This window comes from Lissotriton helveticus, chromosome 7 (assembly GCF_964261635.1).
Source record: "Lissotriton helveticus chromosome 7, aLisHel1.1, whole genome shotgun sequence".
NCBI classification, from domain to species: domain Eukaryota; kingdom Metazoa; phylum Chordata; class Amphibia; order Caudata; family Salamandridae; genus Lissotriton; species Lissotriton helveticus.
This window is the reverse complement of record NC_136068.1, coordinates 54,506,831-55,072,706: the sequence shown is the minus strand read 5'-3', so window position 1 is coordinate 55,072,706 and position 565,876 is coordinate 54,506,831. Positions and strand designations below refer to the sequence as shown.

The 565,876-nt window shown below is 46.6% G+C and overlaps 2 protein-coding genes across 2 annotated transcripts; one reads left to right on the top strand and one right to left on the bottom strand.

Annotated features, from left to right (window-relative positions):
• The first annotated feature begins 73,867 nt into the window (after positions 1-73,867).
• On the top strand, positions 73,868-110,088 carry LAMTOR3 (late endosomal/lysosomal adaptor, MAPK and MTOR activator 3). The gene is made up of 7 exons (XM_078651422.1): positions 73,868-73,982; positions 79,110-79,152; positions 84,505-84,539; positions 87,733-87,791; positions 92,860-92,993; positions 100,055-100,118; positions 109,175-110,088. The coding sequence occupies exons 2-7, from the start codon at positions 79,144-79,146 to the stop codon at positions 109,246-109,248; spliced, it is 375 nt and encodes a 124-aa protein (XP_078507548.1). The 5' UTR covers positions 73,868-73,982; positions 79,110-79,143; the 3' UTR covers positions 109,249-110,088.
• Positions 110,089-126,241: 16,153 nt separating this feature from the next.
• Positions 126,242-535,554, bottom strand: LOC144768022 (alpha-2-macroglobulin-like protein 1). Its single transcript, XM_078651420.1, has 33 exons — positions 535,353-535,554; positions 522,232-522,415; positions 466,164-466,326; positions 460,674-460,726; positions 451,969-451,989; positions 429,865-430,021; positions 421,489-421,573; positions 381,475-381,580; positions 369,500-369,617; positions 362,465-362,574; positions 353,888-354,073; positions 351,578-351,796; positions 348,330-348,393; positions 348,002-348,147; positions 341,612-341,764; positions 307,942-308,169; positions 307,553-307,652; positions 306,413-306,536; positions 267,479-267,704; positions 252,951-253,077; positions 251,611-251,732; positions 250,338-250,392; positions 249,064-249,147; positions 248,801-248,977; positions 247,369-247,450; positions 226,911-227,067; positions 217,750-217,824; positions 216,729-216,891; positions 211,750-211,961; positions 189,632-189,700; positions 131,722-131,824; positions 127,636-127,677; positions 126,242-126,492 (listed from the first exon to the last, which is right to left on the bottom strand). The coding sequence occupies exons 1-33, from the start codon at positions 535,418-535,420 to the stop codon at positions 126,467-126,469; spliced, it is 4,005 nt and encodes a 1,334-aa protein (XP_078507546.1). The 5' UTR covers positions 535,421-535,554; the 3' UTR covers positions 126,242-126,466.
• Between the last annotated feature and the right edge of the window lie 30,322 nt (positions 535,555-565,876).

Sequence of the window (565,876 nt, the reverse complement as noted above, 5' to 3'; positions counted from 1 at the left end):
ATATCAACCTGGAGAAAACAAGGCTTTCTGGGACCTGTAGGCGCCATGCAACAAGCGGCCTGCAGGAGGTATATGCAAATGTACTTACTTTGGGGGCAGAGTGGCTCACAACTAATCAGGATGGGGCAGGACATTTAAATCCGTGATGGCGCCTGCATCCTGAGAACAACCCTGGCGCTGAAGAAGGCAAAGATTAGGCCGAAATGCATTTGCCATCCTGTGTGTGTGTCTTTAGAATAAAGATGCCCCCACTGTTTCCCCTGGTGTGGTTTCTTCTCTTTCCTTGGAGGAGATTGTTGGTGATATTTTCAGTGCATGTGCCAGAGACGCGCTTAAGAGGCCCCCGCATCATTAAGCTGGCCTTGGACACGCTGGTCTCTGCTTCAGCAGTTTTCTCTATGTATCCAGGTTGCTGGAAGGACCAAGGCCCATCCACAGGCTCGGGAGGAGATGGGGCGGTGTTGGAGTCACTGACTCCACGCTGGGTGAGGTGGATTTCCAGACTTGGCCCAGCCTAATGGATCCCTGAGGCTTGGGGGTTGATGCGGTTTGGGGACTCGAGGAGACATCGGAGTTTGGGGGACACACGGGCATGGGGGCTAAATTACATTATGGTGCTAACCACCCGCAATACCAACCTGGAGAAAACAAGGCTTTCTGGGATCTGTAGGCGCCATGGAACAGGTGGCCTGCAGGAGGTATATGCAAATGTACTTACTTTGGAGGCGGAGCGGCTCACCACTAATCAGGATGGGGCAGGACATTTAAATCCATGATGACGCCTGCATCCTGAGAACACCCCTGGCGCTGAATAAGGCAAATAATACGCCGAAATGCATTCGCCATCATGTGTGTTTTTCGAAGAAAGACGCCTTCACTGTTTCCCCTGGTGTGGCCTCTTCTCTTTCCTTGGAGGAGATTGTTGGTGATATTTTCAGCGCGTGTGCCAGAGACGCGCTTAAGAGGCCCCCACATCATTAAGCTGGCCTTGGACACGCTGGTCTCTGCTATATATATATATATATTACCTACTGGCGGTTGCCAGTAGGTAGTTATAGTTAGGACCTAGTTTCCATAGCAAAATCTCAACATTCTATTCCCAATAACTGTGGCGACAAATGATGAATCTTCACGAAATTTTCAAAACTTGTGGGGCGCTCCAGTCAGCTCCTATCCTGAAAGTTTCGGGGTGATTCAGCAAGTGGGGGCCAAGATAAATGGGGGTCCCAAACCGTGTTTACTCCATGTTAATTTCCATAGGAAACTTTAGACACGGCTACATCCCGAACTGCTGAATGGAATTACACCAAATTTGGCACAAAGGTAGCCCTTGGTTCAGAAAGAATTATTTGTGTTAAATGGTGTAAATCGGTTCAGTAGTTGCTGAGAAAATCAAATTGAAAAAAATATCGATATATAAAGGCGTGTACCCACCTGATCATGAGCTTCATGCTGCGAAAATAAAGAAAAACAAAGCGTGGGCTCCTGCGCTTCGTTTAAATAAAGCCACCTAGTGGGCCAGGTCCCGGGGGCAGAAAAAAAAAGTGTGGGAGGCCCCAATCCCCCCACACTGCCCCGGGGACCGGCACCCCCCAGGGCTTTACACAAAGATTTGCGGGGGGCACACGCCCCCCCCGCAGCACCAGGGACCGCCACCCCTGGGGCTTTGATTTTTACGTGGGGGGCATCCAAGCCCCCCCCCCCAAGCCCCAGGGACTGCCACCTCCCGGGGCTTTTATTAATAAATTTGCAGGGGGGCACACGGCCCCCCCACTGCCCCGGGGACTGCCACCCCCGGGGCTCTTATTTTGAAAACGATTCCTGTGTGAGGGGGCTTGGGTGCGTTTGCACAGTGGTGAAGGGAGGGAGCAGGACCCGAGGTGACATGTGTGCAAACACGCCCTGTGGCGCGTTTTTAAGTTGGGAAATTAATTCCTCTTCAATCCTGAGGGTCCCTGGGGGCCAACTAGCCCACCACTTACCTCCAGTAAGCGCCACTGCGCTGCGTTGCAGAGAGGTGGCCAAGGCCATGCCCCTTTTTACACCACTCTGTAACATAGGTTTGTGACGCTTACTAGAGGTAAGTAGTGGGCTAGTTGGCCCCTAGGGACCCTCAGGACTCAAGGGGACTTAATCCCCCAATTTACAATGCATAAGGGGGTGTGTTTGCGCAGTGGTGCAGGGAGGGGGCATGGCCTGATGTCATAATTGTGCAAACGCGCCCTGTGGCGTGTTTTAAATTGGAGAAATAAGTCCCCTTGAATCCTGAGGGTCCCTGGGGGGCCAACTAACCCACCAGGTACATCCAGTAAGTGCCACAGAGTTGAATTGCAGAGAGGTGTAAAATGGGGCATGGCCTTGGACCACCACTCTGCAATGCAGCTCTGTGGTTCTTACTGGAGGTACGTGGTGGGCTAGTTGGACCCAGGGACTTTTAGGATTCAAGGGGACTTAATCCCCCAACTTAAAACGTGCCACAGGGCGCCTTTGCACAGTAGTAAAGGGAGGGGGCGGGGCCAGAGGTGACGTGTTTAAACACGCCCTGTGGCACGTTTTAAGTTGGGGAATTAAGTCCCCTTCAATCCTGAGGGCCCCTGGGTGCCAACTAGGCCACCAGGTACCTCCAGTAAGCGCCACAGGCCTGCGTTGCAGAGAAGTGGTCCAGGCCATGCCCCTTTTTACACCTCTGTGCAACGCAGCTCTGTGGCGCTTACTGGAGGTACTTAGTGGGCTAGTTGGACCCCAGGGACCCTCAGGATTCAAGGGGTACTTAATCTCCCAACTTAAAACGGCCCCAGGGCGTGTTTGCACATATGTTACCTCAAGCCCCCCTCCCTTCACCACTGTGCAAACGCACCCCGTGGCACGTTTTAAGAGGTAGTTTTACTCCCCATTCCCTATTATATACTAGGGACTTACAGAGGAGGTCATGCTAATCACAGGGGTACCCCAACGCATAGTGTTCCCTAGTGTATGTAGGTGTTTTCACTGTATTCTACGTGTCTTTTAGCATGGCACTGGCTTTAGGCCTGGTTAGTCAAAGCCGGTTACCACCAGTACCCGTCTGAAACAGTTGTGGGCACAGGATGATTTTGAAACAAGGCCTCTTTCTGCTCCTCTGTTGGTTCTTTCTGCACATGTCTTGCTTCTTCCTGAATTTTTCTTCGTCCTTGTGGACTTCTGTTGTTTCTTTTGCTTCTTTGTTTGCGTTTTTTCTTCTTTCTTCACATCTCCAACCACTGTAGGCATAATTAGAAACTAGCATTTAAAAAACCTTAGAAATTCACTGAAAAAAACATAGGTTTCAGGCATGTCATAGTTAGATATTAGCATTTAAAAACCTTAGAAATTCACTGAAAAAACCATAGGTTTCAGGGGCGTTATAGTTAGTTGGATATTTCACTCGTAGAAAAACCATAGAAATTCCCCCGTTATTGTTAGTTCAGCTAACTATAACTCGCGCCCCCGCATATATAATCAATATCAAGGAAAACTCGGAGAGGCCAAGTGAGTATGTGGCGATGTAACTAGAAAAGGGAGGGGTTTGCCCTGCTTCGCCCTCTTCCACAGTCCATTGATGGGGATGAAGTGGCTTTCCAACCCTCAACTCCTTTTCCAGAGGCTGAGAAAAAACAGACATCGTGTGAAAACATTAGAAGGGCCCGTAGGCGCTCGCAGTACATTCCATTCATGCCATTGTCAATAGGCAGCGAGCGAGCCTCACGGATGTGCAAGATTGTTGTATAACATTTGAGTTCCAGACACTTTGTGTGTGAGAAATAGTTACACCAGCGCATTACCTGGAATATAGATGGTCAAAGGAGTACGCAGAAACGTAATGTGTGTAAACGATTAAAAGATGTTCAAATCTTTGGAATAAAAATGGAATGTATAAAGATATTGATTTTGAATATGAAAAACCAGAAAGGTTTAGTTCACTTTATATTTGTTATTGCCCATGCTCTTTACTCCTCTATAGTAACCCCTTCCGGTCCCACCGTGCACTATTACTCTTGTGAAACCCCTCACAGCAGAAGGATACTTTGCAGTAATTCTGCCTTGTGAGAAGTTGGCCTGGCATATGCTGTCCACTATTCTAATAGGCACCTTGCACCAGTCCAAACAACCCTTATTGATGGTAGATTTAAAGACAAACTATATAGAAAGCTATCCTAGTGGTAGCTGTGGAGAGCAGCCTTCAGGCTAAGTCTTGAAGGAATGTAAAGCAGCTTGTTTTACCAGTCTATAATCTCATGACTGACCAAATGAAAGGAAAACCACACCAGGTATATATATAAAATATATGTATTTATTCTAAACACAGCCCTCTTTATGAGGCTAGAGGCAAAAGTAAATTCAGTAAACTTATTTAGCACACAGTAAATTAGCACAATATAAATTGAGCCCTAGGGGCGTACTAAACCATATATTAAGAAAGTGGTATAAGAACCACGACTGACAAAAATACAAGGCCCAGAGCCTTTAAAACCGCTGGGGCCCCCAAGAACCACCCAAGGTAGTGACACAGGGGACCCACGGGGACGTGTGCAGTGTCTAAACACAGCCACGAATTACCATTAACTTCTAAGGGGTAAGTCGCGGTTGGAATTTCAAAGATTAAGGACACTTGGAAGAGGAATTGGAGCAAACCACTTTGGAACTAGGCAGTTCTAAAGTCAATCCCCATGGGAGCACCGGAGTTCTCGAGTTACCTCACCCAGGGAAGCCGGGTGCATAGGTGTCTTTTGATGTCGGGTTTCGTCGTCGTTTTCAATGGCGATCTAATGCAAAGTGCTGCTGGCGACCAAGTCAAAAGTGTCCGGATGGGTCCAAGGGTGGATCAGAGATCAGAAGAACCTGAAAGCAGAGGGGACAGAATCTGGGTCACTAGCCAGTGACCAAGAAGGCGATGAGCAGATGCCCACCGATGTCGGGTGATTTCAGGTGAAGACGGTGAAGCTTGACTCTTCAGCCACGAGGACCAGGAGGCGTTGACGACAACCAGGAGCTGGATTCGAGCTGTCCTACAAAGGATGAAGAGTGCTGTGGTGTCGGTATCCGGGTTGTACCCAACAAGCCTTGGCCACAGCAACCCATGTAGTAAGCAAAGATTGGCTTTGGTGCAGACCAGCAAGGTCTGAGGGACTCACCACTCGGTGGGAAGTCAGGGCACGTCTGGAGCAATCAGGAAAGCCAAAGAAACTGAAGAGTTACCTTCGTGGGGACCCACCAGTTGACGGATCAGGGATCGCGAAGGAGCATCGAGCGGAAATGCTAGAAGCGGGCCCACAGAACACTCGTGGAGTGTAGGCCTACAATCTTCAGTGCAGATGGTACTCGGGCTTGGACTCCAAGTAGCCCAATGCACAACTTCTGGAAAGCTTGGGCATTTGATGCACTTACAAATGTGCACGGTGTCCAGGAGTTCCGGTTCCACGTCACTCGTGAAGGCTGCGGGTCTCAGCTTGCTGGGATCTCGTGTCAGCCTCTGAGAAGTTTGGAAGTCCGTGTCCTGAGTCACAAATCCGTCGAGATACGGCGGGAGCCTTGGAAATGCAGACCGGCAAGATGCTTCTTTGGTGCCTGTTTCAACACAGGAATCACTCCTTTACCCCAAGGGAGATTCTTCAGTCTTCTAGTCGTGTAGAATGTCGAAGTTCAAGGATATATGTTGCAGAGTTTCGTCCAGGTGTAATCTGAAGTCCTAAAGAATGGGGTCTGTAAGAACTGGGACCACCAGTTCTCCGGGGGTAGCTTGGCTCGAGCAGGAAGGCAGCCAGGGGTTTACGTGTAAAGTAGCTACTCAACACACTCATCCACTGAGACAATAAGTGGGCGCAATAATGGAGACCACACCAGTACTTTTGATTAAAAATCAATATCTTTTATATAGAATTCAAGTCAGGGTAATCAATTCATCAACATTTCCTAGAATATCTCATTACAGCATTTTTATCAGGTGAGCAAAAGTAGCAAATCATCAAATAACTCAGCCTGTTGCAATAACCTCTTCAGCAGGGAAAGGGGGTACTCTTATGAACCATAAACTGGCACTTCAGGAAGCAATCATGAACATTTCAGCTTGTAAATATAAATGGTTCAATACAGGTAACCATCTCATTGAAAGAGCGAGGGGGTAGACCAATCAGGATCATAGCACATCCCCATAGACACTCACAGAAGCCCATCCCTGCAAGAAATTCAGTACAGGGCAATAATTCACAGCTCAGTTGGCAGGCTTAAAGCAGGTAATCAAGACATGCACAGTTAATCTAGAATGAGCCTGACTTCAAGCATGCACAGTCACTGGGCCCGTGTAGTTTAACAGGTGTACAAGGCCTCCCAGTCACAGGGGGCTCATTGGGGCCAACAGGGCCCAGTCTCAGTTCTACCCGGGGAGGGGGGAACTCGGGACCTTGTCCGGCCTTCCGCCCTCCTCCCCTTGGGTTACCTGTTGTTTTCGGCCCTCCGGGGCCCTTGCGTGGACTCTTGGGCGAGGGGAGGGGCTCCAGCCCTCCAATGGCCTCACTCGGCCTAGTGCGGTGCAGGGACAGCTGTGGAGCACCGGCGCCAGGGGCGAGGCAGGACCAACGTTTGGGGCCAGATCGGAGGGGGCTCTCGTGCTCCGCGGCCCTCTCAGCGACGAGTCGGGGCTTCCCCGGGTGCCGGGCCTCGGTTCAGAAGGCACGGTGCGGGAGGTCGATGGCTGCGCGGCTTTGACGGGGGAGCGGCCGGTGACGCGGCGGCGCTCCCCGTCACGCGATACGGGCCGGGGATAGCTTCAAGCCCAGCGCGGCCTAGTGTGCTTGGTGCGGCGGCCCTCTCCTGGCATACGGGGGCCGCCGAGGGAGGCAAGATGACGGCATAGACTTCACCGGAGCGCCGGGGGCCCTGGAAGGCGAATGACTTCAGGCCTAGCGCGGCCTGTGGAGGATTCCGGCGGCCCTCTCCTGGCACACGGGGGGGGGACACGATGCCGGCGCTGAAGCCGCGGCCACAGTGGAGATTCCTAGGCGCTTCAGCAGGGCGCAAACGGCCCCGGGCCGTGGCGGTGAGTCACCCCGGCCAGCGCGCTCAGTTCTCAAAGCGCTACGGGGGCAGACACGTGGGCAATCCAGCGCTTGGGCCAGTCACAGCGCTCGTCGAGGGCAGGACAAAAAGGGGGGCACCCTCAGCAGGTCTCTGATACAGCGCTTGACAGGGGAACAGTTTACAGCGTTTTTCAAGCTATGCAGCAAGTAATGTAGGCAGGGTGGAAAGCAGGGCAGTTCAGTCAGGGGGAGACAGGCAGGGCAGAATAGGCCCAGATGGAGACAGGGAGTGCGCAGGGCAGCCCAGTCCAGTACCTGGTCGATCCCCCAGCAGTCTCTGGTTGTAGGGCAAGTAGTCTTCTTGGCGCTTGGATGGTTCTGCGCCCTTAGGTGATGGTTTCTTGAAGAGGGGGGGGGGAGTTTGAGTTGGAGGCTGGATAAATTTCCTCAGGTCACTGAAGATGGACCCTGGGTTTCCCTACCGCTGGGCCAGATCAGGGGGCTTGTCTAGGATACCTCACTCAGCTTAAGAGGCAGCACCTAAATCCTGTCACTCCCAGTGGCATAAGTTCCTGATTAGGCCCTCGCGCCTAAATCTTCTGCGTGGGTTCCCCAGGTCAGTGATGCCCCAACTGACTAAAAAAAGTTCCCTCCCTTGCTTAAGTATGCCCAGGTCAGGTGACCACTCTCTAAGGCGGCAAAAATAAGCTCCGCCTTTCTTCTGGAAGGTTTCAGGTGCTTCCCCACTCTACCTATGGACAGGGGTTGGCCGTTGGCATTGCAACAATGTATGGGGATCCAGCCAGCTCCTGGCAACTAGGGTGCTACACTAAAAGACCACGCTGCAGTAGCAGGGGCCAGTGGCAGCCATGTTTGGAGTAGAGAGCACCTGCACCCTAACATGGATTAGCCTTAAAAAGGTGCCCGGAGACCTAAGGGCCAACAAAAAGAAGGTGGGAAAAATGAGGCAAGGGCGAAAAAAACAGGGAAAGACCACCCTAGGGCTGACAGGTCTAACATGCGTCCCCCTCAGCCGAAAGTGGGGAGAGCTACCCAACTTCTAGGGAGTTCTCGTCACTAAGGCGAAAAAAACGGGAGAGACCGTCAGCATTGGCGTGGTCAACTCCGGGCCGATGTTCCACCCTAAAGTCCATCCTCTGTAGGGAAATGGACCACCTTAGCAACTTGGGATTTTCGCCTCTCATCTGCATGAGCCAGGGAAGGGGACGGTGGTCGGTTTGAATTAGGATGTGAGAGCCAAAAAGGTATGGCCTCAGCTTCTTCAAGGCCCAGACCACAGCGAAGGCTTCTCGCTCGATGGTACTCCATCGCTGTTCCCGAGGGAGGAGTCTTCTGGAGATGAAGGCCACAGGTTGGTCTTGGCCATCATCGTTGAGTTGCGATAGCACGGCGCCTATGCCATGCTCTGAGGCATCTGTCTGCACAATGAATTCTTTTTGGAAGTCCGGAGTGGCCAGCACCGGAGCGGTGCACATCGCGCGCTTCAGTGTTTCAAATGCCTCCTGGCAAGCAGACGTCCAGATCACCTTGCGTGGCTGCTTTTTCGACATCAACTCGGTCAAGGGGGCCACGATGGTGCCATATCCCTTGACGAACCTGCGGTAATAGCCAGTGAGGCCGAGGAAACCTCGGACCTCAGTCTGAGTCTTGGGGGGCTCCCAGGCCATGATGGTCTCAAATTTGGCCTGGAGGGGCTGCACCTTACCCCCGCCCACCAGGTGTCCCAGGTGCATGACAGATCCCTGTCCAATCTGGCACTTGCTAGCCTTGATGGTGAGGCCAGCACGTTGCAACGCCTGCAGCACCTCCTGGAGATGCTGCAGATGGTCCTCCCAGCTGCTGCTGAAGACAGCTATGTCATCCAGGTACGCCGCTGAGAAGGACTCCAGGCCAGATAGCACCTGGTTCACCAACCGCTGGAAGGTGGCCGGAGCATTCTTAAGCCCGTAGGGCATCACTCGAAATTGGAAGTGACCCTCGGGGGTGGATAACGCTGTCTTCTCCTTCGCTCCCTCGGCCATGGCAATCTGCCAGTACCCGGATGTCAAGTCGATGGTGCTGAGGTACTTGGCTGCTCCTAGCCGGTCAATCAGCTCGTCTGCCCGTGGGATCGGGTGCGCGTCTGTCTTGGTGACAGAGTTCAACCCCCGATAGTCCACACAGAACCGTAGTTCTCGTGTGGTGCCCGGTGGGGCCGCTTTCGGCACCAGCACGACCGGACTAGCCCACGGGCTGCTGGAGGGTTCGATCACTCCCAGCTCCAGCATTTTGGTCACCTCACCCTGGATGCTGTACTTCACTTTCTCGGACAGCCGGTAAGACTTGGTTTTTACTGGCGGACTGTCCCCTGTGTCCACATCATGGGTACACAGATGCGTAATTCCAGGCGTGAGGGAGAACAACGAGGCGTGCTGCGCCAATACCTGGCAGCAGTCCCTCTGTTGCTCTGGGGTCAAGGATGGGGAGAGGACAACTCCCTCCACTGAACCATCCTTCTCCTGAGCCGCTAGAAGGTCCAGAAAAGGCTCACTCTCCTCCTCGTCGCTCCCATCCGTCACCATGAGGAGAGCAAGCTCCGATCGCTCATGGTGAGGCTTCAGGCGGTTGACGTGGAGCACCCGATGGGGCTGGCCATAGAGCAGTTCGAAGGGGCTGAACCCGACTCCCTTCTGTGGTACCTCGCGGTACGAAAACAGCAAGCAAGGGAGGAGGACGTCCCATTTCCGCCTCAAGTCCTTTGGCAGGCTCCGGATCATCCCCTTCAAGGTCTTGTTGAAGCGCTCTACGAGCCCGTTAGTCTGGGGGTGGTAAGGAGTGGAGAACTGATAGGTCACTCCGTACTCCTTCCACATGGCCTGCATGTAGGCAGACATGAAATTTGTGCCCCTGTCCGACACCACGACCTTGGGGAATCCCACTCGGGTAAATATCCCCATCTGGGCCCGCGCCACCACAGGTGCAGTAATGGTCCTCAGAGGGATGGCCTCCGGGTACCGAGTGGCGTGGTCCACCAACACCAAGATGAACCGGTGTCCCGCAGAGGTCGGAGGGTCCAACGGCCCAATGATGTCAATACCGACCCGCTAAAAAGGGGTCCCGACCACCGGGAGCAGTTCCAATGGGGCCTTCACTTTGGTCCCCGTCTTGCCACTTGCCTGGCAAGTCTTGCAGGTCTTGCAGTAGGTGTCAGAGGCAACCTTCATCCTGGGCCAATAAAAATGGGGGACTAGCCTCGCAAAGGTCTTGTCCTGGCCCAGGTGTCCAGCCAAGGGTATCTCATGCGCCAATTCCAACAAAAAGGTCCGGTAGCACTGGGGGACCACTAAGGCCCTCGAGGATCCATGCACCGGAACCTTTGGTTCACTGTACAGGAGGCCATCCTCCCAATACACGTGATAACTGCCGGTCTCTTGGTTGACCGCTTGGGCTTCGGCCTGTCGCCGCATGCCTTCAAGCGTGGGGCACTCCTTCTGCGCCCGACAGAACTCCTCCCGGGTAGGCCCTCCTTCCACATGCCACTCGGCAAGGGTCGGCAAGTCCCCCACGGGAATGACATCCACCTTCACGGACTCCGGGGGTACCTCCGCGGGCTCCCCATTCATCACATGGGGGTGTCCTCCACCACATTCTCCTCTCCACGACCAGCATTGGATTGGGCCGTTGTCTCAGGCTCCAATCCGGGTTGAGCTTCTTCCTGGGCAGCCATGGACCGCGTGACTACGCAAGTCCACCCTGGTAACCCCAGCATCTCAGTGTGGGCATTAAACTCCACTTCCTTCCAGGCGGTATGTTCCAGGTCATTACCTAGCAGACAGTCCACAGGCAAGGCAGGGCTAATCGCGACTCTCAACGGGCCTGATACTCCTCCCCACTCAAAGGGAACTTGAGCCACGGGATAGTAGCTCATACTGCCGTCAGCCAACACGGCCGGATGGTACACATCAGGTACTACCTGCTCAGGGGACACCAGCCGCCTCACTACGGTGGTCATGCTGGCTCCTGTGTCCCTCAGAGCGTCCACCTCTTCCCCATTGACCTTCACCCTCTGCTGGTACTTAGCAGTATTCGATGGTAAGGGCGTCACTGGGACCATCTCTCTATCCCCAAGTGAAACCAGGGTCAGGCCTGTCCACTCCCCTTCCCTATCTAGGGGCAGCTCCAACCCCAGCACTACGCTAGCCACCCCGGGACTCTTGCCACCAGTGGGGTCTGGGGGTCGTTTGCGACACTGGGCATCTCCCTTGTAGTGTCTGACCTCTCCGCACTCATAGCACCGGACCACTTTTGGCTGCTGACTCTTGTCAGGGTAAGTGGGTTTTGGGGAACAGGACTGAGGGGGGTACCTACTCCTCTCCCAAAATGTCTAGTTTGTGGGCCTCGTGAGAACTCCATCTTTTTATCTCCACCCTCTTTCTTCTGGGGGCGCCCTGTCCGCCTTTCGGGCCATCTCCCCCGGGGCCCTTGTGTGACACCCGGGCGCTAACCCAAGTATCCGCCTCCTCCGCAAGCTCACGGGGATCAGTAAGCTTGCGGTCCACCAGATGTTGGCGCAGCTCCGGAAAACACTTATCCAAGAGGTACTCTCTCAAAAAAAGATTGTACAGTCCCTCATAATCATGCACCTCGCTGCCACGCACCCAACCATCTAGAGCCTTACGGGCATACTCAAAAAAATCCACCCAATTCTTCGTGGACAGCTTATGGCTGCCACGGAACCTCTGGCGATACCTTTCGGGGTTGAGGCCAAAGTGTTTAATGAGCGCCTCCTTCATGGGGGAATACCTGAACTGGTCTGCCTTTTCCAAATACAGGAGGGTGTCCCTGACGTCAGGAGGTATATAACGGTACAAGCCACCTCCCCAATGTTTCTCGGGTACCCCATGGGCGGTCAAGGCCACTTCATACGCCTCCAACCACCTCACAATCTCATCCCCCTTGGTGTAGCTCGCTATCACCTCCTTGGGTAACCAGAATCTGGGCTCCTGCTGAGCCTCTGGTACGCTGCCACCATTCGGACTTCCTGGCGCACCCAACTGTAATGCTCTCAGCTCCATTTCCTTGAGCTGGAGCTCGTGCGCCAATTTCCTTTCCTCCATAGCTAGTCTTTCTCTCTCCAAAGCAAGCTTCTTGTCTTCCGTTTCCCTCTCCCTCTCGTGCTCTAACTTGGCAAGCTCCCACTTCAATCGCCTCTCCTCCCTCCTGTCCTCGTACTCCTGCGACGACACACTCCCCCTGGATACACTACTCCCTGCCCCGGAACGTCTTCCTGGCAACACATTGTCAGTCATATCAATGTTGAGCAGGCCTGGGTCTTCTTGAGGGTCCGCCTCCCCTTGTGTGACCTGTCCCTCCTGTTCCTCATCCTCTCTCTCCCCTGGGTCGGCTCTTACCCATGCCCTCAAGGCGGTGCGGAGCTCTTCTTTTACAGCTCTCTGCCCCACCGGCACCCCCGTTCCCTGACAAAACTCCCTTAACTGCACTGCCGTGTACCTATCAAGGTCAGCCAGCTGGAACTCCATTTTGTCAGGTGGGGACCCAGGTAACTTGGAGAAAGATACTAGGACGTAGGCAACAATGCTGGGTCAACTCAGGTCCCTACACACTTTGCAGGCTAGACAGTGGTGGGCAATTGAGTAAGCTTGTAGGCACAATAGGTGTCCAACTAATTGCAGCGCACTCTGTCCCACTGGAGGGTGCTGGGTAGCTACAGGTCCTGAATCCCACCGCTCGCCACCAATGTAAGAACTGGGACCACCAGTTCTCCGGGGGGTAGCTTGGCTCGAGCAGGAAGACAGCCAGGGTCTTACGTGTAAAGTAGCTCCTCAACACACTCATCCACTGAGACAATAAGTGGGAGCAATAATGGAGACCACACCAGTACTTTTGATTAAAAATCAATATCTTTTATATAGAATTCAAGTCAGGGTAATCAATTCATCAACATTTCCTAGAATATCTCATTACAGCATTTTTATCAGGTGAGCAAAAGTAGCAAATCATCAAATAACTCAGCCTGTTGCAATAACCTCTTCAGCAGGGAAAGGGGGTACTCTTATGAACCATAAACTGGCACTTCAGGAAGCAATCATGAACATTTCAGCTTGTAAATATAAACGGTTCAATACAGGTAACCATCTCATTGAAACAGCGAGGGGGCAGACCAATCAGGATCATAGCACATCCCCATAGACACTCACAGAAGCCCACCCCTGCAAGAAATTCAGTACAGGGCAATAATTCACAGCTCAGTTGGCAGGCTTAAAGCAGGTAATCAGACATGCACAGTTAATCTAGAATGAGCCTGATTTCAGGCATGCACAGTCACTGGGCCCGTGTAGTTTAACAGGTGTACAAGGCCTCCCAGTCACAGGGGGCTCATTGTGGCCAACAGGGCCCAGTCTCAGTTCTTCCCGGGGGAGGGGTGAACTCGGGGCCTTGTCCGGCCTTCCGCCCTCCTCCCCTGGGGTTACCTGTTGTTTTCGGCCCTCCGGGGCCCTTGTGTGGACTCTTGGGCGAGGGGAGGGGCTCCAGCCCTCCCGGGGCCTCACTCGGCCTAGCGCGGTGCAGGGACAGCTGTGGAGCACCGGCGCCAGGGGCGAGGCAGGACCAGCGTTTGGGGCCAGATCGGAGGGGGCTCTCGTGCTCCGCGGCCCCCTCCACGACGAGTCGGGGCTTCCCCGGGTGCCGGGCCTCGGTTCAGAAGGCACGGTGCGGGCGGTCAATGGCTGCGCGGCTTTGACGGGGGCGCAGCCGGTGACGCGGCGGCGCTCCCCGTCATGTGATACGGGCCGGGGATGGCTTCAGGCCCAGCGCGGCCTAGTGTGCTTGGTGCGGCGGCCCTCTCCTGGCATACGGGGGCCGCCGAGGGAGGCAAGATGACGGCGTAGACTTCACCGGAGCGCCGGGGGCCCTGGATGGCGAATGACTTCAGGCCTAGTGCGGCCTGTGGAGGATTCCAGCGGCCCTCTCCTGGCACACGGGGGCCGCCGAGGGGGGGACACGATGCCGGCGCGGAAGCCGCGGCCACAGTGGAGATTCCTAGGCGCTTCAGTAGGGCGCAAACGGCCCCGGGCCGTGGCGGTGAGTCCCCCCGGCCAGCGCGCTCAGTTCTCAAAGCGCTACAGGGGCAGACACATGGGCAATTCAGCGCTTGGGCCAGTCACAGCGCTCGTCGAGGGCAGGACAAAAAGGGGGGCACCCTCAGCAGGTCTCTGATACAGCGCTTAACAGGGGAACAGTTTACAGCGTTTTTCAAGCTATGCAGCAAGTAATGCAGGCAGGGTGGAAAGCAGGGCAGTTCAGTCAGGGGGAGACAGGCAGGGCAGAGTAGGCCCAGATGGAGACAGGGAGTGCGCAGGGCAGTCCAGTACCTGGTCGATCCCCCAGCAGTCTCTGGTTGAAGGGCAAGTAGTCTTCTTGGCGCTTGGATGGTTCTGCGCCCTTAGGTGATGGTTTCTTGAAGGGGGGGGTTGAGTTGGAGGCTGGATAAATTTCCTCAGGTCACTGAAGATGGACCCTGGGGTTCCCTACCGCTGGGCAAGATCAGGGGGCTTGTCTAGGATACCTCACTCAGCTTAAGAGGCATCACCTAAATCCTGTCACTCCCAGTGGCATAAGTTCCTGACTAGGCCCTCCCGCCTAAATCTCCTGCATGGGTTCCCCAGGTCAGTGATGCCCCAACTGACTAAAAAAAGTTCCCTCCCTTGCTTAAGTATGCCCAGGTCAGGTGACCACTCTCTAAGGCGGCAAAAATAAGCTCAGCCTTTCTTCTGGAAGGTTCCAGGAGCTTCCCCACTCTACCTATGGACAGGGGATGGCAGGCTGGCATTGCAACAATGTATGGGGATCCAGCCAGCTCCTGGCAACTAGGGTGCTACACTAAAAGACCACGCTGCAGTAGCAGGGGCCAGTGGCAGCCATGTTTGGAGTAGAGAGCACCTGCACCCTAACATGGATTAGCCATAAAAAGGTGCCCGGAGACCTAAGGACCAACAAAAAGAAGGTGGGAAAAATGAGGCAAGGGCGAAAAAAACAGGAAAAGACCACCCTAGGGCTGACAGGTCTAACAGGGTCCATACATATACTAAGAAATGGGGTTGAACATACTCTAGGAACCCACCTATGGGAGGGTCAGGGAAGAGGGGCGGTTACACCCATTTCCTTTGTACAGTTTTGTACCAGAGCAGTGGCTGAGTGCCCCTGCAACCGGTTTGAACTGGGGTATGCACAGGGACACCAAGTGTGCCCCCAGCACTGTGTGAAAAGCATTCTATGAATGCACCCACCCAGCCCCTATACACTAAAGCCTGTCTGGGAGGTAGTTACAACTCCCTGTGACAGGAAACCTATTGTCCAGGCCCCTATTGTCCAGGCCTCCCCTGCTGGAGTTTCGTCTAGCAGCAGGAGGTCAGACTCGTGTCGGTGGCTGCAGCATCCATTTTGTAATTCTGGGACTCTTTTAAACAATTACCGGTTAGGATAGTGTGTACATGTCTTCTCCCTCTAGAAGGGTGGAGTTCTACACCCGCCGCCAGGACTGACGGGGGGGGGGGGTAGGATTCCAAAGTGTTTGACACCAAATACGACATGTTTGCATGCAGCCATTCCAAAATTAGCATTTACCGCGAGGTTATAATGCACTTAAGAGTATATGGTCTGGCTGCATCACAGAACAGCATCAGAGAATAGATTCTGAAAGCTGCAGAGGGATCCTGCTCATGCATGGGCACCCTCTCACACAAAACCAAGCGTTCTGCCTTCAGGATTGATAAGGCCTGCCATAGGAGTGACTTATAGGTTTATATGTGTCAGTGATTAAAGGTAGATATAGGTAACCTATATCTTAGTAAGGGGTGCATGCACCACCTTACCCAGGCTGCAGTAGCAGACCTGTGGTGCCATTTTGGAAGGCTTCCCAGGGATGGCATAATACATGCTTCAGCCCCTGGTAGGCCTCTGGGGTACCTATGCCCTTAGTACCAAAGGTACCATATACTAGGGACTCACAAGGGTAACCCAGTAACCAATCTGGCATGTACCTAAAGTACATGCAAACAATTTAGAGAGGAAGTAGCTAGGCTGGGGTCCTGAATAGCAGGGCCCAGCCAAACTAAAGTCGAAAAACAGTGAAACAGTCCCCCTTTCTATCTATTCAGACTTCCCAAACTTTCACCACAATCGGCCACCTACCCTACATATATCCCTCCTCTCTTTTCTCTGCCCTATTCCTTCTATTCTTGACCCTTTGTTTATTATCTTCTTACCTAAGACCCCTCTGTCTTCCCAACACTCCGTCCCCCCCACCTACCCGACGCCCTGGGTGCATATTTCATGTCATCTTCGATCCTACCCCGTGTCCCCCCTAGCCCATTATTATTCACCTTTGCAGTATCTGACTTCTACCCACCTAACCTCCCTCCTCCTCCTATCCCTCTCTCTGGACTCCTCCTGGGTCCCAGCCATCCTTACTCTCCCTGGCGCCCTCTCCTCCGCACCTATCTGCACACACATATCATGGAACTCACAGGCACTCACACATACAACATCATCCATCCCCCTGGCCTCACAAAAAAATCGGCCAATAGGTTCAAACATAATTTTATCAAATCATACCCTGAAACTCTCTTCGCTGATCCCTACTTCTCCCCACGCAATGGGCACACAACCATTGACATCATCTTCCACACGAAACGGAGAGCACAATGGAGGAAAGTACTCCTAGCCACATTTACGATTTCTTCCACGAGAAAATCGGCACATGGTCTAGCTATTTATATTGCCCCTTCCTAACTCTTCCAAGCAACAGCAACCATCACTATCTACAACAACGGTATTATCCTCATCCAAGCCACGGACCGTAGTTATCTCCTGGATAACATCTTCCCCATCATTAAAGAACAAGTGGACAATCCCCAAGCTGCCTCCCAATCCACCCCACCACCATTACTCAAGGTGCTACTGCTCTAAGCCCTTTCGTCTTCCCCCCAATCCACTCTCACGACCATCACGGGCATCGGATCAAACCGCTTCTTCTACCCCGACTACCCTGACGACTACTTTGTGTTTACTCCTGAGGCACAGCCGGGAGCAGTGTGTTAGATTTTGCATCTATCTGTTTTTTAAACTGTAAAAATTAGCGCTTTTAATTCTTCACTTACCTTCTTTGCCACACGATTGTGGTGTGCAGATACCCCTCGAAGAAGCTAAACGAGCACTGGCAAGGGCGAAAAACGCCAATCTTCCCACCGCCATTCCCCACACCCAGACCGGGTACAGGCCCACTCAGAGGCCACGCCCCCCGCTTGTGTTACAAAAGGCGCGCTGAACTACAAGCGCGCAGACTACTTTGTGTTTACTCCTGAGGCACAGCCGGGAGCAGTGTGTTAGATTTTGCATCTATCTGTTTTTTAAACTGTAAAAATTAGCGCTTTTAATTCTTCACTTACCTTCTTTGCCACACGATTGTGGTGTGCAGATACCCCTCGAAGAAGCTAAACGAGCACTGGCAAGGGCGAAAAACGCCAATCTTCCCACCGCCATTCCCCACGCCCAAACCGGGTACACGCCCACTCAGAGGCCACGCCCCCTCCATCGTCCCTTCACCATAAAAATGTGCATGTACCGGAAGCGCAGCGGACGAGCGCAGCGGGCGCGCCGATTGCGCGCCGAAGGCGCGCATAAGGCAAGCTCGTCTGCGCTCGTCCGCGATCAGTACGCGACCGGGGCCGGACCCCCTGTCCGATCCACAAGCCATACCATCACGTCGTACACTCAACTGGAGCTGAAGTCTCTGAGACCCCTCCCTTGCCCTTCATGCTCATGTTCCACCTTCGACCCCTGGAACCAGGTCTACACATGCACAGTTTGCCACTTCTCTCTTCTGACTTCCGATCTTACACCCAGCCCGACCCACGTCCCCAATCCGACCCCTACCAACGGAGTCTGTCCTCCCCTCATCCTTAAAGCGGCGCTGATCAACTGTAGATCTCTGAGCAAACATGCCATTGACATCTGGCAGTCCCTCCGACACAACCACTGGGACCTGCTCTTCCTTACCGAGACGTGGCTAAATAACACCACGAACCCCACCATCACCCAGGCCGTACCAGAGGGCTATAGCATTATCTGTGCCAACAGACCCAGTGGTAAACCGGGCGGAGGAGTTGCCCTAATTCATAACTCCAAATGGACAACTACCCTCCCCACATTTGAGCCGCCTGACAGCATAGAAGGTCTACCTTTCAGTATTCAACTCTCCCCGTCTTCTTCCTGCTCCGGAATTCTTATCTACCGCCCCCCCCCCCATTCCAACGTGTCACACTTACCGGCGCTGGCGGACAACATCATTCAGCTTAGCTCACGGTACGCAAACTTCACCGCTTTAGGAGACTTCAACCTCCACGTGAATGATGAATCTTGTCTGCATAGTCAAAATTTCATCTCCACGTTGGCGGCCTGCAACCTAGTCCAACTAATAACTCTACCGACGCATAAAGCAGGCAACACATTGGATCTGATCTGTTCCAACCTATCTTCCATCCAGGTGACCCCCCCCACCCCGGTTATTTGGTCGGATCACTTCCTTATCCCTTTTGAGATCAGTATTCCCCATTCCTTCAGACCCACCATCGCCCCAAAAACTGCAGGTAGAAACTGGAGCCGCATCACCCCCGATACTCTTCTGGATTATCTAAAAAACTCCTACCCTAGCCAGCCCCCTGACCTTGACCGAAAGATCGATCACTTCGATGCTCGGATCTGCCAGGCCCTAGATGCCCTAGCCCCTCTTAAACCCATTAAGACCTATCGGGCCGCACCCTCAGCACCCTGGTATTCAGACGAGCTCCGGCAGAAAAAAGCTGCCTGTAAGTCTCTCCAACGCCTTTGGAGACAGACCTTCTCTCCCGAAAGGAAAAGCACATACAAAACAGCACTCAAAGAATATCGGAGAATGATCAAAGAACGTAAACGGGTCTTTCTAGCCTCCAGAATCACACAAGCTAGCAATAGTTCTAGAGGGATTTTCAACATTGTTCGCTCTTTTACAAATCCCAACGCTCTGACCCGAACTCAGCCCGCATCACAGTCATTATGCGACAAATTTTCACAGTTCTTCGAGGATAAAATTGAGACCATTTATTCTTCATTCCCGAACCCTAATAAAGAAGACTGGGAAGAGGCACCCTCCACTCTCTCGATGCCACAGGCTACCTTTTCCGAATTTTTAGCCATCCCGGAAGCAGACACCTTGTCCGAATTACTAAAATGCAAATCAGGTTCCCCCAACGACCCATGGCCTGCCAAGCAATATAAAAAACTGGCACCCCTTCTGAATCCCTACCTGAACCTCATCTGGAACGACTCCCTCAGATCAGGCAGTTTCCCCGCTAAGTGGAAACACGCCTCCTTGGTCCCCATCCTTAAAAAACCAAATCTGGATCCGGATCTTCCCTGCAACTACAGGCCCATCTCCCTCCTGCCCGCCCCGCTAAAGTTTTGGAAAAACTGGTTCATTCCCAGTTGGCGAATTTCATTGAAACCAACGGGTTACTTCATGAGTCCCAACACGGCTTTAGGTCGGGCCACAGCACGGAGTCGGCCCTTCTTGAAATGGCTGACTCGGGGAGGTGGACGCTTGACCGAGGGTCAAGGGCGGTGTTACTGCTGCTGGATCTTTCAGCAGCATTCGACACCGTCTCTCACAGGATGCTCCTGAGGAGGCTGGTGGACCTAGGCGTGGGCGGCACTGTGCTGAATTGGCTCTCATATCTCTCAGACCGTACACAGCAGGTCTTCACCCCTCCCTTCACTTCCACAGCCAGACCTCTCAAATGGGGAGTCCCACAGGGCTCCTCTCTCAGCCCGCTCCTATTTAATGTTTATTTCACCCTCCTGGCAAAGCTGATCGCTCAGACAGGGATCAAATCCACTTCCTACGCTGATGACATTCAGCTTCTTTTCACTTTTGACTCCCCCTCTTCCTCTGCTTTTGATCCGCTAAAAACCTGCCTTAGGGACATCTCTAAGTGGATGGATGCCAACTCCCTTCGACTCAATGCAGGAAAAACGGAGATTCTGTTTTTTAATTCTCCATCCCCTCTGGACTCCAATTTATGGTGGCCAGAAGATCTGAGCCAAGCCCCCATGCCGAAAGACTCGGTAAGAAACCTTGGGGTCCGTTGGGATAACCACCTCAGCTTCAACGCCCAGGTACAAACAGTGACAGCCTCCTGCTTTGGCAAGATCAGGACCATCAAACGGCTTATTAAATATCTACCCGAGGACTGCCGTAAGACTGTGATCCAGGCACTGATCATCTCACATCTTGATTATGCTAATGCCCTGTATCTAGGCATCACAGCAGGCCAATGTCAAAAACTCCAGATGGTCCAAAACGCCGCCGCTCGGCTAGTGGAAAGAATCCCCTTCAGACACCATATCTCTCCCCACCTCCGCAGACTGCATTGGCTGCCTATAGCCAAGAGGTGCATTTTCAAAGCTATGACGCTGGCCCACCGTGCCTCGCGGGGCATGGGGTCCGCCCATTTGAAAAACACCCTGCGGCCGTATACCAATCAAAGGGCTCTAAGGTTCAACTCTCTTCTCCTCCTGGAAACCCCACGATTCAAACGCTCACGTGCAGGTGGAAAAACCTTTTAGGTCTGTGCCACTCAGCATTGGAACAAGCTCCCGTTGGTCCTACGTTCCTCCCAAACAGAATTGTCCTTCCGCAAGTCCCTGAAGACCCACCTATTCTCCCTTTAACATACTTCTGTGCCCTCCACTTGCAAAGTTCTCAGAGCCGGGACGCCCCGTTGGGGCAGCTGTGCGCTCTATAAAATACACAAATAATAATAATAATACTCCCACTAATACACCTAGCGGCACCTCACTGAAACATTGCACGCTTCCTCTACCCATCATGACTGAGACTACATCTGCACCCCCATAGCAACTGAAACCACTCAAGGCATGACCATAGTTCCTCACCCCTCTTACACAACCCCTTCCCTCATCATCTCTCCCCCTACCCTATTCACCCCTCACAATACCACACCCAATACTGACTCCTCCCAGTTCAACCTATCCCCCCCTAGCATGACCAAAATTACATACGCACCCCCATCAGCAACTGAACCCACTCCAGGAACGACCATAGCTCCTCACCCCACCCACATAACCCCTTCCTTAACCATCTCTCCCTCCACCCCACCCCCTCCTCTCAATAACACACCCCACTCGAACTCCCCCCCAGACCTATCAATCCTCATATAGCAAGTCCAATTCTACATCCGCACCTCCATTAGCAAATGAACCCACTACGGGATCCACCATAGCTCCCCACCCCTCTTACATAAACCCCCTAATCCTCTCTCCCCCACCTCTTGCCCTACTTGCAATAACGCGCCTATCAAGAACCCCACCCATGCTAGCCAATCCCTCACATCTCAGTCGCTTACACTTTACGGGTCACCCCTTGATCTTTCAGACATCAGTCCACCCCGTGAACACCCACCGCTACCAATCGCACTTCACACAGATGCGCACCAGCATGCCAAACCCACTACTCAGTCACCAACATCAACATCCCTCCCACACACACACACACATCTGTACATACTAACCCACTAGATTAGATGAGATCATGTCCACACTTCACTTAATCATAGAGGATCTCCATGCTTTTAAAGTGATGCTACCGAGACAACCAGGGCTCTCCAGGTCCTACAGAACCTGTATACATAGCAATCCCCCAACTCACCTCCCTAGCACCCCCAAACCCAATGCTCCCAGTTGGAAATCAGTACCCTCCCGTAATCTATCCTCCTGCCTAATGCTAACCAACAACCCTTTTTCGGAGAACGATCTTCGCTCTCTCCTGCTCTCCTACGAACCCTTCATTGCGACCCCCGATTCACTCACACACATGCCCATCCCTTCTATCCTCTCCAACCCTCATAGGCCCCCTACCCACAACAATAGAGGAATCATCGACAACAATCTCTGTAAAGTCCCAATCATGCAGGACCACACCACTTCCCTCGCCACACCCCGGCTTAAATGCACACTCCTGAATTGCAGATCTGCCTCTAAACATGCCACTGACATAGCGGACCTCATTATCTCTACTGATCTGGACCTGATAATTCTCACTGAAACATGGCTTACAGAATCCTCCTCGCCTCTCATCGACATCCTAGTACCCCCTAACTATGACATCATCAGACTGGACAGGACTGGTAAGATAGGAGGAGGTATTGCATGCATACACCGGGGCAACATCACCGTAAACCGAGCCATATCCTCGGTACTCCTCTCTTGTAAATACATAAGCCTCAACATCAACAGTAATGGCAAACCTGTCTGTTCATTACACATCATCTATCATCAGGTGACAACCTCCTCTTCATAGAACACCTCATGGACATGATCACAACATACACCGGTCGACAAAACACCCAAATTTTCCTTGGTGACTTTAACCTCCATTGGAACGACCCCAACGATACTGTGGTCAACAGTCTCAAAAACTTCCTCAACGCCTTAGACCTCAACCAAATTTACAACAGCCCTACACACAATAAAGGTGCAACTCTGAACTTAATAATCTCTAAGAGCGATTCCACTCACTTGGAGTCGATCCTCCCCTGTGATTGGTCAGACCATCACATCATCACCTTCTTTATCAAGGAAACAGTCAAACTTAACTCGGCCCAATCCACAAAACCTAAAGTATGGAAAAGAGACTGGAAAAAATTCAACCCGAACACGTTACCCGCTTCAAGCCACAATCTACTCTGCCCCCTGCGGGGTCTTCCAACGTACATGATCTCACCAACTGAAAAACTTTGTAAATTTCGCTCTCAGGGAATACTTACTAATATAACAAAGAACTTGGCACAGAAGCTGAAATATGAAAAAGACATCTTTATTAAATACATTTTAAGTGAGGCTACGTCACCCAACTGCCTTAGCAATTGAATGAGGCAGTCTGCTGAATGGTCTCAGCACAGACCTTTTATACCATTTATTATGCCCTAGGCACACATTTTCTCTTTGAAGTACATTATTGTTGGTCACTCCCAGGACGTGCACACAAAGCACTGTATGATGACAAACCCACTTTTCAGTTTGTCCAGCCGAAAATTAATCATCAAACAAACCCATAATAAACATTCTTCTTTAGACAAGCTGGACAAGACCCATAATGAAAAGGCCTGCAGCCCACATCATAAATAGACCATAAAGAAGGAACAGAAACAGATAGGAGCAAGATAAAGGGGTGTGTGCGTGTACAATAAACATTGCAATGTCCTGCTCTTTGATCTCTATCTGACCAGCTGCCTAACGAGGAACTGGCTCAACGAGGTCAGCCTCGGGCAAGGGAGTCAGCTTTCGCCAGGTCATGCAGGAGTCAGCACAAACCCATGCTAAGGTTATGTCCTTAAATACTTGTTCTGCCACAGTGAGGGCCTACTGTAAGGGCAATCCACAAAATGGCTGCCGTTCACAAAATGGATGCCAAGGGTACCAGGACGAAAATGACGATTTCGAGGTGAAATCGTTACTGGAATATGACGAAAATGCTTGTACATAGTGTACTAGCCATTCTCGGTCTTTTGATACCAAAATCGTCATGCTGCGACAACGTTTATTACACGAGTCCAGAATTTTCAGTACCACAGACGCTCCTTTTGCCCTTACATAGGCAATAACCTATACTCACGCTAGTCTGAGTCCAGGTCTATATTTATCAAATCATCAAGATGTTGCTGAAGCATAATCCTATTACTTAGCGACTCTCTCGGGACAGGTCTCCTTACACACGCAGTAGCACAAAGGCCATATATGGCAGGACCAACTAGGGAATGCCTGTATCTGTAGTATGTGGTACAAGACCACACACCCAACAATTAGTGATGTTCACTACTAACTGGTGTCGATGCAGAAACTGTACAATAAGAATTATCAGTAAACTCTGACCTCCTAACTAGTCCATGTTCAGGTAAAATCTGGAAAGTATGCAAAGAAGTAGAAGTAGGAAGAGACATAGGTTGGGAGGTGAGTACAGATGTGAATTGGGCAGCAAAAACAATCCCACCCATAAAAGACAATGCCATGTTTAAAAAAACACTAGAAAACACGTCATTAAGAACATATAGACAAAGTATTGACCGCTATTACAAATGAATCATAATTTTCCACAACCCTAAGCAAAAGGTAAATCCTAAAATTATCTTGTAACATTTTAGGTCTTCCTATGCCTTTCTGTAATTCATTATATGTTCAAGTGAAACAGTGGTGACCCTCATTAATGCTCTGAGGTGAAAAGGGGATACTCTTTCACAGAAAATTGACTTTATTCTGCTTTTACTAAACAGAATACTACTTAAAATAATGCCAGCAGAACAATAAAATCATTCTCCTAACACGTAGTCTATACAATCACACGGAAACCTCTTGTGAAACCAACTATGCCCAGAGTCTGTTCAAAAAGCCTCTCTGGCAGACTTCTATTGTCCAATCAAGTGTGCTCCCGTTGTTGCATGGGCCTTTGGATTCAGGCCTCCCATGCTCTTGATGTTCAGTATCTGTTGGAGTGCCCTCCTGGCAAACACTCATAGCTCATTCACAAAGTCTCAATGTCTCAAGGCAGTGCACCGTATCTCTCCTCTGCGGCAAACACTACAGATATTGTGCGCTTCATTGGTCAATGGGCACAGATCATCTCGTGCAGACCCGGGACCATTCTCAGACTCCAACACTCATCATTCAGTGTCAGAGGACGCTCAGGCCGCTCTTTCATGGGCGCCAGAATGGAGTGACTTTTGCCACTCTTGGATCCTCCTGTGCACTGCACTACTGTAAGCATGGGCGGATTTTGCGGATTCGCAATCCGCGAATTTGCGGATTTGTGAATTTGCGGATTGCGAAAATCCGCAAAATCCGCGAATTCTCGCGTATTTTGCGGATTTTTTTTTGGGTGTGTGTTCGCACGGGTTTCTGCAAGTTCGCGAGGGTTTTGTACAATTTCGCAAATTGCAAACTTACTTGTCGGGTCGCTAGTTTTGCGAACTTGTTGTTTCTACGTGCCCAGCCTGTTTGCAAGGCTTTCTTCATCACTGCCACCCTCTGTCACCACTGGCACTCTCTTTGTTGACCCATGCCACCCTCTGGCTCACCCATGTCACCCTCTGTGTCATCACAGCACCCTCTGGTTCACCAGTGTACATTATTGGGGCAAAGCAAAGCACTGCCATCCTCTGTCAACACTGGCACTCTGGTTCACCCATGCCACCCTCTGGCTGGCACACCCATGCCACCCTCGGTGTCATCACAGCACCCTCTGGTTGACCAGTGAGTGTACATTATTGTGGCAAAGCAAAACACACCTGCTAAGTGCTTTAAGTTTTGCAAACAACAACACCTGCCCTGCCCCAACTGACATTAATGAAGGCTGGCACCTGCTTGTCTGCTCCCTTTCCTTTTTGTTGCAATGTAAATTTTTTTTAACAGGATGCAATGGCATACTTCTAACTATTCTGTGACTGTCAGAGCAGGGTCACACAATAGTTGCAAGTAGGCAACCGGATTCTGGAGGGCCCCTTCAGGAAGCCCTACAGGGAAATGGTTACAAATGATGAGCTCAAACTTTTGCACCTGCTCGTTAGTTTTGCTTTTGCAAAACTCGTTTTTCGGTAATTTCGCGCTATTCGCGAGGCGCGGCGTCGTGCGAAATCGACAGTGGAAGCCGCGAACTAGTGCGAGTTACCCCAAGGTTGAGTATGGGCGCCTCCATTTTGTTTGCGTGACGTATTTCCGTTTCCGCCCGCTATGTGTAATCTCGCGGAATAAGCGCATTGCGAATGCAAGTTCGCACGAGTTCGCGAGAGAAATCGCGTGCGAACTTACTTACGCGCACGTGATCGGGCCGCCATCTTGTTTTTCATTCATTCCTATGTGTCTGGGCATGGTGTTTCTAATCCTTTCTATATCTCTGCCATCCTTTGCTTGTTATAATATTTTTTGAATCTATTTAAATTATTATCTATCCCTCTAGTTTACTAGCTTTATATTTTTGTGTTTTAGGCTACTTTTGTTTACTTTTCAACTACTTTTTTAAACTTTTATTTTCTTCTTCCCTAGTCTTATTCTTTTTCATTTTTTCTCCTTGTTCCTACCACCTGCCCAGACCATGGTGAAGCCAGCTGTGAAGCTGCCCAAGACGGGCCCCGCAGCCCGTGCCCGGCTCCCGTGTGGCCGTTTGAGGGCGGAAATGGTGGTGCCCAGGGACATCTTCAGCCCTGAGGAGGTGGGCGCACTCGTTTTCTATGTACAGCGCCGCCTCCCCAGGACCATCGCGGCAGGATCGCTGGTGGCTACACCAACCGCCAGGAGCGACGGAAGCGGTGGGAGCAGGTGTGCCGGGCCCTGTTTGACATCTCGGGGGTCCAGCGCACCTACAACCTGGTGACCCACCGCTGGACCGATATCCTGGACCGGGAGCGCGACCTGCTCGACCTGCTGGGAGTGGAGGTCCCCGGGCTTGGTGAGTAGTAGTAGCAATTTTTTCATCACTCACTACTCTGTTTTTTCTCCTGCTCTGTGTGTTATATTGCAAATGTTTGTTTTAACTTTTTTACAAAGAGCAATAATGCTGCCGATTACATTGATAGGAGAGGTAAATTAATATTTTAAAATCTTCTGTGCATTTCAGGTGCACTGCTCTCCTTCTCTGTGGCGGTGCCACTGCTTATTTGTTTTCTATTTTGTGTTCATTTAATTGGGCTGAGTAATGTATGAGTGTACTTTACAGAACTGCGTAATGCTAGACACAAAGGGGCAGATTTACAAGCCCCTTGCGCCACGTTTACGCTGCCTTACCTGACGCACAGCGACGTAAACGTGGCGCATCCCTGCGAGTCATGTACAACGTGATGCATCTAGGGAGATGCGCCACGTTAAGGACTGGGCCTGCGCCACAATGGGTGCGTTCCCATGCAGAGGGGGGGGGGGGTCAGGCAGCTGTGCGCCTCGCAAAAGTGCCTGCGTGAAATCTACAAGATTTAACGCAGGCACTTCCGCGACGCTGCTACGTCAATTCTTTATGCCTGCTTGCTTGAAGCAGGCGTAAGGACTGATGCGGTATGTTGAGTATTGGGCAGCCCTGAGCATTGCTAGAGTTGCATCGCGCCTGCGACGCGACTCTAGAGATGCGCCCCTCTTTCGTCACGAGATGCGTCACGCATCTGCCTACCCTTGCGCCAGGGTTTGCCGCATTGTAATTGCGGCGCATCTGCCGTGACGCAAGGTTAGTTTTGCGTTACGCATTTGTTCTGGTGCACCTCTGGAGGTGTGCAGCCCAGAACTCGTAAGTATGCCCCTAAGTGTCAGATTAGCAATTACCTGCGCATCCCTGCAAAGTGTGCGGCACGCCAGCACCACCCATGGTGCGCCGTATTTACAATGCGGCACACCATGGTCCCAAAACGTCACCGAAGCGTTACGCATCGGTGCCGTAAAGGCGGCTCATTGATGGAGTTGCGTTGCAACGATGGCGCAGCTCCAGCAATGCTGCGTCAAGCCGTACGTCTGCTTCATGCAGGCGCAGGGTTTCAGTGACGCATCATTGTCCTAAATGACTGATTGAAATTTTATATATTCCCCATAGCCACTTTTAGCATGCGTTCCTGCGCAGGAACGCCCTCCCTTGCGCTGGAACGCTCCCTTATGGCGCAGGGCTTTAGAATGGGATGCATCTCCCATATGCGTCACGTTGTTAATATACGCCACACCATGGCGCCTCTCTTCTTGTGGCGCTGCGTCACAAAAGTGATGCAAGAACGGAGCAAAAGAGCTGCAAGGGGCTTGTAAATCTGCCCCTAGAGTAGAGGCTCAGGTGCAGTCCTTCCTTTGTAGCCCTCTTTTTGGCTGAAATAGTTGGTTCTTGTTCTTTCTAAATGTTTGATTTGGTTGACAAGGACATCGACAAGCAGCAATCATCAATGTTTTCTGTTCTTTCTTTCATGTTGTACGTCAGGTCCGCCCAGGGGCAAGCGGACGGAAAAGGAGGATGCTGTGGCTCCAAAGGAGGAGGATGCAGGCCAGGGCGGCGAGTGTTCCTTTGCTGGCCCCAGTAAGTTTTCATTTAAATATAGATGACCTATTGTTGTCCAAGCGTTCCTAATTTAATTTTTTAGAAATAGTGTTTAGATAGGAGCAAAATCCATAATACTACTGTTGCAGGGACAATTCTCCACAAACCGAACTATGGACACCAAAGACCAGAGTAATAATATTTCAGAGTGGCGTGTTTGGCACACTGTATAAACCTGGTAGTGTCAGCGGCACGGACTCCTCCTTGCAAAAATTGCAAAACCTTTCGCTCAGTCACTCTAGTCTGGAGGACCAAAAACCACAGAGTCTATTCAAGTTTAAAAGCTTTATTAAAAGTAAAAGTAAACACATATATTAAAATAAAGTTAGCTTGAAATGGAAAAGTGCTTGGTGCTGAGTTGATGAGTAATGGAACACATTTCTTGTGGTCGAGCCGAGCTTTCACCTGGTTTGAAGTTGATGTTGCTCTTGTCCTTAGAAGTCCAGCTTCTGTCTGTTCAGAGAAAAATGGTGTGTGTTAAAATTAAGCAAGCATTCATCAATTGTGACAAAAAAGTGCAGCAAGACAACAGCCTTCCCTGGAAGGAGGGACATTTTTACTTTAGACTGGAGTAGACAGTCAATTACTTTTTCTGTTGTTTTCACATTTCTTCATTCCTAGACCAAATACTAGTGAGTGGTGTAATCTAACATTCTTAAATCTACTTTGTAGGTGGAACTTCTGTTGGCGGGGCCAGCTCGGATGTGGTGGTGGTGATGGACTCCGAGGACACCTCTGGGGAGGAGGCGACACAAGTGGCCCAAGAACAAACTGTGAGGAAGCAGACAGTGGTGGTGGCGGGTAGAGGTAAGCTGGATCATGGTACTATCTGACTCTTAGATAGCATATGATGTGTATCTACAGAGAGTAGACGGTCACTGGATGAACTACGAAAATACTATGAAATGTTTCCGGGGGGGGAGGTGCAACATCATCACCATCTCCTGAGTCCTACTCCTGACATGATTGAGCACAAGTATTAAATACATTTTTTTAAAATCTAACACGACATAGAGCTTAAATAAACAAAGAACCCCATAGGGGGAAGAGAAAAATCTTGTGCGGCACCACAGCAGACGACCTGGCAACTACATTAAAACAGAGGGAAAAACAAAAAATGCCAGAAAAAAACAATTCAATCTAAATCAGGAGGATGTGGTTATAGAGCATGGGTCCTCACAAACTTTCTCTCGGGGCCAAATTGACAGTGTGGTTTGTGGCCAAGGGCCGCACCGAAGGGGGCAGGGTCAGTGGGGGAGGGGGGTGGATCTAGAGCAACAAAAAAAACTATGACCATGAGGTTGAACTGATGCCCCTGCAGCGGATGCCTTCGTCCACTGAGCCACCAGACCTGGCATACATATTACACACATTTTTCTTTCTCTCTCTCTCTCTCTGTCTCTCTCTCTGTCTCTCTCCCTCCCTCTCTCTCTGTCTCCCTCCCTCTCTCTCTGTCTCCCTCCACCTCTCTGTTTCCCTCTCTCTCTCTCTCTCTCTGTCTCCCTCTTTCTGTCTCCCTGTGTCTCCCTCTACCTCGCTGTCTCTCTCTCTCTGTCTCCCTCCCTCAGCCTCCCTCTGTCACCCTCTGGCTCCCTCCCTCTCTCTCTCTCCTTCTGTCTTCCTCTCTCTCTGTCCTGTCTCTGCCTCTATCTGTCTGTCGGTCCCAGCCTGCTGTAATTACCATATTGTAATTTGTCACTGGGCCAGCACTGGATGGACCTGCGATCCAGGGGCCCCTCCCTGCGGACGCCCATGATACTGGCCTGAATAGTTTTGTACTGCGCTGGCTAGTTGCTAGTTGTACTGTGACATAACTTCCTGCTGAATCATTTTGTGTTAATCATATTCTTAAAGAGCATTGGTTACAGTTTATGTCTTTCTTTCTTCATATAGTTGGTCATACTAAAACATCAAAACCAACAAGGAGTATGCAGGCTCTACTGGCCCGGCAACGGAGGCTGGATGCTACTGTTGCCCAATATCGGCGGCTGGTGGAACTGGAGGGGGAGGACACGCAGTCCAGTACATCGAATGGGACATCTGCATCCTCCTCCGTGATCCCACGTTCTGCCGGTCAGCGCAGTGCTCCGGCGAAACGGAGCCGTGCTGGCAGACGCCACCGCCGAGCAGCAAAGGTTGCCCCTCACAGTACTCTAAAGGCTCGCTTGCGCCGTGCAATCCACAGAGTGTCCGACCTGGAGGCGGAGGTCCGGAAATTGAAAGAATATCAAAATTTGTTGGAGGGCCTCCGCTTAGATCACGCCACCCTCTGGGAGCAGTACGATGCCCTGGCCCTAAGGCATGATGCCCTGGAGGCCAAAGTCAACACCATGCATCCCTAGAGTGTCCCTTGCCCCTTTTTTAGAGACTTTTGGGGGGTGGGAATTGGGAGTTGGGGTTTTTGGGGACTTTTGAAGGACTATTTATTTGTTGGGGTTAGGGAGTGTCTTGCGGGAGTTTATTTTGTTAGGGATATAAAAATGTACATTTTCAAACTTTATCTGAGCATATCTGTTTTTTACTACTTTGAGCCCGGTGGGTGGTGGTTTTGCAGTAAGTTCGTTTTACTGAACACTGTCATCGTGTTGGTTCACGTGTAATTGGCCAAATGTTTTCCAAAGTAAATGCCTGTCACAGAGTTTGTTAATTCAAGAGTCCTAGGAATTTACTACTAGTACCACTGTCACTCTCTCGCCTCTCCTAATACTCCATTATACTACCTCCCATCCAAACGCTTATCTTACCTGTAATTTGTGTTTGAGGGCTGGCTCCACCTGGAATTCACAGTGTCCTAAAGCGTTCTGCAGCAGGGCACCAACTGGAGTTTCCCGGCGTGGATTTTCGGCAAAACAAAAGCAATCAACATTAGAAATGTGGCAGCGGTGCTCACAGACCCCGAAAACCTAGAAGCACCACAGACAGCACCCCTAAGACAGGCAAGCGAGCAATAATAACGCCTAAACGTTCACGTGTAATTGGCCAAATGTTTTCCAAAGTAAATGCCTAACCAATTTCATCCCTTAATAGACCTTGCCAGCAATGGCCCAGCCAAGACCCGTAAACCCAAGCGCAAACAAGTTTGACACCCCCCAAACAGCCAAAAAGCAAATCGGGGAAAAAAAGTCACACTTAGCAAAATGTATTTAAATGAGGACTCACTACTTCCAGTCCCTCTTTAGGGGACTCGTCAACGTAAGTTTCTTCATTGTGCAGAATCCAGGCATCAGCATTACGGGAAATGGATAGGGTGAGTCTGGAGGAGGAGGATAGACGACCAGGACTGAGTTCTTGTCAACTAACTGTTGTGAACCTGAGGAATGCTGCGGCATCAAAATCAAGACAGTTCTGCTGATGGGCTTGTTGTTTGATTGGGTGATTACAGTTTTGTTGTGAATGTGATGAAGCACTTGCTAAACAAAGAAAGACAGACACACAGGAATAAAAGTGAATAAGGACGAAAAATAATGTTAATGATTCATTGACTCATTTTCAGAACTCGCTGTCAGGGAAGCAGAACTCGTCCTCATACTCTGCAAATTCAGTCGGTAGTACTTCTGGTAACTGAGGAGAACTTTCCTCAGGTAGGTCGGTGTCCTCTTCTTCCTGCGTGCATTCTCGTACTTTGTAATCTGGTGGTATGAAGTGCTGGTTCATCTTTATCATGGTGAGCCGCTCCACATTTGCGGGCAAGAGGCGGGACCTTTTGCAAGTCACAATGCCACCAGCAGAACTAAAAACACGTTCTGAAGACACGCTTGCGAGTGGGCAAAACAAGTAATTGATAGCCAGGTTGGTGAGCTCTCGCCATATGTTTCTTTTCCCATGCCAATACGCCAATGGGTCCTCAGTAATATTGACCGCTGTGGAGTCATCCAGATAGGCCTGCACCATTGAAACAATGTTCTCCCGGATTCCTGTACTTTGCACTTCTGTGTCCTTTCTGGGACAAGGAAACCCTAGCTCACTTAGCCAATCCGCTTCAGACATATCGCCTGGGCCTGGTGCAGATGATACGATTGCTGGTGTGGTTAACGGCTCAGAGGAAAAGTCACTCACTTCTGCCACAGGCACAGATGCAGAAGTGTTTTTTTGGGACGCCTGATGGCCTGCTGATTCACTAGTAGTACTGTCTTCTCCTACAGTTTCCTTCCGCTCTCTTTCAAAACGAATGGCTGACTGAGCTGGCCAACCTTTGTACTCTGTAACGTCTGATGTTTCAAAAGGAATTATTACTTTGCCAAACAATGGCTTTTTGTAACGTGGATCCAGAATAGTAGCACAAATGTAGTGCTGTTGTTTCTTGATATTTACAAGCCGTTTATTGCTAACTAGGCGTTGTAATAATCTCTGCGCCACCTCATATGCTTCATTCTTTCCAGCATCTTTTAATTCTGAAGACACCACCTTGACTTGGTGCTCGAGCTTCAGCAACAATGGGATAGCTTTGCTCAAAGAACAGTCCTCCCTGCTGACTTCACGCGTGAAGACCTCAAAAGGACGAAGCATGTCTGTCAGGCTTTTAACTAGCTGCCATTGCTCCACCGCTAGCATCATTTCTGTCGTATCACCACCCAGGTTGTAGAAATACTCATTGACTACTGGAAACAGCTCATGCAGACGCTCAAGCATGTAGAAGGTTGAGTTCCAACGTGTTGCCACCTCCTGGATAAGTGCTTTCACTGGCATTCTACGTACATTTTGCTGGCGCCTCAGCTCCTTCCGGGCCTTAAAAGAATGGTTGAAATGTGTGCATATTCTTCTGCAGATGGTCAGTATTTTGTCGACTGCAAGTTCTTTTTTCAAGAACTTTTGCACGACAAGGTTCATACAGTGCACCAAACACGGCACTCTGAAATAGTAACCGTTCTCCATGGCCTTAACTACATTGCTGCCATTATCAGTAGAAACATAACCAACCTTGCAATTTCTTGGGGGCAGCCATTGCGAGACCTTTTTGTTAAAGTCATCCAAAATGTTGGCTGCAGTATGAGTTTTCTCCATGCCAAACATGGCTAATGTTGCATGTTTACGAGCACCCTTAAAAATCTCGACCAAGTCACCACCTGCATTTATCTGTTTTGCAACCCCTGAAAAAGAGACCCAGTGTGCAGTGATGCACATGTAATCAAGGGCTTGGCAACTGGTCCACATGTCTGTTGTCAGGTGTATAGTGTGAACAGCACTCTTCTACAAAGCTGCCCCAACCAACTCAAGCACCTCTTTATGTAGTGCTGGAACAGCAACCCTGGCAAAATAGAACCGGCTAGGAACCTTCCATTTAGGGGCCAGTGTTGCCACGAGTTCAAGAAAACCCACACCTTCGACAAACGAAAAAGGGAGAAAGTCCACCGCTAGCATTTTAGCCAGCTTAGTGTTATACAGGCGTACAATTGGGTGGTTGCGTTGAAATTGCGCATCTGATGAGAACATGTTTGTAATGGTGCGCTGGACAAATTTACTGGATGATGCTGATGCCTTCTTTGACCCACTTCTGCTCAGTGTTGACATTTTCCGCATTGGTGTGTCTCCCAGACTCTCAGTGTGCCTCCTATGTGTTCCGGAGGGTGTGGTGCTGCCAGGGGTACTGGGTGCAACCGGACAAATGTCTGACGCTTCTTCTACCTCCCCGTCATCTTCAGATGAAACACCTAGTATGGGTATATTTTGGCCACTTGCCCTTTGGGACTGCTTTCCCTTGATGTTTGCTAGGTGCGCAAACCATTCGACAGCGTGCCTTCTTTTAAGATGACCTATCTGGCCTCCGGTTCCATAGTTGGTACCAGTCTTACCACGGCTAACTCTAGCCTTACAAATGCAACAAACGGCTATGTTATCATACTTTGCATGGACACTAAAAAAGTTCCAAACTGGGGACTGGAAACTTCTGGTTTTGCTGCACGAGATGATACTGCCAATGCCAGATGAAGCAGAGGTGGATGAGCCTTGCAGACATCTACTGGGTTGTGCAATTATTGCAGCAACCCTACTTGAGGGAGTCGAGCTGGATGGAGTCCCCCTCTGGGGAGAAAATATGGGAGCTGTAGGTTTTGTTGAACTTGTTGTACTACTTGACTGCGTTGGTTGTGCTACCAGTGCCACGTCGCCAGGGTCACGCTCAGCATGACGTCGGAATAGGGTATAAATGTCTGTCTGCTGCATGGCCGGTGTGGCTGGAATGACGTGTGTGATGACTAGGTCATTGCTGTCATCCTGTTCAACAACATCAGAATGCACCACTTCATCAAGTCCGACGTTCGGATCCATAAATATGAGCTTTCCGGGGCCCTTCCTTTTAACATTTGATACCTTTCGCAGCTCATGGTGTGCCTCCCTCTCAGACGTCGGAGATGGTTGCCAATCTAGATCCAGATCATCTGATGGAGCGGGGCTTGAAGAGGAACTTCTATACACACTCCTTGATCTTTTCCTTGCTGGGGAGCTGGGAGAAAATGAATCATCAGGAGGAGTGCCTTCGTCTTCCTGACATGATACCCCGGCTCCAAAGTCAATTTCCTCCTGTGCCCCTACTTCTGGAAGAACAACCATTGTGGGCACTTGCACCGCTCCATGTGCCGCTACATGGGCCTCTTCACTGACCTCTACTTGCAACTCTCCATGGACCTCTCCTTCTCGGCCTTCTCCTTCTCGGCCTTCTCCTTCTCGGCCTTCTCCTTCTCGGCCAGCTCCTTCTCGGCCAGCTCCTTCTCGGACAGCTCCTTCTCGGACAGCTCCTTCTCGGAAAGGCTCCTTCTCGGACAGCTCCTTCTCGGACAGCTCCTTCTCGGCCAGCTCCTTGCGCATGTACTTGTGCTTGTACTAGTAGCCCATGCAGTTGTTGTTGCGGCTTTGGTTGTTGAATAGTACTTGTGAGATGAGTTACAACCTGTGTTGATGGTGTGCTGCTACTTTCTTGCGATGAGCCAACATCACTGGTCGTTGGTGATTGAACCACTAAACAGGCTACCTGTGCAGCACTCATGGTGGGCCTTTGTTTTTTCCACAAAAATTTAGTGGTCGAGCCACCAGTCTCCTTGGTAAGTGGTGCCACTTGCTTCTTCTTCTCCTTAGTAGAGACATCTTTCTTGCAAGAGGAGCTACGGGCACCTCTTTTTGGAGCCATCTTCTTCAGATGTCGGAACAGCAGGCCGCAGCAGGACTTCTTCCTGGCACTGATGCTCAACGATGATGCGGAGTTATTGACTTTGCGCACCTAAAAGCAAACGAAGACAGAGGAACATCAGTAAATATATGTTGCATATGTAGCGCTTCAATAAATAGTTTGCAAGTAGGCATTTATGAATACACACGTGCACACCACACAATATGGAAATTTCAAAATTAAGAATTGCTAAGTTTTTGGGAAACAGGAATTTAACATTGATCCAAGAGAGCACACACAGAGAGGGTTATAGTTTCATGTACCACTGACTCCCCCTGGGCACAATGGGTGAAAGCAAGGCAAAATGGGTGCAGGACTATGGCACAAAGCTCACTGCCTGCCTTCAAAATGGCCGCTTGACCCCCATCCACATGGCCAGGACCATGCCTCAAAATGGCCCCCACCAACATAGCCAGCCCCCAACCCCTACTCCAAAAAGTCAAAAAACACAACACCAATCAAATCACCACAATCCAATGCCATCCATCAAGTTTCAGAAGGTTTATGCTGCCTGCTGGTGGTTTTCTGGTGCAGAATTGCAATTTTTGCAATTTCGCGAGTGCGAGATTGTTGCTTCACGACGCGAACGTGGCGAAAAACCAGCAAAATCCGCGAACAGACCGATTCTGGGCCCCCTGGGCATGATAAAATCACAGCACACTGGGTGCAGGCCTATGGCACAAAGCACACAAACTGGCTTAAAAATGGCCCCTAGACCCCCACCCACACGGGACCAGGCAATAAAATGGCCCCCACCCACATAGCAAGCCCCCAACACCACCCCAAAAAGTCGTAAAACACACAAAAATCACCACAATCCAATGCCATCCTTGCCCTGGCCAGAATCATGTTAAAATTCAACAAAACAGTTGTATCATGCATGCACCCATAAATAAGCCTGGTAGTTTTCAATTCATGTGCAGAATTGTAATTTTTACAATTTCGCGAGTGCGAGATTGTTGCTGCGCGGGACGCGAGCAGTGCGAACACAGGCAATTTTTTTTTTTTAAATCCGATTTTCGGGTAATCCGCGGGAGTTCTAGGCCCCCTGGGCATAATGAAAGAAATCAGAGCAGACTGGGTGGGCCTAGGGCACAAAGCACACCGTCTGACTTCAAAATGGCCGCTTGACCCCATCCACATGGCCAGGACCTGCAGGACCATGCCTCAAAATGGCCTCCCACCAACATAGCCAGCCCCCAACCCCACCCCAAAAAGTCGAAAAACACACACAAAAATCACCACAAACAAACAACATCAACTTATCAACTTACTTGTGAAATCAAATTTCGAATCCAAAAGTAATCCAAAAGGCCTCAAAGCCAAATCTCCAGCAGCATCCACAAAAAGTAATCCTTCCCAGTCAAGATCGAATTCAAAGTGGCCAGGAAATGGACTAAGCAATGGGAGGAGCTTGCTGGACAGGAACAGGAAGTTGGAGACTGGGGCACTTCCTTCACCCCACCCCTATGGGAGGAGCTTGCTGGACAGGAACAGGAAGTTGGAGACTGGGCCACTTCCTTCACCCCTCCCCAATTGTAATTTTTGTAATTTCGCGAGTGCGAGATTGTTGCTGCCCGCGCCGCGGACCGCGAGCAGTGCGAACACAAGCAAAAAATCCGCAGCGCGCGTATTTGCGTATTTTTGCTACATCCGCGAGAGTTTGCGGATTGCGGATTTACCGAAAATCCGAAAAATCCGCGAGCGGAACGGATTTTGCGCCCATGCTTACACTACTGTTGAAGCAAAGGAAAAAGGGGTGCGTGTGTGGCCAAAAACTCAGGCCAAGGGGCTCAAGGGACTGCACACTGTCAGAGGTTAACCAGCACATAACAGGTGCTCTTTTGCACTGCTCAGGGGACTGCACACTGTCAGAGGTTAACCAGCACCTAACAGGCGCTCTTTTGCACTGAAATCTCAAGGGACTGTGGCAAAACCAGCTCCTTCTTCTTTTCTGATGTTGAACGCCTTCTGATGAAGCAAGTGCGATGCTTTAAACAGTTCATTGTACAATAAGGAGACTGCAAACAGGTGGCCTGCGATCTTCAAAGGAGTGGCCACACGCCATGGGACAATTCTGCGTTGAAATACACTGTCATTCTTAAAGGCAATACAAAAACAAAGGCAATAGGTAAAACAGTGCCTCTAGGCTCTTCAATTGGGTTTCCGTGTGAGAGCATATCTTTCATCATCATAGCGACATGGGAATTCTATTTGAATGGATGTCCTCACACATAGTGGCATCGTCTAATTGGGTAAACACATTTTATCTCAATTATTACATATAAGTGTTCCTAAAATCCTCATCTAGAACATCTCAAAAGCGGGATCACATACATATTATCATAATAATTGTGCATCAGGTGGGACTATGCAATACAAAAGCTAATTATCAAGATGTGGAAACAAAAGACAAGAACTAGAGAGTCCTGGTATTTCCATTATTTAAAATACATCTGGTTCATTAAAATTAAAGCAGCAGAAAAAAGGAACTAAAGACCAAATTAGAATAGGCATTGAATTTGTCATAATAAAAAAAACGTAATGTGTCTCCTATTGAGGTGGAAAGCTTATCTTACTATAGTATTGAGTCAGTTAATCAGTCCTAACAGTCCTAACTGTTAGACTGGAAAACATCAGAATAGGCCTAAAGAAAATTCTTAGAAACCAGTCTAGTTATGCAACAGGGAATTATACATAAAATGGGGGTCCATGGTACATTACTGCAATCTGAAAGTGCGAACCTGAACACACTAATAATAAATAAAAGTTGACTGGTGAAAGGAATACGGAAAAGAGAATAGGACACAGCTAAAATCCCCAATAACTAGGCCTGATGTGCTTGGGTGATAGTCAGGCATGTGACAAAAAATGAAACCTGGTTTCGTTTATGGTCCAGAGCCATAGGAAGGCCACTTAGAAAGCAGAATAAAAGTGACTAATGTGATATAGAAATTAGGTCACCATGTACAAGAGTCACAAATCTATAATTTATCCTTACGTCCAATCAGGATATATAATTTTAGGGCTGCCTGTTCCTTACAGAAAAGGGCAGTATCGTGACTACAAATGACACAATTTGCTGTTTATTTTTCTTCAATACTTATAGCCAAATTTGACATACACTGGTGAAGTGTTGTCTGTCTGGTTCACAATATGTAAAGAAATCGTCTTACTGAAAACAGACATTTCAAGTTTTTTTTTAAAAATGCGCGTGCAAAAAGATGCATTTAAATCTAGCAAGAAAAAATTCACTTTTTAAAAAAGTGTTTAAAAGTGTTTGCCTTTTACATGCATGTAAGTAAAAAAAACTACAAATTCGTTTTGCTACAAAAGACACAATTATTTTTGAGGCCTTCATATTCCTAGTGAATGTGAATTTTAACTTATCTATTTTAAGCATTTAACAGTTTGCATATATGCGTTTTTGATTAGTCTGTAAATTAAATAGCAACATATAGCGATTTTAGCATGTGACATAGTAAATTGCTGGAGTGTTATTTAATTTCTACTTAATATTAATTAATCTGACATTTTACTTAACAGACTGAAACATCAAGACACCTACAAACACACATTGAGAGCTCATTGCAGACATAAAGAGAAAGTATTCAAACACTCAGGACACACAATACAGCGCTGTAAGCTATTACTGAAGTTACACTAATGAGAAAAACCACATAGACATTGAAACACACATTGAACCCACAAATCGACACTTTGGACGAAAACAAAGCCATTTGTAAATACTAGCTAAGTCATATTTACAAGAAACACGTCTCAATAGTATTCCAAAAGACTGCAAAAACACAGCCCAACAGACTGCTGTATGTGCACGAAGTCACAATACACTTAATTCACTAGCTTTGGCTGGCAGAACACCAAAAATCGTTCTGCATATTTCCATTCATAAAACTGCACAGAACAAAGGATCCTTGTTTTGTATGTCATATTTTAGTTCCCTGGGGATACAAAATCACCAAGGAAGAAATATGTTTTTTAAATCTAAACCTATTTAGATATCCCCTTTAGGGGAAAGCCGGCTAATCCAAACGTATACAAAGTTGGCCAACACAAATCTCCAAATTCGCTAAGATCAGGCATCTTATAGCTCACTAATCTAGCTTCAAACTTCAAGGGGCTATCTCTATCGATACACTCGTAAATATACAAGACCCTCGGTTTTTGAAAATTGCAATATTCAAATAAAACTAAGGACAAATCAAACTAAGAACCAATCAAAATCAAAGAATCAAAGAACAAAGGACTGGGAGCGACCCACTTATACTTAACTCTTACTTTTACTAATCAAAATATTATCCAGATTCTAACTGTCAAGTGCTACATGACCTAATGGTCTTTTTAAGAATACTCACGCCAAAAAGGTTATCAGTCAGGAGTGACATCATGTGGAGGATCAAAAATCAGGAAGGTCAGAAATATACTGGGCCGCAGAATCAAAGAATCTCTAGAATCCCCGTGCACAGAGTACCTTCTTAGTAGAATCTTGTTCTGTCCTCCTCAGTTTATTTCAGTCTCCTGGCACGATCACTCCCACAGAAAGTCACTTCTCTGATGATTCCCGCGTTAGGGCGCCAACTGAAGAACTTTGTAAATTTCGCTCTCAGGGAATACTTACTAATATAACAAAGAACTTGGCACAGAAGCTGAAATATGAAAAAGACATCTTTATTAAATACAATTAAGTGAGGCTACGTCACCCAACTGCCTTAGCAATTGAATGAGGCAGTCTGCTGAATGGTCTCAGCACAGACCTTTTATACCATTTATTATGCCCTAGGCACACATTTTCTCTTTGAAGTACATTATTATTGGTCACTCCCAGGACGTGCACACAAAGCACTGTATGATGACAAACCCACTTTTCAGTTTGTCCAGCCGAAAATTAATCATCAAACAAACCCATAATAAACATTCTTCTTTAGACAAGCTGGACAAGACCCATAATGAAAAGGCCCGCAGCCCACATCATAAATAGACCATAAAGAAGGAACAGAAACAGATAGGAGCAAGATAAAGGGGTATGTGCGTGTACAATAAACATTGCAATGTCCTGCTCTTTGATCTCTATCTGACCAGCTGCCTAACAAGGAACTGGCTCAACGAGGTCAGCCTCGGGCAAGGGAGTCAGCTTTCGCCAGGTCATGCAGGAGTCAGCACAAACCCATGCTAAGGTTATGTCCTTAAATACTTGTTCTGCCACAGTGAGGGCCTACTGTAAGGGCAATTCACAAAATGGCTGCCGTTCACAAAATGGATGCCAAGGGTACCAGGACGAAAATGACGATTTCGAGGTGAATTCGTTACTGGAATATGACGAAAATGCTTGTACATAGTGTACTAGCCATTCTCGGTCTTTTGATACCAAAATCGTCATGCTACGACAAAGTTTATTACACGAGTCCAGAATTTTCAGTACCACACAACCACTACCTCAACTCTATGACCTCGATAATTAACGAATTTGCACCCCTTCAACTAAAGAGAGTTTCCACAAAAGACTCTAAACCCTGGTTCAACGGTCCTCTTAACGAGGATAGACGTTCTCTCAGAACTGCTGAACGCAACTGGAGATCGGTCCCATCCGCCAAGCTCCTCATGACTCTAAAAAGAAAGAGAAATGCTTACTATCGAAAGATCAAGCGCACCAAAGCAGACTTCTTCAGCCACCAACTTGACCAGGCAAGAAATCGACCCAAAAAACTTTTTGAATTAATTAAAACTCAATCTAAGGACGCACCTCAACGTCCACAAGACCTAACTCACACACAACCCACGTGTGAAGATTTTTCTAACTACTTTAATCTAAAGTCTGAGAACATCAAGAAAGATCTCCTCAATTATCTAATTTCTCACTCTTGCCCTCTCACCAAAACCTCCCCTCTACCCCAAAGTGCAACATAACAAATCATGTCTAAGTTTGTTTTAAAAAACGACGCGGCATGGTCATCCTTCTACACCTATTCTGAAGACGCTATAGGCAAGTTTCTCAATGCCCTGTAGCCTGCCAATCACCTCACCAAACCTCTCGGGGTCTCCCATCCTTAAGAAACCCACAGCTGACACCCACGGACCTAAACAACTACCACCCTATCTCCAATATTCCCATCCTGGCCAAACTTCTGGAAAATTGTGTTCACCACCAACTGACAAAACATATTGATCACTTCAACCTTCTTAAAAAACACCAATCCGGCTTCCGTGCAAATCACAGCATGGAATCAGCCATGACACACATCATTGATGATGCACTACAAATACTTGATCAAAACAGAACATGCCTTCTTCTCCTAATAGACCTCTCCTCAGCGTTCGATACGGTCAAACACATGAACTTGATAGATCTGTTGAATCACAGAATGGGTCTCCCAGGATCAGTGCTTAACTGGTTTACCTCTTTTCTGCAAAACCGGACTCAAAAATTCAAGTTCAACAACACCCTGTCCAAACCCATTCCAGTTACGCTAGGAGTCCCACAAGGGTCCTCGTTATCCCCAACACTTTTTAACTTATTAATGGAACCACTCAACGATCTGCAACAAGCCTTCAACGTGCAGTTTCACATGTACGCTGACGATACTCAACTTTACCTTGAGATCCACACCCTTGACAACATTAATTTGCTTAACGCTACTCTTAAGACCACCCAAACATGACTGGCAGAGAATCACCTCAAATGGAATGCTTTAAAAACTGAATTCCTCCTAATTGCCCCACCCGCCAAAGTCCCCATAATGCACGATTGGATCAAACACCTTACAGCACTCAACGTTCAACCAACCATTGTGGATTCTGCGAAATCATTAGGTATGAAACTGGATTGCAACCTCAATATACAGAAACACATTAGTAACGCCACGAAGGGAGCAAACTTTCAGATTAATACACTAAGGAAGCTGAAACCCTTCCTACCTGCCAATGACTTCAAGATGGTGGTTCAAGCTCTAGTGCTACCTCGGCTAGACTATGGAAGTGTCTCGCTATGCGGTCTCCTCAAAGCCACTACAGCTCCCCTAAGAGCCTCTACTTATGCGGCAGCGAGACTCATCACTGGCTCGAAAAGAAGGGGCGATATCTCCCCTGACCTAAAATCTCTAAACTGGCTGCCATTTGAGGCCAGAATTCACCTGAAAATAGCATGCATGATGCATAAGGCCATACATCACAATGCACCCAGCTATCTCACACAAAAACTCTAAATATCCGGTGGGATAAGATCCACAAGAAGTGCGGAAAACCTCCTTCTGAAGCCACAAAAATTCAATAAGAAAAAAACGTATAAACGATCCTTCTCAGCAATGGTGCCCAGGATATGGAATGCCCTTACCCCGGAAACAAGACTGAACCCCTCCACTTCATCCTTCAAATTGGAAGTAAAAGGCTTTCTTATGGCAAAATTCACTTAAACAAAGTCCTATGATTCCGTGAGAACTTCCATACCTGTTATCAAACTTGTCAACCTAATCAATATATTTGCTATTACCATGCCTCATCAGTCCGCCCTTGCTCTGCACCTTATTGCTTTGCTCTTTGTCTGCTCAGTGATGTTTTATATATTTGACTCACTTATCTTTATTGTATTACCATGACTCATCAGGCAGCTCCTGTTCTGCATCCTGTTGATTTGCTTTTGTTTGCTCTATGGTGTAATGTATATTGGTCTTGCATATTTTTAATGTATGATATAACTAACCTCATTTACTGTAAAGCGCTCTGATACCCGCAAGGGTCTTGTCCGCGCTCTATAAAACTCTTAAAATAAATAAATAAATAAACTGTTTTGTACCGCATAATTTGAAATGATGCCCCGATGTCACTCTGAAAGAATACTCGTCTCACCCCTCCGCCCCTCTCTGTGTTGGCATACTCCTGTTTGTACAACTCCCTGTGAAATGATATGCTGTTCCCCTCCCCTCGAGCGCACACACACACACACACACACGCCTCACTGTGCTGTGGAATACTCCTGTGCGCACCTCTCGCTGTGAAATGATACTTTAGTGACTCCCTCCATCCTCACTCTGCTGGAATACTCCTGCGTGACCCTCACTGTGAAAGGGTCATTTAGTAACACCTTCTGACTCTACGTTTTGCTGGATATACACTTATGTGTGCTCCAACTCCTCTCAGTGAAAGTATACTGTGCCTTGGCCCCTTTCTCCATCCTCACTGTGCAGAAATGTTCCTGTGTGTACCCCTCACCGTGAAAGTATACTGTATTAACCCCTACAACTCTCACTCTGCTGGAATAGTATTGCATGTACCCCTCCCTTTGAAACGGTACCCTGCAGTATTCCCTTCAGTCCCCCCAGACGTGCAGACCCCTCACTGTGAGAGGATACTGTATTCACCCCTCCACCCTAAATGTGTGTGTGCCCTGACCCCTCACCGCGGTACAAAAGGGGGTGGTGATGGATGGAGCATCTGAACCAATCAAACACTCACACCCAATAAACAGATCTGGGTTTGATCCATCACCGTTCTTTAGCCCACTCTGCCACCCCAGTTCAGACATGGCCATATGCAAATCAGTCTGACCCTGTGCCTCATGGGAACAGTCCAGCCCGAACTGCCAAGCCATGCCTTCCCTGGACCGGAAACAAGCTTCCGAGGACCGGTTTCTGGCATTCCAGCCGTCTTCAGCCCGGCTTGCTTGAATCCAGTGGCAAAGTGAGCAAGGGACTCACGTCTGAGCATACCCTGCCACACTTATGGCGGCCAAAAGCGGTACAAAAGGGGGTGGTGATGGATGGAGCATCTGAACCAATCAAACACTCACACCCAGTCAAAAGATCTGGGTTTAATCCATCGCCGTTCTTTAGCCCACTCTGCCACCCCAGTTCAGACATGGCTATATGCAAATCAGTCTGACCCTGTGCCTCATGGGAACAGTCCAGACCGAACTGCCAAGCCATGCCTTCCCTGGACCGGAAACAAGCTTCCGAGGACCGGTTTCTGGCATTCCAGCCGTCTTCAGCCCGGCTTGCTTGAATCCAGTGGCAAAGTGAGCAAGGGACTCACGTCTGAGCATACCCTGTCACACTTATGGCGGCCAAAGCGGTACAAAAGGGGGTGGTGACGGACGGAGCATCTGAATCAATCAAACACTGACACCCAGTCAAAAGATCTGGGTTTGATCCATCACCGTTCTTTAGCCCACTGTGCCACCCCAGTTCAGACATGGCTATATGCAAATCAGTCTGACCCTGTGCCTCATGGGAACAGTCCAGCCCGAACTGCCAAGCCATGCCTTCCCTGGACCGGAAACAAGCTTCCGAGGACCGGTTTCTGGCATTACAGCCGTCTTCAGCCCGGCTTGCTTGAATCCAGTGGCAAAGTGAGCAAGGGACTCACGTCTGAGCATACCCTGCCACACTTATGGCGGCCAAAGCGGTACAAAAGGGGGTGGTGATGGACGGAGCATCTGAATCAATCAAACACTCACACCCAGTCAACAGATCTGGGTTTGATCCATCACCGTTCTTTAGCCCACTCTGCCACCCCAGTTCAGACATAACCCCTCACAGAGCAAACATACTCTGCGTTCTTTTTCACTCCTCACTGCGCAGTAGGACTCCTCTGTCTACCCCTCACTGTGAAAGGGTGCTCTAGTAAGCCCTCCCTGTGCTGGAATACTCTTACGTGCCCCCTCACTGTGAAACAGTACTCTGGAGTATGCTCCCCACTCTGCATGGAGGCTCCTGGTTTTTCCCCTCGCCGTGAAAGGATCCTTTAGTTACTCCTCCACCCCTCACTATGAAAGGATGCTCTAGTAACCCCTTCCCGGCAGCTTACTGTGCCCCCAGTGTGAAGGGATACTCAGCAGCGAGCGAGCGCCTTTCTTAGCCGCACAAGGATGAATATTGTGCATCCCACTTCCAGCCGTGCTGTAAGGGACGCTACCTGTGCAAGGATACTACCGTGTATGTATGTACCTTTGCAGAAGTACACCTGCGTGTTAAGCAAGAACTCACGGTGCAAGAACTCCTGCTTCGGAGGCGATCAGTCTTTCCAAATGTAACTTTTTGCTAAGATGTACAAGCGATTCCGTTCCGAAGGCTTCCACGCGCTCTTCCTTGCGCGCTCTCTCTCTCTCTTCCTCGCGCTCTTCCCCGCTCTCTCTCTCTCGCTTTCCCCAGGCCTCCGTCACGTTTTCACTCTACTTATCGTTTTATCCTGTGTTCCCTACTTTGCGGTTTTTCCTCGCATCTCTTCAGGTATGCTTCACCTCTTTGCCTCCCACTGAATCTGCCCCCACCTCACCTGTATTACTTTGTTCCCTCTCTTACCGGCCTCCCATATTTTGATTTCCCATCGTTTAGTACAGGGCAGTGCTCACTACAGGAGGGTAGACTTTGAAACCACAGATAGGAACTTGGGGTCGTTTTGAAGGGGTTGGCTCTGAGAACCTGGATAGAAAAAAAACAGGGGGTAGGTCGGGGTGGGGTGCTAGCTGGGCTCCTGAGATTACTCTGATGTAAAGTCATGGTACGGGGGGGGGAGCTGTGTGCCCCCGTAAATATTTATGAAAAGCCTGGGGGGTGGTGGTCCCCAGGGCAGTGTGGGGGTATTGGGGCCCCCCTACACATTTTTTTACTGCCCGGGGATCTGTCCCACCCAGGGGCTTCTACTAAATGAAGCGCGGGAGACCGCGCTTCATTCTTTTTTTATTTTCTCTGCCAGATTCGCGCACCCAGCGCAAATTCGGCTGATTTAAAAAAAAAATGCTTTTTTGGGCCCTGGTGGTCCTTGTGGGACCCTCTGAGCAGGCCTAGGGGGTCAGGGTGTTTCTACCCTGCCCCCTTTTCTTGTTTTGCACATTTGTTTTACTGTTTTCCTGTGCCTCGGTTCTACTGAGGCACAAGATGGCTGCCAACACTTCCTGGTTTGGAGTGTTAACAGCCAATTAGCATAAAGCTCGTGATTGAGAGGGTGAGCGGATCCTCCGGGCCTCTAAATATCAAAACTTTTATTTTTGCTTTTCTCAGCATCTACTGAACGGATTGACACCATTTAAAAAAAAAGGATGCTTTCTGAAGCAAGCACTAACTTTTTTGCCAGATTTACTGTAATTCCGTTCAGCAGTTTCACCTGTAGCCGTGTCTAAAGTTTCCTATGAGAAATGCATTTTTTTACCTCTTTTTTTTTAATTTCTCAGGAACTACTGAACAGATTTACACCATTTTTAAAGAAAGGTCTTTTTCTGAACCAAGGGCCATCTTTTTGCCATATTTGGTGTAATTCCGTTAAGCAGTTCCGGCTGTAGCCCTGTCTAAAGTTTCCTATGGGAAGTAACCTGGAGATAACATGTTTTGGGACCCCCTTTTTTCTCGGCCCCCGCTTGCCGAATCACCCCGAAACTTTCAAGATAGGAGCTGACCGGAGCTCGTCAACCAGCGCCAACGTTATTGGGAAAAGAAAAAAAGCTTTTTGAATAGAAACAAGGTCCTAACTATAACTATCCACTGGCAACTGCCAGTAGATAATATATATATATATATATATATATATATATATATATATATATATATATATATATATATATATATATATATATATATATATATATATATATATATATATATATATATATATTTCAAAGAGAAATTTCACAAAGCTCTCTATGGGTGGAGATCTAAAGGACTACTGTCAAAGCATGAACTGGATTTTTTTAAAACAGATTATCCAGTTAAACCCCTGTTGTATTTGATACCTAAAATTCACAAAAATGCCACGGATCCCCCCGGAAGACCTATAATTACACCAATAGGGGGTTTGTTTGAAAATACGTCTAAATACATAGACTTTTTCTTGCAGCAATATGTGTGCGAACTTCCATTTTTCATTAAAGATACTGGCGATTTCCTTACTAAGATCTACGATATTTAATGGAAAGACAACCATGTCTTGATGACTTTAGGCGTCAACTCTTTATATAGAGCATTACACATAAAGATGGCCTCAATGCCCTCAAATATTATCTGGGAAATAGACCTGTGTATTACTATCTTCACACCACCATGCTACTGGAAATGGCTGAGTGGTGCTTGGACAATAATATTTTCATTTTTGACAAATTGTTTTATAAACAACTGCGTGGCACAGCCATGGGTACCTGCTTCGCCCGAGCTATGCTAATTTGCATATGGGCTGGTGGGAGGAGCAGGTACTCATGACTTCACACAGGGAAGCCATGAATAACAATGTTTAGATTTATGTTCGCTATACTGATGACTTATTTTTCTTATGGCAGGGAACTGAGGAATCAGCTCGTATGTTTGCTCATGAGATCAATAATAATTGTTTGAATTTAACCTTTACCTACAATTTGAGCACTGAAAAAACCCACTTTCCGGATCTTGAAATCTTTATCGAGGAAGGTAGAATTCAATCTAAAACATATCGGAAATCTACGTCAGGCAATTCCATTCTGCACTTAAGTAGCTTTCATCCCACTAAACTGAAAGGAAATATCCCTTACGCAGAATGTCTTAGGATGAAGCGTAACTGCAGTACGAAAGCCAGTTTATCCACAGCTACTAGCAATCTCTTTGAAAGACTGAAGTCACGTGGCTATAGTTCCAACACACTTGAGATAGCACATGCCAAAACTAAGAACATTGAAAGACATAATCTTTTGTTCCCTTCGGCTGAAGGTAGCAATCTAAAAGTAAAGAAAAAAACAGAGTCAAGTACCCCTAGACTCATAACTGGGTACAATATCTATCATGCGTCTTTACGCAAGATGCTTTATAGACATTAGCACACAGTGCGTAGCAACCCAGTACTTGGGTCTAAAATACAGAGAGTATCCCCAATTTCATTTAGACGCGCCAAATCTATGCATCAGGAACTTGTTTGCAATGCGCCCAGTAGTGACAAAGGCAACAACTGGCTTAGGACACCCAGGGGTTTTCTGAGGTGCTCCAAATGTAAAGCCTGCAGGTGTGGGGTTAGCATCAAAGAGATTAATAAACCTTTTTGACAATCCCCTATTTCTATCAGAGGCGCATACACGTGTAAGAGTGAATTTGCTGTATACGTTCTGCAGTGCACTTGTAAAAAACAATACGTAGACAGCACTATACACCTTGTACATGTCCAGATCCTTCAACATCTGAGGGTGATTAGTAATGATGATCACAACTACCCAGTCGCCAGACACATCAATGCATGCCATTGAGGAAATGCTAGTGATCTTTCCTATTTTGCGATTGATACCGTCCCGAGGAACCCAAGAGGGGGGAATAAATTGCTAACACTTCATAGACTTGAATCTAGTTATATCATTCTTCCTAACTCTAAGATCCTGCATGGCATGAACGCTGACGAAGCTCTTTCCACACACCTGTAAACTACTGCTGCTTATCCCTCTCCACGCCCAGCTCTCCGTATTACCGAAGGCTTTCCTTTTTCATTTTTTTAGTATTTCTCTAGTGGTTATTTTAGAATGAACTACCCCATAACCAGCCTTTGTTTATAAAAATCAGAGTTTTTTAATGTATATCTCAACCTGGTGGTGTACTGTGGCCCACTTGGGCAGTACGTTTTTCCTGATTTTTGGATTCCTTGGCCCACTAGGGCCCGAATCCTATAATACAGTGTGGAATTATTAACTTATCACTTTAATACAGGTATCCTTTTCTGTTAGGTAATCAGCCTATACAGATGTACTAATCATGAATTATATTCTTTTTACCTAGCCTGCACACAGACCCAACCAGCTTTCTCTGCAACACTCGGAGCACTTGCTAGGAATAATAGCATTTAGGGTATTGCCTAATCTATATATTTTTTAGATAAATGCGTAAGAGAATTATGATAAATATAGTCTGTTATTTAGATCTATTGCTCTGTAACAACTGTTTTCTTCTTTTCTTTTACAGTTTTTATTGCTTTCACAATTTATCATTTTTTAAAAGATGTGTTATGTTAATATGCTGTGCTTGTGATGTTATCTTGATACTTTTTTAGATAACTATCATTATCTGCTCATGAAATGACTTTGAGTTTACTCTTCTATGTTCACTGCGAGCATGGTTGCTGTGACAACCACCAGAGCAACTCGTATACCTAATGCCCAATATCAGTTAAGCCGGGCGGTGTGACAAAGGCGGCTTGCCGTTGAAACGCGTCGTGGCCCTCTTTTTGTTAAATCAATGAATCTTCTTGTTCTCCCCTCACGGTACTGGCGCCTGTTTGTTTAAAGATGGACGGGATTGGTTTAATATATATATATATATATATATATATATATATATATATATATATATATATATATATATATATATTCACTGAAAAAAACATAGGTTTCAGGGACATTATAGTTAGAAATTAGCATTTAAAAAAAGCTTTGAAATTCACAGAAAATTCAGGGACGTTATAGTTAGTTGGACATTGAAATCGTACAAAACCAGAGAAATTCAGCCGTTATAGTTAGTAGAGCTAACTATAACTCGCGTCCCCACAATGCACTGCTGATGATGTCACATATTATATCACTCATGACATGGTCAGTGACATCACTCATGACATCTCAAATGACATCACTGATGGCATCATCCAATGACTGTGTGTTTCCATAAAGTTTAAATATGTTTTATATATATATGCCAAGGTGTATTATAGAAGGGGTGGGCATTTAAGTGTCTGGGTGGAGGATTTAATAGGTGTGTGACTGACTGTATAAGTGAGTAATTAATTGCGTCTTACTGATTGCATGGGTTAGTGACTAAACTGTGTGAATGTCTGTATCAGTCTGTCTGTTGTTGTGTAAGCTGCTGCATGAGTTGGTGAGTAGCTACATGAGTGTATATATGGGTTATTTATTGGTTGTGTGAGTTTCTGTATGAGTGCCTGAGTGTGTGGGTGGGTGGGGGGGTGTGACTTTGTGCATATATGTGTGAGTGGGTGATTCACTGGGTGTATGTGTTCAAGAGTGCATGTGGAAATAGCTGTATGGGTGGGTGAGTGTGTGTATGGGTGTGTTGGTGCGTGAATGGATGTCTCAATGGTATATGTGTGAGTAACTACATATGTGAAAGGCAGTATATGTGAGTGTTGAAATATATAAATGACTATATGTCAGAGAGTGATTGTGAGAGTGGCTGTATGAATGAGTGTGTGCTTGTGTCAGTGATTGTATAAGAGAGTAAGTATATGTTAGTATCTGTATGAATAGGTGAGGTAGTGAATGTATAACTGTATAGGTGAGTAAATGGCAGTGTTATTGATTCTTTACATCACTGGCTAGGTGTGTGAATAACTATGAATGAGTGGCAGTGTGAGAGTGTATGTTTAGGCGTATGAGTGCATATTTTGTAAATTAATGAACTGTTCACTCTCATTAATTTACATTCGCCTCGGGGACCCCATCCCCCGAGGCATGCCCACAACAACATTTTTTTTTTAAGGGGAGGGGGCGGTTTGCCCCCTCCCAGGCCACTTGTGGCCCCTGGGACCCCATCCCCAGGGCCTGGCCTCTCTGCTGAGTATCATGGGGGGATCCCCAATGCCCCTATGGTCTCGCCGGCTCCCCACCGCCTGCGGGAGCCGGCATTACTTTTGGGCAAAGGGAGCTGCAAACATGCAGCTTCATTTGCCCAAAAGCAATTCTTCTTTCCTTTATTGAACCGAGAGGAGGTTTTCCTGCTCTTGCTTCAATGAAGCAAACCAGGGTTTGCTATCATAGGGTGGAAGCCATGCTCCCGCCCTGTCATAGCAAACAGCAATGTCCCGGGGTGGACACCCCGGGACATTGCAGAAGCCGGCCCTGGGATGTGGCAGTCCCCAGAGCCATGAAGTGCTCAAGGATGGGGGCCGTGTGGTGGTGGTGGTCCCCGGGGCTACAGGAGGGCTGCGTGCCCTCCTGCACCTAATTTACATAGCCCCGAGGAGGCGGCGCTATAATTATACGATTGCCCCCGGGACCTGGCCCACCAGGGGGCTCAATTAAATGAAGTGGGGGAGCCCCGCTTAATTTTGTTTACATTTAGCCATCCGGATTCGCGCACCCAGTGCGCATTCAGATGTTTTAAAAAAAATTAGGAGGTCCCTGTGGGACCCCCTGAGCAGGCCTAGGGGGTCAGGGTGTTTATACCCTGGCCCCTTTTCTTCATTTTTCACTTTCTTTTACTGTTTTCTTGTGACTCGGTCGAGTCACATGATGGCTGCCAACACTTCCTGGTTTGGAGTGTTGGCAGCCAATTAGAATGAAGCTCGTGGTCGGGAGGGGTCGTGAACCCACCGCGGCCATAGATATCGATATTTTTATTTTTTAATTTTCTCAGCAACTACTAAACGTATTTACACCATTTTAAAAAAAGGTTGCTTTCTGAACCAAGAACTACCTTTTTTGCCAATGTTGGTGTAATTCTGTTCAGCAGTTCGGGCTGTAGCTTTGGCTAAAGTTTCCTATGGAAATTAACATGAAGAAAATACTTTTTGGGACCCCCTTTTTTCTCAGCTCCCGCTTGACGAATCACCCCCAAACTTTCAGGATAGGAGCTGACCTGGATAGACCTTTTTTGGGAGAATTTCGCGAAGATTCATCAAACGACCCTAAAGTTAATAGCAAATCAAAAAATGCTTTTCCTATGGAAAATAGGTTCTAACTATAACTACCTACTGGCCACAGTAGGTAGTTATAGTAATAAATATTATATTTATGTCATACATGCCAATAGACCCAATTCAAGTCTGAGACTCCTGATTTTTGAATAAAAAAATGCTTTCTTTTGGCTCTCTCCTGGCTGAAACTGCCTCTGCTCCAATAGGAGTCAAAGGGAGAAATGCATACACCCAATTTTTAAAAGTTCCACTTTCCTCATATATGCAAGTGTTGATTTTCTGTCAAGAGCATTACGAACTGGGCTTACATTAGGTTGTGTTTACACTATCTTCCATCTTGTCTCAACGTCACAATACATCACATGACGATTGCTGCACAGTCCTGTCTAAATATAGTGAATTTACCGTTTGGAAGTTTCACATTGTCCCACTGTCCCACGCTCATACTAAACAATGTATCAGCTTAACTGCATACATGCCAACATTTCAACTTCGATAAGAGGGAGAAATATGCGTGTGTACAATGACCTGAATAACGTGTAACGTGAAACGGGTCAGGCATAACACTAAATGGGTCGCAGGAGTAAGTGGGAGAGATTTATTTTTCCCTCTTCAAGAAATAACTTCTGCTTCATGGAAATAGGTCATACATACACCTGCAATTAGAATGTAGCATGCTCACTTCCAGGAAGAGAGTCATATGTATTCATTTCATAAATGCAGTCAACAAAATGGGTAAAAACGTATAAGCCAATACACCTAGAAGAAACAACAATGACAAATACAAGGGGGTAATGAGGAAACAAATTACAAAGAGGTGTTTTTGCCCACACAGTACACTAGATATGTTCTTGTTATAATCGGAGTCAATACCTGCGACAGTCTGTAGCACTCAAGTACAAATCTGTAGACCTCGAAGATGAGCTGGTGATGAAGATGAGGTGGAGAGAGCACATTAGAGCAGATACTCCTGTTTGCACAGTGCATTTGTATATTTCAGTTACATTTTTGTGAAAATCTGGTGCCACAAAATGTACTAGTCTGTGTGTACACTTGGGAGGTTAGCTGGTAACACAGATAGAGGGTGGTAAAGACGAGAGTTGGATAATGAATTGCAGTAGAGACAATATTGTTCTCACAAAGCAGATGGGTTATTTATGTCACTGGTTTCAGCTTTAGTAACATTTAGGAATATGAACTAATAGAAAGCGTTATGGTCCTGGCACATTAAGACCCTGCAGGACAGAGTCCTCTCAAGTCCACAGACAGGACAGTGGACACTATACCTGTGTGGGGATGGGGAAAGACTGGTAGCATGGGTATCAAAGTGAATTCCACTGCAAGATAAACACAGGACAACTTGGGTGGAGACAAGCTCCCCCAAATGTAGAAGAACAAATGGGATGGAGAGGAATCTATATAATAAAAGCAGTAGGTGTACTACACTTCTGGCTCGGTTTCTGTTTCTGTCATAAATATTAAGGACATGAAAGCAACAATTTGTTTGCAATAACATTTTATTAACGTTTCAGAAATAAACATATTCAAGCAACATTGTGTTTCAAACTCTTAGAGCACTGAGCAGAGTGATATTCCTCAGTGTATCATATCTTACGTAAAATATACTTCCATAGGAACTATTTTGATAGAGTTCTAAGACCTTTTTACAATTTTTACAATTTTACCTACTAGCGAGGCCTGTGTATGTGGCTTTTTTTGCTGCCTGCAAGAGAGGTTTTGGTGGCTGTCACTAATAGCATGCAGCTTTTTGTGACTTGAAGACATTCAGTTTTGAGACTAGTATTCCAACTAAGGTGTTTCTCATTCCTGTCAGTTCAGCGTAAACAGAGGTTGAAGCATGACCCCCTTTGATGTCCTTGCCTAGGTTGTGCCTTGAATCTGAACAGATTTTCTAACTGTACTAATTAGTCCTTCACAATAGGCATTGCTATGTGGCAATAGTAAAAGAAACTTTGCAAGTTTTGCAAGGCTTGGAAATAAAGGCAGCTTAGAAACACAATTTTTTAATTTGGATAGACTCTCCCAAACCTCATCAATTCTTTCATATTTCGGCATATCATTGTCTACCATGCCCTGATATTGACAACATTGTTGATGAAGACTTTCTAACTCTTCTGCTTCACTCACATCTGGAAATCGAGAGACCAGAATTTCAATTTGTTCTGATGAAGCTTGCACTTTGGTGTCAGGGTTCAAGAATGTGAGAGACGTGAGGATATCATATATTTTACAGCATTTTATGTAAAAATACTTTGCTTCATTCAGAAATTTGTTCTGAAACTCATTCCTGGCCTCCTGTTTGGTCATGAGGCCAATGTAAATTTAATTTAGTGGCAAATGATGGGCTGGATTTTTAATGTCAATTTGCAGCAAATCTGAAGCTGTAGCCATAACGAGGTTTTATAAAGTTGGCCATCAAATTTTGGAAAAGATGCATTGCTGAAAAGTGGAGAACATGTATCATTGGAGCCTCACTTTTGAAGTAATGTATTGAAATAATAAAAAGTTGGAAGCACAGCCTGAACAAACATGAAATAAAGTTTTGTCATTGGGTTTTTGAAATGCTTTACAAGTCGTAGCTCTGGATCACCAGATTTTTCCTTTTATTTATTGCCTTCAGCATCCTCATCAAGGTTTGACAGAAAGTAAGACTTTAGTGAGTCCCATTGCTTTAGCGATTGCTCTGCAGACTTTCCCAAGCTTAGCCATCTAGTACTGACATGCCTAATCACTTTCCTGACTTCTGTATCAGTATAAAATTCATATACTCTCTGAGTACACCTTTGCGCCTCACACTTTTTTCAAAGTGGTAATAGATGTCTAGGAGCATATCATCAACTTTGACAGACAGTGCTTTGGACGCTTTTTCTGCACTCAAATGACAAGGACAACCAACATCATTCCCTTTTTGTTTCTCATCCTTTTGTTCACTCTTCATTTTACTGAGTAGACTGTTATGCTTACCATTCATGCAATTAGTGTTATGAGAGGAATATGTTGCGCAGTTGTTCCAACTGAGATGTTTTTTTCTGATAACGAGGTTGCATGTGCCAAACAAGGTATCAGCATCTCCTGCAACAATAGAAGGCATATCAAGCAATGATGTAACTATGTGCCCTGCATTTGGATCTTCATGGCGCACTAAAATAGGAAGATATTTATCATTTCCATCATTACTTTCGTCATTTGCTAGGCCAAACCAAGTTTTCTTCCCTAAAACCTTTTTTACCTCATCAATACTGTATGGGGCAATAGCTCCGTTAACTATGTGACTGACTTTTGTCCTTCCACAGGAGAATTTTGCAGCTCTTTTTGAATCTGGAAACCTTTATTTGAAAAGTGACCCGGCATGATCAGACACTGCTAGGGGTATGTTATGTTCCATTAGGAAGCCAAGAAACACAACTTCAGCTTGTATCACCTTTTCATCAATATCCTCTGCTGCCTGGCCTCCAACCCGATTGGACAATTTTTTTAGTCTGAGTCTGTGACTGTTCACTATTTTTGTGTTTTGGTGCATTGACATGCTTTAATACATCATTCCTACCACCATGGGCAATGCTGAAATCTGACGCACAAATTTCACAAAATGCACTGCTTTGCCCATTTCCAGATTTCAAAATGAATGGAAATTCTTTTTGCCATGTGTCTTTGAACGTACAATCATACTTCTTTTTTTTCTCCCCTTGGAGGAATTCGATCTGATCGCTTCAACCTCATGCTCAAACATTATTCCTGTATTATCCAATCAAAATAAAGTGGCTAAAAAACGCCTGACCTGAATAGGGTTGATGGTCTCACTTGTATCAAAGCAGTGGCTCACTGAAGGTGCAGGGTTGTACTAGCCATAGTCGGGCAACAATTGACGAGTTCAAGCTCGATAAAATCAGTACCAAAAAGAGATTAGCTGCTATATCAAATCACTTCATACCTCTGTTACCCAGGTTATCCATGTAAAGGATTACAATATGCAGTATAATCTTGAGAGAAAGCCCTGCCTATTCAGGATCTTTATTTAACAAGCATAATGAAGGTGTTATCTGTCTGGCTGCACTTCAAATCCCAGGCCCTAATAAAGAAAGTAAATTACTTTGTATTGCTATACAACATTTACTTCAGAAAAAGGGTAATGTATTAAAAATTAGGCTGCTCTATCCAGAGAAGTGCTAAAGTACAGGGGGCCAAATTCACCAACACTTTGCACCAGCTTAGCCTCTAAAAAGTGATACAAACCGGCGCCAAGTGTTGATTTTGGGATTTGCTTACCGTGCCAACATGTTTTGCACTGGAAAAGTAACCCCACAGTAAATCAAGAGTAGCGTTATGCTTTACTTTGCCTTAGGGTGGCAATCTAGGGCATTCCCATGCAACCCCCTATAGTTTGTGACTCCAATCCCTATGGGCCTTGGTGCAAGGAAGGAAACAGGCCCTCTAGCCGCTGTATGAAATGTTAAATATAGCAATAATCAGATTTTGGTGGGCCCCTAAGGTTCTAGGCCCAGATGCCACTGCACCAACTGCATCTATCATCCCCTGGTCCTTCCAATGTTGCCTTCCCTGTCTCTCCTCCGTACCTGCACCTGCATGCTATCATCATTATGAATGAATCTCACTACATTGATCAACATACCATTATTGTTTTACACAATTTAATGATTGTAACTTGCTTGTGTTATTGTTAGCTATTCTTTCTGTATTGAATGAATGACAGCAAAATACTATGATTAAACAGAGTGAAGTCCATTGTACTCCATGAATGGCTGTGAATATCTCTGTATCAAAAGAAGCGATAGAGATTATTGCGAATGTTCATAATCCCACACAGAGGTAGATGACAGAGAAGGGTGCATGTGGGTTGAGACCCTGTCGTACACTCCATTTTGCGAGTCGCAAAACATTGCAATTTGCAGCTCGCAAAATGGAATGGTCATACATCTGGCCCTAAGAGGCAAGACAAGTGTCATGTAAACCCTGTACAATGCCCAGGATATTATAGAGCAACATTATAGTCTATTAAATCAAACACAATAGATTTTTTGTAACTGCTATTCTGAACTCGCATATTTGAAAGTGCTTTCATATTCTATATTGAAGAAAAAGATGTTTGAGTAAAATAAAGTATTTACTCACGAACAGTTTAAGCAGGGAAGCCACAATTTACAAAACAGCCACTAAATAGGTATCTATTTGTCTTTACTTACATTACTTATATTACTGCTTGGGGAAATACTGTTTTGTACTGTGTGTATTTGTGTGTGATTCCAAAATGCTCCACTGAAAATTGGAAAAAATGACCTGTGGGAATTGTCTTACATGTTTTACTAAAAGGTATTCCCATCTTTCAATGTTTTGCCAGCACAAGTTCCTCAGGGTACCTCCTGGAGGAAATTGTGCTTGAGAAAAAACACTACCTGAAAACACAATTTTCACGAAACCCTATTTCATATTACGTCAAACAATGTTTGTACCCGATTTTAAACTTACATTGGCATTAAATAGAAGTCAATGGGGAAAATACTTTTTTTTTTTAATCTCTCACTTTCTTTTTTAGGTCTCACCTATGCAGCGCTCATGCGCTGCTTAGGAGGAGACCTCTTGGAATCGATTGGCTTTTTAGGCCAAAAACATGCATGCATTGCATTGCTTTCAATAGCAACGTGTGCCTGTTTGGCGATTCCCTTGCGGGAGCGAGCTTTCAAACCATCTGTTTGTAAATAACTTTCAAACTGATGGTGCACCTGCTCGCTCCCGCAAGGGAAACGCTGTGTGTGCTCTCGGCTGCACAGCGTTTTGCCTGCAGGAGCAAGCAGTGCCTCCTTGTTTTGATCTTGCATGGATAGTGATGGAGCAGGGAAAATACAAAAATGTTTGTACCCACTTCGAAGTTAGTGATCTCATAACCTTAATAATATTAATTGTGTGAAGCATGTAAACTAATCAACAAATGCACCTTTATATTTAGATACTACACGTGGGAAACTAACTGCTATTTGCGAAAATCTAATTTATTAATGAAATGTGAATCGAACTAACATAGGTTTGTGATTACGTAGAATTAAAGAGTAAATTGCATGTATTTGTGTCTGTAGTAGAATTATATTGTGGCATAAAATGCAGATGGTAAGTAAAATGGCTTTAAATGTCGCTTTTGCTAGGTAATATCTAACACGGGTAATTAGAATGGTGGGCAATAAACAGAAGGGCTTATTTTCTATATCTAATTTCTGTTATGTTTATTATCGTATTAGTTCCCGTTTGGGCCTGATCGGCCTTGTCTGAAAGTGGCTGATGTTAAACGTGACGGTGCACAGAAATTAAAGATGGCCCCCACGCATGATCAGAAATGGATGTTCAGTCACAAGTGTATGGCCTATGCCCGGAGTGGGAGACGTCAAGGCCAGCCTGGCCTGCAACAGGAGTGGTGCCAAAGAGACTATTCTAAATGCATGGGAACAGATGAAGGAACTGAGTTGCAGAGGATGAAAATCTCATGACTGCAGTAGAATGTTACAAATAGTGTAATAAAGTATAAATGTGAAAATTTTATGAAGTCATGTGAACCCCTAGAATGAGTAAGGACTTTGCGAACTGGTTTGAGCTAGGAGGACAATGAGGTGATCATCACCAGCCCTCCAATGGACCAATCAGAAATGGATGTAGCCCCTAAAAGTTTCAATTTTGGGTATAGAAAGTTAGTGAAAGGGTATAAAAGAGCGTATGGTGTGGCTTTTATTTTTCGCACCTTTGCTCAGCACGACATGCTGTCAGTTGAGACGATTTTTCTTCTTATGGTGCAAGAGACTTTGAAAGATTTTGGACTTTGAGCTCTGATGGGGAAAACGAACAAGACCGTCGCTGAAATTCTATCTCAGGAGGGATACGTCCGCGTAGGTTAGAGGGACAGACAGTCAGCTTGGGAACCAAGAGTATTTTCCGTTTTCTAATTTCCTATGCTTAAATATATTGAAATAATGCTTAGAATGTATTTGTCTAATAAAACATACGCAATTTAAATTTCTCTTTAAAGGAATTTAGATAAAATCTTATGAAATATAAACTCCAGTCTGTGGTTATTAGAATAAAAGTGATGACAATAAATGTTGAAGGTTTTAAAACTGTGATTGAGCTGGACTTAATCACTATCAACTGATTCCTACTAATTGGTCCATCTACCAAATAGCGGAGTACCTTGTTGTTTTTAGAACTGACATCTATCGAAGGTCAATGTATATAATGTATATAGTTATTGTATAGGTTAATAAGGCACCCCCATGTCTTGCAGTTCGTCTACTCATCACTGATTCAGGAATTGTGCGAGTGTGTGTGTGTTTCTCGGTGTCATGGGCACAACCGATGAGTAAAACAATAAGAGGTTTTTCCTGGATTAGTGATATAAAGAAACGGTTTTATGTTAGACGCGCTGCATCAATAGCTTGGAAAATCAATGCGAGCCGCGAGATCCGCTGAGATATATCTGTTAGTGCAGCAGTGAAATATATAATACAGGACAATGCTGCTAAGGGGTTTTATCAGAAAGATTTATCAAGGCTGGAATTTAGGGCGGAAAAATCAATCCGCTTGTTGACACCCAGGTCGGCCGAGTGGCTGGGGTATGCTTCGGCGTTCTGAAAATTTTTAAAAAGGTGTTAGATCTTCTCCCTCTTACAGCTCGCAGAACGTTGGTGCATGCCCTGGTGACATCTCGCCTTGATTATGGAAATCTGTTATATCTGGGTGCCACGGGAAAGGTTATGAAACGCCTCCAGGTCCTGCAGAATGCAGCCGCTCGTTTGGTATTGAGGCTCCCTAGGAGATCTCCTTCCAAAACAGCGCTCCAGACACTTCACTGGCTTCCTGTTGCTAGCAGGGTGGAATTTAAAACCCTTTCCACATGCCATCGTATCCTGAATGGCAAAGCTCCTGCCTTGCTTAGGAGCTTGGTGACTTGGTATGAGCCCACGCGTAACCTTCGCTCCTCATGCACGGGTCTTCTGATGGTGCCAAGAGTAAGGAAAGCACGTATGGGAGGGAGGTCTTTCAGATACCTGGCTGCCAAGTACTGGAACGCTTTACCCCTATATTTGCGATTGGAACCATCTGAAACCATTTTTAGGAAAAAACTTAAAACTCTTTTATTCAGCAGGTAGGCGTCTGGGAGGGTGGGTGGACTGTTAGCTCTCACTTATCATAGCGCGGGGACACGCCGTTGGGCGTACATTCAGGCGCTTTACAAATGCCCAAAATGAAATGAAATGTTTGGGAGGTTGTCCGCTTGGCGTCGGCCTGGGGAAATAAACCGGGCCCGGTCCGTCGGCAGCGCCGCCGGCCTGGGCAGGCAGCACAGTGGAGCCCGTGCTTCCGCTAATTACCAGTGAACTGGGCACTCGTTTCCGGTGAGGCTTGAGGTATCGTCAATCACTTACAGCAGAAAATACCCTTGGACCTGACCTGGGCGATCAAACCGGGGACTGCTCTGCCAGCCCGTCTCGACTTCCGGCCTCAGCAACCCCCTCCATTCATATAATCACTCTGTTTTCAGTAATGAAAGCTAGGTGGCCTCAAACATGCTGCCATTCCCCACAATGTTGGGTTGAGGGGTCATAAACTGCAAGTGAAGCAATGAAGGCCTGACCGTTGGAATCGCCCTCATGGGGCTGCCAAATGATTGGATGGGAGCACTGTCAATCACTGTGCCAAGCCCAGAGATGGTTAGACATCTCAGGTGGAAGTTTAATAATTCCCCTGACAGGTACCTTGGGAGGTTTCGGATAATCGCATAAGCCTGGTACATCTGCTGGCATTTTTTTTAGCAAGGACGCACAATGGATAATACTTCAACAGTAAAGATGACTTTATCAAGGTTTATACAAACACTGGGCATAATTTTACATGGAGACCCCCCTTTTAATCACCTGTAGTGTTGTAGTTGTGTTCTAAGAAACTACCAATTTAGCCTCTCTGCGCGGTTGCAGTTGGCAAATTTTTCCCAAAATGCTTTTTTTTAAAAATCATTCTCGGTTTTGGTTTAATTACAATATATATCACCACTGGTATATAAGTGAGTGTAGATGAGGCAAGAACTGAACAGAAGAATCCATGAAAGCATTAAACTATTGAGTAGAGTGCAATTATGTGGCGTGTTAATACGTGGCACTGAGTGATATTATGTGGATTGTATTGATGTGGTATTGAGTAGAGTAGAGTAGAGAATACTCACATAATTACACTCTACTCAATACAGCATTGATACAATCCACATATGTGAGAAAGTGGCTCTATATATACTGGACCATAAGGTAGTACAGTGTGTATAGAGTCCACAAACCCCAAAAGTATAACAGAGGTTAAAGTCAGAACTGAGCTTACTCTCCAAAGTGGTAGCTTGGTCGAGCAGTAAGGCAGTACCAGAGGACAGTGTAAAGCATTTGTTGTACACACTCAGTCAGCAAAAGGTTTCACACACTCAAGAACTGAACCCCAGGCCAATTGTTATTATATCCTCAGATATAGTTGTTTTATTTTTAGAACCAACAGTTATAAAAATATACTTTTCAAGGTACGAGTACTCTCATGTAAATACTTTGCAGAGGAGCAATAAGTTTGTACACACAATACTTACAGGATAGATAATAAGCAATGCAGTTCTGAAACACACTCTAGCATTGAGCTCAATGGGTTTTTCATAGGAAAGTACAGTTAATTACTTTATGGATTACTTTGGTAGTTCCAGGACTAGATCTTAGATTCAGTCCTGGGGTCTAAACTGAAACCAGATTAGCAACAACGTTTTAGTTACTGTGATGAATTTTCTTGAATATAAAGCTGTTTTAAAAGTTCACTCTTAGAAACTTTTCAAGGTGATTCTGACAATGTTATTCAATGGGAGGAAATTCAGGTTACAGGGTAAAGTATGATTGCGTTACTTTTGTAACCCAGCACTAGTCTCCTAGGGCCAGCACTGGGGGCTTAACTCAAAACAGGTAGGTAATTGTGTTTCAGTATTTCGTACGATTTTTAAGGAATATTTGCAGTTTTCAAAAGTAGACACTTAGAAGAAATTTCATAGAAAAGAAGACAATGGGTTCCTATGGAGAAAATACAGGTTACTAGTAAACCCACTAGGGATTACTTTTGCTGTTCAGTACTTTGGGCTGAAAAGTACAGTACTGGCTTCTCTCCTGATCACAGGTGAATATTTTCGGATTCGGACTTTGGCTGATTTTATAGGAATATTTTCAGTTTTCAAAACTCCACACAGAACATTTTTGAGTCAAAATGGGTCAATGTTATCCAATGGCAGGTAAGTGAATTACCGGTTTCCAGGTGAGTACTTGGTTGGTGAAGTTAGGGTTCTGGGCGTAGACTCAGGGGTTCCCCAAGGTCAGGTGAGTACAGTTAGTTCAGTCTCAGCAGCGCAGGGTGCAGAGGTAGGTAGGCCCAATGTTATTCAATGAGGGAAAGGGGGACTTCGGTTGGTGGTGGCTGGCTAGCAGGCCACGCGGCTCTGGGAGCTGGGCTCCTGGTCACTTGCTCAGGGCAAGGGGGGAAGTAAGATAGGACAGAGAGGTCACAGCCAGTGGCACTCTGGCGGCTGGGTGCAGAGAGCTTTTGAGCCGTTGGGCGCCCAATGTTATCCAATGAGGATCTTGAAAAAGGAACAAAGGCTGCAGGCTCGGGGACGGTGACTCTCCAGGGGCAACCAGCACTTTGAGAGGTAAGTTGGGATCTTGGAGCACAGGTAGGTACGCCAAAGGAAGGCACAGGGGGCAGCGGGGCGCCGGGTGCAGTGGTGTCTTTAGAGGTCGGAAAAGCTTACCCTCGGCTGGTCGCGGTTGGGGTGGCCCCTGGTTCTGAGTCTGCAGGCATCGGCTGGTTCATCGAGGAGGGTCCTTGGGCACTGGACTTCGGGTCCCAGTCGCCGGGGGATCATCCTCGTGGTCTTGGTTAGGGTTGACCCGGCCCGGGCTCGGCTGGTGCAGAGTGGGCTGGTCTGGAGCTTCCTGGTGAGAACCAGGTGGGTTGTTGCAGCAGAGCCTCTGTTGATGGGAGTCCCAATCTTCGAGAGGGTCAAGGCAGGCAGGTCCTCTGGGTTTCCCAAGGTTGCTGTCCGCAGAGGTCGCCGGGATTAGGCAGGAGCAGGTTCCAGGATCAACAGGCCGGTAGGGCTGGGGCCAAGTCAGTTGTTGTTGTCCTGTTGTTAGCAGCTGCGTGGCGGGTCTTCCTCTTCTTGATCTTCTTTCTTCTTTTGATATCTGGATCTGCGGAAGGAAGGTTCAGGGAGCCCCTAAATACTAAATTTAGGGGCGTTACAGGTTGGGCAAGGGCAGGGACCAATGGGTCCCTGTCCTGGGGTGAGGACACCCCCTAGCCTGCTCCTCTCCTGTGGGAGGGGGACAGGAGCCTAGCTGGGATTGGGCAGGGCTTCCCATCTACAAGATGGCCGGAGCCCGGGGTCGTGCTTCACCTCGCCTCCTCCACCTGAGGGATGGAGTTGGCAAAGGTTGGCACACCCTCCTTCCTGACGTAGTTTTTCCCGCCAGTCTTCCCGCCAGAGTGGGGGTTGAACGGGTGGGGAGCCAGTTGCTGGGTACAGCAAATGGTCTGGAAAAGCTCTCAGAGGCGGTATGCCTTTGAAGCTTCCCCCTGTCCATCCTGGGGGAGGAGACATATCACCTCGCCCAGGATGTGCATTGTTGCAGGCCCAGGAGAGCGGGGGCTCTCCACCCAGGGGTCCAGCAACATCTCTGCTGTGTGGCAGCCTCTGCAGCCACTCAGCCCAGACGTGGATTGTAGGTGCGGGTTTTGGAGGGCATCTCTAAGATGCCCTCTCGTGCATTTTACATTAAATCCCACACTGGCATCAGTGCGGGTTTAATGTGCTGAGAAGTTTGGTACCAAACTTGTCAGTCTCCAGTGGAGCCATTATGGTGCTGTGGAGTTCGTAATGACAACCTCATAGCTGCCAAGGTTTCAGATTGCTATGTGTGACATTTTCATAGTTTCAGTGTAATTTTGAGTGACATTTCCACAACTATGAGTGACACTTTCTTGTGAGCAAAATCAAGCAATGAAGACAAGGGAAACATAGAAATATCAGAAATGACACTCATTTGAGCAACAAGAAACTCCCAAGAAGATCTTAAAACTGCAGCAAAGCACCAGAAATCATTTCCGGCCTTTGGCCCCTTGCCTCCCAGCAACCAATCAGGAGAGCATCAGACTCCAGGGCCTCTGTCTGTCCTCATGACGTGGAAACTCAGGCCCAAAAGGAAGGATGAGTGAGGGGTGAACAACCTTTACAACGAAACTATTACAACGCACTACCATTACAACGCGGTCATTACAACGCAAACCATTACAACGCATTGCGCTGGGGGGCGCTCTAGGATAGGGAATACGTTTAATTTTCTATCCAACACCTTCCCTAGTGTCCACGGGGACTGGAGTTGGAATTGAAAATTATACTTACCACTATCCAGCACCTCTAAGCGCTATGCGTTGTAAAGGTTTGCGATGTAAAAACCGCGTTGTAAAGGCAGGCGTTGTAATAGCCTGCGTTGTAACGTCATACATCCGAGTGAGGCTCCAACGTGAACAAGACAAGTTACACAGAGATCCAGGTATCTTAGCTGCCTCGCGCGGGAACAGGCTGAGCACTATTTTGGATTATCGTCACAGTTTAAGGCCAGTGCAATAATCTCCCATACAACATAGCAACACCTGTCAGAAACCTGTTAAACGTGCCCCGGCAGTTTTAAGAAATAAACGGCAAACTTAAACTAACATCAAAGTGAGGGATTTCGGATATCGGTACTATGGCTTATTGAAAACCCGATTTTAGCACCCATTTGTCAGAATTATTCTCTGCCGTGTAACTCCAACAAGATGTCTCATCTAGTTTTCTATAGCCGGATAAGGGTGTTGTGCGCAGAGAATCTACTTGCCAGCAGGCTGTCCCAGTCTCATAGCACTGTTCTTTTACAGGCCTGAGACCGAAGTGTTACATTTGGGAGCCTTTACAAGACCTGAGAATGTCCGATATTACACTCCACGGACTTGGTCTCTGTAACGTTAAAAAATTGCAGAAATACTAACAGGCTTCGTTTCAACAGGCAAGGAAGCCTGTTTGATAGCATAGTAACACAATTACATGGAAAAAGAGTACTAAAATCCAAAGAGCACAGTTCCTCGTTACATACACCCTAGCGGCTGATTTTATGCAAAATAGTTTTTACGACCTGCAGGCAGTGAGAAATGTGTAAATAATAAACTGCCTCCTTTCTTAAGTAACTGCATTTGTTTTCACACATATCCCACTTAATTCCAACAAACGACATTTAAAAAAGATCTGCATACAAACATACGGCGATTGTTTTTCAGGACTATGTATTTCCGAAGAAATATTTACCAACGCTTCTAAGAGTTTTAAAGTGAGGGCTTCAGGATATCCGTACTATGGCTTATTCAAACGTTAATTTTCATATTCACATTTAAGTACCGTTTATAGGGGTGTTGTGCGGAGACAATCCTCTTGCCAGGCTGGACAGCTAAGTCTGTCCTAGTCTCTAAGCACTGGTCTTTTACAGGCCGGCGCGAGACTTAAGTGTTACTACATTGGGCCGTCACAAGACATAATCAGGTCGATCTCCCTGTGACTTACCAACCTGCAGCAGTTTAATTGGCGCGGCCGAAGGTCAAATTTACAGCAACTGCTAAGACAGCTGAGCCATGCAGCAGGGGAGGCCGGAGGTGCAAAAGGCAGCGCTGCCTGCGAGCCGTGATCATGATAATGTATTCGAATTTTCCGCAAAGAAGCCCAGCGCCTTGGCCTACTGCCTCCTACAAGTTAACTTTGGAAGCAGGATGTGACGTCAGGTCCCAGCGGAGCCTACATCAGTGTTACATAACCTGACTGGCTGTGTCATGTCTCGGTAGTAGCCATTGGGCACTACCTCGACCTGACATCATCAGGAAACCGCGCCGCAAATCGTCTCCGAGGCGAGAATTCAACTAATGATACATTGTAGCATTAAGCACACACACGCCACGGAGCGCGCTGCAAGCTGCCAAGCGACTTCACAGTTTAATTTGGTAGCCGAGTGCTTAATAAAAGAGCATGTCTTCCAGCTGAGGCTCTATGAATTATGCGTGACAATGCATTTCAGTGCGGTGTTGCGGAGCACCACACTGAAATGCGTTAGTGTCACGTTTGATGCGTGACTCTTGGCTGGACTGCAACCTCCCAGCACCATATACTCTTAAATGGCATCACTGCACTTACAATGCCCAGGAATGGCCCTGGGTACTGTTGGGGCAAAGGGCTCATGCACCTGTGCCCTAACCTCTGGCATAGGGCACCCAGCTAGAGGGGTGACTGAAGTATGCTAGGGCAGTGGGTTCTGTGGGCATGGCACACAGGGATGTGTGATATGTGTAGGACCAGTGGTTCACTGGTACTATCCTTTTGTGCACACTTTCATTCTACTGCGAAACAGAGAATTCGTAAAGTTCAGAGTGTTTTTCGTGATTTTTTTTAATTCAAAAGAATCAGTTGCAAAGAGTTTTCCAAATGTTAACGTTATATATACATAATTCTCATATTGTTCAGCATATGACAAAGTCTTTCAATTGGTTCCAATGCATTTCGGGCTAGTGATTAAGCCCTTCATCAAGGAAAAGACGCTGTGAAAAAATAAAACATAAGGAACAACCTTTCAGTATGCCTCTTGTGTGATAAGTAATGAATGGGGTGTGCAATATCCTGGCACGGGATCGTGGTTAATGTGGAGTTAGGGGATCACCTTAAAAAGTTATCGTTCCCAAGTGTGTCTGTTATTGAAAGGGTAAAGTATGAAGTGTCTTACATGTCGCTTAGTTGCTGGAGCACCTAAAATAAAGATTTAACCTTAGTCAACACAAGCTGTGCATCTGCCCTACAAATACTTTTGTTACACAGGGATGTGTGCCATGTCGATTCTTATTTTAGTTCTGCACCTAGGCACTCAGCCTGCAGAGGCAGTGTGTGGGTGCCAGGGTACAGGGCCCCTGAGGGTGGCACAATCAGTGCTGCAGCCCTCAGGGGTCTTCTCGGGTCACCATGCCCTGGGTACCTAGGGTACCATTTACTAGGGGCTGACAGGTGGCCAGAGATGCCCATTGGGGATTTTGTTTCAGCTTAGTTTTTAGGGAAGGAACACAGGCCCTGGGTACCTGGTTGGCAGGGACCTAGGGCACACTCAGTCAAAGCACATCAGCAGTTCAGAAAAAAGTGGGGGCATTCTAAGGCAAGAAAGATGGCACTTTCTCACAACATATCACTCCGTGCCACGTATTAACACACCACATAATTACACTCTACTCAATACAATATAAATACACTCCACACAACAACACTCAAAACCACATAACACCACATAATTACACTCTACTAAATGCAACATACACCCCACATAATACCACTCAATACCACATAATTACACTCTACTCAATACAACATAAATACAAACCACACTTATCAGTGTCACATAATAACAGGCTACATAGTTACACTTTACGCAATACAATATACACTCCACATACCACTCAAAACCACATGATCACACCACATAATTAAACACTACTAAATGCAACATACACTCCACATAATACCACTAAGTACCACATATAACACTTTTGATTAGAACGTTTCTACATAAGACATATCAGCCACAATAATCTACACAACATAGCCAAAACTTCAAAATAAACACATAAGGTCCCAAAAGCGAGACCTATTGGCTATGCCAATGCTTGTTCTAAAATGTTATGCATAAATCACCCCATTGGTTCGCAAGAATAATACAGTACTGTTGCATTTGCTCTTATAATTGTTTTATTACATTTCGTGTTTGGCACCCATTCCCCCGTTCCTGCACATCCCAATCTATACATTACAACACAAGTGTGGTGGGCGAGGTCAGGGCCTCACACGCAGGATAGTACACAATAACGGGACACACACACACTGCTGTAGGGTACGCCGGAAAGACCCCGAGCGGTCTTCCGCGCTTTTAATATATACCTCGGGGCGTGCCCGTCCCGAGGGTGTAGGCATGTGTGTGTGTGTGTCGATACATTGTAAGTGAGAGGCCGGGTGGCTCTCTACATCCCTCCTTCAATTTAGTTCACACGTAAACTGTCCAAACATGAAGGCTACGGGGAAATGCACATAAAGTCTCGAAGTCTCTGGCTCGGCCCAGGATTAGGCCGCAGGTTGTATCGGTGGTTGGACCGGGCAGGAGACTCAACAGCCCCAGCCGGGGTTGTTGTTGTTGTTCCTTCTTGGGAGACAGAAGGGCGCCCAGTTGTTTCACTTTGGGGTATGCCAAGGTGACGCCTGTCTTCTCCTGGCTGGTCACGGCTCGGGAGTGGCATAGAGCTTTGGGCTCCCGTCCTCCCGTCATCCAGACCATCTGCGCCGACATCGATGGTTTCGTCGGCCTCTTGAGGGGTGCCCTCCGGCACTCCTATCCGTTTGAAACAAGACACATTCCTTGTGACAGTTTGTTCGCCCAGGCGGGCTGTCACCATCGTTCCTTGAATTTTCTCCACGATCCATCGCTCTGGTTCGAACGGGGTTCTAAACTTCCACCCAGGGTGCCGATCTTGCACCACAACGATGTCACCTTCTTGCAACCCTGGGCATCGAGCATGTCTCTTTTCGCTTGCTTTCTGGTTCGTGATGGCTCTCCGTGTTTGGATGGCCTCACCATCCCTCTCTTCCGGGGTCCATGTGGAGGATGCCGGGATGTTGCCTCTTGGTGCCTTTTTGAACAGGACATGCGCGGGTGCGCAGTGGGTGGTGCTATGCGGGGTCTGCCGGTAGGCGCTCAGGAATTGGTCCAACGCCGCTTCCGGATCTTTTCCATCGTTAGCGGCGATGCGGAGTGCCCTGTTGAGAGTCCGCATGAGTCTTTCCACTTCGCCGTTTGCTTGCGGCCACAAAGGTGTGATCTTGCGGTGTTTAATCCCTAGGCTCTCCAGGTATGTGTGGAACTCACGCCCTTGGAACGGGGGTCCGTTGTCCGACTTCACTTCCTCCGGAAGTCCCATGGTGGCAAAGATGTGATCCAACGCTTTTTTGACTGGTCCAAATGCTGTGGACGATAGTAGTTCCACAACAGGGAATTTTGAGAAGGAGTCCACGACGACCAGCGTGTGGCGACCATCAGGGAAGCTCCCGAAGTCTATGCTCAGCTGGGTCCAGGGTGTGGTCGCTGCTTCTTCAGTGATGACTGGGGCTGGATCTGACCCCGTAATGGTGCAGGCATGACACGCGCGCACCATCTCATCGACCAGACGGTCCATGGCCGGGAACCATACTTTGTTGCGCAGTCTGGCCTTCGTCTTGGCTGTTCCTTGGTGGCCCGTGTGAGCAATCGCGAGGATCTGTTGTTGGAGGCTTGCTGGTACCACGATGAGATGCCCTCTCAGGATAATGCCTTCATTGCCAACGCTCAATTCATGGCGGATCTGCCATAGCTGTTGTCGGGCATGGCTAATCTCCGGACGAAGTCCTTGAGCTCCTTCGAGAAACCTCGTCCAGCTTCCAGTGTCCAGGGCACTCTTGACTCGGGTCAGAGTCTCGTCTTCAGTGGTGGCTCTACCAATCTCCTGCAGGGTGAGGGTCTCCGGGCAGGCAGCCACTGACACCATGTGTACGAATTCCTCTACCAAGGACTATCCGCCAGTGGGATTGCTTTTCTGGTGACGTCCGGATGCCTGGACAAATAGTCCGCTGGATTATGGGCGCCGGGCCGGAAGACTAGGGTGAAGTTATAGCCTTGGAGCTGGACAGCCCATCGCTCAATCCGCGGAGGGGCAAGCCTGGAAGATCCGGCGAACAGGGGCAGGAGCGGCTTGTGGTCAGTCACAATGGTGAAGGGTTGACCGCAGAGGTACAAGTGAAAGTGTTGACAGGCCCACTTGATGGCTAGCGCCTCTCGCTCAATTTGAGCATACCGCGTCTCAGTGTCCGTGAGAGCTTTGCTCGCATATGCGACAGGTTTCCAGTCGCCCTGGCCATATTCCTGCATCAGAACAGCGCCGAGGCCTACGGGGCTAGCGTCCACGACCAATTCGGTCTTCCTGCGTGGCTGGAAGTAGGCCATCGTGGCCTTGTCCAGGAGGCTCGCTTTGATTTCCTGGAATGCTTGGTTTGCTGCGCCAGTCCATTCCCAGTCCTGGTCCTGTCTAGTGAGTGCACGGAGAGGCTCAGCCAGGTCAGCCAGATTGGGTATGAATCGGCCACAGTACGTGGCCATCCCGAGGAAGCTTCTCACTTCGGTGGGGTTTCGGGGCGTGCTGGCAGTCTGAATAGCTTCCGCTTTCTTTGGGTCCACTCGGAGCCCCTCACGTGTGAATCGGTAGCCGAAGAAATCCACTGATTCTTGGTAGAATGAGCATTTGTTCCTGTGGAGGGTTAAGCCGTGTTCTTGCAATCTTTGGAGGGTGGCCCTCAGATGTGCATGGTGTTCCTCCAGCGTGTTCGAGTAGATCAGAATGTCGTCGCTCAAGTTAATGACCCCACTCAATCCGGATAAAACTTCCCTTATTGCATTCTGGAACACTTCGGCCGCCGATGACACTCCAAAGCTTAACCTCTTGTATCTCCGGAGCCCGACATGGGTGGAGAACGTTGTTATATATCGGCTGCCCGGATCAAGCTCCAACTGGTGATAGCCCGCGTTGAGATCGAGTTTAGAGAACCACTTTGCCCCGTTGAGATCGGCGACGATGTCATCCATGGTGGGCGTGATGTGGCGCTCCCTTTTCACGGCGGTGTTCGGCAGCCTCATGTCGACACACAGCCTGATGGCGCCAGGCTGCTTGGGTTTCGGGGCAACCACCAGTGGAGACACCCATGGAGTCGGTCCCGACACTTTCTCGATGACGTCGAGGTCTTCAAGCTTCTTCAGCTCTTCCTCGACCTGGGCGCGGAGGTTGAAAGGCACTCTCCTGTGCCGCAAGGCGACGGGACGGATGGAGGTGTCTATGTGTAGTTTGATCTTCTTGCCTTTGAGTTTTCCAAGGCCATCAAAGAGCGCCGGGAACTCTTCCAGCATGGAGTCGGCGTGTGATTGGTGCACTTGGTTGGCGAAGAAGACCAACCCCAGGTCTTCCGCTGTGTTGCAGCTGAGTAGTGTCCCCTTTTTCCCTTCCGTTATGTGGAACCGGGATTCAGTCGTGTACTCCCCATTGCGAATTGTGGTGCTGATGACGCCACGTAGCGGCATTGGTTCGGTGCCCCCATACGTGTATATTCGAGCATTCGTCGGGGACAGTGTGGGTTTGGGCGACATTAGTTCATACTGGTCCGAGTCCATGACGTTCACGGAGGCGCCAGTGTCGATGAGTGCTCGGACTTCTGAGCCTTCCACTGATATCGTGCACATGGGCGGCGGCCTCTTCCGGGTGGCAACCCGGCTGACATAGGAGATCACGTAGACTTCATCATCCTCCTCGTCTTCATAGTATGGCTTTCGACCTTGGGCCTGCGTGTCCGGGGGCGGGTGCTCTTGCTCGAGCGAAAGTTGTCTCACTCTGGACGCCATCGACCGAGGTCCAGAACCTCCACGCGACCTCTGTGCATTGGGCCGGTATCGTCCCCCTTGGCACACCGCGGCAAAGTGGTTGAGCCTGCCACACTTCGAGCACGTCTTTCCTTTCGCGTTGCACACAGCGGTCGCCGCATGGTCACCCCCGCAGTATGCACACTGGGAGTCTCGGGGTTGCCACTGTCGATTTCTTCCACCAGTCGGTCTCCGTTGAATGGCGTCGACGGACTCTTCCTTGACGGACGCCATTTTGGGTGCCGCTTGCTGGGCAATGGGGGACCGGAGCGCCATTTCCATCTCGTCTGCTCTGGAGTCCGACAGTTCGTGGGAGCGAGCGAGGACAAGGATGGCATCCAACGTGATGCCCTGTTGTCGGAGGATGAGCTTCCGAAGCAACTTCGATTTGCACCCGACGATGATCTGGTCCCTGATCTCCTCACGGGGATCGGTAAACGGGCAGCTGCTGGCCAGCCGGCGCAGCCTCGCATAGTACATGTCCACAGACTCATTCTCCGTCTGCCACGCCCGTTTAAACTTGAATTTTTCATAGTCGGTGTTGACCTGGGGGTCAAAGTGGGTATTCAGCGCGGTCACCGCCGCGTCGTAGTCATCGTCCTCACCCGTGTTCGGGAGGGATTCGAAAAGGTCATAGATTTCAGGGCCACCATACAGGAGTAGGAGCGATCTCTTCACGGCGCCGTCGGATTCTCTTGTCCCCCTAAAGTAGAGGTTCAAACGCCCCAGCCACGCCTTCCATCGCGGCGCCGCAGTCGCTGGGTCTGCCGTCTCGCTGAAGGGCGGAAGCGGGGCCACACCAGTGTGGGCATGGCTGACTATGGTAGTGGTTGCACCGCGCCGCGGAGGCGGGCGTGGAGTAGCGGTATGAGCGGCCGTCCACGTGGGCGCACCCCCAGAGGCGGCGCCGTCCATGATGGTGACCTCTCCCTCGGGTCACACCCCACTTGCGCGAGCCGTGCGAGCTGTAGCCACACGACACGGGGTCTCACGTGAGGCAGAAATTGAGCAAACCAGTGCTTGTTTATTGCGGAAGTGCACGCCTCCGCGCGGCAGGGAAGGTGGGCAGACGGTGGCACAAGGACCTCGCACCCTGGATGTGGCGTGGGTGGTGGCAGGACAGCCACCCAGTAGCGAAAGACACGAAGGAGGGAAGCAGTTGCACTTGCCAATGTTTGATTAAACTGTCTATCCCTGTGTCCTGACTTTGAACTGCCCACCGAGTGAAACACTGCAGTGTCCTTTGTATGCGCGGCAGACTTCAATGAAGATAATATTCCCCACGTGCTCCTGGGGGAGAGTACAGAAGCTCAGGACAGGCAGGAAGCTGCGGAGGTGTAGACACGCGTTGGAGGCGCCACGTGGTTGGGCCTCGGGGCTGACGTGCAGCGTCTCCCCTGTTCACCCCTCCCCCTCCGGGGCAGCACGCTAGGAGAGCGCACTCGCGCTAGATGCCGAGCGGGACACGGCCCCCCAGACAGGAGCACCAGCAGCGCGGGGGCCGGGCGAAGCACTCACCAGGCGGCTCCCGCCAGCAGAACGCGCTCCAGACAGGGAGGCGCGTGGGCGGGGAGCCGACTTCGAGCAGGCACAGCAGGCCGGCGGACGAGCTCCGCGGCCCGGGAAAGCAGCACAGCAGGGGCGTCCGGCAGCAGCTGACAGGTAAGGAGCGGACAGCTCCGACAGGGCGGCCAGGCACGCGCAGGAGCAGAACCGGCCTCGTCGCCAATGTGGTGGGCGAGGTCAGGGCCTCACACGCAGGATAGTACACAATAACGGGACACACACACACTGCTGTAGGGTACGCCGGAAAGGCCCCGAGCGGTCTTCCGCGCTTTTAATATATACCTCGGGGCGTGCCCGTCCCGAGGGTGTAGGCATGTGTGTGTGTGTGTCGATACATTGTAAGTGAGAGGCCGGGTGGCTCTCTACAACAAGGACCCTCCTGCAGGGACCTAAAACATAGAGAAGATACATTCTTCAATTAACTTCCATTAGAGGCATTTTTAAGTGTAAGAAAAAAATAAGATTACTTTTGCTGAATTTTTTTTCATTCTACAAACTAAATCCGAGTGCTGGTTTTAAACCTTACTGAAATTAAAAAATTAGATTTAAATATGCCCTGACACCAATAGGCGTCTGACAGTCTCAGTAGTGATCTTCCAACTCCCTTAACGGCCACCCTCGCCCGAGGTTCTAATGTAGAACGGGAGTACGTCATACCCTAGGCGAGGGCAGCGCGAGGCAGGTCACGAGGACAGCAAGCATCAAACACAACACTCTTTTAAGCGGGCTTCCGGTGGCACCGGAAATGACGTCACACCCAGGAAGTAACTTCACTGCTGCCTGGCATTCTGCAGAGACATTTTCAGGAACAGGCTCGGCTCGCAGAGGTACATGAAATAGGAGAATGATTAGGTTTCTTTCCCCTTTTCAAATGCGTTATTCTGCAAATAACAACTTTAAGATCTCGCGTTCAGCCCACGTTTCCCAATTGCTTAGAGGTAAAGGGCGTCGTCAGCGAAATAGGGGGATGGCGGGCACCCGGTAACAATTTTGGGGGTATTGGGTGTTTTTCGTTCTGGCATTGCATCGCGTCTGAACTATAATTCAGTCTGCAGCAGTCTTCTTCCTCGTTTAATTGTGTCCTGGCTCTGAGCATTCTTCTGGAGATAATTACAATTACGTTTTATTTTACCTAAAACTACTCCGCTCCGTATTTGCTCATTGAAAATGTATGCATTCCATCCCGTGCTCCTCATGTGCATCAACAACAGCTGACTTTTAGTTTATTTTTTTCCCTGATGGTTAATAATGCCTGTTGTATTTTTTACGTTTTGGCCTTTCTGGTCTGTATGGTAATTGACATCCGATCCCTTCTTGTCAAGTTCTGCTCCATAAAACTGCAAAAAACATACCATCCTCCCATAAAACTGCAAAAAACATACCATCCTCCCATCTGAGACTGCTAGCCTCTGATAGCTAGAGGGTATGTTTTGTTTAGTCTCTAATAGGGCGAGGGTTTGTTTTTTTCAGTTTTATGGCGCAGAACTTAACCCTAAGGGACTAGAGCGCTTGTACAAGGGCATTCATTATATTACACAGGGTCACATTTGTTGTTCCTTTAGGCACGGGAAGCTTATGTGATTTGCTGATCATAGGATGTTGAGTGGACGTGACCTCCTCGGTTCCAAAGACGTAGTACCTCTGGCCATAACGCCAGATCTTTTTGAGGTACTATCTGGTAGTTCTTGCAGGTATGACGCATACTCATCTGAGCTTTCAATTTATTAGGTATAACCTGCAGTTTTGGCGATCCCTGTCTGTATGGGTTTTACAATGGAGGCAGTTTGTGGCTTTTTCTAGAGCACATCTATCTACCACGATTTGAGGCTGCCTGTTTATCACCTCGCTTAGGCTATGTTGATTGCAAAGCTATTCTTCAGTCATTGCTCGGTCAGTCTGCTGGGGTCGTGGCATTTTTAACATTACGGGACCACCAGTGATACAAACGTGGTGGCAATAATAGTGCCCGTCTTTCCATTCATCCCACCTACCACTGGTACCTTGATTCTTGGGAAGTTTTGAATGGCACACTTTATTGGACTAATGTTCTTCTGAATCACACATTTCGACCCTAATCGTGCTCTTTGCTGTGGAGATGCTGATTTTCAGTCTTGCCTGTGGTAAGGGGCACAGAGGTGTCAGTCATCGCATCTTTTATTTAGTTTTATTGAATGCGATTTTATATAGCGCGAACATTACCCGAAGGTGTCAGAGCATTTTACAAGCTGTTCCTGCAGCCCGTGCTCCCCTTTTTGCAAAGTTAGCCACACAGTTGTTTTGGATCTCCACACCTCTGCTATCAAGTATTTCAAATGTCAATGTCTGCCATCATATGTTCAGTAAAAACATATATGTAGATGTCGAAGTGGTTAAAAATGGTGTTAGAATATTTTGGCCTCCCTCCTACATGGATGTTTCTGAACCAAACCTCTGAGTTTTTCACAACCATGTATGGGTAGCGCAGGCGAGTTATTTTTTGCTTTCTGCTTTGAAGTCATGTTTATCAGATTATAAAACCTGGGACTCTAGCTACAGAATGCAGTGTGAAATCGGACCTGGCAAAGCAAATAGTTGACCGTCGGCCTTCTGGCTTTGTCAGTGCTAGTTTTGCATCACCATGTCTTTTGCAAAACGCTGTCAGCAACAGCTGCAGGGTTCTTGTCTGTAAAAAAAAATAGCTAATAGCAAAGATTTTTTTTGTTCTCAGATTGCACATTTGCTGTAACAGTTGATGACACTAAAGGAACTATGTTATCCCACAATGTGTTCCTCTTGAAAGAAAATAATGATGTTACCGTGAAGTTAGTAATTGGCTTCAGTGCGCTGACCCTTTGGCCACTGTATGCTGCAGTGGGTGGGACTAAAATGTAAATGACACAACAGACCAGTGGAAGAAGAGGCCTGGCTGAACGTCCTTGCAATTTAAATATATTGGATATATAATTTTAGTGAAATCACCAGACATAAAAACACCTGGGTTGGATGACTTGTATGAAAATGATGCTTGAAACTCATTCTATCACCTTTTTTCCTCTCTTGAATATTCTCTCTTCTCATCTTATTTTTTTTCCCAGCTTCCCTCTCAATTTCTATTGTTTCACCATCTTTTCATCACAATTTTGTTTTCCAACCATGTTTCAGTCTTCCTTTCTATTTATTATTTAATCTACTTAATTAAGCTCCCTTTGAGGTCAAAGCCTACCAGACAGCACAGCTGTCTGGTTTGCTAAAGACATTTTCTGTTGCTTACCATGTGCTTTGTGGTTTGTAACTCACATTTTCTGGCTTTATGTTTGGTAGCTTTATTTATTTTAGGCTGTCCAGCTTGAGTTCACCCCTCCTGTTGCTCAAATGTTGTTTACTGTATTCTTTCACAGATTTGCTTTCTGTAAATAGGCCTTAAAATCTTGTTCTCATCTTGCCACACTTACTGTGCATTCAAAGACAGGTCAAATGTAAGGGTTTCTCTTCCAAGGAGCTTGAGGTTTATTTTTCATTTTCTGACTTCAAAGTGAGAGAATTTATGTAACAGTCCTGCTGAGTACCCATGTAAGAGGAGAGCTTGGTGGATGTTTTTTTTTTGTAACATGACAAAAGATGTTTCATAATACATCAATTAGTACAAATGAAGCTTTTTTTTAAATTGTAATTCTGAAGTGTGGTAGAAGCAAATATTTGAATATGTGAAGCAAATCCTATTGTAGCTTCTGTGCCATCCTCCCTTCTCGCTGGCATCTGTAGTTAAGATGCTTTGAGCTGACATATCAAATCCATCTAGGGTAATGGCTTCACAAATGTCCTTCTTTATGCTTTCAAATTCTTTGTTGGGCATACTTTGCCCAGTTTGTAGAACTATAGTAGGATGGACTTTCGGACAGTATATTCAATGGTCCCAGCCCTCGCGGCGAGCCCCTGCCTGCCTCGTAGGCCACCCTCCCAAACAGGTTATGACTGTACTCCTTTTAGATTTTGTGCATCAGCAGAAATGCATAGATCTGTGCAAATCATACAAAGGAGTCTCCTATTTGTATGTTTGAGCATATTTTTGTGAATCAGTGCTTTTATTTCCCCGCTTTGACTCCGTACTTCCATTTTCTGGAGCACTTACCACAAGTGTTGACATTAAAACATGTGTTGGATGCATAAAAAAATAGTATCTTTCAAAATGATTCACCTTAAATGTAATTCTTAGTGCTGTTTAGTTAAAATGAAATGGATACTAGACTCTCATGGAAAACACAAAAGAATGCGCTGTCAAGCTGTATAAGCCCACATCGGGCCCCTTCTAAATACATTCTGAAAGTTAACCCACGTGAGAATCGTGCACAGATGTACCTTAATCCAAGAGTGCCAATTAGATTGGATGAGGATGACCCATCCACTATTTGGGGCATGCCTCATCATCAGCGACCTCACCCCACCCTGGTAAGATGATACTACCAAGGCGGATTCCACTTTATTAAGAGGGAATTTTTAACAAAATATTACTAGACAGGAAAGGATCCAGAAAAGTATCTTAAGGTACACCCAGGCTCATACCTTTTTAATTGCGGGTACCTTCGGTACTGTTAATAACAAACAGAGTTTGGTAAGTAGGTACAATTACCCACACATTTATGCTAAGATGACATGTTTCTACCCACATACATGCTGGTACTGATCAGAGACATTTGTCAGGGCTAAAAGGGATCCCTATCTTTACTCCTTGCAGTATGTAGAATACGTATGAAGTGCAGAGTTGTCAGAACATTTATCTTACCAAGACAACCCAGGTGTTTGGAGTTCCTTAACTCTGGAAAACTAGAGCATCAATGTTTGAACGGAAATGGTATCCTCACTAGTCCAGTTCATCAAGAGGAATACTGGTAAAAAACGACTTCGCCTCTGATAAACCAGCTGCTCGCGTCTATCACACCTTTTCCACCGACTTTGGCTCAGAGTGAACAATAACTGCAACCATTAAAAAGTAAAATTCAGAGCCAGGATCTGTCGTTTGTATTTATAGTGTGTCCTGTCGCCCCTTCACTCGTGGAAGCAACAACAAACTAATTCAAAGTAGTTGCCAAAAAGAAGGTGCGTCTTTTGCGGTGGGACATAATCCTAGTTTGGAGTATGGTGAAAAGTAGAATGGCAGGAGCAATTGCTTTAATGTGGTGTAGTAAAGAGATAGGAAATGTTTATGAAGGCCTTTGGGAAGAAGGAGTAGAGGAATGTTAATGTTGATGTGAAATGTGGCCAGAGTGGTGGAGTCTAGGTTTGAGGGGCTAGTGTTGAGCTCCAATGTCTCTTTTTGGGCGCCACTTAAGTATTTCCCGTGACTAGAGCTTAGAACATTTATTTTGTAGTTGAGGCATACCTATTTGAGTTGGTGTATGGCTGTTGGCAGTAGAATACAAATATAGTAGATTAAAATGATCCCATTAATTACAGGTGAAACTTTTTAGTTTGAGAAGAGATACAGTACTACAAATCTATTAAATAAGGGTTTCAAATATTTATACTGGGTAGTGGGTTCTAATGGCATTGGTTAGACTACCTGTGAAATATTGAACTCTTGAAAGGGAATGAGAATGTCTGAAACACTCTACAAGACTCGAACGCGGAGGTTGAAAACGAGGAGGCCCTTGCCATTTAGTGTCAGTGGGTGAGAACGTCTGGTTAGCCTTGGAGGCTAGCATTTTGATTATGTATTTGTTTATTGTTTGAACACAAGTTGTGCCCCGCAGCAGAGCTTCGGAATTCGGGATCAGAGCGAGGAAATAAGGTAAACGGGGAAGCTGTTTTAGTGTCCAATTTATGATGGTGGAAAAAGAAAGGCAGGCATGTTTTATTGGATTGACAAAGTTCACATGGGAAGTGAAATGTGACCTCCTGCATCAGTTCTACCCTTTGATGTACCAGTTAATCTCGCATTCAAGCATCACGTTCATTGTAAATATTTTCTTCTTCCCTAGGCTCAATAGCAACTCTTGATTCAGCTTTTGAAACATGGCAGAGGTAAGTTTGGTCTTCGGTTATTTTATCATATGATCACAATCTATAGGTGAGATCATCGATGGACATGCTTTGTTTTGATTTTCAAACACTTCACACCATGTTTGCGTGCTTGAATGAAGTACAGAACACACGGGGATGCTCTGTAGAGATGTAAAGTTAAAGGGCTGCTCCCATACTATATTTTCAGTTCTATTCTCAACCCACAGTCCTCTAGGTACTTTTTATTATCTCTCTTTTTTAGGTCGAGCGCTGCTCTGCGTGGCTTCTTGTGTCTACTCGTGTGGGTCTGACTCCTCCCACACCTTGGATTGGCTTTTGCGTGTGTCTTTCAATAATGAAAGCACGCAAATGGCTAAAGGCGGCATGTCCCACCTCTTTTGTAATGTTCACTCCCATGGCGTTTTGCCTTCGGGAGGAGCAGCGGCGCGCAGGGTGGCAGCTGCATTCTTCGTGCATGGCGTTCACCCCTCTCCCTTTCTTTTCTTATTTGCGGCTCCCCGCACATAGTTTATTTTTTTGTAGATTTGTTTACTTTCCTTTAGGCCACAGCGGTATTTACGATATGTTTTTTTTATTTGTTTACTTTCCTTTGGGCGGCACGGGTATTGTAAACTCTTTGCCGCTCCCTCCCGTCTTCAGCGCAGCACCCGCTTTATGGACTTTGCGGTATAATTTTCTTTTTTTTAAATGTGTTTACTTTCATTTAGGCAGTGCGGGTATTGCAAACACTTTCCCGCTCCCTTCTGTCCTGTTTTTCTAACTCAGCGCGGGCCCGCTTCATGGGGGTAGCGCTATAAGTTTTAAATATGCTCTGAGTTTGTTCCCCCGTGCAGACGCTTCTTCTATGCGCCATTGTCCCCTCTCATCCATTCCCTTCCTGTCGGTTTTCTTTTCCTGACGCGGTTTCCGCTTTATTGTTTCTTGCAGAGCAGCGGTTACATTTTAATAAACACCGCCTGTCCCCAGCCCTGCCGTTAGCTGCTCGACCAAAAAGTTTATTCGTGCCCTGATAAACCAGGGATGCTTGTTTGTTTATTGTCTAGGCACTGTAGCGTGCCTTCTCTGTGTGCTGGGGGATAAATGAGGAAAAACAACTTGTGTACCCTCTCAACCAATTTTCAGAAAATGTTACTTATATGAGGAAATAAACGATAATGAATGCGTTTATCCCAGCCATCGATTTCGGCTGATTAATTTTAATTATTTTTAGATACTATATTAAATTCCAAAAAAGAACACATAATCTACTAAACAGACAATCTCATTCTGTACAATCTCAAACAAACAATACAACAAACATTTCAAAAAGCAATTATTTACAATAATCACAAAAAAGCAAGTGAAATGACGATAATTCACAAAGATAACCACAAATAAACAGTTGTGACATGTGACTGAAAATCACATTCTTGCATTTGAACAACACATCATATTCCCAAAGTAAACTGATGAATTATTGCAAAAGACTTCTTTTATGCAAAAACGATGTTAAATATAGTTGCCAAACTATGTTTAATATAGTTGCCGACGCGTTTCGAGTCCTGGTTTTTTGTATTGCCGGACTCTCATCAGGGCTGGATGAGTCTTTTGATACAAACCAACTGTTTATAGTGAAAAAAAACAACAACAAAATAAATTGTAATGCGCTTCCCATTTTGTCTAAAAACTGATGTCGTGTTTATCTGAACAAAAGCCAACATACCTGGCCAAAACCAGCGCAATTTAGGGGCTTGTGGTGTAATTTCATGCAGTGCTCGTCACTCTGCAACAAAATAGCAGTGACTGAATAGTCTTATAAACAAAGTAACGTAAACTTGTGTTACTGTATCTCAAGAAAAAGGGTTACCTTGAAAGTGCTCTTGTGGGGCGTAAAGTTTTTAAGACATTCACGTTCTGTGTCCCAGGTCACGGCGCTTGGGGTCATAAAATCTAAATGGGTGAAAACGGTTCAGAATACCCATTAGAAACTTGTCCCCTTTATTTTGGACGACGCGAACAAGCGTTCGAGTTTATTGTACTTACACTAGGGTCGATTTCAGTTCGGGCAGCAAGCCACGACTTTTTAGTGTTCAAATCTGTTCCAATTCTAGTTCTGGAAAGGAGAACAGATACAATACATTAGCGGTTGAACACAACCGCATGTTTTAAAGATTATGTGTATGCGCGGACCGGATAAGGGCACAGATCTGCTTCGGTATGTTCATTGTTGGGGTAAATTTAGACTTCACTCTAAGGCCAGTTATTTCTTGATTTTTAGCAACTTCTGCTCCAGAAAAGTAAGATTTAAGCCTAATCTTACGGCAGAATTCAAGAGCCTCTAATTTCATTTTGGTAAAATCTGTGCATCTTGTTGGAACAAATTTAAGACCCAAACTAAGGATGCTTATTTCGTCCACTGTAAGTTGTTTGTCAGAGAGATTCACTATAGTAGAGTGCTCTAATTGTTGTACTGTCTGTTCCTCGTCCGCATCACCCAGGGTTGTTTGAACCGGACCCGGGTTTGTTGTCCCCGGCCTAAAAAAGGCTGATTAGGATTCCCTTGTTTGTTTGATTGCCCAGGGCGGGAATCAGGGGAAGAATCGGAAGAAGAAGTGTCAGAGAAACCAATAAATCGGTTTCTTGAACGCCCTTGGAAGGAGGTTAGGGCTCGCCTGGAATCTGTTGTTGTATAATAGTCTTCCTTGAGGAACGGGTAAACCTGCTCTATTTTGAATGCTTTAGAATCTCTCTCAAACTGTGTGGTTTTAACATTAATTGTGTGATCTTTAAAGGAAACGATCTCCTTTTCTACCTTTTCGATTAATGCTTTGGCATCCGATATAGTTGGATTTTCAGAAATTGCTTTAAGGAGATCCTCTATCTCCTTTTCTTCTTGGCTACACAGTCCTCCCTACACCACGTGTTCTTTCCAACTCGGTAAAGACGTTTGGAGAATGGCGGCAAGCTCTCGCTCTTACTGATTACGAGTGATTCACTTTAAACGACCATGAGGCTTGCACAAAAGGTAAGCGTGACTCTGTGCCCTTATCCGGTCCGCGCATACACATAATCTTTAAAACATGCGGTTGTGTTCAACCGCTAATGTATTGTATCTGTTCTCCTTTCCAGAACTAGAATTGGAACAGATTTGAACACTAAAAAGTCGTGGCGTGCTGCCCGAACTGAAATCGACCCTAGTGTAAGTACAATAAACTCGAACGCTTGTTCGCGTCGTCCAAAATAAAGGGGACAAGTTTCTAATGGGTATTCTGAACCGTTTTCACCCATTTAGATTTTATGACCCCAAGCACCGTGACCTGGGACACAGAACGTGAATGTCTTAAAAACTTTACGCCCCACAAGAGCACTTTCAAGGTAACCCTTTTTCTTGAGATACAGTAACACAAGTTTACGTTACTTTGTTTATAAGACTATTCAGTCTCTGCTATTTTGTTGCAGAGTGACGAGCACTGCATGAAATTACACCACAAGCCCCTAAATTGCGCTGGTTTTGGCCAGGTATGTTGGCTTTTGTTCAGATAAACACGACATCAGTTTTTAGACAAAATGGGAAGCGCATTACAATTAATTTTTTTGTTGTTTTTTTCACTATAAACAGTTGGTTGGTATCAAAAGACTCATCCAGCCCTGATGAGAGTCCGGCAATACAAAAAACCAGGACTCGAAACGCGTCGGCAACTATATTAAACATAGTTTGGCAACTATATTTAACATCGTTTTTGCATAAAAGAAGTCTTTTGCAATAATTCATCAGTTTACTTTGGGAATATGATGTGTTGTTTAAATGCGAGAATGTGATTTTCAGTCACATGTCACAACTGTTTATTTGTGGTTATCTTTGTGAATTATCGTCATTTCACTTGCTTTTTTGTGATTATTGTAAATAATTGTTTTTTGAAATGTTTGTTGTATTGTTTGTTTGAGATTGTACAGAATGAGATTGTCTGTTTAGTAGATTATGTGTTCTTTTTTGGAATTTAATACAGTATCTAAAAATAATTAAAATTAATCAGCCGAAATCGATGGCTGGGATAAACGCATTCATTATCGTTTATTTCCTCATATAAGTAACATTTTCTGAAAATTGGTTGAGAGGGTACACAAGTTGTTTTTCCTCGTTAATAGGCCCTACCTTCTCCCCTACACCCTGTTGGGCCAAACCCCTTCTTTGCAGAAAGTGGGGGATAAATGGGCAGAGGACATGGCACACTGATTAGTGAAAGGGACTGGGTCACAATAATACAAAATATCCTCAATGTCTGCCTCACCGCTTACTCGGCTGAGGTTTCTGGTCAGATTGCTTGGTTAAAATGTTGCTGCTCCACCATTCATAAAGTCGTTTCCAGCTACAGGCACCCTGGTCACTTTGTAACATTTACTTTTTAAATTGCTGATGCCACACCCCTTCCTAATCGTTCGCCCCTCATTCAAAGTAGTAATATGTTATGGGAGTTTGCAATTCGGTGTAAAAGCGACTGATCTCCTATCAGTGTTCAAAAAGCAGCAGGAGCTTTGTTACCTTACACCTGTACCAATAGATGAGCACTAGCGGCATCACTGTTTAACTAACGGAAAGTGATGAGGCTGATAACATCGTGTAAGGATTTTGACATCCCAAGAAAATGTAAATAAATGTATTTTGAAATTATTACAGAAGTCTTGTTGTATGTATTATTTCCTAGTGCTATGAGGCCTTCCAGAACCGTCAACACTATTTAAATGTAAACACAAAAGACATTTTGCGTTTCGACATCTGGTACTGTAAATATATGCTGCGGTGTTATTTTATTTAATACTTCATATTACATTTCTGCTGCTTCTAAGCACTGGGCAAAGCAGATGTTACTACTCCGCAATCTAATGGTATTCAATTTACCAACCTCAGAAGAATGGATGGCTGACTATACCCTGCCGGATTCAAACTTCTGACCTAATGATCACAACATTTCCGCATTAAGCAAATGTTGTATCCATCGGGCCTAATGCTCACGATGAGCATGTGAAAATATGTAGGTTTTAGCATATATTTGTGGCTATACGTTCCAGTAATACACACTCTGTGTGAATTTGTGTTAAACTGCATGGTTCTGTTTGAATCTCAGTAGGGGTATCACAGCCTTTACTCCTTATTAGGCTTACTTTTTTTTTTGTTTACAAGCGCTGGCTCAGCGAGACATATAAAACGTTTGGAGGGCTTGCTTATCGTTTTATTTCTTCCTTTTAAACAGGAAGCACACAAACCTGAAGTGGAAAATGAATCTTCCTAATGAAGTAGAGTGATAAATGAATAGGGTAATGCATTATGTCACTAGGTATTAATTATGTCTTGTATTTTGTATCTCTCTGTCGCAGGACTTGAAGCGGTTCCTTTACAAGAAGTTACCAAGGTGAGTATCATTTTCCTATTTTTAAGTAGTGCACGTGAACACATCGCCTGCCAAATGATCATAATAGCTCGGTAGTAATTTGACAAACTTCTTATACATAGGGTACTGACTGTGCTAGAATGTGCTGGGTATAGTGAATCAGCAGGTGTTAAATAACAATGCTCTTCCTTTCATGAATGGTTAAAAATTAAAAAGGCCCCTCGCTGTGTAGGTTTCTAAACTGATTCTTCACAAAGCTAGGAAAATAAATTGTTCCTTTCTCCCCCAGTCCTTGTTTAGAATGAGGTGTGCTTCTCAACACATTAGGAACACTTGTTCTGCATTGTGGGTTTCATAATTACATCCATTTAATACTGAAATCTGTATCTGTGTGTTGTAAAACATTTTTTACGGAGAGAGGTTATCTTTCGAGTTACGAGACCATACATATTTACAAGAAATGTTGGCTTTCTTTTGATGCCAATAATATGATTTTTGCATAATCAACTTGGAGAATTAAAATTGGGCTAAAACACACACAATAGCATTGCTGCGACGTCCTTCTGGAAAAGCAAGTCTCATGTACAGTTCCTGAATTTTTCAACAGACTTATCAGTGAGTAGCATGGTGACTTTTTAGATTTATTACCGGACACCAAAGTGTAACTCGTCATTTAAAAGTCTGCGTATTATTACAAACTCAAGACACTTTGAACAGTTAAGTTGATCACAAAATGGTGGCACTGGCGACTTCAACAATGAGGCCGTAAAGTGGGTTGAAGGATGGCTTTGCATTTGCCAGGAGAGAATCGGGCACAGTGCCAGGGTGTAGTACCTCCCAGTAATTCCAACAAGCGAGCCAAGCACAACTTTTTCTGGGAGGCTTTGTAAGGGTCCTCCTACCATGACAATTGTTTAAAAAATAAGGTAGAGGGTATGGCTGTCCCCTTCCCCCCCCTGCTTTTTGCCTTCGTGATGGAGCCTTTGGCGTCCTTGATGCAGTCTTGCGATCAGGTGCGGGGATGGGAATGGCCAAGCGCCGAACCGGATAAAATCGCCCTCTACGCAGACGACGTCCTCATCTAATTGGCAGACCCGCCCGGTCTGGCCCCCATTGTCTTCGTATCTTGCAGTCCTTTGAACAGGCCTCTGTCCTCCGTTTGAACCCCAACAAAGCTGTCCTGGTTCTCCTTCATCTCTCTCGGGAATGCTTTGACTGGCAATCCGAAATACCTCTACGTCGTCAATCATTCAAGTATCTGGGTGGCCTTGCTGCTCTAGCTCAGCTGGGCCCTTAATGTCACTCCACTGGTGAAGCATGCCAAGGCGGACCTCCAGAAGTGGCAGTCGTTGCCACTTTCAGACAGCAATTCCATGGCCGACATGGAACTGTTGTCAGAAAGTGCCATCATAATCCCAATGGCGGAGCCGAGGCTGGCTCCGCCGTCATTGTGTATTATGGATGTCTTCCGATGGACCGACTGGCTCCTTGAGACCTTCGTAAGCGCCGCGGATGGTCCCTCCGCCTGATGCCCCTGCATCATAATGCGGCGGGTGGACCGCTGTGTGAGATGTCGGTGGGTCACTTGGTGTCTGACCCACCAACATCATAATTAGCCCCAAAGTTGAAGGCCGAATGTCGTCTGAAGCCAAGAATTACACTCCTTCATGAAGGACACAACCTATTAGAGGTCTTAATAGATTTTAGTGCTGCTGCATTCGTGAGCTAACAGTGCTGTTTCGTCTGCGTGAGTCTGTGCCTACTGGAACAGTTTCTTTTTTTGATTTCTTCTCTTTTAGCAGAGAACCGGTTAAAATGGCTAAGAGCATTCTCATTCATGTATTGAAGCACAATAGTAATTTTCCTGTGGATTGATATTATATTTGTATTCCAAATCAACAAATGCACCTACGTGCCATTTTAGCTTTGAATTGTTTGAGGTGGAAGGAGAGCCTTCCACTCTGTACAAGGTACTGCGGAGGAGGGGGGGGGGGCTTATGTTGTTATGTTGTCAGATATAATTGAAATGAAGATTACATTTTGGAGAATTGCCCATATTGTTGCCTTTTGGCTTGCCCATCACCTCAGTGAGACATATTTTCAGTGCCCATCACATATTGCACTTCGGCCCACCCAAGCACAACTCCATTTGAAAGTAGTTGGTGTAACCTCTAAAAATGTACACTACTATGACCCCCACAGCACCCCGAATCATCTCCTAGGCTCCTATGGATCTCTTGTGACAGCTGCATGTTCATATATGCATCTTGCATACCAAGGAAGAAGAAATGTGGAACTCCCCTGCCCTTGCATCTGCCCCCATATCTTCCTTAATTAGGATGAAAGACTTTGTGCTTGATGCTTACTTCATTTCCTTGAGCCCATTGCTGCAAGACTGCCTGCTTTAGAAAGAATATTGTATTTATGATGGCTGTGCCATAAAGGACGAGATCAAGCTTTCGAGGGGAGCAGATTCCATAATTCCCAACTTCTGGTCCTTTGGAGACCTTGAATATATTTGCAATCCTTTTGACTCTTTAACATGCCAAATATATACATGGACTTTCGTGGGATCACCATATTTGGAAACCTGCATCACTCTCCTAAAATGTATTTGCCTTTGCTGACTTCATGAGCTCACCTTCCAAACGTCTGACATCTGCCTTACAGAAGGGGGGGACAGGTTGGCAGGTACGGAGCACACATTAACTTTTCTTAACTTAGTTTACACAGACTGAAAAGGTCTGTATGATATACACCTGCCCCTCTGCATTTTGTTAATGTAAAACATGACTGACTCTCCAATCCTAGAGTTTCTGCCTCCTATTGAGAAGTCCCAGTATTCTCCCAGAGATAGTAAAGCACCCCCTCTCCGAGAAGTGCTGGTACTATCCCCTCACCCCCCCACCCCCATCATCAACATGAAAACTATATAAAATAAGTGCTGGTGCTCTCAGTACAAAATTGCATGTGCTTTTACATCACAGGGTACACAAGACGAGCGTTTGATAGTGGTGCAGGCACACCCCCTTGGACACGACCTGGTATATAGAAGACCTAAACACCGTTGAGAGAGTCTTTCGCATGTTTAATTTGACTCTACCCCGACGTGCGTCCCTGCACCTTTATATGTGAAGCTCCATGTTATGTAGTTATTTAGTTATGTGGAATTACGACATTATTTCCTCTTCTAACGTTACTCTTTATTTTCCAGTGTCGACGGTCTTCATGCTGTTATTGTGTCCGACAGAGATGGTGTTCCTGTCATCAAAGGTATTCCAGTCTCCCTCTGGAGTGATTATATCTGCGCGATGCAAATTGTTTGACCACATGCACAGTCTGTTGACCCAGTTTGCTCTGTATGCGCCCTTTTATTCTGACATCTCTATTTGAAAATTAACTTTTGTTTGCTAGACTTAAAAACAAACTTTTTCGTGTAACATTTATCGTATTCTGGCTATTACGTTCAGTTTAACTATCTCTACCATTCTGGGGCCCTATTATACATAATTTCAAAAAGGGGGTGGTGATGGACAGAGTATCTGAGTTAATCAGAACACTCCTACCCAGTCAACAGATCAGGGCTTGATCCATCACCGTTTTTTAGCTCACTGCACCATCCCAGTTCAGAACCTGGCTACATGCAAATTAGTCTGTCCCTGGCCCAGTGCATCATGGGAACAGGGCAGACCAAACTACCAAGCCAATTCTTTACTGGAAAGGAAACAAGCTTCCGGGGACCGGTTTCTGGCATTACAGCCGTCTTCGGCCCGGCTTGCTTGAATCCTGATGGTGCAGTGAGCAAGGGACTCATGTCTGAGCATACCCTTCCACACTTATGGTGGCCAAAATAATTTCAAAAAGGGGGTGGTGATGGACAGAGTATCTGAGTTAATCAGAACACTCCTACCCAGTCAACAGATCAGAATCAGGATTCAAGCAAGCCGGGCCGAAGACGGCTGCAATGCCAGAAACCGGTCCCCGGAAGCTTGTTTCCTTTCCAGTAAAGAATTGGCTTGGTAGTTTGGTCTGCCCTGTTCCCATGATGCACTGGGCCAGAGACAGACTAGTTTGCATATAGCCGGGTTCTGAGCTGCGATGGTGCAGTGAGCTAAAAAAACGGTGATGGATCAAGCCCTGATCTTTTGACTGGGTACGAGTGTTCTGTTTAATTCAGATACTCTGTCCATCACCACCCCCACTTTTTGAATCGTTTTAGCCACCACAAGTGTGGCAGGGAATACTCAGATGTGAGTCCCTTGCTCACTGCACCATCAGGATTCAAGCAAGCCGGGCCGAAGACGGCTGCAATGCCAGAAACCGGTCCCCGGAAGCTTGTTTCCTTTCCAGTAAAGAATTGGCTTGGTAGTTTGGTCTGCCCTGTTCCCATGATTCACTGGGCCAGAGACAGACTAGTTTGCATATAGCCGGTTTCTGAGCTGGGATGGTGCAGTGAGCTAAAAAACGGTGATGGATCAAGCCCTGATCTTTTGACTCGGTACGAGTGTTCTGTTTAATTCAGATACTCTGTCCATCACCACCCCCACTTTTTGAATCCTATTAAACATAGGGCGCACTTTTCCTGTTTGTGTCACCGTGCAAACTTTAAATAAGTGTGCCATGCACAAACAAACAAAGTGGGCTCTATTACAGTGAATGCGCTGCCCCCAGGGCAGCCACAAACAAGTGCTGCCCTGGGGGCAGTGCATTCAAGTGAAATGCGGAGTGTCCGCTCCAAAGCCTCCCAGTGTTTCACTGTGCAGGAGTCATCCCAACAGCACTTTAAAGAGGGATTAGAGGTCCCTTTGCAGGCAGGTGGAGTGAGTTATTGCACCTGCCTGTAAGGGGATGTCTCCATAGAACCCCCCAACACCTCCCCCCCCACCCCCCTTCCACCCACCTCCAGAGAGCTGCCTTCAGGGGGCGCACCGACTGCGCCACCTTTTTGTAATACACTTTCAGTGTGCCTTCTGACCGCTTCTTTGCCTTTGCGCCTGCGTCCCTAATATGTTGCAGGCGCAGTAGTAAAGAGGGGCCAAGCTCCCATGCAAATGAGGGAACACCCTCTTGAGATAGTGCTGGTGCTACATGTGTGCCAGCGCTATCTGTATTTCAGAAGGGTCCGCACAAGCATTTGCGGCCCCTTATGTAATACCAAAGTGCCCCAGGAGCGCACATAGCGGGTATACGTGCCGGTTGGCATTGGTGCACTTTCTGTTATTCGGCCTCTAGTCTTTACTTCCCACCTATTTCACCTTCTGTTTTAATATCGGAGCTGCCAGAGTCCTCCCTTCATATCGAAATTGTTTTAGACCAGCTGTTTTTCCTTCTCAGACTGGCCAGCTATTCAAACATCTAATCTAGCCGTGTTGATTTATGGTATCTTTCATAAAAACCTTTAGGTGGTGTTAACTATTGACACATTTTTGTGCAACGTTCAACACAATAAATTTCCTTTTACATTCAGTGTTTTGACCATAAAACACTCCTAATTAAATAGAGGTACTTAAAAGTTCCTTATCTCATCTGTACATGCAGTACCTTTCAGGACCGGATTTCCCATTCCCCACCATAGTTCAGTTGGGGAGAAGTAGGCTGTAAGGTGAGAAATACAAATTTTGAAAGAAGCTTTTGACTTTGCAGAATTCTTGGCATCACATCATCTTTAGAGTCTACCCCAAAGAAAAGACAAACAAACCCCAATTACTGGTGTTATTATTCCTTTGTCTCCATTAGCATGGTCACCGCTTCTGCTGCTGCCTTGATTTTGAGGTGAAATCTTGAGGAACATTTGCTGCAGGAGGATAGTGTGTGTTGCTGCTAACCTAGAATCTTTTCTTACAACTGCACATGAAAAATTATACATTTTTGGAAATGTCTTAAGAAGGGGATAAGAAGCTGCAATATAATTTTGTTGATGTTCTATTGGGCTGTGAAAAATTGTCCCATATTGCAATATGGAATGCTCAAAATGTGAGAACCTGATGGAGCAGCTTTAATGACACTGCTGCAATCAAACCACGTATCACTTTGAATCATGACCTTTCTGTCGGTTATACAGAGCCCTCCACATAGCTGTTTTCTTTCCTTTTTGGGGAACCGTGTGGTGTAGAAATGAGCTTAGTTTTGATTCCGTATACTTGCAATTTTTCCCAATTTTAAATCTGTCCACTGGTGGCTGAAAGCCTAATTGTGATGTGATCAGGGGAGGGATTCCCCCCTCAGCTGTTCAAGCCAAGTATTGACAAATTGTTGATAAAATTTAAGCAAAATATGTTCCCTCACTACTGATCACGTCGAACATTGTCTTTCTATCATGATACTAGAAAGCCATGTTAGTCTCCAGCACTCAAATTTGGAAACCTCTTTTGAGCGAGCCCATCCCTCCTGTTGGCATAGGACTGCCCTCTGCATGGTGTCCAGACATGTTTCCTTTCCAGAGTCCCCGACTGGGTGCACCCGGTATCCTGGTTTCAATTTTGGCCCTACCCTCTCACTAATCAACTGCGCGTGCAGAGCCTTAGGCCTTTCCCTTATCACAAGTAAGGTTTCTGTAAAAGTACTGTGATCTAGAGGGGTGCAACAAACATGCCCTTGTTGAACCAACAATTGCTTTGGCACTTAGAGCAGTGGTGGCAGCTTACCATGTTTTGTGAATCCATAGTGGCGTTTGGAACGATTAATATGTGTCACTTGAGTGGAGGTGAACAAGCCCAGTATAAAGTTCCTCTTCTATGTGCTTCCCCAGACCCTAGTGCTATCATCCCAAGTATGTGTATTGTATATATGTGGCCTCTGTGGTACATGCATGGTGTGCGTAAGTGAGCTAGAATAATGGAGGCCTGTGGGATCCATTTTGAATGCTTCAATGATGTCTTGCTGCACATAATTTAGGCGAGGTTGTTTTTCCATGCAGTGAAAGTATATTGCTACCTGAAGCTGGAGAGAGGAGACCTAGACACTGCAGCAAGGGAAGAGACCAGGCTCCTTAAATTCATTAGAGTTTTTGCTGAGCAAGGAGCTGATGATTTGTCTTCCTGAAGAACTGCCATTTGAAATGTGGTGGAGGTCAAGGGTCGGACTGCAGATATTGTGCAAGCTGAAGGGGACCCCTTAGGTGATGCCTAGTCTTCTATTACCCTGATCACACTCTTCAGTCGTCTGATGACAACCAAGTACAGAAACCTTGCACGCCCTTGTGCCTTTTGTGGGTGCTTCAGGCTGGAGACCACCCTGCTGTGCAAACCATCACTCTCTACACACCAGCTTTATCTGTAGAGCCACCTGCAAAGTACACTTGAAAGGAGAGCCACCTTAAACCAGTTCTGAAAGTGCAGATGGTGGATCAGCATTTCCTTTTTTCTGTTATTCTATAAAAGTGGGAGCCACTGACCCACTTGTTTTTCCAGTTCCAAGTTATCCATGACCAAAGAAGGTAGTGCTCAGCAGAGCACTTGGATGCCTCCTGTGCAACCAGCGCTTTTGTCTGCTTGACCGCTAACTTCCTGGAGGTCAGTGAATGTCACCCAAGTCTGCTGTAAGATGTTCACCTCTCCTGAAGCACCTAGAAGCCACTCTGCGTACTGAGAGAGGGAAGGAGCCTGCTAACCTTCCAGGAGTAGTGGCTGTCGAGGAGAAGCAAAGAGCAGCATGGCCCTGATCTGGGACACCACCCTGATCTGGTCTACCAGAAGAGGAAGACTGCACAGACCGATTTGTGAGCCTTGATTTTTGACAGGCAGCAGTTTCTCCCTCTGCGGTTCCTGGCTGGAACCGTACTGTACAATCGAAGATGATTTGAGCACATTTGGGGCTGTGATCCTCTGTACAATTACTCAGTTTGTGAATAGCACTTTTTTTAGTAAGTTTTGGAGTTCCACTGTAGTAGTACAAAACATACTGCAATGTTGCAGTTTGTGAATCCTGGTCAGAGTGTTCTCAGTTTTGAAGTGAGCCCCAGCAATTTGGCCAGTTGTCTGTCCTGCTTTAACCTGAATCCTCGTCCCTGAGTGGAACTGGGCCCAGCTTTGGCATGACCTTTCTAGGAGATTGGGGAATTATAGACAGCCCTCTCCTACACACCCATGCCCCCATATGATCAATTTAGATGCTGCTTCTCTAAATCTTAGGTTAGGGAGATCTAGCTTATTCTGAAGTCTTGCCCTTTCTGTTCAGTCTCAACTATTCTTTTACCAGTTTCTCGGACCTCTACTTTACAAACTTGCCAATGTCTGTCGTGTCTTTTCTCAACTCATTTTCTCTCTCTTTCAAACTATTTTCTGTTATTGATTGTATTTGCTCACAGATCTTAAACTATATTGCATGATATTTATCTTTACAGTGGCCAATGACAGTGCTCCGGAACATGCATTGAGGCCTGGTTTCTTGTCTACCTTTGCTCTAGCAACCGATCAGGGCAGCAAACTGGGTCTTTCCAAAAACAAGAGCATCATCTGTTACTACAACACATATCAGGTAAGAGGTCATCTAAATAACAATCACCGCTCCTTATTTTGTGTGCATTTTCTGTGATAATTAAGAAAGTTCATTTTAATGGAACACTTCAATAGTTTTTTATGCACAGCCTGTCAGAATATATTCATCAAGGGGATCTATAAAGCACTGCTTGTTAACTTTTGGGTACTTCATTGAGCTTGATAGTAGGGGAAAACAGTTTGCTGCTAAGAGGTGAGGTTTGGTGTCCGCTCAGGCAAGGCCAGTAAACAGTTTCCAAAATCCTTTGCTTAGTTGCTCAGTCACAGGCTAGTCTGAGTAGTTCAGTTTCAAGGGTTTTCTGAGTCTGAGTCCCTGCATGTCCAGTGATGTATCTCTGTGCAACGTATAATCCTGGCATCTACAAGGAGCAAGTAGAGTGCTTTCTGGACAGGCATGATATGGTTTGCTTGCAAATGTATATACACATTCTAATTACCTCGTTCTGAAGTATTTAGAGCCCAGCAGTGAGTTTTTTGTGGCAGCAAGGATGCAGGATACTACAGTAGTTGAGTCATGGCAGGGAAAGAGTCTGCTCAGTTCGGCTGTGTGGTTAGTGTGAGAGAGAAGAGGGGTGATTTTTCTCAGCTAAGAGAGCTCCATGTTCTCACCATATACTCTGCTTTGACTTAAGGGGGAAAAAGTGAGATTGGTGGCATGAGCAGAGAAAAGTGCAGATATGAAATCTGCCCATGTCTGTGTTTCACTACTATGGCTACTCTGCAGTTAGACCTTTGAACAACCTTGAGCCATCTTGTGAGCCTTGCATGGTGGAGAGGGGTAAGTTGTGGTTAGCTGTTGGTGAGGGTGCTGCTGCCATGTTGGACTCTGAGATGGAGGATTTGGAGGAGGCGGCAGCAAATAGTGACACACAGAGTACCCCTTACCTTGTGGGCTTGATCGTCCGAGGATCCCAGAGCCCTGTGATCTGTGGGCAGTGCTGCTTATGCTATCCTCGCATCACTCTTCGCGCTTTAAGCCGATTGACTCGCTAATGGCAGCGTGGTGGATGCGGCATTCATGCAGGCCTTGAAGAAAAGGTGAGCAGTTGGTGACCCAGAATGGCTGTAAGTGGTGGCGACAATGTGGCGGACCTGCAAGGTGCTGATGCAGTAGGCATGGAACTCTTTTGCACCATTGTGACTTCTGCCCTTTACTGGCGTGCAGGCTGATCCTGGCATCAAACCACCAGAATTATGCAGCAGATAAAGTGGACCTGACAAGCGGGCGGCTCTTGGCTTTGCTTGTAAGGAAATTAAGTGAGCCTGCCGTCATACTGTAGGAAATTGGGTTATTAGTGTGTGGCCTGCCCAAGTTATAGGTCCACAATTCTCCTTACTTGAAACCAACCACCCCATTGTAGCACTTAACTCTCTCAGGGTAGCGAAGGAGAGTAGTCCAAGGCCTACTTAAGAGAGGTAGTGTGGGCTAGTAATCACCATTCGCTGGCACACAAGAATAACACCCAACAAATGATTGATCAGTCAGCGTTTTTTTACTTTAGGAAAAGTACATTTATCACACAGAGTGAAAGAGTGAGAGACTGTTTAATTCCTGTCATCCTATGAAAGATGATGTTGACATGAGAGATATACTGTGCCCCAAGTCTGCCCGTCTGTCGGAGGTTTTCCTGGTAGGTGACTGCAATGTTCCCAAATTGCCCCTTGTCAAATAGCACTTACAGTGAATACAGACCTTTTAGCTATTAGAACTCTGCCCTCAGGGCCTTGATGTGATGTGTTTCCACCCTTTAGAAATGTGGCTTTCAAATTCTGCATGCCAAGTGCTGTTGGGTATTAAGCCAGAACTGGCTGTGGATGCCATACTTGTAATAGGGCTACCTAGGGGATATGTAACGGACTGCTCCCCTGCCCAACCAACCTAGCAGAGGCAGTGAAACTCAAATTGCTATTTGCACACAAGTCCTGTAATTATTGTTTATATAAATGCATGGATTACTAACACTAATGACTACTTCAACCATTTAATTTGTGTTGGTGTTGTATCTGCCCATTATCAATCCTTTTGGTTTTAATTCATTCCTCACGTGGGCAACCCTCCCTACACAGTGGCGGATGTCTTCCATGCAGTGAGAGAGGTTGCTCTTAATCTCTGAGTCTGCCCCCCTTTCTGAGATGGATTCTGTATCATCTGCATTCATTCGGTACAGGTAGTGGTGTTATCCGATGAGCACATGTCGATTCCTGGGACGTCAAATGCAAACACCAAAATGGGGGAGCTTGCTTAACCAATTCTGACTCGTGTGCTTTCGTTCACGAGAGAATTTGTAATACTTTCCAAAGGTGCTAGATGAGGTTTAGGGGATGCCATATTGTGGTTGGCGGACAGATTGAGGAGAATTGCGATGAATGGCGATTCTTAGTTGGGATGTCTTTTTCGATGTCTGCGAGTACCAAGCATCTCACTTGTCAAGGACTGAAACTCATAGCAGTGGTGAACATTTTGATGGGATTAATTTACACTCTTGCCTTTGTATAGGTATGAGTTTCGCAATGATTTTTCCTAATATGGGCAAATACAATATTGGATTAATTGACTGGCTAACTCGAGAGTTTTTCAGTACTGCGATGCTTAGAGTGCATTTGTGGATCCAGTACCCTTCCTCAGATGGAGAAGTGTTCAACAATAAAGATATATCTGTGGCAAGTGTGTGAATGTACTCCTTGATTGTAGATGCTGCCTGCATCGAATTGAACCTTTTCCATACCTATTTGAATCTCGATGAGCTTGTCATTGGTATTGTGGCCAGTTGCTCTTTGCTTGTATGCACTGTGCTAACTGAAAAGATTGGAACCTGGACAACTTAAGAGATTATTCAATTGATGCCAAGTAATGGGGAGAAAACCAAAAGACAAAAAATACTGGTGAATATTAAATAGAAGAACAGTCACTTGGCCTCTTACACGTTCTACACCACTTGTGCAAAAGAAAAACTGAACCAAATGTAACATTTCATCAACAAGCATGTACATTCTATCATAGGCATGTTAAATTAACATCCATGCCTTGGGGAAATGAGCTATGAACTTACTCAAATGTCATATCAGACTTCAGTTATAACGTCCAAAAGGAACAGAACTAGTAACCTGTGTTGGAAATACCAAATCTTCCTTGTCCCATCTACCACACCTTGTTCCAAGAATAGGACTTTTGGCAAGAAGGTGTGGATGGGATAAATATGGTACTGAATTCCGAAGTCCCTTTTCATTTTCCTCTTTCATATTCAGAGACCACAGATTTTTAGCAGTAAGAACAACAATTGGTCCTGACGTGCCTCTATGAACAAACCAAAGGGGGAATTGCTTATGAAGTTAATTCACGAAGTCATTGAAAAATTCATGAATACCCATTCAAATACGAGAGTAAATACTCTTCAATAGTATACCAGAAAAGAGACCGAACAATTTAAATTGTGTGGAAACGAGTCCTTTTATATATTCTTTTTTTTACTCATGAGAATAACGTATTCAATGGAAAGGTATCCATGGACAGTTGCTCCAATGAGAAGTGCAAAGAAGGTGCTCATGTGTAAGGTGAGTAAAAAAGGAAAATCAGATAGGAAACTAAAAAAACGACCATAGTATCATAATTTTACACACAGAATACCGATTACCATAATTGGGAGAAGGATAACCCAGTGTTCTAATGTCTAACTACAAAGCAATTATATTGTTTTATTCAGAATCCGCTTATCAGGATGATGCTTCTTGTCTTTAAATGCATCGTCCAATCTCGAGTATGAGCAGCGTTATTTAATTCAGGCAATGAAATGGGAAGGCGTTGACGTTTCGACCCGACTTAAGCGATGAGGGAAATTATGAGCATCCGCATGCGGGTCTTCATCAGGACAGGGGGAATGATAGAGGCAACCTAAATTAAATGAAAGGCAATTTAGAACATGTCTCCCTGGTGTACGTGTATTCTAAAACATGTTAATTAAAAAATCCACTGATCGTAGTGTTTGCCTGGACATGGTAACCGGTATTGTGTGTAGAATTATGATACTATGGTCCTTTTATGGTTTCCTATCTGATTTTCCTTTCTTTTTGTTATACTTATGTTATACCTGCTGCTCAGCCAGGGTGACAGTGTTGAGAGAATGTTGGTGAGTGGAATGTTCGTGAGTGTGTGAATTAGTTGGTGGATGGGCTGAGCAGCAGGGAGGCTGCTCCTGGTGGGGCTCTGCATTGTATCATCTACCTTGGAATAAACTTGCATGAAAACTACCTGGATTGGACCTTCCTCTGTTCATTACATTTTGGCGACGAGGATGGGATACAGAGCCCCACCAGGAGCAGCTTTCCTGTTGCTCCTGGTGGGGAAGAATTGATAAAACCATGCCATCTAGTGGCTATCTACCGGAGTGATGCACCAGTTTCTTTATTATTTTAATTTTGAATGTTCAATATTTGTGATTTATTTCTGGCATGTTTCATGAGTGTTTATGGCTTTTTGTTTCTTCCCCATTTCTTCAGGTCTCTTAACCCCTTCCATGCAGGGCTGTTCCCCCGCTGTGCTGGGGGCGGGTGCGTACAGCGGCCCGGTGCTCATGACGAGGTCAGCTCGTCATGAGCTACGGAGCTCCGGTGCTCATGACGAGCTGAGCTCGTCATGGCCACACCCGTTCCCATGGAACGTTCAGCACAGCAGGGGAATCAGCCCAGCGTGCGTGCGTTCCACGGAACGGGCGCGGTAATGACGAGCTCAGCTCGTCATGAGCTACGGCGCTCCGGTGCTCATGAGCACCCAAGGTGTTCAAGCCACGTTTAACATGTTGCCAGGTATGCCTTGCCATTATTGAGTGTATTATCATTAATGCAGTGTGCATTTAGTGATTAAATGGTGGAAGCGTGCCGCGGTGTTTATTGTTGTGTGTGTTTTGATGCATAGTGTTGAGCTTCATATATATTGTTTTTGCTTATCCCTGTGTTAAGTGAAGTGTTGTACGCTGATGAGTGTGTCTTCTTGCAAGTGATTTTCCATACTACCGGTATCGCTGTGGTGTTGTGCGCTATTCCAAGTTTCGTGTGGAGCGTTTGCATTTTGTTTTGGGATGTAAGGTCTTTGCTTTAGTACAGAGTTATGGGGTGGTGAGTGCCCCAGGACAGTCTTGTAGGGTGGTGTGTACCCTTTTACTGTTTTGTGGAGTGGTGAGTGCCCCAGTACAGTCTTGTAGGGTGGTGAGTACCCTATTACAGTGTTGTGGGGTGGGGAGTTCCCCAATACAGTCTTGTAGGGTGGTGTGTATCCTATTACAGAACGTTTTTGCCAGTGTGTGCTGTTAGCTGTGTGCTACTTATTGGTGTTCTTTTCTTGGTTCGTGTGGACCTGTTTTCCACACTTTTAACCCAAGTTTCGGGCTTTGATGAAGAACTGCTTTCATGTCGTTGGTTCTGTGTGGAGCGCCTTTCCACACCTTCCACCCTGGCTTCAGCTTGGGTGAATTATTTTTAGTTCTTGTTAGAGGGTTTTCTTCCACACCTTGTGCTTGGTACCCTATCTACTTTACTCATGTTTGTCTGGCCAGCTAGCATGTTGTAGGTTTCTGAGTTTGTTTGTGGTTTGCAGTGTAGATGTGTTTTTCTTTTGCTGTGGTAGAAAGGGAGATGGTGCATGAGTCTTTTGTACTTGCGTTTCCTGTTTTTCCCTACCCACTTAATTTCCTCTGCATGAGCTTTCCATCTTCAATTTTCATGCTTAGGTATCCGAACGTTGTCATTTTACTTACTTGTTTCCAACTGTTCTGAAGCCTTTGGAGAAATATATTCATACTTATGTTGTACCTGCTGCTCAGCCAGGGTGACTGTGTTGAGAGAATGTTGGTGAGTGGAATGTGTGTGAGCGTGTGAGTCATTTGGTGGATGGGCTGAGCTCCTGGTGGGTCTCTGCGTTGTATTATCTACCTTGGAGTAAAATTACATGAAAACTACCTGGATTGGACCTTCCTCTGTTCATTACACTTTTACTCACCTCACACATGAGCATCTTTGCACTTCTCATTTGGGCAACCGTCCATGGATACCTTTCCATGTGTTCAATTGAATGTTATTCTCATGAGTAATAAAGAATATATAAAGGATTCTTTTCCACACAATTTCAGTTGTTCTGTCTCTTTTGAGGTGTGCTACTCTCGTGTTTGAAAGGATATTCATGAATTTTTCACTGACTTAGTGAATTAACTTCATAAGCAATTCCCTCTTTGGTTTGTCCATAGAGGCACGTCAGGACCAATTGTTATTCTTACTGCATTGTATCTGAGTCTTCTTGATGTTTTCTGGGTTACCCCATTAGTCTGCACAGATTTTTAGCAGCACTTCCAGAGCACAAACTGACATGATTCCACTAAAACATGATGGGAAAGAAGCAGATATTCACGTAGAACACCAGTCTCTCTTCTTATGTGGAACACTTGATGAGTACCTCAATCATCCTCTCTAATATTAAGAGCTCTTAAATCAGACTTTTGCTTATCTATTTCAATATTCGTAATATTTGTATCAGTTTAATTGCATCAGTACGGTGGTAGCCCACCCTTCTTTCTGCCTGCTTCCCTTTCTTAGTATGCATTAGTCTACAGATTTTCAAAATGTTCTTAGGATAGTGGATGATGACATTGGGCTGTTATTACATTGAACTCATTCTGCCATTTGATATACATGGATTCATTTTGCAGTGATGACTTCTATCCTTCCACTGATTTGTAAATTTTTTAAATTCGTTTTTTACTAATATACCTAATAATATATAGACACACTTTTTTTTTTAACCTACAGTTGTGTAGGTTTTTGTTTCTCTTGGCATGAGAGCGGTCTGCAATTATGTAACTGGCCCATCCCTTGGACAAAATGTTTAAATCTCTGCCTGCTAGTCACCTTTCTAGTGCAATTTTATATGAAGGATTTTATACTGTAACAAAATGTTAAAATGTGCACTTTCTAAGGGGCAGAAGAATTCTCATCAAAATACATGACACTGAAAATGGGGTTGAGATTTTTATTCTTTTCTGTGCCTTCCTTTCCAAGGTTGTCCAGTTCAATCAGCTGCCCCTCGTCGTAAGTTTCATCGCAAGCAGTAATGCCAACACAGGTATGTTTTTCTTAAATGTATCTTTGTTGATTACATAGCTGTGGCTCATTTATTTCTAGCTTAATCTCTATTTACCTTGTTAAGCTGCCCTCCCTCCCTTCCTGTGTGATGCTCTATCCATCAATTTTAGAATCAGTTGTCATGATTTCATAGAAGATTGCTCTAGGACTGTCAAAGATATGGTAATAATTTGCAAATGGCTTATCCTCAGATTATTATGATAAAACTGTCTTTATTAGGTCTTTAAATCTATAGCTAGTGGTTTTGCAATTTTCATATAGGCTGTATCAATAGCAGTCCTATTCATGCAAACACAAAGTATTTGTAAAAGGAATATGCTTTTATTTAACTTTCTTTTGCAAGAAGAATCATATGCTGTGCATACCCTTCCATCTTCTACTGGGCTCTGGCATCGTGTTTGAAAAGGTTATTACCATAATGTGGACATTCACGTAGGGAGCTTTGTACAATATTTTAGGTATTGACTCACTTCTCTGACCTCTGCCTACCAATTGGATGTGGCAACAAATCATTCTATTTTTGGTTTGTTTGTTGCAAACATTTGTTTTCATTTTCTTTAGGATTTCAAGACTTACAGAAACAGCCTTCCATTCCCATGAAGTGCTACAATCCTTGATTATGTGAAACATCCATATCTGAGCTGGCTTTGTACATCACCCTAGTAATAACCCTTAGCTTAACATCAAAACCAGTCCTCATGTGTGAGGTTTTAGTATAAACATTAGCAGACGCCCCCTTACACATCCGGGGTTTCCTCTTCAATAAAGCCCTATTTTCCCTTCTTCGTAAAGTATTTTGTGGTGCCTGTCCTCCCTTGTTTCATAGATATCTTACACTGTAGCTAGTCTATTGTGCCTGACACTCCAATAACTGGAGTGCACTCAGCCAAGTCCCTCACTTTTCCCAAAGCAGTCGGGTGACATGAAAGTAACCTCCTTTTTTGGCAAAGTTCATGCATTGTTGGTGTACATCATAGGTGAGTCTTTCCAGTGCCAGGCTTGCCATAAACAATCCATTCTGTCATTAACAGTAACTTTTAAATCCCGTTTGAACTTGTTAAGTCGTAACATGACCTTTTGCGAACACGTCTCATGATGCAGCGATGACCCTCTCTCCTTAAGCTATTTCCAACCATTCCAGAGAGAAGTGTGGGGTAAAGTGGATGGAAGGGATATGGGGTTCTGGATGTATTAAGTTCCTCTCCAAGTGCTTAACTGCCCTACAGCTCCAAAGCAGTCTTGATAACCTCAGAATGGATACATTTTTGGGACAAGGGTGTATTGCTAGTGCTTGCTCCATGTGGAGCTGCCTCTTTTTCTATTTCGCAGCCGATCTTCTCCATACTGATGCTTAAATGAGAATCTTGATAATATTTCAAGCTGTGCAGACAAGCCAGTCCTCCAGATGCCCATGGGGCTATGAATAGCTTCTTGCTTATTATGGACCTTCCTTGGACAACAAAGGCTCTGGGCTCTGTAACTACATTGTCCATAAGCTAAAAATGTTTCCTAAAGGCACATGTTATAAGACCTTCAGAAGCCTCGAAACAGACCTGTGCTTATTCCAACTATTGCTTGCTTGGGTAAGTGCTCCCTCCTCAACCTCCCAGCCTCTGTCTGTGACATTGTTTTATTATTCTTTCTCCTCCAGGTGGCCCCATCCCTTCTCACCCTTTTCAAACTATGATAGCAAGGGAGTACCTAAACAGACCAGATCTCATAAGAGGGTTTGTTTCTTACCATGTGTTGGCCTCTAATAAGCTCAAGGCACTCTGCTGGGTATTCATTCGTAGATATTTCCTCTTTCCTGATTTATTCCTCTAAATCTTCAGCAGTTGGGACTGGTGTCTCTAACATCAGGGCGATCCTGGGAGCAGGACGCCTAGTCTGACATGTCCCCAGCACCATTCCCCCCCCCCCCCCCCCCCTCAGCAGTGGTAAGCAGATCATTTCCGCTTTCTGTTGAGGTCATTGTGGTTTCTGTTCCTTTCCATCAGAATTGCATTCAATCTGTCACAATCCATTGTTTTTGGATTTGGCATGTATTAAGCTCTTGTATGATTGGCCTGTGTGCTGTGCTCAGTTAAAGGATAGGTGCTGCTAAATACCGGTGTGGCAGGGACCTCGATATCGAAGTAATGAATTGTTTTCAGAAACCACAAAAATGCCATGGGCATACTCCTTATGGGGGTAGCTAGGTTTATTTTCCAGTATGTCTCTTGATTGATAACTGTTGGAACCTGCCAACTGGTCAACTTTCTTGTTGACCTCCACTCGGACACAAGAGCAAATGTCCGCTACACCCATGACATGAAGGTAACAAGGGATTTTAGTATAAATCGAGGTGTCAGACAAGGGTGCATCCTCGCCCCTTTTCTTTTTAATCTTTACATTAATGAGTTAGAGGAGCACTTATTAAAAACCGGTACAGATTTTCCTTATATTGGCAAGAAGGGCGTACCTGTCCTATTATACGCGGACGACGCCGTTTTAATATCCAGAACGGCGCTCGGTCTTCAAACCTTGTTAGACTCTTTTAATAATTTTATGAACTCCCGTGGCCTGAGTATCAATAACTCGAAATCTTTTACAATGATGACAGGTGTAACTCCCAAAAAAATATACCCTCACTTTGTAAATGGGGACAAAATACAGACCACCAAGACCTTCTCGTACCTTGGTGTCCTTTTTGATCATAAATTAACTTGGGCACCAGCAATACAAAAGACAAGCATTTACAATGCAATGGTTTTGCCTTTGTTAAAGTTAGAGCTATTGGCATTGCTCTTGACATTATTTGTATTAATGTTTTTTTTAACATAAATAAATGGCATTGTCATTTACAATGCCACTAGCTTTATCTCCCGCAAATGACACACACAGAGCCCCCCCCACACACACACCCACACAGAGCCCCCCACACACACAGCCACACAGAGCCCCCCACACACACAGCCACACAAAGCCCCTCACACACAGAGCCACACAAAGCTTCCTACACACACAGCCACACAAAGCTTCCCACACACACAGCCACACGGAGCCCTCCACACACACCCACACAGCACAAGCAGGCAACAGGGGCACACGGAGGCACAAGCAGGCAACAGGGGCACACGGAGGCACAAGCAGGCAACAGGGGCACACAGAGGCACAAGCAGGCAACAGGGGCACACAGAGGCACAAGCAGGCAACAGGGGCACGCAGAGGCACACGCAGGCAACAGGGGCACACAGAGGCACAAGCAGGCAACAGGGGCACACAGAGGCACAAGCAGGCAACAGGGGCACGCAGAGGCACACGCAGGCAACAGGGGCACACAGAGGCACAAGCAGGCAACAGGGGCACACAGAGGCGCAACAGGGGCACACGGAGGCACAAGCAGAGTCCATAAAAAAAACGGCTTTTATTTTGAATGTGGTACTAGGCCTTATGGGTGTGCACTAATTTCGCTTCCAGCACTGACATTCATTACCTCTTTCACCATAGCAATAGCACTGCTCAATGTACCTAATATACTAGTCATCTAGTGCAATGCATTGGGAAGTGCACAATGCCATGCAAAATATGCGTCAGAGCCTGTGGTATAGTGAAGTACAAAGGGCAGATATAATGCAGGGTGGTTGAGAACACTTGACATGCAGTGGCACCTTGTAGGGTTTTGTGTATATGGAACATAGCACGATTCGTAGTACAGCACATTAAACCAGATATGACATAGGGGCCTCAGGTACAATGGTAAAACAACACTAATTATATCCGGTGCCAGTACACAGCGTACAAAGCACAACAGAGGCCCACGTGGCCGATGCAGGTCCAATGACACAGGGTTCACGGATCAGGGTGCCCGACCATCCGCATAAAGCAGGGCAGAGAGCACAAAGCCGGGCTCCGTGCGCTGCCTGTGCCCCTCGCACACACCTAGGCCCTTCAGCCACTACACACTGTGAACACCGAGGAGGGGTTCCCCGAGGACCGGGGCGAGAGGGCATCACTCACCGGTGCAGCACCAGGAGGAGGGGGACCAGCCGGGGAAGCTGGGTGAGTCGGGGGCCAGGCAGACACTGGAGACGAGATGCGGGCACTCCATGACGGTGGATCCAGCTGCTCTCACTGTTGTCAGGCCGGGCAGCAAAACAAGCATAATAGTTCGTGAAAACAAGCCCACAATTAAACCCACAATACCTAACGCACTCACCGGACTGCTCCCAGGAGGCGGCGGGGGCGCTTACGGTGTCCTTCCTCTGCCGGGGCCTGGGCTCTCTTCTCGGGTGCCGCGGGCGGGGCTCTCCTGCACCGGGGCCTCGCTGGCAGCCGCACTCCTTTCTCCCGGGCACTTTTCCCCTGGCATAGAAAGAGCGGCGGCGGGACTTCCGGCTTGCTTGCGGCCCGGCCGGACCAGATTCGGGGGCGTAGCCTGCAAACTTCACCAGCCTCCCCACTGCTTCTACAACAGCCGCGCCGCGACTCCCGTGCTCCCCTCGGCTGGACGTCAGCTCCCGCGCGCCCCGGCGGAGGTAGCAGCTGCCCGGGCTAGACTCCATGGTCCGCTTTATGTAACTTTCCAGGCGTGAACGCGCTACGGGTCGACGAGCCGCGGGGCCGATCTCGAGAGGCGGGGACATGATATATTTCTGGACCCCACAGCCAGGCTCCTCGTCTGTGCTGCAATGTGCCGTTATTCGTTAACACGGGACAGCAGCCCTTCCTCGGTGGACACGTCACACATCCATGCTCTGTAAACACGCAGCATGAGCCGGGCCTCACGCTTTCCAGGTTATTTGCTCAGCTTATTTCCGTTTGCGCAGCACGTCTCGCCCGGCAGCCCGTTGCAGATCCTGTTCCAGTAGGATGAAGCGATGTCTCATTGGCAGCTTTATTCTCCTTAATACTCAGCTAGCAGCGAACTGGAGCAAGACTTTGGGAAGTGCCCGTTCGGACTTATGTTGTCTGCATCGAGCTCACAGTGTTATTAAAGCAATTCAGATCTTTGAACGTGTGTGGGGTGTTACTCTTTCCCAGTTCACAAATCTTATTAGCCTGCGGCATCAATTAAAACAACAGACGATAACATTAATATAGTGGTCCTTTTAGGTTGATGTTTACTAATCTCATCTTAATTTTTTCCCGCGAATCATAAACGGGGGGATTCGGGGGCGTTCCCGGCTTTCGGCTGACGTCGCGTGACGTCGGCAAAAGCCAAAGAATCTCGGGAACGCCCCCGAATCTGGTCCGGCATTGACGGACAGGCCCCTCGTCCAATGGCTAGGCTCCATTTATGGAGCCAGCCAATGAATGACGAGGGCCGACCCAAACCCACACTACAGTTCTCATTAGGTTTTCGCCAGGCAAAACCTAAAAAAGGGTGAGGTAGTGCGGGCCAATGCAGCAATACTGGACTTTTAAAAAAAAATGGGCAACAGTCCGGTGGCTGCTGTCCTGAAGTTATATCAAGCCAAAAGCACTGCAATTGCACGTTATGGAAGTGAAATATGGGGATCAGAATCACTAGGTGCCCTTGAAGTTACTGAGAATAACTTCCTAAAACAGGTCTTACGGCTACCTAGGGGCACAGCCAACTTCCCAGTACATGAGGAACTTGGTATCCCATATCTAAGTGATAAGTTGGCTGTGAATCCTTTGCTATGCAGGCTAAATAGCTGGCTAAACACAGCCATACCTCTTACTAGAAATATCCTTCAAGAGGCACTAGAGTGGGACGGTAGACTCAAGATCCCATGGCTAAAATATGTAAGAAGATGGCTCTTTGAACTAGGCCGACAAGATTTATTTCTATCCCCTGAGACAATAACTAAAACTGATGTAACCTTTGTTAGGAACACCTTTATGTTGTCCAGGTGCATGGCGCGGGAGGGAAATGAGTACAAGAAAAGTAGTGTGAGACAGTATGTTCTAACCAAAACCTGTTTACACATGGAACCTTACCTGGCTTGGCCCCTGTCCGGTTATGACCGTTTTTTACTAACAAGGTTCCGATTTAACATGTTCCATCTTTTGCTAGCTGTACCAAGTGGAGCACATAGAGGACAAGTGCTGCCAGCTTGCGGCTGCGACAATAAGTCTCCGCAAGATCTGGCACACTTTTTATTCTTTTGTCAGTTTTATACACTCCCCCGTAATCTGTTTTTAAAACCCTTACTCAAACAATTGAACTTTGTACAATTCAGACCTGCACTCTGCCACCTCCAAATGCTAAACAGTGAATGTACTATGTTTGTATGCAGTTTTTTAAAGCTCACAGTTAAACATCGAAAAAGCATGGAAGGGTAACCAATTTTGCTGCTGAATGTACTCTCATTCCTACTGTATTCTTACCTTTTTAACCATATTATCGCTTTTATGCTTGTAATTGTTTGCTGCAATATCACTCTTCCTATTTTTATCTACATTGTATGGATTAATGTTTATGAAATGCACTTTTATGATTGTTACATGCAAACAATCGAATAAAGATATTCTTATCTTATGTTGGAACCTGCTTTATGTCCACTGTATGGTAGCTATTCTTGTCCCAAAAGCAGATGTCTCCTTCAGTTTGCCCTGGAAGAGTTCCATCATAGAAGTGATAACATTGTCTACCTCTGCCTCTGCCTCTTCCTTCTGACTACAGATGAGATTAATAGTATATGTTTTCCAGGTCTCCGTATTTGACCAGCAGGGACTTGGTCTGTGACTCTTATTGGCATGTGGACGTAGTGGTGAGGCGATCTGTCTCATCACAGGCTTGTAGCTGGCTTTCTTCCGACTTAGGTCTTGGGTCTAAACCATGCAAATCAGCCGGGATTTTAACAATTTCCAAGTTCATGTCTGTGAGGTTGTCTGTCGGAGATTTTTCAAAGTCTGATTTCAGCTCTGCTAAACAAGATTTCATGTTCTCCTTAGGGAGTACACGAGCTGACTTTATTGCCATTTTGTCATTTGCGGCTTTTAGAGGTCCAGTACACTGTCTGCCAGAGCAGAAGAAAACATTAATGAACCCTTCTTTAGGCTTACTGAGGTCCATGAGGCATACGTTTAGTGCATGTGTTTCAGTCAGGCAATCCTGACTATTCAGAGGCAGGGGGGCTGGCCTCACTGGCTTGTGAACACAAAATGGTGGCTGGGGGTGCACTGTTCTATCACACAGGTCTAATCACAGAGCAAATGATAAATTTGGAGGGAAAACCGATTTGTCACCAAGGAATGAGAGGGACAAACTACAGAGGTTGGACTGCAAATCCCACAATTTAACACACTAAATGGAGGCAATCATGGGCAGGGAACACCACAAATTTAAAACACAACACAGGTGATAAAATATGCAATTACAGGCAGGCTAAAACTACAATGTTTAACTGTAACAACCACACGCATAGACAGTAAACATAGAAAGTAAAAATCGTTTTTTAAACAACTTTTCGCCTTGGGAAGAGACAGCACTAGTTTGTCTCCTTACCACTTCCTGGACTCTGCGCACTGCAATCTGGGGCACATGTAGGCTGCAACTCACAAGATGGAGGAGAATGATTTGGGGTGCACCCAGCAAGGCCTTAAGGGGCCTGGGCAGGTGTGAGAGGAGGGCTCAGACTTGCCTGGTACCTGAATAGCCAATGGTCTGCTGGCCTGGGGATGGGGTCTGGGCAGCTGCTTATCCTGTTCAGAATCTCCTAGGAGACAGACAGGCTCAATCCACAACTTTGGACTTCTGCAGGTAAAGGCTTCACTAACTCTAAATCTAACAATACTGTTTGAATAAAGCTTTACTCCCCAGGCTGGCCAAAAAACGAAGTGCACAGGCCCCAGTAAATGGAAGCAATCAATGGTTGTTAGTTGCCTAAGATAAATAAGCAGCAACTATGGCTTGTAAATAATATTGAAAAAGCTTCCACTTAAAGCTCTGGTGACACCACAACAATGTTGCTGCTCCCGAGTTTCAAAAAGAGAAGGGCAATTCAGAGTGAAAATGACTCTTTAAAGGATTTTCCTTCCCCTACAAGGCTCACCTGGCATGACGTCATGCTGTAACTTCTCCACTGCAGCGCACATCGATGTGCCTGCTGTCACTGCAGTCTGGGAAAAACCGCACCGCCTGTGCCAGGGCACAAAACAGACCCCGATAGAGACCTGTTTCGAGGCCCCCTTAAAAAAACTGATAGTGCTCAGCACGGGAGACCCGGCCCACTTAAAGCCCTGGTAGGGTTGCACTATTTCCCACCCTGGTAATGCTCTTACTCCTGATTTTTGTAAAAAGAAGCCTTACTTGCTTTTCTGGGGTGCCAAATGTTACACAAAATGCACGCCTGGCCACAAACTCACAGGTTTGTGGGTTATGCCTGCATTTTCCAATGCCACCCTGTCCCGCTGCCCCATACATCCTCCTTCCACAAAAATACAATTAGTGCTACAATTAACCCGACTTTCTAGTTTTATCTGCATGCTTCAATATCTACAAAATATAATTCTGTAACTCAAGATTTTCGCCCAGTGTGTTCGCTTTTTTTGTCCCCTAAGTACAACTTAAAGGTGCAAATATATTTATGAATTGTATTTTTCTATTTTCTATATTGGCGATTTCACCCCGTTGACATTTAGCCTGGTATTTGGCCAGGCCGAAATGCCAAATAATGGATCAGGTTTGCAACAAACCCGTCTTGGTATATTCTATAAGTGAACATTCAATGGGTTTTAGAGCAGTGCAGTGGGTCACAGTGTGCACAAGCACAGCTCACACACTCGTGTATCTTCAAGTGTGGGTTCTGGACTAGCACCGTATTTGTGTTAAACATGCATGTGTCCTCACTATAGGTTCTGTTCAGCATAAAGGTCACAGGTGATTCCTGTATTGACAACTGTGACTCTGGGACAAACTGATTCTTGCCTTACTATAGGAAGTCAGAATGTTTTCGGAATCCACATAATCACAGTTGTATTGAACTTAGTTCTCTCTCATATGTAAACCGCTGTAGACCGTTTGTCTGATCCTACGTGCTCCTCACTTGACTCATGTTTCAATGTTTTCTTTCTGTATTCGTACAGGATTAATCGTCAGCTTGGAGAAGGAACTCGGGCCCTTGTGTGAACAACTGCGGCAGGTGGTGGAAGTGGCGTAAATCCAACGTTGGATTGTCAAACCCTGGCGTCCATTCATGACGTTGACTCAATGAGATTAGCGGTTGCCCGCTCCGAGAAGCCCAAGAGACGCTTTTCTCACAGAATTTAACAGGATGACTTGGGCTGGTAGTTACCTATGCGAAGTCCCGCTGTCCTTAATACAAATGGCACTTAGCGAAAAAGTATAACGCTTGGAAAAATAAATGACCTAAAAAAATGCTTCTTAAATTACCTTGTGAGGTTGGAATGTGTGCTACCGTTAAAGGCCATGTTGTCCTTTCTGCATTTCAGGATGGGGCATTGAAATGATTCTGGCCAGAATTAATATAATCTGTTCCACAGCCTTTCCTTTTCTGTGGAATCATATACTGCATTTAATGCTTTTCCCCGTTGCACATACCTGAAAGAATGTACACTCATGAACGTGAATGCTGTCGTGAGAAGACCAGCCAAGAATTGGAATCATTTGAATGTTTGACAGTATCTCTGTTTTATGTAGTTGTTGTGCCCTTGAATAACAAGACCTATTTTTCTTCCGCTGACATCAGAGGATGCTTGTTGCAGATGCAGTCAATTCTGGCTTGTTTGACGATAATTATGCCCAATCAGTGTCTGACTCGTCTGTGTTTGTGCAGATTTCAAAAGGGAGTTGAGAAACTCTGGGTTGTAGGTTTTGCCATCAGACTTGGTAGTTTGTGGCATTGGTTCTCTGCAACGTAACTGAATTTGCTTATAATTTTGTTGTGAACAAATCTTGATCGTATGTCTCTACATTTACTTGCTGCTTAAATATTTTTCAATATTTGCAGGCTTTCACAATAAAATCTTTGAACTTTTAAGGGTATTTTATTAAGCGAATGGTCAAAATGAAATACAGGTTTCCTTTCTCATATACATTTAATAAAATATTATCCTCCAATACATGCACACAAGCTCCCCCATGCACCTCTAGAGGTGTGAACCTTAATTTCGAGGTCACTTCTGCCACCATCCCCTTCTGGAAGCTTTTCCTGATCTTTCTTTTCCTTTGGTTTTTCTATTTCATATATTTCTACATTTCTGGGTATTGCTCCACATTTGAATATTACCGAGTGCCATAATTGCCATTTTAATCCCGGAGTTCGCATGCTCTTAACCGCATTTTCAGTCATGAACATCCGGAAATTCTTTCTTAAAGTCGAGCTTTTAGAAAACGCCATCCGAATTCTGTTGCTGTTCCTTCTTGTACTTTGTGGATTTCACAAGCACGCTTAGCGGCTTCTTTGCAAAAGAACAAGAGTTCTTCATTGTACCCAACAATGAACTCCAACTGGAATCATTCCTTTAATGATTTTCTCCAACTCCACTTTCACCCCAAACATACCTTAAAGAGCCTTCGCTTTCCGATGGACGTGACTCAGGACTATCAATTTCCACAGTTGGAACACTCACAACAGGAGCTGCTCCTATTTGGGGGTCTTGCTCCCACCTATGTAAAGGTATGGAGTTTTTGTAACCACTGGCGGGACAGGTGTTTTAGCAACTGTGGTAGTACTTTGGGCGGCTATCTGGAGGGCTGCAACGGGGACCGGTGACAATAGCTGCAGGGCAGGAACGGGAATAGGCGCTAACTGCAGAACTGGAAGTTTCACAGGTGCTGTCTGCGAAGGTGGAAGTGTCCAAGTACTTTCCCCTCAACCACTCCCGCAGACTCTGATCAATGGGCACTCTGGCACCCATATCTGCATGTGGCGGGAGCTCTACAAGCAGTTGGTTTCCTCCAGCTTGTTGGAATTCACTACCCAAAGACCTTCGCTGCAACCCCTCCTACCCTCTCTTCAAAAAAAGACTCAAAGTACTTCTCCTCAATAAATATTGGGGCTCTTAATGTTTGATCTTGACCCTGCTCATCACCCATCTACTCTGGTTCGCTCTTTTACCCAACCCTCTCCCCCTTCCATCTCACTCTCCCCCACCTCATCCCCTTCTTTAGCGCTATTTTCAACTCTCCCTGTCCCTCTACTATTCCTCTTTCCTTACCCCTATCACTTACGTAACGCAATGTTTTTTTATCTCGTTTAATTTTCCTGTTCACTTTCAACTATATATTGTACTTAATATGTTCTTGTGTTATCACTATGTAAATCGCTCTGATACTCTCTGGTCCAGCAGCGCTATAAAAAACCTTTTAAATAAAATAAATAAATAAATATGGATTTTGCCAAGAAGTCAATAATCGTCTAGAAGATAGTCGCTGGAATCACTGTTGCTAAATACATCAGGTTCCGCTTCAGTCTCATGCCCTCTTGTACTTTCTTTCTCTCTGCCTTTCCACTAGGTACTACTGGGTACATCCTGAATCCCTCAACCACATGATTGCTCCATGCCTGTTGTTCTGCATCGCACTTTCTTCCAGCCAATCACAAATTGTCCTTTTCGCCTAGTCTGATACTTCGCATTCTCCTTTCCATGTGCGGCATGCTCCCATGTGTTTTAAAGATTTTTAAACACATGGTGTGAGAAGTTGGCCTGATGTATGATGTCCACAGTTCTGTGGGCACCTTGTATCAGTCCAGACAATCCCTTATGGTGGTGGTTGTAAGTCAACCTTATAGACAAGCTATCCTAGAGGTAGCATGGACTAAGCAGCCTAAAGGCTAAACTCAAGAGGACATGTGAAGCCAGCTGTTTTACCATATGCAATCCTGTAATATCAAATGAAAGGACACCACACAAGTTATATATTATAAAAATATATGTATTTATTCTCAGAATAATCCCCACTACTCTTTATGAGCAATGAAGCACAAGCGTTTAAACCAAAGCACAGTATAACATATACAAGTTGCACAATTATGGATGAGGCCAGTGGCCACTCAAACCATATATAAAAAAAGTGGTATAACAATCCCTAATCGAACGGGGGTAAGGCCTAGGGCCTTGGGAATCGCTGGGACTACACTGGACTAACAGCAGTTAGGACGGGAGTAGCCCGCGGGATTCGGGTGCAGTGCAGAAAGCACACGCATGCACCAATGCAAAGTCAATGGTGCGTAAAAGTTATCGAGTTACAGTTTTAAGAGTCTTCCGACTGGATTAGAAGGACAAAACTTTAGACTTAGACACTAGAGGTGTAAACCACTACAGGAGCACCGGTGTTCAAGAGTTACCTCACCCACAGGAAGCGGGTGCACAGGTGCAAAGATGTGTCGGGTTTCGTCACGAAGATCTAGGGTGCCTGGAGATGAAGATGCTGCAGGCGTCCAGAAGAGAAGTGTCCGGTGCGATCCAAGGGTGGATCGAAGTTGTAGAGTACCTGAAAGCAGGGGGGACAGAGTCTGGGTCACTAGCCAGTGACCAGGAAGGAACCAGGCAATGTCGGGCGCAATCAGGTCGATGTCGTGAAGCTGGTCTCCGCTGCCACGTGGCCTCTGGGGCACCGAGGATGTCCTGGAGTGAATCACGAGCTGTCCCACGAAGTTCTCGCGGTGTCGGCTTCAAGATCGGCGTCAACAGGCCTTGGCAAATGCAACCCACGCAGGATTCGAAGATCGCTTCTTACTCGGACCAGCAAGGTCTGAGTGGGTGGTCCTTTTCAGGGGAGCGAGGGCCAGTCTGGAGCAACCAGACTAGCAGAGCAAATTCAAAGGTTTGTCGGTACTGGGGCCACTAGCCAACGGGCAAGCGACCGGACCAACGCGTCGAGCAGGAAAATGCAAAAGGGTTCCACGCAGCACTCGTCGAGTGTGGAGGGGTGAGCTTCGGTGCAAAAGCTGCTCGGGGCTGGAGCTTCTCAGACTCCAATGCACAGCTTCGAGGGAGCCTCGGATGCTGCACGGTCAGCGCTTCGTAGTTTTTCCAAGATGGCCGGCCCCACGCTTCAGGTCGCCTCCACGGGTCTCAGCTCTGCAGGGACTGTGGATCGGGCTGTTAGAAGGCAGGCACGCTGGGTCTTGTCGATTTCTGTCGCTCGAGTTCCCGCCGGGAAAGCAAATGTCGAGGTGCTGGATGGTGCCTGTTTGCACAGGGTGGTCACTCCTTGACCACAAGGGAGATTCTTCAGTCTTCCACGTCGAGTGGGATGTCGAAGGGTCCAGAGTTTCGTTTCATAAGTTTCAGTCAGGATAATCTGATGTGCATCTGCACAGCTCCTACTTTTAAGTCAAATCAAGGGGCTGGATTACCTGCTAGGTCCCTCCTATGGGTGGGACCCAGGAAGGGGGTGGTTACACCCCTTTTCCCTTGTCTAGTTTCGTGCCAGGACTGGGGCTGGATGGCCCCAGAACCGGTTTGACTGGAATCTGCCCAGGGATACCTTGTGCGCCCCAGGCAGTGTGTAGTTTCTTTCAACCCTCCCTGCTACAATCCACTATCTCCTGTCTGGGGTGGTGTGACACCTCCCTGTGACAGGAAACCCTTTGTCCAGGCGTCCTCTGCCAAGTTTCGGTCAGCAGCAGGAGGCCAGACATGTTTCTGTGGCAGCAGCGTCCATTTTGTGATGCTGGGGCTCTGATTAGGATTAACCGCGTTTTCAGTAAAGTAACATATCTTGTCCCTCTAGAAGGGTGGGATGCTATCCCCATCACCAGGACTGGCGAGGGGATAGTATTCCAAAGTGTATGACACCAAACGCGACATGTTTTGATAAAACCAAACCTGGGTTGCAATAACCGCGAGGATTATAATGCACTTTAGAGTATATGGTATGGCAGTATCACTGGAACAGCGTTAAGGAATTGGTCCCCACACTGCAGACAGGCTCAGCTCATGCTAGAGCACCATCTCACATAAAACCAAGCACTCTGCCTCCAGGATTGTAAAGGCCTGCCATAGGAGTGACTTATAGGTGTCTATGTGTCCAGATATAGGTTTAGACATAGGTATACTATATCTAAGCAAGGGGTGAGTACACCACCTTGCCCCAGCTGTGTGAACAGCCAGTTGTGTCGATTTAAGTACCAGCCAGGGGTGGCAAAAGATATGCTGCAGCCCCTGGTAGGCCTTGGATGCACCTATGCCCTGGGCACCTATAGTGCACTGTACAGGGGCTGATAAGGTGTCCAGTACCAAATTGGTTATGTACCTATAGTACATGGAGTCCATTTAAAGAGAGAGCAGATAGCCTGGGGCCCTGTTTAGCAGGATCCCAGGCCAACTAAGTCGAAAACCATCTAAACACAAGGCAAAAAATCTGGGGTAACCATAGTCCGGTATCCACCTTCCTACACATGGGTTCATCATATACAACAACCTCCCTAAATTCTCAGTTATTCTTAAATTAAAAGTACCATGTGGAGGAAACTGCAAGAACCCTTCATTTGCAGTGATCCTATTCCTCGTTTTGAGCCAAATACACATGAGTAAACTGGCATTGGTTGTCATATAATGAGCAGGCGTGTCCTAGGGAGGGACTTCCTCACATTCACAGACCGGTATTCTCACATCATCACTAAACAAAGTTCCGAGGGGCATATTTACATACCCCTATCGCCACCACAGCGTCTCATTTCACAAAGGCGTGGTGGCGATTAGGGCTTCACCTTATTTACAATGTGGCGCTAAGCCACAAATGTTTAATTTTTCATAGTTTTTGCTGTTTCCATGTTTGCTGTGTTGTGCAGCACACATGGAAACAGTAAAACTGTTATGTGCAGGAAGTGCCACCGTCCTGCACATAAACAATCCTTTAAAAAATGACATTTTACAACTGCTATGTGTGGTGCATTAAACAGCACACACAGAAGTTACAAAACACAATTTAAAGATTGCCATGTGCAGAAAGGGACACCATCCTACACATAAACAATGTTCCCTTGCAACGCCGACACCCTTGCATTGTGGTGCAAGGGTGCCTGTTTGGTGCTAGGCAGCTAAATTTAGCCACAGCACAGGGGGGACACACTGAGCTGTACTGTAGTTTTGTAAATATGATGCAGGTGATAAGCCAAGGAGGCTATCGCTGTGCTCTGCCACTTCTATTGTAAATACGCCGCTTAAATTCTTGAAAAATGTCAGGTTTTCTCAAAATGCAATTCAAGACAAAGTGAATGGCAACTAAAATAAACTGTAGTTCTCAACAAATCACAAAATAAAATGCAACAACACTAACTCCCAATCTCACCGCTACACCACAGAACTGCCCACTCACAGCACAGCCCTCTCCGGCGCTAAGCTGTATCCCAGCGCGGCGCGCACACCAACCGACCAATACCAGAGCAGCGCGCTAAGCTAGAACACTCAGCACCTTGCAGCAGCTCTCACTCAACATTGATGAACTTGCACAAACGATTATTAAACACAATGACATTTCTTGTCTGTTCCACTCGCAGTACACAATCATTCTAGGGGAATAGCACTGTGGAATCCTGCTCTCATTTATGTTTAGTCCTTTCTCTGTGTTCTGTACTCTGGTGCTCAGCCATTGTGAGTGATGCCATAGAGCAGGGGGGCGCGACACCGTCTCAGGGGTGGCGCGCACACCACCCTAAAATCTCACCTTTTTCCTCTACTTTCTCACTTCGTTGCAATTCTACTTCACTAGCAGGCAGAGGCGTACCTAGAGTCAAATTTCGGGGGGGGGGGGGGCTGATTATTCCAGCAAACAGCAGAGTGGAGCTGCAGGGGCCCTAAGAAGGGGCGACAACCATCAAAGCCTCATTAACAAGCAAAAGGTCTTTAAAAGACCTGTGAAGTACTTGGGTGTTGCTGTGCGTGCGTGCCCGGGAAGCTGTCTCATCCCGGGCTGCCACACACAACGGGGCGGGCGGGGGGGTGGGGGGGTGCTGAAGCCCTTTGAGTCCAATGAGCGTTGCGCTCCTGTCAGCAGGTAAGAGAGCTTTTGTAACATTGCTTGGCCATTTGGTGCTGCCCAGTTTCCGGGGTGTTGCAGTTTCACCCGAGCTAACCAGGTTAATTCCTACAGCTGAAATGCTTTAGCTGCAATGGGAGGCAAGGAGCCCCCTTTGCTAAAACTGAAAGCGGCGATTTCATAGCAGAGGAGACTCCTTGCCTCACACTGCAGATGAAATGAATGTCTGTCACTTATTGCTTTCAGTGTTAGCAGAGAAGGCTTCCTGCCTCCCACTGCAGCTGAAGCATTTCAGCTCTCGGAATGTAACCCCGTCCAGGGAGGGTTAGCTCTTCCCAGAAGGGCGACAATGTTGCTTTTTAAATTACACGGCAGGAGCGCAATGAGCACAGGGCCAAAAGAGTTTTAAGTTGCCAAAAGACAAATCCCAGTCAGGTGTTTAAACAGCCTGCAAATTGCTTCTCTTGACACTAAATATGGGTTATAAATAAAGAAGTATATATTCATTTATGATGTGACTTTTCTGTCCTTGTTCCCTTTTATTATCAGTCATATCATTCAGGAGCCCTAAAACACAATTTAAAGTGCTTTCTATTAATATTTGCTGTTCAGAGTATGCACAGATAAGTGCTGAAAATAGAGCTTTAGGTGACTGCCTATTTTGTACCACCTGGGACATCAAAATGCATACACTCCACTATTATCTTCGTATACCACATTCATGCACTCTCCTGTGCAACCAGGGACACCACCTCATAACACTTTGACAGAACTACAGAGACCAGTGCAGAGAGCTGGGAAAAAGTCTGTTCTGAAACTCTGATTAAGTATGCAGGCTGCCACCACTGTCAAACTCGGCAGCTGACAATGAGACAGAAATCCCTCTTGAAAAGGAAGTGATGCCAGTCCAGACGTTAAAGCCCCGCTCTACATCCTATATACCAATTACACATGGGGCCTGATTATGATATTGGCTGTAAGACCGCCGGACCGTCATTGCGGCGGTCAGGATAATGCCGCCAACGTGGTGGTATTCTGACCACCGTATTATGAGTACACCGCCGAGGTGGGGGTGTTGTGTCGGCGGTGGCATACTTCTGCTCATAGAAAGAGCCTGAAGCAAATACCGCTGCTGTGGCAGCGCAGCTTGCACGTTGTTGCACTGTGTACCATGCAGCATTTCGTCCACGGCACACAGTGCATGAATGACAGTGCAAGCTGAGGGGGGCACATGTGCCCCCATGCACAACCCCCCCAAGGGTAAATTCGCCTTGGGGCCCTCTGTGGGGCCCCTACCCTTCCACTGACCTCTTCGTGGTAGGGTCCCCGCCATAAAACGCTCAGCGGAAAGGCAGGTCGTGATCAGCACAGTGATGCTTGCATCGGCACCACTGCCATTGATCACCGCTTTCCCCATTGCCACCCCGTTGGGATCCTGGAGGTGGTTGTGGTCTTGTGTCAGGCTTGTGGCGGTCCGACCATCAACCTCGTAATCAGATAGTCGGACCGCCACCGCAGGTACGGCGGTCAGAGGACGCTGTACTCGTAATCACGACCTAAGTTTTCCTCAGCATGTGGTCATTCACGATGTGGCCGAAAAATCAAAAACGCAGAAGAGACTTGCAGTAGTGTAACTCAGGGTAAATGCGCACACCTGTAAAACTGTGCTATGGACCTTCCTCACCCTAGAGGAAGAAGCTGAGACAGAGAGAACACAATATCAAGGAAGAAGTAAAACAGAAAGAGAAAGACAGTTGGCAGAGAGGAGGCTAGCCAATGCTGCGAAACTAATTCTCTTGGATCTAGAAAGTAAGCACTGTCCTCATAAATGGCAGTCCCTACAGCCTTATAACCCAAAATACTTGGGCCTTATTTAGAGTTTAACAGAAAGGTTACTCTGTCACAAATGTGATGGATGACCTGTCTGCCGTATGACAAGTGCATTATAGCCCATGGCACTAGTAATATGGTGGACGGCCACGGTTTGATCGGATGGTCCATTTGCCAAACTTTAAGCAATGCCCTCAGTTCCCAGCTACAATTTTGAGAAATATGTGATTTGATGGATCAGTTCAGTTGAGTTAGCTTGAAACTTTCAGATGTTTAGTGACTATAATAAGCTGCTGCTTTACTAAACAGAGAACCTCTAGCAAGCAATGCAGCCTTTATGGAGTACAATGTCAGTGACAGAACTAAGTATGAGCATATGAGAGATGCAATTATTAGAAGATGTGGGCATACTATGGCTCAATACCATAAGGACTACATAAGAAATTTCCAAATGCAATTTGGGAAACATTTAAGATTGTCATTCATAAAAGTTTGAGTGGGTGTGTGCAAGGGAAGAAGATTTCAAACTTTGAGGGTTGCATCTTCTTATGCAAATTGAGCAACATGTGGATGTTTGCCTAGTTTAACTGCAGCATCATTTGGCTCAACGTTGATGCAATTGAACCTGCAGCACATGCTACAAATGTACTAGATAGACAGAATGTTCCATACTCAAACAATGCAGCTGTGTGCTAGATAGGGGTTTACCATATCGGTTACAGACTATGATATGTCTGAGCTTTTTCTTTATTTCGTGTAGTTCCAGGACCTTATGGAAGATAACCCATGACTACTGCTGCGCCCTCACTAATGCAAATACCCATCACTCAGACCGGCACTATACAGCCACTTGCTCATTTGCCCAGCCACAAAGCCATCAAGCTACCTACATAGGCACTATTGTACTTGATTGACCTCTCACTACATAATTCCCTCTTTCAAATATAGTGCTGAAGACCTATGTGTTACTCCTTGTACTATGGAGCAGTGAGTGATTGAAGCTGCACTATGGAAGGTGACTGTTTAGGCAATATTATTACTGCGAGACATCTGGAAATGTTAGTTGAAGTTAATGACGTAATTGTGGATGTCATTGGTGATGTCACCAATGATGCTGTGTTTAAGGTCATGAGAAGTGCTACTTGTTGGGCACCAGAGCATGAGGGCCAAGTACTCACTCTGCATCCAACTCTTCAGGGTGTCAGAAGTCGCATTCTAACCCTCTGACAATGCTCAAAAAGCAAATAATCCCCCTTTAAAAAACAATGGTGCCTCTATTATTCTTTATACTCAGACACCCTTGTGCTGAATATTTAACAACCCACACACACATTACAGCCACACACCGGTGCTGACACCCAAAGTTTACTTTTTCCAAAGAGTGATAGATCATTATTGTTACTTATTACAAATTATGCACAATCCAGAATAAAGTTTACACTTAAGTAACCCTCATATGTTTCACAGATCCACATAAATTAAGAATTTTAAGAAGAATATTTATTAATTCATTAATGAGAGAAACACAACTACCTTTCACTCTCATCAATTACCACAAAACATCAATGCTTCATTTTGAGAGGAAACTGAGCAGTTGGATTTAAAAATCATTTGAACATTGTCCATTATTGATGTCTCAACCACCTCCATACTGATAAGAGGCCTGACGCCACCTTGGCCCTCATTCAATTGTCCTACTGAATCTACATGAGTTTGAAGAAGTTGATGATATGTGACCACCAAAACCAATTCCATATTTACAAAATATGGAATCCAAGCAATGATTCCAAAAATGTTCAGGTTTCTGACATCCAAATATATCTATACTACTATTATAGAGGAAGAACTTTAAACCTTTGAGGCGGGTAAACTCGGGAACCACAGCGCCAATCCACACACCCGATACATCGTTGAAATTTTCAGGGTGTGCAGATGGACATAGGCTATATAAATGTAAAAAATATACGTTATTTAAAAAATTTACGAGAAAAAAAAGTAGTCACATGGAAGTAGCGCCGGCCGCGACGTGCGTGCTGACGTCAGTGCTGTGCCTCTGCGCCGTAATTATTAATGACCTGTTGTTGGTTCCTGCAGAGACCGGGAGCTCCGTTTGAATGTATGCAGTACTCCTGGCGCAAGAAGAAATGTGTAGGACACGTTAATGATTTGTTGAACCAGTCATCTAACCACTCATTGCTCTTACCTGACCCAACACTACAAGAATGGGAGTAGAGCACATGAGTTTTGCTTCTAGGAAAAGACGTGCTTTGCTGTTCATTTTCCAAAACTCGGGTAAGGTTCGTAGCTAGGCCTCCCTCTGCACACCTCTTTTCGCGTTTTGGGGGGTCTGAGGAGAGTCTTCCTGTGCAAGTGCTTATAATCATGGTCACTGCACTCATGCTACTTTCGTGTCGTTTGCCACATTTGCCACATTATCCGTCAGCTGCTGCATAATCTGAAGATTTTAACAAAAAGAATGTTTTGTTTGTAACTCACACCGATCAACAGTGACTAAAAGTGTGGTTACAAGTTGCAGTGCAATGGAAAGCCCCTCACAAAGTTTGACTGGTCACCTTTCTCTTGAATATTGCTATATCAGGGTGTTAAACTTTTATTAATGAAGTAAAACCGACGCACAGACAGTGTTAAGAATTGTAATAACGAAGTAATACTATCACAAAATGCGATGCATTATGCTGCATAGTTTGCCTTTTCTTGCCATGAAATGAAGTCAACTCTGAGGCATGATCGTCCCCGCCACATAGTTCAATTAACCCAGATTATAAATAACTGGTTCTGCCCTGGGCCTAATGAATTAGTACCCCTCAGGCAGCTGTGCGCATGTTTAAATGTATGAACATTTATGTCCCACTTGCTCCCCGGACATTTTGATTTCCAGCAGCAATCGGGGCAAAGAAAACATTTTCATGGTCGAAAATCACTGTCCAGGTGTACACTATAGCACTCTGTGATCTTCATAATGCCCGTCTGTAGCAGCAGAGGTGTTACCACTCTTTCCTGTCACTTTTCTGTGTGTGGGGGTTATACTGCAAACCACAGACTCTAACATACAGTCACAGCTGTTGCTCGCCCCCCTGCTGCAACTGAGCAGGAAGGACTAATCTTCTCAGACCACTGAGCAGTGATGGGAGATTAGCCTACAACACAATTACACCGAGAGGAAAGCCAGTGGCGTAGTGCAAAATGATTGCCCCCCCCCTACAGAATGTGATATGGTACACCCGAGTCTCCCATATCGATATCGAGATCGTCATTAGTCTTTGGGCTGCATGGGGCCACCCATTGAAGAATTTTGGGCACACTGGTAGTGACAGTCGCTCATTCCCAAAGCATTATTATATATGGCACTGAGTTGAGGGCCCTTGGAGAATCTGCTCAACCCCTTACAGGAGATTGTGGGAGAGAAAATAATGCCAACTTATTTTTATTTAGCTATCCATACCACCATTTTGTCATTTTAAAGTGCTGTTATCAATGAGTTCTTCTTTTCACAGATTTGATGTTTCTCAGTTGACTGTCCTCGGAAGGATGGAAGGTTGTGTTGGCCTTGGTAGGATTCAAACTTATGGCCTGTAGTCTGGAACAGGCATTAGCAGTGATTATTTAACTAATAGAGACAAATTTCCTTCTAAATGAGGTAGAAAACAGAATAAGGAGAAGCAAGATTTCAAAGAATACTGGCGTGGAAATCTATACTACTATTATAAAGGAAGAACTTTAAACCTTTGAAGCGGGTAAACTCGGGAACCACAGCGCCAATCCACACACCCGATACATCGTTGAAATTGTCAGGGTGTGCAAATTTACATAGGCTATATAAATTAAAAGAATATACGTTATTTAAAAAATTTCTGAGAAAAAAAAAGTAGTCCCATGGAAGTAGCGCCGGCCGCGACGTGCGTACTGACATCAGGAGCGCGGGGAGGAGCGACGTCCAGGAGCGCGAGGAGCAGGGGCGGACATGAGCAAAGGGAGGAGCAGCGGACAGGCGGGGAGGAGTGGTGAGGAGCGGCGGACAGGCTGGGAGGAGCGGCGGACAGGCGGGGAGGGCAGGGGAGGAGCGGCGAGGAGCGGCGGACCGGTGAACTCAGGAGCGCGGGGAGGTGCGGCGGATGAGGTAAGGCTCCGGGGGACCCACGGACAATGTCAGGGCAGGCGGGGGCGGGGGCCGGGGCGGGCGGGGGCCCTGAAGCCTGATTGCTCCCGGACAAGGTCGGGACGGGCTGCTAGTTTTAAATAAAATAAGGACATAACTACATTTTAATGATATTGATGTGATTATACCTTTGTCAAAGGAGGTGTTTATTAAATCTGTCAATATTGGGGCAAAATATATTTTACAGAACATAGTAGAATTGCTGGCTAGGTGTCTAATAAAGACTCTAATAAACTACTGTTTTCCATAAATGTAATCACCTCTAGCGTTGAAAGAGGTTAACATTCTAGGAATATTCCTCTGTCCATTAGCATATCCAATGGCACTCTTTCCTCTGAAGAGGTGTGAAAGTTGACTCAAATTGTATTGACCGCTTCATAGAAAACCTCAGCCAGATTATCCATTTGTTCTTGTGTTGAGTATTATCATTCACCATGGTTGTATTGGCATATTCTTCCACAGTCCTAAAAAAATAATTTTCAGTTTTCTTGACTGCTAAAATTCTCTCTACATAATAAGCTTTCATTTGTGGCTCTCAGTACATAGTTATATTTTCTCATCTGATACAGATATTCCCCTTTTTAGGACTCGCCCTGCGATTGCAGGCCAAAGGCCTGCTGTCGCAGAGCGAGTCTTATTGTAATCATTTCAGGCTTTTGACTTTCAAGGAGTAGGCAGAGCGGACAAGAGGCTGTTACGCGCACGCAGCCGGCCGCAATGGGATCAGGTCGCGCGCTCACCCTCTCCTGTCTCTTCTTTCTCTCCTTGGAAGCCTCATACATACACACACACAGCCACAGCCCCTGCTTTTCGCACAAGCACACACACAGAGACACACACACGGGCACACGAGCGCACATACACACACACATGCACACATACAGACACCCCCCCCCCGCCTCCACCCCCCCAAGGGTGAGATGTCCCCCCCCCTCTTTCCTCGCACTCACCTGAGAGGTCGGCGCGGGCCCTGTCGAGCAGCAGGAGGCAGGCGGTGAGCAGCAGCGGCGGCTCCATGGCGCTCGGTCCGTCCGTCTGTCTGACTGCCGGCGCGTGCCCCCTTTCGGCCTCCTATACAGATGCGTAAGAGAATAAGGATCAGTGCGTCCCTCCTACGCACTGAGCGAGCGCGTGCCCGCCCGCCACAGAAAGAGAGCACGGACAAGGACCCGGGTCTAATATCAGCTGCGCACGACCCGAGCCCGAGGACAGGGGGCAGACCAGGGCCATGGAAGTAGAAGGACAAGGGCCGCGAGCCCGCCTGCGCTCGTGTATCGCTTTGTGTGAGCACAGAGGCAGTCTACGCTGCCAGGTAACAGTGAGTATTCCCAATATTCGGCATTGCTTTGGGGTTGATTTACATCTCCTGCAATGGTTGCAGTAGCTTGGAGTTTTAAAGGCCTGCTCACTGCGATATTCCACATGCTCCACCACTGTATCTACCTCTGTATTTTCTTTCTGACAACCACTAGATCCCCCCACCCCCCTCTCCCTGTCGTCTTTGACCACTGATGTCATAGCCAGTCCTGGAGTGGTGTTATGTGCCAACCAGCATGGGAAATTAGTGGAAAGCAAGACACCATCAAGCCCAGTAGTTTCTGAACGGTTAGAGCTTGCCCCTTCCGGTAAAGGCACGTCTACTTTATTGCAAAAATCATTCCTTCTCAACTTCCTCTTATTTCTCTGGAGACACCGGCGTCAAAGGAGGATTCATTTCTGTGAGCTTCTCAAATTACAACCAGTTTTCTTTACAATTCAGTAATCCCTAAAGTAGTTTTCAAAGTCCTTTTTTCTTTTAATCAGCCTCGAGGCGACGCTCCTTTTCAACATAGGCCTTTTGTTCCACATCCAGTGTTGACATTTTCTTCTATATTGCGGTCTCTTGTCGCCCCCCCCTCCCCAAACTCCACATCCTCTTGATCCCCCTTTTGAGTTCAGTTCAGAGGGTTTTCAACCAGCCCGGTTTGGGGTTTTCTGCTCAATCAATGATAGACCTGGAGTCCAAAATGTTTTGGTCTCAGTTTGGAGCCAATGTGTTACCTTGTGGGGTTTTTGGCTCGTTGACCATCGCCCTATGCCAACTCCTATTTCTTCATGTGTTTACTCATCACTGTACAACCTCAGGTCTTTCAAAAAAGCAAATGTGTGCTGGGATTACACCATAGCAGAGTGTGCCGTCCTTTGTCAGGTCAAACCCCACCCAAAAAAAAAAAAGCTTTCAGGAATACTATAAAAGGGCTTTGGCTCATCCCACTTATTGGTAGCCAAGATTACATTTTAATTGAGCACAAGTTGTGTGCTTCCACAGGAGAAAGATGTTTTCCCTTCATGCAGCTGTGATTTTGTGAATTTATCCAGCTGCTGCAACTGAACATTCAGGGGCAAACATGGTACGGTAATGCGACTAAAGTGCCTTAGATTAGTAACGATTAAAGAGGTAAGCCTGCCATATTGACTGTGAAAGGAATATGGTAAAGTCAATTGACATTTATGGGTGGATTGCTATTACTCAATTAAAGCATACAGAAAGCTTTTTGGTTACATGGATTATCACAAATTACCACGTCACCAAACCAGTGGTATAAAAGATTTGCACTATGAAAATACTTGTTAAGCTTTCTTAGAAGAGATGGCATTTTGCCAAACATCATTTGGTATAGAACTGTATGCCTAATTGTGGCGTGGTGGGAAAGCTTACACTAAAGTACAGTAGTTGTCTGCTGGTTATTACAATAAGCCAATGATAACAGCTATATGCTTGAAATGTTATGTCCGATGCCATTGCTTTGCCAGTTTATTTAATAATAACAGTATTACAAAGGCATTAGGGCTGCCTTATTGCGAAAAGTGCATGGTAAAGCCAACAGGCCCCTAACAGGTTATCATATCATGTTACAGCCACTGGAAAGGTATTTGGTTATATGTAATCTAAGATTGTCAAAGAAGGCATATAGTTTAGCGTTGGGTCACCCACTCCGACAAACCATGGGAGTAGAGTTGCACTGACAATTTGATGAACCCGATTGAGAACAGGTGAATACTGTTGTCAACTGTAATTCTGTACAAATTTGTAATTTTATGAATTTTTGTCTGACAGATGGCAGCTTACGGACATTTCAGTCGGCATGTGTATATGGTCAAGCCACTGGCATAGGCTTAGGGCCTGATCGGTTCACTTCAGATTCTCTAGGTATCCGTTTATAATGTAAAGCTATAAAAAAACAAGCATTTGCAATGCAATAGGTCTCGCATTAGGAAAGTGTGAGCTATTGGTATTGTAAATGACACATTTTTTTAATGTGTTGGCTATAAAAAGATATAAATTAATAGCATTGTTATTCACAAAGCCAATAGCTTACACTTTCCTAATGCGAGTCCTATTGGCTATGGCAATGCTTGTTTCTTCTCTCTAGTAGTTCTAGCATCACATTTACACTAATTGTCTTAGGCAAGCTTTCTTGTCTTTTTATTATTAAACCATTTACACGTAATGTTTTTTAAACATGTAATATGATTTTGTTGTAAAAGGGATATTTAATACATCGCTGAGGTCGAGAGGTGAAAAAGAGTAGGGTGACGGCAAAATGTTTGGTAATGACCCTGCACAGTGGGTCAAGTCCAACAGAGGGGAAGACTGAAATGGAGAGAAGAGAGAGACATCTGAAGAGAGAATGTAAAGAGACACAGAAACAATGAAAAGAGAGAGCAGCAGACAAATGAGCTAGCAAAATGAAGTGTTAAAGGTAAGGGACACAAAAAGGAAAATTGAGAAATGAAGCGAGGGAAGAGAAGGAACATTCTGAAAGAGCAAACAGATGAAGGTGAGAGGGAAAAGGAGAAATAGATGAGAGAAATCAAATTGACAGTGCATGGCGAGGAGGGAGTCTACGAGACTAAAAGGTGAGATTATACATGAGAAAAAGGGCACAGAGAGAGAGGAAAGAAACCTAAGAGGAGAGGTGAATGAAAATAGATGAGAGGGATGGATACAAGGGAATCAACATTGTGAAGTTATGTGCCCATTCCACAGTCAATCGACATCGGAGTATAGTCGCTAGCCAGTGGTCCTCCATTTTATACCTAATATCCGCCTGCCACAGGAAATTCAATCCAGCGAAGACAGTGAAGTGCACGGAACCTTCAAAGAATAATGCACAGAACAGAACAAAAATTGGGGAAATAAATACGGAGACAGAAATTGACCATGAAAATCACACATTTATTCAAGTTATATCTTTAATAGCACCTGGACAAAGAATCCTGGTTTCTGTTACAGCTTTGTGTCGCTGTGTACAAGGGCACTGCTCCGCGGGGCTGCTTTGGCCACAAGGATCTTTCCTGTGCCCGTTGGGATGGGTGCTTTTTGCCATCTTTCTTATTCTTCCACTCAAGTTCCAATTGGTCAGTTAATGTGAACGGCAGTTTATAACTCCTGGCCTTGGACACGATCTGGTGGAATAGAACAAACCACAAGACATTTAGATTAACAGTTAGCTCCAAGATCCAGTTGTGCAGTATGTTATGTGGAAGGGAGGGTGTGTCCAACAATAAAAAAAATGATGAATGTGTCCTCATGTAATGCAACTGGTGCTATGTAAAGCGCTCTGATACACGATTCAGGTCAAGTTCCCGCTATATAAAACTCTGTAAAAAAAAAAAAAATTAAAAGCAAGCACTTCACAACTCAGTTAACTCTGTACACTACCACTCAAAAACGTCAAGGGATTCCATCAATTGAATGCAAATGCACTGTCCTGAGCAATCAAAGCCAGGCAGGCATCTGAACACACCTTTCTGACAGCGTGCTGCTGGCCTGAAAGAAATGCAAATACAAGGAGTTAACCTGCAAATCCTTTACATTTGCAGATTAACTCATTGCACAAATTTGCATTTCTTTCACAGGCCAGCAACACACTGGTAGAAAGGTGTCTTTAGCTGACTAAGATTCCCCAGCACAGGAGATTCCCGGAATTAAACATCTGGGATGTTTTCTTTTATCAAATGAAGATCGCGACCCCCTTCCCATGCCTCCACGGCCCCCCTGGGGGTCGTGCCCCACAGATTGAAGACCACTGCTCTAAAGGAATATTCATAGGTCATATCCCCATAGTAGGAAGAGCATACAGACCCCAACATTTCAGATAATGTCACTCCTGAACACAGTTTTCCTTGTCATATTTCCAAAAAGAGTATTTACTGACCATGTACTCCCAGTATGAAGATTATTGTATATGTAATTCTGATAGGAAAATCTGAATCTATTGCAGAGTAATAATATTCCTGGGTCCCATGACTATATACCACAAAGCAAATATTCCGTGTTCGAGTATATAAAAAAATGAGTTGTGTTTATAGATCCTATCAAATATTTCCTGCTCATATACTGTCGACCTGTGCATTTCTTAATAATATTGCATCCAATAACATGGCACTCTGTGATCCAAACTTACATCTCTAACTAGGAATTGTGCCCGAAGGACTACCGTTCAAGTATACTGTAGACATCTTAATTCACACGTTCCATGAAAGCAAGATTCTTGATGTATGCATTTGTCATGGACATCAGTATGGAAGGATGCTCTTGGAACCTACCTGTGCCGCAAGGGGAGTTGTAATCCATCACAGCATTGTCCTCTGTAATAAGAAGAAAGGATTCCATTGAGACAGCCATCATGGAACAAATAATCAGGTATGCGGGCAAGATAACTTATTCCATAATATTGTAAGAGCTGCCACTAGACTGTTGGGTTGGCTATCCTCCTTTGGGGAGACAGATGCTACTGCACAAAATATTCTGGTCAAAACCACAGTAATTCTTCTTCTACTGAAGAGTCTATAAAACACCAAATATATTTTGTTAACCATTTGATTGTATATAGTCGATTGTAAGATGAAGTCCTGATTTCAGTTTTTGTTCAACCTGCCAGGAAATTAATGTTTAACTGAAACTTATCTTTATTTGGATCTGAATGAATGCTCTTCAAATGCTTTGTTAAATCTGCTGGAGACCCGTAGTTTGATCTTGCAGGCTCTGTTTAATATATTTCATAGACAATTCCCAACTTCTGAGCGCTTATCTACATATCTCCACCAAAGAGGAATATAGAAATAATGGAATGGATGAAAGTCGTGACCGCGCTAAACTGTACCCCTACCCTTGTCAACTCAGCCAAATCACTGGGAATCATCTTAGATGAGAATCTAGACATGAAAGCCCACATTAACTCAATGGCGAAAAGTGCCCGATTTCACTTGAACTACCTAAGAAAATTGAAACCTTTCATCACAGAGTCAGACCTCAAATTGGCAATCCAATCCTTGGTTATCTCGAGGATTGAATATGGGTGCACCACCTTGGCTGGATTACCAAAAATGTCCACAGGACCATTGAAAGCCTGCCTTAACGCTGCAGCAAGACTTATCACCGGAACTAGGAAATATGACCATATATCCCCACACCTGAAAGCATTAAACTGGCTACCATATGAAGCAAGAATCCAAATGAAGCTAGCATGTATCACACATAAAGCATTACACGACAACACCCCAAGATATCTTACAAAGAAAATTCAGTTGTCCGGTGGCAACCGAACATCTAGGAGTGCTGGGGAGCTGCTACTACGACCAGCATTCTTCCGAAAGAAAAAAACGTATGACAGAGCGTTCTCAGGAGCGGCCCCCAGAATATGGAACTCACTCCCTCCAAACATCAGGAAGATCCAGAATCTGGTAACATTCAAACGGGAAGTGAAGAGCCTGCTGATGAATAGATACATTACTTAATGAAGATCACTGATCTTGGATCTGCTATAATACTGCCTTAGTACAGATCATGTACGCTATCAAAATAGGAGGCTCAGTCAATACTATAATGGAATATGTATCCTAAGATATGGGAACAACCCAAAGTCAACAGGAATGGAGATTGGATTGAACAGAAGAACAATATCTTTCATGAACCTATACAATGCTACCTCATACATGAACCTATACCATGCTACCTCATATTTGTTATATATACATGTCTTGTATTTTATTTAATCATAGCTTACTTACTTTTGCTAACATCACATGTGTTACGAATTTATATGTCATCTACCTCACTGCGATTGCTTGCTAACAACGTATACTTATGTAACCGTGTTTTCTTTTACTACCTCATGTTAAGCGCTCTGATACCTACGGGTCTTGTTCGCGCTATACAAAACTTTATAATAAATAAATAAATAAATATTTCGGAAGATGGACACTCAGAATTGAATCACAGATAAAGACTGCTTGACCCACTCATTTGGCCCCTTTCCTCCTTTCCATTGGCACACTCTAACACACACGTGCTGTTTTGGCTTGGCACGCTAAAAGTGAGCACGCCACATATTGAAGCTGCTGGATGATTTGAATAAAAAAACTGGTGAAAATGTTGTAATGAAAAACGGAGTGCTACCCAGATATTTTTGAATTTAAGTAACGTAGCCCTATTGGGTAGGCACCCATGATGAATTAGGACATAAGAACTTTCTTCAAAAACGGGACGTTCTTCATGCAAGGATGAATATCTTGGTTCATCTAACAAGTTTATTTTAACGGAAGTCACAGAAGACAGAAATACCTATGGATATATTTTCCCACGTCATGAATGCGTTTTTTAACATGTTTTTTTTATAACGGAGCTCAAGGCAAAGACATTTAGGAAATGGCGTTTTGCGTTTTCTGAATATGATCGTTTAAATCACACGAGAAATTTAGAGGATGATGGTAGTTGTAGTGTTTGGGTTAGCATTGGACGGCTCAGGTGTGAATTGTTAAGTGGTAAAATGATGGCGGGTACAGAGAAAAGAGGCGGGAAGGTTGAGTTAAAAGGAAAGGAAGGGTTAGTGGATAACGTAGAATCCGCTGGGAAGATAGAAACACGAGGATGACTACTGTTGAGCAGGTACGCGCAAAGGGGTTAATGGAAGAAAACAAGGTGTATAAACAGTTGAAGAGTGTTCGTAAGTTTGTAAGAGGGTGAGGGACGCAGGATACGGTAGAGAGAAGCCGGATAGAGAGGGGGGATGAGACTTCTACTGAGCCATCTAGGAATGTGAGTTTATGTGTCATTTAGATCTTTGAAGCTTTGTAATATTTGAGCAAATATGTGGAGGGGAAGTATTTATAAGGATGTTTTTGTTGTTATTTACAGTTACCCCTGACGAAGGACCCGTGGGGGTCCGAAATGCATTGGGCTGGAATAAACTGCTAGTGACGAACAAGATGAATGGTGTTTTCTGCATGTATTCTTGAACATGAGAAACTACGTAAAAATGGCATTTACCTTGCATGACTTTTTGAAGGACATAAAGAGTATAAAAATGAGTAAATGAAAACAGAGTATTAAAAACAGAAGTAACTTAAAAGAGGAGGAAAAGAATTGTTGAAATAAAGATAACTAGATGCAAATGCATATTAAAAAAGAGGCTGTCGCCACCTTCTTTGGGGCAAAGAGAAGCCCCAAAACAACGTTGTTCTTACACTCTAACACACAGCCATTTCAGACCCATGCATTGTTTTGTCTCCATTCTTTGTTTGGGAGGCTGTTATATGGATTCAACATCAATCCTAATGAAACATATTTTTTAAATTTCTCCTAATGTTTGCCCTACCCAAAAAACATTTTGACCGCTCGTTCTATTAGTATCAACCAAATTAAAGTTCTTCCCACCTGCATTCATGTTAACACAACTCTTACATTCCCTTCCCCACCCAGTTGCACATACATATATTCAACTTCCTGAACCTTGTATCACACTGATTGTTGGTTTAAACCAAGCATAGTTTTGCCCTCTGCCCATCTTTTCACTTCTCTCAATCTGCCATGATCTTCAAGAGTTGAGGTTTCTGTATTTATGAGTACAGGTCCTACTCCAGAATTAGATACTCTTATCCAACTTTGGTTAATAGAGCTGAATCCAGAAATCCAGATGTGGCCTTCAGAACTGGACACAGTAACCAAGATGAGGTCTCCCAAAACTGTAGACATTTCCCTGACAGAAGACCACAAGAGTAGGACATATATTAGACACAATAGTCAAGATGCGATCTCCAGAGCTGGATGCAATTCAGTAGATGTGATCTTCAGATCTGGAAAGAATATTCCTGAAATGGCCTCCAGAACTGGATACAGTATTCCAGACTTGACCTCCAGGACTGGTCAAATGGACCAGATAAGACCACCAAACCTGGTTACAGTGCTCCAGAGATTACCTCCAGCACTGGCATATCAGAACAGATGTGGTTTCAGAACTGGAAACAACATCAGTAGTGTTTTCACGATCCTAGTGAGAGTGCCCCAGATAGTGCCTGCATGTAATGTGTGCATGAGATTGATGGCAGGGAAAACTAGACTCCTTTCTTCTTAAAGAGTTTGACATTTAGTAATTGTTCTATCACTCTCACAATTGAAAGCAGGGTACTTGGAGAATGTCCCAGACTCTTGCTTTCATGTAGATGGCTGACAATGCTATTCGGTGTTCCCCTCGCAGGAAGCATCCTAGATTGGTTTAAAGTAGGCTCAGTTTCTTGCTATTGTTTTCTCCCAGACCTGATATAGATGGCTGTCGCAATTCATGCAGATCACTCTTTTCAGGACTATGAAACTTCAGTCAAATGATAAAATCAAAGCAAAAGCTCAAACCGCACCTGGGTTGTAGTAGTCAAAGACTACCACATTGGAAGGCTTCAAATTCTTGACAGAAGTTTCCTGCTCCACAGAGAAGGTATAGTTTTGAGACTCCACCGTAAGCTGCAAAAAGAGCAAAAGTGGAGAAAAATGAGAGGTTACAACAGAGGATGGAGAGAGAAGTTAGTAACATAAATATGAGGGGTGAAAAGGACACTGAGAAGGTCACGTGTTGTATCTCTCTATGAAATTTGTACTTGTAAAGCGCACTTATACCCCAACTGGTGTGTCCTGGCGCTGTAACGCATACCGTTGTTGAACCCTTCCTGGCTTTTCCCTGTGAAATGCCCATTCCTGGGCACCCCCAAGGTGAAGCCAGGCATCCCAGCGCTGTTGGGGCCGTTGTGGAGATTAGGCAAGCTATTGCCCAGAGTTGCAGCATGGGACCCATGATTAGAATAGGCGCCGAGGCGAGAATTATCAGGTCTGAGGAAATTGAGCCCAAGACCCGCCGAGGCGGGAATTGAACCTTGGTCCCGGGCCAGACCTCTGCATCAGGGTCTGCCGCTCTAACCATTGAGCCACACGTCGTCTGTCTGTCTGTCTGTCTGTCTGTCTGTCTGTCTGTCTGTCTGTCTGTCTGTCTGTCTGTCTGTCTGTCTGTCTGTCTGTCTGTCTGTCTGTCTGTCTGTCTGTCTGTCTGTCTGTCTGTCTATATATTTTTTTAATGCTTTTTTTGGCCCTGGGGCTTCGTGTGGGACCCTCCGGGCAGGCCTAGGAGAACAGGGTGTTTCTACCCTGTCCTCTTTTCTTGTTTTTTATAATTTTTTTAACTGATTTCTTGTGACTCGGTTTTAACGAGTCACAAGATGGCTGCCACCACTTCCTGGTTTGGAGTGTTGGCAGCCAATCAGAATGAAGCTCGTGCTCGGGAGGATTCGCAAATCCTCCTTGGCGCTCAGATATATACTTTTTTTTTATTTCTCAGCAACTACTGCACGGATTTACACCATTTAAAAAAGTACGCTTTCTCGACCAAGACCCACCTTTTTGCCAAATTTGGTGTAATTCCGTTCAGCATTTCGGGCTGTAGCTTTGTGTGAAGCTCCTATGGAAATTAACATGGGGAAAACGCGTTTTGGGGCCCCCCTTTTTTCTCGGCCCCCGCTAGACAAATCAGCCAAATACTTTCAAAACTGAGCAGACCTGAGCGAACTTAGTTTGGAAAATTTTGCGAAGATTCGTCAAACAGCACCAAAGATAGTGGCAAAAGAAAAAAAAGTTTTTTGAATAGAAACAAGGCCCTGACTATAACTACCTACTGGCGAATATATATATATATATATACATATATATATATATATATATATATATATATATATATATATATATATATATATACTGGAGACAATCGGAGAAATAAAGCACTAAATATCAGATTCTATCGCGCCATTGTGGTCTGTACCTGAGTATGCTGCGGTGAATATGCTGTAGTTCAGGACTGGTTGGTGGAATATATATATATATACATATATATATATATATATATATATATATATATATATATATATATATATATATAGAGAGAGAGAGAGAGAGAGAGAGAGAGAGAGAGAGAGAGAGAGAGAGAGAGAGAGAGAGAGAGAGAGAGAGAGAGAGAGAGAGAGAGAGAGAGAGAGAGAGAGAGAGAGAGAGAGAGAGAGAGAGAGAGAGAGAGAGAGAGAGAGAGAGAGAGAGAGAGAGAGATATTCATATTCATTGGTATTTTTCCCAATGTAATGGCAGCCAAATACAATTTCTCACGATGAGTTTCTGTATCAGTCAATCAATCATGTGTTTGCTAAGTGTGACTACTCACCTGTGAGGGCCTCAAGGCGCTGGGGAGGTGCTGGTTCCAGTCCATCAAGGAGGGGGGGTCTGCCGAAGAGCCAAGTTTTGAGGTTTCTCGTGAAGATGAGGAGTGATGTTGTCTGTCTCTGGCCGGGAGTATGGAGAAGGAGTGGCCTCCCAATGTGGTTTTTCTGGCATGGAGGACCACGGCGTAGGAGAGCAGGGCTGATCGTAGGGTCATTTGGGGTGCGTGGAATTTGAGTTGACTGTTCAGGTATGCTGTACCGGTGTTGTGGAGAGCTTTGTGTGCATGGGTGAGGATCTTGAAGGTGATTCTAGTCTCAATGGGGAGCCAGTGAAGTGTGCGCAGGTGCTGGGAGATGTGGCAGTGTCTTGGCAGGTTGAGGATCAGTCTTGCGGCAGTGTTATGGATGTTTTGTAGCTTGCGGGTGAGGTTTTTGTTTATTCCGGCGTAGAGTGCGTTGCCGTAGTCGAGTCTGCTGGTGAAGAGGACATGAGTGACAGTCTTTCTGTGCTCGAGGTGGATCCATTTGAAGGTCTTGCGTAGGAGGCAGAGGGTGTGGAAGCAGGAGGATGCGACGGAGTTGATCTGGCGGTCCATCTTGAGCTCGGATTCTAGGATGGCCACCATGTGTCGTTCCAGGCATTGGGGTGTTTTTTTTTTTAATTTTATTTTTTTAAACCTCATATTGCGGGGAGAGTTTGAATAATAAGGTGTTCGGAGGAAAAGTGACGGTCTATTCAAGTTGTATACCTTCACTACTTCAAAGTTCTGTTTGAGAACCCAGGCAGTTTCCCAGCTGTTTTTCGAGACCTGTCAAAATTCATCTCTTTACCTTTATCCAACACAATAATTCTGACGTGATAGAATGAGCTAGCCCTAGAGCTACTCGGCAGTAATCCAGTCCTGCCTGGGAAATTATTGTCTCCGCTTTAATCATTGGTAAGCAAAAAAAAAAAAAAAAAAGAAAGAAAAGGAAAAAGAGAAATCAAACAAAGCAGATCAGAGCACATAAGAGAAGGTTTAGAACATTTACTTAGGGGCAAAAATGATTTATCCATATCTCCCAGTATTGTTTTCTTTTTGTACTGTTCCCTTTCATATCCAACCTGCATATCCTAATTATGGAATTTAACCAATCCTCATATGACGGGGGTGTTGGTTTTATCCATTTTATACAGATCTCTCTACGTGCCAGTAATATCAATACAAACATTAGCTTTTCCTGATGCTTACTTAATCCATTGGTATTTGAGGCGATCCCAAAAATAATTAGAGAGGTACTTACAGTTATTGGGGTTCTCATTAGATCCGAGAGTGTCTTACCAATCTCTTGCCAAAAGTGCGTAAGTGCCGGGCAGTGGTGAAACATATGGGTATCATCTGCCTTTTCTTCGCTACATTTAATGCAGGATTTTATTGATGCGCCTTTGAAACTTGATAATCTTTTTGGAGTCCAGTAGGCTCTATGTAATGAAAACAGGTGGTTTCTTTTTAGAGCGGCCGGTCTTACACATTCCCAGCATAGTTCCGAAGATTTTTTCCAAATCATGTTTAGGTTAATCTCTTCGTTAGAAAACTCTCTTCTCCATATTTTTTCAGATATAGATTGTTCTTCTTCTTCAACTTCGATTAACGCCCAATACCATTTTGATATTTCTTTTGTTATTATGGATTCCTTTGTCATTTCCTTTTCAAAGTTTCCTGGGTCTGTTGTTTCTTTCGGGATGGTGTTCGCCCAGCTCTTTAGTTGATAATATTTGAACTTTGAGACTTTCCCTTCTGTTATTGTGTGTAGGTGTTCCCATGATATTAGTTCATTTTCGTATAAAAGTTGTCCCCATTTTTCAAAGCCCTGTTGTCTGAGTACACTGGATAGTGCATCTTTGAGGCATTCTGGTGTTCCCGGTGAGTCCCAGATTGGGGCCATATTGCTATAGTATGGGATCCTCAAACTACTTCTAAAATGGGTCCATAATTTGGCCGCATTGGCTAACAGCTTCAACTTTATTTTCTTGAAAAATTTGGGGTGTCCAAATTTGAAAAGGAAATAGTCTTCTCCATTAGTTATATGTTGTAAGAAAATTGGAAAATTACCGTGCTTCATTAGCAACGTTCTAAAATTTTTAAACTGAAATGCCCTGCAATATTCAATGATGTCAGGACTTGCAATGCCCCCTTGGTTCTTCCTTCTCCTAAGTTTATTCCACTCAATTCTTGTGCTTTTCTCTGACCAAATAAAGCTGGACAATTCTCCTTGTATTTTCTTTAGTGCAGCTTTATTAAACTCCAACGGAATCGTATTAAAAAGATATGTGAATTTGGGGATGATGGTCATTTTGACTGCGTTTGATTTGCCCAGAAAGTTTAGTGGTAGACCAGACCATGTTTTAAGAAGTCTTCTCGTTTCTTTTACTACTAAGTTTAAATTCAGTTGAGGAATTTTATTTAGATCTTCAGTTAGCGTGATCCCCAAATATCTTATCTTTTCCTTTGAAAAAGCAGGTTTTGTCGTACTGTTCCAACTCATTGCCTCTGTCTTATTAATATTTATCAGATAACCTGAGACCTTGCCAAAGTCATTCATTACTTCTTTAATTGCTGATTCTGAATTATTGTAATTATCCGTAAACACCATGAGATCATCTGCATACAATGCTACTTTCTTTTCCCAGTTTTTGTATTTAAAGGGTGTTATTTGTATATTATTTCTAATTGAGCAAGCTAAGCGTTCGATGTATAGATTAAAAAGTAATGGAGACAGGGGGCAGCCTTGTCTCGTACCCCTCTGGATGTTGATATTGCTTGTCAGGGACCCGTTCACTATTATTTTTGCTCTAGGGTTTGTATAGATTTCTTTCACCATATGACCAAAGTTACATCCCAGATGATTTTTCTCTATGATGTTATTTAAGAATATCCAGTTTACTCGGTCAAAGGCTTTTGCTGCGTCATAGGTGATGATCGTGAGGGGTAGCTCTTCTCATATGGCTACATCAATTGTCGCCAGTAATTCGTGTGTTATTTCTTGAATTTGTCTGCCCTTTATAAACCCCTTCTGATCTTGATCAATCAGATTCGGCATTAACTTTGATAGTCTTTTCGCTATTATGCTCATAAATAGTTTATAGTCGCAATTAAGTAAAGATATTGGTCTGTAGGAGTCACAAGTTTTTGGACTTTTCCCTGGTTTTAGTATAAGACTTATCGTGGCGTCGTTCCATGAATCAGGGATTTTTTCATGCTCTACATATATCTTATTCATGACTTTTGTCAGATGATCAATTAAGGGCTCTTTTAAAACTATATAAAATTCATTGGGTAGCGCGTCTGGTCCTGCCGCTTTACCCTTCTTTAGGCTACCTATGGCAAATCTAACTTCCTCGGGTGTTATATCCTTATTTAAGAAAACGACTTCCTCTTCTGTTAGTTTTGGCATTATTATTCCTTGTAAATATTCCTTAATGATCTCAGTTGTTGAATTTGTATCCTCTTTGTAAATTATTGAGAAGAAATCTGCGAATTCTTGCCTTATTGCGGAGTCATCTTCACATAAGACTGATTGAACCTTGGTATATACGGATAATATAGTATTCCTTGTCTGGTCTGTTTTCAACTTCCAGGCTAACATTTTCCCGCAGCCTTCCCCATATTCGTGTTTAGCCAATTTACTGTTCTCCCATTTCTCTTGCACTATATTTTCTTTTTTTATAAAAATTTTATTTTGCATGTTTAAGTAAAACAAAGAACACAAAAGGGCAACTAGGTGTTACACATTCCGCCCAGCAAGGACATCGAATCAGGAGCTTCGTCCCCACGTATGGCATAACAAGTCCGCGCCATGTGTTTACAGCCAGTGCGCCAATAGTTCGGTGAAGCCCGCCTCAATAGTGATCGAGACGGACGCCCAGGAGAAGGGGCATCAATCCAATGTTCTGTACATCACAGCCAAACGGCTATGGACCCAGCAGTGAGTAGTAAGCACCCATAATAACCAGAACAAGAAGATAACAATTCCCCCCCCTCCCCCTCCCCTCCATGGTGGTGACCCCATCACACATACACACACATTCTTCCTCCATACTAAACCTGAAAGAGATGCAGCGACCTTAAGGATGCAGGACACACAGCTGAGGGCAGACCTTTGGACAGGAAGGCAACCAATGGGCCCCATTGGAACTGAAAGTTCTTAAAGTTACCTAGGAAGATGTCCGCCATCCTTTCCATGCTTAGAAGCTTCCAGAGTCGTGCGTGCCACAGGGATATTGCCGGCGCTTCCTTCCGTTTCCAAGCAGCCGCCAGCGTAAGCTTAGCAGCGCCCAGACAGAGCCATAAAATCTTCTTGTCGGCCCGGGTTTGATGTTCAAGACCGGGTTCACGCAGTCCCAACAGAACAGAGGCAATATCGTCCTCTATGGGATAGTGAAGGATGTCCCTGATATGGGAGAGAATTTCCTCCCAATACGGCCTAATCACTGGACAGTCCCACCAGATGTGGCGGAAGTCCCCGAGGAGTCCACAACCCCTCCAGCATAGGTCGGACGTAGCCGGATAGATGCGGTGAAGCCGAGTTGGGCACATATACCACTGCATGAGCGTCTTGAGGTGAGCTTCCCTCAGGTGCAGCGAGTGATTAAATGCCGTCATGTCCCGCCACAAGGCCGACCATTCCGTGTCGGAGATATCCCTCCCTAACATGACCTCCCACTGGCCCATGTATCGGTGCCTAGGTGTCACCGCCGATTTAAGCAAGAGCTGGTATAAGAAGGAGATGACTCCCTTCATGACAGATGACCGCAATATGAAAGCCTCGAAAGGCGACGGAGGTCTCGTCGCCGCCTCCATTAGCCCTTTCTCACTGCTCCATCAGGATTCAAGCAAGCCGGGCCGAAGAGGCTGAAATGCCAGAAACCGGTCCCCGGTAGCTTGTCTCCTTTCTGGTGAAGAATTGGCTTGGTAGTTTGGTCTGCCCTGTTCCCATGATGCACTGGGCCAGGGACAGACTAATTTGCATATAGCCAGGTTCTGAGCTGGGATGGGGCAGTGAGATAAATAACGGTGATGGATCAAGCCCTGATCTTTGGACTGGGTAAGAGTGGTCTGCTTAATTCAGACACTCTGTTCATCACCACCCCCTTTTCTGTATCGTTTTTGGCCACTATAGGTGTGGCAGGGTATACTCAGACATGAGTCCCTTTCTCACTGCTCCATCAGGATTCAAGCAAGCCGGGCCGAAGAGGCTGAAATGCCAGAAACCGGTCCCCGGTAGCTTGTCTCCTTTCTGGTGAAGAATTGGCTTGGTAGTTTGGTCTGCCCTGTTCCCATGATGCACTGGGCCAGGGACAGACTAATTTGCATATAGCCAGGTTCTGAGCTGGGATGGGGCAGTGAGATAAATAACGGTGATGGATCAAGCCCTGATCTTTGGACTGGGTAAGAGTGGTCTGCTTAATTCAGACACTCTGTTCATCACCACCCCCTTTTCTGTATCGTTTTTGGCCACTATAGGTGTGGCAGGGTATACTCAGACATGAGTCCCTTTCTCACTGCTCCATCAGGATTCAAGCAAGCCGGGCCGAAGAGGCTGAAATGCCAGAAACCGGTCCCCGGTAGCTTGTCTCCTTTCTGGTGAAGAATTGGCTTGGTAGTTTGGTCTGCCCTGTTCCCATGATGCACTGGGCCAGGGACAGACTAATTTGCATATAGCCAGGTTCTGAGCTGGGATGGGGCAGTGAGATGAATAACGGTGATGGATCAAGCCCTGATCTTTGGACTGGGTAAGAGTGGTCTGCTTAATTCAGACACTCTGTTCATCACCACCCCCTTTTCTGTATCGTTTTTGGCCACTATAGGTGTGGCAGGGTATACTCAGACATGAGTCCCTTTCTCACTGCTCCATCAGGATTCAAGCAAGCCGGGCCGAAGAGGCTGAAATGCCAGAAACCGCTCCCCGGTAGCTTGTCTCCTTTCTGGTGAAGAATTGGCTTGGTAGTTTGGTCTGCCCTGTTCCCATGATGCACTGGGTCAGGGACAGACTAATTTGCATATAGCCAGGTTCTGAGCTGGGATGGGGCAGTGAGATGAATAACGGTGATGGATCAAGCCCTGATCTTTGGACTGGGTAAGAGTGGTCTGCTTAATTCAGACACTCTGTTCATCACCACCCCCTTTTCTGTATCATTTTTGGCCACTATAGGTGTGGCAGGGTATACTCAGACATGAGTCCCTTTCTCACTGCTCCATCAGGATTCAAGCAAGCCGGGCCGAAGAGGCTGAAATGCCAGAAACCGGTCCCCGGTAGCTTGTCTCCTTTCTGGTGAAGAATTGGCTTGGTAGTTTGGTCTGCCCTGTTCCCATGATGCACTGGGCCAGGGACAGACTAATTTGCATATAGCCAGGTTCTGAGCTGGGATGGGGCAGTGAGATAAATAACGGTGATGGATCAAGCCCTGATCTTCGGACTGGGTAAGAGTGGTCTGCTTAATTCAGACACTCTGTTCATCACCACCCCCTTTTCTGTATCGTTTTTGGCCACTATAGGTGTGGCAGGGTATACTCAGACATGAGTCCCTTTCTCACTGCTCCATCAGGATTCAAGCAAGCCGGGCCGAAGAGGCTGAAATGCCAGAAACCGGTCCCCTTTAGCTTGTCTCCTTTCTGGTGAAGAATTGGCTTGGTAGTTTGGTCTGCCCTGTTCCCATGATGCACTGGGCCAGGGACAGACTAATTTGCATATAGCCAGGTTCTGAGCTGGGATGGGGCAGTGAGATAAATAACGGTGATGGATCAAGCCCTGATCTTTGGACTGGGTAAGAGTGGTCTGCTTAATTCAGACACTCTGTTCATCACCACCCCCTTTTCTGTATCGTTTTTGGCCACTATAGGTGTGGCAGGGTATACTCAGACATGAGTCCCTTTCTCACTGCTCCATCAGGATTCAAGCAAGCCGGGCCAAAGAGGCTGAAATGCCAGAAACCGGTCCCCGGTAGCTTGTCTCCTTTCTGGTGAAGAATTGGCTTGGTAGTTTGGTCTGCCCTGTTCCCATGATGCACTGGGCCAGGGACAGACTAATTTGCATATAGCCAGGTTCTGAGCTGGGATGGGGCAGTGAGATAAATAACGGTGATGGATCAAGCCCTGATCTTTGGACTGGGTAAGAGTGGTCTGCTTAATTCAGACACTCTGTTCATCACCACCCCCTTTTCTGTATCGTTTTTGGCCACTATAGGTGTGGCAGGGTATACTCAGACATGAGTCCCTTTCTCACTGCTCCATCAGGATTCAAGCAAGCCGGGCCGAAGAGGCTGAAATGCCAGAAACCGGTCCCCTTTAGCTTGTCTCCTTTCTGGTGAAGAATTGGCTTGGTAGTTTGGTCTGCCCTGTTCCCATGATGCACTGGGCCAGGGACAGACTAATTTGCATATAGCCAGGTTCTGAGCTGGGATGGGGCAGTGAGATAAATAACGGTGATGGATCAAGCCCTGATCTTTGGACTGGGTAAGAGTGGTCTGCTTAATTCAGACACTCTGTTCATCACCACCCCCTTTTCTGTATCGTTTTTGGCCACTATAGGTGTGGCAGGGTATACTCAGACATGAGTCCCTTTCTCACTGCTCCATCAGGATTCAAGCAAGCCGGGCCAAAGAGGCTGAAATGCCAGAAACCGGTCCCCGGTAGCTTGTCTCCTTTCTGGTGAAGAATTGGCTTGGTAGTTTGGTCTGCCCTGTTCCCATGATGCACTGGGCCAGGGACAGACTAATTTGCATATAGCCAGGTTCTGAGCTGGGATGGGGCAGTGAGATAAATAACGGTGATGGATCAAGCCCTGATCTTTGGACTGGGTAAGAGTGGTCTGCTTAATTCAGACACTCTGTTCATCACCACCCCCTTTTCTGTATCGTTTTTGGCCACTATAGGTGTGGCAGGGTATACTCAGACATGAGTCCCTTTCTCACTGCTCCATCAGGATTCAAGCAAGCCGGGCCGAAGAGGCTGAAATGCCAGAAACCGGTCCCCGGTAGCTTGTCTCCTTTCTGGTGAAGAATTGGCTTGGTAGTTTGGTCTGCCCTGTTCCCATGATGCACTGGGCCAGGGACAGACTAATTTGCATATAGCCAGGTTCTGAGCTGGGATGGGGCAGTGAGATAAATAACGGTGATGGATCAAGCCCTGATCTTTGGACTGGGTAAGAGTGGTCTGCTTAATTCAGACACTCTGTTCATCACCACCCCCTTTTCTGTATCGTTTTTGGCCACTATAGGTGTGGCAGGGTATACTCAGACATGAGTCCCTTTCTCACTGCTCCATTAGGATTCAAGCAAGCCGGGCCGAAGAGGCTGAAATGCCAGAAACCGGTCCCCGGTAGCTTGTCTCCTTTCTGGTGAAGAATTGGCTTGGTAGTTTGGTCTGCCCTGTTCCCATGATGCACTGGGCCAGGGACAGACTAATTTGCATATAGCCAGGTTCTGAGCTGGGATGGGGCAGTGAGATAAATAACGGTGATGGATCAAGCCCTGATCTTTGGACTGGGTAAGAGTGGTCTGCTTAATTCAGACACTCTGTTCATCACCACCCCCTTTTCTGTATCGTTTTTGGCCACTATAGGTGTGGCAGGGTATACTCAGACATGAGTCCCTTTCTCACTGCTCCATCAGGATTCAAGCAAGCCGGGCCGAAGAGGCTGAAATGCCAGAAACCGGTCCCCGGTAGCTTGTCTCCTTTCTGGTGAAGAATTGGCTTGGTAGTTTGGTCTGCCCTGTTCCCATGATGCACTGGGCCAGGGACAGACTAATTTGCATATAGCCAGGTTCTGAGCTGGGATGGGGCAGTGAGATAAATAACGGTGATGGATCAAGCTGTGGTATATAAATAAATAATACCGGATCTAGGTTTTACTGGACATAGCAATAACAGATAGCTCAATAAATAAGAGTCAAGATTCGAGGTAGTAGGAGTTTGCAGGTTTAATACAGCATAAAGAACAGGAACAGGACAACCTGCACAGGAATAGGAGGACAGGGCCCGGCAGCTGCCGGGGCTGGATCTGGGATGAGCGCGCTAGCTTTAAATAACAATGTACAACATATATATACTAAAACAATTGCATTACAGTGAGTTACAGTAGGCGGAGCAGTGGGTGTGGTCAATAGCAGTCGCGAAAGATAAGGGTGAAAGTGGGTGTAACAGGAGGCGTATACATAGACATGTGATGTAAACGTAACAGAGTATGTCATAAATGGGGCGGAAACATGGAGGGGGCTACCTAAGGAGCCGGGACCTCTAACCTAATGGTGCGTGCAAACTGGCAATGACGTGTTACTGGGAGAAGCTGGGGGCTACGAACTCTGTGCTAGGAGCAGAGACTGAAGTCTGGAGAGTCAGGGCGACATGTACCTAAACAGTATCTAGTATCTGATGTTTAGAGAACATGTTGATAGAATCCAAAAGTTATCAGGGTAAAGGCTAACAGACTCTAAGACTGGAGCATGCATTATTCTACATGTAGTGCGTGATGAGGAATATTAAATGACCATTAAATGCAGTATTTCTCTTACATGGAGACGTAAAGGCTAGACAATGACGGGAACTATTGATGAGATTCAGTAGCTTTAGGAATGCAGGGAAGGAGGGCTGGACTGATAACTAGAATCATAACATACTCTTGGCAGACTCAGAGGCAGAGCCAGGCTGGGCCGGGCACTGTGAGGCAGGAAGTAAGTGAAGGGTCAGGAACACAGGTGGGGGCTGTATCGCTCCTCAGCGAGGGCTCAGGAGACAGAAGCTGAATCTGGTGTCCAGGCCCTTTTGAGGCCTAGAAACGGGGACTTTACAATGAAATAACGTGCACACTGAGAAACGTAGCAACGTGTTTTTACATAGGCCTGATATTCGTAGTATTCACGAGGACTGGGAACAGGCATACTAGAGGTGGACACAACTATAATTGCGTCTTTAATCGGACATGGGGAATACATATGCATATTAATCATGCACATATAACATAGGATGGAGGACACGTAGGGACACAGAACATGGCAAAATTTACTTTTCCACATTCCCTCCTTGTCACTACGTTTCCATCAGGAAACATCAATATTCATGATACCATCTATCATCTCATACAGTATCATTTGCTCGTCTCGAATTTTCTTGGAACGGGATTTAGAACGGGACTTGGGACTAGGAATACAAGAGGTAGCACAAAGGCCGCAAATCGCGGGGCCACATTGTATACAGAGGCAGCAACTGAATATGATCGCTACTGCAATACCTAGAAAGGACAATACTTTCCATCCCCAGGCGGAAATTATATTCCAGAACCAACCGGACCATGTCCAGGTGCCTGGATCTTGGTGTAACATATGGTCAATTTTATGGAGTCTGGTTATAGCTGAATAAACAGACGGCGCGTTATTAGGAATGAAAATGCAGCAACTAGATCCGATGACTCTACAGGCCCCGCCCCTATCGGCCAGTATGACGTCAAGGACGAGACGATTCTGGAGCACGACAAATCTCATAGCAGATTGTTCTTCGGTTAAGTTACCTAGGGCAGAGGCAGTCTCATTCACTACTGCTTCAAGAGTTCTGGTTAACCTACGGATTAACTTACTATTCTGGATAGGTCCTATAAAGAAGAAGAAACCTCTATTGAAATCTGTATACTGTTCTAGAGCAGTTTCAGTATAATCGACAATTGGGGACTCGATCTCCCTTTTATGTCTAAAGTGTACTAGGTGTGTGTTTCTATGATAATCAGATGGGGCTAGGAAAACTGGTGGCAGTAGGAAGGCAATGTAACAAGTTCCCTCCCAATCGAGGGGCAAACGAACATATGCGGTCTGACCACAAACAAAATAAGAATGACGTGAAGCTTTGAAAATAGATTTCCCACTGTCACTATACTTGACAATAGTAGTACAATCACTATGTCCTACATGTACGGAACCATTATTTCGGACACATAATTCGCCTTTGACTGGTAGTACTGATATAGCAGGTAAGTCTGGAGTAGAATCAGACTGAACATTCAGGACCATGAAATTCGAAGAATAATTACCTAAGTTATAAACTTCATTTTCTAGATCTAACCCTGTTCTGTGGGGAAGACCTTGCTTGTCTGGAAAACATGTACTGTTAAGAAAAGACATATCTGTTGAGGATGACGTTAACGTGGACCATGCTCCACACGAACCATTATGTGAAAATGGATAAGGAAAGAGTGGCAGAACTCCCTTCGGTGTCTGGAAAGGGGGGAGTCGACCACACACCCAACAATTAGTGGCATTGCTGGTCTGGTGTGAATAATGTAACATGCGGATAAAAGAATTATTACGCATAGCGAGACGATAAGAGAGTTCATGAGGAGGCAGGTCACTAAACGTGTGCTCTACTGTAACATTAGAAGACGTATTTGCATGAGGAACTGGAAAATACAAATAAAAAGCATAACTGGTGCAGGTAAACATAAGGCTGAAAAACAATATGAAACTTAGAAAAATGATACATCGGATTGAGTTTTGACTAACTCTCTCACTATGGGGGTCTATTTTATACATGTCAGAAACCGGTCTAACCGTTTCACCTAGGGGAGGACTTAGACAATGAAACTGGCTGACTTATTTTACTAGACCTTAGTTTTTGCTTATACTCCTGTTGCGGAGTGTTCTCTAACAGGGAGGGTTCAGTAACATTGTCTTTTGCGGGACAGTCCTTAAGAATAGTACTTTGGCAGTCTTTAGAATCCTCGGAAATGTTCTTTGAAACAGGTTTCAGTCCATAAAACTTCTTTATATGCGAAAGATGCACCCAGCCTTTTCTTCCCTCCAACTTCACGGCTGTACGGGTGGCCAGGAGGACCTGTCGGGGTTCTTTCCAGCGAGGCTCCAACGGACTTGAACGATCAAAGTTCCTGACCAGAACCATGCATCCAGGGACGATTTCATGCGGTGCCACCTCGGTATTGTCTGGAAATGCGGCGGCAACCTGTGAACGACAAGAGTGTAGGGCAGACATCAAGGAAGCTAGGTAATCTGTCAGCATATTACTTGAAACATCGGTAATACTTCGAGGTCTAGGTGTACCCCACATGTTAGGGGGGCGGCCGAATACGACCTCATACGGGGACAGACCTGATCTGGAATGCGCGACCATGCGCATATAGAACAAGGCAACTGGCAGAGCTACTATCCAGTCTACACCTTTCTCTTGACATACTTTTGCAATTCGGATCTTCAGAGTCTGATTATGTCTCTCTACGAGACCGGCTGCTTCAGGATGGCGTACACAATGGAACTTCCACTGGTACCCTAACAATAGGGAAACGTGTTTCATCAACTCAGATGAGAATGGCTGGCCGTTATCAGAATATACGACTCTAGGGAGTCCATAACGGGGGAAGAACTCACGAACCAACTGCTTGGCAGTGGTCGCGGCTGTGTAATCTGGGACTGGATATGCCTCTGTCCACCTGGACAAAGCGCATACAACTACAAGGACATACTTGAAACCTCGACATCGCTCCATCTGAATATAATCCATCTGGAGGACTTCAAAAGGGTGGTCAGGGGGCTGGAATCCACCTTGTTCCACCGGGACACTTTTACCTGGATTAAACTGGCAACATATCATACAGGTACGGACTTTCTGCTTGGCTGCAGCTCGTAAATGCTTGTTGAACCAAATGTTCTGAATACTGACTAACATGGCTTTTTCTCCTAAATGTGCTGGACTATGTGCGGTATTGATAATGACTTGAACCATAGAGTCGGGGAGAAACCATGTGGCTCTACCCTTCGTTACCCATCCCTGGTCTGTCTGGACCCCTCCTTGTTCGGACCATTTCTTGATTTCATCGGGAGTAGCATATGACTGGATATCTATGACATCTTGAGTAGGGTCCTTAACTGTCATACAGGTAGTCTGATCTGGAGTATGTGTCTGTGTCGGGTTAACTGGCATGTCTGGAGTCTGTGCTGTAAGCTTGGCTGTGCGATCTGCTAGATCATTACCTTGGGAAATAGTGTCAGTAACTTTCGTATGTGCTTTGCATTTCATGATAGCAATGGATGTCGGTAAATGTATGGCATCTAACAGAGCCTGAATAAGGAGACCATGCTGAATCTTGGTTCCATGAGAAGTCATGAAACCTCTCTCCTGCCAGAGCACTCCGAAGTCGTGTACGACTCCAAATGCGTAACGTGAATCGGTGTAAATATTAACTTTCAGGTTCTTGGCGTGTATGCAGGCTTGTGTCAGAGCAACTAGCTCTGCTGCTTGAGCAGACAGGGTGTCAATACGGTGTGTCTCAATAACTTCGGTGTCAGTAGTCACTGCATACGCGGCTACTAGTTCTCCTGTACTTGTTCTCATACATGAACCATCCACATAAAGTGTCAGGTCGGGATCTGGTAATGGAATATCTGTCAGATCTTGTCTTGGCTTAGTCATGATATTAACTACTTCCACACAGTCGTGTGTGGCAGGATTTGAAATAACTGATGGTAACAGTGTAGCAGGATTTAAAACGTTGCAGCGTCTGATTTCTATGTGTGGCTGGAACAGTGTCAATTCATAACCTGTTAAACGTGCAATTGTCAAGTGCTGAGTTTGTGTTCGGTTTAAAAGAACTTCCACGGAGTGTGGAACTTGTACTGTCAAGGAGTGTCCTAACACTATGGAATCACTTTGTCTGATAGCTAGTGCTGTGGCTGCAACTGACTTGAGGCACGCAGGCAGAGCCTGGGCTACAGGATCTAATGTGCTCGAAAAATAAGCACAAGGCTTGTATTGTCCTGCTTGATCTTGTGTGAGAACAGATAATGCTGTACCTTCGCGTTCTGTGACGAAAAGTGTAAAAGGCTTACTGTAGTTCGGTGTAGCTAGAACTGGAGCTTGGCATAAAGCTTTCTTTAATTCATTGAAACTAAGTGTATGTTCAGATGACCAAGGGAGGACAGTCGATACGGCTGCCTCCTGTGTCGTTAACTGTATCAATGGCTTGGCTAGAAATGCATACTGAGGAATCCATTGTCTACAATAAGAAGTAAGGCCGATAAAAGCACGTACCTCCTTCTGTGTCTTGGGCTGAGGAAGACTCGCTATTAACTGGATGCGGTCTGGTGTCAACTGCCTACCCCACTTGGACAGTAAGTGGCCTAAGTAGATCACTTGCTGTACACAGAATTGAAGCTTCGAAGGGGACACCTTGTGCCCCATCTCGGCTAGGAAGTACAAGACCGTAAGTGATGCTCGCTCGCAAGCACGTTCAGAACGGGCTGTGATCAGTAGATCATCGACATACTGGAGCAGGGCAGTGTCAGTTGGCATGTGAATGTTGTCTAGTTGTCTCTTGAGTGCTTGACTGTAAATACTAGGACTTTCTGTGAAACCTTGAGGAGCGCGTGTGAACATATAGCTCCTTCCATTTAAACAAAATCCGAAAAGAAACTGGCTGTCTGGATGAATGGGGACACTGAAAAATGCGTTCTTGAGGTCTATGACGGTAAAAAATGAAGCTTTGGAATCAATGGCTGTCAATAGGGAAGAAATATCTGGGACAACTGGGTATTGGGGAATAATACATTTATTGAGTTCTCGAAGGTCAATTAGGATTAGTTACTTACCTGTAATCCTAGTTCTCTTCCAGGGGTATACTCATTAAAGTCATAAGCACTGAATTATCTCCGCCCATGAGCGGGAACCCGGAACACATAACAATATACATATATATGTGTAAAATATATCAAAAAGTACATAGTACTAACTAATTATACACATATACATGTATAATAACCATAATATGCAGCCTAACATATATACATAGGCTAATAAAGCCACAATTACACACGTTCTGAAGCATGAAAATATGCTGTATATAAATGCAATAAACAGGCATGAGCCCAAAATGCATTTCATAACCATGAAAAACTTTTATTTTCATCAAAGAACCTGTTGTAAACAGCTATTAGCCTAAAAAGGCTGCATATGAAAATTTGTCTGTGTACAGAAAATCAGACTGGCACCCTGCCTTTAAGGCCCCAGAGAATCTGCACACTTTGCCTTTAAGGCCTCTAGGAGAACTCTGTTCCCATCATGCACCACAGGTGACAGTTAGGTCAGTTCTTTTGTACGGTACAGTAAACATTAGCAGGAATCTGCCCTTAAAACATTATAATACATATTGAAAACTTCAATGCTACTGCTCGCCCGGGGAGGCGGGAGGGTGCTTATGACTTTAATGAGTATACCCCTGGAAGAGAACTAGGATTACAGGTAAGTAACTAATCCTTCTCTTCCAGGGGATACTCATTAATAGTCATAAGCACTGAATAGAGTAGCAAGCTCATACCCACTAGAAGCGGGCGAACAGATAAATGCATAGCTACACTTTTAAAAACACAGTGTTTAACTAGAATTAGCAAACAAATTTCTCAGTGATGCCTGTCCCACTTGAGCATCTGTTTGCACATCAGAATCCAAGCAATAATGGCGTGTAAACGTATGCACTGAACGCCAAGTAGCTGCTTTACATATCTCTGACATAGTCACATTCCTAAGGAGAGCTATAGAAGCAGCTTTCCCTCTCGTAGAATGCGCCCTAGGTCTTCCTGATAAAGACTTGTGGGCTAGCTGATAAGCCAGTAAGATACATGACACTATCCATCTAGAAATGGATCTCTTGGATGCTGCCAAACCAGTATTCGTAGGACCATAGTTCACAAACAAACGGACTGTGTGTCTCATAGTCTTGGTTTTATCTAAGTAAAACTTCAAAACCCTTTTTAGATCTAAAGAATGCAAAGCCCGCTCAGCCGGACTTGAAGGGTTTGGAAAGAAAGTAGGTAATGTTATGGATTGGTTAATATGAAAATCCGACACCACCTTAGGCAGAAAAGAAGGATGAGTCCTGAGCACCACTCTGTTTGCATGAAAAACTGTGTACGGTTCCTTGCAACACAGAGCCTGAATTTCGCTCACTCTACGAGCAGACGTGATAGCCACCAGGAATGCTACTTTCCAAGATAAGTGTTGCAATGACGCTTTATGTATGGGCTCAAAGGGTGGGCCCATCAACTTAGTCAACACCACATTAAGCTCCCAAGGTGGAGAAGGAGATCTGACTGGAGGAAACACCTTTCTTAATCCCTCTAGAAAATCCTTCACCACAGGCATCCTAAAAAACGATATCTGTGTTGGCGATTTTCTATAAGCAGTTATTGCAGCAAGATGGACTCTGATAGAATTAAACTGCAAACCAGACTCAGCAAGATACAGAAGATAAGGCAAGATCACCTGTTCTTGGCCTCGAATAGGATCAAGACCCTTGCTCTGACACCAAAGAAAAAAGCGTTTCCACTTAAATCCGTAGGATTGTCTTGTAGAAGGCCGCTTTGCCTCTTTAAGAATGTTCATACACTCCGGATTTAACTGTAAATGCCCGATCTGGATGACTTCAGGAGCCATGCTGCCAGGCGCAGGGAGGGCAGATTGGGATGAAATACTCGCCCCTCCTGTTTGGACAGAAGATCCGGGCGACAAGGTAATCTCCTGTGTGGGCTGATTGACAACTGGAGGAGATCTGGGAACCACCATTGGCGTGGCCACTCTGGGCAAATCAATATCATTCTGGATTTGGTCTTGTACATCCTGTTGATCACTGCTGGTATCAACGGTGTCGGCGGGAAGGCGTACAGCAAATTTTGACACCAGTCTATCAAAAGGGCATTCCCTTGAGACCCTTTCTGGGAGAACCTGGACGCGAAGACGGGGCATTTTGCGTTTGCCGCGTCTGCGAACAGATCGATGTCTGGTGTTCCCCAAGCCTGGAAAATGCTGTGTGCGACTTCTTCGTTGAGCACCCAGTCGTGCGCTTCGACGAAGTCTCTGCTGAGGTCGTCCGCCTGCGTGTTGAGGCTCCCTGGCAAGTGAACTGCCGTTATGGACAGGTCTCGTGCAAGTAGCCAGCGCCAGATGGTCTGAGCTTCTATGGACAGAGTCCTGGACCTGGTACCCCCCTGTTTGTTTAAATAATACATTGTAGTTGTATTGTCTGTTTGCACCAAGAGGGACCGAGTCTGAAGGGATGGAGCCAGGGACTTGAGAGCAAGATGGACCGCTCTGAGTTCGAGTAGATTGATATGATACCCTTTCTCGAAATCTGACCATAGCCCTTGTACTTGCAGCGGGCCCATATGTGCTCCCCAACCTTGGAGAGAGGCATCTGTGATCAGAGTCTGCGTTGGTGGGTCCTGATGAAAAGGAACTCCCTTCATCAAGTGTGACTTTTTCATCCACCATCGAATGGAATCTTTTGCAGACTGTTGGAGAAGAATCCGATCCTCCCAGCATCCCGTCCTCTGCTTCCACTGATCTTCTAGACACTGCTGTAGAGGACGCATCTGCAAACGTGCGTTTGGCACTATGAAGATGCACGATGCCATGGATCCCAGAAGAGAGGAAACTTGCCGAACTGTCGGACGTGCAGACTGAAGGAGAAAAACACACTTTGTCTTGATGGATGACCACCTCTCCTCCGAAGGACACACGTTTTCTTTTGCCGTGTCCAGTTGAGCACCCAGGTAGTGGATCTTCTGGGTGGGATTCATTATGGACTTTTTGTAATTGACTTGGAGCCCCAACTTGTACATGAGTTGGAGGCATATCGATAGATGTTCTTCCAGTAGAGATGGGGATGAACTCTTCAGAAGCCAGTCGTCTAAGTACGGATAAATGAAAATCCGTTGTTTTCGAAGACAAGCAGCCACTACCGCCATACATTTTGAAAAAGTCCTTGGAGCTGATCTCAGGCCAAAGGGGAGCACTGCGTACTGATAATGACGAGCCCCTACTTGAAATCTGAGAAACTTGCGATGTTTTCTGGATACTGGGACATGAAAGTAAGCATCTTTCAGATCTATGGAACACATCCAATCCCCCTGGTGTAATTGAGGAAAAATCTGATGAAGAGCCAGCATTCGAAACCTCTCCTTCCGAATGAATTTGTTCAAACGCCTCAAGTCCAGAATGGGCCTGAACTCCGTAACTGGACCTTTTTTCTTTACAAGAAAAAACCGAGAATACAGGCCCTGACCTCTCTGTTGAAAAGGCACTGGTTCTATGGCATTCTTCATCAGAAGGACATCCGCTTCCTGTTGTAAGCGCATTAAGTTCCACTGTACCATTTTCAGAGGACGCATGAAAGGAGGTGGCTTCTTGAATTTCAAAAGGTACCCGCTCTGAATGACATTGAGTACCCATTTGTCCTTTGTGATCTGTTTCCACTCTTCCAGATAACACACAATACTTCCTCCAACCGGAGTGGCACACGGTTGTGGAGGAAGCTTCCATTCAATGCTTTTGAGGCTGCTTGGTAGCTGATGATTGCTGCCTATTTCCGCTGCCTCTGCCTCGTCCAGGTCGCCTCTGCTGGAATTGTGATCTCTGTTGACTCTGGCCTTGATTTTGCGAGGACCAATTCGTCTGTTGGCCCCTCTGCTGAAAAGATCTTTTGTCGTAGGGACGAAAATTACCTCTACGCTTAAACTCCTTCTTCTTTTCAAGACCAACGGCCTTAAGAGTGTCTAACTCCACTTTCATTTTAGACATCTCGTCATCGGCGTGAGATCCAAACAGAGTCGAACCATTAAAAGGTAGATTTACTATCTTTCTCTGAGCCTCAGGTTTTAGACCCGTAAGGCGAAGCCAAGCCGTACGTCTAGCACAAACACCATGTGCATAACCATGAGCTGACAGATCCGCCGCATCAGCAGCCGCACTAATGCTTTGATTAGCCACCAATCCTCCTTCTTCCACTATTTCCAGGAAGTCTTTCTGATCTTCCTTAGGTAGTTTTTCCGCAAAACGAGAAACTGAGTCCCACAGCAGACGATCATAGCGGCCCAATAAGGCTGACGCACTGGCCACTCTCATGACCGAACCTGAGGTGTTGCACATTCGTCTCCCCAAGGAATCCATACTCTTACTATCCTTTTCAGGTGGAGCAGAAGAGGTAGATGCTGCAGAATGTGCTTTTCTGACTGCCGCCACAATAAGAGAGTCTGGAGGTGGGTCAGAACGCAAAAACAAAGGATCTTCCTCTGGAGCCTTGTACTTCTTTGCAATCCTAGAAGGACCTGAACCCACTGTGGCCGGAGTTAAGAAAGTTTTCATCGCTGGTTCTATCAATCCGGGCACTAACGGCAGAAGAGGCCTACCAGTCGTCTTGTGATGTAGGGTTTCAAAGATGACTGACGTTGCTATTTGAGGAACTGCCATCTTGATCTTGAACTTATTCGCCCCACGACATAACACATCATTAAATGTGCCCAAATCATCCACTGGAGACACTCTGGACGGAGGAGTAGATGATATTGTGGGAGAATAGTCTCTATATGAAGATCTTGTAGAAGACAAAGATGACTTAGAAGACGGAGAAAGAGTTCTACGCCTCTCTTGAGGAGTTGCAGATCGCTGCCTCCTTCGCTCCCTTGAACGAGATTTTCGTCCTTCTACAGCCTTAGGAGACGGAGCAGGGGTCCTACGCTTCTCTTGAGGAGTTGCAGATCGCTGCCTCCTTCGCTCCCTTGATCGAGATCTCGAACGTGATCTTCTTTGCAGCTCCGTCCGAGGAACCGGAGCTCTGTCACCCAATAATGGACGCATCTTCCAATGCCGAAGACTTTCCAGCCATCTCGGTGACAAGTTGATAGGCCGACCCACACGCTCAGGTGAAGCTTCAGGTGACACCTGCACAATATTCAGGTCTGCTGAAGACTTGGAAGCTCCGGAGACAACACTCCGCTCAGATACCACTGAGCCAGATGGAGTCCGCTGACTGGGCACCAATTGCCTATCATCTGCCTGGCCTGAGGTAGAGCCCGACTGAGCCACCATAGAAGAATCCTGATGCACTGTCTCTTGTCCCACCGCATCTTTTTGTTGATCCTGCGGTGAAGAAACCACTCTAGGCTCAGGACTTATGTCTGACCTCGACAAAGACCTAAGTGAGGTCCGAGAGGCTGATCGTGCCAGTCTCAACGCCGACCTGTGCACAGGTGGGGGAGACCTAGACATTCCATGCTTCGAGCCCGAAGCATGCTTCGACGCTGATCTACGTCGCGATGGAGACTTTGACCTCCTCTTCTTAGACTTCGACGTCGAATCCTTCGACGCCGATCTTCCTCTCGACGTCGATCTCTTCCTCGACGACGATGTATGAATCTTCGACGTCGATCCTTTACTCTTCGACGTCGACCCATGATCCTTCGACGTCGACCCATGATCCTTCGACGTCGAACGCATCTTCTCCTTCGACGTCGAGCGTTGAACCCCCGACGTCGTCCTTACTGCAATCGACACCAGATGTCTCGACGTCGATAAAGATCTCGACGGCGAAGGTCGAGATGCTGTATACTGCCTCACCGGCGAAGTCCTCGACGTCGACGGCGGCCTCTTCGACGTCGACGGAGCCCTCTTCGACGCCGACAATGCTGACGGCGATCTGGATCTCGACGTCGAACGTCTCTTTTTCTCAGGAAAACCTTCCTGAAGTCGTTTTTTCTTCGTTTTACCTTCTGGAGACGCTGATCTGACCATAGCCCTTCCAGAAGGCCCAGAAGCCTCATTTTTTAGACTGAGAAGGTGGCTTAGAAGTCGATAAGAAAACCTTAGAACTCTTCTCACCACGATTCTCTCTCTCTCTCTTTCTTTTAAAGTCCGACTAGAAAGGTTGAGGCATTTCTTCCCACAGGAAGGACATTTATAAAATAAAGGTGGCATACTGATAAAAATTCACAACAGTTTAGTCAGAAAAAAGGTAATAAACACCACCAAAGTACTATTTGTCAAAAAATGTTGTAAAAAGTTCAATCGGGTCAGGGACAATCGATATTTGCCCGGCAGTATTGCCTCTGTGACCCTCTAGTTATTTAAATCAATGAAGAGGCAGGCGCTGGAGACTGGAAAGCAGGAAACAAGGGTTTTTATTCTCTCCGGAGGAGAACACAATGAAACGGACAGAAGGTATCGTTCTGAGGTGCTCTAACTGTATTCCTGAGGCCTGGCCTCTTATACACACATTTATGACTTTATTGTAGATTACACATACATGTTAAAGCTTTGATGTACGGAAAAGACATTCTCGGAACTCCCCTTTGGGCCCGTTCCCACACACATTTACAGTTGAAGTCCCCACCCTAGTCACAACAGGTGATGAGCATCGCGCAGCTGGATAATCCGCCGATTCACGGAATGTGGGGGGTTTGATCGGATCTCATGGGGTGGGGGCTTTGATCAACCCGGGGATTCTTTGATGGGGGAAGCTTTCTATTGTACGGGGAGGGGCAAGGATGGTATCGGCAGAGCTGGGTGTCGGCTTGGGAACGGGGAGGACAAAACGGGCACACGGGGAAAAAGGGTTTTGCATCTAAGGGCCGGAGATCATGAAAGGAAAGCAGGGAGGTGTCGCGCTGGGAACAGGATGAGGGCCTGGGGCAGAGCAGCGCCGAAGAGGGGTTTATGACTCAAGGCAGGTGCAAGCAGGGGGTGGATAGCGTGCAGGCTTAGTGAAGGCGAAGGGCTATGTCAGGGGCCAGCGGCATGCAAAAGGGTTCGTTCTGATCGGGGCATCTTAGAAAATGGCGGGCGCGCACGACAAAAGTGTGGCATCAGGGGAAGAGGCAAGATGGCGCAGATAATGTTCACCAAAACGTACTAATTTTCAACAGTCCTCCCTTTAACATATTCAAGACATCTTGCTGGTTCATTTTATACTCGGTTCTATTGTGGTGGGCATGAGAAGGAAAATGGTAGGAACCCTAGATAAAAAGAGTTGTAAACGATACATTTTAACTTTTCTAGTTTTCAGGAGGCGGGCCTATTTGATAAACTTTGATAAACTTGTTCAGCAGGAAAGTCATAGGAATGTAATACAAAAACGGCGAGCAGCAAGTACATATCATAACGTGAACTGGCAGGTTAATACATATTTCAGATTCGGATTGGAGCAGGATCAATACAATGGCGGCTGGGAGAGAAATGAGGCATAAAAAACGGTGATTGAGGATGTCAAATGTTCGAAGTTTTACGAGTTCTCATTGTTCTTTGTGGTCTTTCGTTGGCGCTGTTGAGCACCGGCGGTGGAGCTACAAGTCCAGCTCTGTTCTAAGTTCTGCGTTGCAGGGCACGACCCTTTCCTCGCGTTTCTGGTCGGAAAGGTCCTTTTCGCCCTGTGTCCTTTGAGGTGATTGTCAGAAAGTTCGGATGGAAGAAGAGCGTACAAAACAGTCCATAGGGTAGGTCAGAGGGAAAGGGGGATGGAGCAAGGCCAAAGTAGGAACAAACTAGGGGAACGAGAGACTTCAAATAGGCGGGCGTGTGACCGAATTCAGAGAGCGGGGACTTGTCGACAGGCATTGGGCATCGAGCAGGGGCATCAGGTCGACCCTTTCTTCTCATGTTGTCGAAAACAGTGCCTCGTCCTGCAGCTCTTTTCAGTCGTGGTCTCGCCTTGGCTAATGTCGCAGGTGTTCCTTAGTCTGCAGTCGGGCCTCGTGCTCCCACATCCGGTCCTTTTCTCCTCCAACAGCGGTACCCTTAAACAAGTTTGAAAAGACAGTCTTTAGAAAATTTGCAGATGAAGATAATCAAAAAGTCTATTTCTCTCCCAGCTCCAGGCAAAGAATGAAAAATGCCCGTTATTTTAGTGTTCACAACTGGCATATGAATGACCGGTGACGGGTTCTGTTGGATTTACTATGACTTTCCTTCATAATTATTTATTACAGGCATGGCAGTTCATCTGATGGTAACCCACCCTTGTGAGACAAATCTGGCGAAGATATGCCGTTCTCTAGGGTTTTACATTTACAAAAGGGTGCAGTGAGTCGTCAACATGGTACTACACAGGTATTTTGCTGAGAGACGAACATGGCTAAACATTTCCTTTCTATCGGTGCATCCTGTTTTGCAACTACTGCGGGGTTCATTTCGATGATTTCTTTACCTTGAACTAGTCTGTTAACCTTGTAAAACATCATTCTGGGTCCTACGTAACCTTTTACAGCCCGATTACTTAATTAGGAAGGACAGGGGTTTTATGGGAAACAACCAGGGACATATACAGGGGAGGTAACGGGGGTGGTCATTTTTCCGGTTTGGGTATTGCGACAATTCGGGGAGGGGAGGGTCGCGTATTCTGAGGTCCTTGTCTTATACTATAGGAGCCGTCGACATGTAGTTCCCTTATTTTCGGGTCAGATTAGGGAACCTCTGTCGTTTTACCTGTCCTTTCCCTTACGGCCCAACCTGGGTTCCTTGACTTCTAGCGGAAAAGGAGAGGTAATGACGCGGTCTCAGGGTGATTGTATTAAAGACAAGTTTTTGTGCAAATACTGACGGTATTTGAAGCCAATTAGGTGGGGTGCTAGGGGTGGCAGTCTGCCAATTTCGGGGCTAACCACTCGGAAGAGTGGGAGTGCAAAAATAGAGGGAGAGAGAGAGAGAGAGAGTGCAACGGCAGGCTAAATAGTACACGTGCAACAGAGAGGGTGGCAGTGTATTCAAGAAAGGCTATTTAGTGCATTACACAGTAAAGGGCATTCACGAGTCTGCGTTAGAATCTTGTAATCATGCAGTTTGAGCATTAGACAGGGTAGAGGGGACGTGCCTTGAGAAAAAGGAAAGAAGAAAGGAGGTACCATGTTGTCGCACTTTCTCGCATTCTCGGTCCTTCGACCAGTTGGGCCAACGCCTCAGTCACACATACACACATTCCCTCATAGTTTCGCATCATACGTGACATGGGTTCATTCGTCCGGTCTGGTTTAAGGGTGATCACTTTTTATCAGGTTGTGCTAATTTTTCGGGTTTGTTCGGTACGTGAGTAGTCTGCAGGCGTGCTTAGACACCACCTTGCGGCGCTAGTCCGCTTCGTGTATTAGACGTGGCAAGGCTTCAGATCTTCGCCACACCTCGGCTGTAATCTCTGATGTAACCTGCAGAAGGAGGAAAAAAGGGGGGGGTGGGGGAGACAGCATTCGCGCGCATTCAAATACATGGATTCATAAGTCCTTTACTTACCTCTTACTCGTCTTTCCTCCTTGGGGCAGGGTCCCCGGGGATATGGTTTCTGGAGTCGGGGGGGGTAGTGTGTTCATGTAGGGCGTGTGCGGGGAAACATAAAAAGGAAACCAGAGGTGCCTAGTGCGAGGTATCTAGTCAAAGGATGTATCTCACTATCGGGGTCCTTAAACCTCTTTCAACGCTGTGGCGTTCTAAGGTTCTTCGGTTCTTGGGTCCCTGCTACTTTGGAACGTTGTACTTTATAATATTTACATTATTTCATTTCACCCTCCTTTTACATTCCCTCATTTACACCATTCGTTTTACCCATCCTTGGAAGTCAAGGTCTTCCTCTACGCGAGAGTTCATGAGTCAGACGCGTACCTTGAAGGCGGAGTGTCGTGTTGTCGATCCGATCCGTCCTCCAGGGCTGGGCAACCATCTTCTTTTAACCTTAAAGAGAGAGCAGAGTAGGGTGCACAGAAAAGAACTTTCCCACCCATCCCATATTTTTTTAAAATAAAGCATGCAATACCCGTCCATAGTTTCAAAGACTTTATTTTGCAAAATCATTTCAGCATATGGATTATGAGGGTGCGGTCGTATTTGGCCGGTCGTGGCAATGGCTAAAGTGCGTACAGTGGGGGGTGTCGTTTGCAGCAATAAAAACATCGGAAAGTTTTACTCATTCATTTGTAAGTAACTAAAACGTCTATTAATTGGCTGGGGGTTCGGGGGCATTTAATTTCATAATTCAGAAGCATAATCACAATAGTTGTAATCAGATTTCCTATATGCATACCGTACGTGTGCGTCGTAAATGAGGTTTACATCGGTTATAAAAATATAATACAGTGTACATTTGTAATCAACATTTGTAATGGGGATTCTTTCATACTGTTCGTCGAGTGAGTTCTCCTTGTCTTTTCTAGCCAAGTGTACAAAGGATCACAAAAAATCTCAGAACATCAAGTTTATATTAGTGCGAAGGAACACCACGAGGCGTTCGTAAGTTCCGATTGATACCGGCGCCATTTTGGGCGGGGCCGGCTCAGTCCGGAAGCAGCATCAGGGGAAATGTTTCTCATTACTGGCAGTTTGGACCAGAGTCCTTTTCGGCAGTTCTAGAATTCATGCTAACAGAAGGGGTGGCAATGTCATGTTTGTTTCGTTGGCGATCAAGGCAGCCGTCCCTTACCGGAAACCTGCAAAGGCCGAAGGTTCCGCCGGGGACCTTTGTATGATCTTCAAGGCTGCGGAGATGCTGTCGGAGATGGGGGCTCGTGCTCCATGGGACAAATGTTCGAGTTATATTGCTGGTCAAAGTTACTCTAGTGGCCGGGGCCCACCTTCCAGCGGACCCAGACGCCATTTTGAGGCCCTACCGGGGCCACTCTCGTCGAGTTTGCAAGAGTGGAAGAGACCCTTCGGAGTGAAAGGAAGAGGTCCCTGTTTTGTGAAAGCGGGACGTTCGGCTGGGGTGCGGCTGTGATGCCCCCACCTGGGGGCAAGGGAGACTCGTTCGCCTCGTCTCCTTCTCCCGGTGTACTCCATGCCGCTCCTTTTCATCGCCCCGCATGAAGGCCTCTCCACATCCGGTGTTCCCCAAGTGCCACCATTGTACGTTCGGTGCTGCGCAAGTACTGGGGTGCCACCATTGTACGTTCGGTGCTGCGCAAGTACTGGGGTGCCACCATTGTACGTTCGGTGCTGCGCAAGTACTGGGGTGCCACCATTGTACGTTCGGTGCTGTGGAAGTATTGGCACCATCGCCTGACTGGGGGTGTTCGGCGTCGGGCTGGGGGCTGGGAAACCTCCTACCGGTGGAGGTGGGAGAGGCTCGTCCGCGTCGCCTCTCCCTCCCAGCCCAACTTGGACAAATTGTTGTGGAGGTACGTGCAGGACATCCCGCCGTCCAGGACTGCTGCGGCTGTGACGGAAGAGAAAAGGAAGAGGTGCCTCGTTCTCCTCTGGACATGTGGCGGGACTACCTTAGTCTTTCCAGGCCCGTTGCGGCCGGCCAAGGAGACATGTGGCGGGACTACCTGCAAATGCCCAGGCTGCGGGCTCCTGCCTCTCCTCCGGCTCCCCCATACGTTAAGATTTCCTGACCAAGAGTTGGCGGCCGGGCTCGCCTTATATGGGTTGCCGTTGGTTGGGCGTAGCCGTAACCCTGCCCTACTTTGGAAGGTTCCAGAATGGGGGGGGGGGCGAATGTTCTGTTTGACTTTCATTTTCTACAGTTTATCGTTATTATTCCTTGTTTGTTGTGTTAAATTAAAAGTTCAAGTTCATTAATGGTCTACGGATTTTGTTTCACCATTTCTTTCTTTCCAGGTTGCTTTTATGCTAAGTTTCTGCTAACAGAGGTCGAGTAACACGGAAACACGTGTAGAGGGATGACGCAGATTTGCACATTACATACACACAAACTCAGACGGGGGACAGTACAAGTACGACATACAAAGACCCAAGACAAATATAAAAACAGTTATTGGTCATAATTATCTCTTTCCGTCTGTGAATTTTTAAACGAGGCTGGGTTCCCGTCTTGACATTGCCCGACCTAGGAGAACGTGAGCATGCCGCTGAGATTTTCCTGGCGAAATCTGTGCCATCGGGCATAATCAAACGTGGTGGTTCTGTCTGGTCTGTCTATGTAAGTCGGGTTCTTCTTTGTCTCGCGCCTTTTCTCGTACTGTCGGTCTGTCGTTCTTGTCGGCCCTTTGCCTTTACTCACGCTCAGTAGAGTCGGGCATTGGGCTTTCCAGTGTCCGACATACCTACAAAAAGCGCATTGGTCTGACCCTAAGTCTGGTCGTCCTTTGCATAGTGTCGGGGGATAAGTTGTGGGTAGCGGTGTCCTGGGGTTGTCCTGTCGGTATATTTCCCTACTTGGTTTATCCTCGTCTTTTCTCTGTCGTTTCGTAGCCTCTCTGCGCCACATACCGAGACTGTCGAGCATAATTGGCGTTGTCTTATTATTTCGAAGGGCTATTTCTAACGTTTCTATTTTATCAAGGTCAAAGGATCCTGCCAGTGGCCACTGTTTGTCTTGACTCTCTTCGGTATACCTGTGCCATAATTTATTATAAGCTATGGTGACTAACCCATAGTTTATGAACATGTCCTTATTAGGGGTGCCTTCTAGTGGAGCTATATGGTCCACCTCTAACACCCGGTCCGGGCTAAACAGGCTATTTATCAGTGGGGAGAAGACAGACATGACGGCTCGTAACGAGGGACTAAAAAAGTCAGCACTGCCTATCTTATCACTAGGTGCAAAGACTAGACAGAATATTTCTATTCTACGTTGTTTGCAGGCAGTGAATACCTCATGGACCAAAAACCAAAAGACCAATAAATAACAATGGGGAGAATGAGTAGGTCCGCAAAGATCTGCGTTACCTACCCTTTTCACTATCTGCAAAAAGGGTGGTCACTTCCCTGTTTGCAGACAGGGAATCTCCAGGAAACAATATTTTTGCGAACAACAGTTCAGTTTCAAGCAATTATTAAGTGGGGGAGAAAGAAAACAAGCACGGCTGCTACCCTACCTATCCTCCACTGCTTGCAAAGAGAGAGAGCCTGTTGTTTCTCCGTTTGCAGACAGTGAATCTCCAAAATAAAAAAAAATAAAAATAAAACGAGCAATACTAGTATTTTTGAACAATCAAGCAATCAAACAAATTTTTTCGCAACTTGTCGTGGCAACACGACCTTACCCGGACCATGTGGACAGTTTCTTGTCTTCCGAATCCAGCGCCCGATCGTCCTCTTTTTCTCGTATTTCTCACGGCACTCCTGATGGTTCCCAGTCAGGACCGTAGATCACTCGAGAGAGGTCTGTTCGGAACTAGTGAAGTTCGGATGATCGGCTGCCAGACGAGGGTCTATTGGGCAAGAGCTCTCCCGATCGTTGCAGTCGTTCACTCTGTCGTCGGGACCTCTCCCACTGGATCCACGAGTCGCTGATGGGCCCCACGCTTGGGACGCCAATTGTAAAAAGTTCAATCGGGTCAGGGACAATCGATATTTGCCCGGCAGTATTGCCTCTGTGACCCTCTAGTTATTTAAATCAATGAAGAGGCAGGCGCTGGAGACTGGAAAGCAGGAAACAAGGGTTTTTATTCTCTCCGGAGGAGAACACAACGAAACGGACAGAAGGTATCGTTCTGAGGTGCTCTAACTGTATTCCTGAGGCCTGGCCTCTTATACACACATTTATGACTTTATTGTAGATTACACATACATGTTAAAGCTTTGATGTACGGAAAAGACATTCTCGGAACTCCCCTTTGGGCCCGTTCCCACACACATTTACAGTTGAAGTCCCCACCCTAGTCACAACAGGTGATGAGCATCGCGCAGCTGGATAATCCGCCGATTCACGGAATGTGGGGGGTTTGATCGGATCTCATGGGGTGGGGGCTTTGATCAACCCGGGGATTCTTTGATGGGGGAAGCTTTCTATTGTACGGGGAGGGGCAAGGATGGTATCGGCAGAGCTGGGTGTCGGCTTGGGAACGGGGAGGACAAAACGGGCACACGGGGAAAAAGGGTTTTGCATCTAAGGGCCGGAGATCATGAAAGGAAAGCAGGGAGGTGTCGCGCTGGGAACAGGATGAGGGCCTGGGGCAGAGCAGCGCCGAAGAGGGGTTTATGACTCAAGGCAGGTGCAAGCAGGGGGTGGATAGCGTGCAGGCTTAGTGAAGGCGAAGGGCTATGTCAGGGGCCAGCGGCATGCAAAAGGGTTCGTTCTGATCGGGGCATCTTAGAAAATGGCGGGCGCGCACGACAAAAGTGTGGCATCAGGGGAAGAGGCAAGATGGCGCAGATAATGTTCACCAAAACGTACTAATTTTCAACAATGTCAAGAAAAAACCCAACTTCTGACAGAAAATATTACAAATGAGCAGAGCTCAAGTTCCAGGTTCCTCACAGAACAAGCCGGAAAAAAGAACTGACCTAACTGTCACCTGTGGTGCATGATGGGAACAGAGTTCTCCTAGAGGCCTTAAAGGCAAAGTGTGCAGATTCTCTGGGGCCTTAAAGGCAGGGTGCCAGTCTGATTTTCTGTACACAGACAAATTTTCATATGCAGCCTTTTTAGGCTAATAGCTGTTTACAACAGGTTCTTTGATGAAAATAAAAGTTTTTCATGGTTATGAAATGCATTTTGGGCTCATGCCTGTTTATTGCATTTATATACAGCATATTTTCATGCTTCAGAACGTGTGTAATTGTGGCTTTATTAGCCTATGTATATATGTTAGGCTGCATATTATGGTTATTATACATGTATATGTGTATAATTAGTTAGTACTATGTACTTTTTGATATATTTTACACATATATATGTATATTGTTATGTGTTCCGGGTTCCAGCTCATGGGCGGAGATAATTCAGTGCTTATGACTTTAATGAGTATCCCCTGGAAGAGAACTAATCGATATACTGGGGGTGCATTGGGATCAGTACGTTTCATGACGGGAATAATCGGAGAATTACATACATTGGAGTCAGTTTCTACAACCACTCCTTGAGCCATGAGCTCGTCAATAATTTTGGATAAGGCTGCTACAGCCTCAGGTGGCAATCTGTACTGTCTGATGCGTGGTAACACTACACCTGGCTTGAGAGTCACACGATGGGGTGTGATTTGCATATAGCCAACATCAGTTGGACCTTGCGCCCATAGATGCTGCGGAACAGTAGACAATCTTGGATCAAAATCTCGTAATACATAGTGACCCTTGAAGTCACGTAGGAACAATCGTATTCCCTCGGGGGAACAGCATATAACTGCACCTAATTCTTTCAGTGTTTTAATGCCTAATAAATTTTCTGGACATGACTTTGTAAGTAACAGATCAGTAGTGCGGGACAGTGGACCTACTTCTAGGGTAACTGGCTTTGATATCTCGTTAACAATAGGCTTTCCTGAAAATCCAAGGGAAACATTTCTAGAGCCTGAGAGCGGAGCCCCTGGAACTTCGGCGTGACTGATGGTGGTCCTACTTGCCCCTGTATCAATCAGAAACTTTCTGTCTTTCCCTAGTACTTGACTATGAACATAGGGACCTTCTTGATCTACAGGAATCTCGATGAGAGGCAAGCCTACCTCCCTCTCTAGGCTGTTTCATGAATACGGTTGATACTCTGGATACTCTGTCTGAGCATACTGGTACATCTGCTGTGTAACATGCTGTGTTGCAGCAATAGGCTGCGGTACTGTAGCTGTCTGTTGTGCATTCTGTGGCTGAGGAATCTGTGAAACTTGTTCTTGTCTAGGCGGACGTGGCCTTTCTTTAGTCTTACCAGTAGCTATGTTATGTTTCAGAACTGCACACTCGTTTATAAAATGACCTGGCTGTTTACAATAATTACAGTTTCCTTTAACAGGAGCTGCAGGATGACTGGCTTGATTCGGACCCCTCTTCTGACTGTCTTGTGGAACAGATTGTGCAACTAGCACTTTCATTTTCGTGTCTTTCATACGTTTTCTCTCGTGTTCTTGCTCTTCTCTGATTCTATTCTGGTGGTATTGGAGCATCTGTAACATCTGGGACGGAGTACTTGCTTGCCAGGTACTTTCGACTTTCAAAACTCGATTCTTAACTTGTGGACTTGAATTCTCGACTAATTTAGTAACAAAAAGATGAGGGTATGACTCGCTACTTGTCTTGAGGCCACTGTTGATACTAAAGCATTTCTCAAATCTAGAATAAAAATCACTAGTGTCTTCGTCTTGTTTCTGTTTACAGGCTGAGATTGCATCCCAGTCTTCCTTTTTAGTGGCTAATAATCTTGGCAAAACTTGTATTAATAATTCTGGTAATTCTTTACATTTATCTCCAAGACCGGTACCTGGTACTCGTGCCTTATCTTCAGCTTCTAGAACTGCCCAATCGATCGTTTTCTCTCCCACCTCCCATTCTTTTTCCTTGAGTTTCTCATATACCCCTGCGGGCAATAGGACCTTTAGCATTTTGATTATATCTGGATACGTGTATTCTCCCATACGGAGCATGTCTTTTAATTCTCGGTGGAACCCTGCTGGATCTTTATCATGACAGGGAATTAATTTCTTCATCTCTAAGAGTTCCATCTTTGTAATCGGGGTGTAAACAAACACTCGTTGCATTTCACCAGCTGTTGTCCTGACTGGGTGCACTTCTCGTAACGGGTTCTGTCTATCTATGTAAAACGGTTTACTTTCTGGGGGTGAGACATGAACAAAATGCGGGTTCAAAAACGTTCTATATTTGTGGCGCTGTTCTAGAATGACACTAATTAAATCGGTACCTAAACCTTTCCATCTATACTGGAGTAACTCGTTCAGGACATCGTGTAACGGACCAGGATCAGAATGTTGACCCTCATACAGAGTAATGAGGTGCTGGATCATATACATACCCACCAGTCGTTGCTCGGCTGGGGGCAATTTCAGAAACATTTGTGCCACTATTTCATCTGGAAAAGTGGTAGAATCAGTAATCCATCGGACTGCTGATCGGACTAATTCTTGTTCATGCATAGTACTAAGTTCATTATAACCGATTCGTGATTTCAGAATGTGATCGGTAGCTTGAAACACTTGTTCTAGAGAACCTTGTTCTGGTGCTGGATGATGAAAAACTGACTTGTGTTCTAGGCGTAAATGGCGGTCTGGAAATCTAGATTTTCCTACGTACGCTATTCTGGCGGGATTCTCGTCCTCTACCTCTTCCGTAGGAGAGTCACTCTCTTTCTCGCTTACTTGTGCTTCTTTGCGTTTCTCGTGTAACCTTATTATTTCCTTACGAATTTTCTTGTACATACTCTCTATACTACTGATGGTTTTGTGCTTACCCTCGGCTATATTATCACTCCACCTTGTCAGGATTCTCATTTCGGCCTGATCTTTAGTCGGGTAATCTTGTTCCCTTATTAGACAATTAATCAGAAACTTTAATATCATGAGCTGGATTTCAGCTTTTCTTTGAGACATGGATTCGCTAATACTCTCTGGATCATTCCCTGTACGGATGAAACGATATATTCTGTATAGATCTTCTTTCATATCTGGTAGGGTGTCCAAATACCCGGTCACCCGTCGGACACGTACGGAATATATAACCGTACTATCATCACCTGCGACTGGATCATAGCGGCATTCAGTGAGAGCTCGTCGGATATCTGCAACGGACTGATATCTGGGCGTACGCTGTAGCGCACACTCATGTAATTCGGCCAACGTTCTACGTTGGTGTGGTGGCGGGGTACCAGGAGGACCTCCTCCTGCGGCCCCTAAACTGGAATCGTCGACTGATACTCTTCGTACTGGCGCGGCGGGAAATTGAAACGTAGGCTGGACCGGGGGTACCGTAACAGGTACTCCGGTGTCTGGAGGAGCAGGAATTGCCTGATTTACAGGGACTGGCGGAACAGGATTTGCATATTCTGGGACTGTGTCGTCCAAGTAGGACGAAATGAAAATATCAGCTGCGGTCGGTTTGTGACGTAGCTTGGTCGGAACTAATGGTGGCGGAAAATTACTGGATGCCTCCGGGGTCGCTTTTGGCAAGCCCTCGGCAAGAAGAGGATACATACCCTTAATAAGGGCATTCCTCTGTCTGTCTGATTGTTCTATTTTAACTCGTTCACCTATCTCGATTAATTCTCTTTCTTGGGCTCGCTCTAAGGATTCTCTACTTAGTTCTGACTTTCTGATTTCTTTTTCGGTTCTTTTATGAGATTCTTTGCGCCATAACTCGATGGCATCTTTCTGTGACTGTCTGGCTTTCTTTTTCCATAATGCCTCTTCTACTCTCATGATGCACTCGGCATCCCACGTACCTGATACGGGCCATCTATACTTTTCCTCTAACTCTTTGGTATACTCTACCCATAAATCTAGATACAATATGGCGCTTATGCCATGCTTCTGATACATAAAATGACCTGGACTGTCCCTAGGCGGGACAGGAACTGCTGCTTCTAGCAGACCTTTTCTAGTTTTTAACTGACGTAGTTTAGAAAATAACGGCATGACTGAACTGTAACTTAGACACAATACGTAATTACAATACACAATGAACACGATAATTACTCCACATTCATACCACGACATTAAAATACATGAAGAACATTTATAATAACAGTTCGAACAGAATACTACCTGGAATACTGAAAACAGAATACATGAATTTTCTCGAGAACAGAACTGACTAGAACAGAAACTAGATGCACTGCTGAAACAGTACGAAACTCACCGGTCTCATAAAGAGACACGTCAGGACCCGCATCCACCGAAGTGGACACTTCGTTTTTGGGATCCGTGTACCACCAAACCCCACGGACCAGAGTCAATTAGATTGACCCTGTCTAGATACTACCCCAGCAACGGTACTCACCGGGCAGCAAGAACAGAAGGCCTCGGACTGGACTGGACTGCTTCGACCCCGGACGGACGAACTTCGGACTTCTGTTACGGGTGGGCCTCCGGATACCTCGGACCTTGGACTCTCGGCTTGGGCTCTGGTCGGGACTCGCCGCGTTCCTCCACCGCCTCGTCTGGATGCTGGACCGCCACCTCCGTCTCCTCCGTGGGCCTGAGGGATACTTGAAGCAGAAATATCTGCCGGTGCGCAGAAGAGTTCCGTCACGGCTGCAGAGGGTCAGGGGGCCGGCGTGGCTTCACCGGCGCGTGGGGAAAGGGCAAGTCCCTATTCGGGCGCCATTATGTGGTATATAAATAAATAATACCGGATCTAGGTTTTACTGGACATAGCAATAACAGATAGCTCAATAAATAAGAGTCAAGATTCGAGGTAGTAGGAGTTTGCAGGTTTAATACAGCATAAAGAACAGGAACAGGACAACCTGCACAGGAATAGGAGGACAGGGCCCGGCAGCTGCCGGGGCTGGATCTGGGATGAGCGCGCTAGCTTTAAATAACAATGTACAACATATATATACTAAAACAATTGCATTACAGTGAGTTACAGTAGGCGGAGCAGTGGGTGTGGTCAATAGCAGTCGCGAAAGATAAGGGTGAAAGTGGGTGTAACAGGAGGCGTATACATAGACATGTGATGTAAACGTAACAGAGTATGTCATAAATGGGGCGGAAACATGGAGGGGGCTACCTAAGGAGCCGGGACCTCTAACCTAATGGTGCATGCAAACTGGCAATGACGTGTTACTGGGAGAAGCTGGGGGCTACGAACTCTGTGCTAGGAGCAGAGACTGAAGTCTGGAGAGTCAGGGCGACATGTACCTAAACAGTATCTAGTATCTGATGTTTAGAGAACATGTTGATAGAATCCAAAAGTTATCAGGGTAAAGGCTAACAGACTCTAAGACTGGAGCATGCATTATTCTACATGTAGTGCGTGATGAGGAATATTAAATGACCATTAAATGCAGTATTTCTCTTACATGGAGACGTAAAGGCTAGACAATGACGGGAACTATTGATGCGATTCAGTAGCTTTAGGAATGCAGGGAAGGAGGGCTGGACTGATAACTAGAATCATAACATACTCTTGGCAGACTCAGAGGCAGAGCCAGGCTGGGCCGGGCACTGTGAGGCAGGAAGTAAGTGAAGGGTCAGGAACACAGGTGGGGGCTGTATCGCTCCTCAGCGAGGGCTCAGGAGACAGAAGTTGAATCTGGTGTCCAGGCCCTTTTGAGGCCTAGAAACGGGGACTTTACAATGAAATAACGTGCACACTGAGAAACGTAGCAACGTGTTTTTACATAGGCCTGATATTTGTAGTATTCACGAGGACTGGGAACAGGCATACTAGAGGTGGACACAACTATAATTGCGTCTTTAATCGGACATGGGGAATACATATGCATATTAATCATGCACATATAACATAGGATGGAGGACACGTAGGGACACAGAACATGGCAAAATTTACTTTTCCACAAAGCCCTGATCTTTGGACTGGGTAAGAGTGGTCTGCTTAATTCAGACACTCTGTTCATCACCACCCCCTTTTCTGTATCGCAATATGAAAGCCTCGAAAGGCGACGGAGGTCTCGTCGCCGCCTCCATTATCCCGGGCCTAGTGGCCCAATGATACAATTGTAAGTGATGAAATCGTTCAGCTTGGGAGATCCCATAATCCCTCATGCAGTTAGCAAAGGTGAGGGGTGCCTGCCCATGAAACAGATGAGTCAACGCCCTGCAGCCCCCTTCCCTCCAGGCATCAAAGGCCCCTTCCCGAAGCGCTGGCGGGAAAGCTGGATTAAAATGTATAGGCGTAAACGGCGAAGGGAAAGTAGTCCACCGCTCATCCGCAGCTAAGGAGTCCCAAACCTTCAGTGTGGTACCCGTAGGAGTACTGATATAGGCGTTCAGTGGACGATCTTTCTTGGGTTTCCACGCCAAGTCCCAGACCGATCTGCCAGCCACGCTCCGGTCCATATGCAGCCAATGTTTCTCCGACATTTGCTGCGACCACTCCACCAGCACTCTCAATTGCGCCGCTTTATAGTAAAGCTGCAGATCAGGAAGTCCCACTCCTCCCTCGGATCTCGGCTGCCGCAACACCGTAAATGAAAGACGCGCCCTACCCCCCTGCCACACAAATCGTAGTATCTGAGTCCTAAGATGCCGAAAAAATTCGTTGTGGAGAGGGATAGGTAAGGCCTGGAATAAGTATAAATATTTGGGGAGGAGAACCATCTTAATGGCATGGATCCTGCCCAGCCAGGATATAAATTTAGGTTTCCACTTATCCAACTCAGCTCGGGTCTTTGCTAACAAGGGCGGGAAATTGGCCGAAAAGAGCCCGCCAACCGTCGGAGTCAGGTGAACCCCCAGGTAAACCAGAGATCCAACCGCCCAGGCCAAAGGTGTCAAAGGCCTCACTCGCTCCACTTCCTCTTGAGAGAGAGTAAGATTCAAGATATGAGACTTGTCATAATTAACCTTGAATCCTGCCACCGCCTCATAGGCCAGCAAGACCTCCCGCAGGCACGGCAGTGAGCGCTCCGGTTCCGTTACCGATAACAAAATATCATCCGCGAAGAGCGTGATTTTGTGTTGCTCTCCCGTGAACGGAACACCCCGAATCCCCTCATGCTCCCGCACCGCCATCGCTAATGGTTCAATACTCAATGCGAACAGGAGCGGGGAAAGAGGGCACCCCTGCCTGGTGCCCCTGGAGTGCGGAAAGAACTCTGACATATGCCCGTTCACTGTTACCCTAGACCTCGGGCAGCTGAAATTGGCCCTCACCATAGTGAGGAACTTTGCCGAGAACCCGAAGGCGGACAGCGTGTTAAATAGGAAGCCCCAATCCACTCTGTCAAAAGCCTTTTCGGCGTCCAACCCCACCAGCACAGCCGGGATGCGGAACCTGTCGGCCTTCTCAAGTAAGTGAACCACCCTGCGAGTGTTGTCGTGAGTCTGGCGCCCCTTGATGAAACCGGACTGATCCGGATGTATGATCGCAGGCATCAGATCCTGCAATCTACGGGCCAGGATCGCCGAGTATAATTTAGCGTCTACATTAAGTAATGCTATGGGGCGGAACGACGCACAATGGGCGAGATCCTTCCCGGGCTTCGGCAGAACCGTAATCACCGCCTCCGCCAGGGAGCTGGCTGAGGAGCCCGACACGGCCATGTCATTAAAAAGGGAAGTTAGGAAGTCACACAGTTCGGAGGCGTAAGTTTTATAGAAGACCGCCGTATAGCCATCCGGCCCAGGCGCCTTGTGTAACCTCAAACCCTTAATTGCCTCGAGCACTTTCTCCCTGGTAATTGGCGCCTCCAGCAACCCATTCCACTCGGCGGAAACCCGAGGGAGGGGCAGTCTCCTCAGGAACTCCCTCTGGGCCTCCGCGGCGAGCCTGTCTCCCGCATAGAGGTCCGCATAGAAGCGTCCAAAAATAGCCGCCTTAGCTTCATCCCTGTGTTGTAATACACCCGCTTCATCCCGTATCCCTCCAATATATTCACGCTCCCTCTTATCTCGCAGTTGACGTGCCAAGTGCCGTCCCACCTTATTCCCACTGGAATAAGACTGTCGCCCCAGCCTCAGCATCGTGAGCTCGGCCCTGTTGTTATAATGAGCCCTCAATTTCCCTCGCACCGCAGTCAAGGGTCGGAGGGTTATTCTCGAGGGATTGAGCTTATGAGCCTGTTCGAGGCGGGCCACTTCTGTTTCCAGAGCCTCCCGATCTTTACGCCGCTCCCTATTAAGACGTGCATTAAGGCCCAAGGATGTGCCCCTCATGGAAGCCTTAAAGGCATCCCAAGTGTTAGCGATCGACGTATCAGCAGCAGGATTAAGCTCAAAGAACTCCCTAATGGCCGCCCGCAAGGATTTATTGGAGGCATCATCCCTGATCACCGAGGCCGGGAAATACCATTTCCTCTGCCCACCGCCAGTCGACGACCAACGGAGGCTAAGCACCAGCAAGCTGTGGTCCGATACCGAAAGCGGAAGAATGGTGGAATCCAGGACATCTCCCCTAAGGGCCTGACTGATAAAAATGTGATCCAGGCGGGAGTAGGAGTGATGTACGTGAGAGAAGTAAGTGTAATCCCTGGCAGTGGGGTGATAAAAGCGCCAACCATCAACCAGTCCCAACTCCCCCACCTTCTGCTCCGTAGACGCTGAAAAAACCCCTGCCTCAGCCCTATGGCTCCCAGAGCTATCCACCGACTTGTCCCATACCAAGTTGAAGTCCCCCAGGAGGAACAAGTGACCTTCAGCAAAGTCTCCCACTTTCAGTAGTAAATCTTGGAGAAACTTATTCTGACCGCATTAGGAAGATACACCACTACAAAGGAACACAGCCGCCCCTGAACAAGCCCTTTCACCATCAGCCAGCGGCCATCCTTATCATTTCGCACCTCTATGGGCTGGAAATGCAACGCAGCGCGAAAGTGGAGGGCCACCCCTCTATGTTTTGTTGACGCCGAAGACCTATATATAAGGGGATACGCCTTATGCTTGAGACGTAGCTCGTCCCTGCGCGCCAAATGCGTCTCCTGAAGCCCCACAACATCCAGCTGATGATCCATCACATACTTCCACACCTTCTGCCGCTTCTGAGGCGAGTTGAGACCTTTAACGTTCCAAGACCCTATACTAACAGGCATGATAGAAAAGAACCCCCGAGCCCTCTACAACCACCTCTCCTGGACCCCCACCCGCACACAGACCCCCCCCAAGCAGAAGCCCAGAGCCAACCCGTATCTGGTGACTAAACACGTCATAAGGAAAACAACTTAGCAGAAGCGGCAACAGCAACGGCCAGGTCGACATCCCCCCCCCTGGAACCTTTACACAGCCCCCCCTCCAGCCCCAAGCAACCCATGTCACAATGGCCCATAGCAAGCCCAGAGGCCACGACCAGACCTAAAACAGCAGCCGAGCCTGAGAAGGGCCACCAGCAGCAGAAGCCAAGGAAGAACGCCTCTAGAGGAGACAACACCACACGCACCCAGCAGTCACGCACCACCACCATCCCACCCAACCCCTTCCCCACCCCACCCCACACAGAAAGAAAGAACAATGAAAAATGAGATCCAAAACAGTAACAATAAGAACGATACTCATCGTGGCTTGAGCGAAGCATCCCAGAACAGCGCAGCGCCCCATAAAGACAACGGGAGGGGGGTGATGGACCTCAAGACGATCTCCCATGGCCTCCCCCAGCAGACCCCCCCCCCCCCTTCAACCCCAACCCCAACATCCCCACTACAGGACCCACAGGCAACCCCAGAACTCCCCGGACCCAGAACCCCCCCCCCCCGCTCCCCCCCATGCAAGAAAAAGCAGCAACAGAAAACTTAAGGCATAAAACCTGAGTCGAACATTCAGCAGTTCCAGTAGGTCACAGTCCAAGGGGTCCCCACTGGACTGGAATTGGGACGGGGGCACCAATCCAGCGGCCCCCAGGGCCACAGTCCGGGGTGTCTCCTCCAAAGTACAATAGTACCCCCGGACCTCAGGGTCAGAGCCCCTCCGACGCCATCAGCGAGAAAGGGGGTCAAGCAGCTCCACTGCTCGCTTGAGAATCTGCCAGAGTGGCGGAGGCCACCGATGCAACCGCTGCATCCCTTTCCTGCACACTAGTCGTGCGATCCGGCCGTCTCCGCTCTGGGGAGGGACCGACTCTATGCCAGGAGGAAGAGCGACGTCGCCTCCTGGACGGCGAAGAGCGATTCTCCTGAGAAGGCGCCACATCCTCCAGGCCCAAAAGATCCACCGCCACCTGCAAGGAGCTTATCTGCGCCAGCCGATTCTGCCAGCGGAAGATGATCCGGAAGGGATGTCCCCACGAGTAAGAGATGTTATTCTCCCTCAGAAAGGCGGTCACAGGACGGAACTCCCTCCGTTTCCGAAGGGTCGATGCAGCCAGGTCCTGGTATAGTTGTGGACGGTGGTCTCTAAACTGCAGAGAGGGGATGGTTCTAGCTTGACGCAGGATACGTTCTTTCAGTTGAAAATCGTTCACACAGACAAGGATATCCGGAGGAGGCCCCCCACCCCGTCTGGGCAGCCCAACTCTGTGCACCCTGTCCATCCTTATTTCCTGTACGCTCTCATCGTCCAGGATTTGCACGAATAGGGCTTGAACATATCCACGGAGGTCCCCCGCTTCTCCGTCCCACGGCACTGCTTTGATGCGAATGTTATTCCGCCGGGAGCGGTTCTCCAAATCCTCGGTGTGGGTTTGCAAGTCCAAATTCTGCTCCGTGAGACGGATAATCTCCTGTTGCAGCTGATGGACATCATTCTCCAAACTCAGACCACGGTCCTCCAGCGTCGCCACACGTTCGCCGATCCCATCCACATCTCTCATTACCTCCCGAAGGTCCGACGCCAACTGAGATCTAAGGTCAGATATGTCCTCTTTGATGGAGGTAAAAAGCTCCGTCATGAAGGCCTTAGTAGCGGGCGCCTCATCGTCTGACTGCTTCGATGAGCAACTAGCTCCTGGCGAGGCCGGTTGCTGAGAGTTCTTGGGGGCACCGTCCTTCCCCGCCCTCCCTTTGCGCGGCAAGTTGGACATCCCGACGGTCCGGTCACAGCACGCGGCCTGGCGTGCCTGCTGTCCCAGAAAATGCTGGCGGGAGCCGCAAACAGGGCCTGCCAACAGCGTTGGGCACCCTCACACGCAGCCCGTACCAGGGCACAGCCACTCCCACTCCAGTTGTGGTTCTCTGCAGGAGAGTGTAGCATGCGTCCTACGTGGCCTCCAAGCCGGTGAGGTAAGCAGCCACACCAGGATCCAGCTCCGGAGAACAGGCGAGTGTGACGGCAACACACTAGGCCCCCAGACACACAGCCCAAGCAGCCCACGCAGGGCCGGCTCAGCCAAAGAGGGCTCCCTCAAAGATGGCGCCGTGGCCTCCCCCGCCGAGCACTGCACTCCAGGAACACCCCCACAGGTGCCCGGCCGCCCCCTCCAAGGTCCGTCAGAGTGGCGCCAGGACCGTGCAGCCGAAATCCCAGGGCCCAGTGATAGCCAAGCAGAGGGGCCCGAGGACAATGGTGGTCCGCCGCTGCGGCAGGCTCAATCCCGGGGAACCCAAGCCGGCCTATTCCTGGCCTGTCTCTGGATCCGCGAGTACACAGACAAGAGTCCTCGGTGGGGCCCCAGCAACCGCGGCGATCCCTGCCGTCGCTCCGCCCCACCAGGCCCTCGGGAGCAGGGGCCGCCGCTCTCGGGCGTCCGGGTCAAAGCCTCACCAATCGCCCCTGCAGTAGGATGCCTCTTCCGAGCTCGGCTCACCGTCTCCCGGCTCCCTCCGTGGCTCCAGTCCTGCACCGTCGGCTCCTCTCCCAGCGCGACCCGCAGCAGGATCTTCCGGCAGGACTCGGCTCCCGCTGGTCGGCGGGTCGCGTGGGCGGGGCCAGATAACCCCCGAGACGTGCTCTCCCGTCGTGCCGGCCGCCGCCGCAACTGGGTCCGGCCTCCTGGGCACGAGAGGCCGGTGCTCAGCAGGCCTCAACTCGTTACTGCCCCGGTCGCCGCCACAGGTCTCCTGCCAGGTCAGCGAGTGCACCGGACGGCGCCCCCAGTCACTGGCGACCTCCGCTGCTCCTTTCGCGCAGGTAGGGACGCTCTGGACCCCGCTATCCGGTGCTGTGCTGAGTCGGCGTCGGAGAGGCTCTCAGAAGCGTCCTACTCCGACGCCATCTTGGCCACGCCCCCCTGCACTATATTTTCTAAGTAGTCTGTTAAGGTCTCTTTTAACTTACACATCCTCTTTAATATGTTTTCTTTGGAAATCGGTAATAGGCTGGCTCCCAGTTGTGCTTCTGTTTCATTAATTTCTGCTTCGAGGTTTTTTATGTCGATTTTCCTTTGCTTATTTTTATGTGCATCTAAGCTAAGTAGATGCCCTCTTATTACTGCTTTGTATGTGTCCCATTTAATTCTCTCGGAAGTTTCTTCACCATTGTCTGCAAAGTAATTAATTGTCAGTTTTAACAGTTTCTCCACACTCTCATCCGTTGTTAGAATTGATCGATCCAGAGTCCATCTAGTAAGAGTTGAATTTTGTGTTAGTGAGAGTTTTAGTTGGACAGCCGAATGGTCTGATAGGTGAGCTGGTTGATGTACAATACTTTTAACCTTGTCTCGGAGTGAGTTGCTTATTAAAAAGAAATCTATCCTAGATTTATGTCCTAATTTTTTATTGTGAAAAGTAAACGGGTATGCTTTTTCTCCTTTTTGTTTCCACATATCGTCTATGTTTAGATCTCTCTTAAGTATTCCCAACCATTCCCTCATCTTTGGTGAATTTCTTTGTTTAGAGGGAGGTTGCCTATCTACAGACGGGTCTAATATTATGTTATAATCTCCTCCTAAAATTATTGGGACTGTAAATGTTATTAATTGTGAGTATAATTTCTTGAGTGTCGCCGGGTCGTCAATGTTTGGGCCATAATAGCCTAATATCATAAGTGACAAACCTTCTATTCTAATTTTGGCCATTGCCCATCTTCCCTTTCGGTCAACCTCTTCTGATTCCAGCTTAGCATTCAAGGATTTTTTTATGAGAATTGCCACTCCTTTTATATTGCAATCCTGTGCTGTGTGAATGCTTGAGCCAATCCAATGTAAATTTTTCACAATTTGAGACCAATCTGATTTTGTTAAGTGAGTTTCTTGAAGGATAATTATCTCGCTTTCTACTTCTTTTAAGTACTCCAAGATTCTTCTTCTTCTCTTGGGAGTTCTAAGACCGTTAACATTCCATGAGAGTATTTTTATCATCTTTTCTTTCGCCATTCCATTTTAGAGAAAAACTTTGAGAATATCAAAACAACAAATATAAGGAAAAAAAGTAAAAAAATGAAAAGAAAAATAGACCATCTTGTCCACTCCGAAAACCTTTGTTTACCAAATTTGAGGTTATTTTTTTGTTTTTTTTCCCCTATTTTGCTCCCCACCCACTTATAGTTATATCTTACATATTTACTGTTCAGTGCTGATAAGACATCCCACCCTGAGGAAGCCTCCCTTCTTCTTTCTTCAGGTGGTATTCCCCACCCTTTTCGTGCTCCGCGGCGCCAGCTTTTCTATTGTTTATTAGGTGATTCTTATGCCTTTACATTCCCCTTTCATTTTAAATTGTTGGCTTTTTAGGTCAGTTTCATGTTTTGCTACTAAAGAATTAGTTAATTTTCTCCTGTTATTTCATTAGACTTGATTCGTCTTGTCGATTTCAATTTGATCTTTTATCTGCTGGATGAGGTTTTCTACCTCTTTTGGCTCTCTTAAGTTGTGCATTTTGTTTCTCCACATTATTCTTAAGGCAGCTGGGAATTTCAGTTGGACATTTGCTCCCAAACTTTTTAATTCTTGCATGTGTTGTCCCAGCTCCCACTGTCTATCTTGCGTTGCCTTGCATATGTCAGATCTGACGCGAAATGACCAATTGTCTTTATTAAAAGATCCGCTTTTTAAACCCTCATTGAGTAATCTTTCCTTCAGAGAATAAGTCTTGAAATGTATTAGTATTTTCCTTGGGGCTTTCCGGTCTTTACTTTTCCTGAAAGGATCCCTATGCACTCGCTGAATGTCTGTTGATAATTCACATTCTTTTACCCATGGAAAGAACTCTTCTAGCAAAGATATAACATATGATTTTATATCTGACCCTTCCAAATTTTCAGGAATGTTCAATAGTCTGAGGTTATTGCGTCTCCCTTGATTCTCCAAGGATTCAAGTTTTTCTTTGATGGCCTTCTCACTGTCTTTAATTTGTCGTATTTCTCTTTGGTTTGTGTCTACTTTTTTGGTTAAAGAGCCAATCTCATTTTCCACTGCCGTTACTCGTACTCCTAAATCGTTCAATTTCTGATCAAGGTTTTCGACTACTTCTTGAATTTTAGATTGATTTCCTTCTGATATTGAGAATTTCTCTCTCAATTCCCCCAAAATTTTGTCCATCATTTTATCCAAGCGCGCCCCCATTATTTCTTCCATCTTACTTACACCCGACTGATCCGTAACCTGCTCTGAGTCTTGCTCCTCTGGCCGTAATTCTTGCCAAATTACATCTTTTTCTTTTACCGCTTGTTGCCTCTCTGCTTCCCCTTGTTGTTCTTGTTGTTCTTGTGGGGTTATATCCGCTTCAACTTCAGGTTCAGTTTCATTCTCTTTACCTGAGATTTGTGTCATTGAATTACTCATTATTAATATTGGCTGATGTAATGTCTGAAGTGATTCAAACGAGGATTGGTAGGCCTTTTGTTGTATATTCTCGCCTTCTCCTTCCTCTTACTCTTCCTCTTCTTCTGTGCTTTCTTCCAGGTACTGTAGTGCAGGTATCTCTTCTTCTTCGTTCTCACCAGTAAATTCTTTATCCTTGCCTCCAACTTCGTCTAAGGTAGCCGTCAATGTAGTTGTCGAGGTATTCACGGCTGCAGTTTCTGCCACGGGCTGTCCCCCTCGTATCTGTAGTACCTGTTGCACTTTAAAGTAAGATCTTAGAGACGGAGTAATTTTAACTTTCTCCCCCTGAATTTCGTTTTTGAAACTCTGCCTTTAATACTTTCTGATAGTTCATCCAATCGCGGTAGATTTCTTTTTTTTATACTTCTCGGAATAATGTTCTTTTTCTTTTGGATTAATGGTGTATTTTGTTTAGGTAAATTCCGGCTTCTTAGGGAGTAGACTGATCTTTCAGTTTCCTCTTCCTTTTTGTCTAATGAAACTGTGAGTATTGTTTTGTTTGTTTTGTTTACTTGAGGTTTTTTTGACCTAGTGGTGCAAGTAAATGCAGGGATAAATGCAGGGGTAAGGCTTTCGCTACTATTTTCTACCTCCAAGGCAGCACCGTCTTCTCCTGCTAGAGTGTGTTCTTTGGCGTTCTGACAAAGTTCTTGTTCTTTTTCTTTTTCCTCCCTCTGTGGAAAAGTATACAGTAGTCTAGGATCAGTAAGGTTCCTGTCTTCAGGAGCAACCCAAATTCCTTTTCCGTTCATCCAGTACCAGTCATTTAATGTTTGTTGTATCTGTAAATCCTTATAGTACTTCTGGTTTTTGTTCAGTTTTACATTTATATTTATTTTCACTTTTGTATAACACTGGAGATTAGCTTTTTTAGCCTTATTGTATTTACCTTTGGGTTCATTCGTGTTATTGCTTTGGTTATTTTGATTTCCTTGTTTTTCCTCGTAATAGTGTGCTTCCACGCAGCCTCCGAGGGCAGCGCTGCTAACCCCGCTCCCTCCTCCCCGGAAGGGGAAGGTAATTCTTCCAAGTGCCCTCCTGCAACCCTGGGCGGCGTTTCTCGCTTTCTCCCAGAGCTCCGCTGCTGCCGCTTTGAAGCCGCGTTGTCTCCACACCAGCATGCGGTCCTATGCCGAACACCGCCTCCGTCCACAACAACCAGGCACCCGTCGAGCACAGTATCAACGCCGCCTGTCACCGTGCAGCTCGCCCTCGCCCTCTCTTGTTACCTGAACCTCCGTGAGTTTTCAGTAATTTTCGGTAGTTTGGGCACCTCGTTATACCCCCTTCCTAGCGTTCTTCCTGAGGTGTGCTATTTTACGGAGTCGGAGGGAGGAGAGGGATGGAGGGAGGGTGGGAGGGAGCGCCTCTACTTCGGAGGTCGTTTTCAATTAACTTGGAATCTATAGATTGTGAATATCGAGTATATAGCCCTCACCTTGACCGGATCATTGCCCGACCGTTTGTATCTTCTAGGGGGATGCAGACATCAGGTTTCTGTTTCTGGTTACTGGCGTCTCTGGAGCTCGCGACCGAGCGTCTTAGTCGGCCGCCATCTTCCTCCTCCCGCCAATGCTTGTTTCACACATAATTCTCTGAGGCATTGGGGTGTTGGCCCATGATGAGTACTTCTGTTTTGTCAGTGTTGAGTTGTAGGCAGCTGCTTTTCATCCATTTGGCGATGGCTTCCATGCCTTCTTAAAAGTTGTGTTTTGTTGCGTTGGGTTCGTTGGATTGAGAGAGGATGAGTTGGGTATCGTCTGCGTCTGAAACAATTTTAGTCCATGGGTTCTGATGATGGGGGTGAGCTGAGCCATGTAGACATTGAAGAGCATAGGGCTGGGGGAGAACCCCTGGGGGACTCCACAGGTGGTTGGTGTGGGGTCCGAGAGGGAAGGAGGGAGTCTGACCCGCTGCGCTCTGCCGGAGAGGAAAGAGTGGAACCAGTCGAGGGCCTTGTCCCGGATCCCTGCGTCGTGGAGTCTGCGTGTTAGGGTGCGGTGGGAGACTGTATATCTAGACTTACATCTTTTAAACTGCCAAGCGCATTTACTCAAGATGGGTTTGTGTCAGTCTAGACTTACATCTTTTTGGCCTCCTAGTGAAGCAGCTATGGAGAGAAGATTCTCCAGGGGCGATCTGAGGTTAGGGATTAGCTCTTGTCACTTCACCCACGGACCTGACAAATTCAGCAGAAACTTTTTCTGAGCTCAGGATAAAGCAGACAGGCCTCATTTCACCAAACTAAAGAATACTCACTTCATGAGAGGATGTAATGGTCTCACTGCAGCAGAAATCTCTATCCATTACCAACATTAAGTCCTGGTCCCTCAAAAGAAATTCCTGTTCACAACCCCCACAACCACCAGGGACAATTAAGCACTATTATTGTTATGTTATGTTCAAGCATATTTGATTGCGCCCAGGATGGGTAGAGGTGCTGTAAATTCAGTAAGGGGCGTCCGAAAGAAACACTGTTTTTATTCTGCTCATAAGATAGCAAAAGCTTTACCTTTTTCCCCAGAGCAAACACAAAGATGTTGGTGAATGGTACAGTCATCAGGTTACGTATCACAACATGCTGCTAAATTCTGATGGACACCTGTCAATCAGGATGTGGCTATTTTCCCTTACCCAAGTCTACTTGATCCTTACCCTCCTTGAACGAATGATTGAGAAGTTTTGCAATTGAGTCACCTCCTGAGGTGAATTTGATTGGACGACGGTCTGCGATGGTAGGTCCGGTGTCTCATTCCCCACCTCAGTCAGGCTCCAATGAGCACTTCATTAGAAGACAGTTCTCGGATTGGTGGCCAGGCACGCAACACCCATTGGACTGAAAGAGCTTCAGCCCCCCCATCGTGTGTGGCAGCCCGGGATGAGACAGCATCCCGGGCGCACACCCCCCGCACCCGAGCACTTCACAGGTCTTTGAGACCATTTACATGTTAATGAGGCCTTGGTGTTGTTTGACCCCTTCTAAGAGCCCCTGCAGCTCCACTCTGCCTGTTGATTAAATGTTCAGCCCCCCGAAATGTGGCTCTAGTTGCGCCTCTGTTGGTGGCACATTAGTATAACTCACCTGGCTCCTCTACAATGACCTTCCCGAGGAGTATCTTTCTTGTAGTTGGATGGCAGGCTCTTTACATGAATGAGCATTAGAAAATTTGAAAAAGATCTGAGCTGTGTTGTAGGAGGGTCGCTACAATAGAGTGGAAGAAGCCTTTGCGGATATCTCACAGGTTCCAGAGACAGCCAAAAGCACCAGAAATGAATGGGCTAGTGGCAAGAAAGCTGCGGGAAGCCCTTGACGGGAGCCCTAGAAATCAAATCTTGGTTAGAGCATGCCATAAAGATTTTAAATTTAAATTGTCAAAACACAAATCCGTTCTGAAGGAGGAAGCATGGAGGGAGCTGACTGAGGCTCGTACCCTGAGGCACAGCTCTAGGTTTTGGAGTATCATTAATAGACCGTTCTTAGAGCATGATGAAGGTAGAAAATCAGGTGCACATATCACTGAGGATGAATGGGTGCTCCACTTTAAAACTATGTTTGAGAGCCCGCTTGAGCAAACCTGTCAGCAAGGCTGAGAGGTAGATGCCCCGTACTAACCTTTGAACTGGGGGAGGTTGAGGGGGGCATCACCGGGCTAGCAAGTAATAAAGTGCCTGGACCCAATGGCATCCCTCCTGACCTTTTTAAATCTGACCCACCTTTTTGGGCGACAAGGTAAGGATGCCCCACGTCCTGGGCCACCTCGACTATAGTGCCTGTTTTTAAAAAGAGTGATCGTGACAGCACACACTTGTTACAGGCCGATCTCGCTGTTGGATTCAGTGGTCAAGGTGGTGGGCCGCGTGTTACTTGACAGATTGACCACCTGGGCAGAGGAACATGATATTCTTTCAGATGTTCAGATGTTCAGTATGGGTTCCGCTCAGGTCGTTCAACCGTGGCCCAATGCCTTAACCTAACCATGATACTCAATAAATACACAGTTGCGCGTTCTAGTACCATTTATTTAGCCTTCATGGACTTGTCTTCCGCATTTGATCACGGGAACAGGGCAAATCTGTGGCAATCGATGTAGGACATTGGGGTTAGCAGAAACATTGTCTATTTTTTAGAGGATCTTCATCGGGAAACCAAGGCCAACGTTAGATTCTCGCAGGACCTTCGCGTGTCACAGGATTTTGATATAAAAAGAGGTGTACGCCAAGGTTGTATTTTGGCTTCCTTCTTGTTTAACCTCTATATTAATGATTTAGATAAAGCCCTCTTATCTACAGGGGTAGACTATCCGCATGAAGGGCGTTGAGGTCTCCCTGTTTTACTTTATGCGGATGACGCAGTTCTCATATCTAGGACTGCCAGGGGGCTTCAAACCCTGCTTGACACCTTTTCCGACTTAATGTCGGAACAAGACTTATCTATCTTCAACTCAAAATCCTACATCATGCAAGTGGGGACTCTCCTCAAAAAATGTTTTAAATTTAGGGTAGGTCCTGCCAAGTTACTTCGTACAGATGTCTTTTCATATCTTGGGGTCATACTGGATGACCAGATAAAATGGGAGCCTCTCAAACAAAGAAAGAAGGGGGATCTGGTGCGTTCGAACGCGGCCATTTTAAACTTTGCTTCTAAACTAGGAAATAGACTTAGCGCCACTTTGATGAAGATCTACCAAGCAAGGAGAGTAGCTATTGCCTCCTATGGGAGCGAAATATGGGGTCATGCCTCCACTGACGTTTTACAGGTGGTCAAGAATACTTTTCTGAAGCGCCTGCTGGGTGTTCCGTGTGGCCTGTCAAACGAGGTGGTACACGAGGAGCTGTGGGTGCCTTATTTAAGTGACGCCCTGGCACTTCGCCTCTTAATGTTCTGGCTAAATATGTGGTTGCACAAGAGACTAATGCTGAGCGAGTTGATTTTAAAAGAGTGTATGGCCCTTGACTATGTGCTCAGCATACCCTGGCTCAGACATATTAGGAGCAGTTAAAAAAGTTAGGACGAGTCGAACAAGTTACTTACCTTCGGTAACGATATATCTGTAAGACAGTAGTTAGTATTAGATTCCTTACCTTAGAATATCCCCAGGCGTCAGTCTGGATCCGGAAACTTTTGCGTAGCAGTACCCCTGCGCGTCGGTAGGCGTCGTCTGCAGGCGTCCCCTGCGGCTCCGCGTCGTCGGCGTCGTGCGCCGTGATGACGTCGCTGGAGTATATAGACGCCGCCTCCGCGCGCTGACGTCAGTTCTTTGCACACAGCTTTTCCGCGCCAGAACACGCAGAGCCATGTGAGAACTAACACTGGTGCCAATTGAAACTAGGGCCCTGAAAGGGATGTCCTTAACCCTAGGTATCAGTTCGCAGAACGGGGAGGATGGGTGGGGCGGTAAGGAATCTAATACTAACTACTGTTTCTTACAGATATATCGTTACCGAAGGTAAGTAACTTGTGAAACAGGTTAGTATTAGATTCCTTACCTTAGAATAGATACCCCAGCAATACCAACCCCGGTGGTGGGTCTGCGAACCAATACAATCCTACACCAGAAAGTCCTGGAGGACCGAACGGCCAAAGAAGCCGTCCCTCCGGACTTGACTGTCCAGGCAGTAATGCCTCGCAAAGGTGTGCAGCGAGGCCCACATAGCCGCCTGGCAAATGTCCTGCAAAGGGACTCCCCGGCCCAGGGCAGTAGTAGCCGCCGTGGCCCGAGTGGAATGGGCCCTCAGCCCAACCGGAGGCTCCTTCCGAGCCAAAGAGTAGCATGCTTTGATGCACAGAACGACCCACCGAGAGATGGTTCGTTTCTGTACCGCCCTTCCCTTCTTCTCACCCACGTAGCCAACAAACAGTTGGTCATCCACCCGGAACTGGCGTGTGCGATCCATATAAAATGAAAGCGCACGTTTTGGGTCCAGACGATGGAGCCGCTCTTCATCCTTTGAAGGATGCGGAGGCGGGAAGAAGGAGGGTAAGGTGATGGACTGCCCGATGTGAAAAGCAGAAACTACTTTGGGCAGGAAAGAAGGTCTAGTCCTAAGAACCACCTTGTCAGGATGAACGGACAAGAAAGGAGGTTTAACAGAAAGAGCCTGGAGCTCACTCACTCTCCTGGCAGAGGTGATGGCAACCAGGAAGGCCGTCTTTAAAGTGAGAAGACGGAGAGGACAGGAATGAAGCGGCTCAAAGGGAGCACACATCAAGAATGTCAGAACCAGGTTCAAGTCCCACTGAGGCATCACGAACGGAACAGGTGGATACATGTGCGTGATGCCTTTCAAGAATCTCAGTACAATAGGGGACTTGAATAAAGATGGCTGATCAGGTAGCCTTAAGAAGGCGGAAAGGGCAGAAAGGTAGCCCTTGATAGTGCCCAGAGCAGAGCCCTGCTGGGCAAGAGAAAGAAGGAAGAGGAGAACCTCGGAAAGAGGGGCAGAAAGGGGATCCACAGCCTTTGCTGTGCACCATGCCACAAATCTGTTCCACCGGCAGGCGTATACCGACTTTGTGGAGGGATGCCTGGCTGCCAGAATCACATCACAGACTTCAGGAGGCAAGTCAAATGGCCTCAACTGTCGCCGCTCAATCTCCAAGCATGGAGGTGGAGACTGGACAGGTTCGGGTGGAGGACCGTCCCCTGCTGGTGCGACAGAAGGTCCTCCTGAAGGGGCAGGCGGATCGAGGGACCGACTGACATGCTGAGTAGCTCGGGATACCAGTACCTTCGAGCCCAGTCCGGAGCCACAAGGATAACTTGGGCCCGGTCGCGCCTGATCTTCTTCAGCACTCTGGGCAGAAGTGGTATAGGCGGAAAGGCGTACAACAGACCGCAACTCCACTTGCGCCGAAAGGCGTCGCCGAGCGAGTGCCGTCTTGGAAACTCCAACGCGCAGAACTGATGACATTGCACGTTCTCTTCTGTGGCGAATAGATCTAACCAAGGCTCTCCCCATTGCAGAAAGAGGCCTCTCGCCACGTCCGAGTTCAGACGCCATTCGTGATCCACCGAGCACCGACGGCTGAGTTCGTCCGCCCTGGCGTTCAGAGAACCTGCCAGGTGTTGAACCGTCAGAGTCACGCCCTGACGTTCCAGCCATTGCCAGAGACGCAGGGCCTCCTGGCAAAGGGTCCACGACCCCACACCGCCCTGTTTGTTGCAGTACCACATGGCGGTGGTGTTGTCCGTGAACACCTGCACTACACTCCCGTTGACAAAGGGGAGGAATGCCTTCAGTGCTAGGCGAATCGCCCGCAGCTCCAACATGTTGATATGGAGCCGGGACTCCGCCGGAGACCAGATGCCTCTGATCTCCGCCTCTCCCAAGTGGCCACCCCAGCCCTGGAGGGACGCGTCCGTCACAACCACGTGCTCCGGTTGGGGAAGGGAGAGGGATCTGCCTCTGACCCAATCGCGGTCCTGGAGCCACCACTGCAACTGTCTCGCAGTGCCCTCCGAGATCAGGACATGGTCGGAAAGGTTGCCCTGATGCTGGGCCCACTGAAACTTCAGGTCCCACTGCAGAGCCCGCATCCGCCACCTGGCGTGATGCACCAGAAGGATGCAGGAGGCCATCAGCCCCAGAAGCCGCAGCGTCAACCTGACCGAAACCCGGGATAACGGCTGAAAGATGGGAATCAAGGCCTGAATATCCCGGACCCGCCGTTCCGGAGGATAAACCCGAAACTGCGCCGAGTCGAGAACCGCTCCGATGAAAAGGAGCTTTTGAGAGGGACACAGGTGTGATTTCGGCACCTTGATGGAAAACCCCAGCTCGTGCAGGAGGTCTGCCGTCACCTGAAGGTGGTGGACGACTGTCTGGGGCGAGCCCGCCTTCAACAACCAGTCGTCGAGGTAGGGGAAGACTGAAACCCCTAACCGGCGCAGATGAGCTGCGACCACCGCCATCACTTTCGTGAACACCCGTGGGGCCCTGGTAAGGCCGAATGGGAGCACGATAAACTGAAAGTGCTCGTGGCCTACCGTGAACCGCAGGTAATGCCGGTGGGCCGGCAGGACGGGGATGTGAAAATACGCATCCTGCAAGTCCAACGCTACCATCCAGTCTTGTGGGTCTAGAGCAGCCAAGACCTGAGCCAAAGTCAACATCTTGAACTTCTCCTTCCGGAGGAAGCCGTTGACGTTCCGTAGGTCCAAGATAGGACGTAGGCCCCCTTTGTCCTTCTTGGGTACCAGAAAGTAGTGGGAGTAGCAACCACACCCTACTTCTGGCCCAGGAACGCGCTCGATGGCCCCCTTGGCCAAGAGGGCCGTAACTTCCTCCTGCAGAAGTGTCAAGTGGTCCCCCGACACACGGTGGTTCTGCGGTGGCATGGCTGGAGGAGTGGTCTTGAAGGGGAGGGAGTAGCCCCTGCGGACGAGCTGCAGCACCCACCTGTCCGATGTGATAGTGCGCCAGCGGGAGTGGTGATGGCGAACCCTGCCACCCACTGGCGTCACATGGGCCTGAAAGCCCGGACTAGGAGGATTTGGAGGCTGCTGCGGGGGGAGGTGTGGACTGACCTCGCCGCTGACCCCGACCGCCACCACGGCGGAATCCACGGCCGCCACCGCGCTGAGGAGCGTTCTGCGGCGCGTGGCTGGCAGCACGTGCGGGACCGCCCCTTCCGTGGCCACGAAAGGAGCGAAACGAACCCGTTTGCTGGCGCTGGGTCGAGAGACCCAAGGACTTGGCCGTGACCCTGGAGTCCTTGAAGCGCTCAAGCGTGTTGTCCGCTTTGTTGCCGAACAGGCGACTGCCATCGAATGGCATGTCCATCAGGGCATTCTGGACATCCGGCGAGAAGTTGGCGGATCTCAGCCAAGCATGGCGACGAATCGCCACCGTCGTGGACATTGCTCTGCCCAGCGAGTCGGTCGTGTCAAGACCACACCGTATGGAATACCTCGCCGCGTCTCGGCCTTCAACCAAAGCCTGGCCGAGCTTGTCCCGTACCTCCTGCGGGCATTGCGGCAGGCACTCTGCGACCGTATCCCACAGAGAGTGGGTGTAGCGGCCCAAAAGGCATGCGGTGTTGCAAGACCGCAGCCCCAGACTCAGAGACGAGAAGACCTTCTTGCCATACTGGTCGTACCGCTTAGATTCCCGATCGGGCGGAGCCGACGGAAATGCGGACTGGGAAGTGGAGGCCTGGATCACCAGACTCTCAGGGGAGGGATGGGTGGACAGAAAGGCAGGGTCGTCCGAACACGGACGGTGGCGCCTGGCAACGTTCCGATCAACAGGTGAACCGGAAGCGGGCCTGGACCACGTGCCCAAAAGGACATCCGTCAAGGCATCATTAAACGGCAGCAGAGGTTCCTGTGGACATGACTGCGGTTTGAATACCTCGGTGAGGATGTTAGGCTTCACCTTAGCGACGGGGAGCTCAAGGCTCAAGGCCTTGGCAGCCCTCATCAGTACCACCGAATAGGCAGCCCCAGCCTCCGACGCCACAGTGGGAGGAGAGACAAACCCAGGGTTAGGCGATTCGTCCAGACCACTGGCATCACCCAAGTCACCTGCCCAGTCCACGTCGTACTGGCATTCTCGTGACAGAGGGTCCTCAGACCCCTCCCAACCCTCTCCATAATCGTCCTCATCGCCATAGTTTGAGTCAACGATATAAACCGGCTCCTCGGAGCCAATGGGCCCCAACGGCGCCGGACTCGGCGTCGGACGATGCCGGTCCGACTCCGCGTCCGGATTCGGAGAGGGAATGGGGGTGGCGCCGCGCGGCGCTGGCGCCGGAGCCCCGACGCCGGCCGGAACCGACGTCGGAGTCACGGCGCCGCGCGGAGGCGGCACCACGGGGTGCCCCGATGGAATCGGCGCCGGAGAGGCCGGTTGACCAGCCGGCGACGACCCTGAAGGGCCCAGCGGCGCCGGGGCCGGAACCGCCGGCGGCGTCGGGGCAGGTACACCCGAACCGCTCGGGCCCCCAGACGGGACCGACGGGCCCGCAGGCGCCGTAGGCCCCGCCGGAGGAGACAGCGCCCTCATGGCCAAGAGGAACTCCTCAATCTCCTCGCGCGATGCGCCTTCCCCAGGGACCGACGGGTATGGGGCAGACGGCATCGGCGACCCACGCGGGGCCGCGGGGGTGGGGCCACCCGAACCCCCGGCCGCATCACGCGGGCGTCGGGGGGAGTCGGGGGTACGATGATGACGCCCCGACTTCTTGTGTCGCTTACCTGAGGAACCGGAGGAATGGTGACGACTTCCGGAGCGCTCGTGGCGGCTCCGCGACCGTTCCCTCGACCGCTCCCTCGACCTCCGTCCGGACCGGGACCGCTCTCGACGCGGGGCCGACACCCGGAGTTCGAGTAGCTTGCGGGACCGCTCCCGCCTAGCCTTACTCGTCAAGGCCCGGCAGTCGACGCAGGACTCCACGTCGTGGTCCGCGCCCAGACACCGGAGGCAGAGTCGATGGTGGTCGGTGACCGACATCAGGCGGTCGCACCCGTCACAACTTTTAAAACCGGGCATCCTACCGGCACCTGAAAGAGTTAGAGTTATCAAAAACTTAGGTCAAAAGACCGGAGTACTGCTCTTCGGATCTGCGCTAACTGGCGCGGAAAAAAGAAGAACTGACGTCAGCGCGCGGAGGCGGCGTCTATATACTCCAGCGACGTCATCACGGCGCACGACGCCGACGACGCGGAGCCGCAGGGGACGCCTGCAGACGACGCCTACCGACGCGCAGGGGTACTGCTACGCAAAAGTTTCCGGATCCAGACTGACGCCTGGGGATATTCTAAGGTAAGGAATCTAATACTAACCTGTTTCTTTCAGATAAACTATACACCAACCCTGAACTAATAACCAAAAAGGATCTGGGGATAACAAGGGAGTCCTTTAGCAGTTTAAGGAAATTGGAAAGGGAGGAGCTGGTACTCCGAAAACCCAGCGTCCGCAAATTCTTAATGCTAAAGACAACATCATTAGGGGAGCCTTATCTTCTGGGGTTTATATTTGTCTCTGAACTGTTTTAATTGACCAGGTTTCGCCTGGATCTTTTTCACTTCCTGCTTACCATACCTAGGGGGAGCAGTAGAGGCCAGTTGTTAGCACCCTGCGGCTGCGACGGAGAGTCTCCACAGGATTTGCTACTCTTTATGTTACTTTTCAAATTTTATGAGGTCCCCCGGAAGTTTTTTTTAGTTCCAATTTTAAAGAAGATTAATTTTAAGCAGGCTCGTCCCACCCTCTGGTACCTACAACTGCTGATGGATGAATGTATTTTCTTCATTGTTGGTTACTTGAACTCCACGGTGAAATCTAGGGCTTGTCTTGACTAAAAGCTTATAAGAGTCAGGGTTTAAGATCATTTTTTAAGACATATATGTTTTCGTGGAACGGGATAATTTTCCTGGAGAGCGTTGATCAAATGAGGAGATCATTTGTATTTGAACCTTGCATCTTAATGTTATAGATTATCATGGGCTGTTGTGCAATGTATTTTAACTATGACATACTGTATTGCTATTTTATGAAATCATGATATTTTATGTAACTTTGATGTATTGTTAACTTTATGGTTTTATACCTGTGAAATCGAATGAAGTTGATTTGATTTGATTTGACGGTGCAGAGCATGGAAAAGAGTAGACCATATTTCTTGATGTGTCTTCACACTATTGCAGATCATGCAAATTGCACACATGAAGCATTCATGCTTTTTTTTCTTTTGATAAAATGTAATGACATTTCTACAGATGGGAGTGGTGTTTCCCCTTGAAAATGCATAATGCCTTGTAAGGGCTCCATTCTCCATCCAACTATACATGGCTGTCTGGGCAGCCCCAGCATCCAGACACCATTCCAAGCATCATCGCTTTCCCACAGCACCACCGCTCTCCGCATGCCCACTCAGCCCCGGCAGATAGACATGCCTAGACACACACACAACATTTCCTGAGAGAAACAACAGCATATTCACGCCTCACCACCACCAGATTCTTAATCGTAGCCACTTGCTGGTCAGAACTCTCTAATTACCTGCCTCAACCAGGTTTAGACTGACCACTTCAGTAGAGGACATTCACTCAACAAGGACACCCTTTACCAAACAGCTTTAATAACTCTTCTGAAGCAGGTAAGTACGACCGCTTAACGAGCCAACAATCCTCCCACATAATTTATTTCACTTCAGATCTCTAATCCCTCAACCCACAGAGTATCAGAAGACCATCTCAAGGAGCCAATGTTCTTCAAGGGTGGCATCCCCGCGTCACATGTCTCTCCTCAATCACCTCACTATAATTCCTTGAGAAAAGAAGATAACACAATTTACCCACCTCTTCCAGAAATATGATGACGTTATCAAAAGTGAGTTCTGTTTTCTTCACCACTGGACTCTTCTCCAACTAGAAAACAAAAAAAAATGATACTGTTGGAAAATCACAGAACCATTTTTCATCACACGTTGAAACTCTTGAGGCACTACAAATGGTTAGTGGGCCCAGGTGCACCTAGCAACAAGAGGAAGTGAGTTCCTGCATGAAAATAATGAGGGGATCATAGGCACATTCCCACCTTTGAAGAATAAGGCACCTTAAAACAGCAATTTCCATGCTTGTACTTTTTTTTTTACAGTGCAGTGGTGTTAGGGGCTGCTTCCTGCATTTCTGGCCTGCATGCCAATAAAACCTGTTTATAGGCGTTGAATTGACTGGCATTTGCAACATATTACAATACAAATCTTTGTATAAGTGTCCATGTATGTGCAATCACCATTTTAGGGTGAGTGGAACTGGTCTGAGGTGTGTTCCTCCTCTGTCTGTTGCAGATACTCCAAGTGAAATACAGAAGTTGAGCTTAAAATATACAAACAGCTCCACATTGCCTCACTTCAAGACTCAGTAGCATCAAAATATGGCCTTCGAAACCCCCAGAAGCAGAGATGTACCCCTTTGTGACTCCCCGCCTTCCACACAGGAGCACAAATGTCTACTGAAAACTAAAACTTCCGAGTCTTGACCTGGGCTACAATATTCACATCTACAGGTCAATGGTCTGCTGTTTCTTAACACTTTCCATGCTCATGACGAGCTCAGCTCGTCATGAGGCACGGTTGAGCTGTGCTCATGACGAGGAACGTTCACACGCGAGTATAATTTTCCCATGCAGCATCCATGGATTTTGATGCATTCCGAGATTTACAAAAACTTGTAAACCTGGGAATAGGGGAAAATGATACGCATCCCCAGGAGAGGCGTAACAATGAGAAATATTTTATTGCTCCATGTTTTTTTCTTTTTCTACTCTGCAGCACACATGGAAAGAGGAAAAAGTCTCTCAGGATTGTTTTTGGGCAGGAAAGTGCCCCTTCCTGCACAACAAAAGAATCCTGCTTGCAACACCGGCATCCCTGCACCATGGTGCAAGGGTGCCGGCATTGGCGTTAGGTAACCCATTGTGCACCAGCGCAGGGGGAAGAGTCGGGAATGCACCATATGCCTTAAATACAGCTCATTCCTGCCCTTTCCCAGTGACCCAGTGCAGGAGGGGCACGGTGACTTGCTGCACTCTGTCACTTTTTCATAAATGTCCCCCATGTTGTTTACGAGTGTCATCAGGCCATGTGGCTCATAACTGGTAGGCTAACAACAGTCATCAGGTTACACAACGTACTGCTAAATTCTGACGGGCATCTGTCAATCGGAAGGGGACTTGTTTCTCTTAACTAAGTCTACGTGATCCTTACCCTCCTTGTAACGAATGAAGATCACCCACGGGGCATACAGGATTTCAAAAGCAATCAAGAGCTCTGAACTCACCCTGATTTCACATATACTTCACTGGAACCAACCACCCTGAAAGCCTTCCTCTCCATTCACAAATGGTTCACCTTCTTTGATTTCAATTCACTCTTTCTCCACAATCACTCTATCTAATCCCCTTGGAGACTTCAGAGGTGTGGAGGTGTTGAGAACAGGTTCTCCAATTTAAATAAGCGAACACACAGAACACCGTAAGAAAAACATTGGGGCTTCTGTGCTCCCTGAAGACTCACCTTCTTCACACTTTTCTTGACTGAGATGAACCCGGTAACCATCCCCACGTTGATCACGACCATGTTGGAGGATGCCCGATTGCCAACATAACTGGAAGACAAGCAGTGGGCGTGAAATGCAATGAGTGAAAAAATATTTCAAGTTGGCGCCAACATTTGTCCTGTTGCTACCAGGGTGGTGTCAGCTGCCAGATTTCACCCTATTAACAGTGCCAGAGAAAAGTCACGCATCTGACAAAGGATTTGCAAAGAGTGGCACGTTTGTATCTCTGCTGCCATTAAGTGTCATCGCTGTCAGTTTGTATCTCTGCTGCCATTAAGTGTAATCGCTGCGAGTTTCTATCTCTGCTGCACCCACGTGTCATCGCTGCCAGTTTCTTTATCTGCTGCCTCTATGTGTCATAGCTGCCAGTTTCTATCTCTGCTGCCCATATGTGTCATTGCGCCAGTTTCGATCTCTGCTGCCCCTATGTGACATTGCTGCCAGTTTCTATCTCTGCTCCCCCTATGTGTCATCGCTGCCAGTTTCTATCTCTGCTGCCTCTAAGTGTCATCGCTGTCAGTTTCTATCTCTGCTGCTCCATTGTGTCATCGCAGCCAGTTTCTCTGCTGCCCCTATGTGTCATCGCTGCCAGTTTCTCTCTCTACTGCCCCATGTGTCATTGCTGCCAGTTTCTATCTCTGCTGCCCCTAAGTGTCATTGATGCCAGTTTCTATCTCTGCTGCGCCTATGTGTCATTGCGCCAGTTTCGATCTCTGCTGCCCCTATCTATCATCACTGCCAGTTACTATCTCTGCTTCCCCTATGTGTCATCACTGCCAGTTTCTATCTCGGCTTCTCCTTTGTGTCATCGCTGCCAGTTTCTATCTCTGCTGCCCCTATGTGTCATCGCTGGCAGTTTCTATCTCTGCTGCCCCTATGTGTCATCGCTGCCAGTTTCTATCTCTGCTGCCCCTATGTGTCATCACTGCCAGTTTCCATCTCTGCTGCCCCTAAGTGTCATCGATGCCAGTTTCTATCTCTGCTGCCCCTATGTGTCATCGCTGCCAGTTTCTATCTCTGCTGCCCCTATGTGTCATCGCTGCCAGTTTCTATCTCTGCTGCCCCTATGTCTCAGTGCTCCCGGTTTCTATCTCTGCTGCCCCTATGTGTCATCGCTGCCAGTTTCTATCTCTGCTGCTCCTATGTGTCATCGCTGCCAGTTTCTATCGCTGCCGCTCCTATGTGTCATCGCTGCCAGTTTCTATCTCTGCTGCTCCTATGTGTCATCGCTGCCAGTTTCTCTGCTGCTCCTATGTGTCATCGCTGCCAGTTTCTATCGCTGCCGCTCCTATGTGTCAGTGCTCCCAGTTTCTATCTCTGCTGCTCCTTTGTGTCATCGCTGCCAGTTTCTATCTCTGCTGCCCCTATGTGTCATCGCTGCCAGTTTCTATCTCTGCTGCTCCTATGTGTCATCACTGCAAGTTTCTATCGCTGCTGCCCCTATGTGTTATCACTGCCATTTTCTATCTCTGCTGCTCCTAAGTGTCATTGCTGCCAGTTTCTATCTCTGCTGCCCCTATGTGTCATCGCTGCCAGTTTCTATCTCTGCTGCTCCTATGTGTCATCGCTGCCAGTTTCTATCTCTGCTGCCCGTTTGTGTCTCCGCTCCCAGTTCCTATCTCTGCTGCCCCTATGTGTCATCGCTGCCAGTTCCTATGTCTGCTGCCCCTATGTGTCATCGCTGCCAGTTTCTATCGCTGCCGCTCCTATGTCATCGCTGCCAGTTTCTATCTCTGCTGCCCCTTTGTGTCTTCACTCCCAGTTTCTATCTCTGCTGCCCCTATGTGTCATCGCTGCCAGTTTCTATCTCTGCTGCCCCTATGTGTCATCGCTGGCAGTTTCTATCTCTGCTGCTCCTATGTGTCATCGCTGCCAGTTTCTATCTCTGCTGCCCCTATGTGTCATCGCTGCCAGTTTCTATCTCTGCTGCCCCTTTGTTTCTTCGCTCCCAGTTTCTATCTCTGCTGCTCCCAGTTTCTATCTCTGCTGCTCCTATGTGTCATCGCTGCCAGTTTCTCTGCTGCTCCTATGTATCATTGCTGCCAGTTTCTATCTCTGCTGCCCCTATGTGTCATCGCTGCCAGTTTCTATCTCTGCTGCTCCTATGTGTCATTGCTCCCAGTTTCTATCTCTGCTGCTCCTATGTGTCATTGCTGCCAGTTTCTATCTCTGCTGCCCCTATGTGTCATTGCTCCCAGTTTCTATCTCTGCTGCTCCTATGTGTCATTGCTGCCAGTTTCTATCTCTGCTGCCCCTATGTGTCATCGCTGCCAGTTTCTATCTCTGCTGCTCCTATGTGTCATCGCTGCCAGTTTCTATCGCTGCCGCTCCTATGTGTCATTGCTCCCAGTTTCTATCTCTGCTGCCCCTATGTGTCATCGCTCCCAGTTTCTTTCTCTGCCGCTCCTATGTGTCATTGCTCCCAGTTTCTATCTCTGCGGCTCCTATGTGTCATTGCTCCCAGTTTCTATCTCTGCTGCCGCTCCTATGTGTCATTGCTCCCAGTTTCTATCTCTGCCGCTCCTATGTGTCATTGCTGCCAGTTTCTATCTCTGCTGCTCCTCTGTGTCATCGCTGCCAGTTTCTATCTCTGCCGCTCCTATGTGTCATTGCTGCCAGTTTCTATCTCTGCCGCTCCTATGTGTCATTGCTCCCAGTTTCTATCTCTGCTGCTCCTATGTGTCATTGCTCCCAGTTTCTATCTCTGCTGCTCCTATGTGTCATCGCTGCCAGTTTCTATCTCTGCTGCCCCTATGTGTCATCGCTGCCAGTTTCTATCTCTGCAGCTCCTATGTGTCATTGCTCCCAGTTTCTATCTCTGATGCCCCTATGTGTCATCGCTGCCAGTTTCTATCTCTGCCGCTCCTCTGTGTCATCGCTCCCAGTTTCTATCTCTGCTGCTCCTATGTGTCATTGCTCCCAGTTTCTATCTCTGCTGCTCCTATGTGTCATCGCTGCCAGTTTCTATCTCTGCTGCTCCTATGTGTCATTGCTGCCAGTTTCTATCTCTGCTGCCCCTATGTGTCATCGCTGCCAGTTTCTATCTCTGCTGCTCGTATGAGTCATTGCTCCCAGTTTCTATCTCTGATGCCCCTATGTGTCATCGCTGCCAGTTTCTATCTCTGCCGCTCCTCTGTGTCATTGCTCCAAGTTTCTATCTCTGCCGCTCCTATGTGTCAATGCTGCCAGTTTCTATCTCTGCTGCCCCTATGTGTCATTGCTGCCAGTTTCTATCTCTGCTCCTATGTGTCATCGCTGCCAGTTTCTATCTCTGCTGCCCCTATGTGTCATTGCTCCCAGTTTCTATCTCTGCTGCCCCTAGATGTCATTGCTGCCAGTTTCTATCTCTGCTGCCCCTATGTGTCATTGCTGCCAGTTTCTATCTCTGCCGCTCCTGTGTGTCATCGCTGCCAGTTTCTATCTCTGCTGCCCCTATGTGTCATTGCTCCCAGTTTTTATCTCTGCTGCCCCTATGTGTCATCGCTGCCAGTTTCTGTCTCTGCTGCCCCTATGTCATTGCTGCCAGTTTCTATCCCTGCTGCCCCTATGTGACATCGCTGCCAGTTTCTATCTCTGCTGCCCCTATGTGTCATTGCTGCCAGTTTCTATCTTTGCCGCTCCTATGTGTCATTGCTCCCAGTTTCTATCTCTGCGGCCCCTATGTGTCATTGCTGCCAGTTTCTATCTCTGCCGCTCCTATGTGTCTTCGCTGCTAGTTTCTCTGCTGCCCCTATGTGTCATCGCTGCCAGTTTCTCTGCTGCCCCTATGTGTCATTGCTGCCAGTTTCTATCTCTGCCGCTCCTATGTGTTATTGCTCCCAGTTTCTATATCTGCTGCTCCTGTGTCATCGCTGCCAGTTTCTATCTCTGCCGCTCCTATGTGTCATCGCTGCCAGTTTCTATCTCTGCTGCCCCTATGTGTCATTGCTCCCAGTTTCTATCTCTGCTGCCCCTATGTGTCATCGCTGCCAGTTTCTATCTCTGCTGCCCCTATGTGTCATCGGTGCCAGTTTCTATCCCTGCTGCCCCTAAGTGTCATTGCTGCCAGTTTCTATCTCTGCCGCTCCTATGTGTCATTGCTGCCAGTTTCTATCTCTGCCGCTCCTATGTGTCATCGCTGCCAGTTTCTCTGCTGCCCCTATGTGTCATTGCTGCCAGTTTCTATCTCCGCTGCCCCTATGTGTCATCGCTGCCAGTTTCTATCTCTGCCGCTCCTATGTGTCATTGCTCCCAGTTTCTATCTCTGCCGCTCCTATGTGTCATCGCTGCCAGTTTCTATCTCTGCTGCTCCTATGTGTCATTGCTCCCAGTTTCTATCTCTGCTGCTCCTATGTGTCATTGCTGCCAGTTTCTATCTCTGCTGCCCCTATGTGTCATCGCTGCCAGTTTCTATCTCTGCCGTTCCTATGTGTCATTGCTCCCAGTTTCTATCTCTGCTGTCCCTATGTGTCATCACTGCCAGTTTCTATCTCTGCCGCTCCTATGTGTCATTGCTCCCAGTTTCTATCTCTGCTGCTCCTATGTGTCTTCGCTCCCAGTTTCTATCTCTGCCGCTCCTATGTGTCATCGCTGCCAGTTTCTCTGCTGCCCCTATGTGTCATTGCTCCCAGGTTCTATCTCTGCTGCTCCTATGTGTCATTGCTCCCAGTTTATATCTCGGCTGCCCCTATGTGTCATTGCTCCCAGTTTCTATCTCTGCTGCTCCTATGTGTCTTCGCTCCCAGTTTCTATCTCTGCTGCCCCTATGTGTCATTGCTCCCAGTTTCTATCTCTGCTGCTCCTATATGTCATTGCTCCCAGTTTCTATCTCTGCTGCCCCTATGTGTCATTGCTCCCAGTTTCTATCTCTGCTGCTCCTGTGTCATTGCTCCCAGTTTCTATCTCTGCCGCTCCTACGTGTTATCGCTGCCAGTTTCTCTGCTGCCCCTATGTGTCATTGCTCCCAGGTTCTATCTCTGCTGCTCCTATGTGTCATTGCTCCCAGTTTATATCTCTGCTGCCCCTATGTGTCATTGCTCCCAGTTTCTATCTCTGCTGCTCCTATGTGTCTTCACTCCCAGTTTCTATCTCTGCTGCCCCTATGTGTCATAGCTCCCAGTTTCTCTGCTGCTCCTATGTGTCATTGCTCCCAGTTTCTATATCTGCTGCTCCAATGTGTCATCGCTGCCAGTTTCTATCTCTGCCGCTCCTATGTGTCATCGCTGCCAGTTTCTATCTCTGCTGCCCCTATGTGTCATTGCTCCCAGTTTCTATCTCTGCTGCCCCATGTGTCATCGCTGCCAGTTTCTATCTCTGCTGCCCCTATGTGTCATCGGTGCCAGTTTCTATCCCTGCTGCCCCTATGTGTCATAGCTGCCAGTTTCTATCTCTGCCGCTCCTATGTGTCATTGCTCCCAGTTTCTATCTCTGCTGCCCCTATGCATTGCTGCCAGTTTCTATCTCTGCCGCTCCTATGTGTCCTCGCTGCCAGTTTCTCTGCTGCCCCTATGTGTCATTGCTGCCAGTTTCAATCTCCGCTGCCCCTATGTGTCATCGCTGCCATTTTCTATCTCTGCCGCTCCTATGTGTCATTGCTGCCAGTTTCTATCTCTGCTGCCCCTATGTGTCATTGTTCCCAGTTTCTATCTCTGCTGCTCCTGTGTCATTGCTCCCAGTTTCTATCTCTGCTGCCCCTATGTGTCATCGCTGCCAGTTTCTATCTCTGCTGCCCCTTTGTGTCTTCGCTCCCAATTTCTATCTCTGCTGCCCCTATGTGTCATCGGTGCCAGTTTCTATCCCTGCTGCCCCTATGTGTCATCGCTGCCAGTTTCTATCTCTGCCTCTCCTATGTGTCATCGCTGCCAGTTTCTCTGCTGCCCCTATGTGTCATTGCTCCCAGTTTCTCTCTCTGCTGCCCCTATGTGTCATTGCTCCCAGTTTCTATCTCTGCTGCTCCTGTGTCATTGCTCCCAGTTTCTATCTCTGCCGCTCCTATGTGTCATCGCTGCCAGTTTCTCTGCTGCCCCTATGTGTCATTGCTCCCAGTTTCTATCTCTGCTGCTCCTATATGTCATTGCTCCCAGTTTCTATCTCTGCTGCCCCTATGTGTCATTGCTCCCAGTTTCTATCTCTGCTGCTCCTGTGTCATTGCTCCCAGTTTCTATCTCTGCCGCTCCTACGTGTTATCGCTGCCAGTTTCTCTGCTGCCCCTATGTGTCATTGCTCCCAGGTTCTATCTCTGCTGCTCCTATGTGTCATTGCTCCCAGTTTATATCTCTGCTGCCCCTATGTGTCATTGCTCCCAGTTTCTATCTCTGCTGCTCCTATGTGTCTTCACTCCCAGTTTCCATCTCTGCTGCCCCTATGTGTCATTGCTCCCAGTTTCTCTGCTGCTCCTACGTGTCATTGCTCCCAGTTTCTATATCTGCTGCTCCAATGTGTCATCGCTGCCAGTTTCTATCTCTGCCGCTCCTATGTGTCATCGCTGCCAGTTTCTATCTCTGCTGCCCCTATGTGTCATTGCTCCCAGTTTCTATCTCTGCTGCCCCATGTGTCATCGCTGCCAGTTTCTATCTCTGCTGCCCCTATGTGTCATCGGTGCCAGTTTCTATCCCTGCTGCCCCTATGTGTCATTGCTGCCAGTTTCTATCTCTGCCGCTCCTATGTGTCATTGCTCCCAGTTTCTATCTCTGCTGCCCCTATGCATTGCTGCCAGTTTCTATCTCTGCCGCTCCTATGTGTCCTCGCTGCCAGTTTCTCTGCTGCCCCTATGTGTCATTGCTGCCAGTTTCTATCTCCGCTGCCCCTATGTGTCATCGCTGCCATTTTCTATCTCTGCCGCTCCTATGTGTCATTGCTCCCAGTTTCTATCTCTGCCGCTCCTATGTGTCATCGCTGCCAGTTTCTATCTCTGCTGCCCCTATGTGCCATCGCTGCCAGTTTCTATCTCTGCCGCTCCTATGTGTCATTGCTGCCAGTTTCTATCTCTGCTGCTCCTATGTGTCTTCGCTCCCAGTTTCTATCTCTGCCGCTCCTATGTGTCATTGCTCCCAGTTTCTATCTCTGCTGCTCCTATGTGTCTTCGCTCCTAGTTTCTCTCTCTGCCACTCCTATGTGTCATTGCTCCCAGTTTCTATCTCTGCTGCTCCTATGTGTCATTGCTCCCAGTTTCTATCTCTGCTGCCCCTATGTGTCATTGCTCCCAGTTTCTATCTCTGCTGCTCCTATATGTCATTGTTCCCAGTTTCTATCTCTGCTGCCCCTATGTGTCATTGCTCCCAGTTTCTATCTCTGCTGCTCCTGTGTCATTGCTCCCCGTTTCTATCTCTGCCGCTCCTATGTGTCATCGCTGCCAGTTTCTCTGCTGCCCCTATGTGTCATTGCTCCCAGGTTCTATCTCTGCTGCTCCTATGTGTCATTGCTCCCAGTTTATATCTCTGCTGCCCCTATGTGTCATTGCTCCCAGTTTCTATCTCTGCTGCCCCTATGTGTCATTGCTCCCAGGTTCTATCTCTGCTGCTCCTATGTGTCATTGCTCCCAGTTTATATCTCTGCTGCCCCTATGTGTCATCGCTGCCAGTTTCTATCTCTGCCGCTCCTATGTGTCATCGCTGCCAGTTTCTATCTCTGCTGCCTCTTTGTGTCTTCGCTCCCAGTTTCTATCTCTGCTGCCCCTATGTGTCATCGCTGCCAGTTTCTATCTCTGCTGCCCCTATGTGTCATTGTTCCCAGTTTCTATCTCTGCTGCTCCTGTGTCATTGCTCCCAGTTTCTATCTCTGCTGCCCCTATGTGTCATCGCTGCCAGTTTCTATCTCTGCTGCCCCTTTGTGTCTTCGCTCCCAATTTCTATCTCTGCTGCCCCTATGTGTCATCGGTGCCAGTTTCTATCCCTGCTGCCCCTATGTGTCATCGCTGCCAGTTTCTATCTCTGCCTCTCCTATGTGTCATCGCTGCCAGTTTCTCTGCTGCCCCTATGTGTCATTGCTCCCAGTTTCTCTCTCTGCTGCCCCTATGTGTCATTGCTCCCAGTTTCTATCTCTGCTGCTCCTGTGTCATTGCTCCCAGTTTCTATCTCTGCCGCTCCTATGTGTCATCGCTGCCAGTTTCTCTGCTGCCCCTATGTGTCATTGCTCCCAGGTTCTATCTCTGCTGCTCCTATGTGTCATTGCTCCCAGTTTATATCTCTGCTGCCCCTATGTGCCATTGCTCCCAGTTTCTATCTCTGCTGCTCCTATGTGTCTTCGCTCCCAGTTTCTATCTCTGCTGCCCCTATGTGTCATTGCTCCCAGTTTCTATCTCTGTGCTCCTATATGTCATTGCTCCCAGTTTCTATCTCTGCTGCCAATATGTGTCATTGCTCCCAGTTTCTATCTCTGCTGCTCCTGTGTCATTGCTCCCAGTTTCTATCTCTGCCGCTCCTACGTGTCATCCCTGCCAGTTTCTCTGCTGCCCCTATGTGGCATTGCTCCCAGGTTCTATTTCTGCTGCTCCTATGTGTCATTGCTCCCAGTTTATATCTCTGTTGCCCCTATGTGTCATTGCTCCCAGTTTCTATCTCTGCTGCTCCTATGTGTCTTCGCTCCCAGTTTCTATCTCTGCTGCCCCTATGTGTCATTGCTCCCAGTTTCTCTGCTGCTCCTATGTGTCCTTGCTCCCAGTTTCTATATCTGCTGCTCCTATGTGTCATCGCTGCCAGTTTCTATCTCTGTCGCTCCTATGTGTCATCGCTGCCAGTTTCTATCTCTGCTGCCCCTATGTGTCATTGCTCCCAGTTTCTATCTCTGCTGCCCCTATGTGTCATCGCTGCCAGTTTCTATCTCTGCTGCCCCTATGTGTCATCGGTGCCAGTTTCTAACCCTGCTGCCCCTATATGTCATTGCTGCCAGTTTCTATCTCTGCCGCTCCTATGTGTCATTGCTCCCAGTTTCTATCTCTGCTGCCCCTATGTGTCATTGCTGCCAGTTTCTATCTCTGCCGCTCCTATGTGTCATTGCTCCCAGTTTCTATCTCTGCTGCTCCTATGTGTCTTCGCTCCCAGTTTCTCTCTCTGCCACTCCTATGTGTCATTGCTCCCAGTTTCTATCTCTGCTGCTCCTATGTGTCATTGTTCCCAGTTTCTATCTCTGCTGCCCCTATGTGTCATTGCTCCCAGTTTCTATCTCTGCTGCTCCTATATGTCATTGCTCCCAGTTTCTATCTCTGCTGCCTCTATGTGTCATTGCTCCCAGTTTCTATCTCTGCTGCTCCTGTGTCATTGCTCCCAGTTTCTATCTCTGCCGCTCCTATGTGTCATCGCTGCCAGTTTCTCTGCTGCCCCTATGTGTCATTGCTCCCAGGTTCTATCTCTGCTGCTCCTATGTGTCATTGCTCCCAGTTTATATCTCTGCTGCCCCTATGTGTCATTGCTCCCAGTTTCTATCTCTGCTGCCCCTATGTGTTATTGCTCCCAGGTTCTATCTCTGCTGCTCCTATCTGTCATTGCTCCCAGTTTATATCTCTGCTGCCCCTATGTGTCATTGCTCCCAGTTTCTATCTCTGCTGCTCCTGTGTCATTGCTCCCAGTTTCTATCTCTGCTGCCCCTATGTGTCATCGCTGCCAGTTTCTATCTCTGCTGCCCCTATGTGTCATCGCTGCCACTTTCTATCTCTGCTGGCCCTATGTGTCATCGCTGCCAGTTTCTATCTCTGCTGCTCCTATGTGTCATCGCTGCCAGTTTCTATCTCTGCCTCTCCTATGTGTCATCGCTGCCAGTTTCTCTGCTGCCCCTATGTGTCATCGCTGCCAGTTTCTATCTCTGCCGCCCCTATGTGTCATTGCTCCCAGTTTCTATCTCTGCCGCTCCTGTGTCATCGCTGCCAGTTTCTCTGCTGCCCCTATGTGTCATTGCTCCCAGTTTCTATCTCTGCTGCTCCTATGTGTCATTGCTCCCAGTTTATATCTCAGCTGCCCCTATGTGTCATTGCTCCCAGTTTCTATCTCTGCCGCTCCTGTGTCATCGCTGCCAGTTTCTCTGCTGCCCCTATGTGTCATTGCTCCCAGTTTCTATCTCTGCTGCCCCTATGTGTCATCGCTGACACTTACCTCAGCTCCTTTCACGTTTTTTTGCTCAGTCTCTCACTGCTTTTCTTACTTGGCCTCTCTCTTCCAGTTTTTAACTCACATTCAACATATTCCTTTAACTTATTTCTGCTTCACCCTCATCTTTTCGTCTTTCTCTACTCGTCTGAAATAAGGCCTGTATGATGTCTCCCCACCACTTGCGCCCTCCTTCCGCTCCTGTGATGCCCAGAAGAAAGGCGTTGTTCCTTCATCAGCAAGTCCTCATCCTTCAATACCTACCTCACCTCTATATGTATGTTAAATCTCTTTTCAGCCTTCTTGGTGCATTCCTTGGGTTCTGTCTCCACCTTGAGGGCAAAGGCGTATTTGCTCTTTGGTGCAGGAATGTTGTACTTCAGAACCGCCTGTGGGGGAAATAAATACAGGTTTTTCTCTACAATCATTTATCTGGTGTACTAAACTGATTCCTGCTACTCTGAGACTAATGGAGATGCTGATTTAGACTCAGGAGCCAGCTTCCTGCCATGAGTGTGTGTTCATGTGGGTCCTTGTGATCTGCAGCACGAGCACTGCTAGATGACCACCAGGGAAGTCAGGTGCTTGGAGTAGGGTCCCAACCTTACTCCACTTCATTGTGGACACAGCATCCAGTCCTGGACTGTTATCTGCATGCCTAGTGCATTCTGGGTGTCGTAGTCTAGGTTAGTTTGCCTTGAACTGGGTAGACGTCCACGCTTGACAGCAGTTAGTTGCCCATGGAAAGTTTAGGACTTACCACACTGTCACAGATGACATGGGTGAAGTTGTGAGACAATTTGGAGTCCTGGAAAGAAATGACCAATGTTCCACCAGGAAGGAAGAAGGCTGTAAGGGGTGATGAGGTCATGGGGTCTTATGCACCCGACAGTGGTGCTGTTATCTGATTGTCTGACCCCACGTGCATAAGAATGTAACAGTAGAAGTGTGTAGGAGTTGAAACAAGGTCTGTGATAGGACACAGGCCTTACAGTAAAGGTGACACTGGTTATTTGCAGGGCAAATAAAGTGCTGTATGGAAACCTATGGTAGAAAAATTATAAAGGTACATGTATTCCTGCGACAGACGCTGTATTCTGGGGACATCTCCCTCTGAGGTCACGGCATATGGTTAGGGTTTACTGTCCTAAATACATCAACAATTGCCCCATAATCGCACCACTAATACATTCAATGTATACCTACTCCCTCTGCACCGAGCAGAGACATGAGGGGATATTATCAAGGCGGGCGAAATGAAATTATCGCCGCTTTAGCAGCCGTTATCGGCCTCTAAGCGGCGATAATTTCATCGCCCTATTAGCAAGCTGTCGCTAACATCAGTTAGCAACAGCTTTTAGGTGATAGCGAGCGGTTTGGGGCCCGCTTTGCATGTCTGCGATATTTATCGCTAACGACATGCAAAGTGGGCGTGCCCAAGCTGTTAGTGACTGAAAGCAGTCGCTAACGTCGCTATCGCCTATTATCAACGCAGGCGTAGCGATGGAAATATTCACGCTAAGCGCGAATATCTCCAAAAGCTAACGCCTGCTCAGACCAGTTCTTAGCCATTATATCCAATGGGAGTTGGATATTATGGCTAAGACCCTATTGGCGTTAATGCCTGAATATCGCTGGTTTTCCAGCGATATTCACGCATTTCTCCGCTATCGCCGGTTATTTTATCGCTTTAGAGATAAACGTTGCTAATAGCACGTTATCTCTGCGATAATATCCGGTGATGCGCGGCGATAACAAAAAACTCGCTAAGCCCATTTAGCGATAAATATTGCTAGTTGTTGGTAAAATGCTCCATGGTCACCATAAGTGATCCCCAGTGAAGCGGGAAGCCATCCCATATTCCCCGAACTTCTATGCAAGGATTTTCTAAATCAGAGGGAAAATGACATTTTGCTGTTTGGGCGCTTCTCCTTCCCTAGCAACAGGGCCCTTTTTTGAGGCCAGTTGTTGCAATCTGTAGCTCTCCGAGGCAGCTATCTGCAGTAGGCTTCATGTAGTATCCGCGTTGACCTTCTGATGGATGACAGAGGGAGAAGGTCGCAGGTGACTTCACACGTCATCACTCACCTGGGTAGGTCGGAGGTGACTTCACACGTCATCACTCACCTGGGCAGGTCGCAGGTGACTTCACACGTCATCACTCACCTGGGCAGGTCGCAGGTGACTTCACACGTCATCACTCACCTGGGCAGGTCGCAAGTGACTTGACACGTCATCACTCACCTGGGTAGGTCGCAGGTGACTTCACACGTCATCACTCACCTGGACAGGTCGCAGGTGACTTGACACGTCATCACTCACCTGGGCAGGTCGCAGGTGACTTCACACGTCATCACTCACCTGGACAGGTCGCAGGTGACTTCACACGTCATCACTCACCTGAGCAGGTCGCAGGTGACTTCACACGTCATCACTCACCTGGGCAGGTCGCAGGTGACTTCACACGTCATCACTCACCTGGGCAGGTCGCAGGTGACTTCACACGTCATCACTCACCTGGACAGGTCGCAGGTGACTTCACACGTCATCACTCACCTGGGCAGGTCGCAAGTGACTTGACACGTCATCACTCACCTGGGTAGGTCGCAGGTGACTTCACACGTCATCACTCACCTGGACAGGTGGCAGGTGACTTCACACGTCATCACTCACCTGGGCATACACACAGCCACTCCCCGTTGCTGTCACAGTGTACTTCCCGGAGATGCTCGCAAGTGGCGCCCTCTGCCACAAAAAGCGATTTGACTTGTCCACGTGAACTTCATGTGGGGATCCTCCCTCTGACGTCACCTTCACCGTAACTTCCGCCCTCTCTGTGTACGTCAAGGTGGAGTACTTCGCGAGCGCCTGGAGACCCACCAGCGTGTCCTTGGGAAGGATTTAGAAGCATTTCAATACTTATTCATAAATCACAAACTCACTTCAAGTGTTATCTTTTCCACATTTAGATTCAATTGAACGTTTTCCTTTGTACGAGGCCTTCCAGACTTGGAAGTCATCGCTAACTAACTATTAATGTATGTTTTCATTCAGAAGCAACATTTCGAATAACAACAAATCCGAATGACCAAAAACTCTAAAATTTAAATGAGTATATTACACTATTTTGTTAAGCACGTATTTTCCAAAACTAAACATAACATAACAGGTGTATTTGTAAAGCGCACGATTACCCGAAGGTGTCCTGGCGCTGAATAACAGATGTTTATTGATACCCAACTCAATGGTACTCATTTTATCAACCTAAGATGGATGATAGGCTGAGTGGACCCGCTGGGATTTGAACCTGTGACAATGAGGTCGAACACAGGCCCCTGCAGTGGCTGCTTTAGTCCACTGAGCCACCAGACCCAAAACTAAAGCTCTAACTGCTAACATCTTTTCGCTGTCGAACTATTTGCCCCTTAAAGCATGCATCCACATTTTGTTCTTGGCCAAAGAGTTGCCATGCAAAGGTGAATGCTACTCATTTGTACATGGCCAGAGGTAATAAAGGGAGTTGTGAAGAAGCCTTTGCCACGTGCGTTGTTAGAGCAAGAGAGCTTGGGTGCAGGCCCTGCAGCCACACAGAGTGTTTGGAATAGTGGAATATAAAGCATGAGAGATTCATATAAAATGTCATCATAAAATACCAAGAATTTAACAACAAAACTTTGTTAAGGTTAAGATAAGGTTTTGTTTGCTCATAAAAATATTAACATGTGCATAAAAATCCTCAACATTTTCTGAAAAATCACAGTTTAAGTGAAGTTACGTATACTAGCAAAACCTTACAATCTATAAATGATCTCACCAGTGACATCATATATGACGTCCCCAGTGATCTCATCATGGCATCAAGGTACAGGCAGCTGTAGTGTGTGATGTGGAGTATGCACATGTGTTGCAGCAAACAAATGATGGAACGAATGCTGACAATGCAAACATTCTCCCCCGGTCCAAAGATCTGGGTTAAATCCATCGTTCTTTTGCCTACTACGTCACCCCAGTTTGCACCAAGCCATATGCAAATCAGTCTTGACCCTGTGCTTCATGGGAACAGTCCAGACCGTACTGCCAGGCCAGGTCCTTCCTGGAGAGCAAGGAATGGTGCCCAAAAAGGTGGGTCAGATTTAAAAAGGTCCGGAGGGGTGCCATGGGAGTATGTACATGTCAAACAAGCATGAACAAACCCTTTGTATGTCTAAGGCGGTAACATAACCCAACATTCTGTTCAAGGATGTACATAGGGTTGGGTGGCGGTCCTTCCCGGTTTGCAGGTTTGAGGTGAGTTGTGCATCACTCAAACCCCCAGAAGAGGACTCCAGATCTCTCTGTTCAGTCCTTCCAAAGACACTGATGGGGCAGAGTTTCACACCGCAGGGAGCTATGAAGACAGTCCTTAGAGCACGTGGTACAAACCTAAAAGGCTCAGATAGTGGCTTGGTCACTGAGAGTAAGACTTAGCTAAAAGAATAAAAGGAATAGGATGGAAATTATATATTACAGAGATTAGTTGAGGCATATTGGGTTGAAGGGGATCACGGAAATGTTAAGGATGGCTAGATCCCAACTGTGTGTGTGTGTATGTATGTTATACATCACAAACCTAGAAAACGGCAGCTGAGAACTGGCGTTGGCTGGCAAGGTAACAGCCACTATGACCAAGATGCAGCATTGCACATTTCTTTTTAATGGGAAAATTAGTAAATTGAAGTTATTTGTTCACAGAAAAATATCACACATTGGTGGGACTCTGAACAGACACAAGGTGAGCCAGATTCCCCTTTTGTGAGAAGGTCACAATGAAACCTGAAATGAAGGTTAATTCTGATATTATGGAACCAACAAGATAGCGCCTATAGTTGGAAACTATGAAGGTGACACATCACACCACTGGTAACTCAGGGCCAGATTCACGATGCACATGTGGCGGGATCTTCACACTGCAGTTTCTTATTGCAGAGATTCCACCACAAGTGCGGGGACACCACCACGACTGCGGAGTTGCCGCCATGAATGCAGAGCCTTCACCACGACTACGGAGCGTCCACCGCAAGTGCAGAGGGCGAGTGCGGGGACATCACCACGACTGCGGACTCGCCGCCACGAGTGTAGAGCCTTCACCACGACTACGGAGCGTCTGCCACAAGTGCGGAGGGCGAGTGCGGGGACACCACCATGACTGCAGACTCGCCGCCATGAGTGTAGAGCCTTCACCATGACTACGGAGCGTCCGCCACAAGTGCGGAGGGCGAGTGCGGGGACACCACCACGACTGCGGAGTCGCTGCCACGAATGCAGAGCCTTCACCACGACTACGGAGCGTCCGCCACAAGTGCGGAGGGCGAGTGCGGGGACACCACCACGACTGCGGAATCACTGCCATGAATGCAGAGCCTTCACCATGACTGCGGAGCATCCGTCACAAGTGCAGAGGGCGAGTGCGGGGACACCACGACGACTGCGGAGTCGCTGCCACGAGTGCAGAGCCTTCACCATGACTGCGGAGCGTCCGCCACAAGTGCAGAGGCTCTGTGTGAACCGGGCCCACAGATTGTAGATTCAGGACTGAGCTATAAGTGGAAATATTTGGATTAAGAGGTCGTTGAAAGGCGGGGCATCTGTGTTTTCAATTTTAGACCTTTTCTCTGCAGCACAGCAAGAGCACCTGCGCTCAGGAGCACACATGCACGGAGGATACTTACCAATAAAAAGATGCTATTTAATCTTTCTTTTGCTAGGCATTCTTTTGCAGCGTACTGCTTTCCTTAGCCAATGAGAAGCTGAGATACCCGTGGATCCGGAATGCTATTCTAATGCTCAAGAAAATGTGAAGGGACGTGAGGAGAGATTGCATATTTGGAAAGCAAACAAGATAATTTACAAAGCAAAAATATATTTAGAGCTCTAGTAGCACCTTGCACCATCACAGGGAGAGTGCTTCGAGGCAGGGGCGTAACACAGGCCCCCGCAACCCACGCGGTGCGGGGGGGGCCCCGCGCTCCTGGGGGGCCCGCCGGGCCCCCTGCGTTACGTCATCAATCATACAATACACTTCTGTGCCTCTGACTAAAATGTTGCGCAGCGCGGGCCCCGGGCCGGCAGGGGGCCCCTGCGACTTTTGAAATGGTGCGGTGCGGGCACGTGTTCATAAATTGTTGTAAAGTGTTGTACCTATCTTGTGTTCACCGGGCACATGTACGCTTGTCATACAGCACTTCCTCCATTCTAGTGTACGTGCAAACTCCTCTGCTCTCCTTGTGCTAAATATGGTTCGCCGTTTGTATGAGGACACACCTCTTACGAGTGCCCCATCAGTGTCCCTCTACAAGTGAAAACCCTTCTCGTGATAAAGTGCACCTCTGCACCAGCATGCTTGCAAAAAAAAGCACGGTATTGCTGCTAAATCCTCAGTGTGTTATAGCAGTGTGTGCTGCAACCGTGGCACCCTTCTTGGGATGGCTGACTTCCCTCGGTGTGATGTTAGTGTGCGCTGCTGCCCCATTATTGAATTGTATTGTAACTGCATTTATATTGCACTTGTTCTGGTTAGTGTTTAGGTGCCCACCTGTGATGTGAGGGCAATGTGTGCTGCTGTACCCTACATATGATAACAGTGTTGACGGTGTCTGCTGTACCCTTCATATGATGGCAGTGTATGACAATGTCTCTGCTGTACCCTCATGTGATGGCAGTGTGTACCCTTTGGTGGCAGTGTGTACCCTTCATATGATGGCAATACCTCTGTTGTAACCTTCATATGATGGCAGTGTGTACCCTTCATGTGATGGCAGTGTGTACCCTTCATATGATGGCAGTGCCTCTGCAACACCGTTCATATGATGGCAGTGTGTACCCTTTGGTGGCAGTGTGTACCCTTCATATGATGGCAGTGCCTCTGCTGTACCCTTCATATGTTGGCAGTGTGTACCCTTCATGTGATGGCAGTGTGTACCCTTCATATGATGGCAGTGCCTCTGCAACACCGTTCATATGATGGCAGTGTGTACCCTTTGGTGGCAGTGTGTATCCTTCATATGATGGCAGTGTGTACCCTTCATATGATGGCAATACCTCTGCTGTAACCTTCCTATGATGGCAGTGTGTACCCTTCATATGATGGCAGTGCCTCTACTACACCTTTCATATGATGGCAGTGTGTACCCTTTGGAGGCAGTGTGTACCCTTCATATGATGGCAGTGCCTCTGCTGTACCCTTCATATAATGGCAGTGTGTACCCTTCATATGATGGCAATACCTCTGCTGTAACCTTCATATGATGGCAGTGTGTACCCTTCATGTGATGGCAGTGTGTACCCTTCATATGATGGCAGTGCCTCTGCAACACCGTTCATATGATGGCAGTGTGTACCCTTTGGTGGCAGTGTGTACACTTCATATGATGGCAGTGCCTCTGCTGTACCCTTCATATGTTGGCAGTGTGTACCCTTCATGTGATGGCAGTGTGTACCCTTCATATGATGGCAGTGCCTCTGCAACACCGTTCATATGATGGCAGTGTGTACCCTTTGGTGGCAGTGTGTACACTTCATATGATGGCAGTGCCTCTGCTGTACCCTTCATATGTTGGCAGTGTGTACCCTTCATGTGATGGCAGTGTGTACCCTTCATATGATGGCAGTGCCTCTGCAACACCGTTCATATGATGGCAGTGTGTACCCTTTGGTGTCAGTGTGTACCCTTCATATGATGGCAGTGCCTCTGCTGTACCCTTCATATGTTGGCAGTGTGTACCCTTCATATGATGGCAGTGTGTACCCTTCATATGATGGCAATACCTCTGCTGTAACCTTCATATGATGGCAGTGTGTACCCTTCATATGATGGCAGTGCCTCTACTACACCTTTCATATGATGGCAGTGTGTACCCTTTGGTGGCAGTGTGTACCCTTCATATGATGGCAGTGCCTCTGCTGTACCCTTCATATAATGGCAGTGTGTACCCTTCATATGATGGCAGTGTGTACGTACCCTTCATATGATGGCAGTGTGTACCCTTCATATGATGGCAATACCTCTGCTGTAACCTTCATATGATGGCAGTGTGTACCCTTCATATGATGGCAATACCTCTGCTGTAACCTTCATATGATGGCAGTGTGTACCCTTCATATGATGGCAGTGCCTCTGCTACACCGTTCATATGATGGCAGTGTGTACCCTTTGGTGGCAGTGGCGGGGCGGGGGAGGGGCAGGGTAGGGGGTGCTAAAAACCGGAATATGGATAATTGGAGGTAAGTAAACAATTTAATTAATACAACGAATTTCGTGGCGCCCCCTGCATCCAGAAACTATGGCGAAGTCCTTGATGGGCCTCTTCTGTTTGCAACTCTGCAAACAAAGGCTTAGCTCATAATTAATATGAAAAGGTGGGCAAGTGAGTAGGTGGAGGGATGGGTGGGTGGCTGGATGGATTCGTGAAAAGGTGAATGGTTGAATGAAAGGTTGAATAGATGGATAATGAGAGAGGATGATGGATGGATGGATGAGTGAGTGGAAGGATGGATGAGAGAAAAGGTATATAGATGAATGTATGGGTGGAAGGGTAGATGGATGGGTAAAAGGGTGGATGGATGAGTGAAAGGATGGATGAGTGAAAGGGTGGATGATGAGCGAGTGGGTGGATGGATGAGTGAAATGATGGATTGATGAATTGATATGTGAAAGGGTGAATGAATGGATGGATGAGTGAAAGGGTGGATGTAAAGATGGATGAGTGATTGAAAGGGAGGGTAGATGGACAAAAGGATAGATAGATGAGTGAAAGAGTGAAAGGATAGATGGCTGAGCGAAAGGATGGATGAGTGATAGGGTCAATGGATAGATTCATGAGTGGATGAGTAGATGGATGGGTGGGTGGATGGGTGGAAGGAAGGATGGCTAAGTGAAAGGGTCGATGGAGAGAGAAAGGGAGGATGGATGGATGACTGAAGGGGTGAATTGGTGGAAGGATGAGAGACTGGGAGGATATATGAGTAAGTGAAAGGGATGGCTGGATGGGTGAAAAGGTAAATGGCTGGATAGATGAGTGGATGGATGGATGGGTGGAAGAGTAGATGGATGAGTGTAAAGATGGATAGGGTGAAAGGGTGGATGGATGGATAATGAATGGATGAGTGAAAGGGTTGATGGAGGGATGGATGAGTGAAATGATAGATGGAAGGATACATGATGGACAGGTTTGCAAATGGTTGAATATGTTTGGATATGGATGTGCTTACTTATATACTATTGCACGACCTCCTCTGATGTGTCTGTAAAACGTGCCTTTTGTCCCAAAGTTACGTTCCTGAATTTTGACCTCCTGTCCTGAATTTTGACCTATGGTAGGGCAAAGTGATAGGTGGTGGGCTGGGACACCGGGGGGCCCCCTCCATGTGCTTTGCAGGGGGGCCCCCTCAAGTTTCGTTACGCCACTGCTTCGAGGGGGCAGCCATGGCCCATGCAGGTAATAGCAGTGGGGCCGTGTGGAGAGGATTTCGACAGATGATGACGAGGAAAAATTAAATAAATAATTTATTTTCCCTCGTCATCATCCCTCAAAATCCCCCTCCATCTGGCCGCACCGTCTCACCGCTCTTACTTGCACGGGCCGCGGCTGCTGACAGATTTCTTGATGGAAAACAAAATTGTAAGTAGTATTTGTAATTTGTTAGTACTCATTTTTCTTACGTAGGCTAGCCTCTGTTTGAGGAACTCTATTTAGGTACAGCAGAAAGTGTGGCCTGCAGATCGCTTACAGCCCCAAAGGGGGGGAAGTAAAATGTTTTCTGCCAGATAAGTTTGCATATCTTGAGTTATTCAACAGCGAGCATCCTGAGGGCACAACAGGTATTTGCATCCGCTTCGTCCTCCCCATGGGACACTTCTTGATCACACATTTAGCACTTCTGCAATCTCAAGGGGCCATTTCCTCATTTGCATGGGGGCGTGGTGCCAAACAAATGATGCAACACCTATCACCTTCCCCCATCCCATATTGGAAAACAGACAATTGGAAGGTGCACTTATAGTTTGCCAGCGGCGGCCCGTGCAGGTAAGAGCGGTGGGGCCAGGTGGGGGAGGGTTTCGACCCACGATGACGAGGGAAAATTAAATAAATAACAGATTGTCAGACCTTAAAACACTAACAATAAAGAACCGCATGATTTATGTTGCAAAAAATAGTGTACTGTTTTTATCTGACTTGCAACTGATAAATTATAAAATAGTATTGTATTCTGTCTAAAAAGATACCATAGATTATCATAATATATATTGCACTGCCACTAATGTACCTGAGTGGATACAAATCCTCCCAGAGAGTTCTGCTGCTTCCCGAGCCACATTACAACCTTTGATGCCTTCTCCATGTTTTCTTTGGTCACCTCCTTGCCAGACAGTAGACCTAGGGTGACGTAGGCAGATATCTCGACGGCGGCAGGAGAAACCTTGCTCCATATATTCCAATCAGTAGTGGGCTTATCAGACGCCCAGTTCAGAGTCCCACCTGAGAAATAAAATTCCATATGTGAGCACGCTCTTAGGTTCTACATCACTGATGGAGGTAGGGCAGGGAACCCGTGGGATGCCCAAGGTGAGGTACTACTTCTGAGTAAATTATTCAAGCTTACTCGTTGGCCACTGTGGGGAGCATCACTAGGAAAAGGCTCCCAATTCTGCTACAGCATTCATAACACATGGTATGCTTATTTAAATCCCTTCACTCCATTGAACTGGCATATCCCTCCTTATGCCAGTTACCATGACTCTTGCTCCCTCAATAGCAGCACCGCATCCTCTTCTTTTCTGCTCCTATTGACCATTAGTCACAGATACAGTGTCTATTTTGGCTTTATTCTGAGGGCTGTGGGAATCTCAATTTGGATGCAAATGCACATCTATTTCTGAATCCTGACCTTTGCAGGCCTTACTGCAGATCCGCATTCTCCACTGAGCCGAAACGTATTGACTATAAAACCTTGTGGAATTTGTTTGAAGAAAAAAGGTTAGCTAAAGCCAAATATGCAGCAGTCGAATGTGCAAACTGAGCCTGCACATTACATCTCATTCCAACTCGTCGAGCTCAAACTGATGCATTTATACTACACTCTAATAGCGTCCCCTCCAAAAATAACAAGGATATCCCATAATGAGAACATGTTTAATCCCTGAACTATTCCTACTTATGTGAATATATTTTACAAGCTGGCCCAGGGAGTGGCCGGTGTGTAACGCCACTGTGTTCCGTTTTAATTGTGGAGATAGGGATGCAGTTGTGGTCTCAGTTTTAGTTTACTCACACAGCACCTTTCCCTGTTTTAAGCCAGTGGTTCATTGGGGTCAGTTTCAGGAGATAGTGGGGGTTGTTGGCTGGAATATTGAACAGGGAATATAATGATACCTTGATATCATAGTCAAAACAATGAGAACAACAATATCGAAAGCTAAGCGCATAGAGAACTATAGATTTACTATTCTTTACTCCACATCTACGTAGCTTGATAATATATATGTCATCAATGTACACAGATGTGCATTTAGGAATAGAAAACCTATGCATACCTACCACTCCATATGTTTGTCCTTGATACTAACGCTTAACAATATTCCCTCTTTGATATTCAGGGATACTATGGATGATAAGGTGAAGGAAATTTGTATTGATAATGGACCTTCAGGGCTGCAAAGGTAGGTTGTCACTGACACTATCAGCAATCCATACACTAATACAATTAGGATTGTGGGTCCACAATTCTATAGATAAGTCAACCAAGGATCGAATGCAAAAGGCCTGCTTATCCTGATAAAATGGAGGAGACCTGATAGCTGGACCTTGCTCCGGTGGCTTTCTTGCCTTCACAGGCGAGTGCCCATCATTTAGATTTTCCATCCCCAAAGTCAACTCCTAGAATGAACAGAGGTGGTTGTTGTGTTAGGGCAGCCTTTGAACATTGCTGTGAGCAGATGGTAAATACTGAGTGCAACTTGCTTGCTGGGCACCTCTAACTCAACCCTGCCAACCAACCACTGTACAGCTTTGTTAAAGTGGCTAGAAGCCAATTGTTCAACAACAACAAGTATATCTAAAGTCTACAAATGCGTCAGTAAGCATAATTAGTATGTCTCTCAAAGTTAACCACTAGTGAATCATCAAGAATTATTATACATTGTACACTTGAGAGGGGGGAACATCCCTTAAGGATAAGAACCCTCACTCACCCGAAGGTGACATGCTTCATCATTTGGGTCCTCCTAAGGAGGTGGTTAACTTTGAGAGACATACTAATTATGCTTACTGACGCATTTGTAGACTTTAGATATACTTGTTGTTGTTGAATATATACTAGGGAATGTATATCTAGGGTCTTTAAAATTTTCCCTATGGACCCCCAATCTACGGTAGTGTGTTAGAAGCAAATTGTTGCCAAATCAATATTTATCACAGAAATATTTACCAAGGATTTTTCAGCTTATGCCCAGACCTTTCCTTTATTGAAGAAGATTTAACAGATTGTCAGAATAGTCATCAACACCAGGTTTCCACAAAGGCTGGATGATCTGTAGCTACCTTATCAGGCCCAAACTTCCAGAGCTCTTTCAAACAATCTCAGTCTTCTGCAAGAGGTGCACAATCTGTCAATGGTGGAAGGGAACAAGTGTCTTTGTAACTACATAGTGGTCATCTTAACAAGAAAGAAGCTAGTGAGAGAAGGAAGGATCAGATCTGTCCAACTGCAGGCCTTTAGCAACGTGATCTCTGTTCTCCAAGTTGGGTGGTAGACTCACTTACTTGTACACCAGTTGGAAAGAGTAGATCACATCCTGACGTAATTCAGTCTGTTCAGCATTAAAAGGTAGAATTCCATTGTCAGCGATTTTAGCTGGTCTTATCTTGCCAGTTAGTTTGTTCACATAGAGGCCATAAACTGTATCAGAGAAAGGTGCAATATTTACTGGTTGATTTAAAGTATGCAGCTTCAGCACAAAAATGTCCTGTACTCACAATTTATAATGTTTACAAACAAATACAATCTTATTAGGTTGTCTCTGATTCGCCAAACTCTATATCAACCCTTTAGTGTTAGAAAGGGTGTTCAAACAGGTCCCTAAATTACTTTTTCTTTACAGTCTGTTCTTTGACAGAAATTGTTGTGGTCCAATGATCAAATTTAAAACACTGGTCTAACATTCTCATCAAGAGGCACTTCAGGATGGAGGAGAGTATTATCTCAGAGATTCTCTCTTCCAAGTAACTTTGGTGGTGATAGTGGACGTGAAAGATGATTATCTTTCAGTTTCCATTTCGCAACCCTACAGCCAATGTCTTCACATTATTAAAGGCCAAAGTGAATATCAGTTGAAGTCCTTCTCTTTGGATTACCTTTTGCCGTTTGGTGTTTAACCCCTCCCATGCTGATGACGAGCTGAGCTCGTCATTAGCCATGGTGCTCGTGTGCTGATGACGAGCTGAGCTCGTCATGGCCGTTGGTACGCTCAGACGCGGGGATAATTCCCCTGCTGTGCTAAGCGTTCTAAGGAACGGGCGTGGCCGTGACGAGCTCAGCTCATCATCAGCATACGAGCAGTGTGGCTGATGACGAGCTGAGCTCGTCATCAGCACCGGGGCGCTGTGCGCGCCCCCCGCACTCCAGCACAGTGGGGGAATACTGCAACTGGTACTGGCATTCTTCGGGCCAAGGGAAGTTCAAATGATCACCTACTTGGACCGCATCCTCCCCCTTTTCGCTCTCATCCATGATGTTCAGACCACAATGTCGGTGTTAAAAGAGATGCATTTTTGGTCAAACCAAAAAGTCAGTCCTGCAGCTAATGCAGGCAATGCACTTCCTGGCTTTTTTCCTCAGAGATTGATCGGCATTGGAAGGTTCAATTTTGCATCAATCAAGGACATTTTCTAAGGACATCTCAAGGATTAAAACCAGGAAACACCTCTTTTATCTGACATCCACATCTGTGTCACCTGGCAGAAGGGAGGAGTTGGTTTGTCTGCTCTGCCACTTGGCAGTAAGAATTTCAATATCCATTTTGGCAGTGTATGAGATATCATGTTAGCGTCAGATGGCTGAATTTCTTCTTGAGGAGCATAGTACAGGGAAGTAGTTACAAATGGGAAAGTGGTCGACAGAAGAAAGTCAATTGCATTTATCCTTTTTTGCAGGATTCTTCACAATAAAATATTTGGCATTTTTATCTTTAAAAATATAGCAATTCAAGTGGAATACCTACTGGTTCTCTTCAATGTGGGCCAGATTGCAAGAAAGGACTGAATAGGTTCTAGGTCATGAGAGCTCCCCCTCAACAACAGCCTTTCTGGGCCACTTTAAATTGATATGCTTGCCTTCCTTCTCTACCCGAAACTAACTGGTGTCATCAGTTAGAGGCCAGACTCTCACGCTCTGCTTTTCTGGATGCAGTCCTCCATCCTTGGATAGTAAGGATGTTGGGATATACCCTTCCCTCTTGTTCTCTGGACATTGGTCCTTGTTGGGAGAGATGAGACCTCTCTGTCAATGATTACTTACTTTTGGGAAATCCAGGTCTGTTTCCTTCAACCTCTGGTGCCATATGTAGATGTTTCCAGTGTGATCACACTATGCACAATGTTGTCCTTGACCCAGAGGGAGCCTACAGTATTCGACACCTTCTTATTTTAGTTCTTGCACACAAATCAGTGAAAAGCCTTTATTTAAGTAAAGGACCATCAAAGGTCCTTCACTTAAGCTGCCAGCAAGAAGAGCTGCTTTCCTAAGTGGTGCATGCTTTCAAATTAAATTTCTTTGTATGGGCAGTAGTTGGCCATGTGCTCCTAATAGAAGTAACGCACTTTTATATCAGGTTGTAGTGCAGGCAAGCAGCTACATCCCCAGCCCTCCTGTTTGTGCTCGAGAGAGTTGGAGGTGAGCGAAGGACAACTGAGGTGTTATCCAAAATGCGTGCACCACCTCCTTCTTTCCCATTGTCCCCAAAGGGCTCCGCTTCACAGTGGGGTCTGGAAGGAAGGAATTAAAATGTTCTGTATTAGTGCAGATACATCACTGTTGCTCTCTTGTGGCCCCAGCCTTTCAGTGCAAGGCACTATTGAGAATTGAGCGCTTAGAGAAGCCTGGGCACCTCCCTTGTTGTGGTATGAAGAAGTCCTCAGGTACATAACCATGTTGCTCACGCCCTTATCTTTTTTACCTCAGGTTCTCACAGAGGTTTAGGAATCCTGCAGTAAACAATAGTATGTTGCGTTATCTCACAGGTTTTGTACCTTCTCTTTTAGCACTCTCCATCAACTTCTCAAGGACGTTCTGCCAGAGTGTTGGCTCCTCGGCCAGCCTATAGACGTACAGCTGCAGGGCCTGGTTGTAGGTGCTGTCCAGGCTCTTGTTGGCATTCCTCAGGTACTCCAGGGCCTGCTTCACCATGTTTGCCTTGGAGAAGAAGAACAACAGCTAAACATGCGTTTGTTGAGTGGACTGTAACTGATAAATGTTCAAAAGGGCTTCAGAAGGAACATTAAAGGCCACATTTACAAGATCACAGATGCACCATTTGCAAGGAGCAAAGTGCTCGTTGCATGTGTGCAAACACAATTTCCAACCTGAGCAACGCTAGCAAATATAAGTGTCCATATCAATAACACTCTTTTCCAAATTGTAGAGTTTCGTTTCTTCTTTCATTATTCCAAATTCATGATTTCTTCATATTATGTCATATTCACAGTTCGATTCAGCCACAGGGTAACCAAATCATAGAGAGTTCCTCAGCAATTGAAAAGCCAAAAGATCTTGCCCTGCTTAACTTCTGAGATCAGACAAGATCAGGTGCTTTCAGGGTGGTATGGCCGTGTGCATCTGCGGTTACTAAGTCCACAGATTCTGTGTGTGGCAAATGCACATCCACTCCTTTGTTATGCATTGGATCCTGTGTGCCAGTAGGCATGGTGATGGGGGAGCACCATACCAGGATCTACTGAAAGCTTACTGACTTTTGTACAGTCCTTAGAGAGATATACATGCTAAGCCTGGCATTTACTTTTCAGTACACATGAAGTTCATGATTAACAGAGAAGGGGTCTGCATTACAGACAGACAGGATTCATCCTCTGACTCAGCCATTTCCATCAGACAGGGTTTTCGTGCATGCTTTGTTGATTGGGGGTGCACTGGTGCCTGTGCCTACTAGACCCACAGGTATGCTCCCCAGCAAAACATTTGTATAGAGGCAAGACGCATGTGCTCATCCTAATGTTAGCTATATGTTATTGACTGGGTGTGGTATAAACTCACATCCTTAGGCACACCCGCTTCGAGTAGAGCGGCAGTTGAGTAGGCAGTGAGGGATAGTTCATCATCCAGTGCACCCTGGACAAAGAGAAAAATATAAATACCAATATCAGCAACAGACGTTACAACACACACACAGAAACATACATGCCTACACACACACACAAGGGAAAAAGAGGGAAGGCTGGGTCCTGTCTCTGACCGGCTGGACCACTCTTATGGAATAAACAAACCAGATTGCCGGGCAGTGTTAGTTGGTTGACACAAGTACACACCTAGTATAATAAATTGCTAGGCTGACAAACCATCTGTGTTTAGTCACTTGTATTTTTATAAAGAAAGATTATGAAAAAATGTCTTGGCATCAAAAGGATTCACACCGCATCTACAGAGGTTCACAAGTACATTGGAAAAACCATAAACAATACATTAAATCAAAACATACACATATAACAATTGTGATAACATTAAATAAAGACAACTGTGGAATGCCTCAAAAAAATCCCTTTGTTGAGGCACCAATCCTGAATACAACTAAACAAGTGGACAGCTGAGATGACATACTAGCCTACTTGTTATAACCACCACTAGATACACATAAATTAATTCATCACATGGTGCACAACATAGGAAAACACAGAACTATGCAGCAATGTAGAGTTGTGTGTAAGTTATATTCCTATTGTGCCCTGACAGTTCAGTATCTGGGTGGAGCAGGACGCCGACGCGTTTCGAACCCGTTCAGTAGTTTTAAGGGTTCTCCTCAGGACAAGGATTGGGGAGGTCGTTGTCGCTTATGCTGGGAATATCAGGAAGCTACCTTGATGTTTACAGTGCGAGTGCACGGATAAGGGATGCTGATGTACCTAAGGTCGGGAAATGTGCCTTTGTGTGCAGATTTTTGATTCACAGCACCCTTGTGCACCATGTGATGAATTAATTTATGTGTATCTAGTGGTGGTTATAACAAGTAGGCTAGTTTGTCATCTCAGCTGTCCACTTGTTTAGTTGTATTCAGGATTGGTGCCTCAACAAAGGGATTTTTTTGAGGCATTCCACAGTTGTCTTTATTTAATGTTATCACAATTGTTATATGTGTATGTTTTGATTTAATGTATTGTTTATGGTTTTTCCAATGTACTTGTGAACCTCTGTAGATGCGGTGTGAATCCTTTTGATGCCAAGACATTTTTTCATAATCTTTCTTTATAAAAATACAAGTGACTAAACACAGATGGTTTGTCAGCCTAGCAATTTATTATACTAGGTGTGTACTTGTGTCAACCAACTAACACTGCCCGGCAATCTGGTTTGTTTACACACACACACATGCATATTCTCAGAAAAATCAAAGGTTAAAATGATGTTATAGTTAGCTATGGTAATATTATCTTATTGTCATCAATGATGTAATTTCAGATGTCATCATGATGCACAATGATACACTATTTAAACTCCTGATTGATCGATGATGTCATAGAACATGTGATGAGTGATGTAATATGTGGGGTAATAAGTAGTGCATGGCGAGAGCGTGAGTTATAGTAACTTCAGTTGACTATATTTGAAGACTTTTTTTTTGTTTAAAATACTACATTAAAACTGATAATTTTACCAAACTGTAATGTCATCTTAACCTTTGGTTTTTTTTAGTGAATGTATATGTTTTTTTAATGTAAAATATTACTACAATACCTAACTATAAGGTCACTTTAAGCTTTATTTTTTTCAAAGAATGTCTAGGTTAAAAAAAATGTAAAGTAATATCTTAATACAATACATAACTATGCCACCCACGAGCCACGTACGAGAGGTTGGCCAAAGGGTCTCACAGTCCGACTACGTGGCCAGTGTTCGGTCTCATCCTAATGAGGCAGTTGAGACCGCCGACCGGAGGTTGGTCGGTCCCATTTATAAGAATGGTGTCGAGTGGCCGCAAGTCCGCCCGTCATCATAATAGGCCCCAATGTTAGGAGTACAGGTTTTTGAGGCTACATTTCTGTTTGCTTAAGTCTATGCAAATGGAAGTTACACAGTGATACTGTATAAGGCTGAATATGTGTTCGTGCTTCAGTAAGTTTAATCAACTTTGTTTTTTATTGTATTCATCAATAGATGGGTGGTCGTGTAATACGGGAAACATCCTTTACAACGCAACTTTTACCACGCAGTGCCTTTACGACGCAACTTTTACAACGCAAACCATTACAACGCATTGCGCTGGGGGGCGCTCTAGGATAGGGAATACGTTTAATTTACTATCCAACACCTTCCCTAGTGCCACGGGGCCTGGAGTTGGAATAGTAAATTAAACTATTCACTATCCAGCACCCCAAAGCGCTATGCGTTGTAAAGGTTTGCGTTGTAAAAACCGCGTTGTAAAGGCATACGTGGTAAAAGCATGCGTTGTAATGTCATACATCCTGTAATACTAGTGCAATATTTATATTACATCTGAGTGTTTATGAATCAAGGGATGGTGTTGTAGTATGATACTGGGTGTTTTTACTGCAACTGTGTGATTTATTGTGGTGTATGCTTTATGTTGTGATGGTTCTCATATGCTACTCAGATAGTGGGTTTGTGTGTATAATTTTTTTTACAGTGGATTACAGCAGGAATTATCGTTCTTAAAATGTCTGTGTTTCAAAACAAACTTTATCTGTGATAAGTTTATCGCTGTTTAATATTAAAACAAGAGTTATGTTCTTCTAACAGTGTATACTGTATTACTACATGATGCATTCATAACCAAATGATGTTAAATAATAGTTCTGTAATAACTGCACAAGTAGTTACAACAGCAGTTTTTGTGTGAAACGTAGTAAATAACGATCTACTTTAAAATAGTTATCTGCAATGAGCGGAGTACTGGCAGGGGCTACTGTGGCACAACATATTATGCAGTGCTTCAGGTCAAGATCACAAAGGGGCATATGTATCAAGCCCTATTCCCGTTCACAAACGGACCGATTCTCAGAATTGGCCCGTTTGCAAACAAATTGTGATTCCTTAAATGCAATATAGGATGCACCCAAGTTGTGCGATTTTGGCTTAAGAAATCGCAAATTACCACAAACTTCATGTTTCTTTTTTGCATTTTTTAAAGTGCCATGTAGCGCACATACACGCCACATGTGCACACATACATATTTCAGGGTGCTACAGGGTGTCCTTTTGACACCCTTGCACCCTTGAAATTGCATTCGCAATTTGCGAGTACCTAATGGGTACTCGCAAATTGTGAATGTCTTCCCATTCATTCCTATGGGCCTCTAGGCTTGTAGGAATGAATGGGAAGGTATTCCTTAATTTGGAATCGCAATTTGCGAATCGCAATTAAGGAATATGTAGGAATCACAATTATTAATGCGATTCCTATATACATAGCATTTTGTGAGTCCATAATAGAGATTTCATACATATGCCCCGAAGACACTAATCAGGTGCAGCTCAGAGGGAAAACAGGACCTTCCAGGGGGATTTAAGGACTATCAGAAACAGTAGTCAGTTGCCTCACAACTTCTTAGTTGCGCGGCTCTGCGACTCGTAGTCTCGCCCACCGGTTGCTCCTTGTCCTTTGTTGTTTCCTTTTGCAAATCTCTCTTTTGTTTGGCTTTTGCTCCTGCAACGGCTCTCTAATGAACCGGTTATGCACTGAACCTACCTCGCGGAGTCTTCTTCATGTACCCCCTCCTGTAATATTGAGCTGGCTTCATTGCTTCCACACCTCATTTCATCCTCTTGCCAGCCCTCATGCTCTCCAGGTTGCCAGAGGTTTATCAGTACTCTTGGCCCCTTAACAGCACTTCCCTTCTAAGAACTTGATAAGTCCTAGACTGAAGAAGAGGTGGCGGCTGGAGATGTTTCCACTTTGTAATAACTATCTCCTTCATCCTTGTGATGCTGGGAGGATATGTGCAAGTAGAATGCTGTCTGAAGAATTACCAATACATGAAGTGTTGGGATTGAACCATCTCAGACGCATCCAGAGTTTCTCCCGCCCTTATCCCTATTTAACAAAAATCAAGAGCATGGGCTCCATCACTCAGAGCCATGTAACTCTCCAACAGTGGGATCTTGGGTGCTAGTATCAGAATTAGACCCAGGCGAAATTGAAATGACGCAGCGTAATTTGCATAATTTCTGAAAGTATGCCACATTGCGTATTATACATCGTTCATGGCAAAATGTTACTGTGAGTGCTTGAGACCCGCACAAACGACAAGAATGCTAGCAACCGTTGCTAGTGCCGCGTATACTTTTTGACAATTTAAACTATTGTGTGCTAAATATAGCTCTGAATGAGGGATCTACCTTTGCATACTTTCACATAATTTTGTGTCATTTTCCAATATTTTACATAATTAAACCAAAGCAAATGTTGTGAATTTTGCACATCCCTAATTATAAGCCACTAAATGTATCCTTTTAAGTCTTGAACTTCTCAGCTAATAATGGCCCAAAAAATGGAGCTTCATCTCATTGAGACACTTGCACAACGCATTTCTAAGATTCAGGAGGATTTAGATATTGCTAGACAAGAAAGAACCTTATAGTTAAACAAGACCATTAAACTTGTGCTCAAGAAATAAATGCTCCACCTTATAGTGCATGTTTTAATTCAGACCCAGGCGGGTCTTCATCACTTCCCAGTCCCACAGTTAACTTTAATTTGTTAGTTAACCTAGCTACCTGGCTATGCCTGGAACTAGTTTGGCTCCACAAGACAAATTTGTTCGAGATCCTCAGAAACATCAGCTTTACCTGGCGCAATGTAGATGGCAATTCATGGCTAATACACAAGTATGTACTAAAGTGGCATTTATAGATTCTCATTTGACTAAAAACGCGTTACCATAAGCTAAACCAGTGGTTCCCAAACTTTTTTGACCTGTGGCTCCCTTGACCTAACCGGCAGTTGGCCGTGGCTCCCCACCATTTTTTTACCGGTGGGTGGGTGGAGGGTAGGTACTTCCTGTTGTCTTCCTTAAAGTAATTGGGACGCAATTAAGGTATTATAATGGTTGGAATGCTTGAATTATTAATCTCATCTTTCACTTCACCCATCTATCCATCCTTTTGTCCATAAAACCCCCTTTCACTCACTCATCAATCCTTACATCCACCCTTTCACTCATCCATCCATTCACCATTTCATTTATCAATTCATCCATCCACCCATTTACTTGCCCATCATCTACCCTTTCATTCATCCATCCATCCATCCTTTCACACACCCATCCACCAATTTACTCGCTCATCAGCTGCCCTTTCACTCATCCATCCAGTCACACACCCATCCACCCTTTTACCCATCCATCCACCCTTCCACCCTTCCACCCATCTATTTACCTTTTCTCTCATCCATACTTCCACTCATTCGCTCATCCATCCTTTCTTTCATTATCTATCCATTCCCCCTTTCATTCATCCATTCATCCTTTCAGTAATCCATCCAGCCATTCAGACAGTCCTTCACTTATTTACTCACCCACCTTTTCACATGAGCTGAGCCTTTGTCTGCAGAGTTGCAAACAGAAGAGGCCTATCAAGAACGAACTACAGCAAGGGGTGAGGGGGTGGGGGGAGGGGAGGGTTCACTATACTCCTGCACATAGGTAGACTGAAAACGTAGAAGTCATGAGTCACACATTATGCACAGTGCCAGGATGTGAGTTGACTGTAACATGGTGGCGTTTCCAGGGCTTTAACCCCTTCTACGCTGATGACGAGCTGGGCTCGTCATGAGGTAGCCTCCTGCTACGCTGATGACGAGCCCAGCTCGTCACGTAAAATGCGCTTTCGCAAATCGCCGCGTACGGGCGGAATTCCGCCCGCACGCATGCGGTTAAGTGGTGTCAAAAAACTGGGGGGTCTCTTCAAAGGGGGTGTTGGATGTAATTAAGAGCGCAGTTTAAAACACCTAGGCTAAAAATCTGCGCTTAGCATAGTGTTGTGCCTGACTTGTATTATGTTGTCTCTGTCATTGCATCCAGATATATAATACAGCAAGTATCATTACACCAACAACAAACCAGGACTATTGGCTTTGTCGATGGTTGCTAGTTCCGTAAAATAAAAAAGCAGCAACCATGGCTTTGTTGAATCTAATATTGAAATAACCCGTTCTTTTTATTGACTTGTTTTTCATGCTGCTTTAAAAGAAGTGTTCTCTCATGTTGCAGCTTGGGCGTTTTACTTTTTTTTCTAACAGAATGTCCTGCTGTATCCTGAGCAAGGAGGAGGCCTCCTCATGCTGCCACACTCCTGACTGGCCCATTGTCATTCTGTAAGTGGCAATCAGCCTCATACAGAATTTCAATGGACGGGAGGGGCTGCTCTTGTGGCCCAGGAGGAGTGCGAGGCGCCAGCATCAAGGGGGTGTGAGGCCTCTCACAGGGAGCAGCTCATTTTGCATGTTCCCCACCAGACTGCATTACACAGCCTGGTGGAGAACATGCCCAGGCCCCCAGTCCCTATCTGAGCACCGATCCATGATTCTCAGACAAATCACTTCGCTGCATTGAAGAGTTGTGATTGGTTTGTGATTGGCTTAGGGGAGCCAATCACAAGGCTGCATTGCAGCGGCGTTGTCATTGGTTATGGGGAGCCTGGGTGCTTCCTGATTCCAGGACTCACGGCCAGCAGAAGAGGTAGGTGGTTTTTAATTTTTCTTATTTTGTGCCCCCACCACCCTCCTCCCTCGCCTCACCACCCTCATTCCCTGCCAGCCGCTACCGTATTTCTGGTAACTATAACTCGTGCCCTAAAGTAACTGTTACTCCTAATTACATCAAATATTACATCACTCATGCCTTCATCTATGACATCATTGATAATATCACTGCAAAATTTGCAATGAAATTATTGATAAGTAAACTGTGCATGGCAGGGACCTGGAATATAGTTACCTTAGGGCACGAGTTCTAGTTACCAGAGATAACTATAACTGGTGAACTTCAGTCGCTCTGTATGCGTACTATATATATAGTCTGCTTGGAGATCATGCTCTATTATAGGATGCTTGTGTCACTTTTTGAAACAAAGCCTCATTCATTTGGTGCAAGCCCCACATGTCGGTGTACAGCCTCACTCCTTTAGCGAGTCTCACACCGTGGTGCAAGTCCTTTTTTCTTTGGGTGTCTCAGGCCTTACTGGGCACTAGTGCCTATAATGAGATAATAGGTACAGCTCACATCCAATTGGACTGAAGAATGTAATGCACAGTAAGGTATTGCACATATGTGAACGCCTTTGGGTCACTCAGAAGGCACTGGGCTTGTGGTCATTTTTGATGTGGTGTTGAAGAGGACAAGACAGGTGGAATGTAAAGTGCTTGGAGAAGTTCTCACAAGAGTGCAGGCTTCTTGCAAAAAACAAAATACAAGATGTTCACAGTTTCAGATGAAATTGGTTTAGAACTCCTAGTTCAAAGGCGGTATATAGTGTGGATAGGATCTCTGAAAAGGTGGTGTTGTCCAGTGAGGAAGTGAAAGGAACGATTGCAGAGACAGAGAAAGTCCAAGGATTGCTATGGCGACAAGAGGCTTGTGAACCAAAAGGAACTAAAGTGTAGGTCAAAAAGGTGAGAGTCTATGGGTGATTTAAAGCACAGAAGGGGTTGCCTCAGTTCCCATAACAGCAAAGTATATGCTGCCTCCAGTTGTCCAATAAAGGCATCATATAGGAAGAGAGGTTATGAGTTTATGAACTGTAGTATAAAAAGGAAGAAATGAACAATGGTTTGTTTGGACTGAAAGTTGAGGAAGGGCACGGAGAAGTGCACCTAATATGCACTGGTATGTTAAATGTTCCTTAAACAACATTCTCTGTGTAACCAGATATGTGCAGCCTGCATTTTCTATTGGTCCTGGTGGGTTCATCAAATGCAAAATGGCACTGCCACAAATATTATTTGTGCCGGGCATGCTCCTACTTGGCTCTACTTCTTAAACAGACACAAATACTGCTTGTACTCATCTAGCACGATCTCCAGGTTCTACTACTTCCAGGATATGCTTCCTTGATCTCCATAACACATTAAGGCGAAGTCTGTTTCAAGGAGTGCTCTTGTTTGACTGGGATGTAACATAGAGAGCAGCATGGTGTCTTAGTGTCAAGAAGAACTTAGAACAGGTCTGGTATTCTGGGGAGGAGGGTGCACACTGCCTCTCATCCCAGCACAATCACCCAATTGCATCCTGGTAAATGCAGTACGCTTACTTTCAAAGTTGCTGTAGTCGTTCACCAAAGTTGGTGCAGGTAGTGCTGTTACCTCTATACACATGTTTCTGGGTTTAGCCCATCATCAGTAGAGAGCAAAAAGTAGTAAGGACCAGAGAAAAGTCATCAGGGGTTGCTGAAATGGTGCCCAAGTCTTCACAGGTCACAGTACCTCTCCACAGGCACACAGGTGCCTCCCAGGAAGCTCGTCAGCTTGTTGGCTCAAGGGAGCCTTTTGAACACATGGGGGAGGGAGCACACTGCCTCTCATCCCAGCACAGTTCACCCCATTGCATCCTGGTAAATGCAGTACGCTTACTTTCAAAGTTGCTGTAGTCTCTCCTGGGATGCACCTGTGTGCCTGTGGAGAGGTACTGTGACCTGTAAAGACTTGGGCACCATTTCAGCAACCCCTGCTAACTTGTTTTCTGCTCCTTATTACTTTTTGCTCCCTACTGATGATCGGCAAAACCCAGAGACACGTGTCTAGAGATAACAGCACTACCTGCACCAACTTTGGTGAAAGACTACAGCAACTTTGAAAGTAAGCGTACTACATTTACCAGGATGCAATAGGGTGAACTGTGCTGGGATGAGAGGCAGTGTGCTCCCTCCCCCCCAGGTCTGGTATTCTGCTGTTCTGATGTTTGGGATGCCCCTTGAGGAGGCGTTGGGAGGGGCCCAACCCATACACTTTTCAGTGTCTGCCCTGTTTCAGCAAAGCCTACAGCCAAAGCTTATGTGCCCACACCACTTGATGTCCCCAGATACCATGTTTTCTCTTTCCCTTTATTAAATTGTTTGATGCCTAGAAATAGGTTCCTTGGTCATCTAGCCAAAAACCCTGCTGTATTGCCCCAGGCCTCGCAAAAGCTCCTGACAATGCCGCCTAGAGCCAAAACATGACCATGCCCACAAGAATGGTGGAACCCACCAACCTTCAGCTGATTGTTGAAGATCTTCCCCACACTCTGAAAGCTTCCATTGGGGTTTTGGTGCTTTTCCATCCATTTCAGGGATTCTTCAATCTTCTTTTCCTCGACGAAGATGTAATTCTTCAACTGGCTGAAAACCTTCATCACCAAAACTGTTAACCTGTGGTGAGACAGACAGATGGCAAGTGTGACTACAAAAGAAGGGAAAGGTAGACAAATATAATGCCTCTTATTTCTGGCCTAAAACTCTAGGGTAGAGGATTTCCATATTGTTCGAACACCTCTAACATGACGAGCCTGACAACTCAGGGAGTTAAACATGCGTAGCTAATATCTGCGGCTGCGAGTCCCACGTCACCAGTTTAAAATCCATTGAGGCAGATTATGCCTTTGATACTTACAAGGGTAGCAATGTGAGTACTATTCCATTGGGGGATTGGAACACTTGATATTTACAGTGCTTAGAAATGTCACAACTGCAAGTATAGCACTCATCAATCTACTGAGGGCACCCAGCTTTATCACCACATGTCTGAGCCATCAAACATACGAACGCTAAAGTCCTTCTTCTGAAATCTAGCAAACTGGATACAATTATTCTTACTGAAACAGAACCCACTAAAGCCCAAATTCCTTTTTGGGACTGAAAACGCTCTCTTGCCCAGAACTGGATAACTGTTCTTAATTTCTTAGGCATCTTCCCAACCCTGGTTTCACATGCAAAGACACTTAGATACACCTTGGATAAGAACCTCGCCCTAAAGAACCATGCCGCCAAGCTAACCAAATTGCTATCATATAAACTCCACCTGCTCAGAAAACTAAAACTTATGCCTTCCATCCACATACTTCTTATCTTCCATAGATCCCCTAGTTCTTACCCATCTAGAGACTGAAATGTCATTTGAGCAGGTCTTCTACAATCTACCATTGCAACCCTACAAGCAATACAACAACACGGCGGCTCGGCTAGTTGCAAGAGTGAAAAAAGTTGAACATATCTCCCTCATCATAAAGTACCTTCGCTGGTTACCTCCTGGACCATGATTTGATTTCAGGTTTGCATCCATCACACATGAAGCAATTCACACAGCTCTTCCTTCCTTTTTGAACAATAAACTTAATCTAATGGGTGGTCAATGAAAAATGAGAGGCAGAGATCGCCTAATTCTTAAAATCACCAAAACCAAGAAAAACAAAATACAAAATCCACATTCTCATCTCTAGCTCCTAGATTGTGGACCTCTACTTTGGAGCACCTAAGACTAAACCCTAACCATCTTGCTTTCAGGAAAGACTTAAAGCCCATCTATTCATGCAATACTTCACGGATTGACTATCGTTTCTTGCATCTGCTCATAGTTCAGTGTGACAGGTATACACGATGCTCACCCCTGCTAGTTTTCTTCTGTATCTGCTCAAGTTCACAGTTACTTATAACCTGCTCTGCTGCACTGTGGATAGGTCTGTGTTATAGTGAATATTTAAATGAATAAAAAATATCTAATTTACAAATACAATAGTTTTGGCATAGCCTATCCTTTTCTCAAAAATCTAGGCATTGATAAAGGCTTACTGTTCCGGAGTTTCAGAGAAAGGGCAGGCTAAGCACCATCATCCACAAATCTTCAGGATATCCTATGAGACTCACTCTGCCTTTATGCTGAGTCCAATATCCAGGCCTTCAGCAATGATATCACAATTGCAAAACAACTTCAGTACTCATATAAAACACAACTAAATCACCACAACAACCTAAAGAAGCCAACACCTAGAAGACAGTGCAGAGCTAGGAGCAATCCAAACCATGAGGACATTCATTCTGCCTCAAAGCTCTCTCCAAAGTCCTCAAATTCCCTATTCAAGGCCATGGGTTTCAACGCATAGCCGTCTAATAAGGACAAATTAGCCTCAAAGGGTTCCCTGCCGCGCATGACTTATGGCTTCCTAGGCAACGAGCACCCTACTGACAACCACAGTCTCTCCAGCATGAAGAACTGGCTGACCAATAACTATGCTCATTCCACAATGTCCGCCCCTTCCAGATGACAACTGCACATTTGTTGTACGCACGCAATTACAAGGTGGCTTGCACATGTACCCTGTCCTTTACCAGGAAATTGCCACAGGCTCGCTGATTGACCCACCATACCTTACTTTTTTTAAGTTATTGACATTTTGGGACCATGTAGATACCTGTTGATTAGCATGCCTCATTCAATCTAGTACGTGTACAGGGCTCAAGCTTTCTGACAAGCTGACAATTGCACTCTCCAACACAGAGCAACCAACAGTAGAGCGGGCTAATTGCATGTGGAAAGGCTTTGCGTAACAGCAACTAGAGGCTTTGCTGTGAATGTATCTCAAGTGACGACGTAAAGAAATGACTTTTTTTCTACTACATACGCAGTGGTGTCTCTGATTTGGACTGTAAACAATATCATCAATGTTGTTATAATGGTCTTACTGTTCTCTTCAGGTGCCATGATTCAGCCCTATAGACTTCATGCAAGCACACTTTCATAAAGGTACACTCTTCAATCTACCTCAGCGGTGATCCACTCTATACCGCTCCTTGTTCACATACACTGAACGTTACCATTTGTTTGTCTCTTAATTTAACAGGTGCCCCTTGTAAATAGGGGGCAGCATCACAAACCAATGGGTGTTGCAGTAGAACGCCTAGAGCAACACCCATTGCCCGCCCTTACATATTTACAAGATGGCGTTAAGCACCGTTAAGTGGCTTAACAACACCTTATAAATATGGAGCAGGGAATTTTGCCCCAGTACCGTCATTAAAAGTGGTGTTCCTGTGGCGCAATGCCCTTGTAAATATGCCCCAAACTTTGCAAAGAATCACCTTTGTGCCATTAACTTCAACTTCAAACCTAGGAAACACAAGTTATTGTTAATTCATCTGCCAGTGCAATGCTCCATATGTGCACTAGAAGGCAGATGTAAGAGTCTGCAGATGAGGTGGTTTTCTGTTGCTTCTGAACATCATAACCACAACCTAGATAGGACACAGGTGCTAGGGCAGGGCAAATAGAGCCCCATTGGTCTCAGGAGGTAACTATTCCTTGTTGGAATATTTCCTAACTCATTGGCTGCCTGCACAACACACACGGCATTGCCCTCCTCTTCACCCACATACCTAACTGATAAATGTAACATTTCAGTTGCAAAACGTGGTTTAAAAATGCTCAGTGCCTTCTCATTGAGCCCCCTCAACTTCAAATTAGAGTGATAAATGAAACAGTCATTTTTCTGAAGCAGGACACCTACATTTGGAACTCCCTCTCTCCAACCCTCTGTTTGACCACATGCCATGGTACCTTCAAAAAAGATCTCAAGGGCACTTAGGTTAAATCCTTTTTTCCCCATTTACAAAAGAAGCAAAGGTGCACCACCCAAAGCACGTTATCAACACAAACAAATCAATTGTCCATATCCAGAAAACAGAATTCTTTAGTATTTTCTTTTTTCTTTCTTTATTTTTATTTCATTTCCATTACGGATAAAACACAGCATTCAATACAACGAACAGCCAACGCGTTTCGTCCTTATACAGGACTTCTTCAGGGCACTAGAATAGGATGGAGTCAAGCCCCTTCATTTACTTGTTGAAAGAAGGGGTTCCTTCTGAGAGCAGTTCCCCGTCCAGTGAGGTATTGTGAAAGGAGCGCTGCACTGTATATATCTAGGCAACAAATAATAACCAGCAGGGGCATGTCTAATTCGTTTAATGACGTCTAATTCAGCCAGATTCAAACGTAGTTCAATATGAGAACGTCGGCGAAAAATATCTAAAACTAATCCGGACAAGGCGGGCGTCCCATTTCAGAACAACTCAATAGTTGTTAAACTGAATGGCATGTAAATAGCAGCCAGGGCGCAAGTATTGCAGTACAGGCAGGCACTGCGGGACGAGTCAGCAAACCGGTAGGATATGGACAATTGATTTGTTCGTGTTGATAAAGTGCTTTGGGTGGTGCACCTTTGCTTCTTTTTTAAAAGTCCCGGTTGAGAACAAGTACTGTGACGGTGGGTACCAAACAGTGTGCACACAGCTCCCACCCAATATAGTGGGGTCATCATCTATAGAGTAGAAAAATTGGGTAAGGTGCTGTTAGCTAGGAGGCTCCGCTGTCAGTGTTTTTGCTTACTGAGTCCTTTTTTTCCCACTCGCTCTTGAAGTTTGCTATAGTTTTTCGACGTTGTTGTATCTGTGCGGATTGTTTGGGATCGGCACTCATTTACAGTTTTTCTCCCAGAGCCATGTGGCGGGCGATATGGTGGCTGATGCTAACCGTGTTAATTACTGCCTCATTCAGGCCTTTGATGACATTGCTCCAATAACTAGCAGGTTATGTTAAGTTATTTTATTTTTATATAGCGCAAATCACCACTGGTCTCTAAACGCTTCAGAGATGGAGCAGTTCACTGCATGTCTGCAGGGACGGAGCATTAGACAGATGTCAATGTCACTCTGAACAAATGTGTTTTTAACAGCTTTCTAAATGGAGTAGGGACGTTCCTTGTGCAGGCTCCGGTAAATCGCTCCAGATCCGTGGATGGAGGACCGAGAACGCTTTGCCCCCTTTAGTCATGAAGTTGTACCTAGAAGAGACTAGCCTACAAGCCTCCGAAGAACGTAGCATCCGGCCAGGCACGTACTTTTGCACTCTATCTTTTATGTATTTTGGTGCATCCCCATACATAGCCTTGTGGGCTATACACAAGCTCTTAAATTGCACACGCTGTTCAATAGGCAGCCAGTGCAGTTTGTGAAGTAGGGGGGTGGCTCGCGTACACCTAGGGAGACTGAAAATTAACCTGGCCGCATCATTCTGTACAACCTGTAATCTCCTCAGAAGCTTCTGTGGGATGCCCAAGTAAAGGGCATTCCCGTAGTCCAACCGATGAGGAGGAGGTGAAGAGGAGACAATCTTCATCCGCCTGTACTCCCCACACCTCCTGGCCTGTAAAAGATTGGAGAGGAAATGGAGAAAACATGATCTCCCCATGGATAAATTGATATTAAGGCTGCATGAAAGATTCCCGGAAGCTGGTTAAAAAAAACCCAACAAAAACAAAGTGGAATCTTTCGCTGGAATAATAGCCCAATCAAAAAATGTATCCAGGGAAACCTTTAAGATTGTTGAATTGTTAAATCTTTCTTCTCCTCTACCGCCAGTCAACAGAAAATCCATCCTTCGCAAGCTTTAGTGGACATGTTGGTGGGGCATTTCCAAAAGAGGGTCAATGATATTCATGCCGTGCCTTGTAAAGGGGAAGTTACCCCACCAACCCTTCAAGCTCACTGACACTCACTCAGGTGGGAGTAGGCCTTGCTGTATTTAGTAGTAGTTTCACTTGCCGAATCAGAAGCCAGCATTTTGATGGACGGCTCTGGGTCTTCTTAAGACCCAAACCGCCTGTGGATATTAAAGAGAGCAGCTCCACTGTTAAATAATCATATCAGCAAATTATTTACCTAAAATGTGCTTATGCTCCCTGTTGCTGGAATCAAGCATTGGTGCTCTCCCATTGTTTATTGATTATCTATATGGCCCTCCTCATTGAGGAGGTTGAGCCCAGGGCATTTAATATTATATCTTATGCAGATGACGCCCAACTGCTACTCTCTTTCCAGCTAGCTGACAGTACACTACAGGAGCACTTTGAGGGGAGCCTGACTGCTGTAGCAAAATGGATGTGATGGAGCTGCCTCAAGCTTAATTCTGATAAATCAGAAGTTCTGTTTTCGGCCAATCCTTTCACTTTTGATCTAGGATATCTCTGTCCTTAGGGCCTGGGAAACCTCCTCCTTTAGGCATTTAGGGGTGGAAATTGTATTGCTCTGTATGAAAACCTACAGATAGCTATTATAGCCTTATAGCCCTCTGCCAAGGGCTACACGCTACACCATTTGTTAAAGGCTCTGAACCCAAGTGCGGCTCAGGCCTATAATGAGGGAGTGGGACATTAACAACTGGTATTGCTCGAGGCAGAAGGGCTATAAGGCTACTAGAGTATTCCACCCACTAAGGGTGGAAGGTCCTACATTTAAAAGGAAAAACCAAAAAGAAAAACATTGGAATTGTGGAGCCAGACACTTATACCAGCCTTATAAGCCCAGAGCTACTCCATTTTCTTCAACAGAGCTCTCAACATTCAGATGTTTTAAGATAGCATTAGAGCCCGACGTAGTGGGCCCTACAGGCCATTGAAGACCCGCTCCAGCATTAAATGCCGGAGCCAAAGGCAAAATCCTTTAACCAGGGAGCATCCCTTTAATGGTCGGTAGAACTTGCTAAGGAGGTCGCTAAGGCTAATAGAACATTCCTTCCCTAGACGACAGAATGTTCTAATTTGCAAAAGCAAAGATCTCACAGAGCCAGAGGGGGTTGAAATCCCCACAGGCTCCATGAGGCCAAGCAGTTATATGTTGCTGCTCTGGCCTTCTACCAGCCATTAGAACCCCGTAGCTACTCCATTGTCTTCAACGGAGCTCTCAACATTCCGATGTTTTAATATAGCCTTAAAGTCCAACCTAGCAGGCTCTACCGGCCATTAAAGATCCGCTCCAACGTTAAAGGCCCAAGCCGAAGGCCTTTAACAAGGGAGTGGTCCTTTCATTATCCTTGTTATGTGTTCTTATGAGAGATAGTATTTTGGTTTGCCAAATGTGATTTTGCATACATTTGAATTTTATGACGGTATGCCAGATGGTTGCCTTCTGGGGAACCTTATGCTCAATACAGTAGGCCTGAGTTGGTTATGGTCCCAGACTTCCATTGTAGGCAAGGACTTTCGGGTTCATTACACCCTTTGACAAATTGCACAGCAATACTTATTGCTATAATACCTTTGGAATATCTGACAGGCCTAGTTGTCTGTCAGGATCTTGTTATCAAAATAATTCATTAAAAACACATACATAGATATATATGTATAAATGTATGTAGATATAAAATGGAGCTTTTGGGTCAGCCCTCTTCTGCCATTGGTCTGTAAGAGCTTCATTTACATTACACTTCAATCCATGATGACAAATGGCAGGGGGTGAAGGGTCAACATACTTGAGCCATTGGCTCTCTTGCCCTGAGGGTGAATGCATTTGTCTGATCACATGGGCACATCTGCCTGCAAACGAGTGTGCTTCAGTGTCAGGGCTAGAGGGACAGTCAGTTAGTTTTTCATTTTCTCCTCGTACAGGTCCCCTTTAATTTATTTCCTTTCCTTCTCTTTCTATTGTCATTTTTAGAACATAGTTCAGCTCCTCAGACAGTGTTAATCGACCACGTGCTTGCGGCACGTTTCATCTGCATTGCGCACATCTCATGTGGCCACTGCCTTTAAGCCAGGTGACCATGAAAATACTCTGTGGTATTGTCCATAGTGTATCGTTGTTGTACACTCCAAGACAGCCAGCATGTTGGTTCTAAATGTGGCAGCCATGCTGGAACATTAAAACAATGATACGCGACATGCAATACCATTGCAAGACAGCCACCAGTTACTATGTTTACTTTTATTTGTGATTTCAGGCATATGTGCACCATTTTTATTCTTTTAACTCATCTAGCTTTTATTAATGTGTTTACGCATGAGTTGAATTGTGGTTGTGTAAGTGAGTGAATGTATGAATGAGTAAGTAGGGGAAACTTCGTTTACAACGCGGTGTTTACACCGCACGACCTTTACCACGCAGCCATTAGAACGCAAGTCATTACTACGACTTGCGCTGGATGGCGCTCTTGGTTAAGGAATAGTTTGATTTTCTATTCCAACACCTTCCCTACTGTTACGTGGGCTGGAGTTGGAATAGAAAATTAAATTAATCCTCAATCCAGCGCCCTCCAACGCAAGTCGTTATAACGACTTATGTTGTGAAAACTGCGTTGTAAAGTACAGCGATCAAAATGATTGCGTTGTACTGACGTACATCCAGTAAGTAGGTGGAAAAATGGATACATGAGTGCAAGGATGAATAACTGAGCAGATGTGGTATGACTTACTCAATGACTAAAATCACCAACGACTGAAGAGTCATTTTTATTCATAAGCCAGACCTGAGGGCAGTATGTATGTTTGTTTTCATTATGGGCTTAAAAATCCTTGCATGTAAAGTTAAGTTGGCTATAAAGCTGGGACATACAGATTAAGTTTTCCCATTTTAAGCATAGCCCAATAAGCCACATCATGCAAGAAAGTTGGTGGCTAAAAAAAGATGAATTAAAGGACCATCATGACATATGAAGCATAAGAAACCCCCAAACTCTGAAAGGAGGACCCTGGAATACAAAACAGAAAAATGGAAGAAGGGAGCTATGGGTAAAGGGGGAGGGGTAGAATACCAAGATAATACTGTCCTGTGAAATAACAATGGTGGAAATAGTTATTAACGGTGCTCCTAATTGACTAAATGGCCAAATCCTTATTCTAGGAATAGAACAGTTCATTGGTTCAGTAGCGTGACATCTCCATTAATTTTACTTGCCCACGAGGCTTTCAGCAGCTTATGCGGTAGCCATTTGCTCACAGAATCACACATCAAACACCTAGAAAGTGAAGTAATAATTCGTAAAACATAATGTCCTGCAGGACGCCATGTTAATTACCTAAAACATATAAACAAACTCTTACAGGAGCATTAATCCACCCAATAACATACTGCTCCAATGTCTATACTAACACACACTATGTATGTCTTGGTGGTATGAGTTTAAATGAAACAGAGAGAGAGAGAGACCTAAAGGCGGTCTGATGTGACAAGGCAAAAAAGAGCTATGCTGTTAGGACGAGAATACTGACCGGAAGGTGACATGCTTCATCATAGGGTTCCCTCCTCACACTGGAACAATAACGTCCCCAGTGTGGGCTACAACTCCACAAAAAGCAAAGGAGAGGAGTGGAGGTGTTATGTTGTTAAGACAAGCAATGTAGATATATGGGAGTGAGGGCCAGAGTGCAAAAATAAGGAAAAGTGTAGTTAAAACTATCTCGTGGTGGACGAAAATGGCCCATAATTCTGGTGCCCCCATTGGATAGAGTTAAAAATGAGCAGACAGGGGGTAATGTAACTACCATATCTTATGTGGTAAACATGTTTCTGCCAGGAAAGACCTGATAAAGTTTATTGGCATTCGTCAGGACCAGAAGATATATGTCACTCTGCTATAGTGTTTTCATGAAATCATTTTTGAAATACCAGCCATACATTCCACTTGGTAATCGTTGTATGGCCCCGTCACAGCAGTAGGGTTTAACTATAACACCTGAGCGTGTCTGAAGACTCCGCTCTCTGTCAACAGTCCCCACCCAGAATACAGAGCTTGTCAGCTTCTGTATCCATTCGGGGAGGGACATAGTGTGTGTAGAATCACCTAAAGCATCAGCTGACACAGGTCAGGCAAAGGGCCAAAGACCTGCACCACCACTGCAGTTCACCCTGCAGAGGGAAACCCAGCACACAGCATTCTCACAAGGGATTGCCTGTCAGCTTATTCCCCCTTGGGTCACAACCACTGGGAAAAACACAACATGCAGCTCAAAACTATCCCAGACAAGGTCTCTTCACTAAAGTAAAATTTACAACACACGGATTGTGAACAGTTCACCCTTAAACTGTATCTGAAACCCCAACCTCCCCATCACAGACCACTGGAGCATCAACAACCCTGTTATCTGGGCACTGACACCTTCTCTTTAAACTAGTCAGTTTGCACTGAACCCCCAGAATTTGTTGTAGTGATTAGCCTCTGGTTGGTTTTCAGTTGTTTAAAACATCTTTGTATTTTGTAACATTTTTGCAGATACTCTGCTGCATGGGCCCAGCTCATTGAGTTGTCACTTCCCCATCAGTCATGACTGCTGAAATACTAGGACAAATTGCAGATGCTTACGTGACATACATTAGACATTGTTGGCTTGACATACATTAAGTCAAATATAATATCCCCTTTGGACGAATTACAAACAAGATGATACACTTTCAACCTTATCAAACAAATGAGTTTCAATCCATCCAGTCTAGCAAGAGCGAAGATGATGCAAAAATAGTCAGAAATCAAAAACGTGTACAATTTATTATAACATTTATAAAAAGCAAAAACACAGTAAAATAATTATGCACATATCCTAATACATTGAAAATGATTACACAAATAATAATGACTCAGTGGGAATAAAACATAGAAAATGTTTCTAATTAAAATGGAAAGGGACACAATAGTCAGACTTAATTAAATCAAACTCCAATTTTGTACAAATATCTTTGAAATGGAGAAGTTATATAGTCCAATGACTTAGCGTGTCACAATTCAGAATGGCATCGACACGTTTCGGTTTTGGCAACTTGATTACAAGCCAACACCTTCTTCAGGATTAAAACATAAAAATTCCCACATTCTACGGTATATCTGCAAATAAAAAATGTACAATATAAGATACACCATATCTAACTCATAATTACATCATCATCTAATGCAATGCTCCCGCTAGTTACCAAACAATACATTCAAACAAAGCAGATTTTCATTTACGTATATGTTAATGACACATATACGTAAATGAAAATCGGGTTTGTTTGAATGTACACGTTTTTAATTTCTGACTATTTTTGCATCATCTTCGCTCTTGCTAGACTGGATGGATTGAAACGAATTTGTTTGATAAGGTTGAAAGTGTATCATCTTGTTTGTAATTCGTCCAAAGGGGATATTATATTTGACTTATTGTCTTCTGGAACCCTACCCCTTTGGTTGCTGGGGTCCCTCTCTTGTATTAGAGGCTTGACATACATGACATACATTCTACATTTGTAACACTCTTCAGGCACCTTTGACTGGGGAGCTAAACACACCCACAGAAAGAAGACTGCAGCTCAGAGGACAGACAGGGAGACACAGGACCTGAATGTGACAGGTCCATGCACTTACTACGCCACCTGTAATGGGGCCCTAAGACATGACTGCCCGACCACAAACATGTGGGAGAGTCTGGATCAAAATCAGAACACTTGGCACCCAGTGGGCACAGCAGTTCTGTAGTAGGGGATCTCTGTTATAGTCATAATCTAGTGAATAGTCCCGCCCATGTGCGTGGACCCCGGAGCAATCAAAAATAATCTCTTACAGTGTCAAAAAATGCAGAAAATGCATAGACACTTAAGAGAGAATTTAAAGACAGATAATGCAGCCAAAAAGGCTACACTGTCCAGTACTTCAACTAGAAATTCCACCATAAAATCCACAAAACAGCAAAGCCTGTACAGATTTCCCTTGCTTAACAGCAAAATCCCTCAGGAATGATAGAGAGAAGAACCTGGACAGACAAGCCCCATAGGCTGCCATTATGTGGCTTAATTAGGATACTGTGCCTTTAAGGAACCTTCCAGAACCTTCTCTCAGTATCCCAGAATGCATAGCAGGTCCAACTTAGCCTCAGTTCTTTTTTCCGGCTCCTGCAAGCAGGACCCTGGAGCATTGAGCTCTCCCTTTTCAAGGGTTTTTGTTAGTGTTTTACACTAATTTCGATTTTTGGTACTTTTAAAGTACTTTGGTGACTTTCTTTCTGTGTTTCTGCACTCTTTTTTGTCCATAATGCCTGCATTATTCGACAAATGCCCTGAGTGCTCAAGAAAGAAGGCCAGGTCAGACTCCCATGAGGTCTGTATTCTCTGCCTTCCCTCTTCCCACATTCCTGAGGAGTGTGTGATCTGCAGAAGCTTCTCTGGAAGGACCCTGAAGGAGAGGAAGAAGATCAGGCTTCAGGGACTTGAGGAGAGAAAGTTGAAGGCACGAGGTGGGTCAGGAGGGGCTCCTTCTACCCATGCTGAGGCCTCTGGGGGGCTCCCCAGGGGCAGGAAGACCAGCCCTCGCCCAAGATCTCCGTCTGGGTCAGTTGCGCTGACCACGACGTCGAGGGGACGGTCAACGGCCAGTTCCAGGTCTCCCCAGGGCTCTGGGTCGAGAAAACGTCGCCCGTCGACGTCGAGGAACGTGTTCCGGCCGCCGTCGAAGCCGGTGTCGATATCCTCGTCGTCGCTGTCGGCGTCGAGTGGTCGACATCGGAGGGCCCGGCGTCGGCGCTCGCCGTCGAGGCGACACCGCCGTTCGCCGTCGTGGACATCGTCGTCGAGGGGATCCTCGTCGTCGAGGTCGCCGTCGAGACGGAAGGCGTCTCCGGCGCCGAAGAGGTCGACGTCGAAGCATTCCAAAAGACCGACGTCGAGACGGTCAAAGAGATCGACGTCGAGAAGGTCAGAGAGGTCGACGTCGAGAAGGTCCAAAGGGTCGACGTCGAAGCGATCCAAGAAGTCGACGTCGAGGCCGGCGAAGAGGTCGAGGTCGCCGTCGAGGCACCATCGCCCGTCGTCGAGGTTTCGTGGCTCGTCGATCTGGTCGGGGTCGACGTCGAGACGGAGACACGGTTCGACGTCGAGAAGTGTGATTCGGTCGACGCCGAAGGTCCGTTCGACGTCGAGGGGACATCGGTCGTCGTCTGGGCACCGGTCTTCAACGTCTGGAGGTCCTAAGGACAGGCCCAGGACTGTGGGGGGCTCCCCACGCTCCGGAAGAGATGGTGGCTCGCCGGGAACGGCGCATTCCGGGGTGGATACTCCGATGAAGCCTTCTACACCTCCTTCGCGGCCTGCTGTGCCGAAGGGTCCGCCTCCGAAGGCCCCTACCCCACCTCCGAAGCCGGCTCCGCAGACCCCGCGTCCGGTTGCTCCTCCACCCCCGGTCCCACCGAGGACGGTGTCGATGCCTAAGTTTCCGACGCCTCCGAAGAAGACTCCTAAGAAGCCTAGGACTCCTGACCCTGGGAGGCCGAAGGAGCGTCCGAGGCCCAAGAGGTCGGGGTCTCGCTCGGGGAGACGGGACAGATCAAGGAGTGGCCATGGATCTTCCTCACGATCCAGGCGTCATCACAAGAGACGTCGGTCCAGGTCACGTTCTCCATCTGGGACCCGTTCCTACTCGCCCACGCTGTCCGATTCGCCGGAGACTAGGGTGTCTCCGATAGACGATATAAGCACATTTCAGGAGGTTCTCCTGCGTGGAGCGGCGAAGTTGGGCATTGAGGTTGAAGCACCTACGGCTTCTACCTCGGTGATATTTGAGACATTACACAAAAGGCACTTGTCTCGCCCCCTGTTACCTCTGGTGCCGGGGCTCCTTGAGCCTGCCGAACAGCTATTCCTGACGCCGGCAACGGTGAAGTCTGTACCTTCCAGGATCCTAAAAAAGTACAGGGCTCCGGACTCAGACCCTGCCTTCTTGAGGAAGGACCCGGTACCGGATTCGGTCATCGTGACTGCTGCACGGAAGCTTCATGCCACCTCCCCTGCGTCCACGGTGCCTCCGGACAAGGAGAGCCGTTGGATCGATTCTGCTGGTCGTAAGGCGTGTGGGACATCCGCCTCGTCCATGAAGGCCGCCAGTGACTCGGCTTTGCTGGGACGTTACGACCGGTCCCTGTGGGACTCGATGGAGCAGTTCGCAGACCTTGTCCCTCGAGACCGCAAGGAGGACTTTGTGGAGATCGTCCAGGAGGGGATGCTGGTCTCTAATCAGGCCATCGGCGCCGCAGCGGACATATCATTGCTGTCCGCGCACGGATATTGCCACGGGATTCACCAGAGACGCCACGCTTGGCTCAGGTTGACGTCATTGAAACCGGAAGCACAGCAACGCGTGGCGAATCTCCCGTTTTCCGGAGATACCCTCTTCGGGAAACACGCGGATGATGAGATGGCCAGGATGAAGGCCGAAGCGGAGACCCTGACGGCAGTGGGCTTGGAGAAGCCCAAGGAAAAGAAACCCTTCCGACAGTACCAACGTCGGTTTGGGTCGCAGGGTCGTGGAAGGGGGCAGTCTGCTGGACAACATCAACAGCAGCAGCAGCAGCAGCAGTACAGGCGGCCCTTCCAGAAGCGACAGGGTGGTAGAGGTCGTCAACAGTCCTCTACCGCGACCAAGGGCCCGGCCGGGTCCCGTCCCTGAGCTGTTACTTCCCCCTCGTCCGTTACCCGCTCCGGTGGGGGGAAGCGTTCAATTTTTTCTGGCAGAGTGGAGAAAAATTACTCAGGACAAGTGGGTGCTGAATATTGTTTGCAATGGATACAGTCTACGTTTCACCAGCCCTCCTCCATCGATTCCTCCCGTCAGCTCGCAGTATCAACTGCGCGAGCTTCAGACGGAGGCGGACGTTCTGCTAAGGAAAAGGGCGATCGAAGACGTACCTCTGTCTCAAAGAGGAAGAGGTCTGTACTCTCGGTTCTTTCTTGTCCGCAAGAAGGACAGAAACGAGTTCAGGCCCATTCTGGATTTGCGGCAGGCAAACAAGTGGATTCGCAGAGAAAAGTTTCGCATGCTGTCGTTGCATCAGATCTACCCTCAGCTGCAACGAGGAGACTGGATGTGTGCCATAGATCTACAGGACGCATACTTCCACGTGCCCATTGCATGCAAACACAGGAAATTTCTGCGCTTTCAAGTCGGCACCAATCATTATCAATACACGGTGCTACCCTTCGGACTGAAGTCTGCACCCAGGACATTCTCAAAATGTATGGCAGTGGTAGCGGCACACCTGAGGAAGAACAAGGTGTTTGTCTACCCGTACCTGGACGATTGGTTGATCAAAGCCTCCTCCTTCTCGGAAGCTCAAGCACACTTCCAGAAGACGTGCGTTCTCTTGAACAAGCTGGGGTTGCACATCAACATGTCCAAGTCGGTCCCGATTCCGGTACAGTGCATCCAGTACTTGGGGGCCTCCATCAATACGCTGTCAGCAAGCGTGTCTCCTTCGGAAGAGCGACGTTTATCACTCGTTCGGAAGGCTCAGGCTCTCATGAAAACTCCGTCTACGACTGTGAGGACGGTGTCTTCTCTACTGGGATCGATGGCCTCTTGCATCTTTCTCACTCCTCACGCACGGCTACAGATGAGACCTCTGCAGGAGTGCTTGGAGGATCAGTGGGACCAGAGGAGAGGTTCTTGGGACGACAGGATACGACTGTCTCTACATGCTCTTCAGTCTCTAAAGTGGTGGTGCTCGAAGGAGAATCTCCTCAGAGGCGTTCCCTTCCACAAGGACATTCCCACACAGACCATCGTGACGGATGCGTCTCTCCAAGGTTGGGGGGCGCATTCCAGAGACCTGCAAATTCAAGGGACGTGGTCCCCGACGGAGTCCACGTACCACATCAATTTCCTGGAACTGAGAGCTGTTCACTTGGCACTGAAGGCCTTTCATCCGTCCTTTCAGACCAACTCTCTGCTTGTTCAGACGGACAACACGACAACGATGTATTACCTCAACAAGCAGGGGGGCTCGAGATCGCGCACTCTGTCGCAGGAGGCGCAGGCGATCTGGCACTGGCTTCTGGCTCGAGGACTGTCGATAACGGCCACCCATCTGCCAGGTGTGCAGAATGTTCAGGCAGACGAACTGAGCAGAATCGTGCAGGAAAACCACGAATGGGTCATAAACGACGAAGTACTAGGAGAAGTCTTCGCAAGGTGGGGAACTCCAGACGTAGATCTGTTTGCCACCGCCGAAAACAGCAAATGCCGAGGCTTCGCCTCCAGGTACTACCAGCCAGGGACGCTGGGGAACGCGTTATGGATCAACTGGTCGAACAGCTTTCTGTACGCTTTTCCACCAATTCCCCTGATTCCGGCGGTTCTCATCAAGCTGTCTCAATCCAGGGCGAGAATGATTCTGATTGCCCCGGAATGGCCCAGACAGTGGTGGTTCACGGACCTGCTTCACCGATCTCTCCTTCCTCACATGAAGCTGCCGTGCAGGCCGGACCTTCTCACGAAGTTCGGGGGGCGGATGGTGCACCCCAACCTCTCGTCTTTGAGTTTGGCGGCATGGCTCCTGAAATAGTGCAATATGGCCATCTGAATCTCCCAGAGGATTGTATGGGCATACTGAAGGAGGCTAAGCGACCTTCCACTAGGACTTCCTATGCTTACAAGTGGAAGAGGTTTTGCATCTGGTGCAAGTCTAAGAACTATGACCCTACGTCATGCAAGGAAGATGTCATCCTTCCATATCTGCTTCATCTGGCGCAGTCGGGCCTTAATGTCCATTCCATTAAGGTTCATCTGGCTGCTTTGACTGCCTACAGGAAAGGCCCTTCACAGACTTCCTTTTTCCAGATCCCTGTGATCAAAGATTTTTTGGAAGGCTTGAAGAAAGTGTTCCCTCCTGTCAGGCTTCCTTCGCCTTCATGGGACTTGAATGTGGTGCTGTCCAGATTGATGAAGGAGCCTTTTGAACCCATTCATAAGGCTTCTTTGCAGCACCTGTCCTGGAAGGCGGCGTTCCTCGTGGCCATTACATCGGCCCGCAGGGTGAGTGAGATTCAGGCATTGTGTTGCCAAGAACCTTATACTGTATTTCATAATGCTAAAGTTGTTATGCGTACTCACCCTAAGTTTCTTCCCAAGGTTGTTTCTGATTTTCATATCAATCAGACTATCACTTTGCCTACGTTCTTTCAGAATCCTTCATCTCCGGCGGAAAGGTCTTTACATTCCCTGGATGTGCGGAGGGTGCTGAAGTTTTATCTTGATAAGACTAAAGATATTCGTAGGTCAGACCAATTGTTCATCAATTATGGCTCAGTCAGGACGGGTCTTGCTACCTCTAAACAGTCCATCTCTAGGTGGATTGTGTCCTGCATTCAGTTGTGTTACTGCAAAGCTAATAAGACCTTAGGGGGCAAACCTAAGGCTCATTCCACCAGGGGCAAGGCTGCTACGACAGCTATGCTCCGTAATGTTCCCATTGCAGAGATCTGCAAGGCGGCCACTTGGAAGTCGGTCCATACCTTTGCTAAGCATTACTGCCTGGACACTGATGCCAGGGCAGACGCTCAGGTTGGGCAGGCTTCGCTGCGGAATTTGTTTGCACAGTAGTGGCGTTATTTTATTCTCCACCGCCGCTTGGTGTGGGGATGGGCTTGCCATTCTATTCACTAGATTATGACTATACACAGAGATCCCCTACTACAGAAGGAGTAGTTTCTGTCCTGTAACTCCAGTTCTGTAGTAGGGGTATCTCTGTTATAGTCATAAGCGCCCTCCCGCCTCCCCGGTGGAGTGTTGTTCATGATCATACTGCTACAGGTCTGGCGTTTTCTGCGCCTTCAAAAAGAACTGAGGCTAAGTTGGACCTGCTATGCATTCTGGGATACTGAGAGAAGGTTCTGGAAGGTTCCTTAAAGGCACAGTATCCTAATTAAGCCACATAATGGCAGCCTATGGGGCTTGTCTGTCCAGGTTCTTCTCTCTATCATTCCTGAGGGATTTTGCTGTTAAGCAAGGGAAATCTGTACAGGCTTTGCTGTTTTGTGGATTTTATGGTGGAATTTCTAGTTGAAGTACTGGACAGTGTAGCCTTTTTGGCTGCATTATCTGTCTTTAAATTCTCTCTTAAGTGTCTATGCATTTTCTGCATTTTTTGACACTGTAAGAGATTATTTTTGATTGCTCTGGGGTCCACGCACATGGGCGGGACTATTCACTAGATTATGACTATAACAGAGATACCCCTACTACAGAACTGGAGTTACAGGACAGAAACTACTCCTAATGCCTTTTGTATTTGTATTTGTATGCAGTATTTGTAAAGCGCGAACTGTCGCACCGAAAGGAGCATCCTGGCGCTGGAGAAAGTGTACAATATATTTATGGGATCTAGATGGCGGCCATAACATAGACATCCGACAAATTAAAAATCCAGGATTTTAGTTGCTTCCTGAAGACATTCTCCTGATCAAGGAGTCTAAGGTCTTTGGGCAGGGCATTCCAAACTTTGGAGGCCAAGACAGTAAGGGTCTTCCCACCCTTGGTTTTATAATGGAATCTGGGTATGTTAATCAGGTTACCGCCAGATGACCTCAATACTCTACCCACGCACACAAAGCCCTACACAACCAAGGTCCAGGATACCTCAACTTCTACGCCCCCAAACGCCAGCTTCGATCGACCGGCCACGCCCTCACCGCCGTCCCCCGCATCCGAAGAGCCACCACAGGGGGAAGGTCCTTCTCCTACCTCGCCGCCAAGACTTGGAACTCCCTCCCGACACACCTCCGCCTGACCCAGGACCACCTCGTCTTCAGGAAGCAGCTCAAGACCTGGCTGTTCGAGCAGTAGCGGACCCCCCCCCCCCCCCCCCCTTCCCCCAGCGCCTTGAGACCCTCCGGGTGAGTAGCTCGCTCTATAAATGCTTTGATTGATTGATTGATTGATTGAGGGATTGTAGCGGGTGTATCGTCTGGAAAGATACCTCGGGCCTGTGTTGTTAAGAGCTCGAAAGGAAGTCACCAGGATTTTGAATAAAATCCTCTTGTGCAGGGGTAACCAGTGCAAGGTCTTAAGGGCAGCTGATGCAGAAGATTTTCTCGGTAATTTAAGTACCAATCTAGCAGATGGGAGAGTATGAGAGCCACCGCCACAGCTTTCCTTGAGTCAGTGGGAAGGAAGTCAAAGAATTTCTTTAGGGATTTAATAATGCTAAAGCAGCTTCCTGCCACATTCCTCACTTGCTGATCAAAGGAAAGTGCGGAATCGAATAGAACCCCCAAGTTTCTGGCTGTTTCCACTGCATGGGGCGTTACGGGGCACTTCTCTGCCCACCTTTTACTTCGGGTAGAAGTGGAAATTTTTGCCTTTTGGACACAAGTGGCAAACAACAGTCATTCTCCTGAGAACTGCCCAGGAGCCACTGACTGTCCTGGACCCGGAGAAACCGCCTGCTGTGCACCTACACACACCCCTCATAACTCTCGAAAATACTTTCTTACAGCCACAAGCTTTGAATCCCGACTTGCAATACCTGTGCTTACAAAGTTTTGGAAACACAAAGCTCCAAAAATAATTTTTACATTTACGATACAGCTCCATTTCACACGACCATGTAGTGCTTCATTTGAGCCGGTGGTTTCCAGTGCTCAGCACCAGCACTTAATTGTCAAGCACCTATGACAGGCTGTGACATGGCGACACCGCCTGTCTAATTTAGAGATTAGTCCAACTACAGTTGTTTATTAATTAAAGCCATTCTTATAGATTTGGGGCCTGGAATATTCTGAATTGTGATGCTTGTAAGAGTGTGATGGTTAGTAGTTGTGTTGGTACCGTCATTGGCAGCGCTGGCAGGGGCAATGTGTGGTGTGAGCTGAAGTGGCCTCCTGGCGAGAGCCCTGGCGCTTATTATTTTACAAATTAAGCACTGATCCCATCTTAGGTTTTCATTTCTCGTATCAGTGCCTTCTGGGAACTGCAGAATTGGTTTGGTTCTGCTGAACGAATGGCTGCCACACCTGTAAACAATGCATTGGAAAAGAAAATCCAGAACTGGAAAAGTTGCTATCCTTGTGACGTCACCTCTGGTGATCGCATGCACCTCATTCCTGACCTGCTGCACCTCCTGCAGGTCAAATACTATATGGATGAGCACTCTCCATTGACTGGCCTAGAGAGGTCAGAAAATGCACCCACCCAGACACATTCCATTACTGATCCCCACACAGAGCTCTGTCAGTGACCTTCAACCCTAACATACATGTAATGGGACCTATGTGTGGCTCCACCACTGCAGCTCAATGTATCCCTGCAGCTCATATCTTCCTCTAACGACCTTTCAAAAAAGGAAAGTGCAGTACCCATACAATTATGTGGAACAAGAGAGAGAATGTTTATAATTTTTGAGTCAGAAGGGAAGTGACGCACTGAGCTGTAACAATGCAAAACATGCTGGACCCAAAAATGACCTGTCAAGTGCCAAAAAATATCTTCCCTCCTCTTCACTTCCTTCCTAAAGCTGGAATAACCTGGTCATAGCCACTCTTTGTAACAATCCATTCTTGTTCCACTGCATAGCTCTTGGGAGCTCAAGTGATGCAACCTGAACAGGATGGGCCCGATTCACAGAACTATCTTAAGACAAAATCTTAAACTTACTACCATTTTGGTATTCACAGAAGGCACTTACTCATTTTGGTATTCACAGAAGGCACTTACTCATTTTGGTATTCACAGAAGTTAGGACTCCTAACTTTAGGACTCCTTAATGCCTTCTGTGAGTACTGAAAGTCTTAAAGTTAGGATTTTTCTCAGTTTAGGAGTAGTAAAGTTAGGAGTCCTAACTTTACTACTGCTAAACTGAGGAAACTCCTAACTTTAAGACTTTTGGTATTCACTGAAGGCATTTAGGTGTCCTAAAGTTAGGACTCCTAACTTCTGTGAATACCGAAATGAGTAAGTGCCTTCTGTGAATACCAAAATGAGTAAGTGCCTTCTGTGAATACCAAAATGGTAATAGGTTTAGGATTTTGTCTTAAGTTAGTTCTGTGAATCGGGCCCCCAGTGCCCAGCGTAAATGACAACCGGCTGCTCCACTCTTGTGACTACCATGGACTTACCAGGTGTTGCCGACTTCATCGCTTTTGCCAAAGGCGCTGTAGGAGCCATCATCATGCTTGAACATCAGCTGCCTCTGGTACCCTACAAGATGAGAGCGAGGATGGTGATTGGTTTACCATGGAGTACTCTCAGGCATGCACAAGAGAGGCTTTGCACAGGTGGTATACCTGACTTCTGACGATTCGCCAACACGGCACGGGACTTGTGTGAGCTTTTGGACCAAGGCCGTCTTAAATTTCCTACAATCTGAGCAGTCAGCCCACATTTTGGATGTCTAAATACTCCTTTGACTAATATTATGGGAGAAACTCACTTCCAGTGCAACAAGAATGAAATTAAAAAGTCAGGCGAGGTGCTAGGTGCATCCGACTGTGTGCGGCTTCTTCAGTTTTCTGGATTACAACATGAGGTAGAGCAGCCAAGAGGCGTAGGAGAGTTCGAACCAAAGCTGACAGAATGGCTGAAGGATCTGAGCGAGAAGAAGGAGGAAAGGCGAGCATTGCAAAGCCAATAGGTTTTGCCTCTGGGAGATCTATTGAATCTTTTGGTTTTGTCAATGTTTTTTAGACATGCTGTACTGCAGCACAAGTTGCTGTGCAACATGGCTTAAGGTAAAACAAAAACAAAAAGTGATACAACGCACCCGGCATTGTCTGTGTCATGTTTTTTAAATTTAATTTAAGATATGTTGCACAGCAGCTCGTGCTGCTGTGCAAAATGTGCATAAACAGCACGTGAGGTGTGGGCGGTAAAGCAACATGAGGGAGGGGGGCAGGTGTGGTGGGGAATAAAACAGACAGCAGGGGTGGGAGGAAATGGACAGAGGAGGAGGGCATGGGGTAAATGGTCAGCAGGGGGTGGGGGGAAAACAGACAGAAGGGGTGGGGTGAAGGGAGAAGCAACAGCGTAGGTGGAGAGCCCGTACAGTGCCATACACTCTTGTAAAGTACATGATCAAAAATGTTCAAAAAGTACCCGGAGTAGCACATGACCAAGGGAGGAAGGATACTGGCTGCAAACAGGAAGTTGTGCTAGATCCATACACCATGCCACGGACAGAAGCCCGGAGAAGACTGCAGGAGGAGGTGAGCAGCCAGCAGAAAGCAGGAGGCGTGACCAGTAAGAAGCAAGGAAACATGAGTGAAGTGGAAACCAACCAATGGGACGTATTGGTTAGTAATGGGCCGGCTCTAAGCCTGTTTTTAAGCTGGCAATGAAGATGCTGGCATGAAGATCTTACTTATGTTACTGTGCCAGGACCTCACCCACATCTCTGCCAATGCATTTCAATCCTGGCATGTAGCCCCTACTCCTCTTGCAGTCCCAGGACCCCACACCCGACTCTCCCGTGCATTTCAGTTCATCCTTCCATGACAGCACCAGGATTCCAGACACAGCTCTACCAATGCACTCTTACTCCATCCCACCTACCGCTTGTCATGAACGCCACGGCTTTCTTTTCCAACTCTGGGGTTAGCTGGCCGCTGCTCTTCAAGTACTGCATGATGTAGACATTGGGGGCAAAGACCACCATGTTCTGCTCCCCGCAGCCCAAGGGCATCTGCAGGAGCTGTCCGATGTTCTGCAGCGCGCTGCCCATGATATCCCCTAGGTATAGTCACAGCAACAATGAAACACAGCCTCTGTGCAAGGCTAATGCAAAGACATAGAAAGCAAGAGCAGAGACCGCTTACCCCAGACGCTGATGAAGGCTTTTTCCGAACCCTCCACTGCAAGCTCTGGTAGAGCCAGTGAGATCTCCTCCTCTGCTGGTTTACCTGTAACAGGGAAGATTATCAGCTGATTAAAGATTCTTGACCAGATCAATGGCTGTCAGGCATCTCAGCCAGCACAGACTCCTGGGATGTGAGGGATAGCTTTCGTGTTCAAAACCTGAACCTTCAAGATCTATGCTAATTGAGATATAGCTCTGCTGTATAATATCTCAGTCTGAGATCTTAGCAAACTTACCAATTGCTCTGCCATCTGAGGTCTGCGATGGTAAGAGCTGTGTCACAGAAGAGCAACTCTGAAGCCCAAGTCCTCTGAACTGAAGACTCAAGTAGCCTAAGAGATAGCTCTGATGTGTGAAGTAGAGCATTTCCATCTATATATATAAAAACGAAAGTATGTCTGTCTGCCTGTCTGTCTGTTTGATTTATGCATTACTACACCATTCATCTGATCGCCATGAAACCTTGGGAAGTAATAATTTTTTAAAAAATATCGGCCCCCCAGGGCCCTCATAATCTTTCGAATACTGATGTACGCGCCAGCCGGAAAAACAAAAAATCGTGTATCCACAAGCACTCGAATAAATAAATAGAATTAAAACGACACTTTGAAATGTTTTCCATATTAAAATGAATACGTTTCAATAAAAACAACACAATGTAAATGACGAGTTTCCTTGAATTTCCTTTCTTTGGAGATCGCAGCAACGCGCGACGGGTAAGCTAGTTTAATATAACCAAAGCAATAGCGCTGGGGTATATCAGGGCAAGGTGACAAGAGGAGTGAATCTGCCAAGTGAGGCTTGAGGTTTTCATTTCTCTTTACCATGGGTTTATCAACCTGTGAGATCTGTGTAACACCAGGAGTAGCTCTACTGTGTGAAGCTTGAACCTATAGATCTATGTAAACAAAGGAGAAGCTCCAACATCTGAAGCTTGGGCTGTAGCATCTGTGTGATCTGAGGAGTAGCTCTGCTGTTTGAAGATCTATGCTATATGGATTAGGCATAGTCCATGCTCAACAGATTATTGGCCTCTCAAATGCCAGGGCTGGTCATCTTTCATGTCTATGGCAGATGCGAACATCTGGGGTATGATGGGGTGGTAGACGCAGTGCTTATGGTCGGCTTTCTTCCATCAGCAACTATAGCCAAAAAGTGTACTGGATGGGCCTCATGTTATCTCTTTTTAGTGACACCCCCTGTCCCTATACCATCTTCTAAATACATCCTTACCTTCAGATGGGCACAGCATGCAGTTGTGAATTGTCTCATCGTTCACGCCCTCAGCCTGTCAAAGAGAAAAATAGAGACACAAAGGCAAAGAGAGAGAGAAGCAAATAGAAATAGAGAAAGAGTCAGGGAGAATAGAATCAAAAATAAGGAAATAATAGTAACAGAATGGTAGACAGTATAGCATAGAAAGCAAAGGGCAAAGAGTAAGAGAGAACAGAGAGATTATTCAGAGGTGACGAAGAGAAGGAGACGAAAAGAGAATTTGATTATTCGAAGAAGGAGAGTGAAATAGAATGGATAATGAGAGAGAGGAGAGAAGAGGGAAAAGGCAACAGTGAAAATCATATTATTGATAGTAAATGATGCCCCAAAAAATAAAGAGAAGGAAACAATTTACAATAAACAAATATAAAAATGTTGGCATCAAACCAATAAATCAGCAAAAAGAACTATTAATTGTGGAATGTGTCTTATGTGGAAACAGAGCATGCACAACTCCTGGAAGAGATACTAGACTGCGGGTATCAAGTAGAGGAGGACAGTAGTGGGATGCGTGATAAAAGAAGGTGGATATCCCATTTGCCTTCCTTTCTGTTTTCCCACCTTATTTAGAGTACAGGGGGATGCAGTATTTCCAGTGGCGGTCCAGAAAGCACACTTTCTGGACCAATAGCTAACTTCCTGCCAAATGTAGTGAAACTCAGTTCAGAAGGTTTTGCGATAATGCTGCTAAAAAACTCTATGTACAATTAATGGGTATTTTACATTTTAGGACCCCCCCCCCCCCTTTTCCTCTACCCCAGCATGACAAATCACCCTGAAACTTTGCAGAAAAGAACTGAGGTGTCGTAACTTTTTTGGGGGAAAGGTTTGTTGAGATTTGTCAAACGGCGCCAAAGTGATTAGCCACTCAAAAAGCACTCTGTCTATGGAAAAGCAGACCTAACTATAACCACCCAGTGGGGACCGCCAATATATATATATAGAACTAATGACTTATGATGTAAGAACTGTGATATGGTGACTCCCGGTGTAATGGTAGCATAACACAGTTTACAATTTTCATACACGAGAGTGCACTTTGAAGGACTTTAACATTTTTAATGTTCTGTTTCCTCATGCCTGCCCACACCAGCCCTCATCCCCACTGAGGGTCGGTGCTAGACATCGGTGGTGTCAGGAGAAAGAGACTCAATCAATCAATCATTGTATTTATAGAGCGCACTACTTACCCGTGAGGGTCTCAAGGCGCCGAGGGGCTGCTACTACTCACCTTGACCAGCAGGGACTTGACCATGGTGTCAGACCTCCACTTGTTCACCATTGTGGTATCTGGACTGTCACATCCAGCCTGCTTCCTCACTGCTTTGGTGCTAACTGTGAACTCCACCTTCCCTAAGAGGAAAGATGAAATAGATTCTTAGCCTTGGAAGAATATGCCGAGGTCCCTGCTCTGGGTCGGATTCTCGGCAGCTGCATTAGGGGGAACAACCACTGTCCCAACACTATGCCACCTCAGGGGCGGCTCTAGGCTCATGGTGGCCCTGGGCAGGGAGCGTAGGTAGGGGGCCCCGGAAGAGGGGGTCCGGGCGGGGAGGAGCGGAAGGCCAGTGAAGAGGGGGGGGGGGTCAGAGGTTTGGAAGTGGAACAGAGCCGGAGGCTGCCAAATCCCTGCCAGGGGCCGCCACGCAAATATGTATCCATCCTCAGAGGATTATTATATTAAGGATATATATCGGCGTGGTGGTCCCCGGGGTTTGGTGGCCCTGTGCAGGTGCACAGCTTGCACATGCCTAAGGCCACCCCTGGCCACCTCCATTCAACAATGGGCTAGGCCACAGCTTACAACACAAGGTCACACACTACTTCCCTGCTCAGGGCATTGAGAGCCTGCCTTGGAGATATTTCTGCAAACTTTAAAAGGTGTGAATCCTGTCCAGACTGGGAGAGCATCTAACCACATGTAATGAGGTTGGATCCAGTCCTTCAAAACAATAAGAGTGTATCTGTAAGCACTGTATAAATATTTGATTGTCAGGCTCCTGCGCAGTGAGGGTTTGTGTACTCTGCAAACCACATTAAACAGCTCAGTGATACTTACATAGCACCTGTGGCTGAGCCAGCCCAGTATCTCACTCAGTGCTTAATTTACAAAAAACCTAAGTGCCAGAGCTCTTGTCAGGAGGCCACCGCACCTTGCACCACACATTTCCCCTGCCAGCACTGCCGATGATAGTAACAACACAACTACTAACCATCACACTCCTACCTGTGTGACAATTCGAACTATTCCAGGACCTTAAAGCTACAAGAATGGCTTGGGCGGCAGGTAATCGATTCTTTAATGTACATTAAATTAATAATTAACTGTTCATGTGGTCATCTCTAAGTTAATCAGGCAGCGCCACCTTGTGGCAAACTGTCACAAGCGCAGGTGTTGACAATAAAGTGCCGTTGCCGAACACTGGAAACCACCAACTCAAATAAAGCACTGACTTCTTTGTATGTATACACTCAGGCAACACTGCAGTTGTGCATGTTGTGAGTTTGAGGGGTTTAGCGAACCTTTAGAGTTGCTGATGCACAGGCTGGGGGTGCCCCGCCCCATCTTACCAAGGTTGGTTGCCAGGATGTTCCAGATAAATGTGTTCGACTCGCCATTACATAGACAGTGGGTGAAATCTGCTTCTTCTGGAGACACCAAATTGAACTCCTGGGACTCCTTTAAGCTGACCTTCAGCTGCAAGGTAAGGACAAAACAGCAAATATGGAAAGGTCAGCACTTGCAAATATATTTTTGGAAGTTTCATGTCACAAAGCAAACCTAGGGACTGCAGTGCTTAACCAACCCAAGAGTTTCTAGCCTTGATTCCTACTACGGTGACCCTGTTCCTTGAATACTCTGTTAGACCATCTGGTGTCTCTGCTGTGTCTAATAGACTCTGATCTCTCTTTCAGGTCTCAGGTTAGCAAAGTTACGGGTAGGTGCTTCAGCACATTAAAAACCCTCCGTAAGGTCCTTGACCTGCTCCCCATCAACGCCAGAAAAACACTCGTCCATGCCTTAGTCACACCCCACCTCGACTACGGCAACATCCTGCTCTTAGGTCTAAGTAAAAAAGGCCTGCACCGACTTCAATGCGTACAAAACGCTGCTGCTCGCCTGGTACTTAACCTGCCTCGTAGAGCATCTGGGAAGAATGCTCTAACAAAGCTTCACTGGCTACCGGTCAAATTTAAAGCCCTATGCTTCACGCATCGCATCGCCCAGGGCAAAGGCCCAAGCTACTTGCAAAAGCTTCTCACTATTCACCGCCCCACCCCGAATTTGGGATCGTCCGGAGCGATGCTGTTTAAACTCCCCCGCACTCGCAGAGCCAGGATGGGAGGCTGTTCTTTCAGGAACCTGGCTCCTAGGCACTGGAATGAACTTCCGCTTGACCTCCGTATGGAACCCTCAGAAACCAGATTCCGTGCTAAACTTAAAACTCACCCGTTCCCTACCAACTAATCTTCTCTTTTCTCCCTGACCTCTACTTCGTTCTCTCCATCTCGCTGCCTCTTGTGATATAGCAACAATCCAGCGCGGGGACACACTATTTTTAGTGCAGCCAGGCGCTTTAGAAATGGCTTATTATTATTATTATTATTATTATTAATAATATCTTCTCTCTTATGAGGACTAATACATTGTATACTCTACCCACAAACTATGTACAACTGCTGCACCCGTATTTGTTCTAACTGAGCTAGTGCCATACTCTATCTGGCCGCCAGATGGCATTCTCCTGAGAGTGCCATAGTCTGGCCAGGCAATACGCACCACTGTTGACCAACTGTTGACACTTGAGTACCTCAGTGCCCTTGGCTGATTAACCATTAAGTGTGACTGATGCAGCAGTGTTGGTTTGTTCTTCAAAGGACCTTTGCCAATGTTGATCTCTATGAGCAACTCAGTGTCACTGCTTGACACTGAGGGGCCAATTATGATGACGGTCTGACTGCCACTGACAGCCCTTCGGTGGCAGTCCCACCGCCATAGGAACCATGACATCAGCCCGCCATATTACCATGGCGGGCGGATACATGGAGGTCGGAAAGACTGACCGCCACGCATCCGACAGGCTCCTTGAGCCCCCCGGTGCATCGGAGGTGAATCATATCCCTACAATGGTGGCAGTGCCTTCTAGGCACCGCCATAGGGATTATGATGTCCCTTTCTGCCTGCCTTTTCACAGTGGTTAACCCGCCATGAAAAAGCAGGTAGGAAGGGACTTGGGGGCCCTCCCCCTCTGGCCCAAAGCTGTGGGTTTTGTGGGGCATCTATGGTGCCCCCTACATATCCCTGACCCATATGGCAGGCACCACACGGTGCCTGGCACGTAGTGCAGGTATATGTCAGGTGTCCCCATTTTGCATTGCAACGGGTGTTGAAGCCAACAGCACGGGCCACAATGCAAAAGATAGGCATTGCGACCGCCGTGGTGGTGGTCGCATTGTAATGCCTCTGTCGAGACCAACAACAGCCTGTCGGGTGGTCCCGTTTCCTGTAGGGTGGCGGGCAGACTAATGTCCTCATCAGCCCCTTAGTAACCGGCCTGCTATCCTCAGTACCTCAGCCAATGCTATCATTTGATTCGCCTTTGGGCACTAAAGTGGCACCTGTATATATACCTGTTCTCGCAGGCACCTCAGTCAACGTCATATCTTGACAGGCTCACATTCGGTATCAGTGCTGCGGCATCGCTTGTCCCTCCCTTCTGTAACCCCTTTCAGAGCCATTCTTCGGCCACCATTTTATGTCACTCTTGAACCCAATTCTGTCTTGTCGGACGAAACATCAGCTAATGCTAGCGTCTGGACATCACCTGGTATCGCTGCCCCCCGGGCTGCCTGCTCCACCTAGGACACAAGTAAATGTTCTGCTTCATCACCCAGGTTCAGTGCTCTAAGTGGGATAAAAATGATGGGAGGAGGTAGCTAAATGGGACGTGGCTTAGTTAATCAAGGACGTGGTTTAAGACATGTAAACTATAACCATATGCTTCAGACAGCGTGGCACCTGACCAGTATTTGGGTGGCTCTGTGAGGTTTCTGTTGCTGCATCCAGACATGTCGCACATCCACCGGCACATATACCTTAAACAAGCCAGACCTATTGCCTTTGCCAGTGCTTGTTGGCTGTATCAGATAAATGAATAACAACATGTTGTGAATAATTAGAATTGAACATATCAGTGAAAAAATATGAAATTGTGATTTTAACATTACTAAGGTCGGAGGAGGAAGTAGACCTGCCAGCATTCAAATCTATTTACCATGATGTGTGAGGAGGGGTAGGGGGCTTGGAAGGTACAGAGGAGCTCAGTGCCGAGCACAGCCTGTGCACTCTAACAGCCATCTAACGCTCTGCCAAAGAACCCCAACCCAAAAAACATCGAAAGCTGCAAACCATATCCTGGGAAGGGTTTGCACCCCACAATGGACAACGGTGTGTAAGACCTCAAACACGAGCTCTAAGTCCACTCTGAAAGAGTTTCAAGCTAATCATCTGTGCCACCAATGGCATTTATTGCAGTATTACCCTTTTACCTGTGTTTGGTACTCGTTTGTAACATGCTGTGAGAAGTTGGCCTGATGTGCAGTGCTCACTATTCTAGTGATCACTATATATCAGTCCAAACAACCCTTATTGATGATTGGTTGTAAGTCAACCTTATAGACCAGCTATCCTAGTAGCATGGATACGAGCAGTCTAAGGCTAAGACTCTAGAGGGCGTGTTAAGCCAGCTGTTTTACCATCACATTACCCCTTGAACACCCAGTGAAAGGACACCACACAAGTGTTATGAAAATAAACAGTGTATTTATTAGAATCACAACAACCCTGTACTCTTTATGAGGACAGGGTGCTAGGCACACAACAAAACTCTTACGAAAATACTTAAGTTAGCACGTTATACACAAATGCCCGAGGGGCACGAAAAACCATATATTCTAAAAGTGGAATGCGAAATTACTAGCAGGTAAGTACAGTACTAATAGGCTTTGGAATCGCTAGGACTTGACTATAGAATCGTTAGATTACTTCTAGGAGACCTAGGGGACTCGGGTGCAGAGTGTGCACTCTCACGCGGGATGCGGGACAAAGTCTATGGAGGCTAGTAAAGGCAAAGTTAGTGTTCACGGGCGAACCCGACCTGGTAGGAAGAAAACGACAGTGGATCCTGACCCTAGGATAGTGAGGCTATGCTGGGACACCGAAGTGCCGAAGTTACCTAGCCCAGGGGCTGCAGCTGCATAGGTCTGAAAAGACGTCGGGAATCTCGTTGCCGGACCAGGAGCCTGGAAGAAGGAAGTTGCTGGCAGGCGACCAGTGAAGAAAAGTTCGATGGATCCAAGCCTGGATCAAGGAAGAAGAAACCTGAAAGCAGAGGGGACCAAGTTCTTGAATCACTAGCCAGTGATTAAGTGGGCACCAGGATGGCACCGGGCGAAGTCACCTCGACTAGGTGAGTGGGCGACGCTGGCTCTGCAGATCTCACGGACCAGGAGGTGTTGTCGGCGACCAGGATGGAGAGGCGAGCTGTCCCACGATGGATGAAGCTGTCGGCGTCGAAGTTACCCAGGATTGGGCAACAAGCCTTGGCTAATTCAAGCCCACGCGGTGGACTCAAAATGGCGTCTTGAGTGGACCAGGAGGGTCCGGGGTGCTCCTCTTTTGGAAGGGAGCAAGGGCCAGCCTGGAGCAACCAGACCAGCAGCAGAAATGTCGTCGGGCGTCGTTCAGAAGGCCACAAGCCAGCGGGCTAGTAGCCAAACAACGCGGTGAGCAGCAAAAAGCAGAAGGGCCCCACGCAGATCGTGGAGATGCTGGGAGGCTGCACTTCGGTGCTGGAGCTGCTCAGGGTCGGGGCTTCTCGGACCCCAAAGCACTCACCAGGAAATTATTCGGCGGGCTTGCTGGAAAGAAGTCGTGCAGTCTTGAAGATGGCCGGTCCCTCGAGGTCTCGTCACACCCACGAATCTCAGCGTGGCTGATGATGCAGGTAGAGGTCAGAGGTGCCAGGGAAGCCGGTTCTCGTCGAGCTGGGCAGTCTTGATCCGGAGGAGAGACTTGCAGCAGACCGCAGTGTTCTTAAGATGGTGCCTGCGGATGCAGGGTGACTACTCCTTAGTCACAAGGGAGAAATCTTAGGAAGAAGTCTTGAGTTCCTTTCGTGGAAAGTAGTTTCAGGATTCAAAGATGATCTAATTTGGAAGGGGGCCAGTTCCTACCTTTATCCTGTAAAAAGGGGCTGGCACGCGACTAAGTCCTGCCCTAGGGGTGGGACTAGGAGGGGGGTGGTTACACCCACTTCCCTGGCGGGCTTTTCCCCAGCACAGGGTCTGGAGTGACCCTGGAACTGGTTCCAGCCAGCCTATGCACAGTGAGCACCGGGGTGCCACGTGCAGTCACCTTCCTCTAAAGCCCTGCCTACCTACAATACACAAAACCCTGTCTGGGACGGTGCTGGCACCGCCCCTGGCAGGAAACCCTTTGTCCTTATCTCCTGCTCTGGGAGGACTCCCAGCAGCAGGAGGGCAGACTTGTGTCTCGGTGGCAGCATCCATTTTGTGGAGCTGAGGCTCTGTTTGACTTTAACCGGGGTTAGGGGTTACATACATGTCGTGTCCCTCTAGAAGGGTGGAATGCTAACCCCGTCGCCAGAATTGGCGAGGGGTTAGTATTCCAATTCGTATGACACCTTACTCGACATGTTTTGATAAAGCGATACCAGAGTTGGCATATAACCGCGAGGATTATAATGCACTTAAGAGTATATGGTATGCGATATCATGGAAACGGCTAAGGGATGGATCCCGAAAGCCGCAGACAGGCTCAGCTCATGCCAGAGCACCATCTCACACGATTCCAAGCACTCTGCCTTCAGGATTGTTAAGGCCTGCCATAGGAGTGACTGATAGGAGATCTGTGTGTCCATTTTTAGGGTTAGATATAGGTATACTATATCTAAAGCAAAGGGTGAGTACACCACCTTGCCCCAGCTGTCGTGCAGCCAGTTGTGTCAGTTTAGTTAGTCAGCCCAGGGGTGGCATAATACATGCTTCAGCCCCTGGGAGACTTCTGGGTACACCTCAGCCCTGAGTACAGGGACTTGGAGAGGGCCCAGTGCCAATTCAGTACCTGAGTACAATTTGGATAGAGAGAACAGCTAGGCTGTGGGTCTGATTAGCAGGCCCACAGCCAGGGAAAGTCGTAAACCAGTGCAGCAAAAAGCAAAAATCTGGGTGATCATAGGATTGCAGACCCTACTCTCCTACATGACCCCCCCCCAAACTTTGGGACAATAAACTAACCTTGACCAGGTGAGTCTTCTTGCTCTAAGTGGAAATACCTGGAGAGCCCATCAGCATTGCTGTGATCAGTACCAGGTCTATGCTCCACTGTAAAATCCATCCCCTGGAGGGAAATGGACCACCTAAGCAGTTTGGGGTTTTCACCCTTCATCTGATTTAGCCACAAGAGGGGCTTATGGTCTGTCTGAATGGTGAAGTGAGTGCCAAACAAGTAGGCCCTCAGCTTCTTCAGGGCCCAGACCACAGCAAAGGCCTCCCTCTCAATAGCTGACCAATTTTTCTCTCTGGGTGTCAACCTCCTACTAATGAAAGCAATAGGCTGATCATTACCGTCAAAATTCAGTTGAGACAGAACAGCCCCCACACCCAACTCAGAAGCATCTGTTTGGACAATGAATGGCTTGGAGTAATCTGGACTCTTTAGGATAGGTGCTGTGCACATGGCCTGCTTTAGGTCATTGAATGCTTTCTGACAGCTTGCTGTCCACTGAACTTTCTTTGGCATCTTTTTGCTTGTCAGGTCATTAAGAGGGGTCACTATGGACCCATAATTTCTGACAAACTTCCTATAGTACCCAGTCAGGCCCAAGAAAGCTCGAACCTGAGTCTGGGTGATTGGAGGAGTCCAGTCCTTGATGGCCTGTATCTTACTCTCCAGTGGCTGAACCTGGCCTCCACCTACAAGGTGGCCCAGGTATACAACCTGTGTCTGCCCTATCTGGCACTTTGTGGCCTTGATAGTGAGGCCTGCCTTTTGCAGGGCCTCTAACACTTTCCTCAGGTGGACCAGGTGATCCTCCCAGGTGGAGCTAAAGACAGCAATATCATCAAGATAAGCTGCACAGAAGTCATCCAGCCCAGTGAGGACTTGATTCACCAACCTTTGGAAGGTGGCAGGTGCATTTTTCAGTCCAAAGGGCATTACCACAAATTGATAATGCCCTCCAGGGGTAGAAAATGCTGTCTTGGGTTTGGCCTCCTCAGCTAACCTGATTTGCCAATACCCAGCTGTCAAATCAAATGTACTTAAGAAGTTGGCAGAAGCCAATTTATCTATAAGTTCATCTGCTCTTGGTATTGGGTGGGCATCAGTCTTAGTGACTGCATTGAGGCCTCTGTAGTCTACGCAAAACCTCATCTCTCTCTTACCACCCTGGGTGTGAGGCTTTGGCACTAGAACTACTGGGCTAGCCCAAGGGCTATCTGAGGGCTCAATGACTCCCAGCTCCAACATTTTCTGCACTTCAGTTTTGATGCAGTCTCTAACATGATCAGGCTGTCTGTAGATTTTACTCTTGACAGGCAGACTGTCTCCAGTGTCAACATCATGGGTACACCAATCAGTTTGGCTGGGTGTCAGAGAGAACACATGTCTGTAGGATTGCAGAACTTGCCTGCAATCCTGTTGCTGATGTTCAGTGAGGCTGCCACAAAAGACAACACCATCAACTGATCCATCATCAGGATTCTGAGTGAGCAGGTCTGGGAGAGGGTCACTCTCTTCCTCCTGTCCCTCATCTGTGGCCATGAGCAAGCTCATGTCCTTCCTGTCAACATATGCCTTGAGCCTGTTAACATGGAACACTCTGAGAGGGCTCCTGGGAGTTCCAAGGTCCACCAAGTAGGTAACCTCTCCCTTCTGCTCAATGATGGTGTGGGGCCCAGACCATTTGTCTTTCAGAGCTGCTGGGGCCACTGGCTCCAGCACCCACACCTTCTGTCCTGGCTGGTACACAGTCAGAACAGCCTTTTGGTCATGCCAAGCTTTTTGAAGTTCTTGGCTGGCCTCAAGGTTTTTGGATGCCTTTTCCATATACTCAGCCATCCTGGAGCGGAGACCAAGTACATAGTCCACTATGTTGGTTGCAGGCTTTTTGAGAGGTCTCTCCCATCCTTCCTTCACCAAACACAGGGGTCCTCTTACAGGATGCCCATACAGAAGCTCAAAAGGGCTGTAGCCAACCCCCTTCTGTGGGACCTCTCTGTAAGCAAACAAGAGGCAGGGGATCAGGACATCCCATCTTCTCCTAAGAGTTTCAGGTAGCCCATGAATCATCCCTTTGAGGGTCCTGTTGAATCTCTCAACAAGCCCATTGCATTGTGGGTGGTAGGGTGTGGTGAACTTGTAGTTCACACCACACTCCTTCCACATTGCAGTCAGATATCCTGACATGAAGTTTGTACCTCTGTCAGAAACGACCTCCTTAGGGAAACCCACTCTGGAGAACACTCCAACTAGGGCTCTTGCCACTACAGGTGCTGTAGTGGTCCTAAGGGGAATAGCTTCAGGATACCTGGTGGCATGATCCACTACCACCAGTTTAAACTTGTGCCCTGATGCTGTCTGGGGTTCCATTGGACCAACAATGTCAATCCCCACTCTTTCAAAGGGAACCCCCACCACAGGTAGTGGTATGAGGGGGGCCTTTGTTGTGCCACCTGACTTACCACTGGCTTGGCAAGTGACACAGGAGCGACAAAACTCCTTGGTATTCTCATTCATATGGGGCCAGTGAAAGTGTGAGACAAGCCTGTCCCAAGTCTTTGTCTGACCTAAATGACCTGCAAGGGGAATTTCATGGGCCAAGGTGAGAAGGAAACCTCTCAGAGACAAGGGGATGACCAGCCTCCTGGTTGCACCAGGCTTGGGGTCTCTTGACTCAGAGTACAGGAGTCCATCTTCCCAGTATACCCTGTGGGCACCTGTGGCATTCCCTGCAGCCTCAGCAGCAGCCTGCTGTCTGAGGGGTTCAAGGGAAGGGCAGCTCAACTGTTCCTTCCCCAGGTCTGCTCTGGAGGGTCCCCCTGAGCCCAGAAACTCAACTTGATCAAGTTCAAGCTCTTTAGGCTCAGTTTCCCTCAGTTCTCTCAGATCAGCCTCCTCAGAGACTTGATCCTCAACCTGGGGTAAGGGGGAAGGCAAAGCCTTACCCTTACTGCTCTTCTTCTTGGAAGGTGTCTGGTCCATCATTTCAGGATCCAGCACCTGTTCAGTGGGGCATTTTCTGGCCTGTGACCTAGTCACAGCAAGCACATGTGCTGGCAAGCCTAACATTTCCATGTGAGTCCTCTGCTCCACTTCTGACCATTGTGATGACTCCAAATCATTGCCCAACAAACAATCAACTGGGAGGTCTGAACTGACTACAACTTTCTTTTGTCCCTTCACTCCACCCCAGGAGAAAGCCACAATTGCCACACTATGACTAGTAGTGACATTGCTGGCATTGGTCACCAGGAAATCAGTACCTGGCATGATCTGTCCAGGGTCCACAAAGTTAGGTGTCACCATGGTGACACTGGCACAAGTGTCCCTATAGGCCTGAGCCATTTTGCCATTAATCAAAGGTGTCTGCCTGTATTTGCCCAAAGTATTGGGACTTATTTCAGGGGACATATCCATATCCCCTGTACAGACAAGGACAGCCTGAGTGAGTGTGCCAACTAAGTTGTCAGACCCCTCAGTACCCAAGGTTAACCCAACTAATGCCTTGGGAGGTGCACTACCACTACTGACTGTACTAGGGGGTGCAGTTGCCTTAGGGGCTGTAGTGGCAGGAGTTTGTCCTCCTCTTTTGGTGCACTCACTAAACCAGTGAGATTTACTTTTACAGTACTGGCACCACCTTTTTGACTGGCCTTCTTGAGTCTTCTTCTTCTGGGAAGCCTGACCCCCACCCTCTTTGGTTTGTTGGGGACCTGGTGAAGACTTCTGGTCATTTTGCTCATTCTTAACATTACCCTTCTGGTCTGCTTTCTTCTGACCACCCTGGTTCTGGTTCTGGTTCTGCTTGATCCTTGTCCTGACCCATTTGTCTGCCTTCTTTCCCAATTCTTGGGGAGAGGTCAGATCTGAATCAACAAGGTGCTGGTGCAACAACTGGTTCTGACAATTGTTTAAAATTTGTTCTCTCATCATTAGATTATACAATCCTGTGTAATCTGTAACCTTGCTACCCAGCAACCAGCCCTCCAAAGCCTTAGTGGCACAATCCACAAAGTCAGACCAGTCCTGAGACTGAGTTTTCTGGGTATCTCTGAACAGCAACCTGTACTGCTCAGTGGTTAAACCAAACCCATCAACCAGTGTATTCTTCAGGACCTGGTAATTGTTAGCATCCTCTACTCTTGTAGTGAGGAGCTTATCTCTACCTTTACCATCAAAGGAGAGCCACAGTATAGCTGCCCACTGACTCTGGGGAATGCACTGCACAGTGCAGGCCCTCTCCAGAGCAGCCATCCATTTCTGGATATCATCCCCTTGCTTAAAGGGGGGCACTATTTTAGTCAGGTGTTTAGTATCTAAACCCTTCTCTCTATCTCTTGGGAGATTGCTGCCACCAGTGGGAGCTAGCCCACTCATCTGCTGCTCTCTAGCAAAGGCAAGCTTCTCTTTGGCCAGGGCAAGTTCTTCCCTTTCAATCCTCAGTTCAGCTTGTCTCATCCTAGCTTCATGCTCCCTTCTCTGAGGGGAAGTAAATCTCCTCTGTGGAGGATTCCTTCTCCCCTGAGAAGAGGCATTAGAGTGCAGAGATCTATTGGAGTCCCTAGAAAGAGATCTATCTCTCCTAACTCCAAGGTTAGGCCCACTTCGGGTTAGTACTGGGGGTCCCCCAGATCCTAGCCCAAGTAAGTCTAAGTTGGTCCTGGTTAGCCTTCTGACTACCTCAAGACCTTTGTCTACCTCATCCCCAGAGAGTTCCTCCTGATCCTCCTCCTCCTCAACTGCAGTAGCAGTGTTGGGGAGGTCTGGATCCCCAGAGGTTCCCTCTAAGGCTGGCATGTTCTCATGTAACTGAGAAAGCTTTCTGGCATCATATGTCTCTAAGAGACCTATCAGAAAGGGAATGGTGGGGTTAGACCCCTGCTTCAGTTTTCTGGAGACACAGATTTGTCTCATCTCCTGGAAACTGAGAGCTGCATATCTTGAAGTGACCTGTGGAGGGTCAACACTGACCAGGGGAGTCTCAGTAGATTCTCCCTGGGTAGACATGCTTTTCTAGTGAGGTGTAAGTGGTGCACTTACCTACACTATATGTTTGCCTACTGATCCCTTGCTAGAGTTGTAGTTTAGGGTGTGCTAGGCCCTAGGAGCTACACCAGCTGGTTCAGTAGAACTCAGAGTATTCTAAGCTAAGTTATATGTACCTTTAGTACTTATGTGATCTTTCACAAGATATTCTTAGGGCATGTGTGGTAAAACAACAGCAAGCTCAAATCCCAACCGCTGCTCACCAATGTGAGAAGTTGGCCTGATGTGCAGTGTTCACTATTCTAGTGATCACTATATATCAGTCCAAACAACCCTTATTGATGATTGGTTGTAAGTCAACCTTATAGACCAGCTATCCTAGTAGCATGGATACGAGCAGTCTAAGGCTAAGACTCTAGAGGGCGTGTTAAGCCAGCTGTTTTACCATCACATTACCCCTTGAACACCCAGTGAAAGGACACCACACAAGTGTTATGAAAATAAACAGTGTATTTATTAGAATCACAACAACCCTGTACTCTTTATGAGGACAGGGTGCTAGGCACACAACAAAACTCTTACGAAAATACTTAAGTTAGCACGTTATACACAAATGCCCGAGGGGCACGAAAAACCATATATTCTAAAAGTGGAATGCGAAATTACTAGCAGGTAAGTACAGTACTAATAGGCTTTGGAATCGCTAGGACTTGACTATAGAATCGTTAGATTACTTCTAGGAGACCTAGGGGACTCGGGTGCAGAGTGTGCACTCTCACGCGGGATGCGGGACAAAGTCTATGGAGGCTAGTAAAGGCAAAGTTAGTGTTCACGGGCGAACCCGACCTGGTAGGAAGAAAACGACAGTGGATCCTGACCCTAGGATAGTGAGGCTATGCTGGGACACCGAAGTGCCGAAGTTACCTAGCCCAGGGGCTGCAGCTGCATAGGTCTGAAAAGACGTCGGGAATCTCGTTGCCGGACCAGGAGCCTGGAAGAAGGAAGTTGCTGGCAGGCGACCAGTGAAGAAAAGTTCGATGGATCCAAGCCTGGATCAAGGAAGAAGAAACCTGAAAGCAGAGGGGACCAAGTTCTTGAATCACTAGCCAGTGATTAAGTGGGCACCAGGATGGCACCGGGCGAAGTCACCTCGACTTGGTGAGTGGGCGACGCTGGCTCTGCAGATCTCACGGACCAGGAGGCGTTGTCGGCGACCAGGATGGAGAGGCGAGCTGTCCCACGATGGATGAAGCTGTCGGCGTCGAAGTTACCCAGGATTGGGCAACAAGCCTTGGCTAATTCAAGCCCACGCGGTGGACTCAAAATGGCGTCTTGAGTGGACCAGGAGGGTCCGGGGTGCTCCTCTTTTGGAAGGGAGAAAGGGCCAGCCTGGAGCAACCAGACCAGCAGCAGAAATGTCGTCGGGCGTCGTTCAGAAGGCCACAAGCCAGCGGGCTAGTAGCCAAACAACGCGGTGAGCAGCAAAAAGCAGAAGGGCCCCACGCAGATCGTGGAGATGCTGGGAGGCTGCACTTCGGTGCTGGAGCTGCTCAGGGTCGGGGCTTCTCGGACCCCAAAGCACTCACCAGGAAATTATTCGGCGGGCTTGCTGGAAAGAAGTCGTGCAGTCTTGAAGATGGCCGGTCCCTCGAGGTCTCGTCACACCCACGAATCTCAGCGTGACTGATGATGCAGGTAGAGGTCAGAGGTGCCAGGGAAGCCGGTTCTCGTCGAGCTGGGCAGTCTTGATCCGGAGGAGAGACTTGCAGCAGACCGCAGTGTTCTTAAGATGGTGCCTGCGGATGCAGGGTGACTACTCCTTAGTCACAAGGGAGAAATCTTAGGAAGAAGTCTTGAGTTCCTTTCGTGGAAAGTAGTTTCAGGATTCAAAGATGATCTAATTTGGAAGGGGGCCAGTTCCTACCTTTATCCTGTAAAAAGGGGCTGGCACGCGACTAAGTCCTGCCCTAGGGGTGGGACTAGGAGGGGGGTGGTTACACCCACTTCCTTGGCGGGCTTTTCCCCAGCACAGGGTCTGGAGTGACCCTGGAACTGGTTCCAGCCAGCCTATGCACAGTGAGCACCGGGGTGCCACGTGCAGTCACCTTCCTCTAAAGCCCTGCCTACCTACAATACACAAAACCCTGTCTGGGACGGTGCTGGCACCGCCCCTGGCAGGAAACCCTTTGTCCTTATCTCCTGCTCTGGGAGGACTCCCAGCAGCAGGAGGGCAGACTTGTGTCTCGGTGGCAGCATCCATTTTGTGGAGCTGAGGCTCTGTTTGACTTTAACCGGGGTTAGGGGTTACATACATGTCGTGTCCCTCTAGAAGGGTGGAATGCTAACCCCGTCGCCAGAATTGGCGAGGGGTTAGTATTCCAATTCGTATGACACCTTACTCGACATGTTTTGATAAAGCGATACCAGAGTTGGCATATAACCGCGAGGATTATAATGCACTTAAGAGTATATGGTATGCGATATCATGGAAACGGCTAAGGGATGGATCCCGAAAGCCGCAGACAGGCTCAGCTCATGCCAGAGCACCATCTCACACGATTCCAAGCACTCTGCCTTCAGGATTGTTAAGGCCTGCCATAGGAGTGACTGATAGGAGATCTGTGTGTCCATTTTTAGGGTTAGATATAGGTATACTATATCTAAAGCAAAGGGTGAGTACACCACCTTGCCCCAGCTGTCGTGCAGCCAGTTGTGTCAGTTTAGTTAGTCAGCCCAGGGGTGGCATAATACATGCTTCAGCCCCTGGGAGACTTCTGGGTACACCTCAGCCCTGAGTACAGGGACTTGGAGAGGGCCCAGTGCCAATTCAGTACCTGAGTACAATTTGGATAGAGAGAACAGCTAGGCTGTGGGTCTGATTAGCAGGCCCACAGCCAGGGAAAGTCGTAAACCAGTGCAGCAAAAAGCAAAAATCTGGGTGATCATAGGATTGCAGACCCTACTCTCCTACACATGCACACGTCACTTTTCCCTTGTAACACACTGTTTGCTACCTCTTGTATTTTGTTTGCTTTCGATACTTGCACAAGTGACACCATTGCCTAAGTAGCGTTTGTTCTTGTGTTTGAGTGTCCTCCATGTATTGCAGTATTTTACCTCTACTTGTACTTTGTACGCTTTTGTAACCTGCACACATGTCACGTTTTCCTCCTGTAATGGACCGTTTGCTACCTCTTGTATTTTGTTTGCTCTCGATTGTCACTTTTACCTCACGTAATGTAACGTTTGCTTTTGTAATTTGTTCACTTGTAATGTTCTCATGTATCAGTTCTGTTCCTATTGTGAAGCGCTCTGACACCTTCGGGGAAAGTCCGCGCTATATAAAAATGCCTAAATAAATAAATAAATAAATAAATATAGGCTGTTCACCCGGAGGCCTTGTGGAGATGGCTGATTCCTTGCTATACACTGTGGAATTGTGTGACTTGGCAGGTCTGTGGTAGAAGCCTTCAGAGTACCCTAGACACTCCTGTTCACGCTTTCGCAGCACTTTCTTCTATTGTCTCTCCCTCTTTTGGACTGTTTACACCAGTTTTCTGCCTTCATCTTTCTGAAATCCTCCATCTGCAGACCTCACATGTTCCTTCATTAAAATTGGCACATATGCAACCATTTATCTATGTGCTCTGCAGAGAGGCCAAAGACTGGATGTGCAGGTAGTCCTTATACATCTATGAACCAACGCTAGGCACCGTGGGAAATTCACCTCGCCTTCAGCCTCAACTTCAGAGGTTCCAATCGTGCACTAACATAAAAACCCAGCCACGCTGATTTCTTTGTCACGTACCTGCACGCATTCCCTCAGATAGTTGAAGACTGTGGCCTTCAGCGGAAACTCCTCCCCGCGAACGACAGAGTACGGCAGGTGCACGTCCACAAAGTACGGCTGGAAGACCGTAAGGCCAGCACTGGGCGCTATTCCCAAGCCGACGTCCCCCATGCAGAAGGCGTCAGCTTTCCACTCAGTGATGGTGTCTGGGGCGGTCACTTGGACGTCAGTCTTTCCAGTTTCGCTGGTGCCAATACAAAACAAAGAAAGCAGGGTCAAGTCTGGGGCCTGTGACCTTTTCCTTCTCCACCCCTCAACTCTCTGTGGACCCCCTGCCACCCGTGTAAGCCGGGTCTGGTGGCTCCGTGGACTAATGCATCCACTGCAGGGGCCTATGTTCGACCTCATGGTCACAGGTTCCAATACCGGCAGGTCCACTCAGCCTTTCATCCACCTGAGGTCGATAAAATGAGTACCGTTGGGTAACAATAAACATCTGTTGTTCAGCACCGAGACCTATGGGTGAACATGCGCTTTACAAATATATGTTATGTTATGTGACAAGCTTCCAGGGCAGGGGTGTTACAGACACCCCTGCGGCGCTGACGGGCCCCCAGCCTTCTCTACATAAAATGCCCCTCCCAGCATGTCCGTGCAGGGTGTGTCTGTCTAAAGCGCCTGCTCTGTGCAACATACTCTGAGCTGACACAACAGCCCCAGGACTAAAAAGAAACAAACTAATGTATTTGTTTCTCTTCATTCTGAGCCTGCCACTCACCTTAAATGAGTGAGCGGAGAGCACTGCTCCTCTTAGAGGGGAAGAAGAATTCGTACTTGTATAGCGCACTTATACCCTGAGGCGTCTTGGTGCTGTACACATACCACTGTGGAACCCTTCCTGGCTTTTCCCTGTGAAATGCCCACTCCTGGGCACCCCCAAGGTGAAGCCAGGCATCCCAGCGCTGTTGGGGCCGTTGTGGAGATTAAGCAAGCTATTGCCCAGAGTGGGACCCATGATTAGAATAGGCACCGAGGCGAGAATTATCAGGTCCAAGGAAACTGAGCCCAAGACCAGCCGAGGCAGGAATTGAACCCTGGTCCCGGGCCAGACCTCTGCATCAGGGTCTGCTGCTCTAACCATTGAGCCACACTTCTCCAAGTAGCACAGGTATAGCTGGACCAGAGGTAGGGTTGCCACCTACCCCAGAGAAAAATGACAGCTCTTTCTCTTCATGTTTTAATATTCTGCAAAGGCCTGCACATGATTCTCAAGAACTTTATATGAAATAATCTGAATTCATTTTGGCATGGCCTTTCTGTCTTTGTTTACTTACTAAAGTTATCAGTCAAGGGCCATTAGGGCAGCTCGAAATACATTTTAAAGAGTTTTCTTCTTACATCAACTGTTAAAGGTATGTATTGATATGTATTGATAAGGGGGGGGAATAACAGCCAGGACAATAAATGTTAGCAATTGCAAGTGGTTTCCCAATGTTTCTATTAAAGGCTCTGTATAGAACCCCAGAGTCCTTGTTTCCCTTGGGCATGCTTTGAATAATCTGTCAGGCAAAAGTTGAAAGCACCATGCTATACATATAGTTTAAAAACAATTGACTATACACCAATAAAAGCACAACATTAAAAACGAAAGTAAGCAGCTTTACTTAACTATTTTCAAGTGCTTTGTGTATTTGTTTTAAACCAAAGCAGTTTACAAAGCAGATCACCTTTGTGTTTCATATAAAAATTCAATGAATTCAAAATGTAGATACCTATTTCAGGTTGCAGTATTGTAAAGCGGAGATCTCAACCTCTCTCTTGTAAGATGCATCTTTTATGCAACCCAGTACTTGTTATTTTGATTTTCCCATTATAGACAGCACTACAAGTACCAGGATGCATCAACTACTCACACCTGAAATGGAATAATGCATGGTCACTGTGTAGGGTCTAATGGATGATTTCTTGTACACATACATAGAGCGTGAAATCCATTTCCTTCATTGTTTCCACAAAGTATGGGGCTGATTAGGATGGCGGACGGATTGCCACCAACGGCCCGGGGGGCAATCCGTCCGCCATCCTCACTCAAATGACCCCCGCCACATTGGGATGGCTGGGGGGGTCCGTGGCAGACGGGAAGACCGTCCGCCGCTTTTACGCCACGGTCGCCTCGCGACCGTGGCGGAAAAGGTCTAATATGGTGGCGGTGTCTATCAGACACCGCCAGCCATATTAGGATGGGCTTTGGGGAATGCCTTTCCGTGGTGGCAATGTCGCCACGCAAAGGGATACGGTGTTTGCTTTGGGGGCCCGTTGCAGGCCCCCAGGGTGAAGGGGGAGTGGGGGGTGCACATGGTGCGTACCTATGGTACCCCCCTGCGTTTCAAAGTACAACATGGCAGGCACCGCGCGGTGCCTGTCATGTTGTGCTTTGAAACGCACAACATGCATTTTTAGCATTGTGGCGGGCGGTGCTTTCGCCACAGTGGTGGGTGCATCCTAATTCGACGCACGGGACCTCTGCCATTATGGCGGACGGTCCCTTGCCACGACAGGATGGCGGACGGACAAAGTCCTTCCGCCACCCTAATCGGCCCCTATGTTTGGGTTTTCATACTAGAATATCGGGAGTGTTCAGCAGCATTGCAATTTTAGTGTCCAAACTGAAATCCTTCTCTGGTGTATAACAGGGGAGTCTGTTATACCAAAGGAATGTAAATGGGCTTACGAGGTAAGGGACCAAGCACATGATTTTATTGGGCAGTTGATGATAATGCCAGGTGGCTTTAAGGGAATTATTACCGAAAGGGGACTCTGAAAGGCTTTACTGAATTGCAAAATCGGTTTAGTTCATATTAAAGAGCCATTTTGTGGTTGCAAACCCAATAACTTTGTAAATCGCAGGGACTGGGAATCCAAAATGTTTTGTTTTTTAGCTTCTATGTTAGATAAAGACAATTTACATTCAAGTGGTATGTTGCAGTTAAAGATGTAATGTGTTTTAAATTGGACTTTTTTTTCAGTGAAAATGTTACTATACTGTTTTGTGTACCTGAAAACATAATATAATAAATAGAAGATAGGTCTGCAGGTTTCACTGTGGGAAATCCCATATCTAGACTATAATTCATCCCAGAAATATATATTTTTACTCAATTTATTTAATTATAGAGACGTGGTGGGGTCCCATAAGCATATCCTGCATGGGGGCCCTCAAGTAAAGTCACGCCACTGGTCCTGTGAAAATAGCTCTGTCTAAGCCGATGGCCCAAGAAAGACCCACTCTCTGAACTGCAGCCGGGTGCTCCAGGCTTACTGAATGCAAACACTCTCTGAACTGCAGCCGGGTGCTCCAGGTTTACTGAATGCAAACACTCTCTGAACTGCAGCCGGGTGCTCCAGGTTTACTGAATGCAAACACTCTATGAACTGCAGCCGGGTGCTCCAGGTTTACTGAATGCAAACACTCTCTGAACTGCAGCAGGGTGCTCCAGGTTTACTGAATGCAAACGCTCTCTCACCTGCAGCAGGGTGCTCCAGGTTTACTGAATGCAAACACTCTCTGAACTGCAGCAGGGTGCTCCAGGCTTACTCAATGCAAACGCTCTATGAACTGCAGCCGGGTGCTCCAGGTTTACTGAATGCAAACACTCTTTGAACTGCAGCAGGGTGCGCCAGGTTTACTGAACGCAAACACTCTCTGAACTGCAGCAGGGTGCTCCAGGTTTACTGAATGCAAACACTCTCTGAACTGCAGCCGGGTGCTCCAGGTTTACTGAATGCAAACACTCTATGAACTGCAGCCGGGTTCTCCAGGTTTACTGAATGCAAACACTCTCTGAACTGCAGCAGGCTGCTCCAGGTTTACTGAATGCAAACGCTCTCTGAACTGCAGCAGGGTGCTACAGGCTTACTCAATGCAAACGCTCTCTGAACTGCAGCCGGGTTCTCCAGGTTTACTGAATGCAAACACTCTCTGAACTGCAGCAGGCTGCTCCAGGTTTACTGAATGCAAACGCTCTCTGAACTGCAGCAGGGTGCTACAGGCTTACTGAATGCAAACGCTCTCTGAACTGCAGCAGGGTGCTACAGGCTTACTGAATGCAAACGCTCTCTGAACTGCAGCAGGGTGCTCCAGGCTTACTGAATGCAAACGCTCTCTGAACTGCAGCAGGCTGCTCCAGGTTTACTGAATGCAAACGCTCTCTGAACTGCAGCAGGGTGCTACAGGCTTACTGAATGCAAACGCTCTCTGAACTGCAGCAGGGTGCTACAGGCTTACTGAATGCAAACGCTCTCTGAACTGCAGCAGGGTGCTCCAGGCTTACTGAATGCAAACGCTCTCTGAACTGCAGCAGGGTGCTACAGGCTTACTGAATGCAAACGCTCTCTGAACTGCAGCAGGGTGCTACAGGTTTACTGAATGCAAACGCTCTCTGAACTGCAGCAGGGTGCCCCAGGTTTACTGAATGCAAACGCTCTCTGAAATGAAGCAGGGTGCTCCAGGTTTACTGAATGCCAACACTCTCTGAACTGCAGCCGGGTGCTCCAGGTTTACTGAATGCAAACACTCTCTGAACTGCAGCAGGGTGCTCCAGGCTTACTGAATGCAAACACTCTCTGAACTGCAGCCGGGTGCTCCAGGCTAACTGAATGCAAACACTCTCTGAACTGCAGCTGGGTGCTCCAGGCTTACTGAATGCAAACACTCTCTGAACTGCAGCCGGGTGCTCCAGGCTTACTGAATGCAAACACTCTCTGAACTGCAGCCGGGTGCTCCAGGTTTACTGAATGCAAACACTCTCTGAACTGCAGCAGGGTGCTCCAGGTTTACTGAATGCAAACACTCGCTGAACTGCAGCAGGGTGCTCCAGGTTTACTGAATGCAAACACTCTCTGAACTGCAGCAGGGTGCTCCAGGTTTACTGAATGCAAACACTCTCTGAACTGCAGCCGGGTGCTCCAGGTTTACTGAATGCAAACACTCGCTGAACTGCAGCAGGGTGCTCCAGGCTTACTGAATGCAAACACTCTCTGAAATGCGGCCGGGTGCTCCAGGTTTACTGAATGCAAACCCTCTCTGAACTGCAGCCGGGTGCTCCAAGTTTACTGAATGCAAACCCTCTCTGAACTGCAGCCGGGTGCTCCAGGCTTACTGAATGCAAACCCTCTCTGAACTGCAGCCGGGTGCTCCAGGCTTACTGAATGCAAACACTCTCTGAACTGCAGCAGGGTGCTCCAGGTTTACTGAATGCAAACACTCTCTGAACTGCAGCAGGGTGCTCCAGGTTTACTGAATGCAAACACTCTCTGAACTGCAGCAGGGTGCTCCAGGTTTACTGAATGCAAACACTCTTTGAACTGCAGCAGGGTGCTACAGGTTTACTGAATGCAAACGCTCTCTGAACTGCAGCAGGGTGCTACAGGCTTACTGAATGCAAACGCTCTCTGAACTGCAGCAGGGTGCTACAGGCCTACTGAATGCAAACGCTCTCTGAACTGCAGCAGGGTGCTACAGGTTTACTGAATGCAAACGCTCTCTGAACTGCAGCAGGGTGCCCCGGGTTTACTGAATGCAAACGCTCTCTGAACTACAGCAGGGAGCTCCAGGTTTACTGAATGCAAACGCGCTCTCAACTGCAGCAGGGTGCTCCAGGTTTACTGAATGCAAACGCTCTCTGAACTGCAGCAGGGTGCTCCAGGTTTACTGAATGCAAACGCTCTCTGAACTGCAGCCGGGTGCTCCAGGTTTACTGAATGCAAACGCTCTCTGAACTGCAGCCGGGTGCTCCAGGCTTACTGAATACAAACGCTCTCTGAACTGCAGCAGGGTGCTCCAGGTTTACTGAATGCAAACGCTCTCTCAACTACAGCAGGGTGCTCCAGGCTTACTGAATGCAAACACTCTCTGAACTGCAGCAGGGTGCTCCAGGTTTACTGAATGCAAACACTCTCTGAACTGCAGCAGGGTGCTCCAAACGCTCTCTGAACTGCAGCAGGGTGCTACAGGTTTACTGAATGCAAACGCTCTCTGAACTGCAGCAGGGTGCCCCAGGTTTACTGAATGCAAACGCTCTCTGAAATGAAGCAGGGTGCTCCAGGTTTACTGAATGCCAACACTCTCTGAACTGCAGCCGGGTGCTCCAGGTTTACTGAATGCAAACACTCTCTGAACTGCAGCAGGGTGCTCCAGGTTTACTGAATGCAAACACTCTCTGAACTGCAGCAGGGTGCTCCAGGCTTACTGAATGCAAACGCTCTCTGAACTGCAGCCGGGTGCTCCAGGTTTACTGAATGCAAACACTCTCTGAACTGCAGCCGGGTGCTCCAGGTTTCCTGAATGCAAACGCTCTCTGAACTGCAGCAGGGTGCTCCAGGCTTACTGAATGCAAACGCTCTCTGAACTGCAGCCGGGTGCTCCAGGTTTACTGAATGCAAACACTCTCTGACCTGCAGCAGGGTGCTCCAGGTTTACTGAATGCAAACACTCTCTGAACTGCAGCAGGGTGCTCCAGGCTTACTGAATGCAAACACTCTCTGAACTGCAGCCGGGTGCTCCAGGCTAACTGAATGCAAACACTCTCTGAACTGCAGCCGGGTGCTCCAGGCTTACTGAATGCAAACACTCTCTGAACTGCAGCCGGGTGCTCCAGGCTTACTGAATGCAAACACTCTCTGAACTGCAGCCGGGTGCTCCAGGTTTACTGAATGCAAACACTCTCTGAACTGCAGCAGGGTGCTCCAGGTTTACTGAATGCAAACACTCGCTGAACTGCAGCAGGGTGCTCCAGGTTTACTGAATGCAAACACTCTCTGAACTGCAGCAGGGTGCTCCAGGTTTACTGAATGCAAACACTCTCTGAACTGCAGCCGGGTGCTCCAGGTTTACTGAATGCAAACACTCGCTGAACTGCAGCAGGGTGCTCCAGGCTTACTGAATGCAAACACTCTCTGAAATGCGGCCGGGTGCTCCAGGTTTACTGAATGCAAACCCTCTCTGAACTGCAGCCGGGTGCTCCAAGTTTACTGAATGCAAACCCTCTCTGAACTGCAGCCGGGTGCTCCAGGCTTACTGAATGCAAACCCTCTCTGAACTGCAGCCGGGTGCTCCAGGCTTACTGAATGCAAACACTCTCTGAACTGCAGCAGGGTGCTCCAGGTTTACTGAATGCAAACACTCTCTGAACTGCAGCAGGGTGCTCCAGGTTTACTGAATGCAAACACTCTCTGAACTGCAGCAGGGTGCTCCAGGTTTACTGAATGCAAACACTCTTTGAACTGCAGCAGGGTGCTACAGGTTTACTGAATGCAAACGCTCTCTGAACTGCAGCAGGGTGCTACAGGCTTACTGAATGCAAACGCTCTCTGAACTGCAGCAGGGTGCTACAGGCCTACTGAATGCAAACGCTCTCTGAACTGCAGCAGGGTGCTACAGGTTTACTGAATGCAAACGCTCTCTGAACTGCAGCAGGGTGCCCCGGGTTTACTGAATGCAAACGCTCTCTGAACTACAGCAGGGAGCTCCAGGTTTACTGAATGCAAACGCGCTCTCAACTGCAGCAGGGTGCTCCAGGTTTACTGAATGCAAACGCTCTCTGAACTGCAGCAGGGTGCTCCAGGTTTACTGAATGCAAACGCTCTCTGAACTGCAGCCGGGTGCTCCAGGTTTACTGAATGCAAACGCTCTCTGAACTGCAGCCGGGTGCTCCAGGCTTACTGAATACAAACGCTCTCTGAACTGCAGCAGGGTGCTCCAGGTTTACTGAATGCAAACGCTCTCTCAACTACAGCAGGGTGCTCCAGGCTTACTGAATGCAAACACTCTCTGAACTGCAGCAGGGTGCTCCAGGTTTACTGAATGCAAACACTCTCTGAACTGCAGCAGGGTGCTCCAAACACTCTCTGAACTGCAGCAGGGTGCTCCAGGTTTACTGAATGCAAACACTCTCTGAACTGCAGCAGGGTGCTCCAGGTGTACTGAATGCAAACACTCTCTGAACTGCAGCAGGGTGCTCCAGGCTTACTGAATGCAAACACTCTCTGAACTGCAGCCGGGTGCTCCAGGCTTACTGAATGCAAACACTCTCTGAACTGCAGCAGGGTGCTCCAGGCTTACTGAATGCAAACACTCTCTGAACTGCAGCAGGGTGCTCCAGGTTTACTGAATGCAAACACTCTCTGAACTGCAGCAGGGTGCTCCAGGCTTACTGAATGCAAAAACTCCCTGAACTGCAGCAGGGTGCTACAGGCTTACTGAATGCAAACACTCTCTGAACTGCAGCAGGGTGCTACAGGTTTACTGAATGCAAACACTCTCTGAACTGCAGCAGGGTGCCCTAGGTTTACTGAATGCAAACGCTCTCTGAACTGCAGCAGGGTGCTCCAGGCTTACTGAATGCAAACACTCTCTGAACTGCAGCAGGGCGCTCCAGGCTTACTGAATGCAAACACTCTCTGAACTGCAGCAGGGTGCTCCTGGTTTACTGAATGCAAACACTCTCTGAACTGCAGCAGGGTGCTCCAGGTTTACTGAAGGCAAACACTCTCTGAACTGCAGCAGGGTGCTCCAGGCTTACTGAAGGAAAACACTCTCTGAACTGCAGCAGGGTGCTCCAGGTTTACTGAATGCAAACGCTCTCTCAACTGCAGCAGGGTGCTCCAGGTTTACTGAATGCAAATGCTCTCTGAACTGCAGCAGGGTGCTCCAGGTTTACTGAATGCAAACGCTCTCTGAACTGCAGCCGGGTGCTCCAGGTTTACTGAATGCAAACGCTCTCTGAACTGCTGCAGGGTGCTCCAGGCTTACTGAATGCAAACGCTCTCTGAACTGCAGCCGGGTGCTCCAGGTTTACTGAATGCAAACACTCTCTGAACTTCAGCAGGTTGCTCCAGGCTTACTGAATGCAAACACTCTCTGAACTGCAGCCGGGTGCTCCAGGTTTACTGAATGCAAACACTCTCTGAAATGCAGCAGGGTGCTCCAGGTTTACTGAATGCAAACGCTCTCTGAACTGCAGCAGGGTGCTCCAGGTTTACTGAATGCAAACGCTCTCTGAACTGCAGCCGGGTGCTCCAGGTTTACTGAATGGAAACGCTCTCTGAACTGCAGCAGGGTGCTCCAGGCTTACTGAACACAAACGCTCTCTGAACTGCAGCAGGGTGCTCCAGGTTTACTGAATGCAAACGCTCTCTCAACTGCAGCAGGGTGCTCCAGGTTTACTGAATGCAAACGCTCTCTGAACTGCTGCAGGGTGCTCCAGGCTTACTGAATGCAAACACTCTCTGAACTGCAGCAGGGTGCTCCAGGCTTACTGAATGCAAACACTCTCTGAACTGCAGCAGGGTGCTCCAGGCTTACTGAATGCAAACACTCTCTGAACTGCAGCAGGGTGCTCCAAACACTCTCTGAACTGCAGCAGGGTGCTCCAGGTTTACTGAATGCAAACACCCTCTGAACTGCAGCAGGGTGCTCCAGGTTTACTGAATGCAAACACTCTCTGAACTGCAGCAGGGTGCTCCAGATTTACTGAATGCAAACACTCTCTGAACTGCAGCCGGGTGCTCCAGGTTTACTGAATGCAAACACTCTCTGAACTGCAGCCAGCTGCTCCAGGCTTACTGAATGCAAACACTCTCTGAACTGCAGCAGGGTGCTCCAGGCTTACTGAATGCAAACACTCTCTGAACTGCAGCCGGGTGCTCCAGGTTTACTGAATGCCAACACTCTCTGAACTGCAGACGGGTGCTCCAGGCTTACTGAATGCAAACACTCTCTGAACTGCAGCCGGGTGCTCCAGGTTTACTGAATGCAAACACTCTCTGAACTGCAGCAGGGTGCTCCAGGTTTACTGAATGCAAACACTCTCTGAACTGCAGCAGGGTGCTCCAGGCTTACTGAATGCAAACGCTCTCTGAACTGCAGCCGGGTGCTCCAGGTTTACTGAATGCAAACACTCTCTGAACTGCAGCAGGGTTCCCCAGGTTTACTGAATGCAAACACTCTCTGAACTGCAGCCGGGTGCTCCAGGCTTACAGAATGCAAACACTCTCTGAACTGCAGCAGGTTGCTCCAGGCTCACTGAATGCAAACACTCCCTGAACTGCAGCAGGGTGCTACAGGCTTACTGAATGCAAACACTCTCTGAACTGCAGCAGGGTGCTCCAGGTTTACTGAATGCAAACATTCTCTGAACTGCAGCAGGGTGCTCCAGGCTTACTGAATGCAAACGCTCTCTGAACTGCAGCCGGGTGCTCCAGGTTTACTGAATGCAAACACTCTCTGAACTGCAGCAGGGTTCCCCAGGTTTACTGAATGCAAACACTCTCTGAACTGCAGCCGGGTGCTCCAGGTTTACTGAATGCAAACACTCTCTGAACTGCAGCAGGGTGCTCCAGGTTTACTGAATGCAAACACTCTCTGAACTGCAGCAGGGTTCCCCAGGCTTACTGAATGCAAACGCTCTCTGAACTGCAGCCGGGTGCTCCAGGTTTACTGAATGCAAACGCTCTCTGAACTGCAGCAGGGTGCTACAGGCCTACTGAATGCAAACACTCTCTGAACTGCAGCAGGGTGCTCCAAACACTCTCTGAACTGCAGCAGGGTGCTCCAGGTTTACTGAATGCAAACGCTCTCTGAACTGCAGCCGGGTGCTCCAGGTTTACTGAATGCAAACGCTCTCTGAACTGCAGCCGGGTGCTCCAGGCTTACTGAATACAAACGCTCTCTGAACTGCAGCAGGGTGCTCCAGATTTACTGAATGCAAACACTCTCTGAACTGCAGCAGGGTGCTCCAGGCTTACTGAATGCAAACGCTCTCTGAACTGCAGCCGGGTGCTCCAGGTTTACTGAATGCAAACACTCTCTGAACTGCAGCAGGGTTCCCCAGGTTTACTGAATGCAAACGCTCTCTGAACTGCAGCCGGGTGCTCCAGGTTTACTGAATGCAAACGCTCTCTGAACTGCAGCCGGGTGCTCCAGGCTTACTGAATACAAACGCTCTCTGAACTGCAGCAGGGTGCTCCAGGTTTACTGAATGCAAACGCTCTCTCAACTGCAGCCGGGTGCTCCAGGCTTACTGAATGCAAACACTCTCTGAACTGCAGCAGGTTGCTCCAGGCTCACTGAATGCAAACACTCCCTGAACTGCAGCAGGGTGCTCCAGGCTTACTGAATGCAAATACTCTCTGAACTGCAGCAGGGTGCTCCAGGCTTACTGAATGCAAACGCTCTCTGAACTGCAGCCGGGTGCTCCAGGTTTACTGAATGCAAACACTCTCTGAACTGCAGCAGGGTTCCCCAGGTTTACTGAATGCAAACACTCTCTGAACTGCAGCAGGTTGCTCCAGGCTCACTGAATGCAAACACTCCCTGAACTGCAGGAGGGTGCTACAGGCTTACTGAATGCAAACACTCTCTGAACTGCAGCAGGTTGCTCCAGGCTCACTGAATGCAAACACTCCCTGAACTGCAGCAGGGTGCTCCAGGCTTACTGAATGCAAACACTCTCTGAACTGCAGCAGGGTGCTCCAGGCTTACTGAATGCAAACACTCTCTGAACTGCAGCAGGGTGCTCAAGGTTTACTGAATGCAAACACTCTCTGAACTGCAGCAGGGTGCTCCAGGCATACTGAATGCAAACCCTTACTGAACTGCAGCAGGGTGCTCCAGGCTTACTGAATGCAAACACTCTCTGAACTGCAGCCGGGTGCTCCAGGTTTACTGAATGCAAACACTCTCTGAACTGCAGCCGGGTGCTCCAGGCTTACTGAATGCAAACACTCTCTGAACTGCAGCCGGGTGCTCCAGGTTTACTGAATGCAAACACTCTCTGAACTGCAGCAGGGTGCTCCAGGTTTACTGAATGCAAACACTCTCTGAACTGCAGCAGGGTGCTCCAGGCTTACTGAATGCAAACGCTCTCTGAACTGCAGCCGGGTGCTCCAGGTTTACTGAATGCAAACACTCTCTGAACTGCAGCAGGGTTCCCCAGGGTTACTGAATGCAAACACTCTCTGAACTGCAGCCGGGTGCTCCAGGCTTACTGAATGCAAACACTCTCTGAACTGCAGCAGGTTGCTCCAGGCTCACTGAATGCAAACACTCCCTGAACTGCAGCAGGGTGCTCCAGGCTTACTGAATGCAAACACTCTCTGAACTGCAGCAGGTTGCTCCAGGCTCACTGAATGCAAACACTCCCTGAACTGCAGCAGGGTGCTCCAGGCTTACTGAATGCAAACACTCTCTGAACTGCAGCAGGGTGCTCCAGGCTTACTGAATGCAAAGACTCTCTGAACTGCAGCAGGGTGCTCCAGATTTACTGAATGCAAACACTCTCTGAAATGCAGCAGGGTGCTCCAGGTTTACTGAATGCAAACACTCTTTGAACTGCAGCAGGGTGCTACAGGTTTACTGAATGCAAACGCTCTCTGAACTGCAGCAGGGTGCTACAGGCTTACTGAATGCAAACGCTCTCTGAACTGCAGCAGGGTGCTACAGGCCTACTGAATGCAAACGCTCTCTGAACTGCAGCAGGGTGCTACAGGTTTACTGAATGCAAACGCTCTCTGAACTGCAGCAGGGTGCCCCAGGTTTACTGAATGCAAACTCTCTCTTAACTGCAGCAGGGAGCTCCAGGTTTACTGAATGCAAACGCTCTCTCAACTGCAGCAGGGTGCTCCAGGTTTACTGAATGCAAACGCTCTCTGAACTGCAGCAGGGTGCTCCAGGTTTACTGAATGCAAACGCTCTCTGAACTGCAGCCGGGTGCTCCAGGTTTACTGAATGCAAACGCTCTCTGAACTGCAGCCGGGTGCTCCAGGCTTACTGAATACAAACGCTCTCTGAACTGCAGCAGGGTGCTCCAGGTTTACTGAATGCAAACGCTCTCTCAACTGCAGCAGGGTGCTCCAGGCTTACTGAATGCAAACACTCTCTGAACTGCAGCAGGGTGCTCCAGGTTTACTGAATGCAAACACTCTCTGAACTGCAGCAGGGTGCTCCAAACACTCTCTGAACTGCAGCATGGTGCTCCAGGTTTACTGAATGCAAACACTCTCTGAACTGCAGCAGGGTGCTCCAGGTTTACTGAATGCAAACACTCTCTGAACTGCAGCAGGGTGCTCCAGGCTTACTGAATGCAAACACTCTCTGAACTGCAGCCGGGTGCTCCAGGCTTACTGAATGCAAACACTCTCTCAACTGCAGCAGGGTGCTCCAGGCTTACTGAATGCAAACACTCTCTGAACTGCAGCAGGGTGCTCCAGGTTTACTGAATGCAAACACTCTCTGAACTGCAGCAGGGTGCTCCAGGCTTACTGAATGCAAAAACTCCCTGAACTGCAGCAGGGTGCTACAGGCTTACTGAATGCAAACACTCTCTGAACTGCAGCAGGGTGCTACAGGTTTACTGAATGCAAACACTCTCTGAACTGCAGCAGGGTGCCCCAGGTTTACTGAATGCAAACGCTCTCTGAACTGCAGCAGGGTGCTCCAGGCTTACTGAATGCAAACACTCTCTGAACTGCAGCAGGGCGCTCCAGGCTTACTGAATGCAAACACTCTCTGAACTGCAGCAGGGTGCTCCTGGTTTACTGAATGCAAACACTCTCTGAACTGCAGCCGGGTGCTCCAGGTTTACTGAAGGCAAACACTCTCTGAACTGCAGCAGGGTGCTCCAGGCTTACTGAAGGCAAACACTCTCTGAACTGCAGCAGGGTGCTCCAGGTTTACTGAATGCAAACGCTCTCTCAACTTCAGCAGGGTGCTCCAGGTTTACTGAATGCAAACGCTCTCTGAACTGCAGCAGGGTGCTCCAGGTTTACTGAATGCAAACGCTCTCTGAACTGCAGCAGGGTGCTCCAGGCTTACTGAATGCAAACACTCTCTGAACTGCAGCAGGGTGCTCCAGGCTTACTGAATGCAAACACTCTCTGAACTGCAGCAGGGTGCTCCAGGCATACTGAATGCAAACACTCTCTGAACTGCAGCAGGGTGCCCCAAACACTCTCTGAACTGCAGCAGGGTGCTCCAGGTTTACTGAATGCAAACACTCTCTGAACTGCAGCAGGGTTCTCCAGGTTTACTGAATGCAAACACTCTCTGAACTGCAGCAGGGTGCTCCAGGTTTACTGAATGCAAACACTCTCTGAACTGCAGCCGGGTGCTCCAGGTTTACTGAATGCAAACACTCTCTGAACTGCAGCCAGCTGCTCCAGGCTTACTGAATGCAAACACTCTCTGAACTGCAGCAGGGTGCTCCAGGCTTACTGAATGCAAACACTCTCTGAACTGCAGCAGGGTGCTCCAGGCTTACTGAATGCAAACACTCTCTGAACTGCAGCCAGCTGCTCCAGGCTTACTGAATGCAAACACTCTCTGAACTGCATCAGGGTGCTCCAGGCTTACTGAATGCAAACACTCTCTGAACTGCAGCAGGGTGCTTCAGGTTTACTGAATGCAAACACTCTCTGAACTGCAGCCGGGTGCTCCAGGCTTACTGAATGCAAACACTCTCTGAACTGCAGCCGGGTGCTCCAGGTTTACTGAATGCAAACACTCTTTGAACTGCAGCAGGGTGCTCCAGGTTTACTGAATGCAAACACTCTCTGAACTGCAGCAGGGTGCTCCAGGCTTACTCAATGCAAACGCTCTCTGAACTGCAGCCGGGTGCTCCAGGTTTACTGAATGCAAACACTCTCTGAACTGCAGCAGGGTTCCCCAGGTTTACTGAATGCAAACACTCTCTGAACTGCAGCCGGGTGCTCCAGGCTTACTGAATGCAAACACTCTCTGAACTTCAGCAGGTTGCTCCAGGCTTACTGAATGCAAACGCTCTCTGAACTGCAGCCGGGTGCTCCAGGCTTACTGAATGCAAACGCTCACTCAACTGCAGCCGGGTGCTCCAGGTTTACTGAATGCAAACACTCTCTGAACTGCAGCAGGGTTCCCCAGGTTTACTGAATGCAAACACTCTCTGAACTGCAGCCGGGTGCTCCAGGCTTACAGAATGCAAACACTCTCTGAACTGCAGCAGGTTGCTCCAGGCTCACTGAATGCAAACACTCCCTGAACTGCAGCAGGGTGCTACAGGCTTACTGAATGCAAACACTCTCTGAACTGCAGCAGGTTGCTCCAGGCTCACTGAATGCAAACACTCCCTGAACTGCAGCAGGGTGCTCCAGGCTTACTGAATGCAAACACTCTCTGAACTGCAGCCGGGTGCTCCAGGCTTACTGAATGCAAACACTCTCTGAACTGCAGCCGGGTGCTCCAGGTTTACTGAATGCAAACACTCTTTGAACTGCAGCAGGGTGCTCCAGGTTTACTGAATGCAAACACTCTCTGAACTGCAGCAGGGTGCTCCAGGCTTACTCAATGCAAACGCTCTCTGAACTGCAGCCGGGTGCTCCAGGTTTACTGAATGCAAACACTCTCTGAACTGCAGCAGGGTTCCCCAGGTTTACTGAATGCAAACACTCTCTGAACTGCAGCCGGGTGCTCCAGGCTTACAGAATGCAAACACTCTCTGAACTGCAGCAGGTTGCTCCAGGCTCACTGAATGCAAACACTCCCTGAACTGCAGCAGGGTGCTACAGGCTTACTGAATGCAAACACTCTCTGAACTGCAGCAGGTTGCTCCAGGCTCACTGAATGCAAACACTCCCTGAACTGCAGCAGGGTGCTCCAGGCTTACTGAATGCAAACACTCTCTGAACTGCAGCAGGGTGCTCCAGGCTTACTGAATGCAAACACTCTCTGAACTGCAGCAGGGTGCTCAAGGTTTACTGAATGCAAACACTCTCTGAACTGCAGCAGGGTGCTCCAGGCATACTGAATGCAAACACTTACTGAACTGCAGCAGGGTGCTCCAGGCTTACTGAATGCAAACACTCTCTGAACTGCAGCCGGGTGCTCCAGGTTTACTGAATGCAAACACTCTCTGAACTGCAGCCGGGTGCTCCAGGCTTACTGAATGCAAACACTCTCTGAACTGCAGCCAGGTGCTCCAGGTTTACTGAATGCAAATACTCTCTGAACTGCAGCAGGGTGCTCCAGGTTTACTGAATGCAAACACTCTCTGAACTGCAGCAGGGTGCTCCAGGCTTACTGAATGCAAACGCTCTCTGAACTGCAGCCGGGTGCTCCAGGTTTACTGAATGCAAACACTCTCTGAACTGCAGCAGGGTTCCCCAGGTTTACTGAATGCAAACACTCTCTGAACTGCAGCCGGGTGCTCCAGGCTTACTGAATGCAAACACTCTCTGAACTGCAGCAGGTTGCTCCAGGCTCACTGAATGCAAACACTCCCTGAACTGCAGCAGGGTGCTCCAGGCTTACTGAATGCAAACACTCTCTGAATTGCAGCAGGTTGCTCCAGGCTCACTGAATGCAAACACTCCCTGAACTGCAGCAGGGTGCTCCAGGCTTACTGAATGCAAACACTCTCTGAACTGCAGCAGGGTGCTCCAGGCTTACTGAATGCAAACACTCTCTGAACTGCAGCAGGGTGCTCCAGGCTTACTGAATGCAAACCCTTACTGAACTGCAGCAGGGTGCTCCAGGCTTACTGAATGCAAACACTCTCTGAACTGCAGCCGGGTGCTCCAGGCTTACTGAATGCAAACACTCTCTGAACTGCAGCAGGGTGCTCCAGGCTTACTGAATGCAAACACGCTCTGCACTGCAGCAGGCTGCTCCAGGTTTACTGAATGCAAACACTCTCTGAACAGCAGCAGGGTGCTCCAGGTTTACTGAATGCAAACACTCTCTGAACTGCAGCAGGTTGCTCCAGGCTCACTGAATGCAAACACTCCCTGAACTGCAGCAGGGTGCTACAGGCTTACTGAATGCAAACACTCTCTGAACTGCAGCAGGTTGCTCCAGGCTCACTGAATGCAAACACTCCCTGAACTGCAGCAGGGTGCTCCAGGTTTACTGAATGCAAACACTCTCTGAACTGCAGCAGGGTGCTCCAGGTTTACTGAATGCAAACACTCTCTGAAATGCAGCAGGGTGCTCCAGGTTTACTGAATGCAAACACTCTTTGAACTGCAGCAGGGTGCTACAGGTTTACTGAATGCAAACGCTCTCTGAACTGCAGCAGGGTGCTACAGGCTTACTGAATGCAAACGCTCTCTGAACTGCAGCAGGGTTCTACAGGCCTACTGAATGCAAACGCTCTCTGAACTGCAGCAGGGTGCTACAGGTTTACTGAATGCAAACGCTCTCTGAACTGCAGCAGGGTGCCCCAGGTTTACTGAATGCAAACGCTCTCTGAACTGCAGCAGGGAGCTCCAGGTTTACTGAATGCAAACGCTCTCTCAACTGCAGCAGGGTGCTCCAGGTTTACTGAATGCAAACGCTCTCTGAACTGCAGCAGGGTGCTCCAGGTTTACTGAATGCAAACGCTCTCTGAACTGCAGCCGGGTGCTCCAGGTTTACTGAATGCAAACGCTCTCTGAACTGCAGCCGGGTGCTCCAGGCTTACTGAATACAAACGCTCTCTGAACTGCAGCAGGGTGCTCCAGGTTTACTGAATGCAAACGCTCTCTCAACTGCAGCAGGGTGCTCCAGGCTTACTGAATGCAAACACTCTCTGAACTGCAGCAGGGTGCTCCAGGTTTACTGAATGCAAACACTCTCTGAACTGCAGCAGGGTGCTCCAAACACTCTCTGAACTGCAGCAGGGTGCTCCAGGTTTACTGAATGCAAACACTCTCTGAACTGCAGCAGGGTGCTCCAGGTTTACTGAATGCAAACACTCTCTGAACTGCAGCAGGGTGCTCCAGGCTTACTGAATGCAAACACTCTCTGAACTGCAGCCGGGTGCTCCAGGCTTACTGAATGCAAACACTCTCTGAACTGCAGCAGGGTGCTCCAGGTTTACTGAATGCAAACACTCTCTGAACTGCAGCAGGGTGCTCCAGGCTTACTGAATGCAAAAACTCCCTGAACTGCAGCAGGGTGCTACAGGCTTACTGAATGCAAACACTCTCTGAACTGCAGCAGGGTGCTACAGGTTTACTGAATGCAAACACTCTCTGAACTGCAGCAGGGTGCCCCAGGTTTACTGAATGCAAACGCTCTCTGAACTGCAGCAGGGTGCTCCAGGCTTACTGAATGCAAACACTCTCTGAACTGCAGCAGGGCGCTCCAGGCTTACTGAATGCAAACACTCTCTGAAATGCAGCAGGGTGCTCCTGGTTTACTGAATGCAAACACTCTCTGAACTGCAGCCGGGTGCTCCAGGTTTACTGAAGGCAAACACTCTCTGAACTGCAGCAGGGTGCTCCAGGCTTACTGAAGGCAAACACTCTCTGAACTGCAGCAGGGTGCTCCAGGTTTACTGAATGCAAACGCTCTCTCAACTTCAGCAGGGTGCTCCAGGTTTACTGAATGCAAACGCTCTCTGAACTGCAGCAGGGTGCTCCAGGTTTACTGAATGCAAACGCTCTCTGAACTGCAGCCGGGTGCTCCAGGTTTACTGAATGCAAACGCTCTCTGAACTGCAGCCGGGTGCTCCAGGCTTACTGAACACAAACGCTCTCTGAACTGCAGCAGGGTGCTCCAGGTTTACTGAATGCAAACGCTCTCTCAACTGCAGCAGGGTGCTCCAGGTTTACTGAATGCAAACGCTCTCTGAACTGCAGCAGGGTGCTCCAGGCTTACTGAATGCAAACACTCTCTGAACTGCAGCAGGGTGCTCCAGGCTTACTGAATGCAAACACTCTCTGAACTGCAGCAGGGTGCTCCAGGCGTACTGAATGCAAACACTCTCTGAACTGCAGCAGGGTGCTCCAAACACTCTCTGAACTGCAGCAGGGTGCTCCAGGTTTACTGAATGCAAACACTCTCTGAACTGCAGCAGGGTGCTCCAGGTTTACTGAATGCAAACACTCTCTGAACTGCAGCCGGGTGCTCCAGGTTTACTGAATGCAAACACTCTCTGAACTGCAGCCAGCTGCTCCAGGCTTACTGAATGCAAACACTCTCTGAACTGCAGCAGGGTGCTCCAGGCTTACTGAATGCAAACACTCTCTGAACTGCAGCCGGGTGCTCCAGGTTTACTGAATGCAAACACTCTCTGAACTGCAGCCGGGTGCTCCAGGCTTACTCAATGCAAACGCTCTCTGAACTGCAGCCGGGTGCTCCAGGCTTACTGAATGCAAACCCTTACTGAACTGCAGCAGGGTGCTCCAGGCTTACTGAATGCAAACACTCTCTGAACTGCAGCCGGGTGCTCCAGGCTTACTGAATGCAAAAACTCTCTGAACTGCAGCAGGGTGCTCCAGGCTTACTGAATGCAAACACGCTCTGCACTGCAGCAGGCTGCTCCAGGTTTACTGAATGCAAACACTCTCTGAACAGCAGCAGGGTGCTCCAGGTTTACTGAATGCAAACACTCTCTGAACTGCAGCAGGTTGCTCCAGGCTCACTGAATGCAAACACTCCCTGAACTGCAGCAGGGTGATACAGGCTTACTGAATGCAAACACTCTCTGAACTGCAGCAGGTTGCTCCAGGCTCACTGAATGCAAACACTCCTTGAACTGCAGCAGGGTGCTCCAGGTTTACTGAATGCAAACACTCTCTGAACTGCAGCAGGGTGCTCCAGGTTTACTGAATGCAAACACTCTCTGAAATGCAGCAGGGTGCTCCAGGTTTACTGAATGCAAACACTCTCTGAAATGCAGCAGGGTGCTCCAGGTTTACTGAATGCAAACACTCTTTGAACTGCAGCAGGGTGCTACAGGTTTACTGAATGCAAACGCTCTCTGAACTGCAGCAGGGTGCTCCAGGTTTACTGAATGCAAACGCTCTCTGAACTGCAGCAGGGTGCTACAGGCTTACTGAATGCAAACGCTCTCTGAACTGCAGCAGGGTGCTACAGGCCTACTGAATGCAAACGCTCTCTGAACTGCAGCAGGGTGCTACAGGTTTACTGAATGCAAACGCTCTCTGAACTGCAGCAGGGTGCCCCAGGTTTACTGAATGCAAACGCTCTCTGAACTGCAGCAGGGAGCTCCAGGTTTACTGAATGCAAACGCTCTCTCAACTGCAGCAGGGTGCTCCAGGTTTACTGAATGCAAACGCTCTCTGAACTGCAGCAGGGTGCTCCAGGTTTACTGAATGCAAACGCTCTCTGAACTGCAGCCGGGTGCTCCAGGTTTACTGAATGCAAACGCTCTCTGAACTGCAGCCGGGTGCTCCAGGCTTACTGAATACAAACGCTCTCTGAACTGCAGCAGGGTGCTCCAGGTTTACTGAATGCAAACGCTCTCTCAACTGCAGCAGGGTGCTCCAGGCTTACTGAATGCAAACACTCTCTGAACTGCAGCAGGGTGCTCCAGGTTTACTGAATGCAAACACTCTCTGAACTGCAGCAGGGTGCTCCAAACACTCTCTGAACTGCAGCAGGGTGCTCCAGGTTTACTGAATGCAAACACTCTCTGAACTGCAGCAGGGTGCTCCAGGTTTACTGAATGCAAACACTCTCTGAACTGCAGCAGGGTGCTCCAGGCTTACTGAATGCAAACACTCTCTGAACTGCAGCCGGGTGCTCCAGGCTTACTGAATGCAAACACTCTCTCAACTGCAGCAGGGTGCTCCAGGCTTACTGAATGCAAACACTCTCTGAACTGCAGCAGGGTGCTACAGGCTTACTGAATGCAAACGCTCTCTGAACTGCAGCAGGGTGCTACAGGTTTACTGAATGCAAACACTCTCTGAACTGCAGCAGGGTGCTCCAGGTTTACTGAATGCAAACACTCTCTGAACTGCAGCAGGGTGCTCCAGGCTTACTGAATGCAAAAACTCCCTGAACTGCAGCAGGGTGCTACAGGCTTACTGAATGCAAACACTCTCTGAACTGCAGCAGGGTGCTACAGGTTTACTGAATGCAAACACTCTCTGAACTGCAGCAGGGTGCCCCAGGTTTACTGAATGCAAACGCTCTCTGAACTGCAGCAGGGTGCTCCAGGCTTACTGAATGCAAACACTCTCTGAACTGCAGCAGGGCGCTCCAGGCTTACTGAATGCAAACACTCTCTGAACTGCAGCAGGGTGCTCCTGGTTTACTGAATGCAAACACTCTCTGAACTGCAGCCGGGTGCTCCAGGTTTACTGAAGGCAAACACTCTCTGAACTGCAGCAGGGTGCTCCAGGCTTACTGAAGGCAAACACTCTCTGAACTGCAGCAGGGTGCTCCAGGTTTACTGAATGCAAACGCTCTCTCAACTTCAGCAGGGTGCTCCAGGTTTACTGAATGCAAACGCTCTCTGAACTGCAGCAGGGTGCTCCAGGTTTACTGAATGCAAACGCTCTCTGAACTGCAGCCGGGTGCTCCAGGTTTACTGAATGCAAACGCTCTCTGAACTGCAGCCGGGTGTTCCAGGCTTACTGAACACAAACGCTCTCTGAACTGCAGCAGGGTGCTCCAGGTTTACTGAACGCAAACGCTCTCTCAACTGCAGCAGGGTGCTCCAGGTTTACTGAATGCAAACGCTCTCTGAACTGCAGCAGGGTGCTCCAGGCTTACTGAATGCAAACACTCTCTGAACTGCAGCAGGGTGCTCCAGGCTTACTGAATGCAAACACTCTCTGAACTGCAGCAGGGTGCTCCAGGCGTACTGAATGCAAACACTCTCTGAACTCTAGCAGGGTGCTCCAAACACTCTCTGAACTGCAGCAGGGTGCTCCAGGTTTACTGAATGCAAACACTCTCTGAACTGCAGCAGGGTGCTCCAGGTTTACTGAATGCAAACACTCTCTGAACTGCAGCCGGGTGCTCCAGGTTTACTGAATGCAAACACTCTCTGAACTGCAGCCAGCTGCTCCAGGCTTACTGAATGCAAACACTCTCTGAACTGCAGCAGGGTGCTCCAGGCTTACTGAATGCAAACACTCTCTGAACTGCAGCCGGGTGCTCCAGGTTTACTGAATGCAAACACTCTCTGAACTGCAGCCGGGTGCTCCAGGCTTACTCAATGCAAACGCTCTCTGAACTGCAGCCGGGTGCTCCAGGTTTACTGAATGCAAACACTCTCTGAACTGCAGCAGGGTTCCCCAGGTTTACTGAATGCAAACACTCTCTGAACTGCAGCCGGGTGCTCCAGGCTTACTGAATGCAAACACTCTCTGAACTTCAGCAGGTTGCTCCAGGCTTACTGAATGCAAACGCTCTCTGAACTGCAGCCGGGTGCTCCAGGCTTACTGAATGCAAACGCTCACTCAACTGCAGCCGCGTGCTCCAGGTTTACTGAATGCAAACACTCTCTGAACTGCAGCAGGGTTCCCCAGGTTTACTGAATGCAAACACTCTCTGAACTGCAGCCGGGTGCTCCAGGCTTACAGAATGCAAACACTCTCTGAACTGCAGCAGGTTGCTCCAGGCTCACTGAATGCAAACACTCCCTGAACTGCAGCAGGGTGCTACAGGCTTACTGAATGCAAACACTCTCTGAACTGCAGCAGGTTGCTCCAGGCTCACTGAATGCAAACACTCCCTGAACTGCAGCAGGGTGCTCCAGGCTTACTGAATGCAAACACTCTCTGAACTGCAGCAGGGTGCTCCAGGCTTACTGAATGCAAACACTCTCTGAACTGCAGCAGGGTGCTCAAGGTTTACTAAATGCAAACACTCTCTGAACTGCAGCAGGGTGCTCCAGGCATACTGAATGCAAACCCTTACTGAACTGCAGCAGGGTGCTCCAGGCTTACTGAATGCAAACACTCTCTGAACTGCAGCCGGGTGCTCCAGGTTTACTGAATGCAAACACTCTCTGAACTGCAGCCGGGTGCTCCAGGCTTACTGAATGCAAACACTCTCTGAACTGCAGCCAGGTGCTCGAGGTTTACTGAATGCAAACACTCTCTGAACTGCAGCAGGGTGCTCCAGGTTTACTGAATGCAAACACTCTCTGAACTGCAGCAGGGTGCTCCAGGCTTACTGAATGCAAACGCTCTCTGAACTGCAGCCGGGTGCTCCAGGTTTACTGAATGCAAACACTCTCTGAACTGCAGCAGGGTTCCCCAGGTTTACTGAATGCAAACACTCTCTGAACTGCAGCCGGGTGCTCCAGGCTTACTGAATGCAAACACTCTCTGAACTGCAGCAGGTTGCTCCAGGCTCACTGAATGCAAACACTCCCTGAACTGCAGCAGGGTGCTCCAGGCTTACTGAATGCAAACACTCTCTGAATTGCAGCAGGTTGCTCCAGGCTCACTGAATGCAAACACTCCCTGAACTGCAGCAGGGTGCTCCAGGCTTACTGAATGCAAACACTCTCTGAACTGCAGCAGGGTGCTCCAGGCTTACTGAATGCAAACACTCTCTGAACTGCAGCAGGGTGCTCCAGGCTTACTGAATGCAAACCCTTACTGAACTGCAGCAGGGTGCTCCAGGCTTACTGAATGCAAACACTCTCTGAACTGCAGCCGGGTGCTCCAGGCTTACTGAATGCAAACACTCTCTGAACTGCAGCAGGGTGCTCCAGGCTTACTGAATGCAAACACGCTCTGCACTGCAGCAGGCTGCTCCAGGTTTACTGAATGCAAACACTCTCTGAACAGCAGCAGGGTGCTCCAGGTTTACTGAATGCAAACACTCTCTGAACTGCAGCAGGTTGCTCCAGGCTCACTGAATGCAAACACTCCCTGAACTGCAGCAGGGTGCTACAGGCTTACTGAATGCAAACACTCTCTGAACTGCAGCAGGTTGCTCCAGGCTCACTGAATGCAAACACTCCCTGAACTGCAGCAGGGTGCTCCAGGTTTACTGAATGCCAACACTCTCTGAACTGCAGCAGGGTGCTCCAGGTTTACTGAATGCAAACACTCTCTGAAATGCAGCAGGGTGCTCCAGGTTTACTGAATGCAAACACTCTTTGAACTGCAGCAGGGTGCTACAGGTTTACTGAATGCAAACGCTCTCTGGACTGCAGCAGGGTGCTACAGGCTTACTGAATGCAAACGCTCTCTGAACTGCAGCAGGGTGCTACAGGCCTACTGAATGCAAACGCTCTCTGAACTGCAGCAGGGTGCTACAGGTTTACTGAATGCAAACGCTCTCTGAACTGCAGCAGGGTGCCCCAGGTTTACTGAATGCAAACGCTCTCTGAACTGCAGCAGGGAGCTCCAGGTTTACTGAATGCAAACACTCTCTCAACTGCAGCAGGGTGCTCCAGGTTTACTGAATGCAAACGCTCTCTGAACTGCAGCAGGGTGCTCCAGGTTTACTGAATGCAAACGCTCTCTGAACTGCAGCCGGGTGCTCCAGGTTTACTGAATGCAAACGCTCTCTGAACTGCAGCCGGGTGCTCCAGGCTTACTGAATACAAACGCTCTCTGAACTGCAGCAGGGTGCTCCAGGTTTACTGAATGCAAACGCTCTCTCAACTGCAGCAGGGTGCTCCAGGCTTACTGAATGCAAACACTCTCTGAACTGCAGCAGGGTGCTCCAGGTTTACTGAATGCAAACACTCTCTGAACTGCAGCAGGGTGCTCCAAACACTCTCTGAACTGCAGCAGGGTGCTCCAGGTTTACTGAATGCAAACACTCTCTGAACTGCAGCAGGGTGCTCCAGGTTTACTGAATGCAAACACTCTCTGAACTGCAGCAGGGTGCTCCAGGCTTACTGAATGCAAACACTCTCTGAACTGCAGCCGGGTGCTCCAGGCTTACTGAATGCAAACACTCTCTCAACTGCAGCAGGGTGCTCCAGGCTTACTGAATGCAAACACTCTCTGAACTGCAGCAGGGTGCTCCAGGTTTACTGAATGCAAACACTCTCTGAACTGCAGCAGGGTGCTCCAGGCTTACTGAATGCAAAAACTCCCTGAACTGCAGCAGGGTGCTACAGGCTTACTGAATGCAAACACTCTCTGAACTGCAGCAGGGTGCTACAGGTTTACTGAATGCAAACACTCTCTGAACTGCAGCAGGGTGCCCCAGGTTTACTGAATGCAAACGCTCTCTGAACTGCAGCAGGGTGCTCCAGGCTTACTGAATGCAAACACACTCTGAACTGCAGCAGGGCGCTCCAGGCTTACTGAATGCAAACACTCTCTGAACTGCAGCCGGGTGCTCCAGGCTTACTGAATGCAAACACTCTCTGAACTGCAGCCGGGTGCTCCAGGTTTACTGAAGGCAAACACTCTCTGAACTGCAGCAGGGTGCTCCAGGCTTACTGAAGGCAAACACTCTCTGAACTGCAGCAGGGTGCTCCAGGTTTACTGAATGCAAACGCTCTCTCAACTTCAGCAGGGTGCTCCAGGTTTACTGAATGCAAACGCTCTCTGAACTGCAGCAGGGTGCTCCAGGTTTACTGAATGCAAACGCTCTCTGAACTGCAGCCGGGTGCTCCAGGTTTACTGAATGCAAACGCTCTCTGAACTGCAGCCGGGTGCTCCAGGCTTACTGAACACAAACGCTCTCTGAACTGCAGCAGGGTGCTCCAGGTTTACTGAATGCAAACGCTCTCTCAACTGCAGCAGGGTGCTCCAGGTTTACTGAATGCAAACGCTCTCTGAACTGCAGCAGGGTGCTCCAGGCTTACTGAATGCAAACACTCTCTGAACTGCAGCAGGGTGCTCCAGGCTTACTGAATGCAAACACTCTCTGAACTGCAGCAGGGTGCTCCAGGCGTACTGAATGCAAACACTCTCTGAACTGCAGCAGGGTGCTCCAAACACTCTCTGAACTGCAGCAGGGTGCTCCAGGTTTACTGAATGCAAACACTCTCTGAACTGCAGCAGGGTGCTCCAGGTTTACTGAATGCAAACACTCTCTGAACTGCAGCAGGGTGCTCCAGGTTTACTGAATGCAAACACTCTCTGAACTGCAGCCGGGTGCTCCAGGTTTACTGAATGCAAACACTCTCTGAACTGCAGCCAGCTGCTCCAGGCTTACTGAATGCAAACACTCTCTGAACTGCAGCAGGGTGCTCCAGGCTTACTGAATGCAAACACTCTCTGAACTGCAGCAGGGTGCTCCAGGCTTACTGAATGCAAACACTCTCTGAACTGCAGCCGGGTGCTCCAGGTTTACTGAATGCAAACACTCTCTGAACTGCAGCCGGGTGCTCCAGGCTTACTGAATGCAAACACTCTCTGAACTGCAGCCGGGTGCTCCAGGTTTACTGAAGGCAAACACTCTCTGAACTGCAGCAGGGTGCTCCAGGCTTACTGAAGGCAAACACTCTCTGAACTGCAGCAGGGTGCTCCAGGTTTACTGAATGCAAACGCTCTCTCAACTTCAGCAGGGTGCTCCAGGTTTACTGAATGCAAACGCTCTCTGAACTGCAGCAGGGTGCTCCAGGTTTACTGAATGCAAACGCTCTCTGAACTGCAGCCGGGTGCTCCAGGTTTACTGAATGCAAACGCTCTCTGAACTGCAGCCGGGTGCTCCAGGCTTACTGAACACAAACGCTCTCTGAACTGCAGCAGGGTGCTCCAGGTTTACTGAATGCAAACGCTCTCTCAACTGCAGCAGGGTGCTCCAGGTTTACTGAATGCAAACGCTCTCTGAACTGCAGCAGGGTGCTCCAGGCTTACTGAATGCAAACACTCTCTGAACTGCAGCAGGGTGCTCCAGGCTTACTGAATGCAAACACTCTCTGAACTGCAGCAGGGTGCTCCAGGCGTACTGAATGCAAACACTCTCTGAACTGCAGCAGGGTGCTCCAAACACTCTCTGAACTGCAGCAGGGTGCTCCAGGTTTACTGAATGCAAACACTCTCTGAACTGCAGCAGGGTGCTCCAGGTTTACTGAATGCAAACACTCTCTGAACTGCAGCAGGGTGCTCCAGGTTTACTGAATGCAAACACTCTCTGAACTGCAGCCGGGTGCTCCAGGTTTACTGAATGCAAACACTCTCTGAACTGCAGCCAGCTGCTCCAGGCTTACTGAATGCAAACACTCTCTGAACTGCAGCAGGGTGCTCCAGGCTTACTGAATGCAAACACTCTCTGAACTGCAGCCGGGTGCTCCAGGTTTACTGAATGCAAACACTCTCTGAACTGCAGCCGGGTGCTCCAGGCTTACTGAATGCAAACACTCTCTGAACTGCAGCCGGGTGCTCCAGGTTTACTGAATGCAAACACTCTTTGAACTGCAGCAGGGTGCTCCAGGTTTACTGAATGCAAACACTCTCTGAACTGCAGCAGGGTGCTCCAGGCTTACTCAATGCAAACGCTCTCTGAACTGCAGCCGGGTGCTCCAGGTTTACTGAATGCAAACACTCTCTGAACTGCAGCAGGGTTCCCCAGGTTTACTGAATGCAAACACTCTCTGAACTGCAGCCGGGTGCTCCAGGCTTACTGAATGCAAACACTCTCTGAACTGCAGCAGGTTGCTCCAGGCTCACTGAATGCAAACACTCCCTGAACTGCAGCAGGGTGCTACAGGCTTACTGAATGTAAACACTCTCTGAACTGCAGCAGGTTGCTCCAGGCTCACTGAATGCAAACACTCCCTGAACTGCAGCAGGGTGCTCCAGGCTTACTGAATGCAAACACTCTCTGAACTGCAGCAGGGTGCTCCAGGCTTACTGAATGCAAACACTCTCTGAACTGCAGCAGGGTGCTCCAGGCTTACTGAATGCAAACCCTTACTGAACTGCAGCAGGGTGCTCCAGGCTTACTGAATGCAAACACTCTCTGAACTGCAGCCGGGTGCTCCAGGTTTACTGAATGCAAACACTCTCTGAACTGCAGCCGGGTGCTCCAGGCTTACTGAATGCAAACACTCTCTGAACTGCAGCCGGGTGCTCCAGGTTTACTGAATGCAAACACTCTCTGAACTGCAGCAGGGTGCTCCAGGTTTACTGAATGCAAACACTCTCTGAACTGCAGCAGGGTGCTCCAGGCTTACTGAATGCAAACGCTCTCTGAACTGCAGCCGGGTGCTCCAGGTTTACTGAATGCAAACACTATGAACTGCAGCAGGGTTCCCCAGGTTTACTGAATGCAAACACTCTCTGAACTGCAGCCGGGTGCTCCAGGCTTACTGAATGCAAACACTCTCTGAACTGCAGCAGGTTGCTCCAGGCTCCCTGAATGCAAACACTCCCTGAACTGCAGCAGGGTGCTCCAGGCTTACTGAATGCAAACACTCTCTGAACTGCAGCAGGTTGCTCCAGGCTCACTGAATGCAAACACTCCCTGAACTGCAGCAGGGTGTTCCAGGCTTACTGAATGCAAACACTCTCTGAACTGCAGCAGGGTGCTCCAGGCTTACTGAATGCAAACACTCTCTGAACTGCAGCAGGGTGCTCCAGGCTTACTGAATGCAAACCCTTACTGAACTGCAGCAGGGTGCTCCAGGCTTACTGAATGCAAGCACGCTCTGAACTGCAGCCGGGTGCTCCAGGCTTACTGAATGCAAACACTCTCTGAACTGCAGCCGGGTGCTCCAGGTTTACTGAATGCAAACACTCTCTGAACTGCAGCAGGTTGCTCCAGGCTCACTGAATGCAAACACTCCCTGAACTGCAGCAGGGTGCTACAGGCTTACTGAATGCAAACACTCTCTGAACTGACAAACTGACGTCAGACGCCGAAGTGCAAGCAGTTCGTGAGACAGAGGCGGTGAATGAACAACCCGACCGGCAGGCTCTGGAGAGACATCGCTGATTTATACGCGAGTGACCTCTGTGAGGAGACATTAAACAAGCGTGAAGACTGAATAATCCCGCCTTGAGAATCGCAGTCTCCCTGACAAGAAGGAGAACATTGTCAAACACGCCACATTTCAGTACAGGACAATTTTCCAGTCCAGGTCCTGAGGAGAACCCCTGAATATCGTGTGGGTTCTAAACGCGTTGGCACGATACTGGAAGAATTTATAGGAAGGGCATCTCAGGAGTTCTATTATAGATTAATCTAACCTGATTTTTTGACCCTAGTAAATCGCTGTATTCCAGTATAGGCAAGCCAGCAGGCTAATAATTACATCTTAAAAAGCTTCCTGCTTGCTTGTAGGTTAGATACTAGGACTGGTGCCTTGAACATTTAATGAGAATAGGCATTTCACGTTTTTTACTGTTCTTGTTTGTATCAATTGTATATTTGTAAATATGTTTCATTCACGGTGATTGTACATTTTATGTTTGAAAAGTGTATACTTTATGTGAATTTTTCTGCTATTTGATTGTACCCTTCTTTAGCCATTTATGAAATGAACTGCTAAAAATGAAAAAATAAGTAAAAATACTAAATCACAAGTGTGTCCACTTAGATTAATTTGGTAAGTGGGACTAGACTTGGTTGCGAAATAACCTACCTGGCCAATTGTTTCTTTGTTGACTCTCTGAACTGCAGCAGGTTGCTCCAGGCTCACTGAATGCAAACACTCCCTGAACTGCAGCAGGGTGTTCCAGGCTTACTGAATGCAAACACTCTCTGAACTGCAGCAGGCTGCTCCAGGTTTACTGAATGCAAACACTCTCTGAACTGCAGCAGGGTGCTCCAGGTTTACTGAATGCAAACACTCTCTGAACTGCAGCAGGGTGCTCCAGGTTTACTGAATGCAAACACTCTCTGAACTGCAGCAGGGTGCTCCAGGTTTATTGAATACAAACACTCTCTGAACTGCAGCAGGGTGCTCCAGGCTTACTGAATGCAAACACTCTCTGAACTGCAGCAGGGTGCTCCAGGCTTACTGAATGCAAACACTCACTGAACTGCAGCAGGGTGCTCCAGGTTTACTGAATGCAAACACTCTCTGAAATGCAGCAGGGTGCTCCAGGTTTACTGAATGCAAACACTCTCTGAACTGCAGCAGGGTGCTCCAGGTTTACTGAATGCAAACACTCTCTGAACTGCAGCAGGGTGCTCCAGGTCTACTGAATGCAAACACTCTCTGCACTGCAGCAGGCTGCTCCAGGTTTACTGAATGCAAACACTCTCTGAACTGCAGCAGTGGGCTCCAGGTTTACTGAATGCAAACACTCTCTGAACTGCGGCAGGATGCTCCAGGCTTACTGAATGCAAACACTCTCTGCACTGCAGCAGGCTGCTCCATGTTTACTGAATGCAAACACTCTCTGAACTGCAGCAGGGTGCTCCAGGCTTACTGAATGCAAACACTCTCTCAACTGCAGCAGGGTGCTCCAGGTTTACTGAATGCAAACACTGTCTGAACTGCAGCAGGGTGCTCCAGGTTTACTGAATGCAAACACTCTTTGAACTGCAGCAGGGTGCTCCAGGTTTACTGAATGCAAACACTCTCTGAACTGCAGCAGGGTGCTCCAGGCTTACTGAATGGAAACGCTCTCTGAACTGCAGCAGGGTGCTCCAGGTTTACTGAATGCAAACACTCTCTGAACTGCAGCAGGCTGCTCCAGGTTTACTGAATGCAAACACTCTCTGAACTGCAGCAGGGTGCTCCAGGTTTACTGAATGCAAACACTCTCTGAACTGCAGCAGGGTGCTCCAGGTTTACTGAATGCAAACACTCTCTGAACTGCAGCAGGGTGCTCCAGGTTTATTGAATACAAACACTCTCTGAACTGCAGCAGGGTGCTCCAGGTTTACTGAATGCAAACACTCTCTGAACTGCAGCAGGGTGCTCCAGGCTTACTGAATGCAAACACTCACTGAACTGCAGCAGGGTGCTCCAGGCTTACTGAATGCAAACACTCTCTGAAATGCAGCAGGGTGCTCCAGGTTTACTGAATGCAAACACTCTCTGAACTGCAGCAGGGTGCTCCAGGTTTACTGAATGCAAACACTCTCTGCACTGCAGCAGGCTGCTCCAGGTTTACTGAATGCAAACACTCTCTGAACTGCAGCAGGGTGCTCCAGGTTTACTGAATGCAAACACTCTCTGAACTGCAGCAGGGTGCTCCAGGCTTACTGAATGCAAACACTCTCTGAACTGCAGCCGGGTGCTCCAGGCTTACTGAATGCAAACACTCTCTCAACTGCAGCAGGGTGCTCCAGGCTTACTGAATGCAAACACTCTCTGAACTGCAGCAGGGTGCTCCAGGTTTACTGAATGCAAACACTCTCTGAACTGCAGCAGGGTGCTCCAGGCTTACTGAATGCAAAAACTCCCTGAACTGCAGCAGGGTGCTACAGGCTTACTGAATGCAAACACTCTCTGAACTGCAGCAGGGTGCTACAGGTTTACTGAATGCAAACACTCTCTGAACTGCAGCAGGGTGCCCCAGGTTTACTGAATGCAAACGCTCTCTGAACTGCAGCAGGGTGCTCCAGGCTTACTGAATGCAAACACACTCTGAACTGCAGCAGGGCGCTCCAGGCTTACTGAATGCAAACACTCTCTGAACTGCAGCCGGGTGCTCCAGGCTTACTGAATGCAAACACTCTCTGAACTGCAGCCGGGTGCTCCAGGTTTACTGAAGGCAAACACTCTCTGAACTGCAGCAGGGTGCTCCAGGCTTACTGAAGGCAAACACTCTCTGAACTGCAGCAGGGTGCTCCAGGTTTACTGAATGCAAACGCTCTCTCAACTTCAGCAGGGTGCTCCAGGTTTACTGAATGCAAACGCTCTCTGAACTGCAGCAGGGTGCTCCAGGTTTACTGAATGCAAACGCTCTCTGAACTGCAGCCGGGTGCTCCAGGTTTACTGAATGCAAACGCTCTCTGAACTGCAGCCGGGTGCTCCAGGCTTACTGAACACAAACGCTCTCTGAACTGCAGCAGGGTGCTCCAGGTTTACTGAATGCAAACGCTCTCTCAACTGCAGCAGGGTGCTCCAGGTTTACTGAATGCAAACGCTCTCTGAACTGCAGCAGGGTGCTCCAGGCTTACTGAATGCAAACACTCTCTGAACTGCAGCAGGGTGCTCCAGGCTTACTGAATGCAAACACTCTCTGAACTGCAGCAGGGTGCTCCAGGCGTACTGAATGCAAACACTCTCTGAACTGCAGCAGGGTGCTCCAAACACTCTCTGAACTGCAGCAGGGTGCTCCAGGTTTACTGAATGCAAACACTCTCTGAACTGCAGCAGGGTGCTCCAGGTTTACTGAATGCAAACACTCTCTGAACTGCAGCAGGGTGCTCCAGGTTTACTGAATGCAAACACTCTCTGAACTGCAGCCGGGTGCTCCAGGTTTACTGAATGCAAACACTCTCTGAACTGCAGCCAGCTGCTCCAGGCTTACTGAATGCAAACACTCTCTGAACTGCAGCAGGGTGCTCCAGGCTTACTGAATGCAAACACTCTCTGAACTGCAGCCGGGTGCTCCAGGTTTACTGAATGCAAACACTCTCTGAACTGCAGCCGGGTGCTCCAGGCTTACTGAATGCAAACACTCTCTGAACTGCAGCCGGGTGCTCCAGGTTTACTGAATGCAAACACTCTTTGAACTGCAGCAGGGTGCTCCAGGTTTACTGAATGCAAACACTCTCTGAACTGCAGCAGGGTGCTCCAGGCTTACTCAATGCAAACGCTCTCTGAACTGCAGCCGGGTGCTCCAGGTTTACTGAATGCAAACACTCTCTGAACTGCAGCAGGGTTCCCCAGGTTTACTGAATGCAAACACTCTCTGAACTGCAGCCGGGTGCTCCAGGCTTACTGAATGCAAACACTCTCTGAACTGCAGCAGGTTGCTCCAGGCTCACTGAATGCAAACACTCCCTGAACTGCAGCAGGGTGCTACAGGCTTACTGAATGTAAACACTCTCTGAACTGCAGCAGGTTGCTCCAGGCTCACTGAATGCAAACACTCCCTGAACTGCAGCAGGGTGCTCCAGGCTTACTGAATGCAAACACTCTCTGAACTGCAGCAGGGTGCTCCAGGCTTACTGAATGCAAACACTCTCTGAACTGCAGCAGGGTGCTCCAGGCTTACTGAATGCAAACCCTTACTGAACTGCAGCAGGGTGCTCCAGGCTTACTGAATGCAAACACTCTCTGAACTGCAGCCGGGTGCTCCAGGTTTACTGAATGCAAACACTCTCTGAACTGCAGCCGGGTGCTCCAGGCTTACTGAATGCAAACACTCTCTGAACTGCAGCCGGGTGCTCCAGGTTTACTGAATGCAAACACTCTCTGAACTGCAGCAGGGTGCTCCAGGTTTACTGAATGCAAACACTCTCTGAACTGCAGCAGGGTGCTCCAGGCTTACTGAATGCAAACGCTCTCTGAACTGCAGCCGGGTGCTCCAGGTTTACTGAATGCAAACACTATGAACTGCAGCAGGGTTCCCCAGGTTTACTGAATGCAAACACTCTCTGAACTGCAGCCGGGTGCTCCAGGCTTACTGAATGCAAACACTCTCTGAACTGCAGCAGGTTGCTCCAGGCTCCCTGAATGCAAACACTCCCTGAACTGCAGCAGGGTGCTCCAGGCTTACTGAATGCAAACACTCTCTGAACTGCAGCAGGTTGCTCCAGGCTCACTGAATGCAAACACTCCCTGAACTGCAGCAGGGTGTTCCAGGCTTACTGAATGCAAACACTCTCTGAACTGCAGCAGGGTGCTCCAGGCTTACTGAATGCAAACACTCTCTGAACTGCAGCAGGGTGCTCCAGGCTTACTGAATGCAAACCCTTACTGAACTGCAGCAGGGTGCTCCAGGCTTACTGAATGCAAGCACGCTCTGAACTGCAGCCGGGTGCTCCAGGCTTACTGAATGCAAACACTCTCTGAACTGCAGCCGGGTGCTCCAGGTTTACTGAATGCAAACACTCTCTGAACTGCAGCAGGTTGCTCCAGGCTCACTGAATGCAAACACTCCCTGAACTGCAGCAGGGTGCTACAGGCTTACTGAATGCAAACACTCTCTGAACTGACAAACTGACGTCAGACGCCGAAGTGCAAGCAGTTCGTGAGACAGAGGCGGTGAATGAACAACCCGACCGGCAGGCTCTGGAGAGACATCGCTGATTTATACGCGAGTGACCTCTGTGAGGAGACATTAAACAAGCGTGAAGACTGAATAATCCCGCCTTGAGAATCGCAGTCTCCCTGACAAGAAGGAGAACATTGTCAAACACGCCACATTTCAGTACAGGACAATTTTCCAGTCCAGGTCCTGAGGAGAACCCCTGAATATCGTGTGGGTTCTAAACGCGTTGGCACGATACTGGAAGAATTTATAGGAAGGGCATCTCAGGAGTTCTATTATAGATTAATCTAACCTGATTTTTTGACCCTAGTAAATCGCTGTATTCCAGTATAGGCAAGCCAGCAGGCTAATAATTACATCTTAAAAAGCTTCCTGCTTGCTTGTAGGTTAGATACTAGGACTGGTGCCTTGAACATTTAATGAGAATAGGCATTTCACGTTTTTTACTGTTCTTGTTTGTATCAATTGTATATTTGTAAATATGTTTCATTCACGGTGATTGTACATTTTATGTTTGAAAAGTGTATACTTTATGTGAATTTTTCTGCTATTTGATTGTACCCTTCTTTAGCCATTTATGAAATGAACTGCTAAAAATGAAAAAATAAGTAAAAATACTAAATCACAAGTGTGTCCACTTAGATTAATTTGGTAAGTGGGACTAGACTTGGTTGCGAAATAACCTACCTGGCCAATTGTTTCTTTGTTGACTCTCTGAACTGCAGCAGGTTGCTCCAGGCTCACTGAATGCAAACACTCCCTGAACTGCAGCAGGGTGTTCCAGGCTTACTGAATGCAAACACTCTCTGAACTGCAGCAGGCTGCTCCAGGTTTACTGAATGCAAACACTCTCTGAACTGCAGCAGGGTGCTCCAGGTTTACTGAATGCAAACACTCTCTGAACTGCAGCAGGGTGCTCCAGGTTTACTGAATGCAAACACTCTCTGAACTGCAGCAGGGTGCTCCAGGTTTATTGAATACAAACACTCTCTGAACTGCAGCAGGGTGCTCCAGGCTTACTGAATGCAAACACTCTCTGAACTGCAGCAGGGTGCTCCAGGCTTACTGAATGCAAACACTCACTGAACTGCAGCAGGGTGCTCCAGGTTTACTGAATGCAAACACTCTCTGAAATGCAGCAGGGTGCTCCAGGTTTACTGAATGCAAACACTCTCTGAACTGCAGCAGGGTGCTCCAGGTTTACTGAATGCAAACACTCTCTGAACTGCAGCAGGGTGCTCCAGGTCTACTGAATGCAAACACTCTCTGCACTGCAGCAGGCTGCTCCAGGTTTACTGAATGCAAACACTCTCTGAACTGCAGCAGTGGGCTCCAGGTTTACTGAATGCAAACACTCTCTGAACTGCGGCAGGATGCTCCAGGCTTACTGAATGCAAACACTCTCTGCACTGCAGCAGGCTGCTCCATGTTTACTGAATGCAAACACTCTCTGAACTGCAGCAGGGTGCTCCAGGCTTACTGAATGCAAACACTCTCTCAACTGCAGCAGGGTGCTCCAGGTTTACTGAATGCAAACACTGTCTGAACTGCAGCAGGGTGCTCCAGGTTTACTGAATGCAAACACTCTTTGAACTGCAGCAGGGTGCTCCAGGTTTACTGAATGCAAACACTCTCTGAACTGCAGCAGGGTGCTCCAGGCTTACTGAATGGAAACGCTCTCTGAACTGCAGCAGGGTGCTCCAGGTTTACTGAATGCAAACACTCTCTGAACTGCAGCAGGCTGCTCCAGGTTTACTGAATGCAAACACTCTCTGAACTGCAGCAGGGTGCTCCAGGTTTACTGAATGCAAACACTCTCTGAACTGCAGCAGGGTGCTCCAGGTTTACTGAATGCAAACACTCTCTGAACTGCAGCAGGGTGCTCCAGGTTTATTGAATACAAACACTCTCTGAACTGCAGCAGGGTGCTCCAGGTTTACTGAATGCAAACACTCTCTGAACTGCAGCAGGGTGCTCCAGGCTTACTGAATGCAAACACTCACTGAACTGCAGCAGGGTGCTCCAGGCTTACTGAATGCAAACACTCTCTGAAATGCAGCAGGGTGCTCCAGGTTTACTGAATGCAAACACTCTCTGAACTGCAGCAGGGTGCTCCAGGTTTACTGAATGCAAACACTCTCTGCACTGCAGCAGGCTGCTCCAGGTTTACTGAATGCAAACACTCTCTGAACTGCAGCAGGGTGCTCCAGGTTTACTGAATGCAAACACTCTCTGAACTGCAGCAGGCTGCTCCAGGTTTACTGAATGCAAACACTCTCTGAACTGCAGCAGGGTGCTCCAGGTTTACTGAATGCAAACACTCTCTGAACTGCAGCAGGGTGCTCCAGGTTTACTGAATGCAAACACTCTCTGAACTGCAGCAGGGTGCTCCAGGTTTATTGAATACAAACACTCTCTGAACTGCAGCAGGGTGCTCCAGGTTTACTGAATGCAAACACTCTCTGAACTGCAGCAGGGTGCTCCAGGCTTACTGAATGCAAACACTCACTGAACTGCAGCAGGGTGCTCCAGGCTTACTGAATGCAAACACTCTCTGAAATGCAGCAGGGTGCTCCAGGTTTACTGAATGCAAACACTCTCTGAACTGCAGCAGGGTGCTCCAGGTTTACTGAATGCAAACACTCTCTGCACTGCAGCAGGCTGCTCCAGGTTTACTGAATGCAAACACTCTCTGAACTGCAGCAGTGGGCTCCAGGTTTACTGAATGCAAACACTCTCTGAACTGCAGCAGGATGCTCCAGGCTTACTGAATGCAAACACTCTCTGCACTGCAGCAGGCTGCTCCAGGTTTACTGAATGCAAACACTCTCTGAACTGCAGCAGGGTGCTCCAAACACTCTCTGAACTGCAGCAGGGTGCTCCAGGCGTACTGAATGCAAACACTCTCTGAACTGCAGCAGGGTGCTCCAAACACTCTCTGAACTGCAGCAGGGTGCTCCAGGTTTACTGAATGCAAACACTCTCTGAACTGCAGCAGTGGGCTCCAGGTTTACTGAATGCAAACACTCTCTGAACTGCAGCAGGGTGCTCCAGGTTTACTGAATGCAAACACTGTCTGAACTGCAGCAGGGTGCTCCAGGTTTACTGAATGCAAACACTCTCTGAACTGCAGCAGGGTGCTCCAGGCTTACTGAATGGAAACGCTCTCTGAACTGCAGCAGGGTGCTCCAGGTTTACTGAATGCAAACACTGTCTGAACTGCAGCAGGGTGCTCCAGGTTTACTGAATGCAAACACTCTCTGAACTGCAGCAGGGTGCTCCAGGTTTACTGAATGCAAACACTCTCTGAACTGCAGCAGGGTGCTCCAGGCTTACTGAATGGAAACGCTCTCTGAACTGCAGCAGGGTGCTCCAGGTTTACTGAATGCAAACACTGTCTGAACTGCAGCAGGGTGCTCCAGGTATACTGAATGCAAACACTCTCTCAACTGCAGCAGGGTGCTCCAGGTTTACTGAATGCAAACACTCTCTGAACTGCAGCAGGGTGCTCCAGGCTTACTGAATGGAAACGCTCTCTGAACTGCAGCAGGCTGCTCCAGGTTTACTGAATGCAAACACTGTCTGAACTGCAGCAGGGTGCTCCAGGTTTACTGAATGCAAACACTCTCTGAACTGCAGCAGGGTGCTCCAGGCTTACTGAATGGAAACGCTCTCTGAACTGCAGCAGGGTGCTCCAGGTTTACTGAATGCAAACACTCTCTGAACTGCAGCAGGGTGCTCCAGGCTTACTGAATGCAAACACTCTCTGAACTGCAGAAGGGTGCTCCAGGTTTACTGAATGCAAACACTCTCTGTGCTTGACTGACGTGTTTTTAGTTAAAAAGAAGGATCTTTCGACATGATCCTTACTCAGAAACTAACAACGGCTGTAGACAGTACAAGCTTAGCAAAGGTAGCAAGGTGCAGATGTCTTAAAAGGAGCCGCATAAAGCCAAACACAGCCAATGCATCATGGACAAATAACATTTTAAGAGACTAATTCACTTGATCCTAGTTTGTTATAATGCAAACCCTATCTGTTGCTTAGCAGCCTTAGTTGAGCTTACTTTCTGATTGATGATGGTGCTGGAGAATTAATGGATAGAGGGAGCAAGCGGCTCTATAAAAGTGTAATATATGTTTTTTTTACCATTCCCAGTGTCTGACAGCTCGTGAATGATGCTATCCTTAAAACGTTTTCCCTGGGCTTGAAGAACAGAAGCAGGAATTGTAATCTTCACTACGCTCTATGCTGGCCCATCTTTTCTTCAGAACCCATAAAGCTCTGGAGGTATCAGTGGCTTCCCTCACACCATCAGTTTTGGATGTGAGGGGATAAGTAGAATTGAAATTGTTGAAGGTAATATCTTTCAGCAATGTTATTTTTAGGTCTCGGATGTAGACCGCACATGCGCTGTCTCAAAGAGACCTGCTGCATCTACTTTTGTGGGCTTTAGCTGGCCCATAGGTTTCCGTTTGCTGGCATCATCGTCACTCTCCCATTATTCTCCCGATTTGTGCTTGGGGTGCATTTGTCATGTCTCTTCCTGTGTTTGCTCCTCCTCAAGAGCAGGGACCAAGTACACTATCCCTCCACAATCCCTCATTTTATTACCATTTTAGGAACTTCTTTCTGTTTACTTTTTTCCTTCTTCTTTACCTACCCTCTACCGTAGCATGTTTTTTTCATCTTCCTTTACTTACTTGTCCCTCTTCTAAGTTTTTTCCTTCTTCCTTTATCCTGTATGTACCTGCTCAGTTCTGGGTGTTTTCTTCTTCCTTATTTTCCGTGTTCCCTTCCAAGTTTTTTCTTATTCCTTTACTTACACACACCTTACCAGATTTTTTAAATTGTTGTACGTGGGGAAACCCTCGACGCCCCTTCAGTACTATCATCTCCCTTTCTTTTTTCGTTGGTTCTAAACCCTTCATAATAAGTTGAATCTTTATCCTAGCATACCTGTAACCCATAACCACAACCTGCTCCCTTCAGTTTTTCTGCTCACTTATTTTCGTTTCTATGATTTAATTACCCTGAGGTGTTTGTAACAAGGGTACATAAACCAGGAAAAAGATGTTGAGGGCTAGCAAAGCCTCCTAATTGTGGGTAGAAAAGATACTGGGATGACATACCCGACGGCCACCAGGTGGTAGAGCCAAGTCTCTGGAAAGTAGGAGCGCACCCTGGCTCGCTTCTTCTTTTCCTCAGGTTTATCCTTGGTAGGCGGGTCTTTAGCCGGAGGGCCTGCAGAATCTCCTGAAACATGGAAACAGTGCTTAATGTTCTCAGAGCAGCCATCTTGGTCCCAGTGTGTGGAGGAGATGAGGCTTTGGAGGGGCGGAGCTTTGTGCTGAGAACAGCTTGAGGCATCTCAGCTCACTACCCTCCTCCCCTCTCAAAAGAGAAAACAACGTTTCTGAGGCTACTTGCACACTACATATTGGACATTGGAGGTGCAAAGCCTCCTAACAATTAGCTGGAAACCTGCTCTCCACAGGCATTTCCAGCATTGTCTATGCACCTGTTTCATGAGCTCCTCAACAGGTGACCAGATGAAGGGAGCTGATATTGTGTGATACATGGTGGCACCATGTGAGTTGGAAGACCTGTGTGCTGGTGGTTGCATCTGGTCAGCACTAGCACTCAACTGTGAGGAATAGATGTTATAGAATCTGTAAGAATGAGTTAACGAGAAAAGCAGTGTGGGGTGGTGGAAGAAAGATGAATGTGGTGGAATCTGGACAGGGCAGGTGTGGTAATCGACAGCCTTGGCATTTGCCAGGCCATAGGCAGGTTCCTAAGAAAAAACATTGGGCCCCATCACTTATTATTCCACACTAAGCATAGTAAGAGACATAAAAAAGGCAAAAGCCCAAATCGAATTGTGAAGGAGAGGACTAGGGTTGCCGGTCTCTGCTTCATCTCGCCCCAATCGAGCATGGGAGCCCTGTGAACAATATCTAAAGTTATTTAAATTGCTTGATTCTAGTTACTAATGACTGAATGGTCCAATATACATTTGAAACTGGAAGTAGCAAGGGAAATCTGTCTGTCTGGCACACCTTACCGCAGGGCCCTATCAAGTCCTACTTACAAAAATAGCGATAAGCGGAATTCCAGTACAGTAGACATAATTCAGTTACACAGAAATGCGACACAGGAGCCAAATGGATTTTCGTGCAATCACCAGATGTCTTACCAAACGTGTATCTTTCACTCTCTACTCGATAAATCAATGCACACGCGGGTTCAAAGAGCTGTAATGTCCCTACCTGTCTTATCATCTGGAAGCCTTAACTTAGTGACATTATATTGAACGCAGGACACAGGCTCCTTTATCTTGGTGTTTGTTAGAATTTTTAGTCCATTTTCCTGCAGAAAATAAATTTTAAATTAAATGGCTGAAAGCTGCAGAACTCAACATAAAAACACTGCAACACAAGCAATCATCTGAGGTTGCTCCTATTAGCACGAGAGCACTCACTGTTTGTGTGTTCTAACAGAGAGAACATCATGTGGTCAACTTTCTTCAGATACATAACGGACTAAACAAATCGAAGCCCCTGGATACTCTCACGAGTGACAAGCAGCGCTCTACAAATACACCTTACATTACATTACCAGATCTAGCAGTGTTTCCTAAGTTAGTAAGGTTAATCACCTTAAAGAAGCTGTAGACGTCTGCTTGACTCTGGTACCACGGTCCCAACATCTTGGACCGTTTTGCTCTTGTTGCTGATTTTTCATGGTACACAGTTTTACTTGGTGTCTCCTGGCCCTCTATGTGCTGTGGAGATTGCTCTTCCTGGCAAGGGTAGGGCTCAAAATCCTCAATGCGATATGGGTATCCACGTGGAGTCAGCCCTATCGTCTCCGTGGTCTCATAAAGCTGAGAAAGAAGGGAACAAGAAATACCAATGTTTGAAGAGGATAAAATATCCCTGTCATAATCAAATATTCTGTAAATAGTTAATGTCTGGATCCCTTTTTCTCAGCTCTTCAAATGTTGCTCAAAGTTAAGGCTGACAACCAGCTAAGGAAAATGAATAGAGGTGAAGCTACTGGCAGTCGGATCCACTCCGATTCAGAAGGGAAGCAGGCTGAAAACATAGATCAACTGACCAAAAATGTGGTTGAGCCTACGGTATAGTGCAATACTGCTCTGAAATGGCGGATAGTAACTTGATATTGAACTAGTGACTGAAAAAAAGCAAAATTTGCTGAATGCAAAACTCATGCTGAGCTAAAGTCACAAAGGGCAGAGCTAAAATTTATCATATCACCGTTCAACCATCTAGAGAAGCATGCTAAGCACAACAAGGTTTGATTTGTTGGAGTCCCCAAGTCTACTAAGGGGAAGATTGAAAAGAAAGACCTCTGTTAGAAGCATATTAAAAATAATTACAGTCAGATGTAAAGGATGCATAACCAGTTGATCTGCTATTGGATTCACTGCACACATATGCACCTTTGCAACTTATTGGGTCAAAGATCAAACCACGGAAATGCTGTGAAAAAATATATTACTTTAGATCTTGCTTTCAATAACGTATGTTGTAATAATGTATAATTGAAGAAAAATACCCCTAAACTTTACTCTTAAAGAATTGATCAATTGGGCTTAAAGATATTTAAAACTTGAAGACAGCAGAATTCAACATGAACAGAACAATGCTTAAGTGCCAGAAAGCCAAAGAGAATATTTCTCTGAAATGCAGGTGTGACGGATCCTTCAGTTACTGCGTCCATCCCTGATTCCTTTTATTGATATGTACCTTTGTACCATTTTTACGCCTCTGTCTTATTAGTTTGTCAAGATAATTTTATTTTAATGCCTTTTTGGGTCATGAGATCATTTCTTTAATGCTTAGGACCCCGTTACAAGTTGCAAGGTAAACCCAAATAAGCTAATAATGAGAGTCACAATCCGAATTGAGGAGAATACATAGATCAGCAAAGAAAGTGGGGAAATGTGCTGCACTTGAGAATTATAAAAATCTGGGGGCATATAACCAACAACTAACGATAATTATCGCTATGTTGGCTTAGCGGCAATATTTTTATCGCCGAGCTGCGGCGATTTTTAACGCTTAGGAACCTTGCTATTATCAAGGTTTATCTCCTAAGCGATAAAAATCGGCCGAAATGCATGAATACCGCTGAAAAGTCCGCGATATTCATGCATTACCGAGCTAATGCTCTTAGCCATGTTATCCACCTACCATTGGATAACATGGCTAAGAACTGCTCAGGGGCAGGTGTTAGCTTTTGGAGATATTCGCGCTTAGCGCGAATATCTCCTAAAGTTGGTAATAGGAGATAGCGATGTTAGCGACTGTTTCCAGTCGCTAACATCTTGGCACGCCCACTTTGCATGTCATTAGTGATAAATTTCACTGACATGCAAAGCGGGGCCCAAGATGGTCGCTATCTCCTACTAGCTGTTGCTAACTGGTGTTAGCGACAGCTAGGTAATAGGGAGATAATTTTATCTCCGCTTTCTTGGCTTTTAAAGCCAAAAAAGCGGAGATAAACCCCCTTGACAATATGCCCCCTATTTAGTTAATTCCACCAGTGAAATTACTGATATAATTTCACAGCACTAATTGTAATGAGGGCCTTGGAACCAAAACAGGGTTATTGGTAAGAGTGTTACAATGTGGAGGTGTGAGAAGGCTAAAGGCTTTGTAGAAGGGAGCTGCGCAGGTTGGCTGCGAGCGACTAGGAAATAATGTGTTGCCAGATATGCGCCACTGATTGGTGCACAGATGCTGATGAAATTTGCAAGGTTGTCACGAGCCATGTGCTCAAATGACCTGAGGTGCGTGATAGAGAGGGTGAGAAAGGTGAGAAGGCACTGTTTTTGAATGAGAATCAGCCTTTTTGCTTAGAATAATCCGACTTGGGGGCAGATGTATCAAAATACCTATTTGCGATTCTTAAATAGCGATTTTTGGAGAATCGCTATTTGAGAATTGCAAAATGGTATGAGTCTAAAAAATCGCAATTTTTTAGCGATTTCTTAATATTCCTTATTTGCGAATTGCAAATTGTGAATTCGCAATTAAGGAATATTTTCCCATTCATTTCTATGGGCCGGGAGGCCCATAGGAAGGAATGGGAAGTTATTCTCAATTTGCGATTCGCAATTTTCTAATCGCACATTGAGAATAATTTCAAGGGTGCAAGGGTGTCTGAAGTGTGAAATCGCACAACTTGAATGCTTCTTACATAGCATTTAAGGAATCGCTTTTTGCGATTCCTTAAATTTGCAATGCAATTTTCATCATACATCGCATTTGCCGATTTTTTTGTCGCAAACGCTGCTTTTTTGCGAATCGCAGCGTTTGCGACCAAAAAAACTGATGAATTACGGAGGGAGGTAGAATTGGATATGTGCTTTGAGACTGGTTACTATTTTGAGGGAATGAAGGAGGACCGGAAGGTGGTGATGAGGAAGATGTTGCAACAGTAGAGTTTGATTGTAACGAAGGATTAAATGAACATCTTAGCTCAGAGAATAAAAACTATTTCCTGAATCTGTGTATGTTGGTGAGCTGGTGGCAGTTGTGAAGATGTCTAGTTTTCTTTGGGTGTTAAAGTGCCCTTTGAGGTTCCTAGTTCAGATTAAGGTGGTGACGAAGACTGAAGGCTAAAGAGAGGTGGTGAAGTGAGTACAGTGAATGAGGGGATGTAAATCATCTCAGTTCTAGCAGAGTTTCTTAACAGAGGGTAAACTGTCTATGACCTTTGACATTTCAAGAGGTGAAAGAAGAATATTAGGGGCAGATTTACAAGCCCCTTGCGCCACTTTTGCGTCCTTTTCCCCATGTTAAAAATGACGTAAAAGTGGCGCAAGGGGCTTGTGAATAAGCCCCTTAGTGTTTAATATGCAAAGAGGTGGTAATTACAGGAAGTTGGTGGGCCCACCGCTGACCTTTGGAGTAGATGAGCCATGGGTATGTGCTAGAGAGAAGGGAATGACTGGAGACCTGGGGGGTGAGGGGGAGGGGGGGCCTGTGTGTTACCAGGCAGGGTGTGGGGTTTTATGGTCTATGGGGTAAAAGGGTTCGAGGGAGTGCACACATGGTTTGTTATCTAGAGAATGGAAATATGCTCCATTGTGAATATGGCAACTGGATGGAGAGACCATAACATCGTGGGAGGATCCTAAGCACTTTGTGAGGGTGGACTTTTAGGGATGTGATGAGGCTTTTCTAGTTAGATCAACTTTGGTTGAAGGCCCTGGTAATGATTATCAATAACTGTGCCATTATAGGGCAGTATGAGGGCAGCACAAGGTTGGAAAAAGGAGGACCAGCTGATTGTAGAGTCATGTAAAAGGAGTCTGGAGAGGGTGGGGAGGGGGTGCAGGGGTCTTCAAGGTCCTGATGTACATGGAACAGGAAGAGGGCAAAGAATCTGGGCCAGAATTGATGTTATCCAATGTGATTCTGGGACGTTTGTGTGAGAACTATGAGGAATATGCATCTTGGGAGAGGTCTGGATGAGGTATCAATGGTGGGTGGAGAGTAAGATAGGGCATTTGTGACTAAGATTTGAAGATGAAGTGGTTTGATGTGCAAGCGTGGCTGTACAGAAGTTGGGTTAGGAGGATATAATGCTGTTTAATGAGTCTGTAAGTGCATGACGTGGAATGGAAGATGGGAACAAATTAACATCTTCAAGGAGGCCCATGGGCCAAGGGACAGTAGAGGAGAATGATGTGGAGTTTAGGCAGGAGCACTGAAAGCAACTTGTTCAAAGCATGTTGGGAGCGTTGTAAGCTTGTGATGTAATCAGGGAGGCACTACCACAACATGATTGTCTCTTCTATGTTTGAAGGTGTTGCAGTCTGCGTGTGGGTCTGTGGAAATGACAGAATGGTTGAGAATAAATGATGTTCATGTAATGGATGGGTGAGGAGCTGAATTTTGTTGCAGACTTATCTGGCATTCCACAAAATCAGATATTCAGAAGGGGAGGAAGATGAGAGTGGGAGGCACATACTCATAGGCCCAGAGGAGGCAGAAGTGCTGTGGGGTGAAGAAAAGGGCAGTGTAGAATAGACCGTGGCCATGAGTTTAGTTTGTGAAGTGGAGTATGAGGATATGGATACTTTTTTAATGTAAATATTTTTATTACAGATGCTCAGAACAGTAGTAACAGACACTGGAATCAAAATAACTCTCACGGTATCCCCATATATTCCAAAATATCAAACTCTTAGCAATTAAAGCAAATTCTAACATTGTATGTCCTGCAGTCCCTAATGTACATATTCCGCGCCACTCCTGAATGGGTGTTCGGGTGGAACGGAGGAGGGGAGACAGACAAAGACACCACGGGCCCGATGTAGGTAAAATAGATTTACCGATTTTTAATTACCGAATCATACTGATTCGGTAATTAAAAAGCGGTAAATCTAAGGGGTGGATATGTAGGAACATCCAGATGTTCCTTTTACCGAATCGGTAAATATCTGTATTTACCGATTCGGTAAATACCGACCGGCAATGCCCCATTCATTCCTATGGGCTTTGAAGCCCATAGGAATGAATGGGGCATTACCGGTCGGTATTTACGGAATCGGTAAATACCGATTTTGACAAGGGTGTAGGGGGTGTCACTTTGACACCCTCTAGCACCCCCAAAAAAGAATCGGGGCCATGTGGCGGGCATACCTGCCCTAAGGGCAGGTCTGCCTGTCATATGGCACACATGTGCATGCACACCGGAATCGTTTTTTTACCATGAAGTTGGATTTCATGGTAAAATACCGATTCTGTAAGGCTTGTGGGACTCAGAAGAGTCCCACCTACATCTCATTGTTACCGAATCGGTAAAAATACCGATTCGGTATTTTACAGATTTGGTAAATTTACCGATCGGTAAATTTACCGAATCTGTAAAATATGTGGACCTACATACCATTTTGTGAATCTCGGTCGGTAACGGCCGAAAATACCGATTTTCGGCCGTTACCGACCGACCTACATCCGGCCCCACATCTCATGCAAAACATAAATTAACAATGTTACACAGTTAGACATAACTCATTATGGTCACCAAGGAAAGCAGACAATCCACAATATCAGAAAGATAGGTTACCTACTGAAGTTTTTAGCCGGACTGCATCACCCCCACAGGTGGATGGTCATGTCCCTTCAGGATTAGAATATAAAACAGCTTCTCAAACCCTGGGTTCCTAATCTGCTATTGTTGTTTCATGGTCACAAGGCTCAGGACTAGGAAGGTGTGAAGCCTAGAGCTAAGTAGCATGACATCTTTTTATCATGTTAGTCAATCTAGTAACCATTTCATGCTGCTGTTTCTCTTCTTGCTCTGCCAACACTGTACCCTTATTTGTTTTCTCATTTCTGGAAGTATTGGTGAGTAAACAGATGGCTCATATCACAGTAACATGTGATTTCTTCTTATCTCCAATAGCTATTTCCTGCAAAAAGTGCTGTAACTCTGATTTTTATTCTTTGTCACCTTCAAGGAAAGTTAGTCCCAATATTTGGATAATCCTGGCCTTCACAACATTTTTCAATAGATTTGCTTTGGACTTCAAGCGTAATATAGAAGAGTGCATGTAGGGCCATATGTAGGTGGCCAAATAAAATTACCGATTCTGTAAATTTACTGAATCGGTAAATGTACAGAATCGGTAATATGGGATGTAGGTGGCACTGGAAACAGTGCCACAGGCCCTTAGGGATTCGTTATTTACCATGAAATACTGGGCCATATTGTCGTGTATTTCTATAGGTTCTGAATCGATCCCCCTATTCCTGACCCTATTCTGGTTAAACTACCTAGCTAGTTAACTAACAGTCAGCCCATGAGGCAAGAAATTCCCCATGATGCAGATACCGTTATCTGACGCAGTCACACTACGGCACAGGAACGTGTTATCTGATTAGGTCATAACGCTTGAGATCTAATTAGACAAGCGATATTCCTCCAGCCCCTGATAAGGCATACGACGTTCTCATAACAAATCAAACCTATGACAACCTGGATAATCCGTGCGGCCATTGTTTTGATTTCACAGAGAACTTTAGTAAAGAATGTGCTAACGAGCAAGTCGTATGACATCTTTATTGACGTACCTACGTCCATCCTTACGTCAATCCCGGCACCTTTAAGGTATAAATATTGCCGATCTTGCCCTATGCAACACACACGCGTGGTGACAAGACGGAGCAGCCACACTTGCCGAAGCCGAGAGCAGAAGCAGACCCCGCAGGCAGCAGCCCCGCCTTCCTGACGCGCTGAGAGACGCGCTGCTATCTCAAGCCGAGAGACCCAGCACCGGCGCTTCCGGGTAGCCCTCGCAGGCAGCCTGGAATATCGAGAGCAGAGAAAGAGATACCATTCCTCATTCATCCTAAATTCCAGGTACAGAACTGAATAACCCCTCCTAGAGAATTCTTTAGTTATTCACTTGGCAAAAACAAACTTAACTTAAACTGTAACTTTCTATTCCCGCCCACGCATTAGACTTAGGTCAGGTACACGGGGTAGGCGTATTTAGAAACACCAGTTGAGTACGTTTAGTCAAATGTATATGTGTATGTAAATATATTTTAATCATTTTTAAACATCATATGGCTCAGAAACCATATCAATGTTTTTACAGTATTATTTTATACTATTGCTTCTAATGTATGCACTTTACTTAACTATAAGTATCGCAATAATATCGATCCATTTCTCTTGTACGAGAAAAGAGACTGATCAATAAATAACACCTTTTATTGAACACGCCCGTCTCTTCCTTTTCTCTACATTCTGATGAGACTAAGAATGCACGTACTGACTGAGTAAAATAATTGCCTTGTGCTCACACGACTCTCGAGATTGACTCTTGATTAGGGGAGAGCAAAGTTGTCATGTTCTATGGTTGTCAGAAACGAAATCCCTTCTTGTCTAATCAGGGAAGTTAATCCTTCCTTGAACATTCGAGAAAGTTTCTAGCGAACTCTGAGCTTAGCTGGCAAACCCAAAAATTAAGTCTAGTATCGACAGTAGTAGACCTAGTTAACGTCTGGCCTAGGCCTTTACTGCTGTAGGTACTATTCCAATGCGCAGAGCCTATTGGGAAAATAGGAACTACACTACATGGCGCCCAACGCGTTTGGAAAGGGCGATAAAACTAACGTAAGACATTTAGAGTAACTCAGTCGTGCTTTCTCACTCAGACCCCTTTTTCCAAAATACTCCAAAGACGTCTGGAGTGGGTGAAAGGTTATTATATCCTCCAAAACCTCGCAGGAGGGAACTCCTATGTATGGTTCTTGGTCTAGTCAACGTTGAAGGATAAAACAGTTCCAGAATATTGTGCATCTAATCTCTGTTTCCATAAAGAAACCTGATCTGCAAATAAAAATAATACCATCCTGTCAGTAAAATGGGAGACAGTGATGGAGAAAGAGAGGCAATTAGATTAGCTACTGAAATAGCAGATGCTGATGCTACCATGCAAACAGCAGACCCGGATATAATACTCATCCAGGTCGCCAAAAGGAGATCTATAACCTTAAAACTTATAGAAAATGGACTGACACCTAGAGGTGGCACAGTCATATTCGTAATTGAGGCACACGAATATCGGCAGACAGAGGTATACTATACATGGATACATTTTCCAGCAGCAAATGCTGTAACAAAGTACTTCCACTATTACAAAGTAGAGGAACCTCCTGAAACGTACACTCCTTTCGAGGAGGTGGAAGTACCACTCAAATTCCAAGAGCATTTGCTCTTATTTGATGGCGCCCTAAAACATAATAATCACATTACAAGGCTCGGTCCTTTAGGAAGACCAGGAGCAACGTGGCCGGTCTTAGCCGGATACACACCACATCCAGACATCGACGAGATGACTGCACCAGAGCTATTAATACAGCTAAAACAACTACTAAAAATTCACAGACAATTAGTTCAGTATGTAATGCGGACTTCTACAATTCAGCCAGCGATTAAACTACCACAGCTGACCTCTCACCAGGGGAACACAAATAAAATTACACCACAGAACATCCAATCCTGCCTAGGTAAGGTTCCAGCTAAAAGGGAACAGATACCATTCTGGTTGGCACAGAAAATCACCCAAATAGAGGCGGTGTTTCCTGACACCACCCCGCTAGAAAAACACAGGATTCTGACTATATGTCTCCCAATGGGAATCGCACCACACATTGAGGACTGTGACACTTGGGGTACAGTCTTTGCTTCCATCTACACAAAAACGCACGGTGTTCCATCCATTTCGGTAATACCAGATGTGCTAAAACAAATTCAAGATGAATATGGTCCAGAACCTGCTTTAACTCTTGGTATGAAATTACTGAAAGACTTCAAGCAGGTCTCGGCTATATTACTAGCCAACATAAAGGGTGAAGCAGCAAACGTGGCGATCCGCCAGAGGTTAAAAGAGACAGATATAGCAGACCAACCAGCTGAAATTGCCAGAATCATAGAAAAATCCTATGAAGAACTAGGCAGAGATAGTCTAGGTGGAATACCAGTAAAACCGCAACTGACTACAAGTCCAGAAAAAATGTTTTTTAATAATAATAATAATTCACCAAAAAAGAACTGGGATGGGAACAAACAATCCAATCCTAAAGAAAAGAAATTCCAGTCCAGAGGAAGGTCTCCTAGGCGAAGAGAGAAATCTCCAAACCCGAGACAAAGGTCACCTCAGAGTGAACCCTCTGGGAATAGATATAACCTTAGAAATAGGGATAATATTAAAAAACCTGATAGATATCAAGACATTGATACACGTCCCTCTCAATCTTTTCAGAATTCCTCGCAGAAATCGGAAAGAAGAGGACGATCAGAAGAGCACGCCAAGTCCAAAGACAAGGAACCTGCTCAACTGAAAAAGAAATCACAATTTCCAAAAAAGAAGGTAGCCAGTATCAAGGTAGTTAACAATGCCGAGAATACTGAGGACACAATTGAAAAATGGAGAGTGGGCCCAGACAATGCTAGACAGCGCAGCAGAGGTGAGCATAGCTCGCAAAGTCCTTATGAATCATCTGGAGACAGTGGACACGAATGAATACCTTCAAGTGGAAACTGCAGATACCAGAGTTAGCAAGCCCCACAAAATATACGAGATAACATTACGTATAGAGGGAGATAAGACTAGGAAAATAAGGGGACTATTTTGGGATAACCTATCCAAGGGCTATGACATCCTTCTAGCTGAAAAAGACTGGCCACCGGAGTTTGTCAGGGAGTGCCCTCATGGCGAAGAAGTAATTATGCCTGCCTTCTCGAATCAAATACCGATTCATAAAAAATACACACTTGCTAGAAAGTGGGCAGTGGCCTTAGCACCTGCTTTATATAAAAATCAAGTAGGATGGGATGAGGATTCTCCTCCTCACAAAGTCCAGTTAAAATCACAACCAACTGCACAAAGGCAGTACCCAATTAAGCAAGAAGCTAAAAAACAAGTAAATGAAATACTAGATCAGCTAGAATACCAAGGGGTGATTGAAACTTGCACCTCACAAATGAACAATCCTTTGTTTCCGGTCTCCAAACCAGACAATTCGTACCGTCTAGTTTTGGATTACCGACACCTTAACACATGTTGCAAAACTTTTGCAGTGCAAAACTCACACAGTGCTGCACTAATGAATAACATAGTGCGCAAAAAATACAAAACAACCTTGGACATCTCCAACGGATTCTTTTGTCAAAACATAGCACCAGAGAGCAGATATTTAACTGCATTCTCAGTAAATGGCACTCAAAAACAATTCTGTCGGTTAGCCCAGGGGTACAAGAATAGCCCGGGGGTATTCTCAGCGAGAGTAACAGAATTACTACAACAATATGATGATGAAGCATTATCTTATGTCGATGACATTTACTTAACAGATGATGACTTGGAGACTCACTTGAAAAGAGTGAACACCATAATACTTGGTTTCGCTGCAGAGGGTTACAAATTCAACTTCAAAAAATCCAGAATTGCCCATCTGAAAATCCAGTACGGAGGATATGAATTATCAAGTATTGCCTGGTTGACAGTCTTTTAAGAACTAGAAGAATTGAAAAATCTAAAAAATGAAAAAACGTATCCTCTGCCAATCGACATTCTGCCTCTAAGACATTACGCCTGTGTAATCTATACAGACGGACATGCTCAACCCTCCGTTTGGGGAGAACATGCATACAATCCCACATGTGAGATTACAAAAGAAGTGTGGCACGGAGGTAAACTAAGACCTCTATTAACAAAATCACACTCAGTAGAAACTAATTCAGAACTGCAAACTGAAATATTAGCTTTGAAAATGGCGCTAGATAATGCGGATCGCGAATTCCCGACGCTTATAGTGTCAGATTCATATTTCTGCGTCAAAGCATATAACAAGGATTTGCAGACATGGATTCAGAACGGTTACAAAGATGACACAGATGCACCAATAAAGCAGAGACTTCTCTGGGAACAAATAGCTCTTTTGAAGAAAGAACTACCAAAGACTCACGTGACTCACTCACTGAGTCATCAACGTGATGGCGTTCACGTTGTGGGGAATTCATTGGCTGAGACAGCCGCAGCGGCAGCCACTAAATCGGCTCCCGTAGATCGAAAAAAGCGTACATTAAAATACATTGACGGCGAAACATTGCTGGCGGTGAAAACGTCATCAAAAGGCGACTGCTCAGCGTTACCGATCAACTATCCACTCAATTATACATACATAATCGATGCAAACTCCGTCCCTTTTGCTCGAATCCCTGGAGTGGGGGATAGAGTGATTCCAAACATGGACAGGAGAAACTTGTTAATCGCAGACGCACACATGGGCGAGGGTCACAGACACCTTAAATTAAAAGATTCTCTGGAAGAATTACAATCACGGTACTGGTGGCCAGGCATGAGCCTGCACTACACCATGTTTGTAAAAAACTGCCCAAACTGCAACAGAGATCGCAGTGGGGAGAGAAGCAGTTTAATACCTCGTCGTATCAAGGCAGATAACATCTCCACTAAAAAGAATGGCTTGCGATTAACATATACAGGCTAGTTCCCACTTATAATGTAGATCCACAGCACTCGGCTGACGTCCGGACTGTTATACAAGATTTGCGAGTCTAAATGGCATATACGCTAAGAGCATGCTACGTTCGACCATTTTTTTCTTTTTCTCAGGCAATCCAGCCTGGGGGGGGAAAGAATGGCCAAATGAGCACAGCCCAGCGGGAATCTTCTCACTTCCTTCCTGAGGGTATGGGATGGTGTAAAGAAAAAACCAAGACAGAAAGCAATCTATAATAGAAAGGATACTAGGTTCGGGAGCTCGGTGGGTCAAACATCTAATAAGTGTCCAACATAGTCTAAATAACTTGCCAAGAAATTCTCTGAAGGGATTCAGTCCGTACGAATTATTATTCGGAACTAGGATGTTGATCTCTGACCTTGATAGTCAGACTTCAGTGGTAATAGAAAAAACCTTTGATGTCAAAGACCGTTTGGCTATTTTGCAGGACTTAAACAAAACAAGAAAAGACCTGAGCAACATACAGTTGAAACAACAGCCAACAACCACTGAAGAATCACCACCTGTCCCAGCAAGACCTGTCTGGATTCCAAAAGTCGGGGATCTAGTCAGGGAAAAGATCGCGGTAAAGAAGGAATTTGGGCCTTCTTACAGAAAAGCAGTTCCTGTCTTGTCTGTCAACGGGACAAGATCAGTTGTACTACCGCCACTTGCTGGAAAAAAGGAGAACCGAGTTGTATCCATCGACCTGGTAAAACCACAACATGTGGCCGATAACAAACAGTAGGCCAAGTGGACTCCCAATAAGTAGCAGAACACCAAGGTTTGCTACCAGTACAGAGGTCCTATCAAAGAGGCTCATCACATTCGAAACGCCTACAGAAAAACAACAAGGACTATGCAACAATGCAATAGAACTTAGACCTCTGAAAACCCAAATAAAGACATTTAGTAGAGACACACCAATCTATACAGAAGTACCAAGTGAAAATGCAAGAAACAAAAATCCTGAACCAATTGGAACAATTGACAGAACTGCATCCGGTTACTTCATCAACTTCGATGATTCCTCTGACGGTTTCAGCGAACAAAAGACACAGCCATCATCAAAATCCTTTAAAGACAAAGCGAAGGAACTTTTGAAACAACTAAAAGAAACATATCTGATTTCTCCATGGATTGAATTTTGGGTGGGTTTTGGTGCATTTATCCTCATACTTTGGCTCATCATGGTATTTACCTTGGGACGCTTCATTGAGGGAAAATATGCTAAAATGGACACAGCAAGTCAGAACATCAACTTGGTCCTCAAACCACACACATCTTCACACGTCGAGAAACGAGAACTTTCTTCAGAACTTTCTTCAGCCAACTTCACAGCAATTCCAATACCTGGTGGGGTAGCCTGGGACAGCACTGACTATGAAATTTATGGTCCGGTCGAGATCCTGAAATATCCACACCAAATCAAGATCTCTTTGAGTGACTTTGCAAAACCAAACTCATTTGCTGATGATTGGGACTTTGAAAGTATTAACAATATGATGTCTGACTTAGTAATGTCTGCTAAATTTACAAAACATGATTATTTGCAGGGTTCTACAAATTATGATAGTATGTATTGCTATAACCACTATGGTAACCATTTCTTGCATAAATCTGCACAACCTAGAAATGTTTTAAGTTATAATCAATGGGAACATTGTGCTACACCTCCAAAAGGGAGCTCTAGAACCGTATATGACAAATATTCATATTTTTCAGGTTTTAACATAACTAATGCTGAAACATTTTATTACAAATTGTCAAACAAGGGGATGAAAACCATGATAACCAACACAAAATTGATATATTCGGATTCTTTCTTTGAAAAAATGAATACTTTTGGATTTGATTATTGGGACAAACATGTTGATTTGAAAAGTGTTTGGGGTGCAAAAGAATGGCAAGTACAGGGTTTAGAAGCTTTGTTTAGAGCCTGCATGATCCCAGAACAAATGATATTTTTAAATGACACCGTCCAACAAACCACCTGTCTTGGCCTAGCAAAAATCAAAGATTTAAATAACCTATCTATTGCAAAGCCAACAATGTTTAGCAATAACTCTGATACAGATGAAGGAATAGACATAAACCATATACTTAACCAAAACAGAACACATCCTGATTGGAAACAATGGTTGATCTGGCCCACAGATACAAATAACTGTCAAGATAGATTCCTGAATAAAACACAGGGTTTCAAAATGACCAGGCCAGACCCTAGATATCCCCAAAGACATCACCCAGGGATAATAACAACCTACAGTGTGGGCAAATTATGCCTTCAATGGCTACAAACTTCCACACTGCCTGAAATTAAGCAACACCTAACTTTACTTACTGATGGTGCTGACTTGCGTGATTTCATACTGGGACCACGCAAACAGCGTCATAAGCGTTTCATAGCAGCCTCTGTATATGCAGCATACAATGAGGCCTGGAAGGTTACTCAAATTGAGACAGCAGAAAGAATACGGGAAATTGACCGTATTAATTTGGAAAAATCACTTTCTGTAGTGGACAATGGGTTAATGACTCTGTCCTCCAGAATTTTTTCATTGGACAGCATTGTGTCTTCAGCAATCGATATATTATCGCAAGACTTACTATTATTACAACATGGTCAGTCACAATTGCGTTCTATTGTACAGCTTGGTTGGACGTTACAAAATCTGCGTTCAGGCTATGTGCCTTGGCGTTTAATCAACACAACGTCACTATTCCAAATCTTTAACCTTACTGATAGACAAATCGGTATGGCGCAGAAGGGTGCTGATTATACAATCTTGAGCATTGAAAAACTAGAAAGATTACCAATGACAATGTCAGAACGACCTGTCAGTGAATGGATAATACACGGAATCATAAATATTCCAATCTCAACCTTCAGGTTTCAATACTGCCAAAAATATATACAGGCTGGCATGTACGAGAAATTGGGAAAAGGGTACCTTAAAACAACTTGGAACCTGCCCTATTCACATGCATGTGTCAGTAACAAAGGACAGAAAGTGTTTCTTAGTGGCAACAATTGTGCTATGTCACTGAGCGGCACGCTTCTGTGTAACGGTATTAGTTTGCACGGAGCCTGTGAAGGGAATTCATACAACCTTTCATGTCACCAGCAAGGCGCACCTGCAACTGAAATAGAACCATTCTTTCAAAGACTCTATAATGGGAGTTACATTCTTATTGTAGACCGCAGATGCTGTAGTCTTATGCCCGGGACTCCTTATCTCGTCACTACGACGGCGAAGGTCAAGTGCTGTGGACGTTCTTTGTTCCCCAGCTCCTTTCCAGACAGGGAGGCAAGGGCATGGCCCGGTCTGAAAATTACTTCTATTCGAATAGACACTTTAAGCAGAATGAAAACAGTGCTTCTTCAGACGCCTACAAGGCTCACGTCATCTAAAGAAACGTATGATCTACAAGTCGCAAGGACGACTGCAGAGATACATACATTATTATCAACCAATTCCCCCGTACATTTCGCGGAAATCCTGAGCGAAATCTTAAATATTTCTGATACCACAGGGGTCTCAAAGGTATTTAAGACAGTATTTTCGATGGCATTAACACCATTCAAAGCCATACTGGGTATTTTTCCAGACTTCGTCCATTCGATTTTTGGCGGACTTCCCCTGATCCTAGGACTAATTGCAGGAATCCTATTCCTAGTCCTTATTTTTCGTTATGGCAACCCATGTCACAGAACAAAATCTCACGACAATGGAAGATACGATCCTAGCCATTGGATACCGGGACCGGATATCAAAAATCCTGGGACTCTCCCGGCTTAGAGACCTAAACATGACTTGGTTTCTATCATTTCGACCAATGTGGCAAAGGTGTGTTTTACCTGTACTAAGGTGTCTGCTATGCGGAGAAGAATGCGTGTTAGACACCTGTCTGACGCTACAATCGGATGCGCCAGTGGATGCAGATACACTGTTGGTTCCTACCAAGGTTCACGCACTGTGCTGCCCTCAAAGGCTGCCAATTCTGATGACGGCATTCCTGGAATCTTCACCACTGCGATTGAAGAGTAGTGAAGTTCAAGATGAAAGCAGCATCGAACAGGTACGACCTTCTGTCAGCAATGCAAATCAGAATGTCAATGGAGACAATCATGCGCATGAATGCATGGTTACCCCTATTTCCGACTTAGTGGAACTTTCCCATGAAGCTGTTGACAGTTTTTTCGAAAGCCTGAATGATATGATGTTCTCTCCGGAACAGAAATAGAGACTTTTGAGTAAACTCGCACACGGTGTTCCCTGAATTCGGCCTTCAACTTTAAAAATAAAGTCACATGAACAATTACAATCCAGTTCACGGACAGCAACTTTTTTCAGCAAGCCCCTAAAATATTTTTCTATATATTTTTTCCCGGGACACTGATCTTCTGCTTAAAGTAAGAAACTATTCCTAGAGAACTAAGATTTCTATTTTTTTAGATTCTTTATAGACTTTATATAGACTTTAGCTGCCCACTGGTATGTTCACAATATATTTTATGTGATGAAATGGTTTCGACTTTTTTTCTGTATAGCCATATTAAGAGCCATTTCATGTGTATTTATCATATACCAACAAACAATAATGCATAACAAACCGTGTTTACTTTTGCATTTGATTCATAGCTTAAGTGCATACGATATATATGACTGCAATTTTTCAGTATATTTGAAAATTTCAAAATGCATTTATGTATTTTGGGGTGGTAAGGTATACACTATACTCTATAGTATGTTGTACTATGTTATACTATGCATAGATTAGTAGATATGACCATAGTTAGCGTGGAGTGGGTGTCGTGTATTTCTATAGGTTCTGAATCGATCCCCCTATTCCTGACCCTATTCTGGTTAAACTACCTAGCTAGTTAACTAACAGTCAGCCCATGAGGCAAGAAATTCCCCATGATGCAGATACCGTTATCTGACGCAGTCACACTACGGCACAGGAACGTGTTATCTGATTAGGTCATAACGCTTGAGATCTAATTAGACAAGCGATATTCCTCCAGCCCCTGATAAGGCATACGACGTTCTCATAACAAATCAAACCTATGACAACCTGGATAATCCGTGCGGCCATTGTTTTGATTTCACAGAGAACTTTAGTAAAGAATGTGCTAACGAGCAAGTCGTATGACATCTTTATTGACGTACCTATGTCCATCCTTACGTCAATCCCGGCACCTTTAAGGTATAAATATTGCCGATCTTGCCCTATGCAACACACACGCGTGGTGACAAGACGGAGCAGCCACACTTGCCGAAGCCGAGAGCAGAAGCAGACCCCGCAGGCAGCAGCCCCGCCTTCCTGACGCGCTGAGAGACGCGCTGCTATCTCAAGCCGAGAGACCCAGCACCGGCGCTTCCGGGTAGCCCTCGCAGGCAGCCTGGAATATCGAGAGCAGAGAAAGAGATACCATTCCTCATTCATCCTAAATTCCAGGTACAGAACTGAATAACCCCTCCTAGAGAATTCTTTAGTTATTCACTTGGCAAAAACAAACTTAACTTAAACTGTAACTTTCTATTCCCGCCCACGCATTAGACTTAGGTCAGGTACACGGGGTAGGCGTATTTAGAAACACCAGTTGAGTACGTTTAGTCAAATGTATATGTGTATGTAAATATATTTTAATCATTTTTAAACATCATATGGCTCAGAAACCATATCAATGTTTTTACAGTATTATTTTATACTATTGCTTCTAATGTATGCACTTTACTTAACTATAAGTATCGCAATAATATCGATCCATTTCTCTTGTACGAGAAAAGAGACTGATCAATAAATAACACCTTTTATTGAACACGCCCGTCTCTTCCTTTTCTCTACATTCTGATGAGACTAAGAATGCACGTACTGACTGAGTAAAATAATTGCCTTGTGCTCACACGACTCTCGAGATTGACTCTTGATTAGGGGAGAGCAAAGTTGTCATGTTCTATGGTTGTCAGAAACTAAATCCCTTCTTGTCTAATCAGGGAAGTTAATCCTTCCTTGAACATTCGAGAAAGTTTCTAGCGAACTCTGAGCTTAGCTGGCAAACCCAAAAATTAAGTCTAGTATCGACAGTAGTAGACCTAGTTAACGTCTGGCCTAGGCCTTTACTGCTGTAGGTACTATTCCAATGCGCAGAGCCTATTGGGAAAATAGGAACTACACTACAATATGTAGGTAAATGGCATTTACCGAATCGTAAATACCGAATTTTACCGATTCGGTATTTACGAATCGGTAAATGCCATGTAGGTAATTATTCGGTATAAATTACCGAATCGTTAAGATTCGGTAATTACCGAATCGGTATTTACCGATTCGGTAATTGTCATTGATTCCTATGGGCCTTGAGGCCCATAGGAATTAATGGCAATTACCGAATCGGTAAATGCCGATTCGGTAAATTTACCGAATTGTCAAGGGGGACAGGGTGTCACTTTGACACCCTGTTGCACCTGATTCTGGCTTGTGTGCCATGTGACACACATACATGCCCTAAGGGCATGTATGTGTGTCACATGGCACAGGTGTACATGCACAGATGTGCATGTACACAGGAATTTGTTATTTACCATGCAATAGTATTTCATGGTAAATAACGAATTCCTAAGGGCCTGTGGCACTGTTTCCAGTGCCACCTACATCCCATATTACAGATTCTGTACATTTACCGATTGGGTAAATTTACCGATTCTGTAAATTTACAGAATCGGTAATTTTCTGGCCCCCTTCATCTGAAACTACAAATACCGGTCGGTAACGGCCGAAATCGGCCGTTACCGACCGGTATTTGGCCACCTACATATGGCCCACTATTGCATGGTAAATAACGAATTCCTGTGTACATGCACATCTGTGCATGTATGTGTGCCACATGGCACACAAGCCAGAATCAGGGGTGCAACAGGGTGTCAAAGTGACACCCTGTCCCCCTTGACAATTCGGTAAATTTACCGAATCGGTATTACCGATTCGGTAATTGCCATTGATTTCTTTATATTATTCGGTATATGAAATGTAGGAAGCACTTTGAAGAGTGCTTCTGTATTTACAGGATTTGTTATTTACCACCAACTATTAGTTGGTGGTAAATAACGAATACCTCTGTAAATGCAAATCTGTGCATTTACACCTGTGCCATGTGACAGACATATATGCCCTGAGGGCATGTATGTGTGCCACATGTGCACACAAGCACTATTCAGGGGTGCAACAGGGTGTCAAAGTGCCACCCTGCCACCCTTGACTCTTTTCCTATTTTACCCAATCGGTAATTACCAATTCGGTAATTGACTTTCATTCCTATGGGCCTCAAGGAATGAATGGCAATTACCCCGATTCGGTAATTACCGAATCTTAACGATTCGGTAATTTTTATCGAATTATTACCTACATAGCATTTACCGATTCTAAAATACTGAATCGGTAAAATTCGGTATTTTAGAATCGGTAAATCCTATTTACCTACATCTGTCCCTTATTATTTTACCAACCACAAGTATTATTCAAATTGTTGGCTCTACCGCAATGTCAAATATGGGGCCAGCCGTCATTCCACAAGCTATTGAGCAATATTGAACACTACATCACTGCACCCTTGGCTTGCACTCTCCCAACCACCACCCTCCCCACCGCTGACAACTCTCCCTTAATCCTGTTCTCTTGGGAGAATAGATTGCAATGGACCTCCTGGGTCCATTAAGCCGCCCTCAGCAGCCTAGTGGGTTAGCGGTCTGAGATCACAGGAACATGCCAATGGCTGCCATGATCTTTGTTCTAAGGTTGGCTGAGAGCTTTCATTGCATTTCTCAGTGCAGCCTAACCCCCTTTGCAGGGTCAGGTACCGCTACAGAGCATCGCTATAGTTCACTCCCTGGTTGTCCACCTCTGATTTGCAGCCACGGAGTGTGGATCCAAGGATGAATCGGTGTTGGAGCCTCACAGGAAGGAGCCGTCTTGTTGCTTAGCAGGCTCCTCCTGAATCAAAAGAGGTTTGAAAGAAAGGTGGTAGTTGGGCCTCATGGTGTGGCTCACTAAGATGGGTTGGGAAGCTTAAGGACCGGGTGCCCAAAACTCTAGGGGTTGGAAGCCATAGAGGAGCCAATGTGTGAAGAGTGGCGAGTTTTGGGGTTCTAGACATTTTAGGAGCCGGTGGTCGGTGAGCAGCCAGGCAGAACCGATCAGATCAGGGTAAAAGTGGCCACAGCTTGGGGACAAGGGAGAAAAATCGAATATGAAGCCTTTTGGGGGGTATCTGCCTGAGAGTTCTGGGAATCTCATGTTCTAGAGTGTTCATGGGCCTCACGTGAGCAGACTACCTGAGGGTAAGGGGTATTCGGGCCTCAGGGGCAAAGTGGTCACAGGAGGATCAAAGCCTGAGGGCGGGTCTAAGCCTCACCGCTAGCCCTTCAGCTACCCTTTCCAGCTTGGAACCTCTCAGTCCTTCACTGCAGGGCTCTGTGCCATCCCCATTCATGATGGTGACCTCCAACTCATCGTAGAGGTAGACCCGGCATCAAGTTTAATACATATAGACTCTTTGATACCCCCACACGATATACTTCCTTGAGCCCATAGATATATGTTTCTTCTCTACATGCACATATATTTCTTTTTGTCGCATTGTCACACTGTGTGATCACCTTTCACAGCACTTGAATAATGCATGATGATGTGTTCTTTCTCTGGGTGGATTAGTTCATCCATGAAATGTTGAAATTAAGATCTAAATAGGTGCTGTTGTTCTTCTCTATTGATGTGCTTCAGCCTCAAGCACCACAGACAGACCTCTTTAGGACCAGAAATAAACATCTGTACACTGCATAAAGAGCAGGGTTGGAATACTGATGTCTTAGGTGGAGACACCCCGCAGCGAAAAACACTCAAAAACCACAAAAATAAAAAAACAGCAGCTCTGAACCTGCTTGAAAAGGAGAATTAGCATTCACAACGAGGTTTTACCACACTGTACCTTTACCATGCATTTTTTACCACACGTTTTTTAGAACGCATCAACTTTTACAATGTATGCCTTTACCACACATTTAAGGTACGTTTGAGTATGTGGGGGTACCCCCCACAAATACATTATTTATATATATATGTATATAGATACATATAAACAATGTGTGGTAAAGGTATACGTTGTAAAAACAAATACAATCTAAATAAATGCGGGGGGAAAAATGCGTGGTAAAGGCATGCAGAGTATTTCCCTGCGTTGTTCCATCTTACAACCCTTGAAAAGGTGCAGGAAAAGGGAGACTGACATTGTGCACTGGGATGATGCTTTATGGTTCCAGTGTTATTTCTGTGTCGCATCCAGCGCTAAGATGGAGCCAGCGCCACCTGTCGGCAAAGGAGAGCTATTGACCGTTACAGATCCATCCGACATCTTGTGATCTTCAAGAAGTGAGCAATCTTCATGCAGGTATGTCTATCAGAAAAAAATACTTTTCCGCATTGTCAACATTTACAAACTTTCTCTTGGACTCCTCCCAAGCCAAGGGCTCTTTCTTCCGTGAGCTGCCATGGTGGGCTAAGCTTAGCCATTCTTGAGCCCTCCAGGCTTCTCATCAACAGCCCAAGGAAGGCCTCAAGGCTAACAGAGGGAGCAAGGAACAAAAAGCCTTTTTTAACTGGTGGAGTACTTCAAAGCGACATGTAAATGTAAATGTAGTGTATTTTGTAAAGCGCACAGCTGCCCCAACGGGGCGTCCGGGCGCTGTATAACGCTGTGGAACCCTTCCTGGCTCTCCCTATGAGACTTCCGCTTGGTTAACGACCAGGGGCACCGACGGACAGAGCGGGGCCTCATACTCCCGAGCGGTTGCCGGGTGAGGTGAGGTCTTCACCCACAAAAGGCTGGGAAGAAGACATGCTTCTTTCCCGCCAGTGGACGTTCAAGCACTGAGGTTCCTGGTAGATATATATCCACGAATTTATCCATCAGTAATACCTATTGTTGTTTTTCATTCAATACATCATCTAGTAGTTATAGTTGCAGTAGCTAGTATATACTTAAGGTCCTGAAGAAAGCTGGGGTAATTCCCCGCTAGCTGAAACATGTTGACCAATCTGCACTGCGCCATGAGGTAGTCTTACTACCAGGCGTGTTTTTAAACTTTGACACATAGATTTCTGTATATACGTCTCTTCAGTATCTGTGTAGTCAATTTTATTTTTCACTATCACCTTAGCACTGCACATTCATTAGTCCACTCCATGGTAAACATCATGGCTAGATTTCTGACATCCACTCTCACACCGGCACTGAATGGCTGGATGTGGTTTGGTTTGATCATCAATTCCCACGTGACGTAAACTCCACCGTTAAGGTGGGCTGATGGGTTTTGTACTAGCCTGCTGGTTTCCAATAATCTCCAACAGCACTGGTTCACTGATGCATCCTATTGTTCCATAGTCGCTGGTTCAGTTACACACCATCCCCAGACCTGTACTGCTCTAGTATGTGTTTTGTATTCTCAATAGGGGTGTGAGCAGACAGGTCATTAAATATATTCCCCTTGACCCCCCTCAACTTTTGTTTTTTGTCTCCCTATGAGATGCCTCTCCTGGGCACCCCCAAGGTGAAGCCAGGCATCCCAGTGTTGTAGGGGCCGTTGTGGAGATTAAGCAAGCTATTGCCAGGAGTTGCAGAGTGGGACCCATGATTAGAGGAGGCGCCGATGAGAGAGTTATCGAGTCCGCGGACATTGAGCCCAAGACCCTGCCGCGTCGGGACTTGAACCCTGGTCCCGGGCCTGATCTCTGCTTCAGAGTCTGCCGCTCTAACCAGTGAGCCACACTTCTCCACATGTAACTGCCCGCTTCAGGACTCTTAAAAACGTTCAATCCCTATGGAGGCTACCGATGATCACCGCGTACACCTCAAAGAGTTTCTGTCTCTACTGGGTGGAGTGTTTTGGAACTTTTTCATAACATTCATATTTGTAAAATGCACAATCAACCTTTGGGGGAACTTAGAGCTGAATAACAAATTCTTATTGTCACCCAGTTCCATGGTACCCCGTCATCGAGCTTGAATGAAAGGATGAGCGTGGACCCACTGGGACTCAAATGTCTGACCACAAAGTCAAACACAGATTCCTGGAGTCCAGGGAGCCACCAAACCCAGGTTCTGGTTACGACTCTGAGGCACCTACCTTAGCAATTCAGTCATGGTCTCAGAACCTTTCCCAGTTGCATGGCCATTCATTTCCCCTTAGAGAACTCCCTCTATCCTCTTGGAAAACTGCTACTCACTTTCTTTAGTTTGGAATTACTATGAAGATCTTGAAACAGGCACTCCCCCTCTCTGGATCTGCCTAGAGGCTTCCCATGGGGCAATGCTGGAAAGACTTCCCTTTCTCCAGTCCAGATCATGGAGGGTTTTAGACGCTCCTGTATTCCATGGATGTGCTGAGGCCTGTCTGCATGAGCAGCAGGAGAGTTTAGCACTTGTCCCAACACATTAAAGTGGTGCCCTGGGGATATTGACACATTAGATTTACCCCAAGAGTCTACTGGATGCTTTATTTGCACTGACTCCACAGGGCAGTCAATCAGACTTTCTCCTGTTGGGCTACTTGACACCAGGCAGGAGATCTGGACTACAAAGAAAATAAGGCATCAGAGGATGTCATGTGTCCCATCCATGTGGGATAATGAGTGCTTTGGTAACTGAAGGTACCCAGTGGCATTGAGGTGTTGGAACATTGAGATGTTTCTCTGCTCTACAACCAATGAAAAGCCAGCAAACGCCCATGGATGCAGGATAGGCAACAGCCCCTGAGGGATAAAAAATACTTCATGCGAGGGAAAAAATTGGGAGGCACAATTTATTTTCTAAAAAGAATATAACGAGGGGAATTCTTTGCTTGAAGCACTCCACAGCAATACCCAACCCGGAAGCGACTTCTTGGCTCCACCCAACGGGCTACAAAGTGCAAAGAGAACAAGCGTTTGGGCAATCAGTGGAGCAGGGTGAAAGGAGCCACGGGTGACAAACCCCCCTGGGATTCCTGTCCACACAGTGTTCCTGGCATTTAATTCTCTCTTGTCAGCAGAGACGCGCTTACTTGCCCATTGGCTCATGCATATTCTCACCGCCTCTTTGCTACCCCTCACCCACTGTTACTCTGATCAGATGCATTTTTAAGCCATGTTTGGCAAATAAGCTTTGCAGGAGCATCTCGGCGTGGAACAGGATGGGAGAACCACATAGCACCTTTTTATTTATTTATTTGACTGAGTTCTCTTTTTTGCAGCGCTACGGTAGCTCAGATGGGCGTCTGAGCACTTTACATTGCACAGATTATGCAGCAGTCGCAGTATTAATGCAATAGGAAGTGTCAAGTGAATACACACAGGGCGCTACTCACTTCAAGCAGCATGGTCGGCAACGGTGCCGTGTTTTGCCCATGTCTGAGAAAGAACAAGGGCACCATCTGGGCAGAATCATTGCTTCCACTGGATAAAGGAGCTCATATTGAAACATGATCATGTCGTAGAGAGTTATGGATTTAGGCCCTCATTACCAGTGCCCCGTAAATTCAAGGGGGGAGGGGGCGGGGGGAATTACCAGGGGCCCATTGGAATGCCACGTTTTTGTTTCCACACAAAAGCAGACAAAATCTCTGTATGGAAAACAGAGAGAAAACATGAGTAATTTGGTGTGAAAACACTGATTTCTACATGTTGGTTCCCCCTATCTTGTCTTTCCCTTCCCCTGAATTTACCGAGACCCTGTTATTGGTAATTCCAGGGCAGAGGATTCTTCTGGGGTACTCTTAAAGTTAAGGCCAAGAGCTGCATGTGGGATGCCACATCATTGATAGATAAACCCGCACAGGGGTCACATGATTAATACTCCAGCACAGGGGTTACATGATTGCTACTCCAGTACAGGGGTTACATGATTGCTACTCCAGCACAGGGGTTACATGATTGCTACTCCAGTACAGGGGTTACATGATTGATAGATACTCCTGCCCAGGGGTTACATGATTGATAGATACTCCTGCACAGGGGTTACATGATTGATAGATACTCCTGCACAGGGGTTACATGATTGATAGATACTCCTGCACAGGGGTTACATGATTGATAGATACTCCTGCACAGGGGTTACATGATTGATAGATACTCCTGCACAGGGGTTACATGATTGATAGATACTCCTGCACAGGGGTTACATGATTGGTACTCCAGCACAGGGGTTACATGATTGATACTCCAGTACAGGGGTTACATGATTGATAGATACTCCTGCCCAGGGGTTACATGATTGATAGATACTCCTGCACAGGGGTTACATGATTGATAGATACTCCTGCACAGGGGTTACATGATTGATAGATACTCCTGCCTGGGGTTACATGATTGATAGATACTCCTGCACAGGGGTTACATGATTGATAGATACTCCTGCCTGGGGTTACGTGATTGATAGATACTCCTGCTCAGAGGTTTCATGATTGATAGATACTCCTGCACAGGGGTTACATGATTGATAGATACTCCTGCTTGGGGTTACATGATTGATAGATACTCCTTCCTGGGGTTACATGAGTGATAGATACTCCTGCCTGGGGTTACATGATTGTCAGATACTCCTGCCTGGGGTTACGTGATTGATAGATACTCCTGCTCAGAGGTTTCATGATTGATAGATACTCCAGCACAGGGGTTACATGATTGGTACTCCAGCACAGGGGTTACATGATTGATAGATACTCCTGCACAGGGGTCACATGATTAATACTCCTGCACAGGGGTTACATGATTGATAGATACTCCTGCACAGGGGTTACATGATTGATAGATACTCCTGCACAGGGGTTACATGATTGGTACTCCAGCACAGGGGTTACATGATTGATACTCCAGTACAGGGGTTACATGATTGATAGATACTCCTGCCCAGGGGTTACATGATTGATAGATACTCCTGCACAGGGGTTACATGATTGATAGATACTCCTGCACAGGGGTTACATGATTGATAGATACTCCTGCCTGGGGTTACATGATTGATAGATACTCCTGCACAGGGGTTACATGATTGATAGATACTCCTGCCTTGGGTTACGTGATTGATAAATACTCCTGCTCAGAGGTTTCATGATTGATAGATACTCCTGCACAGGGGTTACATGATTGATAGATACTCCTGCTTGGGGTTACATGATTGATAGATACTCCTTCCTGGGGTTACATGAGTGATAGATACTCCTGCCTGGGGTTACATGATTGTCAGATACTCCTGCCTGGGGTTACGTGATTGATAGATACTCCTGCTCAGAGGTTTCATGATTGATAGATACTCTAGCACAGGGGTTACATGATTGGTACTCCAGCACAGGGGTTACATGATTGATAGATACTCCTGCACAGGGGTCAAATGATTAATACTCCAGCACAGGGGTTACATGATTGCTACTCCAGTACAGGGGTTACATGATTGATAGATACTCCTGCCCAGGGGTTACATGATTGATAGATACTCCTGCACAGGGGTTACATGATTGATAGATACTTCTGCACAGGGGTTACATGATTGATAGATACTCCTGCACAGGGGTTACATGATTGATAGATACTCCTGCACAGGGGTTACATGATTGGTACTCCAGCACAGGAGTTACATAATTGATACTCCAGTACAGGGGTTACATGATTGATAGATACTCCTGCCCAGGGGTTACATGATTGATAGATACACCTGCACAGGGGTTACATGATTGATAGATACTCCTGCACAGGGGTTACATGATTGATAGATACTCCTGCCTGGGGTTACATGATTGATAGATACTCCTGCACAGGGGTTACATGATTGATAGATACTCCTGCCTGGGGTTACGTGATTGATAGATACTCCTGCTCAGAGGTTTCATGATTGATAGATACTCCTGCACAGGGGTTACATGATTGATAGATACTCCTGCTTGGGGTTACATGATTGATAGATACCCCTTCCTGGGGTTACATGAGTGATAGATACTCCTGCCTGGGGTTACATGATTGTCAGATACTCCTGCCTGGGGTTACGTGATTGATAGATACTCCTGCTCAGAGGTTTCATGATTGATAGATACTCCAGCACAGGGGTTACATGATTGGTACTCCAGCACAGGGGTTACATGATTGATAGATACTCCTGCACAGGGGTCACATGATTAATACTCCTGCACGGGGGTTACATGATTGATAGATACTCCTGCACAGGGGTTACATGATTGATAGATACTCCTGCACAGGGGTTACATGATTGGTACTCCAGCACAGGGGTTACATGATTGATACTCCAGTACAGGGGTTACATGATTGATAGATACTCCTGCCCAGGGGTTACATGATTGATAGATACTCCTGCACAGGGGTTACATGATTGATAGATACTCCTGCACAGGGGTTACATGATTGATAGATACTCCTGCCTGGGGTTACATGATTGATAGATACTCCTGCACAGGGGTTACATGATTGATAGATACTCCTGCCTTGGGTTACGTGATTGATAAATACTCCTGCTCAGAGGTTTCATGATTGATAGATACTCCTGCACAGGGGTTACATGATTGATAGATACTCCTGCTTGGGGTTACATGATTGATAGATACTCCTTCCTGGGGTTACATGAGTGATAGATACTCCTGCCTGGGGTTACATGATTGTCAGATACTCCTGCCTGGGGTTACGTGATTGATAGATACTCCTGCTCAGAGGTTTCATGATTGATAGATACTCTAGCACAGGGGTTACATGATTGGTACTCCAGCACAGGGGTTACATGATTGATAGATACTCCTGCACAGGGGTCACATGATTAATACTCCAGCACAGGAGTTACATGATTGCTACTCCAGTACAGGGGTTACATGATTGATAGATACTCCTGCCCAGGGGTTACATGATTGATAGATACTCCTGCACAGGGGTTACATGATTGATAGATACTCCTGCACAGGGGTTACATGATTGATAGATACTCCTGCACAGGGGTTACATGATTGATAGATACTCCTGCACAGGGGTTACATGATTGGTACTCCAGCACAGGGGTTACATAATTGATACTCCAGTACAGGGGTTACATGATTGATAGATACTCCTGCCCAGGGGTTACATGATTGATAGATACACCTGCACAGGGGTTACATGATTGATAGATACTCCTGCACAGGGGTTACATGATTGATAGATACTCCTGCCTGGGGTTACATGATTGATAGATACTCCTGCACAGGGGTTACATGATTGATAGATACTCCTGCCTGGGGTTACGTGATTGATAGATACTCCTGCTCAGAGGTTTCATGATTGATAGATACTCCTGCACATGGGTTACATGATTGATAGATACTCCTGCTTGGGGTTACATGATTGATAGATACTCCTTCCTGGGGTTACATGAGTGATAGATACTCCTGCCTGGGGTTACATGATTGTCAGATACTCCTGCCTGGGGTTACGTGATTGATAGATACTCCTGCTCAGAGGTTTCATGATTGATAGATACTCCAGCACAGGGGTTACATGATTGGTACTCCAGCACAGGGGTTACATGATTGGTACTCCAGTACAGGGGTTACATGATTGATAGATACTCCTGCCCAGGGGTTACATGATTGATAAATACTCCTGTACGGTGGTTTCATGATTGATAGATACTCCTGCACAGGGGTTACATGATTTATAGATATTCCAGCACAGGGGTTACATGATTGATAGATACTCCTGTACAGTGGTTTCATGATAGATAGATACTCCTGCCTGGGGTTATGTGATTGATAGATACTCCTGCACAGGGTTACATGATTTATAGATACTCCTGCCAGGGGTTACATGATCTATAGATACTCCAGCACAGGGGTTACATGATTGATAGATATTCCTGTACGGTGGTTTCATGATTGATTGATACTCCAGCACAGAGTTTTGTGATTGACACTCCAGCACAGGGGTTACATGATTGATACTCCAGTGCAGGGGTTACATGATTGATAGATACTCCTGCCCAGGGGTTACATGATTGATAGATACTCCTGCACAGGGGTTACATGATTGATAGATACTCCTGCACAGGGGTTACATGATTGATAGATACTCCTGCCTGGGGTTACATGATTGATAGATACTCCTGCCTGGGGTTACATGATTGATAGATACTCCTGCCTGGGGTTACGTGATTGATAGATACTCCTGCTCAGAAGTTTCATGATTAATAGAAGCTCCTGCACAGGGGTTACATGATTGATAGATACTCCTGCTTGGGGTTACATGATTGATAGATACTCCTTCCTGGGGTTACATGATTGATAGATACCCCTGCCAGGGGTTACGTGATAGATAGATACTCCTGCCTGGGGTTACGTGATTGATAGATACTCCTGCTCAGAGGTTTCATGATTGATAGATACTCCTGCCTGGGGTTATGTGATTGATAGATACTCCTGCACAGGTGTTACATGATTTATAGATACTCCTGCCAGGGGTTACATGATTTATAGATACTCCAGCAGAGGGCTTACATGATTGATAGATACTCCTGTACGGTGGTTTCATGATTGATAGATACTCCTGCACAGGGGTTACATGATTTATAGATATTCCAGCACAGGGGTTACATGATTGATAGATACTCCTGTACAGTGGTTTCATGATAGATAGATACTCCTGCCTGGGGTTACGTGATTGACAGATACTCCTGCACAGGGGTTACATGATTTATAGATACTCCTGCCAGGGGTTATATGATTTATAGATACTCCAGCACAGGGGTTACATGATTGATAGATACTCCTGTACGGTGGTTTCATGATTGATTGATACTCCAGCACAGGGGTTATGTGATTGACACTCCAGCACAGGGGTTACATGATTGATACTCCAGTACAGGGGTTACATGATTGATAGATACTCCTGCACAGGGGTTACATGATTGATAGATACTCCTGCACAGGGGTTACATGATTGATAGATACTCCTGCACAGGGGTTACATGATTGATAGATACTCCTGCCTGGGGTTACATGATTGATATATACTCCTGCCTGGGGTTACATGATTGATAGATACTCCTGCCTGGGGTTACGTGATTGATAGATACTCCTGCTCAGAGGTTTCATGATTAATAGAAGCTCCTGCACAGTGGTTTCATGATTGATAGATACTCCTGCTTGGGGTTACATGATTGATAGATACTTCTTCCTGGGGTTACATGATTGATAGATACTCCTGCCTGGGGTTACGTGATTGACAGATACTCCTGATCGGAGGTTTCATGATTGATAGAAGCTCCTGCACAGTGGTTTCATGAATGATAGATACTCCTGCCTGGAGTTATGTGATTGATAGATACTCCTGCACAGGGGTTACATGATTTATAGATACTCCTGTCTGGGGTTACATGATTTATAGATACTCCAGCACAGGGGTTACATGATTGATAGATACTCCTGTACGGTGGTTTCATGATTGATAGATACTCCTGCACAGGGGTTACATGATTTATAGATATTCCAGCACAGGGGTTACATGATTGATAGATACTCCTGTACAGTGGTTTCATGATAGATAGATACTCCTGCACAGGGGTTACATGATTTATAGATACTCCTGCCTGGGGTTACGTGATCGATAGATACTCCTGCACAGGGGTTACATGATTTATAGATACTCCTGCACAGGGGTTACATGATTGATAGATACTCCTGTACGGTGGTTTCATGATTGATAGATACTCCTGCACAGGGGTTACATGATTTATAGATACTCCAGCACAGGGGTTACATGATTGATAGATACTCCTGTACGGTGGTTTCATGATAGATACTCCTGCACAGGCGTTACATGATTTATAGATACTCCTGCCTGGGGTTACGTGATTGATAGATACTCCCGCACAGGGGTTACATGATTTGTAGATACTCCTGCCTGGGGTTACGTGATTGATAGATACTCCTGCACAGGGGTTACATGATTTATAGATACTCCAGCACAGGGGTTACATGATTGATAGATACTCCTGTATGGTAGTTTCATGATAGATAGATACTCCTGCACAGGGGTTACATGATTTATAGATACTCCTGCCTGGGGTTACGTGATCGATAGATACTCCTGCACAGGGGTTACATGATTTATAGATACTCCTGCACAGGGGTTACATGATTTATAGATACTCCAGCACAGGGGTTACATGATTGATAGATACTCCTGTACGGTGGTTTCATGATAGATAGATACTCCTGCACAGGGGTTACATGATTTATAGATACTCCTGCCTGGGGTTCCGTGATTGATAGATACTCCTGCACAGGGGTTACATGATTTATAGATACTCCTGCCTGGGGTTACGTGATTGATAGATACTCCTGCACAGGGGTTACATGATTTATAGATACTCCAGCACAGGGTTACATGATTGATAGATACTCCAGCACAGGGGTTACATGATTGATAGATACTCCAGCACAGGGGTTACATGATTGATAGATACTCCTGTACGGTGGTTTCATGATAGATAGATACTCCTGCACAGGGGTTACATGATTTATAGATACACCTGCCTGGGGTTACATGATTGATAGATACTCCTGCACAGGGGTTACATGATTTATAGATACTCCTGCACGGGGGTTAAATGATTGATAGATACTCCTGTACGGTGGTTTCATGATTGATAGATACTCCTGCACAGGGGTTACATGATTTATAGATACTCCAGCACAGGGGTTACATGATTGATAGATACTCCTGTACGGTGGTTTCATGATAGATAGATACTCCTGCACAAGGGTTACATGATTTATAGATACACCTGCCTGGGATTACGTGATTGATAGATACTCCTACACAGGGGGTTACATAATGGGCCTGGTGTGAGAAAGTGAGAGTTCTCAGCACTGCTGAATAAGAATGCCAGGGAGACACAGGGAGAAGCAACACAAGAAAACCAGCATCACCACCCCTTGCCCAACACCAACATCACCACCCTTGCCCAACACCAACCTCACCACCCCTTGCCCAACACCAACCTCACCACCCCTCGCCCACACCCAACATCACCACCCTTGCCCAAAACCAACATCACCACCCCTTGCCCAAAACCAACATCACCACCCCTTGCCCAACACCAACATCACCACCCCTTGCCCAACACCAACATCACCACCCCTTGCCCACACCAACATCACCACCCCTTGCCCAAAACCAACATCACCAACCCGTGCCCAACCCCAACATCACCACCCCATGCCCACACCATCACCACCCCTAGCCCAACACCAACATTGCCCAAAACCAACATCACCAACCCGTGCCCAACACCAACATCACCACCCCTTGCCCACACCAACATCACCACCCCTTGCCCAACACCAACATCACCACCCCTTGTAAATGTAAATGTACATGTATTTATATAGCGCAAATCACCGACACGGTATCTAAGCGCTTGCTTAGGGAAGCCGTCCTGGTATTCCCCTGTGAGATACCCCGGCAGGGTATCCACAAGGTGAAAGCCAGGCATCCCGCCGCGAGGGGCGTAGTGGAGATTAAGCAAGCTATTGCCCAGAGTCGCAGAGTGTGGCCCCGTGAGTCGAGTAGGCACCGGAGCGAGAATTGTCGAGTCCGTGGAATTTTTTTGAGCCCGAGACCCGCCGAGGCGGGGAATCGAACCCTGGTCCACGGCCGATCTCAGCTTCCGGGTCTGCCGCCTCTAACCACTGAGCCACGCTTCTCCACCTTGCCCACACCCAACATCACCACCCCTTGCCCAAAACCAACATCACCACCCTTGCCCAACACCAACATCACCACCCCTTGCCCAACCAAAATCACCACCCCTTGCCCAAAACCAACATCACCAACCTGTGCCCAACACCAACATCACCACCCCTTGCCCACACCAACATCACCACCCCTTGCCCAACACCAACATCACCGCCCCTTGCCCACACCCAACATCACCACCCCGTGCCCAACACCAACATCACCACCCTTGCCCACACCAACATCACCACCCCGTGCCCACACCCAACATCACCACCCCTTGCCCAAAACCAACATCACCACCCCGTGCCCAACACCAGCATCACCACCCCTTACCCACACCAACATCACCACCCCTTGCCCACACCAACATCACCACCCCTTGCCCAACACCAACATCACCACCCCTTGCCCACACCCAACATCACCACCTCTTGCCCACACCAACATCACCACCCCTTGCCCACACCCAACATCACCACCCCTTGCCCACACCAACATCACCACCACTTGCCCACACCCAACATCACCACCCCGTGTCCAACACCAACATCACCACCACTTGCCCACACCCATCACCACCCCTTGCCCAACACCAACATCACCACCCCTTGCCCACACCAACATCACCACCCCTTGCCCACACCCAACATCACCACCCCTTGCCCACACCAACATCACCACCCCTTGCCCACAACCAACATCACCACCCCTTGTCCACACCCAACATCACCACCCCTTGCCCACACCCAAGATCACCACCTGTGCCCAACACCAACATCACCACCCCATGCCCACACCCAACATCACCACCCCTTGCCCACACCCAACATCACCACCCCGTGCCCAACACCAACATCACCACCCCTTGCCCACACCAACATCACCACCCCTTGCCCACACCCAACATCACCACCCCGTGCCCAACACCAACATCACCACCCCTTGCCCACACCCAACATCACCACCCCTTGCCCAACACCAACATCACCACCCCTTGCCCAAAGCCAACATCACCACCCTTGCCCAACACCAACATCACCACCCCTTGCCCAAAACCAACATCACCACCCCTTGCCCACACCCAACATCACCACCCCTTGCCCAACACCAACATCACCACCCTTGCCCAACACCAACATCACCACCCCTTGCCCAACACCAACATCACCACCCCTTGCCCAACACCAACATCACCACCCCTTGCCCAACACCAACATCACCACCCTTGCCCAACACCAACATCACCACCCCTTGCCCACACCAACATCACCACCCCTTGCCCACACCAACATCACCACCCCTTGCCCAACACCAACATCACCACCCTTGCCCACACCCAACATCACCACCCCTTGCCCAACACCAACATCACCACCCCTTGCCCACACCCAATATCACCACCCCGTGCCCACCCCAAAGCCTATTCCAATAAAGAGCCCCACTCACCGCCTCGGCAGAGATGCCTCCGGAGGGTTCACTCATGAGCAGGACACTCTTATCCACAGCCCGGACAGAGCAGAGTGAGCCAGGGGTGGCCTGCACATGCACCTTGACCTCTGACCCCGGCCGGACCCTCTCCTCTGAGAATGCAACCTCTGCCTGCAAAAAGAGGGCGGTATTTAAAAAACAACAACATTGGAAAACTCAACTTAGATACTGGACTGAGGTGCCACAAATGAAGGGAACAACAGTGTGGTAGAGACACAGGTACATTCAAGGGACGGAGGGCATTTTGCTATATGTGGGAAGATCATAACAGAAGGGAAAGGACATGCAGTGGTTTGAAAAAAACATATTTCACAGAAGTGATATCATAGCCAAGAAATATTTTCCATATTGCATAGGAAACTTCATTCCTATGAAGTGTGGGACTTTGTGCCTCGTTCTTATTTCCTTCTCTCAGGTTAATTATTCTGTAGGCATGACAGTGCATGTACACACTGACACCCCAAACCACCCTGCCATGTTTTATAATTATCCCTTGATTAAACAGCATTTTGTTTTTGAAGGGTAAACAAACCTAAACATTCTAATCGTAACCTGGGCCCACTGTTAGCTTTTACTTGAAGGCAACAGCTTCAAGAACCTGACTTTTAGAGACGAAATGAACCTGATTCACAAAGGTAACTTTGAGTAAGTTTACACTTTTGAGGACGTATGCTAGTTCTTGGTATTCACAAACTGCACTTTCGTACTTACTTACTTTTTGGTAGTAAGTCCAGCATTACACATGGCCACCCACTGGTACGGCAATACCCTCCCATAGAAAATAAAGGGCCTCATATATGAGCACTATTGCGCTGCCGGAACGTAACTTTATTGACAATCCAGTGGCGCGATGTGCCACGTAAAGCCACTTTATGTGGATTGCATGCAATGTAAATATGTGCCCCATTCATGCAGAACACTGCGTGAAAGGGGCGTTCCATGGGTGTTGCTGTGGGTGGCCGCACCCAACACCCATGGAATCTGAAGCATTCCCAGACTTACGAGAATTCAGAATCCAATGCCACCCCAGGGGTGATGTTAGGGAGGCCCGAAGAGGAAATTTTGTTTCATTTCTCCTTGTTTTTTTCTTTTTTCTAACTGTTCTGCATTCTGCAGCACACATAGAAAGAGGAAATCGCCTGAATGTATTGACTTTGTGCGGGAAGGTGTCTCTCCTGCATAAAATCAATCAGTCCCACAATGCAGGCACCCTTGCATCATGATGCACGGATGCCTGCGTTGTCACATGGAAGTCCATTGTGCGCCAGCGCAGGGGAAAAGGACAGGAATGCACCGTATCTCATACATACGGCACATTCCGGTCCTTTTATTTTGACGTAGGGCAGCACAGCAAGATTACTTGCAGCGCTGCTCTACATCAAAACCTCATAAATGAGGCCATAAGTTGCTGGAAAAGTGCAGTTTGGAATACCAAACAGTGAGAAACTTAATCAAAAGCATAAGGTACTATAAAAGTGCAGTTTGTGAATAGCATTTTGTAGTAAGTTTTGTAGTGCTACTTTAGTACGACAAAGTGTACGACAAAGTGATGTTTGTAAATCAGGACCACAGATCCTGGGTCAACTTGTACATAGTCTGATATGGCTCAACAGATGAGCACTATGGGGCATATTACCAACGTTAAGCGATATTTATCGCTAACGATGCTTAGCAACGAATTTTTTAACGCTAAGCATCGTCAGAAATTATCGCAGATAAACCTTGCTATTATCAAGGTTTATCGCAAATGCGATAAAAAACGGCCGCAATGCATGAATATCGCTGAAAAGTCAGCGATATTTATGCATTACCGAGCTAATGCTCTTAGCCATGTTATCCACCTCTCATTGGATAACATGGCTAAGAACTGCTCAGGGCAGGTGTTAGTTTTAGGAGATATTCGCGCTTAGCGCGAATATCTCCAAAAGTTGGTAATAGGAGATAGCGAGGTTAGCGACTGTTTCCAGTCGCTAACATCTTGGCACGCCCACTTTGCATGTCATTAGTGATAAATATCACTGACATGCAAAGTGGGGCCCAAGATGGTCGCTATCTCCTACTAGCTGTCGCTAACTGGTGTTAGCGACAGCTAGGTAATAGGGAGATAATTTTATCTCCGCTTTCTTGGCTTTTAAAGCCAAAAAAGCGGAGATAAACCCCCTTGATAATATGCCCCTATGTTTCTAGGAGACTGAGCTCGTATATTCTTCTCTCACAGGATGCAATGCGTGACTATTCCAAAAACCATTCCTCTCCAGTGCTCAGTGTCTGCAATCTGCAGTGGAGCTGTACATACAACTTGGCAGCTCTAAAGCTTTAATATTTTGTACACCACACAAAAAGGATCTCACACTAGAGCTAAATTTAATAAATAAAACAAGACCACTCAGTAGAAGCGGAGTTATAAATGTTTAAATATTAAAGTACAAAATAGTGCCTAAAAGCAAAAATCGCTAATTGCAGCTATCTGGTCACACTGGCTCAGGTTGGACTTAACAGTTCAAGCCAACTACATTGGAGCGCAGGTTAGATACAGTCCCAGATTAGTCCCACTGAAGTTTTACCTTCTCAAGTTTTGTGCAAAGAGACCCGTTCACATTGGAGAGTTCCACAAAAAGCAAGGAGAGTATAGCTGGAGCCTGTTGGCATGGTGCGAAGAGCAGGCCGGTAGTTGCGGACAGGCAGGCTGGTGTTTCACTTTAGTTGTCCCCCGCTAGCAGTCGATGCAGCAGTGCAAAGAGATGAACTGGCACAAGCTTGCTCAGTCGTGAAGAGACCAAAAGCTTGATTTAAGAGCCCCCGACCCACACCAAGGGTCAATGACCTGAGAGGCACCACTTGGGAGTCAGGAACTTACTTGAGCAGGGTCTAGGAGCTGTTTGGCACTGCAATTTATGTCCCTGAGGCTCAGACGAGGAGGCCAGCAGACTAGCCATTGGAGTCACTCCGAGGTAATAGGTTCAACATCCCGTTTTTCTTCCACAAGACAAAAGGGCTGTAAGCTGTGGCAGTAAGCAGTGGATCAGGACAGCAAGGTAGCCGTTCCTTTAGAGCACCAGTCCAGCAGAGTGGCAATACTTGTAGAAGCACAGCAGTCCTGCTCCCTGGCAGAGTATCAACAGGTCCAGAAGTGCACTAAAGAGGTGGTCTCTGAGGTCCAGCATTTATACACAGTTGTATTTTGTAGTGGGGAGAAGCTTCTAAAGGCATGCCTTTGAAGTGCACTGATGTCATGCCTTCCTGGCCGTGGTTCCAGAATAACTACAGGGGGGAGGCAGCTCCTCCCTCCGATCCTGCCAGTGATGGTTTATCCAGGCCCACCTAAGCTCCCTATTCTGTGTGGCTATCTTGGAGGAATACACAAAGCTCAACTGTCAGCCACATCCAGTTGTGTGACCCAGAGACAGGCTACAGGCACTAAATGGCTAAGGCAGGAAAATCCCCATTCTAAAAGTGGCATTTTCAGAATTGCAATTTAAAATCCAACTTCACAGTAAGTTAGGATTTTAAATTGTGATTCCAGAGACCCTAAGCATAACGCGGTTACCTGTTCCCATTTGAAAATTACACTTATAAAAGGTAATAAAGTAGTTTCCATATTTTCCGATGGAAGAGGTAGGTCATGCACTAGTGAAAAAACTATTTCAGAGTTTGTCATTACCATGACATATAAAACTTAAGAGTACATGTCCTACTTTTAAAATACAGTGCAACCTACCTTCTGGGATGTTAAGGGCCTACCCTAGGTGTGACTTATATGTATTAAAAAGGAAGGGTTGGGCTTGGCAAAATGATTATGTTTCCAGGTTGAAATGGCAGTTTAAAACTGCACACACAGGCTCTGCAATAGCAGACATGAGACAAGCTTATAGTTCTAATTAAGTGGGTGGCACTACCAGTGCTGCAGGCCCACTTGTAGAATTTAATTTACTGGGCACTTTACAAGTAAATTAAATATATATTTTAATGAAAAAGAAAAACAGATGGTGCAAGGCTTTGTCATGCTGATGGAGTTCTGCACCAAACTGCAAAAAGCAATGACAGGAACCGCCGTGACTGTGGTTCCTGGCAATGCCGCAGAAATGGCCTCATGCCTGTCGATCATTTCTAAATCTAGCAGGTGACATCCCTGCCAGGGCAATGGGGTAATTTTCTCAGTTGCGCTGGCAGAGAAAAGGGCCTACCACCAGCATATAAATCTGGCCCTAAGTACCTACCAATGTGTAAATTACTACAAAAGATACGTTTGTGAAGATGAAAAGTAGTTAACTTACTAAAAGTCAAGACATATTCAAAATTGTAAGTTACCTATGTGAATAATGAGAACCAGGCTCAAAATGTTTGAGAAGGGAGCCTGCGACCTAAATGTCTCTGGCCAGGGCCCTTTTGCTGTCTTGAGATTATATGCTGCAAATGCACACATGGGACTGAGCATGATGGGGCTACTCATTCATTTGTAACTGCCTCTTTGTGAGTTACTCCAAGTATGGAGGACTCGCGGGGGCCCGGTGCTGTCCTTCCCTCACACACCAGTGCTTCAGCCGCTCTGACACCAAGAAATATTCAAGTTCATGTATTATGACTTCTCTGGATGTATAAAATAACTGAGTAAGAAAAATGCTAGTTAGAAATGACTAGTAAATGTATATAAATGGCTCATGGAGTAACTAAAATGAAACTGCCATTATAATATCCTATAATTGTTTAAGGTACCAACTGTAGGGGATTCCTATTATGGCTGACTTCATGTGGGTTTTATCTGGATCATGATAGTGCAAGTATGAGCGGTATGAGTGTAGTCTGAATGGATTATCGGTTTTATTTGGTCGATGGGGTGAGATGAGTCTTTATGTCTTTATTGACCTGCATGATTAAATTCAGTTTTTCCTAAATTTGTTGATGTAAGCTAACCAATAAATAATATTGAGATATTTCCAATATACTTAGTGTTTTGGTTGATATATCTTGTTTTTGACTCAAAGCTGTTGTTTTGGAGATGGGTTTCTATATTTTTTGTTTTCAATTTCCCTGTCCCGCTCCAATATTCGCTCTGTGAGTTATCCCTGCTCTATAGTCATATAACCTGCTTAGCCTCGCTCCTGTAGAAGACCGGTTGGTTCTGAGGTGTGCCTTTGCACCTTTGCTTGTGTCACGTAGCTGTTAACCTGGCTGTCTTTCATATGCAACAACTATTTCTCCCTACCTTCTTCCCCTGGCCAATATACTACCAGACTGCTCTCACCCTATATACCCGGATGCATTGTGATGTTTCCTGAGTTGTATTATCGTAACCATGTTTAATAACTCAACTCTTCTTTCAATGTTTATTTGTCTAGATTGTTCTCTAGATCTATGGTCAAGATGTACTGAACATTTGAATTTAAAAAAGCTGCGAAGAAATTATTAAAGAACATAACCTTAGAATGTGTCCTTGTGTAATGGCTGCCAGCTGAGTCAACCTTAAAGGCATTATACATCACACATCAATTTTGATAAGAATATGCTCCCCATTCTAATATTCACAGTCAACAAGAGTCCCCCAACAGGGTGTCACTCATCTACACTGGCAGCTAAACATCAGAATTCCTATCCTATCCCATCCAGGCCATTTAAATAAATTTTTGCTGTGGAACACCCTTGGATAGGTGGCTCTAGACCCTTGTGGATTTCATCTGACTATTGCCGTTGAGATCAGACTTTGAATCTCAAATGTGAATCCCCTGTGGCTTAACAAATTAACACAATATCTGATCCTCAGCAAAGATCATTACCTCTGCTTAACACCAAAGGCTTAACCAATTGAACATGCAGTACTGAGATGCGGCCAACTCACTCAATAAGAGATGCATATAACCATCAAAGAACAGTTTCTCATCTCTCTTCGCGCGAGAACTCTCACGATCATCCTCCAACATTTCCTCATCCTACTGAAATGGAGAAACCTTCAAACAGCAAGAGAGCTCCCTCACCCCTTTCAAACATGTCTCACACAGTCCTCTTTTAGTAGCTCACCAATATCTTCTTAAAGAAGAGTCACATGTGATTGTGAAAAGAAAACAAACTTATCCTGCTTTAAACATAGACTCACTCAACTATACAAAGAACACTCATAATTTTAATTCAACAACCATGTAAACAAAGAAGCATTAATGAGTAAGCCCTCAACCTATTCACTCTGAGATCCCATATACCAGTCAAATAACATACTACAACCTAGTGTGCCTGTGATTGATTCAAGCAGAAATCAGTAAACCATGCCCTCACTTAAATGTACTTGAAGGTCCACCAGACATTCACACCACCATCAAATATATCTTGAAGCCTTCTGGCACAAGGTTGACCACTCACCTTGTTTTTAAAGCAAGGGAACACTTCAAATTTGACATTATCCGCAGAAACCTCTCCGTCTTCAAATATGGTATACATGATGAGGGTGGACTTGGGGGCCATGTCGGAGTTGACCGGCAGCTCCAAAAAGAAAGCGCCATTGATAGCTGCATGGGAGAAATGAAAGAATATGAAAAAAAGTCTGAAAGATAAAACATGTTAGCAGAAAGACAAGAAAACATAAACTAGCTTTTGTTCATGATAAAATATGGATTAATATCTTACAGGTTATTCTTCTACTTGTGTCTTTAACGCCCTTATTTGATTCAAGGTACCTCTACATACTTACAATCAGCTGAGCCAATGTCTATCCTCTTCTGTCCACTGAGGGCAATACCATCTCTTCCGATAACCTGTAACGTAGAAGAAAAGTGTAAAACAGATCATGTGTTTACTCATTCTAGGGTGATGCCCGTACCTCTAGGACACTAAACTAATCATATCCCTGTGGTGGATTGCTTTGCTCACTTCAACCACTGGAGATGACATGTCTCCTTTGAACCATTTGACATAGTTCCTCATACAACAAAGTAAGAAGGAAGACTATTCTCAGAGAGGCCACAATTTCTGATCAGCCACTCAAGCCTACAAATTACAAAAAAACAGTGGTAAACTAGAAATTGATTTGACCCATATAGTGTCAGGTAGCCTAATCACCACTAAAATAAATGCTTTCAGAAAACAATAGCTAGCAAATACAATACACTTAATTGCATATAGGCATAAAGTTAAAGAGTTCTCAAACATTAATGGCAAACATTAAATTTGGTGCTCATAGTGATCACACAGTGAACATGTGGAGCAAACAGTGCAATCTGTGTGTACATATCATTAAAAATATTATGGTGCATTATTGGCAAACAAGCACTGCATTGTCATAAATGCAGAAACACAGCACAGTCAATGATAGGAAGAGAAAGGGCCTAGTTTGGTTGTTTCATATGTTAATGTTTTGAGCCCTTAAATAAGTTAATCAGTCATCATCAGGACTAGATCAATTAAGGCATTCAAAAACATGTGCCCGTCAGTAGTTTTTTTAGACTATGGAAGGGGCTTGCCCTAAAAAGCACCGAATGCAAGGCAAAGTTGAGCTGGTCCGTCAAAAAGCCCAAAATCAATGAATGTGGTAAAGGTCTGACAGCCCAACCGTAAAAGTCTCAGCCGAGGTTGAAAAGACCACACAAAGCTGGACAAGTTGAGCTGATGACCCACTCAGAAACAAACTTAGGAACAAACTCAAATGCAAGCAGGTCCTAGGTAGGCCTTATTTCATAACAAGTCGGTGGCAGTGGACATGAAAAGGGAACTGACCAACTAAAGTAACTAATTGAGCAACGGCATGTTGTTCTGACGACGTGACATCACTATTCAGTAGGGGAGTGCTCTTGGCGGACCATGGTGTCCAAAGTGAAGAGCTCTCCTGACCCATCTTTAGTATGCTGGCTGCATGCTCTGTAAGGTAAGCAGAAGAACCATTCTGACCAGGACCAGATGAGAGTGACTGCGGGCTCTGGTCTTTACTTAGTGTGTACATGAAGAGTTAGAAGGTGTAAGAGAGATCCTGGAGAGCTTCTCCTGATAATTTGTGCTGCCTGCTCTTCACCACGATCCACTCAGAGACCGGTGGGAGATGAGTTTATCACTCAAGCACTACTCACTACACTGATTGCCTTCACCCTACTCACTTAGGCCACAGGGCAGCTTTAGAGGATGTAAAGTGACACAAAATATTTCATTTAGAGGCGTGGACAATCCACAATGGAGTCGTTCAGAGTGTTCTGAAGCAAACTTTGGTTTGGACACACTATCTTACTCAAAGTTTGCAGTCTCACCCAAAGACTAGTTTACCATATAGTTTTGGAAAGGGGGAAAGGACAACACTACTACCCTTTTAGGAGCATTTATTACTTTTTACTGTGAATGATGGTCAAGTCTGTGAACTGATGAACAAAAAGGTTATTTCTGCATAACAGCAATGTTCAGTGTCTACAATTGTTGGGATTTTGGCTTCAGAAAGGCAGTTTTGGCAGAAGAAGTTAATCTGAATGTCTATGCCCAATACTAATATTTTCTCTTTTACTCCAAGAGTTCAGCTTCTTGAAACAATGTAGATAAACTGCACTTCCCACTTGCCAATAGGATCTTAAAGTGTTAAATGCCAGACTAGCAAAGTGGTGGCTTGTGACCAGAAGCTATTTTGTTAAAAATTATGAACATCACTGTTACAAAATAATACCTGGATTTGTGTAGCACAGCTAATCACCTATGAGGGTCTCTAGGCGCTGTGTCTAGGAACGGGGAGATTAAGTGATTTGCCCAGAATCACAGGAAAGTTGAACCTGGATCCCCATCTCAAAAGTCCGCAGCTCTGGCGTTAGGCTACACCTGGCGCTCAGAATTACTGCATTCCACAAATAAGGCCTCCACGAAACCAACACATATTTTAATACCATGTTGGCAAAAAGCAGTATCAAAGTATGTACAATAATGGCCTTCTATTGTAATCAAACCCCCTGGTAGAGGGACAAAATTGCAAAAATGATTTTAGGACAATATCCATCATAATATCATAGGGCCTCATTTATGAGAAATGACGCATCGCTGCGTGAAAGCAGCGATGCGTCACTTCTCAGTGCGCCCTCCTTGCGACATTCCTGATGCGTCATATTTAATGTATGACGCATCATGTCGCAAGGAGTTACAGATACGTCAGTATTTCTGACGTATCTGTAAGCGCAAAAGTGACGCAACTCCAACAATGCTTCCTTTCACATGGGGAAAGCCCCATGTGAAAGGGCTTGCGTCAGTCTTACGCCTGCTGTGAGGCAGGCGCAAGATTTTGACGCAACAGCATCCTAAAAGCGACGCAGTGAAATCTCATAGATTTCACTGCGTCACTATTACGAGGCTTTTTGCGGGGGAACGCCCCCTCTGCATACATTATACCTGGCGCAGGTATAACGTAGCGCAGGGGTTTACAAAGTGACGCATCTGCTTAGATGCGTCACTTTGTAAATAGTGCGCAACAGGAGGCATGTTTTACGCCACCGATGCGTCACAAAAAGTAACGCATCGGAAGCGCAAAACTGACGCAAGGCCTCATAAATGAGGCCCATAGCCTTTTGAGTGCTTTAAGCTGTTATGAGATTCTTGGAGGAGAGGGTAAGATGTCAGAGAAAAAATTAAGATTTGGGAGATGTTTAAGAAATACGTTTTTAGAAAAATTTTATATGTCCCTGTACATAGTTTCTGATTCTCTTCGGATAAATATTGCTCCCTGGGGAAATCCCTTCATCTGCCCTCCCACTGTACATAAACCTTGAGACAACATTACTGCTGCCCTTGATGGAAATATATTTCCATGTGCTTAGACCTGCAAAAGGTATTTATGTACCCACAAACTTTATCCAATGGCTCGTCAATATTTTTCTCCAGTCAATGGTCCATCATTTATTTCTCAACTCTTCTCATGTAACCCTGTGTTCCCTATATCTAATTTTTGCCCTAGTTCAGAGGTGTCCCTGCCACAGTACGCACCAAATAAAAGAAGTCAATGTGCTGGGCTTTATCCCGCAACTCCTTCCTGTCGATAGTGTAGCTGCCCATGAAACGGTGATCCTGGTGGCAATCGAGGGGCATCTCCGCTGGTGCCTGGATCTGCAGAAAGCTCTTGCTCTCCGAATAGAAGGGTCTAATCCAGGAAAAAACTCCCATCTGAGGGATCTTCTCATCAGATGGAGTTATGTTGAGTTTGCCCTGCAAGGGACACCAGAGAGAAAGACAGAGTAGAAGAAGCGCATAAATTCGCCATAAACAATCTATTTTCATATCCCTGTCTTTGAAGTGGATATTACCTAGTCCAAGCCTCATTAAATGGAGACCAAATGCAGGATCGTTAATTACCCACCCATCGAGATAATGATACTGGGGGTTACGCTAAATCTGGGGGCGCAGAATTAGCATGGATTCTAAGAATTTCCTGTTAATGAGGATTACCAGAGGAATTGGTAATTATGGGTCTGTTTCCCTTATAATTCTTCATTCCAGCCCTGAGATTCCCCTGGAGATTTCAGATGGATTTAGTAGCCGAAATCTCCAAGGCAACCATAAGAAGCGCCCGGTATCTTCACAGACCTTATAATACTTTCTGGGACTAGTAACAGAGTTACCAGTCCCCTCAGGAATTATATAAGTGTATTTAGATTCTTGACAAGGAACATTAAAACGCATACACATTATTTTCTCCCCAGAATATTCTTGTTTTCATCCTTAAAAAATGTAAAAAGTAAAAATCAAAGTGATGTGCTACATGCTTGAATTAATCACAGCCACTGGCTGCACTACAACCCATCATTTTGTGCCCACAATGCCACATCCATCAAGGACCAGACATTTGCAAATCAGCCTAGGGCCTCCTCCATGAGGAACAGGTCAGCTTCTGAAAGTAAACACAAGCATCCTCGTTCCTTTCAGATAATTTGGGCCTCATCACAGAAGGGTCGCTTTTGTTTTATGGTACAGTGAGCATAGGACCCACTTCGGGTTACGCCAATTGCATTTGGAGGGTCTACATGACAAAATCAAAAATCTTATAGGTGGAATGAGTGATTTAGGGCCTGATTTAGAACTTGGCGGATGGGTTACTCCATCACTGAGATTAGTTCAAGTATTCCTTCCACCATGTTGTTGTTTCTTGCAGTAAATACCATAAGTGTTACAGGTGTGCCTTGGCATGAGTCGCACGCTCACAGTCCTACACAACTCAAGCTGCACAATGTTGATGAAGGCCAGTTATGGTATGAGGCTGCTTGTGTGTCCATTTGAATTGGATCCAGCCTAGCAGGTCAGTCTGGACTGTTTCACATCCTAGATTGATTTGCATATGGCTGGCCTTTGTATAGAGTAGCACAGTGGGATGAAAAACAATGGAATACAATGTGGTCCGAGTGCTCGCCCCTAACTGACAGTAATTCAAGCATTCCTTACATCACCTTGTGTTTGTTGGTGTTTTCATGCTCAAAACTCTACAGCAAATCCAAAATGTTGTCAGAGGAAATGATTCAACCTCTTAACAATATTTATAATTTATTGCCTCACACCTCGACTTGAACTGCCTTATGGTGTCTACTTAAAAAGCGCTGTCTTTACTCCAGCTCAATGGCACTCATTTTATTGACCGTAAAAGGTGGAGATGATACGACCTTCATGTTACATGTGGATTTCGACTGCTGCTCAAGCCACTAAGATCACCCACAAACTATGGGCCTGATAACGTTCTTTGAGGATGGGATACTCCATCACAAACGTGACGGATATTCCATCCTCCATACTACAAGTTCCATAGGATATAAGGGAAATGTAATTTGGCCGACAGGATATCTATCACATTTGGTACAGAGTAACCAGGGGCGTAGCTTGGTCAATAAGATTGGGGGGAGGGGGAGTTTCAGATTTTCCAACAATCACACCGGCATATAGTGCAAAATACATAATGGGACAAGCAGGGCACATGAGAGAGGATAAAGGAGCAGAAGAAAGGGAGAGGAATGCAGATTGATAGGGGCAGTAAGTGAGAAAAAACACAATATATTGCAAAATTGCCAACATTTTTGAAGACTTTCAAAGCAAAGAGGGAGAGAGTGTGCATGTTTTTTTGTCTCCGAAAGACACCTCACCATACCCAACAAAAAGCACATGTACTCAACTATTAAACTGGAAGTACATTTATTTGGGGGTGGAACACCCCAAACATCACTCCTGAAGTTATGCCCCTGAAAGTAACCCTGCCCGCCAAGATCGTAATCAGGCCCTACGTAATCTGTGCTGTCACGGGCCACATTCGCTTACAGTTAATGACACCATGTTGTTCTTCCACGAAGATGTGTCCAAAGAGAAGTGGACCATTCCAGAGTCATCTGTAACGAAGGGCAGGATGATATCCTCTTCCAGGACATCAATGTCGTCCTCGAGGCCGACCACAAGGTAGACTGTGGTGTTCTTCATAGGCACACCGGGAGAATGCTCCACCTTCATCTGTTTGCAAATTTACACAGTAAAGAAAGCTGTGATTACTTTCTGATAATCTGTATTACAATCAGGCCTATTCTTCCACATACCAAGCTATAGCCCTTTAACTACCATCATTAGCCACCTACCGCATCATACTCAAATAAAATGGCATATGGGGGCTGACTGGTCATATTAAGGGCCAGATGTAGGAAGCCATTTAGCAGCCACAAATCCTGCGATTCGTTAAATCACAGGGTTTGCAACCCCCAAATGTCTTTTTACTATGCACTAAACCCATTTGGCAATTCTTTGAGTGCTTACCGAATTGCAAAATGAATGTTGAAATGGACATCAATTTGCAGTTTGGAAGTAGTGCGCTTAGGGTGAGATTTCAGTTGCAAACCATTGACTGTATGACATTTTGTAAAATTGGAAGTAGTGCGCTTAGGGTAAGATTTCAGTTGCAAACCATTGACTGTATGAAATTTTGTAAAATATTATTCTATCAGCTACGTTATCCCTACAAAGCTTAAGGTAATTAGACAGCTACAGTACTGAAGCAGAGCCAATAAGAGGCAAATCAGCAAACCTTGATCAATTCAAGGAGGAATTTTATAAAGATCCATAAACAATTCACCGCACTCATTTGAGAAGGCACTTTCCAAAGAAGTTTTATTTGTAGGTATCCTTCATCTAAACTACAGGACCTTCAAAACTAGGTTCTTTAGAAAAAAGATGTATATAGATATATATATCAAAACAAAACCCTTTCAGGAAAAACAGATATTTGAGGTGAGCCAATTTAGACTGTTGCTGGTGTTGAGGGTGCTCTATACAGGAGCTGCTTTCCAACTAAACTTGAGAACTACCATACTTCTATGCTTCGTTTTTGCATAATGTATTCATCACTTTATGCCTGAAAGGGTTTTGTTTTGACTTATACTGGGTGCTCCCTTGTGTCTGGACAAAGCTATACCTCTCTGAAGAGCTCTAATGAGAGCGAATTACGTTTCAGGAGTTGCTTTTATTCATTCCAGGTTAGCTTGGATGGTATTTTACCAATCCAAAGCTGTAATTCTGTGCCTGGAGTGGGAAAACGCTTTGGTCATTTTACAGCTCGGCATGGATAGCACTGTGCTAATCCCATGCTTAAGGACCTTGCTGAAGAAATGTCAAAATACTTTGTCCCTTTCTATCTCGGTGTCAATAGCACTGTGCTAATCCTATGCTGAAAGACTTTGATAGAAAAGCATACATTTGAGGAGAGCAAAATTAGAGTGTCACTGGTGTTGAGGGTGCTCTATACAGGAGTATATAAGGCTGTCATGGCCGAAACGCGTTTGTTAGCGATGGGGCAAGAACAATAAAGCAACTTTAAAATCACACACTCGAGTATGCGCCACAACTTTGTGAGAACAGGGTCTGGTGGAAATATATATATATCTGGCTATCGAAGAAGACCGGTTGGTCGAAACGCGTCGCCAATAAACGCAAATTTCTACACGGACCCTGGTGTGCGAGTCTTTTTGTTGTTCCTGTGAGACGTACCTGCTGTGGGAGCCCTTTCACACACAGACTTCCGGGTTTCCGACACCCGGGACTTGCACCAACCTCGAGAGGACGAGAGCGAGAGAAGTCTGGAAACTTTTCTAACGAACCGGCCTTTGGCCAGAAACTTGCTCCGACCGCCTATCCGAATCGAACTGAGGTAAATCTGTGTTGCTGCCGGAGATCGTGACAGGGAGGTGTGGGCTGCGAGGACACGCTACCGAAGTGGTGTGTTACCGCGTCTAACGCTGCCTGGTTGTGGACCGCTGTGACACGCGATACCGAAGGAGTTTAAAGACTTGGATTAAGGCAGAGGTACCGCGCTACCATTCTCTGAGGGCGGCGCGGCAGGGTATTTTCATCTCGTGTTACCGAACAAGCACTGGTGCCTACAAGGGAACGGGACGTCATCCTAACAGAATGACGAGAGGCGCACAAAAAGCGGCGGCTGTCGCAGCCACATCAACAACCCCCAAGACCACCACGGGGAGTGAAACAACCACGCGTACAAATACCTGTACTACAGCGAGTGCAACATTAACGAATCGCCGTGCAGGCAGAATGGATGAGGCACGGTCGTTATTCTGTGAGACTGAAACTGCAAATACAAGCTCAGTAAGTACCAACGAAACGGCAACAACACCGCCGGATAAAACATTAAAACAGATGCTATTCCAGTATGAGAAACTCATGAAGAAAGAAATCAATAGATGGTGGGAGGTAACCTCTCTGAATAACTATATAGAGGTTGGGAGAGTACCCAGGGGTCTTCGAATTATGATCACCCCCACATACCAGAACCCCCATCCCAAACAGATTTCAGATTGGTCTGAATTAATGGCAGGGACCTGTAAGAACATGCTTGGCCTGTTGTCAAAGTATGCAGGCATGGAACTGGAACAGGTCATCACAGACATAGCGTAACTTAAAGCAGAGCTGGACAAACATGATGCCAGGGATGAAATAGCTAAAGCCATTGAGCAAATGGAAAAAAGACTTGATAAATACGAGGATGAGATCAAGCAAAAGAAGAAGAGCAAGTTCCTAAGAGATAAACAGGATTATGCCAGTGGGCGGATCCTAACCTTTGGGAAAAAATATGATGTGGCAATCAAACAGTTTAAACAACTTGCAGGGCAACAACGCAATGTCACGGTTTCTGAATCAGGCTTGGAAACCTACTCAGATCTTGATGAGGTACTGGATACAAGTGGAAGGAGTGCACTATCTTTCAAACCTTTGGAAGAATATGATTTTTTACAGTCAGCAATGACACTAAGGGCAAGACCACCAAATTGAACATACGGAAGAGGAAGAGGCGGAAACACAAGAGGAAAATCACAAGGCGTGGGGGGAGGAAACACAAGAGGAGCAATGTCGCATGGGAAGACACCATGACAGAACAAGCAACAGTGATGGGTGAGCCCAATTTGACTATAGTTAACATTTCCTCCCACACCTTGACTATGGCAGAAAAATCGGTTTCGGAGTTGGGCTTGACTTTCTGCCCTACAGCCAATTTCGATTACAGCCAAACCAGAATTGATGTTTTCTTCTTTGTCCGTAAATTGAAACTAATGAAAACACACAGGTGTCTAATGTTTTACAGATTCAGGATGTTGACAGCCTAGCAAGTGCCTTTGAACTGTGCGGTGATGATGTGAGTGGTTTGAATGATTTGGAGATACTGGATAGAATGGGATTGACGCTAGGAGGACGTAGTGCAACAGGTCATAGGCCCAAATCTACTTTTAATCCCATTACTCCACATGACAATCTAGAGACATTTCATGACGTTGTCAGTAGGGATCTTCTCTCTTTATGGGAGAAGAGCAAGAACAAACATGCTCACAACCTCACAGTAGAACAGAGAAAAGCACTGATCACCCTAAATGCTGACCCATGCTGCATAATCAAACCCTCAGACAAGGGTGGTAATGTTGTTTTGTGGGATGTCAATCTGTATAGACAGGAGGCGAGGAAACAGTTGGAATTATCAGGTAACTACAGAAGATCTAACAGGGAAGAGTATTTGACAAGTATTTCTATTTATCATGACAAACTTAGAAACTGGAGAGGCAAGAACCTACTAGCTGAATCAGAATTCAGATTTTTATGTGTGCAGCATCCAGTCTCTCCTTGTTTTTACATGTTGCCCAAAGTCCACAAGGACGAGGCCAATCCACCTGGTAGGCCCATTGTTTCGGCGAATGACAGTCTCCTAGAAAGCACTTCTATCTTTCTGGACACATTTCTTTTCCCGTATGTACTCAACCTTCCTTCGTACTGCAGAGACAGCACAGATTTCATCACTAAGATTGAGGGCATCAGATGGGAGGACAGTTTCTGTATGGTTACGATAGACGTGGTCTCATTATACACGTGCATCAGACACGTTGATGGTTTGAAAGCATGCAGACATTTTCTGAGAGACAGGTCTATCTTCTATATAAAACAAACGGAAATGCTACTTGAAATGTTGGAATTCTGCCTTATGAATAATTTCTTTCTGTTCGAGAAGAATTGGTTCAAGCAAGAGGTGGGCACTGCGATGGGGAGCTGCTTTGCTCCCAGCTTTGCCTGCATGCTGATGGGGTGGTGGGAAGAGCAAACCCTTTGGTCAGAGGATAATGTTGATGTCACTCGCCATATTGTGTTTTATACTAGATACATCGACGACATCTTTCTGATCTGGGATGGCACAAGATCAGATCTGAATAAATTCCTTCTGAACATCAATAAGAATGATGTGAATCTGAAATTCACTAATAAGGTAGACTACTCAGAAATGGATTTCCTAGATGTCACAGTTAGAATAGTAGAAGGGACTATTCAGACGAATCTTTACAGAAAACCTACCTCTGGTAACAGCATTTTACATGCCAAAAGTCACCACCCGAACAGCCTCAAGGATAGCATTCCGTATGGAGAATTTTTGAGAGCCAAACGTAACTGTAGCTCGAATGACAGTTATGAAAAGGAACAGACCACGATGACCCAGAGGTTTAAAGCCAGGGGATACTCAGACCAGGTACTGCTGGTAGCCAAAGAGAAAGCTAAAGCCAGGAAAAGGGAGACACTCTTGAGCAAGAAAACAACTAGTGACCATAATAACCTGGGATCTAACAATGTCAGAATGATAACAACGTATAGTGTGAAAGCAGGCAAGGTACAAGAAATACTGAGAAAACATTGGCATATTGTTAAGAGTGACCCAACGATAGGAAAATTGATCAATAGACAACCACAGCTGACCTATAGGAAGGCACGCTCCCTAAAGGATATGCTAGTGAAGAGTTATTTTGAGGGTCCTGTCAAGAAGAAGGATTGGCTGAAAGAACAGAAAGGCTTTTACAAATGTGGCAAATGTAAGGCCTGTGCCACTAGTAAAAATGTGAAATCCTATCCCCTCCCAACTGGCAAGAGCGAGAACATTGGGAAATTCATGAATTGTAACACTGACCATTGTGTATATGTGATTGCCTGCCCATGTGCCAAGTTCTATATTGGGAGTACCATCTTCCCAATAAAGAAGCGAATCTTGGAACACATGAGGGCAATCAAGAATGTTGATATGTCTTATGCTACTGCACGCCACTGGTTACGTTTCCACAACAGTGATGTTAACCAATTTTCCTTTTCTGGCATTGACAGAGTTCCAGTGAATCCCAGAGGGGGTAACCGTCTGAAACAGCTACGTGTCCTGGAATCCCGGTACATCATCCGTCTGGATTCAAGAAACCCCTTTGGTTTGAACGAGGATGAGGAATTATACGTGCATATTGGCTGAGAACCTTATGTTAAGCTGGAAGATCTGCCTTTACACTGCACTTGATCCTCATTTCTCCCCACCATCCTTTTCCACTGCTTCCTTGACTCCCCTCCCCCAGCTTTTGTGTTTGCAAAATCCTTCTCACAATCCCGTCCAGAGAGGGCTCTCTCTGTTGATGGGTATATAGTTGGAACCTTCACATCCAAGCTTAGACTTAACGTCAACCTCAGGACCACTTTGGGCCAGCACATGGGCGAGCTCACACTTGAGAGCATCCCATCACTATCATCAATAAGATAATAAATTCTTCCCGACTCCCTCACAGGCACGTCCTTACTCCACAATTTTATTTGCACAATCACACCAAAAATTGACTGTTGGCTTATGCCTGGCTAGGCGAACTACAGTCAGTACAGGGTTCACGTTTTGTATAACTCACGGTGCTGAAAGAGGTATTTTGGCACCCAATCACCCTTAATTTCTTTTAATATTGACTATTTCTCCATAAGGGCTCTTCTCAATGCAGGAGCAGACCGTTATTTAAACTGTGTAGGAACCCCCATCATGGGACACGTATTTTCTCATTAGACTACAATTGTGCTATTGGTAACCAATAGATGGATTGATTGGCCACATGGCCGAGATTCGAAACCCACCTTTTACTTTACTTTTGACCATTGAATTTCTGGTGTAAACTAGGGCAGGATGGACATGATGTGGTGCTAACATATGGACCCTAAGAGGATTCTGGAATCATAGGCCACTTGGCCTTCACTATTATTATTATTATTAGCTTTATCATTATCATCACTGTTATCATTTAATTTTGTTACCTTGGATCAAATGAAAAATTAATATGACCAGTATAAACAGAAATATGATAATAGGAAATGCACGTGAATTATGTTCATGTATTTAATTTAATTATTGATTCATTTAAAAATATCTGATTTCAGTAATGTTTAAAAAGTGAGACCGTGTACCACTGAGTCTGTCCTCTACCCCATTTGTAGTTTCACGAATTGTAGTCATTGGTATTTTTGTGGTCCTTCCTCAGTTTCCACCACTATTCTTGAGCACTTTTTTTTATAAAATGGTGATTGTGTTTATTTGTGGCTGGCTAATGAAGAAGACCGGTTGGTCGAAACGCGTCGCCAATAAACGCAAATTTCTACACGGACCCTGGTGTGCGAGTCTTTTTGTGGTTCCTGTGAGACGTACCTGCTGTGGGAGCCCTTTCACACATATATATATATATATATATATATATATATATATATATATATATATATATATATATATATATATATATATATATATATATATATATATATATGCCTTTGTCAATGTCAGCCTGACCAACATTATTCAAAATTTATATACACGTCATATCCTTAACTTGATATCAACATTGAGAGCGGACTTTGAAACAGTTACTGTCATGTCTGAAACAACGCGGCCATTTTGAAGTAGTCAAAACAGAATACATATATACGGTATTCGCATGTCCATGAATCCATTCAAATTACCATGTCAATAATTCTCATTAGGTACTATACACTTCCACAATAGTTCCAGAGTGTATGTGGTGAATCTCAAAAATGCCTATCTCCCCATATTTGTAGCCAATCATGCCCTGAATGGGCTCACAATTCACATTGGCATTCCTTAAGCCATAATAGCCATGTCGCTCACAACAAGGTTATTCCTTAAGATCTCTTAAAATGATCAAATATAAAAGTGTGCAATAAAACCAATATATGAAAATGAGGAAGAGAAAAGAGAATGGAAGGGAACAGAGGGGGAGAGGGATAATATTCATGTACAAAAGCAAATTCATGTGCAGAGAGATATGAAACCTCAAATATCATATTCCTCTCATTCATTGCTACTGATAGATGACCTAACTAGTGTGAACCCATAGTTCTTCTTCACTATTAAGTTCATATGGGACCAATGTTCGAAATTTGATTATACACTTCGACTCCAGTTGCCTCAGAGCTCTTACCCTGTCACCGCCTCTCTCCAGAGTTGGTACCTGATCTATAAAGAAGAAACTCAGCAATTGGCGGTTGCTCTTGTGTTGCTCCGCAAAATGTCTCGCAACTGGATAACTGCTATTGTTCCTAGTTATAACTTGCATGTGCTCCAAGACTCTCTTTTATACCTGGTGTATCGTGCTGACCAGATGACGTAGGTTGCACAGACACATCAAACAATAAACAGCGAAATCTGTATTACAGTTGAGTAATTTAGTTATCTGTTTATTTGAACCTCTACCTGGGACCTGAAACTCTTTAACTTTCTTGCTTCACTTACATGCCTTGCATTTTAGACAAGGATAGAAGCCTTTTATGTCTACAAGGCTCTTTTCCCTGTCACTAAAATGACTGTGCGCCAGAAGATCTTTGAGAGAGGTATTCGTTCTGTAGGTGATCCCCGGATGGTGTGTGATAGCTTTACCAATCACAGCATCTGCCTAAAGGATACTCCAGTGGTTTCCCAAAATCTGGCGTATTTCTCCAGAATTTGTGGAATATGTCAATAATAATCTGGTTATCTCATTATTACTCTCGCTTGATGTTTTATTGAGGAGTTCTTCTCTCTTGCGTTGGGTTGCCCTTCCTGCAGCTTACTGTAATGTTTTATTTGGGTAGCCCCTTTCGCTTTTGATTCTCCTAGAAAATAATGCATGTAAGAAATGGCTGCTAGCGGCATGCAAACTTATAGGACTGAGACACTATTGGGAAGCTGCAAGGCTTTTAAAGAATGATACTAGAGAACAGTGCATTGGATTACCAGGGATGAAGTGGTGGATGGAACGTGGCAGGGAGGGTAGGGGGGGATGCCTCCTTGGCAAAGGAAAAGCTGGCCAGGGACAGAGGGACCAACTTTGGCTACAGTTGCAGCTTAATCTTCACGTAATTTGTCAATTGTCATTTCTGACTGGTAAAATTGGGTCCAGCATTGCCGTCCCTGGGAATACCAGACTGGGAACACCTGAGCCTTTGTGATCAAGCAGAGCATTGGCCCACAACGGGATACCACTCCCCTTGACTTGTAAGCAAGCTCAAAGAATTTTAATGTGTACATACCTTGCCCTTGAAAAGCATATCCTCCTGGAAATAGGATTTCACACCTATGAACTCCATATGTAAGGTATCTTTATGCACCTGGATGTACGATGTGTTGGTGGTAGTAAACTCTTTAAAAGAAAAGTGAGAAAAAGACAAAGAAATGCATTAGGTCTTTGATGCTTAAGAAGAGGGCCACGATGATTGGTGACTTTCTGTGGCCCTGAGCCCACGTCACACCAGTATCTTCCTATCACACACCAGGCTCTGGGATTCTATGGCACGCGGAATAGTTTCTAGGTCTGGCTGACAAACTCTTTAACTCTCATGTCCAACACAATGTGTGCACAATCACTGTAAACGCATGAAAATACTCATACTAGTGGCAGCACGTATGAAATGTTTTGGGATTCTATCTGGTGTTCATTCATGACTTGCAAATGCATTGATTGCCATCATTAGATCCAGAGTGTTGCAGCAGAAGAAGACACCTCTGGGTGTTTCATTGCTTTTGCAGTGTTTATATTGGCAATCATCTGTAGAAGTACAGTGTGCAGGGCTCTAGTGTCTGGATTAAAGCATAACAGGCCGTATCTGAGTTATCGGGCGGTTATTGATTACTGGGTAATGTGTCAGGTGCTATTGAACTTAGGGCGCTCACCTCTTTCCATTATGGCATTACATTGGGTGTTGGCTTACTTTTGGAAACGAGATACAGCTCGACAAAGTAATCACATACAATAACATCCGCATTCAATCAGAGCCATACCTGACTACCAGAAACAATCTATCTTTATTTACATGTGATGAAGTAAAATAACTTAGAATAATGGTCAGTGCAGATACCAGAGAGTCCACAAAACCTTCCGGTGTGGGATGTGATCTCCTACTTCACTCTGGGACTTAGATGATCCAACCGTTGATGCCAGGTGTTACAGAAAAAGCAATATCATACCACACACTAATTGTGATGCATTGTATTCCTTATCCATACAGCTTTCTGCCCATGGGCTACCCAGAGGCCTTCTACCAAGTGCATCTGTGAGGGTCTGTATTGCTGATTGGGTAGAGAACAGTATATGAACTCCTTCCAAGCCCCCAATACAGCGCCTTACCAGATAACAGCAGGCTTCAGTGAGAAATCCTGGGCGTGCTCTTGATAGTTAATGGCACAAGAGGTGGGTTACCTCAGAGAAAATGCGTGTGATGTATCTAAAGTCACAAAGTCATTTAAGTAAATTTCCCACACCAGCTTAGGAAAAGAAAGAAGAATACAAGGGGTAAAATGACACCAAAACAGTAGAAAATGACTACAGGGGAGCAGAATGCATTATTTTTAAAGAAAATGCAAAACGGATCTGAATGAGCTAATGGGGGGACCAGTTTCTACAGCCTTATCTAAGCTCATTTACTCGGAGAGTTTCTCTGCTACTAGGCACCTGGAATTTGGTAAATGCACTCTTTTGTCCGCACCTGGGCATACATGTATTCCTTTTGTACAGGGGTTGTCTCCTGGATTCTAGGGGGCAATACCTGCCCCATCCTTTGTCTTGTGTTACATGCAGTCTTAAAAGCCTTAAATGTGACTGTGCGATACTTCTATTTTCTTAGGAATCTCCAGTGTGTATCAAGCTGAACCCTTTGAAGAGGGCTTATCGTCTGTGTTTAACTAAAATCTTTGTTTGTGCCCTAGGATCAAGGCACAGAATCACTTCTGCTCCCCACTATCGAGCTTCCAGAGTGAGGTTCTGCAATAATACTCTGAACAGAGACATTGAGTTTACCTATCACCGTGGAAGGTTCTGAGTCTTACCTGTGCACATCCCTAGTCGTACTTGTGTGTTTGCCCTTTTATGGGTTCCTTTCCTTGCTTGTACACATTAGGTTTGCCTTGCTTCCCTATCCTGTTTCTGTTACTTACAGGGTTGCCTTGTTTCTCCTTCCCTGTTTCTGTTACTCACAGTGTTTCATTCTGTGCATCAGCAAATCAATTCCTTACACTGTGTTAGAGATGGGGGTCTCTAGTTGGCAAGGGTTTGCACCTTTGTCCAAATAGGGACCCTTCTTCCTAGTCTGGATAAGGGAGTTACACTCCTAAAATAACCCCTGCTCACCCCCTTGGTAGCTTGGCACAAGCAGTCAGGCTTATCTTAGAGGCAGTGTGTAAAGCATGTGCACATAACCAACAGTAATACAGTGTAAGCACTACAAAAGGACACCACACCAGTGTAGAAAAATATCCAATATTTTTATATCCTTACAACAAGACCAAAATGATTAAAATCCACAATACATTACTTAAAAATCTTCAGTTATCAAAATAAACTTGAAAAACAGTTCCTTGATGTCGATAGCTCCATCCAGGTCTATCACAGCATTGTGAGCAAATAAATCCAAACAGTTGTAGCTGACCGCGGCGTCGCGGGCCAGCTACAGTATCGGGAAAACGCGCAAACAGTACCTTTTAGAAATGCAGGGCATCTGCGATTTCTCGTTGAGCTTCTGAAAACACAGCATCTGCAGACTTTGGTTCTGGAGGTCCGTGCAGGAGTCGTCTGGGCCCACAAACTCACATGAGTGGCAGGTCGAACTTCTCTTTGTGGAAGTCAGGAGTGCTGGTGTTGGCAGGCATCGGGTGCTGCGGTGCGAAGTGCAGCGGTGCGGTGCCCTCAAGACGCGGTGCGAGCAGCGGCTCAGTGGCAGCGTCAGATGGTGTTGTCGGTGAGACCAGGGTCACGGTCTGAGATGAAGGTGGTGCTTGTCACGGCGCTGGCAGGTCACGGTGCAAGCAGCAGCGTTGTCGTTGCTGAATCGCTGTCGCCGGCTGACGAACTGGAGTCGATGGCAACAGCGTCGGTAGGCCATGGAAGCGGTGCGAGATGAGGGCAGTGCATTGTGTAACCTTATGAGCGGTGCCCTCGAAACACGGTGCAAGCAGCGGCGTCGATTCCGGCGTGGAGCGGCGTCGTCGGGGATACCAAGGCATTGTAGTGAAGCGAGGCGGTGCGTAATGCGGTGTCCACAGGTTGCGGTGCGAGCAGCGGCTTCGTGGCGGCATTGGAGGGCGTCATCGGTGAGACCAGGGTCGTGGTGCGGCGTTGCAGCGGTGCCCTCTGCAGTGCCGTCAGGACACGGAGTCGGCAGCGGCGTCGTAGAAGTCATCGAGTTGCTTTTCTTCTGTTGCAGCACAAAACACACAGTCCCCAATGCTGAGGGCAGAAGAGCTTGAAGTCTTTGCTGTTCCTGAGACTTCTTGAACAGGGGACAAGCTCTACCTCAAGCCCTTGGAGAAACTCACAAAAGTAGATTGCAGAAAGTTTAGTCCAGTCCTTTCACTGCCCATGACAGAAGCAGCCACTGCAGGCCAACACAGCAAAGTGGTAGTTCCTCCTCACAGCTTCTCCAGCTCTTGTTCTTGGCAGTCTTTTTGATCCAAAAGAGTTCTAAAGTTCTGGGGTTTGGGCCCCAATATTTATACCACCAAATCCTTTGTTCTCTGAAGGCAGATAGTGTCTGTACCTAGTCCAAACCAGTTCTGGGTGCATTCTGCCTGTGCACTACTTCCCCTTGAACTGTTTATACTTCCTCCTTTGTCAGTGTGGGCCAGGGTCATCAGATGCACCACAGGAGGTGGAACCAGCATTGTGGAAGGCAGGCACAGCCTTATTCAGGTCCAGGTGCTACTCCTCCCACCACTCCTCATGCAGATAGCCTTGTGCTGACTCACCCTGTCTCCGTGAGCCACCACAGCCCCTGTCACTCACAAACAAGACATGCAATACACAACCTAGCAGAGGCAGGGTGGATGGTTAGGCACGAAAATACCTACTTTCTAAAAGTGGTATTTTCAAACACAATATTAAAACCAATTTTACTAAAAGTTGTATTTTATAATTCTGAGTTCAGGCATACTACATTTGTGTTTCTGACATGTTTCCTGTTTCAGTTAGGATTATAAAATGTTATAATCAAACTGTCCATTCTGGCTTATGCGAACAGGTAGCCTTACAATAGTGAAAAACGAAATTGGCTGTAATTCACTACCAGGACATGACACACACACCAGGGCATGTCCTACCTTTCACATACAATGCACCCTGCCCACAGGGGTACCTTGGGCCTACCATAGGGGTGACTAACATGTAGAAAAGGGAAGGTTTAGCTTCTGGCAAGTGGGTGCACTTGCCAAGTCGACATGGCAGTAACAGACTGCACACAGGCTCTGCAATGGTAGGCCAGGGTTACACTTTACGGGCTGTTTGTGTGGGTGTCACAATCCAGTACTGCAGCCCACCAACAGCATTTTATTTATGTGCCCTGGCATGCGTAGTGCACTTTACTAGGGACTGACACATAAATCAAATAGGCCAATCATGGAAACACCAATCCATAACACATTTTACTACAGGAGCGCTAGCACTTTACCACTGGTCAGCAGTGAGAAAAGTGCGCCGAATCATTACACCAGCAAAAACAGAGTCAAAACCGGGAGGTCAGAAAACAAAACCTATGGGGAAACACGCCAAAAGATGCCAAGTCTAACACACTGCATTCTGATATTTTGTTACTTTAAGGATGTTCACCCTGTGCCTCCTAATACCCTGTTTTCAGTATCTTTAATTAAGCACATATACATCCTTGGCCTCAGTGTTTAATTTGTAAAAGAATGAGTGCCCCTGCCCAAAGTTAGCTCGGAAGCCAGCGGCTAGCGCTATTAAAAGTCAATCCTTCTCATGCTTCTTTAGTCTAGTTCTGGACAGTCCCTGCCCTTTCATCTCACTCTTGCAGGTTCCTGCTTTCTCCCACTGCAGGGTTTTAAGTCTTCCTTGACTTCCATCTTCCTGGTTTCTGAGTTTTTCTCTCTCTTGCACTCGGAAACGTCTGATAAGGAAAAATAAGTGCCTGTCCCCAAAAATGAGTGCCCAAAATAAGCACTGCTTGGACTTGTTTTGAATATTTGACCCTTACATCATATCTGGGACAGCAGTCTCATTGAGAACTGTATGCACAAGTACCCTCATATAGCTTGTTATATTTAACTAGTCCCATAGGTGCCTAGCATGTTGGTGAAATGTAAAGAATATTTTATCCATTAATTGTAAGAGTAAATATTGAACATGCTCTTTAGATCCACCCCTGTTTTAATTTGGGTTTTAAATAATTTGTTTGGTCTATATTTTTTTGAGATATCCCGTACTGTGATTTCACTTACTGTGATCTCTTTGGAGGCAAAACTTAGCTTTGCTTAGGGTGGGAAACCTCTGTGCAGCAGCCCTGTCAGAGTTATCAGTGCATGATGATGGTAAGCTCTCAAGGTGATCATTTCCCTAAATTTCTTTTCATTAAAATTCATATTCAATCATTACCTAATAGCGAGATATTTATGGTATTGGTTTCATACATTGCTGGATTTTCAATAGGCACGTAGGATCACCCTACCTGACCAGTGAGTGGATTGAAAGATCTGTGATGCGACAGTATGTTATAGGGATCAAATTTGGTCTATTGGAAAATGTATTGACTTTGGAACCCGAAGGGCTAGATTCTAACACTAGTACAAAGTTGGCAGAGGTACCAGTAAACCCCACACCCCATTTCACTGAGGGTCATAATTTCAAAGGTACACATAGCAAGCATCAATTAGTGCTGCAAAAGACTGCCCCTCATTACCAGAAGGTGCGTTGCAGGTAATGCGATGAACATCACTAGCTTACAATTGAGATAGCTAGTCTGGAGCACAATCCGAATATTTATCAAGTACAAAGATTAAAAAAGAGAACCTAATCAAATTAACCATATAAGCGATCTATTTTATTATGAAATATTCACGACAATTTCCTGTATGGTTGTAACTTGATATCATCAATTGTAGCTGAAACCATTGTCAGTCCAAGAATATCATTGTCATCTTTATGATTTTTGTTAAATACAGCGTGAACGTTATTGTCAGCCATGCACTATCTATACTCTATAAGACATATTGGTAAATCGTTCATAACCAGACGAGTAACTCTTGTGAATTGTTCACAACAAAATAAATCCCTTATACGGTTAATTTAACTAGATTCTGTTTTTTTTATCCTTGTACTTCTTATATATATTTGTACTACTGCACTCCAGACCAAATATCTGAACTAGATTCTAATCCTAGACCTGCAAGTTGGCCAAGCATTGTGTGATCCTGGGTAACCCTCAGTCTTCCTGTACTTCAGATGGTTTATAGGCATGGAACAAAATATCTGCTTGAGTGTGTATAATGTAATTTATAGACAATATGCCGTCACTGTACTATTCATCAGAAATTACATCCACCTTTGACCATCATAAATACGCACTACCCCGGATATCCTATATCACTTTTTACTAAAACCAGGATTTCTAGTAAGAAAAATTCTTTGTTAAAATTTTTTTAATAATTGAGGATGAAAGTACTGCCTGACCAGGAACAAAAATATATTGAAATTCACCTGAGACATCTGTGACCTTATATAGAAACTTTCTCTTGATCCTTGTCCTGTGTGACAAACAATATCCTTATGATGTAGGGAATGGGGGCATTTTATTCCAACTCTACAATTCATGTGACCCTACTCTGCGGCTGCCCTACTGGTCCATTGGCGTCTGAAGTGTCAGAAGGTAACAAGAAAGTTGATCTCAAAGGCTCTTCCAATTTTCTATTCAGCGAGTGTAGGATCAAGCCGTGAATCAGATAGCTATGTCGAGTATTTATTGTTAATGGGGTGGGCGAAATTTGCGTAATCGCGTTACGCAAATCTCCGCAAAATGGTAAAAAATCTCTGCGAATATGTAGAAATTCCGCGAACACGCTGAATTGCTTGTTCGCGATGCTTTTTTCCTGTTCGCAATTGCTGTTTGCGTGCTTGGGGGGAAATATCTCGCAAACACGCATTTTGAGAACGCGAACAAGCAAACATTTCGCAAACTCGCGGAACGCAGAATTTTGGACAATGTCGCGTTCTCCGTGGAACGTAAATGACCCAAATTCCTCAAATTCCGTGAGCGGAACGAAATTTACCGGCCAGGCCTTCCAAATACCTGTTTCGGGCTCTGTAAATTTCACCTCCATTGCTAGCATACTTTCGTCTGAGTCAGAACTCATCATGTCAAACTTGTCCATGTTGACGGTAAGCGTGTGGCAACCATCTTGTTCTGTCTGAAAAGAGACAACGCAGTAGGTTATTCGAAACAGACAAAGGTCTATCCACATACATGTCTTTTTGTCCGAGGAACAGCAATGACAGAGGCTTGATGTGCATAAGGAGGAGCAGCATGAGATGACATTTTTGTATTTTCTGATTTTTTAAAAATAAAATTCAGCAAGGTGGCTACAGATGAGGCATTTAAGTCTTAAAAGTCATCGCCACGGATCAAATACACAGAGAGAAAGAGAACATTGAAAAAAAGATGAAGGCACATAAGCCAGGAACACAAAATGCAATTTAAATAATGAATATTAAACAGATTAAAATTAATAGCTACATTTTAAGTTCTAAAACAAAAACAATCTATTCTAGTTCGCCGTTTTTGCTGAAATGCTCGGTATGAATTTCTTCCCCAGTCATAGCGCTTGAAATGAAAAGAAGTAGTTTCTGTCCTGTAATTCCAGTTCTGTAGTAGGGGTATCTCTATTATAGTCATAATCTAGTGAATAGTCCCGCCCATGTGCGTGGACCTCGGAGCAATCAAAAATAATCTCTTAAGGTGTCAAAAAATGCAGAACTGCACAGACACTTAAGAGAGAATTAAAGACAGATAATGCAGCCTATATCCACAGGCTACACTGTCCAGTACTTCAACTAGAAATTCCACCCAAAATCCACAAACAGCAAAGCCTGTCCAGATTTCCCTTGCTTTAACAGCAAAAACCCTCTGGAATGATAGAGAGGAAGACATGGACAGACAAGCCCATAGGCTGCCATTATGTGGCTCAGAATAGGATATTGTGCCTTTAAGAGAACTTTCCAGAACTTCACAGTATCCCAGAATGCACTGCAGGTCCCTTTCACTTTCAGTTCTTTTTGAAGGCGTAACACGCCAGACCTGTAGCATTCCTTACAAGACTATCTCTCTCCACCGGGGAGGAGGGCGGGCGATTATGACTATAGAGATACCCCTACTACAGAACTGGACAGAAACTACTCTTCAGTAGTAGGGGATCTCTGTATATAGTCATAATCTAGTGAATAGAATGGCAAGCCCATCCCCACACCAAAACGGCAGTGGAGAAAAAATTGAAACAACCACTATTGTGCGAACAGATTTCGCGGCGAAGCCTGCCCAACCTGAGCGTCTGCCCTGGCATCAGTGTCCAGGCAGTAATGCTTAGCAAAGGCATGGACCGACTTCCAAGTGGCCGCCTTGCAGATTTCTGCAATAGGAACATTACGGAGCAAAGCAGTCGTGGCGGCTTTGCCCCTGGTGTAATGAGCCTTAGGTTTAGCCCCTAAGGTCTAATTAGCCTTTTGGTAACACAATTGTATACAGGACACAATCCACCTCGAGATGGACATTAAACATCCGCACTTTATAGTGCTTGGGGATTTCAATCTTCATGCTGAAAACTCTTCCTGCCCTCAGGCTACTCAACTAGTAGAGACTCTGCAGGGCCTGAACTTGAACCAATTAGTTCAGGGCCCGACTCATGTAGCGGGCCATACTCTTGATTTAATATTTTCTAATCATCCCAGTATCATAGTACACTCCTCCCTCCCCCTCACGCTTCCCTCGGTACCTAGCCCGGTAGCGCTTGGTAGGGAGTGCGGGAGAAAATGGCATAAAGTTACCTGTACTGCCTTAGATCCTCTATTCACTTTTCAACCAGACCCACTGTCTAATGATATTGACACAAGCGTGGCTCAGCTTAATTCTGCTCTGTTGCTTGCCATTGATGCCATCGCACCCCTACAACCTATCACTTCCGCAAGATCCCGACCATCTGCCCCGTGGTTCTCTCCTGCCTTGCGTGAGGAAAAGAGCCGCTGCAAAAAATTAGAACGCAAATGGCGACAAACTTATGATTCAGAGTCTAAAATTATTAGTCTGCTTTAAAAAACTTTCTAAAATTAAAAAGGTCCACGATGAGAGACTTCTTCACCTTACAAATTAAGAATGCAGATAACTCCTCAAAAACTCTTTTTAACATTGTAAAGGACTTTGTTAAGCCCCCCGCTATGGTGCCTCAGAATTCCTCGAGCCAGGCTTTATGTAATGGTTTGTCGGTATACTTTCAAGACAAAATTGACAACATTACGTCTTCTTTTCCTTCTATTTTGACCCCCCCTATTTCCTGTGCTAGGGACCCTGTGATAGCGCCATTGGTGTCCTTTAAAGAGCTTACTTCTGAGTCTGCATTGAATCTGTTTACCCAGTGTAAATCTGGCTCCCCTTTAGACCCGGTCCCTGCTAAGGTCATGGGCAACTTGGCTCCCCTTTTGGTCAGACCACTTCTCTCAATCTGGAACTCATCATTGCGCACGGGCCAATTTCCAACTGTTTGGAAGGAGGCCATGTTATTCCCCATTCTAAAGAAAGTGGATGCGGACCCGGCACAATTTTGCAATTATCGCCCCATCTCCCTTCTCCCGAAACCGGCGAAAATCCTGGCAGATTATTTAGAATCCAATTCACTGCTACACGATTCGCAGTCGGGATTTAGAACTGGATTTAGTACTGAGACTGCTCTTTTAGAGGTCTCTGAGACGATCCGGGAGTGTGTGGATAGGGGCGAGGAGGCCATGCTGGTCCTCCTCGACCTATCCGCCGCTTTTGACACGGTATCCCACGAGATACTTTTGGATCGTCTGAGGCAGATTGGATTGGGTGGCGCCGTTCTGTCTTGGATTGGCTCCTTTCTTAAAGGACGATCTCAGAAGGTTCTTCTCAAACCTTTCGAATCAGAGGGTAAACCCCTCCTTTGCGGCGTGCCGCAGGGCTCTGCGCTGAGCCCCTTGTTTTTTAACGTGTATCTTGCCCCACTGGCTAAGGTGGTGGAGTCCTGGGGGGTCAGAGTGATCTCTTATGCTGATGATACTCAGCTTGTGTTTTCCTTTAGAGATCACTCTGACTCCAGCTTCGCCTGTTTTCGCCATTGTCTTGGCAACATATGCTCTTGGATGACCTCTAATCATCTCAGGCTCAACACTGATAAGACGGAGGTCTTGTTTTTTAATCAGAAAACTACCCTTCCTGCTATTTTGTGGTGGCCAACTGTGCTCAATCCTCCTCCTACTCCTGTCCAAACAGCTCGCAATCTGGGCTTTCAATTTGACAACGCTCTTTCCTGTAAAGCTCAAATTAATAAGGTCACGGCAGCATGTTTCAGGAAACTGCGTATGATTAGAAAGATCTTTCCGTACCTTCCTCTGGACGCCCGCAGAACTGTCATCCACGCCCTGATCACGTCACATTTGGATTATGCCAACAGTCTCTATGCCGGTGCCCCCTTGTACCAAATTGAACGTCTACAGATCGTTCAGAATGCGGCGGCGAGACTGATAGGCAACATCCCCTACCGTCAGTCGGTCGCATCCTACCGTAAGAAGCTACATTGGCTTCCTATTTCCCGTCGCATTCAGTTCAAGATGCTGACTCTTGCTTTTCGGGCCCTTAATGGGTTAGGCCCAGGATACTTGAGAAGGAGACTTGTACTATCCCAATCGGTCAGATCCTTGCGGTCGAACAACCTACGTCTCTTGACTGTTCCTCGCTTCCGCCGCTCCAGAATGGGTGGAAGAGCATTCACTGTAATGACTGCTAAACTCTGGAACAGCCTCCCTTTAGATCTTAGGTTTATTACCTCTGAATCTCTCTTTCGTAGTAAACTGAAAACGTGGCTGTTCTCCATCTCTTAAAATGCTTTTCCTTTCCAAGTCGGCAGTCTACAGCGCCGGGACACCCCCTTTGGGGGTAGCCGTGCGCTTTACAAGTCTCATAAATAAATAAATAAATAAATAATAAATGGACTGTTTAGAGGTAGCAAGACCCGTCCTGACTGATCCATAATTGATAAACAATTGGTCTGACCTACGAATATCCTTGGTTTTATCCAGATAAAATTTCAACACCCTCCTGATATCCAGGGAATGCAGGGACCTTTCCGCTGGAGAGGAAGGATTCTGAAAAAACGTAGATAAAGTTATGGTCTGGTTAACGTGAAAGTCAGATATAACTTTTGGAAGAAATTTAGGGTGAGTACGCATAACAACCTTAGCAGCATGAAATACAGTATAAGGTTCTTGGCAACACAACGCCTGAATTTCACTCACCCTGCGGGCCGATGTAATGGCCACGAGGAACGCTGCCTTCCAGGACAGATGCTGCAACGAAGCCTTATGAATAGGTTCGAAAGGCTCCTTCATCTATCTGGACAGCACCACATTCAATTCCCATGAAGGCGAAGGAAGCCGGACAGGAGGGTACACTTTCTTCAAGCCTTCCAAAAAATCCTTGATCACAGGGATCTGAAAAAAAGAAGTCTGTGAAGGGCATTTCCTGTAGGCAGTCAGCGCAGCAAGATGAACCTTAATGGAATGGACATTAAGGCCAGACTGCGCCAGATGTAGAAGATAAGGAAGGATGACATCTTCCTTACAAAACCTCTTCCACTTGTAAGCATAAGAAGTCCTAGTGGAAGGTCGCTTAGCCTCCTTCAGTATGTCCATGCAATCTTCAGGTAGATTCAGATGGCCATATTGCACTATCTCAGGAGCCATGCCGCCAAACTCAAAGACGAGAGGTTGGGGTGCAACATCTGCCCCCGAACTTCGTGAGAAGGTCCGGCCTGCACGGCAGCCGTACGTGAGGAAGGAGAGACCGGTGAAGCAGGTCCGTGAACCACCACTGCCTGGGCCATTCCGGGGCAATCAGGATCATCCGCGTCCTGGACTGGGACAGCTTGATGAGCATCGTCGGAATCAGGGGAATGGGTGGAAAAGCGTACAGAAAGCTGTTCGACCAGTTGATCCATAACGCATTCCCCAGCGTCCCAGGCTGGTAGTACCTGGAGGCGAAGTCTCGGCATTTGCTGTTTTCGGCGGTGGCGAACAGATCTACGTCTGGAGTCCCCCACCTTGCGAAGACTTCTCCTAGTACTTCTTCGTTTATGACCCATTCATGGTTTTCCTGAATCAGTTTGCTCAGTGCGTCTGCCTGAACATTCTGCACACCTGGTAGATGGGTAGCCGTTATCGTCTGTCCTCTGGCTAGAAGCCAGTGCCAGATCGCCTGCACCTCGTGCGACAGGGTGCGCGATCTCGAGCCCCCCTGCTTGTTGAGGTAATACATCATGGTCGTATTGTCCGTTTGCACAAGCAGAGAGTTGGTCTGGAAGGACAGAAGAAAAGCCTTCAGCGCCAAGTGAACAGCTCTGAATTCCAGGAAATTGATATGGCACGTGGACTCCGTTTGGGACCACGTCCCTTGAATCTGTAAGTCTCCGGAGTGCGCCCCCCAGCCGTGGAGAGATGCATCCGTCACGATAGTCTGCGTGGGAATGTCCTCGTGGAAGGGAACCCCTCTCAGGAGATTCTCCGCCGAACACCACCACTTCAGAGACTGAAGAGCATGCAGAGACAGTCGTATCCTGCCGTCCCAAGATCCTTTCCTCTGATCCCACTGATCCTCCAAGCACTCCTGCAATGGTCTCATGTGCAGCCGTGCGTGTGGCGTGAGGAAGATACAAGAGGCCATCGATCCCAGGAGAGGAGACACCGTCCTCACTGTTGTAGATGGAGTGGTCATAAGAGCCTGAGCCTTCCGAAGGAGTGATAATCGTCGCTCCTCCGAAGGAGACACGCTTGCCGACAGCGTATTGATGGAGGCTCCCAAGTATTGTATGCACTGGACCGGAGTCGGGATCGACTTGGACATGTTGACATACAACCCCAGCTTGTTCAAGAGAACGCACGTCTTCTGGAAGTGTGCTTAAGGTCCCGAGAAGGAGGAGGCCTTGATCAACCAATCGTCCAGGTACGGGTAGACAAACACCTTGTTCTTCCTGAGGTGTGCAGCTACCACTGCCATGCCTTCGAGAATGTTCTGGGTGCAGACTTCAGTCCGAATGGCAGTACTGTGTACTGATAATGATTGGGGCCGACTTGGAATCGCAGGAACTTCCTGTGCTTGTGTGCAATGGGCACATGGAAGTACGCATCCTGTAGGTCTATAGCACAGAGCCAGTCTCCCTTTTGCAGCTGAGGATAAATCTGATGCAACGACAGCATGCAAAACTTCTCTCTGCGAATCCACTTGTTTGCTTGCCACAAATCCAGAATGGGCCTAAACTCGTTCTTGTCCTTCTTGCGAACCAGGAAGAACCGGGAGTACAGACCTCTTCCTCTTTGAGACAGAGGTACGTCTTCTATCGCCCTTTTCCTTAACAGGACATCGGCCTCCGCCTGGAGCTCGCGCAGTTGAAACTGTGAGCTGACCGGAGGAATTGATGGAGGCGGGCTGGTGAACCGAAGACTGTATCCATTGCAAACAATATTCAGCACCCACTTGTCCTGAGTACTTTTTCTCCACTCTGCCAGAAAAAATTGAACGCTTCCCCCCACCGGAGCGGGTAACGGATGTAGGGGAAGTAACCGCTCAGGGTCGAGACCCAGCCGGGCCTTTGTTCGCTGTAGAGGACTGCTGGCCTCATCTACCCTTCTGGCGCTTCTGGAAGGGTCTCCGAAACTGCTGCTGTTGTTGCTGCTGCTGTCCCGAAGCCTGTCCTTGCCCTCTGCCCTGTGCCCCGAACCGTCTCTGGAACGGGCGGTAGGCCTTCTTTTCTTTGGGTTCTTCCAAGCCCACCGCCGTCAGGGTCTTGGCCTCCGCTTTCATGCGGGCCATCTCATCGTCTGCATGCTTGCCGAACAGGGTTTCCCCCGAGAAGGGCAGATTGGCCACCTGCTGCTGGGCCTCCGGCTTGAGTGATGTGAGCCTGAGCCAAGCATGGCGCCGCTGGTTGATCCCATGACAGTACCCATGGGCCGCCAAAAGTGAGACATCAGCAGCCGCGCTGATGACCTGGTTCGAAACCAGCATCCCCTCCGTCAGGATCTCTACTGGAAATACTCCTTCTTGTCTCGTGGCAAGAGTTCCGTGAACTGCTGGACGGATTCCCACAGGGCACGATCATACCGCTCTAGCAAAGCCGCATTGCTAGAGGCCTTCATGGCCGTAGATGCCGTCCCACAGGCCTTCCTGCCAGCTGAGTCGATCCATCGGCTCTCCTTATCAGGAGGCACGGTAGAAGACCGGGAGGTAGAATGTTGTTTTCTGGCTGCCGTCACTATAACGGAGTCCGGAATCGGGTCAATCCGCAGAAAAGCCGGGTCTGAATCCGGGGCCCTGTACTTCTTAAGAAGCCGGGATGGAGCGTGCAGGCGTGAGGAACAGCTCCTCCGCGGGCTCTACCAATCCTGGTACGAGCGGTAGTAAAGGGCGAGACAAGTGCTTCTTATAAAGCTTCTCAAAAATCATGGACGTCGTAGGTGTTGGAGCCGTCACCATGATTTCCAATTTCGCGGCACCCCTCAGGAGAACATCCTGGAACGTGCTGATGTCGTCCACAGGAGAGACTCTCCCCGGGGATTCCGATAAAGTCGGGGAGTGGGTCCTGGTCCTGGAAGAGTCCTTGCGGGACCGTGATCCGCGCCTCCTGTGGCGCCGTCTCGACCTTGTGGAGGACCTGTGACGACTGCGCGATCCCCCCCTCCGTCCGGAGCGGGATCGCGACCTCCTTGGCTTCGGCCGTCCCGCCAGTTCCACCGGGGCGGGCGACTTCGGCTGGGCTGGGGCCCTCGGCCGAGGGGTTCCCTTAGGAGGAGTCGGATACCGTGGCAGTAAAACTGACCTCGGAGGAACCCGAGGAGGCTTGTCAGCCGGCAGCTGAGGTTGAAGTTGAGGCTGAGGCTAAGGCTGAGGATGAGGTGGTGGAAGTGGAGGCGGGCTGGGAGCCCGCGGAGGAAGGCCTCTCGGTAGTGGAGGAGGAGGAGGAGGCGTAACTGGCTTTGGCCTAGCAGGAGTATACACAACGGAGTACACCGATCCCGGCGATCCGCCCTCCTTACTAGGCTGGGACGTTGGAGAGTCTCCCATAGGCACTTGACGCCTGCCAGACAGACTCCTGGCGCCAGAACTCCTTCTGCGCCTTCTCGGCGTCGAAGAACGGCGACCCGACGGCGAGCGTCGGCCCCTCGACAGCGAACTTCATCTCCTTGACGGTGAGCACCTGTCCCTCGACGCCGCATGCCTTCGCCTCGACGGCGACCTTCTTCGCCTCGATGGCGACCTCCTTCGCCTCAACGGCGATCTCTTACGCCTCGACGGCGACCTCCTGCGCCTCGACGGCGACCCTCGCCTTGACGGCGATCTTCTCCTCGATGCCGAGGATCCCTCAACGACGACCTTCTCCTCTTTGACAACGGCGATGTCGCCGTGACGGCGAGCGCCGACGCCGGGACACCTCTCGACGTCGAATACTCGACGACGACGCTGACAAGGACGACGACGAAATCGTCACCGGAGACCTCGACGGCGGTCTGTTCAGTTCCCTCAACGCTGAACGTCGACGTCGCTTCGACCCAAAGCCCTGGGGAGACGGGGAACAGACTGCAGTCATCCCTCTCGACGCCGTATTCTGTGCAATCGACACAGACGGAGAATGGGGACGTTTGCTGGTCTTCCTACCCCTGGGGAGCCCCCCAGAGGCCTCAGCAGGGGCAGAGGAAGCCCATCCAGACCCACCTTGTGCCTTCAGTCTTCTGTCTTCGAGGCCCTGAAGCCTGATCTTCATCCTATCCCTCAGGGTCCTGCTAGAGAAACCCTGGCAGATGTCACACTCCTCTGGGACATGAGATGAAGGAAGGCAGATGATACACACCTCGTGTGGGTCCGACTTGGCCTTCTTCCTGGAGCACTCAGGGCATTTGTCGAATAATGCAGGCATATTGACCTTAAAGAGTGCACCAAAACACACACCAGGAAGCAAAGCCTCAAAGTACTTCAGAAAAGTACTCAAATATGTGAAAAAAAATGAAAAAATCACCAATAAACCCTTGAAAAGGGAGAGCTCAATGCTCCAGGGTCCTGCTTGCAGGAGCCGGAAAAAAGAACTGAAAGTAAAAGGGACCTGCAGTGCATTCTGGGATACTGTGAAGTTCTGGAAAGTTGTCTTAAAGGCACAGTATCCTGTTCTGAGCCACATAATGGCAGCCTACGGAGCTTGTCTGTCCATGTCTTCCTCTCTATCATTTCAGAGGGTTTTTGCTGTTAAAGCAAGGGAAATCTGGACAGGCTTTGCTGTTTGTGGATTTTTGGTGGAGTTTCTAGTTGAAGTACTGGACAGTGTAGCCTGTGGATATAGGCTGCATTATCTGTCTTTAATTCTCTCTTAAGTGTCTGTGCAGTTCTGCATTTTTCGACACCTTAAGAGATTATTTTTGATTGCTCCGGGGTCCACGCGCATGAGCGGGACTATTCACTAGATTATGACTATACACGGATATCCCCTACTACAGAAACAGGTAATCTCCCCGGAAGTCAGTATTGAAAGATGCCGGCTTGTGGATACTGGCCAATCGAAGTCACCCTATAGTCACACAACAAAAGTGCTAAAACGACTCAGAATTCAGAAATCACTAGACAGACGAGTACAACGCATCCTGTTGCCCCAATCACTTTTTTCCCTATTTTTTTCACAAGAGAGCTCTGTCTAAAAGACCTAAATTTAAGGACAGCCACCAAGCACATGAGTCACATTTGTTTCTGTCCAATCTTGATGAGCGCACACAGATGTTGACTTGCAGAAATGGGGCTACTTACTAAGGTGTAGCGCTGGCACACATTTGGCACAAAGAAAGGCAAAGAATTGCTTTAATTTGATGAACATCATAAAGCGTGGGCGCAAGGCGTGAAATTGCACGGAGCTGGGCAGTATCCCCAGCAACCCTCAGTAAATCTAGGCCAAGGCTTCCTGAAATGTCTCCATAGGGACTGTTGCCTGAAAGTCCCAGGCCCCTTAAGTAGTCAAGTTTTCCAGGAAAGTTCTGTAATACCAGCAATTAAAGTGCCTTTTCATCATGGTGTGAGGTTCTAGTGAACCACTTGGGGCCCCATTTTGTCAGCTTTTTGTTATTTCAATACATTTAAATAACTGCTTGTCCCTGAGACCAAGAGGCTGTTGTAAAACACAGTATTCGACTGGGGACAATCAGTTTTCCTATAAAATGAATACAATTCAGTTGCCACCACTCAGCTACTTTATCTCGGTGGTCTAAGATGGTTACTCGTACCAAAGGCGTGAGATCCAATGTGTCACGCATATGTCCTTCGAGCATCAATCAAGGTCAGGTGGGTTTGTTAATATCATGGATGGAATTAGAGGGAGTCTGCAGTAGGATGAAGAAGTGCCTAATTGGTGCACTGAGAGCTGATAGTAGAGTGATGCCAGCCATTAATTTAGAGGTATCAGCTATCTTTGTGCCATGGAGAACCTATGGGCCTCATTTATGAGAAATGACGCATTGCTGCGTGAAAGCAGCGATGCGTCACTTCTCAGTGCGCACTCCTTGAGACATACCTGATGCGTTCTATTTACTGTATGACGTATCATGTCGCAAGGAGTTACAGATACGTCAGTATTTCTGACGTATCTGTATGGGGCAAAAGTGACGCATTGCTGGAGTGTGTCACAAAAGTGACACCACTCCAGCAGTGCGTCCTGTCACATGGGGCAAGCCCCATGTGAAAGGGCCTGCGTCAGTCTTACGTCTGCTGTGAGGCAGGCGTAAGATATTGATGCATTTGTGTCCTAGAAGTGGCGCAGTGAAATCTCATAGATTTCACTGCGTCACTTCTACGAGGCTTTTTGCGGGGGAACGCCCCCCCTACATATATTATACCTGACGCAGGTATAATGTAGTGCAGGGGTTTACAAAGTGACGCATCTAAGCTTAGATGCGTCACTTTGTAAATAGTGCGCAACAGGAGGCATGTTTTACGCCGCCAATGCGTCACAAAAAGTGACGCATCGGAGGCGCAAAACTGACGCAAGGCCTCATAAATGAGGCCCTATGTCTCTAATTCTTGGCTTTTAGTAAAGAGCCTGATGTATTATGTGACTAGCCCCCAGATTCATCATTGTCTCGTTTTGCGAGTCCTTAATAGCGATTATTAAGGAATCGCTATTAAGGACTTGCAAAACGGGATTCATGTAGAAATCGCAATTTTAGTTACGATTTCTACAGCTTCCTTATTTGCAATTAGCAAATTGCTAATCACAAATAAGGAATGACTCCCCATTCATTCCTATGGGCCCAATGGCCCATAGGAATGAATGGGGAATCATTCCTTATTTGCGATTAGCAATTTGCTAATCGCAAATAAGGATGCGATTTCAAGGGTGCCAGGGGTGTCCAAAGGACGCCCTGTAGCCCCCCTGAAATGTAAATGTAGACTGATGTTGCGCACACACATGTCCATAGGACGTGTGTGTGTGTAACATCCAATTTAGGAAAATGCAGTAAAGTGCATTTTTCTAAGTTTTTGATATTTACCACGAAGTCAGACTTCGCGGTAAATAGCGGCCCCAGATTGCGAATTCGCAATTTTTAAATGGTTCATGAATTGCATTTAAGGAATCTGTAATAGAGATTCCTTAAATGCAGTTCCTTGCAATTTAGCGATATCGCAATTTGCGATTTTTGCATTTGGGATGATGAATCCCAAATGCAAAAATTGCGCTCGCAAAGGGCCAGATTCTCAGAATCTGGCCCTTTGCGAGCCGATTTTTGTTGATGAATCTGCCTGTAGGAGTACTAAATATCTTTATTTGAAAACTCTGGATTCCAAAAATACCAGTTTACAATGGTTTGTATGAAGTAACCAAAGTATTGAAGCTTTGTTTCCTGAAGGCAAGGAGTAATCTTGGAAACCTTCCTTCATTCATCTCCAGTAGGCATGTATCCACCTTATTATTCCATCACATACTCTTTTCCTCCACCTCCAGTGTTCCTCTGACTTACCTCTCCACTGAACTCCTGACATGTGCTCTTGGGCATGGTCCCCGAACGCGTTAGATAGCAAAGAGACAACTTTATTGTTCCTTGCACGGGCCTCCCATACGTGTACCTGGAAGGAACACAAAATGGCAGCCATTAAACATTTCTGCCAAGTTAGTATATGTGAGAGGGGATGCGGCCTGCCAGTCACACTTCACTGCCTTTCCTTACCATTCTCTCACACAAAACCCTGTCCTATGCAAAACCTTTCCTCTAAATCTAGAATATAATTTTTTCTCCAGAATGTTGCCTACATTATGTGAAATTCATCACTTTTTAGATCTGCCTGACAGCCTATTGTTTGTGATAGAGTGGGCTTTGGGTCATCCCCTATGAGCGGTTGGCTAGTGTGGACTCCGCCCCCTTCAGCCATTGCTTTGAGGGAGCATCAATCACATCTTGGATCAGGCCAAAGGTATGTAACCTCTCACCGCCCACCGGTGCTGCTTGGTGTATCATTCTGCCACACAGAAAGTGGTTAGAGTGCAATGCATACTACTGAAAAGTACACTCACTCATCAGCCTTTTTGTTACATTCCTTTTTTAAATCTCATACTTACACTATATATTAAAAAACAATCCCTTTTTGCTATTTTTCTTGCTTGCAAAACACATTGTTTCACTTTACAGCAACACTTAAGATGTGCTATGAATGCCAAAGGGCCATTCCTCTAAAGGTGTCTATTGCAGGAGCGACACGTATCCGACCCGGTTATTAACGTTTACAACAAAACTTTATCCCTGCGGGGGATCACAATGCGGTCGTTATCACAACCGCGTTGTGATTCCGCATACCATTACTCCGCAAGTCGGAACAACGACTTGCAGAGGGGGGAGGGGGGTTAAAATCCAACACCTTCCCTAGTGTCCGCACAGACTGGAGTTGGAATAGTAAATTATACTATTCCAACTTCCAGCGCCCCCTCCGCAAGTCGTTGTTCCGACTTGCGGAGTAATGGTATGCGGAATCACAACGCGGTTGTGATAACGACCGTGTTGTGATTCCCCGCGGAGAAAAAGAATGCGGGATTTGATCATATATTCATCCGACCCATACTCTCTCACCCATAGTGCTATTGAGATTCAGGGCCTGATTTACATTTTGGTGGATGGGCACTCCATCACAACCGTAACTGATAGTCCATCTGTCCTATCAGAAGGGGAATAGGATATAGTGAACTTGTAATGAGGCAGACAGACTGTCTGTCACATTCAGAGCACCAGGCAGTTTTGGCAAAGCCAATAGGTCTAGCTCAGGGGTCTACAACCTTTTCTGTAATAAGAGCTACTGATGTCTAATTAATATCATTAGACATACTAATAAAATAAGGGTGGTATTAGTGACCACGTCCGCTCAGATTAAATAAATGACCATCACCATGCAGAATTACCAGCAGTGATCACCTCATTGCATCAGAAAGGGTTCCCAGCAGTTATGCGGAAATGGTTTTATCAAATTGGAATGCCTCAACATGGTTAATAAATGACGTCCACAGTTCCAATGAACTTGTCACCAAGCTAATAATATTAGGAATAAGTTTCAACAACACATTATGATTTATGACTGAAATCTCAGCTATAAATATGTTTGGGAATTCGAGCCATTTTTCTCCAAACATCACCCTGTGAGTTCTGAAAATACACCTATTTCCATTTTAAATACACTATTTAGAATTCTGGGATACATATGGTAATTCAACAAAGCAAAAAGGTCAAATTTAATTGGTAGGGCTGCACAAACATGAGCTACTTACAGGTTGCTGAGGAGCTAAAAGTAGCTTGTGAGCTACTCGTTGCAGAAGGCTGGTCTAGCTTATAGCTGACAATGGAAGAGAGACCTGTTATCTTTGCCGTTGCGTGTTCTGTAATGTTTCTATTACATTTAAAGATTTCAGTGTACTTAATAACACTTTTCTTCTTCTATATTTTTAATGAAAATATTAGTATTCGTGTTATTTAAAAAAATACATAACTGTGACAGCATTCATGTAGTTGCTACAACATTATATAGTCGTAACCATATAAATTATCTGCGTGCTCCTAAAAGCAAATATGTGTGAGGCACTTAATGTTTGAGAACAGGGTAAATGGAATAAACTGAAATACATATAAGCTCTATGTCTCTTCCCCACGTGGAACATCAAATATTCCGAAAACACTTTAAACCAGAAAAACAAAAGCAAGAGGCATTTTCAACATCTTTACTATCTGTGTATATATATATATATTGTAATTTAGCACTAACCAGGAGCGGCCCATCCGGGTAAGAGTGGTGAGGCGGGGGGGCTGGGGGGTGGGGGGGTGTTTGGATTTGACAGAGGGTGACGAGGGAAAATTAATTAAATAATTAAGAATTAATTTTCCCTCGTCATCTGCCAAATCCACGCCGCCCTACCACTCTTACCTGCATGTGCCGCTCCTGGCACTGACATATAAATCATCGCAGGAGCCCAACGCCCACAGGGCTAAAAGGGCTGAAATCCCCCTCCCATCCCCCCCAATCAGTCATGTGTCTCAACCCGGGCTGCTGCAGCTCGAGCTGCTGTGGCTCGGCTGAGCAGTGTCTGGATATTGTCTCCGGCATGCCCGAGTAAGTCAAAGGTCTTTAAAGACCATTTGCATATTTACATACCTTTGTAAACTGATTACGGAGGCTTTGTTTTTTTCTAGTTCTAGTATCCCCTGGGCCCCCACTCTGCCTATTCCATACATTTGTATTTTACATGTACTGCTGTAGTCTGAGAATGCATTTCATGAAAAGGAATGTAAAGTAGGGTTACCAAAAGAAAAATGCCAGCCATGTGCTGTTTGAAGAGCTGGCAAAGACCTTATCTTGTCACTAAATAGGGTTATAAATAGAAAAGTATGTATTTATTTGTAGTGTGACTTTTCTGTCTGTGTTCCCTTTAATTATCATTTATGGATCATTCAGGCAGCCCTAGATCACAATTAAAAGTGCTTTCTATTTTTTTTTTTTTTTGGTGTAAGATATTTATTTCACATTGTCACAAAGGGAAAGTACAGTCTCGTCGCCTACAACCATATGAGGCCGGCTTATCAGTCTGTGTGAAGCATTTCACCATGTTGCTCATCATACACAGCCCTTCAGCCGACAACCGTAGGTCCGGCGGCGTGTTCGTGAAAATTCTAACATGTTCGTGTGTAGACAATGTTGTAAGCTAGTACATTTACGTTCTCTTTCTTACGTTTTACATGGTTGATTTGAAACCTCAGTGAACTTGAGTAACAGTGTAAAAACATAAAACAAAACCTAAAACTTATCGCACTGTGTCACAGCATTCTTCCCCCTCCATCACACAATCAATTACCAAACTCTGCATCATGAGGCCGGTTTCAACTCAGCTCCACCGGAGCATCGCGGTCTGTTGCAATCTGTAACAGGTTCTGTCTAAAAGGTGACCAATAGTCTCTAGGGCGTGCACCAACCGGCAGTTCCTCTTCGTATGTGGCTAGTGTGTCACAACAGTATGTCAGATCCTCCAGCCAGCTTTTCATCCTGGGCCTCAATTTGCTGCACCAGTGCAGTGATACTCTTCTTTTCGCCATTAGCAAGGCAATCACACACAGTTTTTTCCTCTTCGCTTTCAGCTGTGGCACAATTCCTAGCAGACATAGTTTCGCTGTGCATTGCAAAGTAGCCCCCAGTATGGTGTTAATGGCCTGTACTACTTGTTCCCAGTACTGCGCCACTGAAGCACAGTGCCATGCCAAGTGCATGAAGTCTGCATTGTCTTGCCCACATCTCATACAGTTAGAGTTGTCCCTTAAGCCGTATCTGTGCAATCTGTGAGGTGTGTGGTACATGTGATGTAGGTATTTATAGTGTATGATTCTCAGATTGCCATTCGGTGTCAGCATACCCGTTAGTGTGCAGGAGGCCTCCCATTCTTCTTCTGTGAGTGCGCCCTCTAACTCCACGCTCCATTTTTCTCTAGCCCTAGCAGCACATCCCCCGATGCTTGTTTGCGCGCTGTTGTACAATCTAGATACCAAGTGTGAGGCCGAGGGTGTAGTGAGGACCAATTGTAAAGGGGCTAGCGTCTGCGGCTCATCTGGGAACGTAGGGAAATATTCTTTCATCGCCCTTTGTAATCTATAATAGTTGAAACTGAACAGCAGTGTCGGATTTTGAATATAATCCAGTTTGTCCAACGTTATGAATTTCCCATCTCTATTCAGATCTCCCAGCTTGTCTATGCCAGCGTGTTTCAGTAGATCCATTCCGACCCGCTCTTGAGTGACTGACAGGGCAGGATGGTGTTCTAACGGGAGTGCTGGTGCGTAAAGTGGTGTGCATTGTGCTACCTTGCCCAATAGTCTCCATGCTTCGACTGTGTTATTGACCGGGTTGATGTCATGTTCATGCAGTTTGGGCCTCTTATGTGGCAGTATACTCGTCAGCGGGACTGGATCGGCGTCCCCCTTTTCCACAGCTACATGCGTTAGGAAAGGTATCTCATGGTACCAGTAATGTGCAAACTGCGCCTGAGCGCATAGATAGTAGAGGTATATATCCGGGACCCTAAATCCCCCTTTGGAGTAAGGTAGCGTCATTGTTTGGAGATCTAACCTGGCCTGTTTACCTGCCCAGATTAGGGTCAGCATGAGGGATTTGATATTACGGAACACCTCTGCTGAAGGTTTGATAGGAATGTTGTTGAACAGGTACAAGAACTTTGGGAGCAGCACCATTTTCACAATGGCGAGTCTATCAGCCAGGGACAGCGGCAGCCCGATCCACCTCTTGATCTTGTCTTCTAGGTCGGATATAGTTCTCCCGTAGTTGGTTCGAATAACCAGTTCCGGGTCCCTGTGGAACCAAACCCCCAAATACCTAGTCGGCTCGTCTTGCCATATCAGAGGGTAGTCCAGTGCAGTCGGCTGGGTACCATCTGTCAATGACAGCACTAAGGACTTAGTCCAATTGATCTGCAGCCCTGAATATTGGCCGAATTTAATATATTCCCGCAGCAGCGGGTTAAGATGCTGTTCTGGGTTTTTAACATATAGGACCATGTCGTCCGCATATAACGATATGTGTATGGGACGCGCTGGGAGCTGAATGGCTGAGTAATGATGGTGCTGCCTGATCTTGCAAGCCAACGGTTCAAGGATGAGCGCAAACAGCATTGGGGGCAACCTTGCCTGGTGCCTCGTCTGATCGCTATTGGGTCTGAGAGGTGTTTATTAATCCTAATGCGCGCCGTCAGGCCCGTGTATAGCATCGTTATCCAACCTATAAATAGTGTTGGAAACCCCATTCTCAGTAGTACTGCATGTAGAAAGGGCCAGTCAATTGTATCAAACGCTTTGGCCGCGTCTAGTAATACTGCCACCGCCTGTGTATCAGGAGCCAGATAGTGCGCCAGGGCAAACAAAGTGCGAGTGTTATGTGTGGTTGATCTGTCCGGTATAAACCCGGATTGGTCAGGCCTAATCAACAATGGCATGAGAGGTTTTAGTCTATCAGCCAATAGGCTCGCTAGTATCTTAGTGTCTACATTTATAAGCGAGAGTGGGCGATAGGAGTCACAGTGTCCTTCATCCTTTCCTGGTTTGAGCAGTGCAATGATCAGCGCCGCTCTCATTGAAGACGGTAACGTTTGTGCTTCGTGGGCCGACTCATAGAGCCTTAGTAGGTGCGGTGCAAGTATGTCAGTGAACGTTTTATAAAATTCTATCACAAACCCGTCGGGTCCCGGAGCTTTCCCGTTCGGAAGCCGTCGAATTGTGTCAACAACCTCCTGGACCGTAATAGGGCGGGCCAGGTATTCCCTGTGTCCGTCAGCCAACCACGCTATTTCCACATCTGCCATGTACGCTAACAGTTCTTCTTGCGGTACCACGGGTCGCGCCTCATACAGCGCCCCATACGTGCCCATGAATTCTCCCATTATTGTCTTGATATTATGCGTGCGTGTGCCCGCCTCAGTTGTAATTGCTGTAATGTGCTGTGGCGCCCTGCCTGTACAGATCTTTTCAGCCAGGACCCTACCCGGTCTACCCCCCTCTCCATATTTTCTGGCAGTTGTTCGTTTGAATATGTATTTTAGCTCGTCCTCTGCGGATTGTTGATGCTCTGTCAGGAGGGCCCTTATGTCACTCAACAAGGTAGCGTCCCCAGATTGTGTGTATTGTTTTTCCAGCTCAAGTATGTCCTCCTCCCGCCTCTTTATTTGGTGGCGGATATCTTTTAAAATGCCGGAGGTCGTGCTTATGCATACTCCTCTTATTGTTGCCTTAAAAGCTTCCCACAGGAGGCATGGGTCTTCCGTCGTGGGGGAATTAAGCTCAAAATAATCCGTGATCGCTTTCAGGATGGTGTCGACATACAGTGGATCACGTAAAGCTTGTGCATTAAAGCGCCACATGTACGGTGGCGGGACATAGAGAGGGATCTGCACCTGCAAGAGTACGGGGCTATGGTCTGAGAGTGTCCTGGGGAGGTGTTTGATATTTGCAACCCATGACAGCGCATCTTGTGTTCCTAACCAGTAGTCCAGCCTGGACCAGCTACTATTTGCCGCATTAATGTGTGTTGCCACTTGTTCCCCCGGGTGCAATAACCTCCACATGTCGCCCAGGTGTAAATCAGACATTGCGTCTAGCAGCATCGCCCTCGCTTTCACATGTGGTTCCGGCGTGTGCAATGTTCTATCGAGCCCATCCGTCAGCGTGACGTTAAAATCCCCTCCCCAGAGTATGTTTTCAGCCTGAATATCTGCTAGTGTATGCCACAATGATTCATAGAAGTTGGAGTCGTCTATGTTGGGGCCATATACGTTTACTAACGCCATCTGCTGCTGTCTCACCTTGCCCACCACAACTACGTATCTACCCTCCGTGTCTTTATGTGTGTCTGTGATTTGGAAGTGGGTCCCTTTCTTGATCAGTATGCTTACTCCCCGTGAATACGTCGAATAGTGTGAGCTAGTGGTAGACTCTGCCCACCTAGCGCCCAGTGTTGATGTGCCATGCGGTGCTAGATGCGTTTCCTGTAGAAAGGCAACGTCCACTTTGGTCCTATCAAAAAATGCAAACATTTGCCTTATCTTTTTTGGATTGCCTAGGCCCCTTATATTCCATGTGAGGAAATTTAGTGTGTCAGGACGTGACATTACGATTTGTCTGGTTGTCGATTGACTGTGCTCGCGCCCTCCAGTGCCTCCCAGTCGCAGGCAGTCAGCTCCAGGGCACGCGCACGTTTAACTACTTTGGTAATGAGCGTAATTTGAACAACATCAGTGCAGTTAACTACTTTGGTAATGAGCGTAATGTGAACAACATTCGTGCAAGCAACGAAAGAGGTCGCAATGCTTCTCAGACACAGTGCATTTACCGGTAATTCACCAAACATTACTTCCCCCCCCACCCACTTCAGCGCCCAAACTGTGCCAAAGCCATCCCCCTAGTAACTTCAAACTAACGCCATAACTTGTATTGGGGTACACCCGCCTGGGGGTGTCGCCAGGTGCACACGACTCCATCCACATGGTGGATGTGGACGGGTGCGCATATCTTTCTAGCAGTTGACAAGTTCTTTCCCTCCCCATCCCACCGCCACTCGAACTTGGCAGTAGAACCCCTCTCCCACCAGCAACCCAACCTCGTTGAAGGCAGTCGGGAACATTGTACCGCAGATCCCACATGGGGGCCCACCCCCGCAAGCGCCAGCTCAGTTCAGGGGTGAAGCTGCTTGATTACTTTAGTTGTCCGCGTATGCTCCCCGAGCAGTCCTCCCCCATAGATCAACTACTTGCGACCTGCATATAGGAGTGCGCATGTACTCACTGTTCAGCGGCAAAGTTCGTGCCCTTCTTAGTAAAGTAGAATGATCACCCATGCTCCGCTTTGTTGTCCAGTTTGTTGGAGTGTGCCAGCGGTATCGTCTGCAGTTAACAGCTGCCCATATCCCCGTCACCAACTCACTCTTGGGGCTCCGTTGCTCAGATCTTCAGTCGTTGTCACTCATCCTGTCTTCTCTGACCCGTTCCTTGCAGCGCTGTCCAAGTTTCTTGACGTACTCTCGTGCAGCTTGCACCGTCGGGAGGATCACGGGCTTGCCCTCGGTAGTGATTTTTAGTTTCGCAGGGTAGAGCATTGCATACCCAACTCCCATCTCCCGGAGTTTCAGCTTGACTGTGGCGAATTCTTTCCGCGTCAGTTGCACCGCCATGGTGTGATCTGGATAAAATTCTAGGGTGTTACCTTGATACGTGACTGTGCCTTTCTCTCTAGCGAGCTTAAGAATGGTGTCTCTGTCTATATAGTTAAGCATTCGGGCAATAATCATCCTTGGAGTGGCACCCGGCTTCGGGACTGGCGCCAAGGAGCGGTGAGCACGTTCCACCAGGAACACTTCCGAGAAGCTTTCCGCACCGAATATATCTTTCAGCATGGTCTCAACGTAGGACTCCATCTTGCCAGTATTTGTCGACTCTGGCAGGCCCGAAATACGGGCGTTATTTCAGCGGGATCTCGCTTCCTGGTCCTCCACCTTCGCTCTCAGAGTGTCCAGGGTATTTTCAATGCTCCCGCACGCTTTTGTTGTGGCCCTGGACTCATCTTCAACCGTTGAGATCCTTTGTTCTGCCTCCACCAGCCTCTCCTCGTGATTTTCCAATTTCGCTGTCATAGTATCCACCCTTTGCACGACATTATCCATTTTATTATTCATTTCTTGCAAGCTGTGTTGGATGGCCCTTAGAACCGCCTCCATGTTGGCACCGTCGATCGATTCTTGATCCCCCTCTACGTCCGTCGCGGTCGCAGTTTTGTTCGTATGCTTCCTGGTTTCGAAGGGCAATTTCGATTGTTGTTTGTCGGGTTTCCCCATCCCGCCAGGAGTTGTCGCGGGGCTATGGCGTTGTGTTTCCGGACTTGCCGAGGCCGTGGGTGCTGCAGTGGTCCGCTTTCGGCGCTGTAGAGTTCCTGCTGCCCCCTGTGTCGCGGTTCTATGCATCTGACCATTCAGCTTCCCATATAACAGCCCGTTATCGTGCAATCTGCAAGCTAGGTATTCCGACAAGCTGTGCGTCGTTGTCCCCTATCTTCCCTGGCGTGCCACGCCAGCCACTCCGTGATGCGTAGCAGCCGGGCGCAGATAGAAACGCACCTGGGGCCTGTGTTTCCCAACGTCAGCAAGCCTGTAAGCCCTGATCATTCAAACCGCTGACCTGCACAGAGCTTTGTCAGTGAAATAGTTCAAGCGTTGGTAGGGTCGTGCTTCCCCTCCTCCTCTGCTATAATCACCGCACAGCCAGCAAATGACGGATCTCCTCACACGTGGATGCTAGTTTGGCCGTTCAGGGTTGCCTGCGCCTACCACAGCCCAGACGCAGCGTTGGCAGTCTCTCAGTGTCGTGCAGACTCATCTCACGATTTGCGCGTTGTGACCACCCCCCGCATCTGGCTATCCGCGCAGTCCGCTTCCGCAGCTTGGCCTCCGTTCCTGCCTGCTTACCCCCGCGTCTCGTCTATTCGTGGCCTCGAGGCAGCGGGGTGCTGATAGTACCTTGTTGGGCTTCGCCATCCGTGCGTTCCACCGCCGCCGCCATTTTGTCGGGCCTGAAACGCATCCACTCCGCCAGTCCCACCAGAGGCGGTAGGGGTGCCCAGGTCCCCGGTTCCGTTGCTATCGCGGTTCCGCTGTAGTGGGGTGAAAATCCCGTGCTGCACAGGGCATCTGGTGGCGGTTACCTTCTTCTGGACCAGTAGGTCTGTGATGCGATCGCCGCCATTTTGGATCGCCGCTCTCTCACACCGGCTCAATCTCCGATCCTACCCTCCAGGATCTGTGCCGCTGAGCTGAAGCGCCGTCAGATCAATGCCTCCGCATTCCGGTTGTCATACAGCCGTTTTTCGTAGCTGGTGGAGCGGGTTTAGGGGTATAGGGATCGCTTTTCCCGCACCCGTCCGGCGGAGCTGACTCACACGCCAGCCATTCCGCAGTGCGCCCTCTAGCGCCCCCCCAAAAGTGCTTTCTATTTATATTTGCTGTTCGAAGTATGCACAGATAAGTGCTGAAAATACGGCTTTAGGTGACTGCTTATTTTTGTACCGCCTGGAACATCAAAATAGTGAGCTGGCAACCCTAATCATAAGACTAGAAGCTTGTTGCAGGATCAGCACATTGTTTATTTCCTCCACCTTCGATCCCTGATTAATGCCATAATAGCAGTAGTTTAACTTATATCTGAAACCCTATGCTGCCGTCAATAACAAGCTGAGTTACTTCAGGTGTCTGGGAATGCACCCTGCATTCAGATAACTCACTCCTCATTCTCGCCCTTCATTTTCACGCTCACCCTGCACTCACAGTGATCAAGATGTACTTACACTGATCACCATGCACTCATACCATTCACCCGCTCACCCTGCACTCACAGTGATCTCTTTGCACTCACAATGCACTTGACCTGTTTACCCTGTACCTCCCCTGGAGTCACACAAGCACACTACTCACCCTGCACTCATGAGACACTTCACTCACCTGTCCCTCCTCACTGCTCAATCTGCAATCTCACTCAAAAATTCGTCCCACTTTGCACTTACATCCACACCCAAATTCATACGGTCACCTCACTCACCCTGCAGTTATTCCTCTTACCCTACTCTCTCACTGTTGCATCGCTCATGTGGGCACTCCTGCCACCCACACATCACAGTGTTAATGTGCCTGATACAAAGAACGTGTACCATGCAGATCACAGAACTGAGTGTGAGTAAACTATGAGTAGCGCTATAAAAAAATTGAATGTTTGTCAGGAAGGTGCTATAGAGAGATGAGGTGCATTGTTGGTGAGTGGTAGTGAGGGAATTAATGGAGAAGTCGAAAAAGGGGGAGAGGGTGCCAAAAAAGACTGTTTCACTAGTTGCGACCAGTGCTAAGGCCAGCCCTGGCTGGGACTGTTAGATCCCTCGAAGTTCCAGTCTAGTTGCGCCTCTGAATCACTGTATTATCTGTTCTAAAAGAAAGTGCAAGTGCTTTGGCGCAAGTTACATTTGAGAACTGCTTGAACAATGGTGCAAGCCATTTAATACGTAAGTGCGTAGTCTTTGTGTAAAACAGCAGAAAACGTGTAGTGTCTCCGACCTCCAAACTTACAGTCACAATGACCAGACTTTAGTTTATTAGCAACAAATTTGGCCAGATATTCTCTAGCAGATAAAGGGTCAGATGTATGAAGATTTTTCCTGCTCACAAACGGCCCGATTCACAAAATCGGGCCATTTGCAAGCTGAAAATAGCATTTTCTGAAGCACCAAACCTTGTTTGCAATTCGGTAACCTATTAACAAATTGCAAATAGGGTTTGCGCGTCGCTATTAGGAAGGGACGTGTTTAGGGCGTTCCTTCCTAATAGCGAGTCGTACTGGTATGTAGGAATTTTTTGCAACCAGGAATGCGGTTGCAAAACATTCAGACTTACCACCAACTTCTAGGTAATGGTAACCCATTCGCAAATGGGAAGGGTCTCCAAGCGACCCCTTTCCCTTAGTGAATGTGGGTGCCAACATTTTTCAAGAGCACGCAGTTGTCCTGCGGACCGCTGCTTACTCTTAAAAAATGAAAAGGTAGCTTTTCAATTTGAATTTTGAAATTCATCCCGTTTTCCTTTAAGGAAAATTGTCTGCATTACAAAAAAAAATTGCTTTATTTAAAAAGCAATCACAGATATGGTGGTCTGTTGACCCCAGTAGGCTACCATCTGTGTTTGTGTGCAGGCCATTCCCAGTGGGTCGCAAAGCCAGACCTCCCTCATGAATACTATAAGGGTAGGTCTATTTGTGACACACTGGGAATGGCAAAATGTGTCTGAGACACATTTGTACATGGGTATTTGCAATTTCCTAATAGCGAATCGCAAACATTCACATTAGAAAATCACAAACTGATTTCTTTGTACATCTGGGCCAAAGGGCCCTATTACGAGTCTGGCGGATCCAGCCACGCCCACACCGGTGGTCCAACCACCGGATTAAGACCCGGGCAGTCTGACCGCACTTGGGCCCGCCGGCTCCACCTAGGAACTGCTATTCCCTGTCATAGGCACGGCATACAGAGGCCGGAATATGCTTGGCAGAACCGCCACGGTCCCCCAAGCATAGTATGAGTTTCCTCTCAGCCAGTCTTTTCATGTCAGTTCCACCGCCATGAAAACCTGGTGGAGAGGAAACAAAGGACCCCCCTGTGCCTCAAACATATGTGGAAGCACGCAGGGGGCATGACATGTGCACCCCCCTCTGTGTGCATTCACATAGGTTTCTGCACGTCATGGACTTTCGAGTCCATTCCATACAGTGCGGTCCCATTGCGGACCCTTTTTTAATGGCAGCGCCCCCTTTAAAAGAGGCCTTGCAAAAAGACCGCCTTACCGCCCACCTGCCAGACTGCGAAAAGTCCTAATCCTGCAGGTGGGGAGGCGAGGAAGGGGTGAGCGAGCTTTGGCGGAGCGGTGGCGCCACCGCTCCGCCAAAATCAAATAATCAGGGCCAAAGTGAGGAGTGCATCAGAAGAAATTTCATTTAAATATTTTTCTATATGCAGAGTCTCTTTTACTTGCAAATAATTAACAGTCGGGTATCAAGTGCATGCCAGTACAACATGGTTGTACCTATAGAGACTCTCCCTCAAGACCAATATATTCTAAGGATCTATGTCATAGATTCTAAGCATGGGCGTAAAATCCGTTCCGCTCGCGGATTTTGCGGATTTTTGGCAAATTCGCAATCCGCGAACTCTAGCGAATTTGCCGAAAATCCGTAAATTCGCACGCAGCGGATTTTTTTTTCTTGGTGATACAATTTTGCGGCGCGCGGCGTTCACTTACCGTCATTCAGCGTTTGCCGAGTTGTTTTTCTCGATATTTTGCGAGTGCTGCGCCAATTTGGATCTTGCTGCGAGATCCCGTGGGAGTTTGGCGACCGTGATTACGTCATCGCGCTCGCCACCTTGCACAGCGAGAGTTTGTCAACGCGAGTACGCCGTGATCACGTATCGCGGGAGTTCGCAATTGCGAACCCGTAGATGCGGCGGGCAGCAACAATCTCGCACTCGCGAAAATACAAAATTTGCGATTCTGCACAAGAAATCCACCAGCAAGCAGCATAAACCTTCTGGAAATGATGATTTTTATCAGAATAACTTGTCAGGTTGACATTTGCCTGCACTTTTTTTGGCAAGGAGTCCATTTGGGGGGGGGGGAGGAAGGAAGTGCCCCACAGTCTCCAACTTTCTGTTCCTGTCCAGCAGGCTCCTCCCAGTGCTTTCTTCATGTGCTGGTCACTTTCATTCGGATTCTTCACCTGGAAGGATTACTTTTTGTGGATGCTGCTGGATATTTGGATTTGAGGCCTTTTTGACTTTCTTTGGATCACTTTTGGATTAGAAATTTCACAAGTAAGTTTGTTTGGGGCATTACAGTTACTGCAACTACAATTTTGGAATTTTCGATTTTTAGGCTGTTGTTGGGGCCTTTTGCCCAGGGGTACTCAGTGGTGGGTGGACTGAGTCTTCCTGTGGGGTGTCTTGAATTTAAACATCATGGCGGGCCTGGATGGTTTGGGATTGTGCTGATTTTTCTGTGATTTTCGGTTTTTGGGCTGTTGTTGTGGCCTTTTCACCAGGGGTAGTAGTGAGTGGTGCATGGGCCTAGTCTTTCTGTGAGGTGTCTTGAATGTAAACATCATGGATGGCATGGGATTTTGCTGATTTTTCTGTGTTTTTCGATTTTTTGGGGTGTTCATGGGGACAGGCCATGTGGGTGGGGGGCATTTTGAGTGCTGCTACAGGCAGGCCCTGGCCATGTGCTGGGAGGCAGGGGGCCATTTTGAATGCAGGCAGTGTTCTTAGGTCTGCAACCATTTTGCCTAGCTTTCAACCTTTATGCCCAGGGGTAGTGAGTGTTGCATGGGCCTAGTCTTTCTGTGGGGTGTCTTGAATTTAAACATCATGGAGGGCCTGGATGGCTTGGGATTGTGCTGATTTTTCTGTGATTTTTCGTTTTTTTGGGCTGTTGTTGTGGCCTTTTCACCAGGGGTAGTGAGTGGTGCATGGGCCTAGTCTTTCTGTGGGGTGTTTTGAATTTAAACATCATGGAGGGCTTGGGATTGTGCTGATTTTTCTGTGATTTTCGTTTTTTGGGCTGTTGTTGTGGCCTTTTCACCAGGGGTAGTGAGTGGTGCATGGGCCTAGTCTTTCTGTGGGGTGTCTTGAATTTAAACATCATTGAGGGCCTGGATGGCTTGGGATTGTGCTGATTTTTCTGTGATTTTTCGTTTTTTTGGGCTGTTGTTGTGGCCTTTTCACCAGGGGTAGTGAGTGGTGCATGGGCCTAGTCTTTCTGTGGGGTGTCTTGAATGTAAACATCATGGAGGGCATGGATGGCATGGGATTTTTCTGATTTTTCTGTGTTTTTCGATTTTTTGGGGTGTTCATGGGGACAGGCCATGTGGGTGGGGGCCATTTTGAGTGCTGCTACAGGCAGGCCCTGGCCATGTGCTGGGAGGCAGGGGGCATTTTGAATGCAGGCAGTGCTCTTAGGTCTGCAACCATTTTGCCTAGCTTTCAACCTTTATGCCCAGGGGTAGTGAGTGGTGCATAGGCCTAGTCTTTCTGTGGGGTGTTTTGAATTTAAACATCATGGAGGGCTTGGGATTGTGCTGATTTTTCTATGATTTTCGTTTTTTGGGCTGTTGTTGTGGCCTTTTCACCAGGGGTAGTGAGTGGTGCATGGGCCTAGTCTTTCTGTGGGGTGTCTTGAATTTAAACATCATGGATGGCATGGGATTGTGCTGATTTTTCTGTGTTTTTCGATTTCTTGGGGTGTATAACTGAACTGATGTTCCTCTGTCATCCATTGCTTTTAGGTGCACAAGACTCAAGAGAACCACCAGTGCCAGGAAGAAGTCCTGCAGCGGTGTGTGTGTGCAGCATAACGTCACGCGACGTCACGTCTGGACACAGACAACTCTGCAACTCGTGCAACTGCGGCCTGCTGTTCTGACCTGCTCTGATGAAGATGGCCCCAAAAAAAGTTCCCCCGTAGCTCCTCTAGCAAGAAAGTTGCCAGTAAGGAGCAGAAGAAGCAAGTTACCAAGGAGACTGGTGTGCAGGCCGCCACATTTTTTGGGAGTAAAAAAAAAAGTACGCCTGCAGCAGCAGCGGGATCTGCTGGGGACCAAGCTGGGAGCAGCACCCCCGCTCCATTGGGCTCAGTGCCACCACCACCACCACGCCAACTTAAGTCCAAGCCCTTGAGTGCTGCAGAGGCACTTAGTCTAGTTGTTCAATCACCATCGACCAGTGATGTTGGCTCATCGCAAGAAAGTAGCAGCAATGTCCCTCAATCAACACAGGTTGTTGTAACTCATCTGACGAGTGTTGAACAACCACAGCCGCAACAAAAACCACATGTGCAAGTACAAGCCAAAGTACATGTGGAAGGAGAGGCAGCGCAAGGAGATGCGCAAGCAGAGGTGCATGGAGGGTCACAAGTGCCCACAATAGTTGTTCCTCCCGAAGTAGGGGCACATCAGGAAATCGACAATCAAGGCGAGGTATCATTTGAGGAAGCCACTCCTCCTGATGATCATTCATTGTCTTCCACACCCCTAGCAAGGAAGAGATCAAGGGTGGTGTCTACATCTTCTTCAAGCACACCTCCTTCTGATGATATGGATCAAAATTGGGAACCAGCACCACTGCCGTCTGAGAGTGAGACACACCATGATCTGACAAAGGTAGTTAAGCGTAAAAGGAAGCTCGTCCAAAGTCTCAGAGTTATGGAGTGTGATGAGGCTCAACAAGAAGTGGCGGATACTGCTGCTGATGAAGACTCTCACAACGACGACCCAGTCATCATAAAGGTCACTGCAGCCCCAGCGGGCATGCAGCAAACAGACATTTTGACCCTAGCCCGAAAAGCTGCTGAGCGTGATGATGATGTTGTCGACGAGGAGGCAGTGGAAACACCACAATCATTGGAGTTAACTAGTACACCAACACGTACCGCTTCCATATTTCTTCCTCGCCAGAAGGGACCTCCATCCACCTCGACCTCAATTAGTGGTGGTGAAAGTGCACAACGTACTAAAGTTCGGCAATCCACATCCTCCACTTCATGTGGCATTAGCAGCATGACCACCACCACCAGTATCGCCGCCTCCTCCGGCCCCCACAGACACTTCAAGTCCCCAGTTTGGGACTTCTTTAGTGTTTGCCCAAAAAGGGAAAAGTTCGCCATTTGTAGCATTTGTAAGCTTGCAGTTAGTCGTGGTAAGTTTGGTACCAACTATGGTACCGGAGGTCATCTTAGGAGACAGCACGCTGTCCAATGGTTTGCGCACCTAAAGGAGATCAAGGAAGCCCGAATTGGAAGTCAAGAAAACGTTGATGTTTCATCTGATGATGACGAGGAGGAAGAAGATGTGTCAAACACTTCACTTACACCCAGTACCCCTGTCAGCAGCACACCCCATGTGAGGCACACTAAGAGTGTGGGAGCGAGTGAGACACCAATGCGAAAAAGTTCATCAGCGAGCATAACTGGGTCAAAGAAGTCAACATCATCCCGTAAATGCTTGGTCCAGGGCAACATTAGAACCATGTTTTGTTCAGACGCGCCATATGAACGCAACCACCCACTGACGCGTCTGTATAACACTAAGCTGGCTAAAATGCTAGCTCTGGACCTTCTCCCTTTTTCTTTTGTAGAAGGGGTTGGTTTTTTAGAATTAGTGGCAGCGCTCTGCCCTAAATGGAAGGTTCCTAGCCGGTTCTATTTTGCCAGAGTTGCGGTTCCAGCACTACATGAAGATGTGCTGGAGGTGATTGGGGCAGCTTTGCAGAAGAGTGCTGTTCACACTATACATCTGACAACAGACATGTGGACCAGTGGCGCAGGCGCTGATTACATGTGCATCACTGCACACTGGGTCTCTTTTTCAGGGGTTAAAGCAAAGCTAAACGCAGGTGTTGACCCGGACCAAGTTTTTAAAGCTGCTCGGAAACATGCAACACTAGCCATGTTTGGCTTGGAGAAACGTCATACAGCAGAAAACATTTTCAATGAGTTTAACACAAAGGTGTTTCACTGGCTGTCCCCAAAAAAACGCCAGATTGGTTATGTTTCCACGGATAATGGCGCCAATGTAGTTAAGGCCATGGATCTGGGTCACTATTTCAAAGATCCGTGTTTGGCGCACTGTATAAACCTGGTTGTTAAAAAATTCTTGAGTGATGAAGACAGACCAGCGTGCGAGGTAATGGCCACCTGCCGAAAAATGTGCAACCATTTCAGCCATTCTTTTAAGGCCCGGAAGCATCTGAGGAGCCTGCTACATGAACGTCGAATGCCAGTGAAAGCACTCATCCAGGAGGTGGCAACACCTTGGAACTCAACCTTCTACATGCTTGAGCGTCTGTATGAGCAGTATACGGTACTCACTATTTCTTAAAACAGGGTACAGCTCAGAAGGACCTGAGGATGGATGCGGCGCAATGGGACCTAGTTAAAAGCCTGACAGACATGCTTCGTCCTTTTGAGGTCTTCACGCGTGCAGTCAGCAAGGAGGACTGTAATTTGGGAAAAGCTATCCCATTGTTGTGCATGCTGGAGCACCAACTGAAGGCGGTGTCTTCTGTGTTTCAAAAAGATGATTTTGTTTTGGCGGAGAAATTATTAGAGCGCCTACGTGGTGATGAACGTCTTAAAATGATCCACTCAGAACAGCATTACATTTGTGCTACTATTCTGGATCCACGCTACAAAAAGGCGCTGGCAGGCCAAGCATTCTTTCCTTTTGCTGATGAAGATGTTACAAAGTACAAACGTTGGCTAGCCTTGTCAGCCAAGAGGTTTGAAAAAGAACGGCAGGATATTGAAGGAAAAGGCAGTACATCAGCATCAGCATCAGCAGGCCATCCCCAGTCAAAACAATCCACTTCTGCACCTGTGGCTGTGGCACAAGTGACCTCTCAGCCGTTAAAGACACCGGCAACCGGATCATCTGCACCAGACACAACAGTAACATTGGATGCTGAAGAGGATTGGCTAACTTGGCTTGGGTTTGGTTCTCAAAAAATCACAGCAAAAAGTAAGCAAAGTGGAGGAACCTTTGAGGACCTTGAGTCGATGGTGCAGGACTATCTGAATGACTCAACAGAGGTCTATGTTAATGCTGACCCATTGGCGTATTGGCATGGGAAAAAAGAATTGTGGCCACAGCTCTCCAACCTGGCTATAAACTACTTGTCTTGCCCACTCGCAAGCGTGTCTTCTGAACGTGTTTTCAGTGCTGCTGGTGGCATTGTAACTCCCAAACGGAGCCGCCTCTCACCCAAAAATGTGGAGAGGTTAACAATGATCACGATGAATCAGCACCTCATACCACCAGATTACAAAGTACGAGAAAGCACGCCGCATGAAGACGAGGAGGACAGCAACGTAGATGTGGGAATTTGTTCTCTGTTCGGTGACACTGACCTCACCCTGCCTGAATTCGCAGAGTATGATGACAAACTCTTATTCTTATTCCCTGACACCGAGCCCTGAAAATGAGACAATGAATCAATAACTTTCTTTTTCGTCCTTATTCACTTTTATTCCTGTGTGTCTGTCTTTCTTTGTTTTGCACAGTTAATTTAATTCAAACTTTAATCACCTAATCACAGAAACAAGCCCATCAGCAGAACTGTCTTCACTTGTTTGCTTATTGATTTGAAGGTGCCGCAGTCTGCATTCCTCAGGTTCACAAGTTCAGAAGAACATGCTCCTCTATCCTCCTCCTCCAGACTCCTATTTCCCTCAAAGCAGAGGGCTGGATTACGCCCAATGAAGAAAGACTCAGCGCTTTTGGGGTGTTCTACTTCTTTGCGGGTGAGTTGACGACTCTGGGGCCATTGCTGGGAAGCTCTAATACCGGATAAAAGTGGTTTGGACCAAATCGGAGGCGGAAATTTTTTGCCGTTTTTGCTGACTTGCTTGCCTTTGAGGTGCTCTTTGGCGGTGTTCCGGGTGTTTGTGGGTGAGTTTTGGGGTCACTCTGGGAGCACTGCTGGGACAGTCTAATCTTGATTGCATTTGCTTTTCAGGAAATCCGTGTTGGAAAACGGGAGTTATGACCTAGCTGCACAGCGCGTTTGGACCGAAGGCCGAGAAATATTGTAAGTATGAGATTTTCCTTTTTGGCTGTTTTGGGGTGTTGTGCTTTTTTGCGGGTGGGTTGGCGGGTCTTGGGGCTTTCCTGGGAAGGTCTAATACCGGATAGAAGTGGTTTGGACAAAATCCATGAGGAAAAGCCTTTTGGCACTTTTTGTAACTTAGGGTTCGTTAGGGTTAGCCCTAGCAGCAGGATTGCATGTGTTTCGGAGTGTTCTAGATTTTTGCAACTGAGTTCTGGGGTCTTAGAGCACTCGTGAGAATGTGTAATTTTGGTTGCAAGTCATTTGAAGAAAATCCATGGTGGGAAAGGGGGGATTTGGCGTAGTTAAAGAAAGCCTTTGCCACTATTCTTAACTTAGGGCTCGTTAGGGTTAGCAGTATTTCTATTGCATGTGTTTGGGTGGGGGGATTTTCGAGTCTTGGAGCGATGCTGGCTATGGATACTTTTGCTTGCTTGCAAGTGGTTTGAATACAATCCACGGTGGGAAAGGGGGTATTTGGGCCTACTTTTACTTTCAAAGTACGTTTTGTCACCAGTTTTCTGCTAGGCCTCATTTTTTGACATCTGATTGGGGGTCTTCTACATTTTTGCGACTGGCTTTAGTAAGGGTCTGGGTGGGAGCACTGCCGGGAAGGTCTAATTTTGTTCTAAAACACAGTTTACAGTACACCTAGCTTGAGGGGAAAGATCCGCTAAATTAATTTGCCCATACTTATTTATCCTTCAAAAGGTGACTCAGACAGAGTACGCACTTTCAAAAATATTGTACTGTCTATTAGGAAAATCAAAGTGTGACTTTTTGCACTACACAGCATACATACCTTATATTTATTTATCAGTGGTGTTGTAATAGCACTTCCTGTTTTTCGTTCAATAATTACAGGCCGGGTTTCAGTCTGTGCAATGGGGAAAAAAGGATGGAGTCAGGCTTCACATTAGCGAGCCGCAATTCAGCATCCGCCAGGCAGGCAGTGGACAGGGTGTCTTCTGGTCACCAACATTGATGGACGAAGCGTCAGCTGGAATGGAGGAGTGCCGCTAATAAGAGGAATTGTTTGCTGCATGCAACTTACTTACCAAATTCAACAGGACAACTACAACAACATACAGATACAGTATCCATTGTTTCCTTCTATGAGTGTGACTGCATTTCTTGGATCTCTCTCTGCTTCTAAATTGATCCCTTCTATAGGTTTTACTTCGGCTAATTTTTAAACCTAATTTAATGTAAGAAGTGTTTCTCTGAGTGCAGAGATAGGCAAGTGAAAACGCTGCAGCCCTGTACTGTCGCATTCTAGTACTACTTACTTTTCAGTAACAATGCATGCAGTAGGGCATGCACTTCCTTTATGTCACTTAAAAGATTTATGGTTAGCTTTGTACCCAAAGATTTCTTTATCTTCAATTATTGTTTGTCCATGCTGTGCTTTTTTGTTCTTCTCTCAACAAAACCTACCCAAAAAGAAACCCCCGTTCCCATCCATTTTCCAAACCCTAACCCTCTTCCCCCGGGCTGTGTGGTTTTGCTTGATGTGTGACTAAATGACATCAATAATTCCACACACTTGCTGGGGAGGATAAGGTCATAGCAACAGGCTGGTGAAGGAATCCGAGGATATATTCTAGACTTACTCAGCTTCAGTACTATTTCTTGTAGTAGTAGCCAATGTCAAAGAAATTCAACGCAAGTACTAGTTATACTTTCAATACTTTACCATTTGTTAGGCTACATTGTGGCACTGTTCTAGTGTACTGTCACCTGCTATATTCTCTATCGTACCGTTGTAATGCTACAGTAAGGACAGACCAGGTTTCATTTCCTTTTTTTCCATAGGCATGCAACTGCCACTGTGTCACACCACTAGTACCACCGCAATGAGGACATTTCATCCGCCCAGGATTGCCAACCTTAATCACCATTTCCCGTGGAGCCAGCCCTGGGCCTAGCCCTACTTTCAAACTCAAATTACAGGTAAGATAAGCGTTTGGTGGGAGGTAGTATAATGGAGTATTAGGACTAGATGAGAGATTGACGGTAGTACTACTAAAGTCCTAGGACTCTTCAGGAAAACAAACTTACTGTTAAACCCCCACCCACCAGACTCAAAAGCAGTAAAAAACGGGTATGGTCAGATAAAGTTTCAAAAAGTATATTTTTGTAGCCCTAACAAAATAATCTCCCTCAAGACCCTCCCTAACCCCAACGATTGTCTTTCAAAAGTCCCCAAAAAAAACCAACTCCCAAATCCCACCCCCCAAAAGTCTCTAAAAAAGGGGCAAGGGACACTACGGCAGGATGCTGTTCACTGTAGCGGCCAGGGCATCATACTCCTTGCGGAGGGTGGCATGGTCGAAGCGGAGGCCCTCCACCAAGTTCTTATAGGTTGAGACCTCCTGCTCCAGGTAGGACACTCTGAGGGATAAGCGGCGCTGGCGTGCCTTGCAACTCCTGTGGGGGGCAGCTGCTGTCTTTGCTGCTTAGCGGTGGCGGTTGGCTTTGGTAGCCCGGCTCCGTACCGCTGGAGCACTGCGCTGGCTGGCAGCCCGTGGGGGCACGGAGAAGGATGCAGCTGTCCCAGCGGATGTTGTTGTTGTACCGGTAGACTGCGTGTCCTCCTCCTCCAGGGCCACCAGCCGCCGATATTCGGCGACAGTGGCATCCAGCCTCCGTTGCCGGGCCATTCGAGCCAGCTCCCTCCTTGATGGTCTGTTTGATTTGGAAGGAGCAACTATATGAAGAAAGAAAGACATAGTCTGTAACCAATGCTCCTTAAGATTAACACAAAATGATTGAGCAGAAAGTTGTGTCACAGTACAAGTAGCAAATTGAAAGCACAGTACATAACTATTGAGGACAGTATCTATCTAACCTCCCACTTCTTCATCCTTGCTCTAACATTAGTGGGAGTTTAAGGAACAAATTCTACGAGCACTATGGACTTCCATTACAGTCGACTATGACAGTACACCAGTCTTCTTCTTCTTCTTCTCTCTTGTTTAGGAAAATTGGTACGTTATCTTATGCAAGCCGGCATAATGCCAGCGCAGTGAACTTGCACCCGAGAAAAACAGACGCACACCATGATGAGTGAGACAGACTTGCGTTACTGTACCGGTCCAGTACATGCAGGTGGTGAAACTCTTACTTTTCTATTACGGGTGGCACTGAGAATACTCTGTTAAAAGGGCTACTGCTTAATTATTTTAGCTTTCACCCTACAGTGCAAATGAGTACTAGAAAAGGAAAATGAAGAAGCTAAATAATCTGATTATCTATTGTATTGTAAGGGGTGCTTGTAGAGCGCACTGACACCATGGGTTTCCTGGCGCTGGATGGACATAGAGGGTGCAGAGGGACTAACCAGATTGAGAGAAGAGCCAGGTTTTTAAAGACTTACGGAAAAGAATCAGGGAATTAGAGGCTTTAAGAGAGAAGGGAAAAGAGTTCCAGAGCTTGGGGGCCAGGTGTGCAAATCTCCTGCCTCCAGATCTACAAAGCTTGTAAGAGGGGACAGTCAGAAGGTGAAGATGGGAGGATCTCAGATTCCGGGACGGGCAGTAGGGTCTAATCAGAGATTTCACAAAGGCGGGGCAAGGCCCGGTTAGTGATTTAAAGGTAAGGCAACCAATCTTAAAGGCCGACCTTGCGGTGACGGGGAGCCAATGGAGTTTAACAAGGAGGGGCCTGGCGGATTGCCACTTCGGGATCCCTTAGGCCAATCTCGCCGCTTGATTTTGCACCACTTGTAGTCTGGCCACTGATGTTTTAGGCAGACCGTGGTAGATTGCGTTGGAAAAGTCTAAGCGGGAGAGGACAAGGGCCATGATGACCTGTAGGAGGGCATCAGGTGTAAAGAGGGATGCCACTTTCCTGATCCTGCGCAGCTGGTAGATACAGGACGAGACCACCGTCCCCACCTGTGGCCCAAGGGATAGACCGGAGTCAATTGTGACACCTAGGCTCTTCACCGAGGCCACGGGGGTGGGAGCGGGACCGAGCTCCGCCGGCCAAAATTGTGGCCCCCAAGAGGTGGCGCTCCTACCAGGAAGGAGGAGCTCCGTCTTCCCGGGGTTCAATTTTAGCTGATTGTGGCCCATCCACTGGAGAATGTGGGACATAACTGCCTGAAAATTGGGAATAGCAGAGGGGGAGTTAAGAGAGAAGATGAGTTGCAGGTCGTCCGCGTAATTAAACACGGTAACGTCCCACAGCCTCAAGGAAAAAAGAAGGGGGCGAAGATAGAGATTGAAGAGAAGAGGGGATAGAGAAGAACCCTGGGGGACCCCACAAGGCGAGTGCTCCCTGGGAGCCCTGAAAGTACCCAGGCTGAGGGTCTGAGACCTGCCAGTCAAAAAGGATTTGACCCAGGCCAGCGCCAGGCCCTGGATGCCAGCCTGCTCGACACGGTGGAGAAGGATGTTATGGTCCACCGTGTCGAAGGCGACAGACAGGTCTAATAGTACCAGGGCCTGGGGGGTACCCTTGTCAGCCCCATCTCTCAAGGCATCCAGCACCGCCAAGATCACAGTCTCTGTAGAGTGGCCGGGTCTGAAGCCAGCCTGGTTGGCCTCGAGGAAGTTGGAACTCTCGATAAACTTTGAGAGACAGGTGGTGACGTGGGCCTCCAGGATTTTGGAAAAGAAAGGTAAGAGAGAGATAGGGCGGTAATTTGATGGGACGGCGGGATCTGCCCCAGGCTTCTTCAACAGGGGCACCAAGACGGCTTCCTTGAAGGAGCCAGGCACCGTACCAGAAGAAAGAGAAGAATTTAGCAGGGGGAGAATGCAGTTGGGTAGAGAGTGGCAGATAGCCCGAAGTATGGACGGGGGACAACAATCGTCTGGGGATCCAGACTTGATGCAGGTGGCAAGAGTGGCCAGAGAAGTGGGGTCTAAGAGAGGGAATTGTATAAATGAAGAAAGGTTGTGGGGGGGGAGAACAAAACCAGCGCCAGGAGAAATGACTGGGATGGTGTCTTTAATCAATACAATTTTTTCAACAAAATAGGTGCTGAGAGCATTACATGCTTCCTGTGTGGCAACCTGAGTGGGGAGCGTCCTGGGGTCGGAAGAAAATTCATTGAGAACTTTGAAGATTTCATTAGATTTACATGGGGCCGATAAAATTTTTCCTGATACATAAGTTTTTTTTGCTGTGAAGATGGCAAGTTTGTACCTATTGCGGGCGGCCACATAGGCATCTCTCCCTAAGGGGTGGTAGTCTCTCCTCCACTTGCGCTCTAGTTGACGGAGTTCCAGGTGGAGGGATTTGAGATGAGGGGTAAACCATTTGTGGGATTTGCTATGCCGGGATTGGGGGAACTTGATTAGGGGGGCAAAGATGTCGCTGGCTGTCGTGCGCCAGTCTGCTACCGACCCGTAAAGCTTATCGGTGCCAGTGTCATTAGGTAGCAAGGGGCAAGTTTGAGACAGGTGGGCTAGCAGTTTGGAGGGATCGACAGCCTTCCACTTGCGGGCCATGCCGACCTCCTGCGGGGGGACCCTAATCTGGCCAGCCGCCGATATTGTGGTGTCGATCATAAAGTGATCCGCCCACACACAAGGTGTTATTAATGGGTGGGAGGACTTGACCCCATGGATCCAGATATGGTCGAGGATGTGGCCGCCCTTGTGGGTGGCAGACCTGACCAGTTGGACAAAATTCAGGCTCGAGAGACCCTCGAACACTTCGGAAGCAAGCGGGCCAGCGTCCTCGTGCTGAAACCAATAATTAAAGTCCCCAATGATGACAATACGGGGGGAGGAGATAGCAATGTTGGTGAGTTGGTCAATGAAGGCTGAGGGAAAAGACGGCATAGGATGGGGGGGCGGTAGAGTACCACGAGGGTAACTGCCCCTACCTCCGTCCCCAGACTGAGAACCAGGGTGTCCACTTCCGGCAAGGTCATAACCGCAGAAGTGATGATCTTCAAATCCTTGCGTATGACCGCCGCCACCCCTCCCCCAGCGCGACCTCCTGAGCGGTTGGTATTTAACAGGAAGTAGTCTGGGGGAAGTGCGGCCAAGATGTCAGGAAGTGAGTCATCAGTGAGCCAAGTCTCTGATAACAATAGGACATCGGGACTCTCGGAGAGGAGTAGGTGCAGGATGTCGGCTTGGTGCTTGACCATGGAGCGGGTGTTTAGGTATAAGACCCGTACCTGTGACTCAATGGGAGCCGGAGCCACAGATACTGGCATTGACCCAAGGTGGGGGGATGAGGTGCCAGCAATGCCAAGAGATGTGATGTGGGTCCAGGTGTCAAAGGGGAGAGAGCTGGCGAAGACATGTAGGCGCTTGAGGGCGGCGGGGGAGTAGGGTATAGAAGTAGCAGCATCCCTGGCCCCTGGGCCCGTCTGGTCGCGGACGGGCGCAGACGGGCTGGACTTTGGCGCGACTTCGGCGCGACTTCGGCGCGCTGACGGCGTGCCCGCTGCGCCCGTCCGCTGCGCTCCCTATATCGGGGCGTCATTTTATAGGGCTGAGGTGGTGAGGGGCCGAGCGCTGCACCGCTGACCTCCTCCCCCTCCTCACCTAAGATGGCGGCCACCAGCGCGTCCCAGCGGGAAGTAGTCTCCCGTGAGTGCGAGCAAGAGGTCGGTAAGACAAATGTGGCGAATAGAGCGCCTCAAGAATAACACCTGCACAATTAAAAACAAGGTTAGGCAGATAGAAACGTTTTCACAAATCACACAGTTTTAAAAACAGGCGCGAGTGTAGCGCGAGACAGGCGAGTGGCTAGAGTCCCACTGGCCAGCTCTAAGTGTCCAAACAGTAAGGGGCCGTGACACAATAACTTTTATAGGGCTGAGGTGGTGAGGGGCCGAGCGCTGCACCGCTGACCTCCTCCCCCTCCTCACCTAAGATGGCGGCCACCAGCGCGTCCCAGCGGGAAGTAGTCTCCCGTGAGTGTGAGCAAGAGGTCGGTAAGACAAATGTGGTGAATAGAGCGCCTCAAGAATAACACCTGCACAATTAAAAACAAGGTTAGGCAGATAGAAACGTTTTCACAAATCACACAGTTTTAAAAACAGGCGCGAGTGTAGCGCGAGACAGGCGAGTGGCTAGAGTCCCACTGGCCGGCTCTAAGTGTCCAAACAGTAAGGGGCCGTGACACAATAACTTTTATAGGGCTGAGGTGGTGAGGGGCCGAGCGCTGCACCGCTGACCTCCTCCCCCTCCTCACCTAAGATGGCGGCCACCAGCGCGTCCCAGCGGGAAGTAGTCTCCCGTGAGTGCGAGCAAGAGGTCGGTAAGACAAATGTGGCGAATAGAGCGCCTCAAGAATAACACCTGCACAATTAAAAACAAGGTTAGGCAGATAGAAACGTTTTCACAAATCACACAGTTTTAAAAACAGGCGCGAGTGTAGCGCGAGACAGGCGAGTGGCTAGAGTCCCACTGGCCGGCTCTAAGTGGCTCTAAGTGTCACTTCACATGGGATGTATTTGATGACATATGGGATGACTTTAGGTGCTTTGCTTATTATTGAGTGAACAGTGATACACCCACACATGAATGACGTACTACTACTAAACTAAAGTTATTAAGAGAGCTAGGTAGAGTGTCCACCGTAATAACTGGATATATGCTGTGCTTGCAGTTGCAATACAAACTACTGCTACTATTCATGGTAGTATTTGGACAAAATTACAACTTCTTTTCTTTGCCTTTCCTACACTGGAACGGACGTGCGGGTGCGGTGTTACATGCTCTTCAAAGTAACACTTAGTTCATCCAGTGACCATCTACTCTCTCTAGATACACATATGCTATCTAAGAGTCAGATAATACCATGATCCAGGCATCCATCCATTCAAAGTATATGAACACATACAGTTTCTGTTTCACCCACCCAGGCTGTTCTCCTTCCACCCATCCTTGCTTCATCATTCACCCAGCCATGCACCATACCATATTCTTTCCTTCCCAGCCACCTCGGAGACCAAGCAAACACATATCATTCTTCTTTGCCAGTCATCATTAAATTTCTCGTCCTTCCACACTTACTTACACCCTTCTTTCGCTTTTCGTTCATCCCATCCATCAAGTTCATCTCAGATCTGATTGGGATTCTTCTCGCCAAAAGCTTCACAGCTAAGTACATTTAGAGGAGGCTACTACCTGGTTGATTTATAATACACCCGCGCAGAAAGCACACTCTGCAGTCTTCAATCTCAATAAGTAAGGAATATATAGCTTACCTCTGCCCGCCACCACCGTGTGAACCCTCACAGGCACGTCCGGCACTTGCACCGCCTCCTCCCCAGAGTTGTTCCCCTCGTCCAATACCACCACCTCCGCGCTGGCCCCGCCACCAGATGTTCCACCTACAAAGCACATTTAAGAATGTTAGAATACACCACTCACTACTATATAATATTTGGTCTAGGAGGAATAAAGAAATGTGAAAAAAACAGAATACAATGTAATAATTTGTGACTGTCTCTACTCTAAAGTAAAAATGGCCCTTTTTCCAGGGAAGGCTGTTGTCTTGCTGCACTTTTTGGCACAACTGATGAATGCTTGCTTTTTATTTTTAACACGCACCACTTTTTCTCCTAACAGACAGTAGCTTGACTTCTAAGAACATGAGCAGGATCAAGTTCAAACCAGGTGAGAGCTCGGCTCGACCACAAGAAATGTGTCCAATTAATCGTCAGCACTTTTCCATTTTCAGTTAAACGTTTAGTTTTATGACAAAGTTGATTTTAATAAATGTGTTTACTTTTAATAAAGCTTTTAAACTTAAATAGACTCTGTGGTTTTTGGTCCTCCAGACTAGAGTGGATGAGCTAAAGGTTTTGGAATTTTTGCAAGCATGAGTCCGTGCCTCTGACACTTCTTGACTCTGACTCCGTACTCTTGTCCTGCGTTGGATAATCTAATCATCATTGGGGATCAATTATCGGTGACTTTGGGAGCTAAATGACTCTGCCACACTATCTAGTCAGTAAGGAGATTGGGGGTTCAACTGCAAAGTCTGTTATCACTGAGGTATGTGGAAAGTCTAACAGCACAGCACCTATTATAATTGATAAGCTAAGCATTGCATTATTTAGTGTCCATAGTTCTTTTTGTGCAGATGTGTCCCTGCAACAGTAGTAGAATGGATTGTCCTACTATCCAAACCAAAAGTAAAGTAGTATCTTATTCTTTTTTGGTGGTCATTCACCTTTTTATTGTTGGCAATTGTTAAAGCATAAACATTTAGAAGACTTGAAAAGACATTATGGACAATCCCAGAGGACTGCACTCAGTGCATAGAGCTATTGCTGACTAGAATGGGAGTCCAATGGAATTGCCAAATGTGCAATCTTAGTTAGCTACACAGACAGACTAATAATAATAATCTAGTAATACCACAGGGAGTCATAGTCGAGGCAGGATAAGAATTTAGATCCAGTAGTCTACAAGAAGATCAAAGACGATTTAGAAAAAATTGAATGAGGAATGCTAGGAAAAAATAGGTACTCTATATTAAAATTAAAACTTACTGGGGCCAGCAAAGGAGCCCTCGCCTGCCCGATCCTGGCCTGCATCCTGAACAGCACCCTCCTCCTCCTCCTGTGTCCTCTTGCCCCTGGGGGGAGCTGATGTACAACATGAAAGAAAGAAAGACCAGAAAACATGGATGATATTTGTCAACCAAATCAAACATTTCAAAAGAACAATAACAAAATATTTTGGCGAAATAGCAAATAGACAACTATTCCACGGGATATATTGACCAATCTCATGTGGTCTACTACGTTATTAGTATTGCTTGATTTGCGGACCGTCGACTTGGAAAGTTCTTATGTAACTCACTAAACAAACTACTAAAAAGGTTCGCCTAGGACTGGCAGGCAGCAGTCCGCAGCACGCGAAGTGACAGACAAAGTCCATCGCGATTGCAGATCAGTGAATACTCAAACTATCAATCCACCACCACTATTTCTTCTTATCGCCATGTGTACAAAGGAAGGACTGGACTTGAGTCTGTAGGGGCTGATTTAGAAGCCCCTTGCGGCTCTTTTGCTCCATTGTTGCGTGACTTTTGTGACGCAGCGGCAGAACAAAAGAGGCGCCATGGTGCGGCGTATATTAACAATGTGACGCATATGGGAGATGCATCACGTTGTAAAGCCCTGCGCCATCAGGGGGCGTTCCGGCGCAAGGGAGGGCGTTCCTGCGCAGGAACGCATCCTAAAAGTGGCTGAGGGACATCTACAAGATTTCAATCAGTCACTTTGAGGACAATGATGCGTGACTCAAACCCTGCGCCTGCTTGACGCAGCATTGGGGAGATAGGGCACCCCAGAGCATTGCTGGAGCTGCACCATCGTTGCGAAGCAACTCCAGCAATGCGCCGCCTTTACGGCACAGAAGCGTAAGGCTTCGGTGACGTTTTGGGCACATGGTGCGCCGCATTGTAAATACGGCGCACCATGGGTGGTGGTGGCGTGGCGCACAATTACTGGCGCATCCCTGCTACTTTGCAGGGATGCGCCGGTAATTAAAAATCTGACCCTTAGTGTCTAGCATTACGCAGTTCTTTAAACTACACTCATGCATAATTTCACAGGCCAATGAAATGAACACAAAATCGAAAACAAATAAGCATAGTAGCAGCGCTACTGAGAAGGAGAGCAGTGCACCTGAAATGCACAGAAGATTTTGAAATATAATTTACCTACAATGTAATCAGCAGCATTATTGCTCTTGGTAAAAAACAAAAATTTGCAAGATAATAACACACAGAGCAGGAGAAAAGAGAGTAGTAAAGAAATAGCTACTACTCACCAAGCCTGGGGATCTCAAGGCCGAGCAGGTCCAGCAGATCGCGTTCCCGGTCCAGGATATCCGTCCAACGGTGGGTGACCTGGTTGTAGGTGCGCCGGACCCGAGAGTGTTGGTACATGGCCCGGCACACCTTCTCCCACCGCTTCCGGCGCTCCCGGATCCCGTACCCGCTAGCGATCCTGCCGCCTGCCATGATGGTCCTGGGGAGGCGGCGCTGAACATAAAAAACTAGTGCGGCCACCTCCTCCGAGCTGAAGATCTCCCGGGGTTGGACATTCTCCCCCCTCAAACGCCCGCACGGGAGCCGGGCACGGGGTGCGGGACCCTTCCCCTTCTCTGGATGCTTCCCGGCTCCCTTTACCATGGTCTGGGCAGAAAGGAAGCTAAATAATAAAGAAGAAATAGAATAGGGAAGAAGAAAAGAAAAGAGTTTAAAAAAGTAGTTTAGAATTAACCAAAAGTAGCAGAAAACACAAAAATATAGAGCTAGAAAAATAGAAGGATAGATAATAAGTAAAATAGATTAAAAAAAACTTCAAACAAGCAAAGGATGGCAGAGATTCAGAGAGGATACAGAAAGCATGCCCAGAACCATAGCAATGAATGAGAAACAAGATGGCCGCGCCCGTTCACGACCGCGTGGGTAAGTTCGCGCGAGATTTTCCTCGCGATCACACGCAAAATTGTACTAGCGAGCCGCACACTTTGCGAGATTACACATAGCGCCCGGAAACGGAATTACGTCACGCAAACAAGATGGCCGCGCCCATGTACGACCGCTAGGGTAACTTCGCAAACGTTGCGCTACAAGCGGCTTGCGAACACGCAAAAAATCACGCGAACAAACACGCCGCAAAAAAACCAAATCCTGTATTCGCACGAATTTGCGGCTTCCGAAATCGATCTTGCACGAATTCGCGCCCCGTGAATCGCGCGAAATTGCAGAAAAACGATGTTTGCAAAACTGAAAGCACTCTGCAGGTGCAAAAGTTCAATCTTAACATTTGTAACCATTCCCTCTAGTGCTTCCTGAGGGGCACCTCCAGAGTTCAGTTGCCTATTTGCAACTATTCTATGACCCTGCTCTGACCCTCACAGCAGGCTCATAGAATAGCTACAAGTAGGCCACAAAGGTCCTGTGAAAAAAAATTGCACTGCAACAGAAAGCAAATTACAGATAAGGAAGCAGGTGCCAGACTGGCAGTTTAAATTCAGTGACACATTAATCAACCCCAAATTAATTCATGTCAGTTGAAGCAGGGCAGGTGTGCTTGCTTTTTTTCACCCCCATAATCTACAGTGATAAACAAACAAGAGGGTGGCAGTGATGTACCAGAGGGTGGCATGGGTGTACCAGAGGGTGGCAGTGGTGAAACAGAGGGTGCTGTGAACCTGTGATGATGAACCAGACGTAGAAACAACATAGTCGCGGCCGTTGCGAGCCGACAAGTAAGTTCGCAATTGCGAACTGGTACAAAATCCACGCGAACTGGCAGAAACCCTTGCGAACACAAAAAATAAAAATCCGCAAAAACGCGAGAGTTTGCGGATTTTGCGGATTGCGAATCCGTAAATACGCAATTTCGCGGATTGCCAATTCGCAAAATCCGCCCATGCTTAATAGATTCCATCTAGTGCACTCCAAATTACCAAAAAGACCAATTAATTCTTTTTAATTTCTTATTTCATTTTATTTATTGATCTTTATCATTCTTATAAGTTCTTTTTCTCGTTTTTCTTTTCTTAAACACTATTTTCTTTTCAAAAAACAAATATTTTTACAAATCAAATACTTTTCTTGTTCAAAGTTTACAATATTATAAAATGATTTGCACATAAAACCTCTAACAATTAGCATTCATACCTGGGTAAAGAGAACATGCAACCGACCTCATACATACTCCATACATACTCCATACATACTATTCACACAGCACACTCTATCTGTACGAGTTGACACGTTTCAGTTGTTTATCTATAGATCACAATAGATTCACTACGTTCCGTAGGATTCAGCAATAGACTTGGTCAACGCGTTTCGGTGGGGTAAAAGATGGTGGGAACCACCTTCTTCAGGACCCATCAGAAAAATTGTATAGAGATCTCTAACCCAGAAATATTCTTTTCTGTCTATGATGCTTTTGTCTTTCCCGGCTAAAAGTCTTGTTTATAATTTTTCTTATTTCAGCCTTATGTTCCAGTAGCTTTTTACAACGTACGTGAAGTATAGATTCGGTGTGATTTTTTTATTCTTTGGTTGTTCACTCTTTTATCAGAATTTCTTCTGTCGTATTCGTGTACATACAACCATTAGATATTTATCTAGGATTATTCGCCCTTATTTCTTTTCCTTTTTATTTTGGTTGTCAATCCCAAACTTCTCCAAGCTGCTCAATAATTCTTCCTGTTCCTATAGTCATCCGATCCCGTGATCCAGCATCCGTCCACACCTTCCTTGGAAAAGCATCATAGACAGAAAAGAATATTTCTGGGTTAGAGATCTCTATGCAATTTTTCTGACGGGTCCTGAAGAAGGTGGTTGCCAACATCTTTCACCCCACCGAAACGCGTTGACCAAGTCTAATACTGAATCCTACGGAACGTAGTGAATCTATTGTGATCTATAGATAAACAACTGAAACGTGTCAACTCGTACAGATAGAGTGTGCTGTGTGAATAGTATGTATGGAGTATGTATGAGGTCGGTTGCATGTTCTCTTTACCCAGGTATGAATGCTAATTGTTAGAGGTTTTAAGTGCAAATAGTTTTATAATATTGTAAACTTTGAACAAGAAAAGTATTTGATTTGTAAAAATAATTGTTTTTTCAAAAGAAAATAGTGTTTAAGAAAAGAAAAAGAGAAAAAGAACTTATACGATTGATAAAGATCAATAAATAAAATGAAATAAGAAATTAAAAATAATTAATTGGTCTTTTTGGTAATTTGGAAGGCACTAGATGGAATCTATGACATAGATCCTTAGAATATATGGACCTTGAGGGAGAGTCTCTATAGGTCTGGTTGTTGTTTTCCCCTCTTCTCCCTGACCCAGAAAGTAAGTGTTTTAGAGGGGGTCCCCGTTTTTTCCTCTCAAGTACAACATTGTTGTGACATAACTATCGGCATTAAACGTTTACCTCTTGTTTACCTTACCCTTTTCTTTCCTTCCTCTGTTTTTTCTCAATTTTCCACAGGCAATCACTCAAGCATGTCACCTAATGTCCTGATGATGATCCTCTATTTACGTATGGATCGAAATGTCGTCTACTCTCCGACACCCTAACACGATTATAAATATTATTTCAATGTGTATTGCTATCTCTGCTCATTTGTGCTTTTAAAATGTTTAAATTTTAAGCACTAAATTTCGCCTGAGTCTTTCTGTTTGTTTCTTGCTTGACGCAAGACTTCGTTCCCACTTCATAGTTTTTCTTACATTTTGTTATATTAACGACTTCCATGCTGCCGTCGGCAGCACTACCTGCCCAGTGCTGCCGTCGGCCAATGGCCGACGTGGCCCCGCCCGTTTTGCGGAAGTGCCGCACTTCCGCAAAATCACGGGTGCATGAAACAGGTTAAAGAGATTCTTGTCTGGCTGGACAGCATACAAATGACCTGATTGTATTTCTATATTCATTTCTTCTCATATTATCCTTGTGAGGGACCACTGTGTTCAAAGCAGTACAGCACAGGACTTCAATTTCCAACTTGTAGAGGTGTCTTTGACCATACCAGCTGAGGCGCCATCAATAGGAGCTGGCAGAGGCCATGCTCCTTCAGGCATTTTCTGACCTGGATTGACCAGGGTTGTGCTGCAAATTGCCTGGGGCTGAAACTTCCAGAACCGCTTTAAGATATGACACCCTGTGGCAATTACGATTTAAACATAACCAATACAATATTCGGTGCTAGGGCAACAGTATCAAAAGTAGGCACCAGACCAGGAATAGAAGAAGAAGTGGCGTACCGGAGCCTACGTTCAAAGGGACCTGAGGAAAGAGTTTTCTATTTTTTGTAACCACTGACAACCACTGCATCCCCAAAGCTCAGAGGCATAAACTGCTGCTGCTACTGTTCGGGCTGGACTGTTCCCATTGGGCACAGGGTCAAGGCTGATTTGCATATGGCCATCTCTGAACTGGGGTGGTGTGGAGTGCAAAAAAACGATGGATTTAGGCCCAGATCCTTGTACTGGGGTGAATGTATGCCATTGTTCTGCATTCTGTCCATCAACTGTTGTTTTTGCAGCTGCTACTGTTTTATGCATTTATACTTGTAGGATGACACTCAGGGTTTAACAGACAATTTTATACTTGACCCGCAGGATGGCGTTTGCAAGGTGCTGTATAGTATTGGTTGCTTTTTTCAGTATTATCATGCCAGTTTAATTTGCTATTAAAGCGAATCCCCAAATAATCTTAGCATTTTCGAGCACCTGTCCAGCTATCCGCCAGGTTTCCTTAGGATAGAGGCTGTAGAAATCGGCATAACTTTTGTTTTTTGGTCATTAACTCTTGTGACTGCAAAAAGACTCAAAGGGGCATATTAACAAAGGGCTTTATCTCCGCTTTTTTGGCTTTAAAAGCCAAAGAAGCAGAGATAAAAATATCACCCTATCAACAACAGAGTGCTAACATGCAAAATCGCATGTTAACACCCTTTTTCACTACGCTTCCCTTTGCATCTCTAATGAGATGCAAAGTGGGCGTTCCAGAGCAAAATAATAGGAGAAATGTCGCTAAGCAACATTTCTCCTATTATCAAGCTTCACGCTAACCCTTTTAGAGACAAAAAAAGCTGCGCTAACCACTGTTAACGCTGCTTTTTTACGTCTGCTAATTTTCAGACTTAGCCATGTAATCCAATGGGAGGTGGATTACATGGCTAAATCCACCATGGACTATCAACAAGTATATCCCTATCCTTGTAGTTTTATTGCTGCATTACCAGCGATAACCTCCCAAAATGGCGCTATTGCTGGATTTTTTATTGCCTAGGCGGTTAGCATTGTTAAGAACGCGATAACCAGGTGATATTATCCAGCGATAGCGGGCGTTAAAAAAAGTTAACGCTAAGCACCCTTAGCGTTAATTTTCCCTGTTCCTTGTTAATTTGCCCCAAAGTTCTTGAGGGATTTATGCATTTCGTTCTGTGTACGAGCCAGTGATACTGCATCGTCAGCTAAAAGAAGAATGCCAATATTTTACATTCTGTCCATCAACTGTGTTTTTTGCAATTTTCACCCCGAGTGGGCTGGGTATGCTCAGACGTGAGTCCCAGGCTCTCCACACCACTGGAGTCAAGCTATCCAGGCTGAAGAAGGCTGATAGCCAGAAACCGGTCCTTGGATGCTTGATTCCGGTCTAGGAAAGACATGGCTTGGTAGTTCGGGCTGGACTGTTTCCATGAGGCACAGGGTCAAGGCTGATTTGCATATAGCCATTGTCTGACCTAGGGTGGTGTGGAGTGCAAAAAAACGATGGATTTAGGCCCAGATCATTGTACTGGGGTGAATGTAAGACATTGTTCTACATTCTGTCCATCAACTGTGTTTTTTGCAATTTTCGCCCCGAGTGGGCTGGGTATGCTCAGACGTGAGTCCCAGGCTCTCCACACCACTGGAGTCAAGCTATCCAGGCTGAAGAAGGCTGATAGCCAGAAACCGGTCCTTGGATGCTTGATTCCGGTCTAGGAAAGACATGGCTTGGTAGTTCGGGCTGGACTGTTCCCATGAGGCACAGGGTCAAGGCTGATTTGCATATAGCCATTGTCTGACCTAGGGTGGTGTGGAGTGCAAAAAAACGATGGATTTAGGCCCAGATCATTGTACTGGGGTGAATGTAAGACATTGTTCTACATTCTGTCCATCAACTGTGTTTTTTGCAATTTTCACCCCGAGTGGGCTGGGTATGCTCAGACGTGAGTCCCAGGCTCTCCACACCACTGGAGTCAAGCTATCCAGGCTGAAGAAGGCTGATAGCCAGAAACCGGTCCTTGGATGCTTGATTCCGGTCTAGGAAAGACATGGTTTGGTAGTTCGGGCTGGACTGTTCCCACGAGGCACAGGGTCAAGGCTGATTTGCATATAGCCATTGTCTGACCTAGGGTGGTGTGGAGTGCAAAAAAACGATGGATTTAGGCCCAGATCATTGTACTGGGGTGAATGTAAGACATTGTTCTACATTCTGTACATCAACTGTGTTTTTTGCAATTTTCACCCCAAGTGGGCTGTGTATTCTCAGACGTGAGTCCCAGGCTCTCCACACCACTGGAGTCAAGCTATCCAGGCTGAAGAAGGCTGATATCCAGAAACCGGTCCTTGGATGCTTGATTCCGGTCTAGGAAAGACATGGCTTGGTAGTTCGGGCTGGACTGTTCCCATGAGGCACAGGGTCAAGGCTGATTTGCATATAGCCATTGTCTGACCTAGGGTGGTGTGGAGTGCAAAAAAACGATGGATTTAGGCCCAGATCATGGTACTGGGGTGAATGTAAGACATTGTTCTACATTCTGTCCATCAACTGTGTTTTTTGCAATTTTCACCCCGAGTGGGCTGGGTATGCTCAGACGTGAGTCCCAGGCTCTCCACACCACTGGAGTCAAGCTATCCAGGCTGAAGAAGGCTGATAGCCAGAAACCGGTCCTTGGATGCTTGATTCCGGTCTAGGAAAGACATGGCTTGGTAGTTCGGGCTGGACTGTTCCCATGAGGCACACGGTCAAGACTGATTTGCATATAGCCATTGTCTGACCTAGGGTGGTGTGGAGTGCAAAAAAACGATGGATTTAGGCCCAGATCATTGTACCGGGGTGAATGTAAGACATTGCTCTACATTCTGTCCATCAACTGTGTTTTTTGCAATTTTCACCCCGAGTGGGCTGGGTATGCTCAGACGTGAGTCCCAGGCTCTCCACACGACTGGAGTTAAGCTATCCAGGCTGAAGAAGGCTGATAGCCAGAAACCGGTCCTTGGATGCTTGATTCCGGTCTAGGAAAGACATGGCCTGGTAGTTCAGGCTGGACTGTTCCCATGAGGCACAGGGTCAAGGCTGATTTGCATATAGCCATTGTCTGACCTAGGGTGGTGTGGAGTGCAAAAAAACGATGGATTTAGGCCCAGATCATTGTACTGGGGTGAATGTAAGACATTGTTCTACATTCTGTCCATCAACTGTGTTTTTTGCAATTTTCACCCCGAGTGGGCTGGGTATGCTCAGACGTGAGTCTCAGGCTCTCCACACCACTGGAGTCAAGCTATCCAGGCTGAAGAAGGCTGATAGCCAGAAACCGGTCCTTGGATGCTTGATTCCAGTCTAGGAAAGACATGGCTTGGTAGTTCGGGCTGGACTGTTCCCATGAGGCACAGGGTCAAGGCTGATTTGCATATAGCCATTGTCTGACCTAGGGTGGTGTGGAGTGCAAAAAAAAACGATGGATTTAGGCCCAGATCATTGTACTGGGGTGAATGTAAGACATTGTTCTACATTCTGTCCATCAACTGTGTTTTTTGCAATTTTCACCCCGAGTGGGCTGGGTATGCTCAGACGTGAGTCTCAGGCTCTCCACACCACTGGAGTCAAGCTATCCAGGCTGAAGAAGGCTGATAGCCAGAAACCGGTCCTTGGATGCTTGATTCCGGTCTAGGAAAGACATGGCTTGGTAGTGCAAAAAAACGATGGATTTAGGCCCAGATAATTGTACTGGGGTGAATGTAAGACATTGTTCTACATTCTGTCCATCAATTGTGTTTTTTGCAATATTTTATGTTGCAAATTTTCGAGACGTCAGGACTCCGTCTGGATAGAAAATCTTCAGACATTCGAAAAGAAAGAGAATAGTAATGGGGTGAGTACACAGCCCTACCGTACACTAGAACACATTTTAAAGTATGGGGTACATTCCCCTTCCATAGCGGATGCCTCTCAAGGATTTCATTGGTGCAGCAGGTGCAGTGACACTGCAGCTCACAGGAGCCTATTGAACCCTGAAAATTGCTGTATTTTACTACCCCCAACATCAGCCAAAGGGCCTTTTCGCGTGCTTGCACCCGGGTCAAATGCATCTTTGCTACGCTACTGACTCCATCAGAACGATAAATATGAGAGGAGGGGAAAAAAAGTTCAAATTTGTCCCCCGAACAAGTGTGGGGGGAGCTTTAGTCAGTTCATGCTGAGGTGTTTATTCTAGGTAAATTACCCTGTTGTGTCTAACAGGAACACATACCTTTGGGTCTATTATCTCAGTGGCTGACCTGCTGGCAGCAGAGATCTATCTGTAACATTAGGTCACAGGTTTGTAAATTAAATCAGAATTTCCTCAATCTCACTTTAAAAATAATGATGACAGGTGAATTTACTATCAATCACAAAAAGTTTTTAACCATAAAGGCTCTCTGAGATACTTCAGTTGCAGTGTATATTGTAAGGTTTTTGTTTTAGTTTAAATCTGATTTTATTCGTTTTTAACAGAGCAGACATTCACATCAGAGGTCATCATTTGTTTTAGGTTGCATCCACTCTTTACAACATACACGTTTAACTTTTGTAATTTGTGCATAATAATCACATTGTACACACTAAGGGGGAAATTATGATGACGGACGGACTTCAGCCCGTCTGCCATCGTATCGTATTTGGGACCGCCCGCCTACAAGGCATCAGTCCCACAGGGCAAATTATGATGCAACTCCCAGTGTGGCGGTCGCATTGCCCATGTTTTGTATTGCGGCAAAACATGGACCTCACACATATCCCTGCACTATGTGGCAAGCACCATGCGATGCCTGCCACATGGTGCATGAATATTTTGGGGGCACTATAGGTGCCCCCCAACACCCAAAGTCAAGGGCCAGGTGGGAAGGGGGGCCCTCTACAGGCCCCCAAAGTCCCTTTCCACCAGCTTTTTCATGGCGGGTTGACAGCCAGTGGAAAGGGACATTATAATCCCTACGGCAGGCACCGCCAACATGGTAAGGAGTACAAGACCCTCCATTGCACCGGCCATCAGTTGTGTGGCAGTCGGACTTTTCGACCGCCAAGTTTGACCGCCTTCACCCCACCCACCATTGTAAATTCGCGGGCGGGAAACATGTCTCCGATGGCGGGGAGACTGCCACCGACAGCATGTCGGTGGCGGTCTCCCCGCCATTGTAATCAGGCCCTTTGTACTCTGTCATTTTATCTCACTGTGTGTAGCCCATTTGGCTTTCATCCGTGCTGTCAGTTGGGAGTCAGCCATTAGAGGTGTTTCATCAGTACCGTACTGGTGTGTGTGAGCTGTGGGTCAGCGTGTTAACTTGAACAAAACTAGGACAATGGTGTTTTTTAACTCGAACTAGAGCAACCCCTTCCATTCCCCAACTCATTAGGCACGTACATACTTCCTCGTTGCAATCTGTAATTACATGGTGCCAGGACTACATCTGGTGTTATCTGATTTTGGTTTTGCTGACAGTCCCTCTACTCTGCTCTCTTTGCTATTGACACGTCTCTTCTAATTCACGCTATGAAGTGTTGATGGGAGCTGATATGTCAACTATGTCAGCGCCTTGTCTCTGCAGGCCACATAGAATTGTGTCCCAGTATGTTGCAATTGGGATTTTGCGTAGGTCTAGTGTGGCCTCCCTATGCAGGGCAACACTTTCTGCTTTAGCCCACACCTGCAGGATGCATTTCCAAGCCAGTGCCTTGGGGGCTCAGGGGATCTCTATCTTTTAGTGATCAATCACTTCGCCACCACCAACCTGAAGCAATAAAGCAAGAGGACACTCTCTGGCTGTTGCTCTTGCGATAAATATGTGGGATGCACATATCCCATGGCAAGGGTACCGTGCAATCCATGCAGCAAGTCAGGGCATCAGCCACCGCCCCCCAGTAGTGTATGTTGTATGATTGGTTATTATCAAAACAAGTGTAGACACAGTGAGAAAACTTGTCTGTGGACCTCTGTCGAATCACTTCTGGGTCAAACACACCGGCTCTTTGATGTGACCAGCTGCCACTCACCTGGCACACAACTTGATGCTTAATTCCATGTCCGAATTGCTGATGTGGCTCGGGGCTTCCATAACCACCTCGTATTTTGGTAGGACTGTCAGTAGAGAGAAAGGCAAAAAATATAAATGTGGTTGAAATGGAGATGGAGAGAGTGAGGAAAGAGCACATGTTAGAATTGGAGTAGCGTAATTATGGCTTCACCCTTTCACGTCTTGACTATGTCATCTGTATGTACATTTGGTACCATCTATTTGTGTGTTTTAATATCATTAACATAAAGTAGTGCACTTGACTGAAATACTGAGGGTGCATACTAATATCCCCCGTATACTTGTACCAAACTGCAGTTTTTATATATATCTGAATTTGTGCAGTTTGAGTAATTTTGTTAACTCTTATATACTCAAGTATCAATATTCATTTGAATAGTATCCTGCATTTATTTTATAACTGTATATGTATCCATAATCTTGCATTTGAATGTGTATTGAAGATTTTTGCTATGTTAGCTTTACCAAAGGCCTTAAGCATTTGGACTCTAATGTTTAACTTTCAACATGAAATTCTGCTCGGGTTGCAATGTTTTTTTCTTCTTTACAGGTGCGTTCATATGATCTCATAGTTAGTGAAAGGCACATTGTGTATGAGAGATAGTAAGGCCCGGTTGGAGAACTCTTGGCAAGGACAAGAGCACTATCAAACAAAGGGAGGACACCTACTCAAGTGACATCTAGAGATGGGAGGAATCCAAGGACATCCTGATGTTCAGACCATGAGATGGGAGTATCAACTACGTTTGCCAAGTTTTACTGTGAGAAGGTGGAAATGTACTGAGACACATGATGTGGGATAATCAACTCTTTTGTGGTAGTTTAACTGGTGGTCACACTTTAGTAGTAGTCAGATTCCATATAGACTATGATTTGTACAAACTTTTTTGCTATATTTCTGTTGTGTGGCTTTATGCTACACCATACTCCTGATTTTGGAGAACTTCTACAGAAGTCTCTACAATGCTGACATCTGCTTGACTGGATCCAATTAAGGTTTCCCCGATTAATGCTACTTAGCTCAGGCTTAGTTTAGGAAATTTAGATTTACTCATGTAGAGGCAAGAAGATCAGAGATCATATAATGATCACCAGACTCTGTTCCTTATTTTCTGCTTTGCTATTACTGAATTCTTTGTATGTTTTATTCCTTTGAGATTAAACTTCATTAGATGACTTGGACTGCCAGTAGCGATTCTGTATTTTTACAATATATTCTTGAGACTCGTATACATCAGTTTTGCTTTGAATTTGTGATAAACCTACATTTAATCCCATTTATCGACTTTGGGACCTCACTGTGAAGCCGAGTGGGCTACAATGTAAATGTAATTCTTGGATGATGTTAACTCCTCTTTATTTCTCAGGCATCTAAAATGGGAAAGTTGGATATCTGGTTCCGTGCTTTGGCAGAATCATTGATTACATAATGTTAAAGGATGAGGTTATAGGTTCTTTTACACTGTGCTTGCATAACACTAACTAGTGATTCGTGGAGAAAAAACACACCAATGGGAGCATACATAGTAACTATATCCCTCTTCAAGTTTGTTGAAGAAAATCAGTTGCTGGACGAGGTCCAATTTGGGTTTCGTCCTGCCCATGGGACCGAGACTGCCCTGGTGGCGGTTCTGGACGACTTGAGAATGTGGGCCGACAGTGGCCAGGCAGCCTTATTAGTGCTGCTTGACATGTCGGCCGCGTTTGACACAGTTAATCACCAGATCCTGATCGGGAGGCTGGAGGAATTGGGTATTGAGGGCAAGGCCCGAGATTGGATCCATTCTTACCTCTCGGACAGGCAGCAGGCTGTATCTCTGCCTCCTTTTTGCTCAGAATAGAGCAACGTTGAACAAGGGGTTCCTCAAGGCTCGGCTATCAGCCCGATTTTGTTCAACCTAAACCTCCGCCCCCTCATTGTTCTGATAAAAAAGTTCGGAACTGACACCCAGCTTGTTTTCTCTGTTGAGGGCAATAATGCAGTGTCCTTAGAAAAGTTTCATGACTGCTTATTCCAAACAGCAGGCTGAGGTAACTCCTTAAAATTTAATGAGGACAAAACGGAAGTTCTGTGCTGCACAACTCGCCGTGTTCAGCGTCCTCTTCCCACAGACTTCTGGCCCAACTCGACGAAAAATTCTTTACTGCCTACCAAAACGGCGCACAACCTGGGGGTCATGATGGATAGTAATCTCCAGCTCGACTCCCAGGTGAATAAAACGGTACGCACCTGTATGGCTTTACTTCGAGCTTTGCATAAGATTCTTCCGTTCTTGCCAGTCGCCATTAGGCCCCAAGTGGTCCAGAGCATTGTGCTCAGCAGAATTGATTACTACAATGCGTTGCTCCTGGGCGCCCCAGTCTCTCTGCTTAAGAAGCTGCAGAGAGTGCAGACTATGGCAGCAAAACATGTATTAAATCGACCCTGGGATGCGTCATCTTCTCTAGCCCTTAGGGACCTTCATTGGCTGCCAGTTGTTCAAAGGGTACAATTTAAGGCATTATGTATTGTCTTTAGGGCAGTACACCAACTTGGGCCTAGGGCTCTTCAATGGAAATTTATTTGGTATGCTCCGGTTAGATCTTTTGGTTCTTCTTCCGCACACCTTGTTTGTGTTCCTCATGTTAAGAAAGTGCGTACAGGAGGCAGATCTTTAAGCTTTACTGCCTCCAGACTTTGGAACGCTCTTCCCCTGAGGCTCATACAGTTGAACACCATGACCAGATTTAGGAAGGAACTGAAAACCAGCCTGTTCCCTAGAGAGTAGATCTGCCTTTTCTTTGCTCCCCGCTGTTTTGTAATCTAAAGCGCCAGGATACCCTTTGGGTGACAGTAGCGCTATACAAGTGCACCTTACATTACATTACATTACATTACATACATCCACTTTCTTGCACATGCAACACCAAAGGTGCTTTGCGTAACAATGGGCCAACCCCCTGTCAGTGGAGGTTGTAGTTGCATAACAAGGTGGCAGCAAAGCAAAAAGCCCTAAGATGGGATGCAAAGCCAGTCCATTTGTCCCAGTGAAACCCAGTTATGCGTCTAATATAAACATTAAATGAAAGCTGTGCACACAGCAGGCTATTGCGCTGTATACTGACAAGTCATGTGTAATTTCTACAAAATTCCACATTCCATACAGTTTACCCTTTGCTTTTGTCATCACATTAAAATGTATACTGGAGGCTGATCTTTACCCACAGTGTTTGGACAACATATTGGATTTTAAATACAGTATGTACATTTAATGTTTTAGTAATTTATTTTTAAATTTAACTAGAAATGTATAAAGCAGTAACAGGGAATAGGATGGGAAGGTAATTACATTGTAAATAATGTATCTTTAATAGTATTTAGTCTTTAATTTCAAACTAATTATTGAATAGATTATTACTTATGGCAGTAGTTTAATTGTTATATCATATTTTTAGTTTAATTTTATTGTGTATATTAATTTTATTACTAGTAAGAGAAATGTATATTTTAGTATCGGGTTGTTGGGTTTGTATTGAAATTTACTATGAACTGACTTTTATTGCAAATTTATATGTATTTACATATTAATGATGTTAATTACTCATTTCTTTAAGTGTTGAATAATTTTTTGCAGTGTTTTATTTCTTTTACATGCATTTTCATATTTAAGCATTTATTACACATTACTTTTTTAATATTATGTTATTTCTTTTATAGGGGATTGAGGGTGGGGTGAAATGTAAGTTATAAACATTTTTATGTGTAACTGATTTATTTCTAATTAGATATGTATAATTTTACTGTTGTAGTTCATATGTTAGTTATTTGTTGTATTTGAATTCTCAATTCATTCAATAGTAAGAGTTTTTTAAATGTTGTCCAGGGAATGATTTTTGTTTTTAAAATATATTTGTTGTTTTAAGTATTCATTTAAAAAGAACTTGGTATTTTAAAGTGTTGCATTTGTTTTGTAGTTAGGCAAGTGAATGTTATTATGAAAATATTTCCCCCTTTTTTTTTAATAATATATATTTGAAAAATGACTTATTTTTCTTCAACAATAAAATATTTAGTTTTTCTATGTACTAATATTTATTTTTATTAGGTATTGGTATATTTTTAGTAAATGATTACTGCTTGTATTTATATATGCAATTGCATTGAAGCCCATCATTTTACCTAATGTAACTTAGACTGGAGTCCAACACTTTCCCTACTATTGGTTAGGCTGGAGTGAGAATGGCAAATCTAACCCCTCTGATTTCAAACCCTTGCCAGACTGTTTCTTAGACTGGAATGGGAATAGTAAATTCAACCTGTTAAAAGTAGAAAACGTTCCCTACTATTGCTCAGACTGAAGTGGGAATATTAAATCTAACCTCTCTGAAGTCCAACACTTCGCTACTGTAGGTGAAAGTGGCTTGATCTTATTTATTTCTTTAATTTTAATATTGTTAGCTTTTTTAATTAATTTATTTGGAATGCTTTTAATTAATTTTAGTAAAATGTGTTTTGTTGGGGTTTGATATTTTTCTATTTAATATATTGGTCAAATTAATAAATACCTTTTGTAATAGAACTGTTTACAATTTATTTTGCTGTTTATATTAGTTATGTAGTTTCTGTAATTGTCTTTATATTTTGTATATTTTACATTTTATATATTCACTTAATTTGTATATTTAATTTAATGGTGTAGAGTGGAGTGGCGTGGCAGCGAATATAGTGGCATAGAGTGGAATGGCACAGAGTGGAGGGGTCTAGAGTGGCGTAGAGGTTTGTGGTGTAGAGTGGAATATCGTTGAATGGCGTAAAGTCTAGTGGTGTAGAATGGAATAGCATAAAGTGGAGTGGCATGGAGTTACGTTGCGTAGATTGGAGAGGTATACAGTAGAGCAGCATAAAGTGGAGTGACGTAGAGAGGAATAGCACAGACTGTAGTGAAATAGTGTAGAGATGAGGGGTGTAGAGTGGAGTGGAGTACAGTGGAGAAGCTTTGAGTGGAAGGCTGTAGAGCGGAGTGACGAAGAGTAGAATAGCGTAAAGTTGAGTGCCATACAATGGAATGCTGTAGAGTGGAATAACGTAGAATAGAGTGCTGTAGAGTGGAATGGCGTAGAGTGGAATACCATACAGTAGAGTCGCATAGAGTCGAGTGGTGTAGATTGGAGGTAGGTAGAATTGTGTGACATACAGTAGAGTGGCATAAAGTGGAATGATGTAAAGTACCAGAGGCTAGAGTGGAGTGGCTTAAACTGGTGTGGTGTACAGATGAGTGGCATAGATTGAAGTGGTGTAGAGTGGAATAGCACAGACTCGAGTGGCCTAGAGTGGAGTGGTGTAGAGTGGAGTGCTGTAGAGTGGAATTGCGTACAGTAAAGTGGCATATAGTGGAGTGACGTAGAGTGGCAAAGCGTAGAATGAAGTGGCATAGAGTGGAGTGATGTAGAGTTGAGTGGCGTACAGTCAAGTGGTCTTGAGTGGAGTGGAGTAGCATTCAGTGGATTAGAGTACAGTACAGTGTGATACAGTGGAGTGGCATAGAGTGCAATAGTGTAGAGTGTAGTGGTGTACAGTGGCGTAGAGTGAAGTGGCATACTGTGGAACTGCATGGAGTGGAATGGCAAACAGTGGAGTTGTGTGGAGTGCAGTGGTGTACAGTAGAGTGGCGTTGAGTTGGATAGTTTTGAGTGGAATTGTGTAGAGTGGGAGGCCTAGAGCAGAGTGGCATAGAGTTGTGTAGAGTGTAATGGTGTAGGGTGGATTGGCATATAGTGGTGTAGAGTTGAGGGTCAAACAGTGGATTAGTGTAGAGTGGAGTGGTGTAGAATGCAGTGGCGTAGAGTGGAGTGGCGTGGCACAGAGAGGAGCGGTGTTTAGTGGAATAGCGTAGAGTGTAGTAGCACAGAGTGTAGAGTGGAATATTGTAGAGTGGAGTGGCAAACAGTGGAGCAGTGTAGATGGGCATAGAGTGGAGTGGGCTAATGTGGAATAGAGTAGAGTGAAGTGTGTTAGAGTGGAGTGGTGTTGAGTGGAATAGCATAGAGTGGAGTGCCGTAGAGTGGCGTGGCACACAGTGGAGTGACATGAAGTGTAGGGCATAGAAAGGTGTGCCATAGAGTGGAGTAGCATAGAGTGGAATAGCGTAGTGTATAGTTGGGTGGAGTGGCGTAGAGTGGAATAGCATAATTCTGAAACCATGAAAAATACATTTTAAAGTTACTAAAATTTATATTTGCTTTTGCTAAAAACTAAACCACATAAATAATATTTCTAAAACAATAAAGCAAAATGTAAAAACAATAAAAGAAATCTAACTTTTAAAATCTATACTTGAATATTATTTCAAAATATGTCTTAAAAATATGTGTTGACCTGGCAATCTCTGCAGGGTCACCCCTAAACGTGTTGCCTTTACCCTCCACTTTTAGCTGAATTTGTTTTTGCTGGCCATAGGACTCCTAGCACTTTACCACTACTAACCAGTGCTAAAGTGCATATGTACTCTCTCTTCTAAACAAGGTAAAATTGGGTAATACCCAATTGGCATATTTAATTCACTTACTCCCTAGTAAAGTGTACTATAAGTGCCCAGGACTGTACATTAAATGTTACTAGTGGGCCTGCAGCACTGATTGTGCCACCCACCTAAGTTGATCTTTAAACATGTCTCAGGCCTGTCATTACAAAGCATGTGTTTAATCTGCCATTTCTACCTTGAAAAATAATAATTTTGACAGGCCCAAACCTTCCCTTTTAATACATATGAGTCACCCCTAGGGTAGGCCCTAGACAGCCCAGAGGGCAAGGTGCAAATGTATATAAAACGTTTTACAGGTACTTTTAAGTTTTATGTGCTTAGGTAGTGAGAAACTCTTAAATCCATTTTTCACTACTGCAAGGCCTATCTCTACCATAGGATAACATCGGGGTTGCCTTATTACATTCTATAAGTGTCTTTGCCAAATGGGAAGAGATACCCGGTTTAAAATCCACATTTATCTTGAACTTGGATTTTAACTTACAATTCTATAATGTCACTGTTAGAAAGTTGGCTTTTTCTTGCAGGCACCTGCAGCCTGTCTCAAGTCACATGACTGGGCGTAGTTGGTAAGTGGGCTCTCTGTATTCCTCTTAGACAGCGACACACAGTGGGAGCTTAGGTGGGACTGAGTGAGCCATCACTGACAGGATGGGAGAGAGGAGCTGGGCACAGCTTCACATACAGCTGATTAGGATGTGTTCTGTCTCTACACAAAGAGAAGCGTACCATCTGTAGTTAGTCTGAAGCCAGGGCAGGGAAGGTAGGGCATCTGTACACTTCAAAGGCCTGCCTCTAGAGGTTTCACCCCACTTCAAAAGCATAACTGTGTAGATTGAAAGAACCTCAGGCACCATCGCTGTATTCTAAATACAGTGTAACATATGTTGGGGAAAGTGTAGACATTTTGTTGTGGGTGGAGCAGAAAAGTCAAATTTACATTTCCTGCTCCAGTCTAACTGATTTTGGGAAAAGTGTAAACATTGGGAGCAATTATTTTAACTATTATTTTAACTCCAGGCCAACAAGCGTTGGGAAAAGTGAATAAATATAGGGTCTGAGGTGAAACGACTAAAGCTTCTGACTACTTACAACCCGCCCTAAGACTTAGGCCAAGATTTTCTATGGGCTTATGTCTATATTTTGTCATACAAGGTGACTCAAGTCCTTAAGCCAGGTTTACTATTCCATGCAGGGCCACCTGTTGTGGCATAGTATTTTTGGGTAAAAGCCAGGTAGCTCCAATCTCTGCCTTCAGTTACTGTGCAGTGGGACGGTGTTCCATGAGTGGAGCATGGGTGTTCCCATGCATCCACCCATGGATTTTGTGGCGCATCCCAGATTTACTAACACTAGTAAACCTGGGATTGAGCCAAATGCTATGCCTTTCAAGGTGAGGCGAAACAAAGAGAAATATGTTTATTTCTCCCCATTTGTTTGCTTTTTTTTACATGTGCTGCTTTCTGTAGCACACGTAGAAAGAGGGAAATACCTCAGTGAATTGCTTTTGTGCAGGATGGTGCCCCTTCCTGCACAAAAGAAACCCTTTCTGTAATGCAGGCACCCTTGCACCATGGTGCAAGGGTGCCCTCATTGGCACTAGGCTGCATTCAGTGTACCAGTGCACAGGGGAAATGCAATAAAGCACCACATCTTAGTAGATATAGTGTATTCCTGCCATCTCCATTTGAAACAGCTCAGCAAGTTGTCGTTCCGCATTGCGTTGCGTCAATCTTTGCAAATTTGCCTCAAAGCCTCTTTCAAGGTGGGTATGATCTTGGTAGTGGTGCCTGTGTTCTGGCAGATCTCCTCACCATACTCCATGACTTCAAACGTTTGTGAGGACTTCGATGGCCCCTTGATTGTGTAAGTTCCCAGGGCAGTTTCATTGGCCAGAGGGAAAGATAGGTCCACTATGCCTTGCTTTGGTTTCACGTTCAGCCACTGTCCCACACGGTTATTCTCTGGGTCCTGGCAGACAGAGCAAAAAGCAGAGTTAGAATCAAGGAAATACCACACATCTACTTCATAAATCTGCAGAAATACCATACAAATACAAAGAATGTGAAGAAATATATCACATTCACATCACAATTCTGCAGACGTATTATTCATATAAATGAGAAAACACCACACAACCAGAATATGTCCAAAGAATAGTGACATATATCCATGTATACATATATGAAAGAAACACAATGCATCAGCACAAATATAAGGGAATACCACACAAAATGACACACATTATCATATACAAGGTAGGAAATACCATGCCTCCACATCGCATCTCTGCAGAAACAACACAAATATCCATATGCATGTGAAGAAATACTGCAAACCAATACAAACCTTAGGCAATACTGCACATCAACAAAAATTTTTAACAATACCAGTACATTCAAAATTAAATTTACTGGCATGATTCTCCCAACATTTGAAAATCACATGAGCGCCTACTTTTCGTCTGAGGACTGGACCCATCAGACACTGTCTCACACAACACAGCTGCAAGCAGAAAATGTGTTGTAGGAGACATTATCTCATTGAACCAGTGTTGGTGTCTTGAGTGGCTTCTGACATGCCTTTGGGAAACCTAAGTGCGCATGTTGGTTTGGTTCTCCTAAGATGGCCGGCCAAAACTGACATGCACGCTTACAGTGCCCACCACTTCTCCTCCCTGACATGGCCCGGCCGGCTCCTCCCTCCACAACCATGGCTCACAGGCTTAGTCAGTCACTTAAAAAATAAAATTATAATAAAATTGTTTTATTATGATTGCATTTTTGAACTGCTGGCTTTGAGCAGTGGGGCAAGGCTCCTTCGCCATTACAGAGGAGCCACCGCTGCACTTCCTACAAAATCCCTGCACCTAAACCCAACTGTAATCAGTTTTTGTCACCAGAATGGCATATACATGCAGAACAAGAATTACCAGGTCCAAATCTGCTCACATAGTTCCCCTGCAGGGGATAAATCTGCTCCCATTTACCACCTGCTCGAAGCAGATTTACTATTCTTCACTACAGATCACAGTATCTGGCAGTGAGGGACTCTTGCACCCCAAAAATACTTGGAGAAAGAAGGCCAGCTGATGTGGCGGCTGGCGGAGGTACCTAAGTAGGTGTAGCCTATCCCCCCCATCTCTCAGCTCTCAAAATACCTGTGATTCTTCCCTTTGTGTTGGGAGAGGCACCTGCATCGATGGCCAGGTCTGGAGTATTTGGCTAGTACAATTAGAAAATCAAGGGGCATATTACCAATAACGCCGCCTTGATAATAGGACGATGCAAATATCGCCGTGTTATCTGTTGATGACGCGGCGATAAGGGGCTTGATAATATGTCCCCAAGTTATTACCAGCACAGAACAGTAAGCTGTCATAGGATATTCTGTTCCCCTTCACGGTGTGGATTTTAAAGGTGATATTCTGCAGGGCTGGCACTCAACAAAATTGTGCAGTGAAGAGGCTGCTGGCAAGGTTCTGTGCCACTACAACAAGGTCAACCACTTCCATCTACAATTCAAAGGCATACATTGCATACCACCACATGACCAGGAGAAGTATGTATATTTGCCATTCTAAATTCCATATCTACCTACCTGGACAACACAGTGGTAGTCAATATATTTAATGTAATTTGTTTGATATGAGATATATAGCATGCAATGTAATATCATCACAGTTGACTACTTCAAGACCAAGATCCATGTAACTTCAGATGCTTTAATGTCTGATGCAGCAAACAGAGTCCAAGCCCACCGTTTGACCATGCTAATGTCTTCTGGCCCGCCCCTGAAATGTGGCTAACGCGGGTGAGATTGGGCCAGACCTCCTAACACAGGGCTACTTTTCTGCAAAGTCTGACAATGGATTTTTGGGGAATCTGGCTTGCCACTCATTTGACAGCTTGACATGGCACAGCTGTATGAGGTGGTGCCTACAACATTGTCTGGTTGGATGTGACTTCTCAGAAAGTTAGTGAAATAGCAGTGTCTTCAGTGCTTTCATAAAAGATGGGTTTGGACATCTATTGTTATATGGTCTAGACGATCCTTCCACATAATTCTCACTTTTTTGTAGGAAAAGCCCGCCCTCCTGCTCATATATTTTTTAACTTTAAGTGGGAGGGTGTATTCAGCTGCTTGCCACTGGAAACAAGGTCTTACTGTCATTAAGCATCCATATTTATTCTTTCAGTTGCAGCGGGGATTCCCCATGTACCAAAGTATGTGTAGATACAATAGCCGTAAACTTGACTCTGGCTTGGACAGGTAGGCAGATCAAGTCCCTGAGGATCTCTGACAGGGCCGGATTGGCTACCGGGCAGTTTGGAATGCTGCTGAGCTGGGGGCTGATTTTGTTGATGGGGACCTATGTGTACTAAACAAAATTCGTTTTGCTTTCATTATTTCGAAGCACACGCAGGTCTCCATGAACGAAATCAGCCCCCACTGCAGTAAAATCAGCCCCCAGCTCGGCAGCATTCCAAACTGCCCGGTAGTGAGTCCGGCCCTAATCTCTGATATGTGGTCTCCATAAAAGATGATTATTAACACCCCTTATTGCAGAGTGTTTGACAGAAGTCTCTTACAATACTAGGGTTTTAGTTTGTCCCTGGCTGGTATATCTATATCATCCTCTCCGGTAACTTTATACTTAGGTTTTATTTTGTGTATCATGTGATTAGCCTCAGAAGAAATTCTCTCTTGGTCCAGTTAAAGAGGAGTCATTTCCATGCACCCATTTCATAACATTGAAAATCCTTTTCATACCAAAATCTTGGATTGGTTTGAAGACAATGTTCATGTTGTCCCGAGAATTACTAAATGAAATGCCGGAGTGACACAACAGATCATGAAGAGATTTAGGACCATAAATATGACGTCAGTTGTGTCGCACTTGCACCGCGCAACGTGGTGCATGCACGATGCAACTCGAAAATGAGATTTATGAAGCTACGAAAGGCCACTTTGCACGGCCCTAAGTGATTTTATAAATCCGGAGTAGCTCAACATAGCGCTAATCGATGTCTTGCATTACACTGCCCTGGGAAGGTGTTCCAGGGGCGTTGCATAGGTGTTCCTACACAACTCCCATGGATTTGACACATTCTAGATTTACCAGAACTGGTGAGCCTGGGAATGTGCCAAAATGCTACGCCTTCCCAGAGGTGTACAAAGGAGAAATATTTGTACTTCTCCTTGTTATCGATACTTCCTCTTTCTATGAGTGCTGCATTCCGCAGCACTCATAGAAAGAAGACTGTGCCTCAGGGGATTGTTTTTGTGCAGGAAGATGCCCCTTCCTACACAAAATCTCTCCTACATGCAACAGAGGCACCCTTTCACCATGATGCAAGGGTGCCTGCGTTGGCGCTAGACAGTCCACTCTGCACCAATGCAGGGGAAAGCACATGAAAGTGCTGTATTGGGCTAAATTCGGCGCATTCCTGCCTTTCCCTGTGATGCAGCACAGCAAGGTGACTTGCCGTGCTGTGCTGCGTCACTTTGCAATAAATATGGCCCTAGTGTCAATATTAAAAAGGTGAACCCTGTGGAACCCTGAATTAAATGGTTTACTGTGTGATTTAGCATCTACCTGTTTTACTTCTGTGAACCATTGATCTGAGAATGAGGTGAATGGCTTGTCAGTTTCCGAGTCATAAACAACAACAAGACCAGAATCAGACCGACTACAGGAATACTAAATTATCGTATTTCCTAATGTAGTCAAGCAGAAGACCTGTAGTTTTCTACATAACCCTCTTTATACTCTAATCAGTAGTATGTGTATATAACATAAAACCCCTTCTCAACACTTTGTTGACAGTTTTTAAGATAACAGGGACTCATAAAAAAACAATCAGTCCCTTACACACACTCATTTGTGTAAAAAATTTCCGAAAAGGCAAAATGACCCCTAACGGGCGCAACACCAAGCGGGTAACTGGCAGGTACTCACCAGATAAGGCCATTTTTATCATCATTGGCGGTCATTAAGCCCAACAGAAAAGGTGTCCAAAAGAAAATATCAGAGATGTAAAGGTGCGTGCAGTGAAGTGAAAAAGTGAATCACACCTCACAGTGTGGAAAGTGATTAAAATTGAAGGGATTCACTGGATACACACCACTTTTAGTCTTTTACTCAGTGAACCCACTCAAATTAAAATACAGCTTAGGATGCTATGTATGCATACCGCTGTTAGATGCCAACATGTTTCTCTGCTTTACACATTTTATGCAGATTCATCAGGGCCAAGCTTTTTTCCGCAACAGCACCGAATATTGGACACGTCAATCTGAAAAACCTCAGTTCGCCACCGTGTAGCCTACCGGCTCAGAGGTTCAAGAGCTAACAAGCATTTGCAATGCAATAGGTCTCGCATTAGGAAAGTTTGAGCTATTGGTCTTGTAAATGACAATTTTTTTTATTTATGTGTTGGTTTTGAAAATAGCTAAATTAATAGCTTTGTCATTTACAATGCCAATAGTTATAACTTTCGCAAATGTGACACCTATAACCTGGGGTTGCGCTGAGTGATGCTGTGGTGGTGCTGAGTGATGCTGTGGTGGTGCTGAGTGGTGCTGTGGTGGTGCTGAGTGATGCTGTGGTGGTGCTGAGTGATGCTGTGGTGGTGCTGAGGTGGTGCTGAGTGGTGCTGTGGTGATGCCGAGTGATGCTGTGGTGGTGCTGAGTGATAATGTGGTGGTGCTGAGTGGTGCTGTGGGGGTGCTGTGGTGGTGCTGAGTGATAATGTGGTGGTGCCGAGTGATAATGTGGTGGTGCTGAGTGATGCTGGGGTAGCGCTGAGTGATGATGTTGTGATGCTGAGTGGTGCTGTGGTGGTGCTGAGTGATGCTGGAGTGGCGCTGAGTGATGCTGGGGTGGTGCTGAGGTGGTGCTGAGTGGTGCTGTGGTGGTGCTGAGTGGTGCTGTGGTGATGCTGAGTGGTGCTGTGGTGGTGCTGTGGTGGTGCTGAGTGATAATGTGGTGGTGCCGAGTGATAATGTGGTGGTGCTGAGTGATGCTGGGGTAGCGCTGAGTGCTGATGTTGTGATGCTGAGTGGTGCTGGAGTGGCGCAGAGTGATGCTGGGGTGGTGCTGAGGTGGTGCTGAGTGGTGCTGTGGTGGTGCTGAGTGGTGGTGGGGTGGCGCTGAGTGATGCTGTGGTGGTGCTGAGTGATGCTGAGTGATGCTGTGGTGGTGCTGAGGGATGCTGTGGTAGTGCTGAGTGGTGCTGTGGTGGTGCTGACCGATGCTGGGGTGGCGCTGAGTGATGCTGGGGTGGCGCTGAGTGATGCTGGGGTGGCGCTGAGGTGGTGCTGAGTGGTGCTGAGTGGTGCTGAGTGATAATGTGGTGATGCTGAGTGGTGCTGTGGTGGTGCTGTGGTGGTGCTGAGTGATAATGTGGTGGTGCCGAGTGATAATGTGGTGGTGCTGAGTGATGCTGGGGTAGCGCTGAGTGCTGATGTTGTGATGCTGAGTGGTGCTGGAGAGGCGCTGAGTGATGCTGGGGTAGCACTGAGTGGTGCTGTGGTGGTGCTGAGTGGTGCTGTGGTGGTGCTGAGTGATGCTGGGGTGGTGCTGAGTGATGCTGGGGTGGTGCTGAGGTGGTGCTGAGTGGTGCTGTGGTGGTGCTGAGTGGTGGTGGGGTGGCGCTGAGTGATGCTGTGGTGGTGCTGAGTGATGCTGAGTGATGCAGTGGTGGTGCTGAGTGATGCTGTGGTGGTGCTGAGTGGTGCTGTGGTGTTGCTGACCGATGCTGGGGTGGCGCTTAGTGATGCTGGGGTGGCGCTGAGTGATGCTGGGGTGGCGCTGAGTGGTGCTGTGGTGGCGCTGAGTGATGCTGGGGTAGCGCTGAGTGGTGCTGTGGTGGTGCTGAGTGGTGCTGTGGTGGTGCTGAGTGATGCTGGGGTGGGTCTGAGGAGCTGTCCTGGGCAGCACTGAAATAATGAGGACTGGAAGTTAGAACGGGGAGTGTGAATGAAGGGGGGAGTACAATAGTTAAAAAATAAAACAAGGGGCAGTGTGTAAGTGGAACGGTCGGAACCTAAATAGGGTAGTGGGTGAGCAGAGATTTTAAGAGTTTTTAAGCATAGTGTGCAGTATATGTGCATAGGCCAGTGCATGAGTAGAAGGGTTAGCGTGCACACAGTGTGTGAGCAGCAGGAACAGGGAGTGCAGCGTGGGATCTGAGGCTTTAAGGAGCTATGGGAGCAAGCTGCTGGAAGGAGCGTGTGAGCACAAGGGACACGCACACAAAGCAGTCTGAACAAAACGGACAGGGAGCAGAAGAGGCTGAACACATGCAGAAGGGACAGGGTGCGGAGGGGACAGGGTGCAGAGGGGGCAGCGTGCAGAGAAGGAGCAGAGTGCGGCATGAGGAAGAGGGACAGGGAGCTGAGATGGCAATGTTTGAGTTGAGAAGATAGAACACAGAAGGGGCAAACTGTGTGGCAGGCAGGGAGCACAAAGGACGCGGTATAAGCAGAAGTGGCAGAGACCTCTGTGTTTGGGCAGAAGGGGCAAGACGCAGAGAGGGCAGAGTGTAAGCAAGAAGAATGGGCACGAAGCCGAGAGGAGTGTGTGTGAACAGAAGAGTGTGAGCAAAGTGAACAGAGTGCAAAGGTAGCAGTGTATGAGTAGAGGGGGCAGGGTGCAGAGGGGGCGTGCATAAGGTGGGAGGCAGGGGCAGTGAATGTGTAGAAGGGACACAGAAGAGGGAGCAGTATGTCAGCTCAAGGGGCAAGGTCTGGCGGCTATGTGAGCGTAGACGGCATTAACTGAATACGAAACGTTATTTTGCCATGTAATTGACGGCACTGCAAATGTTGCAATTAATCAAACTGCATATATCTTTTAGGTTGCTACACTCGGGTCAACTTTGGAGGCAAAGGGCTGTCTTGTCTCCGAAAGTCACAGATCAGGTACATGTGATCTCGTGTGTATGTATGCATGTATAAAACACCCATATACGAGAAAGTCTGTAAAATGGGGTATACACAACTTTCAGAACCAGCATGGCATTCGGGAAACGGGTGCAACGCTGCTGGTAAAAAAAAATACATGACCACGGGGAAGTCTTCCTGGGTGGATGAGGGGTGTGGGGTATTGAAATGCCGTCAGCTGCTCGTTCATATGCAAAAGCAAAACATCTCGAGCTGCCGACTCTGCCGAACTGAGATGGACTTAGGCATGTTCACACAGGCGTTGGGAAGGAAGCGTGATGCCTGAAAGAAACCCCGTGCACAAAAGAGGTGTTGTGCTTGAATAAATAAAATAAACCAGTTTTGTGTGTTGTCAGTATGTTTAAAAGCAGCTCACCACACAGAAAACAAGCTCTTGGCAGGGGGGGCGGGGCGGGAGCGCATTGACGGGGGAGCGGCAGCCTTTGATGTGCGAGCGGGTGAATGGGAAGAGCGGCCATGGGAGGTGGGAGGGGACGTGTGCAGGCGGGGGGCGGGGAGCGGAACCTTTGAAGTGTGTGAGGGACTGAGAGACAAATGGTGGGTTGTGACGTAGCTGGTTTGTGAACGCGCACGGAGCACATGCACTGTGGCAAATCCGCCGTTGGTTTCAAAGCTTATTTGGCCCTCAATACTCTCGTCCATTTATCATTTAAGTAATAAATAGTCGAGACCTAAAAAGGTTATTCACGTGTAACCTTTTTCCAGCAATACAGTGCTTCAATAGTCACATGTATCGCCCAGGCAACACAGAGCGTGTTGTCTCCCTCTGCGCCACGCTCCGTGTTGCCTGGGCGATACATGTGACTATTGAAGCACTGTATTGCTGGAAAAAGGTTACACATGAATAACCTTTTAAGCTCTTGAACCTCTGAGCCGGTAGGCTACACGGTGGCGAACTGAGGTTTTTTAGATTGACGTGTCTAATATTCGGTGCTGTGGCAGAAAAAAGCTGGGCCCTGATGAATTTGCATAAATGTGTAAAGCAGAGAAACATGTTGGCATCTAACAGCGGTATGCATACATAGCATCCTAAGCTGTGTTTTAATTTGAGTGGGTTCACTGAGTAAAAGAATAAAAGTGGTGTGTATCGAGTAAATCCCTTCAATTTTAATCATTTTTTTCCACACTGTGAGGTGTGATTCACTTTTTCACTTCACTGCACGCACCTTTACATCTCTGATATTTTCTTTTGGACACCTTTTCTGTTGGGCTTAATGACCGCAGATGATGAGAAAAATGGGCTTATCTGGTGAGTACCTGCCAGTTACCCGCTTGGTGCTGCGCCTGTGAGGGGTCATTTCGCCTTTTCTCACATTTTTTACACAATGAGTGTATGTAAGGAACTGAATGTTTTTTTATGAGTCCCTGATATCTTAAAAACTGTCTACAAAGTGTTGAGAAGGGGTTTTATGTTATATACACATACTACTGATTAGAGTATAAAGAGGGTTATGTAGAAAACTGCAGGTCTTCTGCTTGACTACATTAGGAAATACGACAATTTAGTATTCCTGTAGTCGGTCTGATTCTGGTCTTGTTGTTCTTTATGACTTTTTGAGTGGAGGGCGACCAGAATTTGTATTCCCTCTATGCTCCATATTGTTGGTGTGTTGTCAGTTTCCGAGGACAGACATGCCACGCCAGGCAGCCTGGTTAACAGAATAAAATGGTAAAGGGTGTTAAAGGCTGTTGATAAATTCCAACAGGATCAACATCGTTGGGTCGCCTTTGTACATAATTTTCACCAAGGTGGACTTATACGTCTCTCATCCAGCTCTCTATTGTCGGGGCGCGACTACTCATCCATACTATGGCTAGCCTCGGTCTTGCTAACACCATGGTCAGTTGCAGTAATTTATATGCCTTTTGTGCTTCTTAGGACCCCGAACTTGGCCCAAGAGATGGTGAGCTGGGCTAGTCTCCACATGTATACCAATTCCCGCACACACTTTCACAACCACATTAGCTATGTTTTCAGAGTTTTCTTGAGGAGTTCCTTACATTAATGATTTTGGGATTCATTCATAAAGGCATTTTTGACTGTAAACAAACATTTACGATACATAGGGCCAGATGTATGAAGCACTAGTCGCATAAATACTGGTCACAATTTGCAAGAAGTACTTTTTCAACCAATGTGTTAGTTTGCAAACTGACCAATGCGCTAATAGATATGTTTGCAAAAAACAGATTCGTAGTGGGTCACAATTCGACCTACCTCTTGAATATTAATGAGGTAGGTCACAAATTACAACCCGCTATTAATTGCAGTCATCATAGGTATGGCTGCCTGTTAAGGTCAGTAGAGCAGCATGTCTGTGATTTCTTTTAAATATAAAAACGTTTTCTCTTATTGCAACCCATTTTTTTTTAAAGGAAAACAGGATGCGTTTAAAAAAATGTTTAAAAATTGAACTAATTTGTTTTTTCTTAAAAATGGAACTAACAGTTTTTAAGAGTAGCCAGTGGTCCATGGGACCATTGCCTACTCTTCAAAAATATTTTTTACAAGATTCTCAAAATGGAATTGGTCCCTTCTGTGAATCAGACCATTTGCAGATGCAAATAGACTTTGTTAATCTGGCCCACAGGCCTTCATTTTTGCTTCCCGATTATACTATGTTGTTCTGTTATGCTTTTTTGTAGGGCACAAATATCACATAGGAGGGTATCCTGTCACCAAGTAGTGTGGCATTGCCCTGACTAGGGCATTACATGCAACTCACAAAACAACCTGACCTTTTCCCAGCCTTGAAGTGGTCAGAGATTTACTTAATTGAAGGTATGTGAAATTCTCCTTGCAGGATTGGAAGGGGAATGGATTACCTCCAAGTAAATTTGAAGGAGAAGTAAGTGAAAGTGTGTTTTCATGGGGATTGTTTCCCCATCAAAAAAAATAAAAATAAAGTACATTTGCACAACACGCTCCATTTTCAGTCATCATAATGTTACTCATTGTACAATTGCTGTAATTGTATTCCTTCTAGGTGGTACCTTCCTTCCCCCCTCCCTTCCTATGCAATGAGGAACGCTCCCTCTTTGGGTTCGGAAGGCTACCTTAGAATTTTCACGGTGGCTTTTGAGGTACCGAGGCTGTGAAAGGAGTGGAACAGTGAAGACAGTGAATAAACATACCTGAATCCATCTAGATCTTGAGCTTCTTCCCCTGCAGATACACTTTGTAATACTGGCAACGAGGATGGGACCAATGATGTCTAGGGCTACTTTCCCCCAAGGTTTGTCAGGGACCTCTACAGCTGATATGGGTACACTATGGACAACCTTGGTTTTGTCGATGTTGGCCCATATTGTGCAGTCTTTCAAGAAAATAATTTTGCAAGTAGGTGACCTCACCACTATCAATGCTGTCAACTACCCGGGTTGCGACATCAGCCTAGATGGCAACCCCATCAAAGTGTATGCAGACTCCTGCTCCCCCTACACCTTTATCAACTCAGCAGATTATAGCAAGATAAAAAATGCTAAAGTGGAAAGTCTTCAAACCCCAGACGTTACCCCCAATGGGTATAACCGTGACCCCATTCCTCTCAAAGGAATGTTTAAATCCCTCATTACCTTTAAAAATCGCACTACTGTAGGCAAAGTTTATGTGGTCAAGGAAGGGTCCAACCTTTTGGGGTGGCAACAAAAGGAATTAGGGATCAAACTAGACCCCAACAACCCAGAGCAAGTCCTATCGATCAGTCAACCCAATACTGGGGACTGGATCTGTGAAGAATTTCCGGAAATATTCAGTAAAAGACTTGGCCTACTCAAAAAGTTTCAGCCCAAAATTAAATTCAGAAAGGACTCCAAGCCACTAGTACATAAGAACAGACCCATTCCCCACCTGACGAAGAAGCCATTAAAGATGGAACTATACAGATTACAAAGTCAGGGGATTATTCAACCGATTGAGAGTTCGGACTGGTTGGCGCCCATTGTGATTGCCAAGAAGGACCAGGACAAAGGGATAAGATTGTGTGTGGACCTGCGTGTCCTCAACTGCAACATCTGGATCGACGGACACCCTTTCCCTAGGATCCACGAAATGTTGAGCACCATGGGCGATGCTGAGTGCTTCTCGGTTCTGGACCTATCCAGTGCGTACCACCAGGTTGAACTGCATCCTGAGTCAAGGTGGTTAAGGACCTTCACCACTCCAAAGGGATCCTTCATGTTTTGCAGAATGCTGTTTGGCCTGGCGTCCGAAGCCACGGTATTCCAAAAGTTCATGCAAAGTATCCTGGAGGGAATCCCCAAAACCCTCTGCTTCCAGGATGATGTTTTAATCTACGGGGACACAGAACAAGAACATGAATACACCTAAGAAAAGTCATGTGCAAGCTAAGAGATGCATGATTCACCCTTCGGAGAGAGAAATGCAATATTGGGGTGAGCACCGTAGAATACCTGGGTCATACCAATTCAAAGGATGGATTCAAGCCAAAAATGTGCCTGCTCAAGTTTGTTCAACAGGCAATCGCTCCAAAAAACAAAGAGGAGTTGAAGTCCTTCTTAGGACTTGCAGAGTTTATGTCAAAATATGTTCATACATTTTCTGAACTTACACACTGCCCAAGAGAACTTATGAAGAACCATACTAAATTCAACTGAACGGAGGAACATCAAAATGCCTTCGATAACATCAAAAGAGTCATTCTCTCAGCCCCATATTTATATAACTTTGAGCATTCCAGGAAAACCATGCTCACCACAGATGCCAGCAGCAAGGGCCTGGGGATACCCTCTCACAAGTCATTGAGGGTGAGGAGCACATAGTAGATTTTGCATCTTGTGCCCTAAACAAATCAGTAGCCAACTACTCTGTAGTAGAAAGAGAAGCCCTGGCTTGTTTTTGGGTAGTCAGACATTTTAATTTGTATCTGTGGGGCATTCAATTTGACATCAGAACAGGCCATAAACCCCTCATTCACATGTTTTCAACAAAAGGTTCTTACCATAGCACACCTAGAATAGCCAGAAGGTTGTTGGGTCTAGAGAATTTTTGCTACAAACTGGAATTTGTCCCAGGGAACCAAAACAAGGCTGCGGATTTCCTCTTCAGATCTCCTTTAGAAGAAATGGAAGAATTCAAAACATATGAGTACCCAATCTTAGCCATCAACCTCCTGGCACTCACCAATGAAGAATGGAACACAGCCATCGCATAGGATGGTCTGCTGGCCAAAGTCAGAGCATATGCTCTTCAGGGATGGCCTAACAGCAGGAACCAGATAGGAAATGAGGCGAAAGCGTTTTGGGAAGTGCGACATGAGATAAATACCAGCAATAACCTGACACTCAGAAATGACAAAATCCTACCCCCTGCAAGGTTAAGAGACCTAGTTATAATCTCCCCCATGAAGGCCACTTAGGTAGGAGACTCACAAAGTCACTGTGAGGGAGCGCTTATGGTTCCCAGGTATGGACAGCATTGTTGAGGCCAAGGTGAAAGACTGCACAATAGGTTGTCCATCGTGCACCCATATCAGCTGTACAGGTCCCTGACAAACCTTGGGAGAAAGAAGCCCTAGACATCATTGATCCCATCAACAAGGCAGGGGCACTTGTCATGGTAGATTGCAATTCTCACTGGGTGGTTACAAAAATGGTTCACCAAATCAACACCGAGCACATAATAAAGTTTCTTTAAGTCTGCTTTTACTGTGAAGGCATTCCGGCCACTATTGTAACTGATAACAGAGTGCAATTTATGTCTTCTGCCATGGTGGAGTTTCTAGCTCATCTTAATGTTTGCCGCTTTCAAGACTGCCTTGTACTGCCCCAAGGCCAATGAGTTGGTGGAGAGAATCAACCGCATGGTTAAGTAATGCATTCAGTTAGCCTGCGTCAACCACTTGGACGTGGAAATTGCTGCGCAGGAAATGTTGTAGGCTTACCATACCGCTCGCAGCTATGTAACGGGAGTCTCACCCTTCACTGCCCTCAAGGGAAGAAAACCCTGTACAAAAATGTTTACTGGTTGGTTGGGTGGAGGGGTTAGAGTTTTTCACAACCCCAACCTGGCCAGAGACAACATTGCACTCCACCAAGCCAAGTATGAAAGCCAACACAATGTCAAACATGGCACCAAAAGTCAACTATGGAATATTGGGACTGGGTGTATGTAAAGAGGCCTACCGGCCGGGAAGGATCAATGTCCAAATTCTCCCAACCAATGCGCATTGCTGCAACAAAACTAAATGTAGCCATTATGGATAATGGACAATGTTGGAGCATGGACAGGTTGGTACCCCATGACACTCGTCAATTGCACTCCCATGAGGGATCTCCAAGTGGGAGCGAGTCTAACCCTCATAGCAGAGAGACCTTGACTCGCCGGGAATCCAAAATGCCGTTCTGGCATAAAGACTATGTTATGGACGCCTGAATATTTTCCCTTTGGCTTTACTCTTGTTGCTCTCTCTATTTCCCCCTGCCTTCACTTCTCACGTTAGTTCCCCTAAGGTGAAAGGTGTGTTGTAATGTTATTACTTCTAGTTGGTACCTTCCTTCTTCCCCCTCCCTTCCTATGTAATGTGGAACGCTCCCTTTTTGGGTTCTGAAGGCTACCTTAGAATGTTCACAGTGGCTGTTGAGGTACAGAGGCTGTGAGAGGAGTGGAGCAGTGTAGATGGTGAATAAACATATCTGAAGCCATCTGGATCTTGTGCTTCTTCTGCCGCAGATCCACTTTGGAACAATTACACACTGGGCACATGGAAGCTCTGGGAATTAGTCACATAACAGTCCAAGGAAAAGTCCCTGGAAACCTACACCAGGTACATATTTCAAGACATACTAGTGGAAACGGTCATCAATTCCAAAAAGTAGTACATTTCCACCCTCTCACAGGAGAACATTTAAAGGTGTAGTTTGCCAATGTGTAGCCATAGCTAGATCAACGTTTCTATAGAAAGAGGGTTTTTGATTTGTTAATAACTTTGGAACTGGTTGCCAAATCTGCACAAAACTGCTCCAAAGAAAATGTTCATCTGTCCCGGATCCTTCAGCACTTTCTGTCAAGTGAGGGCTGAGAGAAGGAGGAGAACCAAAAGTGAGATTCCCCATTTTAATTCACATAGGCAACATTGCTTTCTGTTACAATAAAAAATTGATGACTAGAAGTATACCAAATTTGTGTTTTTTGTGATTTGGTGTAAATCTGTTTGGTATAAATCCGTTGCGCTGTTGTTGAGAAATTAGCGTTTAAAGAGGGGCCATGTTGGGCATGAAGGGGGTTACAAAGTTGGGCACATCTGGACTATTGGTGTCCAGATATACTCTGATTGGTCAATTTAAAGAGATTAAACAATTCCGATTGTCGTCTCACAACACGAACAATATGTAAGGGCAACAATTAGAAGACTCAGAGATGTAATCCCTGCGTCCTGAAAATGAATAAATGGAAAATAAATAAGAGGCAGGGTAAGCATTCCCTGTCCTCATGGACATGTGGGTGGGTCCCAAGGTGATTCAACCTTGATTGGCATGGCAGGCCACAACACGTCGTGGCAGCAATTACTGGACTCAGCGACATCTTCATCAAGGAAAAGCATTGTAGTGAATGCCAGGTTTTGAGGGTCACAAAAAGGAGCAAGTATCAACGTAGATAACATAACATAATGTATCCTCACACAATAAAATAAATCATTGTGTGAGGATACTCTGGTCGAAAGACTTGATCTGATGACCAAATTTTACTGGGGATGTTGTATTTTCTGAATTAATTTTCCTATCTGATTATTATCATTAGAGTTTTCCTCTATATTTGTGGAACATTTTAAGAGTGTATAATCTTCTTTAAAGACGTATGAGAATGCAACTGCATTTCTGAACTGAAAACCCAATTGGCAAGATCACTGTAGAATCAATGGACAAGAAAATAATAATTTATAAAACTCAATTTGAGCCTTGAGAAAGTGGTTGAACCCCAAAGTACGTGCTGGGTGTTGACTCAATTACTGTAAATATTAATCTTGGAGCAAATGATTGTAATATTTTATATGTGGACTACATTGATGAAAACTATGACCACTTTCCATACTTACAAACTTGAAGATTAATAAAGAAGATGTGTATTCAAGACCGCCAAAGTTTTCAATTTTACTAACTCTGTGATCCCTGCACTTCTGTTTGTTTTGTCCTAAATATATATGTTACACAGTGATGGTCACCACTGTGTAGTTATTGATTAGGTCAGTGTTTTCATGGGAAGAGCTACTAATACCTTTGGCATCATTTGACAGTGGCAGGTGACAATAAATAAATAAAATGGACATACCTTCCTCCGCAACGCAATGTCCTCCTTTGGTCTTCTGGCAGCCTCCAATGTGGAACCCAGCAGCAAACTCCCCTAACCAATCCTGGTGCAGCTTTCACCAGCATGAGAGCAGTGCCAGGATTGGTTGTATTGGCCTCACTTAGCACTCCGAGGAGCACTGGAGGCCTGTGCGTTGTCTAACCCAGCTGTCTAAGACAGCTAGGTTAGAGAAATTTAAAATACGCATGCATGGCTGGCTGTCGTAAGACAGCTGGCCGAACAGACATGCACATTTGAAAGCACATAGCTCCCTGCTGCTGCCACTCTGCATGGCAGCACTGGCCCCTCCCATCCTGTCACTCAGCTAAGTATGGGTCAATTGCTAAAAAATAAAATGGTAATAAATATACTTTATTACCGTTTTATTTTTTTAGCTCTAGCTTGGGACGATGGTCCTCCACTCAAACAGATTAGCTGCCCTTGCCATTGGACAAATCTTCACAAACCTTTTCCAAAACAAAGGTAATTCACCTCAGCTCCTTCCTGGAATGCTTTGGGTGAACCATCAGGTGGAGGACCTTGAAAAACATATTTTTCTCATGTGAATTCCCATAGGACATTTTGAGATGCGATACAAACAAAACTGCTGGACAGAATTACACCACAATTTCCAGAAAGTTAGAACTTTACTCAGAAAGCATGCTTTTAATTATTTGGTGTAAATCCCTGTCATGTCGTTATGCCTGACCCTCCAGACAGGTCAGGCAGCAAGGAACAGGAAACGGACAAGACAGGAAAAGGAGGAGCGAGTAGCCTGTAAGCTAGTAGCTTCCTGGCAGGGAATAAAGCAAGTTACCCTTACCCGAGCTCTGTGTGCTGTGTCTCATTTGGGCGGGCATAGGCGCGACAATGGCGACGAGGGTGGGATAAGTCGATCCCCACACACAGCGTCGCGCAGCCCAGCCAAGAAACGGCCCCAAGCGACCAGCCGGCAGCTCCAGAAGCGCCACGAGAAAAGGCGCGAAACGGACCGACGCCGACAGCGCCATCCTGGCTCACCAATAGAGCGGAGTGAAGGAGAGCACACAAGAAAGTGCTCGCGCGACGGCGACCCACCGCAGGAGAAGCGAGGAGCCCAGCAGAGTATCCGGAGGCAAGAGCGAGCCCAGCAGAGCAACAGAAGCAGGCGCGAATGCTCCACCCCCGCCAAGGGACGCGAAGAGCCTGCAGAGCGGAAGCAAGGTGAGCGCGAGCGCTCCATCACCGCGAGGCAGGAGGACCACGAGGGTGAGTCCCGCAGCGTCTGCGGCCGCTCCAGAAGTGCAAGCGCGGCCTGCACACGTGTCAGAGGCTGCCGGGGCCGGAGAACAATGGCGGCCATCTTTAAGTCAGGCGCCAGCCCCCAGTAAACCCACGCGTCCATTACGGCGGCCATCTTAGAGTCAGGCAAGGACAATAAATGAGAAAATAAGTAGAAACCTCGCCTTTTCACCTCACGCTCAGGCCTAATAAGAACTATAACCAGCTCAAAGACTGCCACTAACAACAAAAGAAGACTATAACTCATACAAGGTGCCACAAAGAGAGCAGAAACCAGCAAAGACTACCCTCACTCAGCAAAGGGATTACAAGCTACTGTAACAGACCACAGGCTAACCATGTCGGACACTGATGCTCAAAGCACGTCCTCAACTGGAGGCGCACCCTCGCAAACCAACATGACGACGGTGCCTCAAGTTGCGTCCATAGGAGCACCATTCATGCGACAACCGCAACCACTGGTGCTGACGCCTGGAAACACCATGGGACCTGCCTGGAAAACCTGGAGTGAGGACTTTGAAGATTACATGGAGGGGTCCCTCGTACAGGACTCCAAGCGCAAACTGGTTGCGCTGCGGAATCTTGCTGGCCAAGAAATAGCACAAATAATCAAAGAAATGCCCAATATCGCCATGGCCACGTATGATGAAGTGAAGACGGCTCTTGATCGGCGATTCCTCCACAAACGCAATGTTGATTACGAGCGCTATGTGTTCAATTTAGCGTCCCAAGAAAAGGGGGAGTGCATGGGCGACTTCATCACACGCATCAAGAGGATGACGCGCCACTGTGATTTCGAAAATTTCAAGACGGAAGACGCGCTACGGCTCCGCATCATAGATGGATGCCGTTCAGAATCACTACGCAGACGCCTTCTCAAGAAACCCTACACCCTAGAACAAATTGAAGAACTTACAAGGATTAACGACCAGGCAGAAGATCACGCAAAGAGGATGGAAACACACAAGCCTGAACACAAAGACAAAGACCACAAAGAGCAAGCCTTTCGATTACAATCGCGCACAAGTATCCGCCCAAGGTCAAGTGCACATAGAACAAGCAAGCATCACCGCAGCCCCAGGAGATCATCACCCCGGCGAGACTCACGTGATTCACGACAAACAAAACATACTAAGCCGGCACCAGCCTGCTACCGATGTGGCCAAGATTATCCCCACTCAGGGCAATGCCCGGCCATTGGTCAACGATGTCACCGGTGCGGTAAGGACAATCATTTTGAAATAGCCTGCCAAGCCAGACAATCTACCCGAAGGTCACCCACTCCACGAGCTAGCACTCGGCACCATGCCCGAGCTGTGACAAGAAAAGGAAGTCACTCATCAGACTCCTCAGGCTCCAGCACCCGCTCGACATACTCCCACCAACGACACAGCCGATCCACAAGCACGCCTCGCTCTCATCATCACTCAACGAGATCACGTCAGACCCACCGTTCTTCATCCAACAGCTCATCGGCACTCACCACGGTGTCACAAGACAGTGATGAATACGTCTGCAGGGTGTTTGCCTCATCTACAACGATGCAGGACAGTGACGAATATATATGCATGGTGGCCGACCCGGACAGACTCAAACGATACCCGAAGCTAGACATCCTGATAGGAGAGCATCCAGCGAAATTTGTCCTGGATTCGGGTGCCTCGTTGAATTATATATGTGCACTGGAGTACCAGAAAATGAAGAATCGACCCAAATTAGAGCCAGCGGCAGTTCGCATCTTCACGTGGATGTGTCGAAAACCTTTGCCTTGCCTTGGCCGATTCCATACCACGCTGACCTTCAAGAACAGAAAAATTCCAGCATATGTTCACGTCGTGGAAGGGCCCGACTTCGCGGACTGTTTGCTCAGTCTGCCAACGGCAGAACGACTGAAGCTGGTGGAACTGCTGTACATGACGGAAGATGCCCCTGACATCGTGGCAAAGTTCCCGAAACTGTTCAAAGGACTGGGCAAACTGACTCACTTCAAAGTAAAGCTTCACATCAATGAGAACATCACACCCGTTGCCCAGCATCACAGGAAAGTGCCGTTCCACCTGCAACAAGCCGTTGATGATGAACTACAAGACCTGCTACAATCTGACATAATAGAACGCACGTCTGGACCCACCCCATGGGTATCACCGGTGGTGGTGGTCCCGAAGAAAGGACAGGACAACAAAGTCCGGCTATGTGTGGACATGAGAGTGCCCAACACTGCCATCGAACGCGAGCGCCACCCAGGGCCACACATCAGTGATATGATCACAAAACTGAACGGAGCCACGATATTCTCCAAACTCGACCTGAATAAAGGTTACCACCAACTGGAGCTCCATGAACAGTCACGTTACATCACGGCTTTCACCACGCACCAAGGCCTATTCCGATACAAGCGCCTGAATTTCGGCATTTCATCTGCTGCTGAAATTTTCCAGGAAACCATCAGGAAGGTCATACAAGGGATCCCGAATTCCTTCAACTACAGCGACGACTTGCTAGTCTTCGGGAAAGATCAAGTCGAACATGATACCGCACTGGACAGAGTGTGCCACGCACTGCTGCAGGCCAACCTGACCCTAAACGCGAACAAGTGCGAATTCCACAAGAACACTCTCAAATTTTATGGACATACTTTCTCCAGTGAAGGCATGACGCCTGACCCCGACAAGGTCGCCGCACTAGCTGACACTCCAACGCCACAGGACGTAAGCGATCTCCGCTCATTCCTGGGGATGGCCAGCTACTGCTCACGATACATTCGTGACTACGCCACCATCAGTTACCCACTCCGAGAACTAACTCGTCAAGGACAACCCTTTGAGTGGTCACGAGCGTGCTCCAAAGCCTTCACAGAAATCAAGCAAGCCGTTGGGTCTGCCATCAACCTAGCATATTTTGATACCAGTAAAAGAACTGAAATCACTGTCGACGCCAGTCCGGTGGGTCTGGGCGCCATTCTAGCCCAATACCGTGAACACTCTGACCAGCGACACATAGTCGCCTACGCGAGCCGTAGCCTCACGGACACGGAAAGAGCGTACTCCCAGCCGGAGAAGGAAAGCCTAGCTGTGGTGTGGGCGTGCGAACACTTTCACCTGTTTGTATATGGAAAACATTTTACCATCATTACTGATCATCAAGCCCTGCTCACAATATTTGGCAATCCCAACGCAAAGATGCCACCTCGCATCGAACAATGGGGTCTGAGACTCCAAGACTATGTGTACACAATTGTCCACAAACCAGGCAAAGCGGAAAACCCTGCGGACTATATGTCTCGACATCCTTTGCCGATTGCTACGAAACCTGACTCTCTGGCGGATGACTACATTCACTTCGTCATTGACGCCGCGTGTCCACCTGCAGTCCCCGTGGAGTCCATCCAGAATGCATCCGCCTCTGATCCGCTGATTCAAACAGTCATGACCCACGTTCGCAACAACTCCTGGCGGCAAGCACTGAACACTGCACCTGGTTCAGATCCTCCCTTGCACGATCTCACCGCATTTCATCGTGTTCATGAAGAACTATCCATCAGCGACAATGGACTTCTTTTGCGAGGGGGAAGGATCGTGATTCCTCACAGCCTGCGACAAGGCATCATCAACTTAGCACATGAAGGCCACAGGGGCCTGAATGCCACAAAGAAGACCCTGAGAGAACGTGTTTGGTTCCCCTCTCTCGACTCCATGGTGGAAACAACGCTAAAAGACTGTATGACGTGCCAACTGGTGAGCCGTGAAGAACCTCCAGCACCTCTCCAAATGTCTGAACTGCCAGATGAGGTGTGGAAGCAGGTAGCAGTTGACTTCTTTGGACCACTTCAATCAGGACAGTACATCATGGTTGTCATGGATGAATATTCCAGATTCCCGTTTGCACACATGATAGCGTCCACCAGAGCAACAGCCGTCATCCCAGTACTGGACGACATCTTTGCAGCATGGGGTGTTCCGGCAAGAGTCAAATCTGATAACGGGCCCCCGTTCAACGGTCATGAGTTCGCAGAATTCGCGAAGCATTTCGACTTTAAACATCACAAGATAACTCCACTTTGGCCACAAGCCAACGGCATGGTGGAGCGGTTCATGGGTACACTAAAGAGAGCCATCCAACAAGCAGAAATAACACGTCGGGATGTTCAACAAACCTTGAACGAAGTACTGAGAGCCTACCGGACCACTCCTCACAACACCACAAACCAGTGCCCGGCCACACTAATGCTGGGAAGGACACCGAGGACAAGAGTGCCCATGTCAAGCACCACGCCTCACTCAAAGACAGTGACTGTTGACCACGAAACACTTGTTGATATCGACAGAAGAAAGAAGCAGAAAATGAAAACATATGCAGACAATCGCCGTCACGCCAAAGACAATGATATCCGTGAAGGTGACTGGGTCATAGTGAGAGGAGACCGGCGAACAAAGGCAGACAGCCGATACCTGAATCTTCCTTTACAAGTTCACAAGAGGAAAGGAACCATGATCACTGCCAAAGCCGATCACAAGCAAATAACGAGAAACATATCTCACTTCAAAAGACATCATCTGGTGAACAGGCAGGAATCCTCCTCTGGACACACCTCGAGTGACTCTGCTAGTCCCGGAGATCGTGCTGAGAGTCAACACCATCACCGTCCAAGAATGACTATCAGTCCCGAGCGACGCAGCCAAACACCAGAGAGAGAGACTCGCCCCAGACGCCTGGTGAGGAAACCACGGCGACTCGTCGAAGAAATGTAGCATCAGTTCTTTTGTACAAAAGGGGGAGATGTCATGTCGTTATGCCTGACCCTCCAGACAGGTCAGGCAGCAAGGAACAGGAAACGGACAAGACAGGAAAAGGAGGAGCGAGTAGCCTGTAAGCCAGTAGCTTCCTGGCAGGGAATAAAGCAAGTTACCCTTACCCGAGCTCTGTGTGCTGTGTCTCATTTGGGCGGGCATAGGCGCGACAATCCCTTCCACCGTTTTTGAGAAATCTGTAACTTAGTACTGGCCCTGGTACCAGCATATGCGGTGTTCAGTGGCAGTATTGAAGAAACTATGGGCAACCTACTTGCCTTTGCAGCTTTATTACTGAGTTACAGTTGTCAGAGGCTAGTTGTGTAACCACATTCCCAGCAAGCTCCACCTCAGGCCTGCCTTCTGTTTCTGCAGCTCCCAACCACAATGACACAGTACTCTTGCTAGAGGAGCGCTGAGAGAGTAGCGTCTCCATGGAAACAGTACGATGGCAGGGATGCTGCACTGTAGGAGGGGCACTGGCAAAGCTCTGTCTAGACTCTAGTAATGGAATAAAAAAGGAATGCTGCAGAACAACAATTCGAAGAGCATTGACTGTATTGAATACAACTTACCACAAGCTCCACAAGAGGCACCTGGAAAAAGAGGAACACAGATGGGGTTAGATAGCTTCAGACAAGCCAAATCCACACACAGCCTGATCCCACACTCTATGATGTACCCCAACTTCAATGTGCATAGTGTAGAACAGCCTTCATAGTTTCTCTTTCAACAATTAGGGCTTCTGTGGGCTGCCTTGTGAGCTATACTTTTTCCACCACCCCATCTTTGTGTCAGGGATTGAGACAGTCAACTACCGTGCAACAAACATACTGCAAAGGGGAAACCCTGGGAGCTTATTAGAGTTACTTTTATAATATTTAGAAGTTTTGTTATTTAACATTTGTATAGGAAGCTGCAACCACCAGCGTGGGCCAGTAGTGCTTTAGCCCTGTCCAATGTGGCGTGAGCTGGAGCAGATGTGCCTGGTTGTACACCTGTATGGATGGATGGACAGTGGTCCACTTGGGAAGATCTGAGGGCCATGTCTGAGGGTAAAAGGAAGCTCGGATCGAGTTGCCGCAAATTTGAATCTGCGTCATGAAGCGAGTCACTGACAGAATTTTGAGTGAGCATAAATGTCACGGGTGAAATTTTAAGTGTTGCTTTGCAGGTTCCTCTGCATAATACTTTTTGGGTCATATGTATCAACACATTTCTCCATAGACACAGAATGGGCAAAACCCTTTGATACATCTGGCCCTTTGTGTCATTTTTGTCAGACTAGGGAACTGACACACCGGGAGTTGAAGTAATTGTCTGAGTCTAATAAAGTTTTGCTCGATGCTGTATCTTTAATGTAATCTGTTCAGTGCATCACGATAATACAAGTTCTGCTGCTTCCATGTGAGCACAGCAGAGCAGACGTTGGATCAGAAAGTAGGGCCAGATGTGGAAAGCCATTTAGTGGTCGCAAACCCTGTGATTTGCTCAATCTCAGGGTTTGCAACTGCTAAATAGATCTTTGAAATGCTCTAAATCAATTTTCAAATTGCAAAATGGGTTTAGAATTGCATTACAAGTCGCTATTTGGAAGAGGCGTGTGTATGGTGTTCCTTACAAATAGCGATTCGGAATGCTGAGTGTCAATGGTTTGCGGCCACAATGGTTGCAAACCAATGAGTGGGTACCAACTCCTCAAAGCTGTTGGTCAGCCATTCACAGAGGAAAAAGGGTAGCCGTGAGCCCCAACCCCCTTTGTGAATGTAAATATAATGTTTGTTTTTAATGGGCAGTTTTCTATGTGACCCAGCCAACTTTCAAAGCAACTATTTAAAAAAGTACACTTTATTTCTAGTAGGCCTGTTTCATTTAAGAAAAACGAGCTGTATTTTGAAAAAAAGTACTTTAGCTGTATGTAATCCCAGACACGGTGGACTGCTGACCCCAACAGGCCACCATCCCTGCGTTGGCATGCAATCGGAGTGAGTTGCAATTTGCAACCTACTTCATGAATATTGATATTGGTGATTTTGTGAACCGACCTATTAGTACATAGGTCAGTTTGCAAAATCATCAAAAATCACAAAAATTGAGTGCACAGTTTGCATCCTCTTTTTTGTGAATCAATTTGTTTGTATATCTGGCTCTGAGGGCCTTATTTAAGAGCTTGGTGGATCGGCTACTCTGTCAAAACATGGCAGCGACCCTGCTTGTCGTATTACAAGTGCGTTATGGCCTAAGCCACTTCTAGTATGGTGGCTGAGGTATCCATCATGTTTTCGTAGAGTATCCTGATTGATAAACTCCAAATAAGAATGCAACAAGCCTCAACTAATGTTCTGCGCATTCCATTTAGAGTTGGGTGGGCTGTCATGTTTCTGCGGGTAGACCCACAACTTGCTCCACCAGGGGAACCTTATTCCGTCGGTGTAACACATCAGACCATCCACCCAATGTAAGGTGGGTGGTCTGATATACTATTTTTTCTGTTCAGGATGACCGGGAAAAGTCCTGATTCGACGAAAAGAAAAATGAGACCACCACACCCTGGGAGATATCAGGGTCATTAATATTTAGATTTTCAAAAACAAACTCCCACTTTGAAACTTTGTTTTTGAAAAACAAATACGTTTGCGAAGCGGCATTAGGAAACATGGCGGCCACTCAGCAAACTTTCCCTGGTTTCACAAGAGGCAGGTAGAGATCGAAGTCTGTAGACTGTAGTCGCCATGGCAGCAGAGCACATCTCTGCGGTGCCAGGGAAAAAAGGAGTACTGTCCATCAGGGTCTAGATGACTCTTAGAGCCATATTATCAAGAACGACAATAACATTATCGCTGCTTTAGCGGCAGGAAACTCCTGCTAAAGCGGTGATAAGGGGGATGATAAAATGCCCTTGTGAATTCCCATAGAAGCCCAGGTTCTGGTGTGAAGGATATCAAACCTGAGCTTTTATGGGAATTCTCAAGGGCCTATTATCAAGCCTCTTATCGTCGCTTTAGCAGTAGTTTCCTGCCGCTAAAGTGGCGATAATGTTATCGCCGTTCTTGATCATATGGCCCTAAAATTATTTGCAGGAAAATACTGTAGAAGGCGACAGAACTGAGCAGATGCCTTGCTTCTGTTTCAGCTGCTGGACCAGTGGGTGATTGGTCACTGCATTTAGTCGAATATGTTTGTTGATGGTTGGCTGTCAGTGTTACCTAGACAATGCAGTCCAAAGTTCAAACGATGCAAGAGCTCAGATCTCCAAGAACGTCACCACCGTGACGCAACATTTGGACCTTCAAATGAAGGAACACTTTACTGTGAAGATTTCCCCCTCAGGAAATGGCTTCAATGAAACTACCAAGAGCTCAGCTGTTTTTCTCCTTTTTCATTGCTTTTAGTTCAGTGGTTTAACTTGTGCTATGGTGTCCCCTCTTTGGGAATCCTCTCTAACGCCCATTATTAGTTGAGCCCAAGGGGATTATAGAATTTGGCATGGCCTTTACCAAAGTCCTCTGCTAGACCACACCTTATACATTCTGTTGATGATAAACATTAGCAAAGCAAAAGTCATGAAAATGAAAAATGCTATTCACCCTAGAAGATTGTTTTCATTAATAAGTCACCCTTGGAAAGTGCAACCCACTTTGATTATTTGAGGATACGTCTTAATTATAAATTGACCGGTATTCCCTCATATATAAAGTATCTGGTATATTAATACAGCCTTCTAAATCAGTACTTTGATGTGAACACAAGGAAGGTACCCTACCGATATCTACCATCCTACAAATGTATAGACAAAAAGCAGTAGCTTCTGCAATCTGTGGAGCAGGGGTCTGAGGCTGCACCAACACCAATGCTTCATTTGTGAAAGAATAAGTGCCAGGACTCTCGTCAGAAGGCCACTGCAGCTTGGACCACACATGGCCTCAGCCATGCTGCCAGTGATTGTACCAACACAACTATTAACCATCAGACTCCTACAAGTGAGACAATTCAGACTATTTCAGGCCCTCGAAGCTATAAGAATGATTTGAGCAGCAGGTGGTAGGGATTTCTACTGTATATTGTATTAATAATTAACTGTTGAGCTCATGTCTAAATTAGCCAAACAGCGCCACCTTGTGCTGGACTGTTATAAACGCCTGTGTTGACAATTTAGCGCCGAGCACAGGAAATCACCGGCTCAAATTAAGCACTGACCAATACAAACAAAGATGCAGAATATCGTGTTTGATGCCCCTGTTGCACTTCCAGGTCCAGGCATCGTATTAGTGGTACCTTTTTTTTGGACCTACATTTAAAGCCCATCTGAGTTGCGACCACCGTGGTTCCAGTGTTAAATTGGGTGAGGCTAAATATGGACTATTTTATATGTGTTTCCAAAATGTTAGTGGAGGAAATGACCACACTGAACAGCACATCTCATGACACATGGTTGCCCATGTCAAAGGTAAGCTTGGCATATAAGAAAAAGGACATTTCTGGATTACTCCTGCTACAGCAGCCTTTAGTAAGGAGGATTACTGAGCTTCGAAATTTAACAAGATAATAATCACTGTTCTATCTGGTCCACTATTATCAATTTATTTAGCACATAAACCCTACTTGGGGCCTCCTTCATGAGTGCAGAGGGATTTTGTTAACTGGGCCCTTAGTGTCTGGGATCTGCACTCATGTGCAGCTTTGCTCCCACCTACTCTCAATGTGAGTTTGTATCTCTAATGTAGTCCTGCGGTGATTGTTTGGTAACTGTTCTCTTGTAAAGCGCTCTGATGCCTCCGGGCCATGTTTTTGCTACAGAATTCGTAATTTTTTTTAAAAAGAGTAAAATGGGACTTGTCTTTCTATAGCAATGGCCTATGTGATAGCAGTTTTGGGGGTAGGAAAATAACTATGGGATTATTGCTGATTTGCACCAAGTCCGTGGAGCCTGCAAACAATTGGTTGCTTCTGACAGCTAGACTCTGTCATGTGACTACACATGGCAACTCATTTTTACAGTGTTGTCTATTGGCCTTCTCCTGTATCTGTAATGCTGTTGCATCCTATTTATTGGCAGCATGGTGTATAACAAAGAAGGCTCCATATGTAATAATGGAGTAGATAGGGACTGGCGAGAATCATGTTGTGTTGCGAGGGAAGCAAGATTTTTTTTTTAAGATTCACTTCTTGTGTACCACATTTATAGTATTGTCAGACTGCCCGGGGTCCACGTAGGGGACCCTCCTAACAGGGCGGCCGCCTTAGTGCCACAGGAAGGCACACTAGTCAGTGTATTAGTGCCCCCCTGGTCTAAGGACCAGGCGGTCAGTCGGCCGCGTCACTTCCAGCCGTGGTGGGGGAAGACAAGGGTACAAATACCTTCCCCCGCCCACAGTGCAGCCTCTTGTCTCTTGCCCGTCTCGCTGTCTCCCGCCCTACCGCTTACCCTGCAGACGGCCAGAGGGTGGTAAGGGGAGGGGAAGAATCTAACTTATTGTTTTGTGTTGCAGGAGGAGTTACAGGGCGATCCAGAGTCTGCAAGGTACAGAAGAGTCCTATATGCAGCAGCACAACAAGGGTGCTAAGCCAAGGATATCCAGGGATGTCTTAGCGTTGTCCCCTGGAAGAGCGGCGGCACCCCGTTAGTCCTACGGGCGGTTGTGGGCCTGAGCAACCTGGGGCTGCCTGGAATACTCCGCCCACCTTTTGGGGGGCATGAATAGGAGCGTGGACTGGCGGTCCACTGATCGGAGGGGTAGCCCCTCCCGAAATTGGTAACCACCGATTGGAGATGGTCACGGTGTAATTTGGCTCATCAGGCGGGCCGGCGGCATAGGGGCTGGCCTGCCCTAGGATCGCCCTAAAATAACCCACCATGTTGGTATATTTGTTATGCAAATTAACCTGCAGCAATTTTCTCCACTAACATGGTGTCTTGTTGTTTATTTATGCATGTTGCTGTATGAGAACTGAGAAGTGTTGCCGATATTGGCACTATAGATTTTACTTCTAAAAGACAGAAGTAATGTCTGGATTATATAAATCTTCGTTTCACAATTGACAATGTCCTCTCATTTATAATCTGGAGAAGTCTTTTTTTTAAATTAGAATCACAAATGTGTAAATGTCTTTATACTGCTGTTCTATTTTGTTGACTCATTTGCTGAAACAATAAACTAGATAGACTGATTGAACACACCAGCTGTGTGGAGATAAAAACAAGAAGCTAATTACATGAAAGGAATTAAAATGTTGATTAAATGAAGTGCGAACATTAATTAAATCAGTGAATATTAATTTAAATCAGTGAATATTAATTCCTGTGTTGTAGGCTCTCTAGCATGGAAATATTTGTTCTGAGACTACTTTGCATCAATGTCACCCCCTCTTACTTCCCCCATCATTCCCAGACCATGAGCTACAGAAGTGTTTCCCAGAGACTGTTATTTTTCTCCTGGCATCAATTGTCAGTCATACTTCATTATGTTTGAACAATCGATTACAAATTTTATATCGTACTTTTAGGACTTCATAGTGCTGTCAAGATGGGACACAATCACACGAAATGTCCCCAAAGAAAACTCTTTACTTTAAGTGCACTTTGGGTCAGCTCACTGCTTATCATTGGTTGACTTTCTTGTCAATCTCATTTGATTGCTTCCTATTGGATGGCTTTCTTTTGGCTTCTTGTGTTAGCTCCTCCTTTGGAGCAGAGCCTCATTACCAACCTGATGATTAGATGACTTGTGTCCTTCCACTGCTCATGTTCAGGGAGCATATTTTCCATTTAACTTAAGCACTATTTGGGAGTCCATGTGTTTTCTTGCTTTTTCACCTTCTCTGTGTGCTGTTACCCCTTTCATGCCCCCTGCTGTCTACGCCCTGCATGGCGCTCTCCCATTCCACAACTCATGTGTTGCTTCTCCCGCCACACCCTGTCCTGCTTGGCTTCTTTTTGTAACCAGTACCGTCTTAACGCATGGGCACGCTGGGCAGTAGTCCGGGGGCCCCAAGAGCATAGGGGCCTCATGCAGACCAGAATTTTACACTAATTTTAAGTGAAACATTTGTATTCCTGTGAGTGGTTGTCTAGGCAGGGCCCAGTACACTGCTTTGCCTGGGGTCCTATAATGTTGTTAAGATAGCTCTGTTGGTAATCCCTCCTTTAACTGCTTCCAAACTCATCAGTGGGTGTTACTTTCTCCCCACCTTATTCAGTTTCCTTATTTAATTATTTATTTTTTTATCTTTTCAGGAGGGCCAATCAATTTCAATTTGATAAAAGGCATCTCCTTCATGCACCTTTCATTAATCTTTTTATTTTTTTGCTTTAAGGGCATCCAGTAAATAAAATAAAAATGACGTCCATGATGAAGTGTAAGGTCTCTGAGTTGTGCTAAGAATGAGGGCCCAGTGTTGTACTAAGTGTGAGGAGCAGGTGTTGTACTACGTCTCAGGGCCCCATTTTGTATTCCTTCTTACAGGTTCCCTGACAAGTACTTGGCTTCTATGTTTACCTCCCCTACCTCAGGGTTGTGTAATTCCCTGAGGAGGCAGAGCCACCCACTAAAGATGAAGGAACTCTCACCATCCATACTCTTCTAGAGGTACCAGTACCTCAGCCCACAGAGGAGTCACCTCCCTCTCTGAGAGTTTGTTATTTCAGATATGACGAGGTGAACTTATGGACATCACAAGAGCGAACACCTCACAGCTGAAGTGCCAACTAACGTATACACCTGTGTGATGGTTCCAATTCAAATAAGAGCTTCCAATATGGACATTACAAGTGCCAACACTTCACAGCTGAAGTGCCAACTAACTTATACACCTGTGTGATGGTTCTAATTCAAATAAGAGCTTCCAATATGGACATTACAAATGCCAACACCTCACAGCAGAAGTGCCAACTAACTTATACGCCTGTGTGATGGTTCTAATTCAATTAGGAGCTTCCAATATGGACATCACAATAGCCAACACTTCACAGCTGAATTGCCAACTAAAGTATACACCTGTGTGATGGTTCTAATTCAACTAAGAGCTTCCAATATGGACATTACAAAAGCCAACACTTCACAGCTGAAGTGCCAACTAGCTTATACACCTGTGTGATGGTTCTAATTCAAATAGGAGCTTGCATTATGGACATCACAATAGCCAACACTTCACAGCTGAAGTGCCAACTCTCTTATACACCTGTGTGATGGTTCTAATTCAAATAGGAGCTTGCATTATGGACATCACAATAGCCAACACTTCACAGCTGAAGTGCCAACTAAAGTATACACCTGTGTGATGGTTCTAATTCAAATAAGAGCTTCCAATAGGGACATTACAAAAGCCAACACTTCACAGTGGAAGTGCCAACTAACTTATACACCAGTGTGATGGTTCTAATTCAAATAGGAGCTTGCATTATGGACATCACAATAGCCAACACTTCACAGCTGAAGTGCCAACTCTCTTATACACCTGTGTGATGGTTCTAATTCAATTAGGAGCTTCCAATATGGACATCACAATAGCCAACACTTCACAGCTGAATTGCCAACTAAAGTATACACCTGTGTGATGGTTCTAATTCAAATAAGAGCTTCCAATAGGGACATTACAAAAGCCAACACTTCACAGCGGAAGTGCCAACTAACTTATACACCAGTGTGATGGTTCTAATTCAAATAGGAGCTTGCATTATGGACATCACAATAGCCAACACTTCACAGCTGAAGTGCCAACTAAGGTATACACCTGTGTGATGGTTCTAATTCAAATAATTCAAGTAGGAGCTTCCAATATGGACATTACAAGTGGCAACACTTCACAGCTGAAGTGCCAACTAACGTATACACCCGTTTGATGGTTCTAATTCAAATAAGAGCTTCCACCACCTCTAATGGCTGCTCTGCAGATGTTAGCTTTTCAGCAAACATCAGTACCCAGAGAACGTTCTAGACTGTTTTAGATCAAAACTTCAGGGCATGACTGACAAACATCTGTAGTACATATACTCATGAGCTTCAAGATATACAATACACACTTATTTACACACCAGTCAACTTCTTGACTCAAAAATGTGAGGGAAGTGAGGCGTTTAAGAGCGTGATCCCATTAACGTGAATTGAGAATGGACTCTTTTGATGGTGATTTGGGGCTGAAAGTGGGCGACTCCACTGAAGTCTATGGAGGTTTGTGTTTGTCCAGAGGGTGAACAGGAGTGAAAAGAGGGTGAAACCCTCGAATGCGGCAGAGTGGGCAAGTTTTCATTTGTGTTTGAAAAGGGGGTTGCTTACTTTCTTACCTCTTCATTTACGCTGACAAAGGAATCGTCCACGTTTATAATCCGGAACCTCACTGGAAACAGGAAAAAAAGAGATAACATTGTTTTGAAAAAGTGTCTCCTGTATCTCAGCATCACATCATCAACACAAGTGTGGGTAGTGAAGCGGGGCTGTTCTCGGGGCGTGTGTGACATTTCAGGGTCTCTTACCATCAGCAGAGTGTTTGTGTCCACTGAGGGGCTCACACAGTGGGCAGTGCCGGATTAAACCCTGTGGCGGCTCCTAGGCAGACAAAAATCCCCCCCCCCCGTAAATTATCTCCTAATACGTTTTTAATTTTACCAACCAACAATTTTAATACACCGATTTTATTACACAAAACTAAACATTAACAATTATTAATGTTATTGAACAAAAAAAGTTTTAAAAAACTTTAATAAACCAACAAAACTTTGAATATTAACTTTCCTCAATGTGTTTTTGGTGAAATCTTACAGGATATTTGGAAGTCTACCTTTTGTAAGACGCCCTATTCAGTGGAGTCTTTAACGTGAAGTTTGTTTCTTTGAGTTGATTCACTTTTTCCTATCTTTTGGAAACAATTTAAAACGCTTAATTGAAATTCTCTTTCAAGATCAAATCAATATTATTTTGATCTGTTGTCACAGGGCCCGTAAAATGAGTGGGGGCCATAAGCCGGTGCCTGCATTGCCTTTTGTGGTAATCCGGACCTGACAGTGGGCCCTCTGAATGGCCACCATGCCATAAACTCTCATTCAACAAAGTTCTTCTTGTGTTGTTGACTGAGACACAACTTGGCTTAGAATCCATCCAATCATACACCATTTGACCATTCGCTTCCAGACTCCACTTACAACTCTGCCAGTAAACTTCCATACTCTGCTCTTCACCAGCGGTGCCAAAAACCTCCCTGCTGGCCGACTGGTCCTGGCACTTGGCCAGACACACTTTAACAGAGAAACTTCAATGTCCCTAATATAACCCATTGGCTGCGGGGCACATTCCCCTGTTGTGCTGGGCGGAGGGGGGGCTCGCACAGCGCCCCGGTGCTCATGACGGGCTCAGCTCGTCATGAGCCACGGTTCTCGTGTGCTCATGACGAGCTGAGCTCGTCACGACCACGCCCGTTTAATGGAACGTTCAGCACAGCAGGGGAATTAGCCCCGCGTGTGAGCGTTCCAAAGGTCATGACGAGCTCAGCTCGTCATGAGCACACGAGCTCAGCTCGTCATGAGCATGGGAGGGGTTAAAAAAACACAACACCTTTTTACAGTAACCTAAACCACAGTGAGGACTTCACACTTCTTGTTTTTCGGGTTGTGTGTAGGTTGCAACAGACCGGCTGCTTTGTATTCTCATCAGTTTACTGACCAGCCTCCCTGATAACTCCTACACTTTCCCAAATAAAGCTTTGAACTTTGAAGGCCGCCTTTCATCCCATCTCCTAGGCGTACACCCCCTTCACCAGTGAGCATCCATGAGAATGGCTGAAGGCACACAAATGAGAGTTTTATCAATTTTAACACCAGTAGACAACAAATCAACTAATAACCCGGCCACCAGCTGGCCCTCTCTTACCACTCACCATCACGTTACCTTTAACCCCCTAATAGCAACCCTCGAACTACAATCGATCATTCGTGTGGCCCATTTTTTTTTTTCCCTATTTTCAATCTTTTCTCCTGCTATGCTAACTCCATGGCATGGAAGCACCTTATCATCTGTCAATCAAGCAGTGGTTAATTTGGAAAATAAAACGTGCTGGGGCTCTCCTCAGGAAGCAGCGCTAACAGGGTAACTGCCTCCTGACTAGAGTTCCGGCACTCATTATTCGGGAGAGTACTTGGCCTAATGGCTAGAACTGCTGATTTTGGAGCTGGGGTACTGGGTTTGAGTCTTGGCGTGGCTCAGCATCCTGTGATTATGGAGAAAATCACCTGCCTTCCAAATGAGTGTGTCCTTAATTGGTGTTATAAATGCCGGTGCTGAGGATTAGCTGCCAGTGCTGAGCACCGGAAAGCACTGGCTCAAATTAAGCACAGCAATCAAGCCTGAAACTCAGTCATGGAGCGTAAAACTGCACTCACATAACGTCGACACAAACGGAGCCACCTTCTCTGCCCACGCCTGTAAGGAACCCCTTCTAGAAAGTTTATCTAGCTTTAGCTAGACATAACTTGTCTTTGCCAGCCACAAGGAAAAGACATACTTTATAAGGATCAATTTCTCAAGTTCGATATATATATGAAATTAAAATCCAAATTTTCTTGACCTGTGTACCATCTCAGATGTTATGGACAGCATTTCTGATCGAAATGTTTTGCTGCGGTAGCTTAATAAATGCAAATAAAATAAGAAAGTTTGGCATTGCTTATTCACAGACTTTGGGCTTTGTTCCGGTCCAGGAAAAGTCAGCACTCAGGCATAAACTCTGGCTGTGAGTTAGGTTTCACGCATTCACAATGTGAATCCGCGTGCCTGGCCTTGCACATTCACAAGCACAACAACTCGTCAGCCTTTGCCAGGTTTCGCACACCCCCAGACATGACCTGTGGAAGTATGCTCGGTCTCACACACTTCAACTGGGGGGAGAAGTGGTGTCATCCCTACTGTTTGCAGATTACACCATTCTAATATCCCAAACTGCAAATGGTCTACAGCGTCTTCTCAACTCCTTTGCCTCTTATTGTAGTGATAAAGGATTAGAGATAAATGCCAGTAAGACCAAATATATGGCCATAAACCCCCATAGCTCTTTTAGAGGAAATCTGGTCCTAGGCAACCAAAAATTGGAACATGTACAAAATTTTAATTATTTGGGCGTCTCACTCGTTTCTAAAATGCAGTGGAAAACACAAATTGAAAAAAGCAAGCTACTCCTAATACAGAACAGTCGCCCAATACTAAAAAGGCACGGGGATAGCCAGAACAAAGAAGTGCTACCTGCACTCAAGGTGTACCGAGCTAAAGCACAAGCAGCGGCCTTATATGGGGCTGAATTGTGGGGCCCTGCATGTAAAAAATCATTTGAGGTGAAAGAAAACATATTTTACAGATCTCTCCTAAAGATACCCGTGCGTACCCCACAATCCCGATGATGTTAGATCTTAAGATGAGGCGCACTGATCATCATGCAATACTCAGACCACCAATATTCTGGGTACGGTTATGGACGACACCGGCACTCCTTCATTATAGAGCAGCCTTAGAGGAGGTAAAAGACCTGGATATCTCCAACTGCATCACATGGTTCACGCACATAAGAGTATGGTTTGAGAGGGTAGGACTATCACATTTTTGGAATAGTCCTAATTTATTAACCCCTAATTCGGGTCTATATGAATGAACACAGAACTAATGATATATCAAATGGTTCCCTAACTAGAGAATTTCTTTTGTTCAAAGTAGACCCTCAGTATGAATCCTTCCTGAATGAAGTGAACCCATCACTAGCTAAAACCCTATACCTTAAATTTAGGTATAGAATACTCTTGTTAAAAAGTTGTGCTGCAAGGTGGAACAAAAACAGCGATGATAAATGTACCATGTGTAGTAGAGGTGAGAGGGAGGACATTACGCACGTTCTGTTCTTCTGTCCTGCCTACAAGGCCCAAAGGATAAAGTGGATTAAACCTCTGTATAAATTTAGGAGTGCAGAATTTCAGAGAAGCAGAAAGAATCCTATTAACAGATACGCGCCAGGTTCTAGTATTTGGCATTAGCAGGTATCTGCTTGCAGTGTATTTCATAAGGAAAAAGGCGGGAGAAAAAATATGAACTGTTATAACTTTACTGAATATAGCTGGAATTGATTATGTCACTAGGAATTGTTTACATAGTGCTCTTAAATTTTTAGATTTTTAAAATTTTAACAAAAAAATGTATGTTAACTATATCCTATACCGTGACAATTTGATTAATTAAGATACATTGTAACACTCGTATTTAGTGTAGTATTGATGTATACAATGGTTTTATTAACTCTCTTATGACTGTATTTTATTGTACTGCTTATGTACTTTTATGATACCTTGTATCGAAATAAAGTTAATTGAATTGAATTGAATTGATTATGTTATAGGACTGTACAGAATATTAATGCCATAACTAACAGTATACGTCAGCAGACTGCATTTGGACTGGCTAATACATGCTCATGTTGACAGTGTGTCTCCAGTCCTTGTGTGATGCGGTAGCCAAGGAATTGTGTCTCGCTTGTGCTTGTGGAATGTGGGAACTAATAGCCCATCTTTCTGTTGGTGACACTGTGCCAGAGGTGTCACTTCAACTCATAGTTAACACTTTAGAGATGGAATCTAGAGATACTACTTCCTAGACTTACGGCCTGATTATGAGTTTGGCGGTCCAATTGCCCAAACGTCGCGGCTTCCAGAAGAGTTTACCGCTGGGCCCGCAGTGTGCCTGCGGTGGTCTTGCAGCTGTAATCAATGGTATTCCATATTTACCGATGCCGGTGTGTATATTTCGACTGTACATGGGTCGAATGTCCACATATGCATGATACATGTGGAAAAATACCATCTAACATTGCCAGAGTAGGACCCATATGTGGGCAGTCCAGTCAATGGGTACATGGTACAAAACAAACTTGCATGTATATCGCTGCACACAGGGTCATATTCTTTGGGGTGAAGATGCTGCTGTGGAGGGGAAACCTGGAGAAAGGGATCCAGGTCGAACTTTGATGGGAAGAACAGGAGAGGGGTGAGTATGAACCCCAAATCCTTCGATTCCGCTGCCTCGAAACTGGCAGTCCCACCACCGGGGTCTTAAAGCCAACTCGAATTATGGACGGCGGTGAAACGTCTCTGTACTGTCCTATGGCAGCTGCTTTTCCCCGACCATAGGTGCAGCGGTCTGCATTGTGCTGGCTGTATTGGCGGTTCACCCGTGGTCTTTCCAACAGTGTTCCGACAATCTTGTAATACTGTTGTTGGACCACCAGGGCCGCTGCAGGTTGGACCGCAACCGCGGGTACGGCGGTTCAAGGACCACCGAACTTGTAATCAGGCACTTAGTCTATGTAATCTTGAGGTAGCCATTTTAGAGAAAATTCATGTTATTCACATAAAATTGACTGGCTTGCTTAATATGATAATGTCTGGATGGATAAAGTACACATCACAGTCAGACTCCATTGTAACTTGGCACCTCATTTATAACTTTTACTACTACCCAGCAGCGTGCTACTCATTTTATCAGTCTCGGATGCATGAAAGACAGACCTTGCCATTTCAGAACTTGAAACCAAGAATTGTGGTTATTTGAAGAGACTAAGATCCAACTCATACTGTGCTAGAAGTGGAACAAGGAGGTCTTCCTTTAAGATGATCGAAGAATCTCTGTTATATATCAGAATTTTTGGATCTTGCTGAGTTCGGTCTCACCACCAACCACTGCGGTTCTACATCAGTCCATGCCATCCCCACCCTCCTGATCCTTACCGGCTGGGATAGCGCCTCACTCACCTGTATCACCCGGTTTGTATTTAGGTCTGTCTGTCTGGATATAGCCGCGGGTCAGGGTTTGCTGTAGCAGAACCTTCTTGGCTTTCTCAAAGTTGAAGGTGCTCCCATGGCCCTCCACATGCACAGATGCCACCTCTTCCGGTGGGCTATCAGGGGCCGGGACCTGAGAGCAGAAACAAGAGGAACCACTTACTGGCACACAGGTGTGAGGAGGACTCCATGAAGGGCAAGGCTGGTGGGAGTGTCTTATCCAGAGCTTTATGTGAAAACTAATATTGAAACACACACTCCAGCAATGTTAGAAAGGCAAATCTAAAAGCATGTAAAGGCAAAGAAAATGCATCTTTGAATGTATTGGTCACAATGAACATGGAACAGGTTGATCCCTCTTCATGATGTCTCTTCACAAGACCCCCCTTTCCAAGAAGGTTTACATTCACTTGGGTCTTTTTAGCTCCATTATAAATAACAAACATGTCTTCAATTACCAATTGTAGCAAAATGAATAGCAACATAAAACATAACGTCATTACACACAGCAGATAGGACATATTATCTTGAAAGGGAACAAAGACAGCAAATGAAGAACCAGGATCATGAAAGTGTGAAGGGTAAAGACAAAAGATTTAAATAAGTAACACAAGAGTTATCCGTTAGTAGCTGCATCTTGGAAAAAGAAAAGCAGGGCCAAGACTACAGTTTTCAAAATGTATTACAAATGCGCACTAGACAGAATCAAGCATCTGAAAAACAAAACCACCAATTACGTAAAAAAACGTTTTTACCAATCCTAGCCTCCTAATTTTAACCTCTGGGTGAAAGTAAATTTGGTCACAAACTTTTTTCCACTTCCTCTTTTGTCTTTATCTTTTATCACAATTTCCTATCTTTCTTCCTCCTTCTTTCTCTTTTCTGCCTTTCTCTTTCGTGCTCGAGGTAAAGGTTTCACAATGAAAAATAAATCCCAGTGGCCCCAAAATGAGCGCTTATGTCCACTGCTAGCAACCACCTGCAGAAGTTAAGCACGGATGTATGATTTAACCACTACTCCCTAAACCACGAATTCCTTAGCCACTATGGCTAAACAACAATCAATCCCAAACCACTACTTTTTTTATGACGAGTTCCTAAACCACGAAAAAATATTTACATTGCTCATTACACATTGACACCATATTTTTTTTTAATCATTATGTTTGTCATTTTTTTATTAGAATTCTAATAGATTATTTTAAACATTGTATTTGTGGGGGGAGACCCCCCACGCCCTCCATCTTCCCTTTTTGGCTGAGACTCGAGCATTTCTATTAGCGCTGTGCCTCCTGACCTTGCTACAAAGCTGGCAGGATGAAAGCTGACTGCATGACCCTGTGCTCCTCAGAGCCCGCCTGCCTGCAGTGCTGAGTGAATCATGCCAGGGGTCAATGAACTTGTCAGGTCAGGGGGTGCGAAGGGTAGTGACGTACCATGCAGAGTGTTTCTCTGGAGCAAGGAGTTTTGGAAATGTGGAATGTCAGGCCTTGGCAGTCTTAGATCGTTCGTTGTTTAAAATAGTCGTGGTTCTGCAAAGTCGTTGTTAAGGATTGTTCGTGGTTCTGACTTCGTGATTCAGGTAACTCGTAATTAAAACTTCGTGCTTAATGTTGTTTTCCGTTAAGCCCTGCTTAATTACTACTGCTATAGGCAGCTTCATCTACATTTAATTCAGATATTCAATGGGTCTATTACAATGTTATAACCTTTACCTCGTCAGTCCTTATTCTGTCTCCCAACTCAAACTTGACCTAAGCCTAACCCCACCTTTAACCGTTATCATAACTTCAACTTAACCCTCCTGTCTTTACTTTAACTGAAGCTCTCAACCTAATGCTAGTGCTTTCCCTTAGCACTGGACCCACTCACAAACGCGAAGGGGTCCCCAAGGGACCTCTTCCCCTTTGTGAATGTACGTAAAGATGTTTTTTAAGAGCAGGCAGTGGTCCATGGGACCACTGCCTGATCTTGAAAAAAGATAACTTTCCATTATTCATTTTTAAATGCAACCCATTTTCCATTAAAGAAAATGGGTGGTATTTAATAAAAATGATTGCTTCATTTAAAAGCAATCACAGACATGGTGGTCTGCTGACCCCAGCAGGCTACCATTACTGTGATTTTTGCGATTCCGGGCTGCAAATCGCGACCTGCCTCATTAATATTAATGAGGTAGGTTGATTTGCGACCCATTAGCTAAATGAAGCTCATGAAGTTTCATGCATTCAAAGAGCAATTACCTAATTGCGATTTGCAGAAAATAGCAATTAGGTAATCACTATTTGAAATAATGATACATGTGGGACTAAGTCGTGAAGGGGTTGGGAGCGGTAAAAACAAGGTAGAAATGGAATGGAGAATGAAGCTTAAATGTATGAGCCCATACCGCAGTCTGTCTCAACAGGAAGTTAAAAACTCAACTTCCTCCAGATGAGCTGTTCTGTCCTTCAACTCAGCATATAAGCACAGAATATTGGGGCACATCATTAGAGTAGCAGTGGTCATGGGTATGGATTCCATGCTCCTAAATATGGGGGGGTGGGGGGTAGCACATTACAAGTGCATGGAAGGCAGGCGGAGGTACATCTCAACTGGGGGTTTGGCACTGGTAGGCGGTGGTCACCCCCTCATCACCCGGTACATTACTAATTTTGACACATGGTTAGTCATCATCCATGGAAGCAGTTTAATGAGAGAAGAGCTCAGGTGGGGTGAACAGAAACTGCTGTTTCTGACCCCCCCGCCCAGACAAAAATGTAATCAGAGGATCCTAAGAGTGGGGCTCAAACATTAAATGCCTACTGGTGTAAAAAGCCATGGTAGGAGTTAATTAATCTCCGTGTGTTCTTTCTTCTTTACAAATCTCCAACACTTCGGGCCCGATTCACAGAACTAACTTAAGACAAAATCCTAAACTTACTACTTTTGGTATTCACAGAAGTTAGGATTTTGTCTTAAGTTTGTCTTAAGACAGACTTAAGACAGACTTAAGTTAGGATTTTGTCTTAAGCCAGTCTAGTCTGTCTTAAGACAAACTTAAGACAAAATCCTAACTTCTGTGAATACCAAAAGTAGTAAGTTTAGGATTTTGTCTTAAGTTAGTTCTTTGAATCGGGACCAGCAAGTCTCTGTGCATAGTTCATTAGACTGTTCCCTTATTTGGCTCTCTTTTCCCTGTCTTCCTACCCAGTCCCAAGATCTGTCCCTTGTGATTGTCTTTCATTTTCATAACAAGTGTTACATGTTTATCAACAAACAACAAAGTGATGGAAGGAATGCTTGAAACAATCTCAGTCACTGGCAACCACTAAGGGCTTCATTCCGGTCCATCGGTTTTTGCCCACTATGCCACTCTTGACATGGCCTTGCCAAATACAAATCAGCCTTAGTGGGCTTTAAAAGGCACATTCCAAAAATTCAATCTTGGAAAAAAGTCAAATCAGAGTTCCAAAGTTAGAAGGTTGTTTTGGAAAGTGTGTGCTTGTAAAAAGGTCACGGACAACTGATGAACAAAGATCCTTAAGTATTGCCCGGCGGTGTCGCCACTTGAACCCACAGAATATTAATCAATGAAGAGGCAGGCGCTGGAGACGGGAAGGCAGGAAACAAGGTTTATTCTCTCCGGAGGAGAACACATCAGTTCGGACAGCAAGTATCGTCACGAGGTGCTCTAACCGCATCTCTGAGGCCTGGCCTCTTATACACAGTTTATGAATTTTATTGCAGGTAACACATTCTTGCAATGCTTTGAAGTATGAAAGGACATCCTCGGAATCTCCCCTTAAGGCCCGTTCCCACACACATTTACAGTTGAAGTCCCCACCCCGGTCACAATAGGTGACGATTCTCGCGCAGCTGGACATTCCGCCGATTCACGGAATGTGGGGGGTTGATCGGATCTCATAGGGTGGGGGCTTTGATCAACTCGAGGGTCCTTTAATGGGGGAAGCTTCCTACTGTACGGGGGGGGCAATAAACAGTATCCGCAGGGCCAGGTGGCGGCCTGGGAACGAGGAAGACAAACGGGCACGCAGGAAAGGGGGTTTGTATCAAAGGGCCTGGGACCATGAAAGGAATGAAGGGAGGTGTCGCGCTGGGAACAGGATGGGGTTCCGAGGCAGAGCTGCGCTGAAGAGGGGTTTACGACTCAAGGCATGTGAGAGCGGGGGGGTTGTCAGCGCGCGGGGGGGGTGCCTGCGAGGTTGAGGGAGAGAGAGAGACGCGCTGGCTATCAGCGAGGGGCAGGGAGGCCATGGTGCTCAAAATGGCTGCCGCTTACGTGCACGGATAGGTTCAAGAAGAGCAAGATGGCGCCGATAATGTTGACGTTTGCAGCCTAACTTTTAACAGTCCTCCCTTTTCAACATATCTAGCCAACTTGCCTACTCAATGTCAATCTTCATCAAATTCCTAACCTCGGCATCATATAATGCTCCCATGCGTTCGTTTCCAAAGTCCACAGTCTTAGGGCAAAGACAATTTGTACATAATGAACACAGAGGTGGCAGACATTGAATTCCTAAGCATAGACCGCATATTACAACTACAGGAATCAGGATAATGGTGAACAGTCTCCAGCCCCAGTTCTTAACGGTGTTCCAGAACCAACCACTAAGCGACCATTCTTCCTGTTCCTGGTGGACTTCTGAAGAGAGTCTGTGAAGATGTTCGATGGCTTTGTACACTGAGGGTGAGTTGTCCGGTATGTATGTACAGCAGCTGGACCCAATAATGCGGCATGCTCCACCACGGTCCGCAAGAACCACATCTAGGACAAGGCGGTTCTGGAGGGCCACCAAGCGGACCGCTTGAAGCTCGGCGGTGTTGTTAGCAAAGATACCAGCTGTGATGTTCATTGTTGTCTCAACTGCCTGAGTCAGATGTCGGATGGCACGGCTGTTTGCCATCGGGCCCCAGAGGGGAACAAGTCCCTTCATAGCATCGAGAAACTGCGCTCCTGTTGAGTCGGCTTGCTCAATGTCCTTGGCTCGTTTTTGTCTATGGTGATTCGCTGGGGCCACATAAGTCGGAGGAAGGATGAAGGAGATGAAACAAGTGCCCCCCCAGCCATTGGGGAGCCAGGTGTAGGCCTTTGTGCCGCAGACGAAATACATGTTTGGGGACGACACAAAGGAAGGTGGATCCATGGAGTCCAATGTCCTGGTAAAACGGCAAGCACTGCGACCCACCAGCTGTGTCCCACGTCCTTCTATGCACATGTGGCCTGTGACGTTGATGACTGATAGGGCCACAGTCAGAGTGGCGGCCGTTCGTTTCCGCAGGTAGGAGAAGGTGGGTCTGGTTAGATTGTTGAACACCTGCATTTCAATTCGTTCTTTAGCAGGGATGTCCATGTGGACTGAGTCGTTGGAGGTCTGCGGGCAGAAGTGTGTCTTTGTTTTGTTTCGCCAGACCCCGTGGAAGAAATGCGTTACGGTTTTGCTGGAGGTGGCATTATCCTTATAGCTTTCTTGCAGGAGGATCAGCCAAGCAAGGCAGGAGCCATGAACTGAGAAGGGTGAAGGGATGAATGGTATCGAGTGTCCAGTGGCGTGGGGTAGCAACCCACAGATCCAACAGTTGGTGGCATTGGTGGCGAGATTGTGCTGGTGAAGTAGCTGTACGAAAGAGTTATTCCAAAACTCCTTTCGCCTCTCTCTGAGTTGAGGAGAGAGCGAAATCAGATAATGTTCCTTCATGGTGGTAGGCTGAGCAGTGGTCAGGAATGTTTCGTGAGCAGGTGCATTTTCTTCCACAATCCAGAGTGTGGTCATGAGGAGAAAGCAGAAAAGGATTGTGATGAAGAGTGCAATTGTCTTTGAGCTGTGGAGTCTGTCTGTTCTTGGGTTTTTGTAGTGGGTATTTCCTGTTGCCTCTATCATCTTCTTATTTGGCGCTTCCATCATCTTCTTATCTGGCGCTTCCATCATCTTCATCTTCAAGGTGCTCGGTAGTGGGCAGAACCACAGACTTAGTTTAGCTTCTCTCCAGGTAACCCTTGGTTGCTTTGGGTCACCGTTCTGAGATTCAACTTAGTTTGTGGTCTACTTAGCCGAAGCTCCCTCCTTTCGACGCAGGAAATACCCTTCTCTGGATGGCACAGAGGGATCAGAGAATTTTGAAAGTTCAAGTGCTTCGGTATCAGGATAGCAGGTTAGCGACGGTCGGTCCTTGTTCAGGAGCTCTTCTTGGTTGTCGATGTTTTCTGTCGTGGCCAGGGTCGAGGAGACCTTCTTACAGTGGTGTGCGTGCAGCCAGTGCCGTTTCCCCTCCACACGAAGAGCCGTCCGGGTGGTGATTAACACTTGCCAGGGGCCCGTCCACCGGGGTTCCAAACTCTTCGACCGCTGAAAGTTTCGGATCAGCACGAAATCCCCAGGTTGGATGGCGTGACCCGGACCCCTGGAAGCATCGGGGATGGCCTGCTGCACCTGCTGATGAATGACAGACAGAGTTTCAGTCAATTTATACAGATAATCAGACATTAGGACGTCCGGGACGTCATGAATGGAAGTTGGTTTCGGTGCTGACCAGACACTCATGGGTCGGCCGAAAACAACTTCATCAGGTGTTAAATGATGTTTGGTGGGGGTGGAACGCATCGATAGCAATGCCAGTGGGAGGGCGTCCGGCCATTTCAGACCCGTGGTAGCCACTATCTTGGCCAGTTTAAGCTTTAGTGTGGCATTGTGTCGCTCAACAAGTCCGGCAGACTGGGGGTGGAAGACTGCGTGGAACTTCTGTTTGATGCCCAACCCCTTTAAGATGAGTTGGATGACTTCGGCTATGAAGTGGGGGCCATTATCGCTCCATAAAATACGACAAGGCCGTAACGGGGGAAAAACTCCTTTAACAGTACTTTTGCAGTGGCCATAGCAGTGTTGTCGCGGGTTGGGTATGCTTCCACCCATTTGCTAAATGCGCATACCACAACAAGTACATATTTCAGGCCTTGGCATCTGTCTAGCTGGATGTAGTCCATCTGCAGGACTTCGAACGGGTGATCTGGGACCCCAAATCCTCCCCGGGGTACTACAGTTCCTTTCCCGGTTTTGTGTTGCAGGCATATCAAGCACTGTTGGACCAGACGTTTGGCGGAGTCTGTGATTTTATCATTGTGCCAAACTCTGGAGACAAGTTCAATCATGGGGGCTGATCCTATGTGGGCAGGGGAGTGTGCCATAGTCAGTATGGGAATCAGGTACGAGTCAGGTAGCAACCATTTGTTCGTGTCTCTTGTCCGCCAGCAGCCTTCGTCATCTTTTAATCCCACCCGGGTCCATTCAGTCAGTTCGTGCTGTGTGCTAGCCATTTGAATGTCTCTGATAGTGTCCCTAGCGTCAGTCCATTTTTCTGCTTGTGACCTGGTCACGTACATATGTGTTGTCGTCCTGTTTTCACCTGTCGTTCGGGCAGTGATGTTGGCTAGTGCATTTCCCTGTCCAATAATGACTGTCACCTTTTTGTGTGCCTGGCATTTGATGACTGCAAGCTTCTTGGGGAGAAGGACAGCTTCGATCAAGGCGGAGACTAGATCCCCGTGCAAAATGGGGGTGCAGTGTGAGGTCAGGAATCCCCTTTCCCTCCAAAGGAGCCCAAAATGGTGAACCACCCCGAAGGCATACTGGCTGTCGGTGTAAATGTTCGCTGTGGTTCCTCCTGCCAGAATGCAGGCTCGTGTCAGGGCAATCAGTTCCGCTGCCTGGGCAGATCGTTGCGTGATGCGGGCTGTCTCGACTACAGTTCGAGCCGTGGTGACTGCATAGGCAGCGGAAGTGGTGCCATCGGGGAGTTTGATGCAAGAACCGTCCACCCACAGCTCTCCGTCAGGGTCAGGGAAAGCCGTGTCTCTGAGGTCAACCCTACTTCTGGTCTGTTCGTCCGTAAGAGTCACGCAGTCATGTACAGGGTGCACATTGGGATCATTCTCTGGTAAGGGTAACAGAGTTGCCGGGTTCAGTGTGGTGCATCTTTTCAGGGTGATATGGGGTGCAAGCAAGGTCAGTTCGTATCCAGTCAGTCGTGCACTCGTCAGATGTTGCGTCTTGGTTTGGTTCAGGAGGGTGTCAACCGCATGGGGTACCAGTACCGTGAGGGAATTCGAGAGCACGATCCCCTCACTCTGTCGGATAGAGATTGCAGCAGCAGCTACAGCTCGAAGGCAGGCAGGCAAGGCTCTGGCTACAGGGTCAAGAGTGGCAGAGAAGTAAGTACACGGTCGTTGCTTTGGGCCAATGGACTGGGTCAGGACAGATAAGGCGCACCCCTCCCTCTCGTGAGTGTAAAGGGAGAAGGGCTTTGCGTAATCGGGGGTACCTAGGACAGGGGCCGAACAAAGGGCATCTCGTAGTTCCGTGAAGGAGGTTTGACACTCAGGGGTCCAAGGGAGTGGGAAGGGGACGTCTTTAGCTAGCAGAGAAAGCAGCGGTTTCACAATGAGGCTAAAGTTCGGTAACCACTGTCGGCAGAAGGAGGTGAGGCCTAGTAGGGAACGAACCTGTTTCTGGGTTTTAGGGACAGGAGTTTCGAGAATGGTTTGGATCCGGTCGGGAGTGAGTTTCCTTCCTTCTTTGGACAAAAGGTGACCTAGGTAAGTGACCTGTGGTTGGCAGAATTGTAACTTCTTTTTGGAGACCTTGTGGCCATTTTCCGCAAGGAAGTGCAGGAGTTGAATGGTGGCTGTAACTGCTAATGGAGTGGTGTCGGCTGCCAAAAGGATGTCATCGACATATTGCACTAACACCACTCCATCGGGTAACTGGACTTGATCCAGTTGTCTCTTGAGGGCCTGGCTGTAGATGCTAGGGCTTTCTGTGTAGCCCTGGGGTGCTCGGCAGAACCTATATGAGCGGGCTTTTAGGGTGAAGCCGAAGAGATATCGGCTGTCTGGGTGGATGGGGATGGAAAAGAATGCGTTTTTGAGGTCAATGACAGTGAAGGTGGTGGCAGTAGAAGGAATCAAAGTCAGGATGGTGGTGATGTCTGAGACCACGGGGTACTGGGGTACCACCACTTTGTTGATCTCTCGTAGGTCAATGATAAAACGGTATGCTTTCTCCTCTCCCTCTCCCTGTTTCTTGATGATGGGCAAAATAGGGCTGTTGCAAACGTTGCTAACCACTTCCTCTACCACTCCTGCGTCTATCAGCGATTGAATAATCTTCACCAATGCCTTCTCGCCCTCGGGCGATATCCGATATTGTGGAAGTTTCGGGAGTGTTGCATCTGGTCGGACAGTAATGTGCACTGGGTCAATCAACATGCGCCCTACGTCCGAATCCGTCTTGGCCCACAGATACGGAGGCAGAGTGTCAAGCAGGGATGTGTCAGCATCGGTGATGGAAAACATGCGTCGGGGAGGGCAATGTCTAAGCAGAACGGGGTTGTCGTAAAGGAAAACTCGAACTCCGTCTTGAGAACATCTGATTGTCGCTCGGAAGTGTTTCAATAAATCAAGTCCCATAATGGCGTCTGGGCTATTGGAGGAAAGCAAAAACGTGGTGTCAGTGGTGTTATTTTCTACGTCAAAGAGGATCGGGGCAGACAAAGGGTTAGTGGAGGGCGTTCCATCGAAACCTGTCGATGTTATAAGTGAGCCAGACAAGGGTGCCCTTGGAATCAGTCGTTTAGATAACGCACTACGTGTTGCGCCAGTGTCTACCAGAAATGGAGACTTTGTACCCAGGACCTTAGCAGTGACGTAAGGGCCTTGCTGGTCAACATAGAGCTCGACTGGATCCCTCCCTTGCCCTTGGCAGTCCTATGCAAAGTTGTGGGCGTCATCGTAGTCAGATTGCTGATATTGGTTCTGCCTGGGTCGATCAAATGTATTCGGTCTGCCTGATCTGTCGTTAGTCGTGTCATTTGGGGGCCCTCGCTGTTGTCCCTTATTCTCGGTCCACTTGCTATGTCCTTGGGGTCTTTGTTTCTGATTATTTCCAGAAGAACTGGGCACTGGGACTTCCAATGGCCAGTTCCTTTGCAGAAAGCACACTGGTCCTCTCTAAGGTCTGTACGTCCACTGTGGGGAGTCAAAGTGCGGTCCTGGGGAAATGCAGCCTTAGGGACGTTCGTCTGATAGTTTCCCCGGTATTGGTCTCGTCCTATAGTCACCCCTTGCAGTTGGGCAATCATCACCCTCTCTTTCAAGTCCTTCTTCTTTTTCTCGGTTGCCCTATCGTTTTCATTTTTCTGATGTTCATAATATTGGGCCATCTGGAGGATAGCCGTAGGTTTGGAGGCTGCCCAACTACTCTCGCTAGCCTGTAGTTTCTGGGAGACCTCCGATGACAGACCCTTAACATAATTCTGGACAAACAGATGGTGTCCGGTTGCAGTGGTCATGTCCTGGCCGCTGTAATCGGAGAACACCGTTTCAAACCGGGAGAAGTATTCCGATACATCCTCCTGGGGTTTCTGGCGACAGGCCGTTACTATCGACCAGTCCACTTTCTTTTCGAGAATCAGGGTTTTTAATTTCTGTACGATTTTATCTGGAAGGTCTAGAATGGATTTCAACGGCTTTTGTCCATTTCCTCGTTGTTTATCAATGTTATCGAGTTGTGACCAGGTATGTCCAAACAACTCAAGGTGGTCGACTTTCCGGATTTGCTTCCACACATCAGCTGGTAGACATAACCCGAAAAACAAGTCGATGTCAGCCAGGGTCATAATCATTGAACCTAGGGCTGTACCCAATTCAGTATAGAAGGCAGTGGGGTTTTTACGTAGGTCAGGCAGAGATTTCCGGAATGTCAGAATCTCTTGCCGGTCCCATGGCTGGTAGACCCAGTTGTACACTACCCTTCCTTTTGCATCTTGGTGGTTTGCATCATCGTTAGTCCCTGCACCTCGGGGAGGAACCCAGTAAGGGGCAGCCTCTCGTATCGGCATCATAGTGTTAGATTGCTCAGTTTGTGGTTCGGTCGCCACGGATGTCGTGGGTTTAGTTCCCGATTCTCGTTCAGTGAGGTGGCGGAAAACCTCAAGCGTACGCGTAAGGAGGTCCGTCACATCACACTCGCCCTCATCCCCGATATCGACCTTCCGGTACAGAGTCGTTAGGCTCTCGGGACCTTTGTCTCGATATCGGTCCTCGTATGCGTTCAAGACATGGTAACACAGTCGTACGGAAAAATGTCGTCTGTGACTCCCTGTATATGAGTTAAACATATCCGTGATGTACTCTTCATCTTCCTTCCTTTCTACCAGTGCCCTTGCTATCTTGTCGATCCCTGCTCGCTCATCTTTGCTTAGTCTGCTTGTTCTTGCAGAACCAAGCCTTCGGGTCTCAGGGTCGCCTAACGTTGTCGTTTGTGTAGTATTTAATACAAGGGGTTCGGCCGGCACAGAGGCCATGGGGGCCGAAGCTGTGGCGCTACCCTCGTTTGTACCTGGGGGTGGTGAGTGCTGTGCTAAGGGTTGGGAAGGGGCATATGGAGGGGGCATGTAGATGGTCGGAGGACCTAACAGCAGATCATCGTTGGCTCGTTGTCTTGAGGGTAAATCAGGGTAGAGCGTGGAGGACGTTCTAACCGGACACTGGCTTGATGTTTCCATTTCTAGTTTCTGTTTGGCTTTCTCTCTTTCCTTTATCTCTCCTTCTAGTTTCTGAGCAGCTAGGTGGGCTGCTTTTCGCAGCTCTTTTCCCAACCTACTCTCAGTTTTCTTTTTACGTTGTTCAGTTTCTTTGCGCCACATGCCGAAACTATCAAGCATAGTGGGCGTTGTCTTGTTTTTACCAAGGGCTGCTTCTAGCGAGTTTATTTTGTCATCATCAAAGGATCCTATCAGTGGCCACTGACTTTCTCGATCCTTTTTCGTATATTTATGCCACAGCTTGTTATAGGCTATAGCGATCAATCCATGCTTCATGAACATGTCCTTATTAGGGGTGCCTTCCAGTGGAGCCGGATGGTCCATCTCTAATAAGCGGTCCGGGCTAAACAGGCTACCAATCAGTGGGGAGAAGACAGACATGACGGTTCACAACGGGGACAAAAGTCAGCACTGCCTATCTTATCACTGCGTGCAAAGACTAGACAGAATATTCCTATTCTACGTTGTTTGCAGGTAGTGAATACCTCATGAACCAATATCAAATAGTCAACGTTCGGTCAATCAAAACAATTCAGTGGGGAGAATAAGTAGGCCCGCAAAGGTCTGCGTTACCTACCCTTTCACTATCTGTAAAAAGGGGGGGGGCTCTTTCCTGTTTGCAGACAGACAATCTCCAGAAAACAGTCAGTGAACAATAGTTCAGGTTCAAATAATTAATCAGTGGGGGAGAAAGATAGGCACGACGGCTGCGTTACCTATCCTTCACTGCTTGCAAAGGGAGAGCCTGTTGTTTCTCCGTTTGCAGACAGCGAATCTCCAAATGAATCAACAAAGAGTAATACTAGTATTTTCTAAACAATTAAACACTCATTTCGCAATTCGTCGTGTTTACACGACCTTACCCGGACCGCATGGACAGTTTCTTGTCTTCCGAATCCAGCGCCCGATCGTCCTCTTTTCTTCATAATCCTCACGGCACTCCTGATGGTTCCCAGTCAGGACCGTAGATCACTCGAGAGAGGTCTGTTCGGAACCAGTGAAGTTCGGATGATCGGCTGTCAGACGAGGGTCTATCGGACAGGTGCACTTCCTGATCGTTGCAGTCGTTCACTCTGTCGTCAGGACCTCTCCCACTGGATCCACGAGTCACTGATGGGCCCCACGTTTGGGACGCCAATTGTAAAAAGGTCACGGACAACTGATGAACAAAGATCCTTAAGTATTGCCCGGCGGTGTCGCCACTTGAACCCACAGAATATTAATCAATGAAGAGGCAGGCGCTGGAGACGGGAAGGCAGGAAACAAGGTTTATTCTCTCCGGAGGAGAACACATCAGTTCGGACAGCAAGTATCGTCACGAGGTGCTCTAACCGCATCTCTGAGGCCTGGCCTCTTATACACAGTTTATGAATTTTATTGCAGGTAACACATTCTTGCAATGCTTTGATGTATGAAAGGACATCCTCGGAATCTCCCCTTCAGGCCCGTTCCCACACACATTTATAGTTGAAGTCCCCACCCCGGTCACAATAGGTGACGATTCTCGCGCAGCTGGACATTCAGCCGATTCACGGAATGTGGGGGTTGATCGGATCTCATAGGGTGGGGGCTTTGATCAACTCGAGGGTCCTTTAATGGGGGAAGCTTCCTACTGTACGGGGGGGGGGCAATAAACAGTATCCGCAGGGCCAGGTGGCGGCCTGGGAACGAGGAAGACAAACGGGCACGCAGGAAAGGGGGTTTGTATCAAAGGGCCTGGGACCATGAAAGGAATGAAGGGAGGTGTCGCGCTGGGAACAGGATGGGGTTCCGAGGCAGAGCTGCGCTGAAGAGGGGTTTACGACTCAAGGCATGTGAGAGCGGGGGGGTTGTCAGCGCGCGGGGGGGGGTGCCTGCGAGGTTGAGGGAGAGAGAGAGACGCGCTGGCTATCAGCGAGGGGCAGGGAGGCCATGGTGCTCAAAATGGCTGCCGCTTACGTGCACGGATGGGTTCAAGAAGAGCAAGATGGCGCCGATAATGTTGACGTTTGCAGCCTAACTTTTAACAGTCCTCCCTTTTCAACATATCTAGCCAACTTGCCTACTCAATGTCAATCTTCATCAAATTCCTAACCTCGGCATCATATAATGCTCCCATGCGTTCGTTTCCAAAGTCCACAGTCTTAGGGCAAAGACAATTTGTACATAATGAACACAGAGGTGGCAGACATTGAATTCCTAAGCATAGACCGCATATTACAACTACAGGAATCAGGATAATGGTGAACAGTCTCCAGCCCCAGTTCTTAACGGTGTTCCAGAACCAACCACTAAGCGACCATTCTTCCTGTTCCTGGTGGACTTCTGAAGAGAGTCTGTGAAGATGTTCGATGGCTTTGAACACTGAGGGTGAGTTGTCCGGTATGTATGTACAGCAGCTGGACCCAATAATGCGGCATGCTCCACCACGGTCCGCAAGAACCACATCTAGGACAAGGCGGTTCTGGAGGGCCACCAAGCGGACCGCTTGAAGCTCGGCGGTGTTGTTAGCAAAGATACCAGCTGTGATGTTCATTGTTGTCTCAACTGCCTGAGTCAGATGTCGGATGGCACGGCTGTTTGCCATCGGGCCCCAGAGGGGAACAAGTCCCTTCATAGCATCGAGGAACTGCGCTCCTGTTGAGTCGGCTTGCTCAATGTCCTTGGCTCGTTTTTGTCTATGGTGATTCGCTGGGGCCACATAAGTCGGAGGAAGGATGAAGGAGATGAAACAAGTGCCCCCCCAGCCATTGGGGAGCCAGGTGTAGGCCTTTGTGCCGCAGACGAAATACATGTTTGGGGACGACACAAAGGAAGGTGGATCCATGGAGTCCAATGTCCTGGTAAAACGGCAAGCACTGCGACCCACCAGCTGTGTCCCACGTCCTTCTATGCACATGTGGCCTGTGACGTTGATGACTGATAGGGCCACAGTCAGAGTGGCGGCCGTTCGTTTCCGCAGGTAGGAGAAGGTGGGTCTGGTTAGATTGTTGAACACCTGCATTTCAATTCGTTCTTTAGCAGGGATGTCCATGTGGACTGAGTCGTTGGAGGTCTGCGGGCAGAAGTGTGTCTTTGTTTTGTTTCGCCAGACCCCGTGGAAGAAATGCGTTACGGTTTTGCTGGAGGTGGCATTATCCTTATAGCTTTCTTGCAGGAGGATCAGCCAAGCAAGGCAGGAGCCATGAACTGAGAAGGGTGAAGGGATGAATGGTATCGAGTGTCCAGTGGCGTGGGGTAGCAACCCACAGATCCAACAGTTGGTGGCATTGGTGGCGAGATTGTGCTGGTGAAGTAGCTGTACGAAAGAGTTATTCCAAAACTCCTTTTGCCTCTCTCTGAGTTGAGGAGAGAGCGAAATCAGATAATGTTCCTTCATGGTGGTAGGCTGAGCAGTGGTCAGGAATGTTTCGTGAGCAGGTGCATTTTCTTCCACAATCCAGAGTGTGGTCATGAGGAGAAAGCAGAAAAGGATTGTGATGAAGAGTGCAATTGTCTTTGAGCTGTGGAGTCTGTCTGTTCTTGGGTTTTTGTAGTGGGTATTTCCTGTTGCCTCTATCATCTTCTTATTTGGCGCTTCCATCATCTTCTTATCTGGCGCTTCCATCATCTTCATCTTCAAGGTGCTCGGTAGTGGGCAGAACCACAGACTTAGTTTAGCTTCTCTCCAGGTAACCCTTGGTTGCTTTGGGTCACCGTTCTGAGATTCAACTTAGTTTGTGGTCTACTTAGCCGAAGCTCCCTCCTTTCGACGCAGGAAATACCCTTCTCTGGATGGCACAGTGGGATCAGAGAATTTTGAAAGTTCAAGTGCTTCGGTATCAGGATAGCAGGTTAGCGACGGTCGGTCCTTGTTCAGGAGCTCTTCTTGGTTGTCGATGTTTTCTGTCGTGGCCAGGGTCGAGGAGACCTTCTTACAGTGGTGTGCGTGCAGCCAGTGCCGTTTCCCCTCCACACGAAGAGCCGTCCGGGTGGTGATTAACACTTGCCAGGGGCCCGTCCACCGGGGTTCCAAACTCTTCGACCGCTGAAAGTTTCGGATCAGCACGAAATCCCCAGGTTGGATGGCGTGACCCGGACCCCTGGAAGCATCGGGGATGGCCTGCTGCACCTGCTGATGAATGACAGACAGAGTTTCAGTCAATTTATACAGATAATCAGACATTAGGACGTCCGGGACGTCATGAATGGAAGTTGGTTTCGGTGCTGACCAGACACTCATGGGTCGGCCGAAAACAACTTCATCAGGTGTTAAATGATGTTTGGTGGGGGTGGATCGCATCGATAGCAATGCCAGTGGGAGGGCGTCCGGCCATTTCAGACCCGTGGTAGCCACTATCTTGGCCAGTTTAAGCTTTAGTGTGGCATTGTGTCGCTCAACAAGTCCGGCAGACTGGGGGTGGAAGACTGCGTGGAACTTCTGTTTGATGCCCAACCCCTTTAAGATGAGTTGGATGACTTCGGCTATGAAGTGGGGGCCATTATCGCTCCATAAAATACGACAAAGGCCGTAACGGGGGAAAAACTCCTTTAACAGTACTTTTGCAGTGGCCATAGCAGTGTTGTCGCGGGTTGGGTATGCTTCCACCCATTTGCTAAATGCGCATACCACAACAAGTACATATTTCAGGCCTTGGCATCTGTCTAGCTGGATGTAGTCCATCTGCAGGACTTCGAACGGGTGATCTGGGACCCCAAATCCTCCCCGGGGTACTACAGTTCCTTTCCCGGTTTTGTGTTGCAGGCATATCAAGCACTGTTGGACCAGACGTTTGGCGGAGTCTGTGATTTTATCTTTGTGCCAAACTCTGGAGACAAGTTCAATCATGGGGGCTGATCCTATGTGGGCAGGGGAGTGTGCCATAGTCAGTATGGGAATCAGGTACGAGTCAGGTAGCAACCATTTGTTCGTGTCTCTTGTCCGCCAGCAGCCTTCGTCATCTTTTAATCCCACCCGGGTCCATTCAGTCAGTTCGTGCTGTGTGCTAGCCATTTGAATGTCTCTGATAGTGTCCCTAGCGTCAGTCCATTTTTCTGCTTGTGACCTGGTCACGTACATATGTGTTGTCGTCCTGTTTTCACCTGTCGTTCGGGCAGTGATGTTGGCTAGTGCATTTCCCTGTCCAATAATGACTGTCACCTTTTTGTGTGCCTGGCATTTGATGACTGCAAGCTTCTTGGGGAGAAGGACAGCTGCGATCAAGGCGGAGACTAGATCCCCGTGCAAAATGGGGGTGCCGTGTGAGGTCAGGAATCCCCTTTCCCTCCAAAGGAGCCCAAAATGGTGAACCACCCCGAAGGCATACTGGCTGTCGGTGTAAATGTTCGCTGTGGTTCCTCCTGCCAGAATGCAGGCTCGTGTCAGGGCAATCAGTTCCGCTGCCTGGGCAGATCGTTGCGTGATGCGGGATGTCTCGACTACAGTTCGAGCCGTGGTGACTGCATAGGCAGCGGAAGTGGTGCCATCGGGGAGTTTGATGCAAGAACCGTCCACCCACAGCTCTCCGTCAGGGTCAGGGAAAGCCGTGTCTCTGAGGTCAACCCTACTTCTGGTCTGTTCGTCCGTAAGAGTCACGCAGTCATGTACAGGGTGCACATTGGGATCATTCTCTGGTAAGGGTAACAGAGTTGCCGGGTTCAGTGTGGTGCATCTTTTCAGGGTGATATGGGGTGCAAGCAAGGTCAGTTCGTATCCAGTCAGTCGTGCACTCGTCAGATGTTGCGTCTTGGTTTGGTTCAGGAGGGTGTCAACCGCATGGGGTACCAGTACCGTGAGGGAATTCGAGAGCACGATCCCCTCACTCTGTCGGATAGAGATTGCAGCAGCAGCTACAGCTCGAAGGCAGGCAGGCAAGGCTCTGGCTACAGGGTCAAGAGTGGCAGAGAAGTAAGTACACGGTCGTTGCTTTGGGCCAATGGACTGGGTCAGGACAGATAAGGCGCACCCCTCCCTCTCGTGAGTGTAAAGGGAGAAGGGCTTTGCGTAATCGGGGGTACCTAGGACAGGGGCCGAACAAAGGGCATCTCGTAGTTCCGTGAAGGAGGTTTGACACTCAGGGGTCCAAGGGAGTGGGAAGGGGACGTCTTTAGCTAGCAGAGAAAGCAGCGGTTTCACAATGAGGCTAAAGTTCGGTAACCACTGTCGGCAGAAGGAGGTGAGGCCTAGTAGGGAACGAACCTGTTTCTGGGTTTTAGGGACAGGAGTTTCGAGAATGGTTTGGATCCGGTCGGGAGTGAGTTTCCTTCCTTCTTTGGACAAAAGGTGACCTAGGTAAGTGACCTGTGGTTGGCAGAATTGTAACTTCTTTTTGGAGACCTTGTGGCCATTTTCCGCAAGGAAGTGCAGGAGTTGAATGGTGGCTGTAACTGCTAATGGAGTGGTGTCGGCTGCCAAAAGGATGTCATCGACATATTGCACTAACACCACTCCATCGGGTAACTGGACTTGATCCAGTTGTCTCTTGAGGGCCTGGCTGTAGATGCTAGGGCTTTCTGTGTAGCCCTGGGGTGCTCGGCAGAACCTATATGAGCGGGCTTTTAGGGTGAAGCCGAAGAGATATCGGCTGTCTGGGTGGATGGGGATGGAAAAGAATGCGTTTTTGAGGTCAATGACAGTGAAGGTGGTGGCAGTAGAAGGAATCAAAGTCAGGATGGTGGTGATTTCTGAGACCACGGGGTACTGGGGTACCACCACTTTGTTGATCTCTCGTAGGTCAATGATAAAACGGTATGCTTTCTCCTCTCCCTCTCCCTGTTTCTTGATGATGGGCAAAATAGGGCTGTTGCAAACGTTGCTAACCACTTCCTAAACCACTCCTGCGTCTATCAGCGATTGAATAATCTTCACCAATGCCTTCTCGCCCTCGGGCGATATCCGATATTGTGGAAGTTTCGGGAGTGTTGCATCTGGTCGGACAGTAATGTGCACTGGGTCAATCAACATGCGCCCTACGTCCGAATCCGTCTTGGCCCACAGATACGGAGGCAGAGTGTCAAGCAGGGATGTGTCAGCATCGGTGATGGAAAACATGCGTCGGGGAGGGCAATGTCTAAGCAGAACGGGGTTGTCGTAAAGGAAAACTCGAACTCCGTCTTGAGAACATCTGATTGTCGCTCGGAAGTGTTTCAATAAATCAAGTCCCATAATGGCGTCTGGGCTATTGGAGGAAAGCAAAAACGTGGTGTCAGTGGTGTTATTTTCTACGTCAAAGAGGATCGGGGCAGACAAAGGGTTAGTGGAGGGCGTTCCATCGAAACCTGTCGATGTTATAAGTGAGCCAGACAAGGGTGCCCTTGGAATCAGTCGTTTAGATAACGCACTACGTGTTGCGCCAGTGTCTACCAGAAATGGAGACTTTGTACCCAGGACCTTAGCAGTGACGTAAGGGCCTTGCTGGTCAACATAGAGCTCGACTGGATCCCTCCCTTGCCCTTGGCAGTCCTATGCAAAGTTGTGGGCGTCATCGTAGTCAGATTGCTGATATTGGTTCTGCCTGGGTCGATCAAATGTATTCGGTCTGCCTGATCTGTCGATAGTCGTGTCATTTGGGGGCCCTCGCTGTTGTCCCTTATTTCTCGGTCCACTTGCTATGTCCTTGGGGTCTTTGTTTCTGATTATTTCCAGAAGAACTGGGCACTGGGACTTCCAATGGCCAGTTCCTTTGCAGAAAGCACACTGGTCCTCTCTAAGGTCTGTACGTCCACTGTGGGGAGTCAAAGTGCGGTCCTGGGGAAATGCAGCCTATGGGACGTTCGTCTGATAGTTTCCCCGGTATTGGTCTCGTCCTATAGTCACCCCTTGCAGTTGGGCAATCATCACCCTCTCTTTCAAGTCCTTCTTCTTTTTCTCGGTTGCCCTATCGTTTTCATTTTTCTGATGTTCATAATATTGGGCCATCTGGAGGATAGCCGTAGGTTTGGAGGCTGCCCAACTACTCTCGCTAGCCTGTAGTTTCTGGGAGACCTCCGATGACAGACCCTTAACATAATTCTGGACAAACAGATGGTGTCCGGTTGCAGTGGTCATGTCCTGGCCGCTGTAATCGGAGAACACCGTTTCAAACCGGGAGAAGTATTCCGATACATCCTCCTGGGGTTTCTGGCGACAGGCCGTTACTATCGACCAGTCCACTTTCTTTTCGAGAATCAGGGTTTTTAATTTCTGTACGATTTTATCTGGAAGGTCTAGAATGGATTTCAACGGCTTTTGTCCATTTCCTCGTTGTTTATCAATGTTATCGAGTTGTGACCAGGTATGTCCAAACAGCTCAAGGTGGTCGACTTTCCGGATTTGCTTCCACACATCAGCTGGTAGACATAACCCGAAAAACAAGTCGATGTCAGCCAGGGTCATAATCATTGAACCTAGGGCTGTACCCAATTCAGTATAGAAGGCAGTGGGGTTTTTACGTAGGTCAGGCAGAGATTTCCGGAATGTCAGAATCTCTTGCCGGTCCCATGGCTGGTAGACCCAGTTGTACACTACCCTTCCTTTTGCATCTTGGTGGTTTGCATCATCGTTAGTCCCTGCACCTCGGGGAGGAACCCAGTAAGGGGCAGCCTCTCGTATCGGCATCATAGTGTTAGATTGCTCAGTTTGTGGTTCGGTCGCCACGGATGTCGTGGGTTTAGTTCCCGATTCTCGTTCAGTGAGGTGGCGGAAAACCTCAAGCGTACGCGTAAGGAGGTCCGTCACATCACACTCGCCCTCATCCCCGATATCGACCTTCCGGTACAGAGTCGTTAGGCTCTCGGGACCTTTGTCTCGATATCGGTTCTCGTATGCGTTCAAGACATGGTAACACAGTCGTACGGAAAAATGTCGTCTGTGACTCCCTGTATACGAGTTAAACATATCCGTGATGTACTCTTCATCTTCCTTCCTTTCTACCAGTGCCCTTGCTATCTTGTCGATCCCTGCTCGCTCATCTTTGCTTAGTCTGCTTGTTCTTGCAGAACCAAGCCTTCGGGTCTCAGGGTCGCCTAACGTTGTCGTTTGTGTAGTATTTAATACAAGGGGTTCGGCCGGCACAGAGGCCATGGGGGCCGAAGCTGTGGCGCTACCCTCGTTTGTACCTGGGGGTGGTGAGTGCTGTGCTAAGGGTTGGGAAGGGGCATATGGAGGGGGCATGTAGATGGTCGGAGGACCTAACAGCAGATCATCGTTGGCTCGTTGTCTTGAGGGTAAATCAGGGTAGAGCGTGGAGGACGTTCTAACCGGACACTGGCTTGATGTTTCCATTTCTAGTTTCTGTTTGGCTTTCTCTCTTTCCTTTATCTCTCCTTCTAGTTTCTGAGCAGCTAGGTGGGCTGCTTTTCGCAGCTCTTTTCCCAACCTACTCTCAGTTTTCTTTTTACGTTGTTCAGTTTCTTTGCGCCACATGCCGAAACTATCAAGCATAGTGGGCGTTGTCTTGTTTTTACCAAGGGCTGCTTCTAGCGAGTTTATTTTGTCATCATCAAAGGATCCTATCAGTGGCCACTGACTTTCTCGATCCTTTTTCGTATATTTATGCCACAGCTTGTTATAGGCTATAGCGATCAATCCATGCTTCATGAACATGTCCTTATTAGGGGTGCCTTCCAGTGGAGCCGGATGGTCCATCTCTAATAAGCGGTCCGGGCTAAACAGGCTACCAATCAGTGGGGAGAAGACAGACATGACGGTTCACAACGGGGACAAAAGTCAGCACTGCCTATCTTATCACTGCGTGCAAAGACTAGACAGAATATTCCTATTCTACGTTGTTTGCAGGTAGTGAATACCTCATGAACCAATATCAAATAGTCAACGTTCGGTCAATCAAAACAATTCAGTGGGGAGAATAAGTAGGCCCGCAAAGGTCTGCGTTACCTACCCTTTCACTATCTGTAAAAAGGGGGGGGGGCTCTTTCCTGTTTGCAGACAGACAATCTCCAGAAAACAGTCAGTGAACAATAGTTCAGGTTCAAATAATTAATCAGTGGGGGAGAAAGATAGGCACGACGGCTGCGTTACCTATCCTTCACTGCTTGCAAAGGGAGAGCCTGTTGTTTCTCCGTTTGCAGACAGCGAATCTCCAAATGAATCAACAAAGAGTAATACTAGTATTTTCTAAACAATTAAACACTCATTTCGCAATTCGTCGTGTTTACACGACCTTACCCGGACCGCATGGACAGTTTCTTGTCTTCCGAATCCAGCGCCCGATCGTCCTCTTTTCTTCATAATCCTCACGGCACTCCTGATGGTTCCCAGTCAGGACCGTAGATCACTCGAGAGAGGTCTGTTCGGAACCAGTGAAGTTCGGATGATCGGCTGTCAGACGAGGGTCTATCGGACAGGTGCACTTCCCGATCGTTGCAGTCGTTCACTCTGTCGTCAGGACCTCTCCCACTGGATCCACGAGTCACTGATGGGCCCCACGTTTGGGACGCCAATTGTAAAAAGGTCACGGACAACTGATGAACAAAGATCCTTAAGTATTACCCGGCGGTGTCGCCACTTGAACCCACAGAATATTAATCAATGAAGAGGCAGGCGCTGGAGACGGGAAGGCAGGAAACAAGGTTTATTCTCTCCGGAGGAGAACACATCAGTTCGGACAGCAAGTATCGTCACGAGGTGCTCTAACCGCATCTCTGAGGCCTGGCCTCTTATACACAGTTTATGAATTTTATTGCAGGTAACACATTCTTGCAATGCTTTGATGTATGAAAGGACATCCTCGGAATCTCCCCTTCAGGCCCGTTCCCACACACATTTATAGTTGAAGTCCCCACCCCGGTCACAATAGGTGACGATTCTCGCGCAGCTGGACATTCAGCCGATTCACGGAATGTGGGGGTTGATCGGATCTCATAGGGTGGGGGCTTTGATCAACTCGAGGGTCCTTTAATGGGGGAAGCTTCCTACTGTACGGGGGGGGGCAATAAACAGTATCCGCAGGGCCAGGTGGCGGCCTGGGAACGAGGAAGACAAACGGGCACGCAGGAAAGGGGGTTTGTATCAAAGGGCCTGGGACCATGAAAGGAATGAAGGGAGGTGTCGCGCTGGGAACAGGATGGGGTTCCGAGGCAGAGCTGCGCTGAAGAGGGGTTTACGACTCAAGGCATGTGAGAGCGGGGGGGGTTGTCAGCGCGCGGGGGGGTGCCTGCGAGGTTGAGGGAGAGAGAGAGACGCGCTGGCTATCAGCGAGGGGCAGGGAGGCCATGGTGCTCAAAATGGCTGCCGCTTACGTGCACGGATGGGTTCAAGAAGAGCAAGATGGCGCCGATAATGTTGACGTTTGCAGCCTAACTTTTAACATGCTAACTTCAAAAGTCAGTCTCATTGTTTGGAGAAAACATCAAATCTTCTAAGCTAGTAAAGAATTTGTCTACTACTGTAGGTGAAAGTTGGACTACCTTGTTAAGTAGATCATTAGAAATGTTCAAAGTAGATGGTACCTATGTGCCTGTTGCTCCACGTATCTCACCGTCTGCAGTTTGCGTCTGTGAGATCTCAATGAATGCCGTCATCAGGATTGGTAGCCGCTGGGGACAACACAGTGCATGAGCCGTTACCGGTCCGAGCAAAGTATCAACATCCGTTGGCAGGACTGATGGGAGTGTCAGACAGATGTCTAGCATGCATTCTTCTCCACATAGCAGGCATCGTAGAACAGGTAAGATGCAAGACCCAAAACGAGAGGCAGGACCGCCAAACACAGAGTGCACGAAGTTTGGAAATATGCCGAGGACTGCTTCAAAAGGTGCTAACAGTCCCGAAAAAATAGTCTTAAATACCTGTACAATACCACTGGAATCAGACATGTTTAAGATACGACCTAACATTTCTGAGAAATGTATGGGGCAGTGGGTGGGGCAGTTTGTCGATAAAAGCGCATGTATCTCTGCAGAAGTCCTTGCAACTTGCAGATCATACGTCTCTTTGGCCGAGGTCAGTGGCACAGCTTTTTGCAAAAGAATGGCTTTCAGTCTGCTTAAAGTATCAATTCGAATAGAAGAGATGTTCAGTGAAGGCCATAATGGCGACTCCCCGTCTGTCTTAGTTTTTGGAAACAATACTTGCATACAGCAAGTGACCCTGGCTGACACGCTTACGAGATAGGGGATTCCTGGCAACATGCCACAACAGCTGTGATCATTCAACATGATGTAACTTCCATAAGAAAGCTGCCTAAAAATTGGATCTGTCACTGCAGCTGGAGAACCTTGCAGGTGGCAGGATAAGTTGTTCGAGGAACCATCGCAGGCCCGGTGTAAGTTAATACCCTGACATAAGAGTGTACCACTTAGTGAGCTTTTGCAATTTGTACCACTAAGAAAAACTTCTTTTCCCCCACTCCAACATTTGTGTGTATAAGGTAAATCCCAGGATGTCTTCATGTATTCTTTACCCAACCTTTCATGTACGCCTGCTGGTATATGTTTTAGACAATCCTGAAAATGGAAAATCGTCACAGGCAGAGTGATTGTACCATGTATTATCCATTCTGTCGCTGGCCTCTCAGAAACAGTAAATGGTAATCTTTCCAGTTTTTCAATGCTCAGCACCATATAGTATGCTCCTCTCTGTGCCAAAGTGATTTGTTTATCTGTAAGGTTAAATTCAGAAAACAATGACATGGTGTTGATTAGACGCCATGGCATATAGCCAGAACAAAGGTTTTGCAACGTCCAGCCCAAAAGCATTATAGAACACAAATGTGACTGACCATGTTGTAACATGACCAAGTCCTGTTCCATTATGTCAATGGGAAAGGATACTATGCTGTCCAAAGAATATATTCTGGATGACAGAGTCGTTAACCCATTGTCAACTACAGAGAGAGATTTCTCTAAATTAATACGATCAATTTCTCGTACTCGTTCTGCAGTCTCTGCTTGAGTCATTTTCCATGCTTCATAATAAATGGCATAGATACCGGCGTATATAAAACGTTTATGACGCGGTTTTTCAGGTCCTTGTAAGAAGTCCCTTAAATAAACGCCATCTTTAAGTAAAGATAAGTGTTGTTTTACTACCTTTAGTGTAGATTTTTTTAGCCACTCAAGGCAAAGTTTTCCCACACTGTATGATGTTACTATCCCTGGATGTTGTCTCTGGACATATCTTGGATCTGGCCTAGTGAATGTGAACCCCTGTGTTTTATTGAGGAATCTATCTTGACAGTTGGTAGTGTCTGTGGGCCATATTAACCATTTTTTCCAATCAGGATCTGTTCGGTTGTTAAGTAAAATAGTTTTTTACGTCGACCCCCCCCCCCCCCTCTGAAGTGTTACTGCTTTCAGGTGTAGGTGTAAGTTCTGATGGTTTGTTTAAAACTTTTATCTTAGCTAATCCAAGACAAGATGTCTGTTGAACAGTGTCATTCAAAAACATAATTTGTTCTGGGATAATGCATGCTCTAAATAAAGCTTCCAAGCCTTGCACCTGTCAGTCTTTTGTGCCCTAGACAGTTTTTGTATCAATGGTGTCTTTCCGAAAGTCACAACCTAGACAGGAATCACTGACTAAATATCAAGGAACAAAATATAGACTACCCAAAATATAGATTCCAAAATATCGACAGACAAAATATCGAATTCCAATCTACAAACAGGTAAGTACCAAAATATCAAACCCAAAATATCGTTTATATATATATATATACTTTGTAAAAATATTGAATTTCTTAAAAATGATGTAAAATTAAAAAAATATTAAAAATAAATAGCTAAAATATACTTAAAAATACTTAAATTACCTTACAATTATTAAATAACTAATTTAACTTATAAAAAAAATAGAAAATCATATCTGTTAAAACATATATATATTAACATAATATTAATAAAAAATACACAATATTATTACCGTAGGATAGCATAGGGGTAAAAATGACGATTCCCACTCCAGAGAGTGCGACAGTAGGGAAAGCGTTGGATAGCGTAGGGGTAAAAAACACTATTCCCACTCCAAAGAGTGCAACAGTAGGGAAAGCGTTGGATAGCGTAGGGGTAAAAATTACTATTCCCACTCCAGAGAGTGCAACAGTAGGGAAAGCGTTGGATAGTGTAGGGGTAAAAATTACTATTCCCACTCCAGAGAGTGCAACAGTAGGGAAAGCGTTGGATAGCGTAGGGGTAAAAATTACTATTCCAACTCCAGAGGGGGCAACAGTAGGGAAAGCGTTGGATAGCGTAGGGGTAAAAATTACTATTCCCATTCCAGAGAGTGCAACAGTAGGGAAAGCGTTGGATAGCGTAGGGGTAAAAATGACTTTTCCCACTCCAGAAAGTGCAACAGTAGGGAAAGCGTTGGATAGCGTAGGGGTAAAAATTACTATTCCCACTCCAGAGAGTGCAACAGTAGGGAAAACGTTGGATAGCGTAGGGGTAAAAATTACTATTCCCACTCCAGTGAGTGCAACAGTAGGGAAAACGTTGGATAGCGTAGGGGTAAAAATTACTATTCCCACTCCAGAGAGTGCAACAGTAGGGAAAGCGTTGGATAACATAGGGGTACATTTTACTATTCCGACTCTAGTGAAAATAAATTAATATAATTCACATAATTATCAATTAATCAATTAATAAAAATTAATTATCAATTAAGAATTAATTATCAATTTAAAATTAATTAGCGATTTATTCAAAATAAATACCAATAAATTAATTAACATATTTAATTAATTATAATTAAATTACTTCCCACCCTATTCCCCTATACACCTACAACCCGCTACAGAAAATAAATTAATTTAATTCACATAATTATCAATTAATCAATTAATAAAAATTAATTATCAATTAGGAATTAATTAATTACCAATTTAAAATTAATTATCAATTTATTCTAAATAAATACCAATTAATTAATTAACATATTTAATTAATTATAATTAAATTACTTCCCACCCTATTCCCCTATAAACCCACAACCCGCTACAGAATTAAATTACGCAAAAATTAAATAACATAAAATAATTGCTTAAAATAAATTACAAAAATATATACACTTTTCACACATATACTAACATACAAAACACTTGATATTACATTACTTACCTTCAAAACGATATTTTTGATGTCTATATTCTGTCCATTCGATATTTTGTCCATTCTATATTTTGGAGTCGATATTTAGGTTAGTCTATATTTTGGAATCGATATTTTGACCATTTACCGTAGACAGCTGAGCATAAAAGGCCGCAGAATAAATTTGCTTTTTTTTGTCAACATACTTTTCATTCCTGTCCTATGAACATTTTTAAAGTAAAATGTTTCTGTATTGGAAATGTTAAAGCCTGAAAAGTACACAAATCTATCATAAAATGTTTTTGAGCTTCCTTTTGGTGGTGTTGGACAATGTTCCCATTGGTTATAAGTAAAAACATTTCTATGGTTTGCAGATCTATGTAAGAAATGATGACCATAGTGATTATAACAGTACATTTGTTCATAATCAGATGAACCTTCTAAGTATTTATGATTTGTAAATTTTGCAGACATTTCTAAGTCTGACATCATATTATTAATAGTCGCAAAATCCCAATCGTCAGAAAACGTGCTGGGTGAAACAAAATAACTCAAAGAAACCTTGAATTGGTGTGGAATCTTCAACAGCTCTGCCGGACCATGAATGTCATATTCAGTTCTGTCCCAAGCTATACCCCCTGGTATAGGAATGGCTGTGATGTTCACTGCTGACAAGTCTCTCTGTTCACGATGGGATGATTTATGTGGATTGAGGAGTAAGTTGATGGTCTTTCTTACTGTGTCCTTTGTACTAAATTTCCCATTGATCAGCATTCCTAAGGTAAATACCATAGTCAACCAAAGTAGAAGAAAAAGTATACCTAAGACGATCCATACTTCGACCCATGGTGATACCAGGTATGTCTTTTCCAGTTGTTGAAAGAGATCTGTTATTTGTTCTTTGAACGTTTTTTTAGCTGGCTGTGTTTCAGGTTCACTCAGATCCTCTGAAAAGGTGCCAAAGTTAATAAAATAGCCATATGCAGTTCTGTCAATCAATTATAGGGATTGCTTCTGGATTTGATGAAATCGCTGGAACCACTTGATCACTTGTCATATTAGTATCCTCGGATGCTATATCATTGTAGACAGGTGTTTCTTGACGAACTGTTATTTGGGTTTCAAGAGGCACAAGTTCCATGGCTTTGTTACATACTCCTTTGTTCTGTGCTGCAGAGTCTTCAAATGTTATCAGTCTCTCAGTTTGAACCTCTTGTATTGTAGCCAGATTTGGGCGTCTGCTTCATCTTTGGAGACCATTTGGTCTACTACTTATGATGAGCCACATGATGTGGTTTGACCAGGTCGATGGATAGGAACCTGTTCTCCTTTCTTCCAGCAAGGGGTGGCAGTAATACTGCTCTCGATCCGTGGATTGCTAAAACAGGTAATGGTTGTCTGTATGAAGGCCCAAACTCCTTCTTGTCCGCGATCTTTTCTCTGACTAGATCCCCAATTTTTGGAATCCAGGCAGGCCTTGCTGGGACAGGTGGTTTTTCTTCAGTGGTCGTTGGCTTCTGCAGTGTGTTGCTTTGACTTTTTCTTGTTTCATTTAAGACCTGCAAAACAGCCAAACAGTCTTTGCTATCAAAAGGTTTTTGTTCCACCACTGAAGTGTGACAATCAAGGTCCTGGACAATCATTCTAGTTCCAAAAAGGATTTCATATGGAGTGATTCCCCCTAAAGAACTTCTTGGCAGATTGTTAAGACTACGTTGGACACTTATTAGATGTTTGACACACCCGTCACCCGAGCCTAGTACCCTAGCTGTTATAGATTGCTTTATGTCCCGTTTTTTTCTCTCCACAACCAATTTTCCCTCAGGATGGAATGGACTAGAATACCGAAATGCAACGCCCAGATTGGCCATGGCCTCCTTGTAAGCTTTTGAGCTAAACGCAGGACCCTGGTCAGAATGTAGCGTGCCGACTGCGTATGTACTGATAAAGACTCACAAATCTTTTATAACAGTTCGGGGGTCAGCCGAGAGCTGGGGCCACATCCAAATGAATCTCGAGCACGAATCCACTGCGTCCATGATATATTTATAGTTACCATCCGTTTGTAAGGGACCGCAGTGGTCCAGATAAACACATGCTAATGGTTTATCTGAAATTAACAGGGGCGTCTGCGCAGGATGTTTCACTATAGAGACTTTCATCTTTTGACAGATTTCACATTCCAAAACATAGTTTCTGGTCTGTTTCCTCATGCGCGGCCACCAGTATCGCTGCTTTAATAATGATACTGTAGCAGAAACACCTGTGTGTGCAGAGGCGAGCCCTTCATGTGCTGCTAAAATTAGTCCTCATCTATGTTCCATGTTTGGAATCACTCTAACCCCCACTCCAGGGATTCGAGCAAACGGAACATTATTTGCATCAGTTATATACGAGTATTTGAGTGGAAAGCCTTTTGGTAATGTTTTACCACTGTCTTTGCTTGAAGCATTGACAGCTTGCATTATTTCGCGGTCTGTTTTCGTTTTTGAACGAGTGATTGCAGCTACGGAAGCCGTTTGCACAGCTGCCTTCACGGCTTCATCAGCCAATGAATTCCCTGCAACGTGAACGCCATCACGTTGATGACTCAGTGTATGGATCACATGAGCTTTTTGTAGTTCTTTTGGTAAGTGAACTACTTGTTCCCAAAGCAATTTATGCTTGATTGTGCCACCTTTTGCGTCTTTGAAACCGTTTTCAATCCAGTTATGCAAGTATTCATTATAAGATTGAACGCAATAATAGGAATCGCACACTATGAGGATTTTCAAGTACCATCTTGAATGCCTGTAGTTCAGCTAGCTGAGCTGTACAATTTCCAAGAGATTGTGTTTTTGTGACCATAGGGCAGAATTTACCATCACGCTATCGACCTTTAACAATCGCACACGCAGCACTATAAGCTTGTTTACCCCCAATTGTGGGTTGAGCTGATCCGTCAGTATAAATAATACATTCATACCGTTCTAGAGGCAGAATCTCAGTGGGCAGAGGACATTCTTGTTCGTATTGTAGAAATTCTTGTGTTTTCAAATAGGGGTCAAAAACGTATTCAACGTCTGTTGCAGCAAGAGAATTAACCCACTGAATCCATCTTGGATGTAAAGCTTTTGCATTCGGAATGCTCGCTTTTGTCACTGCTTCTAAAGCAGGTACAGGAGTAACAACCATTATGCGTTTTCCCTGTGTCGAGGGCTTTCTCTTTTGCTACTGCAGTTTGAACTGCTGTCAGAATCTTTTCTGCAGAAGTGAATTTCATTTCAGCTTGTGTGTACACGTGCGATTTATAAGCAATTGGTACTTTTTCCCCTTCATTAAAGGTTAAGTACGTGAAGCCGCATCTTCCTGGAATGATTGGGATTACTAAGTTGCGTACGTTTACGCGTGTTTGTAAATGTGTGGTTGCTAACATGTCTGTTTGCACTGAACGTAAAATTTCTGTGTGTTTTTGAGTACATTTGATGTGTTTGAAATCTGGTTTAATTAATTTGTACAGGGGTCTAACCCTTTCTGCGTAATTTAGAATGTATGTTCTCTCAAAGTTTAGGAAACCTAGTATTGACTGTACGTTTTTCAGCGTTTTTAGAGGCTGGAGCAGCGCACATTTCTCTAGAAAATTTGCTGCCAGGCTTTTGCATTCACTTGATAATTCGTATCCCAGAAAAAGGACGTTTAAATGGGCAATTTGTGATGTCTTAAAATTTAATTTATACCCTTCCGAGGCGAAGCCAAGTGTTATGGTGTTTACCCTGTTCAAGTGCCTATCCAAGTCATCGACTTTTAGATAGATGTCATCAACATATGATAATGCTTCATCATCATAGGTTTGTAGTAACTCTATTACTCTGGCTGAAAATAACCTTGGGCTATTCTTGAATCCCTGTGGGAGACGACAGAAGTGACGCTATGTCCCCATACTTGAAAAATAGGTCAAATACCGGCTTTCTGGTGCAATATTTTGACAAAAAAACCTTTGAAATATCTAAGGTGGTTTTATATTTTTTACGTACCATATTATTCATGAGTGCTGCACTGTGTGCATTTTGTACTGCAAAAGTTTTGCAACAGGAGTTTAAATGTCTGTAATCCAAAACTAGATGATATCTATTGTCTGGTTTGGAAACAGGAAACAAAGGATTGTTCATGGACGAGGTGTATGTTTCAATCACCCCTTGGTATTCAAGTTGATCTAAAATCTCCCTGACTTGTTTTTTAGCTTCTTGCTTAACAGGATACTGCCTTTGTGCAGTTGCTTGTGTTTTTAACTGGATTTTATGTTGAGGAGAATCGCACATGATTTTTATATAATGCAGGTGCCTGGGCGACTACCCATTTCCTGGCATAGGTGTATTTTTTATGAATTGGAACGTGGTTGGAGAAGACTGGCATAATAATGTCTTCGCCATGTGGGCACTCCCTGACAAATTCAGGTGGCCAGTCTTGTTCAGCTAGAAGAATGTCATGACCCTTAGAGGGCTTCTCCCAAAAGAGTGCTCTTATTTTCCTAGTAATGTCCCCCTCCATCTGGAGTGTTACTTCATATAACTTGTGTGAGACACTAACCCTGGTATCAGCAGTTTCAACTTGGATGTACTCATTCAAGTCCACTGTCTCCAGATGATCCTTCAAGATCTTGCGAACTACGGTTACTTCTGCTGCGCTGTCCAGCTTTGTCTGAGCCCACTCCCCATTCTTGAGTTGTGTCCTCAAGATCCTCGGCATGTCTGATTTTTAGACCTGCTACCTTCTTTTTGGTGAATTGGGTTTTCTTATTTTTTGGAACGTGTTGATCGTCTTTGGACTCCACACGCTCTTCTTTCTGTTCTGACCGTCCTCTTCTTTCCGATTTCTGTGATGAAGTCTGAAAGGTACGAGAGGAACGTGTATCAGTATCTTGATATCAATCAGGTTTTCTTAAATAATCCCTATTCCTGAGGTTATACCTCCTTTCAGAGGGTTCCTTTTGAGGAGACCTTCCTCGGGATTGAGAACGCTTCTATTTAGAAGTTTGTTTAGTGTTCTCCCACTTCTTTTTAGGAACAGTGAGAGTGTTTTTAATAAAGACCTTTACAGGACTTTCTGTCAGCTGGGGTTTTACTGGTTTACCACCCAAACTGTCTCTACGTAGTTCTTCATAGGATTTTTCTATTATTCTGGCCAGTTCATATGGTTGCTCAGGTACATCGATCACCATAGATGCTGCTTCACCTTTAATATTAGCTAATATTATTGTTGAGACCTGTTTGAAATCTTTCAGTAATTTCATACCTAGATATAAAGCAGGCTCTGCCCCGTATTCATTTTGAATCTGTTTCAGGACGTCTGGTATTACCGCCATAGAAGAAACACCATGTGTTTTTGTGTAGATTGCAGCAAAGACTGTACCCCAAGTGTCGCAGTCCTCCAGGTGTGGTGTGATTGTTAAAATCCTGTGTTTCTCATGAGGGGTAGCAGCAGGAAATACTGCCTTGATTTGAGTAATTTTTTGAGCTATCCAGAATGGAATGTGTTCCCTTTTTGCTGGTAGTTTACCAATGACTGATTGTATAGTCTGTGGTGTGATTTTATTTGTGTTCCCCTGGTAAGGGGTGTGTTATGGAATCCTTATAGGAGGTTGGACAGTTACAGTCCGCATGACATATTAAACCAATTGTCTATTTATTTTGATTAGTTGTTTTAGTTGAACTAATAGTTCTTCACTTGACATTTCTTCAATGTCAGGATGTGGTGTGTAGCTGGCTAATAATGGCCATGTTGCTCCTGGTCTAGCCAGTGGACCAAGCCTGGTAATGTGATTTTGATATTGTAGGGCGCCTTTAAACCAGAGCGCATGCTCTTGGTAAGTTAGTGGAATTTAAATATCCTCAAACGGAACGTATTCTGTTGGAAGTTCTTCTACTTTGTAGAAGTGAAACACATATGATACTGGATTTGCTTCAGGGAAGATAATCCATGAATAGAATACCTCTGTCTGCCGATATTCATGTTTCTCTATTACAAAAATTACCCTACCACCTCTTGATGATAGGCCATTTGTTATAAGTTTTATAGTGATGGTTTTCCTCAAGTTTTCTGGGATGATTATAGCATCCGGGTCGTCTTGTTGGAAACCTGTAACGTCTAAGCCTGGCTGGGCTGCAGCTGCTGCAGCTCCACCGGTTGCGTTATTGTCGTCGTTATTCGACATTGTTTAATGAAAGTTTGCAGAGCAAGTTTCAAGGAAACAAAGATAAGGTGCACAATATTTTGGAACACTGTATCCTTCAACGTTGAATAAACCAAAAACTAATACATAGGATTTTTCGTCCTACTCAGTTATGGTGGATTTTTTATCCTTTTACCGACTCCAGACGTCTATTGGAGTATTTTACGGGGAAAAAGGGGTCTCAGAGAAAAGCACAACAGAGTTAGTTTAGTATCTAGCATTGAATTAGTGCCTTACCCAACGTTGGGCGCCATGTAGTGTAGTTCCTATATTCCCAATAGGCTCTGCGCACTGGAATAGTATATACTATAGTTTAGACGTAGGACCGAAATCGACTAGGTCTCTATCGAATATACTAAACTTAAAAGTAAGTGCCAGCTAGCTCAGAGGTCACTAGAAACTTTCTTGAATTCACAAGAAGGGATTCGTTTCTGACAACCACATAAACATGACAACTTTGTTTCCCAAGAATAAAAAATTTATCTCTAGAGTCGTGGAAACAATAGATAAGTATTTCAATCAGTCACTCGTGCATGCTTCGTTTCTACAGAGGTGCAGAGAAATAGAGAGAACAGTCTTCCTTCTCATGCAAGTAAAATGAACTGCTACAATCGTAATGCAGACTGCAAAGTATAATGCGTACAGCGAGAACAATATTATAAAATAATACTGTAAGAGCATTGTATGGTTTCTAAACCATATATAAATACATACATAAATAACAATGGCAAAAGTACTCAACTGGTGCTTCTAATAAAATATGCCTACCCCAATGTACCTAACCTAAGTCTAGTATGCGGAAAGGAGTAAGTGTGGTGTAGCATAGGTTTAGTTTTCTTTGCCAAGAATCTATCCAAGGTTTCTTTAGGTTCTAATCAGCTCCATACCTAAGTTTAGAATGAAGGAGGTCTTGTATCTCAGTCTCGGGACTCGATTTCCCAACACCCCGCAAGGGGAGCTTGGAAACACTGGAGCTGGATTCTCGCAGAGAGAAATGCAGCCTCTTGATCAGTGCGTAAGCTGAAGGGTCGGCTTCCTTCAGTACTTGCTGTAGCGAGCTGCGTCGGGCAAGTAGATAGTTGAACTGCTCTGAACCACCGTGTCTTGCTAGAGCAAGTGAAGGCATATTTGAAGGTGCCTAGTTTGAAGTCAAGTCGGGCATAATTACATCAGTAAAGAACCCCAAGGGAATAGTAGTTCTTTGTAAAGTACGTGAGTTCTTGGACAAATCAATATTCAAGCAAGGGGAGGTCCCCGATTTTCCAAGAAATCGTTTGGTACGGGTGGAAGTAGCCATGCCTGTATTTGGACTGCATGGGCTATGTCTAAACAAGGGAATGATTTCTATGCCTATATTAGGGCAGTGTGAATTGTACCTATATACGGGCATGAATCGGGAAAATTCACTTAGGATCCCAAAACGCCATACAACAAAACATGATAGTCTACTGAAACTACTGGAACAAAGGATGGGCTTATCAGGGGTTGTCTTATAATGGATTTCCTCATTCCTCCAAAACAGATCCTCAGATCCTAGAGAGTCAAAATGAACGAATATATGTCTAAGCCCCACACAATCACTCTTGGCGTTCCACAGGGATCTGCTCTCTCACCCATTCTCTTCAACTTATTCCTGGAACCACTGGCAAGCCACTTAAAATCTGCTTACATTCATTATCATATGCATGCTGATGTCATTCAGCTGTATCTAAAGATCGCCTCCCCAGAAGACATTATATCCCTCAACTCCACCTTGCAAAATACACATCTCTGGCTCATGGACAACCTCTCAAACTTAACGCTGCCAAAACCGAATTGCTTCTCATCTAACCGCCGAATAACATCCCCAAGATCGATCTTTGGTTGAAACATCTAGCAGCCCTAAACTGCTCTTCTCACTTCATAGACTAGGCTAGATCCTTGGATACAACATTAGACAAACACCTGAATATGCAGAATCGCATTAGCGCAGCCACCAAAAGAGCGAATTACCAACTGAGCATTCTGGGGAAACTTAAACCCTACCTTCCACATGAAGACCTAAAATAAGCGGTCCAAGCTCTTGTATTGCCCAGACTGGAATACGGTAGTGCCACACAATTTGGCTTACCTCGAAACAAGTTGGCCTCTCTAAAAGCCTCCTTCAATGCGCCAACTAAACTTGTTTCCGGAACAAAAAGAAATACACACATCTCCCCGGCCCTAAAATCCCTGAACTGACTACTGTATTAAGCAAGAAACCAATAATAAATTGCATGCATGACACATAAAGCCCTACATTTCAATACCCCGAGATATCTGACCCAAAAGCCAGAAAAATCAGGGGGCTGCAGATCCTCGCGAAGTGAGCACACCCTGCTCTTGAAACCCCAACAAACCCACAAAAAGAAAACAGGCACCAGAGCGTTCTCGGTTGTCGCACCTAAGATATGGAACTCTCTACCACCGAACGTTCCCCTAATCTCCTCTACCGCCTCCTTCAAAAAAGAAGCAAAATCTTTTCTCCTGGCTGAGTTTTTTCCCTAAGACAGTATATCTGTACTTATGGAAATGTAACCATACTAACTTCTCTATGATGATTGACCAACTTATTACTGATTATAATTGAGATCAAGCTTTTTTTACCCTATTTACTTTCATATATGTTTATTGTTTATCATTCACACATGTGTCTTTTTGTTTTCTCTGGTGAGATGCTTCAGGAATGGGATGGGCTCATGTGTGCTCACGCTATGGGCCTGATTCTGATGCGGTTAGGAAAGTATTTCCACCCAGGGCCTGATTCTGATGCGGTTAGGAAGGCCTCCTAACAGCATTTGCTCCTTCCAAATCGGATCGAGAACATGTCTTACCGACCGATGGCCCAATTATGATGCGGTTAGGAACATATGCTCCCTGTTGGACCCGGTCCTTTGGGCAGGTTCACCCTGTGACTTTTTGCTTTTTCCTAGCCTGTTTTTGGAACCTGGATTGGTGATTTTAGGCCTCTGCGCACTTTTTCACTGTGGTACAGTGTAAAGTGCGTGTGCTCTCTGTGTATGGATGGTGAGTGACCTGCCCTCCCATAGGAATGAATGGGTAATATGTATGCCCATGGTAGATTCCTGATGCATGGGGAGTGCAGGGTCGAGTTTGATATGTATGAATTCGTGAGAAGGAATGCTGCAGAATGGTGTATGCGGCATGGCTGTGTTTAGTCTAGAAGCGCTACTTTTAGAAGTTGGCATAATTGTGAAGTGAGTCTGCTGGCACGTGATTGGCTGATGGGCCTGGCCCAGGCATGCCTGGGCCTGCTGGTAGATGGACTGTCCGGAGGAGGGGGTCTGAGTCAGCCGTAGATGAAAGGCCCCCATCTGCTGTCACGGATGGGAGGGAAGAGCTCTGGTGGTACCAGGCGGTGCCTGTCAGCCCACCCTGCTGCCTCTCCCTCCGGATGGCCCACTGTCACCCCTGACCTGAGGCTGACAGGAGAGGGAAACCAGATACACCCAGGGCTTAGGGCTCGCTCACACAAAGACTTCAAAAGACTTCAAAGCCTTTTCTGTGTATAAGAAGGGGCTGTGTTCCCTTCCAACTTGTTCTTGTCTTGTTCTGTTGCTGACGGGAATCTACCCGGGGCGGGCGCTGCCCAGCCCCTGGAGGCTGATGGACTGCTGGGGGACTCTTCCTGACTGTCCCCTTGCCTGCTGCATTGCTTGGAAGACTTTGCTGGTCAATAGCGCTTAGGAGCGCTTTGCCTATTTTTCTAGCGCTTTGGAGTGCTTTATTGCCCCAAGCGCTGGAGAGCGCTTTATTTGTCTTCACAGCGCTACTTGGCCCCAAGCGCTTAATAGCGCTTCAACTTTTATGGGGGCTGGTTGTATCGAGGGTGCCACCCCTCGGATCGTGGTTCCCCGCCTGCCTGCCTAAAGAGGAGGGCCGCTGCGCTGCCCGCAGCGACCCGGAAGTGGTCGGCCGGCCGCCCAATCTCAGCGCGGCCGGCCGGAAGTCCCGCCCCCCGCAGTCGGCGGGGAGAGGACGAAGAAGGCGCGGGAGATGGCGGCGGTGGACGGGGCTCCTCTCGGCTGAGGGAGCCCCAGGGAGACGAGGCGGCCGGTTGGCAGGGCTCCCGTGTGCCGAGGGAGCCCTGCAGAGACAGGAAGTCCGGCCAAGGAGAGGAGCCGGGAGAGCAGCGCCGGCGAAGGAGAGCCCAGCAGAGGAGCCCCGCCGAAGACAGCCCAGTGAGTGAGAGGGCTGGGGGCTCCGTGAGGCTGCTGGCGGTGCCGGTGGGGGGGCACCAGGTCCAGAGCGGTCCCGAATGGCAGTGGACCGCTCCCACGTAGAGATGGAGGTACGGGAAGGGCGGCCCCGGGTGGCAGCGGGCCGCCCCAACGTAGGATGGAGCCCCAGAAGGGTTATGGGGCATTGCGGGCTTTGAGCCAGCGAGGCTCCAATGTCCAGGGGGCATTGGGTTGCCAGCCCAGCGGCCGCATCAAGGGGCATTGTGTTCTGAGTCCCCCGAGAGGGACTCCCCGCCCCCAGTAGTGCGAGCATCGCCAGGAGGAAGCCCCGAGGGCTTCAAGGGCGACCCCGGTTGGCAGCGGGTCGCCCCAACGTGACGCCGAGCCTGTGTGGCTCCAACATGGGGGCATTGCCTGCGGAGCCTGTGTGGCTCCAACATGGGGGCATTGCCTGCAGAGCCTGTGTGGCCCCCGCATGGGGGGCATGGGGTGCCCAGAGCCTGTGTGGCTCCAACGTCTGTGTAGTGTAGCCCAGAGCCTGTGTGGCTCCTACAGTTTGGCGCAGTTTTGTCTCCTAAGGGCTAGCGAGAGCCCTGTCGCAGTTTGTCTCCAGCTGCCCAGCAATTAGTGGGCAGCTGCACCGTTTAGGCGCAATTTCAGGAGAGAGTCCCTGTGTGGGACAGCGAGGGCACCGTGGTGCCAGGCCTTCCCAGCTGCGCAGCACTTAGTGCCAGCTGCAACGTTTAGGCCCTTGTGAGTGTTCCCAGGGGCCCAGCAAGTAGTGGGCCCCTGCATCGTTTAGGCCCCTGACATTGAGACTCAGGGCATTCTAGCCCCAACAAGGCCAGTTGGCCTAGGGACTGCCACAGGTGGTGGCTTGTGTAGGTTTTGCGCAATTGTATGGTTCTTGTACCTCTGAATGTGATTTCTTGCATCATGTCTTATTCCTGCACCTCTGAATGTTTTAGACATCATGTGACTATTGTGCTACTGTATTATTCTGGTACCTCTGAATGTAATTTTATTGCATCATGTGCTTTATTCTTAAACACCGCTGAATGTGTAGGTTTATACATTATGTGTTTCTCTTTACTACTCCTCTGAATGTATATTTATGCATCATGGGTAATGTGTTCTGTCTTAGACCCCTAAATGCTGTGTGATACTTAGGGTGTTGTTCTTTTTTAGTACAGGAGGTCCTAGTGAGGTCCTGGTCCCCTGCGTGACAGTCTCCTAAGGGGTTTAGGGTTGCGTAGGTGGTACTTACCTGTTCCCAGTAGTTACTGGATGTGATCTATAACTGTTACTTTGTGTTACAGTGAAGTTTCTATACTTTTATTCTAATTACTGACAAGTATTTCTATATCTGCAAAGTGTTGATTCAGACAGTGGCCCATGTGGCCCTGTCTTGTAAATAATCCCTTGTGAATATTGCCGTGCCAGTTGGCACAATGTACATGTGTAATTTCTATCTGATATGTTTCGACAATACAAAAGTTATTTTAATATAACCTTGTGTGGAGTCTCTTTTGTGGTGTACCTAGTATGTTGTTGCTGTTGTGCGCTGACGCAAATGCTTTACACATCGCCTCCGAGTTTAGCCTAGACTGCTCGTGCCAAGCTACCTAGAGGGTGAGCAGGGGTTATCTTGGCGTGTGAATTCCTTGCCCTGACTAGAATGGTGGTTTCTGCCTGGCTTTGGCATCAGCCTTAGCCTACCAGAAATAGCCGGTTCTCACACTCCCATTGAAGTAAATGGGAGTCCAACCATATCGTATCGGGAAGCATCCGGATACATCGTACTCCGTCGGTCGGATTCTCCCAATCCAAGTGGGTCGAAATACATTTCCAAACCAATTCGATCGGGAAGCTTTCCAACCCGCATCAGAATCAGCCCCTATGTTGGAACAGTATTGCATAGAGTGCCACATGTGTCAACCAATGGGTCTTTGGAGTGTAGGTCTAGGGTGCTAGACAAGGCAAATAATAATAATAATAATTCCAGATTTGTAAAGCGCGACGTATCACCATGAAGGGTATCCAGGCACTCAGGCCGTCAGGTAGATTAAGTGTGCTACTGTCCAGAGTCACATGATGCTGAGCTGAGCTGTCAGCGATCGAACCTTGAGCCCTGCGCTCCGGAGTCGGCCACTCTGACCGCTGCGTCTCACCTCTCTCAAGTGAAAGTAGGAATAACAGAGAGAAGTTCAGTTTCCCGCCAGGTGTTATTTGTTGAACAGCCTCCCCATTGTGGCTTTGATTGAACCACTTTCCTAAATATAAGCAGTTCAGAAAGTGGTAAATCATTCCAAAGCTCCTTGAAATTATGTCTGCCCATCAGAATTTTATTTTTCCAACCTGAGAATCCCTTTCTGAAATGACAAGGATTTTTTCACTGAGGGAGATATGTGAACCTTTACCACAAAAGACCAGACGCTGTCAACCCTTTGACCTGCATGCATCCCACCACTGGTAGCCAATGGACACTACTCAAATCAGGGCTGGTTCAGTCCCTGGACTTTAACCTCGGAAGGGTGCTGACCGCTTGTTTTTTGACCAGCTGTACTCTTCGCATCAGATAGGCAGGTGAATGAGGAACACAGAGTGGGCATAGTCCTTCCATGTCAGGAAGAAGGCTCTTAGAAATAAATGTATTGGGACTGTGAATAGTTGGTGATGGTGAATAATATTGCTGTCAAGTCTGTAATGCTATTTGCTGTTTTGATATTTCACTGACCTGCTTGTGAAACAAATAAATGTTATTTTACCTGAATTTGAAATAAAGGTTCTTTGCAGCAGTGTTGTTTTACAGTTGCTTGATCCAAAAACTGAATGCCAAGGGGAGAGAGGGTGCTGAAGAATCTGGGCCCAGAATCAACATTTTCACTGAGTCCCCTTTAATGCAACTTTTCTCTCCCACATCTACACAAATTGGTCGCCAGATGTTGTGAATGGGTCACCCCCCCCATCACCATTGGTCTCACTAGCAGGGTATCATTAGCATGTAACATAAAATCCAGATGTTATCCTCAATGGAACCCCGCTCGAGGTGGCATATATTAAGTATGGGCGGAAAATTCGTTCCGCTCGCGGAATTTGCGAATTTTTGGCAATTTCGCGATCCGCACAAAATTGCCCAAAAATCCGCAATTCGCGAGCTGGCAGATTTTTTTTTCTTGTTCGCACTTCAAAAATACAATCTCGCGCCCGCAGCATTGACTTACCATGATTCTGTGTTCGCTGATGAGTTTTCCTCCCTGTTTGCGTGCGCCGCAAGATTTTGGTAGCTGGCCGAGCGATGCCGCGATCGCGAACACGTCATTGTGACCCGAAACAGGAAATTGCGAACGCGAACACGTCATTGTGACCCGAAACAGGAAAAAGGCATCGCGAGCAGGCTGGTTAAGTGGAAACAACATGTTCACGACCGTTGTGACCGCATTCGCAAGTTCTTGTTCCCGAAATGGTAAAAAAATCTTGCGAACTCGCAAAAAAAAATAATTCGCAAGCTCGCGGAATTTGGCGGATTTTTGCGAATTGCGATTACGAATTTGCGCGAATTTGCGTATCGTGAATTCGCAAATTCCGCCCATGCTTAGCATATATGCAGTATAGAATAAAAGGGAGAGGTCTGCCCCAGCACCCTACTCCAAAGAGTTGAATATGAAAAGGTACGTCACAGGTTGACTTGCTCCATTATATTTTAAATGAAGAGTTTCCTTGGTCTCTTCACAAGTCCAGAAAAACACTGAAACCTCTCACTTAGCAATTCATGGTCGAGCCACCAGGACCAAGAAGACCAGACGGATGTCAGCCGGCTACCCAGGGGATCCGTACATTCCCAAAACTATTTTATCTCGAACTATAAAGTATTTTCCATGACCTTGCCAAAGAGCTTGATTATCTAGACATTGGTTCACCTTTGGTCTGGATAAATCACATTGGTCTGCAAGACCTTTTGCTACCAATGTTGTAATATACCCACAGAGTGGGCTTTGCCCCCACACCAGAGTAACACTCTCTCTGCTCATGCTATTGGCTGTTCGGGGTATCATTTCCACCTGCTCTGGAGTGCATTGGAATGCATTATGGATTATTTTACATATAAAAGTGAACTCTATCGTGCATCAAAGTTTGAGCCCTCGTGCAGAAGTAGACATTAGCCTCCACCCCTTTGCCAATCCCAAGCACACTAGGGGGCACAATCAGCTCCCCTGTATGGTATGTCTTGTCATTGTGCACTGGACGGTCCTGTGCTGTGTGTGTCTCTCCATCCCACAGAGGAGAGTGGCCCACGCCATCCTTTGAAGACACACACCTGAAAGACACCGGAAGTGCATCCCAACAGATGAAGGTGCTGGCAAGGCAGACCCCCCTTCTGCAAACTAACCCAGCAGGGCCACGCTTCACAAATAAACACACCCCCAGGTCCAGGGCTGGCTGCTGTCAGCTCAGCCTGCCTATGTCTCCCACCTTAGAGGGATGGGGTGGGGAGGTAAGTGGCCGAGGCTGACTGACACCAGCAATGGTGCAGAGTGACACCTGTCTCAGAGATGCCCTTCTCCCCTCGCCTTCTGCTCCTTTCCTGCTCTCAGGGGAACAGGGGGAATAATCTTGTTTATTTGTAGGACATCATTAAAAAATGACAAATAACATAAAACATGATGTTCTAAACCAAGTGTTCCTGGGTAGCTCCGCGGGTTCAGGACCTGCCTGTACACTTCCAGATCGGGTCAGATCTCTGCCAGAGTCACTCAATCATTAATGTTACTTAAGGCTGATGAAAGCACAGGGTACCGCTGTGATGACTGGTAGTGACTTAGGGGTACAAGTTATACTGATCATCACCAGCTCCCAACGTAACATACATTCATCTTCTGACAAAGGCTACTAAAGAAATACACTGTTTTTCCAGTTGTGCTGAGAGCTGAGCTTCCACTTCTGCCACACAGCATGGGAAAAGGGAAAAACTATTTTAAACTTCAGGATAGATAGATAGATAGATAGATAGATAGATAGATAGATAGATAGATAGATAGATAGATAGATAGATAGATAGATAGATAGATAGATAGATAGATAGATAGATAGATAGATAGATAGATAGATAGATAGATAGATAGATTTTTTTAATGCGCAAACTTGGCCAGAGGACATTAACGTGCTTTACTAAAGGGATAAACATTACACACTTTTAGGCACTAAACTCAGTTCCCCACTTCCAAAGTCAGCAGCTCTAGATGCTAGGCCACACCTCCCCCAAAGCACATCTGGATCATAAATGTTATCTTTACAAAAATGCCTTATCATTTCTACGCACCACGTGGCTTATCAAGGGCTTCGTGGCTCTTGCCACCTGGATAATGCCTTGGTGCAGATATCTTGACATTCTGCAATATCTAATTCATCTCACAACTACTTCCTTAAAGTAGCTGAGGCATAGCTGAGTCTAAATTAAATGCTAGGACTCATTTTAACGTGGAATGTCGCGTGTCACACAGAATACCTTTATAGTTTGGGCTTTTAACCAACCGCAGATTGCATCATGGGTCTTGTAGATTTCATTCAAACTTTTCATGGGCCCGATTAGGAGTATGGCGGTCCTCTTGGCAGTGGCAGCCTGACCACTGCCACCACTACGGGCCCGCTGGCAGTATTCAGAGTGTGGCAGTTGGACCGCCACAGGACCAGCCCCCTCTGCCGGGATCCAGTATCCCACGTCGGTGGCGCAGCGGTCAGGAGCAGTAAAATGCTGGCGGTGCCACAGCGGCATATTATGAGTTGCCTGTCCACCCCCCATTTCATGGTGGTGAGCCCTGCAATGAAAAGGGTGACAGAGAGGCAACTCCTGCCGCTCCTAGGCCTGGGGTGCATGCAGGGGTGCACGTGTTCTGCCCCCCTGAAATTGCACCCCTTTTCCTGCACTGTGTAGCATGCATGACATGGTGCATGCCGCATCGTGCAAGAACGTGCTGTCGGCGCTCTCGCGGCGGCGGACTGCATGTTAAGCTTTCCTATGAACCTAACATACCACTGCTGTGAGACCACCGCACCACTGCCTGCCCGCCCGCTCTGGAATCAACTATGAATCCTGCCAGTGGGTGCACTACAGCCTTGGCAGTCCTCCTGTGGGTGTGGCGGTCCTACAGGACCGCCAAAGTCATAATAAGGCCCTCAATACGGCAGGTCTCAAGTTTCTGATGTCTATGCCTGAGAAGCTCATCAAGTTAAGGTGCTTGCTTTGCATTCTGGGATTTGTAGTGCTTTCTATGCCATTATAAACTCAGGACTTAGTCCCAGAATGCAAAGCAATATCTTGGGCTGGATATGCCACTTAGGCTTTTACACGGGAAACTTGAGTGCTGAAAAGTTGCACCATGCAAAGCTCTTTGGCAACATAAAATATGACGTGTTGCTCTTAAGATGAAATAGACAGACATTGTAAAACTTTAAAAATGTCCTTTATAAAGTGTCTCTGCAGCAAATACATCAGGTATAATTGATACTACATATGTTTTGTGGCACAAAAAATACTTTGTCGAATACATTGACAAGAAGCAAGATGGTGATCAATGCTGGGCTGTAAGGAGGATTGGGAAAGGGTTTGGGAAGAATATCAAAGAGCTGCTCATGGGAATCTGCACTATTGTTTAGATTAAGGGCAGGACTGGGCTGTGCATTGTTTATTATGAAGACGGGAAGGGGCTGTATCAGTGCACCTCTGTGGTTGCTGGCTCACGGCATGGGGTCCTATGTAAGCTAAAAAATGACTGTCTGCATTGTGGAACATTACTGATTGATGGCTAAAGTTTATCCCGCTGTCACGGAATGTACACTCCTGGACAGCGGCAGCCGTCATAAATAAATAAGGGTGGTGGGTCGTGCGGGAGGCGTCGCAGGGTGGGTAGATTGAAATACAATATTAAAAAAACCATACTTTTTGTCGCCAGCTGCCTCAGGCATCACGTCTCGTCACGCCGCCTCTCCTCTTCATGCCTGGTGCCAGCCGCCCCCGGGACAGACTCCCTGTCCAATCCCGGGCTGTACAGCAGAGCAGGGATTGGTCTGAGTGGGGCATGGAGTATGTGGGGTTTCTCCAGCCCGGCTGCTCAATTTAACAGGGCTGGAGAAAACCTATTTGTGCCTGTGCATTTTGGTTGGCCTGAGACTGGCATCCATACACACATGAGCACTTAGGGAGTGGAGTGCCAGTAGCACTCACCCTCCCACCACCCAACAGCGCTGGCTAAGAGCCGACAAATGCAAAATAAAATGATGCAAGAACATTCTTTTATTTTTCACTTGCTGGCTCTGAGCCTGGCATTGGGGCGATGCTCCTCCGCCATTGCGGAGGAGCCGCCACTGCTCATGGACTTGCGGGATGTCTCCAGCAAGTGGATGCCTCGGCTGATGGGCAGTCTGTCCCCAGCAACGGGTGCTTCGTGGTCCCTGTGTAAGCTGTGGGCACAAAATCTACACCCCTAGCAGGAGAAAGATGATGCTCTGCCCGAGACCGGGAGCAGTGTGAGACATTATTCTGCGATAGAATAACAAGCAGTGAAGCAGGAGGAGGATAAGACAGGCAAGCAACACCGGGAATTTAATTTAAATTAACAAAAACACTCACTTTGTAGCCCGATAAAGAAAAGTAAACAGGCGCCCTCAGAAAACAGCATCTGACATTTGATCTCGGTCTTTGAATGCACAGCAAATGTGACGAGATAAGTACAAGATTAACAGGCCTGTTTACCGAAACTGAGCTCACGGGGCCTCATTTATGAGGCTGTGCGTCACTTTTTGTGACGCACCAGTGACGTAAAAAATGCACCTTGTTGCACCATATTTACAAAATGACGCATCTAGGTAGATGCGTCACTTTGTAAACCCCTGCACCACATTATACCTGCGCCAGGTATAATGTATGCAAGGGGGGCATTTTCACGCAAGAAAGGGTCATCTTATAGATTTCACTGCGCCATTTCTTGGCCGCTAATGCGTCAATTTCTTACGCCTGCCTCACAGCAGGTGTAAGACTGACGCAGGCCCTTTCACATCGGGCTTGCCCCATGTGAAAGGACACATTGCTGGAGTTGCGTCACTTTTGGGACACACCCCAGCAATGCGTCACTTTTGGGCCTACAGATACGTCAGAAATACTGACGTATCTGTAACTCCTTGCGACATGATGCGTCATACTGTAAATATGACGCATCCATCATGTCGCAAGGAGTGCGCACTGAGAAGTGACGCATCGCTGCTTTCACGCAGCGATGCGTTATTTCTCATAAATGAGGCCCACAGTGTGTGAAAACACACGTGCTCATGTGAAGTCCTAAAATGGGAGCAGTGGATGGATAGTAATAATAATAATAATAATCCACATTTGTAAAGCGCGAACAATCACCCGTAAGGGTCTCTAGGTGCTGGGGGCCGTCGGGAAGATTAAGTGAGCTATTGCCCAGAGTCACATGGATAGTAGTAATTGGTATGTGCTCTCGGGGAGGGGTAAACACACGAAGAGGTATGAGCCTGCGTGCCGAGGACCAATGGGGAGAAACAATATCAGAGCGACCATGAAGCCAGTAAATGGGAAGCCTATGGGCGGACTAAAGCCCACAAATTGAATACAGTTGCTTCGAGACAGTGCATGGGATGTCTAGACGAAGCCTAAAAAAGAAGTGTCAGAGTGAGGTCGACCAAGAGTGGGTCAAGACACTTTGAGTCATTCAGCTTGGACTTTCAGCGAAGCCCCCACTTCTGTTGAACCTTCACTGTCTGCTGGGATGGCAGCGTTCTGTCGTCCTGTCTGTGGGAACCCAGCAGGCGCGCAACACCCATTGGCCTCAAAGGGCTTCAGTTCAGCCCCCCCCCCCCCCCCCGCCCCCCGGTCGTGTCTGGCAGCCCGGGGTGAGACACTTCCCGGGCCCGCTCACAGCCGCACCCAAGCACTTCACAGGTCTTTAAAATACCTTGTGCATGTTAATGGGGCTTTGTTGTTTCACCCCTTCTAAGAGCCCCTGCAGCTCGACTCTGCCGATTGCCTAATGATTCAGCCCCCCCCGAAATTTTTTCTTAGCCCCCCCAAAATTTGACTCTAGTTGCGCCTCTGGTACCCAGCACTACAAAGTTTAGGAATATAGTCCAGAACAAATCATGCAATGAAGTGCTTCATTTGTAAAATAATAAGTGCAAGGCTCAAAGTATTTGAAAAGGCCGCTGCAATTTGCAACAGTAACTGGCCATGCCAACCCTGGCAAATGCCAGAGCTCCCTACTAACAATCACACACCAACAACCGTCAACCCATCACTCCACACCTGCCTTTATACAGGATTTTTGTAATTGTGATTTGGTCTGACGATGTTCTGCCCCCAATTTCATAAAAATTATTTTTCAAGACATCTTCAACAGTGGCGTAGCAAGGGGGGGTGGCGGACAGGGCGACATGAGTTTTGGGGGTGTCAGCACTCCCATACCCAGAGCTCGAGTTGGGGTACCACGCGGGTGGACGGCGTCCCCCCACTTATTTTACCGGGAGTTCGATAACTATAGACTGCAACTGACTGCAAGCCACCTTTTGTGACGTCACTTCCTGTCGTGACGTCAGCGTCCCCCCACTTCTTTTTTTTAGGACTGTGCCCTGCCCATACCCCCTCCTGCTCTTACCTGCGGCCTTTGCGGGGCACCAGACACGCAGGAATCACTAGCACCCCAGCTCTTATCTGTGGCCGTCGCGGGTGGCAAACGTAGCGGCCGATGGTCTCGCTACGCCCCAGTAGCTTTCATTCATTACGTTCCTTGAGAATATTTATTTTAAGTTGAAGAAAGTAATTTTTGGCACCCATCTCTTAGAAGGCCGTTGTTTGAGCCTCAACACAGTTCTCTTGTATGTAAAAAAAAACTTTAATAAAATATGAAAAATTAAGTACAAGCACTGGATTCACCTTTTGGATCTATTTTCCCTTAATTAAATACAAGCATGCATTTTCTTAATCTAGCTGTTGAACGTATCGAGAACATAATCAACAGTCCATTAAATACACCAGGTGCAATGAAGAGTAAACGTAACAGTCCTTCTTAAAATTATAAACTACAATATGGCTGGACAATCTTAAATTTAACTGCTAATTTACGTGCAATCTATCTTGTTGAATATTTCAAAGACCATGTTGCACATATTTTGAGTAAAGCATGAGACTCCTTGCAAAACACTCTGACTTTGACCCTCCTTTGGGGGTTCTGTTAGCTGTGGATTCTGAGTATCGACTGTGGGATGTCGCGGGATCCTGTGTGGCCCATCCATCTTCAAGGTACACAGATGTGGTGGAGTTAGGGATGGTAAATCCATTCTTCCCTATATGCACTTACTTTTCTATATTTTGTTCCTCTGTATTTTGTTCACGATAATAATATGTGCCAGTATTCACACAAACTCTACCTAAAGCAGGAACGGCCCATGCAGGTAAAAGCGGGGTGGGGTAGTCGACAGATAAAAAATTTAAAAAAAAGAAAAACACTTACCTTGCGAACGCCACATCGCCGACTCTGTGATGTGGTGAGCGCAAGGTAAGTGGTTTTCTATTTATCTTTTTTTTATTTTTTTTCCCATGTGGTTATCTGTCGACTCCCCGCACCCTGCCCCACTGCTCTTACCTGCACCGGGCGCTCCTGCCATGAAGTTCGACAATCCAAAGGGGTATCATAAGCGCTAATTACAAAGCTGAAATCAGCTGTACAATGGTGGCAGTAAGAGTAGGAATGCAGAAATGTGAGGTACAATGAGGACTGCTATTTCTGGTCCAGCATCTAGGGGGTTAAACATGCATGAGAGGGTCTTCAGTTCCTTCTTGAATAACAGGATAGAGGGATCCTGCCAGGTCTGAAAGCAGATGGAGCTACAAATCCTTGATAAGTAGATAGAGAAAGCTTGATACCTTGATTTTCCTTCCTAATGTGTTGTTCCTAGTTAGCTGAGTTGGTACTGTAAGATGTATTTAGCCCATAGGCATGCTCATAGGGCACTATAGCAGGGGAGTTGGGGCTCCTATGTTTGGCATCCTTTGTTAAGAGGTGAAAGCAGCAGAGGCGGGAAAGAATCCGAATGTGGGACGTAAATACTGTATTTTAATCGCTGAATACATTTAGGATTTCTATTAAAGTCCTTCAGGGTTCCCATTCCTCTGTCGTTGAATATGGAATGCCTGGTGGATCCCCATCTAATACAAAGTGAACCCCAAAACCTTTACCCTTCATGTCACCCAGAGGATACTGGGCTTAGGGGAGCAGAGATAGAGGAGCAAAATACCGAACCAGTAGAGTCGATAGAAGAGAAATGGTAGATGGAAACTCACTGGCACAGGCAGAGAGCTTTTGTACAGTATTAGATCAATAAAGGGTTCTTGGTACAAGATAAAATGCGTTTACTTTTGGATCTGAATTCTTCAGGTCTTTATCAAAAAGTATCAGGTCCTACATATATCGTAGGACATATGTTGGACCTTGTAGTTGCTAAGTCACCCAATTTACAGGTAAACTCTCCTGTCTCGCAAGTCTGGACAGACCATTCCACTATCAGCTTTTATTTTGATATGGTGAACCCGGAGACACTAATGTAATAGCACCAAAGCTGATGCTGGAACGTAGTACCTTCTCTGATTATCCCGGCTTTTACGCCCCTATTCTGAGGGAGTAGGAAGACATTAACACTGCTCTAATCGACTTTGAGGGAGCTTTTACGCAGACTTTAGATATTATCGCTTCCCTTAAACTCAGCAGAAATAAAACTAAACATTTTTCCTCACCTTGGTACTCAATGTCCCCAAAAAAGGGGAAATAGCTTGTAGAAAGATAGAACGGAAGTGGAGAACTACTAAATCTCCTGGGGATACAATTATTTATAAAACTGCATTAGAAAACTACCATAAATACCTTAAATAAGTAAGAAAGACTCATATAGTTGACAGGATCAATAGCCCTGGAAATTCAACAAAAGAACTTTATAAGATCCTGAAGGAATTACTCAACCACTTCACCTATGCTTCGCCAATTCCATCATCTCAGGCTCTGGGCAAGGATCTCGCAACTTACTTTGCAGAAAAAACTCTAAGATTTACAAATCCTTTCCTAACAATACGGAACTAGAAGGGTTAACTTCATCTATCTCTTCGGTCACTATCCACCCCACGCCTTTGGAAACTTTTAACCCATTTACTCCTGAGCAAGTGCTGTTCTTGATCACCAGGATCAAATCGGGATTGCCAGATGACCCTGCCCAGCCTTCCATCATGGCCGCCTTGGCCCCAGCCTTTCTTGCCTCCATCACGGACCTGTTCAATCTCTCTTTGAGCATGGAATCTTTCCCAGTGAAAATGGAAAGCAGTCCGTGTCCGATGGATCCTAAAAAAAGCATGTCTGATCCACGAGTGAGAGGCAAATTACAGACCTATATCACTGCTCCACTTGGAAAAGTTATGGAGACTTTAGTCAATCGACAACCCATATCTTTTCTAGAAACCTACTCCCTGTTAAATCCCTGCCAGTCAGGATTTTGGGCTTCTTATAGCACGGAAACAGCTCTAATGGAGGTCTTAGTCTCAATCTGACTTGCCTTGGACAGGGAACTCAGACATGATGGTTTAACTAAACTTGTCCACAGCCTTCGTCTCCATCTCTCATTCAACCCTAATAGACTAGGTGAGATTGGTGTTGAGGGTAAAGTGCTAGGTTGGCTGAAGAGCTTCCTGACCGACCGAACTTAAGGGCCCGATGTAGGTGGCCGTTTCAGGCCATTTACCGACCGGTAAATGGCCAATCGGTATGTAGGGGCCTAAATCCAAGGCCACATGTAGGTAAATCTACATTTACAGAATCGGTAAAATTACCGATTCGGTAAAATACCGAATCGGTAATTTTACCGATTCTGTAAATTCCATATGTAGGTGGGACTCTTCTGAGTCCCACAGGCCTTAACGAATCGGTATTTTACCATGAAATCCAACTTCATGGTAAAATACCGATTCCGGTGTGCATGCACATGTATGCATGCACACCTATGCCATGTGGCAGGCAGACCTGCCCCTAGGGCTTGTATGCCTGCCACATGGCACCCAATCCTGTTTAGGGGGTGCCAGGGGGTGTCAAAGTGACACCCCCTGCACACTTGTGAAATTCGGTATTTACCGATTCGGTAAATACCGAATCGGTAAAGCCTGTTGATTCCTATGGGCTTTGAAGCCCATAGGAATCAATAGGCTTTACCGATTCGGTATTTACCAAATCGGTAAATACCGACTTTTACCGATTCGGTAAAAGGGAACATCTGGATTCCCTACATACCCACCCCTCACATTTACCGATTCTTAATTACCGAATCGGTAAAATTCTGTAATTTTCGGTAATTAAGAATCGGTAAATGTTACTTACCTACATCTGGCCCTTAGTTAGTACAGATTGATCTTTGCAACTCTAGCACCATGGCATTAGGCAAGGGGATGTCACAATGTTCGTCTTTGAGCCATACCCTTTTTAACATTTAAGTGGGTCCCCTAGTCAAAGCAATAAGTTCATGTGGTTTTGATGTACTTTAGTATGGTGAAGATGCACAACTTGTCATCACTATGGGCCCCAACCTGAAATTCACCAAACTTAGATTCAGGGAATGTATGATTAAGGTTGCCTCTTGGATGTCAGCTAACTACACCCAACTGAACTCCGGTAAGACAGAGATTCTGCTTTATGGTAAAGCTTACTCTTTTTGGTCTAATGACTGGTAGCCCCAGTGGGGTAGCTGGGCACTTTGCCACCCATGGTGGTCAATGCCTTTACCGCCCCGCGGCTGTGCTGAAGAGCGCAGGGGGTGCTGGCGATATTTCCTGCGTTTGCCTCCCCTGTGGCAAACTCATGTAAGAGTGGGGGCGCCGCCCCCAAAACTCGAACCGGACTCCCCAGTCCACCCAACCCTCCCCCCTGCCCCCCTTGCTATGCCACTGGGTAGTTCTTGGAACTGGGACTGACTTCTATCGCAAAAAAAGTTGTCAAAATCCTTGGGGTCCCAATCAATGAGAGCTTGTCCATGAAAGAACGTGAACTCAGTCTCTGGATCATGCTTTGACCTGATGCATAAACTTTGGAAAGCCTTCCAATGGCTACCTTTGCAGACCAGGAAATCACTTGCCCAGGCACTCGTGAGTCACCTGGATTATGGAAACAACTTCATGGTTGCAATGAATGAGGGACTTTTTGCCAAGGTGCAGGTTATACAGAACACGGCTGTCCACTTGGTCTGTAACCTACCATCTTGCTCTCCTTCTGAACCCACCCTAAGATCCTTGCATTGGCTTCCCATAAGATAACTTAACACCTACTCACCTTCTACACCCCCATCCGCCAGCTCGGCTCCGCTGACCTCGCCCTCGCCACCATCCCATGCATCCACCGAAGACCACCCGCGGCAGATCCTTCTCCCACTTCGCCGCCAGGACATGGAACACCCTCCCCATCAACCTGCGACAGACCCAGGACCTGCTGACCTTCAGGAGACTTCGCAAGACCTGTTTGTTTGAACAGTAGCAGCCCCCCTCCCCAGCGCCTTGAGACTCTCACGGGTGAGTAGCGTGCTCTACAAATGCTATGATTGATTGATGATTGATGTCTGGTCCATAAGTCTTTACGTGGAAGTGGCCTATGCTACCGCCAAAATAAGCGGCAGCCCCCCATCCCAAACCAAAATCTTAGGTCTAGCGAGCAACTGCTGCTACATCCTTGGAACATTCGTACGGCCAGGCATGGGGGCCGTTCTTTTTCCTTTCTGGCCCCCAACAGTGGAATCAGTTACCATTACATTTACGATCCTGCTCTGACCTAATCTCATTTTAAAAAGTCCTTAAAAAATGGCTTTTTAATCTTTAAATTCTATTAATTTTAACTTACGACCATAAGCGGATGAGGTAGCGCTGAGAGACTCCCTCGGTGGTGATCTGTGCGCTTAATAACTCAAACAAAATAACAAAACAGAGACCTCCACGTGTTGTCATAGATATGTTACAAAATTCTTTTTTCAGAGAGACATAACTGTAGTAGTGGATTTCTTAAAGTGACACCAACCAGCCTCCTGATGGAAGAGATGCAAAATATACTGCCCTGACATTGGATAGAGGCCCACTGTAAAGGGTGGTTGTGGTAATCGGTACAGAGGGATCCATGAGTAAAGATTTCTTTTGTTGTTTTTAAAGAAACTTATTTGATGAGATTCGCGTTTTCTATTCCTTTTTTGGTGTTGCTAAAGGACGTTTGCTGTTGTTGTGTCAGAAGACGCTATTGGCAGAGTAAACATGCATCTACTGGTTTATCCATATTCATGTCTGCTATCCTCAGGTGATTATATCATGACTTGGTTAATGCAAGTTAGCAAGAATGGATAATTTTTTCAATCTTGAAAGTTCCTAATAAGAGTTTTGGGGCCAGATGTACGTAGCCCAATACCGGTCGGTAACGGCCGTAAATACAGAATTTCGGCCGGTATTGGGCAATTGAGATGTAGGACACGAAAAAAGGCCGAATCGGTAAATACGAATCGGTAAATATCGAATGACTGATACCGAATTTTACTGATTAGGTACAAATTAACTAATTTTTACCTACATCCCATTTTTCAATTCTAAAATACCGAATGGGTATAATTCGGTATTTTAGAATCTGTTAATCTGGATTACCTACATCTGGCCCTTGGTTTCTTGCCGCCTTTGTTCTTGCGGTATTATTGCAGGTAAAGTAACGATGAAAACAGATGCGTGTCTGGGTTTGGGTTTGTTACCGACTTCATTCTTGAGGCATCATTTTGGATAAAATAGTAATAAAAATTGGTGCTGCCTAAATTGTGCTTTCTCTTAAGTTACTTGGGGTCATTGCGGTTTCATTTTGGGTGAAAGGGCTACAGGAGTTGACCATGTGAATAATGGAGGTTTGTGTTGAAGTTGCTCCTTTGCAGTTTTTATTTCTCTGTGACATATTTTCTAGTGGAGAGGCCTCCAACCTTATCTGTAATAAAAAGCTACTTATGTTGAATGAAAGTCATCCTGAGCTACTAATATTAGTGTTGTCATATCGACCACATTTGACAAGATTATATTAGTGGCCACCGGGGAACATCCTTTACAACGCAACTTTTAGCATGCACTACCATTACAACGCAACCATTACAACACAAGTCATTACAACAACTTGCGCTGGAGGGCGCTGTGGGATAGGGAAGTTTAATTTTCTATCCAACACCTTCCCTACTATCCACGGGGACTGGAGTTGGAATAGAAAATTAAACTATTCCACTATCCAGCGCCTCACAACGCAAGTCGTTGTAACGACTTGCGTTGTAAAAATTGCGTTGTAATGGCATGCGTGGTAAAAGCATGCGTTGTGATGTCATACAACCGAGGCCACCACATACAAGATTATGAGCCATGATCACCTTCAGACAGGGCTGCCACAAGTCATGTATGTGTCCGATCGGCTCCCTGCCACTTCCGGGCCGGGAGCCAATCGGACCTAATCAGTCGCGGCTCCCGGCAAAGATTTGTGCGGTCACTGACAGCTGGGGCTACCGTCCTTCGTGTCCCCGGCGTGGGAGGTTGTGAGGCATTAGCGGAGGTGTTTTGGAGATCTTGGAGTCGCGGGGCTGGGGTGATTTTTTACCCGGATTGCTGAGGAGAGCGCTCACCAGCTTCCCAACATGGCGGCACGACATCGGAGCAGAAGCGTTATTGCTGGCTCCCGCGGAGACAGCTGGGGGAGGACTTGCCGCCGGAGATCGCCCACCTCGCCCGACTGCCAAACAGGCAAGAAGCACTAGTGATGGTATGATCGGCACCAAGCGTCGCATCTCTGCTGCAGCCTCCACCGGTGCCTGACTCTAAAATGGCGGCCGCCGCTGCCCACACGGCGGTCTTTTCGGGACCCAACATCTGAGGCGCCCGTTCTCCTGGCGGTTCCTGCGGTGAAGGTCTTCGTTTGGGCGCTTTGTGCCTTCTGCGTCCATAGCTCCCAGATATTGCTGCCATATGTCTGCTGCCTGCTTGCCCCCCTGCCGGCCCGCCGCCGATTCCCACACAACTGCCAGGGCGGATGAACCCTCACACAACTCACCGGCTGCACCGGGAGCCGTGCCAGCGCCAAAAGGCCAACGCGCGGGAGCGCGAACGCACCAACAGCGTCAACGCGGCCTTCACCCCCCACGCACAACGCCACCACCCACATCGTGTCTAACTGGGCTCTGGTGAGAGGCCCCTCCTTCCCTTCAAACTTTGTTTTAGACTTTGCTGCCTCCCGTTCTGCCTTGGCGCCTGTGGTCTTTCTTCCCTGACCCCCTGGTCTCCGGATTGGAATCCTCTGCCTCAGCTCCTCATGAACGATGAGGCTGCGACTTTGCTGCGGACTGCCTTTCTCCCCCTGGACTTGCTGGCTATGTCAGCCCTCTTCCTGGACTTTCGGACTTAGACCTTTGTGCTCCCCACAATTTTCTTTTTAACTTTTCGCTTCTTCTTCTTCCTTTCTCCTCCGCCATTTTAGCAATCTCTGACCTCCCCCTCTGTCCTTTCGACCTTTCTATTGTCTCTCCTGTTGCCTCTGACACACTCCTCACTGTCTTACTCATTTGTCTCACTTTCCTGCCCTTCTCTGTCCCTCCCTCGGTGCTGTGACTGCATCCCCCTCCGACCCCACTTAATGGAACTCTTCTTTTCTGTATATAGAGATAACTCTAATCACTATTATATGCATTAGACTTTTGTACTCTACTATTCCTATGTGACTCTTAGAGTATATCCATTCGTATTCCTTCCCTATGTATATAGAGATAACTCTAATCACTAGTAAATGCAGTAGACCTTTGTACTATCTACCATTCCTATGTGACTCTTAGAGTGTATCCATTCATATCCCTTCCCTATGTATATAGAGATAACTCTAATCACTAGTATATGCAGTAGACCTTTGTACTCTCTACCATTCCTTTGTGATATCCCTTCCCTATGTATATAGACATAACTATAAACACCAGTCTCTTCTTTGTGTGACTTTACATCTTGTACATTTGCAATTTTTTTTCTGTGTATATCGTTTATGTAACGCATGTAATCCTAAGTCCTTATGTTTTGCAACTGGTTCTTATGTAAAGCGCTCTGACACCTTCGGGTAAAGTTCGCGCTATATAAAATCGCATTAAATAAATACAAATAAAAAATAAATAAATAAAATGTAAGAAACCATTATCAGCTTTGGGATGCCTCTACATGCCCATTGTACAGCCATAGCTGCAATTTCCCTGGCACCAAGGAAAATATGAGGAATAATTCTCCCCAAGACCCCTTGCTCCAATATCAGCTTTAAATATATTGTGGTAAATCCAACCATGTTTCTAAAGCCATCAGCTTATTAGTTCTGAAAATACAAACATTTTCATCGCAAATATGCAATTTTTAATTCTGATATGCATTTTTTAATTCAGCCAAGAAATAACATCTGTATCAGTGGCTGGGCTGTACACAGGAGAGCTACTCACGGGTAGTTGGAGAAGTGTGTTCTAGCACACTATACATGAGCGGTGAGAATGTTTCCCATGAATCTAAATGGAACTTGGCTCAAGACATCAGATGTTGTTCAATGGTAAGGGAGTGAGTTGTTCTCGCGCTTTAGTTTAAACAAGTCTAAAGTAGTTCCTAATCTCATCCAGCCTCATCATTGGTTACAGTGGCGCTCATTGGGGTAACATCTCAAAAAACCCACAAGGAGACTGTAGCACATTAGTGCTGAAAGAAACTTGAAGACGACCTATCAGAAACCTTGAGCCAATGTACCCATTTTCCCCCTTCCCTCACCTGTGTCCATCTAAAGGCAGTTCAGATCACTCCTGGTGGTGACTCATTGCAGAGCTCGGTGGATCCATTGCTTCCAGAGGTTTGCTTCATCTACCTTGAGCAGGTTGGTGTATTCATAAATCATTGTAGTTACAATATCATTGAGACTAGTGTGACACCTACCTGGAAGGGCGCACACTCGAACAGCACGGGGGCCTCAACTGTTTTCCTGACCAGGGTGTGGTTGTGGGACGTGGTCCGGAGGGTGACAGTAAGTTGCATCTTCTCGGTCAGTTCGCTGATGTGGATGCAGACCTTCTGCCATCGAGACTGCCGCAGGAAGGCCGGTATGATCACAGCATAGTGCCTAGTAGTGGAGAAAATCGCACAGTCTGATCAGGAGATCAAATAACATTGGATCACAACTCTTCCTGGACATAGGAAGGGGTTATCTACTCACTTTATTATACACCAACCACATTTTCGGTCAAAAAACACTTGCAGTGTACCACCTACTTCAAGTAGGTGGTAAGCCACACGCAAATGGGAAGGGATCCCCAGGGGACCCCTTCCCCTCTGCGATTGTGGGCAAGAATAGGGACCACTGCGTGCTCTTAAAAAATAAAACAGAAACGTTTCATTTTTCTTTTTTAAATGTATCCCGTTTTCCTTTAACTCCTTCCGTGCTCATGATGGCCCCCGGCCGTCATGAATCACGGTGGGTGTGTGCGTACAATGGCCGGGGGCCGTCCGAACCACGCCCGCGATTGGAATGTCCAGCTCCGCAGTGGAATTCGCGCCGCAGTCAAGGTGTTAAGAAAAACTGGTTGCATTTTTTTTTAAACTGCTTTATTAAAAAAGCAGTCACAGACATGGTGGTCTGCTGACCCCAGCAGGCCACCATCCCTGTGAGTGCTGGCCATTCCTAATGGGGTTGCACAGAGCACCTGCCTCATCAAAATTAATGAGGTAGGCAATTTGAGGCCAAATTAGGAATCGCTATCAGTGTTTGAGACACTGTTGTAAATTGCATTTTGCGAGTGGCAAAATGTAAGGGTTGTACATCTGGCCCATGGTCTGCTAGCCTCAGTTCTAGGAAATAAGCCCAATAGGCACGTGGCTTTTTAGTTTGTTTTTTTGCAGTTTTATATAGCGCAAACTCGACCCAAATGTATTGGAGCGCTTTACATGAGCACCAATTACATTACACAAGTTCACATTCATTTTTGGCAGGCATGGGGATATTAAGTGATTTGCCCAGGATCACAGGATGTTGAATGTCGTTGCCGAGACTGGTAATTAAATATGGTAATCGTGTAATTAATTTTAGGTGTGTGTTTTGGGGGTTATAGGGCTATAGGGTGGTAAGTAGTTTATTTATTTTTTATTCATAATTGTTTGTTAATTGATATTAATTAAATTCATTAAAAATGTATTATGATAATTGTGTAATTCATTTTAGGTGTGTGTTGTGGGGTTTATAGGGGTAATGGATGAGAAGTAATTTGTGTTTAATTAATTATTATACAGTTGTTAATTAATGTTAATTATTTGATGTTTATTTTGGGTAATTGTTTTTTTATTGCGTGTTGTTTTTACTTTTAAAGGGGTAAAGGGGGGTAGTAAATAGATTTTGATTACTTTATTATTAGTTGTCAATAGCAATGGTTTTTAATTTAAAAATACGTTTTATTTGTGTTTTATTATTTTATAGTTTAATTTAGGGGTGTGTTGTGGACATTATATTGTTAAAGTGTGTTTAGGTAATTAATGTTTATTAGGTCTTTTATAAATAATATTTATTTAATTGATTATTAACTATGTTAATTATGGAAGTGACTTTAATTTAAAATGTTGAAGTGTGTTGTTATTGGTGTGGTGTTATAGGGTAGGAAATAATACTAATACATTTATGTTTTAACCCGTTAACCGCGGCAGTAATTCCGCCGCGGGGCGGGCGTTTCCTTGCGCTGAACGTTGAACATGCGCAGCACTAGGAAGGTAGTGCGCTCGACGTTCAACAGTGGACGGCAGCACGTAAGGTGTTAATTAATGTTTTTGTTTGTAAATATTTTCTAGATTAAAAGACAACACTTTCCCTGCTGTTGCAATCACAGGAGTGAGAATAAAATGTTTTACTCCTCTGCTATCCAATATTTTCCCTACTGTTGCTCTCACTGGAGGGGGAATAGTAATTTTTACCTCTCCGCTATCCAACACTTTCCCTACTGTTGCACTCACTGGAGTGGGAATAGTAATTTTTAACCCCTTCACTATCCAGCAGCACTTTCCCTATTGTTGCACTCACTCGAGTGGGAATAGTTATTTTTACCCATCCGCTATCCAACTCTTTCCCTACCGTTGCATTGACTGTATTGTGAAATGTAAGTTTAAATGTTTTTTATTAGTTCAATGTTTTAATTTATTATAGATGTTTTTATATACTAAATCATAATATATATTTTTATTTTTTATATAATTTTAAACTTTTAACATAAATTAAAAATAATAGTTTATTAATTGTTTTAAAGTAAATATATATGTATAAATATTTATGTGCGTTTATATTTTTTATTACGCTTATGTGTTATATTTTATTACAATGTATAATAAATGTATTTTATTTTGTTAAAATTAAATGTAATATTTAATATTCTTCACACCCAGTCTATGTTTCGTCACAGAAACAACTCAGACACCTTTTCGTGCAAGAAAAAGATTATTTAATGGCAAGTACAACAACGCGTTTCGGCAATTAAGCCTTGGTCACGCTAAGGAAAGCTCATAGTTACCAGGTTTATCTCTATTGCAATCAGTGCACTAGAGAGGAGACTGCTCCTCAAAGTGTATCTACAATTCAAACCACTGTGGCGGCCATTTTGTAATGTCCCCAAATGGATTATACTATTTACAATATTTGCATGTCAAACATTGGTGTTCTCGTAATAGAGTCAAAAGTTATTAATGTCACACCACAATTTAACATTACTAGTCTTACCCCAGTGGGCTAAATGAAGATTGTAAATTGTGAAAGACGTGTTGGTGTAATACATGCACGCACGCACTGAATGGTGTCCCTCCACTGTACATTATTTACAATGTTTACATAACAGATGTTAGTATTCTCGAAATAAAATAAAATGTTTATCCTAAATGTTTATTGTCATGATGGGGAGACCCCTTATCTCCCAGAGAGTAATGAGGGACAGTGCACTCACCTCACAGAGTATAAACAAGATACATATCTCCAGAGCGTAATCAGGGATAAATTCCTCGTCTCTCCGAGTGTGATGAGTGACAGTCTGATTACCCTTCAGAGTCTGATCAGGGACACATTCCTGATCCTCCAGTGTATAAATATTGAGGGACAGTGCCCTCACCTCAGACACTCCTCTCCCATACTACAACTAGGGATAAAAAAAATGTCTCCCAGAGTGTAATGAGGGCCATTGCGCCTACCTCACAGAGTGTAATGAAGGCCAGATGTCTTGTCTCCAGAGTGAAATTAAGGAAAGACTACTCATCTCACAGAGTGTAATGAAGGCCAGATGTCTTGTCTCCAGAGTGAAATTAAGGAAAGACTACTCATCTCACAGAGTGTAATGAAGGCCAGATGTCTTGTCTCCAGAGTGAAATTGAGGAAAGACTACTCATCTCACAGAGTGTAATGAAGGCCAGATGTCTTGTCTCCAGAGTGAAATTGAGGAAAGACTACTCATCTCACAGAGTGTAATGAAGGCCAGATGTCTTGTCTCCAGAGTGAAATTAAGGAAAGACTACTCATCTCACAGAGTGTAATGAAGGCCATATGTCTTGTCTCCAGAGTGAAATTAAGGAAAGACTACTCATCTCACAGAGTGTAATGAAGGCCAGATGTCTTGTCTCCAGAGTGAAATTAAGGAAAGACTACTCATCTCACAGAGTGTAATGAAGGCCATATGTCTTGTCTCCAGAGTGAAATTAAGGAAAGACTACTCATCTCACAGAGTGTAATGAAGGCCAGATGTCTTGTCTCCAGAGTGAAATTAAGGAAAGACTACTCATCTCACAGAGTGTAATGAAGGCCAGATGTCTTGTCTCCAGAGTGAAATTAAGGAAAGACTACTCATCTCACAGAGTGTAATGAAGGCCAGATGTCTTGTCTCCAGAGTGAAATTAAGGAAAGACTACTCATCTCACAGAGTGTAATGAAGGCCAGATGTCTTGTCTCCAGAGTGAAATTAAGGAAAGACTACTCATCTCACAGAGTGTAATGAAGGCCAGATGTCTTGTCTCCAGAGTGAAATTAAGGAAAGACTACTCATCTCACAGAGTGTAATGAAGGCCAGATGTCTTGTCTCCAGAGTGAAATTAAGGAAAGACTACTCATCTCACAGAGTGTAATCAGGGATAAAATCCTCATATACCAGTGTGCTCACCTCCCAAGGAGCAATGCAGGACAGGCTACTCATCTTCCACACAGTAACCAAGGATACACTACTTATCGCCTAGAGTTGAATCAAGGACAGACAGACTTCTCCACTCCCACAGTATAAACAGGGATAGCTTCCGGTGTGGTGACTGACCTATCGCTATTTTCATACACTATGGGCGACATGTAGAATGAAGTGGCGGAGCATGTCGTTAGCCTCCTGGGCTTAACAACACGCTCCGCCTCTTTGGAAACGCAAGGCTGAACCGTATTTACAAGAATGTGGTGCAGCCTTGCGTTTCCCCCTGTGATCGCGCTAAGTTTAACAACTTAGCGCCAACGCAGGCACCATTGCACCAGAGTGCAAGGGTGTCTGTGTGCAGTGGAGGATTGGTTATGTGTAGGAAGGTGTCCTTTCCTGCACATAAACAATCCTAAAATGCCATGTTGTACCTTTCATGTGTGCTGCTTCATGCAGCACACATGAAAGTTACAAAATGGCATTTTTAAAAAGGTTTGTTTATGTACATAGACCTCTTCCTGTACATAAACAAACCATGACATTTCGCTATTTTCATGTGTGCTGCACAAGGCAGCACACATGGAAAAAGCAAAAACGAGGAAATAATGCATTTTTCCCCGTTTCGCCAACTTAAGACCAGGATTTTCCTGGTCTTAATTTTGGCGTTGTCTCCTCTGTACGCCACTCTTGTACATAAGGGGCAGCTTCAAATACAATGGGTATTGCGGTGGAACGCCCACCGCAACACCCAATGCACGCCCCTTTCACGCTAACCTTAGCGTGAAAGGGTGCCTTCTGTACACGGCAGCGTTAAGCCACGTTAATTAGCTTAACGCTGCCTTGTACATTAGGCAAGACCCCTATCGCCATGGGTACGTCACATAAAGGGACGTTCCCGTGGCGATATAGGCTCGTACAAAAGCCCCCAAATTTGTTGAAGGCGGCTGGGGCAGATCCTGCTCATCGTTATTAAGGTTAGGGCATGGCATTGCACCACTCCAAAATGGAGGATTTGCTTTATAACCTTTGACATTTTGAAAACTGGACTGTGAGACTTTGCCCTTATTGGGCAAGCATGTGAGCCTGCTGCCAATTCTTGTAAAAGCATGCTTTGCTCGAAGTGTCTAATGTTTTTTTTAAATATATGGCTATTTAAACTCGTAATGTTGAAAATTAGAATACAAAAGTAAATGTTGGTTACCTCAAAGTGGTGAGTAGAGGGAAAGGGCATGAGAATTAAAATAGGGCAAAAGTCGACGAGTTATGCCAGAAAATATCCCAATGAGGGGTGAATTGGTGTGGAAGGGGGAACAGAGCCATTGTTCTAAGAAGGGACCATCCTAGGAAATTTATATGATTTGAGAGAACGATTGATTGCCAAGCGAGGTGTGGATAGTATATAAAAGGTGGGGAGTGCCCACTGGTGAATTGCTTAGAAAGGGTAGGAATGGCCCCTGAAAGATATGACTTGCCAACAGCAGGCATAAATTGTGACGAGGAAGTCTGTCTTCCACTGAAAAGAGTGTAACTGTCCATGGAAGCTATGAATTGTACAGAGAGAGGGTGAATTGGCTACAGAAGAAGCAAATGACTTCTAGGAAAGAAAATGCACCAGAAATTGGGGTGCAGTACGCCCTAATAACCATGCGGGAGTTCAGAAGGTGATTGAGCAATAAAGATGCATTTATATTTTGTTTTCATTTTGTCACATAGGTCAAAAGGCTATGTCTACTGATAAATTGTTGCTTTTTCTTTTAACATGGAGATTAGTCTTTACTTTTCTATCGCCAACTGCTAATTGAGGGGATTATGTAAAGTGAACTATGTGACAAGCTTGCTGGCTACAGGGAGTGTGAAAGGAAAAGCTGTAGGATGTCATTTTTTTGACACACAGCAAAAATGAAATACCTGTAAATGAACTGTACAAATATTTCAAAATATATCATCAGTTAGGAAAGCATAAACCAAACATTATTTCGTAATTTTGAAGTATGCTGAAAACAAAGATTTTAACGCCTTAACCGTGGCGGCAATTCCGCCGCGGTGCAAGGCGTTCCATTGACTGGGCGGGGCCACGTCAGCCAACGGACGTGCGCAGCACTACGGAGGTAGTGCTTGCGACGGCCGTAGGCCGACGGGCGCAACGAAGGGGTTAATAGGATCAAAACATAGCAATGAACTTTACTTGGTGATGGTCAAATGATAAATATTCAATGACACCCAATTTCCAGACATTATTGTTGGTGTGCTGTACAGTTTTATCATCATAACTGTGCTAGTGTAATGGCCATTTCAATAGGAAATGTGCTGCCTGTAAATGACAGGGGTGTGATTTCTCACAGAAGGACCACACCCCCGAATGAAGATATGGATTGCATAGGTAGGGTGTGGATTTCCTGCAGAATTTGTGAACTGTGCGACGAAAGTCTGAGTACTCACAATGAAGGAGCGAGGTGCTTCGAGGTGTGAATTGTTCAGAGAATTACTCAGAGAAGGTGTGAAGGCGTGACTTTTCCACAGAAGGCGTGAACAGCGAAGCAAATCTGAAGGTGTGAATTGCACATACCTATGAACTGTACAGAAATGGGAATGTTACCTGGATAAGATGGGCTTATAGAAGGCATGGGTGAATATATTCCCAAAAAGAGGAATTAATGAGTCTGGTGAGGACTGAAAAAAGCTGATCCATGCTTGTCAACATATCACTCACTCATCCTTGGCCCATCCCTTTTTCCTTGAACTTTCTCCCCCATAAAATGATTCCCCCACCTCTCCTTCTTCCTGAGTGGTAAGCAATAAGATACATATAATGCATATGTCATATCTATACATAGGTGATACATGGAATATGTGAGATGTGTGAGAATCTCTGTCTTTAGGTTTGACAGAAGCAGCTTAGATGTATCTCAGAACCTGTGTAATCTATGTAGAGATGCACATTGAGCTCAGCCATTGGTTGTTCTAAGTGTCAGTCATCACATGAACCAGCCACTCGCTACTTGCTGGCAGAGAGTTTTTGATTGCACTAAGAATTTATTGGTGCAGCGATGACAGACATCCATGTAAAGAAACACATCCTCTTTTATATACCGCAATTATTGTTTTTCTTTCTCAAGAAAGCAAAATAAAATTTTCTATTAACATCTGATAATTAATGAAAATTTCTCAAGGGTGACTACAGATCAGAAGAGAACCCAGGAAGCAAAAAGTGGTAGCTGGAAGAATTCCTGAAAGGAGCCAGCAGGTTGTATCTGTCAGTCATTTTTCAGGAATGACTGACAACTTCATAGGGTTGGAGCTGCATAAGCCAAATGAAAGGGGCAGGTCTGCACAGTCAAGTAAGGCCGGGGTGGAGTCAGTCGCATGTATTGCACTGCTCTGAGAGCAGTAGCACTAGAAAAGATTTGGGTTCTGATTGATATTTTGCCAGCCAAGTTGGCAGTCATTTAAAAAGCGTTGGCAGGATCTACTATCATGGCGGTTCCTGTCAATACGTATTGCTGTTTCGTGCAAGTTTATTTTTTTATTTTATTTTTGAAAGATAAAGTCTGAAAACAGGATTTTTTTTTCAAAATTAAAAAATAATTCTCTCCTCGTCATTGGAGTCAGCTTCCATAATGGGGGTAGCATTATTTACATTTTACTGTACCTCACCCCCAGGATTTGCCTGGTATGGCAGACAACAAAAAATGACTACATGTCTGGCCATCTAAATTGGGCAGGCAGACATGTAGCCATTTCTCCAATGGTCCTTACTCCCCAGGGCTGTCGGAGAACTTTGGCCACAGCAGAGTAGTTTCAGCTGCAGGCAAACTGATAGTCCGCCCGAAATTAAATTGGGCAGGTGGACCACTGTATTGGCATGTGACATGGGTACCGCTGTCATGTCAGTAGGACTGGGGCAGAGTAATCTAGCCATTTTGTGAAATGGTGCCTCAGACAGGATGGTAAGGCTGGTAAAAGGTCAGGCTCACGTTTAATGGGATGAAGAACAGTTGCCTGAAACTGAACTCTGACAAGACGGAGGTCCTCATCCTCTGCTCCACCCCCTCCACCTGGGACAACTCCTGGTGGCCGGCCACGCTGGGAGCTGCATCGACACCCACCAACCATGCACGCAACCTGGTGTTCATCCTGGACGTAACGCTTTCAATGACCCAGCAAGTCAACACCGTCTCCTCCTTCAGCTTCAACACCCTCCACATGCTTCACAAGATCGACAGATGGATCCCCACGGGAACCAGAAGGATGGTCACCCAAGCCCTCGTCATCAGCATGCTGGACTACGTCAACGCACTCTACGCAGGAACCACCACCAAACTCCAGAGAAGACTTCAACGCATACAGTACGCCTCAGCCCGCCTCATTCTCAACACCCCCCCCAACACAGCCTCATCACTGGCCACCTGAGAGACCTGCAGTGGCTCCCCGTCAACAAGAGGATCACCTTCAACCTCCACACACACGCACACAAAGCACTTCACAACGCCGGACCAACATACCTCAACAAATGACTCATCTTCTACACCCTGAGCCGCCAGCTTCGCTCCGCTGACCTCGCCCTCGCCACCATTTCATGCATCCCCCGAATGACCACCGGCGGCAGATCATTCTCCCACCTCGCCTCCAAGACATGGAACACCCTCCCCATCCACCTCCGACAGATGCAAGACCTGCTGACCTTCAGGAGCCTTCTCAAGACCTGGCTGTTCGAGCAGTAGCAGCACCCCCCCCCCCCCCCTTTAGCGCCTTGAGACCCTCGCGGGTGAGTAGTGCGCTCACCAAGTGCTCTGATTGATTGATTGGTTGACTGGGGGAGTGGCCGGCAGGGTAATTGGTCATTTTGTGGCATGGTGCCTCTGACAGGTCGGTATGGCTGGAGCTGGGTCAGTCACATGGTAGACTAGTCTGGAGGGAAAAGTGGAGAGTTTGCAAAAGATCGATACAGAAGAAATGCTGGTTGGGCTGGGCTCGAGTCAGCCACCCACCAGGGTGAGCCGCTGACAAGCCTTTGTTAGATCTGCCCCAGCCTTACAACCCTTCACGGTCTGGAGCGGGTCGCACAATCTCCAGATTTCCCTCCGGATCAGTCTGCCTTTGCTGTGGAGGGTCTGATAGCAGTTACCAGGGACCAGATAGAATGTTGCCTTCCTTCTTCAGTCGAGGCAAGGCGGCTGTCTAAAAGTCTTTTTTTTAAATATATTTTTATTATTTTCCTTAACAAAACATGTATATTTTTATTTAGATCTGTGTGAAGTTTATTCGCGTATTTAGCAACCGACTGACGTTTTGGACCTGGCTGTAACGTAGGTGCACAGACACTGCAGAAACTTTATTCCGATCTGTATCATGGTGCCAGAAATACCCATAGCATTAGAAGTGTGGACAACGCCCAACAGTTCTTTATCTGGTTTCCTTTTTTATTAAAAGCAAACTTAGACATTTTAATATTCCAAAGGATGAGCGATGTATATGTTGAGCACTCTCAGAAACATGTGCAGCTGAGGCCTGCATTGTAAAAAAGCCTACATTTTGGTTTTCTTTCTAAATTGAAATACCTATCCAGATGCAATAATGATAAGAGGGTCTTCCCATGCCTTTATCATGCATAGGAACACACGTGGTGGCACTGTTAGATGTCATTGGATGTTCTGATTACTACTGCGTTATTTTGCATCTTGACATGTTGAAAATGGGGTCAGGTCAAATAAAAAAACATTACTTGTATTCTTTGTGTTGCTGCAGTACCTTTATGTGATGTTTGCGTCATAAAATCTACAATTGTTTTTGAGCTTTGATACCACAAACAATCCTAGTGACCATGGAACTACAGTAAATAATAATAAATAAAACAAATTAGGTTAAATTTAAAATAATTTGGCATTTTATTTTCTTCTAAAATATTGGAAACAAGCATCTCCTTTGGAGAGACATAATTTATCATTAAAGACACTACACCCACTACACCAAAGTTCTTCGAAAAATCTTATGTGTTGAATGGATGAACACTCATAAGCAGTGGTTAATTTGTAAACATTAGTGCCGGGGCTCTCATCAGGAAGCAGCTTCGACCAGTCCATTTCTCCACAGAACCAACAAAACCTACAAGCAGGGAGATAATGTTGCATAATGGCCAGAGCTGATGACCTCAGCGCTAGCGAACCTGGGGGCATATATGAACAAGGGCTTTATCTCTGCTTTTTTGGCTTTAAAAGCCAAAGAAACGGATATAAAATATTGCCCTATCAACAACAGGGAGCTAAAATGCAAAATCGCATGTTAGCACCCTTTTTCACTACGCTTCATTTTTAATCTCTAATGAGATGCAAAGTAGGCGTTCCAAAGCAAAATAATAGGAGAAATGTCACTAAGCGACATTTCTCCTATTATCAAGCTTCACGCTAACCCTGTTAGAGACAAAAAAAGCAGCACTCACCACGGTGAACGCTGCTTTTTTACGTCTGCTAATTTTCAGACTTAGTCATGTAATCCAATGAGTGGTGGATTACATGGCTAAATCCACCGTGGGCTATCAACAAGGATATCCCTATCCTTGTAGTTTTATCGCTGCATTACCAGCAATAACCTCCCAAAATGCCGCTATTGCTGGATTTTTTATCGCCTAGGCAGTTAGCGTTGTTAATTACGTGATAACCAGGCAATATTATCCAGCGATAGCGGACGTTAACAAAATTCATGCTAAGCGCCCTTAGCGTTAATTTTCCCGGTTCCTTGTTAATATCCCCCCCAACTTTGAGTCCCGTTGTCTGCTCAACATACTGTGATTCCAGACGAATCACTTAATTGACCTCTGCCTACCCAAAATGAATGTCACCTGAACTGGTGCTCAAGCACCGGTGCTAATGATTAAGTGCCGGTGCTCAGCATCAGAAACCACAGGCTCAGACTGAGCACTGCTTGTAAGGTCCAAAAGTCAAGACCAATTGCATTGCAAATGCTTGTTAAAGTGGGGGTTGTGTTTGGCAGCAGAGGTCGAGGTCTACACTTTGGAGCCCACTGCTATAGACACATAAACAGTTTAGTTCCTATTCTGCCGCTTGCCGACATCAAATGATCAGTTGTTCCTATAAAATTATTGTTTACCAATCATCATATTTCTCTGATTTGAGCTAAATTTACATGTATACAATCTTTGAATATAAAATGTAAATATACAGGAAAATTTTTAAAGAATTGTTGAATTTACAAAGTTGAAAAAGAAAAGAATGAGCTAAATCATGAATAGTATAAAAAAAGAAATGAAAATAAAATAACTATATATATTTTTATATTATATGGTAATCTATTTTTGCACCTAGAACATACATGTACTCCTAATTGAAAAAATATATGTTTGCTATTTCTGTTTATATAATTAGTCTTCTATCCCTACGCATAGCAACTTCATTTGTTTAGTAGGGGTCCCCATGTTTTTCCAAAAAATTGACACATAAATGCAGATGTTGTACAGAGATACACAGTAAGGCAGTTTCACACGTACACACAGATCTACACACACCAGGTGCCCTTGCATAGGGACAACCATGCAGATGTTGGTTGATTCTATTGTGGTGTGTGCTCAGCCAGTGTTGGGGGTCACACACAGTCGCTGCCTGCACTGTCCCCTTTCTGTGTATGTGAAGCAAGTGTACACCCCCTTGCATCCTCGCCTCGCTCCTTCCATCCTGTACCCCCACCCCTGGCACTATCTGTCCCCCATCCCGCTGCAGGGAGGCTCTTCGCTAACAAACATCTGCACACAGATGCGCACGTGCAGCAGCGCAGCTGGCTTCCGTAGCACGAGGCAGAGGTACACGACAGGCAGCGCGCGCCCCCTACAGGACTGGGGCAGCATCCGCAGCAGAAGGGCAGGAATCCCAGCCAGAGGGAAATGAGAGGCCATGCCTGCTGCCCACACCTGGGTGCTTTTCAAGCTTCTTTTCTTTTCGGTGTTTGCCAGAACATGCTCTTTACATTGGATCAAATTCACCAGCCTCATTGACCTGTACAATTCTATTTTACTGCCTAAAACACCAGCACCTTTTATGGCGCGACGCTACCTTGTCCATAAAATCAAGTTTATTTTAACTACACTTAAGCCTACGTTTTAATTATTGGTCACAATCCAGTTTCTCCATTGGCCCCAGTAGTAAACACCTCACACCGCACGTGTGGAGTCCCTTCAAACTGGCAGAAGAAATGTGTTATTTTCTCGAAAAATTAGTAAAGTTAAATTCAAAAGTTTAAAAACAGCCCCCACGACGCTTCTGGGTGGGGACGGTGGGTAAGGGGCCAGGACAGGCTGTGTGCCGGCTCGCCCTTCACCCTAAGAGGGGGTCAGGGATGAGTCGGGTCCCTCCCCACCCGAGATGCTATCGGGGAGCAAATTCAGGCGCAGTTAAATAGTTCCTTCTGTTCACGCGCCCAGCAAATCTAGGCCGTGGTCCGGGGGTTTCATGGGGCTGGAGAAAGGACTCAAACCTCAGACCCACGCGTGAACCACCTGGAAAGAACAACAAGACTGAACTTCCCTTTCATCCACCCTAGCAGTGATATCTCAGCTGAGAGGCCAGACATTAAATGGGCATGCGGTCTGAATATCGCTTTTACAACTCCAGAAGGTGTTCTCTCAGCTGAGGGGTAACCGATTTAATGGCAAGGGGGCTGCAGCTCCGACACATCCCGGAGAGCGCTTTCAAAGAGGCGGGGCGGGGGTTAACGGAATGTAGATGAAAAGAAACCCCAGTCCTGAATATGGATAATTCCGAGAGGCCAAGTTCTGAATGGGCACCGATGCGGACCTTCTCTCTGACCCGCCCTTGAATGTCTGGATAGAGCCCTTATATTGCAGTGATAAGTGGCGAGTCTTACGGTTCTGTGGAGGCTTCTGTGGGGGCCAGGAGAAGAAGCGCCCAGACTAGCAGCAGAGAGGGCTTCATGGCGCCGGGGGAGCTGCGGCAGGTCCGAGAGGCCTTGGCTGGACCGGGAGAGGGTGCCCAGTGCCCTTATGTAGCTTCGCCTCTCTCCCGCGTGGAGGTGGGAATGGCTGAACACAGCCTGCTTCCTCCTCTGCAACTGGCCGGAAAGTGGTGAGAGGGCTCAAAGTGTGCCGGAGGTACATCAAACAGCAAGTTTACTGACCCTGTCCTGCAGCTGACTGTCTGGGGGTGGGGCTAAAAGGTCAGTGCGGAGGAGTGCTGGGCACCGGGGCGAGTGCTGGGCACCAGGCCTTGTTTTTGGGGACTTGGAGTTCCTAGTGCCATTGTAGGCAACACCCCCACCCACAGCCAGAGCATGCAAGATGATATAAATGAATACACAACACAACTTTTGTTTGGGAAAAATATTGGTGCAGGTTTATTCCACACAAAAGTATGCAATATGGTGGGTTATCTTACGGCAGCCGGTAGTGGGAGTACCGGCTGGGCGGTGACGTGAGACGGGGGAGGGGCAGGGTGGGGGGTAGTAATGTATGGATTACGAACCTTAACAGGTAAGTAAACATATAAATAAATAAAATAAATTTTGTTGCGCTCACTGCATCGCATTTGGCCGGTTGACCCACTACCGCCCGGCCGGTTCTCCCACCACTGGCCGCGGCTGTCTTACGGGCGATCCAAGGGCAGGCAGCGGTAACCAACCTATGCTGCCCTGTCCGCCTGATGAGCCAACTGGCACTGTGGCGAACCCAATCAGTGCTACACATTCTGGGGTGATCCTCTTTGCCAGATCACGTGACACATTGGTCTCTTATTACTCACGCCCATTTCGGGGCGGAGCGTAGCAAGGCAAGCCCCCGGTTGTTCAGGCCCACAACTGCCCGAAGGACTAGCGGGGCGCTGACGGACTTCTTCCAGGAACCTGCATGAGGACTCCTGGGATTTGGCTCTGGCACCCCTATTGTGCTCCTGCAGAGGTACCCTTCTGTACCCATCTGCTTCCAGATTGCCCTGTAACTCCGCCACAGCTCTAGAGGCGGCCCCGTCGCCTCCAGTGCCCTCCCACCAACACAGCTATATTCTCACCTGCACCCTGCTATTTCCAGGGCCTCCTGCATATCCAAGAGGAACAGGTCCATTCCCACCTGTGACAAGTGAACCCCATCTTTGTCCAAATAACCTTTGGTGTTCGCCTGGATTAGCCAGTACCTGATGAAGCCAAAGCTCCCTTGTTCTGTGAACTTGCACACGGCGCTGTTTATCCTTCTCCGAGAAGTTCAACTGCCTCATATGACCTGTAGGAATGTGATGTCCTCCCAGGAGGGAGCTCTACTCTTGCCGTAGCTATATTTCCCTTCAAACTAATGTAGTCTCCAACCTCCTGCAACCCGTACTTGCAATCCTTCTAGCCCTTCAAGTGTCAACCTTGTTTCCCCAAGTTATGGGCCACAGCACCGTTGTTAGATGACCGCTTCCACAGCCAGCCTATCTATTATGGCTTTCAGGGCGGGAATTTTGTGCTTCACTGAAGCAATCCGCAACCTTCCCTCGGAGCACCATGCACATGCTTCGGTCCAGTTTACCAGACCTTTGCACAGCCTTTTTGATTGCTAAATCATGGCGACCAAGAAGGCTCGTATTGCGCACCCTATTGCAGTCACAGCACTCTGTTCGGAGTGACAACTTCCTCTGCCTGCCAGGCTTGCTGAACTAAAGCTCGAACATGTGACCCTTGGCGCTCAATCCAGCTGTAGAATCTAGCTCACTTTGTTATCCCTGGAATGATTGCCCTCCACAAAATCACAGCCGCCTTCAGCTTACCTTCTAGTCACCTTGAATTTCAGGGTGGGACATACATACCTGCATGTCCAGGAAGTCATGTGTATCTTAACAATGATACTGTTAGAATTTAAGATTCCTAGTTTCCATTTTTGCCGCAGCCCCCTTTTGAGGGTCTGCTGGGACCACACTGCCTCACTGCAAGTTACCTTGCTACCTCATGCAGCTCCCTTACTGCCCTTGTGTGTCATGGAGAGACACCTGGGAGGCTAAACTATCTGATGAACTAGGACTAAGCGACCACAAAGAAGTGTGTCCTCATGTATTTGCCATGAATCCCTTCTTTTTTACAGAAATGACGCCTGTTTAGCTCCATCTGTGGATACTTCCATTTTGCTTAACTGCTAGCACAGTGTGCAGTTGGACATTGATGGGTAACATCCCAGTTTGTGCCCACCTTAATGTGCCATGCTGTGAGCAATTAGGTACCCCACATATCTCTTCCCTATGAAAAGATAAAACAAACTGGTCGAAGACACAAGGCACAGGCAGTGTGCCCAATGAGAAACCCCAGTTGTGTGCTACAAACCCTAACGATGTGCAAGTTGGTGCATGTCCTTTCGGGGGTGACTAAGCCTTAGTTTGCCCCCTTATTAGGATGATCCCCATTACAAGTGCTGCGCCAGCCAGTGAACATGTAGACCTGGAGTGAATTTACACTGACTCATGCCATACAAGGACGGTCGGTGAGCCACCTCACCTAAACCAAAGTGGATCACCCTGACCTTATTGCCTGCAAACCCCTCCGTCCAACTGCAATGACGGATGCTGTGTCACCATGCTGGTGTCCCCCACCCTGGCATATGTGTCCCATAAGTTTGGCTCAGGTATACCAGGGTGCCAAAAGGTGAGCCAATGTATTTGGATATGAGGACAGGAAGTAAAACATGAGCAAATATACCCGCCCCTTCTGAAATAAGAATGCCAAATGTACTGGTCCGTGTCGGCATTTGTGCTCCGACCACATCTTACCACACTGTTGAAGGACAGCACATTTTTCATAAAGCTACTGGGATGGTGAAAACAGTTGTACCTCCCCTACCCTTTCTTTAATTGGGGCCTGCCACATGACCAGTGAATTGCAGCCCATGTGCTGTAACTCAGAGATAACCAAAACATATAGAGCCCCAACACACTTTGTATACTGACAAACGTATGCAGCCCGCCATGCTGCAATGGCAATGAGGTGGCCAAACTTGGCTTATCCATCTCTGGGCTTTTTACTCTACGTACCGGCACAATTAACCTGTTCACCAGACGCTCCAGGACCTTGAGAGAGAATTACCATACTCCTCGCCGCACCCGCTACGCGGGTGCCGCTTCGCGCAGGTGTGCGCTCTGATTTATTCACCGGGACACAGGAGCAGCAAGGCGGAGGTAAGGGGTAGAGGCTCGGCGGGGCTGCGAGCGTGCGGGGACTCCAGCATCCAGGAGTCCCTGCGAGACCATGGAGACAGCATCCGGTCCGCTCTCCCCGCTGGCCCGCCCACCGCCCACCACGCCTCCTATATTACACAATTAGTCTCCCGCAGCGCGGGACGCAGCCCGGGGCGAAGACCGGGCTAAGAGCGGGCCGTTTGAGGCCGTTCGAGGTCTGAGAGGACTGGACTGGCCCACCCTCTTTCGCCCATTTTTCACCATTGACTAACTGGGTTTTTACTTGTGATCCTTTGTATTTATAGGAGTTATACCCTGGTCTCTGTTCCTCGCTAATTATGTGTACCAGGCTAACTCGTAGCAAGGCCGCCAAGGGAGGCCCATCAATTAGTGGCCCCATGGATGATTTCATCACTCGTACTAATCTTGCGATTGACCAAGAAATTTCTAAACTTCAGACTCGTGTCTCTCTAGAATTGGCTGCCGCAAGAAGATTATCCGAGGTTATTGCTGTCTCTAAAAAATCTTCACTGGGCCACATAGCTACTGCAGTTACCCCGGAGCGACCCGCTATCTCCAATTGTCTAGTCTTGCAGGCAGAAGTCCATCAGGCTCCGATTTTACAACCTCCTTCTTCAGCCCCAGGGCCAGTTGTCGAGGCAGGTGAACTGAATTCGCCTGTGATGTCTTCCATGCAGAATGGTAGTTTTAATTTTTCCACCTTGGTAATTCCAAAGTCACATAAAGGCAAACAGGATGTCAGCCCTAACTTCCCCGCCCCAGTGATTTTTAACTCATCTAAAATCAACACTAGTAAGGGAAAATTACCCAAAAGGAAAGGGATTTCCCGGCATACTTACTACCGTAAGAAGGCAAGGGTTGCGGGGGCCCATCAATCGAAATTGCACAGTGTATTACCACCGAAGGTAACAGAAGGGACTATCCCCAGGGAACAGCCACATCGAGAGGGGGTCATCGAGGGGACAGATCCTGCTTCTACCACTAACACTGCAGAGGATGGGGGCACACATGATGAGGGTCTTGAAGGGAAGGATGGGGAATTTATAGGTATAGTTTGGGAAACACTCAAGAAACTTCTTTCTCCCCTTGCTCTTGGACTCTCATGCATCGAAAACAACTTGCTGGAGATGGAAAAAAGCATTATTGCTTTGGCCACTCTTGGCTTGAGAAGTCTTGAAAACCAGGGCTTTGGGGTAGAGGATTCAATACCACAAGCGCCACATCTCCCTCCCCCAGTACCAGCGCCTGTACGTCCGGTTCCCAAGCCGCGAACCTTGGGTGTGAATCAAGCTACTACTGTTCCTAAACCTAAGGTTCCCACTCGTCCCTCCCCCCAACCATCTACAAAGCCCATTATAGGCCCTCCCCTTAGACCTCTCCCTAGTGAAGCTCGCCACCAACAGTTTTGGGGCCCTCCCGTCAAGAATAATTTTAGAGGGGGCTATATTGATCTTCCCCCAGAGGCCAACGATTATGTGGTTGTTTTGACGGGCGTCTCCCTGATCGAAAACGGTCACTACGAGAACCATTGGTCACTGAAGAATAAGACAATGCACTGGCTCAATGCGAACCGCCCAATTCCCAATGGCCGGAAGAGCAGAGTCCTGATGGTGCGTCGTGTCCCCTGGGTGGGCCCCACAAAGAAAACCACGGTTGGGGACTGCATAGTGGTGACCTTTGAGGACCCTCATACAGCACACCACATTTGCTCTTGCCCCACTGGTGAAGGTTCCCGTGTAAATGTAAATGTAAATGTATAAGCATTTATATAGCGCACTACTTACCCGTAGGGTCCCAAGGCGCTTCGACCGCTGCGAAACCCTTCCTGGTTTCCCTGAGAGATGGTCCCTTGATGGGTATCTCCAGGGTGAGACCAGGCATCCCCGGCGGTCTGGTGGGGCCGTTAGTGAAGATGAGGCAAGCTAATGCCCAGAGTTGCCGAGTGTGATCGCTGATCAGAGTGGGAACCGAGGCGAGAGAATTATCGAGTCCGCTGACCCTGGTCCAGAAACCTGCCGCGCCGGGAATCGAACCCTGGTCCCGGGCCGTCCTCTGCTCTCGGGTCTGCCGCCTCTAACCAGTGAGCCACACTACTTCACATGTGTTATACCCAGGCCTTTGTCTTTTTTCTATCTGCCACCTCCCAAACACACACGGGAAGATGATTGGTCCCTGGTACAGCGTCACGCATGGAGGAGCCATCCTATTAACTACCAAGATCCTTTTGCGTGCTGGAATGGCCTTTCTACCTCGAATAGGTTTGGTGGTCTCGAGGAGGTAGATTGACTTGCAAGGCAACCTACCATTGAAGTAGTGGCAAAGGCTTCCTTACCCCAGGCCCTTGGGTCTATTGATAGTTTTCCTTCATTGACTGATCCCAGTCTTACCATCTACCCAGTTCTGGAAGGAATTCTCCACGCTTCGTCTCTAGAGGAGGGATTGTCTACTTTAACCTCCCCAGAACCCTATGTTGCAGTACACTTGTTGATCTCACCCCCTATGACTCCTTTGCTACCTACTCAGAATCCTCTCTTAGATGAGAACTCAACTGGTGTTATAAGGGCTTCCAAACAACAGCAGACCAAGCCTCCGCAAAGGTTAAACATAGCGGCTGCAGGACCGGTTACCCTTGCACGCATCCCTGCTGGCGTTGTTAATTCGCCAAGGCTGCCTACCCCAGGTGATCCTCTGTTAAAAATCCTAAGTTGGAATGTGGCAGGACTTGCCCGCAATTTCGACATTCCTGAGTGGAATGTTTTTTTGGACTCTTATAACATCTGCCTTTTGCAAGAAACCTGGTGCCTTGAACCCAGGCACAGAGTGGGATTTACAACCTACTTTGTCCCAGCTTCCCAACAACTTGGTTGCAAAGGTCGCCCGTCCGGCGGCCTTTTAATATGGGTTAGCATTGCACTAGGTCTAAGCGTAAGCCAAAAGTCCACTCATTCCCCAGACCTCCAGAGGATATCTATACGCTGCCAAGGGGGAAGGAAGCTAGAGGTTTTTAATCTCTACCTAAGGGGGGCTAGGGGTGGGGCATCATCGCTACCTACCACAGGACTAAATGGTGAACTAAGTGCCTGTAGTATTGACTCATATGTGCTTCTTGCAGGTGATTTTAATTGTTGTTTTGAGCCACTGGCGAGGGAGGATATTCTTGACTCATGGGATGAGGATATAAGGAGAGGCATCCCTATTCTGACCCTAGATCCAATCCGAAAATGGACTCAGAGTGCAATAGACATCAACGCACTCTGTATGGAACACGATCTGAGACCAGCCAATGGTCGATCTAAATCCGACCTTATGGGTGTTCACACCTACAACAGATTGGGATACACCTCCAGAATAGACTACACCATGTTGAACTACAACCTGTGGCCATTCCTGCAAGACATGGAAGTCATAGCATCCTGTGATAGCGACCACAACCCCCTATCCCTAACCCTCATCCCGCCTTGGCATGTCAGGAAGCCACCTAAGTCTGCCCATTTGTGGAAAACATCCCACGAAGTTGTTCCCTCCAACTGTGGCAGGCGTTTGAAATGGGCTAAAGCAGCAAGGGACGAGGAAAGGATGGCACAAGCAGGGTCCATAATGACAGCGGTGGGGCTACGCCTTGATGAACCTGGGTCTAACATTGCAGCTGTTTTGGCGATATTTACAGAAACTACTGCTGCATTAAGTGATCTGTTTATTATTCCCCAAACCAGTGTGAGGTTCCCAGTGAAAGGTGCTTCTAAGTCAAGAGACAAGTGGTATTCTACTGAATGTCGGGCTGCTAAGCGGGAACTCATTTCTGCAGTGAAGACCAAGGTCACAGCCAACATTAGATCTGCGAGGCAATTTTACAAAAAATCGGTGGCTAAGGCCAAGGAGGCAGTTAGTCAAAAGGGGGGATCCCTGGAGTCAAATAGTCTACTTATCACACAGGCCTTTCTTGTTATACAAGGAGAGGTCACAGTATGTCATAGGTATTCAGACAAACATAAGGATGGGTTTCCACAAAGAAATAGTCTTGTTTACAATCTAGATTTATTCGAATTGCATATAAATAAACAATAAAGACAAGATAAAATTCATCCAAGATAATTAAAAACCAAGATTAAATATCTCGGTGGGTTAAGAATTATTATTAAACAATGTTACATCAACATAATATTATGATACACAATAAATGGAAAAGCAGTCAAAATATATTCACAATAAACAACAAACTAAACATAATTGCAACAAACCCCTCATATCTAAGTGGCCCACTTAATATTTCTGCCACTATATTTTACAAGATCCAATGGCCATAGACAGTTTGGTTACTCTCTAGCTTTAGTGGAAAAATCTAATGCCCATCTAAAGCTCTATCTGGCCCTAGTTGGATTCTTTTGGATCAAACAGTGCGTCGACGCGTTTCGGTGCTTATCACTTGATATCGTGGCACCTTCCTCAGGACTTCTTGTTTCTGGGGTTTCAGGGAACGGATGGATATACCGTATCCTCGGGACCGAGTTGAAGGCGCTCCAAAATGGGGTCTCCTTAAGGTCTCCCTCTATTGGTACTACAAATATAGTCCTTGGGGCCCTTCTGTTGGTCTGCTACTGAACTGGATGTGTTCGTTTTGGAGCTGATCGTTGGCTTCTGCCTCGTTCCTGCAATCGAGTGTAGGAACGAGGCAGAAGCCAACGATCAGCTCCAAAACGAACACATCCAGTTCAGTAGCAGACCAACGACTACATATGCCCGTTCTAAGCACGTTTTAAAAATATCTGAGATACACGACAAGTGGGCAGTCGCCTGACAAACAAATAACCAAGGAACCCCATCAAAAGGAGTTTCCGCCACAAGAGAGAGTTCTATTTTTATCAACAGAAGGGCCCCAAGGACTATATTTGTAGTACCAATAGAGGGAGACCTTAAGGAGACCCCATTTTGGAGCGCCTTCAACTCGGTCCCGAGGATACGGTATATCCATCCGTTCCCTGAAACCCCAGAAACAAGAAGTCCTGAGGAAGGTGCCACGATATCAAGTGATAAGCACCGAAACGCGTCGACGCACTGTTTGATCCAAAAGAATCCAACTAGGGCCAGATAGAGCTTTAGATGGGCATTAGATTTTTCCACTAAAGCTAGAGAGTAACCAAACTGTCTATGGCCATTGGATCTTGTAAAATATAGTGGCAGAAATATTAAGTGGGCCACTTAGATATGAGGGGTTTGTTGCAATTATGTTTAGTTTGTTGTTTATTGTGAATATATTTTGACTGCTTTTCCATTTATTGTGTAGCATAATATTATGTTGATGTAACATTGTTTAATAATAATTCTTAACCCACCGAGATATTTAATCTTGGTTTTTAATTATCTTGGATGAATTTTATCTTGTCTTTATTGTTTATTTATATGCAATTCGAATAAATCTAGATTGTAAACAAGACTATTTCTTTGTGGAAACCCATCCTTATGTTTGTCTGAATACCTATGACATACTGTGACCTCTCCTTGTATAACAAGAAAGGCCTGTGTGATAAGTAGACTATTTGACTCCAGGGATCCCCCCTTTTGACTAACTGTCTTCTTACCCTGTTCCCTGGTGAAAGTGGGGTACCCTCTCTTTTTTGAAATAAGGCCAAGGAGGCCCACGATTATAACTTTTGGAGGGAGCTTTCGGAGGCGAGCTCTATGAAAGACTCCAAGGGGTTTTGGGATCTATTGAGAGCTAGGAACAAGCCAATCGATCTACAACTTACCTGTAACATTCCTGGTGACGTTTGGTTTGTTCATTTTTCCAAGCTTTACTCTGTCCCACTGGGTGAACCCCAACTAAGCAAGGGTCCCTTGATCATTTCCCTAGCCACTAACACAACTAATGACTGTCCCTTTAGTATTAAGGAAGTAGAAAGGGCGATTAAGTGTATTGTAACTAATAAGGCTGCAGGCCCAGATGGAATTCCGGGTGATTTGTTGAAGATAAACCCACTACTGTGGAGTAGATTAATCGCTTCACTTCTGAATGCAGCTGTACTGGGAGCCCCTGTCCCTGACTCCTGGCGGGGCGCAGAGGTCGTCCCTATTTTTAAGAAAGGCTGTCGGGACGACTCAGCTAATTACCGCCCAATTAGCCTGCTTGATTCAACCCAAAAAGTTGCGGGCAAAGTGGTATTGGGTAGGATCCTGCAGTGGTTGGAGGAAAATCAGGTTCTGTCAGATTTCCAGGCGGGTTTTAGATCAGGGACAGGCACAATTGAGCAGACATTCCGCTTTTTAATGTTATATTGGAAAGTGGTCGTACTGGGGGGAGGCAGTTTGTATTTAGTCTTTATAGACCTGCGAACTGCTTTCGACCTGGTCCCGCGTGCCCAATTGTGGAAAGTCCTAGACGGGTTGGGTATACCCGCCTATTTATTGGCCCTGCTTATCAAGTTCCACGAAAGCAACTTTGCCCAGATCAGATGGGGTCTCCAGGGGGAAAAAACATCTCGCATCCCTGTAGATAGGGGCGTCCGCCAGGGTTGTGTGCTTGCCCCCACTCTGTTCTCTCTTTATGTGAACGGAATGGTGGAGCATCTTCTCCAGCAACCATCTGATGCACCTTCCCTGGCTGGTAGGAAAATACCGACGCTCCTATTTGCCGATGACACCCTTCTGATCTCAAAATCTCCATCCGGCATCCAAAAGTTGCTTTCTAGATTCAAGGGCTTCTGCGACAACAGGGGCCTGTCTATAAATATAAGCAAGACCAAATTTCTTGTCATTAACCCCCCTAGGAAATCTGTCTTCCCCCCTGCTCTGGACCTTGTTCCACTCGAAAGAGTCAAAGAGTTTGATTACCTGGGTATACGACTCTGCGACACCATGAGTTGGAAGGCACATCACCAAAAGGTGTTCCTGACCCATAAGAGGGTTGCAGGGGCTCTGCTTAAAGAACAACGTGCCTCATCTCTTAAACCCATCGGGGCACTCCTGGATATCTACAGGGCAAGGGTGGTGAGTGCAGCTTTATATGGCGCGGAACTGTGGGGTGTACAGAGAGTTGACTCCTTAACTTGCCTCGAAAATAACTTCCATAAAGATCTCATGAAGTTACCCCACAGTACCCCTACACTCCCCCTCTTGCTTGATGCAGGCACACACCCAATAGGTGAGCAAGCTAGGCTTCGTCCCCTCTTATTGTGGGCAAGGATATGGAATGTTCCAGAATTGTGCAGCTATGCCGACGCCTTACGAGAACTTCTATCCTTATCGAGCTGGCATAAGATAACCTGGCTCAGGGAGGTTAAGCGCCTCCTCTATGAATTGGGTCTAGGCGACGCTTGGGTTAACAGAACAGCTCCTCCTAAACAATCGCTGAAGAAGGTTTATTGGTTATGGGTGGCTAATGTGAGAAGGTGCAACCCAAACCTTTGTAAATCTGCTGCTCAGTTCCTTTTAATTAAGGAGCTCCCATTTAGAGAATCTTACCTGGACTTGATTCACAACTCTGGAGACAGATCATTGTATTTCAAATTCAGGGTGGGAGTCCTCCCCGTGGGGCTGTTTACCTCCACCTGGAAACCACCATTACAAACCACACCATACTGCCCCTTCTGTGTCTTAAAGGTAGAGTCTATTGCCCATTTGCTGTTCGAGTGTCATGCGTACGCGGCCCCCAGGTCGAGATGGCTTAAGCCACTATGTAGGAGCTTGGGTACCAGATCACACTTGGAAGCCCTACGCATTTTATGTTCCGATGCCCGACCCTTTTTTGCCTGTTGCATGGCAAAATTTTTGGGTTGGGTTTGGCGAATAAGGTCTGCAAAGAAGCTATTAATTCAGTAAAGTCCCCCTTGCCTGCATGATTCTTATGATCCGGCTAAATACCTATCCTTGTAAAGCCTATGTTGATTTGTCGTTTTTTTTATACTTTATGTATCGTTAAATTGATTCTGAAAGTCCTTTAACTGTTCAGTGTTAAATGCTAAAAGTTTTTTTTTTTAAATTGTTATATTGTAATGTAATGCTTTTATGATATGTTTTTTTTTATATCGAAATAAAGCAAAACTGAACTGATAAAACTATCATTAACAAATAATGTGTTGACCGGTTTAAAGAGTGTTTGTCTTATGTGAATCTGCGAGTGCATCTGCCTTAGAGTGTGTGGGTTTTAAATGTTGCCGGGCATGAGTGCAGTACTTTTGCCCAATCATTTCTTGACAAGATGTGCCATTGCAGGCAGATGTCAAGAGATCTCCCCACCCACCTTACTTCCACTCTTAGTTTCTGTGTCTTGTGCTTGTTGAAGCATAATGGTCTATTTTTGAAGCGAGCGAGCTCACGTAGCCTGACTGGCACTTAATAACCGATGTATGTTACCCCACTCACTGATAATTATGTACAAATAACTGCCCTTTTTTAATTTGTAGGAATACTGAATGCTTCTAAGAACTGTTGCCTGGGAGCACTAATTGGGTCATAGCACACAACTAAAAAGTCAAACCACTGTAGTCTATAGTAGAGATGGCCATGTTGCCTCTGGTGGGAGTGTGAACCCTCGCCTTCAGGAAGCCCCTGACGCGGGAAACATCCTTTACAACGCAACTTTTACCACGCAGTGCTATTACAACGCAGGGTTTACAACGAAAACCATTACAACGCATTGCGCTGGAGGACGCTCTAGGATAGGGAATAGATTTAATTTACTATCCAACACCTTCCCTAGTGTCCACGGGGACTGGAGTTGGAATAGTAAATTAAACTATTCACTATCCAGCACCCCAAAGCCCTATGCGTTGTAATTGAATGCGTTTTAAAACTGCGTTGTAACAGCATGCGTGGTAAAAGCATACGTTGTAACTTCATACATCCCCCTGACGCTAAAGCCAACGCCTGGCCTTTGGGCTTTAGCTCCCACCCCAGCAAGGATTTGCCCACACTTGCACCCGGATAATACTAGTTTAAACAGTCCAGGTTAGCCTAGGTGAATGTTCGCTCGAAGCCCTGGGGCCTACTTCACACTTAAGAAATGCCTATTCTCCAGAATTTAGAATGATGCACGACTGAAGTGGCGGCTACAATTTTTACTCGGGCCTGCATCTACTAGTGTCAGAACAGGTAACACTTGCTCTATAATCCCCTGGATTCTTGCCTGCATTCCTTATGTCCAGCTATAACAATCGATAATAGCTCTACTTGTTCATAATGACCCGAAAAACACATCAAACCCGCAGAGGCAAGGTGGGGATACTAACCTGCCCCAAACTCTGCGGCAACAGCCTGTGTAAGCTTGCAACAAACATCTGGGAGTCTTGCCAAGCAACAAACCATCCCCAGCACCTGGGGGCCATGCTGCCATTCCTTGGCCTGCATACTAACCAAGTATAAGATTATTAATTTAACTATTTTAATTTGTTTCTTCACTTGTATTATCAATTCATTTTACTCAATGGTTCGGTGAACAAAATTATTTCTCAAAAGCTCAGGAGTCCAATGTGAGTTCCACATCCCACAGTCATTATTAAAACGGCCCAGTGCATTTCGGAAAGTACTTTTCCTTCTTCAGGGGCATCTACAAATATAAAAACCAATTTTAACTGACCGGTTCGTTAAATGCTTCATTACAAACATCAATCATTTTTAAAACCAATTATGACATTAGTTGTTCTCGTGTTTCTACATCTTCCCTCTTACATTTCATTTTTGATATTCGGTACTTTCTAAAATGAAATGTAAGAGGGAAGATGTAGAAACACAAAACACTCCTGAGCTTTTGTGAAATAATTTTGTTCAATTTAGTTAAATTAACGAAGAATGAGTAAGAGAAAAGCGGAGAAAATATTGATTCAATTGATTCAATTAATAAGATGAGCTGTGCAACCTGACGGAATCGGAAAAGGAGATTCTTTGTAAATGATATTTCTACACAGCGCACTGAGGCGAAGCGCATAAGCAGGTGAATGCACGCTGCGAAAAACACAACACAGATCAAAAGATGGATGAAACACTGACGACCAGGAGTGCATCTCTTTTCCTGAACTGAATAGTATTATTTCCAATTCGTCTCACATCGAGATTGCACCCAACATGACATTGTGTAAAATACAGCATGCAGAAGGAAAACGAAACGAAAAATTGTGAAAATTAACATCAGCAAGAACGACGAGCACAGGACCTGGGTTTCTCCCCGAAGTGGGAACATTGTAAACTGACATCGAGTAAATCGAATTGACAATTAGACAATGGCTAACATAGTAATTGTTCTTAAAAGTAATGTAATTAGAGAAGGGTGAACATTGCAGATAGCAAAATATTGTACCTTTTAAACGGTATTCTGGGAAAGAAAGCGATTGACATGACTACTTTAGTCCCTTATTATTGTTTACGCGAAGGCAGGAGGGGCACGCATGAAAGAAATGTATCACTTTGTTACGCTGAATATGGGTGGGGCCATGTTAGAAAAGAACCTTCGAAGCATGGAAACATTATTTGCATCAGAGGCGTCTGTACACGCTATGAAAGTATGAAGTAAGACGGGATTTAAAGCACCCTGGGGACCCATTTACCATGGTAAGCGCAAAACAGCATTTAAGGTCGCGTAGAACTGAGGGGGATAGAATTGCGGGGTTAGAAAGTACTGAATATCAAAAATGAAATGTAAGAGGGAAGATGTAGAAACACGAGAACAACTAATGTCATAATTGGTTTTAAAAATGATTGATGTTTGTAATGAAGCATTTAACGAACCGGTCAGTTAAAATTGGTTTTTATATTTGTAGATGCCCCTGAAGAAGGAAAAGTACTTTCCGAAATGCACTGGGCCGTTTTAATAATGACTGTGGGATGTGGAACCCACATTGGACTCCTGAGCTTTGTGAAATATGTTTGTTCACCGAACCATTGAGTAAAATGAATTGATAATACAAGTGAAGAAACAAATTAAAATAGTTAAATTAACGAAGAATGAGTAAAAGAAAACCGGAGAAAATATTGATTCAATTGATTCAATTAATAAGATGAGCTGTGCAACCTCACGGAATCAGAAAAGGAGATTCTTTGTAAATAATACTGACAGATGGGGAAATCTGGACATGCACTGAGTACTGACTGAAGAGTCCAATCTGAGCATGCACTAATGAGTATTGAGTGAGAGGGCAAATCTGAGCATGCATGAACCAGTACTGAGTGATGGGGCAAATCTGAGCATGTACGGATGAGTCGTCCGGGAAGGGGCAAATCTAGACATGCACAAATCAGTACTGAGTGTTGGGGAAAATTTGAGCATGCACTAATGAGTACTGAGTGTTGGGGCAAATTTGAGCATGCACTAATGAGTACTGAGTGATGGGGCAAATGTGAGCAAGCATTCATAAATACTAAGTGAAGGGGAACATCTGAGCAGGCACTAATGAGTACTGTGTGATGGGGCAAATCTGAGCATGCACTAATGAATACTGAGTAATGGGGACAATCTGAGCATGCACTATTGAATACTGAGTGAAGGGGCACATCTGAGCATGCACTAATGAGTACTGAGCGATGGGGCAAATCTGAGCATGCACTAATGAATACTGAGTAATGGGGCAAATCTGAGCATGCACTAATGAATACTGAGTGAAGGGGTACATCTGAACATGCACTAATGAGTTCCTAAATGAATGGGCCAATTTGAGAATGCACTAATGTTTACTGAGTGAAGGCGCAAATATGAGAATGCACTAATGAGTACTGAGTGAAGAGGCAAATCTGAGCATGCACTAATGAGTACTGAGTGATGGGGCAAATGTGAGCAAGCATTCATAAATACTAAGTGAAGGGGAACATCTGAGCAGGCACTAATGAGTACTGTGTGATGGGGCAAATCTGAGCATGCACTAATGAATACTGAGTAATGGGGACAATCTGAGCATGCACTATTGAATACTGAGTGAAGGGGCACATCTGAGCATGCACTAATGAGTACTGAGCGATGGGGCAAATCTGAGCATGCACTAATGAATACTGAGTAATGGGGCAAATCTGAGCATGCACTAATGAATACTGAGTGAAGGGGTACATCTGAACATGCACTAATGAGTTCCTAAATGAATGGGCCAATTTGAGAATGCACTAATGTTTACTGAGTGAAGGCGCAAATATGAGAATGCACTAATGAGTACTGAGTGAAGAGGCAAATCTGAGCATGCACTAATGTTTCTAAGTGAAGGGGCAAATCTGAGCATGTACAAATGAGTACTGAATGATGGAGAAAATCTGAGCATGCACAAATGAGTACTGAGTGATGGGGCAAATCTGAGGATGCACTAATGAGTACCATAGCCAGTACCATAGGCTTTGACAACGCTCCTTAGATGTATAAGGTAAATAAAGCCACAATTTTTGGCTTCACTGCAAAGCATATTGAAATTGGTTTCATTCTGAAATGGTGGGACTGTCACCTTTATAAATTGGACATTGAATTAACTGTCTCAATTCCATTGAAAAGCAAGTTCAACCGCAATTGAGCCCATTACTGAACTGTGAGCAGGCTGAATAGTGTAACATTACTCAATGGCAGGTAACATGAGTCTTCCAGCACAGATACCTAACTTCCGCTAGTGGTGTCTTGACCACATTTCCCCTCTTCCCTCTTCTGTTGTGCTTTTTTTCTATTGACTATGTGTGAGAAGTTGGCCTGATGTGCAGTGCTCACTATTCTAGTGATCACTATATATCAGTCCAAACAACCCTTATTGATGATTGGTTGTAAGTCAACCTTATAGACCAGCTATCCTAGTAGCATGGATACGAGCAGTCTAAGGCTAAGACTCTAGAGGGCGTGTTAAGCCAGCTGTTTTACCATCACATTACCCCTTGAACACCCAGTGAAAGGACACCACACAAGTGTTATGAAAATAAACAGTGTATTTATTAGAATCACAACAACCCTGTACTCTTTATGAGGACAGGGTGCTAGGCACACAACAAAACTCTTACGAAAATACTTAAGTTAGCACGTTACACACAAATGCCCGGGGGGCACGAAAAACCATATACTTTAAAAGTGGAATGCGAATTACTAGCAGGTAAGTAACAGTTCTAATAGGCTTTGGAATCGCTAGGACTGGACTAGGGAATCGTTAGATTACTACTAGGAGACCCAGGGGACTCGGGTGCAGAGTGTGCACTCTCACGCGGGATGCGGGACAAAGTCTATGGAGGCTAGTAAAGGCAAAGTTAGTGTTCACGGGCGAACCCGACCTGGTGGGAAGAAAACGACAGTGGATCCTGACCCTAGGATAGTGAGGCTATGCTGGGACACCGAAGTGCCGAAGTTACCTAGCCCAGGGGCTGCAGCTGCATAGGTCTGAAAAGACGTCGGGGATCTCGTTGCCGGACCAGGAGCCTGGAAGGAAGAAGTTGCTGGCAGGCGACCAGTGAAGAAAAGTTCGATGGATCCAAGCCTGGATCAAGGAAGAAGAAAACCTGAAAGCAGAGGGGACCAAGTTCTTGAATCACTAGCCAGTGATTAAGTGGGTACCAGGATGGCACCGGGCGAAGTCACCGCAGTCAGGTGAGTGGGCGCTGCTGGGCTCGGCAGTCTCTCGGACCAGGAGGCGTTGTCGGCGACCAGGATGGAGGTGCGAGCTGTCCCACGAAGGTTCTTGCTGTTGACGTCGCTGGACCCAGGATTGGGCAACAAGTCTTGGCAAATGCAAGGCCCACGCGGTGGACCTAAAATGGCGTCTTGGGCGGACCAGGAGGGTCCAGGGTACTTCTCCGATGGAGGGAGGCAAGGGCCAGTCTGGAGCAACCAGACCAGCAGCAGAAATGTCGTCGGGCGTCGTCAGGAAGGCCACAAGCCAGCGGGCTAGTAGCCAAACAACGCGGTGAGCAGCAAAAAGCAGAAGGGCCCCACGCAGATCGTGGAGATGCTGGGGGGCTGCTCTTCGGTGCTGGAGCTGCTCAGGGTGGGGGCTTCTCGGACCCCAAAGCACTCACCAGGAATTCACTCGGCGGGCTTGCTGGAAAGAAGTCGTGCAGTCTTGAAGATGGCCGGTCCCTTGAGGTCTCGTCACACCCACGAATCTCAGCGTGACTGATGATGCAGGTAGAGGTCAGAGGTGCCAGGGAAGCCGGTTCTCGTCGAGCTGGGCAGTCTTGATCCGGAGGAGAGACTTGCAGCAGACCGCAGTGTTCTTAAGATGGTGCCTGCGGATGCAGGGTGACTACTCCTTAGTCACAAGGGAGAAATCTTAGGAAGAAGTCTTGAGTTCCTTTCGTGGAAAGTAGTTTCAGGATTCAAAGATGATCTGATTTGGAAGGGGGCCAGTTCCTACCTTTATCCTGTAAAAAGGGGCTGGCACGCGACTAAGTCCTGCCCTATGGGTGGGACTAGGAGGGGGGTGGTTACACCCACTTCCTTGGCGGGCTTTTCCCCAGCACAGGGTCTGGAGTGACCCTGGAACTGGTTCCAGCCAGCCTATGCACAGTGAGCACCGGGGTGCCACGTGCAGTCACCTTCCTCTAAAGCCCTGCCTACCTACAATACACAAAACCCTGTCTGGGACGGTGCTGGCACCGCCCCTGGCAGGAAACCCTTTGTCCTTATCTCCTGCTCTGGGAGGACTCCCAGCAGCAGGAGGGCAGACTTGTGTCTCGGTGGCAGCATCCATTTTGTGGATGCTAAGGCTCTGTCTGACTTTTAACCGGGTTATAGGTTACATGCATGTCGTGTCCCTCTAGAAGGGTGGAATGCTAACCCCGTCACCAGAATTGGCGAGGGGTTAGTATTCCAATTCGTATGACACCTTACTCGACATGTTTTGATAAAGCGATACCAGAGTTGGCACATAACCGCGAGGATTATAATGCACTTAAGAGTATATGGTATGCAATATCATGGAAACGGCTAAGGGATAGATCCCGAAAGCCGCAGACAGGCTCAGCTCATGCCAGGGCACCATCTCACACGATTCCAAGCACTCTGCCTTCAGGATTGTTAAGGCCTGCCATAGGAGTGACTGATAGGAGATCTGTGTGTCCATTTTTAGGGTTAGATATAGGTATACTATATCTAAAGCAAAGGGTGATTACACCACCTTGCCCCAGCTGTCAAGCAGCCAGTTGTGTCAGATTTGGATGGCCAGCCAGGGGTGGCATAATACATGCTGCAGCCCCTGGTAGGCCCTGGGTACACCTATGCCCTGGGTACCTAAGGTACACTGTACAGGGACTGATAAGGTGACTCAGTATCCAATTTAGATATGTACCTAAGGTACATGGAATCCATTTTACAGAGAGAGCAGTAGGCCTGGGGTCCTGAATAGCAGGGCCCCAGGTCAACTAAGTCAGAAAACCAGCAAAACACCAGGCAAAAAGTTGGGGGCAACCATAGTCAGGGATTTACCTTCCTACATAACCCCCCCCCAAACGAAAGGAGATAAGGCTATCCTTGCCAGGTAAGCCTATATTGCCTGAGTGGCCATATAAGGAAGTACCAGCACTGGCATGGTTACCCCCTATCTCATGGTCCGCTAAGCAATCCCTCACCCTAAGGGTGTCTGAGGGTCTCCACCATAGGGAATCTCTACCTGTGGTGTGTTTTGGCAAAGTAAAAGGCTGGTGCTGAAATGGAGTACTGAAGTGAGGCTCCACTAATTTTGGGCTCAGCTTCCTCCAATCATTTTCCACCATATAGGCCTTTCTTTCCAAGACTGAGTTGTTTTGGGCTCTCAGGGTCAACCTCTGGCTACCTACAGCTGGAGGTTGGGTCCCTCTGTTTGGCTTACTGGAGGGACAGGTCAGGTCTGGGGCCCTCAGGTCCCAAGTTTGGCTGTGCCCAACAGTGTCCATCTGTGGGAGGTCCCTAACTAATTTTAAGGGGTATCCCTCAGGAGTGTGTCTTATTTTCACTTGGCTAGGTCTACTAGCTTCAGTGCCCTTAATCTGCTGATTGGGGAATTCTTTTGGACAGGGGGCCCTTTGGGGTCCAACACTGGCCTCCCTGACCTCTACAGCCCTGGGCTGACTGAGGCAGGGTAGAGAGGGGCAGGTTACCTGCTCCAGACTGGGTCCCACCTTGGAAGGGTCCACTGACATCAGGGGTTCTGCCAGGCTAGGCCTGACTACCTCTGTGGCAGTTTCTTCACAAGGGGTCAGATCAGTTCCCTGAGGAGGCTGATCCTTTCCTAAAGTCTGGTGGGAGGGAGATTTCTCTTCCTCCTCAATACTCTCTGTCTGAGTGGAGTGATCCATAGTTTCAGGCTTCACAACACTGTCATCTGTCTGAGTTTGAGCTGTGGCCATCACAACTCTCCCAACCTTTTCAGGAGGGGGCTCAGTTTGGGTGTGGGCTGTTACCATGACAGCCTTGACAACCTGTTCTGGGAAGGAAGTTGTCTGAGATTGGGTTGTGACTGGCACAACCCTCCTGACCTGTTCAGGGAGGATATCTTGGACTGGGGCTGTGGCTACCACTGCCCCACTACCCTTACCATGGATGTTCACCATTCTAGAATGGGTCTCTTGCTCTACTTCAGCCCAGGCTGAGAGCTCTAAATCATTCCCCAGTAGGCAATCTACAGGCAAGTTTGGTGACACTGCCACTCTCTTGTGGCCAGTGACACCTCCCCAGCTGAGATTGACCACTGCCATGGGATGATCTCTCTGTACTCCATCAATATTGGTCACCTGGTATGTGGCACCAGGTAAAAGTTGCCTGGAGGGGACTAGACTCTCAGTCACCATAGTGATGCTAGCCCCTGTATCTCTATAGGCCTCAACTTTTATACCATTGATGAGGGGCTCCTGTCTGTACTTGCCCAAAGTGTTGGGACAAGTTGTGAAGTTGGCAAACCCCATGCCAGTCTCACAGACAAGAGTATCTAAGTTTGGGGACCTGGTTAGGCCAGAGTCCCCAGGAACTCCCAAAGTAAATGCACCCAAATTCTTGGGGGCACTCCCACCACCCGGGGGATTACTACTAGTAGTAACAGGAGGTTTGGGAATGTTACTTGGGGGTATGTTTTCCTTATTGTTATTCTTTGGGCAACTGCTGTCAGTTTTTAAATGACCCACCTGTTTACAGGGATAACAATAAGGTTTCTTCTGGTTGTTGGAAGGATTCTGGGACCCACCCCCCTCAGAGGATTTTTGGGGCCCTGATGTGGTTTGATCTGTAGATTTATTCCCACCCTTCTCTTGAGGCTTGGTTGATTCCTTTTTCTGGTCACCACCTTGGTTCTTGGGCCTAATCCTGGTTCTGACCCATTTGTCTGCCCTCTTACCCCATTCTTGTGGAGAGGTCAGATCAGAGTCTACCAGGTGCTGGTGTAATAACTGGTTCTGACAATTATTTAAGACTTGCTCTCTCATAATAAGATTATACAATCCTGTGAAGTCAGTAACCTTGCTACCCAGTAGCCAGCCTTCCAAAGCCTTAGTGGCACAATCAACAAAGTCAGACCAGTCCTGAGACTGAGTTTTCTGGGTGTCTCTGAACAGCAACCTGTACTGCTCAGTGGTTAAACCAAACCCATCAACCAGTGCATTTTTCAGGACCTGGTAATCATTAGCATCCTCCACTCTTGTAGTGAGGAGCTTATCTCTACCTTTACCATCAAAGGAGAGCCACAGTATAGCTGCCCACTGACTCTGGGGAATGCCCTGCACAGTGCAGGCCCTCTCCAGAGCAGCCATCCATTTCTGGATGTCATCCCCTTGCTTAAAGGGGGGCACTATTTTAGTCAGGTGTTTAGTATCTAAACCCTTCTCTCTATCTCTTGGGAGATTGCTGCCACCAGTGGGTGCTAACCCACTTATCTGCTGCTCTCTTGCCAGGGCAAGCTTCTCTTTGGCCAGGGCAATTTCTTCCCTTTCAATCCTCAGTTCAGCTTGTCTCATCCTAGCTTCATGCTCCCTTCTCTGAGGGGAAGTAAATCTCCTCTGTGGAGGATTCCTTCTCCCCTGAGAAGAGGCATTAGAGTGCAGAGATCTATTGGAGTCCCTAGAAAGAGATCTATCTCTCCTAACTCCAAGGTTAGGCCCACTTCGGGTTAGTACTGGGGGGCCCCCAGATCCTAGCCCAAGTAAGTCTAAGTTGGTCCTAGTTAGCCTTCTGACTACCTCAAGACCTTTGTCTACCTCATCCCCAGAGAGTACCTCTTGATCCTCCTCCTCAACTGCTGAATCAGTGTTGGGGAGGTCTGGATCACCAGAGGTTCCCTCTAAGGCTGGCATGTTCTCATGTAACTGAGAAAGCTTTCTGGCATCATATGTCTCTAAGAGACCTATCAGAAAGGGAGTGGTGGGGTTAGACCCCTGCTTCAGTTTCCTGGAGACACAGATTTGTCTCATCTCCTGGAAACTGAGAGCTGCATATCTTGAAGTGACCTGTGGAGGGTCAACACTGACCAGGGGAGTCTCAGTAGAGTCCCCCTGAGTCGACATGCTTTTCTAGTGAGGTGTAAGTGGTGCACTTACCTACACTATATGTTTGCCTACTGATCCCTTGCTAGAGTTGTAGTTTAGGGTGTGCTAGGCCCTAGGAGCTACAACAGCTGGTTCAGTAGAACTCAGAGTATTCTAAGCTAAGTTATATGTACCTTTAGTACTTATGTGATCTTTCACAAGATATTCTTAGGATATGTGTGGTAAAACAACAGCAAGCTCAAATCCCAACCGCTGCTCACCAATGTGAGAAGTTGGCCTGATGTGCAGTGCTCACTATTCTAGTGATCACTATATATCAGTCCAAACAACCCTTATTGATGATTGGTTGTAAGTCAACCTTATAGACCAGCTATCCTAGTAGCATGGATACGAGCAGTCTAAGGCTAAGACTCCAGAGGGCGTGTTAAGCCAGCTGTTTTACCATCACATTACCCCTTGAACACCCAGTGAAAGGACACCACACAAGTGTTATGAAAATAAACAGTGTATTTATTAGAATCACAACAACCCTGTACTCTTTATGAGGACAGGGTGCTAGGCACACAACAAAACTCTTACGAAAATACTTAAGTTAGCACGTTACACACAAATGCCCGGGGGGCACGAAAAACCATATACTTTAAAAGTGGAATGCGAATTACTAGCAGGTAAGTAACAGTTCTAATAGGCTTTGGAATCGCTAGGACTGGACTAGGGAATCGTTAGATTACTACTAGGAGACCCAGGGGACTCGGGTGCAGAGTGTGCACTCTCACGCGGGATGCGGGACAAAGTCTATGGAGGCTAGTAAAGGCAAAGTTAGTGTTCACGGGCGAACCCGACCTGGTGGGAAGAAAACGACAGTGGATCCTGACCCTAGGATAGTGAGGCTATGCTGGGACACCGAAGTGCCGAAGTTACCTAGCCCAGGGGCTGCAGCTGCATAGGTCTGAAAAGACGTCGGGGATCTCGTTGCCGGACCAGGAGCCTGGAAGGAAGAAGTTGCTGGCAGGCGACCAGTGAAGAAAAGTTCGATGGATCCAAGCCTGGATCAAGGAAGAAGAAAACCTGAAAGCAGAGGGGACCAAGTTCTTGAATCACTAGCCAGTGATTAAGTGGGTACCAGGATGGCACCGGGCGAAGTCACCGCAGTCAGGTGAGTGGGCGCTGCTGGGCTCGGCAGTCTCTCGGACCAGGAGGCGTTGTCGGCGACCAGGATGGAGGTGCGAGCTGTCCCACGAAGGTTCTTGCTGTTGACGTCGCTGGACCCAGGATTGGGCAACAAGTCTTGGCAAATGCAAGGCCCACGCGGTGGACCTAAAATGGCGTCTTGGGCGGACCAGGAGGGTCCAGGGTACTTTTCCAAAGGAGGGAGGCAAGGGCCAGTCTGGAGCAACCAGACCAGCAGCAGAAATGTCGTCGGGCGTCGTCAGGAAGGCCACAAGCCAGCGGGCTAGTAGCCAAACAACGCGGTGAGCTGCAAAAAGCAGAAGGGCCCCACGCAGATCGTGGAGATGCTGGGGGGCTGCTCTTCGGTGCTGGAGCTGCTCAGGGTGGGGGCTTCTCGGACCCCAAAGCACTCACCAGGAATTCACTCGGCGGGCTTGCTGGAAAGAAGTCGTGCAGTCTTGAAGATGGCCGGTCCCTTGAGGTCTCGTCACACCCACGAATCTCAGCGTGACTGATGATGCAGGTAGAGGTCAGAGGTGCCAGGGAAGCCGGTTCTCGTCGAGCTGGGCAGTCTTGATCCGGAGGAGAGACTTGCAGCAGACCGCAGTGTTCTTAAGATGGTGCCTGCGGATGCAGGGTGACTACTCCTTAGTCACAAGGGAGAAATCTTAGGAAGAAGTCTTGAGTTCCTTTCGTGGAAAGTAGTTTCAGGATTCAAAGATGATCTGATTTGGAAGGGGGCCAGTTCCTACCTTTATCCTGTAAAAAGGGGCTGGCACGCGACTAAGTCCTGCCCTATGGGTGGGACTAGGAGGGGGGTGGTTACACCCACTTCCTTGGCGGGCTTTTCCCCAGCACAGGGTCTGGAGTGACCCTGGAACTGGTTCCAGCCAGCCTATGCACAGTGAGCACCGGGGTGCCACGTGCAGTCACCTTCCTCTAAAGCCCTGCCTACCTACAATACACAAAACCCTGTCTGGGACGGTGCTGGCACCGCCCCTGGCAGGAAACCCTTTGTCCTTATCTCCTGCTCTAGGAGGACTCCCAGCAGCAGGAGGGCAGACTTGTGTCTCGGTGGCAGCATCCATTTTGTGGATGCTAAGGCTCTGTCTGACTTTTAACCGGGTTATAGGTTACATGCATGTCGTGTCCCTCTAGAAGGGTGGAATGCTAACCCCGTCGCCAGAATTGGCGAGGGGTTAGTATTCCAATTCGTATGACACCTTACTCGACATGTTTTGATAAAGCGATACCAGAGTTGGCACATAACCGCGAGGATTATAATGCACTTAAGAGTATATGGTATGCGATATCATGGAAACGGCTAAGGGATAGATCCCGAAAGCCGCAGACAGGCTCAGCTCATGCCAGGGCACCATCTCACACGATTCCAAGCACTCTGCCTTCAGGATTGTTAAGGCCTGCCATAGGAGTGACTGATAGGAGATCTGTGTGTCCATTTTTAGGGTTAGATATAGGTATACTATATCTAAAGCAAAGGGTGATTACACCACCTTGCCCCAGCTGTCAAGCAGCCAGTTGTGTCAGATTTGGATGGCCAGCCAGGGGTGGCATAATACATGCTGCAGCCCCTGGTAGGCCCTGGGTACACCTATGCCCTGGGTACCTAAGGTACACTGTACAGGGACTGATAAGGTGACTCAGTATCCAATTTAGATATGTACCTAAGGTACATGGAATCCATTTTACAGAGAGAGCAGTAGGCCTGGGGTCCTGAATAGCAGGGCCCCAGGTCAACTAAGTCAGAAAACCAGCAAAACACCAGGCAAAAAGTTGGGGGCAACCATAGTCAGGGATTTACCTTCCTACACTATGGGATAAAAATTACGTTGACGGTAGACTCTCACCCGCATAGTGTGGCACGCAACACCATGGTACCCTCTTAACTAGCACTGGCAAACTTCTTTTCCTGCTGTGTGGCATTGTTATGGCTCCGAGTGATATGACGTATGTGAGTAGAGGTGGATGTAGTGATCTCGGTGCCATCCTACCTAGACCATCCGTCTAGGTCTAAGCCTAGAATAGGCACAAATAATTATACCTGAATATCTCTTGAGGTCTCTTTCTCAATCCAAGTACTAACTAATATTGTGCGGGTGACCAGCTGAACCTTTAACAGACCCGCGCCATGGCAGCGTGCGTAGGCTCAAGAGGACTAGTCTTCCTTGCACCCATAGCATGCTTTCGATGCTTCGTAGGTACCTGAGCAGCAACTTGGCTGCCAAAAATGCAGTAAACAGCTGCCAAATCTAATTCCTTTCACTGCAGGTAGTAAGTTGGGGGGGGTCCAAGCATGTGTTGTAGGCCCATTTCCCAGCTGCGATGAGCATATCTACATTTGAAAACTGTGGTACAAATTCAGGGGCGAACTCTCCTAAGACCTCTAAAATGCATTTTCAGAAAAGACTGAGGAATACGAGGGCTTGGCAGACAGGGTACTCTGTTAAAACGCATGTCTGTCCTGGTCGTCGTTTTGTGCAATGCTATGGGATTAAATACACTTGTAATATGGCAGATGGATTATCTACAAAGCTTTGGCTGAGGATGAAGGTAGCACACAGCCCACAAGTAGGATTACGTGGCTGGTGGTGGTCACAGTGATTTGTGTGTCCCTCCTACCTAGACAATTTCTCTTCTACCTGTATGAGATCCCAATGAAAACAATTCAAGGCTGATCCTAGGCTCTCTCTTCTTGTCTCTGGTGTTGGAATATAAAATTATAATATACCTCAATCCGCACCCTCCAACGCAAGTCGTTGGAACGACTTGCGTTGTAATAACTGCGTTGTTTGTACTGACATACATCCAAATGGGGGGACCTACAACCTGCTGCAAGACTTCCCTGTCTGCTAAAACCAGGAGTCCAGAGCATCAATGGTGTAACTGCACCTCTGATATATTGTCATCTTTGATCATGTGATGCCACAGTGGGGGAAGCCTCTGATGCAAGCACCGGCGGTTTTTCAACAACCCCCAGAGCATGCACATCAGTTCACCAAAATGCCTGGGGTAGTGGAAGTGACATCACACTCACATGCCCTTTGACCTTCACTTTTGCTTACACAAACCTGCTTACATATACACACACATTCACATGGACACACACACTCACATAAACACACTTTTACCCACAAGCACGCACACAACATACATTTAAAAACATTTTAACATACCATACATAAGAAAAATAGTTACTTACCTGTAATCTGTGGTTCCCCAGTATTGGTGTCTTTCATAGATTCACATGCCTGAATCATTCCCCGTTGTCGGAATGGGAGTCCCACGGTACTAAAAAAGCAATAATATGCCATAATTACATATAAAAAACCTGGTAAAACCAACCAAGAAGTAAAGTAGCCCAAGCTACAGGAGAAACAACCTCCACAATCATGACTATACTAGTAATTTTTTATAGCCCAAACTGCAGCCAATCAGGCGACAGCACCCACCAGAAGGTTCTCCCCAAAGGCTCAGGCTCTCAGATTTTCTCACAAAGGAGTGATGATAACCATAGTAGCCTAGAGCCTCCAAGGGGAGGTGGGCGGGTGCATGTGAATCTATGAAAGACACCAATACTGGAGAACCACAGATTACAGGTAAGTAACTATTGTTCTTCTCCAGTATTAGGGTGTCTTTCATAGATTCACATGCCTGAATCAGAGTAGAGAGCAGTATATATCCGTGATCTGAAGACGCTATTTGCAGTAAAGCTTGTATATAAGAGAAGCACATAATATACAATATATAATCATGCATAAATGCAGTTACATGAGCATGCATAAAAGAGCAATAAAGCATAACAAGCGTCTGACAGCAAAAGAGGAGGTGGGAAAACAGAGGCTCACCTTATTTGAAAAGATTACGCAGAACTGCTTGACCCATTGAAGCATCGGTCTCGCTGGCTGCTTCCAAACAGTAGTGTTTGGTGAAAGTATGGCGACTGGCCCATGTTGCCGCTCTGCAGATGTGCTGGAGAGGGACTCCAGCGAAAAGAGAAGTTGATGAAGACATGGCTCTCGTAGAGTGCGCTCTTGGAGTTGCTTGCAAAGGTTGTCCTGCTTGTGTATGGCACAAATCGATAGCTGCAGAAATCCATCTTGCAACTGTTTGTTTAGATACTGCTTGGCCCGTACGGATTCCTCCATAGGCGATAAACAGCTGATCAGAGTTACGTAAAGTCGATGTCCTTTGTAAATAGAACACCTCTTAATGTCCAGTGTATGCAATGCCCGTTCCGCAGGGGATTGTGGGTTAGGAAAAAATGCCTTTAAGATGACTGGCTCATTTAGGTGAAAGTCTGAAGGCACCTTAGGCATGAATTTTGGGTTTGTGCGGAGCACCACCGAGTCATGTGTGAACTGCAAGAAAGGTGGATGGACTGTCAAAGCCTGGATATCGCTGACTCTTTTAGAGGAAGTCAAGGCCAATAAAAGTGACACCTTCCATGTAAGGAATTTCAAATCGACTCTGTGGATCGGTTCAAAAGGATGGCGCATGAGCTGCGCTAATTCTACATTGAGATGCCACGATGGTGGTGGACAACGTACCGGAGGAAACATTCTAAAAAGTCCCTTGAAGAATTGTTGTATTATTCTTGAAGAATAAAGCGAGGTGGAACCATCTTGTCTGTACCTTGAAATTGCTGCCAGGAAAACCTTCAGAGTTGCATGCGACAACCCCGACTTTGCCAGGTGCAAGAAAAAAGGTAAGATTTGCTGTTGCGCAGCTAGAAAAGGATGAAGTCCAGCTGACAGACACCAAATACAGAATCTCTTCCACTTAAGTCTGTATGTTTTAACAGTAGCAGGTGCTCTTGCTTTGGCCAGTACCTCCTTGCAATCTGCAGGGATATTCAGATGGGCGAATTCAAGGTACTCAGGCGCCAGGCCGCTAACTTCAGATATGCTGGGTTTGGATGGAAGATCTGACCATCCTGGATGGAAAGGAGGTCCGGAATTGGCTGGAGCTGAATAAGTTTGCACTCCGATAGGAGAAGGAGCTCCGTGAACCAGTATTGGCGAGGCCACCTGGGGGCAATGAGAATCAGCCGACACAGTTCTTTCTTCATCTTCCTCAGGACCCTGGGAACCATTGGTATCGGAGGAAAGGCGTAAGCAAATATTTGAGACCAGTTGATCGAAAACGCATTCCCCTGAGAGTCTTTTTGGGGATGCCAACTTGCAAAGAACCGGCATTTGCTGATCTTCCTGGTCGCAAAAAGGTCTAGATTTGGAAGACCCCACTGTTGAAAAATCCGTTCCAAAGTTTGCTGATGGACTTCCCACTCGTGATTGGACACTGTTGTCCTGCTGAGAGTGTCCGCAAGAACGCTTGCCGTTCCCGGTACATGCATCGCCTGAAGATTGATTCTGTGTCGTATCGCCCATTCCCATAGCTGTTGGGCTTCCTGAGACAAAGGAGCCGATCTTGTGCCCCCTTGCTTGTTCACATAGTACATACTCGTTGTATTGTCTGTATACTGAGGCTCCCTGAATGACTGCGCGAAAGGCCTTGAGGTCTAGGAAAATGGCTCTGAGTTCCAATAGATTGATGTGCCATTGCCTCTGCTGAGGACTCCACTTGCCGCTGATTGTTAGTCCCTGAAGATGAGCTCCCCATCCTTCGAGGGATGCGTCTGTGGTAATTGTAAAGGTTGGAGCGTCCTGAAGGAACGCACAACCTTGTTTCAAATTCTTTCTCTGTGTTCACCATTGAAAAGCGCCTCTCATGCGAGGGGTGATCTGGATGAGATCCTCGAATGAGCCTGAGACTTGCACCCATTGCCGGCTGAGTTCTTCCTGAAGAGGTCTCATTCTGAGTCGACAATTCGGTATCAAGGGAATGCAAGACGATACCATCCCAGGAAAGGATTTGAAGTGTCGGACAGAAATTGACTTTCTTAAAAGAGGATTCCGAGCCATGTCTTGTATATTTCTTTGCAAAGACCGCCACTAGTGGCAGAACACGCTGCGCACTGTACAAATACAGTCCAAAAGGACTCTCAATTATATCATCAAAAGTAATCCAATTAACATCCTAAATTCAAAAAAAAAAATTCAAACACATTATTGTTCAGCAATTCATACTATTATTTAATACATGTACTCAATGTATGATATAGTTTCATAGAATAAATACAACAACAATAAATGTATCACTGGTTCATTATAATCATGAAGACCAATACATTCTGTTGAACATTTAAATTCAATCTTTCATCAAAATGGTTGCTAGATGAGCATTTTGAAACATATTATGTTGTGCCCGATGCATTTCGGGACAATGGTGTCCCTTCCTCAGGGGCAATCTGGCTGAATGTATTTACTCGCCAACTGATAGTGTAAAACCACTGAAGTTGTTCAATGCTCGCTCAATGCAGCTCACTGCACAACACAATAAAGACCAAGGAACTCGTTGACTTCGGCGCCGAAAACGCCGAGTGTATATCAGCACCGCCTTCAATCTGTGTTCACTCAAACTGCTTACTGGATCACAGTCCCTATCATGGCTAAAGTTGAGAGTATCAAAAAGTACCTTTAGGCAGGCGATACTTTTTGATACTCTCAACTTTAGCCATCAGATGGCGAGTAAATCCATTCAGCCAGATTGCCCCTGAGGAAGGGACACCATTGTCCCGAAATGCATCGGGCACAACATAATATGTTTCAAAATGCTCATCTAGCAACCATTTTGATTAAAGATTGAATTTCAATGTTTCCGAAATGCATGTAAGAGGACTGTTGACTATATCCTCCCCTGTTAGAGAATGATCCCCGTCCTCTCGCGCCTCGCAAGGGCGGCTTACGAAATTGTAGGGTGCCCAGGGATCTGGCCGTCTCCGTGTCCTTTTTGATTGTCTACAGTGCTTCTTCTACTTGCGGACCAAACAGATGCCGTCGTAAGGCATGTCCAATACCTTGGTCTGAACCTCTTGGAGGAACGAAGTGGACTTCAGCCAACCTTGCCTGCGTAAGACCGCAGCCCCTGCTAATTGCCTGAAGCGAGTTGAGGCTACGTCAACTGCAGAATCAATTATTTCTGCTGATATTCTTTCTCCTTCCTGTAGAACTTTTAGAGCTTCGGACTTGGAAGGCTCTGGCAGTAGATCAATATATGGTGCGATATCCGACCACCTTTGCCGGTCATATCTGCCCAGGATGGCCAATGAGTTGGAGGCTCGGACTGTGGTAGCTGCCATAGTTGAAACTCGCTTTCCAATAGCATCCAAACACCTGCCATCCCTATCTGGAGGGGCTGCAATTGGAGAAGAAGGGTTCCTTGATCTTTTCTGCGCAGCCTGTACAATCACTGAATCCAACTTTGGGTACCCCACAAGGCAAGCGGGGACTTTTCAGGAGCCTTATATTTCTTATCAATTCTTGGCTGGACCGGAGGTATGGAAGCAGGAGTAGACATAACTTTAATTCCCTTCTTCCAGATAAAATCTACGATTGGAATAGACCTTGACTGCTTCCTCGGCTGGTCTTTAAAATCATACAAAAAGCATTCCTGCTCTGTATGTTCCATTTCCATATGAAAGCGTTTTGTAGCCCGCTCTATTAACAGGTGAAAACCACCTACATTCACTGGAGGTGAATCAGCGGTAGCCGGTGGTGGAGGAGAAGGAGTTTGCACCTGATAATCATCCCA

Bases quoted from the DNA above. Each gene is read 5' to 3' on its own strand.
- LAMTOR3 (XM_078651422.1), top strand. The intron at 84,540-87,732 runs GTGAGTATCATT...TTTATTTTCCAG, and splicing joins CTTTACAAGAAGTTACCAAG to TGTCGACGGTCTTCATGCTG. The intron at 87,792-92,859 runs GTATTCCAGTCT...TTATCTTTACAG, and splicing joins TGGTGTTCCTGTCATCAAAG to TGGCCAATGACAGTGCTCCG.
- LOC144768022 (XM_078651420.1), bottom strand. From the start codon at position 535,420: ATGAAGCCCTCTCTGCTGCTAGTCTGGGCGCTTCTTCTCCTGGCCCCC. The intron at 460,727-466,163 runs GTGAGTGAGGCG...TCCTGTTTCCAG, and splicing joins ATACAAACCGGGTGATACAG to TGAGGTTCCGGATTATAAAC. The intron at 131,825-189,631 runs GTGGGTAAATTG...CTCTTTTTGCAG, and splicing joins TCATCATATTTCTGGAAGAG to CTTACGGTGGAGTCTCAAAA.